The sequence below is a fragment of the Galleria mellonella genome, unplaced genomic scaffold (genome assembly GCF_026898425.1).
Source record: "Galleria mellonella isolate WM207_F2 unplaced genomic scaffold, CSIRO_AGI_GalMel_v1 utg33, whole genome shotgun sequence".
Classification (NCBI taxonomy): Eukaryota; Metazoa; Arthropoda; class Insecta; order Lepidoptera; family Pyralidae; genus Galleria; species Galleria mellonella.
In genome coordinates this window covers 9,461,694-9,949,280 of record NW_026442079.1, presented here as the reverse complement: position 1 = coordinate 9,949,280, position 487,587 = coordinate 9,461,694, and the positions used below count along the sequence as shown (strand labels likewise).

General features: G+C 31.9%; 19 protein-coding genes and 1 long non-coding RNA gene across 27 annotated transcripts; 11 read left to right on the top strand and 9 right to left on the bottom strand.

Moving 5' to 3' along the window:
• The first annotated feature begins 4,584 nt into the window (after window positions 1-4,584).
• LOC113521638 (sensory neuron membrane protein 2) lies at window positions 4,585-41,405 on the top strand. Its single transcript, XM_026907238.3, has 9 exons — window positions 4,585-4,813; window positions 9,938-10,095; window positions 11,836-11,977; window positions 19,565-19,825; window positions 20,562-20,791; window positions 23,431-23,612; window positions 40,133-40,251; window positions 40,814-40,939; window positions 41,197-41,405. The coding sequence occupies exons 1-9, from the start codon at window positions 4,694-4,696 to the stop codon at window positions 41,389-41,391; spliced, it is 1,533 nt and encodes a 510-aa protein (XP_026763039.2). The 5' UTR covers window positions 4,585-4,693; the 3' UTR covers window positions 41,392-41,405.
• LOC128201060 (uncharacterized) lies at window positions 4,636-16,824 on the bottom strand. Of its 2 annotated transcripts, none has more exons than XR_008253050.1 (2): window positions 16,567-16,824; window positions 4,636-4,784 (listed from the first exon to the last, which is right to left on the bottom strand). It is a non-coding gene; the product is annotated as an uncharacterized LOC128201060 (long non-coding RNA). The 2 variants fall into 2 exon arrangements; XR_008253051.1 differs by lacking the exon at window positions 16,567-16,824 and adding an exon at window positions 10,302-10,408.
• On the top strand, window positions 30,816-32,714 carry LOC113521648 (uncharacterized). The gene has a single exon (XM_026907251.3). The coding sequence runs from the start codon at window positions 31,155-31,157 to the stop codon at window positions 32,604-32,606; it is 1,452 nt and encodes a 483-aa protein (XP_026763052.2). The 5' UTR covers window positions 30,816-31,154; the 3' UTR covers window positions 32,607-32,714.
• Window positions 41,406-45,986: 4,581 nt separating the features above from the next.
• On the bottom strand, window positions 45,987-112,131 carry LOC113521629 (uncharacterized). 3 transcript variants are annotated; one of them, XM_031911444.2, is made up of 7 exons: window positions 111,961-112,131; window positions 95,033-95,166; window positions 93,357-93,532; window positions 89,613-89,753; window positions 57,885-59,911; window positions 49,534-57,778; window positions 45,987-49,291 (listed from the first exon to the last, which is right to left on the bottom strand). In XM_031911444.2, exons 5-7 carry the CDS (start codon window positions 59,890-59,892, stop codon window positions 47,350-47,352), a joined length of 12,195 nt encoding a protein of 4,064 aa, XP_031767304.2. In that variant the 5' UTR covers window positions 59,893-59,911; window positions 89,613-89,753; window positions 93,357-93,532; window positions 95,033-95,166; window positions 111,961-112,131; the 3' UTR covers window positions 45,987-47,349. The 3 variants fall into 3 exon arrangements, with proteins under 3 accessions (XP_031767304.2, XP_052752606.1, XP_026763026.2); XM_052896646.1 differs by having other exon boundaries at window positions 95,033-95,163; XM_026907225.3 differs by lacking the exon at window positions 95,033-95,166.
• A 3,938-nt stretch (window positions 112,132-116,069) lies between these two features.
• On the top strand, window positions 116,070-126,168 carry LOC113519457 (galactosylgalactosylxylosylprotein 3-beta-glucuronosyltransferase S-like). The gene is made up of 4 exons (XM_026904579.3): window positions 116,070-116,397; window positions 118,290-118,544; window positions 119,295-119,565; window positions 120,442-126,168. The coding sequence occupies exons 1-4, from the start codon at window positions 116,300-116,302 to the stop codon at window positions 120,847-120,849; spliced, it is 1,032 nt and encodes a 343-aa protein (XP_026760380.1). The 5' UTR covers window positions 116,070-116,299; the 3' UTR covers window positions 120,850-126,168.
• Window positions 125,864-132,707, bottom strand: LOC113518337 (uncharacterized). The gene is made up of 7 exons (XM_026903214.3): window positions 132,529-132,707; window positions 130,480-130,597; window positions 129,454-129,615; window positions 128,384-128,617; window positions 127,710-127,841; window positions 127,058-127,230; window positions 125,864-126,600 (listed from the first exon to the last, which is right to left on the bottom strand). Exons 1-7 carry the CDS (start codon window positions 132,609-132,611, stop codon window positions 126,516-126,518), a joined length of 987 nt encoding a protein of 328 aa, XP_026759015.1. The 5' UTR covers window positions 132,612-132,707; the 3' UTR covers window positions 125,864-126,515.
• A 2,769-nt stretch (window positions 132,708-135,476) lies between these two features.
• LOC113519092 (alpha-mannosidase 2) lies at window positions 135,477-215,132 on the top strand. Its single transcript, XM_026904153.3, has 8 exons — window positions 135,477-135,670; window positions 137,335-137,463; window positions 194,189-194,268; window positions 199,880-199,963; window positions 205,203-205,295; window positions 207,477-207,671; window positions 207,958-208,069; window positions 208,145-215,132. The coding sequence occupies exons 2-8, from the start codon at window positions 137,343-137,345 to the stop codon at window positions 210,859-210,861; spliced, it is 3,402 nt and encodes a 1,133-aa protein (XP_026759954.2). The 5' UTR covers window positions 135,477-135,670; window positions 137,335-137,342; the 3' UTR covers window positions 210,862-215,132.
• On the bottom strand, window positions 215,124-222,285 carry LOC113518313 (ADP-ribosylation factor-like protein 5B). The gene is made up of 5 exons (XM_026903178.3): window positions 221,943-222,285; window positions 218,704-218,912; window positions 217,646-217,771; window positions 215,718-215,827; window positions 215,124-215,377 (listed from the first exon to the last, which is right to left on the bottom strand). Exons 1-5 carry the CDS (start codon window positions 221,986-221,988, stop codon window positions 215,329-215,331), a joined length of 540 nt encoding a protein of 179 aa, XP_026758979.1. The 5' UTR covers window positions 221,989-222,285; the 3' UTR covers window positions 215,124-215,328.
• A 1,943-nt stretch (window positions 222,286-224,228) lies between these two features.
• LOC113518429 (alpha-mannosidase 2-like) lies at window positions 224,229-229,853 on the bottom strand. The gene is made up of 5 exons (XM_026903346.2): window positions 229,049-229,853; window positions 228,839-228,931; window positions 228,151-228,345; window positions 227,472-227,583; window positions 224,229-226,891 (listed from the first exon to the last, which is right to left on the bottom strand). The coding sequence occupies exons 1-5, from the start codon at window positions 229,793-229,795 to the stop codon at window positions 224,229-224,231; spliced, it is 3,810 nt and encodes a 1,269-aa protein (XP_026759147.2). The 5' UTR covers window positions 229,796-229,853.
• A 1,027-nt stretch (window positions 229,854-230,880) lies between these two features.
• Window positions 230,881-236,860, top strand: LOC113518421 (breast cancer anti-estrogen resistance protein 3 homolog). Its single transcript, XM_031911506.2, has 6 exons — window positions 230,881-231,023; window positions 231,131-231,358; window positions 231,550-232,538; window positions 232,673-232,841; window positions 236,005-236,182; window positions 236,268-236,860. The coding sequence occupies exons 1-6, from the start codon at window positions 231,021-231,023 to the stop codon at window positions 236,627-236,629; spliced, it is 1,929 nt and encodes a 642-aa protein (XP_031767366.1). The 5' UTR covers window positions 230,881-231,020; the 3' UTR covers window positions 236,630-236,860.
• Window positions 236,861-237,567: 707 nt separating this feature from the next.
• LOC113517671 (protein DDI1 homolog 2) lies at window positions 237,568-247,368 on the bottom strand. The gene is made up of 10 exons (XM_026902423.3): window positions 246,848-247,368; window positions 246,415-246,618; window positions 245,402-245,468; window positions 244,717-244,875; window positions 244,439-244,537; window positions 244,116-244,278; window positions 243,413-243,602; window positions 242,391-242,471; window positions 241,415-241,509; window positions 237,568-240,562 (listed from the first exon to the last, which is right to left on the bottom strand). The coding sequence occupies exons 1-10, from the start codon at window positions 247,107-247,109 to the stop codon at window positions 240,482-240,484; spliced, it is 1,401 nt and encodes a 466-aa protein (XP_026758224.1). The 5' UTR covers window positions 247,110-247,368; the 3' UTR covers window positions 237,568-240,481.
• A 2,432-nt stretch (window positions 247,369-249,800) lies between these two features.
• LOC113520317 (transmembrane protein 198) lies at window positions 249,801-277,120 on the top strand. The gene is made up of 10 exons (XM_026905632.3): window positions 249,801-250,093; window positions 252,500-252,742; window positions 253,463-253,573; window positions 254,450-254,601; window positions 263,521-263,593; window positions 270,949-271,040; window positions 273,300-273,444; window positions 274,317-274,453; window positions 275,548-275,741; window positions 276,070-277,120. Exons 2-9 carry the CDS (start codon window positions 252,562-252,564, stop codon window positions 275,731-275,733), a joined length of 1,077 nt encoding a protein of 358 aa, XP_026761433.2. The 5' UTR covers window positions 249,801-250,093; window positions 252,500-252,561; the 3' UTR covers window positions 275,734-275,741; window positions 276,070-277,120.
• A 9,206-nt stretch (window positions 277,121-286,326) lies between these two features.
• LOC113519515 (nostrin) lies at window positions 286,327-370,745 on the bottom strand. Of its 2 annotated transcripts, none has more exons than XM_026904632.3 (14): window positions 364,412-364,569; window positions 312,610-312,820; window positions 298,448-298,533; window positions 295,425-295,568; window positions 295,207-295,288; window positions 294,804-294,934; window positions 294,391-294,585; window positions 294,012-294,147; window positions 293,419-293,583; window positions 292,945-293,097; window positions 292,124-292,276; window positions 291,201-291,549; window positions 290,116-290,271; window positions 286,327-288,565 (listed from the first exon to the last, which is right to left on the bottom strand). In XM_026904632.3, the coding sequence occupies exons 1-14, from the start codon at window positions 364,429-364,431 to the stop codon at window positions 288,450-288,452; spliced, it is 2,097 nt and encodes a 698-aa protein (XP_026760433.2). In that variant the 5' UTR covers window positions 364,432-364,569; the 3' UTR covers window positions 286,327-288,449. The 2 variants fall into 2 exon arrangements, with proteins under 2 accessions (XP_026760433.2, XP_026760441.2); XM_026904640.3 differs by lacking the exon at window positions 364,412-364,569 and adding an exon at window positions 370,524-370,745 and having other exon boundaries at window positions 286,328-288,565.
• On the top strand, window positions 342,412-345,439 carry LOC128201083 (uncharacterized). Its single transcript, XM_052896737.1, has one exon. The coding sequence runs from the start codon at window positions 342,426-342,428 to the stop codon at window positions 343,689-343,691; it is 1,266 nt and encodes a 421-aa protein (XP_052752697.1). The 5' UTR covers window positions 342,412-342,425; the 3' UTR covers window positions 343,692-345,439.
• Window positions 370,746-371,455: 710 nt separating the features above from the next.
• Window positions 371,456-393,043, top strand: LOC113518411 (uncharacterized). The gene is made up of 20 exons (XM_026903323.3): window positions 371,456-371,851; window positions 374,485-374,636; window positions 376,291-376,477; window positions 377,831-378,076; window positions 379,404-379,532; window positions 380,184-380,313; window positions 380,818-380,957; window positions 381,464-381,618; window positions 381,962-382,146; window positions 382,539-382,702; window positions 383,445-383,670; window positions 385,696-385,807; window positions 387,872-387,988; window positions 388,461-388,572; window positions 388,909-389,039; window positions 389,394-389,501; window positions 390,233-390,363; window positions 390,514-390,574; window positions 391,071-391,298; window positions 392,954-393,043. Exons 1-20 carry the CDS (start codon window positions 371,536-371,538, stop codon window positions 393,041-393,043), a joined length of 3,120 nt encoding a protein of 1,039 aa, XP_026759124.2. The 5' UTR covers window positions 371,456-371,535.
• Window positions 393,044-393,472: 429 nt separating this feature from the next.
• LOC113518361 (autophagy-related protein 13 homolog) lies at window positions 393,473-403,904 on the bottom strand. The gene is made up of 6 exons (XM_026903249.3): window positions 403,409-403,904; window positions 402,802-403,150; window positions 402,274-402,463; window positions 401,536-401,701; window positions 400,480-400,623; window positions 393,473-398,834 (listed from the first exon to the last, which is right to left on the bottom strand). Exons 1-6 carry the CDS (start codon window positions 403,592-403,594, stop codon window positions 398,607-398,609), a joined length of 1,263 nt encoding a protein of 420 aa, XP_026759050.1. The 5' UTR covers window positions 403,595-403,904; the 3' UTR covers window positions 393,473-398,606.
• Window positions 403,905-408,848: 4,944 nt separating this feature from the next.
• Window positions 408,849-413,866, bottom strand: LOC113519997 (ubiquitin-conjugating enzyme E2 G2). Its single transcript, XM_026905259.3, has 5 exons — window positions 413,664-413,866; window positions 412,146-412,227; window positions 410,442-410,560; window positions 409,817-409,957; window positions 408,849-409,376 (listed from the first exon to the last, which is right to left on the bottom strand). The coding sequence occupies exons 1-5, from the start codon at window positions 413,704-413,706 to the stop codon at window positions 409,243-409,245; spliced, it is 519 nt and encodes a 172-aa protein (XP_026761060.2). The 5' UTR covers window positions 413,707-413,866; the 3' UTR covers window positions 408,849-409,242.
• Window positions 410,563-419,666, top strand: LOC113518401 (zinc finger protein 184-like). Of its 3 annotated transcripts, XM_031911474.2 has the most exons (6): window positions 410,838-410,944; window positions 413,967-414,103; window positions 414,471-414,558; window positions 415,173-415,340; window positions 417,402-417,634; window positions 418,715-419,666. In XM_031911474.2, the coding sequence occupies exons 3-6, from the start codon at window positions 414,478-414,480 to the stop codon at window positions 419,559-419,561; spliced, it is 1,329 nt and encodes a 442-aa protein (XP_031767334.2). In that variant the 5' UTR covers window positions 410,838-410,944; window positions 413,967-414,103; window positions 414,471-414,477; the 3' UTR covers window positions 419,562-419,666. The 3 variants fall into 3 exon arrangements, with proteins under 3 accessions (XP_031767333.2, XP_031767334.2, XP_026759112.2); XM_031911473.2 differs by lacking the exon at window positions 413,967-414,103 and having other exon boundaries at window positions 410,563-410,944; XM_026903311.3 differs by lacking the exons at window positions 410,838-410,944; window positions 413,967-414,103 and adding an exon at window positions 414,231-414,297.
• A 16,369-nt stretch (window positions 419,667-436,035) lies between these two features.
• Window positions 436,036-456,399, top strand: LOC113516542 (forkhead box protein F1-like). 2 transcript variants are annotated; one of them, XM_052896560.1, is made up of 3 exons: window positions 436,036-436,948; window positions 449,788-449,878; window positions 452,878-453,009. In XM_052896560.1, the coding sequence occupies exons 1-2, from the start codon at window positions 436,051-436,053 to the stop codon at window positions 449,844-449,846; spliced, it is 957 nt and encodes a 318-aa protein (XP_052752520.1). In that variant the 5' UTR covers window positions 436,036-436,050; the 3' UTR covers window positions 449,847-449,878; window positions 452,878-453,009. The 2 variants fall into 2 exon arrangements, with proteins under 2 accessions (XP_052752520.1, XP_026756766.2); XM_026900965.3 differs by lacking the exon at window positions 449,788-449,878 and having other exon boundaries at window positions 452,878-456,399.
• A 23,037-nt stretch (window positions 456,400-479,436) lies between these two features.
• Window positions 479,437-483,224, top strand: LOC113519858 (protein SERAC1). Its single transcript, XM_026905076.3, has one exon. The coding sequence runs from the start codon at window positions 479,645-479,647 to the stop codon at window positions 481,904-481,906; it is 2,262 nt and encodes a 753-aa protein (XP_026760877.2). The 5' UTR covers window positions 479,437-479,644; the 3' UTR covers window positions 481,907-483,224.
• The last annotated feature ends 4,363 nt before the right edge of the window (window positions 483,225-487,587 follow it).

Genomic DNA, 487,587 nt, shown 5'->3' with positions numbered 1-487,587 from the left:
TACGAATTCTGCGAATAATTCTATGTAATTTCAGAGTTTTCAACCAAATTAAAAAAGAAGAAGGTTCACAATCGGTTGTATATTATTATATTTATTATTTCATAACTCCATTATTTATAAGCCGATTTGGATACTCCTAAAATTTTAGTAGTCCAGTTTTTTAATCAAAATATCGAGTTTCGTCACAATTGATGTTGGTTTTTTGTAGAATACGATCTCAAATAATTATAAAACTTCGTACAAAATATATGATAATCCTATACATCGAATTCATCGATAAGTATGTTTTCACATGTTATGTGACGGTACTTGTTTTAATAATTATATCAATTATTTAGTGAGCAGGTACTATATATATATATACAAAAATGATACATTAGTCCACCTCCCAAATAGTATTAACACATTTCAGCTTTTTAAATGACACGTAATTATTTAGATATTGTATCCGCACTTTTTAACATAATAACGAGATAACTTGAAATTGACTTAGTTAAACAGAGGCAATTTGTTTGGTGTTTCAAAAATAACATTTTACGAATGTCATCTGCATAACATAATACATCTGCTCGACTAAAGCTGTCAAGAATCAGTACTTGAATGGCTATACTTTAACTTGAAAAGCATAATGTGATACTGAGATGTACCATATTCCTCACAATACAATCTCTGGTACTCATTTCTCCTCATTCATGTCTGTAGACGATGGTCATCACCTTCCGTGGACCGTCTGTTTATTTGTTATTCCATATTGCATGATAAATTACTGTAGAAAGCAGTACTTGATGTCATTTACTTCGTCATTTGTTTGTTTCCTTTTGTAACAAAAATCTACGCTTACTAGTCTTTATTTACGAAAAGATTAATATCACATCAGCCGTTAACTCTCCACTGCTGAACATAAGCCTTCTCTTATTGGGGGATTTAAATTATTGGATTATTTATGAAACAAGAAATAACTGAAAATATTAATAAGACAATTTTGCCTACTCATTCTTCAGAATATTGGCCCCCTTCTATAGGGTATTCAGTAGCCTGTGGGCTTTCTACATGCATAAATTTTCACAGAAATCCAGGATATAATGAGTTTCGTATGGACAAAGCAATAACAACATAGCATAAAAGAACATTTTTCAATTTAACTTAAATTTTAAAAGTAATTCAATTATGCACATGTATGATTAGTTCGCTAGCAGCGGTTTGCCCAGTAATGCTGCGTCATACATTCATTTATGAAACGTAACTCCCGCGTTTGTTATCGGCCTAAATTTTAATGCAATTTAAATACACTGAGTTACTGATTGCTATATTAATTTCTTAAACACGTATTAACTTTTCTTAGGAGTTCTTTAGTGTATTATTATAAATATATTACGAACTAAAACGTTAGGTTTAATCTACATCGGACATTCTCAAACTTACCACATTTGAGAATTAATTATTTTCTTCCATTTTCTATTTTTTTTTTTTATTTTACTAGACCCATCTTAAAAATGATAGCATTATCTACTTTAATTTTCTTCCGTGTACTGTACATAAGTCTTATCCTGTTTCTAGGTTCAAACTCAGGTATATTCCAAATAAGTTTGTTTTTATGAATGTAATAACACAAAACTTTATAAAACAATATTTAACAAATCGTAAAATTTCTTTGTGTCCTTTACTACTCCCTTGTAGATCTCAAGCTCCTATAAATTTAATGATGAATTAATTATATATGATTACATAACTGTACAATATTAATAAACAGTGTATATTTATCTAACAACAAAAACACTGAACACTCCACAATCAAGCATTCAGTAAGTACCAAAATCAAATGGGCATAAATAAATAAATAAATGGCACCACAATCTCTTTGCAGTAGTAATAAATCAATATTTCTGTTCAATTTTTCCTTATGAACTCTGGATCTTATGACGACTGTTTTTTTAGTGAAACCGTTAACTGCTGAACATAAGCCTACCCTATGTGGGTTGCCAGTAGTTGCCACGCTTGGCAGGCGGATTGGTTTGCAGTTATCCTAGTTAGGCTTTGGAGATGTTTTAAGAGGGACGCTGCTGCCCATGCCTCGCCCTCCCTTTGTCGCCTCTTACGACACCCACGGGAAAGTAAGGGGTATTATGTCTATGCTGGGACCACACGAAAATTGTCAATATTGTTATCTATTAATTTCAAAACATTTAATATGAATAATTATGGTTGTTATCACATTCAATCAGTCTTTCGGACTTTGGTAGGTATTTATGGTACATTTCTAATAACAACCTTTTTTCTATTACAACTAGTAAATAAGTTTTATCTACAAATCTACTCATTCTACTTATAGGTACATATTTTTTGTAATAGATGACAATGGAATTGTAGCCCCGTTTGCGCTATCGGCATACGTTGAAAAGGCACCAGTGGGTGATGGTAGGTGAGAACGAAGGCAAGTCAGTTAGTTCATCAAAGTTTCTAGGGAGACCGCGTGGAGATCGACTCGAGAGTGTATATTACTAGCAATAATGAATTATTTCCCAATCACTAACAATTCCTTCCCTACAATCAACAAAAAGTAGGTAAATTTAAACATTTTTAAATATTAAAAAAGTCTTTTTTTAAATATTACTAACTTAACAGATGAGGGGGGGAAAGGATCGTTAGTAATAAGTTCTAACAGCTATTGCTAACAATATACTCAATCAGGTCGACCTCCACGTGGTTCCCCCTGGAAACCGTAAATTATTGTCGAATATGGGCCTTATGCTATGACCTGCCTATGCCTGTCAGGCGGGGCTGTCATTCTTTTATCATCCAATAAGAACACTTTAGTTCTCGAGTATTTTAGTAGTAGAATTCACGCATGAGTGATATCATAAACGCTACTGCCAATAGTGCTGATAGTGTTAGTAGGCAATAGTTACTTACATTAAAAATAATTACTAAATATTAATAATAATTAGTTATATTAAAAAATAATTTTAAAATATCAGGTATAAATAGGCAGATATTTAAGCACCCTATTAATATTATAATCCTATTAATATCAGAAATGCGTAAGTTTGTAAGGATGGATGGATGAATGTTTGTTACTTTTTACGCAAAAACTATTCTACGTATTTTAATGAAATTAATAGTACACAAGTACGTTATATTTGCCGTATAGTCCAGGCATAGAATAGGCCACCGCTTCCTTTTCATTGGGTGTCGTAAGAAGCGACTAAGGGAGCTTAATGAGGGATGGGCAGCAGTGTCCTTCTTAAAACATCTCCAAGGCCTAACCGCGGTTGCCGACCTTTCTGCCAAGTGTGACAATTATTGGCTTAATTCCCCAATAGAGGGAGGCATATGTTCAGCAGTGGACAAGTAAATGCTGATATGCTATGATATGGGTAAATTATATCCAAACTTAACACATAGGACACTTTTATTGACCAATTTACGCAGGCCAAGCCACGGAGTACAGGTAGTATAGTAAATAAATGACAATGTATTAGTTACAATATTTTAATCTATTTATTTAATAAGTGATTAATATGATAAGGTACACCTAAGTATTTATATGTTATAAACCAATCGTGCATGGACTTATCTCACAGTGACAAAAATTAAAATTAAAAATATTTAATTAAGTTTGAATAATTCAAATATTTCTGACAGTTGGTCGCCATGATTATTTTGTGATTGACGAATGCGACGAACTGAATGCGAAACGACCTCTCATACCATGTAATAAAATTTCTTTTGTACATATAGTGAGGAGTAAAAATAGATATAATATCATTCCTTTTTATCTTTAAATATTATAAGAGGCGACTGAAAGATCGAAATACCTATAATACCAGTGTAATAGATGAAAACTCGAAATAAAATCTATACCAGGCCATCTGGCCAGCTTGATAATAAAAGGTTAATTATCATCATTTTAAAATAACAAATTCATAAAATTACTACTTAATTAGGCAATAAATTTTATTGTTATCTTTCTTTTTTACCCATGTCTAATAGCTGCTTGTAAATAATGGTATATTATTAATGTATTTTTCTATTAACATTATAAATGTGAAAGTTTATAAAAATGTTAAAACTGTTAAAAGTATTTGAATGAAATTTGATACACTAATAGGTTATATACTAACTTAACACATAGAATAATGTATATACTTACTAAATTAAGCGGGCAAATTCGCGGATTGTGCAATTCGATATCAAAATCCGAGAATCTTCATCGTCATCCACCCAAAGTAGTCCACTATATGTTTTTCGTCTTTCATGTGTGTTCTCCGGTACACATCACATCATACATCCAAACGTTTTCAATATTTTTTGGAAATAGCTCGCCATCTTGTTAGGAGGCGCCCTACATTGCGCTTGTTTAAATACGGTTTCCACTCCAGAACCCGTTTGTATAATAATATCATCAATTCAGCGATAAACGTCCTAGATAGTTTTTGGGAGTATTAAATACAGCTCTCAAATTGGCAATCACATGTATGGCAAATCTAATCTTGCGTTTTGCAGCACTCCTGACGAACCCTAATCGCTTTTATCTATTAATAACAAAATATTTAATATATGTTTGTGATCACATTCATTCAGTTGGTATTAGTATTTCAAATAAGAACCTTATAATAAAAAAAGACTTTTTTTATATAAAATTTTATTATTTATTTATTTTTAATATTACAATTATAGTACTTAAACAATTAAAATGTGCGGACCATATTCGTGTGGCATCGTAGTGACGGCAGTTGGCGCCGCCCTAGTATTCATAACTGCATTCGGTGGTTTTGTATTAGTACCTGGAATTGTAGAAAACACAATTATAGACGTAAGTATTAAATGAAACAAAATATTTATTGTGAATAGTTAGAAAAATCATCCTATGCACATATATAATTGACAATATTTTTTGCATCTACAACTAAAAGTTTTTATGCTACGAACTTCAGGGATCTTGGCTAAAGATCCCAAGATTGACTCCCGGTTAGACCAATTACTGGATTAGGTTACAGTTTGTACCCTCTGTTGTTGTCTAATTTTTTATAACATTTAGTAGAGTTTTTTTTTTATATTTAAGTACTCAATTTGCTTTGTAGCTGTTGCCGCGTCAAATCCATAATATTTGCTAATAAGGTACTATATTATACTTTAAAAATAAATTTTAATCTTGTGACTTAAATTTATTACTAAAATTAATACTAAGGTATAATTGTACAATCAACACTTAAAATCAATGAATATATTAATTTAAATCCTTACACGCAGTTAGAATAATTATTAAGTCATTCAATTCTAAAGCAAATATTCCTGAGCATTATAATACGAGTATCATAGTGTTGAACGTTAAGACGTGCACATGAGTGCGCAACCTTGTTCAGGGAATTGGGAAACCTATATACATATTAATCGTTTTAGTACCTACGACTCCATTTACACTAAGACTCATTCCAGTTGTCAACTTTTAAATCTATATACAATACAACAGCATTTATATCCCGAAGCTTCTTTCATATAATATTACATGTGTATGAGTGATTTCTATCGAAATATCTTTTTTTTTTCTTTGTAATATGTCTCGAAGTTCGGTGTGCCTCTTGGCAAAGGCCTCCTCTAACGATTTCCATTGCTTTCTGTCTTTTGCAACTCTTCTCCAGTTGTAACCTACAGTTTGTTTCAGTTCATCCTCCCACATTTTGCGTTGTCGACTTCTATTTCGTTTCCCGTTTCTAGGATATCTTTATACCTAAATCTGTACTGTACACCTAAATAAAAATCATTTGCTGAATGCATATAAGTGTATTACTTTAGGGCCTATTTGACTAATTGTTTTTTTGTTGTGTTTGTATTGTCAGAACTAAATATGTATAGAAGAAAAAAATTCGATAATTCGTATCCGTGCGATATCGAGATGTGGAGCTTTTTGATAATTGTTTTTTAAATATTTGTTTTCCATTCTTCAATTTCTACAAAATGTACACTAAAAATAAGCTTATATATTTTTTTTTATCTGTTTGTCAGTTGTCTATTTGTGATAACAGACTTGTTTTTCTAATATATCTAAAATAAATCACCTAATATACATATATATTAGATGTATCGATTTGATATCACATCACGAAAAATGGTCAAAACAATTGATATATACTGTACACGTTACGTACTTAGATAGCAAACCGCTTTTATCAGGTTCAAATTCCGTGGGAAAACAAAAGCTGTCTTAATTAAAGGACATATCTAAATAATAAAAAACATAGATGAGTTTTACAAGTAAACAAAATGCAAAGTCTCACAAAGTATAGGACTCGTGATAGGACAGCTTGAGTGTTTTTTTCTTTAACTCCGAAAATCGGCATATTCATACACGGGCGGGGCACTGGTGAGTGATGATAGGTGAGGTTGATAGCAGGTTGGTTGGCCCATCGTGATGAATTTGACAAGAATTAATTGTCCGATAGTAAGTGAGAAATTCACAAGAAGTACACCATGGTGGTTACCAGGAAAACCACATGGAGATCGACCTGACAGGATGTACTGCTAGTTATGACTACCTGCTAGATCCCATTATTGTTCATTCTCTAACGTCAAGTGTTAGACCAGTCGTTGCGAATACTGTGTACAGCATGTTTTTATAACAACCACAGGACGGAAGAGATTGCTGGTAATGGGGTTTGATTGCTAGTAATTTACTCTGTCAGGTCGACCTCCTCACGGTTTCTGCTGGGGACCGTTGTAATTTACTCCTAGCGAATTTGTACAACGGTCAACTGACCTGCTTTTATTCTTATCTATTATTCCTCACTCGTACCACGCCAGCATGGACCAGCAATGAATGCGAGGTTACCATCTCTTTATCATCCATGAAAAAAGTATATACCATACATAATAATATGTTTATCCAAATAGATTAATTGACTCACAGTAAGTAAGTAGTTATATAAGATGTAGCGGTCATTCATATTACGGTTGCTAAAATAAGAGACAACCATGCTCATATTAAATCATAGATAGACATGCATCGACGAATGTATTAATTAAGTTACACGCCCTCATGTGGATTATCTGACAAAATTAATCGTTAAATAATTAGATTCAGGCATCACTTTTTCTACAATCCTAGACAGAGGAGTCCTGGGGGGAGGAGATTATTAGTAATGTATGGAGTCTAGCATCCCTATTTTCTATAAATATATCTCATCAGGTCGACCTCCGTAGTGATCCCTGGAAACCGTAGTTAATTCTTGTTCCTTGAGAATTCGCTATGATTGAACAATTGACTTAACTCCATTCCCGTCGTTTTATCCTTTACGTACGCCATAAAAAATCAAACAAATGGGAAACAAAACTGTCGACAGACACGTTTTCGTTATAACTCTCATGAGAAAGAACAATACTCGGATATTGCTGTCTCGTTCTATTTAAATGTGACACGTTAGTTCCTACAGGCGTACAGTAGCGATACGTATGTAGAAACAGATTCATGTTACTTGTGTATGGAAGCAAGGCCATTAACCGATCACCTATATAATAAAAATAATCGTAAAACTGTCAAACAATTATCGCAATAAATTACTGTAATAAAATTTCTGTCATTAATTCCAATTACCTAGCATTTCGATCAATAATTCTAAAAACAAAGATAAAATGCACGTAGTAGGTATGTACTTCGTATTTACATCTGAAGCTCTCATAATATACCATATAATATACCAGACGGAGACTTTGTACAAAAGTCGTTCGATTGGGCACCTCTGTCCCATTCGCCTTTCAGCCGTGAAGCAGTTGTGTTTGCATAGTTGTGTTTCGATTTGAAAGGTGGGATATAGCAGTGAATTTACAGTCTACAGAGCAATAACACCTGAGTATTCAGAAATGTCAACGCATGAGGGGTGTTATGGGCGAAACAGTATACTCTGTTATGTCCATGATACTGTTCATGTCTATAATACTGTTCATGTCTATAGGCGACGGTTACCACTTTCCATCAGGTGGATCGTCAACTTTTTTGCCATTCTAAGTTGCATAAAAAATAGCTCTCATAAAAATATAAAAAAATTGTTGGATGGTTTCGGTTTTAAGGGTACATAGAGTGGAAGCCATCGTGGTTGATTCTTTATTGAATTTGTCAGAACGGGCTAACTGACCTATTTTTATTCTCACCTATCGTCCCCGCCTCCCTAGCGGCGGGGTTATCATATGAAATGAAATGAAATGAATTTATTTGCATTAAACAGTTTAAAATTATTACAAGCCACGTGGTATTATTTTGGCACCTGTTTAATTGCCTTAAAAGACGTAGGCACACAAATATTTTACATTTTATATAAAAAAAAACCGGTAAACAAAATTATAATTCAATTACATTATTTTAATTGACCTTACATATTAAAAGTCTAGATTATAGTACATTATGTCAATTATACATATATCTACACATAACAACTAATACAATAAATTTAAAAAATAGAAAAATGTCAATAGAAGTGGTAAAAAATAATTAAAATGTCACGCTTAACACTCAAGATATTCCTTAATACTATAAAAAAGTTTATCCAAAAGCCATTTAGTTAGCTCTTTTTTAAATTTAATCAGAGGCAATACCTGAATGTCAGAAGGTTACCCATTAAATATTCTTTGTGTCATAAATGAGACGTTTTTTTGATGTATCGTTAATGAACTTTTTGGGACAAGTAGTTTACTTTTTCTCTGTGTCCCGACTTGTGCCTTTATGTCCCCATGTGTTGTGAATATACAGGATATTGCTTTACAAATATACAGATTTCTAATATATATAAGCAAGGTAAGGGGAGTAAATCAAGTTTCTTAAATAGAGGTCTACATGAGTCACGACATCCAATATTACAAATCGCCCTAATAATTTTTTTTTGTGCTTTGAAGACTCTGTCGATTTCGGATGAGTTCCCCCATCATATCATTATCACCTATTAAAAATATGGTAATATGATCAGAACCTGGACGTCACAGTGTAAACTGTGATGTCTACAATGAGCTGCTAGTATGTTCGCCTTTCCAAAGCGTATACATAAAAATAGGCTTCTAATTTTATCCAAACAAGTCATAAATTAATTGTCCTTTACATTCCTAAGTATTGAATACCTTTGCAGACAATAGAACATTCCTATCCGTTCAGCCATTTAAACGCAATTGAGTAACATACTGATATCTTTACAAACTTAAATAAATAAAAACTTAAATCTATAATATTAGTAAGATATTCTATTTAATTGTAGAAATAAGTGTATAATGTTTTTTTTTTTTTAATTTGTCAATTATATTAGTGTACTCATAACATAAATAAATAATAAAATTACTTTGAATTTATGAAACACAGTGATTCCGTATTACTAAGTTGATCATTTTGATTTGTCCTTTATACTTACCACTATAGACCACCCCTTCCCGTGGGTGTCGTAAAAGGCGACTAAGGGAATTGAATCGTCGAAGGATGGGCAGTAGCGTTCTTCTTGAGACATCTCCATAGGCTAACTGTAGTTAACCCCCCTTATGCGGGGGGAAAGGGATTGTTAGCAATCGAGTTTAACAACCCCATTGCTAGCAATATGCCCCAATAGGTCGACCTCCACGTGGTTCCTCCTGGAAACCATCGTGGACAATTCTTGTTGAATTTGTCACGATGGGCTGACTGACCTGCTTCATCCTCACCTATCATCCTTTACTGGTGCCCCGCCGGTGTATACCGATAGCGCGGGTGGGGTTACCATTCTATTATCACTCATTAAAAAAACCCCTTATAAGGAAGGTTAAGTTACAATTTAAGCCTATGTTCAGTGGACAGTCAACGGTGGATATGATGAAGATGATGATGCTTGGATTCCTGTTGTGTACCACAGGTGACATTTAGATCGCCCCAAGATAATTGTTCAGACATACATTTAGCAGGAAGTATATAAAATAATAAAAATTTCTTTTTCAGACTGTAGCATTAAAAGATGACACGGAACAATTCGAAAGATTTGAAGTTGTTCCGGTTGCCTTGAACTTCACTGTTAGATTGTTTAACCTCACCAACCCTGATGAAGTCCTCCATGGGGCAGTACCAATAGTCAATGAAGTGGGACCATATATTTACACGTAAGTTTAATTCCTTTAAACAATAAATGACGGATAGACTGAATTCGAAATCATTACTAAATTTGGCGCCTCCCATACAAGCTTAAAGGCATTAAAGCTAAGATATAGGAGTCTGATCAGTTTTCTAATACCAATCATACTGCAATATTTCCTTAAGTAGATATTCACGTTAATTTCATCCAATAATAAAAAATACATTTGCTCACCACTATAATTCTTAACGAGATAATCAGAGGCAATTTTTTACTTCTATTATTATTGTGGTGAACGAGCCTAAGATGCTGCAGCTAACTTCTGCAGCTGTAAGAGTTTTAATGAAACTCAATTAAAATTAAACATAAGCGTAAATATATATGCATTTCGATTAATTACGTTTGTTATCGTCGATTTTTATCGCCCAGTATTTATGCAATAATAACGCACACATTTCTACATAGATATGTAACGTCATAAAAGATAATTTATTATATCAAATTTAATATATAAACATATACCTAATTCTATTTATCTGATTATACCTTTTTTTATAAATATCTATTTACTGCAAAAAGTATTAATTAAATAATTGTTTTCGCCGGTTAATATAATTTTAGTATTTTAGATTGAGGCTAAAATATTTTTTATGCAACTTAACATGGCACACAAGCTGACGGAATAATATCATGTATTTAATTAATTATTTATTTCAATTATTCATTGCTTTTGGTTAAGCCCGATCCTGAAGTTGTAAATTTTAAAATAACTAGATAAAATAAAGATAAATTGTCTTAGTGTTGTACACGTGACAATAAAAATGATACCATGCATTTTATTTACTCCTACTATTATTATTATAAGTAACAATGGGGTCCATTCCGAATCTGCCATTTCTCTATGTCTATCTCTTAAACTAATATTTTAATGTAATAGTTTCGGAAAACTACAAGTTTGTGGGCTATTATAAATTAAATTTTTAATTTAATTTTGACTCAAATCTATTAGACATTTAGTTCATATTGTTCCTTATCATATATATTTCGCTGTGTTATCGAATTGACATTTTTAATTAAAGAGATAACTTCAGAGAAATTGTGAATCGATCTCCTAATGTCACTACCTGTTAAAATTTTATATAGTAACCCCTTATTAAAATACACTCATCGAACAAACACACTAAACGATTACTTGAATAACAAATATGCATGGTGTTAGTCAATCATGCACGGGTTTTAACGACTATCTAATTTTAGATATAGTATATTTAAATAAATACACATAATGTTAAAAGAGATTTGTAGGAGTAACGGGTGAATGTTTGCACTAGATTTAAAAAAAATACGATTTATAAGCTTGTAAATAAATTTATTTGAGTAAAGATTATTTGAAATTGAACTTATTCATAAAAACTAAAACCTCCTAAAAACCTACTTTATTACATTGTTTTGTCACTCATTCAAATTAAGAATTCAGTACAAAAAAAAGAGATAAAATAGTTCAATAGCAAAAATAGGTTAATGAGAGGTTTGACATTTTTATGAATAAGGGAGTTAATAAATGGGGACATAATTTCTCTAATGTTAATGATATTTAGCGTAGATGATGCGGGTTTAGATCTCGTGTGATTCGATTTTTTTATTATCTTCGACGTTACTGTATTATTCTATATCATGCATACACTGCGAAAATGTATCAATAGATTATCGTTTATTATTCTACTTATTGCACGATTTAAAGATATTAAATCTTGAAAATATTTTGCAGGATGGCCCAAAAAAGAGTTTTAGAACGTATTGAAGAAGATAAACTGACATACCACATATGGAATGATATGCAATTTGATCCGGTGGGATCGTACCCACATACCGAAGATGACTTAATTACCATGCCAAATGTACCATACCACGTAAGTATTGCCATCATACTGTTTTAAACAATTAATTTTTTAAACTATTTCCAATTATATAAACTATTTCTGTATAATGTATCCTTTATTTGTGATATTATTTTTTTAGGAAAAATCCTTATATTGTCTTTTCTCCTAAATTATAATTCTTAGTATAGAATATCTCTTTATCACCATCATCACCATCATCATCATATCAGTAATTATCTGTTCACTACTGAATATAGGCCTCTCCCAAAGGAATTGTCTCGAGCCACTTGCTTCCACTGACTTCCTGCAATGCATTTGAGATAGTCACTTCATCTAGTGGGGTAGCTCGTACTGCACTGCGTTAGTCCGTACGGAGTTGCCATTTAAGAACCATTTTTCCCCATCGGTTGTCGGTTCTTCAAGCTACATAATCAGCCCATTGCTACTTCAGTTTGCTTATCCTTCAGGCTATGGCGTTCTTTTCTTTATACATATTAAAAATTAGAAAACTTTTTGATAAGAAAAACATTTATTCTTTTATCATGATTGCCTTACTTAACAAATAGTGGTACTAAGTGTTAAGTAAGACAAACACAGATTAGGTGGCTATTCAAGGATTAGGAGAATTAAAATTCTCTTAATCCTAAAATAAATAAAAAAATAATAGATATCTATAATATTATGCGAATTGAATTTCTTTAGTATCTACGTTTATCTCTGTTTTTTTAAAATGTTGCTCGTGTTTTTCAAATTATTTTATTGTTTCCCTCATATTTTTTTGCTAATTTACCTACTTAAAATAATACTTTTTATATGGTAAAAAGGAATTATAAAAAATTCAATTCAATTAGCAAACATCTAGTGAGGAACATTAATAAATATATATTTAATTACCGCACTTTCACGTGATCATTTTAGCGTGATTATTACTTTTTATTTTTGCCAGTTATTTGTTATTTTTTTTTATTTATGATTTTATAGATTATTTGTAATGTATAAACTCAAAAACTATTTAACCCATTTTAAAAATTCTTTCACGATATTATAGAAAGCTATAAGCGAGAAAAAAATATTAAATGGACGCTTATAATAAGACGTGACACATTTATATATAGACATAATAGTAGTTATAAATAATTGTTCTATGATTAGTAATAGGGTTTTTTTTGGTGGGTGAAAATGGTATGGTAACCCCGCCTGCGTTAACGGGATACGCTGGCGGAGCACCAGTGAAGGGTGATAGATGAGAATGAAAACAGGCCAGTTAGCCCATCATGATGAATTCATCAGGAATTAACCATAATAGTTTCCAGGGGGGACCGCGAGGAGGTCGACCTGGTTGGGTATATTGCTAACAATGGAATTCTCAGTCTACATTACTAACAATCCCTTTCCATCCTAGTAATAGGGTGCACTACAAATGTTTTTTTTTTTTTAATTATCATTTAGAAATGTATTTAGCTCTTAATCCCGGGGAGCAGAGTTACTAATGAGGAGCTTAGTCTCCATTGCTAATAATATACCCTATTAAGTACACCACGTGGTTCTCCCTGGAAACTATCGTAGCTAATTCCTGTTATATTGGTTATGATAGACTTACTTTCTTCCTCACCTACCATCTCTCACTGGTGCCCCGCCAGTATACTCCTATACCGTTAGCGCAGGAGGTCAACCATGCCATCATTAATAAAAATCCCTTTATTTTCTTCATTGCCACAATCGGAAATCTCCATTTTTAAAATGCACTATATATTTTTCTTTGCTATGCGAATTAAAAATAAAAATTATGCTAATGCACATATGTTATTATTATTGTTTGCTTACGCTATGTTTTCTTTTTAATTGTGGTAAGTATTGCGTAGATATAAGTTATATTTATAAAGTAACTATTAAGATACTAAGTACTAAATAGTTGCTATAAGATTTATTTATAAATTACTATTAAGCATCAATTAAATAATCTGTGCCTGGAGATAGGCACAACTTCAGATAGCTATATTGGGACATAAGAGAATCGTAATGATTATGATAAAAAGTATTATCCTAAATGAAAATAAAATTTTGTGAACGACTGGTTTGATTTGAATATTTTTTCTTAAATATTCATAATATTCCGAAATATATATATATATATATATATATATATATATATATATATATATATATATATATATATATATATATGCGTGTATGTGTGTGTGTGTGTGTGTGTGTGTGTGTGTGTGTGTGTGTGTGTGTGTGTGTGTGTGTGTGTGTGTGTGTATATATAGTAACTTATCAACAAATAATTCCCTTTTAATTATCTCATTTTTTTATACACTTGATTTTTAAACTATACACAATCATTATTGCTTCACCAACATCACGATACGATCACAAATTTATTGAAATTTGGTCAGAATAACATTTTCTAGTGCTTAATAAAATAGAACATTGATTTGCTCAGAACACGTGACAGCCCGTGTAGGATTGCGATTATTATAATTAATCGTTGATAAATAAGTATTTACGTCCGGTGCTACTACACTTGCTGTAACATCAACGCAACTAGTGCTTATTACTTATTAAACAGGTAGTTTAAAATCAGCAACGATTGACGTATGAATACTGTAGCGGTAATTAAAATGTCTTCATTATTACAATTAGAAAAATAACCTGTCAACTTTGTATCGTCGCGCGGCGGTTTTTTTTTTTTTTACGGATCCTTTTATTCGTATCACGCACAGGTGTTGAATTAATTTAACAATTAAATCAAGTTTACCACGTTTTTAAAAACCGGCCAAACACGTTTTGGACTCGTGTGATATAGGGCTCTTTATCCAGTATCTACGGAATTTGTTAAATTTCACAATCTGAGATACATAATATATGTGTAGTTTGCTAAATATACGTTTGTTGCATTTCGATTGGAAACAACGGTTTAATTAATATGATATATTAAACTCGATTTACGAGTGAGTCTTTGTAAAGACACTCGATTTTTAATCACTATAAATATTATTGTATACCAATAAGTTGATTTTTAGAATTTGAAACCTAATAAAATATGTATCAAATTGGTAAAAAAGTATAAAGAAATAAAAAAAATGAACTGGTCCATATATATTGCATTGTTTATAATGTCAATTGCAAAATTCAAAATTCAGATCTATTTCAAAATTTTTTCATAGATTTATTAAAAAGATAAAAGAATGTTTTATAGTATTAAGTCCGTCTTTTGTATCAACTATTTTTTTGTAATGTGATCAAAAAAGAATAAAACGTAATATAAAAGATTATAAATAAATAAAACAATATAAAATCTATTTAACGAGTTAATCACAAAATAATAGATACAAAATTTTGGTGTAATTAAAAATAAGCATCTATATATTTGAATCAGGTATTTATGCTTTCAGTTTTTGTTTATTATATATTTTGTTGCACGGCCAACAATGTGTGTGTTTGTGTTTATACGCACGATGTATAGTGATAATTTTATTTTATGTCAAAACAAGCAAGCATAGGCATAGTGTAACGTACTCTTATAACCTATGCTAAAACCTAAGACCACGAAAATTTTAAATATCTATTGTTTTCATATGAATCAGATGTTTATAAATATTTTGGTAGTTATTTAAAAAAGATAATGGTTGATATGAAAAAAAAAAATAAAAGATTAACATACTTATTTTGTTTATCACGTAAATGATTAACGATAAATATGTAATTGTCATTAAGGAAAAATTTATGATTTTATCTTATTATCTTTACGTAATAATGCGAAGGTCATTTCTTTAGAATATCAGGGTTTAATTAGAAATTCCATAAACTGGACTGCCACCACACGAAGAGATTAACAAATAAATAATACTTTATAAGGTTATAAAATTATATTATAAGATAGGTATCATATAAAGTAATTACTTAAAATAATCATTATGTTTGGCATTATCATAATGTATTTGCAATTCTTTTACTTACAGTCGCAAAAATTACACACACACTAATGATTTTTATACAGATCGGAATTGAAATCGTTAACATTTTTGAAAATAATCTTCTTTTTCTAATGAATAAAAATGTAGTAAGGTAACGCCGCCTGTGCTATTGGTATACAAGTGAAGAATGATAGGTGAAACTGAAAGCAAGTGATCGCGACAAATTCAACAAAAATAAACCACGATAATTTCCAGAGAAACCGTGTATAGGTCTCATACACGGACATTTCTTTGATAAAAATATTCATGGGAATATCTTTTATAAAATAAATATGGGCCGATAAACAACAAATGGATGTCATTACTTTCATAATAACATGGCGTGTCTAGCTGTTAAATTAGTATGGGAGATTCAAAATTTTGTGTAATATATGTTCCGTCCTAGTATGTTAGCATGTGTAGATTTTTTTTTATATATACATATATGTGTGTATGACGGGCTTAATGCTAAAATCATTCTCTCCCAGTCAACCATAGGGAAGTGTTAGAATACTCGAATGCGGTACTAGTAATTATTAATAAACATACATACTAAAATTACATATATAAACGAATAAATATATAAATAACAAATATACTTACACATATATAAAATATACTATATTATACACGAAATTGAGAATAATATAAAGTACTTACTGCTCGGATAAAGTAAAAAAGTGAGCATAAACGTTTTTTTTAAAGACGGTTTAGTCGGTAGATTATCAGTTTTACGTACTGCTAATGACATTAATTTCACCCTGTATTGTAACTATCGTCTATTACAAAGGAATTACTATAATCAATAGCCAAAACATATATACAACAGCAGGAAATACATATATTTGTTGCACAAGATTATTCAGCGAAATAACAACTCATTAGTCGATAACCATTTATATACACGTGCATTCTGTACCTAATTCCAATGTAGAGTAAATTTCCAAATTCTCATCTAGCCAAACACAAAGCAGATAATTAATATCTGACATGTGCAAAAGGCGTATGGAAATATGTATGGAAATTTGAATTTCTAAAACCGTCCATGTGCAGCTAAGATTTCAACACGAATTTTCGACGTTAGTTACATGAAGTAATAACGTTAACAATGTCAAATAGTTACGTTAACGCAATAATAATGCAATTTTGTATCAAACCAATACTATTCAGATATATTCCCAAAATTCCTTTTGAGCTGAAAGAGTTGTTTGCTGTACTTTAGACATGCCTGATAAATGAGGATTTTTAACTATATTTTATATATATATTTTTTATATTTTTGGGCAAACGAATAAATAGTCTATAATATTTTTATATAATAAAACTTTTACTAGAATAACTTACGTAGGTAATGATAAAAAAAAGTATTCGATTATAAATGTTAATTAATCAGATTAACTCTGCATTATCTAATCTTTACTAATATTATAAAGACAAAAAATTTATTGTTTGTTTGTTATGAATGAATCCAAACACTACACAATCATTTTTAAAATTTCTTCTGCCTATAGAAAGCTACATTATCAGCGATTGACACAGACTATATATTATTTTCGTAAATTCTATCGACCCGTGCGAAACCGAAGCAGATTGCTAGTGCTTCATAAAATATTTTTTTTTCGATACCACAAAGGTGGCAAACAAGCTTATACCCCTTTTGATGGTAAACGGTTAAGCCTGCAACATTAGAGGAGTAACGTGCGCATTGCCGACCCTGAACAAATCTTAATATACTATTTTTGAAAACAAAAAATAATTTATTCATGAATATTTTTTACTTAAATTCAAAGTCTTTATATCGCACAAGAAAAACCTTGAAGTAAATAATATTTCGGCATAAGCATTTTTACAAATATTAGTTGATCAGGACTCGAATTTGTATTGATATTATATCAAACAGAAATTTGAACAAATGTTTCATTTCATTCCCATACTTTGTATGTATTATAATCACTTGTTTTCATTATTCGTATTATACTTACCACACATATTTATTTATAAATTCATAAAAATCCAAAATCCAATATTCTAATATCATTATCCTACGGCTAATAAATGGAATTTGTAAAAACGTATTATAAAAATCTATTAGATAGTACAATTTAAATTTAAATAAACATTTAGTTGATACAATTCACATATAATTAGAAGGAAATTTCTTATCAGAAGTTGACACCCATCTCAACTTACAATGTGCATCTGTAAATGTTCACATAAATATGAACTTTATTGACAGTACCTATCAAATACTTTACGATTAAACTTGAATAATTCACTAATTCACCGGTTTGTTAGTTTTCACATCGCCAGCTGGTTGATTCCGCGAATCGGTCACATTGTTGAAGTAACTGTTATTGTTTCCCATATATTTTATTACAGGTATCAAGTATTATATATCTGGTAGGTACACTGTGCATCTTTCGTGACGCAATTGTTAAAGAGAATTCTAAATTAGATTCTTTACCTTTTGATCTTAATTTATAAATTATATTGTTTTTATTCCATGACAAAAAAAAATGGGGTTTATCACCGCTATTGCTAACAATATATCCTGTCAGATCGACATCTACGCGGTTATCCTTAGAAGCTATATTGTTTAATTTTTTCTTGTTGAATTCGTCTGAATGGGCTAGCTGACCTACTTTCATCCTCACCTATTACCTCTCGCTGATGCCCCGCCAACGTATACCGATAGTGCAGGCGCTGTTGCTATTCCATTGGCATTTATTTTGCGTAATATGTATCATTTATATAAAAAAAATTAAGTCTAATTTGCCTGAGAATAACACATACACTTAATATTTCCGCTTTCCTTTTAAAACGGTGCTTATAACTGAGTAACTTAAGAGTTAACTAATTATCTAACTTGTTAATACTAATATTAATGTAGTTTTAAACTCACATCACGGTTCTTCGCAAGTTTAGGGCTCTACTTCTTTATATTTTGTTGTCTTATTTATGCTTAAGCAGCAAGATAAGATAGTACTTTTGTAACTAATTAATTTGGTCGACAGGAAAGATTATTAGTAATGGGGTATAACGGCCCCATTGCTAGCAATATACCCTGCCAGGTCAACCTCCACGCTTTATTCCCTGGAAACCATCGTGGGTAATTCTTGGGGAATTCGTCACGATGGGATAACTGGCCACCATCTCACCAATCATTCTTCCAATATTCAGATAGAACAAGTGGAGTCACTATGTTATTTTCATCCTTTAAAAAAATCTTAATTCTATCAGAACACACATATACAACATCTGTCGCAAATGTACTCAACTAACATTTAATGTCGGAGTTTAGATCTTATTAAATTTCAATTTTACGTATATAGCCATAGTATATATTCATAGTGATGGAAAGAAATTGTTAGTACTGCGAACTACCAGTCCCATTGCTAGCAATGTACCCTTTCAGATCGACCTTCACCTGATTCTCCCTGGAAACCATTGTGCTGAATTCTAAGTGTATTTATCACGATGGGTTAACTGATCTGTCTTTTGATCCTCGCCTATCATCATACACTTGTGCCTCGCCAGCGTATACCGTTATGGAGTTACCATTTCATTATCATTTATTAAAAAAATATATACATATTATAAATTTCACTATACAGCAATATTACTAGACAATAGTAACATTGTGTCTAATTTGTTTTAGGCTGTACTCGGCACAACTGAAAGTACCGTTCCAAACCTGATGTGGGCCATAAATTCAGGAATCAACGGTATATTTGGTGAATACGATCAACCTGTAGCAACCTTTAGAGTAGGCGATATACTTTTCAAAGGTGTGCCGATATGTAAGGACCCTATTGCGGTTAGTGGGGTTGTATGTACTGTAATTAGAAGCATGCTTCCCGATATTAAGAACATGGTTTTGGAGAACGACGGATCTATTCTATTCTCACTATTCGCATACGTAAGTTTTTCAATTTTTAACTATTTCTATCGCCGTTTTATTGCAGTTATTTTGTGTGAATCTTTAAATTGCAAATAATCTGATGACCCACCTGATGAAAAGCGGTAACCGGTGCCCATAAATATTTACTAAACTATCAGGATGCCTGATGGAAAGAATTAGTACTTAGTCACCTGTATGTCTTATTGTAGTTCTGTCACATTTTTACTACCATTGAACGGTTTTTTTTTTTATAAAATGAACAATGAATATGTAACGGTAACCACATCTGAGTAAATGATGCATGTTAGCGGGCAGGGTGATCACTTAATCATGATAAGAATGAATGATCTCAGGTCAGTTGGCTCATTGTGATAAGTTGGAACAAACTCCTGGAATTAACTTCAAGAACTCCTTGAATGCCGTCGACAGAGTTGCTTTAAATTTTCCACGTGGTGGTCTACCTGACTAGTCACCCACCATCAAAAAGTTGTCTTTACATGGCGGTGTTTCGATTTAAAAGGAGATATATGACAGACTAAGCATGAATGCATAAATGGCAATGGTTACCACTTTCACCAGACAGACCGCCAGATTGTTAGTAGAATAAATATATCAATAATCAATAATATGCAAAATGTAATACAAAAACTGCAATTGCAATGTAGTGTGCATTAAAGTATTTAGAAATATTTAAAAGACCTAGTCCATTACATTTTATTTTAATGAGTATTCAACAAAATGTTTTTTTGTACAGAAAAATATGACCGAGAGTTACCGATACGAAGTTTATAGAGGGATAAATAACATCAGCGATGTGGGTCGCATCATCCGCTACGATAACTTGTCATACTTCAAGTATTGGGTGAACACTAACCCAGGGCAAATAAGCTCGTGCAATAAGATCAATGGAACGGATTCTGGCATATATATGCCGTTTATATCAAGAGACCAACCAATTGAGGCGATTAATCCTGATATTTGCAGGTAACTGGAAAACACTATGCGATTTTACTCGACCCTTTCTCTAACCCTATGTCAACGTTATTAAATTTTAAAGTTTCAATTTGATATCATAACAAAACCTTTATAGTAAAGGCAAATAGTAACTAATTTTTAATAGATTTAAATCAAAATTGTTATAAATCTGGTTTATGACAGTCCATGAAAGAGAAATTTTACAAAATTATTAAATTTAAATATAAGGTTAAGAAATAAGTTTTGAGAATCGGTCTCATTGTTATATGTACGAGTATATGATCATATAAATCCATTTATAATATAACCTTGTTAATATATAGTAAGATTGTGTTCAACAAACAAGTTGTTTTGATTTAAAAAAATAAACTACTGTTTTTGCTAAAATTATAATTAGACGAATCTGTAAGTCGGGTATCCTTTCAGATAAAAAAGAATTTTCCGATTGGTTTACAACTGACGAAGTTATGAGATAACAAACATAAAAAAAAACGAATAAACACAACCGAATTGTGAACCTCCTTCTTTTTGAAGTCGGTTGAAAATCTCATTTCATGATATTCATTCATAGTAATCTCCAAAACCTGTGAACCGATCTTACTAAATTGTTTGCTCCAAGTTAAGACATAGAACAATTATTGTCCTGCTAATTTGTAATTTTTAATTTTGGACTAAAATTTGGTTTAATCTGAACTACATTACTAAGTTATTCAAGGATTTTTTGATAATTCCTCAGAAACGTTGCTAGTTGGGAACATTGTTTTATTTTTTCTATAATATTCACGTATAGATTTATAAACTGCATATATGGAGCGATATTTTTTCTCACATATTCGATCATTAGCCAAAAATTACGCAGTATAAGAATAAATAAAATCAGTTTTAAAATATATAAATAAAAACTTTTCATATGATTACCCATTTGGATTATTAGCTCAATTTTGAAATTTGGAGTACCCTTTTTGAATCCTCTAGCAAAAAAGATTAAAACATTTTTTTTTTCAATTATTTCCATTGCAATATATGCGGACTAACAATATGTAAAACTATCCAACATTTCAAATCGATAGTGTTAGTAACAAAGTCACACCATAAGGGTTTCTTTGTGATTTTTTCAAATAATGTTCACCAGGTCAGCTAATAGTACTAGCTAAAAACGAAAAAATTCAGCCATTGAAACGTCTGGTGGCAAACAAACAAACTCACTTTTACTCAGTAAGGATAATCTAAAAAAATATCTATATGCAAGCTTCTCGTTTGTGTTACACAAATGAATTTTTTGAACATGGTCAATAACCTTTTGAATAACGGTTTTATAATGTAGGTACACAATACACTTACTGTAATGTGTATTAATTTAATTGTATTAACTGGAACATTATTCATTGTACCATTGTTGGGAAGATACCGTTGAATAGATCAGAAATATAAGATGATCATTATAATAATATTTATACAACGATTCAGAATTAATTGGTACCATTTTTTTTTTTTATTACAACACGCACATGTAAAGGATAATTAATCTACTATATTTTTTAAGGTAAAGGAAATAATATAGATTTATAAATATAATTAAAATCGGTTGTTAGTGTTCTAGCTATATTTTGCTTTATTTTAATATTTTAATTTTTTTTAAATAAAAGACTTGTTGACAGATAGAAAAAGAATGAGTTTTTTTTTTTATTAAATTCAAATTATTATAAATAACAAAAAGTTTTCATGTGCTAACATCAGTTGAAAGGTTTCCGATATAATATCGTGACTCTGGTTAGTTGGCTATTTAGATATCAAGACTTATTATAGTAAATTTTATATGAGAATTCGTAAAATGATTGTAGGTAATATTTATCTCAAATCGATCACAATTATAATTATTGGGATACAATATAGTAATATTTTATTACAAGCAATGGCAATATTATATTGTCATAAAAATAAATAAATCTAGAGTATTACGTTTTCTAGTCTATTAGATATGAGAAAGTTTATAAAGATGTTTGTTGGTACTCAATCACACTTTTTTTTTATTATCATAAAAATACAGAATTACAGAAATTATGTTATATTAGCATTCAGAAACCACGTAGATTTATATTAATACTAAATACATTAAAACTATTTAACTTGTATTAAAATCATGCAAGAAGTATTATTTTAATTTACACTTGATGTTACTAATAGTAATATTATCCCGTACATCGGAGGGAACTTTGTGGGTACTTAAACAGCTGAAAGGATTTGAATGAAATTTAATGCATATCCAGCCCATATTCTCGTCCTTTTGATATAAGTGACATTAATTGGTATATTATAAAGTAATAAATTACAACAAAATTTTTTATAATATACCAATTTTGGTATACAAGTAAATATATTCATGAAAATTCCCAGAGACGTTTTTTTTTTCCATTACGATTAAATATTTACATAAACAAATTTAAATGAAATTTGGTGCAAAAGTAAACCACATCCTATGTTATCGCATTCACAATCACAAATTATAATTAATATTATAATATACATTTACAAAAAAAAAAAACTTCTATCAGTTGTTTAGTACTCATTGTAAAAATTCTGCTTAGTTCCTTATTAGATGACGCTGTGTAACGTAACCTGTGGTGTTTATTTATTAATTTATTTTACAGATCGATCAGGCTAAACTATGTACGCGACATGGAGTACGAGGGTGTCCCAGGATACCGGTTCACCACCGACGAGTCGATGTATGCTGACGATTATGGGTGCTATTGTCTCAACGTCACCAAAGGTATCACCAGACAGAATGGGTGCCTACTTAAAGGCGCTTGTGAACTTTTCACATGTGTAGGTAAGAAAACATTTTTTTATACAACTTACAATAGCAAAATAGCTGGTGGAAAGTTATAAAATAAAAAAAAAATACATACAAACATGAATACTGCTATATCTCCGTACGCTGCTGTTTTTTTATGACACTTAGAATGACAAACAAGATGACAGCCCATCTGATGGAAAGTGGTAACTGCCGTAACGCATGCTCATGCGTTGCCATTCAAGGTATTATGCCTCTGTACCCTGTAATTTCATTGCTATATCCCACCCCTAGATTATATAGATAGAATGTCTCCATAGAAATGCTTCGAGAAAAACGGGTCAACTTTTTCATACAATTTAGCGTGACAATTAATTATGAGTGATTCCTTTATAACTCCTGTATTTATTTTGTCTTATAAATTCTGCATCTTTGTAATATGTAAACTTTCATTTTATTTATTAAATAATACGTCAAGTTACATTTTATGCGTAAATATATAGAATATTAATAAAAAAAAAACGAGTCAGTTAATTTGACAATTAGTTGACAAATAATGGACCTGTTTTTGAGGCTCGATGCTCTATCTATATAATCTTAGATCTCACCCTTTAAACTGAAATACAGACATACAAACACAACTGCTTCACGGCAGAAATACGAATGATACAGAGGTACTCATGCAAATGACTTGTGTACATTTCCTGGTTTCTTTCTTTACCTTGTTCCTTCTATTTCTAAAGAATGTAATTGCTCACTAATACGGCTATTGTACATTTTAATTCTTTATTTATTTTTTGCAATAAAATCTACCAGTATTATAACTGTCACAATTTTCTTTTTAAAAGCAGCATTATCAATGCAAATGGTTATGTTAAGCAAAAGATTTCACTATGTTTGAGTTGTTCAATAAAATACAAGATACGTATCGTCCGCTTCGACATATAATAGAATTTAATGATAATGCGTTAATTAAATTACCAAATTGTCTAATGTTGGACATCAACAGATTATTTTATGACCAGATTATTTACCTATCAACATGGCCACTACCAGAATTATTACAGGCATGTGCATCTACATTTACACACTATACTATCTTATCAATATAATAAAAATTGTAACTAGGCGATATCTGTATATGAGAGATATTTAAACAAATTTAGGTGGTAGAGCCACGCTGTAATACCATATGGTATTGCAGCATGAATGGGCCGGCTCGACCGGGGAAGTACCACACCCTCACAGAATACCGACGCTAAGTGGCCGCACTTTTAGTGCGACCACATTCCGTATGGTGAGTGAGGGAGTCCGGAGGCCCATCCTATACCCATCCCCTTCCTTATCCTAAAATCCTCCCCCAACTCCGTCCCCCCATCTTTCAATACCATGGCAGTGGAATTTAAAAAAAATAACGTACCCCAGGGAGGTACCAGCAGCCATGTTGCTGGAGAATCCTCCCTCGAGCAACCACGCTCGGGCTACCCTGCGTATTCTGGGGGGGGCAAAATTCCGCTCTATGGGACCAAGGGCAAACAGAGCAAGACTTCTGCGGCATCCCCTTTGCTCAATGTGAGCCTCTGTAATATTAGGGGAATTCATTCAAACCTGAACGCTGTCCACCACCACCTAGAAACGGCGCGGCCGGCATTGCTCTTCCTCACGGAGACACAGATATCCCCTCCTAACGAAACATCATACCTGACCTACCCGGGGTATAAGCTTGAACATTGTTTTGTTTCGCGTGCCGGCGTATGTGCGTATGTCAGAGAGGATATCTGCTGTCGACGCCTTGGGACTCTTGAAGGTACGGACCTGTCCATTCTATGGCTGCGCGTAGATTGCAATGACCATCCCCGCATCTATGCGTGCCTATACAGGTCCCACAGCGGTAACACTGAAACCGACCAACTAATTGAGCACGTCCAAATGGCTACAGATTCCCTGCTTGAGCAGATTCCTTCCGCTGAAGTCGTGATTGTTGGCGACTTTAATGCCCACCATGCCGAATGGCTTGGTTCGCGTACAACCGACTATGCGGGAAGATCTGTTCATGACTTTGCTTTGGCTTATGGTCTGACACAGCTTGTTTCCTCGCCTACGCGAATCCCTGATGTGTTGGACCATTCACCTTCACTGCTGGACCTTCTGCTGACCACCCACCCAGACAACTATGTGATCTCCGTCGAAGCCCCGCTTGGATCGTCGGATCACTGTTTGGTGCGGAGCGAAGTGCCTCTTACGAGTCCGACTCCACCTCGTTCTACGGGTAGACGTCGCATTTGGCACTACAGGTCGGCAGATTGGGATGAGATGCGGATTTTTTTCGCATCTTACCCATGGAGGCAGGTTTGCTTCACACTGGATGATCCCGACGCCATTGCCGATTCCATTGCTGATGTGGTGCTTCAGGGAATGGAATTATTTATTCCTAACTCTGTGGTGCCCGTCGGCGGGAAATCCCAGCCCTGGTATGGAGTCTCCTGTAGAACAGCATCTCGTCTGAAACAGGAGTGCTTCCTAACCTGGGCTAAAGGTGTGGCGTCGCGAGATCCTAACACCAGTGCTCTTAAAAAGAAGTATAACTCTGCCTCTAGGTCTTTCAAAAGAGTTATAGCCACAGCGAAGTCAGAGCATATGAGTAGAATTGGCAAGAGACTGGCTAGTTTGCCCTCTGGGACTCGAGCTTTCTGGTCTCTTGCCAAAGCTGCACAAGGGAATTTTTGTAAGTCATCTTTTCCACCTTTGCGCAGGGAGGATGACTCGTTGGCCCAGAACGCTAAAGAAAAGGCCGATCTTCTTGGATCCATCTTTGCGTCAAACTCGACATTGGATGACGGGGAGAAACCACCACCGACCATCACGTGTTGTAGGAGCTCTATGCCTGACATTAAATTCACGCATAGCTCAGTGCGTAGAGCACTTTTCTCCCTCGAAATCCATAAGTCGAGTGGGCCTGATGGTATTCCTCCAATTGTGCTTAGGACGTGCGCACCAGAGTTGGCTCCGGTTCTTACGCGTCTTTTTCGGCTTAGCTACTCATCGGGCATAGTCCCAAAGTTTTGGAAGACTGCTCTGGTGCATCCGATCCCTAAAAAGGGAGATCGCTCAGATCCAGCTAACTATAGGCCCATAGCTATCACTTCCTTATTCTCGAAGGTTATGGAATCCATCATTAACCGTCAACTGCTCCGGTACCTAGAAGAGCACCGGCTGATCTGTGATCGCCAGTATGGCTTTCGACAGGGACGTTCGGCCGGTGATCTTTTAGCTTACTTAACACACCGATGGGCAGTGGCAATCGAGAGTAAGGGAGAGGCCTTAGCAGTTAGTCTGGATATTGCGAAGGCCTTTGATCGGGTGTGGCATAGAGCGCTGCTTTCAAAGCTACCTTCATTTGGGTTGCCTGCGAGACTGTGCATTTGGGTCGCCAGTTTTCTCAAGGAACGTAGCATTAAGGTCGTAGTCGACGGTGCATGCTCTGATTTAAAACCTTTGAATGCTGGTGTCCCGCAAGGCTGTGTACTATCTCCGACTCTGTTTCTTCTGCATATCAATGATATGTTACAGATAAGTAATATTCATTGCTATGCGGACGACAGTACAGGAGATACATTATATACCGGTCATGCAAAGATCTCGCGGGCACATACCGATGAGTGCCGGAATAGACTTGTGTCTGAAATCGAAACTTCACTCCATCAAGTTTCAATCTGGGGTGAACAAAATCTTATCCAATTTAACCCCAAAAAGACACAAGTCTGCGCGTTTACCGCAAAAAAGACGCCGTTTGTCGTATCTCCTCACTTTCAGGGCACTTCCCTTGATAAAAAGTCAAGTCTAGGAATTCTGGGCGTTGATATATCTTGCGACGTCCAGTTTTGCGGTCATCTGGAGGAGAAGGCTAAGATAGCTTCCAAAAAGTTAGGAGTGCTCAATAGGGTGAGACGATATTTCATGCCAGAACACCGCCTGAAATTATATACGAGTAAAGCCCAAGTCAGGCCGCATATGGAATACTGTTCTCACCTGTGGGCAGGAGCGCCACAGTACCAACTCCTTCCGTTAGACCGCATTCAAAGTCGGGCGGCTCGAATTATCGATAGTCAACGCCTTACTGTCCGACTTGACCCATTGAAACTGCGCAGAGATGTTGCGTCTCTGTGCATCTTCTACCGAATTTATCATGGGGAGTGTTCTGAGGAATTGTTCGGATTGATACCTGCTGCTGATTTTCACCACCGTACAACCCGCCACAAACTAAAGTTTCATCCCAATCATCTGGACGAGTGGCGGTCTTCCACCGTGCGTTTTTCAAGGCACTTTCTTCCACGCACAACCATTCTTTGGAATCAACTTCCAGCAGCAGTATTTCCGAACCGATACGACAACATAACCTTCAAGAAAAGAGTATATTCCTTTTTAAAAGGCCGGCAGCACACCTGCAATGCCGCTGGTGTTGTGGGTGATCATGGGCGGCGGTAGTCACTTACCATCAGGTGAGCCGCATGCTCGTTTGCCCCCTGTGTTGTAAAAAAAAAAAAAAAAAACACTGATCCATTTTACAAAAACTGATCCACCAAATTGGATATTATTTCCACAATTGTATTCTTAATTGTAACTTAAAATTTTGTGTATGTTTTATTTTAATATCCTACATATCTACAAGTGGCCTTATTCATTGGCTTTCCTACTTCTGAAATCCACGTGTACGAAATAATGGCCAAAAGTCTAGTTAACTAATAAAATATAAATTTTGTAAATTTTAAAAATAAAATGTTTATTCAGACAGTAACATAAAAAAAAATTAATGGTTTCCATGTATTTTATTAATGGAGGGGCGGGGGGCGGAGTTTATGCGGGGCCTCCCCCTTACGAAGTTCAGTTGTAAACCGATTTGGAATATTCTATTTTTATCTAAAAGGATATACTAACAGATGGATCCCATAGAAATTTTAACAATCCATAGAACATTTGTCACGAGTTTAGTTTTTAAATCAAAATTACTGGTTTTATCGCAATGAAATTCGGATTTTTTTTGTGGATGGTAATGTAAAAGTTTATAATTATATTGATATAATTTAGAGAGTTGCTGTGATAATTTCAACAATAAGTTAAACACAAACTATACATCCTCCTAAGGTACCATCATTAATCGCTGCAGGTTTTTAATAAAACCTAATTAAATAAAATATGAGCAAAATATAGCACAATACTATGTGTATTGTATATTGCAGGTAGCCTGTTGTCAGTTAGTTACAATTTAGTACTGATAATAGTTTTGATAAATTTGCTAAACTTTTTGATAAGATTTACAGCAAACGGAAGTTTATTATTTTCAACACACGGTAGCATATGGTTACTAACAAAAAATCGCTCCAAGTTTCATTAAAATATTTTATACCAGCAGAAGTTAGCGGCGGGATATTAAGTTACATGCTTCAGCTTAGCTGTAATTGGATTGCAAAAGTTTTTGTATCGAATTAGAGTGACATTCGAATTTCACTTGCTATCATTCAGCTCAAAACATTAATTATTTATTGCCCTAACAACTTAAACTATTACGAATTAATTGGACTACAATATGAATTGATATATTCCATTTATTACTCTAACAACCAGGACTATTATGAATTAATTAGACTAAAATATGGACTCCAATTCCAATTGGACTCTTAAAACATATTTACCAATATAATACTAATATTATATATTTATTATACGAATATTAAAAGTGAATGATTTGTTATGCCATTTTAACGCCGCAATAACTTAGGGATTTGCCATACAATTTGATATCTAAGTACTATTCGGGATGGCGAAGAACACATATCTACTACACAAACTACTTATTTGCGGGTAAAAACTAGTTTAAAATAATACTATCCAAATCAATTTAACCGTTTTCAATTGATACTTTCCAATAGCATTTCTTTTTATACATTTACAAATATCACTAGAGTACTATAATAAACATTATGAAATATTTAAAATGTATGTATTATTATAGATACTAAATACTTGACCTATAAACCTTCAAATACATTGTCACCTAGATACCATAATTTGTTTTTATCTATACTTACCACACAATCAATGTACCTGCCTGGCTTAGATAACTGGACCTAGTACGCGAGGTTAAGCTAATGATAACGAATTGTGATGTTCATTAATCTATACATGCAAACGAAAATACATATATATATATATATATATATATATATATATATATATATATATTTAAAAAAATAGAGGTCAAGAATTAATGTTTATTATAAATTAAATCAGTAATTTGATCAGTTTGTCGAGGTGTGATATTAGAGTATGAAGCAATCTCAAAACGCTACTCTTACAAACTCCATAGGACGATTGTTATATAAAAGGGTCTAGCATGATTAAAGATTTTGACAAAATTCGTTATTTTGATTTAAAAACTACTGAATAAAATTCAACAAAATGTCCAATCTGAAATTAAAAACTTTCAGATAAAAAAAATAATTTACAAATCGGTTTATAACTGACAGAGTTATAAGGTAACAAATATAAAAAAGTAAAACGGTATAAAAAATATCAAGAACCTCTTCCATTTTTTTAAACTGGTTGAAAATAATATGGGAATACAAATAACATAGGAGTAATCCAATTTTTCTTTTTTTTAATGGCGCTAAAAAAATAGATAATAATATTCCTCAAGAGTGAGAATAACTTGGCAAGTATTACTGGTACAAAGGGCACTATTGTATAATGTGTGATAACTGTGATGTCATTCTGTATTTACACGTACTAAATATACGACTAAACAACTACGGTAAATATTGAGAAACTAAAAAAGTAATAGAACAAATACACTTGTATCGTTTGTTATAAGTGCTTACAAGTAACATCGTAATTAACTTATCGTTTACAAACCATCATATATTTATGAGTGACGGTCACGATTTATGTTATAAATATGATTAGTTTGTGTTTTAATTTATAAATTATGGAATACAAAAATAGGCGAGAGGCCACTGCCTCACCTATTGACCCGCAACCTGCACGCTGCGGAAGCTCAGACCATTAAGTGTTTACTTAATCGCTCGTAGCAAAGAACCGCAGAAGGCCGACAACAACGATAAACCTACAATACACTTCATAGCATAATAATTACTAAATTAATAAAACTGTCACCTATTTGACGCGCCATTTTGCCTCTTTTATATTGTACATACTTAATCAATTCCTGAGTAATTACAAATTTCTACAATTTAGCTTTTCGAAATTTATACTGAGGATTCAACGTTATTTTGAAGTATATGTATACACGTAAATAATGATGCGGCGATGACGCACCCTGCCACCTCAAGGTGAACCGCCGCAGCCGGTGGGTCGCCGACATTGCGCATCCAGCTACGTGCAACACACTAGTCCGTTACACCTCGTATTCTCACATAACAATCCTTTATCACTCACTCCGAAATGTCCACCTATTAAGGTTACCGTTAATACGGGTGCGACACAGATTGCTCGCGAGCGCGCGGCGGGAGGCTGCCAAGTAAAAAGCATCCGCGTGCATATTTTGTTCAATCGCAAGTCACCATGATCCGCGACGTGTGGTGGACGTGCGCCCTCTTGGCGCTCGCAAGTGCGCGTATTTACGAGCGTTGCGAATTGGCGCGAGAGCTGATGTCTTACGGTGTGGACCGCAACCACGTCTCCACGTGGGTGTGCATCGCGTACCACGAATCCCGCTTGGACACCAGTGCGCAGAACCACGGCAGCGGCGATCACGGCATCTTTCAAATCAGCGAACTGTACTGGTGTGGCCCCGGTAAAGCCTGCGGGGTGCCCTGCACCGCGTTCCGTGATGAAGATATCAAAGATGATGTCGAGTGCTCGCTGATGATACACGAGGAGCACACGCGACTGCAAGGCGACGGGTTTATGGCCTGGGTAGTGTACCCACAACATTGCAGACAGAACACAAAGAAATATTTGGCTGATTGTGATGGTTTTCCAAAAAATATCACAGGAAAAATGTTCAATACTTACAAACCACAGGTCCTAGATTTTATCGATAACAATGTCACTGTTTCATACACTCCTAAAATTAGTGACCGACAACCGTCGTACCTGACGGTCAATGCACTATTTAATAATCATTTTCAACAAAATTATACCAAGACCACACCTAAAAATTGGTTAAATTATAAAATAGACAATATCGATAAACTCACTCTTCCTGTTTTTGATAATAAGCCTAAACTTGTTCCTACACAAATTACAAGCCCGACTTCTTATCCCACTACATCAACCACTACAGCCCTTGCTGTTAAACCATGGAGAACAATAGAAACAAATCAATTTCGAAATAAAATCACGTACGATAACAAGGATTTTGGAAAAGCGAGCGTGACTAAGGATGCAACAAAATATGATAAATTTACAACTTATTCTACATACACAAAGTCTTCAACATCAGCACCAACGATATATACAACTCCGAGAACATATAAGATACCTACCATCAAGACTAGTAGTAGACACCAGGTGGTATCATACAGGCCAGCGACATTGTCCACATCTTCGTATAATTTCCCTGCTGCTACCACAACGTTACGACCAGTTTCGGTACCTATCTCCTACAGATTTCCTTCAACGCCGTCGCTTCGTCCTACACCGACGCCAACCACTCGAAGACCGTGGTATCAGCAACAGACATTCTCGACAACGCCACAGGTCAAATTAACATCAAGGCCCACTTTTGGAACAAAATTTCGGACGACGCCTTCTCCACTTATAACGAAACGACCGAATTCAGCAACTTACAAGCCTACACTGCAAAGGTCCACTCAGTCCATTTTCGATCTTTATTTGAACCCTACGAAACGCCCCCAGATATCTTCGTTCTTCCGTTCGACCAACGAAAGTCCATACAAGCTGAGAATATTCGCTGGCGGCACCACCACACCTTCTCCTTTTTTTAAAGGTGCTACGTTTGGTGGCGCTTCGCGTAATCAGTTTAGAAGAGATACTCAGTTCCATAAGTAAATACTTATTGATAAATGTTCCACAAAATAGGTATTATGTAAATACTAAATTTATACCAAATAACAAATTCCTATTTTACATCTACATAAAGCTATAAAATTTTTTAAATTGTCTACATCATTTATACATCCTTTCCATAAAACTTTACCATTAAATTAAATTGATATTATTATAAATTTATTAAGTCATTTGTATAAAATATTATTACGCCACCATTTTATAAACCTTAGATAAATTAATCTCTTTATAGAGTTATTTGTCTAATATATAAATAACAGTTTAATTAGCATATTAAATAACTTGTCATAATACGGAACTAAAAGGTGAGAATCTCTTTCAACATGCATTTAAATTAAACACGAATAAATCAATCAATCACAATCATACAGATAGCATTAAATCTTTGTAGTTGCCCAACCCAAACGAATATACTAGTAGATACCGTACTTGGTACATATTTGATTTTTTAATAATACTTAAAATGACAAACAAGGACAGTTCACCTGACGAAAAGTGGTAACTGTTGCCTATAAACATGAGCAGAACCACGGACATCACAGAATACACTAATTCCCCTGTACTTCTCGTGCGTTGCCATTCTTGAGGACGATGAATTTATTCCTTTGTACCCTATAATTTCACTCTCATATCCCACCAAAACTCAAACCGAAACAGCTGTGCAAAAACAGTTGCTTCGCAAATGAAACGCGTGGAACAGGGGTCCCATGCAGACGAGTTAATTACCTACATAGTTTCTTTTTGGTTATAAAAACATTAAATGAATAATTAATAAATATTGCAGGTACTTAATTATTTACATTGACTTTGCGATGTCAAGCTAAGAACAAATATACATTCACAAACATCATGTTCAATTAACGCAAGTCGATCTGTAAATGACACCTGTTAAGCCGGTTAACTCTTATAATTTTATCATGCATAATATATACATACATATCCATACATTATTTTGTAACATGTCAATAATTATATTATTATTATGTGATTCACTCTTCCTTAATACTTATAAGAGAATTTTACAATAAAAAATATATGCGAATTCAAATACATAGAGCATAATATTATAATTATTATTGTTTATATTGCCTGCATTCTTCTAATATCTACATTAGACACCGGTACGGTAAAGCGAATAGATATAAATATCATAATACAATAAATTTATACCATAAATATTTAATTATTCATTATATTATTTTATTTATTAATATTTGCATTTGTTTGTTTTAGTCAGAATGTTTTATACATATAATAATAGTATAATTAAGAACTATGTGAAAATATAAGTAAGCTTCTAGCTTCGCCCTCTGGAAACCAAAAATGCAAGAAGATTTTTATTCAAATCCGACTGATAGTTCTACAGATTAATGTGTTTAAGCTAAAAACTCTTCTGCTTTATTAAATTATATCTGTCTATCGGTTACCTAATATACATATCTAGTACCAGCTCTGCTTAGTTTGAAGCTAGACGATGCTTTATAGAATGTACAAAGATATTCATTATTATTCTCAAAAATCAAATGAAAAATATGGGTATGACATTTAAAAAAAATATAATGATTAGTTCCATATTATAATTTAACTATAAACAAAGTAAAAAATAACGCATAATTTATAAAAAAAAAATACGATATCAATAAAAATCTAACATTTTAATGTCACATACTACCTACACAAACTAATTTTAAAACTGATTTAAATTGCACAAGGAACTAGATCTTTTGCGAAGATAAATTATAAATTTCGTTTTACTATTTGATACAATTCTAAGAAAGAAAATTCATAAATGCATATTCATATAGATTTATTTATTACACGCCATCTCTGTTTATCTGTCAGCAATTAGGAAATAATTTTTAAACGAGAAAAATGGCTAAAAAACTCGGCTACTCTTCTTATCAGACAAAGATTGAAATTATAAGCTTCAGTTTTTGTGTAGCTAGAAATTATTAACATAGATATTTAAATTACCATTAATAAATTATAACCTAAAATCCCGCCGCTGACTTCTACAGGAATAAGACTTTTTAATAAAACTGTTTAATGATAGATAAGCGGAAATATAATACAATGCGCCCGAGTTGTCTGCTCTCTGTTAGCCGTAATCTAGGGTTGTCAGGTGAAATTGGAATAATTTTGCTAAAGTCATCATGCTTTTTGATAATATTTATACCAAATGAAATTTTATCCTTTTATAGTATTTGATATATATATATATATATATATATATATATATATATATATATATATATATATATATATATATATATATATATATATATATATATATACGGTATATACGGTAACATACGATTGTCTATAAAAAATGGTAAGGGTTACCAGCCTCCAAAGTTTTGTTCTAATTATAGTGAATTATTTATATATATATAGCATAAGTTTAGATAAGTTTATTTAAGATTCTCTTTAGAAAATTGTTGCAAGTAAGTGTCCATTTGACATTCTAAAGTTGTAGTTAACTGAGTGTAGGCAACCCGGGTACAATGTTTCCAAGTTTCATTAAAGTCTATATACCCCTGCAAAAGTCTGTGGCGGGATCTTAGGCTATGCTATAATGAGACTACAGGACCACGTAATAAACCATCTGATTGTAGTAGTCTTACACTGTCCAACATAATATGGAGCGAATATATTTAATGGATTAAAAAAAATGTGTATGTAATGATAATTTATTGCAACACGTTAGAATTTTGTCTAATCATATTAAAATATAGAGATGAGCAAAATACCCACTTCGTGGGCACCTTGAGGGACTATTCTCAGAAACACTTGACCGAAACCACAGTCTATAAATAATGGATGAGATCCGAACTTGTCATATAAATCTTTGACGACATCAACCGATATATCAACTTGTTCGCCATTTAAAACCTGCTTTCATAGCCTTAACAACTGTTTCCTATATTTAGCATATATAATTATAATTAATTAATTTATAATATGCATAGTGACAGAGTAAGGATAAAATGTGTCATCTCTCTTTTTCATCTCAAATATGTGGTAAGAGGCGTTTCAAGAAACAAAGTATGTACGCCAATACAGGGGAAATAACGCCCGAAATAAATATACTAAACGACCTGGCTAGTATAGTTATAGTAGGCTTATATTCTCTTATGGAGGAACCCATGCCCAGCAGTGGAACATTAATGGGTTAGAATAGAATGGTTTTTCCAAGTAAATTGTACTTTACTAAGAAAAGACGAGTGATTGAAGTACCATAGAGTTTTAACTTTGTCGACATTACTGTCAACAATATTACGCGACATGAATAATACATAAAATTTTATTTTATGTATGTACATGTATATATATGTATGTATGTATGGTATGTATATATCTATACTATGACAAGTGAACTTCGTATCATTTGCAACACGATCTATTAAAATCTATTAATGCGAATTAGCGATATCTATATAAAATTAGCCATTTTTAAAACTTCTTCTTGTTTTACATCGCTCCTGTAAATAACGAACAAAACAAAAAAAGGAATATGTAATTTATTTGAGTTTTAGGGAGACCAACGAACGGCAACTGATTTTTATATATATGGATAATATATATATATACAAAATGCCGTCTGACAATGTTCTTTCACGCAAATTCCGAAACCGGTCGACGGTTTTTAATGAAATTTTGTAAATGATCGCTCTAACTTGAAATGGATCCGGTAGGTAGCGGCAGGGGGCAAAACAACGTGTCATTGTGCGAGTCCGCTTGTATAACAATAAAATTCACCGAAAGAGCTTTATCAACATTATTGTAGTATCAATATGTTTTACTCTAATACGATTGAACGTCTGATTGAATTTTAAGCAAATTATTGTAAATTAACACACAGTATACATTTATTCAAATTAACGTGGGCACATATTATAATTGTTATTACTACCATTTTCTTCTTTTGAACGAAATCAAGAAAAAGAAATTAAAGAAATATTAAGAATGTTTGAAGAAAGTTTCTTTTATATTCTAAAGTCCTAAAATGCTCACTTTTCATATTACTATCCAGTCTAAAAATATAACTACACACACGCACGCACGCACGCACGCAAACACGGACGCACGCACGCACTCACGCACGCACGCACGCACGCACGCATGCACGGACGCACGTACGCACGCACGCACGCATGCACGCACACACACACACACACACATTTTTTTATTAGTCTATTAACACAAGTAAAAAGAAATAATAATATCTTTTTATCTGATATTTCGATATCATTGTAAGTACATTTCTTTCAGAGAACTTATTTTAGTAAAATTTTCTCTCTTAATAAAAAATAAGTAGTTTAAAAATTAATTAGCTAATTAACAAACTGAAAGTTACTATAGAAAATATGTAACAATTTTATAGAATTATAGAGAGATAATTCCTACTTCATGTTCTGTGTAGGTAAGAAACTGTGAATATAACAAGTTCTTGTTTGCTCTCTTCACATCAAAGTGGATAGTTCACAACTAAGTAGTTATTAAAAGTTAATATTACTTTATAAAGTACACCGTATGATTTATTGCGATCTTAAAAAGATATAAAATTAAATTTTTATTGTCATACGTCATTATTATTACTTATTGAAAAAGTATGTGACATATTCGTTAATTAAAATCACTGGATAAATTCGTATGTCACAATGTTAGTTGCCATACTTTTCCGAAATGGCTTAACCGATTTTGCTGAAATTTTATATTCTATACTCAGTATATCTGAAAGTATGTTGTTATCTATTTTTTATACCCCTAAGTAATAAGGGTGGCCCATCCCAAAAATTTTTTCCCTAACAATAATTTATACGGCAAAACAACGCTTTCCGAGTCAGACAGTACTTTATATAGTATACTATATAAAGTATTCTATTTATATATTTGTTATTTGTTCTTTAATTACTAGTTTATCATATACTTTTTGCAAGTAGCAACGGTAACCCGAATTTAAATATTTTCAACCGACTTCAAAAAGAAGGAGATTTTCAATTTCATAGTATTTTTTTCTGTTCCTTATCCATATCTTTTTTTTTTTATCTGTAAGGATATACTTACAGATTGATCCCATAGAAATTTTATCAAATTCAATTTAATAGCTTAGTTTTTAAATCAAAATAGCTTGTTTAACCACAATTGAAGTCGATTTTTTTTTGTGGAATGCAATCATAATTATGAACTAGTTTAATAGACAGATTCTAAAGTTTTCACTGTTTATAAAAATCTTTAAATAGCCACTCCTATCTCAATAAGATCTCTCAAAATCATAAGAATATAAAAACATTTATATAAAATTACAAATTCCTGTTATTCATTTTGCCTGTACATCAGAATGTGTGACCATGAACACAGTACGACACATGGAAGACGTGGTTTGCATTTCTATCCTTTATTCGAATTACAATATATATATATATATATATAATATATAATATATATATATATATATATTATATATATAAATAATCATATTATGTACCTGCGTTGTAGTCTAGTACTAGTTGTACCTAGTCTAAAGCAAAAAGATTAAAATGATAAATAAAAATAATATTATATTTTATGTTAAGTTATAAGATATTATAAGACTTTTTACTGATATGAAAAGTTCATTACTAATTTCTTAAATTGATACATTGTTTTTAATACACGAAATAATTATGATGCTGTATTTTTTTTTTTTACTTATAAGATGTGTATAAGATAATTTAATACTATAATCAGTACTTCGAAAGGGGGGCGAGCAGTTGTATGAAACCGAAGGTGCGGTGCGGAAGGTGGCATCCCCTTTACCGAGGTGTAAAGAGGGTGCCAAAATGTAAAAGAGATGCTATAGGATTATTAAAGGACAGTATGACACTTGACATTCCAATAAATAAAGTTCCGGAAGAACCCCCTTTTTTTGACGTGAAGATTTTTGTTTTGAAGATCCACCGGGCGCCGTCAAAAACTTGCCTAGGGATGTCAAATTTGCTAAGACCAACCTTGATTATAATTACATAGAATTTCATATATTTCTTTTTGAAAAAAAAAATACAACTTAATATGTTATATCTACATAGCTTTTTTTCTAGTTTTTTTATTGTAGTAGTGTACATAATTAAATATTTCAACGTAGTAAATATATTTAATGCAAACTAACTAGCAACCTTACACTATATTGAATATATTTCTCTACAAAAATAGCAACTTTTTCAATCCTGTTAAAATTAATACAGGTCCCACGGGAGTTCTCCAACCAAATCGATTGCAAAAATAATTAGGTACAAAAATCGATTCATAATTAACAATGATGTTATATAAAAAACCTCAGAACACTTTTTTTGTTTTGCACAATATCATATTATTATAGTTGTTATAATTTTATTTTTTAGAGAATTTAAGATTGACATTTATAAATTAGATCATGTAAAACAACATTTACACCGAGCGTAACTTAATTAATTGATTTAATATGCATATTATATGATAATTTTTTTAAAATGACATTTATTAAAAATCCAGGGAGATAAACAAAGTCATTTAGGATGCTGCCAGTTATAACTTATTACATTTTATCAATCTCGTTTTAAATATCAAAATACCAACTTAAAATTTTTATTAGTTATAACAAATAACAAATAAATTACTTTTCATAATAAACATTTCAATCACATGAGGAAATATAGTCGGTTACAATAGAACTTAATATTAAGGCAATCAAGTTTTATTGAAATTATAACAGACTCACACTAAATGTTATTAGTAACGAATCCAATCTATTAATCAATTAATCGATCTTTAATTTATACTACCATTAAATTATTAAAATTATGACAAATACATTTGAAATAAAATTAGCAAGGAATCAAAACATCCAATCAATCAATCGATTTTTAATGAGTATTACCATTGAATTATTAAAATTATAATAAACAGATTTAAAATGAAATTAGTAAGAAATCGAAACATTCAATCAATCAATCAATTATTAATGTGCACTACCATTGAATTATTAAAATTATAATAAACACATTTGAAATGAAATTAGTAAGGAATCGAAACATTCAATCAATCAATCAATTATTAATGTGCACTACCATTGAATTATTAAAATTATAATAAACACATTTGAAATGAAATTAGTAAGGAATCGAAACATTCAATCAATCAATCAGTTATTAATGTGCACTACCATTGAATTATTAAAATTATAATGAACACATTTGAAATGAAATTAGTAAGGAATTGAAACATTCAATCTTTTAATTGATTTTTAATTTCTACTACCAGTAAATTATAAAAAATTTAAATTATTAAAATTATGACTTAATCGATTTTTTATTAGTTTGACATAAGTAGACTGTCTTATTGTCTAGTTATTTATTCGTTTCTTAATATTAAAACAGACCGTCATAGCATGGACGGAGTCACGAGATCGCGAGAGCGGAGTACCGTCTTATAACTATGATCACATTATGTGATTTATTATGGCTGTACTTATTAATTTATTGTTGTTACAGGTGCTTACCTTGTGTTGAGCAATCCGCACTTTTTGTTTGCTGATGAGATATATCAAAATAGTGTAATTGGAAATACGCCAGACATTGAGAAACATGTCCCATTCGTGGAAGTGGAGCCAGTAAGTTCTATATTTTCATTCGTTAACTATCCTTTGTTGAACATAGCCTCCCCAATAAGGGGGGATTTTGCTAGTACTGCTACGCTTGCCAGGAGGGTTGGCAACCGCAGTTAAGCTTTAGTGGTGTTTTAAAAGGGATGCTGCTGTCTATTCCTTAGTCATTAAGTTCCCTTAGTGTAACAGCCACAGCAAAGTTCTATTATTTCATTTTTTTACGCAACTTAGAATGGCAAACAAACTGACGGCCTACCTGATTGACAGTGGTTACCGTCGCCTATAGACATGAGCAGTACCATGGATGTAACAGAGTATACTGTTTCGCCCATGATACTACCTCTGCATTGCCATTCCTGAGGACTCAGGTGTTATTCCTCTGTATCCTGTAAATTCACTGCCATATCCCACCCTTTAAATCGAAACACAGCCATGCAAACACAATTGCTTCACGGTAGAAACACAAGTAGGACAAGGTAACCAAGCAAACGACTTTTGTAGAAAGTGTCCCTCTGGTAAGATATGGATACGTATGTATATATAATAAAAAAAAAACTTTTATTTTCAGCATACCGGCATAGTGTTACGTGGAGGCAAAAGAGCCCAGTTTAACGTATTCCTAAGGCCTATTCGTGGCATAACAGCAACACAAAACTTCAGAACAACCTTAATACCATTATTTTGGGTTGATGAGGTAAGTTTTTCTAGCTTTTCATTTGTATACTTTGGGATATATTATACAACACCATTTCTCAAACAGAGCTTGCACTAATGGGTGTTAAATAACTGATAGAAATATTTAAATACTTTAATTTTTTTTTTTACACACATTTAAAATATATGTGGTTTACTTGAGTTTCATAAAAATATAATTAAATAATTATGATTTCATTCATAATGTTAAGTTACTTATATTTAATAGATGAGTATACATTTCATTTTTGTTTACAGGGCATGTCGTTAACAGAAGAGTTTGTGGACCAGATAAAAAATGAATTATTATTCGCATTAAAATTAATTGACATTGTTATACCTATTTTACTAAGTGTATTCAGCATTATATTGGTAGCCGGAATTGTTGTTATAGCGAAAAGAAAGCTTAGAAATAATGCGTCTGGTAGTGATATCCCGTCATCTTTCAAATAAATTAATTTCTCAGATAGGTACGTTTTATTTTTTAAAACCTAGACATTGTGTTGCTCTTGAAACACTTCTTAGAACTAAAAGCACATTGTTCCTGAATGTTATAAAGTTGCCATTTATTATGTAAAGTTATGTAAAAGAAGGCAAAGTTAGAATAACAAGTTACTACGATTTTCTTATGTATAAATACACATGCGCTTAAATTATAACCATACATTTTTGTTTTTCTCTTCTCATTTAAGAGTTTCCTCTTGTAACTAATTCATGGATTTTCATCCAGCCAGCTCTATCCCAGGCTATTTCTTTGACCTTTTTATACGACATGACACCTAGTGTTTCCTTATCAGTCCCATGTAGTTATTCCTCGGTCTTCCCCTTCCTCTTTTGCCTTCTATTTTTCTTTCTACTAAAATTTTTTTTCTCTCTTACTCTTTCTGCTCTTTAAAAAACCGCCATGTCGTATAAGGTGGCTCAGCGTTTTTCCTTTTCTATTCTCTATTCACCCTTTTAAAAAGATCTTTATTCGTTACTTTTTCTGTCCAACTTATCCTTTCCATGTCCTTATTTTAAATTCCTCAAGCATCTTTATTTTCTTTTCTTTTGCGTCATTGGTCCATATTTTATACTCATATAATGCTATGCTCCAAATGTAATTTTTTATAAATTTCTTAAGGACTATTTTTGATATTTGTTATATATATATATATATATAGTCTTCTACTCGTAACATTTTCCTGTATAATTTTAAAAAAGTATACTTACTTGATAATGATGTTGATGTAGTTTTTTAAGCTCACGTAACTATTAGACGCCCTGTAAAAAAGAGGTTTAGTAACAAAACACATATTATTGTATATGCACAGATATGTTAAGTACTTCTACCCGTGAAGATACATTCTTACCCGTCTTGGCTTATTTCCTGTCTTAGGCGTATTTAAAGAGAGCCAGGCTCTCCGTGGAAAATATTTTAAATACACCAATGTTTTTTGCAATCTCAATATTTTATTTGCCAAGCATTTGTCGACTTTTCAGTCGTCTCTTTAGTTTATCTATTAGTTTTTATCAATAAAAATATGTTATAATATATATATATATATATATATATATATATATATATATATATATATATATATATATATATATATATATATATATATATATATATATATATATATTATCATATTTTATTTATAATCATCGTCATATCAGCCATTGTCTATGCATTGTTAAACGTAGGTCTTCTTATATTAGATTCTTATATTCTACATATTATTTTATATTAGAGTTTTGATTATCCAAAAGTTGAACTAACATTTTTCTTAGTTCAGTTTCTAAACCCATGTAAGTAAAAGCTAAAAAAATCATAAAACAAACGAAATGTAACATGATGTATATGTTTATCTTTTAGTTACTAAATCTACAGGAAAGTTAAGATGTTTATTAGTACAGTTCTGGCAATGTATTTCATCGATAGATCGTCAATTAGGGTTATTTATATATTGGTTTTTGTTTTATTTATGTATTTATTTATTATAATTATTTATTTACATATTGTATAGGTATTTTTGTGGGTCCAACATAGAATAGGCCAGTCATTCCTTTTCCGTGGGTGTCGTAAGAAGCGACTAAGGGAACTTAATGGTCGAGGCAGCAGCATCTCTCTTAAAACATAACTACAGGCTAACTGCCAAGAGCGTGATAACTACTGGCAAAACCCCCCAGGGGGAGGCTTATGTTCAGCAGTGGGCAGTTAAAGGCTGATATGATGATGATGAATACAAATCAATTATAATACAAAAAAATATAAACAAAAAGTTACAATCTAAACCTATGATAAAGTAATATAAAGTGACTGAAATTGCTGAAGTGTTCATTTATTGGTTTCACAATCATATTCGTTGGGAGGAAAGGGATTATTAGTAATGAAATCTAACAGCCTCTCTGAAATCTCTGGAAACCATCATGGTTAATTCTTGGTGAATTCGTCAGTATGGCCAATTGACCTGCTTTCTTACCTATCATCTCACTGGTGCCCCGCTCGCATATATACCTTACACGATGAGCTGACCTGCTTTCATCCTCTCCTATTATCTCTCACTAAGGCCTCAATGACGTTTACCGATAGCGTTCAGCGGGAATGAGTGAGGATGAATGGAATCCCATTACACTTTCAACCATTAAAAAATAACCTATTTGCTTGTTTACCTATTCATTAAGTTTTATTGAAACAGACGTTGTTACACAGAGTTATGGTTAGCTGTAGCGGACTAATGGAAGGAGGGGGGCGGAAGCGGTATACCTTCCCAGGCCTTTGGTCATGAAGGATCTCCAAACGCCTCCATTTTCCTAATCTCACTAAATATATTTATTTAGTTAACATTTACACATACAAAGATGATCTGAATAGAATACTTGTAAAATTAAATTAATTTCTTAATCTGGCGGCCTCGTTTAGCTTTGGGATCGATAGATCGGTACGTGTCCTGTACATTCTTAGAATAAGACGCACAATATTGCTGTCTCGTTTTATCTTATGCACGCACTATGTTTTGCCTGTGGTTTCACTCGGGTTTTACTTTTACATCTGTCTTATACATTATAGCTATTGCTCATAACTTCATCCTCATGGTAGTCAGTTAATACACTCTCTTTACCTTCTTAGGAAAACGGTATTTTCAAAAAATATATACTTAACACTTTATTTAGTAGCAGAAGAATAAATTTACAAATTTTGCCTTCCTAACTTAATATTAACAAATGTACATACATATTTTCGGTCAGGTATCCATGTTCAAATTTTCGTCTAAATCAAATCATCCCCTATTTCACTCCACTAGGAGAAAAATTACCAAAAACTGCTAAAAAAGTTATGCTTCTATTCAAAAGCATAAAAACGAACTTTCTAATTTAAAAAAAAAAAAAAAAAACAGAATTACTATACAAATTTTTATCGCAAATTCAAGGTTGAATTCTTTAAAAACCAATAAACATATTAATTTTTGTTCTAATCCTTGCTTCAAAACCAAAATTAATATGTTTAACTAATATGCAAAAGTTAATATGGGCTCTTGAATCCAAATCTAAATATGTCTTCTTAATTGGAAAACCATCAAACTCCATACAAACTTTCAACCCCGTTTTGCTCCCTTAGGGATGGAAATTTCAAAATTCCTTCCTTATTGTTTATTTACATTATTGTTATCCTTATATCAGTCATTAACTATCCATTGCTGACCATAGGCCTCCTCCACAAGGGGAATTTTGCCAGTAATTGCCACGCTTGTTGGGCAGATTTGCAACCGCAATTAGGTTTTAGTGTTTTAAGACTGGGGATTTCCCTATTCTTCGAGCATTAAATTCCCTTAGTCGCCTTTTACGACATCCACGAAAAAAGAAAGGGTGGTTTATTCTAAGACTAATATTGTTTCAAACACTATATAAAAACCAATCTGTAAAATTTAAAGACTCTGTGACTGACTCTGCGTTGATATATGGGTCCGTCAGACAGTTAATTAGCATCCTTTCTTTTACATAGATAAGCGATAACATATTAATCGATAGACTAGTTTACTATTTGCCTAAGGAATTATGTTCATATAATATCTATCAAAATTGTATGGACGTACGTTGCTTATTGCTACATAACAATATACTTTACTACCGAATTTATATCATTTCAGAGTCACAAATTGTTATATCTATCTGTAAGTTTTTTATTGTTTTACGTCATTACTTTTTCATCCTTTCTTTCTTTAAAGACCTCACGTGATAATGGGTGTCGCATAAGAGAGCATTTTGTGCGCTGACAAAATATCCCTTTGTTTTTGCAATTATTCCATCTGTCCAAATTTCTAAGTTCCAAGAGAGGCGATCCTCGACCTACAGTCATAATAAACATCAAAAATTGCATAGTAGGGAAACCGAACTTCGGCGACTTCGCACTAGTAGCAATGCTCATAGGCTCTGAACTTAAAGTTCCTACTGCTAAAAAAATACACGGTAATAATCATCATAAATCGAAACTATACATATAGAGAAAAGCCTCATTTACATTCTGCAGGGGAGAAGTTCACAGTTCACAGCTATACCACTGTTACAACGTGTGTTTAACAACAAAAGGAAATTTTGTCCGCGGATAAAAAGTCCTTTATCTGAATAGACCTTAGAAACTATCTACATACTGCCTTCTGGATTTAAGCTATTATCAGCGTGTTTCCGCTAAACATACAGATGAATACATGTGTATGTTTAGTGGAATGTCTAATAAAACATGTAAATAATTTATACCCAGTTTTTTTACCTCACAACTCCGTCATTTGTAAACCGATTCAGTAGTTTAGTTATTCAATTAAAACAAGTGGATTACCACAAATAAAGTCGGCTTTTTGTGGAACTAAATCTTAAATTTTATTTTAACATAAAATTAAATTATATTAAATACAAAACATATATGCCCTGATATAATACACTATGCATCATAATGGTAATTATGTCGGGGTTGTAATTACAAGAACTTATTGACTGCATTTTAATAAACAAAACCTTGATTAAGAGTGCAAAAGGTAGATTCCTAGCAGGAAATAAATAAAACAAATGGATTTCAACATTGAGCTTTATTCAAGAATTAAACTCGATTACGCCACTTAAACACAATCAATATAAAATCAATGCACACAAGCAACAGAGTATGACTCGTGTACGCTCTGAAATAATAAGTCTTCTTTTTGATATAATTGGAAAATCATAATTATCCGAGGCTGATAATGGGGTTTTAGTCTTTAGTGGACTAGATAATGAAAACATAACTAATGCTTTGAGATTGCATATTATGATAAAATTGACTATTCAAAATTATCTAATGTATAAAAATAATAACAAATCCAATCGAAAATAAAAAAAAGTCACTCAGACCGCGTTATCAGCCTCATATAAAGTCAAACATAAATTCTCAATGATAGTCATTGGGCTCGAATCTGATACGCCATTTTATTAAAAACTATATCTTAATTTATATTTCAAATTGACAGTTTCGTCAAATGACTCTTTTATAGACCAGTATAAACTAAATTTATAATAATTTTGACTTAATGTATTAAAAAATAAGTTCATAATGGTCCTTTAGTATAAAGAAATGATATCAATTTGAAATTTTAATTTAAGAGATAGATTAAGAAAAATGGAGCCTCAAATTCGACCTCATTGATCAAAATAACATTTGCATAATTTCAGAAATAAAGTACATTTATATCTTTTTATAAGTAGATCCGCTTATATTATGCAAGGAACACATTAATATATTTTATGTATTTAACACACATTTAAACTGTCCTCACAGTTGATTGGCATCGACTAACCGAACATTGTCGACGAGGAGAGACGGGGGCATTATCGGCTAAAACTTGTACACTTATTCTAGTTTCATAGAATAATTACGATAATCAAAATGATAAACAGAAGTTCGCAGATTACATTAAACATTTATTAATATATTTTACCCATTTCTAACTAGTGCTCGAACCTGTAATTATTGTGTATAAACACGCCCGCGCGGTTGTTTTATCATTTTTATATTTTTTTCTATTACAATTTATGATATTGTGCAAGTCATAGCCTTAGTAAAAAAACCCCGTCTATTTTAACATCCATTAAAATTACAGAAAGTAGATTAGTAAGGGACAGAGGACTCTGAATTTTGACCAAATTATTTTTGAAATTCAGCTATTATACTGCAAGGGCTGTTTAACAAATAATCACTTAAATAAATCCAGTCCTTACAGTACGTAGGCTCATGCATAATTTAACTAAAATATACTATGAAAGATGTACATTATTTACATAACTGAACGGAAATTTAGTTTAAAAGGGTTTCTGGTCAAAATGTCACGAAAAATGACATTTTATAAAGAACTAGATTATTATGTACAACATATTTACAAGATTATTATAATCTAAAAGCTAACCTTAATCGACAAAATGACGCTTGTCGTCATTATTACGTTTACGTCCCTTAGCATGTGCTAACATCGTAACTAACTTCTTATGGCTATCGCCGACAATCCACCCGTGCTGTTGGAGGTGCTCCTGCTCATCGCCCTCCGACGACCAGTAGTAGGCCGTGGAGCGCGGCCTCACTTTCACTGCGGACGGGCCCGGCAGCCCGGGCGGCCCCAGTGACACTTGTACCCCAGTCGAAACACTACTACTTGCCCCGCTGCCTTTTACTCCATTTCCTCTAGGCGAATACTCCTCCGCTAGGGTGCCACTAGTCCCACTGCTACCAGCACCGCTAATCGATGTGTTGCGATTACTACTAGTTACCCTGCTTTCAATATCTTGCTTTTTAAATGTAACCTTGTTATTACTTTTACGCCCGCTAGATTGCTGCCCTTCTTTCTTTTTTCCTTTTCTTTTCCGTGCAATACCCAAAACAGACTCCGCGCTACTCGGTCGCGGAGGTCTACCATCCGGCTCCGATTCCGAACTCCAACTTTCTGCCAAAACATTCTGTTTTCCTACAGTACATTTGCGCCGTGCTCTTTGTCGGGCTACCCCAGCGTCATCCAAACTTTCCTGTTCTAATGAGTCGGTACAAAACTCGAAACCCATGCTGACGCCACTCTCTGCCCTCACTGAAGATTTGTGTCTCGAATCCAATTTTTCAAATATAGAGTCATCATGAATAGAAGTTCGTGGAGAATCACCGTGTACTGGCGATGTGGTTTCATATTTCTTTGTGGATGTAGTATTGTATTTCTTTGGCGATGAAGCTTTATAATCCTTTGGCAGCAGTGTCATATCATACTGTTTAGATGTGCTTGGGCCATAATCTATAGTTGATAAATTAATTTCATGTCGCTTCGAAGTCGAGGGACCAAATGCTTCTATGGGTTCTTTAGAAACATATTTCTTAGGAGACGTACTATATTTTTTAGAGGAATAACGAAACTCTTTAGGAGGTGTTATACCATACTTTTTTGACAATAATGACATTTTACTGTCATATTTATGAGATGAAGGAGTATTAAATTTCTTTGGTAAAACAAATTCATCTTTAGTTGCTGATTTGTCATCATCAAAAGTAGCAACAGAAAGTAACTTAGACTGATCAAAATCTTTTGATGATTCTGTATTTTGTGGAGACATACTACCACTTTTCAACATAGAAGAATTTGGTTCGTCTTCTAATAAACTATCAAACAGCTGATCCAAATTAGCTTTAGGCTTTGTAGTAGTATCCTTATTCTTTACATTCTTCTTTTCAGTCCTCACTGCATTGTGCTTGAATATTTTACCCATTACGGCGTTCTTATCTACTACATCCTTTCTCTTTAATGGTGATGAGTTTTTTTTGTCACTTGTTACTTTAATATTTCCCGTTTCACAAGACATTAAACTATTCTCGGTCTCATCATCACTACAGACGTAATCATCAGACATATATACAAAGTCATCACCATCTGAACCACTTTCACTTGAATTTTCTATTTCGTCTTCAACAGGATTAAACTTCGAAGTACTCGGGAGATCTCGTTTAAATCTTTCCATTAGAGTTGACGGTCTAAATTCGAATAATTCGGCATCTTCATTATCCATAAATTCATAAACATCGACTTTTTTCTGTGACAAAGAACTAGTTTTACATCGATGATCGCAGTTATATTTATTACTTGATTCTGAATCTTTTTTATCTCTCTTTTTTTTGGAGGTTGTTTTCTTTTTCTTTTTTGTCAGAATTTCTATAGGTGGAACTATTGTCGCAATATTAATATCTGATCTCGGGATGGAAACCTTGATGCCATCAAAACCTTTTAAAGCACCTTTGGTAAGCACTTGCGTACTCTTGGAGTTTTTCTTAGAACTCTTCTTAATTTTTTTCTTATCAGATTTTTTCCGCCCCTTGTGGCTATAACAAACAAAAAAATATATATTATATATAAACATTTAACTTGTTAGATCTATAGAATAAATATGTAATGTATGTATAACGGCAACACATGAAGACTACCATATGTACAACAAATCACAATGTATTTTGTAATGCCTATTGTAATCATGTTTATAGGCGACGATTACTGCTTTCTATCAGGTGGGCCGTCAACTTGTTTGCCATTTTAGGAAAAAAAAAGAAATTAATTAAATATTTACCTGACACTTGGTTCTGTCACAATTGGGGTTTGTTTTGCCGCCGCTGCTTGAGATCTACTTTTCCTCTTAATTTTGTCAAATTTGTCTTCAAACATATCAATATCTTCTATAATATCAGGATACATTTTTTCTTTATATTCTGGATACTTCTTCGTCTTGGTTACTTCGGCTTTATCGGTAACTTGAAATTCTATCGGGTCAAAACGGGATTCACCTAAATTAGGCGTCGAAAAACTTTCAGATTGATGTTCAGTTGAGCTCAAATGCTGATCAGTTATAACATTTCTGTAGTCCATCTTAGAATTAAGAGACGCATTAGCTGCTTCTTTTAGTCCGGAAATCAAATCGTTTTCTAAATTTCGCACCTCTTCGCTTTCAAGAATATTCTTAGCTGTTATAGAATCAACATCTCCATCACTTTTAGCGTCATATTTTTCCTCATTTAATGGTTTTTCACTAAGGTCTAATCCTGATGTTTGCGGAGGGTGAATATTTGTTAATCCGGAATTATCTGCATTGTTATGGTCATTTTTATGTGACTCTTTCAAAAGCTCGCAGCAATCTAAAAATAGTGCCTCATCTCTACTAAGTCCCCGTTCTGATAGTTGCTGTTCCCTAATAGTTTTATTCAAATCAGCTAGTATTTCTTCGACAGTAGGTAATTTGATTTTTTTAGCAGTCTTATTTTTCTTTTTTTTAGCTAATTTGTCAGTCAGTATTTTTAATCGATCTAGATATTGTTTATATGCTATTAAATAATTCGGTTCTTCATGCACAGGAGCAGTTTTGATCTTCATTTCTATTTCACATAGTTTTGAGATGTGAAGCAAAGTCATTTGATGTCGTAAGTAGTTATCAGGTCGACGAAATTCTTTCTTACAAATATTGCAATAGCGTGGTACTGTTTTAATACAACTTTTCTTCTTACGTCCACGTTTGGCAGTTTTGTTTACTTTTGTGGATGGATGTTGTGGAGTTTTTGAGTTAGTTTCACCTTCAACTGACTTTCTATTCTCATTTTGCAGAGATTTTTTTGTTGCCCGTTCTTTGAATCCAAAAAACATGTCATCAGTTTCATTAGCAATAATATGGAATGTTTCTGATATTTTCTTCGAAGCCAACAAATTTGATTTCCTTGGTTTTCTTTGAGAGAAGAAACCGAAACTTTCCATAAATTGTTCCGAACGAAGCTCATCTGCATCACTTTGAATAGCCATACTTTCTACATTGTTACAGACTGCTAGAGTTCTTCGACTCTTTTTGGTATCATTATAAGATTTATCGTTTGACATTTCATTAATATCAATATCATTATCATCATCTATATCTTTAGTCGTCGAACAAGGAATTTCATTACTTTCCAATTCAGATATCCTTCTTTCTTTTTCTTCTACATATTTTTGTAGCGGTACATCGCTTTTAGACGATTCGTCTGAATCACTTATGTTGCCCTTTTCGGCGGTAATCTCATCTATTTCATTATGTTTAGAAGTATCTCCAGATTCTTGACATAATAAATTATCAGTATCTTTTTTCACGGTCACTTCATTCATTTCTAAAGATTTTTTAAATATAGAACATTTCTGAAAAGTAACAACTGGTTGATCATCTAGTTTTTCTCTAGCGCTATATCGATCAAGTCTGTTACGGTCAGATTTTTCAATCATATCATCTAAGTCAATGTCATAAGGATCATACATAAGTGCCTTCGAAGACTTAACAACAACTGATTTGGAACGAGTTCGTCTAGAAGCTGCAGGTAAATTGTAACATGCTGTGCGAGCATCTGAGCTACCACTAGCTTGTATTTTATGTTGGAAATTTGTGTTATTTTTAACGAAATCATTCTGTTCTTTCGAATCCGAAATGACATTTTTAATACTAGGTTTAAGTTTTTTCGGTTTTGGACTTTGGTTTATCTCCTGACTTACAGTTATTTTTCTTTTTTCTGTAGAATACTTATTACTATTAATTTCAGCACGGTCAGTATTATTAGAATTTACATCAGAACCGTCATTACTCGCTGGAGGGATCTGTGGACCAACATTGACGATTAATGGTTTCTGCGACAACTGATCTTTATCTAAAGTAGTATCCAAAGTAACATTTTCTTTCTCATGCGCCTGTGCCACATCGTCACTTATATTTGATAAAACATCCGACTTAACAGAAAATTCTTGAAGATTATGTGAATTATCTTTATCAGTGTTATCGCCTGCATTAAACTGAGAAGTTTCTAAAGATTTCCTTTTTTTATTTCTACATTTTACTTCCGGTGATTGTCTTCGCTTTGATCTACTTTTTTCTATAATATTCGAGAGTGATCCGATTTCATTATTTATGCTAGCTAGATTAGAGCATAAAGCAATGTTTGTTTCATCTATACAGATGATACCAACATTCTTTTTCGGTGTAGAATGAGCTGGAGCTCTGGTATTTTCCTCATCTAATAAAAGTTTAGAAAATATTAGTTGTTTTTTAGTAAGTGGAGTCTTTTGCTCCAATGTTGTATCTAAAAATAAATTCATACTATCTACATCAGCAAATTCACTGTCAGTAAAAAGTGATTTCCCGCGTCTACTACGACGTAATGGGGTAATAATATTATCTGCTGTTTTCAAACCGTTATAGGGATCACTTATATCACTTGTATTGAGAGTATCACAAGATTCAACGGCAATGGGCTGATCACAAGTTAAACTACTTTTTTTATTTTCATTCTCGCAAGTAATTTCGTCACCTTTATCTAACACAATTGAAATATTCGTTTTTAGTTCTTTTCCTTCCTGTTTACTTTCAATTACAGAACATTCCTCATTTGTGGTTACTGATACAGATATAGATTTCTTTTTCTTCTTTTTTTCTTTTAGGGTACTACTTTCAGTATTTTTCATATTTGGTTTTTCTTCCAAGTTTATGTCGTTTACTTTTATAGAATTGCTCATTTTAAAATCATCAAATACATCCATATGCTTATCATTATTATCTTCAGGTTGCATCGACGTCTTACTCTCTTGACTACCATCAGCATCTTTGCACATCAAGATGTTCTCTTTACATTTTGTATAATCCATCTTATCAAATTCAATGTCATGGGTTTTATTAACATTAGCTGGATTCGTAATTTCTTTGTCTATTTGTTGGTCTACCATTTCTGAGCCACAAATATTTCGACGACCTTTCTTAGTTTTCCTCTTACAATGTTTGTCTTCAATGATAACAGCTTCGACTTTTGTTTCTTTAATGTCTTCATGTCCTGTACATATGTTTCCTTGTGTATTATTATCAATGACCTTCAATAATGCAGGATCACCTAAAGATTCTGCAGTTGGTGCACACTTTTCTGTAAGAATATCAATATTTGCAGCCTTTTTGTCAACTTTCTTTATTTTTCTATCTTTCTTTTTCTTTTTTCGTTCAATTAAGCCTTTTTCTGCGACAACGTTCAATGTGCTATCCTTAGACACAGAATTAGAGAATTGTTCTTGCTTTTGCTTTACTATTATGGCTAATGAAATATCGTCATCTGAATCATCTTCCTCATATGTCTTTATTTTTGAATTAGGCACCATGTTTTGTGTTTTGTCCCTCCCTGTGACCGTTACACTTTGACCCTTTGTATCTTCTAGAAAACGCTTATCATCTGTATTACTATTTATGACTATATCAATCTGTTCAGATACTTCAGATTTATTTAGTTTCTGTAGTGGCGTTTCATTTACACTTTCATTTTCTATAGCAAAATCGACTGCAATACTTTTACAGGCATCCGTGTTTGGATGATTTTTTTCAATCGACTCAATAGATATTGGATCTGAAGAACAATTTGACGTTATCGTAACTGATTCCTGTTTTGCAAATTTTTCTGGAGAACAAAGAGATTTAATTTTCAAGTTTTCATGGCTTAATTTAGACTTATCAGATAGAATTGAAACAGAAAATTTATCGCATTTATTTGTACTTAACTGAGTACTAGATACTTCTACTTGTTGGATAATCATAGTTTTATCTGAATCTAAAAATTTATTTGTTTCCTTCTCTTGATCACTTGTAGTACACTTTATTTGCAGATCCAAAAGTGGTTTATTTATTGAAGTATCTATAGTCGATTTGAGTCTTTCCGACGGAGCTTTTTTACGAACCGCCCTTAAACTGGATGTTTTCTCGTTTGGTACCTTTTGTTTACTCGAGTTTGTAACCGATATGAAAGCTTGCGATTCTTGAGATGTAACTACAATATTACGAGGAAATTCATCTGCTAATTTAACGACACTTGCTGCAGGCATTATGCTATCATCGTTAGTTAAATCAATTACATTTTCAGTCATTAACAAATTTGTACTATCCCCAGAAATGTGATCAAGTCGAATTTTATCTTTATCTTCCACGTTAATGACTTCTGTTTTAGTGTCTTCATCTATTTTTCTATTTATTTTTATCTGAGTTGTGCCAACGTCATCAAATGACGATTTAGAAGATAATGGTGATAATGACTTAGGAACTATGGCAGAACTTTTAGAAAGTTTCTTATCAGAATCAAATGATCCACTCTTCTGTGAATTAACTTGGTTCATCGATAAATTCTTTGATGATAATGGTTGAACTATATTTAGTTGTGAAATATTATAAGAATCATTAGCAGAAGATGAAGCGTCAGCAACAATTTGAGTACTTGTTACTGTAGGAGACGATGATCTCTTCGACATAGTAGTTGACGTTGTTGTAATTTGTGTTGATTCACTAGACAAAATTGAAGTAGTTACTGTGTTAGATACATATTGAGGCAATACATTTAAAAGCTGATTTCTGTGTCCTGCTGGCATTGTTCCCAATATTTCAACCAACTCTTTAGGTAACATTGCTATCTTTTTTGCTGTTTCTGGATCATGATCAATTGAAACACTCCCAATTTTATTCGATTTATGGAAGTCTTTATCTATTGTAACAGTAGTATCTGGAGAAATATTATGTACAGTTTTCTGGTTATCCATTTCCAAAATTGTATCATCACCAAGAAAACTGGGAAGAGATAAATTATTTGTAGTTGAGGGTGCGATCTGTGAACTAAGATTAGGAGTAGCACCATAGTTTATAGGGAGTCCAATTGTTGTGCCAGCTAATGTATAAACGGATGTGGTATTTGCAATTGTAGTTCCAGGTATACTTAATAGTGAACTAGTTAAAGGTATTAACGACGGTCTCTCAATTTTGGTTACAGAAATACAAGCATTTGCTAACGTGTATACAGGTGTAGTACTTTCATATTTACTAACTGGTGTGGTCGATATAGGATTTGACAAGGTATATATTGGTATTGTCGTACTTATTGTAGATACACAAACTTTTAAAGGAGTTTCTCCTAATTCATGTGAAAATCTTTCTTGCGAAATTGATACCGAAGCCAAAGTATCAGTAAACACAGCATCTTGAGATTTAGTCTCGGGCACTGACTGAGCAATTGTTATGTTTACTAATGGATCTTCAGTAAGTTTCGAGGATTGAAAAGAATTTGTAATATCTATTGGCTCTGTATAAGTAGACGTAGTCGAAGCAGTTGTTCTTATTTTATACTGAGGTATCTTCAGTGTTGGGTCATATACCGGTCTCTGCAGACTAATTTTATCCAGTGTTCGTGCCACTGATTTGTTGACATTCTTATCACAATTTTTCTTATTTTCTTTTATAGTTATTGGTGACTTTAGAAGGGTATCATTTTGTTTTTCTTTATCGTTGTTTTGTGATAAATTAGGCAAATTGGCAATGGGATTATCGTTTGCATTTTTATTTGTATTGACTTTGTAATTAATTTCTTTCTCTTTCAGAGGGATTTTATCTTTAGTTGATTTCCCTGATAAATCAGTAGGTGTTTCGACAATAATATCCTCCACAAGTGGTGAATCTTGTACAGAAATAGCTTTGTTACCAAATAAATCTTGTACATATCTTTGTTCATTTGTTCTTAATTCATGTAGATTAGTACACTTGGATTTTCCTCTTATTGATAAATCTGTGGGCACACAGTACATTTCTCGATCCCTTATAGATAAATCAGTCACATTTTCAGTAACGTTTTTTGATCCTAAATCCAATGTAGTTGGATGAGAGAATTGTGGTGTCGTTTTAATGCGCAGATCAACCACGACATCCGGTATAACAGTCATTTCTGTTCTTGACGAATCAGTATTCTTACTGGATAAATCAAGTGTTTCGTAAACATCATAGTTACTGACAAAAGAGCTATCTTGTTTAGACAAATTGTCCGAGCTTTCTATATTCGACACTTTACCAGATAAATCCAAAGGTACTGCCACAAGAGATTCTATGTTAGTACTAGAATGAGCTGGTGGAATTTCAGACGAAATTTGTCGATACTCAGCTTTAGAATAAACTTCCACTGATATTGTGTTAGTTGAAGTATTTTCGTCAATTGGTGAATGTTGACTTGAGTTGGAATTATGACAATTACTACTAGTCTTTTGCTCGATCTCTGACTGCTTTGGTGCTTGTTCTTGACATTGAGATAACTGTATGTTTTGAATCTGTCGCTGAGGGTTAGACAGAGTATCTAGTGGAGATGCACCCTGTTGTTGCACCAGAGAGCAAGAATTCAATGGAAGCAATTCAGATTGGGACTGAGGCATTGGCTGTCCTTGCCCATATATTTCAACTTGATTTTGCTGAACTGGCACATCGTTAACAGTAGTTTGCGGAGATAATAAAGACTCCTTAATTTTATTGATAACAGGAGCTGTATGAATTTCTAACATTTTTCTTGGTGATACCTTACTCTTTTGACTGTCATTTAATTGTTGTTTACACATGTCAGTATCAATATTAAGAATAACTTGGTGACTAGAACCATGACTTTGATCAACATTGTGTGAAATAGCAGTTGTAACTTCATTCCTCTTTTGGGTACAAACCATTGGCGTAACTAATTCACACTCTTTTCGTAAAGAAATTTCATTAGAAGGATGACTAACAGATCTTGTTCGTATTGTTTCGCATTTAGGCATTATTTCACTTGACTTTGACTTAGATTTATCTGTTTTTTGGTTCATTACATGATCAGATGTATTTACATCTAGCACTGAATTATTTGAACTATTATTACAAAGTGTAGTAGATGACTTTTGGCAATGATATTTTATTTGATTGTCATATTCATATGTTTTTTCTAAATTTAAATTATGTCTAGAAAATATCTCCGCCGGTTTTGTTTTCATTATTTCAATATGATGTTCTGAGTCAGCTAAGTTGGATTTGATAATACCAGTCTCGGAATCTAGAGGATCATCGCTTCCACACTGAACAGATATTTGTGAAGGAGGTACACCGGTAGTCGGTACTTCCAATTTATTTTTCAACATCGCTATACAATCGTTTAGACCTTTACGAGGTTTATTGAGTTTACAACTTTTTTGTAAACCATAAGGATCGATAACATTTCTTTGGCTAAAGTGTAAAGGTGGTTTGTCGAGTCTCGTTACAGCTGCTTCGTTTTCAAAAAATAAACGATCTCCCGTTGGTACATGTTGGTTAACATTATTGCATTCTTGTTGGACTAAAAATAAATGATGAAATTGCACTGATTTATCATGTGTTTCGGAGTCAGCAGTTAAACGAGCAATTGAATGTTTTAAAGGGGCGTTCTGAGATTGAGGACATGAATTATCAGAATTACCATTAGCATTGCTAGAACCTGAACTTTGTTGCTCGCGATTATTGGAACCACCACGACTTGAATGTTCTCTCGTATTATATGGTCCATTGTTAATATCGATTCTTTGCGATGTATTATCGATTGATAACTGGTCAATCTGCACGCTACCAGAGCATTGTGTACTTGACTCTTCCGGTTTGTTCAGAATTGCACTTTGTTCTACTAATCGAGGAATTCTTTTTGTTCTATTTATAAGAGTCCGCCGTTTCATAGTGTCATTTTGTCGTGTATTTTTAGTTGTAACACGATTCAGTCTTGATTTTAACGGCTTATCGTCGTTATCTTTACTTGTCATATTCTTATAATCTTCACTGCTTGTTGATCCAGTTTGCAAATTAGTAGCATTTTTAAGTGGCCTTAGTTTTCTGGATTTTGGATCCTCTGACGATCTTCTCTTTAATAATAATTTATTTCTTTGTTTATCGATTTTTTTACGAGGCCGTAATATCGAGTTCATTGGATTCACCATTACACGATGACGTTTTGCCGGTAAATCAGCTAACATTTTACGTATAGTTTCGGCTGAAAAAAAAATAAAATCTAAATAAAAACACGACATATTAAATTAATAAGTATAAATAATCATGATCAAATGTTTTTATAAATAATTATTATGTAACTAACTTACCATCTCCAACTTCAGTTCTATTTCTAGGTCTAGGCCTCATATGATTCTTCTGTCTAGTTTGTCTGTTTCGAATATCTTTTCGCATTTTCTTGCGTATCCTATTGTCTGGTAAGCGAGAACGACGTCTACGCACCCCAAAAGGTCGATAGCGACACTTTCTACGGATTGTTGGTGTGTCCCCTGCACAATCTAACATATGTTGATGTAAATCTTCTAAAGTAACTGATTTCTTACATTTCGTGCACTCTCTAAATCCCCTCAATGGTCTAGTTCTGTTGTATGTTTGACTTGGTGGTACATATAAATGTTTCAAAATGTCACCGTTTAAAAGTAGTTCCCCGACCACGTCATAATGTTGCACTTGTGCATTTGGATGGTGGGTAGCTATGTGTGATGAAAGCGAACGCGAATCATAAGTCGGAACACCACAAGCACAACAAACGTAGCATCTTGGTCGGACCCATTCACCACTTAAAACTGCAGGCTGCATATCATACTTCGGCATTGAGGGAGTCAATCCCAATGAAGCGGGAAATTCAAGACCATCTACATTCTCTAGAGGTTTAGCAGTATGTTTGACTACATTTAATGATGATATTGGTATCTCTCTGCTTTCCAGTATCTCTTTCAATTCTTTGCCGATAGCGTTTTGTTTGTCAGTCTTTTTTCCGAGTGGAGAATAATTATACTTATCTTCATATTTTCCTCTCATACGCAGCTGTGTCCAAATGTCTAAACTAGATACCAAGGTGATTATGCAGTTGTTAGTGTGACTATCGCGCTTAATCTGGTCAGGGTTTATAGAGTTCCTGTCCGATTCTAAGCTGTCCCATTTCCATTTGTGCTTTGGCGCTATAGCTCGTGGCATATACCCATCGAAAGCATTGCGGGAGTATTGCGCGTAAGCCAATAGTATTGGAAATCCCTCTGCGGTGTTAATAACGACACTATTTTTAGATTTCCTAGTTTTAATAGTATTGTCAGGATCAGGATTAAAATTAAAAGAACCATCCAGAAACTTGGTTAGATTTTCTTGAACATTACTAGCAACTTTCGAATAGAAAGTTGTATCAAAACATTTCTCGAATTTTTGTGTTGAATCATCAATAGCCCGGAACCATTCTTTTCTGGTAGATTCTCCGGTTCTGGGTGATCGGTGAACTACACCCAATCTAGAAAGGATCTGATCAGCATCAGTGTTGTGAAATGAAAAATTTGAGGGAATACGCTTATTCCATTGTATGTCGTCCAAGATGATAACTGCATTTTTTTCTATGACTGTATTATTACCTAGATTTTTGCTGGGCGGCAAAATTAAATTCGTTGTTATGTTGTCCTCGATATCGGCCTCATCATGTACTTGTGACGGTTTGAGTTCACAGGAAATAACGACGCCATTAAATCCATGAGCATCTGTGAATGTTTTTGCGTCATTCCGGAAATCTTTACTATCAATTTTGATAGATTTCTGACTTTTCTTAGTAGTTCCCTCCGACGCTTTCTGTCGAAGCTTGTTACGGTAGGGTATCTTTTGCTTCTCACAAATATTGAGCTTATGTTCATCAAGCTCTGTAGCTGACGGGAAACGAGTATGACACTGTAAACAGGCAAAGTACTGATTGGGATGACTCTCAACCATGTGCCGAAGAATATGGTTTGAGCCTGTCTCCGCATAACTACAGTACAGGCACTCGAGGTTTGATTCCTGTTTAGAAGTTGAGATATGCGTACGTCGTGCATGTTTAGATAAGGTTTGCTTAGAAGCGAATTTTCTATCGCAATAGGGGCAAAGTAGATGTAGGATGGGTGAAGAATCAGCCTTTATAGAGAGATCATCTGGTTTAATTGTCACTTTGGACGGGGTACAAGTACGCTTAGGTTTTTCCTGAGCGATCTTGCCTTCAGTTTTACGTATGGCCTTAGTAGTTTGTGGGCTAGGGACAGTAGACTTTCTTGGTCTCAGTCTTCCATTTAAACCAGACGATGGTTCATCATCACCCGTATTCATCGTGTTTAGTTCCTCAGGCCTGGAATAAGACAAAAATCGTACGTGCATATTAAAAGGGCATTCCGTGTTAAATAATTTGATATTAAAGAATAATTGTACAACGTTTAGTAAAAAAATAATAATAATAAATTGTATTAAACAATAATTGTAAAACTTTTAGTAAAAATAATAATAATAAACTGTATGAATAGGCGTAGTGTGTGTCATAATTATCACTAATGCATATTATTAATTCTTTTATTAATTTCAATAAAATCGTATTTCTATTTTACACCATATTATTGCTAACCACTGGCCTATATAATTTAGTTTTTGAGGTTAGCTAGATATGTTAAAATCATAATTTTATTTATTCTTGTAATATGCACGGACAACTTTATAAACTGTTATTATTTTGATATTTTGCTTAACACACGTCGAAGATAAAGAGGAAGAGTGGGGGAGATTTGCCAAGATTATTCCTTTTAATTAAAAAACTAGTTGAATTATATGTATATGAGATTATTATTTAAATATATTATACACCTGTAATTGCTTTAAAAAAAAACCCTAAAAAACCATGAGAAATAAAACCAATTGTTCAATACAAGACGAACGAGAGCGTTTTAAAAGTTTAGGTGCTTCATTTGTTCTTGGCCTTGATACGTATGGGCGTGGCTTTACCTTTTTATTTACCCCGCTACGCGCTTAGAATTGACGCGATGACGAAGTGTAATACTGCGCATTGAAGAGTTATTTCCTCGAACGAAAGTGCTCAGAAAATGATTATTGGACTGAAGGTAAACGAAAACTTTTCATAGTATAAATGCAAAAAAAGTATAAAATAATAACTAAGATTGAGTTCCACAAAAAAAATCAATTGTGGTTGAACCGGTTATTTTAATTTCAAAACTACTAAACCGATTTTGATACAACTTCTATGGAACCAAACTGCAAGTATATTCTTTCGGATAAAAAAGAATTTTTCAAATCGGTTCATTATTGATGGTGTTATGAGACAACAAACATAAAAAATACAACCGAATTGAAAGCCTCCTTCTTCTTCAAGTCGATTAAAAAACGTTACTCGCCAGTACGTAGTCGATAGATACCAGATATAATATTTTTACCTACCTAATACCGCAATATAATTATGTAAACTTATAATAAAGATAATTAGATTTTTTATATGTTTGTTTGTAATGATTATCAATTAATAACTACTTAGATGATTTTAAAAATTATCTCACCTATAGAAACTTCATAAAAAAAATTGAGATTTTTACGAAAATTGCAATAATATTATATAATATAGTCCAAGGTATCAAAAATTTGCATATACAAGTCATTATTTGACGTGCGCTGTAAAAACTATTAATGATACATACAATTCTACGAAGCTGCATGTCTAACCAATATCGTTAAGTTACAATAACCGTTTTCTGTACAACTAGTCATTCAAAATACCGGTAGAATCGAAAGATTATAGACCTATAAACTTAGCCTTTTGTTAATAAAACATACTATTACAAATAAAAACACATGTTACTAAATGGTCAAACATGATTATTTGTTGCAAAATTAAGTTGTTTTTAGATATCTTATACAGCACTAGTCATTGCCAATTATATACATGCCACTGTATATTTATTTTGACCGTCGTATTTCTGTAAGAGTTACTTAAAATTTGGTGTATGGTTTATCTTAATACACTATCTAAAATAAGATAGATCTGGCATTGGATTTACTATGGTTTAAGGCCAAATATTGATTTTTGAGATTTTGATCAGACTTGCGGTAAGACGAAAAATTATTATTTTGACTATTTTAATTATTTGAATTATTATCTGACTTATAAATTAGTCATGTAATGATTTCATAAAAAATTAATTGAATTTATATAAATTCAATTAATTTAAATAAATAAACCGGAATATTCCGGTTTATTTATTTAACTCTTTATAAAATATACAATGACAAGTGAATAATTCAAGTAAAATACAGATTCTTTACGATACAATTGCTACAGATGTAATAGAACGGATACAATGCAATAGAAGATCGGACGTCAAGCCTTAAAATTCGGCACTCTTTCTATGCTCACTAATATCATGCAGATTTTCTGACGTTTTGCAACACAAGTTCCTTGTCTAAATACCAGAGACAGATCGCATCACTCAAAGACCCTGTTCGACTCTCTGATATATAATTAATATAAATTTAGATTCACGTATCAAAATTGTAGTTAAATATAAAATATATACACGAATTAAAGAAAATTATATCAGCGATAATTTTGAATTTGAATTATGAAAATCCGTCAAACAGTTTTGGCGAAATATCGATTTTTAAAAAACGATACTTTTTCTTCATGAAAGTTACGTAACTTGTAATACCAATAAATTAATTACACAAACAGTTTAAGGATAGGTCTTTTTATATATTACCCTAATCTAAAAATAATATTTTAAAAATGAAAAGATCATTTTTAAAAGATTAAATTACGCGCCTTGAATTGTCGCAATTACTATAACATACAAAAATCAATAATTACATGAACAAAAAAATGCTAGGACATTTACTTTTCCCTATAAAAATAACATATCGCAAATCAAAATTTATAAAGAAAAAAATAATAAGGTTTTTGTGGGAATGGGCATTAAATGTTATAATAAGATACGAAAGGATACTCTGGATCTACCTTTTAATAAATTTAAAACTGTTATTAAAAAAATTCTCATTGAACAAAGCCTAACACACGATTACTGACACGATTAAACGATTACTTGAATGACAGATCTACATGGTGTTAATCGACCCCGTACGGGCTTTTTATAACTCTATTGTACTCTACATTTAAATAAATACACATAATGTTAACAGATACTTAAAAGAGTGGTTTGTTAAATTTCTTGCAGATTTTTCTCAGCATATAACAATTTACCGGACCCTACATTAATAAAAAATTGCGATTTAAAAATGATTGTAAAAACAAGTCTGTTTGTATAAAAATTATTTGGATTTGTATACCTCTTAAACATTTGTAATTAGACTTCCAATATTAAAAAAAAATGTGAGTTGCATATATTGTAACTTAAAAATATTTAAACTAATATAATTTTACAACTGAATCAGGGATTACTTTTCAGTACTGGCTTTCTGTAGTGTCGGAATACGATTTCTACAAACTACAATACTAGAAATCTGAGGACTATGTTATGACTATGTTATGACTATATATGTGTTGTCTTTTTGAAATCCAGTCTCGATAGCAAAATTAGAAATATAGACGTATCTGGAATTCGATATAAAAAAATAAATAAAAATGATTCGACGTACTTAATAAGAAAAAAGACGACCTGACTGAAAGATAACTTAAATCAAAATATCACTAATGACTTTTTTATAATAAGCGTCAATGAATGATGATGATAAATGATGAATATAAAAACTCCACGTATTGAAAAATGAATCCTGTGTAACTAAAACTTGGCATGGTTGTTTATTGAGTTAAAATAATTTTGTATAAAATTTAAAAAATCAAAAAATCAAGTTATAAAACTATTTATTATCCTTAATATTTTCTTTAGAAATTTTAATATTTTCTTATACTAGTCCGGAAGGAGAGATGCAAATTTTAGTAGTTAATTTTAAAACATTCGCCATTTATTATTTAATAAAATTTAAATATAATTTTTAATATATGCTTATGCTCTTTAAATTAATAGATTGTATTAGAATTCATTAATTACAAGAAAATAAATAAAAACGAGGGACAAGGAAAAACCAAGTGTAGTAATTTTTTTTATTTAGTGATAAAAAATGTATACATTAGATAAAGAAATTCAACAATAAGATCTATAAATAAGTATATCTATAAGTTAATATAAATTGTAATTTCAACTTCAGAGACCGTGATCAAAATGTTATGGAACAAAACAAAATTATCAACACGCTCCATTTGAAGCCACGCCCATAATAGACATTTTTAAATTTAAGATGCAGTAACTGCATATTATTAAAAATGGCACAAATACTGAAAATTAATAAAACGTATTATATATTGTAACTCCTAACTTTATACTTGAACTATATTAATATCTTATCTTTATCAAAATTAAAAGATTGAAGTTTCTACTTCCATTTAATACATATAATCAATTCATTTGTAATTACTTGACATTTTATTATCATATTTGTTGAAAAAAAGTTATGAATATTTACCATATTTCTATAAAAATAATAACGTTACTTTAAAACTACTCTAACTTTGGAGTAGAGAAAATTCATAGGGTTCATTCATTCAGTTTGGTCCTCTTGACTCGATTCAAAGACGAGCTTTGAGAATTGTCAACGATCCTAAGCTCAAAGGCAGTATCAAACTAAAATATTAAATAAATAAATATTAAATAAATTTAAAGCGAGACTTTGCCTTACTTTCTTCAACCACTTGTATAATGCTACGTAACGTATAACACATGCTAGAACTTAAATGATCGCGTCTTGTGCAGTTTCAGCGGACTTTCCCCCGCGAACGCTCAGGCTGTGAAATGAACTCCCTACCGAAGTTTTCCCTGCAGACTACAGTATGGGGTTCTTAAAAAATGGGTCTATTAAGATTATCATAAATTCGTTGAATAGTTTTTGAGTTATAAGTGAAAAAGAGTTTTTATAACATAAAAGATTTCATAAATCTTTAAATATTTTTTATAGTTAAACACGAATATTTTTTTTACCAATGTAACTCCTTTGAATATGCCGTGTTTAAACAAAATTATATAATATATTATACATACAAAACCTGATCTTTTTTATATTTTTAAACCCCAAAAAAAACAACGCCTTTAACTTCTTTTTTTAGCTTTTCGAGACAGCTTCTTTATAGTCACCTTAACCTAATAATTATACCAAGTTTTAAGTATACAGTAATTTTTCCCGCTGTGATTTATTATTCCTGTGCTAAAATATTTATATCAAAATCCAATCAAAACTTATTGGTGACGAAGTTCATTGATTTTTTTATTATTTAAAAATAAATTCATCAAAATTTTGTTACATTATACACATTTCTATGTAACATATACAAAAACGTTCTATTTCTTTCTACAATGTTTATAATCACGTGATGTGTGTACTTAATTGAGTTATTGTTATCATAATAAAATATTAAATCAATTAATTTAATAATAAATTAAAAAAACATATTTTAAGTGCATTGTCATAATATATATATATATATATATATGCCGAGCCTATGGACACCAACACCAGGTATATCACGCACGCGGTATATCATTTCCGACCCATAAGAAACCTTCGGCAGGAAAGTCATTCCACAACCTAAGCATTCATTTGAGGTAACTATTTTGAAACTACATTGTGCGTGACCATTTTGAATCTAGGATTTGAGGATAATGCTCTGTAAATGGCGAACGGTACGATGTTTAAAAGTAAACAGGTGTAAATGTCTGTCAAAGAAGAAACTAGACTATCAATAAAATCTAAAAATTTTTATGAAAGAAAAAATATAGGAACGTTCCAAGTGTGCCACAAATGAAACCTGACCATGACATTAAATTAACAGCTCTAAACATTTATATATTTCCAACATTTCTTAAATTTATTGACAATGTGTTAAAATGTAAAAGGGATATAAATAAATGCCTACGTATGCTATCGCCTAAATTACAACACAATTTTTTTCAGTTACTTTCTAAGCATATAAATTAAATTCTTCAAAAAACAATGATCCTAAACACAAACTCTAGAATCGCATACAGCTCGACATGACACATGACAGTTTACAGATGCTTTTCGTGACTGTATAGTGTATAGAGTGAGGAACCGACAGGTGCTTATATAATTTATCGTAACAAAACAGTTACAATTTTTCTCAACACGTAATGTCTGATTATCGTCACAAAAGGGCATAGATATATAGCGTAGGATCTCGTTCCTTACTATAAAACTTTATAATGTTACTAGATTTTAATTAAAGATGAGCAAATATAATACAATGTATAAGGGCTGCCAGCTCTCAGCCACAACATAGGGGTGTCAGGTGTCAATACACACTTGCGGTCATATTGTTACAACCCTTATAAAGATAATAAATTTCGTATTATTGTAGATTTTATTGAACTAAATCTCTATAGCTAAGTTAAAGATAACCGTAATTATAACCAAAATTTTATATGCTGGCAATTCTTACTTGCTATAATTTTTTATAGGCAATCACATAATAGAAAAGAATAAATTTCCGTTTAAAGAAAATCTTATTAAAAACATGATGAGTTTATTAAATTTATTAAAATTATTACGTATGTTGACCTGACAACCTCAAGTTGCGACAGAACAGGAAAGCAAGGAAGTATTATATTTCAGCTCGTTCTTTTTTAAATAAATTTTTAGTACAGCACAATATAGTGCATATTGTGTAAAGCTTTAAGTATTTATCTATTCTGTCATTTATTATAAAATTATTATACTTATACCGCTTATAACCAATTCTTATTAATTATATTTAATTACAAACATTTCTTAGTTTTAAAATCGTGCACTGTACACATTTACGAATGCACCGATGCTGACAAAATATACCCCACTTCCTCTGTTCTGTTTTACATAAATAATAAAAAACAAACCGTTATCAAAAAAAAAAAAGGCGCGAAAAAATTCAATAATGGTAACCTAATATAGACAAGCGTCACGTAAATTTAAGTATGTAGTTCATACCCAATAAAGTATATTCTCCGTAAAAGTTATACATCTGCTATTATTTTTATTATTTTTGAACTTGACGTCACTAAATTAGTCGAACACAATACCCATATCGGACAAGTGGAAAAACCAAGATTAAATAACCACCATGTAAAGACGGACTTAATGTAGGGCGACCCACTCCAGCAATAGTAATGGCGACGTGACATACAATCACACACGACATGGACAAATATCAGTAATATATAGCACATACAACATAACTAGCGGATATGGATATAAGGAGGTGGATTAGGGAGGAAGGTGGATATGATATTATGATGTTTTTTCATTAATATATTAAAAAGGTCAAAAAAATAAAAAAAATCTTAAATGATAAAAAAAGTATATTATTTTCTTTACAGTAAAATATGTTAAAGTTAGTATAGTAAATTTTTACAGTTGGTAAGTAAACATTAGTTGGTAGTAATATATATAAAGAGCCATCTTCGTAAGCCACGATTAAATATGTTCTCTGTATGGCCTACAACCGCGTTGCTTAAAGAAACTCAATTCGTGTGGACGGCTCGAGCGACAAATACTTCAAGCCAATTATCTATTATTGAATTGACGGAATTATCACTTCTACCTAGTTCTTATTCTTGTATACCTTAAACTTACCATGAAGGTAAGTTTAAAGCATGTACAAAAATTACATGATTTAAGACTTGTTTTTTTTTTGACAAGCACACACACGCGCACACACATATATATACATACAATAAGCATTATTTCATTTATTATATTATTATTGATACTACTAAGTCATAATTTTCATATTTTGGGCCTTAAAAAACCTGGATTGCATAACTAAGTTGTTAATAATTTATCAATGTCATGTTTATTTATATACAATAATTTTTAGAAACTTTGTCTGTCTCTCCTTATATATATGTTTGTTGCGGCATCACGCAAAAACTACTGCATCTTTGAGGCGGTTTTCACAATTGTGTCCCTGAAGGTGTACCTTAAAATCTTGTGTCTGTTTCATATTGATACACCTTCTAGAATTAACTTCGTAGATTTTCCACTTTTGAAGTCCACGCGTACAAAGAAGTAGACAAAAGGTTAGTCCCCAATAATTTTTGTAGAAGTAAAAAAAGAACCGCATTTAGCGGTAAAAAGGAGAAAAAGAAGGGGCTGAGAGGATAGCATGATAAACGTATTCAACAGCGTCGATATAACCTAAAAGACGCTAAAAAGTTCCACAAAATTCTGTCAGACGTAAAAAGAAAAGCAAGTTTGGGATTTTTCCACTAGTCTATTGGATGAGTACGAAGTAGCAAGCAAAAAATTGGTCATCATCATCACTACATAGTATAAAACGAAGTCTCTGTCGCTATCTGTCCGTCCCTATGTATGCTTAAATCTTTAAAACTACGCAACTGTTTTTCAAGCGGTTTTTTTTTTTTATAGACCCAGAATAACCATTTTTTATCCTTTACATTTTACGGGAAAATATGGCTTATTTACGAAGTGATTTTAAACATTACAGAAATATTTTTTATTCAATTAAGTACCTTAAATAATTCGTCTATTTAATATCGATCAATATGCATGCATTTATATTACAGCATATAATTTAAATGAATATTTCCGAAGATATTACATTAGATTTAAAATGCAGGGACAATGCGGTGCGACGGTACCTGCTCGGCCAGCGGCACGTGCCCTATAGCACTTTATAATGTTTGTATTGTCTAATGACAAAAAATCTGTAAACGTTGTTTATAAGGACATTCTGTAGTAGGTAGGTATATTCAGTATCAGCATTGCACCCGTGCAAAGTAGAAGCGGGTTGCTTGTACAAAATAAAACTATTAAAGATTCAAGATTTATTATTTGCACAAATTTAAATATTAGGTCAAGTCATAAGTAACTTCCGTTTTTCTATCACACATTTATTTTGCATCCACTGAATAACGTAATTGTATTAATTTATTATGTACCAGCGGCCCGTCCCGGCGTTGCACGGGTGGTCATTTTTACATATTTAAAAGTGGCCATTAAGGCTGCACACGCAACGGAAGCTTAAAAATGAAGTAACTTCTCCCGTTTTCCCAACATTTCCCTTCACTGCTCTGCTCCTATTGATCGTAGCGTGATGAAAAGTATACTATAACCTGCCCAGGAGTATGAAGAATAATTGTACCAAGTTTCGTCAAAATACGTCGAGTACTTTTTGTTTCTATAACGAACATACAGACCGACAGACAAAAATTTTACTGATTGCTTTTATGGCATCAGTATCGATCACTAATCACCCCCTGATAGTTATTTTGGAAATATATTTTATGTACATAATTGACCTCTCTACAGATATAAATATAGGTTTTCCACTATAATAAAATTAAAATAAAATGTATGTTCCTGATAGTTTATCAATTCCTTCCGATAAAATGTGGGTGGTATGGACTGGGAGACATTTTCAACAGCCTGACTGACTTGCTTTTCATAACTGAAGATTTTTTCATTCATAAAGTTTTGTAGGGTACAGAAAAGTCTGTGGGAGTAAGGTTTGGGGAGCATGGTGAGCATAATAATATAGACCTTCCAAAATCCAAAAATTTTTTCTTGAGTCACAATTGCTGTACATGATCACGCATTGTCGTGTAAAAGAATCATGTGTGTGCAATTAACTAGATACTAAGATATTCATACTATCAACTTGCTGACCTTTCCTAATTTCTCCAGGTAGTGATTAACAATTGATTATGAGGTATTAAAATTTTTTGCTATATCTCTTGTTAATTGATGTGAATTTTGCTTCAATATTTTCTTTAAAAGGTTGTCGTTAAAGTCGGAAAGGTGTCCCGCACTCGGTTCGTCTTTTATGGTCGTATCTCCAGAACTGAATTTTACAAATAAATGTCTAACTGCCCGATCAGTTAAGCCGTGGTCTTAGCGTCACGGCCTTGTTTAAATTCCCAAAGCATTACCTGTCTAATTGCACTTTTTAACTCTCCATTTCAGAGATTAAAAAAAAAAGTTAAATATAACGTGCACCATATAAAACAGTTGACTGAAGACAAAAACTTGTATTTTTCGGAGACCTGCAGTGGATACCTACTCTACCTAACAGCATCGGAAGTTATTTATGATTCAACATTGATAAAGTTTGAGCGTCTAATAAAGAAAATATAATTATTGATTAAATTATCTGTAAATTTCCAAATAAAAAATTTTGAAGTTTAAAAACGCCTATATTTTTTTAATTAAAGAAAAAAATCTGAAGTAATTCTTATGGAGCGTGTTATTGATTTATTAGATACAAAATATTTAAAGTTGACTGAAGAAAATTCATATAAGGGTGTTTTATCAGCACTGAAAAGGCATAAAAATACCTCATGTTATAATTATCATATGAATCCAATTTTTTATCTAGGATGTTGAAGACGAAACGCGCAATATTTTTTTTTTTTTTGCTATAATGTCTTCTTACATAAAATTCATTGAATATTTTTTCAGTTATTTGCGAGAAACACTTTTTTTATTTTCAAACGCCTGTAAATACCCCTTTGACTCCACTTCCGAGGTGGACATTTTTTACAAAGCTAATGAATAACTATGTTAAGTTTTAAGTTTGCAGCAATGTTTTTCAGATTTGTTTTATTTTTGCTGCTGACAGAATATATAAAGTTCTATAAATTTCTGAAAAGCTTATGCCATAGGAATTTTTAAGTATCTGTATGTTTACAATTATGTCATTATGTGTTTGTGTAAATAAAACTATTTAATAAAATAAAAAAAAATTTTCGAATACATCGAAACTTTAAAATGTTACTTACAGGGTTTATATTTAATATTTTTATCCCACAGATCTACAAAAAATATAAAAATTTGCTGCGGATATTGCCCGTTTATCGAATTACTGAAACCAATACGTCAGGTGCATAATGCAAGAGAACGCTAGTATTATTGTGGATTTAAATATAGTTGATATATATTTTTCTTATAAATGTTTAATATCAATTATTTATGGTTATATCTTTTATGCACAATGCGGTTAAAACGTAATGTACTAAATGTGCACAACTCTCATTTCTTAAATAATTTATAACAAGTTGATGCATTTACTTATATATAATATTATATATAATAGGTGTCGCGATTCTGAAATCTTAGGTAATAACGCAATACGAGGGCTGCACTGAAAATTTTTAGAACTGGCTACTTGAAAGCAATATAATAAAAAAAATTGTTAAAATTTTGAAAATGGAACTCTTTACGAATAATACTGAGTATATAATTTATTCGTTTGTCATTTGTTTTGCGGTTTGGCGGTAAATTGAAAATAGTCTGTATAACGTTATCATGAACTTAACACGAGAAAATTTTCGTGCGATGATTTTTTATGGCTTTCGATGTCATCTAAGTCAACAAGAAAGTTATGATAGACTACGATTGGCCTTTCACGATGAAGCCCCATCTCGTGCCACTGTTTACAACTGGTTTAATGAGTTTAAATGTGGTCGCACTAATCTCACCGATGATGCTCGTGAGGGATGGTCTTCTACGGCGACGACTGAAGATAACATCAGTGTTGTGCGGCGTATGATAGAGACTGACAAAAGAGTGACCTATCAGCAGATCCGGGTAAGCTTAGGGATTGGTATGAATCAAGTGTACAAAATCCTCCATGAACATTTTGCGGTCAGAAAGTTTTATGGCCGGTGGATACCTCAGATTTGACCAAGGCTCAAAAACTCCGTCGAGTTAATTGGTGCCGTGAAATGCATGAAAGATTTAATGGAGGTGACTCAAATTCTGTGTTTGATATAGTTACGGGAGAAGAAAGCTGGATTTACTGTTATGATCCCAAAACTAAAAGACAGTTAGCTCAGTGGATGTTTCCTTTCGAGGAGTTGCCAAGTAAAGAAAGGTCGAAGCGTGGGAAAAATGATGGTGGCCTCGTTCTTTGGAAGGACAGGTCATTATGCGACAATTGTTTTACAGGATCGAAAAACAGTTATTGCAGAGTGGTACAGTAACAATTGTTTGCCAGGTGTTTTGGAAAAAGTGCGTGAGAAACAACCTCGCAGTAGGATCCTCCTTCATCACGACAATGCTTCTCCGCACACTGCCAGGCAAGTGATCGATTATTTGGCGACCTCAGACGTAGAACTACTGAGTCGTCCGCCTTATAGCCCCGACCTCGCACCTTGCGATTTTTATTTATTCCGAAAAATAAAAGAAAAACTTCGAGGAAAACGTTTTATGGATGCCGAAGAAGCTGTGGCCACGTTTCAGAAGGCCGTCGAAGAGATCCCTAAGGACGAGTGGGCAAAGTGCTTTTCTCAGTAGTTCTATCGGATGCAGCGATGTATTGACGTGAATGGACACTATTTTGAAAAGATAAAATAAAGGTAAAAATATGCTAATTTAATCAGTTTTTATTATATTTTCTAAGGACTTTCAGTTTGACCCTCGTAGAAACTGCCAAAATACATGTGATTTAATAAATATCATATTATCTTTAATTCGTAAGTTTTAAATTCATATCATAATTTTTTTTATAATGCTTCCTATTAATAAACCTTCAGAAGATGCGCAATTTTATGAAGCACTTATATAAGGATTATACAAAATTTCGCCTAAGTCATGCTAGGAAATGCTCAAGAACAGCTACTAATGAAGATGTTTATAACATACATAACCTTTTTACTTCCCATCCATACATAACAAGCATTAAATAAACATAGTGTAAAAATATTAAGAGGCTTACGGTGACATTAAAACATATCTAAATCACATTTTAACTATCGAAAACGCTGAGATACTAGTAGGTTCTAAATGCCATTTTCCTCTAATAGTTTAAAAGCTTGTGAATACCAGACCTTTGATATTTTATAAAAGCTGAAATTTCTCAACGCTTGCTTTCAGCACAGATAGAAATGATTGGCTACTATGAAGTTTCGGTCATAGTGGCTTTGGCAGATAACAGATAGCAAAAACAAAATAATAAAGCGCAATTTTCTCCTGAATTATATTTGAAATCACCTTAGCTATTGCCATATACATTAACATCGTAGCAAAAAAGTGCCAGACATTCTTAAAATTCTATCAATAGTAATTGTATTGTTACATAGTATAAAAGCTAAATTATATACATATTTTATACCTGGGCAAGTATTAGATGATGTTTCTAAACCAGACAGTTTTGACAATTCTAATTCTCATCTCTCCCAGATAAACGTATAGTATAGCTGTAAGCGCAAGCGCGAGGCATACCGACCGAGGTAGACCGAATAATTGTGAGAGATATTTATTTGCATAGATGAAATAATTTTATTATAATTATTAAAGTCCAAAAATTACTGAAAAATCATCATAAGTTGTTATGTATTCAATAATCATTACCGATTAAATAAATAATCTATATACAACAATGTTTGTGTTTGTCCTCTATACGTTCCTAAACAGGTTCCCTACCAGAGGGAGACTTTGTTCAAAAGTCGTTTTGTTTGGGCACCTCTGTCCCATTCGTTTTTCAACCATAAAGTAGTTGTGTTTGCACGGCTGTGTTTCGGTTTGAAGGGTGGGATATGGCGTAAATTTACAGGGTACAGAGGAATAACACTTGAGTCCTCAGGAATAGCAACTTATGCGGGGTATCATGGGGGAAACAGTAGACAGATAGATAGATATATATTCTTTATTGTTTCCTCCAAAAAATACAATAGTAAACTTATTATAAAAATAAATAATTACAAGAAATAATCACAATGAGAAAACAATGGGCGACCTTATCACTAAGAGCGATATCTTCCAGGCAACCTTTGGATAAAGAGGAGTAAACAATTTGGTGGGAGGCACGATGAAAAATTTTGTTAGTTCTAAATATTGGAAATGTGATATACAGTATACTCTGTTATGTCCATGGTACTGCTATTTACTGCATTCTATTTATATTAAACCACTTTACCAAAGTTTTATGAACATTTTTTTATTATACAACTTAGAATGGCAAACAAGGTGACAGCCCACTTAATGGAAAGTGGTAACCGTCGTATATCTTTTAAAAGTTAGATGTTTTGAGACATTCATAATCTGTGATATGAACGTTTTCAGCCTCATATGTTATTTTGAGACATATATTTCGAGCGTAAATCTTTTTTTATGTTACGTAGCGTTGCAACGCATGTCAGGTACAGTTAGTATTTCAATATATTTAATATATTGAAATAGTAACTGTATAATGCATAACCGTGGTTGTGTGCCTACCTATCCTAACAAAAAATATTTAAAATTAAATAAGACAAGGTCCATCACGCTACATCTACATCTAAAGGACGCTATATGACCATACACAAATATTTGTCACGCTTGTCTGCTATTGGGATAGGTAAAAACAAAGGAACGTGAAGAAGTATTCCGATTAAGACTTCATTCGCTGCCTCTATACTCATCAATCCCTTGCGCTTGTCGGTTACTGGTAGTTTTAATTTGGCCCTTCAAAACGTCGCCTGTTTGGTCGTTTGCCCTCTAGGGCGCCTCTATCTCTACATCTCCATTCTTCGCTCTAAATGACAAATCAACAACATTCTTTCAATCTTTGTCACTATATCTGTAACCTACGTCTTCTTCCAGTCCACACTTTTCTCTAAAGGCACCATTTCTCACTCTATCTTCCATTGGCGACCTATTTTTTATACAACTTACAATAGTAAACAAACTGACGGCCCACCTGATGAAAAGTGGTAACCATCGACTTTGGGGACCTTTCTTCCACTGTCAATCTCTTTCTTTCTTTTTAATTAGTTAAAAAGATGCGCTATTAATCAATTATTATTTTGGCGAATATACTATATAGTTTTATAGACCATAATAAACATAATCATTTTGGCATAAATCCAATAGTAAATTAGTTATTATATGTCCTTACAATACAAATTTGGCTATGATATGAAATTGAAATTTTAATTTTTGAGATAGTTTTAGAAATACGGGGCCTGATAATAGACCCTATTGTCTAGTTACAATTTTATTATATTAGTAAGATAGTACATGAATAAAATAAGTCCAATAATTATTTCTCATTTGAAGTCTTATACTTGTGTAAAATTATAGTTTTCGAAGAGAAATTAACCTCGATTTTTCACTGTTCATGGCATTTATCTCACTGACACAACGAAAAGGTCGGTCCAAAGGTACAATATATTGTCAACAATTGCAAACGGTAAAGGAAAAGCTTAGCATCAAATAACTGACACTAAGTTACCCGATACATAAACATTCATGCTCGTTCATACACGTTCGCACACTACACAATGAACTATTTCTGAATTACAGGAGCACAGATTGGAAATTCTTCGTCACCGCATCACTAATGTTCGTCCTGATTTCCGTTTCAGGGTAAATTTCACTCTTTTTTAATAGTAGACAAGTGGAAAACTCAAAAAAATGCAGTTCTAACGGCATTTCAATAGCATTAATAAATTATGAAATATGCCTGCCTGAAATGTTTAATACTTTTCTGCGATAATTTTAAGTTTATTCTTACTTCTTAAAAACAGTTGATACTGTATAAATAATTAATTACTTGGACGAAATGTCCATGTAATTTATTATTTATATTTATAATAAGTTTACTATTGTAATCTTTTGGAGGAAACAATAAAGAGTATCTACTTATCTATCTAGATGCATTTATCTATAACATATTATCAATTGTAGTATAATACTATTAGTTCACGTAAAAAAACATGTAACACATACACCACACGGTAAACTCAAGCATGTACACAAGTACGGAAATATGATGTAGGCGTCATGAAAGATTTATACTTTAGTAAAACAAAAATTATTTTTCTTTAGGTTTTTTAGGTTTAAAAGCTTGAAATTTTGCTTAGTATCTTATAATGATATAAAGTAAAAAATATTTAGTCGTAATAACCGATAACCATTGGCAAAGACTCACGTGTAGCGATACTGTACAAGCAAATGCAACGTAACCTATAAGACGATTAGAGAGATCAGAGAGACGATCTCAAAGACATCGCATGCAATCAGTAAATGCAGAACATTTAAAAAAAAGAAAATGAACGATTGAAATGACGATAAGTCAAGAAATTGTAACGTATGATATTGAAAATAATCAGCCGGGTAACAGTAATAAGTTTTATTGTTTTATTATTTGAGGCTTCTAAATATTTAAAGTTAAAAATAAGGTGCTAAGATATTTTGCACATTGAGTCATATATTTAATTATAAAATCAATTAAGTAAATCTTAAAAAAAAATTCAAAGAGAACCGTAAGTGAATAAATTATAAATAAAAGTCTAACTTTACAAATCTGTATACAACTTTTTTTTTTAATTGTTGATAAATATTATTCAAAAGGGATGTCATTTATATGTCATGTCACCTTGACAAATACACTTTGAATTCAACACGATAGATTCTAGAGGAGACCGCACGAAGATCGACCTGACAGGATATATACTAACAATGGAACAGGCAATCCACATTACTCCCTATCCCTTCCCCCTCGTAGATATAAAGCTGAAAGAGTATAGGTTTGAAGATTTATTTTTAAAATTGACGTTTCCCCACTAGTGTAAGAGTTCTTTGTATCATTTTACTATTGGCCCACAAGGCGAATAAATGGAATAAAAGTGCCACTTTCACCTACCGATAGATTATTTTTTACAATAATTAAAACTTGATTAAAAATGTTTAAGGTCAGAAAAATTAAAATTTGAGAAATTACGCTAAAACAGTAAAGAATACTGCCTCTGATAATCATTTACAGGATTCAGAGTTGTTAATATTTTTGTCCTAATAATTATTAACGCGTAAGAGATACCATAAGGGCTATATTGTTTCATATTATTATGTTGTTTAAATGACGTTTACGACTTTCCTACAGGTGGACCGTGAACTCTTTGCCATTCTAAGTTGTATAAAAATTATTTAAGTTGTATACTATACGAGAAACATTATAAATAATTACACAAAAATAACAATCATTTTAATCAACCACTGAGTGTTGAATGCTATTATTATTGCTGACGGAGAAAAATCAGCGCATTGAACTAGATCATAAAAATGTACATTTAAGATACGGAATTAAAATAAATATAACAGCACGTTTAAATATTCAGAGCAAATTAATAAAACGAAAATTAGATATCAGTAACGTGACAGTATTTGATAGTAACTTCCATAAGGCTAATAGGCTTTCTTTCGATAAATATAAGTCACAGTTTTACATACATATAAAATACCTATAACATAAATATATATGTAGGTATATAATACTTTAGTAGAAAATAAAAAAAAAGATACCGCGGTTAGGGACATATTTAGCGGTAAGAGGCGAAGGCACAGGGCAGAATCGTATTCATCAGCGTCGAATTATTCTATAAGGTGGCAAAAAGTTACACAAAATACTGTTAGATGTAAAATGAAGAACGAATTTGATTTTTTCCACTAGTCGTTTCAAGAAAATTTACAGAATTTATTCAATTCCGTCTAGTGATATGCCGAGTCGGCTTTTTACTATTCGAATATTTGAGCACCTATTCTTTACAAAAACATTTAATCCTGACTCGAGTCTAAAAACTCGGATAAGTATTAAAGTACTTTACATTATCAGACTAATAACTTTTCAACTAACTTTTGATATAATAATAAATAAATTAACTAATGTGATAATCTTCAATTTTATAGTTAAAGAAAATATTAACACAATGATAAAACTGAAACAGAAAAACTTATGATGAATAAATACAAGTAATGTAAGTACTTAAAACATGTATGCAAATACTGTGTATTGGTTTTCAGTGTATAGAGTACTTGAGCACCTAGTAGATGTTCGAGTCAACTTGAATAGACACATCACTAGCTCCGACCTTAGAGAGCTTTCATACAGGCATCAATGTAATAAAATTAAATATGCTCACGACTGTACTCCCCTCCCAGGTAGATTCAGGTAAACGTAAAACTCGAGTCGCCTAGCTTCGCATATTTTGAATATAATGTATCTGGACGCGAGTAAACCTCCACCTCTGGGGTAAATATGATTTCTTACCACTATTTACAGTGACCACACAAAGATTTGAAGTCGACTAAATTCAAACCCATAGTCCTTAAAAACTGAGACAAGGTATAATAATACTAAACAACAATACTAGTTCCGATAACCTTGCAATTAATCACAAATTTTCTATTTATCTTTGATAAATACAAGCTTGTATAATAATACATTTAAAAAAAAACTATTTAAGTAATGCTATTTGTACAATATCATTTTATGAAGGTACACGACACTGGTCTACAAGATACGAAAGGGACTGAAATTGTAAGAGTATATTCATACAAGAACAGTAACGCCCGCGACTTCGTTAGTGTAGTATAAAGAGAATTGAAAAAATGTGAATGAATTGAATTGCTACTATAATAATTTAAGATTTAGTTTCACAAAAAAAAAAACACCGACTACTACCAACCGTAATTAAACCAGTTATTTCGTTTAAAAATTAAACTAAATAAATTTTAAACCTTTCACATAAAAAAAAAATTCTAAATTGGTTTAAATATGACGAAGTTATGAGGCAACAAACACAAAACATACAAGCAAATTAAGTACTTCCTTCTTTTTTTCAAATCAGTAAATAAATAATCGATTTTTATAAGTTATTTTAATTTAAAAACCAAACTACTGAAAGTTTTTACAGCTTAAGTCTTTTTTTATGCAACATACTCTCTCTCTCTTAAACTATTGAATAACGTTGAGTGGAGAAAATTCATGAGGGTGGTTTTCCCGGACTTTAAAAGGCGTGTGAATACCCTATCTTGAAATTTTTTTTGTTTGTCAATGTTTCATAAAAATATACCAAAATGTTTAAAATTACTTTAGCCCTAATGTTTTCTTTAAACCTTTTCAAATTCGCTGATTGCTTTTTTTTATTTATTCGCAAAGATATGTTTCTTTTTACACCCCTAAAAATACCCCTTCGACCCCGCTTTCCGATATGGACTTTTTTTATCAAGTCATTTTAACCAAATAAAATGCCCAGTTTCATGTTGGGAGTAATTGAGAGTCGATTATTCCTGCACTAATTTATAAATGAAACTTATTTCACATTTAAATGTAGATTTCGAAAATGATCAGCCACCTTATCCACTATGAACATCTGTCCAAAATTTCGGAAACGTTAGAAACACAAACTTACTACAATTTTGGTCGTTCTTACACTAGATGTTTTTATACTTTACTATAGCATGGTCAATAGTGTATTTCTATCATGATATACTAAGAGAGCAAAATGCATGCAATTAGAAACATTTTTAATTTTCCGTACTCGTCCACAATATAATTATATTGTGTAATTACAGCAGGAACGTGGATATCTTTCATACAGTCCTAAAAATTTATAAGCCACTTATAATAAATTACAACAACTTCATACAACTGCATACATTTCGATCTTTATAATAATACATTGTGTCGGTATAATCATAATGACACTGTCCGAGCTACGATTAATTTTAAAATGTCCATACATCCTGTGTTTTAGGCAAACGTCATTCTGTCTATAGGTCTGATAAGAAATTATCAGATTAGATATTAAGAAAGTTTAGAATCCAAAACTTGCTACAAGCCCTAAATTTATCATAGTTGTTTATTAATTTAAAATGGATTTGCAAAAAAAAAATCATAACTGAATGAGAGTCAAATGACCTGACCGACATGACAGATTCAGGTGTTCAAAAATAGAAAAAAAAAACATTTTTGACAAATTATATTACAACTATTCAAAGAATTCAAAAACATTGAAAGGAGAATTTGTAGCCGATTCTACACATATTGATATACTTTACAACATCCCAAATAAAAATTCGACCAAGATATAAATTGCGAAAACATCTACGCTTTAATACGGTTCTATATCGTCATAGTCGTAGAATACTGACGGATCTATATATGTAATATTTGTCAGATCCGTCAATATTCTACGACTATGACGATATTTTTCTTGTCATCTTTTTATCTAGCCTTGGAAACGTTTAAACTTCATACATAGAAATGATACAAATTTGCTAATAGTGTCAATCGAAAGACCGATAAATAAAGGTTCTTATACAAAACATTAATTTAGATTAAATTAGAAAAAATAAGACAATCTATTATGTCTGATTTTCATAAACTATAATAGCTCATTTTGAAAGCAATTAAAATCTTCTAGCGATTTGATACGTACTAAATATTAAAACCGAAGATCGTCAAAAAAATTTATGGGCATCTTTAAACAAAATATTTCTGCAATATTCTCTCTATGTCTCTATATAGTACGTATCAAAACATAAAAAACATATTAACAATTAACAATAACAATTTATGCATTAGATAGAGAACTTCAATACGATTATAAGAAACTCAATATGTTTAAGATAAATTGTAAACAGAAATTTAGAAAACGAGATTATAATATAAAATTTATTAGAGGCAACTCCCGTAACAGGTATTTTTACGGACTTCAAAATGAAACAGATTCTCAATTCGGTTGTATTTTTTATGTTTGTTACCTCACAACTCCATCAGTTGTAAATCAATTTAAAAAATTATTTTTTCTTACCTGAAAGGATATGCTTACAGATTGGTAGCATAGAAATTTTATCAAAACTTGTTAAGTAGTTTAGTTGTTTACTCAAAATAACAAGATTTGCAAAAATTGAAGTCGATTTTTAAATTTAACTAGAATGCATAATTAAGCTCACATCGTACTTCCCGTAAGATTCAAAACGGTGGACCGCTTCAAATCTTACGGGAAGTTAAAGAAAATCAATGAAACGTTATATATTTTGATTTGCAACCTTTCATTTAGTATATATATTATTACCAAAATTAAAAGATTAGTTTCTTTCTTTTAATACGTTTTGTTCAATTCAACAACAAGAATTTTCTATATTTCCAATAATTAAATATATCTTCACTCTGACGGTTATACTTCATTATTAGAAAGAACTGACGAAAATATAGAATAAATCTAGAAAGCACAAATTTATATACATAAATATTTTATGATAGATAAAGTTTGTTTTATTTGTGTGCACAATTAATAAATTCAAATTTTAAAATTCGGCTTTAGAATTCTGTCTTTAGAGTTTAGGATTTAGGTTTTAAGCTCCAGGATTTAGGAATTGGGATTTAGGGTTCAATATTTGGAAATTAGGATTTAAGGTTTAGAATTAGAATTTAAAATTTAGAAATTAGAATTTAGAGTGTAGAGTTTCAGTTCAGAATTTAGAATTTAAAAGTAGTTAAATTCGCAACATAAAATTATTCAGAAAATATATTCATATTAAAACAGGTACTATCTTCAAATTAAGACTCCACGTTTTGAAGTCGATTAAAAATAAATATGTTGTGCTAAAGAACACCGTTATCAAAACCATTGAAAGTTGTCTTTCACTTCATAGATTTTCTTGTATATTACAAAACTATAAAAAATTATCATCGCAGCTTTTTGGTACTTTGTGGTAGACAAAACTTTAACAAGTCTATAATGGTAATCTGCCATCTTGTATTTACGGCCATTTTTAAGCATGCCACTTTTTTTTTGACAACCTTATTTAGAAGGTTAATAAAATATAAACAATATTTCCTCTTGTAACGGCAGCCAATTTGTCAACACTACAATATCAAATATTACATACTGTAAGTAAACAAAACTAAAGGTTAATTTTAAGGCAAAATTACAGCAAAATCGGTTAAGATGAATTGGTCCTAATTTAGATTTAATTTTTAGCAAGATTTTACTTAAACAAATAAAGTAATTTATATATAAATTTTAATAATTATATAATATTAAAAAAATAGCGCCGACACTCCACGATATCGTGGACGTCCACGGTAAAAAATAAAAGCGTTCTTTTGCACGATATATTGTGGATCTGCACGTTAATATTGTTGAAGAAAGCGTGCACGGTAAAGAATAAAAGTGCCTGTAGTTTTTAAAATAACTGACAGAAGATAATTCATATAGAGTTGTTATGCCTGTACGATAATAAGCATAAAAATATCCCATCTTGAAATTATCATATCTTAGTCAACGTCTCACTCAGAATATTAAAAATTATTTGTATTTATACATACATACAAACTACTTTAGCTACAATATCTCCTTTAAACTCGGGAAACACAGATACTTTTAAACCCCTAAAAATGCCCCTTCATTCCCTCTTTCCGAAATACACTTTTTTTACAAAATTACCCTAAACCTAATAAACAATACCAAGTTAGAAACAATTTTTCTGTCTATATAGTTTTACTGCGATTGCTATAAATAAATAATTTACAAATTATTTTCGAAACAATGCAACGCAAATACAAATAAAAAGTACCTACATGCCACAATTTTGTTATTACCAATATTTCAACGTGGACTGCGCTTTGTCGTGGTCACAGCACGATGTAATCCGAAAATCTAAAATGAATTATGTACAACATTATCAAAGTACTGTTTGGCAGTGGTTTTTCGTTTCTATTTCTAGAATGACAAAATTCGTTATCTCCCTTACCTTTTAACTGAAATAAAATACATAAAGGAAACGTAGCAAAGTTATAATGATGCTCACGATACAACCTCGATAAACTGTTAATTCAATATTTTGATTAGGAATGTGCTAGCTTTTAAATTAGAAATTATGCAAAGCATATTTTCTAATTACATACAAATACAGGATTCAAATTTATTTTAGTTATTTCAGTAAATGTGCCAGGTAAATACCAATAACGCAATTGAAGCTTTTATAACTCTGCAAATAACGTAGCCATTTACAATATGAGAATACTTCCATTTCCGCTTTCTAAATTAAACATAAATAAAAATAAAATTTTGATAAAAAATATTATATAAAAATATTAGATAAAAAACAGTTTATATATAAATTTTAAAAAATCTGCTAAAAGCATAGTTATAAAAAAAATGGCTAAAAACGTAAAGGATAATTGCTCGGCCGGATAGCGGATATTCGGCGAGCTGCGAGGCCTGGATGGCCGGGTATCCTGTAGCTGAATATCTAACTCATTGTATTGTTGTATGTCATGACAAGTTTAGTATCGTATAGGTGCAGCATATACGATCAACTAGTAGTTTATTGCTTCATAAAAAAAAACGGTATAATATAATGTCACAAAATTAATATAGGACTAACATAGAAGTAATCCCTAACGATTAAAAAAATAAATGTGAAAATCAGTTAAAAATTTGTAACATAATAGAAAAACATTATCACAAATCAGACAAATTAATAACCTCCACCTTTTAAAATTCCCTTAAAATAGTTTTTTACTTGCTTCATTACACTAATCTTTACAGAAAGGTAATTTTAATTTAATTTTAAATGTCATTTTAGTAGTTACCAAAAGTAGTTTGTAAATTTTTGTCCCTTCTTTAACATTAAATAAAAGCAGTCATATCTACAAGCCATTTTATGGTTCCATTGCAAAACGGTACAAAGAAGACCACATGGTGCGACTTGTCCGTCCGTTTATCTGTCTGTCACTACGCTATACCTCAGCAATTACTAATGCTATCGATTTAAAATTTGGAATAGATTACATATTCTTCACTCACATACATTAGAATGAAAATAATTGAAAAAGTATGTTTATTTTCTTTGCTGAAATTTCAAAATGAACCTAAAAATCAGCTTTAAATTGAGATTTAAAGAAGTAACTGATAATTTCTTATGGTTTCTTCTCAGCAGATAACAATATTCTGAACCCAACAATAGAATCATAAAAGATAACTACTTTGAAGACCTTGTAAACAATTTTTTTAATAATATCGATTTTAAATTTCACACAAAAGGGCTTTTGCTAATTGACAACTAATTTTCATTTATTTTATGATGCGTAATTTTTTATTTTCAATCGAAAACGTTTTCGTTCTAAAAACTTCGGAATAAGGGGCCTCCGGCAGATCTCCGAAGTTTGTGATGGGAAAAATTTGAAATAATTGCAGTTTATAAACGTATATGTGAATAATACAGGAAAAATATACTCGTAACGATACTTCTAACTTGCACCGTTTTTGAGAAATTATTAAAAACCTACAAAAAAACAACTTTTTAACTTGGTTCAGTTTTTAATAAGCAATTACAAGTAATAACTATTAAGTGTATATTTCGTATAAGAAAAATATGTATGTAAAAATATACGTCAGTTTAAAAAGAACATTCAATAGAAGAAACGAAAACATAATATACCTGGTTACCATCTTAGAAATGTAAGTACATATTTTCATGGTGCAATGTGTACCTTTGTATAATAAAGTTCCAGATGATGTTTTAAATTTAAATTAAAGAAATTTTAAGATATACATATACGAGTAAATACATAAAAAAGACTGTGTTAAAGTATGTAAAATAAATTACTCTTTAAAAGATATGAAAAAATAATCCATGGATTTGAACTTTGTTTTAATATGAGATACATAATTATTATATTTTTAGGGTTCCGTACCACAAAAGGACAAAACGGAACCCTTATAGGATCACTTCGTTGTCCGTCGGTTCGTCTGTCAAGACCCTTTTTCTTAGGAATGCGCGGAAGTTCAAGTTGAAATTAATATCATATACTCTTAATCTCTGTCTCTCTTAATGTCTGTAATCTCTTAAGAAAAAATCTAACTTCTAAATCGACGCAATCAAAAGATACGGCCGTTTATGTTCCATTTAGTTAATTTACACAGTACAAAGAAATAACACCTGAGTCCTCAGAAATAGCAACGCATAGGGGATATCATGGGCGAAACAGTATACTCCGTTATGTCGATGTTACTGCTCATGTCTATAGGCGACAGCTACCACTTTCCATAAGGTGGGCCGTCAACTTGTTTGTGATTCTAAGTAGCATAAAAAAAATTATATCGCATATTTTGATATTTGCAAAGGGAATCAAAACCTATAGGGTACTTTCCGTTGACCTACAATCACGAAATTTGACAAGAAGCAATGTCATGTAACACGAGTAAAGGAAAAAAATCTGAAAACCGTAAATTTATACTTATCTTACAAAAAATATTAAACTTGAAGGTTTTGTACGGAACCTATGTTGCGCGATTCTGACTCACACTTGACAGACTTTTTACGGATTTAAATGACTGTTAATTAATCAATATTTTTTATGCAGACTGATCATTCCTGACAGGGTAATTATAATAATTTTAAAATAACGTATCTCATAAGAGTCTATAACAAATTTATACGAATAAAATTTCAATTGATTTTATAAATGCGATAAAGGTTTTTATCTAATTTCAAAGTACGGAATCCTCGGCGTGTGTGTTCAACTCGCACATAAGGTTTGTACGTAAAGTTGATTTTAAAAAATTATCATATATTTTTAATTTCCAGTATCCAACCGGATTTTTAGTTACTATCTGATATTTATCCGGATAGCAAATTTAAACCAAATATTCATTTCACAAATGCGAAATGAAATTAAAAATGACACTAAAACTAAATTGAGCCTTATTTCTAAAATAATACAGCAGGGTCTATTACCAAATTTTTAGTATCATATTTAGAATGAATAGTCATCTCATTCCTAACTACGGGAACCTACGGGAGTATGGGTTACAAAAATTATATGATTGGGCACTAAATTATCTGCTTAGACACCTATGTCCCGCGTGTTGCAGCTGTGAGACATACTTATAAGGATGCTTCAATTTGAAGTGTGGAAATGGCATTAAAATTTGAAGGTAGTGAGGTATAACATTTCAGTCCTCATGAATAACAACGCACGGAAGGGTCCATGAGTCCCACAATGCGATCAGTGATGTTATTCAGTTGTGTTATTCATATCCAAAGCGACAATTACCACTTTCCATCGGATGAGTCGTCAATAAATTTACAATTTTTAGTAACATAAAAATTTTAACGGCGTACTTTTTGGTGTAATAATTTTTATTATTTTATAAAACTACCCTAGTTTTATTATGTAACTATCTATCTATCTATTTATCTATCTATCTAACTACCCTAGTTATATTGTTATTAGTATCTCCTCAGTTATCAGTCGAAAAGATATCGTATCAATCTCAATCTTCAATTCAAAAAGCTAATAAATCCTACCTATATTAGACGACAAAGTTAGTCCAATTATTGAAAGTGATTACCGTCTTCCCAGTAGTCCTTTCCTTCACTCACCCTCGCACCCCTCAAACACCGTCACTTACAACACTTAACCAATTACATTATTCAGTAAGAACCTGCGTTAACTCTAGAACGACTAACGAATCAATTAAAAAGTATTTATTATAGAAAACGACACTGTGTTCTAAAATATGGATTACATCTGCAGTACTTTACAACTAAGCTTTTATTTGTTTGTATTTTTTATTATTAGTATTATTATTGTAAAATTAAAAAAAAATGAAATCAAAACTAATTCAGATGAAATAAATAAAAACCAATTTAAAAGATAATTCACATAATCTTTAAAAATATTATTTAACAGTTATTATTTTTGTCCCACTCGTGTTTCTGGCGCCAAGCAGGTGTACTTCCATGGCCGTTTCGACTAGAAGTGTGGGATATATAGCAGTAAAATAACAGAGCGCCGATGCATACATAACACTTCAGTCCCCGAATTCACATGGGAGGACTTCACAATGTATTCTGTTATGTTCATGGTGCTGAGCAGTTATTTCTTTAAACCGATCTCTAAAATTAAATTTCTATTTAATATCACAGAGAAATCTTTATCGTGAAGATCAATATGAAGTAATTTTCTAATAGATTAAATATTATGATTTAGTCAAAATTATTATAATTGGTTTATAAAACAGTAATTTCGCGAAATCATCCAATTAAAATACTGGATTTAAATATAGATTTAGAAAAATATAGGCGATGATTACGACTTTTCATTAGATGGGCCATCAGCCTGTTTGCCATTACAAGTTGCATAAAAGAAAATATTTTATACTAATTACGATAAAGGGTAAAGCATGACTTTCAAATGAAACAGGATTAATTATTATTCCTTATTACCTATTCCTATTACCTTATTAATTAGCGCCAAAATTAAATTGACTATCCTAAAATTTCTTTTTAGTCAGAGTATAATATTTTTGATTTATCACATTTCAATCACATTAAAATTAAGTAGAAAGTGAAAATTCATACAATTTATATTTCGAATAGATTTGTATTTTGCTCTCAAAGAACTTAATTTTTTTACATGAAACAAAATTTAAAATCGATAAACAAGAGTATATACTTGATACTATTCTTTATGATCCCCAAAATCTAATAATAAATATTATAATAAATAATCTAATAATAAATATTATAATTAATAATCCGTTAATAATAATTATTATAATAAATAATCTTAATAATAATTAGATGAATTGGACAAACTTTTATCGAATAAATGACATTCGTAATCAAGTTAATTAATTAATATTGGACTCGATGAGAATCAATCCAATAAAATGAATGCAGAGAAGTAATCCACATAATACATTACAACAACATAATATACAATTTAATAACAAAGTCCGAAAAAATATCATCTACCGCTGAAATTTTAACAGTTTTATAATCTTAATATTTAAAATCTAAAGGGTCTGCCATGTAATAGTCTGCATTTTAAACATTTTTTGTTTTTTTTTTGACAACTAGGGAAAAAATAAAACTTTAAATTTTTATTCATACATTTATTGTCACGTCAAAAATTTGAGAACAAAATTTCAAGTAAATAAATTTTCATAAGAACATAAGTTACACTACTCTGAAGACAACTGCTTCCAGAAAACTCATGCTCACTTCCACCGTGATTTTAGCCGATTGGCTTATCTGAAAGAAACAATAAAAACGACGTTTTAATCTGTAAGTGAAAATCCATCAAGTGAACTAGAATCATTTGAAAATATTGAATTTTGGATTTTTGTCAGACTTGTGAAAAAAAAATCTTGTATTTTATTTTTTAATTACGAAATAATAGTAATACTCGGAATTTTTTAATGATCCTAGTTCATTCCATGCGTCTACATGTGCTAATTCGATTGCATAAATATCAAGTGAATTGGACAGTCGTTATCAAGATATGATAAAAATTTTGAAAAACAGCGTTTTGAATAAAAGGAGTATATAGTAAAGATAAAAATATATAGTTATGTCAAAACAACGAAAATCTTAACTTACTTATTTGCGATACCTGGCCCATTTTTCTTGTTATTATTTTCAAAACTTCTTGAAAATCTTCCATTAATATGAATGATGACAGAAATATATACTACAATCTCAACTATTTTGCCGCCAGAGCACAGATGTTTTGAGCGAAAGGCGATATTAACGAATTTAGGGACTCATTATTATTTTGCATCTCTGCACCTAAACAAGGGTTCAACAATTCATCTCTTGGCAAATCCTCATAAACAGGTTTTATAACTCTTTGGACTTCTAATATTAAAGGTGGCTTGTCGTGATGGAATTGGTCAAGCTCATTCCGAGCTTACGCCTTGCGCCATTTACACCAGCTGTCTTCACCTTCCGGACAACATTCATATGTTGAGGATTTCATCTGATGAACTTTTATGATATAAAGTCGATTCTTATGACGAACAGGGTGAGAATTACCAATTACCGCGCTTCCTTTTCTACCACTCATAGTGAAAATAAATAACTTGTAACTGATCACTAATTTCAAATTTCTCGTAATTGTACTCTCCAAAGTTAAATCGAGACTCAAATAAACTATTTTATAAAATAGTTGACCCTAGAAATTTCTTTCTATACCTATATATACGTATTTATACTTGTATAAACTTTTTCTATACCTATATTTAACGACATGATAGTCAATTCGACGCTCCGAACATTTGTCTTCTAACTACAATATTTTTAGAAAAACTTCGAAATTTAAAATATCACTTTACCCTCATATTTTAAATATAATAAAGAATCAATTCGTGCATAAAAAAATTATCGATTTTTTTAAACCATCACACCGGAGAACCCTTTTAATAGATAAAAAAAAACTTATGCGTGGCACATCAAGCTAATCTCCCAAAACAGCTTAACCGATTTCAATAAAATTTTGTAAATACATCTTGTTTTATCGTAAATGAGAAAAAGGATTGTTTTTATCCTATTAAAAAATGTGTCCGATAAGTGGCAGTAGGAGACAAAATAACGTTTGCCAGGTCAACTAATACATATTTTGAATATTGTTTGTATTAGCATCTGTCTAAAGTAATACTATAAAGAGCAATGATTTTATTTTTGTTTGTAATAGATAAACTCAAAAAATGCCTAACAGATTATAAAAATACCTTTACCTACAGAATGCTAAATTAATAGCGAATAACATGAGCGATATTGTATAAAAAGAAAACCGTGCAAATTCGGTGTGGGTCGCTAGAAAATAAAGGAAAGAGCAAAGAAAGGTTCACGATTGCGGACAATAAAGTGTTAACCCGTGATGAACAATAAATGAGTGATTTCCGCCATCAATTGTCCACTGCAGAAAATTATCATAATCTTATGATGATTAAAACATATACAGAATGAAATCAAGATCAGTATTCCTTTACGGGAGTGCCAATAAAAATCAGTATTTTTCCAAAAAAAATCCACGAAACGATAAACGAAAATATAGTGCGTCCATAATATTTAAAAAATAATAACTAGATTGACTTACTTGTATTGTTGTTATTATTGATTCAATAAAATATGAATGAATAAGAAACTCAACAATATAAAAGTCACGTCGAGCTGTCTAGTTGATATGGGAAGCCCTACAGTTTGTTTTCATATTTCTAGTTCTTTAAGAAAAATGTAGACATATCTAACACATTTCTCACGTCTAGTACATGAAAATAATTAAAAAAAACCTATTATTAAAAATAAAAACAAATGTAACAAATATAGAAACGTAACGTACAATTACCGAGTACATAATATTGACGTGTAAAAAAAAACATAATAAAAAGAACTTATAATTAAATACTTACGGTGTCAGTAGGAACAGATGAACCGGTGAAAATTCATTTAAACAATCGTCTGATGCGAACGGGTCCGGTGCTATGATGTGCGGGTTCAAATCTACATCGTGCTTAGATTGAGCCGATGTCAATAAACCATCTGGCGGAAATCTAGACAAAATTTTTAACAAATTAGTAAATTATATATCAATAAACAACGGGACGACAATTCTTACATTATTCTCATACAACGCATTATAAATAATACATCTCCTTTATGTTTAATAAATAAATTCTTTTCGCACGGGCTAATAGATGAGGCCAAATCTTACTATTGCAAATACAAATTCGTACTGCGCTTTTACGGCACTGCAATTTCTATTCGACTTTTCTTATTTAAAAGCCAACTAAAAACTTCAACTAACCATTTTATAGATTAATATTATATATTTTTTCTTTTATTTGATTATTTCCAATTTTAATATTATAATGGTAGAAATAATTATATAATTATTATTTATAATATTAGATTAATCAAAAAATTCAATCAAACAAAATTTTAAAAGTGTTTGTATATAAGAAATATGTTGTTGTGTATCATAATCTTTATCATGATATCAGCCGTTAACTGTCCCCTGCTGAACATAGGCCTATGTCCCCTTATTTGAAGGATTTTTGTTATGTATGTTATGAAAAAATGTCACTTATGCTTCTAACTGTTGTACTAAAATAAACTTCTTTTTAATATATCTAATGAAATTAAAAAGAATTTAATTTAAAGAAAAATATTTTATTAAATAATGAAATAAAAAAAAAATATAAAAAAAAGCAAAGCAAATTTGAATTGCGCGCGTTTTTGTTTGACATGAAATTTAATTTGAGCAAGATTCGCATTTCTTACAAATAATAAAAAATAGATGTAAAATTACAGGGTACAGAGGCATAATATCATAGCCCTCTGTAATGACAAAGCATGAAGCGTACCATTGACATAAGAGTGTATGTATTCTGTAATGGCCAGTATTGTTTATCAGCTTGTTTAACATCGTTAAGTATCATAAAAATAAATTTAATTAAATTAAAAACTAAAGAATCAATGCAACTTATAATTATAAACAAAAATATTAATATAGTAAATATTGATAATTATTCTATAGGCAATATGAAATTAATCCACGACTCAGAACATATCCACATCCAGAATTTGCTCTGCATACCTGTACAGACACGGTAGGGAGTGCTTGACCACACCGCCGGGTATGAATCTAACATTATTAACCTTCAATGCTCATTTCAACTTTTAACGCCGATATATCCTAATCGATATAAACACATATATAGAAAAACTAAAGCTTAATTGTGTAAGAATATTAATTTCAGATAGAATAATAAAGAATAATTAATGAATAGGATATCTGCTAACTATATTTGCAAAAATACGGGTGGTTAAGCTTCCTAAAATTCAACTAGCACGCAACGATGGTTAAGCTCACCCCTCATATCGTAAAAGAAAATCTCTTGTAGGGACTAGTCTGCTCCAGTTTACTACTTATGCCCGACTATAAAATGTTACTTTTTAACCATATTTGAAAATACTTTTAAAGAGAGTATCTGTTGAATTTCTTACGAGTTCTTCAGAGCAAATAAAGTTCTGAACCAAGCGGCAAAATTATAAAAAAGTTATGATTTGAAAGTGGTTGCAAACAAACCTATTTAAATAAACATGATTTCATTCTAAAACGAACAATATTTTTACAAACACGTGTCAAATTTATAAAAAAAAGACTTTTCTTAAAAAGCATCAATATCCCACTTTTTGCTTTAATGACCCTTTAAGAATTAACTCTCATCTATGGGCAAAATTATGGATAAATGAGAGTTGTAGACCATCGACTTCACTATATTAATTTATTACTATTTAATGTACTTAATATACAATTTTATGGAATTAAAAATAACAAGATTAAAGCAATTTTCTTTCAGCTTTCAAAACCATTTTTAAAAGGAGGTTGTTTGTTAACTAGAGGGCTTTACAGTGAAAGTTCGTTAGGTTAATGCAGTAAAACTTTGTGAAAATCGCGGCGATGCATAAAATGTATTTCTCATAAACAAAGATGTGAATTAAGACAGTAAAGTCAAAATTATTCAAGTAATACTACCGATTAATGATAGTCTTCAAACTATCTATATATAAATATTTTTTACATACATCCTTTGTTTTACTTTAAAAAATTAAGCAATAAATGAAGACAGAAAGTTAATATAATATATAGAAACACTAGTTTAAAATATATTCGAATGAATTCGAAAAGCCGTAATATGACATTCGAAGGAGACAGACAAATGAGAATGATTGAGAGGAATCAGCTTGGATGGGCAGGTTTAGAAAGTTCACTAATGAACTCGAGCAAACAAGTACCAATCTTTCTCAAAAAATGTGTGTATGAGCGCAGTGCATTTTCCCTATGATCTATGGAGCAGAGACCTAAACTCGACTAAACTTGAGCAGAAAGTCCAAGTTGCGCAAAGAATGGGCTACATTAAATATCTCACTCATTGACCACATTCCAAACATAAATATCTGAAAGCGCACTGCACTAAAAGACATCTCTTCAGTATTATCCACGTTAAAATGAAAATGGGCAAGCCACATGACCAGACGTGATGATGGATATAAGAGCCGTAAAATCGTAGAGACCAAAAATTAGTCAAAATAAAATGTGGAGATAACCTATTCCCTGGGCCGACGCTATAACAAAAATAGTGAACAAGGTCTGGATGCGGATGGCTAAGGATCGGAAATTAATAGTTATGAAGAGGCCTATAGAAGAGAGATAAACACTTGCAAACAAAATATTTTGCGACTGGGCCATTTCTATTAAATAAAATTAAAAACAAATTATTAATTAAAGAATACCATTAAAATAAAGAAATTTAAAGATAGCAAGTAATTTCATTAAATTTATTAGCATAATTACTACAATTATAACAACAGAGTTAGTTTAAAATTCGTTCAACTGCCAATAGAAATTCGCTTTGCCAGTATCACAATAAGTAAAAACATTCGCCAATGAAAGAAATTAAAAAAGGTATAAAGTGCAAATCATTATTGATATGTTGTGTGATGGATGCACAGACGGTTCCACTCAACAAGTAAAACGATAAAGGCACCCTTGCTACCATCGCACAGCACACAGTAAAAAAAAAATTCAGTTTCACCTTTTAATCCGGGGAACACCAACGCCAGGTATATAACACATTTTGTATCGATTTTAATGTTCTCATAAAACACTAATACTTTGATTAACACAAAAAACTATCACTAATAACGTAATTAAAACATAATTAAAACAAAAAATCAATTACCGACAACGTAATTAAGCAAAATGTATCATTATAAATAATAATGAGCATGAAAGCATAATACATAGGTAGGTCAATTGACAGGTAAACGTATAAATACATTTTAATTTTTAAATGCGACCGGACGCCACGAGTGTCGATGCGCTAATGATGCATTTGTGCATCCTATAGTATAGCCTAGTCTTCTTCGATTTTACATTGTACGTATATAACTAGAGCTCTACGTTCTTGCTACAAATAAAACTGAAATGCAGACGCCAGCGTCTATACTTTTTTGCAAAACTGTCTAAATCTACAAATTATGTGTTTCTAATGCAAAATTTTAGTAGAAAACAATAATAAAGTAGAGTTCTGGGAATATCTAATTTGTAACTTGTGGGTGCTGTTGAATGAATACAATAACATACTTACATAGGTAGTTGTGGGGCGGCGCAAAGCGCCGGCCCCCGGTGTAACGCGGGCCCACACGTGGCGCCTTCTCCTCGCTGTGGCCAACACGTAAAGTACCACTACAAAGAATTTCACAGTGGGTACTCGTAGTCACAGCCAGTTTGATGGAGCCTCAGGCTCATATCAATCGATAGCACCTGAAATTCCAGGAAAATATTCAATACATTGATGATTGTTTCATATATTGACACTCACACCGATGTAAATTACTTGTTGCATGTGCACTGCGCATGCTGATGTCTACGCTCACAATTAACTTGTTACGCAAGCGAAGGGTGAGACCGGAGTTAGGTTCAGATGTACTGATTTTTTCGACCCGGACGCCGTTAGCCAGGTATACACAAAAGATGACAAAATCAGTACAAATTCAACTACTTGAACAAAATAGTGAATACTTCTTCAAATAGTACGTTTAGATCGATGATGCTATTATTAAAATGTCAAATTCAAGTCAAATGGATCTATATCCCCCGGGCTATGCTGATTAAATAGCTATTGGCTTTACGTTTAATATTAGAATTTCATAGGTTTAAATGCAGTATACTTCTATTATATCAAGATAGACTATACGAGTACAAGATTTCTAAAGTCCTAATAAAATAAGTAAAACAATCTAACTCTATTATACAGTTATGCACTTATCAACAGCCAATCTTTATTTATATCAATTATTTTGTGAAATATAGATAATAAAGATGACAATTCTGAACTCCCCAAACCGATAATTATAAAGATAGAATGGATGACATAATACGTAATATACGGTTACAATTTATTTATTCAAAGACACATCACCAGTTAGTGCATAGTATAGTTACAATTACGGATAATGTAACATTGAAAAATACCGAAACATACGAATAATAACGATAATAATTATAATATAGTATTATTACTGAGACTGCATGTAGGACAGAATATGTTTGTCTGAAGTCAAAGGATCTATACTAATGTGTATCACTGGATTAATTCAGTTATTAATTTTGAATATTTTAGGTGCTCCTGGTATTAATTATTACAAAAATATTCTTTTAATTTGTAAAAATTCCATGTCATACTAATCTCGAAACCGTTAAACCGATTTTAATAAAATTTTGTAAATGTGTATTGTATACCCAAACTTCATAGACGATAACTTTTAGTTCGATATATGGGGTAAAACAAAAGAACGTTTGCCCGGTCAGCTAATATTGTTATAAAAATTTATACAATTAGCATAATAAAACTATCACAAAATATCAATCTGTTCGTTCAATCGTTTAATCAAAAAAAAAGCTACTCAATCGTGACAAAATTAATATGTGACCAACTCGAGAGTAAAACCCTAAACCTTTAATAACACAAAAAAATATAGGAATCGATGAAGATATCACACAAAAAGTAAAATACACACAAAAAGTAGAGACAAATTAATTTCGTTTGAACTCTTGGAAGTATATTATTTTGATGGGTACAAACCTACAAAAGTGAAGTAAATGATTAGTCGTGTCTTATTTACCTAGAACGTTGGATTACCTAAAATACAAATACTGAACTTATGGGAATATATAATCATTTCAACAATGCCTATATAAAATACTTTAACATTATTACATTGAAATAATAATTCGTGGTCCGACATTGATGGCACGCATTACCTCGTTTTGTCTCTGTAGGGTGATGCTTTGAGGCTTACTTCGTGCTTATCCTCTATACGGAATCTTTTACTGAGAAGTACTACTATGATATGCTGGTATCGAGACAGCAGCACTTGCAGTCTCGTTTACACCTGCTAGAAGAAAATCGTAAATATCAATTTAAAAACAAATTTCCCGATTTATTAAACGAAAAGTTTTATTATTGCAACCAGCTAGATAACGATACTTAGAATTACAGACAGAATACACAATAATTCTAAACAAATATAATGAATATACAAGGAATCTAAAAATTATTGTGTTGGCTTTTAAGTCTCCTATTAAAAACCCTAATATAAATTTTTAGGGCTCTGTACAAAAAAGGTACAATAGAACCCTTGTGGTGCCGCTTTGTGCGTCAATCCGTCAGTCAGTCTGTCACAATGCTAACAGATATCACAGCTACTACTAAAATGCTATCGATTTAAATTTGGAATACTTTTACACATTGTTGGCCCATATATACTGCAATAGAAATAACAGAAAAATATTATTTTCTCAAACATGCTTGGAAATATGAGCATTATTTTGACAATCTTCTTCGAGATAAATCAAAATTGTCGTACTGGTCAAATACAAGCGGGCAGCGGCCGGCAAAAGTTGTATGAAAATCCATATCTGTCGTGTTTTGCGGCCAGATATATTACTATGTAAACTCATATCTATCCTGTATTTTAAAAATGGAATGACCTTTTACTTCGAAACATGGCTACCAACGATGTAACTAATAAAAGGTTTTATTTAAATTTCGAACTGGTTTGCAAATAGAAAGCTGTTTATTGAAAAAAAAAAACAAAGGAACATTATGGCGCGTGAAAAATTATTATTGTTCGTTATTCGTCATTGAACTTAAAAAATAAAATTGTATTTTTTTTATTTCCACGCATTGTTTGAGAAAAGTACTATACAAGCCTTGGCCACAACTAGTCATTGACATCATGGACTCACGTATGTGTGCCTCGGCTACGCCTCGGCCCACATTTGTACGTTCGTCCATCAATGCCTCAGTTGCTGGCCGCTGCAGTAATGTACTATATTTTCTTTGGACCCTCTGTCCAAAAGAATTACACGAAATTTCAAAACTGACCTATTAGTAGGGTAATTACCAAGTGGGGAATTATATGAAAGGATTTCATTTGTATATTTTAAAACCAATTTTTATAAATTTTATGCTGCGTACTTATGATCGCAAGAAAAGGAACATTCTTCCCCCTTCTTATCTCAGAAATTTTTGCAATGAATAATCTGAAATAATCACAGTTTACACAGATATTCGTGAATATTATAGAAAAAATAAAACATTGTTTATAACTAGCACCGTTTTATAAAAAAAAAACTGCAAAAACAAACTCAGACAGTTTAGTTTTTAACCAGAAATATGACCCAATATAAGAAATCACGAATTGAAGTTATCAATTATAATAACTATTAATTGACGATTTCGTATAATAAATGTAATAAAAGTAATTTTATCTCTAATATATGTTTTTTTTTTTATTTGCTCTTTATTGCACCACGTAAAGAATAATACAATATTTATGTTTGTAACCCTCGGCGTATGAGTTTAACTTACACCTGCTTGTATTATTTCTTAATATCTCCTGTTAGCGGAGCGCCCGGGGCGTTGATAACAAAAAATCCTCGGAATTTTGTTTGGGTGAAAGAAATTTAAAAATAAGTTTGAATGTTTAATTAAAATATTATACAAAAAAAATTATGTATTAAAAATAGGAATTTTAACTTTCAAAAATAATAATAACCTATTGCTCTTATTATTTATTTTTTCATTAAAATCAAATTATATATATATATATATATATATATATATATATATATATATATATATATATATATATATATATTAAATAATAAATATAAGAAAATAGATATTTGGGCCAATTAAACTAACGAGGACGCAAGGCAGAAATAGTAAATACTAATGCAACCCTGAAATTTTATCATAGTTGTTTATCGAGTTAAAACAACTTTGTAAACAAGTTCATCTCTGAATAAGGGGTCAAATGACCAAATTCAGGGAATTAAAAAACAATATTAAATATATAAAAAAAAAAACTTGTTTTTGACAAATCATTTTAAAATTACGCCCCGATTTAAAAAAAAATTAAAAAGAGAAGTCGTAGCTAACGTAATTCTGAGCATTTGATATATTTTTCAATATCCTAGTTAAAACTGACCATGTTATGAATATTAAAAGATTTATGCTTTTGACGCAATCCTGTCTTCTTAGGTTACTTTATGATCTAGACTTAGAAACCTTTATAACTTCATACATGGTACAATTGAAATAGAACAATTTTACTAAGGGTCACTGGAATGATCCATAAATAAAAGTTCTTATACCAAACTTTTATTTCAGATTATGCATGCTGTGGACTTAGTTGTGGGCATTCAAATGACTTCTCAAAAAATTCTAATAAGACAAATTGATAAAGCAATAACTTTAATAAGTCCATTTGATGATGTATTCTTTAATACGTACTAAATATTAAAATCAAGGATCGACAAAAAAAATTAGTCATCTTTGTGCAAAATATTACTGCAATATTCATTATGTCGCTATATAATAAGTATCAAAACATTTAAGCCATCGTATAAATGTTTTGTAATTTATGGAAATGAAATAAACTCATGTTATTATTATTAACAATTTATGTAATAGATAGAAAAATTCGACACAATTATAACAAGCTTAATACGTTTAATATAAATTTTAATTTTGGAACTTGAGATCAAAACAATGCTACGAAAAATTTTTTATCAGCACGCTCCATTTTAAGCCACGCCCATAATAGATTTTTTAAACTTTAGAATGCAGTAATTACGCTTCCATCATGTATATTAATCAAAATGGCGCACGTAGTAAAATATATTATTGTATTTGTATTAAAAAATTAAAATAAAGTTATACGCTCAAATATTTGCTATTTTTTTGTATAAAATCAGGAGCATAAAAATGTTGGTAGTATTTGCAACTTATAAAAAACAATCCCATTTAAACCAAATAATTTCATTCGCACGAATAAAAATCCCAGCTAATAACCTTCATACGCTTCACTACACTCCACTACTTATAAGATGCTATTTAATAATCTATATGCGAAACTTCGTTGCCAAATTATAAGTTTTATATATGAAATTTAAAGTTATCATATACGAGTTTGGCTACCTACTTGTTAACCCTATTACTCCATTCGGGAAGCGAACTCGTGTCCCCAACAGCTCACCGCCTTCAATTCTAATTTTGGTTGGCTACATTCAAAAGAGGGAGATTTTCAATTCACTATATTTTTTGTGGATATGTAACCAATTTAGCAAACAATTGAATTTACTCTCATGTTGGTATCACATTAATTTCGTTACAGTTTAAGCTGCAGTTTTTCTTTGTGAGAACACGATTCCGCGTTTCATCTATACTAGTATCATAAAAAGGAAAGATTTGTTTATGTGTAATGGACAAACTCAAAACTAATTAACCGATTTTTAAATTCTTTCATCTATATAAAGCGACATTACCAGCAAGTAACATAGGCTATATATTGCGTTCAAAAATTCTATCGACTCGTGCGAAGCTGGGCCAGATCACCAGCATTAAAATATTTTCAGTTAATGTCTATTAAACATCTCGTCATTCACCGGTGTTACGTCACGATTGAATTCACTGTTTTTTTTACTCGGTAACTAAATATTGTGAAAAAAGATGTGCAGATTATTTGACTCTTACAGTTTTGTTATGATATCCATATTTTAATTAATTATTCCAAACAGAAATAAAGAAAATATTGACACATATAACGCTGTGCAGTAGTCGTCAGTAATGACCACGTCGTTTCCATATTGACAAAACACTTGATGTCGCGACAAATTACGTAAAATCTGCCCGGAAAAAGTAGGTGAACATGAGTATACCCAGCCTTCGACAGCTGTAATGATGGCAAACCCTTCAGTCAATATCCAAATGATCCATTGTTAAATCGTACGCATACTATTTTTAGACGATTTCAAAAATTGGTCTGATTTGTTGTGTATTACTCAATTTCTGACAACCTTGCTGGTATAACGGTTTAATAACTCGTCTTATCTTCCAATAGGATTCAGTCCCCGGATAACACAAATATTTTCGGATATAATAGTATGCGTATATCACAATAGTATGCGGACAAATGAATTTAGATACGTGTGTTACATCTTTCCTAATCCTAAATTTTTTTTAATGTGAAAAATTATAAAGATGTTTTATTGTTTAATATTTGTATATTTACTACTAAATCACGCTTTCTCGGCTGCAAGGAAGAAATATCTTCTAATAATAGAGGGATCAATCCTGGGACAATAATATATTTGTATGTTAATTTGCATCGATCTGGGTGTTTTCTATGTACAATATGTATGCATTTACGAAAACAAAATATTTACGTTATCTAGTACAAGCTCTGCTTATTATAGGACTAGATAGATGATGCTGTGTATTATGTCCAAAATTATTATTAGGTATTATACTTATTTTTGTTTTTGGAGTTAATTCAGAAATATAATAGTCTGGGCCCAATCAATGTACGTTTCATGTAAAAAAAAAACTGAACCCAATAACTATTCGAAATTAATATACCTTTAGTTACAATTATGCTTTACTTCGTAACACAAATTGGGATTCAATATTTGCAACACAAGTCTAACATGGTGGAACATCAATGTCATCTTGATTGACATCGGTTGGGGCGATGACATAAGATCGTTATTATAAGTATCCAACACGTGGCATTTCCTTAGTATTTTCCGACTGTTTTGTTTTCATTTAAAAATTCATATTGGAACATTGTGCTATTTATTAGAAACTAGCGACCCGCCCCGAGTTTGCACGCATGCAACTAATATTTAGAAGTTTATATATTTGCTACTTCATCAAGCTGAAACGGCTGAATGGATTTTAATGGAATTTGGTGCACGGATAGGTAATATCCTAACTTAATACATAGGTTACTATAATACTTATAATAGAACACTCTATGCACTTATTTACGTGGAAATAAGCTAGTATTATAAATGTGAAAAAGAGTTTGTTTGTTACATCTTGCCGCTTTAACGGATTAACCAATTGTGATTTAATTTGGCATACACATACTATATGTATATTAATAATACAAGCTACTTTTACTCCGTTCAATAAATATATCATAGTCTTGCGAAGTTGTAGGTAAAAACTAGTCGTGATGATACTTAGAAATAAAGTACTATTAAGGATGAAGGGCATAGGCTAAAATTAATAGGGTCCATAATCATATCCCGATCACGCGCACAAAAACGCGGGTATAGGGTCGTATGTTTCTTATAAATGTTTAGAAGTTACAGCATGAAGTAAAACAAATATTGTTAGAAATAAAAAAGTAATGAAATATTTTGTCGATAATCATATTTCTCATTTTTTTTATACCTAAAACATCTCGATTGACAAATTTTTAAGTCGAGGAAAGTTCTTTTTTTTTTTAAATAAAATAGGACGATCGAGGTCTTGAGTAAAGGCTAGCAGCACATGTAACTCAGACGTTAGTCGATTGTAGCTTTCTAATGTTTTATAGTATTTTTCTTTCATTTATTTTGTTAATCTATATAATTCATCTAAGTTTAAAAAATTGGAGATAAAAAAAGGGCAATGATTTAATTGGAGCTACCTACCTATATAATGAAATCTAACCGAAGAGTACGTTTTTCGTCCCCTGATAAAAACAGTTATGACAGGTAATTAAATTAGCAGAAAGCGGTATGAGGAGAATTTACAGAAAATGCTATTTCTTTATTTTTCCTTTTTTTTATTTTATGGACCTCCTCATATATAAAATATTCTAATATTTTTTTACATTGTTGTAACTTTCCACAATTATAATATTCATTCTTTGCCATTAAAATAACTGTTTTAATAAACAGATACTGTTACTCACAATGACAATGATGCTTAGGTGTAATTGTACCCATGATAATACTGTAATAATCATGTTGACATTATGTAAAGGTAGGTAGCAAAAATAGCAAGTACATGCTTGTTGACTGAATTGCTGAGCCCGGATTTCTAATGAAATAGCATCGCCATTAACAATACATTTTTATATAATACAAATTACAAATGTATCATTTACATCTTTATCAGCATATTTCAACTCATCCCAGGTGCGCTAATACTGGGAGTGGTATTGTCGTAATATTTTAATATTATTTATAGCTAGCTTTTGATATCGAAAGTTTTAACTTTTGAGAGTTGAATTTTCAAAATTCGGCTGTGTTGATGTATGGGTCATTCAGTTTGTCACTTCACATACTCTTTATCTTATTATATATATATATATATATATATATATATATATATATATATGTACTTCACAACGTTTACAACTATTGATGCCTGCACATAAAATATATATGAGAAAAATTACTATGAAGTCTTAATAAAAACAATAGAAGACAAAACAGTATTATAAAAAAAATAAAATCAGTCTATTTGTTCTGACGTCAAACAAAAACAGACAGATATTCTAAAAACTATTGTTATAACTTTTATCGCTCGCACTTAGTACTTGAATTCTCTATAGGGCTCTATGACTTTGAAAATTAGGGTTTTTACCAATAAAAACTGCTATTTTCATTGTAATTTTGCATTAGTAAATTCATTTTTGTAATAACTTTAAATAAAAACAGAATATTTTATCGCATAACTCATAATCTGAAGAAATGGTTTTAAATGTATAATAGTAACAACCGAAACAATGATTAGTTTTATTTATTAAACTTAAAAACTAATAACAATTTATTATTTGGTATTTATGCCAGATACCGGAACTAACATATTTTATAAGTTTTACAGTACACGGATTACTTAAGAAAATTCGCTGAAATATACATTTCGGTATAGATAGATGATCAGAGAGCAGAGACAATATGCCCGAAACAGCTAATTATTCGTAATTTTCTGTTTACTCCGGTACGGTACCATATTTTAATGTTGTATGTTTATGGTATATATATAAAATTATCTTTTGCAAAAAGTTAATTCTTTTTAATTTATTAATTATTTATAACTTATTAATAATTTTCACTTTCAGATATTCCTCTTTTGTCTTTTGGCACTTTATATGCACATTAAATATTTTTTCAAAATATTAATCGCGGTATATTATACTATCTATATAGAACAAATTCTGTTTGTCAGTCTGTGTTTGAATTTCACACAAACACCAGGAGCCATATTTTGATAATCACTAATGTATTACGCAAGGATTAGGGAAGGATCTAGAATATATACCATCACGCTATTCCTTTTAGTATTTTTTAAATATATCATTACGTGAATACTACTGAACCAATTGTATTGAAATTTTAACAGTATATTTAGTTAAATATATTCAATACGAATTGATAAATGAAAGGTAAGAATACTTCGAATAAGATTTTTTGTATCATGATGAGAACAACGTCAAGTATAATCTATCTATATACATATAATAAAACTGTAAAAGCACTGTGTATATATTTTTTCGAATTTTTTATCGCGGTAAATCGTATACTGTATACTGTCGAAATAAAACTTTAAACATTTTTTAATTACTGTCTGTGTCTGTGTGTGATTGAAGTATCACACAAAAACTTGTGGATTTAGGTAGGAATTCATTAATCTATTTTTTACTTAGCTATATTCCGCAGCTTCTCCTGCATGTGTTATTAAATAAAGTATCACATGAGCTAAGTTTAGATCAAAACCTACCCGTGTACAATCATTTAAATGTGTTCATTAGTATTTGCGTCAAAATGTAACAAACATTCGTAAATTCTTACAAACTTATGCATTTATAATATAAATATGATATGACTCAAAACAAACCTTCATTTGCTGGGAACAAAAACATCTCGATTCTCAGATTTAAAAATTACCTGAGCCAGGAATCAAATTAAATTTGTAGTATCGTGTAAAATGATACGGTTAATGTTATGAATAAATTCCTGCATGCGTACTTACATCATATAAAATATTGTATTTTGTACATTTTCGCTATATTTTAATGGTAAGAATTTTTTACGGAAGTAAATAACAATAGTAATAAAGATTACTAAAATAAAATGTCAAAATCGTTGCGTAACAGACGAAGATATTACATAACTTACACTCAAAAACCTACAATTCCGATTAATACACTCCTCCTTTATAAAAACAATTGAAATGAAACATGTAGTAGGTATATCATGATTTTCTTCAAATGTAACTTACATTACGAGTTACGTAGAGAGAATTCATGCATTAGTATCGGTGTTGGAATTCTAGTGTTTATTTTTGCATTGTTAGTTGATTCAACTCCTAATTTAGGTAACCTTTTTCAAAGTCGATAAATGTATTTTTATTTATAACAACAATAGAATGTTTCCTTTGAGTAAAATTCACTATCGATATTTACGTTTAACCACACTTGGGCAGAAGTGAAGCCGTCACCACTCATATTTATGGAAATATTCAAAAATTTAACATTGACATAATTTTATGTCAGCTGTAGTTGAACTCATGATCCTGTCTTATAAATGATGATAACGAAGCATCGAACCACGAAATCGTTCTCTTTTTAACAATTTATTGATAATAATCAATTATAATAATGGCGAACTCTAGGGGAGGCCTATGCTATAGACAGCAAAACAATTTTCGAGTACCGGTGTCTAACAATTAAAAAGATTACTGTAACTATATTGTAAGATATATTGTTAAATAAAGGCTATTATTATTATTGTAAACTATATAACCGACAGCTTTGCGTATTTGATTTATATAAAATTAATATATACAAATAGTCTGTATGAACTTCTTTTAATTTTAGATATCATAAAACACGACAAAGTCAAAACCAGTTCTAAAAAACAAACTCAAAAAAACAATTCGTGTTTTCGCAAATGGGTGTGTACCTATATTTACATTGAATTGGTACCGGACATGATATTTTTCTTCTTCTAATAATCATATTCGATCCACGGGCAGGGTGAATTAAGATTATTTCAAGAGAGACAGATAAAGTACGGTGTGATACCATTCATTACCTACATCTTAACATACGCACAATTATTGAAAAGAAGTATGCCAATGTAATCATAATAAAACATAGAAGAATACATTACGAACAACAACCACCTTACCACCAAAAAAGTTCAACTTGCGATAGACAGGTGTTCGATACTTGCTTAGACGTTTTACTACAAAAACGTGTCTAATATCTGTTTATGTCTAAACAAAAGAAAGTCCGTTTTATTAAAAATAAAAGCTATAATATTTTATTATTAGCTTTTACCCGCGGCTTCGTTCACGTGTGGTATTTGACACATATATCCTAATATAAAATTAACAAATTTACTTACAAAGGATCCATCTAAACTGCTGAAAACGTATTGTTTTTAATAAAAAACAAATTTTCATACTTTTACCTATAATAATAACAAAATTTATACAAATTTTCATTCCCATTTTATCCCTTTAGGGTTGAATTCTTTAAAAACCCATAAACCAATTTTTGTTTCGAACCATGAGCCTAAAACTAAAATTTCACATATATAACTTCTAACCTGACTAAATTCCATAAAATTTTTCAAACCCCACAATATAAAGAATCTATCAGCAAAATTACAAAATTCTAGATTCAGGTGTTTCGGATGTGCGTTGATATATGGTTCAGTCAGTTACTCGGAATCTACTTTTATATACAATATAATAATGGCTTGTCTGTTATATGAAAAAAAGTTTTATAAATTTTAATACAAATAATCATTATTGCACCGACTAAACAATATTTAATTACTTATAGTTCTGTTATACTCTGCTGAGTGTTTTAAGAGCGAATTTCTGTAAACTCGTAATGTCCCATACAAATGATGTCCTGGCAAATACTTTTAGCATTTTCGTTACAATCATACTATTGCTTAGGAAAATATTACTTGAGGTACGAATGAAGACCCATTGTTTATTTGTGATTTTCTGATAAATAAAGATGGAACTCTCAGATGAGACAGAGAACTATTTTATATAGAAAGAAAAAGCAATATTATTAATATAAATCATTTATTGTTTTTATGCCATGTTTACGTAACAACATACAATGATTGTATTTCAAGTTTCCTAAGAAAAACTAAATAAATAACATAACTCCTCTTACAAAATAAAAACTTTTATATCAAAAACATACCACTTCATCATCTTGTACTTAATCTAAAGTCCACTTTGAGTTTAAATATTATTAATATCAACTATTAAATGCTGTATGCAGTCTTTTAATAATAAAAGTATTACAGAATAGTCTTTACTTTCAATAATAATAAAAGTATGATATTTTTAAATGAGATCTTCAAATAAATCCCAATTTCACAAGAACATAGTTTCTAGTATTATAACATGAATTTCGAGGGCCACTGGTTTCAGCTATTTCATTGTCAAATGTTTAAGGAGGCTTGTTAGGCGCTGGTGTCAATTCAGCTCATTTAATGTTTTTCCGATTCGGATTTTGTAAATATATCTAGTGTTCATCTAGATTTCAGATTTAAGTTGGTACTACTTATATTATAATGCTCACAAGATCTGCTATTGTAACAGTTGAGACATTTTATTGTTAGAGTTTTACACTTAGTTGGGAGACCAAGAATGAATCTAGAATAAACATATTGCGACTGCATATTCATGGTACCTTTGTAACACTTCTGCTCGAATGCTTCCTCTTTAACTTTATCCAATTATTGCCTGGATGTCAGTACCATAAATTGGCATACCCGTGATGCAACAGCATCGGTCTTGGATTAATTTGACGAACTGATCAATGTTGTTGATATTACCAGAATTGACAATAAAATCAGTAATTCCATTGCACGTTGCTTCAATACCCTCTGGTGAATCTTTACTATATCCACTTTCCACGTAGTAATGTTATTTCCGCTTTAAAATTGGGGGCAATCTACAGTCTTCCGGCAAGTAGAACAGTCCTCTACCATATTAGCAGGCAGGGAACTGTTTGTTGCCAAGGGACTGTTTTGGTTTAATTGCATAATATTTACAAAACTATTGGAAAAAAACTCGTTACGAAGCTACTAGCAAATTGGAACACTAATCATAGAAATTATATATATGTATAATTAAACTAATTAATGTAAATAATATCTCTTACCAGAGGAATGTATGCATAACGACCAAGACGCGAATTCTTACCATAAGTGATGCTCGGACACTTAACCAAATCGCGTCCCGCCGCTGTTTTCGACACTGTTACCAACTTCACAATTACATATTTCATTTAATTTCACATCAAACAACGTTTGTAAAGATGTATAATAGGTTTTTTCATTGTAGCTTAGAATTTTTGGCATAGGACTGTTTAAAAAAATTGAGAACATTAACATGAAAAAAATATTCTATACTTAAATGTTAATAGCCAAGATTCTGTAATGTTGATATTTTTTTTTTCCAAATATTATCTTAGGTAAGAACTGGGAATGAGGCAACCAGAGGACTGTATTTTAGTACTTTGAATATTTAGAAAAAAAAAGTTATCGTTCTAAATACAATTGCACTATAAAATAAGAATCCACCAGCGAGCAATTATTATAAGAATGGGTAGCTTACATATTTTAGTTCTTCGCATTTTAGATTTATTATTTATAGCTTTCACTTGCGACAACGCCCGCGAGTCGGGACACGTTCACTGGTCAGGATAAAAAGTACTAAGAAGTATTATACTGGTTAGTTAAGCCGCCAACGCGTTATAAAGTAACAAACAAACTCATCACATCTATAATATTAGCATGGATTATTATACTAGCTTTTTGCCCACTACATCGCATGTGTGGATTTCAGAAATAGAAAACCAATAAAAACGAGCACTTCTAAATGACATCTCAAGATAAAACATACACCAATTTTAAAGTAACATTTTTAGGAACACAACTGTGAAAATTACATCCATTTCTGTACAGTAGTTTTTACATAATACTGAACAAACAGACCAAAAGACAAAATTTCTAAAAAAAAAATATTTTGGCTTCTATTGTTTTTATCAATTAATCTTAAATATTTCTCATAAATAGAAATCATTTAGTTTCAATTTTATTATATTAGTAATAGTGTGTACAGATATGGAGTGTCCATATAGAGATTATCATTACTATTGAGAGTAGATAGGTAACTACTTATATTTTTTTTTTTTTATACAACTTATAGTGGCAAACAAGCTGATGGCCCACCTTATGGAAAGTGGTAACATGACAGAGTATGATGGACATAACAGAGTATACTGTTTCGCCCATGATACCCCCATGCGTTGCCATTCCTGAGGACTCAGATGTTATTCCTATGTACCCTGTAAATTCACGCCATATCCCACCCTTCAAACCGAAACACAGCCATGCAAACACAACTGCTTCACGATAGAAACACGAATGGGACAGAGGTACCCAAGCAATCGACATTTGTACAAAGTCTCCCAATGGTATTAAGTACTTATATTAAGTTTTTGTTAGTGGTCGCGGTTTGGTAACTATTACCATTTTATCGTTTAAAACAATATATAGTAATAATAAATTTAGATCAAAGACTCTTATACGAAATTCGACACCGTTATTGTTATCGAAATAAATCACGTAACTAGTTCGTTGGTATGCTATTGAAGAAAATACTTCATTGAAAATTTAAACATTTATGGGAACAAAATCAAGTAAAACTATTGTAATATGTAAAGTTAAAACAAATGCATTTTTTTTCTATTCATAATTAATGTAATTTTTTTTTTTGTTGGCAATAAATGTTTTCTTCTTTCTTTCTAATATTACCATATTATATTTTTTTTATTATTGAACATTTTTAGCAATAAATTCATTCATTCATTGAAAATCGGTTAGCGCTTTACGCAGGAAGTGAACTTAGGTAACCTTGGCATGCTTTAAAGACCTATGTATGCTTTAGTTTGTTCACATATAATATGGCAAGTCAATTGACTAATATTTTACTGTAATAAAAGTTTAAATATTTTTTGTGATAAATTTATATATTAAAACCTTTCGTATATACTCATCATAGTCCACTTAGTAACATTATATACAGATATACAATTTCATAAAACACCCAGCAAATGTTATTTTAGCCACCTACCGGGTTCATTTTTCTTATCGGTGTAAAAATATCCTATATCTAAGATTAAAGCAAACAATACACATAACAAATTCTCATTTAAATCAGTTGAACAGTTTCAAATACTATCAATATATCTCATGACATGGAATTTTTATGTATTGGGAAGATACATTGACAATAAAAAGTAGTAGGTTTAAAAGAGCTTATATTAGACAGCATATAAAAAAATTTTAAGATTTACAAAAAAAAAGCACCATAAACTTTCTGTGTTTTATATTTTGTATTTTCGAATGCTTTTAGTGCTGGAAAATCTTTATTATCAATAAATAGTGACAGTAGTGTAATAATAATAGCTATCTTTTTTTATGGAACTAGAGCCTAAAGGAAAAAAGCAGTCGTCGCCTACAAAATTATATCATAGGTATTACAGAATATACTGTGACGCCTATGACACCCCTAATGAGTCGCCATTTCTAAACACAAAGATGTGATGCCTTTGTACCCTGTTATTTCTATGCTATTTCCCGCTCTTTAAAGCTAAACATAGCAATGAAAACACAACAGTTTTATGGCAAAAATACAAGTGGATAGAAGCTCACATAAAGATACCTTTTGTGCAGTCTCTGTCAGCTACAGTACTTGATTTATTTATCTCTATACTATACCAATAACAATATTGCAAAAATATTAATGCAAGTTATATTTCTTACTGGACTGTTCAAATGGCACATGTTAGTTTACTGATAAGGTTAATTAATGACAATTGGACATCATATCATTATCACAGATTAATTATTCTGTATACATACAATGTAAGATGCAATTATCTCCATATACCACATATACTTATAAAATTAATACTATTTCATATATAACAATTGTGCATGGACTCATTTATTTATTTATTTGATACTGAGTACATTACATATAAATATTAAACAGAAAAAGTGGGCTTAATGCTATATAGCTTTTACTTTCAATTAAACTTTGGAAAAATGAAACTGAAATTATGCGAAATAAAAATGTTCAAAATTGTTAAGGTAAAATAATTCCTTCCATTTATATAAATATTATATACTTATACTACATTACATATAAATATTAAATAGAAAAAGTGGGCTTAATGCTATACAGCTTTTACTCTCAGTTAAACTTTGAAAAAATAAAATTGAAATTATGCAAAGAAAAATGTTCAAAATTGTTATGGTAAAATATTTCATTCTTTTTATATTAATATTATATATTTATTTTCTTTAAATAAATTACTTTCAATTAAAAGACTTTCTGGATCTCCCAGGTAAAGTGTTCTCTGCATAACTACAATTTCTGTTCAAACTATTAATTAAATATTTTTGATGGAACTATAAATAATATCTATCTATATATCTAACTTTTGCATAATACTACTCAAAAAGAAACTTTATAATAAGAAACTATTTTAATATGTAGTACTATAATATGAAAACATGCTATCATGCTAATTTCAGAAACTACTAAATTGATTTTAATGAAATTTGAATGTAAATTTGTATTATTTTCTGCAACTTGAGAGGTAGATCATCCATTTTTCGGATTTGATACCAAAAAGGTACAAAGGAACCCATATGATGTGACATTGTCCATCCATCGATCTGTCACAGCACTATATCTCAGCAATTATTAATGTTATAGATTTAAAATTTGGGATAGTTTTAAATATTGGTGGCCCATACATATGTAATTTAATATAAAAGTAATATAAATTGGACTCTCTTTTCCACGCATAGCCTCTCATTTGGACCATTGTGCGTATGAGTCGATCTAGTACAGCCAGCCCAGCTCCGCCCAGAAGCACAAAAGCTTCCTGGGATCTTCACAAGCCTCACGGAGCGACCTATAAGTGGCCTATATAATAGAAATAATTGAGACGATATTTTTAATTTCTTCACTAGAGGGTACTCAATATATCAAGATTGACTTAATAGCTCCAGGTATCATATGAAAAGGCTTCCTTCATACATTTTAAAAGTAATTTTTATGCTGCAAAATTTTTTATTCACGATCAAAACCATGAAAAAAACAATCCCTTTTCTCTTTATTATCAAGGTTTGTGAAAGGAAACATTTTAAATAATTACAAATATTTGGTCCAGTTTTTAACCAAAATTATGGGCTAAAATAAAAAATTATGCATTTTAATTTATTAAATGTATTATTTAATTTATTAAAAATATATTTTTATATCTTTTTTTATTCATTAATAATATAATTTTTATTAAAAACCATTTCTTTATTTCTTTCTTATTTAAAATATTTTTGGAGTTTTAATATGACTAGTCATTGCCAAACAATAATTTTTAGTAATTTTATTTGTCTGTCTGTTTGTTCTAGCATCATGCAAGAACTACTGCACCAAATTGGATGTGGTTTTCACATTGTGTATTCTCAGAGGACTAACATAAAATCTGGAATATATTTAATTTTGATACACCATCTAGAAGTGGTATATTTTATTGACTTTCCTACTGCTATATGAAGTAGCAGGTAAAAAGCTCATTGATTAAAAATGGTAAGTATGACAAATGTTATCTCCACAAAAATGACAATTATGAATTAACGCTATATATTAAAATTTAATTTATCTTATATACAAGATGGAACAGAAAATATATAATAAATCCAAATTCCGACGATAGTGATTATTATATTATTGGAAAAAAAATCCAATATAATACATAATTTATACTAATTTAAAAAAAACTGTTGTCAATTATTATTGTCAAACTAATTAGTTATTAGATAAACAACTTGAACCATATTGATAAGAGAGTATCCTTCTGTTTTATAAATAGTTACTTAGTATCAATAAATTTTAGACTATTGAAATCTTTCCATTGTATCCCGTACACTACAATAGAACACTGTTATCTGATTACCACTAAGTGCACCCACTGACCAATACATATCTGACAAAGTCCTTATCCTGTGAATTATTAGCACACAAGTATAGACAATTATAATGATAATATGTTAATATATATATTAACACATATAAAATCCAATAAATTACACTGAAATAAGTTTAATTTTACTTAAAATGTATTTTTAAAGTAGTAATGAGTATTTACACTGCAATTACAAGTCAACTTACATTGTATTGCTATTGATATAAACAACATGTACCTACTATGTCGACAATTAGAGTGGCAAAACTGTAAAGAACTTTTCAATAATTATAGTTTTTTTTTTTTATTATTTTATTTATAGTTTATACTTAAATTTATTTCTCTACATTCTATTAACACCCTAAAAGTTCCAATATCAAAGGTAAGCCAAAATGTAACTTCTTGTCCTAATTAGGATAACCGTGATATACATTTCGTATTAGATGTATCATATATTTCATGAATTTATAAAAGAAAAAGATGTTTAATGGGTAATATTCATAAATATTTGCCGAAAAGAAAATAAAAAAATATTAGGACGAGAAGCCAAAAAAGCCTCAATATCTACTTATTATTGTATAGTTGGTACCATGCACGTAGCAGTAAAATATGGAGGATGCATATCTGAAACCCTAAAAAATCTCGTCCCAGATTAAATGGTTTACAGAAGCATCAATTATTTAGTGAAATTATTGTTTATATCAACTGACTTGGATGTTTTTTAGTGATAAAATACACTGTAAAATGAGAATTACTGTCAAATACCACACGATCGCACCGCCCTATGCTTATGTTGATGTACTGAAAATTCTTACTTACCACGCTGAAGAATGACATATTCCATAAAAAAAAGAAATATAGAAGAACAGAGATTAAAACTATGATGAATTTTTACAGAAATCGTGTAGAATTTAGTTAAGTTTCACTATTTTTCCCACAAAACAATAACACTACGCGCAATCACTATCGGACCACCACACTGAAGTTGCTGACAGCTAGATCAATACAGCCAACTTAACACAGAAAATAAATCAATTATTTCGGAACGACTTCATGCGGGTTCTATGGATTTTGTTTTGTAAGTAGGTACATAGTGTGAACGCACAATACCTTAGAAAAATTATGGGATTCTTTTCGTACGTTTTTTAGACCTAGTGTAATTTTTTTTCTAGTCACAAAAATCAATATTGTACTTAACGCATATTATATATTTAAATCCATTATTATTTAATAATTTTAATGTTACAATTTAAAAAAGATGTATAGCTCTTAACGCGTGACCGTCCGAAAATCAGAACTGAAACTTCTTTCTATTTTCATAATGGGTCTTCATTCCTATTTAAATTTATCTTTAATTTCCCCTACAATTTTTTTTCGATAGTCATACCAAATTGTAATGTACCACTAATTATCTTTTTTATTTTTTATATAATAATAATTATTATTATTTTAATTTAAATTAAACTAATTTTAAAAATTTGTATTTAGATATTTTTTAATAGGTGAAAATGAAATAGTATACGCTGGTGAGGCATTAGTGAAAGATGATAACAATGAGGATAAAAGCAAATCAGTTGACTCATCTTGAAAAATTCATCAAAAAAAATCACGATGGTTTCCAAAGGAAACCATGTGGGGGTCGACCTGTTAGGGTAAATTGCTAGTAATAGGTTTTTAAATCCCATTACTAACAATCCTTTTCTTCACAGAAAATCCTAGATATTATAACTTAATGAATTAAATAAAAATTATAATAAGCCTTTTTTTGTTAAATTCGGATTTTCGACTAACTTAAATTTATGAAAAAGACTGATATAAAAATTTTGTTTTTGGTTTTAATATCCGTTATCTTTTTATCAAAATATAGAATGCCTTATTTTTTTAAATCACCAAATTTATTGAAGACGATAGGTACCTATATATAATTGTGAAAAAAAAAATCGAAATCAGCCTTTGTAAATATTATAATAAAACTTAGTATTTTTAAACAAAGACGATGCTACTGTTAATGAGAATTAAAATAAATAAACAGAAATGATCCTATCATAACATGATGAAGTTTTTCATGATATCTTAGGTAATGAAGCCATCTTAGGAGGGTAATTAGGAGTAGATACTGTGGAACAAGATAGATAATCGAAGGAGAAGAGGATAATGACAAGGTACATAATAAATAACTTTTAAATTTTTATGTATCTGAGCAAGAAGCTAGAGTGATCATAAATCCCTTGTACATATAATTAATGAATAATAAATATATTTTATATACTGAAATGTACTTTGCTCGTACACATACTTTTCGAACCAATTTCAGTGTTGCCAGATAAAATGAACCAAAATGTGCCAAAAATTGGATCTCCCCCAAAAATAGTCTAGTCACATAATTTTTTTTATTACAAATCGCTCAAATAGTGAATGAATAAATAAAATAAGCCACCCTTCTTTTGCCGTTGGAGTCGTAAGAGGAAACCAAGAGAAATTAATGGTCTAGGGATAGGCAGCAGTGTCCCTCTTAAAACTTCACCAAAGTCTTACTGTGTTTGCAAATCCGCCTGCTAAGCATGGCAACTACTAACGAACACCTTTTTTTGAGAATACCTATGTCCAACAGTGGAGAGTAGAGGGTTGTTATAATAATGATGATGATGATAATTTTTCACATATAATTTTGTAAACTGTAATTATTTTGGATTTGATGCTTGCTTGAACTTCAAAGATAGGGAAAGTTATTTTTTTTTGTTAAAAATTAAAAACTACATACTATAACAATAATTAAAAAGTAGTTTTAAAATATACAAACGAAGTCATTTCATATGGTATCCCAGATAGACTGATAGGATTATTTTGAAATTTTCAGTACCCGTTTTGGAGTACAAATAGACTACTAAAGGTGTGTGCTGATAACCAAAAACTACGCAAAATTTCAAGTTAATATCATTATTCATTGTTGAGACAAAGCGCGGCGACAAGTGAACAAGTTACACGTAACATAAAGCTTCCTTTGTATTATTTTGGGACGGAATTATAATATCCGTTTAAGTGGCAGTAAATAAAACTCTTTTATATAAAATCCCACTGGAACTAAATGATTCGTTTTGAAATTTTAAACACTTGATTTGGGTACCCTAGTAAAGAAAATAAAAATGTTCTGTAATGTCTATCGACCAATATTATCTAAAACTATTTAAGATTTTAATTGAATATTACTAATAGTATTTAAGATAACGGTGCATTGCTCTCGATTATGTCAAGTAAAAATGTATCGAGCAAAGCTCGCCTTGCTATAATTCAAGGAGTACTGACACCAACACTCATGTATGGAAGCGAATCGTGGGTATGGCAGAAGAAGCATGAAAGTAAGATAAATGCTGTACAGATGAGAGCTTTGAGAAGTATGTGTGGTATTACTTTAAAAGATAGAGTAAGAAACAGTGTGATCAGAGAGAAGTGTGGACTGAAAGTCGATGTAGTGACCAAAATCGAAAAAGGAATGTTGCGTTGGTTTGGTCATTTGGAGAGGATGGATGAAAGAAGAATTACGAAAGAGATTTATCGAGCAAGAATGAATGGAGATGTCGGTAGGGGCCGCCCTAGACGGACGTATGTCGACCAAATAGGCGACGTGCTGAAGAAGGGCCAAATTAAAAGTACCCGTAACCGACGAGCGTGTATGACAAGATTGATGAATGTGGAAGAAGCGAAAGAGGTTTGTTTGAATCGAAGCATTTGGCGTTCCATTGTTTCTGCCTACCCTAATGGGAGACAGGCGTGACAGATATGTATGTATGTATGTATTTAAGATATTTATGACAGTTGGACGGACTGATAAAATTGGATTCTATCGCTGGATTGCAATTATACTCAATGTTTTACAGTCAATCATTGATTACTAGTTTTATTTCGCAACTACGCTCGCATAAATCACCACATAAAGTATCCTATATGCTCAGTTAAGAAATAAAGTACTCATGTACCGAATTTTATTTAAATCTATTACGTAGTTTTTATATGAGAGAATAACAAACATCCATTCAATTATCGTTACAAACTTTCGCATTTATTATATTAAATAGGATAGAGGCTAGTGGCAACATTGCTAGCAGTACCGGTCTCCCTAATAACTATTGTTACTCTACAGATTTGTAACAATGGGCTAACTGACCTAATTTCATTTTCATCTATCATCTTTCAGCTTCACTGGTGTTCCGCCAGCGTATACTGATAATGCAGGCGATGTTATCATCATTGGCGTATTTATGACAATTTTCCAAGGAGGACTTAGTCCTTTAAAAAAGGTCCATATATACCTATTCTTAGACATTTAAAAAAGGATAAATTAGATACATTTCATAAATGTTATTGAAAAATTATAAACTTGTAAAATGTACCTATGACTTGTTACGTTTTAAGAAATCGTAAATAAAAAGATCAATTTATACTAAACTAAATAAATGTTTCTTTGTATTAAACTTAAATTTATTATTTGTAAGGTATTCGTATATAAGAATGAATTCGCTCTTTTAAGATAAAAACATTAATTTTAACAAATTCAAAACCATGCCACAAAAAAAGGAATTTAATAAGTTTTGATATTAAGTGAGAGGAAATAATAAAGATAATTTTTATATCACTAAATGCTAATAAATATCAGATACTATGACAAATACATTTGAAAACTTGCTATATTTGCTCCAAAGTTCTATTAAATGTTCTTTATACCTAAAGATTGTTCGTAGATTATTCTCTTAAATTGCCGAATTTTTTCGATTTAGCCTAAATGACAACTGTTCGCCAATCGTTTTAGGTCACCCCGTCACCCTACTAGATAGCCTAAAAAGCGAAAAGTCACCTAACCTAGCAACACTGCTTAATTTTTACAACAAAAAGGTTGTGTTAAAAAAATGACAATTTGTCATTGTCAATGTCAGTATTTGACAATCTTTGACGTCCAATGTCTATTTCCAAGCTCAATGGGTACATTTTGTTAATTTTCTTTGTGAATTATAGGCTTTTCATAAATATTTAAATTTATTTTCGAGTTCGCAAGTCATGCTTTATCTAAAAAATCTAAAATAATGTATGCTAAAACTGTGATTTTTATAGAATTAAATATCGTGAATTATATTGTGTTTTATGACAAATGTGGTGATAAAATATAATGAGGTCGATCGGTGTCTTTAAAAAATTTTTTATAATGGCTGTCTTTTTATGTATTATTCTCTCAATATTGGTTTGGTCAAATCTTGGTATTCTAAGGTATGTCTTATAACTAATGTATATATTTTAATGGGGTATTGCCAGTATTAAAAAGTGTCTAAGCATATTAAAATTGCACTTCTAATAACAAATTTTTGTAATTGTGAAATATATTGTAATTTCTATATAGGTATCTGTTTTTTTCCTTACATTATCCATTATTCAACTTTTCTGATCCTTATCCTAAATTCCGTCGTCCAAAACTCCCTTTACTAAAATACTCTTTCCCATACTTTGTTTTTGGAGGATGCACTTTGTGCCATGCCATATGAAGAGAGAAAAAAATTACAAGTTTTTATTGCTGTACAATTATTGTCCCTAACCCCTATTGTAAGAGATTAATGGGGGTAACAACCCTTAACATAATTATTTTCAGTAGCTATTAAAGACATATTAATGAAATTTTAATTGTACTTGAGTATTCTTAAGTTAATTATTATATTAATATTATAAAAAGATTTTGTTGTTTGTTTGTATTTGATAAACTTAAAAAGTACTCATTGTAAAATTATTATTTTACTTATAGTAAACTACATTATCGGTGTGTAACATAGGATATATATTTTTTCGAAAATCCAATTAGAGTATACTCTTAATGGTACTATGGGTACTTAGAAAAATTTTGATGAATTTTATAATGTCGCATTAACCCCACTTTTATGCACCCATCGGATATGGCTTCTCAAGTGGATCAACTTTAGCCATGTGACATTTTTTATTTCATTTCTGAGTTATACAGGACCAAACATTTTGGACTACTGTAACACGGGAACAGGGATGAGTTAAATATATGACAATTGAAGTAAACATAACTAACAATGTTTCATAATTACATTATATTTTAATACAAAAATATTGCCTTTCTATTATCAAAATTAACAAGAGTTGCTATATCCTACATAATGTTTAACATAATTAGCGATGTTATTAATTTGGCACATTAAACTCACATTATTTGCATTAACATTAATTAACATAATATCAGCACTTACTCCCAGCTAAAGTAACAAAATGAAACGAAGAAAGAATATTCATTGCCAGTTGCCATGTTGATATTTATGCATAGAAAGGTATCACAGGAAAAAACGGAGTAGAATTCTTTTGTATTAGATAATTCTTTCCTATGATATTAGTAAATAAAATATCATGTACTTATGATTATGGTAACCCTCACCAACTAGCCTCATCTTTGTTAATAATTGTAATGTTTTTTTGCTATAATAATGTGGCCAACAACCAAAATAGTACAAGACAATAGAAATTAAGAATTAAACATAAGATAGGTATACATACTAAGATTTTATGTATTTTCTTTATATGAAGTGAAGAAAGTTGGTAATTTTTTATCAAATTTAAAAAACACCATACCAGGGCTTGTGTTGTATAACAGTTGAAAAAATAGTCAAATTGATTCAGTACTTTAATAGTTTAATTATTCTTGCCGACAAACAAAAACAATTATTTTTTTATACCATGAAGGTGGCAAACAAGCTTACAGCCCATCTGATGGTAAACGGTCACGGCAGCCTATGTACACCTGTAACACTATGCGTGTCACGTGCATGTTACTGATTCTGATAAAAACCTTAATACACACACTTTTTGAAGAATCCTAGGAAAAAACAGTAGGGAGCTCATTTCACAATCTGAGTGTTTGTAGGAGAAAACTTCTTTAAAACTGTACTAAATAATATCTGAAATATCTAAAAACCTTCGATGACTTTGCCTTTGCCCGCATGTAAAAGTTAATATTGAATAAAGTAATGTATTCTTCAATAATTATTGTGAACCATACTGAATTGTATCAGCCGTTAATTGTGAAATCATAGTGTATTATAATTAAATTATGTACTAAATAGAAACCCCAATTGAATATGTGATATTTCTTTCAGTTTTGATAATATAGATATCAAAAGCATTCCAGTGAAAAATAAAATATGCTATGTCAATTACAATGATGAAAGGAATCATATGAACAACAAGACAGAATTAAAAATGATATATTATGTAACACCTACTTATCCAAGGCCAGAACAAGTTCCTGAACTAACTAGGCTTGCTCACACTTTGATGCATGTGCCTCAAATACATTGGATAATTGCTGATGATCAACCACTATGCTCAGAACAAGTCTTGAATATTCTAAAGTAAGTCATAATTTTCGTGTTCTTCTATATATATATATATATATATATATATATATATATATATATATATATATATATATATATATATATATATATATATATATATATATATATATATATATATATATATATATATATATATATATATATAGTACATACACATACATAGAATATATATTAAAGTAATAAAATATAGGATAATATTATACCACATTTTAGCAATAAATTTTACTTATTAATTCATAATATTTCTTAAATTACTAAGTTAGTGAGGCAGTTTTATTAAACAGTAATATATGTTACAATATTTTATAAAAGAATCATCTTTTATAGTCCAGTGATATCAGTTATCTCTAAAATTTTTATTTTTTATTTTTATTGTTTTATATACACACAAATAATTTCTCATAGTGTTTTTTTTTTAGTTCTCTGCTATCAAGAACAACATTATATTTTCCAATTCACAGTTACAACCTCATTGTGCTTATAAATAATTAATTCTATCATGCTAATATTATAAATTAACAATAACATATTATATGAAAAATAAATAAAGAAAGTTTGTAAAGATGTTCATTACATAATCACACTTAAATCGCTAAACGGATTAGAAATAAATTTAGTGCTTGATTAGGTTTTATTACAACTTAATTCATAAAATACACTGAATCTTATTAACCCGAGCAAACCCGCTGGTATATAGCTATTATCAAATAAACCTTAACATATGTTTTTTTTTCATAATTACAGACGATCACGTCTACCCTTCACTCATCTCTCTAGTCCTAAGCCATATCTATATAAAGGAGGAAATTTTCCCCGAGGTGTAGCCAATCGACGTGCAGCAGTCTCTTGGCTCCGCGACAATGTGCAGGATGGCGTACTATATTTTGGAGATGACGATAACACTGTAGATTTGCAATTGTTTGATGAAATTAGGAATACTAAGAAAGTATCTATGTTTCCAGTAGGATTAATTGGAGGATTTGGTGTATCAACTCCTATAGTTAATAATGGAAAGGTAATTAATAATTTTATTGTGATGAAATAGTAGCTTATTTTTGCTTTATTAGAATAGGCCACCGCTTCCTTACCCATGGACTTTGTAAGAGTCGACTAAGGAAAGGCGAGTGATGGGCAGCAGCGTTCCTTTTAAAACATCTCTATAAGCCTAACTGCGGTGACCAACCCGTCTACCAAGCGTGGCAACATCTGGAAAAACTGCCCTTATGGGGAAGGCTTATGTTCAGCAGTGGACAGTTGACAGCGATTCTCTAATTAAATCAAAAAGTGATAAAAAAGAAAATTATACATGCCTTTAAAATATTTTCTTTTGTTTGTAGATGTAACATAAGTATAAAAATACTTGTAGTACAATTGCTCTTCTCATAAACTTTATATACGAATTTTAATTCCTATTAAAAATATAATATCCAAGTCCTTTTAGAATATGATTCTTGAGGGAATAATCCTTACTAATATTGTGAAAATGGATAAACTCAAAAAATACTCAACTAATTTTAATAATTCTTTCACCTATAGAATGTTACATTATCAGCAAGTAACATGGACTATATGTTATTTTCGTAAATAATCGTACGAAGTTGGACTGAATCGGATATTAAATTTAAAATTACGTTTTTCTTTAAACGTTGTTATTATTAAAATACAGTAATATCATACTTAAAGTAAGCAATGAAAGTTATTCTTTGTAGCTGTAGAGACAAAGATCATATTGTGCTGTGGCATCTCTGTACTAAGAATTTATACTAATTACACTTAGATTTGTTTTTTTATTTCAAATGCTAAATAATTTAAAAATATGTTTTTTCAACTGCCTTAACACGTCGCATTCCATATTGATTCCTTATTAATTGTTGAATGTATGCCATTTCAGGTCATCGGTTTCTTTGACTCATGGCCGGGATCTAGAAAATTTCCTGTGGACATGGCCGGCTTCGCTGTCAACATAGAATTCTTGAAACCTTCAGCTAATATGCCATACATCGCCGGCCACGAAGAGGACCGGTTCCTGGTTAGTTTAGGTTTAAAAATGGAAGACATCGAACCTTTAGCTGAAAATTGTTCTAAAATACTTGTCTGGCACACAAGAACAGTTAAATATAAGAAGCCTACATTAAAAGTTAATATAGATAAATTAGATAATAAAAAGTACCCCAATTTTGTCCATTTGCTTAAAGAAACGTCCAGGTTAGGGATGGCAAATCTGGACCCTAGTACTGGTACGAAGGTATTTGTGACACGTGATCGTCGAACTTACGATAAACTGCCAGGCTTGCATTAAACTTTTTTAAATTGAATTCTGTTTGTAATTAACATTAAGTATTTTGAACAAAGAACAACAAAAATTTTACCCCGATTGGCGGGAAATGTTATTATTGTATTTTTATATTATAAAGTATTATTTATTGAATTGACAAAGAAAATTTTTCTTATTAACAGTTGATTACTCTGGACGTATTTTATTATTTGATAAATATTATCATGTATTTTAAGCTCTGTCGTGTTTAGCTACCAAAAAACCTATAAGACAGAATATACGACAATCGTTTACAATATTTTGCAATTGTTTGTTATAGAAATTAAAAAAATAATTACAATATAAAAGTTGCAAATTGAAAGCTATTTTTTTTATTGTATTTGCTAACGGAGAGCTCGGAAACTACTACAAAGACAAGCGATCAAAGGGTTAATAGTTCAAGCTTATGTATTTTTTTTTTTTCATTATTTTTTATACTCAGAAGAACTTAAGTTTGTAGAACAATACAATATTGTTTTCTAAGACAGGACATTGAATTGCTTTATTTTAAACAATAATAAGTAATTTTATTTTACTCAATACAATTTAAAATAACAAATATATTTGGCTCTTACTATATGAGGCGCCATTATATTCTTTATTTAACTGATTATTGATATATTTAGATATTTTTTACGTATTAATAATACGTGTAATATATACAAAAAATTATTTCCTTTTTATATTTGTATGAATGATAATTGATTTCTTTCAATCACGTCTTTTTTTTTTATACAACTTAGAATGGCAAACAAGCTGACGGCCCACCTGATGGAAAGTGGTAACCGTCGCCTATAGAGTTCAGAGTTACTACCATCCATGATTGAATAACTGACATAATCTCTTCGAATATTACCATTTACCAAAGAGTAGAACCATTAAGTATATAATAATTTTCCTATAGTATATTTAATTTTCACATTATTATGTGTTCATTTATTAATTTTGTGTTACTTTTTAAAAAATTGATTTAAAATTGTATAATTTGGACTTAAATCTATTATAAATTTAGTTAAGATAATTTTGATATTGACTATAAAATCTCTGTGGTATAAAATTAAAGTTTTAGGTGTAGGTAGAATTGACCCCGTTGTCGTTCTTTATTGGTTGTTCGAGCAAGTTCAAAAATTTTATATAAATTTGTATATATATATATAATGTACTATAGTAGTCTAAAAATTAGCTAAGTTAACATCAGCAATAATAATAAGCGATATACTTATTAAACAATTTAGATCTTAATAAATTAGCACTCAATTGAAAGTGATCTGGTTTTTGTGCCTAAACATTTGCGTGTAAATAAAAAAAAAATAATTATGTTCAATGCTCTTTAAACTTAGCATAGTTTGTAGTAGATAGTAATCTCTTAATAAAATATAAAAAGTCATTGTGATACACTAAATACGCAGATTTTAAATAAATTTTCACAATATTTAAGGGGTTGTTATGATATAAAAAAATCTCTAGGTCTAAATAAATACACATCTTGTTGAGATTCTTTAGGTAACTAAACTTTCGTGGCTCTTACGGCGACAAAAAAGTTTTATACATATAAATATGGATTGATAATCCGTAAAAATAAATGGTGAATTTTTATATTAGAGAGAGACTTTGTACAATAGTCGTCTATTTGGTTATCTCTGTCTCGCTTTTGTCCCTGCCCTTTGCTGTGCCGTACAGCTGTGCTTCGGATTGAAAAGTGGAATATGGTAGTGAAACTATAAGGTATGCGGAGACAATATCTTAATCCTCAGGAATTGCATTATATGTTCACGTTACGAGAGACGATTTTAACTTTCCATCAAGTAGCTGTCTCCTGAATTGCGACTCTATGTTATAAAAAAACTTCTTATATGAGGAATGTAATTTATTCTAGCAGATCTTAAGTATCTAAATATACATACCACTTTGGTATCAAATAAAATTGAAAAAAGAAATCTTACTGGTAACAGGGGATTTTCAATCCAACACTACGCGTAACGTCTTTCGACCACATTATAAGTTGTAAATGTAAAATTAAAATTTATGTTACTTTATTAAGACAGTGATTAGAAAAATAATTTCCGATTTAGAATAAAGTGCCAAAGGTCTCTAACCGCACAATGACTGTAGTAGTAGATATACTTAAATTGCAATAAATGGTACCAATTAATTGATAGGAAAATTGAAACAAAAACTTGGTGAAAACTTCTTAGTAGACGTATAACTTAGGAATTATGCGAAAGAAACACGAAAGACTATTGCGTCAGTGATAGCTATTTAAGTATTGCTCCATATTGACTGTATTTGTTTTCATGCAAATTGCCTTATCTCTGCAATAATCGTCTATGTATTTGATTAAAAATTTGTTCTTTGTTATAGTTTTATATTGGGAAGTATGACATATGTTACCATTGAACTTTGAAATTAGAGTTTAATACCAATGGCCTAATTATCATACGTTTACTGTATGCTGTGAATGATACTAATTAGTTATTAGGAAATCATAAATACAAAGTGTATAGCTGGCACCTGACCTATTTAATTTGAATGGAATGTAATAACGCAATTGACCATTTGTATCAACGATCGAGGCGAAACCAAAAAGACTTCACTAATAACAGACGCTTGGCTCTCACATAAATAGTGGTTGAGAATAGGTATTAAGATTTTCTGTTAGTCAAGTTTAATCTGGTTTTTGGTACTTGGCATGTTTAGTAAGTAATATCATTATAATATTTTATTAATCAGTGCATAAAATCACTGCATTATTTTATGCAGTGATTTATTTTATTATTTATAAAGTAAAAAAGATTTATAGAGTATGTATTTAATTATTTCAAAATTAAGACAACCTGAGATTATTACCAATTATGCCAAGTATAAAAAAAGAATCTAGCCACTACATCGTCATCATTTGCAAAACTAATTCACAAATGCGCGTATGATCTCCCATTAGGCGGCCTATGACCCGTGCTTATATTTACCGCTTTTCGGGGGGTCTTGACAACTGGCAAAAGATTCCAATTTTAAATATGTTTATTTACACTGCCGTTGCACCCGCGAGATAGAGCGAGACAGCGCGATTGGCGCCATTTCATCATTTACACTGTAAACTGATTCTGATTATTATCAATAAACTTTATTTATTAATAAACTTTTACTATTAAAAGAATGGTAAAGATATATAGATATGGTTTCATTTGATATTTATATTCTATAGTGTTTGAATTTAGTAATTAACTTGAAGTCTGTTTCTTCGCAATTTTCTCACGATGTGTTACTATTTAAATAATTATATAAAAAGGTATGAATTTTGCAGATTATTATTTAATATCCACACGTAGGTACTTAAATTAATAATTTAAGATTTTGTTCTACAAAAATTGCAATATATTGCTTGTACTCACTATAAATTTGACTACATAACGGAAACGTTAATGTATATGAGTGTCCTGAAGTTTGCATGATTAATCTTTTTATTTTTACACAAATTTCATATATATATATTCTCCAAATTGATACGATTTCCTTTAATCACAAATTAGTGTCTGATTTTACTATGTTTTATATGTAACCACTACGCTGACGACGGAAAAACGCCCTTCTTCAACTTTTACCTTCATTGGTATATTCTATAAATCTATATATTTCTATCTATGATATAAAAATATCAAAATACTGTTATATTTGATAAAAATTTATTCAAATACACATAAGGACATTAGAAATTTTTATGTTGTGCTCTGATTACTTCTCTTCTGAACTGGTTGTGATGATGCCATTTTTAATCGACAGAATTAATTCCCCTGTAGTGTTTCAAACTAATGTTGTTTGTGGAACATAATTTTAAATTATTCAATCATCAATTCCTTCAAGGAAAGGTGCTAGTAGATATTCCATGGTGCTTTTTAAATTTCATCAGCAAATTGCAAAAGCATTTCCGCTGTTAGTCCCGGCTGGTTCCTTAGACGCCCATGTAATACCTCACGTTGCAGGCGTCCATATATTAAGGTAACCATTTAATATAGGTACAGCATTAAATAGCAAAAAAAAATAGAAACATTCAAACCAGTAGTTGTAACTTTTTTTGTAAAACTACTGTTTTATTTTACTGAATTAGGTGTTCTTTTATGGAAAACTGTATCACTGGTTAATTATTTTGTTTAATTTCGCTGTCATTAGTATGCGTTAGGCTGCCAAGATTTGAAGATTGACTGCTATCATTTTTAGAAGAGCTTCTACTAAAAATAATGATAATCAATCCTCAAATATATGATAATGCCTCGTTTAGAGGTAAATGACGTGTCCCAACATATGCGTACACTGAATAACGGTCGGAAACTGAAGGAAAGGTCGTAGAACTTCTACTAATAATAATAGTAGTCAATTTTCCAATGTTGGTAGACGTCCGCACAAACAAAATAATTGTAGTTAACTATTGTTTTAGTCTGTCGTCTAATTTACCTTATCTATTTTATTAAAAATAGAGCGTTTTTATCACAATACATAAACACATAAATATATTACGCCAATAGGGCATATTATCTCATATTATTGATTTCTCGTCCTCTAATTAACTTCACGACATGTTATTTTACAACATGTGAAACAAAATTATATTTAAACTAGATTGACTTATATTGTTTAAGTGAACAATTGATGTAAGTAGGTAACTTACGACTAGTACTTGTGATGAAAAACTGTGAACTTTAATTAAGATTATTCTAAAATGTAAAGCGCAATCGTGTTTGTTAATATAAGACGGAATAAAATTTAATACCTATCTTGATATTTATTATTATTTTTATTTATAATTAATACAATAACATAATAAAGTATTTAATTTTATATCTTACATTTTGACCTTGGTTGCTTATATTCTATTATTCCTAGCTTGTATAAGTAAACACCTTTTTTAAGTACCTATAATTTACTTGTGATGAACAACTGTGAACTTTAATTGCTATGCGTAAAGCACATTCCTGTTTGATAATGTAAAATGGAATAAAAGGCAATATCATAATAAACATTATTTTTATTTACGATAACAATAAAGTCCATAATAACCTTGTATGCTCACATGTATGTGTATTTAATACCTTATTATATTCCATTCTTTTATTTTTTTTGATAGTTAAATGTTTTGTAATTAGTTGTATCTGCAGCTTTATCCACGTGACAGGAACAAAAATTATCCCAAGTTTTTCTTCAAGCTAAATATCTACTACGTGTATAAATATCACGATCATTGGTTGGTCACTGACACTGACTCACCAAGAGGTAACCGACAAACTTACTTTTATATTTATAATTTATTAGCTTTTACACGCGACTTCTTCCACCTGACTAGGATAAGAAGTAACCTATATTCTTCTCCATCCCATATAGTATGTTCCTGTACCAAATTTCATAGAGATTGGTTAAGCCGTTAAGACGCTAGTTTTTAGTTAGTAAAGAAGCAAACTTATCCATACTTGCACATTTATAATATTAGCAAAGGATTATTTGTGTAAATATTAATTATGGTATTTCTTTATTAGGTAAGAAATAAGAATAAAGAAAAAAGATACTAAAGTTGACTACGAAGTCCGTACAGTAGTTTTTAAACAGCTATCAAAAATAAAAGAATGGGAAGAATATTATAAGGTGGGTTTATATAATCCATTAGTTTATTTGCCAAGTATTTCCTTGAGTTTAGCTTTGTATACTGGTAGCTCCACCCCGTCCCAGTGGAACTTGACTTTGTCGAAGAACCTGAAAAATAGTAGTATATAGTTTTTTATACAAGTCATAATGAAGTCTTACACATGAAACTGAAAACGTTCATATCTCAGAATAAAGTTTCAAAATAACGATGATTGAAACTTAAATTGTTTCAAACGATATAAATCTCAAAAGGTGAAAGAAAGATTTATATCCTTAGAAAATCAAAAATATGAGACATGTTATTCGTTTCGGCGATACAAAAAATATATAATAGTATGTTATATACAATTTTTTTGTATCGCGGAAAGTAAGGAAGAAGCAATGGTCGTACGAAATCAAGTGAGGAGATCTATGATACTAAAAATCCTAATACAAAATCGTTATTTTGATACTAGTATGTTTTGAGCGTAAACCTTATATACTAAAAATATAATACAAGTTTCACTATAATTTCCTATGTCGATTTGTTGGTAACAAAATTGATAACGTTTGCGCAACTACTCACCTAACTTGTAATTCAGCCAATACTTTTTTCTCAAGATCAGTCAGACCGTTGTCCAATACCTCTATACTGTCAACCAATTGCTCCACGTTAAAGAAACCGCAGATATTAGTGTCAATATCGGGCTGATTGAGGGTGTACCAAGTTGCAATGCGTGCTAGTTCTACGTTCTGCGCCTGTAACAAAATTTCAATTATTAAAAATGTTCACCCTCCAAATCCGTATCTGGCGTAATTTTTTTTATACAGTGTTAACATGATATAATAATCTACCAGTAATACCTGGCGGGGTACCAGTGAGGAATGATAGGTAAGAATGAAGTCAGTTAGCCTATCAGTTGGCCCAGTGATGAATTTCTAGGGTGATCACGTGGAAGTCAAGCTGCCATTTCTAGTAATAGAGCTGTTAAACCCTTTAATAATCTAATTGTTATTTTATACATTAGCTTCGTTTTCCAGATGTAATATTTGTACTCCAACTGCATTCTTCCTCAAATGTGTTTTATGAAGTCGATGGATGCAGGTGATTTAGCGCAGTTCCTTGTAATAATCCATTAGGTAAACTTATCATCAGTCATTAAGGATAATAAATGTCTGAGATGATAATACAACGGTTTCATGTTTTAATAGCTTATCCTTACTTTTACGGTACTTACCTTACAATATTCGGAAGCTTTCTTACAGATAGCTTTAATGTCATCACTAGCTGGATGCCATGGCTGGGGTCCCTTATTAGAGAGCAATCCCATACCAGTCGCCGCTGCATTTATTACTCCAATGCCTTTGCTCTAAAAAGTAAGTATTTAGAAATATAAGTACCTTATATAATAAGCTTTGAGACTATTTCTCCACAAGTTTTTCGAATTTCAATTACTATTTGAATGGATACGAGTAGTATAGAAGGTATGGGTTTAACCTATCTCGCTTTTATATTACTTCTAAAATTATTTTTTATTAATACTTTATGGTCTTAAAAATTATAAATAGAATTTTATAATAAGTCTTAACAGTCTTCATACCTTTCTTAACAAAAATGATAGGTTTTTATTTAGTGGACGAATATTATACAAATTTTGTGCACAATATGTTATAAGTTCTGTCACAAGTATTTCAGGTTTCCAGAGCGGATATTCCAGTACCTACGCTAAAATTACTCACTGATGAAAGTATTTATTAGGTAGTTTACACCAACGAAAACAAACGTTAGATATTCCGACCTTCAATTGTTTAGGTCAACGTCAATGGTAAAATAATTAGACCAACAGAACGGAAGATCGGATTAATTATATACTGCATGGAGCTAGTACAAAAAATAACTTTAAACCATCACCTTAAAGTACTTGGTGTAATTCTGCAACCGATTATCTATGAGCGTTGACTTTGCATAAGACAACACCGAAGATATTTTCACGTCCGATTCCTCAACTATCTCTTTCATCAGATCGATATCATAATCGGCTATACCTATATATCTGGCTTTGCCATCTCTTACTGCCTTTTCTAAAACAGGCAACGTTTCTTTCAATATTATCGAGGTGTCTGGAGCAAACGTCGGATCGTGAACCTGTAAAAATAAAATAAATAAAACATATTCATTTCATCGCATGTTTTTCTAGTACCTAAAACGTAAAAGTGGATTTCGATCAAATGATTCAATCAACATTCTCCCCGGGAAAGGAGAGGCATTAGTCTTTCAATTTTTGTTAAGTGGAAACTTGATAGCAGTCGGTGTAAGATCTAGCTTTCGTTCTGTACTTTTTATACCTTTAGTCTAAATCCACTTTTGTAATAAATAATTTGCCGTTGTAATTTCATAGATAAGTCATGCAAGTAATAAGACAGTTGCTATGGGCTTGATTAAATATAATTATCCACCAATTCAGTAGGTTATTAGTGATAACTAATAAAACAAATAGACTCATTCTTACATAATATTCCTATATTATTAGTTTTTTGTTCACGTAGATCTCTGAAGTAGGAAAACGAACGAATTACACTACTTCTAAATGGTATATCATAAATAAAACACATGTCTGTTTTTAAAATAGACTTTCAAGAAAATAATACTGAAAACTGCATCCAATTTGATGCAGTAGTTTTTGCATGATGCCAGAACAAAAATACAGAAAGACATACAAAATTTTTAAAAATATTGTTTTGGAATTTATTAGTCTAATTAAGACACCTCTTATTATTTTTTTTTTAAATATCTTCCATGTATACACATAATTTAGTTACAGTTTTGTTACATTACTTACAATTAGATTCTCTAAAAATAGAAGAAGATTGAAACATGTATGGAGGGATTGTATTGAATATCCGCGTCAGTGTACGCTATTACGAGCTAATGGACCCAGATCACTAAATTACTTGTAGGTCAGCTAGTTCTTGACTTCTAACCTGAATTAAGTCCACATAATCCAATCCAAGGAGATTCAGCGTGTTGTCCACACTAAATTCGGTTTTTTCTGCACTGAAATCAAACATTTTTTCTGTCTCCTTTTCATACCGTCCGACTTTACTGCCGATGAAATATGTCTCTCTGGGGACACCTTGGAGCGCCTATAAATTATATGGCATTTTAGAATCTGGAAAAATATATGAGAACGGAAGCAGCTGGGGTAAGCTTTTGTTCATAGGTCATCAAAATCATCTAGAATAAGATATTTTCAGCTAAGTACCTATATATGAATGTATATGTGTAGTCATTCGTAACATTTATAATGACTAACATTTACAAGCAGACTATTTATTATTACATATGTTTTATCGTAACATTTGTGGAATAGTACCACAGACGATACCTAAATATATCTAGATATAGATAACACAAGTGTAAGATTCACACATTGATATCTAATATCTTACTGATTGATATTTTTATCTTTCCAATAGATCTTTTTTCTATGATTTTTCTATGATTGTTATTTGAGTGAGTTTGATATCAAGCTACATAACATAATAAAAGTTTAAGTTATTATAAACCATAAACAGTAAACATGTAAGGCATAAAAACATATAATCTCCGAAATATAAAGTTAAAAGGAAGTTTTAAAAATTTTGATGCTGCCTGACCTTTTATCTGTCAGCCAATTACAGCTTAACTAGCTGTAACTGCAATTGTATGGTGCTTACGTAATTATTATTCAATTGTTACGGAGAGACATGACATCTTAATCCTCGGAAATGGCGAATTATGAAAGGTACCATGCGCGTCATAGTGTACTCTGTGATGCCCGTGATGTTGTTTACTTCTATAGGTGGTAATTACCACTTTCCATCAGGTGGACCGTCAGCTTATTCATGAAGACTGAGATGTTATACCTATGTACAGTGTAATTTATTATTACATGTATAATAATGGTTATTAGATATGACAATTACCTATTATTACTATAAATACCTATTATTAGATATAAAAATAACCTTTCCAATAGTCCTCTCGGAGCTACCTTGACCGTACCATGGGCCTGTTTCTATGTAGTTTATACCACGTTTGAGAGACTCCTTTATTAATTGCAAACTCCTGTTTTCATCGAATGTTCTGAAAGAATTTTGGGTGACTAAATAAACTTTATTGCAATTACGCGAACACGCGTCGCGCAAACTTGTAATGCGCTGTATGAAAAACACGGAGTTTTAGCTACAGAACACTGTTCTATATATAATACATGGCGGTACGTCGCGTAAAACATTGACCTTATATGTATGAATTTGTTGTTAAAAAATATATTGCTTTATATTTATACCTTTAACATTTACACCCGTTTCTGTTAAGCGTTTAGAAAGTAGCTTGTTACTATTATTAAAATTATTGATGCATTATAGGAGCCTAAGCAACCGAGAAAAAAACCTCCCCAAGGGGGAGGTCTTTTTTCAGCAATGGACAGTAAGACTGATATCATCAACCGAGAACCTGTTGATCAAGATAGGCAAAATCTAATTTTGAAAACTCTCAAAGAGCATTTTTTTTAATTACATATTACAATTATGACGATAAAATCATGCCGTGTCGTGCTACGGTACATTAATAAAGTGTGTATGGGCATGTTAATAGCGGCGACATCGATAGTAGGCAAAGATGTTCTCATTGACATTACATAATAATTTTCAATTTTTTTTATACTATAAAGATGGCAAACGAGCCTATACAGTTTATCTGATGGTAAATATTCACTGTAGCCCTAAGAATAATGCTATAAACGCTTGCAACAATAGAGGACATGTGCCTTGTCAATCCTAAAGAAACCTATATATTTTTTTGACGATAAAATTGTGCCGTGACATGCTTTAACATGCACGAGCGTTCATAAAACGAGTAGTGTCTGTATGACAGCGCAGAGAATAGCCCGGTATGTTTCCATTGATGTGACGTGTTCGTATACATATGACAACATTGTCGTGACCATAACGTCATATGGTACTGTACTGTATCGAACTATTTAATATGCCCATATGTACAATAATGATATCGTCATAGTCGTAGAATACTGACGGATCTATACATTTAATATTTGTCAGATCCGTCAGTATTCTACGACTATGACAATATGGGGCCTGTAATCAGAGGGCCTACCATGAAATTAAATTCCGAAATTTCGGACTCAATTTCGTGTTTTTGTTTATACCAAAATCGGATCGATAAATGGAGTTTAACATTTCGTTCATCATACATCCTATCATAAAAGTCCAAAGGAACAATATTTTAACATATTTAATATTTCCAAATGGCATGTATTACGTAATTTTAACATCAAATTTCTGTTTCGTTTGACTAAGAAATTTCGAAAAACATTTCATGGTAGGCCCCCTGTATCGCGTGCTATAGACAACGATACAGGCGGCAAACATGTTTCAATTTCAAATCTCGCGGCTTCTCGCGAATTGCTACGATGATTCCAGGTCATTCTTATTCCGATAACATTGACAACAATAATTATTCACAGGCACGGAGTTGTGCATCTTCACTGATTTTGGCTGTTTGTAGCTTATAAATAAATATTTCCTGTGATAGATATGGTAGGTAATATTATGATTTTATCAATCTGTCTCCCGTCTGAACAATTATTTTAGTTCACAAAATGCAAAAATCATCGTAATCTATATATGTGGGAACTAGTAGAACTTTAACAACTTAATTTTCAAATTGATAGTATATATATATATATATATATATATATATATATATATATATATATATATATATATATATATATATATATATATATATATATATATATATATATATATATCAATGTCTAGTAATAAACTTAGTATAAAAAAATAAATATATCATCTACATCTAAAGATATGACATGGGGACTTATACTGTAGTAAATACTTTAAAAAATAAAAGCCATACATTTTATTAATGTAATAATGTACAGTGTACAGGTTATCTTTCAATACGCTACAGGTAAACTATCTATACTGTGACACATAGACAGTAGGTAAATAAAAATAATATTTTCCTACCCATATATGTTGGCAAATGCCGCTCCACCTAGGCTGATATGGGAGACCTTGAGTCCCGTAGCACCGAGTTCATTATATCTCATTGCGATAAATTTTGTTTACAGACACTTAAACTTTTCTATACGTATTAAATTGAACACGATGTATACTTACGCCTTTCTAGTAAAGACTGATAAATAAAGTGTACTCTGTGCTTTTGTTCATTGTGTATTGTAGATTATATATAAATTGACAATAGAGACTACTGTAGAATTTTTTATACTGGATAAATCCAATTAAGGAAACATAGCTCGAGTTTTGTTAGTATCTAAATTTCCTACTTACATATTTAAATATCTATTACGCAAATATATTATACATATATTACGCAAATTAGTCATTCTTAATTCGAGGTGCACCTGAAATGGCCAAGTGGACCATTTGAGTAGTAAAGGTGTATGATTAATGCAAATACGGACCTAAGTCGCATTACTTATCTAGAGGAAGGGACCATTAAAAATGGGCTATTATAGCTCCATTACTAATAACATTCCCAATCAGGTCGACCTCCACACGGTTACCGCTGTAAATCATCTAGTTAATTCTTGTCGAATTCGTCAGAACGGGCTAACTGGCTTAATTCGTTCTTTGAAAAAAAAAAAGCCGCATAACTTTAAAAATCCCTGATTGATAGCTAACAAACTTATCACAATAAAATTTATATCTGCAAACATCGATGTGCACAATTTTCCAGATAGGTATGTAGTACCTTTTCTTTATTTAGATAATTGAAAATAATAATTAATAACCACAAAAGAGTAAGGGCCTATTTCTTCTAAACAATGTAATAAAATAAGGAATTTTTTAAGACCTTAAACATAGCATACATAACATCAGAAAACTACCAGAGATATAATGCAGGTGCACTGTTTTTTAATGGCAACACTTTTTGCTGATTCGGTTCAAAAGATTGTCTCCTATTGGTTTAATTACAGTAACTATTTTTTCAGATACAATGTAAATAAACGTTTGTACATATTGTTTGTTAAAAAATTTGTTGTTTTGAAAAGTAATTTTACTTCTAACAGATATTAAATAATTATAATAACGTCATAGATCAAGTCTTGCGAGACACTTCATCTATCTGATTATGGGCTGAAAATGCAGAGATGATAAATTCGAAAATTTAAGTTGCTTTCGAACTACTAAATGAAATAAATTACGATACGTGGAAAAAGTAGAGGTCATACTTATCAAAGTAAAGTCTTACTTTCACATGCCAATCATTAAATGATGTTGATGAAGGAAAGGATATAATAATTTCACCTTTCAAGTAGTAAAGTTATACAAAAGTTGAGAAGCTGTAAAGAAAATTATTGAAAAAGCTATTACATAAGATAATGAAAAATAGCGAATCTGACAGAGTTTGCGTAAATGAATTCTATTTGATTTGATGGACTAAGCATGGGCAACATTAACAAATACCTATTAAGCATAATGTTACTATACAGTTTCTGCCTACCCTAATGGGAGACAGGCGTGACAGATATGTATGTATGTATGTTACTATACAGTCTGCTCGATTTATATAAGAACTTTAGAATGGCAATCGAACTCCCGAGACAAACTTCCGTGCTTCCAAAAAATTAAATCGAACATTTTGGAAAAGAAAGAAACTAGTGGAAATAAACATGAACAAATGTCATGTCAATTTCAATAAAAAATCGAATAGTAATAAAATTTGACAATTGTCATAAAAATAGATACAAAACAATGATTGTTGGTTCAATAAAAATATAAAAAATAAAACGTAAATTTATATTGCATATTCATGTCACGCTATAGAAAATAAAAACGATTATGTATTAATAATAGCTACACATCTCACACGAATAACGTTAAAACCCTATTCGTGTCCATGAATGAAGAAAAAGAAATAGAACACTTAAGTTTACCTAGAATAAAACAGAAAAAAATGAATGGTAGAGGTAGAAAGATAAGGATTAATGAAGACAAAATTTAAACACATTAAATTTCCGGCATATAGGGTAACAGTTGTCAACTAATTTGATATCTGTAGTACGAATTACTGAAAAAGGCTACAACGTATTTTTTTACAAAAGACAAAACAATTATTAAAAACCCAATAAGAAAATCAATAATTACAGCAAGGAAAGAAAATAAACTATACAATATAGATACCAATTTAAACACAAATTATAAAGTAAATCAAGTCTATAGAGAAGAATCAAAATAAATATAATACAGTATTGTCAACGGCGAAAGCCGAGTTCGTGACTTTAAAATTTAGAAAATGGATAAATAACTAAATCTATGTACGAAAAATTGATTTTAGTTATTATAGACAAAAAGAAGTTATTATTTGTAACAACAACCAATCAGGACAACAGTTGGCAATAAACCCTCTTATTAGTGTGAAATCAAAGCATAGTGATATCCGTCAATATTTTATAAGGGATAAGATGTAACTTTAATGTGCAACAAAGTGTGTGCCAGTTTTCTCCTTAGCAACAGACGGCATGATAGCCAATATCTTTAAAAATCCTTATTTCGCTTTAAATATTAATATTATCGTCAAGAGTTTGAACTCCCACAGCAGGTAGATACTATTCTTGAGAAGGAGTATAAAAACAAGAAAATCGTATATAACCATATATCTTTTGATCAATAAATTAAAAAAATAAAATTCAATTCACTTGTTAAAAAATATTCTTTGTAATATCATAATAACATTTTAAGTTTAAAACAATATTTAATAATTAGTTTCCCTGAAGACCCCATAGTATTTCTTCTTTTACTGTTATCTATTGTCAAAACTTAGAATTGTTCATAAAGAACATTAGAAGTCACGTGTACGTGGTTTTACACTTTATATTACTGGTAACACCACTAAATGTTACCAGCAAATGTCAGTTGTTTTGGCTGTCATGTTGCGTCTGTCACACTGATTCACAATTGGTATTTTTTTCATCCGCATCGCAGTCTTGCTCAGTTCAGTTCGGTATTAGTAAAGTCTATTGAAACTGTAATTTCGTGTTACAGAAGTTTATAAAAATTGATTAAAATATTAATAATAAAGATTTTATTTATGGAAATGATGTAAAATGTGAATATTGATAAAAGGAAATCTAACTTTTGTAATGTAAGTACTGACTCTACGAGAAATAAATAGTATTTAATATTGTTTACATGACTTGAGACTCGTAGTGAATATTTTTTTCTATAACGCTTTGTGCTTGTTTTTGTTTGTCTTTTGTTTAGCATTGTGTTCTTTAAGAAATTTATAAAACTATTAATAGTAATTCATGTAACATGGTATGCGGTATTCTAAATACAAAATTTGTAGAGACAAGTTCATACAAAAATATTTTCAATAATTGTTGAATAACAACTATTATGAGTAATATTGTATATAATGTGAGTAAATCCGATATTAATAATTTTAACAAAAATTTAAACAATTGGTGTATAAACATGCTACTACATAAATATATAGTGCATACAAATATAATTGAGTTAGGTGTACATAAATCATATGTAGACCATAGGGTCCTAATGAAATAGTAATTTTATTATGACTATATATTTAGTAGTATATATTTAAAATTATTTTGTTATTTATTTACATTGTTACAAGGTGGTGGCCTGGTGGCTATAACACAGGTTTCCTTAGTTCAGCCATCAGTCTCCACAATACAAAAACTGTGTATTCTTATGTGAATAGTTTGTTCATACAGTATTGTGGAGAATGAATAAATATTTTGAATTGAATTGACTTATTGTGTATTAGAAGGAAAATAATATTTTGATATTGATGTATTAAAATAAATATTTATTTAATTACACAACAGTAATAAAATAAAAAAAGAGTAATAATATGCTTAAATGGCTTTCCAAAAATCCTAATCTATTTCAGATAATCTGATTTAATTATCAAAATTATGCCTCCCACATAGAATTCCATAAGAAATTATTGTGAGCCATCTTTGAAAAAACAATGTAACATTGTGCATAACAGGGTGTTGCCATAAATCTATATATATTAAAAAAATTTTTATATGTAGCACATTTCTAAGCAACAATAACTAATAAAATGTTATTATGCAGAGGCATTTATTTATTAAATTAAAATTTGACAATTTTTTATTTTACAATTTCTCAGTGGTATCATGCATTAATTATATTAGCGTGATGATAATGCTATCACCTTTAACACTAAACTTACCAAGCGCGGTCTATTGACCATTTTTAAATTTAGTTTAAAAAATTTCATGTATAACATTATGTATCACCATGTAACTTATTGACATTTCCTATAATATACATACAATCCATTTTTCAATATTTACAACTTACTATTATTTACTTGTTTATTATTCAATTGGCTAAAATTTCTTTCTATATTAAGATACATACTATATTTTAAAGCTGTTATTTGACCATTCATGGTAGGATTAGGTATACATGAAATGTCTGTAGGTTTAGTGTTAACATTTCATAGTATGGGTCTGATGAAAATAAATATAATATAATATATATATATATATATATATATATATATATATATATATATATATATATATATATATATATATATGAATATAAATGCAGTAATAATATGAGATCTAACCTGAATCCATCAGATTGGCGAGGTCAGTCATTACTGTACTACACTATTAAGGTCTGATTTTGTTTTCTTTTTATCTTATGCTGTGTATGTAATTTTTCACAATTTATCAATCTTTTGTTTGTTATTCACAGCTAGTTGTAAATAATGTTCTAATGAATAATATTTTAATTATTCAGAATCCAGCATGAGGGCTAGAGTGCCACGTTGCCGGTCATTTTCGACTCGTATCTTGGCTATACTACTCTTGGTACTTGGTTTCGGGGCGTACTGCTATTACTTCAGTTCTCCTTCATTCAACAAAACAAGTAAGTGATAGTTAATTTACACAATTAAGTGATAACACAGCAACTTTATCATTTTATTAGATATGTTAACTATGTTTTTTAAATTATACACTCATCACTTTTCTCCTAATTAATATTTTTAACAAAAAAATAAAATAAAATGCTGTCCTAATAGACAATCCTATCAAAATTCTAAATTTTCTTCTCCAAAAATCTTATTTTGACTATCACCAACAAATAAATCAACAATTTTCTTAACCTATTCTCAGGTGATATTCTCACCAGCAAACATAACTTAATTTTTATATAGATGTAAACTATTCACATTAAAGAGAACAGTATTACCTATCTAATTAAATTAATTTTAGTAAAAACTCCTTATATATGTACTTACTGTAAAAATAACTAAACATGATATAATTGACTCTACATACAGATGTTAGAGAAAAAATGTACCTATGTGTGTGTGTGTGTGTGTGTGTGTGTAAATGAGATAATGATATAAAACTGGCCAGAGTCTTATAACAAAATATTCTAAAAATAATCAATTGCTAAAAATATCATATTAGTTATATGGGTTAAATAATGATGTAACTATTTTAATTTTTCTATTAATTCAGTTATACGAATTTTTTAATTTTTTACAAATGTATTTTGTCTAAATGCATAAACCGCAATGAAATAGAATCTGTTGAATCTATTATTAATTCACTTTCTAAGTCAATGAAGACGCGCATTTTTGCAGTTTTTTTCTCATAGATAAAATGACGTGCTTCTTTCAAGATGCATTTCTATTAGACTAATGAAATAAATGTGACAATTTGGAGATTTGTTACTCAGCCATGTATAAATGGCTGAATGAATTTTTATGAGATTTGGTATAATACGAATTTATTCAACGTGTAGGATACTTTTTACTATGGTAAAATACCCATTTCCATAAATGATACAAAAATTAAATGTGTGAACGACGTCGCGAATACTTTTGTAATATAAAATATTTTACTATAGAATTAGGAATCCTCATATGGACCGCACTTTTTATAATTAAGCATATAAGGTATAACAGTAACACATCACGTCACTAACCACCAAATATAGATCTAAGTTTCCTCATGGACTAAATTCATATACCTCGACAATTATAATTTGGACAACTCATTAATGACCTATTATTGGACATCGGTCTCCCCACTTAAGAGGACGATATAGTCTATTATTATCGCCTTGGCTAGACTGCTTGCAATACGGTTTTGTTACGGAATTTCCCTCCCTTGCAGTAGTGCATTGTGGTGCTCCCTTAGTCACCCTTAACGACATCCAGGAAATAGAAAGGAGTGGTGACACATATTCCTACTCTACCATTACATGATTCTTGTGAAGTAGTTGTGAATTAAAACTTAACCCAATTTAGAAGCAAATCACATTTTTATATAAACACACACAAAGATATAGATAAACTAATATTTAGTATAAGTCAAATAAGTTAAGTGAAAATTACAAATATGTAATATAGGATTTAATACGTGCATGTAGCGAGTATATATATATATATATATATATATATATATCGTTTATATGTGTATATATTGATTTCTTAAACTATCTTCAATAACTTTGGCATGGTTTTTTCTAAGACATTCTTTTTACATTTATGTGTAGGTTTTATATTTTTATATACAATAAAAGATAACCGTGCAGTTAAATCACTGTGTGCGAACGCGTACTATCTTGAAGTTCATAATAGGTTGAGGTCTGTGATTGATTAATATGATTTGATGGACTGTATTATACCTACTTTTAGTATATACTTATTAATAAAATCTGCTTATATACAACTAATGGTATGTGGGTGTTTAGTGACAAAAGTTTCTGTGTCATGTCTTTAATATCTGTAGATAAAATAAATAAAGAGATAAATGTTCACGATTATAATTCCTACTGGAGTAGCCAGCGACGACAGTTCTGATCCTGGTGAGCATAAAACTCTACGTACCTATATTTTGTCAACTATATTGAATATTGAATATTGGAATCAGAGATAGAGTGCTACTGTTATTCAGATTAATTAATATATTTACATATGCATGTTGAAGACAAGTTTCATTTAAAATGGAATATTTTGTATGTCCAAAATATGAAATGTCTCTAGACACGATGAAAATCATAACAACTATGCTCTATGACCTTCCGCGTGTGTAAACGGCGCCAACATCCAATCCAGTCCATCACGACCGCGACTCGCGAACTTGTTTGACCAGTTCTTCAACAAATATCGAATGCTCTGTGACTCACGTGCCGCTGTCAATTTGTAATTTTAACTTAATCGAATTTGTCTCAAATGCAATAAAAAAATAATTAAAAGTTATTTAAAATTAAATATAGATAAGTTATATAAATAGTTATTTAAAATATGTAAATAGTAAGGAAACGTATTATGTAAATCTTATATAAAAAAAATTTATAGGTTGTATTTCCAACTTTTTCCGCGTAAATCAGTAACTGTATAAAGTTAGGATATAACTTACTAGTGCACCAAATTTCATTTAAATTCGTTCATTGTTGCATGAACGAGTAACAATTATCCATTCATAGTTATAAGTTTTTACATTTATTATATTATATTAATAGGATATTGTTGGATAGGATATGTCGGGTGGACTGTATTGTATGTATTCATCTATAGTATTAAAATTCGTAAGAATAATAATAATACTGTTCATCAAATAACAGTTACGTTGATGTGTCTATACATTTTTTCTTTTATAACTTAAAATTGATAACAATCGGTGCGGTGACAGCTTGAGTTAATATAAGGACGGTGCCATTATAGGTACTTATAGCGAGGGTTATGATTGTCTGGTGCTCAAGATCTAAATTGATACGCGAGCATAACCGTGAACCACTGTCAAGGTCTAGACTCCAGTTAGATACTATAAATTAACGATTCTCAAAGTTTACTGGCTATGGAACAATTTTGATATATTAAATATTTTACACAGCCTTACAATAAGGTCCTGATTTTATATTAGAAGACATAATATGTTACTTTTTATTCTGGTTCATTAATATATCCTGGTCACACAGATGAAGTTGAAGTAAATTTATTATATATATTTATAATATAATATAAATAATGTATATTTTTAATTCCACCTTTATTTTATCTTCAGTATGTTGTGTTTTTAATAAAGTTTTTTTTTTTATTTTCTTTATGACTATTTCATGACTATTAATGCAAGCACTATAGTTGGTGCTCCACCATCTATTTTGACCCGCAATCCTACTAAATAATAAATTAGATATATTTAGATATTATAAATCATGCTTAAACGGATTTGAATGGAATTTTGTACGTAGATCAAATCCCAGATTAACATTACAAGTTATATTTTATCCAAACTCACGCGGACAAAGCGTAAATTGGCTTACTATTTTACTTAGAGCGCATATATTGAACTTTGTCATAATCTAGAATGTACGGCAGAATAATTTCCTTCGGTTTCGAATTCAACGTTCCTTGCGAATTGTTAGCATTCATAGTTGTATTACCAACATTATAGAGGCAGTACTATTACGTAGGCTTTTCACTAAGGTGGCTTTCTTCCTATTGTTGTTATTACACAATCACTTATTGTCGCTGTGTGTGCCATGTTTTTTATATTGTGAATTTCATTATTCATTATGACTTGCATGGGAATTCTTGGCAAAATATATTAACGTGTCAAACTCCAAATAAATTGTAATTTTCCCAAATAAATGATTATTGGAGCTTTTATTAGCTCGCATGGTGCACATTAGTGCACGGACTATGTTTAGAAATTAACATTTGTTGCTGAAATAGCAGGACTAGTCTTACAAACTCCTTTGTAATTTGTGGTTTAAATATTGTATTTAATTAATTATTTATTTTTTATAAATTGGCAATACAGTTTTTCAACACGAACCGGCGTTACAATCAGTTTACAATAAGTAGTATTATCTGACAGGTGTCATAAGGAGGAGTTCCTCATGACCCCTCATATAATATCCTATTTGATAGTATCGTAGGTAGATCAGATTGTCTGTTATTCCAAGTGTTTACTTAAAATAAGCCTGTAATAAATCAATTGCGTATAGTGGAAAGTTCTCTGCTTGTATATACATCTTTTGCTTTATCTACTTTATAATTCATTTGAAACATGTACGCTAGTTTCAAAAACTAGCCTGAATAGTGACTATAAACATGGATTTTAATAAATATCACATATACGAGTAGACTATATGCGTACTTATTTTCTGCTATATGTTACCACTAATAGCTTCACTTTACTTATATGAAATCGATGTTGAAGAAATTTAAACTGATTAACAAAAACAGACGGTTTACTATGAATAGATAGCTTTTATAATATAACAGATAGTAGTTTAATTGTAGGGTCCGTAGTTCTCATAGAATTTGAGGTAAATACATTGTCTCTCTCCATCTATGATTATGTTTCTGATTATGTTATTAGTATAGTGTATTTTGTTTTATCCACGCAAAATGTCGTTGCGTATATGTAGGAAAAATGTTTTGTATATTCATGAACGTAGGTGGAAATATGGAGATGTAGGTGGATAGGGAACGACTCGACCGCACTACACGGCAATGCAGTAGTATAGAAAAAAGAAACTTACCTCATTAGTAATAGAGATTCATATTCACAGACTCATTAGTCCAGATTTATTTAATATTTTAATGTAAATGAATTTACGCGGGAGGAAATATAATAGGAAGATAAAAGTCTTCCGGTGTGTAACAAGACATTCATGTTTTTTTTAACTTTGCTAAGTATTATCAACATTTATATAACAATAGAGGATTCTGATTTTAGTAACGTATATACATATAAATTTAGTATGCGAAATACTAAGTTTATATCAAGCTTGTCCAAAATTAGAAATTTATTTTTAAGTTATATTTATGGATTTTTTTTTTAATAGCAATAATCCGATATATGTGCTCATTCTATCATGGATAGGATATTAGCTCTTCTGCACCACAAGTTACTAGTCCTCGTGTAGGTGTAAATTATTCATTGATTTGTGAATCGAGAACAGAAAACATTGTCAGCAACGGTCAGCTATTAAAATAACAATCGTTTGCCATAGCGGCATTACGATAAAGGTCGATTGCGTTTCTTGGTTTTTCGTTTTGATACTAAAGATTTTTAGGTTCTGATTTGAGACAAAACATTTTTGGTTCTGATTTTAAATAAAAGGGTTTGTTAACCAGGCTTTTATTATTATTATAAAATAATTAGTTTTTCAAAAGGTTTCTATCTGCAAAAAGTTTGACAACCATTGCCTTAGGAACAATTCATTGTCATATATAATACCACCTAGAAGCTGAGTTCATATGGAAGACTTGAGTATAAACTGAGTTCTGAGCATAAACTGGATTCAACTGAATGGTTTATTTACTACACTATACAATTCAATTCAATTTATTCATAACAATATTACATTGTGTCGAATAGGTATGATAGGAATTTTACATATAAACAATGTCAGATACAATCAACGAATTAATAATAATAACAGTTTCAGTCAAAAAAAAAAAAAAAAAAAAAAAAAAAAAAAAAAAAAAAAAAAAAAAAAAAAAAAAAACAAGCAACCACAAACAACTCACAATTAATATATCCCTAAAATTCATTTATTTTATAAATACATTTTTCCAACAGAAAGGCATGGAGTTTGATTTTTAATATTCTCCAATTTTGGATAGTTTTCAGATCAATTGGTAATTTGTTATACAATTTCCTTCCCTGAAATTGCGCTCCATGTATAACTACGTTTAATCTTGGTTGTATGTCACTCATAATGTCTTTACGTCTAGAACTTGTACGCAATTCCCTTTCTTGTGTCGTTTCACATCTGGGTAGATTTTTAACAAAATTTACAATAACAATCAATACATATAGACTGGGCACTGTAAGTATGCGATACTTTTTAAAAAAGTCCCTGCAAGACTCCCACTGCGGAATACGAGCAATTATTCTTATTGCCTTTTTTTGTAGTCTAAAAGCACTTTCTATATTATAATTGTAACTGTTTCCCCATAATTGAATACTATATCTAAATTTTGATTCCACTAACGAGTAATATACTGATTTCAGTTGATCTGTAGTTAGCACGTCCCTTAAACTCCTTAAAGCATAGCATGATGAACTAACACTATTACCGATGGAGTGCAATTCACTTTTCCAGTTCAATGCTGAGTCAATCTGTACCCCTAGAAATTTTACATCATTTACTATTGCAATTCTTTCGTCGTTTAAGAGAACGTCCAAAGTGTCCTTGTTTTTTGCAGTAGACTTAAATAGTATGGCGCACGTCTTTTCCACGTTTAGTTTTAATCCATTAGCAGAAAACCAATCATCAAGAAGCACTACTAATTTGTTAATTTTTATCGTTAGTTCTTGCATGTCAACAGCGGAAACTATGGCATTTGTGTCATCTGCGAATATAACCAATTCAACATTGTTCAATGAATTATAGATATAGTCTACTAGATCGTTGATAAATAAGATAAAGAATATTGGACCCAATATTGAGCCTTGTGGTACGCCCCTCTTAATGACCGTCAATTTGGATGTATGTGAGGTTTCATAATTATTTTCTATATTTTTGATTTCAATGTATTGTCTACGATTATTAAAATAAGATTTTATTATTTCAAGTGCCTGTCCATATATACCATAATACTCAAGTTTACTTAAGAGAATGTCGTGGTCAACTGTATCAAAAGCTGAACTCAAGTCCAAAAAAAGCCCTGCAACCTTTTTCCTGTCATTCAATTTATTTAGAACGTCATTTATAAGAGTTCCCATCGCATCCGCCGTACTTATGCCATTCTGATATCCAAACTGTCTTTTATTAAGTATGTTATTTTCAGCTATATGCTTAAGAATTCTAGATTTTATTAATGTTTCAAATATTTTAGAAAGTGTTGGCAGTAATGAGATTGGTCTGTAATTTTTGGGGTCAAGCTTGGATTTCTTTTTATAAATTGGTATGACACGGGCTATTTTCAACTGTTCCGGAAAAATACCTTCCTCCAAACATATATTGTAAAGATGAGCAAGTGGTTCTGCCAAAAATTCTATGTTTTCTTTAATAATGGAAATTGGTACGTCATCATATCCACAGGATCTTTTAGTTTTCATGCTTTTTACAACGTTTTTTATTTCTATGGATGTGATTAGTTGCCAGTTTAACTTGGGATGTACTTTTTTTTCATTGTCATATAAAAATTTTTCAGCTTTTATTTTGTTTCCTGGTAAAATATGAGACTTGCATTCAAAATTCGACGATAATATTTTTATAATCTCCTGTGGATCGTCAATGATTGCAGTGTCAACTTTAAACTGTATTTTATCATGAGTGCGATGGGTTTTTTTCGTTTTATTTCTATGTTTGTTTACTACATTCCAAATGCCTTTACTATCTTTCGCTTCTGCTATTTCTTTTTGTACATAACGTCTTTTAGAGTTTCTTATGATTTTGTTATATATTCTTAGGTATTTTTCTCGATAATCCATAATACTTTGATCAATCCTAATCTTATTATTATTTTTTAAGAATCGCTTCATTATACTAGATACCTTAATTCCCTTTGATATCCATTTAGTTTTATCAGTTTTTATTATTTTGATTCTCTTCCGAGTTTTCTTAAAGCAGAGTTTAAATATGTCATTAAATTGATTGATGAAATTATTAATACTCATGTCTGTCCAATTTATTGTACTAATTTTATCTTTAAATTTTTGTTTGTTATTCGAGGAAAACCATCTTTGATTTTTTGTAATAAATAAATTTTGACTAAGAGAATGCCCATTTATTTCCAGTGACAGATCACAAAAAATGGCAGCGTGCCCATCTGCTAATTCATTATGATCAATATGACTATTTAGTATGCTGTCACTAGTTAAGTTTGTCAACATGTTGTCAATGCAAGATTGAGAATTATTTCTTTTATATGTAATATCCTCTATAAGATACCTAAAACCGTAACACTGAAGTAAATGTATAAATTCTCTTTTTGATTTATTATCTTCCAAAATATTAATGTTAAAGTCACCACAAATGATACACTTTTTATTAAAAAAATAATCCAACAACTTTTCTAAATGTGACATGAAGTTATCAAAGTTTGTGACAATTGGATTACGATAACAACATAATATACACAAATTAGTCTTCAAATCTTTTATGCCACACAATTCAAAATATTCAGATTTGCTTAACTCCTTGCATATTGAGAGTTCTTCAAATTGTCTATTCTTATTACTCAAAATTAAAGTACCACCTCTAATCTTATTTGTTCTAGTGTAATATGATGCCATCCCGTAGCCCTGCAGGCCGAATAAGGGAGCAGAATGCTTATTCAAAAAGTGCTCACTAAGACAAATGTAATGCAAAGATTTTTCCAAGGAGTCAATATAAATTTCTAAGTCATTTATTTTTTTATTAACACCGCATATGTTTTGGTGAAATATATTTATGTGAGTCGCATAGTCGCCACTAAATTCTACTTGATCTTTACATTTCACTTGATTATCACATTTATAGCTACGATTATTGACATTAGTCACGAAAAAAACAAGCATCATCCGCCCCCACATCAACAGTTTCTCCACATTTACTCGATATACACGATACAGGATTTTTACTATTACTATTGCAATTGGACGTCACATCTTCAGTTTGTGTACTGGTACTTATCGTGCTATTTCGATATATTACTGTTTGGGAATTGACATAATTAATATAATAGTTTTTGTAATTAATTTTCAATATTTGTCTTAATAAGAGTCTACAAATATATAATCTATTAAAGGAATAGTTTGTATCCTTATTTGCACATATGTGCATATAATGAGTATTATTAAAATGTGAACATAATGATTTAAACATGTTATTCAGTTTGGAAACATTCAGGTATCTATTATTTGGTACATTACACAGAAGTACATTAGTATCATTTAACTGACTTAAGTGATAATATAAATAAGCGTGCAATTTAGTTGGATTGTGGTCATTTGAACCACCCAATATCAAAACAAAGTCTGACATAGTAAAGTCCTTGCACAACACTTTACACGAGTTCAAAACATTATCCAGAGGTGCCTGAGGTTTTATGAATGATGTAACAGTGAACATATTTCCTAATAAGTTTTGTAACATACTACTAATATATTTACCCTTTTCGTCAGCCAATAGTAGTATGTTATGTTTCCTGGTTGATTTAGTAGTCACTGTAGTAAGAGTTGTGGTTCGCTTGATAGTACTAATTTCATTTTTTGATAAATGTACTTTGTTTTCTGTACATATAGCACCCTCTACATGCTTTAACGGACGCGTATTCGAATTAATATCCAATATTTGTTCATTTAGGTACTTAATATACTCATTAGCTTTTTGTAGTTCTTGTTCTAGTGTAGATATCTTATTTTCCAAATTCATACACTCTCTAAAATTTGTTTTGGGGGTACTGAAATGGTTATTTAAAGAAGGAGTCCTCATTGGCGTGTTTGAGCATTGTGGATTATGCTTTTTTGTTTTGTTTGAATTAAGGACACTCTTGTTCAAAGGTGAATGACATAAACTTTTCAAGGTATCTATTTCTATTGTTAATTTTGATATTTGTCTTTTTAGCTCATTATTTTCTATTATTGTATTTTCTAATTCATTTTGTGTACTCATGAGATCAGATGTAAGTTGGTTAATTTCTTCCTTGAATTCTCGTGTTGTTAAGTTGATACTGGTCGTACAATCTAAACTTTTTGATAACCTTTCTGATGATAAGATCGAATCGTTCGTGCCATCAATATCGGAGAGAATATGTGAATCCAGATTCTGTGACTCAGATTTTTTTTTAGGTGTCTGTATAGAAGTTGGTTTTACTTTAGAGTTTGTGTACTTGGTGCTGTCTGAAGAAATGGGTTTTTTCCTTATTGTTATATTTGACTGATCGCAGGAAGGTGTTTCTTTCCATTTTTGTATACACAAAAGACATCTCCAATTTTTCCGTTTCTCTGATTCCGTTATAGAAAATTGTTATTCTGAGATACCTGCGCAATTGAACTCATATCTGCTTTTACAAGACGAACATAATATAGTATCTTTTATATCAATTTCCGATTTACATTTGTTGCATACAACTATTGCCCTCTTGCGGCCGTATCTTGAAACTTCCTTGAATTCTGATTCCATACTGAATATTACTCTTAACAATGTATATCCAAATTATCAGTACTTTTTTTTATGGTACTATAAATAGTGACTATAACACAAATTTAATAATGTTCGTCTGGCTCAGTCTTTACCAATGTTTTCTATTTATAATATTTTATTTTATACTCTGATTTCATTACATTTTATTTAACTTCAATACATACTTTTTTATACCAATCTTATTAAATACAAAAAGTGATTAGCCAGTCGGGATTCGATCGTGGAACCTGCAGCTTTACTAAAGACATCTCATAGAGTCAATACCACTATGCCAATGGCACTGTGAGAAATATCTTTGAAATTTACATTGCATATCTTCCATAAATAATTATTGTTCGTTGCAGTTTTTGAATTAATTTACTTGCACAGCTATTTAATTAGCATTCGTCTTTGCAACCACTATATATAAGATAATTCACTTTTTTTATTATTATTTGGTATTTATTTCTTTGTATAACAATGTATCCTGATAATTAGATTATACTTCACATAATTATTTAGATTTCAACTAGATTTGTCAACTTTATGATTATTTAAAAATTAAAAATACGGACTACTAATGTTTACGTGACGGTGGCGCCCTCACGAATATACGTGGATTACTCCGAAACTGATAGTACTTAGAACTGAGTAAGCGTATAACTTGTATCAGATTTTTTTTAAATCACTATATACGTATATGTATCATCAAAATAAAAATACGTTAATAAAAAGCAATTCCTAATTTCTTATAGAAATATGAGACGTGACTCATAACTAAATTGGCTTAAATGCAAATTAAACAAAATTTAAATTACCAAAACTTCTCTGATTACCTAAATCTAGTTAATAAAAACAGAAAATTAGTAAAAGTTCAAAAGAGTGTATTTTTAGTCCTACTAATATTATAAATCTGAATGTTTTCGTAATTACAACTCGTAATTCCAAAGTCACACTAAAACGGTTGAATGGAATTGAATGAAATTTGATATAAAGGCGGACCAGATTTATTTGTTTATTTAAATAATTTTATTGACCAAAAGAAAATATGGTACTAAAGACGGACTTATGGTAATGCTAGTAGCATACTCTACCAAACAACCTTTGGGATGAATAAGTGCTTATATGTACATATAAGTGTATTTATATGTACGACTAGATAAATATATAAAATAGAAATAGTATATAATTAAATGAAATGTAAAAGATGATGATTATCTTAATTCATTTGAACGAAGACGCGGTTTACAGTTAGCGCATTTATAATTGTTTGAAAGAAAAACTCCATGAATGAATAAACAAACTATTAATCCGTCGGTATTTATTTTAGGTTTCTAGTAATAAACATACATATCTGTCATGCTTGAAGGAACAAATAATAATAAAAATATTGCAAAAGAACATTGGGTGTTTTGATTTGATGTAGCTAAAATGTGTAATAAATTATTCGTTAAATATTAATGATACACACTAGATTTTATTTTAAAATAAATTTGGTACCCGTTGTTTATCGAATAAGATTTTTCTTGGAAATGTAAATTTTAGGTAAATATCTGTGATTGGTAAACTGAATATATATTTTGTACTAATATAGTAATAAAAAATAAATTCGATAACGCCTAATTACTGCTTGATCTATTATTAACCTTAATTTGACTTTTTGGTTTAATTTATACTTTTCAAATTCACTCCAATGATTGATTGTAAATAGTGTGAAAATTTCCACTTTATTTTATTTTATTATTAATTATGTATTAAAATTTAATTGGTTACTGTAAATAATTTTATTAACTATGGTTTCCAATTCGATATTTCTCTTTTAATGGTTTTTATCAAATTGACATGTAGGTGAATAAAGGTCTCATCATATACTAAGACTTGATTAAAAGTATGATCTGTCATCTTTATTAATATTATAAACGTGACACTGAATTTGTTTGTTTGTTATCTCTTGGAGTCTTCATGGCTCAATCAATCGTAAAATTTGGTATATTCGAAATATTCGGGTTGGAGAAGGACATAGACTACATTTTATCCCGGTCCCATGGACGTAATTGCAACCGAAAACTATAGTTATTCCAATAACTTTAGAATTTAAACTTGGCATATAATAAAATGTTGATTTCTGTGTAATTATAAAGTGCCTATTTATTATAAAATAAAACCTCTTTGTAATATTAGTTCCTGTAGTAGATAAGCGAAATGTATTAAAGGCTTCCTTTTAACAATGTATTTATTTCGGGTCTTTTATAATGTGTGTATTGACAAATCTCGTCGTTTATCGGTATGTTATTAAAATTTAAGTCACTCTTATTTTGTGAAGTTTAGTTTAATAGTTTAAAATCAGGCCTATGAAATTTATATGACAATGAATATGGGATAGGGAATTAGTGCCCCTCATGAATAAGTTCCGAATTAAAAAGCTCCTACAACCCTCCCCGTATCCACATCAAACCTTCAATTAATCAAAACACAAAAAGTCAGTAGTAATAACAGTACAGGTGTAACGGAAGGACTATGACAACTCGAAACTCAGTCACCATTTGTAAAACTCCTCTATTTTTCCGAAAGATCGTGGGTTGTAGTATTTTTTACAGCACTTTACTTTTTTGAGAATGCTGGAACCTTTTAGCGTGATCTCATGGCGTTCCTACCTGTGTAAAGTGGGATCTGATCAAAGGTTACAGAGGTATATACTTATAAAGTCTTACCAGAGATAAAAACAGTTGGAATATATATACTTATCAGACTGAATTCGAAAACGTTATCATTAATTTAGGAGAGTGTAATTACCAGTAATACAACATTTTTACCAAAGTAACATTAGTCGAGTTATAATAAAAAATTTTGAGCCTCCCATACTAACACGGCGCATCTCAGTATGAGAGATACTTTTTTTTTTGTATTATTATACAATATTTCTGTTTTAATATATTTCATAGTGCGAATACATTTTTGGTTTTACGTGCGGCTAAAAACTTTGATTTTACCCTGTATAGTGTAGGGCAGCTTAGTTTAATATGCATATTCTTCTATTACAATAAACCTGCACATTTTGCAATAAAAAAAGATTATATTAAAATTGAGTTATGATATTGAATATTTATTTTACAAATATTTGGTTCGATTTTAAGATTGAGATTTGTTGATTTTGTATATACTAAGCTTGTTTATAATTAAGTGACTTTCAATGAAGGTGTATATAAGTATCCTATGTGCTAAGGTAGGGTATAATCTACCCGTGTACTATCCGAATGGATGAATGCTTGTTGCTCTTTAAATGTTATGGATGGATGATTATCCATCCATCCATCCATCTATCGTTACAAATTTTCGCATTTATTATATTAGTAGGATTTACCATATTTATGGTTGTAGTCGCTTTGGAAGATTATTGAATCGTTCTGATTTACTTTCATATCTTCCACGCGAGATGGAGCACAATATTGAATATTATATTATATTTTCCTTATTACTCTGAAATTGGCGTAGTTTTCGACATATTTTTCACTTTATCATATCATGAAAAGATTTGGCTTCTTTCCGTAGATATAACGCTTATATCTTTATAAAACTATTCATTCTAAGGCAATTCTTGTAGCTACTTGGAAAATGTTTTTAGCTTCACTAAGGTAGTATATTCATGAGTTTATTACATACTAACATTGTTTACGTGTCGACTAACAAGCTTAACGTTCTGGCCTACATACTGGCCTGGTCTCGTGTAATTTACTTTAATCTTCAGTTAATAGATATTTTTTAACTATTTTCAAAGATTTTGTTTTTAATTCGAATATATTTTGTATTATTGTTAGATAACATCTGATATTTTCCACAATCCTGAATTAATTTGGAGGGTTTATTTTTAACTTGTATATTATTTTATTATGTTTCCATATTATTCTATTAAGATTAAAGATGGTTTTTTAAATTAACTTCGAAATGAAGGATGTATTTTTGTTACGTGATATCTTTGTCCTAATTCTAAACGAAATTTAATTATTTCTTTTTGCAGGCGGTAATGTTTATTCTTGTGCATGGTGTATAATCTATGTCATGGTTAAAGTTGGCTGTTTTGGCAAGCAACATCTTATATTTAATTTCGCGGTTCGGTCGATGAAGCCTCTAGAGATACTAAATCTAGTTGGATATTTTTGTTTTTGTTATTTAGTAAATTATTAATATTTACATAGTTTATTAAATAGAAAGAACTTTATTAATTTCCTTACAGTTTAATTTAAAAAAAAAAACCAGAAATTACATGATACGTTAAATAAACAAATAAATAAAAGGCGCTTTTCTTTACCACCAATGAATTATTACATACCAACGGAGTAGACTATTCCAGCAAACTCTTTACAACCTCAATAGCACGCATTTTCTATTTATAAGAGAAGATTTTTATGAGATCTCCAATGGCCATAATAATATGAATACCTTTCCTTTTGCTTTCAATTTATTTGTATTCTGTCTTCATAGAAAAATCTAATATAGGCATTGAGTGTTGAATAAAGAAATCGGAAAATATAAACCTACAACAAATCTTATATTCTTTCATTAAGGACTATTTATCCACGCTTATTTATTATTATAGTCTATTTCAACAGATCTTAATAAAAAAGTTTTGTTGAAGTTATCACAGAAACGATCTCTAAATGAAATTAATAACAAGTAAGAACATTCAATCAATTAACCGATTTTTTATTTATGTTACTATTAGAAATTAACAAATCGTCTTTTGTGTAAATATTGGGGGGGGGGGGGTAATTATTCGTTTGTTTACATTTTCATTATGTTCTATTGAAACAAACACAGCTACCGTAGGTTATAATAAAGCAAAAGAAAAATATGTTTACATTAGAAGAGAAGTGATACCCTAATACTATTTCAGATATTTACCTTGTTTGTGATAATATAGACATTTAATAATTTTGTTTACGACAGCAGAATTAATGTCTATGAATAATATTCATTGAAAATAAAACTATTTATATTATTATATAATATAAATAGTTATTTTTTCAATGCAAGTATCTGGAAATAGATTACATTTGTATATTTTCTGATATGCTCCGTGCTCTCTATTTTGCCAAAACTATTCAAGAGTTTCATCATCATCATTATTTCAACCATCATCTGTCCACTGCTGGATATAAGCTTCTCCTATAGAATGCCATAAGGAACGGTCCTGAGTCACCTGCATCTACTGACTCCCTGCAATGCATTTGAAGTCGTCACTCCATCTAGTGGGGGGTTGTCCTATACTGTATTTGCCCGTACGGGGCTATTCAAGAGTTTATTATTAAATAATTTTAAATCGATATTAACTCTATATTTTACTGTTTTGTTATTTACAAATAAGATATTTAATAATAATAAAAAAAAAAAAAATTAAAACCATTACAAAATTTTAAATATGAAAAAAGAAATATTTATACTAATAAATTTAGAAATTGTTGAATGTGATTGAATTCAATGTAAAATCAGTTTTTTTTTTATAAAAATACGATTTAAATGTAATATAGTGTAATAATAACAATTTATTTAACCGACACCTTGAAAATTTATTTCTGTTCATCTTATCGCGAGGCATGTGAAATGCACATATAATAAGTATAACGTCATAATTAGTTTTTACACGTTACTTCGTTCCTGCGACATATTAATTGACAGTGATAAAATGAATCTATGCCCTTCATATCGAAATACTAATTTCAACATACACTAATTTTAATGAAATTTAATATATACGTAGTCATGTATAGCAAACTTCGTTATAGTAGATTGAGCTGTTTAGGCACTAGAGGTACTAGAGGCAGAACAAACAGACTCATTTATATATTTATATAATCAGGGCCGATCTTAGCCCCTGGGCAAAGGTCCCCGGTCACCACAGAACCGGGGATGCGATTCAATCAAAAACGTTCATCGACCCTTTCTTTACTGATGCGTGGATCCTGCAGCGCCCCCCTTGAACCTCCGGAGCCCTCTTTGGACCTCGGCACCCCCGGACACCACCCGACCGCGCCCCCTCTGAGGACGGTACTGTTTGTAACATTAGTAAGCATTTAACCGTTGAGGGTCATTATGTAAATTATTTGGTTTTACCCGTAAATCGTTGCTGCACACGAAATCCATTGAACATGGCAAATTTTATTTGTAACCATGTGATTGGCGGACGTGGAGAATAATCCAGTTCAATCCCAAATTGATTCAATACATTCCGCCGTGTCGATGTTCGACATTAATCAACACGTAGTTAGCTATCGCAGCTTTGATATAGGGGGAAGGGTTTTTTATTTTGGTGTCCTCCTTCCTTCGCCCCTTTGTGAAATGTGATAGAACTCTATGCCTGAGTGTATTCCAAATACATACTTATTGTATAACATATTGAGGTGCTAATAGATTAACAAGAAACAACTTCACTTTTAAATGTGTAATATTAGTAAGCATCCAGATTATATTAATTCTACTAAGTATACATTTTTTCGCTAAATTGTAATTTTTATTTTTTATTTAATTAAATAGATATATAAAAAGCTTAAGAAATTTTAGTACCACTTTAACCTCTTGGGCTTGTTTATGGCACTTTACATTTCGTTCTCAAGTAATATGTATTTTATACCTATTAATATTCTGCTGTACATCAAGGTTGAATAGAAAATACGCTTTTAGTATAAATTTTATGTTTATATTCCATTACAACAATACTTAACTAGCTCTATTGTTCTTTATTATTGATTATTACCAATACCAATAAGAGGACAATAAAAGTTTTGGGTTTCATTACCTATGAAATGCTATATGGCTATGTATCTCCTGTTTTCTCTATATATTATGAATATGTACCTATGTATCATGTGAATGTGATTACATCATAAAGGACTAGACTGTTGTTCAGAAATATTTCGTAACATGTTAACAATTATGGCTATCTTTATTTTATACTTATCTTCTTATCCTATATTACCATAACTATAATTAAGGCGAATCTAACAACATTTCGTTTATTAAAATCCATCAAGCTGTTTAGGCTGCACGTTGCGCCGAAGAGCTGGACCCGAAAATATTACCCTCCTTTTATTGGCAGTCGAGTGAAAACGGACGTGCCTTTTTTATTAAATAGGACAAGGTGCGCTAATGACGGAAATGGCGTCATTATGTGGCGCCGATTATATTTTTTTATACATCTGAAAATGATAAGCTCAATAGCACCTTTGACTTTGCAAAGTACTGCTATGACGCGTATGATACCACTCATGCGTTGCCATTCCTGAGGACTAAGGTACTTTACACTCACGTTATTCGCGGGTTTTAAGCCCGCACTATACCATTTTTTATATTTATTTATTTTGTGTACAAAGCGTACTTAATGCTATAATCATTCTCTCCCAGCCAATCTTAAGGAGTGTTAGAATTTTTTACTATAATTTTCATTTATGTTTGTTGCATTAGTCTGGATATGTTATATGTATATATTCTATTTCTATTTTTACAAAAAAAAAGTATTGTGGAGTATTTTTATCAGTAGTCAATTGTACCAATTTTACTTAATATGGGGTCTGATGGAGCTGTATAATAGATGAATATATCTGGTGGTATTTATTCTATGCCACACTTAGCGAAGCAATGATGCAAGCATAGTTGCTTAACGGCAGAAATACAGAGGCACCCATGCCTCCGTGTTTTTGCAGCTAAGCAGACTTGTATAGTCTTCGTCTGATATAATGTGAATAAGTTTGATCTAGTCCAAGGTCATTAACAACAGCAATGCAAAAAAGAATATCTGTTGAATATTAAAGAGAGTTAAGAGTACCCAAAGCGGTTTTAGGAATTTAAAAATGAATGGCCTGTGACCCTTTCAGGGTTTGTATATAAAGTAAAGAATTCGTGTTAAATAAACTATGGGTCGTTTTAACAGATTCAATATGCCGGCGATATTATCAAGCTTTAAAGCTTCCGTTACATAGTTTTTACTTGCTTTTATAATAGCCGTTAAACCAAATTCAAACGAACATACTCGTTCACGGCTGATTATTTGCATCAAAACCATACTCATGGCTTGGTAAAATGAAAACAATTATGGCCAGAAACAACTTTTGCAATTATCTCACATGACTAAGAAGAATTATCATTAAAATGAAAACATTACAATTTAGGTTATTATTTGAACATCTCGTTATGAACTCTTTGTCCTTTATAAATTTTATATTATCTTAATATACTTAATTACTTTGAGGTAACTATGAACGTTTATTTACGCTGTTGTACATAATACGAAAAAATGGCAACATTTTTTAATGACTGTTCTTTTACTGACAGTAAAGTTTCGTATGAAGCTCTAAAAACGCGTATCTTATAGGAGACGCGTGAAGTAGCAATAGTGTGTACACTGTTGTATGTTATTTGATCTAATATAGTTAAAAGAGGGGAAGGAATCGTTAGTAATGGCGAGGTTAGTCCCCATTGCTATGAATATACCATATAAGTAAGTGCAAAAACATGTTAATTTACGACATAATTTCGGTGAATAAACACTATGGTGTATTCAATCATAGATGTAGCTTTAAATTGGCACCTAACCATAACCATATTTGTGACACATCGCTCATATTAGTCCCCAAGATACAGGTCTCGCCTAGTTTGGGGACTGATGATAATGCAGATATTTTCTCGTTGAATATAAATTGTAAAAATTGTAAATTGTACCTTATATGCAACTGTATCTTTCTTAAATAAATATATTATTATTATTACTGAAACGACACGATCCATTGCTGTCAATACTACATGAAAATATGATATTATGTATATATGTATGACATTATGTATCAAAACGTTTGGTCTTAGGCTATTTTTTATATGTTTGTAATATAATCATATCATTATGGTTTTTAGAGAAAAAGTATTTATTTATGTGACGTCTGTTATGCCGTTTTTTAAGAAATTTTTGTAATAGGCCAATTGAGGTTTTCAGAGTTAGGATAAAAAAAATTGAATTTTTACAAGAATATGTTTGTCGAATAAGCAAATATAAAATAATATCTTTAGATCCTATATTTTTTCTTCCAAATAAAGTTAAAATATTTTTTTTTTATAATAATACGTCAGGTAGACAGGATGGATCATGATTGCAATTAACTGATAAAAAAGTTCCTCTTCTTTTTCTTCTTTGTTTTATAATAAATACATTAAGAAATATAATTCCTCTATTTCTTCGTAAATAGGATGCGGTACCTTATGTTTCATTAGAAGGTTTCATAATTAGAATTCCCGCAAAGAAACGCATAATACGTTTCGCTACAAATTATATTAGTAAACAATAAAGCGATTGGAACGCAGTATTTCTATTTCTGAGTTTACAGTTCAAACTTGGCGTTACAATTGTTCACCATTTAAAATAATTGGTTGATGATGTGTCATCAAGTGTTAATTATCGTATACAGTGGAATTTTTCAAGTATAATTGGATAGCTTATTTCAGTACTCTATGAAATTGAGAAATAAATAAAAAAAAAAGAGCAATTGATTTGGCTCGTAATTTGATATGAACAAAAGTGTTCTATAATAGAATAATAACTATCGTGAGTTATATTATATTATAAAGTGTTCTGAACATAAAATTTTATTCCCCATCTGAGACTGCAATTTGAACTCGACGCTTAATTTCTGCACCATTTGTGACAATTAATGAATGAAATTAGCAATTTGTTGGCAGATCATGTGTTGAGTATTAATTGTAATATACAGGTCAAATTTCTCAAGTGCACTTGGATGTACATTCACGGTCAACATGGTTATATCCATAACTATAAATATAAAAAGAACAGAGTGAACTATTTTATGTTTAAAAAGTTAAAATGGCTTTCATTTGTGCGGGCTATAAGAATTAGAGAAAATTACTAAAAAAAACTTGGACTCTGTTTTTGTAAAAATTAAGACTATAGAAAATATAGTATTAATAAATATATCATTATAAATGTTTTTTAGTTCTTCCTTTAGTTCGTCATTATAAATTATTTCATGGAATTTGATTTTTATGAATGCACACTTATGTGCTGTATGTACCGATAAGTTTGCATTTATGAAAATACTGGATACTAACTTTATTTATTAGAATATGAATGCAGGGAGATCTTTTTATGTGCTTATTATGTTTTTATACAATTTTTTCAGTTTCATTGCATTCTGATCTATTAATAAATCTGCCTATTCAAATGGAAATTGTTGCCTCTTGTTACCAGGCAGCGGAGTTCATAACTCTAAATAAAATTGCTTTTAAATCACAATACACCGATGTGGTTTGTAATTAACGAAGCAATAACAAGTTGTTAAATAAAAATGTATAGGGTTTCAGTGCTAATATTGAAGGTTTTTTTTTTATATTTAAAAGTTATTCAATGTTGAGCAAAGAAAATGGAATGCCAGTGGTCCTTAGTATTACTAATACCAAGCTAATGGTTTCTAAATAATTATATATATATCAATACTATTAATATTTTTCTAAAAAGACATTAATTCAATTTTTTTAATGCTTTGTTTAGAAGTGAAACACGTACCACAATATGTGTGAAGATTTAGTGATAGTGGGAATTTGGTGACTAATAGGAAAAGTCATAGGGCCTATACTTTGCGGAATCAAATTCTAATCAAGTAATGTATTTAGTACTATATTAACACAGTCTATTAGAAAATATGTAATAATGAATAACATTTTGAAACAAATAATGGATAATTGTATTTAATAGGAGATATTATGTCACAGGGCGATTATGGAAAAATTAACAAAAATGTATTTAAAATTACGTGTATAAAAATTGTTCGTATAATTGTCGGCGTAAATTTATCAATCAATATTACTACTATCAACATTATTATTCTGTGGAGATAACCCATGAGCCGCCCTCTTGTATTAGTTGTTTGAATGTAGTTTACGATTAACATAATATCAACCCGGCAGAGATTTTAATTTGCATTAAACTGAATATCCTATTAACACAACATTGCCTGTTAATACTGTCGAAGATTATGTTGGTATTAATATTGTTATTAATTGAAATTATTTATACACATTTCTGGGTATGGTAACAAAGCGTGATTGTAATGTATACTATTTCATCAACAGGATATTGTAGGGAAACAAAGCATAATGCAACAATGTAACACAACGAATACTCGAAATAAAACCGTTTAGCGAGCCATATGGGCAATGTGATATTATAAAGGTGCAAGCATGTTTGTACGTTTGTTACTCAAATACGATTTAGCGATTAAAGTATTTGAATGATATTTGGAACATAGGATAATATAGGAAAACAGCTAGTGGGCAATATGTAGCGAGAGACCCATGCCGTAGTGGGAGTTAAGAGTTTATCTAGGGATAGTATTTATAATATAGTATTTATATTTATCATCATCATATAACTTGTAATTAGACTTTAGCAATGTTTTAAGAAGAATGTTACTGCCCATCCCTCGACCTTTAAGCTCTTTTAGTCACCTCTTATGTCACCCACGAGAAAGGAAGGGGTGGCCTATTATATGCCGAGACCACACGGCCAATTTATATTTAGAGATGTGGGCAGGAGATAATCATAATGATTACATTTCTAGACCACATGATAATTTGAAAGTTTAAGTCTTTATTCAATTTCATACATTTTGCCTTTTAAGTAACTTTTAAACAGAGGTTCTCAATTCTTCTATATTTTTTTTGTGTCTATGTTACTCGATTACGTCGTCAATTATCAATCCATTTTTTTGTGACCGTGTTGGTAGCATTTTAATTTCTTGACATTTGAAGCTGCTTTTTTGTAGTGCAGACAGGTTATTGAGAAGTAAAATCTCCTTGTAGACACAGGATTAGGCGTTCTGAATTTAAATATTTTCAATCTAATATATCTTGTCATTTGTTCGGCATTTTGTCACAATAGAAATTAAAGTGCAATCCGTTAGTTCAATAACGATATCGCTATAGTAATTTAATCTACATATCTCTATCTATATTTTGTTATTTATTTATATTCTCGACAGGAATGTCTCAATAAAAGTTTTGCCAAACCATGCTGAGAGAATCTTCACATTCTGTCTAGAAATAACCACAGCTAGAGGAAGCATCAAAAATGTCTAGAAATTGTACGCGCTATTTTATAGAAAATTGGAATAGTTGTAGAGCTATGCTGTTGGAAAATATGTAATACGATATGAATATTATACTTTAATATGAAGCCATAAATATTAAGATAGTAATTGCGATGCTTATGGCTTCGATTAATCAACGCTCTGTGTGTATAACATATTCAAAATGTATTACTTGTGTACATACTGTTTACTACTTTAGTTGAGCCATAAATCCGCTTCTTTTCTAATGCCAGCTTGTTGGGTAAGAAGAATGAAATATATCACTTCTAGATTATGTGTAAAGTTAAAATATACACCTTTAGAAATACATCTGGGCGTGAATTTACTGGGTACAGAGGAATAACATCTGAGTTCTCAGGAATGGCAACGCATGGGGGGTATCATGGGCGAAACAGTATACTTTGTTATGTGCATGGTACTGCTTATGTCTATAGGTGACGGTTACCACTTTCCATCAAGTGGACCGTCAGCTTGTTTGCCATTCTAACTTGTATAAAAAAAAAAATCTGGGAAAACCGCATTCTATTTACATACAGACAAGTACAGACAAAAATAAAAATATATATTGCATTGGCTTCTATTATCAATGTTTTAAAATATTTACAGACATCGTTTGATTAAACTTATTTTAGGTATATGTATATAGATGTATATGTAACATGAATGGATTTTTTTTATATCAAATTAAAAAGTAGCTTTGATTAATATTATAGATCTCATGAGACTCGACAATAAAATAGTAAAATTCCACTCGCTTCGCGTGTACGGTAGAGAATCTCTCACGTAATAGTCTACGTGCGACGAAGCGACTCATTTTATTCATATATGTAGTAAATATATAGTTAGTATGTATAGTATATCATCACTAATGTTACTATAGTCTATTTCAATAGAAACTAATGAAAGGGTAATCGCGTTTTGTCGAAATTATCACAGAAACACTCTCTAAATGAAATTACTAACAAACCACAACATTCAAGCAATTAATCGATTTTGGATTTCTATGAGTACTAGTATTGGAAATCAGTAGATTGTCTTATAATCGAGTCAATTATTCGTTTATTTGCATTTTTATCAAGTTCTATTGAAACTATATTCTAGTATTATATTATCTGTGTTAATATCGTCAATGTGAAATCAAGTTTATTGCCTCTTGACTGTTTAATGGCTCAATTAATATGTACCGCCTGAGGTATTGGTTTTGCGCTGGCGGAATACCTACCTACTAGTGAGGGTTGTATCAAATAGGTGAAGATAAAGTCTGACTAGTTGGCTCGTCGTGACGAATCCACTAGGAAGTACCTAGCTGCGATGGTTTCCAGGGATTTCGTGAAGGGTGCCTAACATGGTATATTGATAGCAAAGTGAATTTATTTTTTATCTTATCGCGCTTTCATGATTGAACCAATCATTGTGAAATTTGGTATATACGCTAAATGTAGGATGGAGATGGAAAGCTACTTTATCCTGGTCAATCAATAGGGGATATATTGTTTGATCGAAACAAAAGGTAATGCGGAGAAATACTCCAATTCGAAATTACAAATCCGAAGCATCGGCTGGAAGATTGGGCGTTTATTATGAATCATTAAATTCGGTTCATTAGTACAGTTCTTCGCGACAACATATTGTACACGATATAATTTATAATAGTGGATATATATATTCATGTTATGAAAAGAGGCTGGAGAAGCCCGTGCCCAAAAGTGGGAATGCTTACATGCTTTCATGCATTATTGCGGTGTTGTTTATAAAGATATTACCAGTAATGTCTTAACCAAGCCTGCGACTTAGTTTACTTGTACTATAATAATCTTCAAATTAGTATTATAATATAATATTAATTAAAAAAGTTTCGTAGGCAGTAATTTTTAAAACTTTCTGTAACCTACATTAACCCCTATTTAGCTTAAAATACTGTAAATATTTTATTAATTTAATTTTTATTTTGAAATCTTGTTAATACTAAAACATGCAAACATAAGATAATCAGTGTTTTAAAAAAAACCGGCTTCAATTGTGGCAAAGCCAGTTAATTTGATTTAAAAATTAAATCACTAAACCTATTTCGATAAAATTTCTATGGGGTTAACTTGTAAGTATATCCTTCCAAGTAAAAAATCCAAATCGGTTTACAACTGACGGAGTTATGAGGTAACAAACATAGAAAAATATAACCGAATTGAGTATTTGATTCTTTTTGAAGTCGGTTGAAAATATTAAAACAATTGCTTTTTGTTCAGTATCGCAAAAACCTTTTACATTATATTATCTGTGCTATTACATACCCATAAAATACATTTATTAAAATATTTATGTAAAGGAATAATGTATACAATACAATACATACATGAATTCTAAGAAAACATTAATACTGTGATCCCAGTACTGACTGATCGACATACGTGAATACGCATGTACAAACATTTGCCACTCATATACTGAATACATAACCATTTCACCGTGATATGGGGTTTATATCAGTATCTCGTGAGTTCTGCCGCCATTGCATGTAGGTTACATACGAGAAAAGTATTTTAAGGCGCAGCAGTTGCTTACTTTATTTTATAATTATGCCTTAACCTTATCTTATTCCAATAACTATACCATTCTGTCACAATTCACACTCTTGCTTCTGCCACGAAACAGCTACGCTTACATAGTTGTTTTTCAGTTTGAAAAGTGGAATATGGTATGGAAATTAAAGGGTACTGAGCCATAATAGGTTGCCCTCAGAAATGGTAACATATTACGAGGGGTGTCACAGTGTATCCTATGATATCCGTGCTGCTGTTCATATCCCTCACGTTTATCATATCTTGTTTTAAAAAAAAATACGACTAAGTACTAGGAATTTTTCTCTCGCGACTAGAGATAATATTAGCTTACTATGATAATACTATCAGGCAGCCTAGTATAGAGTTTAATTTTCTTTTCTTTCAATATACTGACTACATAATCGTCTAACGGTGATACGGGTCTTATATTACTCGTAGCATTATCGTGACATTGACGATTAATGGAGTTAGAAAATATATATTTTTATATATTAAATATGAGTACGCTTGACCACAATTTCACCAATGTTAAGTGACGACATTGTTTGAAATTCGAACACAACTCACGAGTACTATTAGTGTATGGCAACCGTAGTATCATTTTAGTAAGGCACTAATTCGTGTAAATGGATCATTGGTTTTATTCTTAGTCATGCTTATTTAGGAAATAGCGTCGCTGACTTGTTTAGGCTTAGATTAGATTGAGTAGATTATGATGTTATTTTTATGAAGTATACATTATATAAAGAAGTATTTCTATGAATATGCGATTATTGGATCTACCTATATATATATATATATATATACATACATATATATATATAGTTATTATTATTGATACTACAATTCGTAATTACATAATTGTGGTTAAAATTTGGACCGAAGAACTAAGATTGTTTCTTGTGGTCTGTTATAATTTCTTAAAACGATTCTAGTTAGAAACACCGTTTAGACTAAATAATTATTAACTACTAAGCTATGTCATGGCTTTGCCTACATTAAATACACACTGACAATACATACAAACAAACACTGAAATCGATAGGTTACGTTACTTTAAGAGACGCTTTGAAATCATTACAATCTTCCTTTCGTTAGTTATAAAAGTATATAGTCTTATAAATAATTGTTGAATATATACCTATGATTATTCAGATAAATATAAAGGAACCACATTGATCGTACTAGGTACTTTTTCTCTACAAATTGAAAAAAAATTCCTAAAACAAACTATTTAAAAAAATATAGCCAGTATCTTTTGGGATTATGTGAAGATTTTAGCGATACCTCATACATTCAAAATATTATACAAATTGATATTAAACGATTATTTACAAAACAAACGTGCTGGGCTTTAAAGGGTCGTGCATGGGGGATATTTAAGTTATCTATTTTACGAATTACGTCTGACATATATTTAAATATAAACAATTAAAATTATAATTTATTTCATTGTAATATATTTTGTTTGATATACAATTCAATATAATTTTTATAATAATAGGCTTGATTTGTCTAATAATATAAATAAATCTGTACTAGTCTGTATTGACACAAATTTATAATTGTAAAATCAACTTTTGTCGAAAAAAGCAACATTTGAGTTTCTTGCCCGTGTTTCTCAGCTGAAATTGCATTTTAAAACGGGCGAGAAAATTATAAAAAAAGTGACTATTCAAGAATGCTTGTAATTACGTTGACTTGGATAAACAAAATATTATTCTTATTATGTTCTGGCATTTAGACATTATGATGGAAAAAAGGAGCTCATATATTTTATGAATCTTGAAATATTACATTCCTTTTTGGGTGCGTAAATACTGTAAAGAAGCTATCCAGGAAAATGTAGTAACAGGAAAATGTGAACAGACTTGCCCTTAAGATTTAAGGAAATTAGTTGGTGGCTGTCTCGTGTCGCGACCTACAAACGGATTCGTTTGTGTCTCGCAAAACAAAGCACGTCTTGATTCCACATTGAAAATGCATGAATGTGCAAATGTACCAGTCAATTTAATTATAACGTAGTTCTGTTTAGTTTCCCTATAGTTTTGTATAAACGTACATTTGATAATGTTTATTCTATTTGTTGCTGTAAATGTAAGATACACTACAATAGACTATTTTTATACATATTACGCTAGTATGGCCTTGGACTGGATTTCTTACAAAATAAACAAATTTTCCTGAATAGAATCATATCGCAATGTAAAATAATGCTCCGTAAAATGAGACTTCAAACGCGACTAAATTTAAAAGGGAATATCGAAGTAACATAAGCGCAAGCTTTAACTTTGCTGTCGGTGTTTTCTATTGCACAAATTACGTCTTTGAAAATTTTATATTTTTTCCTATTATATGGAAAATACTCGTGTCAAAATTATTTACTAAATGTGCCAAGTATAAAAAAATTTACGTAATTATAAACGTATCGTGTTCTAAAAAGTCACAAACAATCGCACTAAGAAGTTAAAATGATACGAAACGGTTAAAGTTACGGTTTTGCCATAGCCCTTAGCGCCATAACTATAAAAGATTTGTTTTATTTCCCCCATAAAGTTCCATAATGGTGCTTTTATGTTACTCTATGAATATGTCGTAGGTACATTTAAAGTTAGTCTGCACGTGGATTCGGATGCTTGAATTTTTTTTATAAAATTACTAGCTCTAAAATGGCCAGTTTCACTCCTTTAAAAACTTATGTTTCATGTTCATATTCTCAATTTCACGTATATACTTATGTCTAAGAACTTTAAATATATAACGTATTCTATTATAGATAAATAGATATTATAATATTGTCGTTTTAAAGATATATGCAAAGGTGCATATCTACTGTATATATTAGTTTAAAAGCAGGTTGTTAATAAATATTTTATGTGATATATATTTTATTAGAAAAGAGAAAGTGTAAGGTCAAGAAGCTCGTTTATTTTGTACTTGTTGTATCCAGGACAAGCGTGACAGATATATTTGTATGTATTGTTGTATTCCGCGGCGTTGCTTATGAATACGGATAAAAAGTCTTATGTTAATTATGACCTGTCCGTATACCAAATTTCGTTTAAATTCGCTGAGCAATTTAATAATAATTAAGTGATTTTCTCATTTATAATTTTAGTATTTTCACATCACATATATATTTCACATTAAGTATTATAGATAGATCATAAATTTATTTTCCAATTCTTTTGCCTTATATTTTACGTATAAATAATAGAACATTGATATATATTAACAAAGGATTACTAAAAGGAGGAAGCGCGATATCTTCGTAAATTCTAAATGAGTTTTGACAATGATTTTACAATAGACAAGGCTTATTCGTCTGTTGGTCCCATAATACTGTCACGTTTGAAGATGCTGCTTTCTTTGTAGAGCCAAATCCGGCTTGTTATTGAGTAAAATCTACTCTAATCCCTAATCTACTCGGGTAACAAAGACGATCCTGTGTTCCAATTTCGAATACATATACCAAGTCTAATATGTCTATGAAACGTCTTTCAGTGCATTTACATTAAAAATAAGAATAGCAACGTCAATTTTCTAGTACCGAAATTGAAGCACAGAAGTATTTATTATGAAAATAGCGAAGGTTCTCAGTGCAGTTGTATTTTTTTACGATGCAAAATCTACTTATTATAATTCAAAGTAAAAATAGATATTAATATTTTAATGCATAAAATACCGCAAGCAAAGCTACGTATCCAATGCACCTCACGTATCATTATACGTTTCAGTTCTATTACGCGTTTAATTAAACAGCCATATCTACATTACCACACTGCCAAAGCTTTGACTGGTTGAGTCAAATTAATTAAGTTCTCTTGTATAGGCAGTACCCGGAGATCTATTGAAGCTTGCGTGACGGCGTTATACTACATATTGAGAGTTTGTTGATAGGCGATTGAAGTAATTACCTCAAGTGATATGCCTATCAAATATAGTCAATCTCAGTGTTCGATAACATTATAAACTTTTTAATGGAGTTCCACTAGTGAAATTGAACATTTTTTCAAAGAAACTAGTGAAATAACACCTAAAAATTTTGTCTTTCATATTGCAAATTAAATGTGATGTATTTATTGTGTATTTATATAAAATATTCTCGGTGTAATGGTAATTTTGCCAACTCTTTCTACTTTTTAGGGTTCCGTACCAAAGTGTATAAAGGAACCTTTATTGTGCGATTTTGTCCGTCCCCCCGTCTGTCTGTCACAGTATTATATCTCAGCAACTACTAATGGTATCGATTTGAAATAGTTTTACATATTATTGGCCCCCACATATTTATATGGAAAAATTGAAAAAAATATTTTTGTTTTCATTGTCTATTAGTCCAAGTGGGATATTATATAAAGGGGCTTCAATTGTACATTTCAAAACAAATTTTTATGCTGCTTAGTTTTTTAGTTATTATCCAAAATGTGAGATTCCTTTATATCTCGGAAGTTTCTATAGTGAAAAATCTAAAATAATTACTATTTATCTTTAAAAATTGTAATTATTTCATATATGCCTTTGTATACGTGAATATTATAGGAAAAATAAAACGGTGTTTCTAACTAGAACCGTTTTAAGAAATTATCACAGACCACAAGAAACAATCTTAGTTCTTTGGTCCAAATTTTAACCACAATTATGTAATTACGAATTGTAGTATCAATAATAATAACTATATATATATATATATATATATATATATATATATATATATATATATATATATATATATATATATATATATGGTATCTGTTTCGTGTGAAATTTGCAATAGAGATAATTTTATTTCATATTTATAAATTCATGTACAAAACCCTCAGGGTGTAAATTCATATGACACCTGACCGGTTTTATTACTTCAATTATATTTGTGGATTTCAAATCGATATTATCATCAATTTTAAGTCCAAAACATAACACCAGAATCGATCTAAGGCGCCATTTTTCTAATTTGATAATTTCGCGAAATTATGTATTGTTTTATCTAAATCTATTAGAAAGCTAATTCACATTGGCCCTTAGAACTTAAAGACATTTCTATGATATCAAATTGTAATTTTACCATTTATCATATAAGTTAGGATCCCAAGGTCCCAATCATATACAATTTAAGAGAAGAGAGGATTTAAAAAAATGGCGCATCAGAATCGGCTCCATTGATATAAGATTCTGATCTTATTGTTATCATATTTTATTTGTTTTCTCGCGTTTACTTTTTTTACTTCTGTATTTAGTTGCAGTTCAAGAAGGTTGTTTTGTACTTAATTATAGCAAAAAAATAACACGCAAAGGCCATGTAGTTGTGACACGCGACACCTATTTAAATGCATGTCAGTGTAGTCTCCCTATACAGCGTTATAAATTTATAATACTTGACATGGTTTAAAGATTTTAAAGAGGGCAACCCAAGCTTTGTTCACACGACAGACATTAGAGGCGTGCTAAGGAAACGTATTTTTAACCAACGTGATTTTTTTACTTTATTTAGTTGTTAAATATACTTAGAGAAAAATTTTTTTATACCACTGAGGTGGCAAACAAGCATACGGCCCACCTGATGGTAAGTGGTGATATTTATAACAAGTGTAAACATTGGTCTAACACTCTAATGCCTGTCATGTGAACAAAACTTTGAGATGACAAATGTTATTTGTAAACACTAGTATAATTGTAGGCGCATCACTATCTTATAGGCTACTTGCATAAGTAATTTGTAATCGCAATGCGCTTATGGTATAAGATAACAATGCATTAACTGCACACGCTTATCATTTGAACAAAGCTTTCAGATGATGAAGATAATGTAATGGTGAGCTGTGGGGCAACCTCACTTTGGCCTTGGTTAGATGACAGGCGTTATTTGTGCTCTGAGGCGACGCTCGTTTACAAGTGACACAAATTTCTTTTTGTTGTTAAATTTTGTAAGATTTAAACAAAGTATTTAAAAGAATAATGTCAGTTATAAACACGCTTTGGGGAAATGCGATTTTAGAAGCCACATAGTGTATGATAGCGATGCAGTAGCTGCACGTACGCTCGCGTGGGCGGTGGGAGGTCTGACGAACCTGCGGTGACCTCCACTCGATACGCTGTTAAACGTTCTCTGAACTTACTAGTAGCTAGTAGTACTGTCTCGTCTACTTGGTGGGGTTTTTTTTTTTTTGTGACTGTATTTATAGAGTTCTAGAATTTTATTAATGCATAGTCAGTAGACAATAAAATGTTAATAATCTGTTTTATTAATTTAAAAAAATATAATATTAAAGGACAAAATTTAGAACTTGGTTACTCGCCTATATCGTTACTATACATGAACCGATTTTAATGATTTATAATTTTACAATTCATAGAATTTACTACAGTGACGGGGTTTTACTAAATATATATATATATATATATATATATATATATATATATATATATATATATATATATATATATATATATATATATATATATATAAATTGTAAATAAAATTGTTAACGATAATTCCATGTAATTATATTGTAAATCGGAACAAAGATCATCTATTTTAACAATTAAAGTTGCAAATTTACATCATTCCTGATGAGACTAATCGTTATTCAATTAATACATAGACATGTTAGCTGTTCCCTACAGGTTTACTCAATGTATAAATTATTATATGTGTTAAGATATAACCTATCCGTGTATCAAATTTAATTTAAATCCATTCAGCTCTTGAAGCATGGTTGAATGACAAATATATATACTCATAAACATTCGCATTTATAAATAGTAGTTAATACTCGTAGGATTGACTTGGAAGTAGAATACCATTTTATTTTTAATGAATGATAATGAAATGGTAACTCCGCGCTATCGGTATACGCTGTCGGGGCACCAGTGAGGTATGACAGGTGACTATGAAAGCAGGTCAGCTAGCCTATCGTAACAAATTCCACTAGAAATAACTACAATGATTTCCATGGGGAACCGCGTGGAGGTCGACCTGATAGGGGTTGCTTGCAATGGGTCAGTTAGACCCCATTACTAACATCACTTTTTCGAAAAATCCTTTCTTATTTAGGTCATAAAGAAAACTTGTCAAAATTTGGTAATTCTAACTTTAGTAGTTTCGGCTGTGCTATGTTGACAAGTTAATTAGTAAGGACTTTTCTCTTTATAATATTGTATATATATATATATATATATATATATATATATATATATATATATATATATATATCAATAAATTTAAATAAAAATGAAAAAAAAAAAGGTTTTCAATTAACTGTATTTTTTATTATTTCATATTATATTGCGGACTCGGTAATATAACAACAAAGTTTTCTCCTTAAGTATAAAGGATCTAATAACGAATAAAGTGCCTTGAAGGGGTCCATCTCGGACTTGGCCACTAATTTAATAAGACAATAAAGGGAAACAATAAAGGGAACTCAGCCCTGATTCTTTCCATTAATGCAACAGTCCTTTTGTTTATACTCAAAGGTATCTTTAAATTAACCACTCTTCACTCTATGAGGAATGAAACTTTGAAACACGAAAGTAAGGATTTCGTTTGCCATCTTTTTAATAACTTCATTAATAGTGAAATTAATGCTGTCATCTTTCCACCTTCTACAATCGAAAAGAGACGGAAAGTGCTATATTTATACGTTTCTTGAGTAGTCCACATCACTCACGCGGCTCCGTTAATATTTTACTCGCATACATGTCTGCCTTTATAAACTATAGCTTTATGCAAACTCCTTCATCTAAGTTTCACTTATATACAACGGGAAAATGTAACATATATTTGGTGATATATTTCATTTACTCAGTCAGATTTGTCATTTACTTACACAGTAAAAACAGGGCCGAAAATGATTCGTTGGCTTTTAAAATTAATAAAAAGTAGGTACGACATTTATAGGCTATATAAAAACTTTAAAAGAACCCAGAATCTAAGTAAGTCAGTTGACTGAAATAAAATACAAAAAATATATCTATTTTTATACTACGTTTTAGTGAGAAAAATATAAGCATTCTTTAAAAGGATGCTAATTTGCAATATAATTTATAATATAGTTAGTTTTGAACAGCATGATAACACCAACATATTTATTCGTGAATCTAAGTGCAGCGCTAATGCTAAGATTGGACAATGTAAGCATTATTGTCAATGTAATGTTGCCATTATGTTGAACATGAGGGTAATAAAATCTTGTACTCGTATTGTCCACATCCGTACTATGTAGAAGTGCCTGTGCATATGTGAAGAGAAAGTAACTGAAATGTAATAATAAAAAATAGACTAAAATTATGTTATAATTTTTTATTTACTCAAATTCGCCTTTATATATATGTGAGTTACGTGAATAATGTCTCAATTTGATTTGGTCACCCCATCTCCTGTTAATCTAAACTCCAATGTTATGGATAGAAAATTTAAAGTCTTCGCATATTTGTGTACATTTTATTTTTCTATTATATTGTCTCGTTAAGCCGATTACTTTTGCTCATCTATCCGCCCTAGTTACTCGTCAGGGTAAACTGATAGCTCTGGCGGGGTTACCATGCCATTATTATCCATAGAAAAAACACGGTTACTACGGACATCCGTGTGGTGTCGGATTCATATTAAATTCTTCTGAATTCTTTTATTTGAAGACAGGATTAGAGAGTCTATGGTAAGGGGCAGAGTCGAATAATATTTTGCCACTTCACACTTAAGTCGGTGGCTGTGTACACATAATATTCGTGTGTGAACTTCGTTGGTTTGTACTGGCGTGACTTATGCGAAATCATATCTTTATGCAGCGGTGAAATCAATCATTGTGAATGAACGGAAACCGCTGAGTCCTCTTCAATAATATCTTATTTGTTATAAATACTCGTATATATTTTTTTGTGATTTGCCAAGAAGCAATGGTTTTCAATTTGTCTGTATTTTTATGTATTATGTGAGTGTATGTGTATTTCGTGTGTTTGAAAATGTATTCGTCAATTTGAACCAATTTGAGTTTGATAATCTTTTCGCAATCAAGACAGTTTATTCCAGCTGTGGTTCCTTATTATTATTTTATTTTCGTTATTTCGAACTGGTTATTTGATAAAATTATTTTGTTTAATTCCGCTACCATTAGTATGTGTGTGACTGCCAACACTCGAAGATTAACCACCAAATTATATTTTAATCAAATAACCGATGATGTAAACATCCGCAAGATAATATCTTGTTCAGTAAAACATTATTTTGAAGTTACTGATAAAATATAGACAAACTATTTTTTGATTTTGACTAGTTTTGGGCTGCTAGACCTAGATAATAATTGACCGGATTCAAAACTTGCCTATATCTTTATCATTGTCTATCCCAAACATTACATGTGTGCCTAATTTCATGACAATTACTTGAGCTGTTAAGGAACCATGAAATAACAATCAAATTCAATGATTGAAAACTCACACTTTTTCGTTTAAACACATACCAAGCGTCATCTAAACTAAACATAATTTGTTCTATGGGTACTGGATACTTAAATACATTTTAATACCTATTATATAAAGTAAACACTCAGGCTAATAATATAATACATACGAATTTCTCAATACAAATGTTTGTATTGTGTGGGTATTGAACATGCAACCATCGAAAAGGGAGGTAGCGTGTTAAACCGCTACACCACAAAGGCCGTCAGTCGTAATTGATGTGGTCTCGACAGTGTCAGTTAGCGTTGGCTCTGGCAGGATTGTTCCTATTACGCTAACGGTTTCCTGACAGGGAATAAATAGCGTTGCAATATTGGTATACAAGGATTGCCTGCAACCGATATTGCTATGCTGTTTCCGTAAATAAGATGAAATCTGAAACGTCAGTGTTTTGATGGAATGTTTTACTAGTGGCATTGAACATTTTCCTTGTCTACTAATGAAACAATATATTTATTTTTTTTACAAAGAGGGATTATCATCTATCAAATATCTTGTATTGAATTTTAGATGCGCAAAACGCCTTTTCCTTGAGGAAAGTTGTTGAGTTTAATGAAATATGATCATTGAATTTTAGCCCTGTTAGAAGAGGCTTTATAAATATGTTCGGTAAATAGACACAATTTCAAATTTACTGGAATAAACGTAACCATTTGGTTGCGGAAAGCTAAATTATGTATTACTTGATGCCGTTTATGTAGAAATTATTGCCACAGTTTTACTTTACGTTACTTTACCAGTATTTACCTACGGCTTAGTCCGTGATCGGGATATATTGATTGACCGAGATAAACAGTCCAAACAAACCCACTTACGTACCAATATTACGTGTATGCCAAAATTTATTACTATTGGTCCACTTTCAAAGGCTTCAAAAAGTAGCAAATTCATTTTGACATTATTATGTTAAAACAGAGAAAAGCTAAACAACAATAATTATAAAATTTCGTAACTATACATTTAATTATAATGTAACTACCGGATTAACTTAGTGTAATTTGGTCGAGACAGTTTGACTAGTTTCGATACCATTCGGGACCCTTAATCTTGAACAGGTGTGATGCGAGCGTGAACCTGATTGCGCACCATAGAACGTCATCTTATCTGTGACGGTGCCGTAAACGCCCACAGCTCGCTAAAAAATCAATGGGAAACATTGTAAATTATTAAATTGTTTTTTAAACTTGAATATTGCGTTGTTGCCATACTTAGTTATGAACGCTTTTAATGTCGTTAAAAAGACGCCTACTCAGCATGTGTTGAAGATTTACTTACAACTCGTTGATGCTGTTCGTCTTCATCTTATTAGTAATAATTACCGCTAGATTATAAAAGCGGTATCGACCCCTTAAGTCTTAGGAAAGATTTTGCCTCACTTTGCGTGCTCTACCGCTTGTACAATGGATTGTGCTTAGAGGAATTGTTTAATATGATGCCCACAGCCACTTTCTATCATCGTACGGCTCGCCATTGACATCATCCTACAGCCTCAATGGTCACGTACTGCGTGGTTTCAGAGATGTTTTCCTCCACGAACACTCAGGTTGTGGAATGGGCTCCATGCCGAGGTTTTCCCAAGAGCCTACAGCATGGGGTTCTCCAAAAGGGGGGGTAAAGAGGTTTCTTCAGGGTCGACAACGCACGTGTAATACCTCTGGTATTGCAGATGTTCATAGACTACGGTAATCACTTACCATCAGGTGGGCTATAGGCTTGTTTGCCACTTCAGTGGTATAAAAAAAACGATTATAAAATTCATCTAGAAAATATAAGAAAAATCATCATTTTCTGTTAACAGTCAGTAATAGTAATTTTCTCTTTAGTATTAAATTAACTGTGATTGTACGTATACTTGGTCTAAAATTGATTATTAAGCACACGTCTTGTCTCAGTCAGCCAGTCTTAGTTTGTATCAAGGTTGTACTCTAGACGTCTTTCGGTCTGAGGGCAGGTCAGATAGACGATCAATGTGGTTCCTTTATATTTATCTATGAATAATCATAGGTATATAGTCAACAATTATTTATAAGACAATATACTTTTATAACTAACGAAAGGAAGATTGTAATGACTTCAAAGCGTCTCTTAAAGTAACGTAACCTATCGATTTCCCTATCGAAACCCATCCATATACTGTTGCTTTAAAAAAAAAAACATTAAATGTGAAAAGACTTTTGACTGTTTGTTATTTAACGCGGGATTCAAATGAAAATTTTATACGTTTTCGTATTTGTATTTAATGTAGGCAAAGCCATGACATAGCTTAGTCTAAAAACTATATATATATATATATATATATATATATATATATATATATATATATATATATATATATATATATATATATATATATATATATATATATATATATATATATATATATATATATATGATATAACTACCTGGTACTTATATTCTCTGAAATATAATTAAACTGAACTACGAGTAATAAGCCTCACTACAAGAAAACAATGACAATAACGCGAGTCGCAGAAAAACGGCTTCCGAATAACTTTCCCCTTTGCGGTTGAAGTGGTCAGACCTGTCTTCCCAGGCCCCCTGTATTATCATTTTCTTGATGTGGTTTTGTTTGAAAAATAATTGCTTTAGATTTCAAAGTATACTGTGTCCAGCTGATACGTATACAGGGAGTAATGAATTCTGAATTGTCATGTTATTGCTATGTCCGCGACTTGGCGTGGTCGAGACATATACAAGTAGATGAACTAGGATAAAAAAGTAGCTAAATTACAAGTATATACTAAATTGAGCAGATTAGGCGCTAAGACGTAACAAACAAACAACTCAAATGACAACAAACAAATGATTTAAGACTGCGTACCGTGAAAAAAATCGACTTAAGTTGTGGTAAACCTAGTTGTTTTTATTTAAACACTAAATTATTAAACCAATTTTAATAAAATTTATATGGAACCAGTAAGTTTATTATTTCAGATAAAAAAAATCCAAATCGGTTTATAACTGACGAATTTATGAGGTGTTATAAACATAAAATATAGATAAAATCGAATTGAAAACTCCTTTTTGAAGTCGATTGATAACACAATCTATACATATAATAAAACTGTAGAGGTCGAATGTCTGTACAAAGACAAAAAACGTTAAAAACCGTGTCAGAGGGATATTAAAAGTGAAATAGAACGCATCCAAATTTTTTTAATTTTTTTTCTCTGTCTTTTTGTATGGGCTAATCTCCGAAACTGTTGGACAGATTTAAATATAATTTTCCATTGTAGTACCTTACCTCTCCGGTCAACATTTTAGATACTTTTAATCACTGGAAATTGAAGAGTTCTCGTGAGATAGTTAAAAAACTATAATAACATCTGCAGTTTAGTACATAACCTACTTAAGTCATTTTGACTTAAGGCAAAGAGTGAGAACGACACGTAATTTGTTAATTTTGGCCCAGTCTGGAAATACCAGACATAATAAATAGGTAGGTACATACATTGATATATACTAAACAGAAATAACAAATACCACGCGCACAAAGTCATGGGCATTAGCTAGTTGTTAATAAGAACAAAAAGGTTATTAGGTTTCAGACTAATAAATTAGTCTCTTGACTACGAGTAAGTAGATTACTGATATTGAGAAAAATAATAACTGCTCAGTTATTAATTATTGCTAAGCTGATAAATATCAAAAGTCTTAATAAGGTAAAAAAAAAAACTGTAATCGTTTAATAGTGTCTTATTTTATCCACTAACAAGTCAGATTACGTTTTAAGCACTTATTCTTATTTCAGTTTTAGAAATAGCTTTGTATAAGTGGCGTTTGTAACGGCGCTGTGTGAGCTAAATCCTTATAAAGTATATATTGTTATATCAAAAAAATAGTAAACAACTTATTACTCCAATGTTAATTATTATTTTTATACAACTTTTTTTTATACAACTTAGAATGGCAAACAAGCTGACGGCCCACCTGATGGAAAGTGGTAACCGTCGCCTATAGACATGAGCAGTACCATATATATAATAGATTATACTGTTTCGCTCATGATACCCCCCCATGCGTTGCTATTCCTGAGGACTCGGGTGTTATACCTTTATACCCAGTAAATTCACGCCATATCGCACCTTTCAAACTGAAACACAGCCATGCAAACAAAACTGCTTCACTGTTGAAACACGAATAGGACAGAGGTACCCAAGCAATCGACTTTTGTACAAAGTCTCCCTCTGGTATTATGTCCTAACTGAGATTTTTATTTACGTTTAGCGGATAGTCTATTTAAATTATATCCTAAAATCCTTAATCGGTCTGTTATATTACTAATTTAAAATATATTCTAGTGAATCCACCCGTTTTTAAACAAGTACTGTGCTTACCAACACGCAGCAGCTAATTGTCGCATTGCTGGCAGTATGAATGACTATTTCTCCACTGGAAATATTGATTAATTCCTAGTAAATGTTTTTCGGCGGGCCGAGTGACCAGATTTTAACTTCACCTATTAGTACTCCTTTATTATTATTTTCTTATTAGTAGACAGGGTTAAGGTGGTTGGTCACTAAACATAATTGAACAAGAAATATTATATGGCGCTGGAATCGACGTTTGAGGTTTTGTTGATCATTTTGTAATTAGAGCTAATTTTTATTTCTAATTGGTTTTATTTATTTTTACCAATATAGAAATAATTTATCATCATTTGGCTGTGTGGGTGAAGGGTGGGATATGGCGTGAGTTTACAGGGTACTGAGGAATAACACCTGAGTCCTCAGGAATGGCCACGCATGGGGGTATCATCGGCGAAACAGTATACTCTGTTATGTCCATGGTACTGCTCATGTCTATAGGCGACGGTTACCACTTTCCATCAGGTGAGCCGTCAGCTTGTTTGCCATTCTAGGTTGTATAAAAAAAACATTTTTGTTTTTAATCTCTTGTATTGTATAATTTTATAAAAAATAATACGCACACACTATGAAGAATCATTGCCATTTTGTGGGTTATAATACATTCAGGAAAGATGGCGGATTGTCTGTCATTTCACACTCATACATAATAACAAAAACCACTTGCCAATTTAGAAATTTTACTTCGAACTCGAATTTTCCGAAGCCTCCCTTATTTGTAATGGGATTTAGATATTTATTTTGATAAATAACATCTACAATTATTTCAATTTAACAATTGTGTGTACAACGATGCAGAAGCAGCGATTTATTTTTAATTTACGTTTAATATTCGTAATGTTTTCCGTCATAATTTACCACATGTTTGTTCCCACTGTATATTATTTAAACATGAGTGTAACTATTAATTTGATGGCTATGTTCACATCCTCATTGGATTATTGGCTGATTATATTTACAATTATTTACATAAGCGACGTCTGTTTAATTTCAACTAGTTTTAATGAATGAATTTAATTTTTATTAATGAGACTATTAATTCGAAGAACTAATATATCATCATACAAAGAAAAATTAAGTAGCGGTACGATCATCATCATCCTCATATCAGTGTTTAACTGTTCATTGCTGAACATAAGCCTCCCCTTTAGGGCTTTTGCCAGTAGTTGCCACACTTGGCAGGCGGATTGGCAACCGCAGTTTTTTGAATGGGTGTAAATGGAATGGTAATCCCGCCCGCGGTATCGAAATACATCGACAGGGCACCAGTGGAAGATGATAGGTGAGAATAAATGCAGGTCAGTTGGCCTACCATAATGAATTCGACAAGAAATAACCATGATTAAGAGGGGTGCTGCTGCCCATCCCTCGCCCTACGCAGCTGTACAATGCATTGCCGTTTTTATATTTATACACATTTTATGTCTAGTAATTTGTTTTCTACGAGGATGTATTTTTAAAAAAATGTATCCTCAGTACGTATTCAGAAATAATTCGGCCCGCCTTCATACCGGTAGATAGAATTTTCGAAAATAATGTTGTGTTAAATATGCCACTTTTAGAACTGCCATTTGTTACAATCATTAGAACATTTTGCTCTGCAAATTAAAAAAGAAACAGTGAATTCATTTGGGACATAACACAGTGGTAAAACATTAAAAGTTTAGAAGATATATTTTTTAAATACTAGCAATCCGGTCCGGGTTCGCGCGAGTAAATAGGATTTTCGAACATAATATAAGCCTATTTTACCCTTTGACGATATAGCTTTTCTATAGGTGAAAGCATTTTAAAATCAGTGGAGTGGTTTTTAAGTTTATGCATCACAAATAACGAAACAATCAAATTTTTCCTCTTTATAATATAAGTATAGATAAACATTTAAACCGATCAATAGAAACATTCAATCACACTTATACATTTTTCACGAGGAAACTCATCGCAACTGACGAGCGAAAAAGATAATAATAATAATGGTTTTTAATACAACTTATTCAAAACTACATTATGACTGGCTGTATTATATTTATTTAAACCATCAAGTATAATTTAAAATAGAATTTACTGGTTACTTGATTAGATTTTTTTTTTAATTCCGCTACCATTAATGTACGTGGGACTGCTAATATTTGAGGACTAACAATTATTATTGGAGCTTCTACGACCTTCCCTATTATTATTTTTTTTACACAACTTAAAATGGCACACAAGCTAACGGCCCACCTGATGGAAAGTGGTAACCGTCGCCTATAGACATGAGCAGTACCATGGACATAACAGAGTATACTGTTTCGCCCATGATACCCCCCATGCGTTGCCATTCCTGAGGATTCAGGTGTTATTTCTCTGTACCCAGTAAATTCACGCTATATCCCACCCTTCAAACCGAAACACAGCCATGCAAACACAACTGCTTCACGGTTGAAACACGAATGGAACAGAGGTACCCAAGCAATCGACTTTTGTACAAAATCTCCCTCTGGTATTAGCCATCAATCTTAAACCGTTATTCAGTTTATGCACATGTCGCGAATCTTGTTTCACCTTTAAACTAAGCATTATCAAGCAATAAATATATCCGTGTTAGGAGCTTAGCGTTGACCTTTCGGCACCTAGAATGCGAATGAATTAATGCTTATTCAGAATTAAAATAAATATAATCAACTAACCAGTGATATGGATTTCCGCAAAAAAAAACCTAATTCCGTAAAAAATCTGTTTGTTTTTATTTTTTTATTACCAGAAATAGCAAACAAATTGACGGCCCCATCTAATTGAAAGTACTACCACCTATAAGCATAAACATACCTGTTGATATTATGGGATATATGGTTACGCCTATGGTTCGTAGCCTCATGCGTTGCCATTCCTGAAGATCACGTTGTTATGAACTTGTAATTTCATTGTCATATGGTTCAAAATCTATACATATATAAATACTGTCATACAAACACAGCTACTTGACTGTAGAAACACGACAGGATAAAGGTATCCATATCACTTTTGTACAAAATCTCCAGTCTTTATTATAACAAAAAATATGAATTGAATATTAATAACAATTTTGAGAGGAATCTTTCTTATTTAATTGACCTACTTTTCTCTATTCCTTATAATTCTTCCCCTAATTCCAAATTGTTCTTTTATATTTCCTCGTTTGTTCACGAAGTCAATACTTATATAAATGAATTATAATAGAATTATTTTGTTTAATTCCGCTACCATTAGTATGTGTGTGACTGCTAATACTTGAAGATTGACCACCATCGTTACTATCATAATTTCTACAACCTTTCATATTAGTTCTCAATTTCCGACTACCATTTCGTCCACGCATGTACCATTTTGTGACATGCGTTTCACTTCTAAACGAGCCAAGTAAATAAATAAGTAAATTTAAGTAGAACAGGACAACGAGTAAATGAAGGAATATATTCAAAATCGGTAAGCTTTAAATTCCGAGACAGATCCACCTAAATGCAGCAATAACAGTCTATACAGCAGTGGTTGCTTGTTAAAGGTAAATATAATCAAGCAAGATTGTTACAGTGAAATATTCAAATCCTTGGGTCAGTTGATCTATAACGTAGAAACTTTATATTTAGATTAGTATCGTGTAATTTTGGAAACATCTGTTCCACGGTCTAACTCTGATATTGTAGTTCTCTGTTAGTTTGGCTTTGGTAATAAAGTCAGGTTTATGCTATATATATAGTTATATAAAATTGTCATGGCCTGTGCATTTAGTCGTCATAATATAAATCCATTTTCATCCGGTAACTAGCAAAGTTCATAGACAATTTAAATAAACTTGCCCGCTACTTCGTACGCGTGGACTTCAGAAGTAGAAAAACCAAAGAAACGGACTACTTCTAGATTCGTATATAATTTTCTTTAAATTCGTAATTCGTACCCCGGTTTTTAAGTTAGACCTTTATGAAAATAACTGTGAAAACCGTATTTAAATTTATGCAATAGTTTTTGTGATGCCGCAACGAAAAAATAAGCAGACAATTTTTCTAAAAATTATATTGTTTCAGCATCTATTAATATATCTTACATAATTTTTTTTTTATATATTCTATATACAGACATCGTCTAGTTACAAAATTATTATATATTAGTAAAATACATTATAGAGATAAATATATTTCTAATGTAATGTAAAATCTAAAATAAAACTATTGAGTTGTTAACAAAAGCTTAAACCAAATCAAACAAGCATATAGTCCGTCTGATAGTAATCGGACACCGTTAACTATGGACGCCTGCAACACTAGGGGTGTCACGTGTGCTTTGCCGACCCTAATACACCTTAATGACCCTTTTTGAAGAACCCCATACTGTGGTCTGTAGTCTCAAGGGATAGCTTCAGCAGAGAGCTCATTCCACGGTTCACGGATCGTGGCAAACTATCTAAGGTGTTAATAATAGTACAAATATAGTGTTGTATTATTCGGCCATTGATAATGCTTGCCAAACAACTGCAACTTAGTATAGATATAACTAATAACATTTAGGAATTAATCTAATATGTATATATTATATATATATGTGTGTATATATATATATATGTGTGTGTGTGTATATATATATATATATATATATATATATATATATATATATATATATATATATATATATATAAATAACAGTTATCGAAGATTTAAACGCGTTTTCTGTCCTCGAATTATTAAAACTTCATAGACGTCCTTGATGATAATGCACAAAATACATTTTATAATAAGTTTATTTACTATACTGATAATAATCAATAGCAAACTTTTGTTTAAATACAATTATTGCTTCTTTGTAAAATAATTTATTATATAATTTTAGGAATAATTTTCTAAAACGTTTCTTGGTAAAACATATTAATTTTTTTTATTCTATATCAATTTGATAATAATTTTAGAAAAAAAATCCTATTTCAACAACATTATTGTGAGAATGTTTTTTTTTTCGTAAAACATAGTTAACTTGTTTATTATTTATGATTTTTTTATAACTATGTTTACTTCAGCATCAAATGTATAATGCTGATCAGTAATATGTAAAACCCATCATGCAGTTAACTCTGAACAGCTACGTTATAATCAAATATGTTTTAGATCAACGTAAAATAAAAATGGAAAATTTAAACTTACCTAAGTGTTGTAACTTTATGAACGTTGCTCTGAAATATAATTACCTACATAGACTCGACATCATCTTAGCACTGTGCAGGAATATTTTGGTAATTTTCTGTTTATCAATAGAGTTCAGTACTGCATGACATAACATATACGGGGCAAAGGAATCTCATCTTTTTGTGGATATAAAGTTCCTCGTCTGCGCTGGTACAAGCTTAGCTCTACACTAGTGACAGTTCATATCAAGATTGCCAGCAACAGGTGACAAAGTGTTACCATATACAAAAAATCCCTTTTCCAGCATTATAAACCGCGATACCATATATTGGAGAAGGGTATTAAGGGTACTACATTGTTAAACAATTATGTTAGAGATCAACGTTCATACGAGGTCTGTCCGGAAAGTTCGTATAAAAGTGTTCTGGAATGCGAGAAAGAGGAGTGGGGAGGCCAGGTAAGCGCAGGACCCCTTCCTTATGTCCCTAACAATGCTTCAGTTCTGGTCTGACCGCCGTGCGGTGCGAACTGGCTTGTCACGCCATCTGTGAAGTTACCTCTTAACGAAACCCCGTCGGCATGGAGCCCGCTTCCGTTGAAGAGCAGCGCGTCGTAATCAAGTTTCTCTCGAAACTCGGCAAGAATGGCCGTGAAATTTTTGCCGATCTAATTCGATAAGACATCCGGGGAACCACGAACAAAAAAATCAAGAAAATCCCGCTCAAATGTCAAGACAATGTTGATTGTTTTTTTCGATGTTCGGGGGATTGTCCATCAAGAATTCGTCCCTCCAGGCCAGACAGTTGATGGAAAATTCTACGTCGATGTGCTCAGACGCCTCAAAGCTCGTGTGGCACGAGTTCGTCCAGAATTGGCGCGAGAGGGGCGTTGGATTCTTCACCACGACAATGCCCCTGCCCACACCTCTCTTGTTGTCCGTGAGTTTTTGAGTAAAAATTCCATTACGGTGACCGAACACCCCCCCTATTCGCCGGATTTGGCCCCGTGTGACTTCTTCTTGTTCCCAAAAACCAAATTGGTACTTCGGGGGCGGCATTTGGGGGACATAAATGAGATAAAAAAAGCTACGACGGGGCAGCTGAGAAACCTACAACCAGAGGACTTTCAAGGAGCCTTCTCACAGTGGAAACGGCGTTGGCACAAGTGCATTATGTCACAGGGGGAGTACTTTGAAGGGGATAAAATTGATTTACCTGAATAATTGTAAAATAAAATTTTTAAAAAACTTTTATACGTACTTTCCGGACAAACCTCGTATATAATAATTACAATCGGACTTCACTTAGGTAAGTTCGTCCAATTTTCCAATTATATGAATTTTATTTCCCTAGATAGCTGTTTAATTTAGCCATATGAAAGTTTTGAAACTGTACGTGCCATCAAACTTTATAATGAGTTTGTTTCATGTTTCTACCACACGTGTACCTACACGTGTTATATTTTAATAGTGCCTTTTAACAAGTCGTCCGTTAATAATTTGTAATATTAACTGGTGCGTGGAACGTTTGTCTAATAATTATATAAATTCCCATGTTGCTGAAGATCATTGGATTAAAGATCATTTAATGAAAATTGCAATTCATGTTTGTAATTGGGAACATTTGTACTATTTCCACATGTCAGTCGACGTTCAGTAGTCATCGAGAGAAGTAGTGCTGCTGCTATTTATCTAATATTTAATAATCATTGTCATATTATATGATAAGTAATCTTGATACATTGTGCGAAAATCTATATGTGTATGTAACATAGAATAACGTGAATACAAGAATTTGTATTCTGCTAATTGTTCCCGTTTTTATTCTGCATCGCTTGTACTCTATTTTTCACCGCATTTGCTGTTATCGTAAGCTGAATCCAAATATCTACCCTTCGTGTTGACTACAGACAAACATCAGTATATCGTATCAGCAATGGCGTCACAAAATACCTCGTTAAATGGTAAATCAAATCCCGATATTCAACATACTGAAGACAGTGATGTATTTTCCAACGCTCTTAAAAGAAAGCGACCAAAAAGTGATGACATTTACGCAAGTTTAAAAGAAAAATTCGAGATGCAGTTAGTAAAGTGGAACGATAAAATACAAGAAACCATTGCCACTAGTGTGGTAGCTGCGATTAACTCAGCTCTGGGTACTGAAATGACAAAACTGAGTACTGCATTGACAGATATGCATAGTACCAAACAAAAACTAATTAAAGACAACATAATTTTCAACAACTCTTTGTCACGAGCAAATCAACAAATTACAGAGTTAGAAAAGGATCGAAATTATACTTCAGAACTTTTGAATACTATTGAGATCCAACTGAAGCTATTAAAAAATACTGTCGCGCAAACAAACGTTTTACATTCACAGTTGCAATTTATTGAAAATAAAATAGAGGAAATGGAGCAGCAGGCTAGACAAAACAATCTAGAAATAGTAAACCTTCCAGAAAGAGAGGACGAAAATCTAATAGATATTTTTAAGAACATTGGTAAAGAAATCGGGCTACCTATCAAAACATCTCATATTGTTTCGATACATCGCGTGCCGCACTTTAACCGAAACGATAATAAACCTAAAAATATAGTAGTTAAACTGACTACCCGGATCCTGCGAGACAATATTTTAACTTCCTACCGTGCCTGTGATGGATTGGATTCCAAAAAACTGTTAATAAGTGGCTCTGAACATACTATTTACATATATGAGCATTTAACAGTCAGAAATAAGCATTTACTTCGACAATGCCAAGAAGCTGCAAAAAAGAATGGTTTCAGATACATATGGGTCAAACACGGCACTATTATGGTCCGAAAAACGGGTACCTCCCAGACTTTTATTGTTCGATACCTTTCAGATATCGCAAAAATCAAATAATTATTAAATTTATGTCGAATCTAGTAATAACAATTATACCTTTAATACATACTTATTGTTATGTGGGATGTTATTTTGTCTTAACGCAGAAACAGGGGTGTTGTTATAAGTTAGACGTGTATGTGTGTCGGTGTGTCTGTAGGTCTGTCTGTGTATTGTAGCTTCTAAACAAATGGACTGACTATAATGCGTTTTTTTTTGTTTGAAAGTGACTAAGATGGTTCTTAGCTACAATTTATAAAGATCCGTTCAGATGTCCCGGGGGTTACTGTATTTATTATAGTTATTACATAAAAACAAACACAAAAGTTTTTATCTGTCTATATATAATATATATAGCATTTTTAATATAATGTTCAGTTTACTAATATCAAAGTGTTTTGTCTGTGGTTATACTGACGTTTGTGCGTGTGTTAATGTCAGATACATAATATTTTTTTATTTGATTAATCTTAATAGTGTAATTACGAGGTCTGTCCGGAAAGTTCGTATAAAAGTGTTCTGGAATGCGAGAAAGAGGAGTGGGGAGGCCAGGTAAGCGCAGGACCCCTTCCTTATGTCCCTAACAATGCTTCAGTTCTGGTCTGACCGCCGTGCGGTGCGAACTGGCTTGTCACGCCATCTGTGAAGTTACCTCTTAACGAAACCCCGTCGGCATGGAGCCCGCTTCCGTTGAAGAGCAGCGCGTCGTAATCAAGTTTCTCTCGAAACTCGGCAAGAATGGCCGTGAAAGCAAAGAGTGGAAGACATCCGGGGAACAAAAAAATCAAGAAAATCCCGCTCAAATGTCAAGACAATGTTGATTGTTTTTTTCGATGTTCGGGGGATTGTCCATCAAGAATTCGTCCCTCCAGGCCAGACAGTTGATGGAAAATTCTACGTCGATGTGCTCAGACGCCTCAAAGCTCGTGTGGCACGAGTTCGTCCAGAATTGGCGCGAGAGGGGCGTTGGATTCTTCACCACGACAATGCCCCTGCCCACACCTCTCTTGTTGTCCGTGAGTTTTTGAGTAAAAATTCCATTACGGTGACCGAACACCCCCCTATTCGCCGGATTTGGCCCCGTGTGACTTCTTCTTGTTCCCAAAAACCAAATTGGTACTTCGGGGGCGGCATTTGGGGGACATAAATGAGATAAAAAAAGCTACGACGGGGCAGCTGAGAAACCTACAACCAGAGGACTTTCAAGGAGCCTTCTCACAGTGGAAACGGCGTTGGCACAAGTGCATTATGTCACAGGGGGAGTACTTTGAAGGGGATAAAATTGATTTACCTGAATAATTGTAAAATAAAATTTTTAAAAAACTTTTATACGTACTTTCCGGACAAACCTCGTATATACGATTTGGTATCTGTACTGTTAATGTGTCTTATACTGAACTTCAAAATTTAGCTCTAGGTGTAATTTAGGATGAAATTCTGAGCTGTGGACTTTTGTCATTAATTTACATACAGGGAACTTATATAACCAATTACTACTACTATTTTACGGTAATCTTACAAATATATACTTTATAAATATATTGCTTTTTTAATAATGGGTAATATAGTTTGTATTTTTTTTAAATTGTCGGGGCATCAGAATAAAACTACTTACATTCTATATAAATAATACTCATTTTGTGTTGACTGACATTTTAGCAGTAGGCATAAGTGCTTTCAAAAATTTGCTGTGTTTGTTAAAAAATATACAGTTAATTTTATATTATAAAATTTACGAACTAACCACGGTTTTATTCATGGGAATCAATGTGTTAAAAGTCCTGTGTTTGTTAGGTTAGGATGTAAGTTTTTTCAAATTTCATTCAAATCCATTCAGCAGTTTGAAAATGATTAGTCTTCAAAATAATTTTACAGATTTTGCATTTGTCATGTTAGTAGGATAGGATAGTTTGTATTATCGATGTTTATTGGCTGTGTATGATTAATTTGTGAGTGAAAGTATGTAATAAAACTATGTAATAGTACAAAATGGTTAATAGTGTCGGTAGTACAATAGGTCGTATTAATTAATGTACCTAGTTTTAAAATATACATTGTGTTCATTATTTGTAAACCTAAATAAATGAGAGAAAACAATTTTTTTATTCAATTTTATATATAAACGTCTACTAAAAATTTAAACTTAAGGTTTTTATGGTAGATTGTATAATCTACTCGTATATACATAATAGAGTTTCGAATGACAGGACTATTTGCTATTGCCAGGTATTCAGATAATTAAGTGTCCATGTAAAATTGAATACACGAAGAAAAGTAAGTTTTGTACATATTTTTAACTCTGTATAGATAACTTATCTCGTTTGCACTTGTATGTTTGAAATAGAAAAACCAATAAAAATTAATGTTTATTAAGAGCCACCTGTGCTCACGACTCTGACTGCATAGACATTCGGTAAAGACGAAATTATTCTAAAGCACGTTTCTAGAGTAGTACGTATTATTTCAATTAACTTTAAATTAAAAAACCAAACGTTTATGAACTGATTAGAATAAAATAAAATGTTACAGGAAGCTTGTCACAATACATCAGTGTAATTGATTTTAAATTACTTGAGTAGTTTCTGCAATTAGGGTACACAAACGCACGGTCAAGCCAATATTTAATGTACAGATATAGCTCGTTTACGATTTTATTATACAATACATATACGTAGTAGGTATAATAATAAAATAATATACATATATGAAAGTCTTAATAACAGCAAATAAAGAGCCAAAAATATATTTAATTTTTTTCTGTTTATTTGTTCTGGCATCAAGCAAAAACAATGTTCTCATTTATAATATTATATAAATAACAAATTGTAAGGTAAATAAATATGAAACCGATGCCCAACGGCGGAACGATAATACGTTATTATGGATAGACCGATGATGTCCATCCAAAAATATAATCTCTTATTTTTAGTATTCCATGTCTCAAAGGAAAAAGCGGAACCCTTATAGAATCACTTTGTTGTCCGTCAGTATGTCCGCCTGTCAAGACCCTTTTTCTCAGGAACGAATATAGTTATCAAGCTGGACTTATTATCAAATACTCAAGTCTGAAATCCCTTGATGCTGTAAAAAAGTCTAACTTCTAAAGTATATCAAGATAAAAGATACAACTATTAATGGTGTATATTTTGACACCTGCAAAGGAAGGAAAACCTACCTAAAGGCTACTTCCCGTTGAGAATTCCCGTTTAAGAATCATGAAACTTGTTCAGAACTAATGTCGTTCAACAAAAGTAAAGTAGAAAATCCAGAGATAGTAAATTAGTAGTTACATCACAAAAAAAATACATATTTTTTTCCAATATTTATATAGAGCTCTCAGTGCGCGAGTTTGACTCTCACTTGACCTGTTTTTTATATTTAGCATATTTTATTAAAAATACCATATCGTTCACAAAATTAATGTAATTGTATTGTAAGCTAAAGTAACACCAACATTTGTTTTGGAAATTGATAATTTAAAAATGAGATAATATATATAAGCATCACAAAAATCTTACTTTACCTATTACTTTTTAAGCAATTTGGAATAGCAAACAATGTGGTGATGGGAAGCGGTACCCGTTGCAAATAGTCGTGAATGTTTTCATGAATATACATGAGACTGAGTAACAGGAATAATGTTTCAGTTCGTGTTATTTCAATAAAAGGACGGTTTTTAGTTTACTAAATATGGCAAATATAAAAGGAGTAATAAAAAGCAAGGCGCTCACAACTAGATAATGCTTTCTACTCGTACGTGAAAACTTTACAAAAATCGATTACGATGTTAACTAAATATGGATTTCCTAATGGTACATTAATGGAATAAGTTAAAAGTAAGAACGTTAGAGTAGGAATTAGTATTTAAAGAAATTACCATTGATAAAATATTCATCAAAAATACATTAAGCATAGAATTAGGTGCTTTGTTTAAAGGATGATAATAGTAGCAAAGAACCAGTGAGAAATGGTAGGTGAAGGTAAATTCAGGTTAGTTGGTCCATCATAACTAATTTATTTAGTATTAATCATAATGATTTCTTAGGGAATTCGCGTGGAGGTAGACCTAATAGGGTACACTGCTATCCTGAGAATTAGTACTTAGTAGTAACTACCTGTATGCTGAAGATGCCGAGTTAAAAGTCAATTTAATTATCAAAGCATCATTTACATTTATATGGAAGTAATATAAAAAAAATGCATGGAATAATTGACAAATTATCTCCTAGATACGTGGCGAAAGAATCTGTTGTTATCGTCAGTACTGAAAATTTATATTATAAAATTCCATACTGTTCTAGCATGAGTTAGTTAAATATATATACTTATATTTAATTTATACTTTATTTAACGGAAACAATGATTAAATAAGATAACGAATTATCGATGTTACAAATTAAAAAAACAAACGTAAACTTTCAAATTACTACTAAAATTACTGTAATTGGTCGGTTCCTTATTAGACATTCGTGATTATTCTGTTCAGTGGTAACCTCGACATTAAACCTTGACCTAGGGAAAATAGTCTGTAATCGTGCCTTCCGTTTATACAGAAAGCATTAGAACTTGCAAACAAGTACAATTTGCTTCGCAAAAAATTGACATTTCCCTCGTGGGAAACAAATCTAATATTGATTAGTTAATCTTAATTAATCATAATTATCTCTTGTTAATTCTTATTTTAAAACACAACCCATCGACATTCGAATGTGGATATTTTCAAAATGTTTCATAGATATAAAATATTTGAATTTAGAACATAGAATTATTGGTTAATAGACTTAATTCTGCAAAAACAGTGATGCCAATTTATATAAAATTAACTTGGAACCAACATAAGACTAAAGTAATCGATTATTACAGAAATAATTAAAATTAGTAGTGTAACATAAAATACGATATAAGCGAATTGAGAATCTCATAATCTAAAAAAATGCTTAAAAATTAGAGTGAATGCTGCGGACTGAAAACAAGTGCTGTGGTATTCTAACACCTAATACTCTTTGTCTATTCATACTACGTCACATGTACCAAGCATACTGTTGTTAAATCGAATAACAGGCAATAAATGTATTAACTGCAACTCGCCCTTAATGCCTCTAGTACTGCAGGAGTTTACTAGCTGCGGTAACAACCACTTACAATCAGGGACGTACCATATGCTTATTTGTCACCGCAGCGATATGTAAAAGTTTATTGAGTTTACTAAACCGCTGGTTATATGGATGTAAAAACCACTCAATAACAATGTATGTATATCTACAGTATATAAAACTGTGTTGACACACGAGACATAGGCGGGAGATTGATCGCTGATCACCGAAAATGAAGATTTATCACGCCACTGCGGCCGAAGTTAGTTACGAATAAACGAACAAATTATTTGATGCCTTAGTCTCATCAAACAATAAGCTGATGTCAACGATGCTAAACCCTGGCATTATTGACTACTCACGCATCGGTACTTGCTAGGGTTGGTTGGTTAATACAATGGTTCAATGCCTTGTCGTAACTTTAATGGGATTGTAATATATTTTTGACAGGCAGATAGGCATGATATGTTATAAAGTATAATCGGTGATAAATAGTTAATTATCAAGGCAATTATTTTATTTTATTAACTTTGCTAGTGTAAAGTAAAGGTTTACACATATTTTACAATATTGTTTGACCGTACAGTTATGGCGGGTTCAATATCCGCCCATTACAAACAACCAATGTTAGTATTTATATATCTGTTTGAATTGGTCTTGACACTTTCTGTATGTATAAATAAAAAAAAAAAAAGTAAATATACTCGCGAAAGGATATATAAGCAGTTATAAAGATATTTGTTATCTGTTACCATTGAACTCAATATTTGAATACAATATTGTAAAACGCGAGCCTACCGCCGTCAGATGGATTAGTTTGGTTTGTTAATGGTGTTTTAATCGCCGGAAAGTAAAAATGTATTTAACTATAACTATCAGTTAAAAACGTATTTAACTCTAGTAGCCGCCCAGCCAAGTTTTGATTAGACTAGGACTAGAGAATGGTGTGTGATAAGTGCCAGACAATTTTTTGTTATGTATGTAGCTAGTGATTATAATAAAAAAATATAATATTAAACGAACATTTGATTCTCCAACCCTAGAAAAGACTTGGCGTGACATATAGTAAATTAGTTTTTACCTGCAACTTTATCCACATGACTAGGACAAAAATAACTATATAATAAATAGTACGTATATACCTAATTTCATGATCATTGGTTGAATTGTTAAGGCGCCAAGTAGTAAGAAACTAATAAATTCAGTTTCAATTTAATATTATTAGTAAGGATGTAAAATGATGACACACAACCTTGTTCTATTTTGAATAGAAAATGTGAACTCTTTGTAGGTTACCAGCAAAATGGGTGGTAATTACCACCTAATCTGTTGGTAACAACTCTCGCTCATTTGTTACACTTTTGTTGTATGTTCGTATTGTCATTCGTTGTGTAAAGAAGTCTTTTCCAGATCCCATTACTCGCTCTTTAGTGAATAAAGACGTATTTTTGTCATGTTACCTTATGATACTCGTAATATAATATGCGTATGCTAGTATATACTTACAATGAAACATGGAGAGAAAAAAATCAATAATATTTGACTCGCATATTCTAATACAGTATATTTTTTTTCTCCCTAAACCTCTATTTTCATCGTGACCAAATGACTAACACGTGAGTGAATGCTTTCAAAACTATTATGGTAATTGGTTCAAAATTATGGAAGGCTATAAATATTGGAAAATAAAGATTTGATGAAAATTTGTAAAAATTTTTTTTTATTTAATCACGCTTTTTCAAGTGTCATTTGTAAAAAAATTGGTTTATTGATAGACCATATTCCAGATTAAAACAAGCAAATTTTTATTCGACCATTTCATGCGACCAAAGCCGCGGGATACAGCTAAATATGATGTACTCATAAAAATATATTCTATATTTTTTTATTAAAGGTTTGATGTCTAATAAATATATAAATCCCTCAGTACACTCCGGAAAATATGTCAAACAAAGATCCAAGCGGGAACCTTCGTATTGTTTAAGTACTTTATTGGCTTTCCACCAGACAGGAAAACCTGTGAAATACAATAAAACACACCGCAACGACGAAAGTAACGTAAACAGTTTTTACTTGTTTTCGGTAAAATTTTAATGTACTTGAGAGATACAATGCTATTCATATTTTCCATCCAATTTCACATACAATAACAACCATAGACGCAGTGTAAACTTAAAACAACAATGAATGTAGCCTTTACCTTCAAAAAGGGTCGTGTTACATAAATTTAATATTGTTGTGGATTGCCAGTATTCAAATTAGTCAAACCAGTGAACAGACACACAGAATAATATAAGATATACGCTTAAAAAGGTATATAGATGATGGGCATACGAGTACAAATGTAGATTTTCAGAATAATAGATAAATGACCAAACAGACAAATAGTCGGACAGATAAAATTTCTGTTTCAATTCTCTAGGTATTTAAAATGTTCTAATCTGGCTTATCAACGACTTCAAAGAAAAAAGAGATGACATGATTTACGAGATGTTTTCGTCAATTATTAATCGATTTAGATAATTACTATTTGTTGAAAAAGGCAAGATTTATTTCCGTTCTTTTTCCATTTTAAATATACAAAACAAAAACGAACGAATTCACAGTTTAATAATGGAAAAATCTTAAAATATTATAATAAAAATAATTAAATATATAGTATGTCCGACTTCGCACGGGTAGTAGAGCATATATGCTTACATTTTTTGCATCAGCTTGATGCGTCAAATAAGATTGGTATAATAAGGTATTCTTAAAAAATAGATATATGTCATTGTTGACTTCTTTGTAGACTTATAAAAAAAACAATCCCACCTATTATGTTATTTTGTTATATCTCAAACTGATTAAGCAGTGCTCTCGATGAAAGCTGTCAGTCTACTTGATTTAAATATCTTAAACAGTTATCGTCATAAATCAACAAATTAATACAAAACAATATTTAACTATACGTATGAACCTTCCATAGCATTCATTTAAGTATTCATTCATATAACTGTATAGACGGCGAGAGAGATTACTATAGGAATAAATAGTTACTCTTATGGTATTATTTAATATATTATAAGGATAAATTCTCGTACCTACCGACATGGGATATATTACCGGATGCTCTTTGAACGGTTTTCTATTTTATAACTAACGTGCAGGAAATCAAACAGTATTATGTTTATGTTAGTTATATATGACATACGTCGCGTGATCGCGTCCACCGTAAATTCAATAAAGATAAAAATTGTACCTCACAATATTTATAATACATTGTTATATCAGTCGGACACAGCTACGTCTAGCGCGGAAGTGGACATTGCATGCGAACATGTCCTATACACCCAATAGGTAAACAGTATACTTAGGTATACTGTTTACTGCCACATACTTCCTACAGATTTTTCAAAATTGTAATAATACTATTTTATTATGCTATATGCATTATCATGGATATACTTACGATACTTACTTATAAGTAAGATGTTAAAATACCAAATTAAGTTTTTTATGTGTTTACAATATATAAGAGTCCATAATCTACTCGTATGTCTATCTTGCTTATCGCTGTTATATGTTCATTATAGATACCTTAATAAATTCGACTATAAAGTGTCATTGTCTAAACCAAAATCTGTAAAAACAAAATTGTAAATTTTAGTGTAGCGATAATATTGTTATGGAATATTGTGAATTAAATGTGTAGTAAGTTATCCCAAGTCAAATCTATTATAAATTACTTCATATTGGATCATTAAATATAATCTCGCTGTAATATCAAACTGAAAATTTTGTTTTATACATAGATAATGGTGCTTCATAATCGATCTCATTGGTAGCTAATCGTATGTCTAATATGATTCAATTTAACTAACAACTCACACTCTTTATTAATGTCTTTAGAAACGTGAAATCTTACATAGAAACATACAACATGGTTGCACGCTAACGCCCTTATTTATAAAAATGTCTAACCTCCCATAAGTCTATTTCTGCTTATGAACTGTTTTGTCTCTTTCTTTTAAGTTAAATATTCAATTTGAAGAAAATTGACAAACAGTGTAATAGTTAATATAGATTTTAGTTTTTATAAATAAGGGGGTAAGAATAGATTTTTGAAAATTCATTCCCCAAAAACGATGATTCATCGGAATAAAGATTGTTTCTTTTAGAAAATTTTATATAGGATTTGCGGATTGAAAAATAAATAAGATAAAAGCTATGAATAGCGTCTCTTATGTTGAAAGCTCTACAAATGCTCTACTTTGAACATGAAATGAGATTCGTCTCTGTTGAAAAACGGATTGTCTGCTCCCAGTTTAAGAACCTGATAAACCAAGATCAAATAAATTTTGCTCGATACTTCCTGTGTTAGTAAATTTGTTCAGCGACTTTTGAAGCAGATTCTAGATTAGAGTTTTATGTCGAAAGTCCGACTGATTCATTAAGTTCTGGGTAGAATGTAGCTAATCCTATAACGTCTCACTCACTATATCTATTGCCGTAATAATATAGCGAGTGAGATTCGTTACGGGAGCCAAATAGTAAATCCTAGTATTCCGAGTGAATTGAAGCGAAATAAAAATTAAATTCGGTCGTATACCAAGTCGTTTCGTATCAATTTAATTGTTAATTGAAAAATTTTATTCTCCCGTACTAACTTGACAGTGGGATTTGTTTAAACCATTCTTTGGAAAAAATGTTTAATTTGCTAGTAGAAAAGGAGAGTAATGATTTTAATATTGTCCTATATACTTACGATCATATGGTAGATAATAGGTGCATATTAATGTAAATGATTTTAATTAACTCTGTGTATATCCTGATATACATATGAATATAATATATTCTAACTACATACTCGTTAATGCCTTTGTTCCAGGTAACAGCATAACTAGCGGGGAGGACATCGATCTCAAAGCGCCACCGCCATTTTTCCACGAACCCATCCGACAAGAGAAGGTTGGTTGAAATGGTCGTAACAAGCATTTACAAATAAACCATTCTACTTGTAAATGCCCTGCAATGCCCGGTAGTATCCAATTCTCCATTTAGCCTTCCCTGTTTTATTTGTGCGAATTCTTTGCTTCCTTTTTATCGTTCCTTTACATTTTAGGATAGCGCACTCAGTTCTACCTTAAATTAATGAGGACTTTTATTAGCTATTAAACAGTTCGTTAAGCAGATTTAACGTAGACAAATATTTGTGTCTTTGTAGGAAACCTATTTCGAGTTGAATCTACTTTTGATGAGACTATATATTGTTTATTTGCTGTCTTTTTTTCTTAGTTTGGTACATTTAATTGAATAAGGTGTCCAGTCCTTGCTAAAGGGCGGCGGAACACCTGAAATGAATGTTTATATGATTATTATACGTTTTTAATTGATAGAAAATCTTTTTTTGCTCCAAACTAATACGACAATACCATTTAAGCTATTGATTAACCCTTTAAACGTTTGTTTACGTTAATTTTATTTAGAAAATTAAAATTTACCAAAAACTATTACGTATAAACTTTTGTCACTAAGTGGTTTCAACCACAACAACAATTTAATTACAAGGGTTATTCACAAATTCCAACGTAAAGTTATAAGCTCGGTTTACACGTGTGATGCAAACCCCTAGCATTTAGCAAATACTAAACATGTGGATTGTGGATATATTGCAACGTTTGCCGTAAATTGCATTTAATTTGGGCATAGAGATCGATTCGACGACAAATAGCGTTCGTTTACGCAAGTAGACACATACCATGATAGATATCATGTCTATCGTGTTTATAGATTCAATTCGTGCATTAGCAAGCATGTAAATCCAACATTATATGTGAATCACGCGTTGACCACAAAAGCGGTTCAGCAAAGCGTGGAACCTGTGCAAGTAAGCTCGGCGAGCGGTGTTATCAATTTTATTCCGCTACGTCGCTTGGCTACAGCGCTCCTGTCCTTCATTCCTATTCCTCGCTTCGCTACCTCGCTTTCACGTTTGAAAATGTAGTGAATAGCCCTCTATCCTATAAAACCCATGTCCATCAGATATGTGCTACGCGAGGAACAGTAAATAAATCGACTTCGAACTTATTGCTGTACTTTATTCTTAATCAGCTTCAAAGAGGTTCTCAATACACCTGTATTTTTGTACCTTACTTAGTTCAAAAGGAATTTTAATATCTTTCTCTTCCTGTTATCTATAGGGTTGTTAATTTTGTCACGATTGAAGACACTGTTTTTATGGAGCAATATTTTGCTTGTCACATCCACCCATCTGCCTTTGACACACAATTCCGCCTTCCAAATACAAATATTTTATATCTAATGTTTCTATTATCCTGTTTGTCGTATCCATCCATATGCATTTGACACACAATTTCGCGTTCCAAATTCAAATATTTTATATAGGTATCCTTCTAATATTATAAATATGAATGAATCTTACTAAAATGGCTGATCGGATTTGAATAAAATTTATTAAATACTTTATATACTAATTCATGTCGGCAAAGTCACGGGAAATAGTGTATCTATAAATCAGTGCGTTTAATTATTGTAAAATATATATAAAAATAAAATATAATGAATGAAATAGCAAATTAATACTAAAAGATAAAAAAGAAAATCACAAATTATTTGACGACTTCAAAAAAAGGAGGGGTTTCTCAAATCGGTTATATTTTCTTATCTCAGAATTCCCTTATTTATAAACCGATTTAGTAAATTCTTTTCTATCTGAAAGGACCCTTTCAGATTGGCACTATAGAAACCTCATCAAAATCGGTTCAGTAGTTCGGTTTTTAAATCGGTTTTTGTAATTGGGTTTGCCAAGATTGAAGTCGATGCAATTTTTTTTTTGTATTATTTTGTGGAATAAAATCTACTGTTTATTGTTCTTTTTATATCTATGTATATTGGATACTAATGATAGTGACAGATTAATGAGAAAAGGTATTAAGTAATAGCAAAGTACTAACAGCTATTTGTTTGTACGTATTCGTCTACATACTCGTATATAGGAAAACGTGATGAAATCCTCTTGGATAACCGCCAGTGCAATGCAGAGACGCTACGACAATCTCGTTCTTCACGACTATAATACTATATTACATAAATCATTTCCCGTTCGATTCCCATACTAAATAGTTTTCTAAATTAATTCCACTGTGGATTATGTCACTTATTTGCTTAGTCTGTGCCCGAATTGTGGTACGTGTAGTAATTGCCATGTTTATGAAATTAAACCTTATATGCTATTAACACAAGGTTTCGTTTCGTTAGTACGTCAACTCTGCTGATATTCAAATACTTCATCATAATCAAATAGTTTTAATTGAATGTGTCAATCTTTGACACATTTGATATTATGTTACCTAATTGGAATCATTGATTTTATAATGGCCCCCTCCATTGTAATGTCAATGAAGAATACAATACGAGAATTTTAACATATGCCAATTTAAAAAACAACACCAGAACAAACGAAAAAATATTTCGCAAATATAGTTGAGCCATTAATGTTAATATATAGATGATAAATAAAAATGGAATAATATTGTTTACGAGGATTCCCTTAATTAGTCTAACTACTCTTTTTTTCGACTTCAGTTGAATCGAAGTATTGTTTTTTTTCGTAATGATGGTTTAGAGGTCAAATATTATTAACCTAAACACAGAATCCCGTCACACTAACAGTGCTGTTATTGGCCTCATGCTCTTTTACCATTTAACCGTCAGGATTAAGTTTAGAAGATGAGACATCGGTTGAATCGTAGTACTATTCGTCAATATTGAATAGATAGTGATTTGTCATTTTAAAAATTAATGAATTAGGACCTAGTTTACATATATACCTTGTCTTTAGATAATTATATTTCCAAATAATATATTATTCTTGTCCGTGTACGAGTATATTACTTTCACATTGGAAAGTACTCCAAAGTAAGATCCAGTGGAATTCGAACCCATATTTCTCCTTATTCCTTTCATGGTGTAAGTGGCAATATATTATATTAAAACACTCAGTCCGGACATTTACTCGTATCGTTATTTATCAGATTATATTGTGAACTAAGATCATTATAAATAAGGCACTAAATAAGGCACTGATTGCTCATTGTACTTAAAACCATGTAGAATCGAACAATTGAAGACATAAATGGGCGAAGATGGTAAGCCGCATTTTCAGATTTTTTCTATTGTATGAATGAATATTAACAACTATAAGTTATAGTAATCAAGTGTAAGTATAAGTTATGTTAGTATGCACATAGCACCTCTTAACACCTCCATCCAGGGAGGTATGAAAGGGCTAGCGGCCCCATTACTAACAATATACCTTGTCAGGTGGACTGCCACGCGTTTTCCCCTGGAAACCATGGTGGTTAATTCTTAATTAATCACAATGGGCCAACTGACTTGCTGTCATCCTTACCTATCATCCCTCACTGGTGCCCCACCAGCATATACTGTTAGCGCAGACGGGGTTACCATTCTATTATCCTTAGTTAAAAAAAACACCTCTATCCATTCATAAAATAGCCAAAATCCGAAATTGTGACGTATCACCTTCATCCATTCGTGTCTTCAATTATCTGCGTCTAAATGAAGCCAATATGCAAATATTTTTCTCTTAAATAAAATAAACACTATCTCGGTAGGTATTTGACCTGCCTTTATCAACGTTGAGGATACACGATCGATAACAGTTATTACGTTGCAAGTAAAGAATAGCGTAGTTGTTTTCTTTATTGTTAAGTCTTACTAGTAGACTCTAATTACATTAAGTGCTACTGCGAATTACCTACGCCTATTAAACAAGTACAATCACGTGTACTCTTAGATTATATAGATAGAGTGTCCACCATACAAATGCTTCGACAAAAACAGTTAACTTATTTATTTATGTGTGCATGAATAGGATTACCATAACATATATTTATTACTCGGTATAGGTATGTGAGAAATTACATTATAAAATTAAATAAAAAATTAAATATTTTTTAAAGATAAATTCTTTGAGATTTTTGAGGCTGACAAGGTATCTAGGAGATTTGCTGCATTTCCACGCTTAATAGCTATGAAGATGCTTTTATTTATGAATATTTTTCAAATATATTCACAAGGTAAAAGGTCTTTACTGATTCCTTTGATATATTTCCAATAAAAATTCCGTAAAATATGTTTTTCTTTAAAAATCATAAAAAATATTTTTATAAATCCATGTATATTAATTTCTGAGCAATATTTATATATGTATATTTATATTATATCAGAAAATATAATTTCCGATACAAATTTAATAAATCGACCTATTCAGCGAAATTTTTATACAAGTTACTTGTAACACTGAAAAAATTACATGTTTTGGTTTTAAAAAAATGTAGGCAAATTGAGTCAGCCAAATATCAATTTAGCTGACTAAACGTTAACTCGTTTTTGACACTCGATGAGTCTATATAATCTAAGGCAAGTAGTATATAAATGTATAATTATATGTTGAATATGTTTAATTTACTAAACATATTCAACATATAAGAAATTTAGTTTTATAACCCATGTCAAAAAAAGAGATTACCTATTCGACCATATTCTTTGTGTATTGCACTAAATCTTTATCAATTCTGAACTGAACTGATTCATTCCCTGAGTTTTTAATTAAAAATGAAGAGTCTCTTTTCTTGCTGATGTACAAGTTTTAATGAAATTGTGTTAATGTGTATTGTACGCTTGAACTTGTGAACATAGTTTTTATCCTGATAACAATAAATGAAGCTGCCAGGTGGCGGTCCATAAAATTACTGTTAGTATTTATTAATAGTCTCAAATAATTCCTAGAACAACTTTTTATATTAACAAAAATTTAAAAAATAAATTTTAATTATTGACTAAAAAATTACCTGCATCTGTACCTACGGTACTAAACAATAATAAGTATAAACACACGTTATGTATATATATTTAATAAAAAAAATATTTATGATTTTAAAAGTTTAATGTATTTCAACGCTTCTCTAAAGTTATAATGAAATATTCGTTGGTATTATTAATAATTTTATGTGACCATTATACTATATTATTGTACTGTTATTTTATAGTAATGTTATAAACAGAATGGTGTTTAATAAATTCCCTTTGTTGGTTTAAAATGTGGCAGGGTAGGCACTAGCCGCTTTATATTGTACATTACGAGAGTGTACATTATAGAATTGTTATATCTATTATTAAATCATGATATCCCACTACTGGCCAAAGGGTCTTCCCATCTCTTTCTAAAAGTTCCTATTCTACGCCATCTGGTTCTGAACATAAATAAAGCATGTCCTTTCTTTCATTCGAGTGTCCTCAGGAATAACAATGCATGACGGTTGCTATGGGTGGCAGTCTTTTTTATGATTACCATGGCATTATTCATATTTATATGCGACGGTTACCTCTTTCTATGTATTTGGCGGTTCATTCGAACTTTCATAAAAAGCCCTTAAAATATCAAGAGATAAGAAATAAACAAACTCACTTTTACATTTGTAATATTAGTAAGGATAATGTTTATTAATAGGAGCGTTTTGTTTCATGTCCGCAGGCTAATCTAGAACAATGTCCTGTATTGAAGGAGAGCGCAGCGGACATCGACACCGTTTCCATCTACCCTTCTTTTGAATTTCAAGTAAGTTTATTATAAATTTTCTACTGATAGCTGTTCAAAATTAACCTTTTTTCATACAATGACAATTGTAGATTTTTATAAAAAAGAAAATTTATAAACAATTGGAATAAAACAAAATATATACAATACAGCAAGTCAACAGACGGCAATTTTATTTACAATTAATATAAATAATAATATATACATACAAAAACCAGCATATTCGACAAACAATAGCGTTTTACTCTGGTCAATAATATGTAATTTTAATGAATATAGTAGTTAAAGTAGTATAAATGTGTGATTACATTCATATTTATATTTTTAATGACTGAAAATGGAACGGAAAACCTGTTTGCGCCTGTTTCCGACATTATAAACTAATTAATTTATACTACAGGCAGGGTACCAGTGAGGGATGATAAATGATGGTTTAAGAAGGACCGCGCATAGGTATATTGTGATTGTTGAGGCTACTCACAGTTACCACCCGTTACGAACAATCCCCTTCCCTATACATATATATTTACATCTATTTGAATCAGGGGACCAGATTGTCAGTATCTTATCAGGGATATGGCGCGTGATATGGTATATATTATGTTTGTTTGTTTTGTGTTTATGTCGATTCAATGAATTAAATGCAAACACCGGCGCAAGTAAAAAATTTACACTTAATGCATAAAGTACACTACTTGAGTTTGTTGATATTGCAGAAAAATTCAACTTTACCATTTTGTAAATCCAAACTTTCGTGAGAGTAGACACATTTATTTTATATACAAACAATTCGTTTTAAAATTTTCATATTCAGATTTACTTTTCGTTATTTCATATCGCAGTGGGTAATAAAATTTAATTAATATTACAATCACACCAACAATTTCTCAGTTTTAATTACAGGGGCGATTTAATAGCGAGAGAAATAATACTTTCGAGTATGGCACGAGGTGTACTACATTGCAAAAACTAATTATTTTCTTCAAATGAAAGCTTTATAATTCGTGAAAGAAATTTGTCGTAAAAACATTACAATCACGTAATGTAGACATTAAATGTAGGTGTTTTCTTTAGATAATAAGTTTTTTGGAGCGAGGTTACGAATGAAATTAAAATATATTCATGCATACTCGTACTCAAGATCTGTATGACTGTTTATTTATAATGACCTAGTTTCTCAGAAAAGAGTTAGATTTCGAAACGTATAAATTGTCTAAGAGCGTCAACTGTAATAGGACTTTTTAAATATAGGACTCACCAAATATTTATGTAAATAAAATTGCTTTATTTAGTGACTTTTTATCATGTACATAATATAAGGGCGATTCATATGAACAACTTTACTGCTAGACGCGTCATGTTATTTCACTCTCCTTTCTTTTGGGAAAAATATCTAGTTTATCTGTTAGAATACTACTTTCTATTAATTGTGATTTATAACTCTAGAAACAAATTCTAATATATCGATATTGGAATTGTAATGTTTCACACTCTCGAAATGCAATATTTGTGACATAATAGTTCCATACTATACTGATGAATGCATATTAATGCAATTTGCCAATGCAAAATATTGCAAACTGATGCCAATTTTAGCTTAATTCCTAATTGTTATTTCACGAGTGCAGTACAGAATTGTCATTGCCATTAGATTGAATTCGTATCGATATTAGATTCAAGAGTAGGCCTGCTGGTCTGATGAAAAAGAATTATTCTTATCTTAGTAATGTAATCATCTTACTGATATATTATAATAAAATTACAACTGCACGATATCTCTATATTTAAGAAGAATTAATATTTGGGGTTTTAATAAGACCAATAAATGCCAAAACAATAATTCTTAGAAAATTTGTTTTTCTGTCAGTCTATCCGCTTGTAAATTTGTCCACGCAAAAACTAGTGCATAAATTGAATGCAGTTATCCTGCAGGTATTTCTGAAGATTTAACTTAAAAATCTGGTAAATATATGTTTTATTTTGAAACATCATCAGAAGTGGTCTATTTCATTAGTTTTCCTACTTCTAAGTAATATACAAAATAGTGGACAAGAAACTAGTAATCTATTAATTAATTCCATTAACTAATTACTTAATTAAAACAATTCAATATGATTTATTTTTTCTTCAAAAGGCACTAAGAAACTAACAGTAATTGCACAAATTGGGTATCTAGGAGAAAATTTCGAGACCTGTTTTAAGAGAAAACAGTAATCATATATCTATCTAGTTTTCAGATAAAATCGGACTCATTGATCATAAATGTTCATAAAATTGAACAACATTCCTGAATGAAAATGAGATGAAATATGAAAAAGTATAAATACTATTTAATAATATACATGAAAACGACTTTTGAATCTTTCATATTGAATCAATCTCAAAACCTAACCATTGATGATACAAATAAAAAAAAAATTGTTTTCATATATCCATATCATATCGTTTGGGAAAGTAGTCTCATGCTGTCGTTGGATTTTGGACCCAGGATATTTATTAGACTATGATTATTGATGAACTATTTTCTATTTTTTTTTTGTTTAAACGACCATTGTACATTTAGGTGTATCAAGCTTGTTAGTTGGATAGCAATATCGCAGTCTAAAGAGCTTCCATTAGTTACATAAGAATTATCGATGATCCCAGGCTTACAAGCGATATCGAACCCTAAAATCTTGAGAGAGATTTTGCCTCACTCTACGTGTTCTATTGCTCGTACAAAGGAATGTGCACAAAGGATTTGTTTAATATGATGCCACGGCCATTTTCAAACATCGTACAACGTCATCGACGCCTGGATGGTCGCGTATAGCGCGGTTTCAGAGATATTTTCTCCCACAAACGTTCCGGTTATGGAATGAACTCCCTGTCGAGGTTTTTCCAAGAGACTACAACATGGAGTTCTTAAAAAAGGGCTAAAGATGTTGACGACAGAGGCATTACGCGCACCTTACCGATAACGTGCGGTAATGGCTCTGGTATTGCAGGCGTTCATAGCCTGCAGTAACCGCTTATTTCAACGCATCAGATAGGCCGCTTGTTTGCTGTGGTATAAAAAAGTATCAAGACGTCCCGGATAGTCATGTGATTGTTAAAAATATCTACAGGGTATTCCTTAAACTGCGACAATATAATTATAATGTTCTGGTTCTTGTTATTTTTATGGTAATACCAATGACATTTGAATCGCACGACTATCACCGTAATCAGTTCATCGGCGCTATTGACCGTACGACGTCGCCATGACGCAACGTTGGTCGCACAAACACCGTAGACAAACAATGATTGCAAATAAATCGTTTCCTTCTGTTTGTTCAATAGGTTAGCACTTTTCAAATTCTTGTAAAAGTGGTATAGATTCTGTAAAAATTCCATATCATTTTCCGGCTCATGAATTTATTCAGTTTTGCCGTTAACGATTGTTATTTAAAAATGGAATTCGACACTTTTTTTAATTCGTGTAGTATAGTAGCCAAAGAAAACTAACATGAATGTACATGAATCTTGACATCTTGTATAATAATTATAAAGCATGGCTATAGTATGATAAAAATAAAATAAAACAAATAAAATATAATTATACACTTGTCGAAAAATTTTTTTGAATAATATTATCTTATAGACGTGTGGTAGTATAAAATGAATATATTTTTAGATAGGTCACCTTAAAAACCTAAGCTAATAATATCTCAAAGTTAATCAGGGATAATCCTATTACAAAGATAACAATAACAAAAAGTACCCAGTTAAAGAGCATTTAGGCGCTATTTTTGAAGGCGTTGATTGTATATCTTGTCAGTACTCTAAAGTTACGGTTTTAAAGATATTCTAAACTAATAAAGAAGGAAAAATTTATTTTTTGTTTCTTATAGATAAACACAAAAAGCACTTAACCGATTTTCAAAATAATCCTAATTCTAAAAAAAAAATATTATAAAAATTTACATACATGTTTTCGCTCTTTTAAATGGTAAATTGTGCTTTATTTGCTTAGGTTCTAAAAATACCTTGAGGATTAAGAATAGTGTGGGGCCACATTGAAGTTGATTCTGTGGAGTGCCAAAGATTCTTTAAACCTTTCTCTAAATTCAAATAGATATAAGCTATAAAAAACTATAAAAGAAATTTATTTAATATTGGTTTTCATTATAAAGATTATGCTATAATATCAAATTGAGTTTTAAATATTAGTGGTACGTTTAGAGAATGCCGTTACAGACTCGCTCCCAATGTATTCTAACATCTAGGCTACAGAGATAAGACTACTATTTATGAAAATAAAATATTCTCAAAACAATGTGTCAGTGTTATAGTTTGTGTATATGTTTTATGCCCACAGCTATATTTGACATGAGTTGATTGCATATTCGTTTAAGTTTTCGCATAAACCCATTAGTAATGTATGCAAAGCCGCACCTAGTGTTAAGTACTTAGGTGACATACTAGCAAATTTTTCTACTTCTCAAGTATATAAAAGTTTGAAGGGAAAGGAAAGAAGGTGTTTTTTTTTTTTGTTTCCGTCCTACTCAAAATTTATTAGAATTAATGACATTATTTTATGGAAGAAACTAACAAATCTCAATTGAATTTAATTGGGCTAAAAACAAAAGAATGTCTGTTATATTATGGAAATATTATTACCTTTTGGAAATCATAACCCAAATTTGTACTTGAAGGACGACTTTGGTAGTATAACGGTTTAAAAGATTGCTTCACCTTCCAGTAGTTGCGTGAGCAAGGCGAACTTCTATTCGTAAACACATCTGTTTAGTTCCAGACGTTTCCGTTTAAGATTTCATATATATATACACGTTTCTTTACGCAAATGAGATCTCGGGTTCGATTCCAGGATAGGCTAATTTAGGAAAGAACTTTTCTAGATTGGCAGAGGTCTGGGTTATGCCCCCATACATATGGGGGCATAACTTTTTTGTTGCCTGAGTCCTCATAACTTAGGGTTTCGGACTTTACCATGTATGTGATGCTTATTATTAGTCTATATTTTTATCACTAGGTACCTGTTAATCTATTTATTGGCTACCGTTTAATAGGGAAAAAGGTTATATCTTATTATTATAGTGATAATTATAATGTTTTACAAAAGTTACAACATTCCATGATTTTTATAAAACATTTTAAACAACACACAAAAATATGTACATATTATAAATATTTTTTATATAATAAATATAAGTGTTATTTAAAAAAAAATTATAACATATAATTTTATATATAAATTTGAAAAATTATATATTTTCAGCCAAGCTGGCTGAGAACGAAAGAGTTTTGGGAGCAGTCATTTGAAGAGCGCTATGAGAAGATTCGGAATGACAACCGTCGCCCGAGATTAAAGGTGAGTTTGGAAACCTGTCTAGTACTATTTCACTGCACTTGTGATGTATCTAGAAGTGATGTTATGTAGCAAGAGCAAAGAGTAATAAAAGGATATGTAAAACATGCTATTATTAATAGAACACCTTTTTGTTAAAAAGAGTGAAAACAATTATCTATTAATATGAAATTTTCAAGAATATAAATCTATATATTATTATTTTTTTAAATATTTATCATATAAATTGTATATCGGTATTCAAAATTAAAATTTAAAGTAAGTATAAACAATAGGAACAATGCAAGAACAACATATTAAATTGTTCACGAATTCGATTAAATAATAAAGGAATGGTCGTAAAATGCTGTTCGCGTAAAATTACATCAAATAACAATTGTAGTAGTAAAGAAAATTTTTTATGTGTTTGGTTAAACCAGTGAATTTCAACCTTTTTTTTTTTTTTGTTGTGGCACATATTTAACGATTTCAAAATTTGGCGGCACACAAAGAAAAAGATAAAAATTATTTACTTACTACACAACACACTGCATAAATAGTTTATGACAAAAATTTTAAATATTTGCAAAATTTGGCGGCACACTTTTAAAATTTGGCGGCACACAAAAGTGCCGCGGCACAGTGGTTGAGAATCACTGGGTTAAACCTAATTCATTTCTTATTTTTTTTTTGTTGAAAAATAGCAATAATAATGAGTATAAAAAAGGCTAACGACACAAAAATTATATTGATAATAAAACATTATGCTCTAACTATATAAAACATTTATTAATTATCATTAGTTGAAATAGTATAGAATCATACTAACAGTAACAATTTCAATTGAAAAAGTATCGCTCATAATTGGCGAAAATAGTGTAACATACATGCAAATAATATGCTAAATTGAGCATCTCAATTTTAAAGTCGGTAAAAAATATTATGCTATTGCAATTCATTTTCATCAACTCAGTATAATAAAATGTCTGCTTTGTTGTCGCGATAATAAATTTAAAAACGTTTGCTTTCTCAGAAGCGTTGAGGGCAAATTCGTCGTTTGTTTACTTTGTACCGCTTGCTAATAACACTTCCATTTCGCTTTGTGGCTCCTTTGATCCCAAACGCGGTTGTACGGCTTTTTACAGGACACGGCCTGAAATTCATTGTGGACGTACTCGGGACTCTGTGACCGTCATGGTCGGATTTTCCAGTACATTTTCACGAGATTTTCCCTCTAATCTCACATTTGAAAAGAATAGAACGTTCGGCACTAATGACATTATGCAAATGTAGCAACACTCCACCCTCTGAGGATTGTAACCGAACGCTAAATAAAATTATTCAAAAAGCTATGAAAAATATCTAATGAAAATGTATGTGTGTGTCGGTTATTTTGAAACATATTCACATTCACACTCTGCTAGTCATATGAGGCAACTGATAGTCGCTCAGTGACCTATTTAAAGGGCTAAGCTCGGATTATCTGTGTATTATGGATATTTTAATCGTGGACAGTTTCCTTTTATTTCACCTCGCCAGTCCAAGCTTTTAAATCAGACGAGAGACTATCCTTGGGCTACTTTTTAGTCCAATCCTAAATAGTAAAATTCCTAAACTTGCAACAACGCACACATATTATATAAGTACACTATATACACAAAAGTCTTATTTAAATGTGATTGAATAACAAACATCAAAATGTCACAGTTGAAAACCAACAAAAATAATTGTGCCACAATTGTCACGACTTTGTCCTTAATATGTAGCATTAAACACGAATTTTCTAAATGCATGAACCATACAGTTTATGTACTCCTGTCCGATCTCTCTCGAGTATACAGAGTGTTATTATGCAATACATGGGCTCTCTTTGTCATGCTAATAACACGTATCTCGAAAAGGGCGCACCTATATAAATTTTTTACCTCACGGTGTATAGAGTTACACTCATTATTTCACAACTCTGGATAGAAAATTCTTTTTCTTTTCTACGTAAAATCACTGGTTTTACATTTCTTCAATGGCGTTATATGACGGTATATCAAGTACAAATGTTTGTTACCTGTTGTTATGAAATTACGCGTTCTCATAGTATTCAGTATAGAAAAGAATATAGGTTAATTTTGATTTTTGATTCCGGGTAGTCTGAAACCTGAGCATAGTTATTCATTATTATAATTACTTAACTTGATTAACATATTTTAGGTAATTGTCGTGCCTCACTCACACAATGATCCAGGTTGGCTCAAGACTTTTGAACAATACTTTGAATGGAAAACGAAGAATATCATCAATAACATTATACAAAAGCTCACACAGTACCCAAATATGACATTTATTTGGACTGAGATCTCGTTCCTCAACGCTTGGTGGGAGAGGTCACACCCTGTAAAGCAAAAGGTAAAGTGTTTATAAAATTTAATTATATTTAGTTGTATTTTTTAATGAATATAAGTATCGTTACTACCTAGTTATATTAAATAGCTTGCATTATTAGTAATTATGCCAAATCAATGCTATATTGTTGTAGTTACAATAATTCACGAGTACTATTGTTCATAAAATTTAATAAAATAACATATAACATTTTCAAAATTATAGCAAATCTTTTTGACCAAGGATCGAATTATAAAAATTCACAATTGGCGATTATATGTTCATGACATGACAATTATTTTATTTACAGGCTCTGAAAAAACTTATAAAGGAAGGTCGACTTGAAATTACAACAGGCGGTTGGGTGATGCCAGACGAAGCTTGTACACATATCTACGCGTTGGTCGATCAATTTATAGAAGGTAACTAAATTTAGACTTTCGCAAAACTAATATTTTTAGAGGACGTACCTGATCAATCAATTTTCTTATTTTCAGGCCACCATTGGGTAAAAACTAACTTAGGGATTATACCAAAAACGGGCTGGTCTATTGACCCTTTCGGGCATGGTCCCACAGTGCCTTACTTACTCGACCAGAGCGGCCTTGAAGGGACCATCATTCAAAGGATTCATTACGCTTGGAAACAGTGGCTAGCCGAGCGGCAGATTGAAGAATTCTATTGGATTCCAGGATGGTCTACTAAGAAACCCTCCATCGTCGTCCACAATCTGCCATTTGACATCTATTCAATTAAAAGCACATGTGGTCCGCATCCGTCCGTATGTCTTAGTTTTGACTTTAGGAAAATCCCAGGAGAGTATTCTGAATACACTTCTAAACAAGAGGAAATTACCGAGCAAAATCTTCATAGTAAATCGAAAACACTGATAGAGGAATATGATCGAATCGGCTCACTCACTCCCCATAATGTAGTGCTTGTGCCCCTTGGCGATGATTTTAGATATGAGTATGGTGTAGAATTTGATGCTCAATATACTAATTACATGAAAATGTTTAATTACATAAATAGTCACAAAGATCTATTCAACGCTGATGTCCAATTCGGTACGCCACATGATTACTTCACTGCCATGAGAGAAAGGCACCAGATTATACCAAGTTTAAAAGGTGATTTCTTTGTGTACTCTGACATATTCAGCGAGGGAAAGCCAGCTTACTGGTCAGGATACTATACCACACGACCCTATCTCAAAATTTTCGCGCGGGAATTTGAACATCAACTTCGAACGTCTGAAATTTTGTTTTCACTCGTCTCCAATTATATAAAACAGTCCAGTGATAACAAGTTTATTGCTTCAGAGAAGAAATTAGAGAAATCTTACGAACAACTTATCATCGCTCGAAGAAATCTAGGTCTGTTTCAACATCACGATGCTATAACGGGAACCTCTAAAGCTAATGTTATGTACGATTACGGAACTAAATTGTTTGCCAGCATAAATCATTGTCTTCGGTTGCAAGAGGCAGCCCTCACGGCCATAATGATTCCCGAAGAATCCCTACATTCCCAGAGTATCATTCAGAGTGAAATCGAGTGGGAAACTTATGGAAAACCCGTGAAGAAGTTACAGGTGTCCTTTGTCGATAAAAAGAAAATTGTTTTATTCAATCCCCTAGCAGAATCACGTACTGAAGTTATTACTGTCAGGTCTAATACTACAAATGTGAGAGTGTATGATACTCACAAGAAAGTATACGTGCAATATCAAATCACTCCTAATATAGATATTCGAGAAGACGGTAAACGAGCAATAAGTGATACAAATTTCGACGTGCTTTTTGTTGCCACATTGCCACCATTAAGTTCTGTCACATTCAATCTTGAAGAGCATACCAACACGTCACACCGTTGTGATGTATTTTGCAATAGTTGTAACGAGGGGCAGAAGTCTGATTCCGAAAAACCTTTATTCGTTACCAAGAAAATGATGCCTGGTGATATACAGTTAGAAAATTCGGTACTTTCCTTGTTGATTAATCGAAACACTGGTTTCTTGAGGCAGATATACAGAAAAGATATTAGAAAGAAGAACGTAGTGGAAATGCAGTTTGGTGCATATCAAAGCGCTCAAAGGCACTCTGGAGCCTATTTGTTTATGCCTGATTATGATGCGCCAGAGAAAAATGTGTTGCATCCATATTCCAACTGGAATAGTTTGCAAGATGACAACATAATAATAGTGTCAGGTCCAGTATCAACTGAAATTACAACTATGTATCTACCTTTCTTGGTGCACACTATCCGAATATACAATGTGGACGATCCAGCGCTTTCACATGGTGTTTTCATAGAAAATATAGTAGATTTTGAAAATCCTCCTAAAAATAGAGAAACGGAATTGTTTATGAGAATACAGACGGACATCCAAAATGGTGATATACCAGAATTCTATACTGATCAGAACGGGTTTCAGTATCAGAAGAGAGTAAAAGTAGAAAAATTAGGTATAGAGGCTAATTACTACCCCATAACTACAATGGCATGGTTGCAAGATGAAGAGACGCGACTGACGTTACTGACTAACCATGCGCAAGGGGCAGCAGCTTTTGAACCTGGACGGTTGGAGGTAATGTTAGATCGGAGAACCCTGTACGATGACTTCAGAGGCATCGGCGAAGGAGTGGTCGATAACAAACCCACGGTGTTCCACAACTGGCTCTTACTGGAGCCTATAGTGAGCCCGAGAACTAAGAGAGATACGAGTGAAAAGAGCATCCGTCACGTTAGCGAGAGGCACTTCAGTCCTAATGAAAAGGATACAGCGTACCAATTGCCATCACAAATGGCCAGCTATTTAAGCAAAACGCTGAACTATCCAGTGAACATTTATCTCGTTGATACCAGCGAGGTAGGGGAAATAGAGGTGAAGACACATCAAATTTTCTTGCAAAATTTCCCGTCCGGTATTCACTTGATGACCTTACGTACAATAACTGATGATATTCTCGAGCAATTCCCAAGTTCCGCGTGCTACATGGTGCTTCAGAGACCTGGAGTTAGTTGTTCCGTAGGAGACACGACCCAGAAGAGGTCTACTGTGTTCACATCTAAAACTAAATTCAGTGGTCTAAATATTTATAACTTAACATCTGTAAGTTTAACTGGCCTAAAGACACACAAATCTTTAGCTGGATTACATGATATTGAAATACATCCCATGGAGGTGAAAACATTTAAAATTCGATTCTGAAGACTGTTAGTATTAGGTTTAAATGTTTGTAATTTTATATAATGATTGATACTCGCCTAATTCTGCTCTGGCGAGACTTATGATGTGGATGTGTATAAATTTTAATGAAAAACGGTGCAACATAAAAATTTTCTGTTGCGTATCGCAACAACCTATTGGTGCACGTTAACGTCATGCACTTTAATCGAATGTTATTTATAAAAATAGTAATTTTAGTAATTTAATGATGAACTAAATGAATAATTTATTTATGAACACCGATTTCGTGAGTACATCGTCTGAAATCTAGTATAACCTAGATGAATCTACCTCAGGACCAAATGATATACCTATTTGAATCAAACGATTCCTTATATATGTTAATATTAGTTCAATATAATATTTATAGACAGATTTGAATAATTAAATACGAGGAAATTATATCGGACGCTGCATAAAACATTATTATGGCGAAGTGAATTCATAGCATTGTGGCTAAGTCTTCGTTTGTGCAAAACTACCGTGACCATAGTTTCCTACGAAATGAATATTGCTTTGTATGCTTATAGATAGTAATATTTTATACACATAAATAATATACCCCTTTAGTTGCTTACAAAAATGATATAATAATATCAAAATCTCACTAATCTCTTGTCTTTCTCTACTAAATTATGAAATTAAATATGCTTTAATTTCAAAATAAACATTATGTAAAATAATGATAACGCCAAACAAGATAATAATTGCTGACATATTTCATTGCAGGTTATTTTCTTGAAATTATATTTTGCTTTATAAAATTCGTTATTAAATTTTGCTATAAACAAATATATTGTATGAAATTATAGTCCTGTCACACATATTTTAAATTTTCATTATTTATACCTACAAATTGTGATTTTTATTATGTTATTTTATATTTAGTCTACTGTGATAATATCCCCATGACACATTACATGAAATTTAGTATTGCTGCATTTTAATGTATAATAAAAATATTAAACTAAGTATTAAACTATCTCTAAAATTTATTGATTTTAGAGTTCGTTTCGGGGTATGATGGGACTAATACTAAAATGATATCTCTAAAATTATTACATAATGAAATTTTACGATCAACCCCATTACGACGCATTTATTTTTTTGGAGATTATTAAAAATTTTGTTCAACCTAGATTTGTGATCTTTAAAATTGACTTTTTCTTATGAAATTATCTTATTTACCTTTGGTTATATAAATGTGTGTCTATGTAAAATCAGCAGTAAGTGTTATGAACGTAATTTTATTCATAGTCATTAGAATTTAATACAAGATAATATATGTAGTTGTTAGTGTGCCAATGGGCCGGCCACACGGAAGAACTGATAGAAAAGGTTCTCCAGTGGTCACCCCGTATAAGCAAACGTGTATAAGGCGACCCTTCACAAGGTGGATCGATGATCTCAAATATATATGGGGGAAACCTATATTCAGTCAGTAGCCGACAATGAATGGCTGAAATTATGATGATTATAATAACATAGTTATACCCTTTTTTTTTATCAACCAATCAATGTAATTCACTAACACAGTTCCATTACCTTATTTGTGTGTAATGTTAACATTTTTTATTTATACTCGTAATTAAAAACACCATTTATAAATGATGAAATAATTATTAATTTTCTTTTTTAAATATGCTTTTTGTTAAAATTGAAACATTGTTATTCAGTCCACTTATAAAATCAAAAGATTAATTTTTTTTAAATCTTTTTTTAAAGGTTTTTAAAAATATTTATTTTTTTTTGTACAGACACGCACTAGTATGAATTTGTTTAAAAAAATCTCTAATATTTTAAACGTGACGCTGTTTTGGTTGTGTCTATTATGGTACATGTTTGTTATTATTATTTTTTAATTTATTTTCAATTGATATATTTAAGTTACTTTTATTTAACATAAAAAGGTGAAATGTTCTAAATTGAGATTATATCTATATAAGACAATTAAAGACACGAATAAGTGAATGTAAGATGTCATATTTTTGGACTTTCACTATTCTACGAATAGATTGAATTGTTAGGAGGTGCTATGTGCATACATAATATATAACTTATACGTACACTCTATATCAAGTTTTAGTGATGTAAAATGCACATAATACGTACATCTGAAAATCCGAAATTGCGACATATCGCCTTCACCTATTCATGTATTCAATTATTAGTGTGTACACATTTTTCTAGTTACCTGATAAATCTTATATATCCTCCGCCCGTACTTTACTTTTTAAAGCTATGCTAATAATTTTAAAAATCCTTTATTTGTATATTTTTTACAATGTAATAGGAAGGCTTTTGAATATTTCTATTTGTTGTTAGTATAAGAGTAATGTATTCCAGTTTTGTATTAATACCATACAATTATATTTATTGCACTACTTATGATGTGATTTGGACTACTCTCGTTAGAGAAAAAAATAATTATTATAGGACTGTTTTTTTTTAAACCACATTCTTTTTTTTAAATAACATTCTAAATGTAAATAATAATGACTTTTAAAATTGGAAATACGGTTTCTGTTCACGATTAAAATCTAACCAACATAAAAATGTATAGATAATTATTTAAAACTACTGATATATATGTATAGATATATAGCTATGGACAATTATTAGCTTTCTTAAATATTGTTTTTACATTCGTTACAAATATGTCCATATTTCACCTTACTGACGGATGTACTGTTAGAGACATGTTATTTCTTTAGAGTTCATTTTATACTGTAAGATTAATGAGAAAAGTGTCAAATAGCAAAAATCTAAGTAATTTAACAGTTTCAAATTTTTCTCACTGACGGTTGAAAATGTTCCCTTATAATGGAACTAAAACGTTCCTTGTACAATAAGATTTATATTGTATTTGGTAACTTCAAATCAGTATATGAAATTACAGTTGATTATGTACAATTGATTCTATAATATTTTGGGATAATAGGTTTATAGATTAAGGAGAGTACACGCGGGAAAGAATCTACTTATAATTTAAATTAGAACAATTGACAGATAATACAAACGCTGTCACATTTTTATGTATAAATGCTTTTAAATTAACGACTAGACAATATTCTGTTTATTCGCTATTTGAACCCAACTGAACTAAATCTATCATATGACGACGTTACTAAATATACAAGTTACAGGCCTAACTATTAATAAAATACATTATCGGACAAATAGTGTCCCGAGGGTTGCAGCAAGGATAGGATAATATTTGTAATATTTACGGAATTGAACAACTTTCTCAAAGAATGTTAGAACACAAAATAAGAATTTTTTGTTTTTTTAAATAGAAACAGCGTTTTAAAATATTTTCATATTTCATTTAATGGTTAAATTTTAATCTGTTATTTAATTTTCCTTTAATGTATTAGAGTCTAACATACAAAATATATCATCAAAGTTTTTAATAACAGCACTGCAAGCGGTACTATGGCTGATAATAGAGTCGATTCTGAGGTGTCATTTTTCTAAGCCTATCTCTCATAACCTGTTAAATTGATAATGTCGAATTTATTATTTTATGGACGATCGTTAACTTAATTTATAATAATCTTGACTTAAACTTAGTTCATATTGGTCTTAAGATAAAGGTTTCAATGTAATATCGAAATTAAATTTTAATTTTAGTGATAGGTTAGAGAATTTGAATTTAGAATCAACTCCTGTCGCGTTCTTGATTGAATAAAGAGGTTACAACGTTTGTTCAATTCTTTTTTTTTATATATATTTTTTAACAAACATTGACACACTTGTTTTTAAGAACACTCGCTATATATAAGTACAATAAATAATAATAATTTATCTCAATTTTTGTTTTTAGAAATTAAACATTTTATAATAACCACAGTATTTATTTACGATTTTTCTCAAATGTGATGTTGTAAAACGGCTCACTACCATTTCATTATAAGTATACCAGTGTGATTTTAAAATGATGTTTTGTATGTGTACCAAATGATTATTCCATTTATTGCAATGTATTAAAATTTTTTTTTTTATAATTATTATTGTGATATATTTTGAGAGTTAAGATGTGGTGTCGCCTAATGAAAAAATCAATAACCGATATTAATTAATTGGACCGTAGTCTGAGTTCGCTCAACATGCATTGTAACTACGTCTTTTATATGTTTTTTGTACGGATGTAGGTTGTACTTGTCATAATAAAGTATATTAGTCAACAATAGATATTAATTTTTTGTTCAAAAAATTAAGTAGTTGAAATAAACAAACAAAAATTGTAAGAACATGTTTTATTAAATCCCATCCATCTAAAAACATCGTAAACTCTTATATTTTTCACATCTTATTATAAATTTATTAGTTAGAATTTAAAATACATTTACACTTTATATTTATTAATTATTAAAAATATACTTCGTCGTCGAAAGAAAGTAACGTTAACAATGTCCTCTAATTGTACTCTTAGCAATCGGCGTCATGTCATTTCTTCTTTATTCTGCTAGCTATCCACTCCAAGCCCAAGTGTAAACTAAAAAAAAAAATTGTAAATTATAAAAGATGAAATAAAAATAATTTAAAGAAGTAATAGTAATCTATCTTCCTATAATGAAGTCTCGTAAAGGTAGTACATTAGTTTTAATATTTTTATAGAGCACAGTTTAAATACTCTGTCTCTACCAACACAGCAGCTGTGCTTAAGAGGATGGGACTGGCAGTACCATACAGGGTAGGAACGCATGACCCCTCAATCTTCATACATTATAAATAGCAGTGAATTAGAGATAAAGCAGTCAACTTATTTGCATTCCAAATGGGATGAAGAAAACGTTTGAGTTTATTTGATGTAAAATAAAAATGAAATCACCTACCCTTCTCCAGTTAGGGCGCAGCAAGCCTGTATGTGCCACGGGTGTTGTTTTATAGAAGTAAGATCCAACTGTTCTGATATTTCAGCGGCGGTCATTGAACCTTTTACATCCTGAAATCAATTTATGTTTTTTATTAATAGAATAGTAAATAGTAACGGAGACGGAGTAAGAACTTTAAGTAACTTTAAGTAATAGATTAATAAACTATGGGATGATTTAGAGAAATTATCATTGTTCGTAAATTGTTAGTCGTTTCAGTTAAATTTATGATATACAAATACAATAAGGCTCATATATAATGTATTTATCAACATTACAGTAATTTTCTCTTTGCGGAATGGCAACTACTGGATGGAATGCGTAAATAGCTACACACAAGGACAGCACTTTCACTTGTATAAAATCAATTAATAGTTTACGTGCATACGCTCAGTCGAATATTACATATATTCTAAAATGTGAAAATAAGAACTCGAATAAGAAACTACACAAATTCTTAATTTTATAACAGAATAAAAAAAAATAAGGAAATAATATAAAATATTATAATAAATACTGTGTGATTGAAAACCGTTTCCGAAGCGAGCAAAATTCGAAACTACAACTACGCCAGTGGAATAGTTGCAGTTTCGAAGTTTGCTTTTCAAGCTATAACATTATTAGACTTCCGTCTCGGAATATCCAAGTTATAGGAATGCGTCTCTGTTACAGAATCCAAGTACAGTGTAGCTCGCTCACTTAAGCAAAATTCAATCATACTGTAGTAACTAAAATTATTTATGTATATTGCCGCTTTCTTTGAGTCAAAACGCCAAGAAGCTTGAGAGAAAACAAAGAGAACAGAGGTCTCCTTGATGTTTGATGATTTGTAGACATAAGAAAAATCTCGCAGTACCTAACTCTATATATGGCGCGTGTCACGGCCGCACTAATGACGTCATTGCAATCATCTATTATTCGCAGTGGCAGGTACAAACCGCTGCATTACACTTGTTCACACAATGTGGCTACCAAGTACGAGCATAATACGTTATGAGCGAAGTCCGCAGCTGTTGAGTTAGAACTCTACAGCTGCGCTACAGGTGGTTTTTATATCTTTTAGTCTCAGAAGATATAAGTCTTAAAACATGAGGCTCAAAACCTTTATTTTAGAATACTTATATCGATAAGATCGTAAGTCCCAAAGGGCGAATCTTAAAATATTCTAATACTGAAAACTTTCATGTCCCATACAAGAAATATAAAACGTTTGAATGGTAGTTTTTTTACAGTTATGTTGAGACTAAAACGTTCTAAGACTAAATCATTTATTTTATACTGAACCTCACAGTCAATATTATCTAATATCAAAATTTTAAAAAGTGTATTTTTTAATGGGGAAAAATAGAAAGCCCCGCTTGCGCTATCGATATACACAGGCGTGGCACCAATGAGGAGTAATAGGTGAGAATGAAAGCAAGTCAGTTAGTTCTTCGTGACGGATTTCACAAGGACGGTTTTTTCCAGACAATCACGTGGAGGTCGACCTGATAGGTTATATTGCTGGCAATGGAACTGTTAGACCCAATTACTAAAAATCCCTTTTCCCCCCTTGGAAGGAAGAAAGTTGGCCCATCAATTTCGACATTTAAAGATGAAAATGGAATAATAATCCCGTCTGCTCTATTGGGACAACAGTGAAGAACAATAACATGATGAAATTAAGTTAGTTGGCTCATCCTGACTAATTTACTAGAAACTAAATATAGTAGTTTCCAAGAGGAAGTACCTGGAGCCAAGAAGGGTAAGCTGCAAATAAAACTTAAAACCCTGATATTAACAAACCTCTTCGACCCTTCTCTTAAATAATTAACCATTGTTGGCAACATAGTAAGTCAATGATGAATGAAAATATATTCTATAACATATATTTACAATATTTATATTACCTGTTTGTTAGCAAAAACTAGAAGGCAGGCTTTGCTGAGTTCTTCGTGTGTTAACATCCGATGAAGTTCCTCTCTACTTATGGTTAACCTTTGACGGTCGGTTGAGTCGATCACCATTATCACGAACTAAATAAACAGAAATTGTTGGTGAATAACTTTACACCGACACAACATACAAATTCACAATTTAAACACAAGAGTAAATATGCTTTCGTGAAAAATATTAAAATAAATATGCGCTCACGACTATCATTATATTATTGAATAGTTTTTCATAAAATTCGATTTGATAAAATCCTTTGATTTGCTAAATTTACATAGAAAAATACAAAAATGCGCTACGCGGAAGCAAACGCAAGCACAACTAGTAAAATATAGAATACTAGCGAAACGCTTCAGCTTAGCAAGGTTTGCTTTTTGATAAGCAAATTTTTGACACTTTGTATGTAATAACATTATTGTAATTTTCGTAAGGATCTCTTAATAATATATAGCCCATGTTACTCGCTGATATTGTAGCTTCGTGTAAGAATTTTTAAAACCAATTGAGTAGTTTTGAGTTTACCCATTAGAAAAAGATAATAAAATATGTATAATATTACTATAGATATGGACATATTCGTTATATCATCATATCAGCTATTAACTGTCTACATGCTGCACATAAGCTTCTCCCATAAGGGGAGTTCTGCCAGTAGTTGCCACGCTTGGCGTTGGGTTGAACGCTGCTGCCCATCCCTCTACCAGCAAATTCCCTTAGTCGCTTCTTATGACATCTACAGGAAAGGGGTGGTCTATTCTATGCTAGGATCACATGGCATTAAATACATTCGCTTAGCTATAATACCGTCTAGTTCGACCTTTGCATATCCTAAAAAACTGTCAGCATAACATTAATAATAACAATAATATTAAATAAATATAAAACTGGCTTTAAAAATATAAAAAATATTTCGCTTAAGCAAGATAACACAAAAGTCGGCTTCAGCCCAAATTAGGTAAGATGATGAGTCATTTAATATCAAATATTTTTGTCCATATAATACTCGAATAATTACCTCACTATTGGTGTAGTAGGTGTTCCACGCTGATCGCAAACTCTGTTGCCCGCCAAGGTCCCACATCACAAAGCGAAGGTTCCTCCAAACGACTTCCTCGACGTTGGATCCGATTGTAGGTCTCGTATGTACTGCTTCACCAAGTAAGAGCTGATACAATATCGTTGTTTTGCCAGCATTGTCTAGGCCAACGAGGACAAGCTTATGTTCTGAAAAAAACAGATAAGTACTTAGAAAATGTTATAGCTATAAGTAGTACAAGTGTTGTCGTTTATAAAGGTACTAGCTTTTACCCGCGGCTTCGTTCGCATAACCAGCAGTTTACATATATGTTAACTAATTGAGATAAAAAATTAGCCTACATCCTTCCATTTAGTATGTGTATACCAAATTTTATAATAATTGGTTAAGTTACTAAAATGTAAACAAACTCACTTTCACATCTATAAGTGCCATTCCATCACACTAATCTCTAGCTTGTATACACCATATTATGAGGACCCATACACCGAAAATTTGGGACATAAACTAGTATATTCAAACCTGATCCAATTAAAAAAAAATTAATTGTCCAAACTGGGAATCGAAACTAGGGCCTCATTTACCCAAAGCATCATGACCAATGCTGTACCACAGAGATAGACATATACAAAAAAATAAATAAAGAAATAAAAAAATGTATTAAAAAAGATGTAGAAATTATACTGCATTCAATTTCCATCTCCTTGTAATTTTTTTACACGTCATAAAAAAAATTATTTCAAATTATAAGAGGTTTTTACTGATGTAGGCAACATGTATGTATTAATATACAAGTATGTATTTTCTTTAAAAAGATTTAAATATAATATACAACTTTAAGATATACAAGTAACATATTTATAAGGATGCTGACCCTATGGAGCAACATCTAATTATTGTTAGATAACATAATTGTTATTGATATTATTTATTTGAACTACATAGTGTTGGCTTGATAATTAGAAACTCATGGCCTATGCCCTTAACTGTATCTTTATTGTATAGTTAATATTATATTTTATGCAACTACCCAAAGAAGTACTAAAGCTATCTGTATTTTTTTGTGTATGTAGATTATGTTATAGCTTCACTAGATTTACTTTTTAGTTGGTTTCGTATTAATTGCCTTGATTCAAGTCAGTTTTGTTAAGCGACATCTACTTGATATGATATGATAATTTTGATTGACAGCTGATAGCATGCCTATGATAAAAGATTAGGGGATAAATTAAACATTTAACAAAGTAAAAAGAAATGTATGATTATGATTCATTTATTCACAAGAAAAAGTTAAACACTTGTCCATTAAATCAGGTAATATTTTATTACAAACAATGTAATGTAACATGTCATTGATGTTTATAAAAATTAAATAAAATGACAGATTATTTCGTAAAAAAAAATATAAAGTTATTTGTAAACATGTGAAATTAATTTTATAATTAGTAATTGGATATACTGTTTTTAATCATTTCATATTTATTTACAGTTTAAACAAAGAACATGTTTGCTCTCTGAGGTAAATGTAAAATCTTCAGAACACAAAAAAAGTAGTCCATAGTTGTGAAATAGTTTGAAAGTAGGGTCATTTTAAAATATGATTTCGATGATATAGCTGGAAATAGTGACCAAGTTGATAGTCCACCTGAGGTAGAATATCACTGACAATAAACGTAAATAGAATGCACTATAACACTCATACCACATCATTTCTGAAAATTAAGATACTCTTTTACGTTCGGGAAAAGGGAATGGTAAGTCTGCCTGTGCTATTGACGTATCCTGGATTTATATTAAATGGATGATAATGGAATGGAACCCCCGCTATGCTAATGGTATACGCTGGTGGAGCATTAGTTAGAGATGATATGTGAGGATGAAAAGGAAGTTCAGTTTGCCTATCATGAAGAATAGACCTGAAATCTAGCATGATGGTTCCCAAGAGTAACCACATGGAGTTTGACTTGACAGAGTATATTGCTAACAATGGGACTGGCAGTTCACATCACTAATAATTCATCTCTCCCCCGTATATGCTAGTGAGGCACAAGTGAGAGATGTTGGGTAAGAATAAAAGTAGATCTGTTCATCATGACAAATTCCACAACAATTAATAATGATGGCTTTCAGGGGAAACCATATAGAGGTTTTTTTTTTGATGGGTGAAAATGGAGTGGTAACCTCGCCTGCGCTAACGGGATACGCTGGCGGAGCACCAGTGAAGGGTGATAGATGAGAATGAAAACAGGCCAGTTAGCCCATCATGATGAATTCATCAGGTATTAACCATGATAGTTTCCAGGGAAAACCGCGAGGAGGTCGACCTGGTTGGGTATATTGCTAGCAATAGGATTCTCAGTCTCCATTACTAACAATCCCTTTTCCCCCACCATATAGAGGTTGACCTGATAGGGTATATTACCGGAGTTTTTTTATAGATGACAATATAACAGTAACTCCGCCTACACTATCAATACACACTGGTGGGACATCAGTAAAGGGTGAAAAGTGAGGATGAAAACAGGTCTAAGATATTATGCCTTTAATCCCAGTGATCTGTCATCATCATTCAAACAGAAACAGCTATATAAAGGAAGATTGTCACGAAGACTTTTACAAAAGGTTATCTTATCACTATAAGCAATCTCTTATTATCAAAAAGACAACCTGGAGATATAATAAACAGAATAAAAAAAAAAACATTTTTATTTATATTGTCTTATTAATATATGTTATTTGATTATAGATACTTTCAAATATAATGTCATATCATATAGTAGGTATCTTATTTGCAGATCATAATATAAACAGGAGTTGGTACATTGAAAAATTAAAGAAATGTACCTGTAATAGCAACTTTTGTCTGTTTTCATTGGCTTCAATATGCTTTGCATATAAAGATTGTCCCCTGCTGTTTAAGTTATGTATTAAACCACTAATATATAGTTATACAAAAGATTAACTGACAAGATGTGTACATAAAAAACAAAGAGAGACCTTTTTAAGATAACATTTTAAAGCAAACAAGGTCACATTCGAATAGGATCGTGAAAAAATTCCCAAATGAATTTTGATTATGATAGATATCCATGCCATGAACAGAACATATGTTTTAATTGATTAATATCAAAAGTAGATTTAAAAATAAGTTTCACTATTTCTAGTTATATCCATATAAGCATAACAAAAAAATGTCTAAATCGTAAAAAAATACATACCTTCATTTCCGAACAAGCTCCAAATCTTCGAAATGAGCAAGCCCATTGTTAAGAATGTTTGCAATCAAGAAAAAAAGGGGACAAAGGCTCGAAGGTGAAGAGCTTGTTTTACTTGTGTCCCATTTTATGAAGTAATATTGCACACGTATTATATATTTTACGTCATGTTATTACCTCGCAGACACGCACAAGAGGGAACAAGTATTTTTACACGTTTATTTAAATGAGACAATAATTAAATTTATTTCATTAGGAAAATGTACGTAAAATGCGTTACGCGTCAATCACCTCTTCATTTCGTAAACTAGTTAAGGTAGGTACGTACTACTTATCTAGGTAAAATAGTAAAACTTAAAATGTCAGTTTAGTGATTAATATTCACTACACCTTCAGAATCGTTCAATTCATTCAATTGTATCTTTCTCAGCAAACAGCAAAGCGTAGAAAGAGATAGCAAGTACTATTCTTAATCTAAGAAAAAGGAATTGTGTACTCTCTAAAACACGGATTATAAAATATATCATGAAAATCTCTTCCGAATGTGCTTTTGTAAACCATTTTTAATATTTAACATATATATGAGTTAATTGATAATATATTCAGATACCTATTCTCTGTCTATGTATTTTATTTCTCATTAAGCGTAAACTCAAGTTCAGAATATATATGTATATGAATTTTTTTAATGAATTTAATATTTAAATCTACGTTTTATCCTTATTAATATTATAAATTTGAAAATGAATTTATTTATTTGTTTGTCTCTTAACGGCTGATCCAATCACTACGAAATTTAGTATTCAGTTACTATATGGGATAGAGAAGCATACAAACTACTTTTAATCCCGGCCAATCGAGTCAAGTCGCGGGTAAAAGCTAATAACTTAATAAAATAGTCATAGGAACTTTTAAAACGTACAAATTTTATTTTTGTATGAAAAAGGTTTGTGTGTTTTATAGGTTTTTATAGATTAGTAGATAAGTCCGTATTAAAGATACCTGCGGAACATAGGTATTTTTGTTTTAATGGATGATACTTTTTTTTATGTGTGAACATATATGTGTGGTAACCCTACCTGCGCTAACGGGATACGCTGGCAGAGCACCAGTGAAGAGTGATAGATGAGAATGAAAACAGGCCAGTTAGCCCATCATGATGAATTCATCAGGAATTAACCATGATAAATTCCAGGGGGAACCGCGAACAGATTAACCTGATTGGGTATATTGCTAGCAATGGGATTCTCAGTCTCCATTACTAACAATTCCTTTCCCCCAATGGATGATATTGGAGTGGTTACCCCGCCTGCGCTAACGGTATATACACTGGCGAGACATCAGTGAGGAGTGATAGGTGAAAATAAAAAGGCAGGTCAGTTAACCCATCTTGATGAACACACTAAGAATCAGCATGATGATTTCCAGGGGGGCACCACACGGAGGCCGACCTTATGAGGCATATTGCTAGCAATGGGAATGATTATCAATCACATTGTTTGCATTGAATTTAGCAGGCGGGATTACGATTACATTGTGCCCCATTAAAAAAAAAATTACCACAAACATGAATACAAAGATTAGTGCGTATTCTACATTAGTTTTTTCTTAATTTAGTGTAGATATATTAATTCTAATTAGTGAGGGGATAAAAGGGGATAGTAATTTATATTAGTTATACTAACCATAGAGTTAGTATAACGTAATTATATACTTCATAATCTACGGGTCTGACAGCCCCATTGCTAATAATATACCCTAACAGGTCTACTTCTACATCCCCCCCCCCCCCCTGGAAACCATCGCAGTTAATTCCTGATGAATTTTTCGCGAAGTGCTGAGCTGATTTCGTTATCGTCTATCATCTTTTATTGGTAACTCCTTCAATAGCGCAAACAAGATAACCATACCATTCCCATCCCATTAAAAAAATACAAGTAGTTGCCATTGTAAGTTGCACAAAAACACTTAGTCCGCTGCTCTAAGGTTGTCTTGGAACGGTTGCTTTCAGAAATAAGACCACTTTACTGTACTTATACATTTGTATCGTTACATTTATTATTGTTATGCTTATTTCCTATATCGTATAATGCAAATAAAGTATATTTTTGATTCTGAGAATATGGTACCAGGTATCAAGTAGGTACTAGATAAATACGCATAATAAACTAAATGTTAAATTATATATTTTTTATTTTATGTACTTACTTAAAATAATTGATTTAGATTAAGGTATATACACATTATTTTTAAAAATAACTATGTAATAAAATAAACTTAAATAAAATTTTAAAAGAACACTCGCAATGTAATCAGTTCCATCGGAGGAAAGTTTCCTAGACTACACGTATTTTGAGGCACACCTTCGTCGGTTCCAACCAAATTTGTCCTGTACACTGATTTTATACTTCGAAGGATTTTTTCTACAGAGAAACTACTATCTCCATTGCATTGTAGATCAGCGTTTTCTATTCGGCATGAAGCCATCTGTCTATACAAAATTAACAGAGCAGAATTAGGAGCGTCATTATGTATGCCTCTATTTAATATTGTCCTGTAATTAATCACTGAAACGTCACAAGGAAATGACATTTTTATCATTGGCAAAAAAGCATAATAGGAAAAGTCGCTATTTTTCCTACTATTCATAAATATCTCAAGAAGATAATTCATGCAGTTCGCCAAATACACGGCCGGCCGACTAGGCAATTTGAGATTGTTATCAAACGAGTAGTATCCAAAGTAGTTGGTAGATTCTACGAATCCCTCCATCAATATTATGTGACGGTGAGATGTCACAATACTATCTGCTAATCCCTCGTGTGTGCCCCTACCGTCGTTAAACAGGATCCTCCTATCTAATACTACAACTAATTGACCCTCTTGTAATGCAGTCACTCCCTGCGTGTGATCAGTTATAAGCGTTAACCTATTCTTACTGTCTTGTATGTATACCATGTTTGTTATAGGATACATATTTGACTCTATGCGTCTGCTTATGTTCAGTACTCGTCTAGTATATTGAAATCCGTTATTATCAGTGTATAATTCTGGATTATTACCATTGCTTATATCAGTTTGAATGGACAGAAACAATTCTAGTTCTCTATTTTTCGGCGATATTTCGTAATCTACTTTAGTGTCAACGTAAATAGCGTTAGACAAGGGTGTATTGAGAAGATTGAATATTTTTACGGTATGTTGAAGAAAAAGACCGTAAATTGAAATAAGTTCCGTAGTAACTTGTCCAGCTATAATTATTATAAGTTTCTTGTTTTCCTCAGTTCTATACAGTGCTAATATATCTTGAAGAGGTCTTTTTACATCAGTATTGAATAAAAACATCCCAGCATTCTCATCAGAACTCTTAAATGCTCCATAGTCTAACACAAGCATTTTTTCCATGTTGCTACTTTTTTTAATTACTGTCTTCAAAAATCCTGACACCTCATCAAAAATAAGTCTATGCTTGTAATTTTCTAGTTGTATATCCCCTGGTTGTATTTGTTGAATATTGAAACTAAAGTAAGGATAATGACCATAATCGTTGTCAAATTCACATTTTTGACAATAAATTGTTGCGGTATTTTGTGTTGTATCATATGTGTCTTTAATTTTAAATAGTTCTAAAGTCATCGGTGGTATATGAATAACAAAAACAATTTTAAAAAGCTTTCTTGAGATCTTTATTACATTGTTCGAGTTATACTTCCAAACAGGATTTACTTGTATAGTAACATCTTTCTTATTATGATCTACAATTCTAATGTTAGGCTTTTTTGTTATAAGCTCCACTATTTCTGTTCTCTCGTGGCTAAGTGAATTAAATATGTATATTTGATCGCCTGCGGCAACAGTTTTGAACATAGAAACAAATTCCCCATCCCTATAAATATATTTCTGAAGATAAGGTGTGATTTGATCTGGCTTAATGCTTAGTAAACTTGCACAAACCTCCTGTATATACCAGCAGTCTTTAGCAGTCGATACAATCTGATTATGGATATAACTCAAAGTATTTGCATTGACTGTACCACTCACAACATTTTTGTCGAGAAGACGAGCAACTCTTTCTCTCGATTTTATAAGAAGTCCAAAAATTTCAGATGTATTAAATCCATGAAAGGCATTCATACTGACAGCGAAAGTAAACATGATCTCAGTAGTGCGTAAAGTAGACTGGAGACGCCTTAGTAGCACTTTAAGTAAAGGTCGAGATGTGAAAAATCCAACCCAGTACGCGGACCTTCCTGAGGTTAAATCAGCGAAATTAAGAAAGTCTCCTTTCAATGTTGGATAGTTTTTATGTTTCTCAATAATGCTATTGAAGTAATCCTTGGGTGTTCCAAACTGAATTGTAGCTTTGTAGATATTACTGTTTACATTTATAAAATCCGCTAGTTTTTGGTAATTCATATATTGGTAATCAAATTCAGATTGAGATTCGTAGCAATATGGATCTCCAATAGGAGCGATGATAACGTTATGTGGAGTAATTGTTCCAGTTTTTGAATATTGTTCTAGTAATAATTCTGCTTTTTCTTTAAGATTATATAGGTTTATATCGAAATTTTTGTTGAGTATACCAAAATTAAAATCATTAGTACAGACTGCGTTGTTTGGACCACAAGCTCTAAACCCAGCTGAATTAAATTGTAAATAATGAGTCAAAACGGATTGTTTTGGAAAACGCTCATGTCCGATCTTATTCAGTGCATCGTTAATGATCGTTGCAGAAGTTTTATCACTGTCCCAGTTTTGGATCCACACAAAATCGCTATGTTGATATTCCGCTAAATATTGTTCCCAGGAAAAGTGAAGATTTGTTATTATTAATTTGAATATTCCAGAAGCCGATAGTAGGTAAGCCATTGTAGGACTGTGAGTCACGCTGTTTGTAAGCCAACCGACCTTCGGAGAATAATTCAAATAATATTTTAACCATTGATGTCCTGAAATACGATATAACAATTTAATTATATACTTATTGAAGTATGTATTAAATTGATTTGCATATTATACTTTCTGGGTTATTTTATATTGATGTATCCAATATGTATCCAAGTTTTTTCATTTAAATTAGTTGCTTGGTCCTTAAGCTTATCTATTATCTGATATATGAAAAGGCCAAAAATATACCACCCGCAATTTAAAAAAGTTTATTTTCTAAATTGCTCAAACCTGGCATTAATTCCGCTATTATACGCAAAGCAACATATGAACCACTATGTCATGGAAGTTATAAGGATAACAAAATTATTATAACATGTACAGAATTGGAGAAAATAAAATATATCAAAAACATAAAATATTGCATTAAGAACTTATTCTATTTAAAGTCACTTAAAAAATTACCTTTTATTATTGGGAACAATTATAATATAGTATATTTTTTTGCAATTTTACCCACATGATTTATATGTTTATGTCTATGTAAGGTCCTTAATATGAAGTAGCTAGGGAGGAATAAGTATCATAAAGTCATATAAATTATTCTCGTAAAAATCACGAAACATTAGTATCTCTTGTTACCTTCGACTAGTTGATGTATCAGCCCAAAGATATGAGTGGTCGCTTCATCGGGTTCTATCCATCCTCCTGTAGTAATTTCTAAACGGCCTCCTTTTACCAGTCGTCGAAACGCCTGCTCAACGTACCAAATTATCATACTTCATTCAAATATAACGTTGTAGTTTACGATTCTGACCTGACTGACATGGTTCAAATGTTACTGTGATGGCACAATACATTGTATGGAATTTGACCAGAAAGTTAAACTTATCTATGTTGAAGCACTGCTAGTAACGTTAAGACCTTTTTAATCTTATTAGAATTAAAATTTATTTCTCGGGATATTATGATTACTCAAGGGTATAATGCATTATTATAACTTTAAATATGGCCAAAAACCACTAGCGGTTTAGTATTTTTGTGAACTGTTGCTGTTGTAGTTAATATAACAGGATAGACTATTGTACATGCTATTATATTATTGGCTAACAGTGGGCAAATCTAGTTAATAGACTAGATGTGCCTACTCTTCGTCAAGCATATTTAAACTAAACTCTGTGGAGATGGATTCACCCTTCTCTCGGATTAATTTACTTTATTAACGAAATTCACACGTATAAATTACAAAAATGAATTAGGTGATTTTTTTTTTTATTATTTAATTAATTTAATTGAATGAACTTCAGCATTATTCTCTTACCGAACGACTCTTTTTCGAAGTGGTTTTCCACCACTGACTCAAATGAGACACTTCGTGCCATGTGAATGTTAAATTACTATAAAACTGGAGTTTCTTAACAATATTTGATAAAATCTTGTTGACGCTGTTATTATGATAATATTCGAAAGATTGTTTCCAGATGGAGTCCACGTGGGTGCGAGGAATTAATATAACCTGTAAAATGAATAAAATGAAAATAACCCTATTGTATTGTACAATTAAGTAACAATCAAATCAAAGTAGTATAGATACTATGTGTTATGAGAGCTTCCTATAACTACTACTAGCTGGAGACCACAACCCAGAATACTAAATTTAGAAAGATGCGTTTCTCATAATGATAAAATCGAGAACCATATTTGGATTGTCTTTTAGGAAAAGGAACATTTCCGCCATTGCTGCACGGAGATCGCTACAAGAAACCAAACACGCCGCTTCCTCCCTTCTGCGTCCATTATATGATATAGCATGCTTCTATTTCGAAGGGAACTGAACATATATTATATTGGCCTAATCGAGGTTCTAATTTTAATTTTCGAAGTAATGGGAAAATGTACGGAGTGATAAAAAAATGAGTAACCGTAATATTGAAGGTGGTTCGTACAAATTATAAATTAAAAGGATTCAAAATTATATATATATATATATATACATAATAATAGGTTACCTTTAAAGCTGGCCATTTTTGACTTCTCATTAAAGATTCATAGCGACTATCAAATATAATGTTCCAAAAATGTTTTTTCTTCATCCAAACTGGCTGTAAGACACACATATTAATAATAATATAATAATTCAATAGTTACGTTGTATATGTGAATTGTGTACTCTTATAGTGGAATAATTGTATAAATGTTTAAACACACTCTATACTTACTTCTATGTCAAAGTTTAAAAATTTATCCTGTGCATCAATATTTGCTTTTGTTTCCTGTAAAATTGTACAAGTATGCGCATTCTCAGATATATTATAGCTGTACTTGGATTTGGTATCTAAGATCAATTCCTCTATTAGGAAATCAGTTTTATCAATGTCTTGTTGATTTGAGTTTTCATAGTGTTCAGTATTGACTTCATCATCGGTTGGGGTCTTAAAAATTCTTTTTATTATAACACTCTCATTTTCTTTACGTGTCTGTGGAAGTTCAGGTATGACAATAGTGTTTTCTTTACTGTTGCCTTTATGTTCAGTGTTTTGTAAATGGTGATCTCCAGACGTTAGAAAATATTGAGACTGTGTAGGTATCTGGTAATATATAGCTATATCTTCAGGAAGTGCATTATTATTACTTTTATTACTATTCAGAGCCGAAAGAAAGGCATTGCTTGAATAAAATGTTGATATATTCTTATTTGATGTATTCCTCGCCATTCTAAGTTCGCTGGGCAATAGATTTTCCTTCCGTCCTACTTTTATTCTGGAATAAGACGATTTGCCTCGGTTTGTTTCCACAGATGATAATATAGTGGATACCTTGGGCCGTTGCATCTTGTGTATCACAGTTTTTTCTGCGTATCCAGGGTACAATAGATCTCTGCTGAATTGCAACGATCTAGGAAACATTGAAGCATTTCTCCAAACCCTATGCTCGCTTTCTGCTTCACTAAAAGATTTTTGTACCATTTTAGATTGATTTCGAACAATTTTCCGTAACGCTGTAATAACAAAACAGATCACAACATTGGCTAATTAAAGTGGTAATGAATTTTAATGTAATCTATAAATAAAAAAATATATATAGAGAGAAAAATAAGTAATAACAGCATAATCCAAATATTTATCCAGTGGAAGCTCTGTTCATTAAACGATGGACAGAAAAAATTATAAAACAACATCAATTACTTACTTTTTTCATAACTATCGACTTTTGAGTTCAATATAAGGTTCAGTATGAAACAGATCCGGAAAATTTGGTTTTGGCTCATCATAGTTTAGACACTAACTGCTTCGGTTACCTGAAGACTGTCACTAAGTGTTTAAAAAGTGAAATGTTCAACAATTATTGTTTCTTTAGACACCGTCATGCTTTAGGTTGAAATGTACATTGTTGACTTTGAATACGAGGAACTGTTTATACTCATGAGGATGACTCTAATATAATATATACGCTAGCCATTGAATGACAAATCATTTGGAATAGTGGCTAGTTTTTGTTCTATTTTGCATCTTTGAATGTTTACTCCAGCTACGTTACTTTGTAACCGTGACATAGACAATGTCTTATATTATTATAGTGACGGAAACAAATCCGTTTTGCTAAACTAAATTTGTAAGATTTAGATCATATAAGATCTATAACATAGTTTAAATATTTAAGTAAGTAAATATTTGCTTCCGTTAGGTCAATTAATTAAAATGATATCATAAAATTTAGATATTTAAAATTAATTATGAACTATATATATTCGAAAATTAGGTACATATATATATATATATATATATATATATATATATATATATATATATATATATATATATATATATATATATATATATATATATATATATATATATATATATATATATATATATATATATGTACCTAATTTTCGAAATAAAGAAGCCCTTTAATTTATGTTTGAAATATAAATTGAAAATATACTAAGAAGCGGAAAAAATGGCTGAAAAATTTAATTTATAAATTAACTGTTCTGCAAATCGCATGCGCGAATATCCAGCGTGAAGTTCGCGGCAAACTTCGCTGCCAACATGCCGCGAGAAACGGGGCGGTATTATTTTATTGATTCCTCTCACCCCAAACTCACCCTCGATGTCCGCGACGATCCCAACATAACTATTATAACTTGTAAGCAAAAACATAGATGTGAAACAATAAGTAAATACAGAAATGGTAAGCATTTTTTTTTATAATTTTAATTAATTACAAACATTAAAAAGAGATAGAGATGTATGGTTATTAAATTAATGTTAATATATAAATTGTAAATATAATTTTAGGATACAAATGCTATGACTACGTCAGGTTTGCTCGAATGGGAGTTTTCGCTGCCATCCGATCAGATTATATCGCATGGCTGGTATCATGGAGCGCTGAGTCGTACAGCAGCGGAGAATCTACTACAACAGGACCGAGAGTTCTTAGTAAGGGACTCCTCCTCGCAACCAGATAACTATGTGCTGAGCTGCCGTTCCAATGGACAACATCTTCATTTTGTTATACAACGGGTAAGGAATCAAATATTTTTATTCTATAAACTTTTATTATCATATTACTTATTTCGAGAGTGAAATACCTACTGACCATTACTTTTTTATTTAATAAAATACAGGTTGTTTCATGTATCTATGTATATATTTATAATATTTTGTCACAGGAATGATCAATAATTTTAACACAAATTTATCATTTGATTTAGATTGTCGTGCATCCAGAGACGGTTTATGAGAGATATCAGTATCAGTTTGAGGATGAAGCATATGATACCGTTGCGGACCTTATAACTTCCTATGTAGGTTCGGGAAAACCGATATCAGCTGCTTCAGGCGCCAGAATTCAATACCCCGCCAATCGAATCGTGCCTCTTACTAATTATATCCCAAATGACGACATTAATTCTGTTATCTCACCAATCGGCGATGGTTCCGGTTCTTATAGTTTGTATAGCCATTTTGCAGCCAAACCGGGAATACAACTACGAGTACCCTTTAAAAAGCAAAGATCGCATTCCCTAACACCCATTGACATTGGTCAACATAACAATCATGGGAAAAGCGCGAGTGCTGATGGCGTAATTCAAAGTCAAGGTAACAAACACATGAAAAACTTTTCTGGCGATTCCAATTCCGGTTCTAACACATGGGATGCAAATTTACCGACAAGCCCGCCTGCAAAGCCTGCGCGCTACGAAGGTCCAAAAGCAGATGATCGACGCTTAGAATTGCAGAGACTTTACCACGTTTCGGGATCAGACTCTGGCAACGGCTCTGGTGACTCTACACAGAGTTCAGCTCACAGTGATCCTAATAAGTCAAGGATAGATTCCGATTATAATTTGGTGACTCCTACTATCAAACAACAGTTCGATTATGATTTGACAGAGGCCAGATTATTACAATCAGAAAATTTGGATTATGTTGTAGATTCACGTATAAATTTAGAAAATTTTCAGTCACAAATTATACAAATGGGTTTAACAAAGCCTTTAGAATCGGAAACCTTGCATACAATTAAACTTCTACTTCGCACTTCGGGCCCACGTATTTTGGCGAATCACATGACAAAAGTAGATTTGCATTTTTTATTAGACGATGCCATACAATTAGAAGGTATCGACAGAACAGCTTCGGGTTTGGAACTGTGTTTCCTTCCTCAAGGAAGACCGTTACGATTAGATGTTATTGAAAGGTAAATTACCACACATTTAGTAGCGTATTAACATCATAGGCGCCTTCCTCAGCCCGTCTCAAAAAATAATCTTCAAATACGCAAATATTTAATATTTAAACACAAATAATGGCTACAAATTGCGATATTTGCAGGATTGAAACCTACAGACTTCTTATAGCAGTGACTATTCTAACATGTCAAACCGATCGACAACGAGCTGATACTATCAATGATTGGATTCTCCTGGCTGTGGAAACGAAGACAGCTCTTGGAAACCTTTACGGTTTCTCTGCGATCATGTTTGGATTATGCATGCCACAGGTATAGATTTTTTTTAGTCATTTTACATCAGAACCAGTGATGTACTTAAATATTTGTTTGTCTACCAACTGATAGACGCTATTGCGAAAGTAAAAATTAACAGTTTAAAAATTAGAAGAGACATATAGCGAATTATTTCCAGTAAGGTGGATAGGGCAACACACCAGTATGTTATAACTATGCAACATACATTAGTGAAAAAATCTGAAATTCATTTTCCTTTTTACGTCTAATGGCATTTTGTGAAACTTTTTAGCATCTATACTTTTTAAGGTGAGTAGACCCCCCTTTTTCCCTCCTTTTGCCCCTAAACGTGTTCCTGTGTGTTTTTATTTTTTAATTTTCTACAAAAAAGTATTGGAGGTAGTCGAAAACTGTCAAGGAGAAAAAAAAATCTTCATTACATTCTCTATAACATTTACATAAAGATTATTTTAATAGGACTAATAAGGAATACGAATTAATCTAAATGCATTTACCTAAAAAAATAAGATTATGTATTAGCGTATAATAATTAGTTCACAAAATACAAATTTGCAGTGCAAACGCCGTCACGATCTTCGTACGCTTGTGCCCAATACATAATTTATTTTATATGTAATAACTGTTGTAAAAAATATTATGTATGTAATTATTTACTTTATTTATTACATATAAATATAGTACAATTTCATTTAGAGAAATATGCACATTGGAAAACCGATGTATATGAGTTTCGACAATATAGTAATGGCCTCTGAATTAAAATTTAAAATATAAAAATTAAGTCAGGCCAGTACTTGTTACTTGAGAAGCTGTTCCTAAAACTTTAAAAAGCAAAAGAATGACTTATGTTTACCCTAAAAACACTAGTAGTCTTATGGAAATTGTTACAAAATACTGTTGTTACTGATATCTGCGTATATTTATTAATTTGCTTCTTATATTTATGAGCTGCTATTTTATTTATTTTAATTACGTTAATTAAATATACTTTTTTACGATTCAGTTTAAGGCCTGGAACATTTTTGCCGTCACCCTCCTAGTGGTAGGGGTATATTGCCCCGTCATATGACCATTCGGCCCATGGTGGTATCGGGTTTATCGACCACAAGTCATAATGTTACTAATGTTTTAAAGATCGAGAGTGTGTCAGCTAGGGTGGTATACCTGGTACTCGGAATCACCAATAGGTATTAGCTGAACCCACATAGGTTACACAGGTACATGTATGTGCCGATCGTGACACACTTCGATGTAGAGGTGGAAGCAATGTATGCGGACATTTTAAGAGCCATACATTCCTTTAATACTTAATACACAGTATTGATCGGGGACTTCAATTTTAAACTGTGCAAGAGAAAGATAATGAGACGAGCAAAGGGAACTTTGATATCGGGCATCGAAATCTTAGGAGACAGCAATTAGCTGACTTCATAAAGGAGGTAGGACTTTTTATATTGGGGAGGAAAGGGATTGTTAGCAATGGAGTTTGACAGACCCACTGCATGCCTTATTAGGTCGACCTCCACGTGGTCCCCCCTGGAAATCATCGTGAACAATTCTTATTGAATTCGTCACGATGGGCTAATTGACCTGCTTCATCCTCACCTATCATCCTTCACTGGTGCCCCGCCAGTGTATACCGATAGCGCGGGTGGGGTTACCATTCCATTATTATCCATTAAAAAAAAAAGACTGATGAACTCGTTCCAAAAGTAGCCATACATAAAATGTATCTGGACAAGCCGTCATGATTCTATATCCATCGGCAAACTGTTAATAATTGTTTTATTGAGTTGTTTATAATTGTTGCATATATTTTATTTTACTAAAGTATAAATCTTTCTTATTACTTACATACGTCACGTTTCATAACGTTTTACCATATGTCGAGTGTTAGTGCTGGAGCTTTCAACGGCGTCCGCACTGTGAGTTTGTATATCGTGAACTAATTATTTTACGGTAATAAATATGTTCTTATTGTACAGGTAAATGCATCTACATAGATTAATTTCTCACTTGGATAATTTATCATAGCAACGACCGTTCTTAAGAAAATTAAGAACAAATACAAATTTATAAATTAAAAAAAAAAGGAATTTTCATGCATTTCGGGCAGGCACATCTCGTAACTTATTAGCCCTATTAAAATAATGTATTTTTTATTCTTTATTGTACACAACATATAAAGTTAAGCACAATTCATTTTAAACATAAATGTACAAAGGCAAGGCTCGCCTATAATCTCTAATAAGAGATTTCTTCTAGCAAACATTTATAATCTATGTGTAAATGTAGTAAAGATAGTAATGAAGATTCTATGTCTTTTATAATTTTCTGTTTTTAATGGGTGATAATGGAATAGTATCCATTGCCAGCGGGGCACCAGTGATGGATGATGATAGGTGACGATGATAGCAGATCAGTTAGTCTATCATAACGAATTCCATTACAATTAACCACGATGGTTTCCAGGGGGAACTGCGTGAGATCAACCTGATAGGGTGTATTTCTAGCAATGTCTAACTCATTGCTAGAATTATTAATACATACATACATATCTGTCACGCCTGTCTCCCATTAGGGTAGGCAGAAACAATGGAACGCCAAATGCTTCGATTCAAACAAACCTCTTTCGCTTCTTCCACATTCATCAATCGTGTCATACACGCTCGCCGGTTACGGGTACTTTTAATTTGGCCCTTCTTCAGCACGTCGCCTATTTGGTCGACATACGTCCGTCTAGGGCGGCCCCTACCGACATCTCCATTCATTCTTGCTCGATAAATTTCTTTCGTAATTCTTCTTTCATCCATCCTCTCCAAATGACCAAACCAACGCAATATTCCTTTTTCGATTAAATTATTAATACATTACTAATAATCCCTTTCTCCCCTACAATTTTCTATTATCTCAAATAGTTTTTATTGAAAATTAACAAAAAAAAAAAACTGTAGTAAAAGGAGATAGGAGGGACGGAAAGGATGGCGCCGAGCAGAATCGTAATTAGCAGGGTCTAATTACCTAATTTTAAAAAGTACGGGTGCCAAAATTTACAAAAATGCTAATTGAACCCTATTTTTCCGATTTTTCCCACTTATCTAACCCATCAACAGTTAATTCTTTCAATTTTTATTAAAGTTATATTTCAGTATATATACATTAAAAGTCTATCTTTCAGGTAGAGTGCTTAGAAAACGCATGGAACATTCTAAGACGTGTATACACCGACAACGCGTTTATGTTTGAAGCAAAACTTCGTCCATGCTTTAAAAGCATGAATGAGGGAACAAATCCTTTACCTCCTAACACAACGACCCCTTATGTCCTGCCACCGGTACTGTGCTTCCATTTATTTGGTGAGTATCATATATATATATTTGGCGAGTTCTTTAAACAAGAATCTGACAAACATTCTTTCATTGAAATATTTCCTTGTTAAAGATGGTGAAAGCGGAGGTCTTATGCCGCCAGACGATTCATTTCCCACCAGTCTTATGAACACACTCGAATTTGATTTCAACGCTACAGCGGCGCATTTAGAAGCTGCACGCCATTTTCCTGACCAGGTTGACATGTTCAAACGTAATGCTCGAACTGTGGTTCAAGAGATGTCCTCTTTAGGATCCACACTCGATCCCACATTGCTAGAATTATTCAGGACCGAATTCCATATAAATTTCCTATGGGGTGAGCGCGGGGCTTTGACGACACCGAATCAGCGATTCGCGCGACTCACAGATATTTTGACGGCTATGGCAAATAAGTTAGCCAACCAACCTCCAGATTCCGAGGAAACAGTATAAATTAGAAGGTGTATAAATTAACACTCGTGATCTTTAATCATATCATAGAAATTTGGATATTTTTTTTGCTCTGATGGAAAAACAAAAATTTATTGTGTTGAAAGCGAAAGACTGGATTATTTACTTATATAATGACGTGGTATACGTACTGTTCTTTTATGTTATTGTATTCATGTGTGTTTATATGTTATGCTTGGTTTCAATGAGAGGCTCAAATCAAAATAAAAAATTTATAAGCGAGTGCAATTGTAGTATCATCGATACTGATGATTGTGTATACTTTATGAAAAAATTATACCATTTTGTAATTGTATTAAAAGAAATAGGTACGCAAACATTCTTATTGAAGTACCTAAATGCTTATATAGGCTTTGTTAATAAATAAAAACGCGCACCGTTACAATTGTAGAAGGGATAGTCAGACATTTATCAGCTTGAGATAATTTTTTTAAAGGATATTATATTAATAGAAAAGACACAAGTACAATAGATATAGAAGATATATAATAGGTAACTCTGTAAGATAATAAAATGTAACGTACACTTGTAATGTCTATTAACATGTAATAACATGTAAAAATGTTATTAATAATGTTAATATAATAAATGCGAAGTTTATAATAATAGAAGAATAGGTCGAAGGATGAAAGGTTGGATGGATGTTTGACAATCTTTCATGCATAAACTACGGAACTGAATTGAATTGAAATTTGGTACACGGATAGGATAACTTAGCACATAGGATACTTTATGTACTGATTCAAACGAAGCTGCTGGATAAAGCTAGTATAGTTATACTTTAAATATAATTATGTAAGTAGTGAGTAAACTTTAATATTTATTTATACATTTATAAAATATATAAATAAAACAAAATGATCCCTACTGAAACAATGTCTTTTATTTATTTCTAAATTCCAAAAAATGAAACCAATCACTTTTCATTTTGAATCATTTAATGATTTAGAATGTAAACAAAAAATAATTACAATTTTAATGTATCTAAGTTTTATATTAATATATACATACATATATAAACAAAATCATAACTTGCTCTAATAAACCCAGTAATACTGCCCAATTTCATATAATCGGATAAAAAAGTAAAGATTCAATATTTCCTAGTAGCAACGTCAAAAATCAGCAAAGGCGCCCATAAATATCACTACCAACAAGGGACGCAGCTTAGTATACCTACTTACTAGTATCGTAAATATTACTTTTTGTTACTTTTTAACGCCATTACGGCTTAATCCAATTTGGTAAACATTCTTTTTACCTTGATCAATTCCAAAAAGTTGTAGGTAAATATTTTTTAAACGAACAATCACATTGCACCTTCTTTCTGCGTATTCCATAAATGTAACATATTTTAAAATCACATCAAATTATTGCTTTTCCTCTTATTTGCATAGTTGTAGTACTTGAAGTGTCAACTACAAATATGTTTTAAGCAGTTAATGGCCGCAGAAATTCGCTAGTCAATTTCAAGTCACATTACGCAACGAACATTGACTAGCTGATATTATGATGACAAGGCATTAGCATTTATTTAGCATAAACCATTACATTTTATTAAAATGAATAAAATCTATGGAACACTATTCCTGAATATTTTCTGTAAACAGATTATTTTACGATGAAATATTTTTATTACACAAAACCGATTAAAATTCTTTCTACCACGTCGCTCTCCTATATGTTCATATGGGACATATTCACAGGTTCTATACTAAACTTACCTTTTAAGAGATTTTTCAGCTAATCAAATCAAAACAATTAGTGAAATGGGATTTTTGTCCCATTTTCATTAAAGTCACTATAAGGAAATAATTTTTCTCATTCATTCCACTATGTAAACTTTTCCATTAATATGTGTTATTCTAACTATTTTATTGTCATTATGAAACTACGAGTCAATAAATGATATTATTATATGAAAATGTCAGAAAACTAAAGTTGACAACAAACTAATACCTCTATAAGATCTGCAGTACACTTCTGCTCAAATGGCAAATAAGGTTTTCCATCTCTTTTATTTGACAATAAGGTCGATTCTGAAACACTATTTCTCTAAATCAATCTCTGAAATTAAAATTTCAATTTCATCAGTCGATGTCACAGCGAGATATTTATATAAGACTATGAACACACATGAACTAAATTTCTAATAAATAATAAGTCGAAAGTATTAAAAATTTAGTTTATGATACATCATTAAACAGTAATTTATTGAAATTATCAAATTAAAATATTAGGTTCAGAGATAGGGTTGAAGAAATGCTGAATCGGAACGATATTTTCAATCATGTTCTATGTATAATCTTCAACAAAAAAAAAACTTTGCATTTGTTGGGCATGTGATAAATAGAAATGTAGATCGGTTGAATGAGAAAACTGAATTTAGTTTCAAAAATATATAGGGCAGATATAAGATTGATAAGCTGCCAAAGCAGACATAGCAATAGATATATAGAATTTTACTAATAATACAAAATGTCTAAATACGCATTAATTATAATATCAAAATGTCCTGTAATTATTAATCAACACCAATTACATAATAAAGCAGTAGTACACTTATAATCTACTATATATGAATTCACCCACATTTATATATACTTATTTATACAGTTTACAATAATACACCACAGAAAATCGGGCTTGACAATGAAACCTATATTAATCGAACTATTTGATCAAAATATGCCTATATAACGGCAATACGTGGTTAACAAAACAGTCTTCCCTTCCCATTTGGTAATCTATAAGATGTGAATTACAATACACACCGAAAAACACGTATTCGAAAACGTCAGTAATTTAACACTATCGAATTATTATTATGCATTATACTTCAATCAGTAATATAGATATTACTAACGGCAATACGTAATTAATAAAACAGTCTTCCCTTCCCATTTGGTAGTTTACAAGAAGAGAATTACAGTATACACGACATTAAAAAAGTCAGCAATTTAATACTATGAATTTAATATTATGTATTATAATTTAATCAGTAATGTCAAAATTGATAACGGCAATACATGGTAAATCAAACAGTCTTCCCTTCCTTTTTAATGTCTACAAGAAGTGAATTACAATTATACATCAGCAAAACACGACATTTAACCTATTAATCTAATTTTATGCTTCAATCAATCAGTAATGTCAAAAATGATAATGGCAATACATGGTAAATAAAAGTCTTCTCTTCCATTTTGGTTATGTCTATAAGAAGTGAATTAAAATATACATTAAAAAAAACACATTGAAACAGATAGTACTTAATCTAATATTATGCTTCAATCAGTAATGTCAAAATTGATAACGGCAATACATGGTAAATAAAAGTCTTCCCTTCCTTTTTGGTGATGTCTACAAGAAGTGAATTACAATATACACCGACAAAACACGACATTTAAGAAGAATAGTAATTTAAGACTATTATTCTAATATTATGCTTCAATCAGTAATGTCAAAATTGATAACGGCAATACATATACAATAAAACAGTCTTCCCTTCGCATTTGGTAAAGTCTACAAGAAGTGAATTATAATAAACACAGTAAAATACGACATTAAAAAACGAATGAAAGCATTTTTACACTATTAATATTAAGCACTACACTTTAATCAGTAATGTCAAAATTGACATGTCTATATAAAAAGCAATATATATAATAGCAAATAATAAATACGGTGGTCGATAAGATTTCATTTCGATAGCAGTGCAGTGCTTCTGCAAAGCAGTGCATCAAATATCTACATTATAGTAGGTACATCGAGTGTGCTTAAAAGACTTAGATCAAATAGTTCAGCAATGCGCTCACGCAGAGCTTTCAGTAAACATCAGAATTTGAGTGATTTAGCAACTAACGCGACCATTGCTTGCGCTTTGTCGCCGTTGAACCGTCGCAACTCGACGATCGCCTGTAATAAGTAAAGGGAAATTAGTTGTTATTTACTTTTGTTTCTTTTTTTGTGGTACACAATTTAATAATATTCGTTAAAATGGTAAAAAATAAAATGGTGTTCTTTATTAACTTTCATAACAATCAATTAACATTCCATTATTGAGCACAAGTCTGTCTACCTACATAAAAGGAGAATATTATCCTACTATGATCGTGCTAGCCTTGGTGCAGTGATTTACTTTGGTGTATCATGGATTAGTCACCTCTCACAACATGCTGAGGGTGGAAGAGCAGTGACATGCTGCTTTGTTATTTCACAAAAATGCAGATGAACGAAGGTTTAAATGAAAATGCAGATAGGGTATTAAATAGTGACAAAATTGATATGTGGTAGCTATACCAAGCATAGCCCTCTCCATGCCTCGCTAAGCATTAAATCTCAGCGAGCTATGGAGAGAGCTATGCTCTGAGTATCTTTGCGTGATAGAATCCGAAACGGACTATCCGCAAAAGAACTAAAGTCACCAACAAAGCCTGAAGGATAAGCAAGCTGAAGTGGCAATGGGTTGATCACCTCGAAGAACCGACAACCGATGGAGATAGTTTTTTGAGTAGCGACTACCTACGAGCATACGCAGAGTAGGATGACACCCCTCCCTCCCACCCTCCACTACACACAGACACACACTGAAGTGACGACCTCAAACGCATTGCAGGAAGTCAGTAGATGCAGGTGACTTAGGACCGTCCCTTATGCTAGATTATGGGGGAGGCCTATTTCAGTATTCAGTAGTGGACAGATAATAGCCGAGATGATGATGATAACTTCAATTACTGTAGCAAATTTTATTTCTATAAATGGACTCACCTGCTCTCGGGTGAAGCCGAAGCCAACTATTTCTTCCACTTCAGATTCTCCAAATTTATCAGTTGGCAAGATGGTCTGACCAGGATCGACAAGACCTGTTTAAAAATGTAAAGTTAGTTTTATAAAACCACTGCAGGATTTGTACAAGTTGGACTATTTACGAGTATATTACAATATTGTTATATAGGCTGTTAAACTATACCTAATAATAATTTATATAGATGTGACTTGGACTCTGTCTGACATAATAAATTTGTGTGTCAATATAAATTGCCCACATTGATAACATTAAAAGCAAATTAATGTACGTGCCAGTGGTAGGCTCTACTAATGCTACATAGATTTCTAATGGTTCTAATGGTTCTGATGGTTGGCGAATTTTTAATGAATTCATGATGGGCCAACTAATCTACTTTAATTTTCACCTATCATCACTCATTAATGCACCACCAGAGAACTTAGATAGTGCATCGCCCATTAAAAAACAAATGCTCGACAAATGGTACGTCAAGTATTACTTTCACCATAACCAGGATCATAGTGACGAGCGTATTTATTTTTATTTATTTTAAGTAATTTTAAAATTTCTTTGTTTGTAATGGATAAAGTCAAAATAGTTAACGGATTTTAAAAATTCTTTCACCTATATAAAGCTATATTGTCAGCAGGTAAGGTGGGCAGTCTTTTGTTAAAAAATAAATTAAATCTACTTATCTAGTAATAAGGCAGTATTCATACAAAATCTACAAACCTATTTTAACTATTATATAGCTTATCACTTTCTTTCAAATTGCAAATAAAAAGTGTTAAAAAAAGAGACAAAACAATTCACATGAGGTATAAGAGGTTTTACGTTTTTAGTAAGAGTGTAATACAAAGTTGTCATTGTTTTTTTGAGAATGCTAAAAAGACTAAATCTGCCTTATGTACCACACTCGGTCCAAAAACTTCAAATAAATATAGACAAGGATTTTACCAATTCTCTGCCCAGTTTGCGTTCCATTGGATGATGCTTGAGGACCAGAACTAGATTTAGGCATCTGCTTTTCTGCAATATCTGTAAAACAGATATAATATATAATAGTAACAATCATTTTAACATAGCTAGATTCAGAGCCTGCTCAGACAGACATGAAAAAGTGTACAGCAAAAAGTGTCTGCAGTGTGTATAGGTCCTAATAAACTATTGTATAATGATTAGGTACAATCTACAATAACAGCAACGTTCTATATTTTAAGCAGTACATTATATTAATTCTAGTGAGGTTATCGTGAATGTAAATTTATTATCTGTAATTTATGTTACGTGATAAGTGCACATACTATTACATACATTGATTTATTTATTGATCGATAATTACTTATCTTTAAAGTATGTTTATTCAAATTAGGACAAATATTTGACATTCGTCACCAAAATAATAAGTAAAGTGAAATTACATAAGTCAAAAACTTATGCAGTGTTAAAACTTAACAGTATTATTAGCAAAACATATTTTATAGCCTTCCTCACTGAATGATTGATATAAATAAAGAGATTTAGTTCGATTTTGAATTATACTATTTATATATTATTATAAAAATTAATTATTAAAATTTTTGTGCTTCCAAATTATAACTAATATAATAATAAAAATATTACTAATTTTCACTATTTATGATAGGAAAAATCTTGAAAAATAACGCAAAATGATGCAGTTTGGACAGATTTTTCATTAAATATGCTTAAAATGTAATAAAAAAAAAAATTCTATGATATATGATAAATGTGATGAAAGGAATATTACGTTTGTACATACATCTGGAAATTGAGAGAGAGTCGTGAGCGTAAAACTAATACGTAACACCATCTATACAAAAACAAATGTTAGTTTTACTATCTTTATTGTATTAAAATATACGTTACTATTTTTATTGTCTTATAAACGTCAACAGAACATTTTAAATTTAACATGCATATTTTAGATTTAACAAATTACTTCTTTTTGCCACGCCCACCTTGCTTTGATTTTTCCAATGCTTCTTTCACTTGGCGCTCCTCGTGATCTCTCACGGACTGGCTCACGATCTCGTCTTCTGATAAGCCGGAGAGCCTAGCACAGTCCGGCAGTTCCGATTCTGGCAAGAACGGCGTCTCGGTTCCTGTGGTGCCGATGCGCAGAACGTTCCGTTTCAAGTCTATATTGCACTGGTAATAAAAATGTTAATGTCAAGAGATATACATGAAAAATAAATGTTACACAAAGTTGTTTTAAATAATATTTCATCATTATAATCCTACCAGCCATTAATTGTCTACTATTTAACCTATGTTCATATATATATGTATGTCCACTTTGAGGGGTTTGCTAATAGTTGATATGATTGCCAGGTAGACTGGCAATTGAAGGTAGGCTTTAGTAAAAAAAAAAATTATTCACATCGAATTATCAAAAGAAAATAAAAACTGTTTTTATACTAATGCTTTGCGTTCTTATTATATCTTATAATAAAATTTCAACTCGCAACAAGCAATTTTCGCTTCATAATAATAAATAGAATATATCATCATAAAATTAAAATAGAATCAAAAGGGAGTAAATCCAATTGATTGCAAGAGAATTAGGAAGTAGAGTTCACTACTTAATCGCACATAAATTTTTAATACGCCTGTAGTCAAAATTTGAGTTTAGGGGCAAAGTCGTGTTATGTGTTGACATACCTGGTGTCTTTTGAGCATATCCAGTCCAAGCAGCATATCCATAGGCTGTTCCTCCAGCACTGAGAAAGATGTGGTAAGGAAGTCCTTTTCAATTCTCATCTGCACCATGTGGATGCGACCAATGATGCGTTGTACACCCACACCTTTTGCTATGCCAGCCCATCTATGCAAAAAAATATTTCTATAGCTACCTTAATATATAAAAATCACATGTGAATCCAGATGGTTTTTATCCTGGTAAATAGTCTTATAAGTCAGCTAGTCATTATACAAAAATATAAAATATCTAAATAATAAGTAAATTTCATGTTTTATTATTATACCTGGTATCTACAAGTCGCATGATGTTGCATCGTTCAGCGCAAGCTGCAGACATTATTGTTGTTTGCGCACCTGAATCTATGAAAGCCTTTACTGGAAAGCTGAAACACGCCAAAAGATTATAATATTACTTATATATGCCACTAGCAGATCATCGAGGTCTTTGCCTTTGTAATATATGTAAAAAAAGATGTTAAAACAATAGTCACTATCTCCAATAGAGCAGAATACCACACAGTAAGGTAAGGTATCTGATGATCAATTTGGAAATCATGCCTACCCATTAACATGACAGTTGATGTATAACATGACCACAGTTCCAAAAGTTTCAGGATTATACTCCATGGCAGCTTCCATATTTGCTTCAATATTCTTCTGGCGGATTTCCTCAGCAATCATTCTTTGTGCCTCAGTGTCAAATGGGTCAGAATTCATCATTCTAAAAAGGAATAGATAAATACATAGAAACAATAACAATAAAGATGTCAACATATGGAATAATTTAAATAACTGAAAAACAACATACCGAATATATCTGAATGTGAATGCATAATATACTAACAATACATTAATCATACAATAATGTAAGGATGTTAGTGTACAATTTATGTGGTAGAACTTTAAAAATCCAGAGATTGTGATGTATGTATATGTTTATATGTAAACTTTAAAAGCAAAATATGATGTCAAGTTTTAGATTTAAATTATTGATTATTATGTCAACTTAAATTAATATTTAAACAATCCTGTAGAATTTGTTAGTGTTTTTTAATACATACATATTATATAAAAAGTATTTACATTAATACAAACAAACACTCATGTATAGGAATGTCTGTATTATGCAAGTTTTGAACTTAAATAAAATGTGAAACAGTGTAGGCCAGTTCACAAATATAGTTGACAACATTTGAACTAAATATCATTAAATATATAAATAAATAATGATATGACCACAAACTCACCTTATTCTTTGTTGTTGACGTTCGCTTCTAGCAGATATTTGTTCACGAAGTACTGATGCAAATGTATCTATGAAAAACAGTATATTGATATTTATATTTACTTAATATGTATACCTACTTTAGATTCCATTACATAATGCATAATTCATTGTATTAAAAATTTATTATCTGTGTAGTGTTGAAGTAAACTAAGGAGGCAAGATTCACAATTTTTTTTCATTACTAGAATATCATAGAAGAGCAACTACACATTCTGTAATTTAATCGGGAATTTTATGTTTGGACTTTTATTCATCATCATTATATCAGCTGTTAACTAACACCTACAATAGGTCTCCCCCATAATGGGAGTTTTGCCAGTAGTTGCCACTTTGGTAGGCAGATTGGCGACCAGAGTTAGTCTTTTGTGAACTTTCAAAAGGGATGCTGCTGCCCATCACTCAACTGAATTCCCTTAGTTACCTCTTATGATGCCCATGGTAAAGCAAGGGATGGCCTATTCTATATTAGGACCACACAGCGGATTTTTATTGTCTGAACATAATCAATAACATAATTTTAAACAATAATATGTAAAAGAATATGGAAAATAAAATTAATAAAATTGCCCTACCCCAGAGGGAGGACATCATTATTTATATTACCACATTTATTATATTTGTGACAGCTTGTATAAATGCTCAATCATGATTTTTTCAAATTATCCATCTGCAATCAATCTCGTTTTAGCTAAAATCAGATCTGGTATTCAAACATGATGTGGCTTTGATAATTTTTAAACATTTATCAAAAATTGTGACTGTATATTCTAAATGTGACTACTAATACAGTATATTATCTGTGATTGTAAATCGTGTTTGTCTATAGACAAATATTTCAGTCATCCAGGGCATATATTTTAAAACAATAAATGCTATATTGTAAAAGGTTATGAGAATTTAGGTGCCTTTTTAGTGAAGAATTTCTTTGGATGCTGACTACGAATCTTTTAATGGAAAGTGTAAATAACATACCAAGGTTACCACTAAGCAATGCATCAGCTAATCTTGGATTATTTTGTTTGAGTAATGCCAATTGGTCAGGATTGGCAAGGAACATCTCTCTAATTATGCGAGGGTCCTCTTCTACAGGTGGATTTCTTGCAGCCATTGAAGTACTTGCCCCAGGTGGCACTTGAATATTACTGAAGTCTAAATTGGCTAAGCCAGTTGGTAAAGCTGCAAGGGGAACGATTGCTATTGTTTTATAAGAAATGAGGATTAAAAATTATAAAAATAAAATTTTTGAATAAGAACAAATGTCATTTTTTTTTTAAAAAAAAGTCTTTTATTTCATAAAGGAATCCAAATTCATAATTGACAACTTCATAACATGCATTGTCATCAACAATAACAAAACAAGATGACAAAGCATATTGACAGTGAAAGATTAAGAGAACAAAGGTACCTTGGTTTGCATCGTTCAAATTGAGATTCGAAGCGGACTGAACCATATGAAGTAACACGATTACGTCTCCATCGTGCACGCCGTGCTCTTTCAGCGATTTTTTATCGTCCAGAAGAGGTTTGCCGTTGAAATTTAGAGTGATCTCTTTAGCAGGGAAACCAGACTCTATCTCGCAGAACGCTTTGAAATTTTCCAATTCCAGGTCTTCCGAAACGTCCAAGACGAAGATCTCGTCGTTCAGAGTGGTAACAGTCACTTTCATTGTGGAATTTTGATGATTTGCTTACTTAGGATGAAATGTGGACGACAATGCTGATTTGTACAATGCGCCTTATATTCTGGGAATGACTGTCCGATTCATTTTATATACAGTACTCCCCGCTATTGGTATGTAAGTCCTTATAATAATAAAGCACAACTTTTGGAACCGTTCCCTAAAATTTTATTTGTGAAGGTATAAATGGCTAAGTCAGAAACTATTGGGACTTGGTAATACTAGGTATACAGCTAGAGATGCAAGTTCAATGAACATATTCTCTATAGAACCGGTAATTACCGATAATAACCACAGATAAACAAATATTTTAAATATATCGATAGTCGATTCTAAAGCGTCAATTCTATAAACCTATCTTTATAATTAAAATTAAACTTTGATATCACAGTGAAATCTTTATTGTAAGGATCAATTTGAACTAATTTTCTAACAGATTTAAGTCAATATATTATAATTTTTGTTTATAATAATGTATTATAAAACAGTAACCATATAACATAAAACAGTAATTTCGCGAAATTATCAAATAAAAAAATTAATAAATAAAACGATAAATTTAAGGAAATGGCTCTTCAGAATCGACCCGAATAATGGGGTCGATTCTAAAGAGCCATTTTAAGGCGCGGCTTGCGTCTTTTTCAATTATTAAAATTAAATTAACTAAAATTAACATTAGATCTTAGATTAAAATCACGAACCAATATAAACTAAAAGCGTTCATTCTTTAGTTAATAGAAGTGTAGTAATATTTTAGCAAAAGGACTAAAACAGAATAAACGTATAAAAAAATTTAATAATATATTTACTTTTTCTTACGTTAATGTAATAAGCAGAAAAAGGATGAGAAATGTGCTATCAATTACTTTTATCTCAATTCGTAGTAAACTACAGCAAAGATCAAAAAGGTATGGATTGACAATGTTATGAAATGAATATATCGATATAAGCATATCCTTATCATAGGGTAAGAATAAAAATGTTGTGTTTATATTGTTTCAATCGATTCATAAATAAAAACAGCATATCAATTTAAAGAATCACTTATAAAAACTTATAAAATAATCAATCAGTTGAATTCACTAAATTTTTTTTTATTATAATTATTGTTTTTTGAAAATTCTGTCTACTCGTGCAAAGCCGAGTCCGGCTAGTCTAGCACTATATAACATAAATTTCTGGTATGACGTACGTTTAAATTTAAATATTAAGAAAATATCATTTGCGAATAGAACTATATTCGCTATTTTTCTACCATATAAGGGAGGTCATTTATATAAATCTACACTAATATTATAAAGAGGAAAGATTTGTATTTTGGTGTGTATGTTTGTAATGAATAATCTCAAAAACTACTTTGCAGATTTCAAAAATTCATTCACCATTAGAAAGCTGCATTAACCCTGAGTAACGTAGGCTATATTTATAGCTAGAAAAGATTAGGGGTCTTTACTAAAACTTTAGTAACGTAACTCAAGGTGTAAAAAATTCTTTGTTTTTTTTAAACTTTCTGTAAAAAAATTTCTGTTTAAACACTGTTACAATTAAAAAACCTATTTAGTTAACCACTAACTATTGTAACGTCGATGAACTGGACCTTAATAGTTGAAAGATAGAGATGGAGCCGCGCACCTTCTTTGTTTGACAATGGGAATGTCAGCCCAAAAATAATTCTAGGTAATAAAATACTCATTACTTAGAACTAGTTTATGAGCTTGACCTAAGCTGATTGATGGAGTTAAATTAATTTAATAAATAATAATTAATTTAATAATAATTAAGTATCATCGTCTGCATAATTATAATCACCACGAAATGCTTGTTATTAGGATTCTTCATTATATTTTAAAAATCTATACTTCTTTAATAATACTATAAAGTTCAGACATGCTCTGAACTTAAGTTTAAAGTGATTCCAATTTTAATATTAATAAGTGTACCGGTACCGGTGTATTATGTCAATTACTGAACTTGGCACTAGAACAAGTTTGACATTTAAATATGAAATACTGTTAAGATGGATTTAAAAATAGAATTTAGATTATGATTTTAAATTTGGTATGGGATTCTTTTACCTTTATAGGTTTTATATAGAAACACATTAAAGCACACTTTCACAGGAATGACAGGCAATTTGAAAATGTTACATAGCTTCTCTGATAGTGTTTACGAAATGTTGCTGGCATATTTATGCGAAAATTGATCAGTTCGCTTCTATAAAAGCGCCACTAACAATACGTAATTAGCTGTCTATATTCATAATTATATTTAAACTTATATTGGGGTCGATTTTTAAACCGCTATATCTTTAAACCTATATTTAAAATTAAAAACTCAATTTAATTTCGTAGCGAAATCATTATTCTAAGAATCAGTATAAACTAATTTTTTAATAGATTTAAGTAAACAGTCAATATATTATAAAATTACTTTATGATATTCCATAAAATAGTAATTTCATAAAATTATAAAATTAAAAAAATATTAACAAATACGTTTAAAGAAATAGTGCTTCAGAATCGACTCTGTATATATGTATGTATGTATCGTATAATAGACAATTATTTTGGTGTACAGAATAACTAAACCGATAAATGTAAACTATATTTATCGGTTTGTTAATCTGTGTAGTGAAATTACGATTCGCGTAATATACACAGCTCTAGGTAGCTAAAAAAAATTACAGTACTGTAAAAAAAACTGTCTCAGTGAACTTCTTATGTTCATAGCTTTCAGAAAATTAGAAAACTCGAGGAAAATTGTGCTACCTTTGTTATTTTATTTTTTTTCTATAATAATAGCAAACTGTAATGCAAAACCAGTCCATTGTATTAAATGTAAGGTCTTGTAATGTGTTTTTACCGAATTAAATGTGAATTCGCGTTGTTGTCAACTGTTCATTAGACGTTGTTCTTGGTAATATAAATTAACAATGAATTAACAATGTGAAATTGACGTTCTTACGCTGAACGGTAAGTTTCTTCCCTATTTACTTTAATAACATTGCAAGGAATTAGTTGAATTTGAAGGCGATAATATACTCAATCATTTTTTATTTTGTGTTATTGAACCGAATTTTTCATTGACATTTGGTGAAAGTGGATGAACTGGTTACCATGCTGAGTGAGGTCCAAACGTACAGGTAGTTTTTAATCATTTGCATCCTTTTGTTACGCTTTCTTGGATGATTTGGTGGTGAAAAAACGCACGCGAGATGAAGTTTCGCGGACAAATTACGAAATAGGTATTAAATATCAACAAATATTAAAGAATAAATTATAAAGGTAACAAAACATACTATTTTATAATTTTTAAATATAGTAATTAATTTTTTTTTATATATAATTTGTATATTGCTAAATCCATCCAGATAAAATTTCCTTATATAAAATGAATGAGTCAATAATATTTTATGCATTTCTTAGTAATTGACTTATGAATCAATCTTTGTGTAATATCAAATACATACTTTTTCAATATAGGAGCTTTTGGTGGATTCTAAATTATAATATGAAGCAGGTAAATAGATTCCTGAATTACAATAGGACAGTCATTGTCAATAAGTATTCTATGAAATAGTGTATTATGTTTATTTATAGTAAGACAAAAATATTGTTCTTGCCATAAATTAGAATTATTAGAAGGGCTTTTGTCTTGTAATTTATCATATGCATACATAATATGTGTTTAGTTAGTGTAACTACTTGTAAGAAGAGTATCCACTGACAAGAATTTTTGTGATGAAGTCAATATTTTTACAAAGTGACTCAAAAACAATTGTTTCATTGTATTGTATATTACTACGAACATCACATTCAATTTAGTGTAGTAGGTTTTATGTGATGCCAGAACAAACATACAGACAGTCTAAATTTATCAAAATAATTGTAAGTAAGTAAGAGACCAACTCTTATATTTTAATTTTTTTTTAAATACCCCATGTACTGACATTATCCAGTTACAATTTTATTGTTTATATATATTGTTTAATTATAGTAGTACATATTCTTAGTTGATAATTACCTTTAAGGTATAGAAGATGTATAGATTTAATTTATAATTATCAATAAAAATAAATTTTATCTCTATATTAATATCTAAAACTGCTTAATTTATTTCGTGTTTAAAAATGTCCCTAATGATTATATTAAATTAAAAATATTTTTATGAAACAAGGTATGGATTGAAGACATAAGATTACTGAAAAAATGAAACATGGTCATTATCTTTTTATAAAATTTATTACATATTACACAATGTTACTAGCTGGTAAGAAATTCTTCAACTCTTCCAAACCTCCAATGTCTTTTATATATTAAGTATATGAGTTCCCTGTTGATGTTTTTCCAAGAGACTACAGTATGGGGTTCTTCCAAAAAAAAGGGTAAAGAGATTTCTTCAGGGTCAGTAATGTGCGCATACTGCCTCTGGTATTGCAGATGTTCATAGGTTACAGTAACTGTTTACCATCAGGTGGGCCGTTGGTTTGTTTGCCACCTCAGTAGTATAAAAAAATGCCTTAATATAGTAAGACTATTACAAATTAACAGACCTGGTTAGTCTGTGTTATGATGGTCTCACAACCAAATGGATGTGTGTAGTTTTTTTTTTAAACTGTCAGGATGTATTTTACATATGTTCCTTTATAACCACATGTTATTCCAAGATTAATAAAACTTTGCTGTAAAAATAAAAATTTGTAAATTGATTATAATTGCAAAATAATTAAAACTCCTGTGGATACCTGGGGATGTAACAATCATATAATCAAATTAAATAATAAATAATTATAATATTTTTTATTGGAAAATATAATTTTGGCAAGAAAATATGTGATGTGTTTACAAATTCTATTTCGAATTGATTAGAGTTACTCTTGTGTTAATATTTAGCCAAACTAGGTATTATTTTGCTGAAGTACATATCACTGGTTAATTGATTAAAATTATTTTGATTAGTTCCACTATCATTAGTGTGATACTAAGAGTAGCAGAATTAAACAAAGTTGGTAGTGGAATTAAACAAAATAATTCTAATCAACTAACTGGTTACTCTTGTGTTAGCCACATAATAATTTTTCACAAGAGAAATCACTGTTATTGCCTGCATAATGCAGATATTATTATTACTTTGTTAGTATTGGTGATATATCAATGAGCGAGAATTAATTAAGACCAGTGGACTTCTTGGGGTAAATAAATATATTAGGAATTAAACACAGGGGTTACCAGGGAGGGAAGGGGAGGAGACTGTAGAGTTAGACATAACAGGATATATTGCTAATAATGAGGCTACAAAAATTAATTTTACTCACAATCATCTCCCTCTTTATAGAGGGACGTTAGGTAATTATTATACAAGAAAACAAACTCTTTCAGAAATTTCCACAAAACTGGAATCAAACAAGACAATTGATGTGGAATATCTGAAAGGGAAGAAAATGTCGTCAGTTGGACAGCTAGTTCCGCAGGTGACCCGAGGCCCGCCCAATATGACAATCAAATTCAACGGGCCCCACATTGAGGGGTCTTTTTGCACCTCAATTGACTATAATTACGACCCTGTTATAAGTGTCATATGTGCAATGTATATTGCTTTCGGAATTGTTTATACACTGTTTGGTGAGTTTATGAATCACTTCCTATGAAATATTAGTTTAAGCCGATTATTTCATATGTACAGATTTCAGAAGTAGAAAAATAAATGTTCTAGACCATTTCTAGATGGTATATCTAAAGAAAACATACACCAGTCTTTAAGATAGACCTTCAGGAACACAACAATCAAAATCACATTCAATTTGATGTAGTAGTTTTGTGTGATTCCATAACAAACTTACAGAATTTCTAAAAATTGTTTTGACTTCATTCTTCCGACTATAACACTTTACATTAATTTTTTTTTTATATTTTCCATGTATAGATATCATCCAGTTACAATTTTATTATCCATTCTTATAGATTATTCATTAACATTTCATTCACAACACAGTTTCTAAACTTTTTGTTAAGGTTTTTATACACAAATTTACAAGAAATTCTCAAATTATTCTTAGTAATTCTTTGTATAACATCTATAACTATTATTAACAAACTACTTGTTACTAACACTAAAAGTTTATTCTTTTTTATGATAAATATGCTGTTACTGTTATTAAATAATAAGAAGCACGCAGCAGTACCATGTTTAGAGTTGACATTCTCCCGTTGTTTCTGATTTTTTATTTATTCACCTTAGGTCATTGAAAGCTAGAATAATTTTAAATTTTATTTAAATCTGTTATTATTAATCTTATTTAATACTCTTTACAGAATATTTTCTTTATTTATTGTCTTTTACAGGTTACCGATGCTTCAAAGCTAGTATGTTCCTGACTGGTTTTACTTTTGGTTCTGCTATCGTTTATTTAATATGCCTACAGGAGTATCTGATGCCACCCTATGGGAATGTTGGTAAGTAATTAACAACCCATTATCATCTCATTACTTGCCACATGTTTCTTTCCATTAGATAAAGTTTTTAGCCTACTATTATCACATTAATAAGTCAAGTGACTTGTTATTGGGTTTTATTTAGAAATATTTTTTCTTTTGAGTTATTGCATTTTTAGTCACATATTGAATATTTAGTCCAACTCCACACAAATATTTGATGTTGCTGAGAGAAATGAATATCCTGTTCTCCCAATTAAGGATCAGGAAGATAATTGTGTCTAGTGATGGGATTTGAAAGGGTCGTTAGGAGGATGAAATACAGTATAAAAATAATTTTGACTAATGCAGATAATAATGTGTCGATATTAGCCAGTTAAAAATAATCGATTTAGATAGACGCAGCAAGTACAAAATTTATAATGTGCTACTACTAAATTATTTTTTGTGATTTAAAAAAAACCTATCGCATTATACTATTTAAGAATGCCATCAGTGATGGTGTAGTTTAGCAATTGCTTAAACTTTTTACGACATATATTTCATGTTATCATGGCAGTCTATAGATCCCCAACATTTTATAGACCACCGCTCTCTTTTTAAAGTATAAACGTCAACGTTTCGTCATTATCAATTATTAAAATACATAGGTAACGCCTCCATTTAGTTCTGGGTTCACTACGGGACGTCATATGGAACAAAGATATAATTTATCAGAGATATGAAAGGGACCAGTACACGTGGGGGCGGCATCGCCTCGTTTAAACCTATGATGTTGTTAAACAGGTTCGATTTAAAATTTACATGCAAACTACACGCCGTTACGACATCTATTTGAATCTATATCAATATTTGAAATAGTTAATGCACTTTATTGACTGTTATTTGTTTCCGCAGGTGTCGCATTGTGCGCGGGTCTATTATTTGGCCTCATTACAATGTTGATACAGTATGTTGGACTCTTCATGACTGGTTTCCACACTGGTCTCCTCCTGGCTATCGCGGGCTTGGCCATTTACGACCATTTCCTCGAAAACCGACCTACTACCGTAAGTATTAAAGTAACGAATTTATTGCTTTGTTTGTTAGAGAGTTATTGTTTAAGTGCATGTCGAATTTATTGTTCGTCTACAAATTTGCTTATGCTATTTATTATGTTTGAAAACGTGGTTACGTCTCCATCTTTATTTCTTTAGTATTTTTTTGTAAATAAAGATAGAATGAATCTCAAATATTATAATGGACTTTTTCAGTACTGTAGCCGGTAATAATTGTTAGTTCACATAGCTTTCGTGTGAAATTTAATTGTTGCTTACTATATTCTCTGCTTTCTATAATTAACTGCTAGAAAACGTGTTAATTTGACCAAATGTTTTTGTTATATAATTTGAAATGGCAAATAAAGTGACACTTACTTGATGGAAAGTGCTTGTAGATATGAAAAGTACCATGGACATCATGGCATTATACTAATTACACGAGTATCTTACATTGCTTCATTGCCATAGTCGATTACTCTTTTTAATGTTATGGTTCGGTAAGCAGTAATGTAATTACATTGTTCTAGCCTTGAAATTGAAATTTAAAAAATCAGAAAATATAAATAAACAGAAAAATACTTTTTAAATATGTAATGTAAAAGGTATCTTTAAAAGATTTGTACAAATTCTTCCTTGATAATAACATGCCTTTTCTATTTTTGTTATGTTTGTTAAGTCATAACTCCATCAGTTGTAAACTGATTTGGATTTTTTTATCTGATGGGATATATTTACAGATTGGCCCCATGAAAATTTTATCAAAATCAATTTAGTAGTTTTTAAATCAAAATAATTAATTTTTCCTCAATTGGAGTAAGCTTTTTTGTGGAATACGGTCTTAATTATGTGTCGTATACGTTACAATTATATAATTATGTGAATAGTTAAATCATTTCATATTTTATTAGACTTGTGTAGGTATTTGGCCACCACAATGTAACTATTAATTTAAAACAAGAATGTAGGTGATAGTAATTGAACGTGCGTATGGGATGCACTGGAGCAGTGCATTTGGTTTAACAATGTAATGGCGGCCTCGATTGTTCGTATTTATATGCCGTGTGACGTGTACAATGCCGAGAGAACTGTGTATTATGGTTCCGTACAAATATTATATAATATCAGCATACCATGATTTCACACAAAAACATTATTTGTAAACTTTTATTAATTTTACATTCTTGCACACGTACTGACTGTACTTACCTAATTACCTGTAAAACGCGATTTTGCCTACTTTAACAAGATAAAAATATATTTTTTTATAATAAAGGATATGATCTAACCTTTACCTCCCCTCCAAGGTCATGCTGACGATATAATGATGACGATAGTGATCATTAAAATAATTATTTATTAAATTATAAAACAAATATGTAGTTGAAAACAGTTATTATGCATTTCGAGTCGTATATTTTTAAAGTTCTTTGATAAAATTAAAACCACAAAAAATACAATTTAATCGAAGCAAACGCACCGTTTCGAATCTCGATTGGTTTGAACATTATAGGTCATGGCACACATTATTTAACTACTATGTCATGGCCCCAGATGTTCTGTGTCTGTCTGGTAACTCTCTACGGTATATATTTTAGTTTGAAATTCAGGAAATGGGTGTATCAAGTATTACAATAGGTATATATAATACTTTTAATCATATATAGACAACGGTTACTTTTATTTAGCACTAATTGTTTTTCATTACTTTGTCTACTTACTTCAATATATATCTCATGTGTTAGAATATAACTTACCAGTACAACAATTTGATCCATATCCGTTCAGCCATTTATGTGTGATCGAGTAACAAACATCTTCAAACTTTCACATTACTAGGATTTCTGTTAAAGTTGCATGTCGGCATTTAGTGAAGTTTGAATTTCGACTTTATAATTGGGAACACTTGCACTATTATCACACTCTTGACATGGCGTACGTTTCCATAGATTACGTAGTAATTTTTAAACGTTTCATCACCTGTGTTTCTAGCAATACATTAATAGACAAATGGACTTAAAATTATCCGTTGAAATATTCTATTCGAATTTTGTTTATTTTACAAAGTTTATATACAATGAAGTACTCGTTGAAGTGTTCATTTTATACTAGTTTTTATTCGTGTTTTCGTCTGCGTGACCGGGATACGTCTATATGCCGGTACAAAAAGTAGCTTATGTCCTTCTTCATCCTCCTCAAATTCCTCATGGTTGATTAGGGCGTTAAAATGTCAAGAGGTAACAAATAAATACATTTTATTTTCGCATTTATAATATTGTTTCACAGAATAGTAGAGATATCTTGTGCCAAATAGGTAGATAGGTATTCTTAAGTGTCGTATTATTAAATATAATACGATTACTACCCATCACTTGAACATCACTTATCTAATGTTTACGGACACTGTAATAGGTGTATTACATGCTAACAAAGATGTCATATAAGCATAGAAATATATATGATTGGCTGCAACATGCAATTTCACTTGAACAAGGTCCATCTGTCAAAAATATCCATTCAAAAATGTTAAACTTTTTAAACGTGATTGTCTAACAAAGATTATTATAAACTTTCACATTTATAATATTGGTAGGTATTTTTTTTATATTATGTTTATTGTTTTTGTGTTTATCCATTACAAACAAAGAAATAATCAAATCTTTCTTCTTTATAATTTTAGTATATAGATCTCTCCCTATTGTGAATTGATTTTAATTTCTATATTATCCATTAGGGTCACTTTCAAATTAGTTTTATATCAATTTTATTATATTTTTTTTTTTGTTAAAAATAGTTTTTAGAGAAATGACTCTACCTATACTTATAATAAATCTGTATAGAGATCAATTCTGTACATGAAATATATTTCCAAAAAGACTATCAGAGGGTGATTAGTGATCGATACTGATGCCAAAAATGCAATCAGTAAAATTTTTATCTCTCTGTCTGTATGCTCGTTATAGAAACAAAAACTACTCAACAGATTTTAACGAAACTTGATACAATTATTCTTCATATTCCTGGGCAGTATATTTCTCAAATATATTTTTTTATACAATTTTATTCAATGTACTACGTATTAGGGTAAAAATTCCTTTGAAATGTAGAGTAGTGCTAATGTTACAACGATGTTAGTGGACGGTAAACGGTGCATGCATGGTTGATCGCCGATCGACGTGGTAGACTATTTGAGCGTTATGGACACGTCGATTCGATTCCTTGTTACATCGAGTTACCTTCCCGTACTGCCAGTTCGTATCAGGTTTTCACTTTTTGTGTTGTCTGGCACGGCGAAATGAACAGTTTTTTTTAGTGGATGGAATTTTAAGGAGGAAGATGAAGCCAGATCTTGGCTTATTGTGGCTAATTAACTAGGTGTTAAAGTTAACAGCGCGGAGTTTGAACTGACAGGGCACATTTCTAGCAATAAGAGATTAATCTCTGCATTAAATTAGATCCTTACCAAACGTGCAGCTAAGAAATTGTAGTCTATTGTAGGAGACATATACGTGTTTTTTTTAAGGGTGGGTATGGCAGCGAATTTACGTGGTACGTAGACATAACATGTCAGTCCAAGAATAGCAACTATGGGCATCATACTGTATTCTGTGATGGCGATGGTGGTGCTGATATCTATAGGTAACGGTTATCGCTTTCCATCAAGTGGACCGTAAGCTTGTTTGCTGTACCATGTTGCTTAAAATATAGGCTTTCTTTAATATTCTTCTTATAAATGCGAATAATTACAATAATGATTGGATGTCACGCACACACGCTTGAACAATTGAACGGATTCGAATGAAATTTGGTATAGAGATGAGTCTTATACACGATTCTAATTACCTAATTCGAATAAAGCCGCAGGGGGATAGGAAGAGATTGTTAGAAATAGGATCCAACATCCCCATTGCTAGCTATGCACCCTATCAGGTAGACTACCACGTGGTTAACACCGGAAACCATCGTGGTAAATTTTTGTGGAATTCCACACTATCACTTGTCAATTGACCTGCTTTCATCCTATCATCTCTCACTGGTACCCCGCCAGCCCATAGCGCAGACGAGGTAACCATTCCATTTTCCCTATTAAAAAAAGCGGGTGTAACAGCCTTTGTGAAGTGAGTAATCTGTTTACTATTCAGTTAGTGTTTCGTGTGATTTACAAAATCGTAGGTATCAAAATATCCAAAAGACTAAATTTTCAGAACGGACAATTTCCTTGTAAATCGGAACGCTATCTGAGTCATTTGTAAACCCAGACGTAGACCCACTGTAGACGCGGGGGTGCGGCAGTCTAGTCATATAGTAGTTCAATTACTTAAACGTTTCCTTTAATAAAATTTCCAGAGAGCTCATTAGACATATGCATAATTTGTACCTAAGGAATCGGTAGAAGGCGATACATAGGATTTAGTTCATAAGGATTTTAATGGGGTCATTACTTCCTATTATTAATATTTTTATCCTTCCATCCCACTCGTTAACCGCGCATTAGGTGATCCAATTAGGAAAGATAGATGTCGATATACTATCATAACGGTTCCGAATGCTCGGCTCAATATAAACCAAATCTATTTCACTTTCATCAATCTTTAAATATGAGCACATTTATTTTATTTATTGTTACTTAAAAGAGTTCTTAATGAATTCGAATTTCCAAATGTTAAATGTAAGTGAATTCAATATTCGATTTTATGTTATCTATAGACGTGAATATATTTAAAACTACTGTTAAAAACAATATTCAATAATCAATCAACTACGATGCTGGCAGGTATAGACTCGTGTAGATAGCATTTATAAATCATGCACAATGACTAACAACGCACAGCTAAGCCGGTAGATGATTTAGCAGCGTGAAATTGTATTTTATATTTTTTTTTATAAAACTTAGAATGGCAAACAAGCTGACGGCCCACCTGATGGAAAGTGGTAACCGTCGCCTATAGACATGAGCAGTACCATGGACATAACAGAGTATGCTGTTTCGCCCATGATACCCCCATGCGTTGCCATTCCTGAGGACTCAGGTGTTATTCCTCTGTACCCAGTAAATTCACGCCATATCCCACCCTTCAAACCGAAACACAGTTATGCAAACACAACTGCTTCACGGTTGAAACACGAATGGGACAGAGGTACCCAAGCAATCGACTTTTGTACAAAGTCTCCCTCTGGTATATATTGAAATGGATTTTGAAAATTATACAAATACAAATGTCTTTATTGTGGATCATAGGTCAAATTAAGGTATTACATCAGTTAAATAGTATCTCCATGTCCTGCTATATAAGCATACAATATATGGAACAATTATAAATAAAGTACATGCATTATTTAACAGTATATAAAACATATATTGCCTCAATCGGGATATATTTGGAAATATGATTCTGAATAGTTTTTATTCATAGTATACTAATTGTAGGTAACTAAATTTCGCAGTAGCTTCTAGTAGCATAGATAGAATAGATACACATATTATTTTTAAAATTGTATGGCTCTGGCACATAGTGTTGCTTGCTACCTAGTGCTGTAGGTAGTATAAACTGTAATGCTTTAAATTAATTGCCGCAGTGCAGGATGAAAGTTTATATAGAGGTCCCTGAAGAGAATTCTACTATTCATCTAATATCCATTAGTGGTAGTAGGTGAGGATGAAAAGGCAGGTCAGACCATCGTGGTGAATACACCTGGAATTCAGCACGATAGTTTTCAGGGGAGATCAGGTGAAGGTGGACCTGATTGTTAGCAATGAGACTGGTAGTCGAATTACTAACAGCCCCCCCCCCCCCTTCACAGGGTTATCACTATCCATCAGGTTGTTTGTATAAAAAACAATATTAAAACTTCAGGTTATAATTTTGTAGTACAGTTCACGATAAGGGTCATGAATGTCATCCACTTTTGTAACTGTCCGTACTCTGTGAAGGTCGCGGTGAAAGCAATAAGTTATTAGTGAAAGTGCACTCGAGCGTAATTTTTTAATACTATCCATATTTCATTAGCAAAGCGAATAAACATTTGACATTGGCAAGCGAAAGTGACGTTTTTATACCAATTGGAATAATTAATTGAGGTACGATTATATTCGATGTAAGATTTTTATAGCATCGTAGCCTAATGTTACTATCCCGAATTAATGCCAAAGATCGCTAGCTCGAATACGTGAATATAACTCTTGATGTAGTCTTTCCAACTAACTCTCCGTTAGAGGTAGATACCGATAATAATCTGATTTAATCCGAGTGACAGCGGAAGGCAGTCCCCTGCTCGTTGGAGTCTAAAACGCTCAATGTGAGAATATTTAGAATCGCAACTGAAATATAGGCATATCACGCGTTACGTTCACTACAACTGTAAAAGTTAACTCTGACTATCCCTTAAGGGATTATAGTCGTGAGCGACTAGTATTTTTTCTATTTTTAAATTTGTCAATATGTATTATAATATGTGTGGCCCTGATATAGAATGGGCCACCCCTTTCTTTCCCTTGGGTATTGTAATAGGCGACTAAAGGAACTTAATAGTCAAGAATACTCTCATAACCCCCCTTTATAGGGCAGGCCTATTTTCAGCTGTAGATAGTTAACGGCTGATACGATGATGACTCTGATTATGATACTACTTATATGTTATATTAGTCTATACCTTCCTCTTGCACATAATTTTACTACACAACATTACCACTGGTAATTTAATGTGACATTGGTTGGCAACTGACTATTATGAATGTAGGTACTTACACAGAACAAATGACCATTAATAAATGGCGTATTCTGAGTCGGATGTCAGATATATGGTTATGTTTTGTCAATTTTTTAATTGAATTATATATTTAGAGTGAAATTATAGAGTATAGAGATTTAGTCCTCAGGATTGGTAGCACATGTGAAGTATCATAGCCATTAATGTGTATTCTATGAAATTTGTGGTTTTGTTTATGTCTAAAAGCGACGGTTACCAATTTCAATCAAATCAAGGTGAAATGTGGTAGTGATATTTTAGGGTACGGAGGCATTACAGTCCTCAGAAATGGCAACATGTAAGGGGTATAAGGAATAGCCGTTTAAAGCAAATTCTATTTTTGAAATCTTATGGCAGAATAAGAATTCATATGAATAAAAAGTTTTGAATTTCCCCTTTGGTCGCTATAAGTTAGGACATAATAAAAGCACAATACCATGAGATATTTTTTTACAATCTGAGATACAAACCAAAGGTTCTCTATTTAATTCTCATCAGATTCATGAGATTTTTACTTAAACAGTATATAGATATGTGTCATGTACATTTTGCAATGCGAACTTTATTACGTTTTGCATTACGGGTATGAATTAATGGTATGTGGCTTATATTATTGTAGTTGGCAAAGTTATTTAAATTTGGAAGTTATGCTGTCTGCAAATGTACAATAATGTTTGTTGTGCTTTTGTTTTAATAAAACAATTTCCAACTCTTTAATCCACGAAACTATGGAGCTAGCAAAATTGCATAGTTTGATGAATTAAGAACTCATACATAAATCCCAAGTTTTCAATTCCTTCATTGTAAATTCCAAAAGTTGTGGAGGCAGACTTTCGCCTAGAACTGTTCCAACTCTTGCTAATATAAATTGCAGAGATGTATGGAATTGGATTTGTTTGATGATTATTTTTTTGTAATCGTCGTTCTAATATAGAAAGTAATCTAATTGGTTCTATTGCGTTCAAATATATAAAATGTTTGTTGCTCCGTATAACATATCGAAATAGCAGTGTGACATGCGGAAGTATTTAATTACTACTTTAATTAATAATATCAATTTAGAAACTAAAACAACTTGTTTTTGTATCTTTTATCGTTGGAAAGTTGTTTGTCTATTTTTATTAAAACACTGTACTTAATCTGTATTTGTATATTATGAAGTAGAAAAAAAAATTCGTTGGATTTAAAACATAGGTATTTTCTAGAACAGTCGTAGGAATAAATATACAAAGCTTTGAGTTTGTACTATATTATTTAGAAACAGTGGATTCCATGCATTCGGTCTTATATAAAAGTAAGTCGTAGTTATATTTTAAAATGTTTGCTTGCGTGCATTTGCGTGCTAATTACGTAACATGTATACGTACTGGACATAATAGGATTTCATGGATTATGTATTTAAAAATTGTTAATGTTAATTATAAATATATTTGCTACAAGTTCTGCTCTGCAAAATAAATTGATGCTCAGTCCGGCTTAGCGATTTAATAATGGTGTTTTATTCATTTGTGCGACCAATGTATATAGATGACGTTTACCACTATCAATTAGGCAGTGTATTAGCTTGTTTGCTCGGATATTTGTTAGTCTAACATTCTAATATAATTTTAATCAACTAAAATAGACCTGATAGCTTTATCATGAGGAATAGAAATGAAAGATCACAAATGTATAGTTTTATATGTATATGATAAATGCTAAAGTGAGTATTAAACAATGTCGCTTTTGATAATAACAGAATACAGTGTTATTGTAGAAGGAGTACGTAGACTTTAGACCGATATATTATAATTAAGTAGATCGTGTACTGTCTAAAGAATTAGTCATGTCTTCCCAGAGCCGGTGGCAAATTTATGACACTTGTTATGAAAGTGTATGAAGCAAGAAATATGTCAATAGATGTCTTTGGCATCCGATACTGTCTGTTATATATACTCCACAGTATATTATATGATGTTCATATTATAGGTGAAGGTTGTAGCTTTCCATCAGGTGGGCCATCAGCTTGTATCTTCAAGTTTACTATAAAAAAATCTGGCGTATATATAAATTGATGTGAAAAAGTCTGCATTCTATCTAATTGAATCAGGAATTCAATAACAACAGTAGTTTTATGGATGAAATTTATTACCTATATTGATGGTAAATTGTATATGGAATAAAACCCAAATATTATTGTTTCAGTATTGGTTGTGCGTGGTGGTGTTGCTCGGCTCAGGGATATTTTTCGCCGTCATCAATTTATATTGGAAGAAAGGTGAGTTATTCAGTATTATCATACATATATCGTTCAACACTTGAGATAAAATCACGTATCGTATTTTACAATTGATTTAGTCTACATTTATAGTATTAACCTTGGATGAAATGTGTTCTTGTCTTCTTAAACACGTACTGTTTTTAAATTTATTTGATTATATTTATATAAAGGTGTACGTGATATTTTACTTAGAGAATATATATATATATATACACACACACACATATATACATACATATATATATATATATATATATATATATATATATATATATATATATATATATCGACATTTGTGATAACATCGATATGCTGATACGAATTGTGAAATTGTTCACAGTTGAGGGTTCGACTCGTAAGAGTCCCGCGCGACAAGACAATTGCCAAATAAAATTATCAACCATCTAATAATATCAACACAATCTAAATAACATGTATTAATTATATTAGCACGTAATCGAATGAATATACAGTTGTGGTAAATGGCATTTATGGAAGTAAGTAGTTCTTAAATCTGTAGCGAAGAATCTCTACATAATGCGGCGGACAGGTTATGAAAATCTGAGCGATTTCGCGAGAGAGTTTCTTTTTATCTTAAGGATCTAAGGGTGGTTATGAGCCTGACTGCCCTTATCTTAGTATTTATATCAAATTTCTAGATCGTTATCTCGGGACCTTGAGATAAATGCGATAATGCTAAGTTTACATCGCCCAATGTTATTTTAGTTTTCAGGTCAAATGAATAGACGAACCTATGTAAATAAACATTTTCGCTAAAATTAAGTAGTTAGAATTATTTTGTAGCGAGCGAGAACGTCGGATCACAAAACACTAACATTAACAAAGTCAACTTTACTGATTACTGTTACTTAGCTATTAATTTGATTATATTTCGGAGATATCTTTCATAGAGATAGATAGATACTCTTTATTATTTCCTTCATAACATTACAACAGTAAACTTATTATAAATACAAACAATTACAAGACAATATTACATTAAGAAAACAATGGCCGGCCTTATCGCTAAGAACGATCTCTTCCAGGCAACCTTTGATATTATTATTTTAGTATTATCTCCTATAGTAGTTCGAATAGTGTGAGGTTCTAATTTTAGCAAATTGCAACCTCCATGTTTGTTTTCAACCGACTTCAAAAAGAAAGTTCTCAAGTCGGTTATACTTATTGTTTGTTACCCCATAACTTCATCAGTTGCAAACCGATTTGAAAGGTTCTTTTTTTATCTGAAAAGGGTATACTTATAGATTGGTCTCATAGACGTTCTTTTAAAATCAGTTCGGTAGAATTATTGATATTAGTATAAACACTTGGTTGTTTATAATAAATTTAAAATATCTATTTGCCTAAGAACTACCTATATACAGTTGTTTAGATGACTTAAAGGAATAGGAAAAAATTAAATATACATAAATTAAGTTTAAAGTTAATGTTACTAAATACAGTTTCGCTGTAGGAGTGGGACCCTTTTTTATCTTATGGTCATGAGCCTGATTTCACCAAGAGTGTGCAACCTTACAAGGGCGACTTAGCGTGACTTTAGCAGGCAGTGTAGCGTACAATCTAATACAGTTTTTTATATTCTATTGAGAATGATATACAAGCTGGTAGCCCATCCAAGGAATAGTGGTAACCATGACATTAATAATTTTCCATTCGTAATTTATGGGTTTATAAAAAATAAAATTAAAAAGTAATTCATGTCAGGATTAGCATTTAATATAATGTTGGAAAATGTTAAGTGCCGTTTAACGTACCTGTAGTGAAACACAACTTGCTAGCTCAATACTGTTTATTGTATATCGAAGGTACTAATATAAAAACCTCATCTTTCCTACCCACATAATTATACTACATCTTTCCCCTTATGACATATAACATTATATATATGTATTTATAAATAGTAAGTAAGTATAAAGGTAAAAATATAACAAATATCTGTTCGAATTTAGTATATAAGTGTAAACTAATATAATAAGTATAATTTACAACATTAACAAAAACCTATATATATATATGTACTCACTACATTAATGTTAATACAATAATACTATTTATCTACCTATTCATCATGAAACTAATTACAAATTAAAAGAATAACAGTATCAACACAAAATTAATTTAAAACACTGTTTGTTTAATTTGATAGTTTTTAGTCGGTTTAATAATAAATATACATAATATTATGTATATTTACTTTAACAATTTATTTACTATATGGAGAACATAGCTACCATATTGGAATACATAATTTGTGATTACATTTTATTTGCATTAAAACCTGTTTTTTTTTCCTAATAGTTACAAATTGCGCATCGTTAGTGCTGGGTAATTCGTATGTACGTATATGATTAGATATGCCTGTCTGTATGGCGTTTTCTTTTGCACAAGTACTCGCCTCTGCGTCACAGCCTGTGGTGCTGGATGCAGGAGTCCCTGGCCTTTCTACTGTTTTATTTGTACCTGTGACTGTAGCTTGTGCTCCCTCATTACCTTTGCGCCGCCTGCAAACTATATGACGACGATTACGTCTAAATATACGTCCAGTCTCGTCTTCTAAAATGTACGACCTTGGCTCCTTTGCTTGTTGCACCACCTTCATTAAACGACGTTGACCGCCATCATTAATGACCACCTTATCATTTTGATCCAAGCTGGGGTAGACTTTGTGTTTTGCTTGTCTATCATAGATGGATTTTTGTCTTGTCTGTTTGTTTAATAACTTATCATAATTAAGCTTGTTGTCCACTTTGTCAGCTAATAACGGCTCGTAAATCGGTAGACGGGTATTTAAACGTCTTCCCATCAAAATTTGTGCAGGCGAATCCACACCATCCCTAGGTGTAGATCTTAAATTTAATAAACTTAAATGGAAATCATGTCCCGAATCTTCACATTTTTTTAGCATATTTTTTACGGTACGTATCGTGCGCTCGCTTTTCCCGTTAGATTGTGCATATAACGGAGATGAAGTAACATGCTCAATCTCCCAATTGAAAAGAAATTGTTTAAATTGTTTTGAAGTGTACGCCGGTCCGTTGTCTGTTATTAACATTTTTGGTATACCATATCTACAAAATTGCTCTTTCATTGCTCCAATAACACATGAGCTTCCAATTGAATTTATTCTATTAACTTCTACATAATTTGAAAAATAATCCACTAATATAAGGTAATATTTTTTTTTATATTCAAAGATATCCGACCCTAACTTATTCCACGGTAAATTTGGAATTGAATGCGGTATCATCGGTTCTCGGATCGGCCGCGGTGCATGCAGCGCACACGCGGCACAACTGCGTACGACACTCTCTACATCACGCGACATGCCCGGCCAAAACATCACCTCCCGTGCGCGCCGTTTGCACCGGTCTATGCCTAAATGTCCTTCATGGACACGACGCAACATATCCTCCCGCAAAGTACTCGGAATGTATAACCGATTATCTTTAAGGATCAGGTTTTCTACATATTGTAAAGTATCCCTATAAGACCACAATAGACGTACTTCTGGATTCACGTTGTGTCTACTTCGAGGCCATCCATTACTAATATAATTTATTAATATTTGCGCTACTCTGTCATTTTTTAATTGCTCTTTTATTAAATCCAGTTTTTTATCACTGTATTGTAAATGCTCTAACATAAAACAGGTTTGTGCTTCTAATTCTTCATTGATCCGTTCATGCATCAGTATAGGTAATGGGGCGCGCGACAAAGTGTCCGCTATGTACATGAATTTGCCGGGCGTATAAACCACTTTGAAGTCATAACTTTGGATGCGTAGCATCATACGTTGCAGTCGCGCCGGCACAGCTGAGAGCGATTTTTTAAATATAGATTCTAGTGGTTTATGATCCGTCTGTATTGTTACATCGTTTCTACCGAATATGTACTGATGAAAACGTTCGCAAGTAAAGACAATCGCCAGCATTTCTTTTTCTATTTGCGCATAACGACGTTGTGTATCGGTAAGTGTAAGGGAAGCGAACTCGACCGGCCGCCCTGCCTGTAACACCACGCCGCCTAGTGCCTCCGCGCTCGCGTCCACTGATACCACTATAGGTAGTCGGTTCGAATACAGTGCGAGGACGGGAGCTGATGAAATAAGACATTTTAATTTATTTACAGCATTAGTATGCTCGGGTCCCCATACCCATTCCACATCTTTTTTTAGAAGCGCTCGTAACACTACTACATTTTCGGAATAGTTTGGAATAAATTTAGAAAGATAGTTTACCATACCTAGAAACCTTTCTAGGCCCTTTCTGTCTTTAGGTATTGGCATATCGACTACGGCTTTGACCTTAGCACTGTCGGGCCGCATGCCTCGTTCATCAAAAACATGTCCCAAATATGTAACCTCTTTTACATTAAATTTACATTTTTCTTTATTAAAACGAATGCCTATCTCTTTGGCTCTCTGGAGTAGCTTTTCTAATCTAGCATCATGTTCCTGTTTACTTGATCCCCAAACTACAATGTCATCGATAAATGATTCAGTACCTTCTATATCCTCAAGGTACTGTCTCATTAAACCATGAAACATTTCCGGCGTACAATTAATTCCATAGGGAAGTCTTAAAAATTGATACCTACCATAAGGGGTGCTGAAGGTACAGAGGTCAGCACTAGCCTCGTCCAGTTCCAGCATCCAAAAACCACAGCGTGCGTCCAACACGCTGAAGTGCGTGGCGCCGCGCAGGCGCGCGGCCACCTCCGTCACTGTCGGTAGCGAGTAGTGTGCGCGCTGCACCGCCCTGTTCAGGTCACGCGGATCTAAGCATATACGGATATCACCATTTTTTTTAGCAGCTATAACGATGGCATTCACCCATTCAGTAGGGTAACTCACCTTCCTGACAACTCCTAACTTTTCCATTCTTTTTAATTCTGTGTACAATTTATCTCTCATACCTAGAGGGATCCTACGTGTTGGACAGATAACGGGGGCAACACTTTTATTCACAACAATTTTGTGTTTGCCCGGTAGTTTGCCGAGACCGTGAAATAAATCCGAGTAGTTGTCAATATTTAAGGTATTTACTCTTTGGATCGCTCCTATTTGTAAACATGCATTCAATCCAAGAATGTTTTGACACTTCATATCTGCTATAACAAATTTTAAATTATGTACTTTATTTCTAAAACTAATTTTTAAATTGCAACTTCCAATGACAGGAACCGAGTTTCCCGTGTAGGACAACACTTTTTTATTGTATGGCATAAGACTATTCGGATTTATTCCTAATCGGTCAAAATCTATCTTTGTTAACACATTTAACATTGCCCCTGTGTCTAATTTAAAATTGATACGTTTACCACTAAAGTCTATTATTTCTATCCATTCCTTGGGTAAATATTTTTTACTTTTACCCATATTTACCATATTTATGTATAACACATCCTCACTAGAATCCGACAACGAAGTACTCACGGTATGCACTCTTTTGCTAAGCACTCTATTTGAACACACTCGAGCAAAATGACCTTGACCGTTGCACACGAAACACGTAGACCTAAACGCTGAGCACCGTTGCGCCCCCTCACAGTAGGTATTTCCACAACGCCTACAAGGAGTGTCGCGTTGCTCACGCGGTAGGCGCTGCTCGCTGCGCCCCCCGCGGCGGCCGCGCTGGCGTCGCCGGCCACCGCTCGGGCCCGCGCCGCCGCCTCGGGGCGCGCCGTCACCGTACACTGCATCCACATGAGTACCCGACGACGTCGCCTCCTCTATCTGTCTACGCTCCTCTCTAGACATCTCAGCCGCTTCACAAATTTGCACCGCTTTCGCGAGGGTCAAGTCCTCCGCCCGTAGTAATCTATCACGCACGACGTTATCCAATATTCCACAAACTATTCTATCTCTCAGTAAACCGTCCACTAGGTGTTCGAATTCACACCCTTGACTCAGTAATTTTAATGCCGTCACATACTGATTAATTGTTTCCCCAGCGACTTGATTTCTTGTAAAAAATTTAAACCTTAGAGATGTAACATTCACTTTCGTTCCGAAGTGGGTATCAAATTTTTTTTTCAAACACTCAATGTCATCGGGATTTTCCTCTTTTGAATACGAAAACGTAGAATAGACTTCATAGCCCTCTGCTCCAATGAGATTCACTAGCAAGCTCGCCTGTACCTCTTTAGATTCTTTATTGACGCCTGACGCTTTTAAAAACATGGCAAACTGTTGCCACCATTTCCGCCACGTTTCTGCTCGGACGGCAGGATTACCATCCACACGTAATTCTGAAGGAGGACGCGCGTGTTCCATTTTCCAGATATAACAATATGTCTACGGACACTGAACTTGACTTTCTTCACACCGGTTTTTAATTATAATACTGTAAACGCATTTATTTGATCGGACCGCTGCCACCATGTAGTGAAACACAACTTGCTAGCTCAATACTGTTTATTGTATATCGAAGGTACTAATATAAAAACCTCATCTTTCCTATCCACATAATTATACTACAGTACCTATATGCAGGCTGTGGCTTGCAAAAACCGTATAAAACTGTACAATGTTATGGTGACACATTCACGTGGTTATCCTACTAAATGTTGTAATCTAACCACTTCATTACATATTACTAGTTGTTAAATGTTTATTAAGGGGAAAGCAATTGTTTGTAATGGAGGTCTAAAAGCACTATTGCTATCAATAGGTTTTATAGAAATAATTAGTTAAATTAAATACACAATTTCACATGTTGACAGAATCTGTTTATATCATATAGCTTTCACCAAGACGTTCCTATATACACAACACACGTGGTCTCCCCTGGAAACCAGCGTGGTTAGTTCTTGTTGAGTTCGTCACAATAGGTCAACTGACCTGCTTTAATCCTCACCTATGATCCTTCCCCAGTGCTCCACAAGGCTATACCGATAGCGCAGGCGAAGTAACCACATCATTTTCACCCATTAAAAAATGTCCAATAAATATATTTAAGACCTTATTTTCTTTAGAAAGGTAATGACATGGTAAAAACAGTTAAAATATGTAAGAGCTTTTATTTTGATCTGGGCATAGAATGGGCCATCCTTACCTTTCTTGTGGGCGTCGTGAGAAATGACTAAGGGAGCTTAATGGTCGAGGGATGGGTAGCAGCGTCCCTTTTAAACATCACCAAAGTCTAATTGCGCTTGTTATTTCGCCTGCCAAGCATGCCAACTACTGGCAAGCCACATGCGGGGGAGGCCTATGTTCAGCAATGTACAGTCAATGGCTGATATGGTATAGTATGGTAGACTGTATGTAGGTATAGCGATAATCGATTGTAACTGTATTGTAAGTGCTACATAAACCTTTATTATTGTTTCAGTGCTCACGATATTCGGTACGAGTGTGTACGGGGGTGCTGTGATAGCGACATCTCTCGACTACTTCTTCGAAAGAATGGTGATGCTCAAATGGGTATGTATTGACTATTCTCTATTAAGATATCTGTAAAGATTTAGTTGAACTGAGAGTGACCGGATAATCTTACTAATATTATTAATGGAAAAGCTTATAAAACTGTGTATGTTTGTTACTCTATTGCGCTTAAATGGTTGAACTAAGTTTAATGAAATTTGGTACACTGGTAGGTTATATACTAAATTAACATATAGGATACTATGTATACTGATTCACGTAGGAAAGGCAGTGGGTAACAGCTAGTCTAGAATATGTATCGCGAGGGGCAATAAATGTGACATCTCTTGCGGGAAATCAATGATATTTTCGTCGATGTTTGAAGGTTATTCAATCACGCTTAAATGGCATTTTAATTATGTATTCTGATACGTTAACCTAAATTTGATGCGAGTCAACTGCGGGTTACAGCGAAACCTATACAATAATAATTACGGGAAGAGTATTTCTTTGAAGAAGTGTTCTGTCTTATGTAGGATTACTGAGCATTTTAAAGAACTATTTCCGTGATTCTAAGATACATCGCCGAGTAACATGCGTTATATTTTCCATGGAAATTCTTAGGGGAACAGGAATGGCGGGTGTAGTGTGGGCGAAGCCGCGATGGTTCCTTCTAGCAAATAATAAATGGCTTTCCAAAAAATTTCGGAGAACGCTAACTACAGATGTTATACTATACCTACTGAATACATAAATCGCGCGTGGTTTTATATAGGATTGAATGAATGTAACCCAGTTATATTATCTATACTAATTGTAAACAATATGTTGTTCACACTGTACCCAATAGGCGTTTTTATATCGTATCATTATATGGCACAACATGCTCGTCATGATACAACAAAATACATTATTAATATAAATGTTAAAGTAAGTTTGGCTAAACCAATCATTATGAAATTCGCTTAAATTATATAGATGGAGTGTCAATAGAAATGATTCCGGAAAAACAGGCCAAATTTTGATACAATTTTGCGTGATAAATTGTTATGAGTGATTCCTTTATAAATACAATATTTATACAATTTCTGCATCTTTGTAACGCGTAAACACTCGTTTTATTTATTAAATAATATACCAAATTACATTTTAAACGTAATTATATAAAATACCGATAAAAAACGAGTCCGCTAATTTGACAATTAGATGACAAAAAGTTGACCCGTTTTTGGAGCTCTATGCTCTATCTATATAGACTAAGGAAATTTATTATACACTTACTAAATGGAATTGTGATGGATATAGACTGTTTTTTATCCCTGTAAGTAAACATATCCCGGTTACGACAACGAAGTCATGGGTACAAGCTACTAGCTTGTACCCATGACTTCGTAGCAGTATGTGTGCTTTTTAATTTTTCGTCGACGTGCGCTATACGCTGAATTTAAAAGCGTCGTATGAATCTTCTTCAAAAAGATGTTTATACAATCACTATTTAGATTTTTTAAAATTGGAATATTGTTTTAATATAAATGGCCAGTTAGAAAATCTGTCAGTATGCCCCACTTATTCTCAGGGAAACAATTTCAGAAATATTTATCTTTGAATAAAATATGGTTTATAAATATAAATAGTCGATACTTAATGTAAATATAGTAAGCAGTAAATCAATTTATTTGTCAGTATAGGTACCAATAAAAATAATGGTTACCTTTAACTTTTATTCCCATTTATATAAATACATGTTGATATCAAACTGCAATTTTTTTTCTTGTTTATTTTAATTATTATGTATATAGTAAGGTTATTATATCGTCCCTCTTAAAACATCACCAAATGCCTAACTGCGGTTATGAACCTGCCTGCCAAGTGTGGCAACTACTAACAAATCCCTCCTTTATGGGGAAGGCTTCTGTTCAGCAGTGGACAGTTAACGGTGGATGAAAGGTTATCATATGTCTGTAGTAGATATTCTAACTTGTCTACAAATCTACGTAAATTGAGTGATCTTGGAACTATTTACGTGTCCACAAATAACCTCGTATACAATTAGATAAATAGATTTATAAATAGAATAATAGTTAATTAGTTTTTCATTGGGGAATGTAATTATATACAAATACTAGATAACATGAATTATATTCCTCTATTATGAGGTATGGTTATATTATATATAGGTATGTAATATTATGAGGTTCATTTTCTATGGAGTGTGTTACGTTATTTTTTTATTAATTTAGTGTTTTTAAAATTTTTAAATTTGGAATATTAATGAGATTCACGTGAGTGAAATATAGCTAGTAAATATTGTTGTTGCAGTTGTGGGAACGAGCAAAACTTGAGCCAGTGGTGGTGCCGCCGTGTCGACTATCCTGGTTGACGCTCGCCACGTGGCCTGCCGCCGCTATCGTGGGCCTCACCGCCCAGTGTGCGCTCACGGCTACCGGCATATATCATGAACAGAGTGAGTCATGTGCACTGCTCAATATATAATATAGGAGGCCTCTCTGTGATGAGCGTAGAGTGAAGAACAACCAGTGGTTCAATGGTTATGGCTCAACGATGCTTAACCGCCAATATCTAACTAATACGAACAAAATATTACAAGAAGACAAAACCAATTTATTACTGAATTTCGTCTACATACGATGAACGAAATTCAAGATAGAAACTTAGTATATTAAAGTTTTTTCTCTATGTAATATAAAAGAAGGAGATATAGAGACATAGAGACTACAGCATAGGTTTCTTAAATAAAAGGCTAGAGGTTTCTTCAGGGTCGACGCGTAATGCTTCTAATATTCCAGGAGCTATGAACTCCGATAACCGCTTACCATCAGGTGGGTCGTATGCTTGTTTGCCAACTCAGTGCCATAAAAAAGATATGTAAGTTAGAAGAAATGTCAGTAGGAGGTATTGGTGGTTAGGCGTACATTACATAATACATTTTGGGGCGATGAAAACAGGAATTTTTGAATTGCTTTCAATTATTTCATCAGCTAAGACAAGAGTCATGATATAGAGTAAGAACATAATGTATTTATTTTTGTGTCAATTATTAATAGATCTTTTTTTTTTTCCAAAAATATATGTATTACGTAACACAAGCTCCTTCCAAATATGAACTTGTGTATGTTGTATAAGTAATAAAATGTATTTAATTGTTTTTGTGAATACATTATACAGAAAACGCCCAGAACAAATCAAGTACACTTACAAGTGTTTGTATTGTACGTGGATCGAACCCGCGACCATTGGAAGGTGAGACACCGCTACACCACCAATGTTACCTTGTATCAGATAATCATTTCAATATTCTAATATTTGGCATCTCAGGTATAAGCGCACAGAAGCGTCGCCTGAAAGCGCAGCAGTCGCGGCCTGTCAGCCGAGAGCAACGCGCCGAAATGAAACAGCGCAAGTACAGATACCTGTACCAAGTGCGCACAGCGCACGGGGATGTTATCTCACAGGTGAGCCTTTTGTATGGTGCGAAAATGAAATGGTAAAGAGGTCTGTACTCTTGGTACCAGTGAATGATGATAAATATGAAATCAGGTCAGTTGACCTATCGTGATGAACTTGTCAGGAATTTATAACGACGGTTTACAGATTGTTTCGCGTGGCAGTCGACTTGACAATGCATATTGCTAACAATGGGAGTCGCTAATTAAATACAAAACATCTTTATTCAAATAGACTTGTTTACAAATACTTTTAAATTGTCATTTCTTCATAAATCTACTGCAGGTTACAGAAAGTTGTTATCTGCTGAGAAGAACCTGCAAGAAACTCAATAGTAAAAATCTCTGTTAACATTATGTGTATTTATTTAAATGTACTATATCTAAGAATATATAACCATTAAAAAGCCACAGCAAGATCGACTAACACCCATTAATTTTTGCCATTTAAGTAATCGTTCAGTGTGTAAATAAGCTTTGTCCAATAAGTGCTATTTAATAACAATTTTAAAATTTTTAAAAGGTCTGAAAGAAATGTTTGTATTGTCGTTATTTTTATAACATGTGACGAGTGTTTCAGTGGAGTTGGAAGTCTATATTATCCTTAAATAGATAGATAGAGCATCGAGTCTCAAAAACAGGTCAACTTTTTCTAAAACTAGTTGACTCGTATTTTTTATTAGTGTTCTATATAGTTACGCACATAATGTATCTTGACTTATCTATATTTAATTACTTAATAAACAAAATAAGTTTTTACACATTAAAAAAAAAAACTAAAATTATAAAACAAAATAAATATAGCTCTATCATTAAACTATAAAATTGTGTAACACCGAAATGTATACATATTATGTATGTATAGTAAGTACCTACGCCATGAGACCCATCTAAACGTACAGCGCAGGCGACCGACCAATCGCGCCTCTCGCGCTTCCAGAAAAGTTCGCGACTAACGGACGATATAGTAGTAAGGCGATGAGTGTTCCAGTGACATCATTATAATACTGTTTCTTGTTAAGTTTTATTGTAATACACACAATTTCGTAATAAATAACGTGTTCCCCCGTTACAATTGTTTTATATGTGCGTCGTTGTTGTAGTCGTACGTGCAAGCGCTGCAAAAGAAGGCGCAGTGCGGCAACTGGAGCGGAAGCGGTGGATGCGGAGGAGGAGAATGCAGCACGCTGCAGAGCGATTCCACCCACCTGACCGTGCTGGCTGGCTCCGAACACGCGCCGCCCACTGACTCGGACGACGATCTCAACCAGATACGGGCCGTGCACTAGTTTAGCAGGTAAAGGGTTTAACAGCGTTCATACTTATCTGTCCATTTACAAAAAAAAAAATAACGTTTTTCAATATTATTTAAAAAGTGTTCTACTAGCGAAATAAAAAAGGTTATCTTACAATAATATTATTCTTAATCTTAACTTTATATTTCATACATGAAAACTTGAAAATTATGGTCCAACAGGGTCCATAATTGAAGTTGAAATGTTATGTACCAACTATTGAATGCTATAAGAAATAAATAAATAAATAATATATAATTAATACTGTAATAACTTTATTATCTGAAAACATCGAAAGCGTTACTAAACAAATAATGTTTTCATTTTCAGGCGGCGGTATGATTATCAAATGAAGGGGTGAGAGAAATTGATTTTCATTCTATATGTATCCAGTATTTTAAGAGAAACCACTCATATTATTATTATTATTATTACATATTATTGGTAGTTATTATTAGTAATCATATATTTGTATTCAATGTGAAATTATATTACAATTATACTTGGAATTACGTAAGTAACGGAGTTCAAGGCCTATGATATATTTCGTTTATATTTAAGTATTTATATTTGAGGTATTGTATAATTTACTTGAATGAATGATATAGTACTACAGTGTATCTGTTTATGAGTATTTCGATTTACAGACATCTCTTGTACTTTTGTGAAAAATATAAGAGTTTGTCTGTGATAGTTCTGTCGAACATTCCAATGTTGTGATGGTAATGTGAATGATAAATTGTAACTAGAACTGACACCGCCCCTCAAAATAAATATAAGCCATAATCACTGCCACTAAATAACTTACTCTTATAAAATTACGGTCTTGGACTCCCTGTCATTGAGATGGTTGTGTTGTTTATTTGAACGATGGTTAATTTATAACTTTATAAGTATATACATTTATACTACGAATTAATTGTATTGTAATTGATTATTTGATAATCTGTATGTTGTTACATTGTAATAATTGCAATTGGAAATGAAATGTAATGTTGTAATTTTGCAAATTCTGTACCGATAGTCAGTCATATGTCGAATTCTTTTGACAATACGGGTCTTAGACAAAAGTATAATTGGGGATGTTATAGTTGAAAAAAAAAATAGTATTTTTAATATGCATCGGATTCGAATAGTGTTGTTCTTTATTGAATCATTTTGATAGTTATTTTTTAAATAGGTGTCACAAAAAATAGATTGATGTTCGCTATCGAAAGCTAGTTGCTTCTGCCGATGTAGACGGATTGTTGGTACAAAAATATGTAAGTACAGTTTAGGTGTAAGTGCACTCAGAGGCCGCACACACCTTCTCATATGTAACCCTCGTAGTTGATTTATCCATGTAGCTTTACGAATACATATTTCATATTAGCTGGTAAGATAATTTCTTTCTTGCCAAAACCACTCGCGTGCGTTATGAATTTTTCTGTCCTTTTTCGAGTATTTTTTTTTTTGTTAGTAACTGTTTGAAGTAGTGTGCGATTTGGATAAGATGAACGGGTAACTCTTAAAAAGAGTATAGTTAGATATTGAGAAAATTATAGAGACGGTTCTATGTAAAGAAATTCCTAGGTCCGTATGTATGATTTAATTTTCATTTTATAAGAATGCAAAGCATGAACGTTTGTTTGAAGCTATATTGTTTATGATTCGATATGAGGCTGTGCACTAGAGCATATGTGTTCAGATTTTGCTCAATAAGTTATTACTGATGTAATAGAAATCTCAATACTTAGATCATATATCTCGAGATAGGGCGTTTCAATACGAATGCTTTGTTAAGAATGGGTCAATGTAATTAGTAAGCGGAAGAAATGTAAGGTTAAGTTAAAAAATACAAATAATAAAGAAAAAATTAAAAAGAACATTATGAATCATTGAAAGTCGCCATTTTGATTAATACATATATATTTATTTTAATATAAAATTATATATAAAATTATAATCGAATTAATTGTTTATTTTAAGAAAAATATGTGTCAGTCAAAAATGGCGGATTGTATTTGGCCCGTTTTTAAGCACTCTATGTATGATTACCTTGATATATATATATATATATATATATAAAATAAAATCATTTTAGTGTTCATAACAGAGTACGGCGATGTTGCCTTTATTTGTCAGTTTTCAAAAACAATTGAATATTTTTTAATGTTTCTGTTTGATTAAAGTTAGCGAACTAAGTAGGTGCAAACTATTTAGAATTTTTCAAATACATTTTTGCAATCAAAATTCAAATTTTCAGTGACAGCATAAGAACATTAATGTAAGATTAACGTAGTTCTCTAGCAGAAATATTTTAAATAATCAGCCAGTAACATTGAAAATCGTTATATTACTTTAGAAAATTGATAAATAATTGCTGTGTTGCCACACTGGTAAGCAAAATTAGAAACGCTCTTAAGCGAACTGTGCTCTAGTATACAGCCTTATATATTAACATTCTATTCAGCATGTGATAAGTTTGTTATTTGGCCAAAGTTTATTTTAGTTATAGCACCGCTAAAAGCACAATACATTTTGTATTGTTTAGTTTAGATTTTTCAATTGACAGACACTGTTTATGAAATTGTTAATGATTTATAAATCGTGATACATTGATGTATGAAAATTTTGTTCAGTGAACTGACGGGTTATTTCGTTCGTAGAATGATTGAGTTTTTTTTTTAATTTGGCTTTGAAAATACCTACAGTCTAATTCACTTTATGAATATAATAAAATAGTCATGGTATTAACGATATCTTGTTGATGGTATTAATATTGAGAAATTAGTGTCATATTTTTTTATATGTAATCTCTAATTTTGTAAAGTATGTATTTGTTCTTCATTACTTTTCACAAATTTCTTTATGTAAACGTGAGGAGAATCCATTTGTATAGTCACAAACGAACTTTGGAGTCATCAATTGTTATTATGAAACTGTTATAATTATTTAAATTTTAAATAAAAATTGTTTGTTTATTAAAAACTGGTTCTGTCATGCAAATTAAAACGACTGGGTCATCTACAACACCTTATGGGGATTCAGGTGTGGGCTTCGAGCGATTGCTCTCTGCTCGATGCAACAGCGAGGTCCTGCCACCCTCGCGTCATATGCAAATTAGACTTGTAGGTGTTTTCAATAAGTAGGAGGTAATACATTAGTGACGTCAGTTCCCATGAACAGTCGACGGTTAAGTAATGTGAGATGTAAGATGTATATATCGTAATTGTAAAGTAGATATATTAGCGCATAGGGGATGTGGTGGCGTTTCGTAGACTTTACTATATTCCTCTCTATCTATAAGCATTGTCCACTTGATCGCTCAATTTCTAGTCTTATTTTATGTAACATTTCTCGCAATAGCAATATATTTATATATCACGTTCGCGTACAAAGACTTTAATGTTGACGTACAAAAAAAAACTGCATAGTTTCAAAAATATTTTACTAATAATTATTATATAACACGCTAGTTATTAGTTAGTTATATAAAATGTTTTAAAACAGTTTTTTTTCGGACGTAACTGTGTTTCTTTAAAAAAGAAAATGGATTATTCTAATTAATATTAACTATGTGCAATGCCTGCTGTTTTATTTCAGTTTTTTTTTTTTATTAAAAATTGTTAATTTATTTTACGTAGTTAAAATTTTATGCAATTTTATGTACGGATATACAGTACGTTTTACTTATTGTATCTACATATGAACGAAGTGTCATTTGTAGGCATTTATTATACCACTGTTTTTATAAAGCAGTATTTAAATTATTATATAATTTATTTACAATTATATCACTATTTTATTATTGTTATATAACATGATATGATTTAATTTAATTTTGTAATTGTATTCTGTATCTTTTTATATTTTGTTTTATTTATATCCCAATTTTAATAACCTGGATTATTTTATTTTTCTAATAGAAAACCAGTAGTTGCATGGTTAATTAACAAGGCATAGGGGTTTAGTATACAAATGGAGAATATAATATTTTAGTATTTGTTGGAATTTAAATGTGTAAACAGCGAGACTTCCGATTTTCATTATAGTACCCACTATGTACATATATTGCGATTAATAAGAAAATTATCTCATAGAGTCGCGAATTACATAACCCCGTTTATTATAATTTTTTTTTATAGTTTTTTAATTGACACCAAGAAATTTCACAAAGTCATCCAAAACTGTTATTTTCAACTGAATAAGTGAGGAAAAAAGAATTTAAAAATTTTACAAGTGGGAAACGAGGACGTAACTCTATATTTTAGGGTGTCGATAAATTTGATCTAGTTAGTTAGTACTTTTATTAATTATTTTTATGGCGAGACTTGTAGAGATAACGCTACTGTGACCCGGGAGTTTGGAATTAATATTTTATTCGCTTCTTTTAGTCGAGATCATGACGTGCAATAGGGTCAATATAGCAGCATGCTGTACGCTATGGCGGTTGCTTAATTTTTTTTTTTATTTACTATTGAGGGATCCTGCGATTGACTATGGTATCACCTGATTGGAAGTGATGATGTGGTCTAAGGTGAAGCTTGCAGGCCCGTAAAACCCATTCATATTTGCCTTAACAGGGAAATCTGATCTTTATTAATTACACAAATGGTTTATTACCCCTAAAAACGGTATGTATTCGCTAATATATGCTCGGACATTGATATGTCGTTCTGTAGCAATAAGTAACTATGATTACATTCTTTGTGTTGATCGTACATCCGTAGGTAAACAAGCGATAGGTTTGCCCCACTGCCACGTTGGATTCTAGTATATTCGGTGAGAAGTGGGCATGTCGTAGTTACGCTCTCTACAATAGAGTTTGTTTTGACTACCCTATTAGTGTCTATAGTCGTAAGCTATATATTATTTTATGACAAGATTGATTTTGTTCAGGTCCATTAGCGATTCACTTGCTACACACCTACTGTTTATTTTAAACTGCTTGTGTATATAAATATTTAATAACATCAATTACATGCATATTTTTATAAAATTATTATCATGTATAAATTACAAAGAACATTAATACACAAGTGCAACTGAAAATGTAATAATACTAAATTCTCTAATTATGAAACTGAATAAACTAAAACTTTCTCGATTAATAACTTTTTTTTTTATAAATATCGTTGTGATTAAGCTTGGTATTGCAGTTAAAATTAATTTCTGTCGTCCAATTAAAATTGGTTTTAAAAGCTAATTAGGTATTAATAAAATGTTACGTCTCAAACAGTAACGTGCGTTTAATTCAGATACATTTCATTTATTTTATTAAATCAATTATAAAAACTATATTTGATGATGATTAATAATAAAGAAACTATTAATACTTTAATTACTAAATAATATTATTTTAAATTTAAATTATTCCACGAAATTGTTCTACTAAATCTTGCATGATTTATATTTTGACATTTATTTGCGTATTTTTGTTATAAATATTTTTTATATAAGTATTAGTACTCAGCGAAATTATTTAGTAATTTAGCACTTATGAAATGCAAAAAACTCAGCTACATCATTCTGAAAATGTTAATCTGCAGTATTTTTTTTTCTACTGCACTGCACTGGCAGTACGCTAGTTTGCTATATTGATACAAATTGCGTACATGGATTTGGTGCCGTTGTACTATTGAAAATAAAGATTACCAAAACGTAAATAAAGTTAATTACACGAAAATGCATAACAATAACAAAAAAAAAACAAGTGACAAAGTCACAAACAGCCTAACTGTAAAGTAAGTTTTTGATATTCTATATCCTATATATATATATATATATATATATATATATATATATATATATATATATATATATATATATATATATATATATATATATATATATATATATATATATATATATATATATATATATATATATATATGAATGCACAATAAATTTTAATTTAATATAAAATTATTTTGGTCAAGATAGATACTTGACTGAGTTAAAACCATTTACTGTGAAATTTGGTATATATGTATACCAAATTTCAACTTAATGGGTCCAGTAGATTCGGAGCAAATTGGCTGTGACAGACAGACGGACGGACAGACACGCATTCACTTTTTTCCTGTTAAGGTGTAGAACCTTAAAAATATAGTAGTCATGTAACCATAAATTATGGATGAGTCTTCGAAATAGGCACCAAAATCATGATAGGTATGAGGAAAATTGTGTAACATGTGTACACATTGACCCCTTTATTCATAAAAAAATAAAACCTGTAATGATTAGAGATATATGCCAACACCCTAATCAATTTAGTATTATAAGGTTTTGTCAAATTGTTCCTTACTTTTCCGTGGAGAATTTAATGCAAAAGGAAAAAAATACTTCTATAGCTGTCGTAAGATTATCGGTTGTTTGACGTTTTTATGAATAAAGGAGTTAGTATATAATTAAATTATATATACTTTTGTATTATTCACATTTGTATATAAGGATTCGTAACGAATATAAAATAGTGTTAAGTCATAATATTTCCAGTTTGGGATAGCAACGTCATGGTATTATACATTTTTTGCTGAATATATAAATCGTAATAGGTACATAATTATGTAACACGTATTTTTGTATGTAGATGTAGATGGATGAATGATTAAGTATATTTTCGAGATAAAGAGGCAATAAGTATTAAGGAGCCTTATACAAAAGTGTTAATTTTATTTCGCGAACTGTCTACTTTTAATGAATTCAGAAATCTTATGCAATATTTTAGGTAATGTAGTGTATAACCGACTTCGGTGATCTTTTTTTACAATCGACAGCATTCACTTCTGTGTCTATTATCTATAGCTGCAATTTGCCGTATTAATACAGATCTAGTTACGAATGTGAAGAGAATAGTTCGCGTAATTAAATTATGCTACTTACTGTGTGTCTTTGGGTGTTTCACATCATTCTGTGAATTTCGGAACAGGCGTGAACTTGCTGTCACTATCTTTAACAAGATCTTTAGCGGAAACACGCTGTCATTGAGGTACAGATTGTCTACGATAATATGGCAGTCTCTCCCAATGTCCAAAGATTTAAGAATGTGTGAATAAAAATATTTACAAGGTCGACTAAAGAATTGAATACTCCTCTTTTTTCACAAACAGAGTAGCACGTCTGTATATGGCCACACACGTTGAAGTAAAAAGTTAGAAGGGCGTGTCATGATAACGTATACAATCTATACGTGCTTCATTGGGTTGGACCCGCTCATGGTGTTAAATGCCCAAAGACCTCCTTCTACGGGTTAAACGGTTCGTTATAATCAATTATCACTGTATAGTTTAACTTTTTAACCGCTTCTAGTTGGATGTTTTTCACAAATATTTTCTTGATTAAAGTGTTCTATGGACTTTATCTGATACAGAATCAGTGTTTGTTTTTTTATTATTTAACCATCTACTGCATTAATGCATAAATACAATAATAAAATAATATCATACGTCTTTATTTATTTATAGAACAGATATTAACATTATTTTGAAATACTGCTAAGTTGCTGATTGTGTTAAATGCTAATGGTGCGGTAGCTGCTGCAAAGCCAAGCGGTTACAAGGTTAAATGCTCAAAGACAACGGGATTAAACGGTTCGTTTTAACCAATTTATCATAGCTTAAGCTAGTTAACCCATTAACGGATAAGCGTCCGGTCCAATTTGTGCACTTTTATGTGATTATACATTTCTAAAAGAAATTATTCCTAAATGTTTAACATAAATTGATGTCGTAGGGGGTAAGGAGTTGAAATGTGATCTGGTATTTTTTTTATTAATTCGCTACTGGTGCTTAGATGTAGGTTACGCTTTATTTGCCGAATTTGTTATATATTTTTTTTAAGAAAGGATATAATTACAAGTTTCCCCAAACATGAGCTTATTGATAATATTATGTCAAATTGTAGAGTTATTTTAGCAATTTTAGAAATACATGCATAATTTCTTTTAGTAGTCGCTTCGTAATACAAGTGGTGTAGAAATTCTTTTATAGAAAAGAAGTAGAATGTTGTTAATTGTATGATTAGCAAATATGAATCCCATTATTTGGTGGCCACTATAGACTCCAAGGATAACAGAGGGCGAAGCAAGAAATCTTTGAAAAAAATAGAAGTCACTGGAAGTCGCTTTTCGTGACTATTCGGTCTTGGCGTTTTTGCGTTGTTCTTTCACCATCTGGTTTTATATTATTATTCTGTTATTTGTTCCAAGTGAAACTAAAAAAAAAAAAATATTTATCTTTAATCTATGTCATTTCTTTGTTATCTTTTATTCTTATTTCAAAGAGTATTTTAAAGTAACATCTTGATTCGTAAAAATTTGTATAGACGATTGTTATAAATGTTGATGATTCTACATTAATTAGGGATAACTGGTCGCCTGATAAGTTTTTGAAATTAAAAAAAGCCAGTAGTGTAATTTAGACTTTTAGATACGGAACTGCAATAGTCCTTCATAACTTGTTCAAAGATTGTTGATACAGCGGATTTTTTTTAATCCTGTCTAGTTGAGAGACATTACAAAATCTTCCTTTATTTTTGCTTTGTCTTCCCAAGTTTTGAGGTCTGATAAAATATAATCCTCGGCGTTAAATTTTGGTATAGTCATTATAATACCCTAAAATTTCATGCTTTAATGCATATACATATTTTGTGCAAGTACAAGACTTTTATATTACGTATTTAAGACTAGGGCGTCTACCATGAAGTGAAATTCCGAATTTACGACTTTGATATTTTGTTAAATTCTACCATAAAAGTTCAAAGGATATTTTTAATATTTTTAAACGGCATGTACAATAATATGTAATTTTAGAATGAAATTTGTGTTTAATTAGATCTAAAAATTTCGGAAAACATTTCATGGTATGCTCTCAATTTCGGGAGGGCAGATCTATTAAAAGAGCCTATAAGGACTCTCAGACATGTCGTCGTGCATAATTGAAAGTTAGGATGAGCACAATATAATTAAAAACAACTAATAAGGTAATTTTGTCCGTGGATAAGATGCCCATTGTCTAAGCAAACCTTAAAGGCTCTTTTAGTTATAAGTCGATAGGTTCGTATTACAACATATTTGAGGGTGAGATAGAAAAAGATTTCCGTTTTATTTCCTGTATGAAAAGATAACGTACTGTTGTATATTATATTTTATAGTTTTCTAAAGTAAATGAACTAACATTAATTATATATTTTACTTCTAAAAAAATATTTCAGAGTATAATCAAAATCTTTAACGGCATTTTAACGCAGTATTCTATTGGTGAATCTGATTATATTTCAATTTCGAAACGTCAAAAAAAAAATATTGTACCTCTCAGAGTCTCTCGATGATAACTTGGTCGATGAGGTCCAGCTGTTAGTATGGGAATTTTTATATCATTTCTCGGCTCATACTCGTATCTCTTTGAGCATAATGTTTAGTTTTCCTAATAAGACATTCCTTAATACTAACTAATTTCAATTCCGTACTATTTATTTAAATAGGTAGATTCTTTGCATGTTTTTTCTTTAATTTATTATATTTAATGAATGTTTATAAATTTCTCTGTAATGCCTAAAAGATCAGTTATTGTAAAGTGGCAATTGTCTATGTTACTAATAATCCTCTCTAGACAAAATATCTACGTTTCGATTAATTATATCAACTGTATGGATTTGCTTATATCAATCATATTTTTATATCATAGACTACTGCTTTGTTTAGGAAGGCTAATATCTCTACCGTTGTGTATGCACAATCATCATTAATTATCTATTATTATTATTATTATTATTAAAAACTAAGGGGCGGCGAATACCCTATAATGTCAATTGCTATGCTATTTTTATGGTTTCATTAACATGGAGAAAAATAGCGACGAACAAGCTAAGCGGTTTACCGTTAATTCGATGTAACCATAGATTTACAAACTTATGATCCATCCCGTGAAATTGTTACATTTAAAAAAGTAGAAATATCATATAAGTTTTAATGTATTACTTAAATATAAAACTTGTGAGTTTTTCGAGTTATTATATTATATTTTTAGTTTCGCTTTTAATTTCCATAGATAAATGTTTTGTAAATCTATGGATGCTATAGTGGTAATTCTCGGTGTGTCAGATGACCGCTGGTTATCGTATTTTGCTATATGATTGTAATTTGTTATTTTTTTAAGGATCGCAAGGTAACAAGTATTGTATATAGCGTTTGTTACAACACATTGACAGAAACAGTTCACAAAAGGATGTCATAATGGGAACATTTAGGAACTTTTGGCTCTGGATATAGTAAGCTATAGGTACAGCTTGCTATATCCAGATAGTAAATAAAATCTACATTTACCAGCACTCAACTCACACAACGAGCACTGTCAGTTGATTTTGAACCGGTATAAATTTATCTAATATCCTAAATTCGAGATTGGTAATGATATTGAAATAATTGTAATATTGATTTAGTATTAGATACTTTTGGACTTACAGTCCTCTCTTGCCAACACTCTAATCTAAGAAGGTTATTTTAATAAAGAATTTGTTGTCATCTCATCTGTAGTTTCATTTTATACATCACTTGATAATGGGTTTTTGAACAAAATTATAATAACATGGATAATTCTTAAATATTTATTTGTTATTAAACAACACTTTGGTTTAACGTTATATTTTTAATAATTTACATGTTTTTGTTATTAATTACATCTTTGCAATCAACATTTCTATTAAATACCTATTATATTATAAATCTTATGTAGGTAATTTAAATTATAATTACGTTGATTTCTTTAACATAAATAGTGCAGAATATTATACACATTAATTCATAGATCCGACTCTCTTATAACAAGTATTTTTGGGGTATTAAAAATATTTATAACTCCTCGAGAATGGAATTTAATTAGTATTATATTGTGATATATAATTGGGATCTCATGTGTATACTTTGTTATAAATTATAGATAATAACGTTATTATAAATATTCGAGAACTCATGCTGTCCAAAATTTTATATGAATAGTTAACATTTTTCGATTAAATATATTAATGACATATACTAATATTTAATTTAAAAGGCATTTGTGCATACCTATTATTATTTCTTTTTTATTTAATCTAATAAATAAAAAGATATAAATATTAAGTAAATAAAAAAATGAGTTCAAGTAAACGATTGTGTTGACCAAAAAATGTAGAAAATATAATATACTTATATAGTTTTTACAATAAATTTACAGAATCAATTATATATAGTTTCTAGCTACCGGTTGCCTTTTCAGTTATCTAAATTTAGGATTTTTTTTCGAGCAACCCTAAATATTATAATGGGATATTTATATAGCAATCACCAGCGGCTACAACCCAAACTAAAATCGATCTTAAACGTATTCAAATAAATACTACAATTTATTAATTGGAAACGTACCTATTAATTAGATAGGTATGCACAGAATATACCTAATTAGTATAAGAAAAAATATACTAAATCCGTATACCTGTGTTTTTAAAGAAGCACCATTTTATGTTTTGTATAGTCTTAAAATTTTTCTTCTAAAATACAAAATACATTTATTAATTACAAATTTATTTAGGAGCCACTTTTTTATAGATCTAGGTACATATTATTTCTTGCGACTTATTTGAAATGCAAAATCAAAACAAGAAATTAAATCTTTTCAAACATACGTATGATATAAAAGTATCTAAAGTTGTCTAGTTTTGCTTTCTTTACAACTAAATAAAGTTATCAAAACAGTAAAAGGTGGCAGTTGTTTTTTCATTCAACTATATTTAAGAACCTGCTATCAAACCTCACTTGCAGTCTTTGATTTTTGTTTCATGCTTCAAATATTCTCCCCGAGTGCTAACCCTAAGGCTAATTCAATTCAGCTTCCATTTAAGATCCATAATCTTACAAAGAACAGTATTAGAATTATTAATATCAATTCATTCTGTTGCTATATAATTATTATTATTATTACGAAAAACATGAATTTTCATTATACCTACTCATTATACATTTTTAAATGGCTTTCGTATAGAAATACATTTCTTGATCCTATAATTGTTTAACGATTATCCAAATTAAATACATCTCAAAGTGAATAGTATGAATATAATATTAATTTTATTTACAATTATTTGATTAATGAATCGTTTTATATGTTATCGAAATTCCCGAGGTTAGTGGTCACTTTTATAATTTGTTGTAATATGCCACAATATCGTACGATTTTACAGTTACGATATAAGGAGAGAGAGAGAGAGAGACAGTATAATTGTATGGAGACCCTTTCATTGTTCCGTACATAACCGCGATCGGGGTGAATAGAATATAAATATATATATATATTTTTTAATAGGCTTGTTTAGAAGCACAAATAATCACTTTTATTCTACTGCATTTTATCGCTAGGCTCGAATTGTTGTTACTTGTTGAGAAGAAATAAAAGAAACTCAACAATACTTGATGAGAAAAAATTCAAAGTGATTCCATACAATTGCATATAGTGAGATTTTATTATCACGATATAATATAATATTATCATACTGCAGCAAATTATAAAAGTGAAAATAGGTATTCAATAACGTCAACATACTCTCAGATTGGCAACTCATTCGCTTTTTTTTATAAATTTTAAGGATATATAGAAAATAATGCCAATTAAATATCTATTTAACACTTAATTATAAATGACTGATTCCTTCTGAACGTATTTATAAAGTATAAAATAACCTAGTGTAGACTATGTTCATATGCATGTCGTGATCTCTTCCACGTAAGAGGAAGGGAATATTCCGTAGCAACCGTTGAGGTCTCCGCTCCACCAGCCGTCGTCTTGCTTATCGTGGATATTTATTATATCTCCTGTGAACAAAGTAGGGCATACAACATTTAATTATTTTTTTTTTAACTGGTAATAGTAAACAAGCAGACGGCTCACCTGAAGAAAGTGGTAACCGTCATTAACAGATATGAACACTACCGTGAATTTATTGTGACGCTAGTTCCACTATATGTATTAAAATTTTGGGGGCTAAGATGTTTTGCCTCTGTACCCTATAATTTCACTGTCTTTTGTTTTCTGAATGACCTACAATAGGAGAACTTCAATATTAGTATGCATTATTTCTGTATGTATGTATTTTGTTTTTATGGCGGTCCCCATGGTTTTTATCGTGGCTATCTTGGTAAATTTGTTACAACCAAAGAATATATAACCGGGGTATGAGTCTACCCTGGTCACAATGGTCTAAATTCTGATGCTTTCTATACCTGTCAATGAAAATCAGTAGCGCAGGCATGGTTACGATTTTAACCAACAAAAACTATAGATGTGCAAACACCAGAGTAATTGCCTGCGTTGCGAAACCTAAAGAAACCTTAATGCAACATTTTTGAAGAAATCCATACTGTAAAGAAAACCTTTGTAAGAAAGTACATTTCACAATTTTAATTAAAAATTATTGCAATAAAAGCTACGTTTATTACAATTATCTAAAACAGGTACAATAGTCATGAGATTGCTGTGAGGCGTTCGGACGGCAAGTAAATGTAAAGTAAAATTATATTTGTTTTTCACAACAAAAACCGTAGCTAAAAATTCGCAATGCAAATGATTCGTTCACAGACAGTTGACTCGGTAATAATGTAAGAATGTTCGAAACTTATCAAACTACTTCCTAGGACATTGCTTGTTTGATTACTATATGGAGAGAAACCGCGTAATAATGACGTATTTAACTACAAATTTAAAAATGCAAACAGGTATCTAGATATTAATAAATACAATAAACTGGTGATAGACATAATTGTGTTCAATAGATCTGGAAATTACTAGTTCGAAATTTATGAAAGATGAAATAAATACGTTTACTATTAATTAAAATCGCCTCACTAAGCTTATACACAGTCACATAGAGTTCAGTACTTATATATTGGGGAAAATAAAAGTTCTTTTATTATTTTTTATACAACTTAGAATGGCAAACAAGCTGACGGTCCACCTCATGGAAAGTGGTAACCGTCGCCTATAGACATGAACAGTACCATGGACATAACAGAATATACTGTTTCGCCCATGATACCCCCCATGCGCTGCCATTCCTGAGGACTCAGGTGTTATTCCTCACAGGACATAGGTACCCAAGCAATCGACTTTTGTACAAAGTCTCCCTGACTTTGTACAAATGTTACTTGTTTGAATTTACGTTATTGGTATCTATAAAATAAGTAATATTATAGATACCAATGTTAATTAAATTTAATATTTTAATGGTCAATAGGTATACTTAAATTCATTTTTTAAAGATATGATCGATCGACCTGTAGGTTCTTGAGAGTGTGCGTAAATACTTTGACAGTCAATTTATGAATCTCATAATATTAAATGGTTGTAATTTGTGAAATAATCTCACCAGGAGTCAAAGTAAGCTCGTCGTTCAGCCTCGCCTCGTACGTGTAGAGGGCGCGACATTTGCCTATGGACGGGTTAGGCGCCGGCGCATCATTCGTTTCATTCTTAATTATGTCAGTCAGATCCGCCGAGCTGTCACTCTGTGATGAGAATTCATCTGGGAAACAAAGTAGTTTTTTCTTAGAATGAAACATGAGTAGTTTATTTGTGTATTAATTTGTATGGTATCTAATATTTTTTAACTACAATTATGGTTGCAACGCATGCGTAGTAGAGTAAATTATATGACGATTATTGTTATTACTTATATGTAGGTATATGTCGTCATGTGGTCCCGGCATAGAATAGGCTACCCCTTCCTTTCCCATGGGTGTTACAAGAGGCAACTAAGGTAACTTAATAGTAGAGGGATAAGTAGGAGCGTCCCGTTTAAAACATCATTAACAGCCCCACTGCGATGGGGGGAAAGGGATTGTTAGTAATGGAGACTGAGAATCCCATTGCTAGCAATATACCCAACTAGGTCGACCTCCTCGCGGTTCTCCCTAGAAACTATCATGGTTAATTCCTGATGAAATCATCATGATGGGCTAACTGGCCTGTTTTCATTCTCATCGATCATCCTTCACTGGTGCTCCGCCAGCGTATCCCGTTAGTGTAGGCGGGGTTACCATACTATTTTCACCCATAAAAAAATAAGCCCAACTGCGGTTGTCAACCCGAATGCCAAACGTGGCAATTACTGGCAGAACTCTCCTTCTACTTCTTAACTTTTATCTTTAACTATACATTTTTATCCTCGAACTTTCCATAGTTTTCTTTACTTAACTTACTCAAGCTTTTCAAAAGCTGACTGTAAGAGATCCCTGTAATGGGCAAGTCCACCATTGCGTGTTAAATCTTCTTAATGTGTTCAACGTAAAGTAAGTACACTACAAATTTTACAATACAATACCCATGGTATTGTTTCTATTTTATTTAAAGAAAAGTATTAGCATTACATATTGATGCCTTAATTACAATTAAAGAGATTTTTTTCGAATCCAAATTTAATTTGAAAATAAAAGTCTAAAAGAAAATCTTTACCGAAGTCACTATCCTGCTGGTTAGACAGCCCATCACCAGCGCCCCGTTCACTCCAGTCCAAGGGACTCTCCGGAGGCTGTGGTGCTTCAATTGATTGAGATTTCACTAGAGGCGCAGGTATTGTGGGTAGATCTGGGATAACAGGTGTCACCGGTGCACTCTTGTTGTCAGTATTTCTTCTGAACGACAGATGTTCTATTCTCAGTTTGCTCGAGGCCCTACTCATGATAGAGTCACGCCTCTCCCTCTCCTCGCCACCGCCGTTTATGCTCTTCGTTAATGCGGTATAGTTCGGCTGTAGGTTTTTATTCACTTCACTTTGGTAGTCAGCTTGTAACCACGGTGGAACCTGAAATATAGGTAGCTTTTTTATAGCATAAGTTGATTTATAAATACCTTGTAAAATAATAAGCCCTGTAACTTTGTTATAATTTTATTATTACTTAGCTTAAGTAGTATGTAAGTAATAAGTTTAACTTTTTATTTATCTGTGTAATTAATTACTAGTTATTAGAGCATTTGCTTATGTGATCCTTCGAGTCAGATGGTGGAACAAAATTAAAATGACTGATTTACCACTATTGATAGCGCTCTTTCTTACTTTTAGGATATCATAAGAGATAAGCCTGTACACTAAGACGTCTTGCTAGGGTAGATGGAAATTGTAAGCTAGAATCCATCTCATATAGGGCGATAACAAATCGTATTTTGTAATCGAATGTTTAATGGGTTGTTAAAGTACTTATAGGCAGCACACAGCCATAATCAGGGTAATGAAACCTTTTAGTTTCATTTGGTTACATATCAACGGGAAATATTTTCTATAGAATACGGTTTTAAATTAAACATTAATCATTATCGAATATTCATATTACAATATTACATACCTAAATATTATAAAAAGGAATTATATGCGCACTTACCTTAAGTATGCTCTGTTGCAGACCTTGCTTGTCTCTGACAATCTGTATGTGCGTCGCAAGAGGATGTTTCACGGGCGGCCTGTTATCCAGTTCGCTTAGACTGGTTGAAATCTTGAATCTTACGGCTTCCAAATAAGTTAGCATGGATCTTACCTGGAAGAAATTCCTTATATATATATCAGATCTTATTATTTTATAACCATATAAAAGTTTGCAATAAACTTGGCTACCAACCCCATTTCGTTTTGTCATGAATATGTAGAAATCTCAGTATATTATTTGGCGAGAATTATAAATATTCATGTCCGATAAAACATATTTTATTATTATTAGAGCTTACAGTATCATTTACATACTAAGATGATAAGTATATTGTTGTGTTGTCCAGGCGTAGACTGTGCCACTCCTTCCTTTCCCGTGAGTATCGCAAAAAGGTATTGGGCAGCAGCGCCCCTCTTAAAATATCAAGTCGCTTGTACTGGCAAAACTAAAACTCCTCTTTTGGAGGAAGTCTATGTTCAGTACTAGATAGTATAACAGCTAATATGGCGAATGATGATAAGTATATGATTTTTTTTTTATCATTTAAGTTCTTCATTAGATTTTGCTAATAAAGGCTTTATCATGTATGTTTACAGAGAGTAGGTACTTACATTCATTGTTTTATTTTTAATATGGGCACTAAAAAGCAAATCTTTTTTAGGCATCGGTTGTATAGTATCTTAAGTACCATACCACATTCTTTTAAAGCAGAATGAATAAACTATCTATATGTAAGTAGGTATTTATATATATAAATAAAACTTATATAAATTCCTTACGTGGTAAAGTTTGTCGGCTACATTCTGTTGTGAGTCATCACTTCCAAAAGTAGGCGTTTGCTTCATGGCCATGGATAACTTCTCGAGGCCCTGCTTGGATTTCCTTTCGCGGTCTATATCTTGTTTTACTAACTGCAGAATCTTTATTAGGGCCTAAAAATAAGATCCAATATTATTTAGGTTAGCTGTCCACGATATTGCCCATGAGACGGGGTAATATTAATGGATTGAAGTAATAGTGCAAAAAAAAATTATATTTGTGAACAGTTTTTAAACATTATTTGCGTAGAAATCATGAAATCTCCAAATGTCTTCGATAAATTGTGATGAAGTCATTCACTAAGGATTTTCTTACAAAAATTCTTATGGAACCTTGATAGCGTAAAAGGCGGATTTATCACATATAGCGATATCTACCAGACAACCGTAGACAGAAATATAACCATACGTAAGCGGTAGGATACTCAACATTACCTGTTTACGTCTTTCTCTGTTCATCGCGAGGGTTGTGTGCTCGCAGTAGAAGTCTGGCAGGAGCTGTTCACTCGCGCCTGCGGGAACAGATCGCACCCCTCGAACTACACGCATGTCCACGTTGGCGTTCGCATTTTTAATTGGCGCCACTAGAGTGTTTGTTGCCTGTTGTTGAAATAAAAATGATAACTTATGTATTGTAAGTGTATATTCTTGTCTTCATTAAGTTGAACTTGTTTTTTTTTTTTGGATAAAGATCGAAATGAAATTTTCTAACAAGTATAGTCATTTTAATTAGAAACATTAGTAAAGAAGCTCGAAGTCTAGTAAATAGTTCATTAGTTTAATACAGTTACGACCATAAAGATAGTTTGATTCTGGCCTGTTGACCAGCTGTCTACTTAAATTTTCGACTAACTTTCCGGTGATAGAAAATACTGTCATAATCCCTAATCCGAGAACAAAGCAGAATCGTTTCCTGCAACAGGATTCAAATTAGTGAGCAAGTTTATTAGACTTCCATCACAACGGCAGTAGTGGGCAAATGCTTCTTTGGGAAATAAACAGTAATAAAGACTTAAAATAATACTTACATCAGCTAACTGTGGAGGCACTGCCGCTGATAATCGTAAATAACAATCGGCAGATGCTTTCAGCTGGGCCAATCTCTCTTCCTCAAGAGACTCCAACATGCCGGCACCCTTTACAACGCTCGACTCCCATTCTAACCTGCGTTAGTTCGTTAATTATTCTTTGAAGCGTGATAGAACAAAGAGAATATCTATATATCCACTGGGTATTGGGAGATAATATCTTGTAATGTGAGATTATGCTAATGAGGATTGCTATGGATGCCACCATATTTTCTATGATATGCTATATGTGATATGTAAAAATGATTTCCAGACAGAAAGTGTACATTAAAACATTGTTTGTTATTTCAAATTGTATGTATAAAATATACCAAATTACCTAGCGCGTTCTGCATGAACACAAACGTTGTAATATTCCACTTCAGTCTTCTTGACAGCGTCTTCTGTCTTCCTCTTTTTCACTTGTAGTTTAGCAGCGTCCTTTTCACTCGTTGAGTTGGTGAGTCGTTCCGCTCTCGCCGCGCTGAGGATGGAATGTGGAATGTGTCCCACGCTTGAACTTCGTGATATTCGGCTGTGAATAAAGTAATATAGGAGCTGGTAATTAATCCTCAGAGCCCCTAAGTAGGTATTTATCAATCGCATTAGCTGTAAAATTCGCTAGGTGCAGTCGCTTAGCATTGAAGGATCCTTCGTTAAAACCTTGACTCAATTAATATCCAACAGGATTATAATTTATAAAAGTATTAATTTGGATATTAATTTCGTCAAGTTTATTACAATTTAGCAGACCTCATATCCAATGTGGCATCTTGTAATTTTTCATTTTCTCTTGCAGCAGCATGAGATTGTTTCTTGGATTTAGCTTCAACTGTCCTCCATTCAGTGAGAGCTCGCGTAGTTTTGTCGACGTTACCTTCGATCTGTAAGAGGAAATATTATTAAATTGTTCCATATCAGGTAGGTAAGTATTTACCTACTTAATTATTTGTAATTTTTCCCCAATTTTTTTATAAAAGAGTTTCAATTCAACTATCTTTTTAATTTTTTTTTATCGATTGTGAACCGTTGTGACGATATTTTTTTCGTTTTGAAGGCGTTCGTTACAGTGTTGATCTTATACTCCTATTTTAATTTTGTCAACACAGAAGTCATATCTCTTTTTGTTAAAAAGCAATTAAATTGTTTGGGTTACCTTTTTCCTAAGTTTTAATTGGCAATCTGTAACATGTTTCATTGGTTTTACTAGTTCTTCGGCCAGAGAATTTGAGTAATTCCTGAAATAAATATTTTTTAGTTAGTTATTGATTTTTTATTTCCTCCTTATTATATGGTAGATAATGTTTGGATAATATTTTAATTTTTAGTGAAACTTTTAACTAGTTGCACAACTATGTATTAGGTAATAGTTACCTGTGAATTTCTGATTGTTTCTCCATTTCTAAAGCGACATGCTTCCACGCTTCGGCGCATGAGCCGACGCTCTCTTTGCACGCCTTGCTCAGTTTTGTTCCAAGTTTTGCTAAACATTTCGAATAGTAATTTTCTGCTTCAACCCTACGAAGAAATTGAACATTTTTAAGTGCGATAATGTAATCGTCGGTCGGAAGGAAACGATAAGTGGTATCTATGGCGCAATGGTTTGTTTTTTATGTCTACGTTTATTATCTATGATGTTAAGCAATATAATGCCGTCTCGACCAATGGGAAGGTGATAAATTTGTATCGCAGTATATACGTGTCTGTTGGCCCACTTGGCGGCGGCTCGAGAGATACTATTTTTGAATTTGTGGTCATTGCCTTGCCCTTACTTAAAAGTATTGTACATATAGGTATCGAAAAATGTATGTATCAATATTAATTAAAACTACATGACAGCTAACTAAATAACTAAACCTAATATATGTAGATATCTATATCAAGTCATATATTATAATAAGAATAGGCATTGTATATATCTTTGTTATAATAAAATAAAAAATAAAATTTAAGATTACATGTAAATTGGTATGGATGAGCTATATCCATCATAGGCAATATTTATTTATTTATTTATTTATTCATAGGAAAACCAGGACTATACTAGAGCAAATAGATACAGTACCTGTGTATAATATACCTATGTATATGCTGTATTTTTTTCTCTTCGATCACAATTTATAAAAAATTCTATGTTATTACTCCAATTCCTGAGAATAAGGTGACCCCTTGTGATGCACTAGCTATTGAATTGAAACAACACCACTACAGAAACCGGTATTCGAGTCTATCTAAAAATACGATATCGCTACCCGTGCATGAAATAGAACGAGATAGCAACGTCGTTTTGTCTTCGTGTCTAAGCTAATGAATACTTATATATGGATAGATTTGTGTGTCATTTGTCCCCACAGCTGAAATCGCGGCAGTGATCTACCATGCTCATATAAATACATAACGCTATTACCTATCATCATCACATCAGCCGATGTGTACTGATCACCGCTAAAGATTGACCTCCTCCAAAAGGGGGGTTTTGCCAGTAGTTGCCATACTTGGCAGGCGGTTTAGTAATCGCCGTTAGGCTTTGGTGATTTTTAAGATAAACGCTGCTGCCCATCCCTCGACTATTAAGTTCCCTTAGTCGTCTCTTACGATACCCATGGGAAATGAGGGGTGGCCTATTCTATGCCGAGACCACACGGCAAATTACATAGCATGACTAGATTTTTTATTGACCACAGACTTTAATAAAAAAAAAATAGAGTGAATTTAGCGGAATGAAGGATCGGTCGAGCGATTTGCTCATATACAATAAGTCTATTGTTTTATCGTTCAGTATAGAAAGTATATGGAGAAATGTCGATAGCTTATCTTATAACGCGCACGACTGAGCCTGACCCGATGATCGCTCATAACCGCTCATTTGAGCATAAAATACAGCGAAGCGGAACTACTTTGCTATTTGTTCTTATAAAAATACTATAGAGTAATAGAAAATTATTAGTCCAGAGTTATGGTTACGGATGTATTATGAAGGTTACCTATATAGAAATTAGAGATGTGGAAAAAAATAAGATATAACCAAGTCATTTTATGCGATAAATAAATAATAACAGAGATAAATGATTTCTACTATTTTATACTATTTCTATCTAAAAATTAACAATTTTGATTTAAATTACATTTCTAAATTTGAAATTTATTTTAATATTGATCGTTGCACGCGGCATTGCACGTGTAGTGAAAATTTTAAAAAATCTTAAATAAATCGTAAATGCTTACGTTAAAAAATAAGCATATGTAACAAAATTTCAGCTTTCTAGACTTAATAGTTTTGGTATGTTGATAGTCAGCTAGAATAAACGGCTTTAAACTATGGAGATATTAGAAGTAAATTATCTAAACGCTGACAATATCGGATGTACAACAAGTGAAATAACGTCATAATTAAGATTTTTGTCGTCAATAAGTGATTAGTCAACAAACTACGTCGTGATATCTATGTTACCATTATTACAATACACTTAGGTAAACATTCTTATAAGTAGCTAAAATAGAATAATTTAGAAACTATGCCGAAACAGATGTGTACCTATTCCAATTTAAAATAATTATAGATATGTACAGTTTAAAATAGTCTTAAACAAATAACTCATAGACATTGTGATGGAAAATTTATATGCTCAGTAGCTGTATCAAATAAGAAACTGATCGACTAATATAACAATGTGTAGCAATTATTGAGTCCCGATAGTACATATAAAAAGTGGGACGCGGCTCTTATGTATTTCTTATCGATATTTTTGTAGCAATACCTACTTATAATTTGTTTTCATACTTTGTGTATTTAGTAAACAACTTTGTATAGATAGACATACATTATCACAAACATATTTTTAGTCTATCTTCTCTAACCAAACCATAGACGTACTATGTACTTTATATTATAATCTAAGGTCCAAACAACTAAGTACTATTATAAGAATAAATTATCGGGGATACTACAATAGTATCAACTACATTCTACTAGTTGCATTTCCCTTGTAAATAATATCAAACTGAACTTATCATTGTTTTACATTATGTAATATAGTTGATCGTATAATCTCCTTATATCTCTGGATTTCAAACTTTTTTGAAGTCGGTATGATTGCCATGTAGTCCCGGCATAGAATAGGCCACCCCTTCCTTTCCCGTGGGTGTCATAAGAGGCGACTAAGGAAGGGCGAGTGATAGGCAGCAGTGTACCTCTTACAACATATTTAAAGTGTAACTGCAGTTGCCAATTCCCCTGCCAAGCGTGGCAACTATTGGCAAACCCCTCAAGAGGTGGTTTATATTCAACAGTAGACATTTAAAGGCTGATATGATGATGATGGTGTTATTTATCGTTAAGTTCACTGAATGTTATATCAGAAATGTATTTAAATTGAAATTTTCATTTTAGTACTAACCTTTCTTGTAAAATTGATGCTAATTCTTTGCTGAAGTCGCTGCCTTGTTTTACATAGCGCCTCAACTCATCAAAGCCGTTTTGCGCCTGGAAATAAAAATAAAACGTAAAATATTGAAACATTAAAGTATAACATAGGTTAAAAAATTTAACATATCACAGTTTAATGTGCCGAAATAAGAACCCGTATTTCTAAGCTACCACGGCTAATTCAATACTATCAAAAGGTAAATTTTCAATTTCTTTTAAAACGTACCTAATTAATTATTATAATAGAATATATAAAATTTTATATGTTTACACGTATTAAATATATAATACAAACATTGTGGGCATGTAATTGACATTATTACAATAATAACAATATTTATTTATTGATCTCACAACTTTTTTGAGTACAATGAAACTTAAAATAATACCATAGATACATCAAAGTTGTAGAGAACTGGTGCCTAAACTGGGTATCCGATGAACTGTATATCTTCCTAGTACATCGATATATTATTCGGTGTTTCTAGATCACTTTCGTTATGCTGCCTCTGTTGTGGTTTATGTGACCGACGGTGGCTTTTCGAAGTACGAAACAATTAAAATTATTTGGTACATCCAAATTTTTTTTTATACGACTTAAAATGGCAAACTAGCTGACGGCGCACCTGGATATGAATATTCAAAGTTTACAGATTAATAAATTCGATTTTGCGGTTTCTAGATCGCAGTCAAACGTTGTTTAACTGAGCTTCTATGCAGCTTCTATGACGTTCATATTTACTAATATTATAAATGTGAAAGTGTATTTGTTGTAACGAAATTTGGTATATACATGCTATACGGGATGGAGAAGGATTTAGGCTACATTTTATCCCGATAAATGAGCATATTCTGGTGACGCAAAAGTCGTGGATAAAAGCTACCAGCTTTATATATTATATCTCTCCTCACTGAACTCAGTAAAAAAAAAAGAACTAAGCATCGGTAATGTGGACACCGACCGGGGGCGACTATAGTCGTCGACCCGTCTTACTAACTTTCCACGCGAGAAACGTACAATTTTATATACTAATAAAACACTAACATTTAATTACGTCTTCAGTGCTCAATAAATATGTTTTTTATTCAAAGCCACGCATTGACTGATTAAAAGTTATTTTACGTAGGTAATTTCGATAATTTAATTTGTTAATCCGAATGTCATGGTCGTAATAAATGTAAAACAGTAATAAATGCAACTGGTTGTAAATTGCGAATGTTATTTCCAGGTTTTATTCATATCTCTTTTTTTTATAACTTGAAATGGCGAAACAGCTGACGGCCCACTTGATGGATGTGATCATGTCCATACATGGATAACAATATGGATATCCTGAAGATACTATGAAAGTTTCATATATTTACTTCTATACCGAGTAATTTCACTACCATATCTCTTCATCCCAAGACAGCCATGTAAGTATAGTTTATCCATGACAATATAAAAAAATCTAAAATTAGACAGTTTCTAACGATATAAATTTATACTGTATGTACCAGATTGTACCGGGAATTCTGTGAATGTCTCACGTGTGACAGTATTGTTTATATATAGGTATAACATAAAACATTCTGAGTTGTGAAACGAAACGGAGAACTAGTTATTTTTATAAGAATTGCATGTATTTATAATTCTACATGAATCATTATTATATTTTATGAAAATAATATACAGTTTTGGCCGCCAGTTTGGTAATATTTAAATCGATGATGCAATTATAAAATTGGTTAATTTCAAGATTTCGATATACAAGTAGTATATAATAATAGTAATAAGTCACATTTTAAAATATCTTTGCGTAGATTAAAAATGGTCCCACAGTATATAAATAATAATACTACAGTAATAGTACTTTATTAATGATAACACTCTGTTAAATCTTTTTGTTCGTTGTTCAAGCTTTAATCCAGCCAGGTATAGCATCTCTATTATTATTCAACTTTGCTCGATCATGTGCATTTTCCTCAAACAAAGCATTGGCTTGCATGTCTTCGATTATAAAATCTACCCAGCGTTTTCTGGAATGATCATGAAATCTAATATCATCTTTTTGTAACATAGATTTAAGCACTTGTGAACCAAGTAATCTAGTACTTTGTTAAATATCAGTGGCAAATTTAAGAACAATTTTTTTCTTTATCTTTTAATTATCATTTTCAACCTTAAATAAATATTTCCTTATTACCATTTATTTAGAAATAGAAATGTAACAGTCCTACACCTGTAATAATAGACAGCTGTACTTATTTCATACCTTTATTTGATAAGCTATCTAAACACTGTCTTATAACTTTGCCCCAATAAACTGCACAATACTGTGTAGGCTACGCAGATCTGATTTACACAATATGACAGTGATAACAAGTAAGGCGGCTTTCGAGTCATAAACTGTCCACTAACTTTTCGCTTTCATTGACCTTAAATTAGATTTTATCAATACCTATACATAAATACGCCGCTCGATAAGTTTGCAATTATAGTATTTGTTACTATAAAATATACAGTTTGATTTTATTTCAACAAATTTAAGTGATTAATGTTGTATTTCTAGAACCAATCAAGAGAAATCTATTGTTTGCTGACGTCGTATTTACCAGCGCTTGAGTGACACAATTACTTTATTTAATGTAGCATTGTTTTTTTTTTCAATCATTCTCACTATGATCTTGTACAACAATCAGTTATCGAATGAAAGTTATATGAAATATTTATACCCTTAATAAGTGGCTGAGGAACACATCTATTATTAAATCGATCTAATTTAAATAGCAATACTAAAAACCTGTTTAAAATGCTGTTTAGATTAATAAAGGTAACTTGAAATGAACACAGTAGTTCACTAAAATAATTAAGTGAGTGATATAACATTAGAGTAGAGACCTTTGCTCAAATGTGGTAACTTATTTACATTAAAGAACCCGGTTTCCGCTATAATAAATACTTACAGCCAGTCATATAATAACGTGGTCTCAATCAGGCACCCTTGATTTTAAATAGAAAAAAAATGTTTTAAATCTATGCAAACTATTTAATTTCAAAATGTTATATTTACACTTTATGATACAGATTTTTTGGACAGAGACATATTATAAGTTGTACTTACAGTACAATATTATGAATTTTATTTTATTATATTGATGTTTCCAGATGGTTGCATAAATTCATTTTCTAGTATTGTCGATTTCTCTCCACTTCTTGTTTCCTCAAACCAGATCATAGCCTAGATCATATTATAGTATTTTCTTCCATAAAAAAAAACATATCTACTAGGGTAGTCAGGGGTATTGTTTATTGATTATTAATATTATGGTAAAATATTTAGTCTAAAAATACTTTTGATACATTTAAATCTTGGGTATTTTTCGCACGCTAGCTTTACCTATCCTTTTTATACGCTTTAATAGCTCAATAAAACTAATTAGATAGAAGTGTAAACATAAAACGAAGCTACCACTATCACCTTCACATATATAGTATCGACAGTATTTTAATTATAAACTAGTAAATAATCATTTGAACACTTCGATCACGCAGAAGGAAATCGCAAACGTTTCATTATATCAATTAAGCTCGGATCTTACAGGAAACGGTCTTGGTTTGATTAACGTTTGATTAGATATGAACCTATTAATTTGACGCTAATGATTTCCAAGTTCATGGTACAAATACAAAATTGTGATTTGATTATGAAGGGCACGATCGAAACAGTCAGATGCTAAATTATGGTAGGATATTTTATGATCAATACACCTATTTATTAAATACAGATTACAAAATTCAGGTAAGAGTCTGAGGAATATCTAATTTTAAATTTGGAAGAAAATCAGCAATTAAAGGCTAATAATCCATGAAGTTAACTAATTAGTTAAGAAGAAGCGATATGATTCATTTGGTGACATAAGTTGTTACGGAGTAATAAATTGGAAAATAAGCTATTATTATTGCATTGCTTTAACTTTATTTGTACTATTACTGTTCATTTGTTCGCTACGCACAAAATGTTAAATTATAATCATTATATTTCCAATTGTTAATGTTAATGATAATAATAATTAATATGTCTATGTCTAAAGGCGACGGTTACCACTTTCCATCAGGTGGGCCGTCAGCTTGTTTGCCGTTCTAAGTTGCATAAAAATATGTGGATATTTTGTTCTTACACATATAATATAATTATCAGGTAATTATTGAAGAAAATAAATACACATTAATTGTATATTTAATTTATTAAACCAAATAATGTTCTTATTAAATTTCTATGTTAAATAGTTTAAAAGGTATAGTATCTATAAATATATGTACCTGATCTATTTAAAAGTACATCGACATCCAAAAGGTACGATAAAAGATTTGATTTAAAATTGATTGAATGTCTATAAATACTGTTATGGTTTCCTAATTAACATGAAATTAACGCCCGTTGTAAAACGGAGTACGTGTCTACATCCAGCGGCACAGCGGCCAGCCAACGGTGTAACATCACGTATCATTTCCATTGCAAAAGGCTGCCACGCTTGACTGCTTCATTGAAATACTTGATCATCCGTTAGTCTTTTGTTTAGTTATTCTATTGCCCACTTAAGAATTGCCTCAATATTCTAAATATGAATTTTATCGTAAGTCCGCTAACAGATGGCAAGATTGGCGAACTGCAATGCCAATTTATAAACATTATATGTCATTGGTCGGTTAACAGTTCAATCAATCAATCAATCTAATAGGTCTAATATATTATTGGAATAAATTTAACATTCATCTTAGTTTTTCTTGAATGTAGATTGCTAGATTATTACGAATCTGAGTTATAAGAGGACACATAAAGCAATAATAAATCGGATATGACAAACCAAAAATTAGAGTTGCTAATTGTGCTGTTCTCTTGGTATATTGTCGCAGTAACCGTATTTCGAAATGTCATTTGAACTTGTTTGGACGATTCGTTTATTTCGAATACGTCAGATCACCTTTATATAGACTGAAATTAGGGTAAGTTTGGCTGGAACTACGGGTGGTTTTTATTCTTTTAACATTATTAGATATATAAATAATTGATCGTATCGTATCAAGTAAATTAATCAGTCTGAGTAGTTTTCTACAAAAAAAAAAATCTAAATAAAGTGCGGTTTTCCCCTACAGATGAACGGCGTACGCCTGTTATAAACATTTCGTGATCTATTGTTGAAGTAACATTACTATCAGGAAACTAACAGTTTGAAATGTAAACTTGTACATTCCATGATAATTTACATGAGTTATTGAAATCACTGGCGAAATCATTACAAATCCGATTGTTTTAATTTTTTTGTTAAATATAAATGATTACCGTTAAATAATCTATATTTCTGATCGATGTTAGATACAGAAAAATTTAATTTCCGTGGATTCGATGCGAGTGGCATTCACTTGTACTACTTTTTTGAGTCATCCTTTGGGTGGTTTAAATATATACGTACAATCTATAACTTGAGTAAGAGATTAAGTTTTAAGTGCCTTTGTCTTAAGTGGTCTTCCATATTGAAAATATTTCTGGTGTGAACTGCGGAAACAATCACTCGTTGGGATCACGCTTGGGAGGTCCCAAGCGTGCTCCCAACAAAAACAATACCAATAGGTATTTGTATATTCTTTTTTTTTTATTTAAAGCGTGTAAAGAATGTGTCCTTGTATGAAGAAAAACACAGCACACTCCCATAAGTAGCATGTTATTTTTATTGTTTTGAATTTTTGGTCATTTGTTTAACTATTGGGTAGTGTTTATCTTTTGGTACTACTATGCTATTTGTAGATAATTCATTTAGTTTTTTAACTGACAAAAAAACGGGAGTACTCGATCTGGCGTGGATATTTATTTCATACGATTTTTTTAAATGTACGACTTGAATTCAGAACAAAATATAATATATGTACGAAAGATGGAAGACGTGTCGTCAAATTCTCGGATTTTCGGGACTAGAAATATTATACACATAGTAACGTTCACATGTAGTTCAATCTAAGAGAAATGTTGACTGCTTGAACTCTATGAGAGGTAAGTTCATCGCCCTCGCTCTAAATATATCTAGGTGGATTGTAAATTTCAATAGAAATACTCATTTTTATAAAGCCGGTGGCTGAGAATTGTTCCTTGTAATCTTCATATTGATTACCTTTTGTACACAACTTCATAAGTGTTAACATACGGACGAACACAGACAGGCAGACAAAAATTATAAAAAGTAATATTACGACTTGTATTGCTTTTATTAGTTTTAGTTATTCATATTATTTTTTCTTAGACATTATCACTCACATATCATTTATTTACGATTTTATTATATTACTAAGATACTGAATAAATGGAATGATGGTATCGTAGTCATAGTACAAGTATGTAGGTGTAGCATATAACTGATGAACCATTAGTTTTTTGTACGAGGTCTGTCCGGAAAGTTCGTATAAAAGTGTTCTGGAATGCGAGAAAGAGGAGTGGGGAGGCCAGGTAAGCGCAGGACCCCTTCCTTATGTCCCTAACAATGCTTCAGTTCTGGTCTGACCGCCGTGCGGTGCGAACTGGCTTGTCACGCCATCTGTGAAGTTACCTCTTAACGAAACCCCGTCGGCATGGAGCCCGCTTCCGTTGAAGAGCAGCGCGTCGTAATCAAGTTTCTCTCGAAACTCGGCAAGAATGGCCGTGAAATTTTTGCCGATCTCAGAACAGTTTATGGGGATGATGCTGTGAAGGAACCAACCGTCCACAAGTGGCTAAAAAGATTCAGAGAGGGCCGAGAAAGCGTTCAAGATGACCCACGTTCAGGACGTCCTTCCACTTCACATTCCGACGAAAACGTGGAAAGAATTCGAACTTGTGTTAATGGGGACCGTCGTTTAACGGTCAGACAGGTGGCTGAAGAGCTTAATTTGGGCAAAACCGTGGTCCACGAAATTCTAAGAAACGAACTTCAAATGAAAAAAATTTGCGCCAAGATCGATCTCTTGTTGTCCGTGAGTTTTTGAGTAAAAATTCCATTACGGTGACCGAACACCCCCCCTATTCGCCGGATTTGGCCCCGTGTGACTTCTTCTTGTTCCCAAAAACCAAATTGGTACTTCGGGGGCGGCATTTGGGGGACATAAATGAGATAAAAAAAGCTACGACGGGGCAGCTGAGAAACCTACAACCAGAGGACTTTCAAGGAGCCTTCTCACAGTGGAAACGGCGTTGGCACAAGTGCATTATGTCACAGGGGGAGTACTTTGAAGGGGATAAAATTGATTTACCTGAATAATTGTAAAATAAAATTTTTAAAAAACTTTTATACGTACTTTCCGGACAAACCTCGTATCTATTGCTAATGTCAAATATGTTGACAACCGCCGATGAGAGGTGAACAGTTATAAGGACTTTTTATTTATTAAGAATTACAGTTCATAGAGGTTAATCACTAATCATGTTTATGTCCCCTTTAGTAATTTTTTTATTCGCATCATTTATCTAACCTTTTTCAAGTTGTACGACATGCTTTAAAAAATAACAGGTTAGTGCTAATAATTTACGTTTCATTTACTATCTTTTCATAACAATAAGTACTAGGAGTGCTGTCGACATCTGTGGTTGAATCATTTTGCTTGGCTGAGCAGCTATTACAACTATCGGTATATTATGGTAATATTTAACCATTTGTATTCTTTTATTTAATGCTCCAACAAGGAAGTAATCATCACTATATTATTTAAGAGTCGGCACAGCCCTTATATTGACGATACTTGAAAAGTACCTATATATTTATAAGTATCACAATAAAATAAATATAATTTATAATAGTGTACAAATATTTTAATTTTGTCTCTATCTATATAGATAGGCATCGTAAAAAACATGTTAGCTATTTTCAGTATAAAATTTTAGATTTAATGAACTGGTTGCATAGATTTCATACGAACGTTTCTTTTTTAATCAAAGTGACATGCGCCTGTTTTATGCGTTTTTTTTTTAAAAATATTACGTGCAAACTAAAGATATACATTCAACTCGACACTTTCAAGCCATATATTTTTGCGTAATTCGTTGATAGCATTAGAAACTATATAACCGATAGAAAGTTTATAGTCTTATCGTCATGTTATGGTGTAACATAAGTAGCGATATCATTTGCATATTACAAAGTGAATACATATTGTAATATATTTCTACTTAATAAAAGTAACCGATAGACGACGCGACGCCAACCCATATCGGTGGATCTGACAAAAGAACACTGCAATTGATTGTTATTAAAAATTAAAATGTAGGTTTTGTTAATGTGAAGTTTGTATATTTGCCTGTTTTTTTCGGCAAAAATTTAATATCAGATTAGACGATAAATTCATAAAAATGATTATACGAAAATGCTTATAATTTTTACCCAAGTAGAGTAAAAATTATGTTTATTTTTAAAAATTTATTTATGAAGTTAGAATACATTTTTGAAAAATAGTTACCATCTTAAGAATATTAAAATAGCAAATAAAAGTTTGTATAAGGAAGTCGCTTATAGTGACCTAGCAATGTGGAAATTTCGAGCAAAAATAATCATCATAAAAAAAAAATTATGGATTGCCTTTAATTTTGCAGTTCCTTATTTTGCCTCCCTGTTATATGGTGTAGTTTTGTTTTTTTTTCCTAGAATTCTTACAATCCGAGCAGGATAATCGAGTAAACATTAATAAATATTAGGTTTATTTATTTATTAATATTAATACACTCTATTTATTTATTAATAAATATTATTTAATAAATAGAGTGCGAGTCTTTTACTTACAGTAATATAATTACAAACTGTACTCAATTGACATTTCAGATGACGTTCATTTTAATAAAAATAAAACCGAAAAATCGAAAGTGAGAGTAAGTTTGTGCAATTGAATAAATTGATATTAAATATCTACTGATACGTGTCTCGAATCGTCACTACATCGTTTATAAAATACTTGTTATGACAAACCGAGACAACTTTTTGTCACATGCGTATAATCTCTAATCACACCAGAGAAGCGGCTCGGTTTCTATTGCGTAAAATTGCGTAAAATTACGACAAAGTAGCGTGCAGTGATGCCAGATTTGGCATTTTTTTTGCATTTTTAGGAAACTACTACATTTTCCCATATTCATAAAGGATATGGAATAATATTGTTACAGAAATTTTTGCAAACAATATTTCATGGAGAATTTTGAATAGTAAATTTTTAGTTTTGGTGTGTAAAGTTTGATAGTTAGAAAGCGTTACGAGTTATAATTAGTGGTTACGTTCAAAATTTTAGTTTTTGATTAAAAGTAAAAAAAGATCTTCTCATTTTGGAGAAAATAAATATTTGGGGAAGTTCCAAAAATCACCTTAGTGACTATAACGTTGCGCGCTGTATATTTTATTACGTATATTTATATAATTTATTTGCTAGATAGTGCTGTATTAAGGCAAATACTATTTATTTCTTTTATTATCGTCTCGTGATTCCTATTTATACTAACAGAGGAGTCGTCTGCCGGGTATTTCTTTTAATTAATAAATAATTTTATTTATACCAAAGTTAATCGTTTAATAAATCCATTTTAACTTCTTCTAATTTTATTTTATTTCACGACTAAATGGCTGAAAAAATGTTTAAATACAATTTAAATTGGGAATTTTCAAAATATAACAAAATACTAATTGTATGTAAAAAGGCGAGTAAAAGCTAATAAATTTGTTCCACTACTCATAATGTCAGTAAATATTGATATTAAATGTCGTGATTTTGTCTATTTACATAAATATATCGTCAATAAACTCAATGACAGACAATCATTATTGATCTACTAGTCACGCGTCCGCGCAACGGTATGACAACAATTGATTAAATTATACCTCCAATAGATATATATACAAAACACACAATAAACTTTCTTCAGTCTACAACTTTCTCCGCGTTCGATAAGGGATCTAAACACTATAATGGTATAGTTTAAAATGGACTGTACCGTGTTGATAACTGTGTTGATTTGTAAACGCAACGAACGCGGGTTGAATGGTGACGAGCGCACGCACTTCCGTTCGGGAAGTGTGTGCAGGACATACATACAAGTTCATGCAACGTCATAGTCATCGTGAAAATTGTATTCTATTATTATTAATTTAGATAAGTATATATAAAAATAAGGAAAATTTACAATCTACAAGAATAAAAGTGAAATTATTGGCGTCTTATTAGTATGTTGAAAATAATTTCATATCCATTCTGGGTGAGAGAAATTCTCTTCTCTCTCTTCTTCCCCTTTCTTATTAAATTAACAGATGAACGTGTCGTGTTAGTATAAAAGTCTAAATGTTTAGTTAGAGACAGCCTTTAGACAAGAGACAAACGAATCTACAGATAGAATCGTTTTAGTGAGAAAAAGCAAGACACCGAACATAGCTGGCTCATTATATTTCACAGATTCGCTAGTAGTACAGATTCTATTAATATTGTAGATTCGTTTGACTCTTCTTTAGGGAGGCACGTGTGATGTAGAATATGTATCTATACGAGATGTAGACTGGGCAGCGTATAGAATAAAAAAAAAACAACGCGACAGGAAATATTAACTGTCTGTTATAAATCCGTATGTCCTGTTTTGTATAACGAAATTTTAATTAAAGTTATTATGGTTGTTTTTAATTGTGTTTTATTTATTCTAATTTTATTTTATATTGATCTACATATCTACTATACTACTGGTAGAAAAAAATCGAAAAATAATAGTTTTAGTAGACTTAAAAAATGGATTTAACACTTTTTACATATGTTTCTGTATTGAATTCAGTTAGAAAGATGTCATATTTACTCGTATCATTGTAGCTGTACTTTTTTTTATTAAATTTTAGCCAAAATAGACTGGTCATTGATTTGTACAAATTATCTGTCTACATCTTCACGTCATCTAATTTTGATAAATTAATCGGTTTACATTTACAGTATTATAATTAACGTAACCCATTCCTTAAAATTTGCGTAGACATTTAGAAATATTTCTTACACCTATAAAAAATACTTCCATGACCAAATACTAAAAATATTTATTCAATTCTTGAAAAAAAAACAACCTGTATCTGTTTGTAATGGACTACATACTTCATTTTTTAAATTTCGATTTAATAATGTACGTTTTTAAAAGGATTAAAAAATAACGTAGATTTTGCGACGCATAGCACATAATGCTCCAAACGTAATGGATCTGAGAGTTTCTTTCCTTTTTAAATCCTTTAAAAATAACGCCATCTCTTTAGATTTTCCACTGTTAAAGTAAAAACTTTAATTATCTCAATTACAAATCCATTCGCTTTCACTCGGTTAGCTGCTCTGTTGTGTCACACAGTGAGAACAATATTCTTTCTATTACGTCAAGCGATCGTCATAACTATGAGTGTAACCGTCGTTGACGGTGAACATTCTGTTGACTTTATGTGATTCAGAGAGATAATAAGACCATAAAAGAAAGTTATAGACAATTTTAACAAGAACAGGCGAACTAATTGTGTACATTTAATTTTAATTTTGTGTAACCGAGCAAAACCCCAAAATTATGTTTCAGCGTTTCCATAAATTATATTGTAAACTAGTTGTTGCCTGCGACTTCGTCTGCGTTTCTGTCGTTTTTCGTAAAATAAGTAGCCTATGTCCTTTCTCACGGTTCAGTGGTTTTGATGTAACAGTGTATCTGTTTCCCTTCACTGCTCTGCTCCTATTGATCGTAGCGTGATGAAAAGTATACTATAACCTGCCCAAGAGTATGAAGAATAATTGTATCAAATTTCATTAAAACCGTCGAGTAGTTTTTATTTCTATAACGAACATACAGACAGATAGACAAAAATTTTATAATACGAATTGTGAAAAATGGGCTCTAATAGGCCCTAGCTAGCAATATACTTTGTCAGGTCGATTTCCACGCGGTTCCTCCTGGAAAATTTTGTGGTTAATTCTTGTCGAATTTTTCACGATGGGCTAGTTAACCTCATTTCATCCTCACTTATCGTCTCTTGCTGGTGAATCGCGAGCGTATATCGATGGCGAGGGTGGGATGACCATTTCATTTACACCCGTTAAAAAAAATACCCTTTGCAGGAACGATTGTGCGTTATTGTGATATCCTATAATCATACTGAATACCGAAACACCAAAAATTTGCTATAGATATTATACAAATTTAGTCATTTGGGCATATTGTAATAAACGAAACATTATCTCAGCGGTCGGCTACCAGTGGCTCTTGTTCTGTTTTGTAAATGAAACTTTTTTATTTTGTTGTTTACAACAGTGAATATTTTTTTAATAAGTCTTCTTTGAAAATCTACTGTAAGTTTATAATTATTTTTCCTTATTTTTCAAACAAAAAATGTTTTTGCATTTTTATTACCCTCTTTATTACATAACTTCAGTTTGTCACTAAGTGGCCCTTGCCTGACAAAAGGTTGCTGACTCCTGCTCTACATCAACGGGTCTAATTTTGGTATACTCATGTGGCCCATCGTTACTATTATAATAAACGTGAAAGTGTTTGTTTGTTACCTCTTAACGTCTTAACGACTTAGTCAATTACTATGAAATTTAGCATACATATACAACATAAGATGGAAGACATAAGCTACTTTTTACCCCGGTCAGTGAACTTATCCCGAATCAGATAAAGTCTAGTAAATAATAATATTTGGTTTTTATGTAGTAGAAAAAATAAAAGATTACCTCTCGTTAGTAGGTACCTACATCCAATAAACGGATCGTGTTAAAAATATTACTATGAGGAGGTAATTTATTTTCGTCTCTAACGACGTGTGATCTTAATACCTACTAATATGGAGAGACGAGCGAACTCGTGCCATCTTAGATGTGCGAATTAGTCCGCACGGAATCACGGAACCCTTTGTGTCATTCCCGTATAAATAGTTTCTTTCGTTTCATAGGTAAGTACATAAAGAATTGTAAGAAATAAGGTAAACACGTAGTAATTTAGAGAAGGTGGATAAAGACATATGTCACTTCATTCCTGTCGATCAATGTAAGTTCATGCTACCATGGTAATAAACAAAAAATAACCAAAATAAAAAAAAATATATAAATAAAGTGATAAATAATAATCGTCTAAACAATTCGGATGGTTGCGGGTTCAATACAAAACATTTATATATATGAGTATGTCTGTTTGTATTGATCTGGGTGTTGGGTACGCGTAATTATGTATGTTTCTAAAAACATATTTAAATACGTGTATCGGTGGTCTACAGGCAATACAAATTTTGCTTAGTTTTATATGTAGATGTGTATTACGTTTAACAGTATTTATTATAATTTATGCTAGTCACATGCGGATGAAGTCGCGAGTAAAAACTAGTACAATAGTATTATAAAATGTGAAAGTTTCATTATTACTCAATCACACTTATACGGCTGAACAGATTTGAATAAAATATGGTACACGGGTAAGTTTTATAGGGTACTAGCTTTTAACCGCCACTTCCTCCACATGAAAAGTAGCTTATATCCTTCTCTATCCCATATAGTATATGTATACTAAATTTTATAAAGATTGGCAAAATCGGCTAAAATCTGCCTCCACCTCTCCACGGGGAAATGTTCCAGCTCTGTTTTAAATATAGACTAAAACGAGTACTATTGGAGAAACAAAATAAAGGAGAACATAAATCAAATACAATATCGGTAGTATCTGATCTTCAATATGATATTGTATTTGTGTGTGTGTATATATATATATATATATATATATATATATATATATATATATATATATATATATATATATATATATATATATATATATATATATATATATATATATATATATATATATATAGGATGCTTTATATACTGATGCACAGGGGCAACGCCGTAGGAAATAGCAAGATAAGTTTTTTTTTAATGGGTGAAGGATAAATGGTAACCCCACCTGCGCTATCGATATAGGCAGACGGGGACCAGTGAGGGATGATAGGTGAAGATGAAACAGGTCAGTTGGCCGATTGTCACGAATTCCCTAAGAATTAACCACGATAGTCTCCAAAGGGAAACCGCGTGGTGGGAAATTAGATCCCATTACTAACAATTCCATTCCCACAGCATGTCAGGTTATGAATGTAATAACTCACCCAGTAATTGTCTTTGAACACTTGATTATTGGAGGATCGGAGGTTGATCATATCCTCGAGCGTGTTCTGCCAGCGGTCCATTCCGGCCGCTATCTTATTAGACACGTTTTCCCTGTTCATGTCGGCGGGATCATTCTTCTCGCGACGGTCCTGAGGAGGTGCAGCATCACCGCTGCTACGGCTCTCCTTGTTGCCGATGGCGCTTAGTGTTCTGAAACAAAAGGCGAAGGAAATTACACATCGAGGGACTTTTTTAATAATTCGAACAACGGCGGCAAGGCAACAGTTGAAAAATGTCTCTGACTGGCTAATAAGAATTATAGAGTCGTGAACATATTTATTTTATTTAAAAAAGGAGGAGGTCGTTTGTGTAACGATAATTTATTTAAATGTTATTTAGAATTGATTGTTTTTAGAGTTGACTTTCGTAAAAATAGTACTTATAATTATAGAATAAAATATTTAATTTATTTATTGAGGTATTGTTACATAATTATGTTTCGCATGAAATAACTTTAATCTTAATAGAAGGTAATAAATACATACATTAACAACAGGCAAATTTCATAACACACAATTCTAATAAATTAGGCAAATGGCACAAAGCATAATTTAAGAGATTACAGCTTTTTTTAATTAGAGACTAGGTGACGTCTCGTTGATTAAGTATTTTGAACACTGGTTTGAGAAATCGAGGTCTTAGTTTCGATGCGTTTTGCTCAAGTAATCTATATAGGTATGTATGTATTCATATTAAATGACAAACTTAACTACCTGATGACTGATAGGCGAATACATTAAAACCAAGGGCAAATATGTAACTGTAATAAAATAGCAATAATCTACATACCTATATTTAAATAGATATATTTTTAACTATATGTTAAGCGACATATTTGAGATCGCAGGCGTTTATAGGCTACGATAAATGCTTGCCATCAAGTGGGCCGTATGCTTGTATGAAAAGACATCAAACTAACAATAGATATCATATCAGCCTTAACTGCTGAACATAAGCCTCCCTTTTAGCTCCTCTCAAGCACTAGCAAAACCCGGTTAGGCTTTGGACATGTTTTAAGAAGGACGCTGCTGTCCATTCATCGCCTTCCTTAGTCGCCTCTTACGACATCCACGGAAAAGGAAAGGATGGCTCATTCTATGCCGGGACCACACGGAAAAATAGATAGCGTTGTCATAATTTAGATGGCGCTGCGGTTTAATTTACTGCGTAGGCTAAATAAAATCAGTTCTGAAATGAAACTGTCTTACGATCCAACATAACCGGTTGTTTTATTTCGACACCAGAGGGTGTTAGTCTGTACTGGTGTATTGGTTTGTACAAAAGTGACTAGTATTTGCAAATGTTATAGAGTCGTTGATTTAGCATCATCTTCGGGCTTCATTTTCGCCGCGTTTATGTTTCCACATTTTTTCTTTTATTGTAATACCGTTGGTGTTAAGTTACAAAAACACCTGCAATATACAACGCACTACAGGTGTTCATGTATAAGTCTTTAGTGTCATCAGACAATAAGAACATATGTTTAACTTACTTGAATCAGCTTAAGTTATGCTATTTGCATGTGGTATGCAAGTATAAATACGTATTAAATTCATAACGAAATGCGGCAATATAATTTGCATTATTTATTAGCTAGCTTTTCTACTTACGATTTCGTCCACGTGATTATATATATATATATATATATATATATATATATATATTTGTAATTATCAAGATAGAGTTTGTATGAAATAAAATCATACAAAAACGTGAAATAATCGAGTTAAAAAACCTCTATTTTTAAAGTGAGTGTGTGAGATGGAAGATTTTGATCTCATTCATTTTCTTCATTAGTATATCAGTACAATAACTTACCGGGTGGCTCATTTTAAATATTTCTAAACTATTTCCGTAAAAACACGATAAAAGTAACAAATTGGAATAGAATGATAACGTATTTTTTTTCTATGTAATTTTAAGTCGTATCTTTAAGTTGAAGTACAAAAACCGCTAATCATTTTCATAGGTGTTGTGAATCAGCAGTTGTTAGCAATGATTTACCTGTTTATTATGAATAAGTAAAAGTATGAAATCATGTGTGGAGAACGGCAGTAGCTATATATATATATACGAGGTTTGTCCGGAAAGTACGTATAAAAGTTTTTTAAAAATTTTATTTTACAATTATTCAGGTAAATCAATTTTATCCCCTTCAAAGTACTCCCCCTGTGACATAATGCACTTGTGCCAACGCCGTTTCCACTGTGAGAAGGCTCCTTGAAAGTCCTCTGGTTGTAGGTTTCTCAGCTGCCCCGTCGTAGCTTTTTTTATCTCATTTATGTCCCCCAAATGCCGCCCCCGAAGTACCAATTTGGTTTTTGGGAACAAGAAGAAGTCACACGGGGCCAAATCCGGCGAATAGGGGGGTGTTCGGTCACCGTAATGGAATTTTTACTCAAAAACTCACGGACAACAAGAGAGGTGTGGGCAGGGGCATTGTCGTGGTGAAGAATCCAACGCCCCTCTCGCGCCAATTCTGGACGAACTCGTGCCACACGAGCTTTGAGGCGTCTGAGCACATCGACGTAGAATTTTCCATCAACTGTCTGGCCTGGAGGGACGAATTCTTGATGGACAATCCCCCGAACATCGAAAAAAACAATCAACATTGTCTTGACATTTGAGCGGGATTTTCTTGATTTTTTTGTTCGTGGTTCCCCGGATGTCTTCCACTCTTTGCTTTCACGGCCATTCTTGCCGAGTTTCGAGAGAAACTTGATTACGACGCGCTGCTCTTCAACGGAAGCGGGCTCCATGCCGACGGGGTTTCGTTAAGAGGTAACTTCACAGATGGCGTGACAAGCCAGTTCGCACCGCACGGCGGTCAGACCAGAACTGAAGCATTGTTAGGGACATAAGGAAGGGGTCCTGCGCTTACCTGGCCTCCCCACTCCTCTTTCTCGCATTCCAGAACACTTTTATACGAACTTTCCGGACAGACCTCGTATATATATATATATATATATATATATATATATATATATATATATATATATATATGCAACTCAGAATTGCAAACAAGCAGACGGCCCACCTGAGTACAGTACAATGAATATATATGTTTTTATACTTAACAATTAAATAACAAAAAAAAAAGTTAATTTAGAATAATGAAACTTTTTATAAGTATCATCTATGTCATTCTCTAGTTGCGTAACGTAAATTAATAGAATTAATTTCTTGAAATTACGTGTGCTTTAGATACTTTAGAATGCGTGCTACTAGAATCATGCTAATTTCTTGATAGCTATAACACGCCTACTCAACTCTGTTAGTTTCAGGTCGCATTTAGATGATGAAATTAGTTGTATGCCACTATATTAGTCACATGTTAGATAAGTATTGGTTATATTAAAAAAATCAGATGCCGCGTATTAAGTTTAAATAATATGTAGCATAATTAAAACTAATTTATAAATTAAAACTAATAAATTAAAACAATTTATTAGTTTTGTTATAAACTGGTCCCGACATAAAATAGGTCACCCTTTCTTTTCCCGTGAGTGTTGTAAGAGGCGACTAAGAGAGGGCAGTAGCGTTCCTCTTAAAACATCTCCAAAGCCTAAATGCGGTTGCCTGTCAAGCTTGGAAAATTAAAGGCAGTTATAGTGATGATTAGTTTTAAGTGTGTATGTTTATAACAATATCTAAAACATTTATTATTATTATTATTATTTAATACGTAAGCACATTGAATAAATCCTGAACAATTTTTTGACTTAAACTATTACTGAAATGCTAATTATTACGTCTACGGCCACGTAACCTGATTCATTTCCGATATGGATGCGTAATTTGTTACTCATTTGAACCGACACTGTATTTATGAGACATTATTCGCGAATACACTAACTAGCCTCGAGCGGTCCGGAAAGTAATTTAGGCAATCAACTGAAAGTTTATAATTGGCGTAGAAATGTTAATACTTCATAATAAATGATTGGGAACTTTCATAATGGATGATATGACATAATCTGATAAATTCACAAAAGAAATAAGAAAAGTAGATTTATTTGATGAATAAATACCCAGTGAGTTAGTAATTTTGTTTCTCAGAAAAACGCCTTCTTCGGTCTTTACGATATTAGTAAAGTATCAATAAGATAGGAAATATATAATATATAATAGGCAATATGTATTGTCTTTGAAAATATTCCTCTAAAAATAGTATGGTATATTGGGGGGAAGGGATTGTTAGTAATGGAGACTGAGAATCCCATTGCTAGCAATATATCCAACCAGGTCGACCTCCTCGCGGTTCCCCCTGGAAACTATGATGGTTAATTTCTGATGAATTTATCATGATAAGCTAACTGGCCTGTTTTCATTCTCATCTATCACCCTTCACTGGTGCCCCGCCAGCGTATCCCGTTAGCGCAGGCGGGTTTACCATACCATTTTCACCCTTAAAAAAAAACAAGTATGGTATATTTTAAACCTAGCTGTATCCTGCGGCTAGCGCGCGTGAATCAATATATAAAGTATTCTATGTGCTAAGTTATGATATAACCTGCCCGTGTCCCAAATACTATTCAAATCCGTTTAGTAGTGTTTGCATGAAAGAGTAACGTCTATATCCATCCATCGTTACAAACTTTCGCATTTATTAATGGAAATAGTTTTGAAATATCATTCTAGAGATAGGAGAGCTAATTTTTTTAATGATAACTTTTCATCTACAATTGATTTTATGATAAAACATTTTCCGACCGATCAGAAACTATCCCGTAATACATTGTTTCACTAGTAACCAATCGCGTTGAATATCTGATGACAAATGGACCGTAATAAGTTCAGTATATATGTATGTATGTCTATGAATTCTAATAGTCTAGTAACATCGTTCGATTTCGCTTCGATAAATACTACTAGAGACTAGTTTTCTTAGAGACTGAATTTACTGTATCATCTTATAGGTCAGATAAGTAGTTCAGACAGAACAAGCTATAATCTTAATAGTTTTAAATTATTATGGAATAAACCAGTGTTTTTAAACGTGTGGGTCGCAAACCCTAAGGGGGTCAACTGTTGGCAAAATTCCCCGAATGGTATACTGCAATAAGAAACGCTTTCGTTCCTTATGGCAACGATCGTCTATGGGGGAGGCCAATATCCAGCAGTGGACAGATAACGGCTGGTAAGATGTATAATATTCCATTTATATAAAAGATGTGAATCTAAAAAAAATATAGAAAATTTTATTATCTTTTTATACGTAAAACTAATAATAAAATTGAATTGGAATGATATATTTTTTATTTCATAATTTAAAAATAGTTTCGGCTGTCACCACACGTTGTACAGAAGCCAAACATTTTGCATTCTTTTCTTGTTTGTAAATAGACTAGGTATGCTAGAGATTAATAAAACACATACACGTAATTTAAATGTTTAATAGATTCATCACATGAAGCATTTGTTAGGAGATTATTATAGAGCGATATCGATGAAACTTTAATCATTTACACAAGTTATTATGTCATCTACACTACTACGAGCTATGGAGAGGGCCATGCACGGAGTTTCTTTGCGTGACAAGATCCGAAATGAGGATATCCGTAAAAAAACCAAAGTGGCTGATATAATCCGTAATATAAGCAAATTGAAGTGATAATGGGCTGGTCACATAGCTCGAAGAACCGACAACCGATGTGGAAGAAAGGTTTTTGAAATGCGACCCCGTACGGGCAAACGCAGTGTAAATGCATTGCAGGTGGCAGACCGTTCCTTATGGCAGTTTATGGGGGAGGCCTATGTTAAGCAGTGGCCAGGTAACGGCTGATGCGATTATCAGGTCATCGTTAGGATAAATAGAAATTATAATAAAACCAATATATATCTACTTTGAAAACAAAATTCTGTTTTATATATTACTTAGTTGCACAATTCGTTATCATACCAAAGTATACGGCTACGGGTATTTTCGCGTTAAAAAATTCCTACCGAATAAACCAAATAAATCAATTTGCCGACAAATTCGATGTAATTATGTATTAACTTAAGTGGCCATACTAAAATGTTCTTTTAATGTCTTTATTCCAGCGTAATTACCAGCGTGCCCATTATACTTTGATTTCGGTCATAAATAATTGATCTAATCGCAACATCCCCAACATTATGTACAATTTATCGATCTCAGTACTACATCCGATCTACTTTCTTTATGCTACGATGTGCAACGGTACAAATTGAAATAATTGAACTAAACGGCCATGTGCGTGCCAAGCATATTTCACTATAATAAATACTGAATGTTTGTCTAGTTTGTACTAAGTAATAATATAAGAATACTAACTATTTATAGATAGTAAACTGCCGTGTGGCCCCGGCATAGAATGGGCTACCTCTTCCTTTCTAATGGGTGTTGTAAGAGGATACTAATGGAACTTATTGGTCGATAGATGAGCAGCTGTGTCCCTCTTAAAACATCATCAAAAGCCTAATTGCGGTTGACAACCTGCTTGCCAAGCGTGACAACTATTAGCAAAATCTCCTTATGGAGGAAGCTTATATTCAGCAGTGAATAGTTAACTTCTGATATGGATGGATAGATAGTAAATAAAACAAATATATTTTTGTGGTATTTACAAGCGAGTATATTTTAATAATTTAAGATTATCTTTAAAGCAAGACTTGTGACATGTTTATTTAACTTAACAAAATAAAAGACTTGGGCTACTTATATTTCGAACACAAAGCAGCCTGTTCTGATATACTTAAGTTTTAGTTTTAGGAGTAGAGTGTAGCAGTGAAATTATTATAAAATATAGACTACTTTACGGAATGATAAATGTTCGAAAGCTACTATGGATTATAATTGTTTTTATTACAATAATTGTAACGGTTAAAAAAAAATATGAATCTTCATTACATAAATTAGAATGTGAGCAAGTATTAACCCTTTTTATCTATGATAATTTTTAAATATTCATTTTAATGTAGACAGTTTTCTGTTACGTGAACATTCCGCACTTTCGCTAATATCTTAATTGTTAATATTAAAGAAAAATATATTCGTTAATCTATTTTTCTGTTTAATGTACCTTACCATATGTTCGTTTTATGTAAGACTAGCGATACGGCCCGGCTGCGCATGGATAGATAGAATTTTCTAAAATAATATAGAATCTTTGTTACACAATGAAAATGTAGCTTTTTACAGGTGAAAGAATTTTGAAAATTGTTTATCTATTACAAACAATCAAATCATTCCTCTTTATATTATTAATATACATAGATAACTAAATACGTAGACAATGCATCTAAATGTAAAATCGGTTACAATTAACACATATTTTTCAATAAAATAATATTTATACTTCGCGTTAGTATTTTTTTTTAAATTAGTTTATTAATTAATTAGAGGTCATTGGTTTCAAAAAGATTTTATACCGCACTACATATAACGTTAATTAATTTGAGTTTTAATTACAGGTAACTAAAATGATTTTATGTACTTGAAACATTAAATTGATAGTAGAACAATACTGGTAATAATGTCATAACTGCAAGTAATCTGGTTATTGGAACAACACATCTTGGTACAAAGAAATTTTGAAGCTGCGACTGTCTATGTCGAAGAATATTAAAATAATTAAGATTGTATTAATATATTTTCTTAAGGCTTACTGCATACTTTATATATGAAAGGTGCTACAGTATCGTTTATGACTATCAGTCAAGGTTACTGGTTTTCATCAAGTGAGTTATCAACTTGTAAACAAGATTAAAAATTTCATAAAAAAAATTGCATTGAGTGGATAGCGTAGCAGTTACTAAAGAAATAATAACCTTATCGAAAATATTAATAGCAACAGGTGGATAGCAGGTGGATGGTGGAGGTTTAACTTCTTAGTAACAAGTATAGAGTATTTCAGAGGCAACAGTAGCGAAACAGATAATTATATACGCATATTAAGAGCTGTAGATAAGCACAATAACTGCGACTCCAACCATCCAGCAAGGCTGTACTGACCGCATCTGTTTTGTAAACAACAGTGCCACAAAACCCTATTGTGTGGCTGGTTCAACCATTGTATCAGCGCCAGGATGTGTATCCGCTGTTCTCTCTGTTCCAAGTTAGTTTAATGATATCAATTCTTACCTAGATTCATAATAAACGTGACACTTTTCCTTCCTAAACCACATTTACAGTTCCACTTCTAAATTTCATCTGTTTAAACAATTGTTGCGCAAGGCTTGCGCTCTAAATATCTACTTTAAACTATAGGGCTATTAACTTTATAAAAGGAGTATTACGTACGACTTTATTTCCAATTACGATAACCCAGATTTACGTTTGTGCCCTAATAGCATGTCAGGCGCAAGCGATACTTTTATTTGTTCAAGATCAAATGAGTGTTGGCTCTTCGTGCACTTCGCAGGTTCTACTGACCTCGTTTGAGGCATTAGCGTCCCCACGACATCGTCTATCCGTCAACTGGCGAGCTGTACAGTTACATTATAACCGCTCAGGAATTGCAGACCAGACGTAAACGATCCACAACACAATGATACGCCCGGACCACTTTCCACGGAGATCGTAATTGCAATCGAAATCTCAGTTTAGAAGCTTTTACAGCAGATGTCTGCGGGTTTATACCGTAAATCACTCCAAGTTAACCATACCACCAGAGTAGTCCACCGGTCTTTTTACTTTTTCAATAAAATTTCTCTGAACTAGTGTTATCGCCTTTCTCTCGTCTTAATTGTACCGTGAGTGTACACTTTGGCATGGCTCAATGTTTCACATTAGGGGAGCGCTACTAATTAAATTATGGTGACCTTTCTATTGGAGTCAATTGAGAGCGATCGTTTAGAACTCCGAAGTCCTTTCCTTGTAAAGTGTCCAATTGCGAAATACTTACACCATTGTGAACGGATGTGGTGAGAGATGGCGCGATGTGCGTGATCCGATGTTGACTAGTCGGGGGTCATTATAGCAATCGGTCGGCGATTAGGAATATAAAAGGCACCTGTGCCATTGTGCGATTGTTCGTTTCGTGATTTACTTAGCTGTATAAAAAGTGACATAAATCTTGGTAGACAAATTATGCAACTCTGTAACTAGTACGCTAAGGTTTAAATCTCTTAAATAATTCAATTTCACGTGGCAATAGAGAAGATTTGCATAAATAAGCGACTGCGGAAGCAGTTTGTAATAATATAATTGGCGAGTTACGGTGAGCACCCAATTAAGATACTTTCCCCAAAAGAGTTTATTTGAGGTTTTATATTTATAATGAGACAATAAGACCGCAGCCGACGAGCGAGGTACGAATAGTGAAAGCATACTTACTGTGTGGTAGAGTTCTAATTTTTCTATTTGTTTATTACGACAACAATATTTGATATAAGTAGAATTTAGGTATTGCGAATTTATATACTATTAGCGATCAAAACATTTCGAATAAGGACTTTAGATCAATAAGTTCATATCTTAATTTCATGGATCGAATAATATTCGATAGTCTGTTTGAATACTGAGAGTTGGTACATTTCTATTTCAACTTTTTTTTTTGTTGAATAATAACTATCTTGAGTTATACTGTATTGTAATTATTTTTTAAATGAAAACGTGAGTAAAGCCGACATAAATAATTAAATCATTATTTTATACCGCAAAAAGGGCCAGCATACAATCTGTCTGATAGTAACGAATACTTTAATGACAATATAGTCAGTAAACTCAATCGATTAACATATAAGAAGTTGTCCCAAGTAAAAACACTAAGTACGTCCTAATTTAACTTTCTGGCATCTATTTTTTATTTAAAAAAATATTAGTACAAGTTTATATAACATTGTATACAGAAATTATTGGATTTCTTATATCATTATCGGTAGTGGCCTTTTTTTTCAATAAAAAAAAAAAAAAAATTTGCCAACTGGCCATTAATATCGTAAACTACAATAATACAAAATATATAGTTGTATATATAGTTGAAGTAACATTTTATTATAATTGTCCTATTGTAATATTATAAGTGCGGCATAATCTTAAAACTTTAATAGCAATTATATCGTTATTCGTGATTCATGGTGAATAGTTTTTCTTATCCGCTACATCGCATATTCAAATATTCAAGTCCGCAGGCCTATTACATCAGATATGGATATATTATATACACGAGGCCAGCGCACTGCCAATGTATCTAAGGTCTGTTACGCGTTATTATATAATAAAGAAATAATTTAACAGTAATTTGTTATGTCTTCTACTAATTGAGATATTTTACGGTCGTGTTGAAATTGTTTGTAAGAACTAGTGTTTGGTGATGTTATTGGTTTTTGTGAAAATTTTATATATAAACTAAATCTTAGGCTTCATTCAATGCATCAATTAAGATAAAAAGGATCTTGTGTTTAGGATATGAAATATCTTTTTACTAATTTTAATTCGTTTACGATTAACTGTTTTAGTATGATTGAGTAAAAATACTCAAAGACGATTAAAAATATATTTGAGTTTTTATTTAATTATAGATATTCACAGTAAAAATCATTATTAGAATATAGAAATAATATCAAAACTGCGTTATTGTACATTTCTGAGCCGCGACGGAGTAAGAACATAATATGTCATCACTCCTTTTTAATTTTAGAATAATGCCAATATTATACAACTAGTCAATAGTATAATATCCATATACTTAGCCACCATGAATTAGTACATAAAGAATCCTATGTGCTAAGTTAGGATATAACTTACTTGTGTAACAAATTTCATTTAAATTCCTTTAGTGGTTTTTGAATGAAAGAGTAACAATCATTCACATTTACAAGTATTTAAAAAAAAAAAAAAAATATATATATATATATATATATATATATATATATATATATATATATATATATAAAATGCGTTTATATTATAAAATGATTAATTATTGTACTTCATAAGATATATTTAAGTAGCTATTATGCAAATAAATAAAGGCAGACGCTTAGACTGTTAACTTAGGTTTTTTATTCGCAAATCATTATGACTGATACGGCGAAATGATTGTTATGGAATCATTAAGAAAGTTTTAATTGTAAGACGGATTATCAAAAACGAGAAGGAATTAGTAAAAATATCCCATAACATAACTTTCAGTAATACAAAAGAATTATAAGTGAATTGAAAACCTCTTTACGGCAAACTTAAAATCACAGTTGAAATTATGATACGGAAATACAGATATTGATTTGATATTTTTTCTTATCATCATAATTTGTCTTCAGTAATTCAATGCATTGTTGCTAAATATTGAATAAATATAAGACAGCGTAATCACTGGTTAATGAAAGTGTTTAGATCAATAAATTTTAAATATACGGATCTCACGTCTAATGGTTGTAAAACACTTATGTGTTAAATTTCAAAAGTAATTTCTTGCAAGCGCTAGTAATGATAATGGGCCTGTGTAGTCCAATAAGTCTTCGGCGTACTTTTAGAGCAGACTTTTTTATTCAAAAAATATAAAGGCACACTTTCAGCCTCTCATATTAACCTGACGCGAGTTACTCTCAATAATAATAGTAATATTTATTAGGGAAAAAAATCGGTTTCTGGATAGAGTGATCTATCTTCGATGGGTGTTGGGAGCGGATTATAAATATTATTTTAAATTATAACATATTAGTAGTCTGCAGACCATTGCTGGCAATAGATCTTCACGCGAAGTTCTTATGAAAACAACGTAGGTATTTTTTGGTAATTTCGTTACAATATGCGAATTGATCCGATTTCATTTTACAGATACCTACTCGTATACAATAATGCAGACGGTACGCCGTCGAATTTAAGAAATTAAAATGGCGTCATTGCTGTTCTATCTTCTTTTAAAAAAATACTCCCTTAAAATTATTTTCAGTTAACCCTGTAGATAGAAATTGTTGATCGCAGTAGTCTCTTTTCTGTTAAACGTATAGTTCTGATTCATTTGCACAAAACTTTTCTTTTATTTTATTATAAAGTTATTGTATTGCTTATGTAAGTGTTACGCCAATAACGGGACAATGGATGAGGTCAAAATACCGACTACTGTGACGGCCTCTACAAATTAGCACAACTAATATAACAATCAAATCAAAAAGGAAGTATTTATTAGAAATTGCTCAATGTGAAATCTCAGTGTATCGAAAACTATGTTACCTTTTTAAATAACTTTAAAAAGAGTAAAGCTGCCCAACATTTCTAATCATGTATTTATGATTTTTATTAAGTTTTCTAAGATGCATAAAATGCTTTCTTACAGTGCAGTACAAATTTGCGAACTAAGTGGACTGCTACGCTGTTTACAAATATTTTATCTTTGTATACATGTAGTGCTGTTTATCAAACATTCAAATTCATTCATTCATATTCTTTACGATGATATTAAACAAACACAAGCGAATTTAAAAAATAAAGAATAAAATTCAATCTTTTATTCAATTTACGTATACAATGTATCTAATTCTATAAGTAAAACGTGACATTGATAAAATGTCCTATTGTTATAATTTTAGGGCTGTCAAGCTTTTACCATAATTGCTTTACCATAACTATATTAAAAATACAAAATATTCCATATATTATTCTGATACGAGGAAAAGTATTTTGAATGATCACAATATGTATTTCTATTTAGCATAATTGTTGTAAATAACTATTCAAAATATTATCCTGATACAAGAAAAAGAATTTACACGATACAGAAACAAAAAATATTTGTTTGTTAACATGTTACCTTACCCACGTATAGAGATACGAGCCCACGCTGGCTGGCTAATGGCCGTGAAAAATGATGATCAGAAAGTAGATGAAACACTGACACAATACCAAACCGGTTTATAGTTAATCATTACGTCTAAATGATGCAACTAAATTGTTGCCCTTACGTAAAGAAGCCATGCGTAGGCCTATCTGTATGTAGGGTATTAAAAAGAAACCTTTATAGAAATCAATAAGTATAGTTTTAAAAAAAAATATTGTAATGAGTCAATATTAGAAAAATATAATATTATATATTACGTCAACGGACAACTCTTTCCATCTAAATTAATTAAATTAATAAAAAAATACATCGAAAAAAACCAGCATATTTATAAACATAATATAGGGTAATAATTCTATACAGGTATCTACAGAAAAGTTAATTAAAAAAAATATATATTCGATGTTAAATTTTTTTTACGTAGTGTGTTATACTACGTCTATGGTTTCACGTAACTGTCAAGTAAACTGCAATGTTGGCATTGTTATTTCTAAATGGAATTCAAAGTTGACTATAAGATATTGTTCAAAATACTTAAACCTTGATTCACAGTAGGTACTTATTGTTAAATGTTTCGAAATGTCGTCTTCAGAATTTAAAAAAATAATATTATAACAATCGTATGTGAATACTTTATCAAATTATGAACATTTTATAATAAATACAGCTGAATAAAATATTCGTAATAGTTATTAAAATAATAAACCAATAAGGATATGTGAACGACTATTATTACATTAACGGTATGACTATTATTGAACGGATGTTCAGAAAATAACACGGTTCTGCAGTATCGCAAACCTCACTTGACAGCGGAAAAGAGTGTGTTTATATTTTTTAAAATAACTTAGTATTATAAATGTTTAAACTTTTTTAAATATAAAATGCGCCGACCCAATTCATTCAGTACGAGTATTATATTCAGCTGTATATTTATTAAAGACTAGCTGACTCGGCAATTTTTTTTTTTTTTGGATAGGGACACCCTAATCACGTAGTGGTATGAAATATACTTTACAACCTATTTTCATATCTACCAAATATAGAGAAAAAATTATAAAAATCATAAACATAATAACAACTCGGTTGAGTTTTAGAGGAGTTCGACCATAAACACTGCGACACGAGATCTTCAAATACATATAAGACTCGGCGGTCGTCGTGCCGGCTAACAGTCTAAAAGATTTTCACTGTATTTTGTTTTTACGTGAATTTTTGTGATATTTTAATAGTTGTTCTACAGTTTGATGCGGGGATGAATCCGACAAATCGTAGATTATCCAAATCTGTCCAGCCGTTTTGGAATTATAAATGGTGTAACTAACCCGACTTTGTTTTATTTAAGTATATAGATTATTGAGATGTTAAAGATTTTATTTAATTGAAACTAAAGAAAGTCTTTTATATTATTAAATCGAATGTAAATGTCGACATTGACCAGGTAGTAAATAAATTTAAATTGACAAAATAAACATTGTTACATTGACAACAACGGCTTATAAAATAGCACATTTTGAAATGAAATGATATTGTTCGCAGTTTTTTTATTTATTTGAGCCCTACAATCGAAATAATAAAGCGCAATATTAAACGCAATTGACCTTAAATTCGATGAATGTTGTTTCTTAACACCCCAATAGGGACAGGTTGTAACAATGCTCGTTTTTTTCTCAGCCGACCAATGTTTTTGTCACCGACACTTCGATCGGCGTTGCGGGAAGTGTCTACAACACTTAAAATAGTAGTTCAAAGTAATTAAGAATATGTGGGCCCAAACAGATGCTTGGCTATTTAGTCTATTTGTTATTAATGTTATTTACAATTAATTCATCATTAATATAACAGTTGGACAAAATATGAAATTCAACAAAGTTTTAATACGATGTGTATTGGGGGAAAGGGTTTGTTAGTAATGGAGACTGAGAATCCTATTGCTAGCAATATACCCAACCAGGTCGACCTCCTCGCGGTTCTCCCTGTAAACTATCATGGTTAATTCCTGATGAATTCATCATGATGGGCTAACTGACCTGTATTCATTCTCATCTATTACCCTTCACTGGTGTTCCGCCAGCGTATCCCGTTAGCGCAGACGGGGTTACCAAACCATTGTCACCCATCAAAAAAAAATAGGATGTGTATTAATAATAATTAATAATGATTTTGTGCAAATATTAACAATAGTAAAAATTCAGTTAACCAGCATATAACACTTTATCTAAATGCGGTGGTTTAAGGCATTATATTTATTAACGTTGACATGATGAAAGTGATTACATTAGACTATATCTAAATTAAGAGAGTAAGGGTAAACTAAAAATTATATTTCCCTTATATAATTATATTATTATATAAGAGATTACATTGAAAACTTTTACATCCTATGCATAAATTACAGCTTTTCAGCAAATGATGGAGTAACTACCTAGAAGAGTAAACTATACCATACAATGACGAAATCTAAAATTGCCTTTCAGTTTCTACACAAAGGAAATGAATACAGTTATTTATGAATATTAGGCCCCTAATCGAATACAAACTGAACCAGTTGGACGCAGGACGAGAACGTTGCAGTAACTAGTTGTGCAATTATAAGTGTCGCCAAATAATCACCAAATATTGCGATCATTGAATTAAGCAATGCTAAAAGTTAATTACACAATTTCATTTTACGTAAAATCCTTTATCAGCTGTTTTTGTATAGTACTGTCCCTGTAATGCCAATTAGTGTTGCTATACTAAATATCTACATATAAGTTACAAGAAAAAAAAAATATATCGTTAGACAGAAAAGAGTAAAAGAAAGATTTTTAGGTACTTTGAATATTTATTTATTTTTGTTCGTACCTAAAAATTAGTAATATTATAAAAAGAAAATATTATGTTTATAATACCAATAATAAAAGATATATTATGACAATCCATATTGTAGAATGTTACACTTACATTAGAGATTAATCAATACGTGAACGTGTTTATAGTTATTGTTTAAGTAAGACACATAAGTAATATCCTAAGGCAACTATTTCGTATTGACTAGTTAATTAAAATCTGAAGACATGTTTTATTTATAATAGGGCATTGTTTTATAAGTATTGTTATATTTATAACCCAGTTTTTATGCTTACGTTGACCTCATTCAATCCAAAAGTTCATACTTTGGGAATGATGTGTATATATGTTACATTGTTGGAAAAAAATATTTTACTTACTTTAATAAAATAGTTATTAATATAAGGGGTCTTAATAAAATCAATAGAAGTCAAAACATTAAATACTGAAGTTTTAGTCTTTCTTTGTATCTGTACTTTTGTTCTGATACCACGACAAAGCTACTGTACGAAATGGAAGGCGGTTTTCACAGTTATTTTTCCAAAGATTTATCCTAAAAACTGGTATATGTATTGTTCTTTTCGTTTACATCTATCCAGTTCTAAATTTTAGTTTTATATTCTGTAGTTTAACTTCAACTCCACAAACAATATAAAACAAAAAAAAAAAATACAATGATTGAAAATAAAATTTAAAAAATTGTATTGCGATTAAAAGTATGTTCAATATTTATTTTCATGTTTTTTCTTCTCATGGTTTTCTTTATTGGTTTACGTTCTCAAGCTTGCAATTTTACCAAGAATTTGTATAAAGTCATTCACGGTGCACTTGCATGCGACATGTGTTGGCCGAATGTCTCATATGAGAAATATCTATATAATGTATTTAACACCATTTCAACGCAATCGTACGGCATGAATGTACGGTGACGAACCGCCCTTGAGCCGGGACAGAAATAAAAATGGACCACTTCGGACTTTCACGTCCCACGCACCAGTGAATCTCGATGTTTTAACTTGATTTGAAAATACTAGTAGTATTTATCGGTACTGGTGGCAAATGGTTACAGTTTTTATATTAGTTATTAATAAATAAGGTACAATTATATTGATTAATAATATTACAATTAAAGATATTGCTATTGTTAATTTCTTTCACGCTAAATTACTAGGCGTACTTAATTCGAAAAGCGTTCTCTCTCCGTCAACCTTAGAGTTAGTGTAAGGATGCTCGAATGTGGTACTTAATATTAAAATGTGGTAATTAATTGATATACATAGATACTATACATATATATAAATAATAAATAAATATACATAAATAATAAATATACACACGTATATTTATTATTTAATATATATAAAATATAGTTTATTATAAACGAAGATGAGAGTAGTAGATATTATATATTTCTCCGATAAAGTAAAGTATAAATGAATATTCTAATAGTTCAATTTCAATTAAGTTACGAAGTGTGGATATTTAAGTATCTTTATAGATATTAGATATCAATCTACTAAGATACTAACATTGATAATGTATACAAAACATTTTCTTATATATTTTTTTTTATAACGTTAAATAAAATTTAGTTTCGAACAGCTTGATTTGAACCCAAATATCGTAATACCGTCTGAAGAAACATCTGATGAACCCAGTCAGATCAAGTTGTCGTAATCGGAATGTAAATTTAAGTATTTTATTTGCTTTTGTTCGCCTAAATACCTTATCATGAATTCTCACTGCGATCGAATAGAGTTGTCAACGTAATACAGAATTTGAGATAACTAGTATTTCTCGATATCGCGTTCCAATATCGATATCTGATCGAGGCACGACCTTCGCAGAAGTCGATCGCTTTTAATTTTTTCGTTGTGAAATCTTATATGGAAGGTTGCTTGACAATACATACCTACATACAGGTACTTTGTGAGTTGTAGAAAGTTGTTATTAAATTTCTGTTTTTTATTTAGAAACGCACCATAACATAGATATAAAAACATTGACCTAAAATTGTTCTTATATCCACTTTTTCTATGCTTTTGCCCATGATTAAATCATCCCTTGAATATTACCATCATAATAAACTTCGGGTCCCATTGATTTTTTCTATAATAAAAGTATACACTACGATTACGTTGGTCAATGTTTTTATTCAGAATTTTTCTTTTCTTGTTTTAGTATATATTTTTTTTAATATATTTTTTATGCAATAATGGATGCTTACGTTTCTGGTAATGAAAGGGAGTGATATATGTATTCTTAATATGATGCAACTATCGCTATAAAAAAAAATAGACACATTTCCATTGCTTTTGTTTTCAGTGATTCTATATTGCACATAAATTTTTTTTGATGGGTGAAAATGGTATGGTAACCCCGCCTGCGCTAACGGGAAACGCTGGCGGAGCACCAGTGAAGGGTGATAGATGAGAATGAAAACAGGCCAGTTAGCCCATCATGATGAATTCATCAGGAATTAACCATGATAGTTTCCAGGGAGAACCGCGAGGAGGTCGACCTGGTTGGGTATATTGCTAGCAATGGGATTCTCAGTCTCCATTACTAACAATCCCTTTCCCCCTATTGCACATCAATTAGGTATCTTCAGTATATTATAATGAAAATGAGATAAATAAAATAGTTATATTCCTATCATCATCATTTCAGTCATTAATTGTCCACTATTGAACATAGACTTTTCCCATAAAGAAAGTTTTGCCAGAAGTTGCCACGTTTGGCAGGTGAGTTGGCAATCGTAGTAAGGCTTTTAGAGATATTTAAAGAGGAACGCTGCTGCCCAATTAAGTTCCCTTAGTCGCCTCTTACGATATCCACAGAAAAGGATGGGGCGGCCTATTCTGTGCTGGGACCATACGGTTTCCTATAACATAATAATTAACTGAATGTAATGTTTTTGTCCATTTATTGTTTTTTTTTTTACCAAATGGTCGCTGGTTTGATTCCTACATAATACAAACGGATATAGTGTGGTTATTTCTGTATTTAATATGTAATAAAAAAAAAATTAAATGTTTCTATCAGTAGTAAAATATGTATATTTAGAATATGCCTTTGTTTAGTTTGGATTTAGATGGCGTTGAGTATTGTGTCCAGTGATATATTTATTTATTTATTTATTAAAACAATTATTATTCTTTATAATACAACAATATATTCAAGCAACCTGTTTGTAGTTTACAAATGGAAAATCGGCATAAAAACAACTAGAGCTATTAGTTTTAACTATCCACTTCAGTACCTGTCAGCTGTATGACTGTGAGTGACGCATCTGTCTTGGTGGTGAGTCAACTTCCTTTATTTAAATGTCTTTTGAACTTTAATCATTGGACTTTACGTATTTAAAATTGTAATATATATCAGTCTGTGTTTTATTATATATTTTTCTTTTAAAATAAATATATTTTTTTTATAACACAGGGTGCAAACGAGCATGCGGCTCACCTGATGCTAAGTGACTACCGCCGCCCATGGTCACCCACAATACCTACGGCATTGCAGGTGTGCTGCCGGCTTTTTAAAAAGGAATATATATATATATATATATATATATATATATATATATATATATATATATATATATATATATATATATATATATATATATATATATATATATATATATATATATATATATATATATATATATATATATTGTCTTATTGTCTTTATTGTAAACACTAAACAAATTGTATAAGTCGTATGATCCTGGCATAGATTAGGCCACCCCTTCCTTTCCCATGGGTGTTGTAAGAGGCGATTAAGGGAAAGCGAGGGATGGGCAGTAGCGTTTTTCTTAAAACATCTTCAAAGCCTAACCTGTGGTTACTAATCCACCTGTCAAGCGTGGCAATTATTGACATAACATCCCAAGAGGCAGGCTTATATTTAGCAGTGGACAGTTAAAGGCTGATATAAAACATATAGTATGCATTAACTTATATTAAATATTTTTGTTTTTGTACATTGAAATATAAACAGTGTTTAGTAACTCACATACATTTGATTTGATGATACAAGTGACCGATGATTATCAATTAATCACGTTATAATTTAAACCTTTCACTGTTTAGTGGAGTAGCAGTTTAATGTATTGCTTCATCTTCAAATGGTTGCGAGTTCGACTGCCGCACAATGCAATAATGTATCCATTTTCTATATTTAAATTACATATTTATATTATTTTTTACAATAATTAGTGATCAAATATTGAGCTAAAAACACGTCACGTCTAATAGAATGTACACTTTTTGCCAACTATAAACCGATTTTGATGATTCTTTATGTTTCGATTACGTAATTGTGACATTATTGGTATAAACCGCCTTAAACAATTATTTACGAGTATTCTATTGGTTGAGAGGTAAACGGTACCGTGTGATAGGAAGTGTCTATCGTCGCCCATTATTACTTGCAATACAAGTGTGGTTGCTAGTAGTTACTAGGCTTTTATAATTTTTTTACAACAATTTTCAATTAATTATTTACAAATGTTACATAATACCATTCAATATTGTGCAAAATGAATATATAACGACTGAAATGATGATGATGATGATGATAGGGTAATTTTTTTTCTTTTTTCTTAGTTAACACCTAAAAACGTGTTAACAAACTCCCTTCAGTTGTTGTGTCGTGACTGGTAAGTATCACCGTTTGTAATGGGCATGCAATGTAGCCATGTCACGTACTTAAAACATTATGTTGTATGAATGTATAACATAAATACCAGAGTACAGTTATAAAATGACCGACCAACAATTAATGCTCACTATGAAAGTTGTAGTATGAAACACTATGACTATTATTATATTAAAAACATGATTTCTAAATTGTACACTTGCTTTATATGTGGACTTGTTTGATGCATAGGAAAATCTATCTATAGAATACAAAGTTAAATGGTACTGATTGGTTTGACTTGACCTACGACAAGTCATTACATATGATAGAAAAAAAAAACAATTCCGCTGTTGTAGTGCTAAAAATGTTAGCATGTACAGATGTCTATTATTCATTTCGAACGGAATTTTGGCACGTAAATTAGTATATTATATCTCGTTTACTCTCTACTTGCTCCAACATAACTGACTACCCCAGACAGTGCCATGAAGGACGCATATTGCCCGAAAAAGGCCAGGGTTTGTTTCTAGCAATAATAAAACGTTTAATGATATGACTTTTGCGATATGGAGTTTTTGGTTCTTATGATTTAGTATAGTTGTAACTTTACAGGAATAACAAGTAGGCTTACATTATTTAAATAAAATACGTCCATACAAATGCTTCGTCAAAAACAATTCAACTTTTTATTGATGTATGCATGAATAGTGTTTTCATGGAGTATACCTTATTTACAACAACAAAGTTTTATTTCAGTAATCATATTATGTATATTTGTTTAAACTAAAATAAAAATACATTTAATTATATTTAATATACATATATTGCGTGCCTATTAAAACAACGTGTTACCGTGTGGTCCCGGCATACAATAGGCCAACGTTTGTTTTCCGTGTGTGTCATAAGAGTCAACTAAGGGAATTTAATAGTCGAGGGATGGCCAATGGCTTCCCTCTTAAAATATCACCAAAGCTAAACTGCGGTTGCCAACGCGCTCGCCTAACGTGGCAACTAAAACCCCCCTTATGAGGAGGCCTATGTTCCACAATAGACATTTTATAGCTGATATGATGAAAAAAGAAGATGAGCATTGAACAAAAAGAAAAATAATAAAAAATCATATTCAAGTTTCAGATGTTAAAATCAGCAAAGAACGTTTTGAAATGTCAAGGTCGTAAGAAGCGCAACGACCTAGCGACGGCAGGACCACAACTGCTATATTGTTTTCAATACATAGGTTTAGTTTTGAAAATAATAAATGTAAATATTTGTATGTATCCATTTTATAATATACATAATAATACTATGTTATTGAATGATGTTTGTTATTAACACGCGTGCTTAAATTATAAATATTTTAATACAACGCGTGATCGTGACAATTGAATGTTATTCAAGACATTGCTACAACGACATAAAATGTTGTAGTTTATATTGTGCACAAATTATAAATAAAATTTGCAATAGTAATAGTACATAATATCATGATAGATATCGAAAAATAACGCGCTTAAAGAAGCGATAAAATAAATAATTAATAATTAAAAAATTGATAAAATAAATATTAACTCACGACTGGATTCTTTGATATGGTGGTAGTCTTATTATTTTTTAAATAATAGTTGGACTTGAAATGATATATGTAATTGCCTGTATGGATTGTCAATGTAAGGAACTAATAGCTCTATCTCTAGTAACATCAGCCTGTCAGTCTCTGTTTTTCTTGTCAGTCTCACCTCCGCGTGACCCCGCTAGAAACTATCATAGTTAATTCCCGGTGAATATGTCATTGCATGTCAATGGAATGGTTGCCAACATACAAGAGTAGGCGGGGTTACCATTCGATTATCATCCATTAAAAAGAAAAAAAAAACTAATAGTGCAGGCGGGATTAGCATTTCTATTCTAATTCCATTGCTTAAAATAGCTAAATTTGTTTTTTGCACCTATTTACGTGAAAATCCAGATACGTAGGAAGTGTTTCGCGGCCGTTCGCATATTCGTGTATGATGAAGTAAAAACCTTGTAATATGAAAGTTTACATTTGTACATAAAATGCAAGATTAAAGGAATGATTTTTGATATACCTCCACATCGCCATTTTTAAGAATGGTTCATGTATGTATATAAGTCAAGCATAAATTTAATTATTAATTAGACATTCTTTAAAATATCCTGGGAAATGGCCAATATACTTCAGTGTTTTATTTTATATATTTTCATGGGGAAGAGAGGCAAACGAGCATGCGGCTCGCCTGATGGTGAGTGGTTATCGTAACCTATGAATACTAGAAACGACAGAGGAATTGTCGATACATTGGTCTCGTGTGTAAACACTGATGAACTTAACATTCGCTTCGAAGATTATGTATAAATCGTATAAATTTATATGTTCATAAATATAAAAAAATGTTCATAAAGATAAAGTTCATATAGCCATCTATCATATACAGTAACTTTTTTATCCGCTACATTATACACGTAGATTTCAAAACCAATGAAATAGATCTCTTCTGGATAGCGTAGGTATAAAAATAAACATATACCAGATTTTAACTTAAGACTTTCAGGCACACGCCTGTGAAAACTACATTCAATTTAATGCAGTAGTTTTTACGTGATGTCGGAACAGATATATAGACAAAATATTTATAAATGACTAGTTGGCTGCTGTTCTCAATTTTTCTTAAAAATCTTTTATGTACCAAAATCGTATACTTACATACTTACACACAGTAGTATAAAAAATAAACAAATATTACATTTTATAATAAGTACTTATATTTAGTTTAAATTCAGTTTCAGTTTCACCTGTGCAATATTGAACTATAATATTCTGTTTACGGAAGTTATTTTAAATATTGTACGACTGTTATTGTAATATCAAACGTACCTTTTGTTAATAAGGAAGTATATAGATTTAAAAGTTCGAAGACTTTTTATAAGGTTGTTTTATTTTTAATTTTATGAAGGTATAGAGACCTAATATTATAGAACAAAAGATACATTTATTGCGTAAAAAAAAAAAAACAATTAGAAATCGTCTATATCGCTGGCGATTTTAGGATCAACAGAGAAGTACCATAATTGTATTTAAAAGAAAAATAAATTTTTAAAATAGATATAAAATGAAAATATCTGTACTGCTTCGATTTAGTTGTTTTTGTGTTACAATTTTGATATCTAATAAGAATACAGTAATAAGAAATTGTCTGTCTGCTTATATGGCATGCTTATGAGATAAATAGGTGTTTATACCTAAAATTGATAATATTGCTCTGGACTGTGTGTAAGTATGTATAGTGGAGTTTTGGTGTAAAGTAAAAATTTACATGTAATATTTCATTCACATCCTGTGTAAACAGCTGTCATCTATTCAAAGTCCATCTTGAAATCTCATTGTTTTAATTACGTACGTCACACATCGCGCTTTCGCAGAAAAGGAATAAATATACGTAGACTTGTATAATTTACATCGTTATTGTATCAGTTGACATTTAACAAGAGTATCCATAGTCTTGAATTAGACTATCGAATACTAATTTGTCAGTTACTTAAAAAAATAAAATAAATAAAAAAAAACTATATTTCTAAATGATTATTTAAAAATTACGAGTGATAGTGAATTAAGACGTTAACCACAGAACAAGTTGCACATAAATCTACTACTACGTATATGCATCAATAACTTTTACCAGAGCGAAACCATATTTTTATTAGTAAAAAATGTGCCGAATAATCGTTATCGAGTGATCGTTAGTCGATTGTAGCCGTTTTGGTGAACATAGCATTCATTGTGACTACCCACTAGTGGACAGTTTGTTAGAAATATTATATAAATTGACATATGAATGAACACACGAACGGATGAATTTAATATTACATTATTATCTACGAGTATTGTTACCCATTATAAATGCGAATGTTTGTTACTCTTTCAGACAAGAATTAACAAACGGATTTAAATGAAACGTAACTTTAATATATAAGCCGCGAAATATAGCTAGTAAATAATAAAGCCTCTACACATTAATTGTAAATTATTGTATTGTATTATAAAACCTTAATTGTACATAATAATTAAGTACTAAGGCATTTATAATTTTATTTATGTAAAGGGATAAAGATATTATCGCTAGAGCAACCAATAAATGGTCTCATGGCTAACGTAATCTTTTTTATAAACAGCCTTTGAGTTGTTTTTATCCACCTAACTAGCATTTATTTGCGACTTCATGTACATAGATTTTGGAAGCAGGTAAACGTTTTTTTGTCGCGTAAGAGGAAAAACACAATAAAATGGGCCACTTCTAGATAGAGTATCAGATAAAACATATACCACATTTTAAAGTTTGGCTTTTAGGAACAAAATCGCTCCCAATTTGTGTATTTGTGTTTGCGTTTGCCAGAATAAACAGACAAGCATAAATTCAAAAAATTACTCTTTTGGCTTTGTTCGTTCATATCAATGTTTCTTAAATATTCCTTATGTGCAGACATCGTTTATTTAAAATTTTATTATATGCGTATAGAGTATAGAGATGTTGCAAAAAAATTCGATATAAGTTTATTTCTTTATTCTTTATTGTAAGTAATCGTGGTGATAAGAACATTTAATATTATAACGAATTTAAAAAGGCGATACTTCTAAGTTCTAATATTTCTGCATAAATAATAATAAAAAGTAAACTATCCATCCGCTAGAACAAGTGAACAATTCCAAAGAACTCCGCCAGAGCGCTCCACTTTAAATTGAAAGTGTAAAAGCAAAGATATAATGATGGGAAATAGCCGAACAATCTCCGTCCGTATTCATCAGATAAAATTACGTTTGTATGTGAAGCTGTCCTGTGTCCAGCGTATGTTGACACACTAAAATCAAGTTAATGCAACCAGCGGATGGGTCTAATTTCAGTGGCTGCTGTATTAGCATCTTTAATTGTACCGCTAATGTCCCATTGTCGTTACAAAATCCCGAACAATGACAACTCTAAACGAGAGAACGACACATTTGGTCGGCCATTGTTTTCAATGTATAATTATGAATATTTCGAAGATTGGACATAAGCAAACATACTATTGTTTAGACAATTTTCTAAACTACATGCAATGCAAACACGCAAAAAGACGTGTTTGCAATTAAAGCAAATATGCTACAAATAATGAAACTAATGTTCACTGTTACCACTAATACTTTACTTATTGTAGGTATTGTATAACATAAGAAGCGATTAAACGTTGTTTATAATTGTTTATTATGGTGGGTGAAACTGTTTCCTGGAGTGCGCAGCTGTAGCCCCCTAACGTTCAGAACTCCTCCGAATTCCGTGAGGTTGCTTTTTGAGGCCTATGACGATTCGAGGAAGTGTTTGCCTGGCTGGCTATATTAGCTGCGATTTACATCTAAAATGGTCCAAAGAGACTTAGTGTGGAAATGGGAGTCGATTTTACATTACATTATATTTATATGAATTTACAGGGTACAAAAGCATAACACATTAGTTCACAGGAATGGCCACGCAACAATGGGAGGTATTATGGGCGAAGCAGTATACTCTGTTATACCCATGCCCCTGTTCATGTACGAGTATAGGCGATGGTTATCACTTTCCATCAGGTGGGCCGTCAACTTGCTTGCCATTTTAAGTTGAATAAAAAATATTACTAGGAAAAACTGATTATTATATGTATATATATATACTCCAAGACATACAGGTTGAAAAACGACTTAAAAAAAATTATAACTCTCCATACCTATTTACACGACCAGATTGAAAATGAGTTACATTGAAAATGTTTCCATATTGGTAATGAAATTTACATATATTTATATGTATAAATTAATCATATAATTATAAAGTGTGTGATTTTACTAATTACATCAATGGTAAATTTTTAAAGATATTTTGTATTTGTTAATCAATAATTCTCAAACATCTGTAATTGTGAGCAGATTTGTATTTCATTTGGTCCTAGACTAACATATAATATTTTTCTCATCCTAATACATGGAAGCAAATGCACGGGTTTTATTGAACGCTGAATATAAACCATAGGGGAGGTCTAGGATAGGAGAAGGACCATAGAGGAAAAGGATTTTGCCAATAGTTACCACACTTGGCAAATGGGTTGACAACCGAGTTAGGCTATGGTGACGTTTAAGAGGAACGCTGTTGTCCATCCTTCGACCATTAAGTTCTATTAGAGGTCATTCAGGGGGTAAATATCGTAAAAGGTTTCTTGCGACACCCATGGGAAAGTTAGGAATGACCCATGCGCACGGCGATATTCTTGTGTAGTCTCATATTAACTAGGTAAATTGTTAGAAATTTTACAGTCGTTTTTTGACAAAGTTAATAATTATGGTGAACGAATTACACACAGACATGCAAGCATTTTTATCGATAAATTGTCTATATCCGATTGATTTAATTAAGGTCTACAGATATCAATAATTGACAACTGGTCTTTATCGGAATATGAACTATAAGGCCTTAAGATGTTATAATTCGAAAATTAGGAAGTATAGGCGGAAATAAACTATTGTAAGAGCTCTACCTATTTTTTAATGACATTTAGAATGGCAAACATCTTGACAGCCGTCCTGATTGAAAGTGATAATTGTCGCTTGTAGACTTGAACAACATCTAGGACATACATTGCAATGGTATAAATACTTTTTTTAACGTAGGTACATTTTATGAAAATATCAAGTTAATTTTGTAGATATACGTCATAATATACTTTAAAGAAACAAAGTTGAAACTAAGCTCTGTCAGTAGTATAAAGCTAAGAGGGTACTAATATTGTTTAAATAGACAAATTATTAAAATATGAAATCATAATACAATATAATTATTCAGTGATTGCAAAATTTCGAAGCGATTCATTTAATGCTATTGAACTGTATATGCAATATTAAATAAAAAAGAAATTTTACTCAAGAGAAATAAAATAATAATCATTCCAAAGATTTGTTATTTTTAAAATATAAGGATTTCTATAAAGAATAAAAAAAAAAACATTAAATTCAAGAAAACCGAGTGATTCATTTGTTAGTTACTAACATATAATAATAGTGATTCACTTAATAGTTGAATCACAATTATCTATCACATCACTTATGATAAAAGATTCTACTAGGACCAGAGCTGTTTCATTCGAAGTCATTAGATGAAATTTTGCAAATATTTAAATTACTAATAAGTTATTAATATACCATATTATACGGTTCTCGTTTTAATTCGCTATTTGAGTACGTATTAAAAAAATCATTAATGAACAATAAAAACTGTTATTAAAAAATAACAGATAATTCAGACATTGTCACACTTTGGTACAGACCCTCTTAATATATGTATATAGATTAAAACAAACGAGATCAAATACTGATTTTAAATTGAACGTACAAACCAGTTTAACGGTAACTAGGTACACACATTATCATATTATATTACGACAAACAATCAAATATTCAATCGGAAACGGTAATCATGATTGTCAAATACAATTTATAAATTCAAGGCTCTTATTTTAATTTCGCTGACTGTTACAATTCATTCTCTTCATGTATCAACGTGACCATCAAACGTTTTTAAATCGATTTTGAAATGGCCGATTGCGCGATAATCGATAAGCCACAAGAGAGCCGATTTACAATGTATCTAGTGATAATCATAAAATTCTTGACTATATAAATAATTCTAATAATTAGTCAGTGTCCAATTTTATTATATCAATTAAGAACCCGATTAATTCGTTAATTAATAATCGGGCACATTTAAAATCTAATTGACATGTGAGCGTCAATTCATACCGGTTTGTATTACAAATAAAATTGTGGTGTCAATTTGGATTATTTATATAACTAGTATTTAACAGAGACTTCGTCTGCGGGACCGGGATATATTAAATGAACGAAATATAAAGTAGCCTGTATCCTTTTTCATACCAAATACTACATGTACGTTTTTCATGACCATTGGTGGAGCCGTTAAAGCAGATGTAACGAACAAGCACACTTCCACATTTATAATATTATTAACGATACATCGTTGACATTTTTACGTGACATATTTTTCATAGTGAAATACATTTTCTACGCAAACAAACACAGATCTAGATAATGCTGCGTTAATATATTTGTTAGTAATTTTTATGTTTATAAATAGTAAATAATGATATCCATTAAACCACTTGTGTAACCTTTCTGTGCTAATGGCATAATTATTCATTCATACAAATAATAATATGCTTATATTGTACAATTACGAAGACGAATGGCACAGTGTGACAACATGCTGACGATTGTCATATTATAGGACGACCTTGGTGGTGTAGACGTGCCACACTACCTCGCCTTCTGATGGTCGCAAATTTGTTTCCCGCGCATAACATATATTTTTCATGAGTAGGTATATTTGTTTGCATTGGTCTGGATGTTATTTATGCATGTACTACATATGGATTTATAAAAAAGTATATACATATAAATAAGTCTGTCAGCCAGTACTTATCTCATAGTTCAAGTACTGGGTGAGAGGTTTTTAGCAATGGGGTTAAATTACCTTATTGCTAGCATAATATCCCTTATCAGGTCGACCTTTTCGAGATCTCCGTGGAAAATATCATGGTGATCCGACTGACCTGATTTTATTCTCATCTATCATTCCCCACTGATACCCCGTCTGTGTAAATCGATAGTGTAGGTGGGGTACGGGTTGCATTTTTATTTAGTTAAAAATATAAAAATCATAAGTTCTAAGTCTGAGACTAGGTGGCGCTGCATATGTTTAATGATAAAAAAATGTATCAACTGGATCTGATTCGATCAATCATTTGGCGAGGTGACGTCGTGTGACGTCACAGCGGTCACTGGCACCTAGTGAAAGTGGCCGAATCACGAGGCATCAATCTGCAACACTTTCGTCGTGGTAAAATCGATTGTCATTCGACGCTCGATCCTCGCGGTCGATTTCCCTGTAACAGCACGACCAACAGTGCCTGATACATTTAGTGGTACCCCGCCAATATGAGTCCAGGCCGCGTTAACATGGATGATTACACACTTCGTTTGTTACGAACGTGCGTTTTCTATAGAAAATAAACTGGCTTATGTAAATTGCAATGTTTACTGCGAAAAACATTACGTTCATTGTCAAAATGTGAAGAAACGTGCAAAATGTTATATTTAAATTGCTACTATAATATTAAATGTTCATGTCTGACTTTACCGGAGAAACTAGACCGAATAGTTGTTCGATTTTAGTTGTTCTGTCCTAATTATACCTAAATTATCTATCTGACGAGGGACGGTCGATAGGGCAAAAAGTGTGGGAGTGAATGATTGGTACAAAAAATCATTTCGTAGATTGACCTATCTCTAAATGAATCAATGATGATGATTACTAAGAAATACGATCCTACCAAGTGGATGCGAAAAAAATAAGATAAAAGTAGAGACATATTCCTTCTTCGCAGTGAATGCAAAATCTTATGATAATCAGTCGTTGCGTACGTTTCATTGAGTACGGATGTGCAAAAGCGCTGTCTATAAATCGCTTAGCATAATGGCAACAAATATATTGAAATGCAATAATTGTAATATTGTAATTAGTGAACTATTATCTTTTGTCCAAAATAAATGTGATGTTATGGACGAGGAAAGTCTCATTCGTATTGTTACGACTTCATTTTCGAGTGAAGAAATCAGTGAAGCGAAGACTTTGTTATTTGACTCAGTCAATACGAAGATACGAAAGATTATGCGGAAAAAGGACGGTAAAGAGAAGCGGGATATAGAAGATATTTTATCACTATTGAAAGGAATAGATCCCGAAAAAATTCCGATTTTTGTCGCAAGAAACTTACAGAAACTACCCCCCATAAGTTTTGATCACGTAGATGTAACCAAATTATTAAAAGATATACTCGTGTTGCAACAGGAGGTTCGAACTGTAAAGGAAACCTGCGCTACAACGAAAGAATTACAGTTGATAAAGAATGAGTTGGCAAATTTAAAATCAGCCTCAATTGTGAATAACTTTGAACCCTCACAATATATAAACACGAAGAGAGGGTGTGCAAATGTTATTGATAATTTTCATTACGACAGTGGGCCCATTGGATTGCTTCATATTTCTCAGGAAGAGAAAAATGGAAATATAAATAGCGAGTGCAACATAAATATTCCATCGAAAACGCAATCTAATTGTTTGATAAATAGTACATTAGAAAACGTAAGTGCGAGGGTAGAAGATACAGTACATCAATGCAAACAAAACATAGCAGCGGACACGCAAGTGAGTGCGACCGGTGGGAACATAGCCAATAGTCACAACACAGTCTCCCATCCATTAGTAGTGGAAAAATCATTTGCTGATATTGCTTCTGGCGGAAAATGGAAAAATGGAAAAAAGTCAGAAGATTGGATAGTTGTACAAAGAAAGAAACTCAGAAATAAATTTATGGGGAAAAGAGGACAAGCAAGCACAGAACCGGAGGAAAAATTTCGAGCAGCAGATGTAAAGATACCGCTTTTTATAAATAAAGTTGATAAAAATACTTCCATAGAGGACATATCTTCATATATTTTGCAAAAAACTAAGGTGTCTGTAGCGCTAGAAAAAATTTGCATGAAATTTCAGAAGGAATATGATGCGTATAAAATATTTGTACCGCAAAGTAAATTATCTATATTTATGGATGCGGGTCTATGGCCTGATGGAATTTCGTTTCGTCGGTTTGTTACTTTTAAAAAGACATCTGGTAATGATGACAAGTTTTTAAATACAAAATAATAATGCATAATAGAACACTAACTTTGATATCCTTCAATTGTAAATCAATGAAAAGATCGGTAGAATGCATAAAATCTTTATGTGAACGGGCGGATATAGTCGCATTGCAGGAAACTTGGCTTCTACCTCATGATATACATATTTTAGGTAGCATTCATGATGATTTTGGATATTCTGGAAAGTCTGCTGTGGACACATCAGTAGGCATTCTTCACGGTAGACCGTTTGGTGGTGTCGCAATATTGTGGCGGAAAAGTGTTTTCAGGTCAGTGTCGGTGATTAAATGTGAAAGTTCGCGAATAATAGCAATTATTGCAGAGACTAGTGATAAACAAATGGTTATTATGAGTGTTTACATGCCCACAGACGATAGTGAAAATTTAACAGAATTCACTCACTGCTTAGGCGAGATCTGTGCAATTGTTGAGAATAATGACTCGCAGACTGTATTTATTCTTGGTGATTACAATGCGCACCCACATGGACAATTCGGTAAGGAGCTTTTACATTTCTGTACCGAACAACAGCTGATTTGTGCGGATATAGAGAAATTAGGTTTGAATTCGGATAGTTATACTTTTATTAGCGATGCACATGGGACAAAAAGTTGGTTAGATCATATTTTAGTAACACAAGCTTCTTGGAAGTCTATTACAGATATAAATATACTTTATGATATATATTGGTCTGATCATTTCCCTATTCAAATAAAATGTAACATAAATATATTGCAATCAAAAATAGCAATAAATGGAAGACATTGTAATAAAATATTGTGGGGAATTAGAGACTATGAACAGATACAATTATATAATAATTATTGTAATAAAAAGTTAAGTGAAATTGAGTTCCCATCTGAGCTTGCTAATTGTTGTGATAGAGAGTGCAGTGATCCTATTCATAAGACCATAATAAACCAATTATACAGTAATATAGTAAATACATTAGCAGAAGCTGCAGCTCGAAGTCACGACAGGCCTGTTGGGCGGCGAAGATGTGTAACTGGTTGGAATAAATATGTAAGGGAGGCACATAATGAGGCTAGAATTAAGTTTTCGATATGGGAATTATATGGTAAACCAACTGAGGGTATTATGTATAAAGAAATGTATGAGAGTCGTAAGAGATTTAAAAGTAAACTAAAATGGTGTCAAAATAACCAAGACCAAATAAAAATGGATATAATTGCTCTTTGCCGCTCCAGAAGTGACTTTAGTAGGTTTTGGAGAGCGACAAATAGTCTAAACGGTAAAACTAGTTTTCCTGTAAATATTAATGGTATTAATTGTCCTAAACAAATAGCTAATATGTTTAAAAATAATTTTAGAGTAACATCTCCTTTAGGTCAACAAAACTTACAGTCGACTACAAATGCTTGTAGTAAAAAGATAGTAGGTCAAATGCATAATTTTACATGTAAAGATATTGAATTTATTATAAAGAACATGAAAAGAGGAAAGTCCCCTGGGCATGATGGCCTTAGTATAGAGCATTTTCAGGCAGCTGGGGACCATTTGCCCAGGGTGCTCTCAATGTTATACACGTATTGTATTGGGCATACATACCTACCAGAGGATATGTTGAAAACGATTGTTGTACCAATACTTAAGAACAGGACGGGAGATGTATCGGACAGCGGTAATTACAGGCCTATATCACTGGCTACAATAACAGCCAAGGTGTTTGACGGTTTACTTGATACGCAACTTAGACGACATCTAAACTTGCATGACCTTCAATTTGGCTTCAGGCAGGGGGTGTTGACTGAATCGGCCATTCTGTGTCTCAAGCATACGGTCAGATACTACACAGACAGATCCACTCCAGTCTATGCATGTTTCTTGGATTTAAGTAAAGCCTTTGATATGGTATCTTATGATCTTTTATGGAGTAAACTTGATAAGACTACGCTTCCTACAGAGTTAGTTAGAGTTCTTGAGTATTGGTACAATAATCAAAGTAATCAGGTGAGGTGGAATGATACTCTATCAGACTCATACCGATTAAAATGCGGAGTAAGGCAGGGTGGGCTGACTTCACCCAACTTGTTTAATATGTATGTAAATGGCCTAATTGAGGAGCTCAGCGGAATGCATGCTGGGTGTTATATTGATGGAGTAAGCGTCAATAACATAAGCTATGCCGACGACATGGTACTGCTGAGCCCCTCAATTGGAGCTTTAAGAAGAATGCTAGCTGTGTGTGAAGCATACGCGAAAAACCATGGTCTGGTATATAATTCTAGCAAAAGTGTAATCATGACATTTGTATCTGGACATAAAAAACCGAAGTATGTGCCTCCTATATCACTTAATGGAAATGTACTTGACGTGGTAACTGATTTTAAATATCTCGGTCACATTATTGCAAATACTTTAAAAGATGACCTGGATATAAAACGAGAAAGAAGAGCATTGGCAGTTAGAAGTAACATGTTGGCCCGCAGGTTTACTAGATGTACAAAACAAGTAAAAATAACCCTGTTTAAAGCTTTTTGTCAGGTGTTCTACACAAGTAGCTTGTGGGTCAACTATAGTCAAAAAACTTACAATGCTCTTCGAGTCCAATACAATAATGCCTTCAGGGCACTGTTGGGGCTACCTAGTCACTGTAGTGCGTCACACATGTTTGCACGGGAGCGTACAGATGATTTTTACGCAATACGACGCAAACGAATTGTTTCGCTGTTGGGTAGGGTGCGTGTTAGCTCAAACAGTGTCCTGAAGACAATTGCTGATAAAATGGACTGTCCCATCCTAAAATATTGGATGGGACAGGTTATCAATGTAAGAGCGTTATGACCGCTCATTTACTAACATAGGTTAAGTCAATTTGTAACTAACAAAATGGGCCTTATGTAGTCTAATTAAATAAATATTATTATTATTATTATTATAATGATCATTTTTATGAAATTTGAAATAGCACAAAATCTGATGGTTCACCTGATGGGATGTGATAACCACCATCTATAAATATGAGCAGTACCATAGAAATTACGCTACAGATTACAACATGATGTCCATGCTACCCCTTATGAGTTGCCTTTCCAGAGAATTAAGATGTAATCTTGTAATTTCGGAGACATATCCTATAACTCAGCCGTAACATAGCCATGTAAACATGCCTATATGATGGCAGAAGTATGAATGGAACAAAGGTACAGTGGTACCTCGATATATAAGTGCCCTAATGTACGAGTGTTTCGAGATATGAGCCGCCGACCTACCGATAATTTGCTTTGAGATGAGAGCAAGATACGAGCAATCGCATACTTATCACTGCACACGACTCCAACATGCGGGGTGGAAGTTGGTATCTAACAGTTTCTCCTACCTCAGACAAACACTTAACAAAAACAATTAAGGTGGTTTTATGGGAGTACGAAATAATAGCATTTCAAATAAATTCAATAGGGAAAATTGCTTTGAGATACGAGCTATTTGACATACGAACAAGGTTATGGAACGAATCAAACTTGTATGCCGAGGTACCACTGTATTTATAATATAAACAACTTTTATACAGTCTCCTATCGCAACACAAAATCATATGAAATAATTTCACTTTTAAATCCATTAAATATTAATCAACGTCTCAAAAAATTGCCGCAGGAACGACATAGAATGGGCCACTCCCTTCTTTCTCGTAGGTGACAAAAGAGGCGATTAAGGAAACTTAATGATGTAGCGTCCCTCTTACAACATAACCAAAATCTAACTGCGGTTGCCAACCCGCCTGCCAAGCGTGGTAACTACTGGCTAAAGTCCCCTTTGTTAGGAGGCCTATGTTCGGCAATTAACGGTTGATGTATTTCAAAGAATAATAATGCACGTATGAAAAAAGTTGACATGCACACCTACACTATGGCCGGTACTACTACTAAAGTTTAACAAAGACTATTAACTTAATAATTTAATTAACGTTATATTCAATTAACTTAATTCAACAATTATTAAAGGCAAGTCGAATGTCTGTCTGTCACTACATTGCGTAAAATGTGGACAGCTCACATTTCTAATATAGCCGCCATTATGAAATTAATCTATACCGAGTATTGGTTACGTGGTGTATGATGTTAGAACGATAGCAATAGGATAAGTACTATATTATTTTATTTATCTTGCAAACTTTTGTTTTATAAAAATCACCCACTGTATAGGTTCATCATCATCATCATTATCATCACCATCACCACCATCATATCAGCTATTACCTGCCCACTGTTGGACATAGGCTTCTCCCTTTTGGAGGGTTTTGTTTGTCACGCTTGGCACGCGGTTTGGCAACTGCAGTCAGACTTTTAATGAAGTTTTAAGAGAAACGCTGGTGCCCATCCCTTAACCATAAGTTCCTTTAGTCGCCTCTTACGACACCTACGAGAAAGGAATGAGTTGAATGAATGTCCATTCTAGGCATAAATGCATAGGTTAATGCATTATATCATACATATGAATGTACAAAAGAAGCTGGACCATTGATTGACACGCTAAAGCCCCGTCACAACTGGTGTTAAGGTTCACCGCAAACAAATAATACTATGGAGATGGAAGCCTGCGTAAACGCTTTACAAATACGAAGATAGTGCATAAAACGTTTAATGCAATATATACAATCCTTACTAATGTTATAAACGTGAAAGTTTGTTTATTTGTTTGTTACCATATAGCGCTTTAACAGCTTACAATACCAATCACTATGAAATTTGGAATACATGTATTATATGGATATAGATTATATTTATTATATAAGGATATAGATTGTTTTTTATCTTAATAGGTAAATATATCCCGGTCACATGCAACGAACTCGCGGGTAAAAGCTAGTTATAAAAAAAAATTTACTAGACATATCACTTAACAACAATTTGTTCCAAACAAAGCGGAGGTTGTAATATATTTATTAAAAATTCATTGTAGATACATACATATAATTATTAGTACATATCCGAAGCACACAGACACAAATTAATATAATATTTAAATTGTACGGTAATCAAACCTGTATATTTTTTCATTGCTCACAGAAAACAGGCACAGAAATTAACGTCTAGAATAGAGGCGAACTCATTATTGCTTTTATTAGAGATCGATCAAATTTGGTACACTGCCAAAACGTTTGGCCGATATTGATACGGTACTTCGGATTTTTATAATCAAGGTATCATAGCACCGAGACTGCGTGTACGCATCGACGATGTTTATATATAGGCAAATAAAATTTTAAAATAATACCTATGCATTTTATATCACGCTTTACTATTATATTAAAATTGTAATTAGATTGTGTCTGTACACTTAAAAAATATTTAAGAAAAAATTTTATTAGTATTCTCGATAAGAGGCTAAAACAATATTTTTTTTAAATTTTGTGTGTGTCTGTATGATTGTTCGGATATCACACAGAAACTGTCAAACAAAATTGGATGCGCTTTTCACAGATCTGTTTTTGAAGGTTCAGCTTAAAATCTGGTATATGTTTTATATTGATACACCATTTAGAAGTGATCTGTTCCTTTGGTTTTCCTAATTCTGAAATCCACGGCTACTTGGTCATAAAAAATATGACTTAACGTTATTGTTATTAAACTTTACTGAATTAGGTGTTATGTTGCAGAAGTCCATAGTACTGGTACTAGGACTTTGTACAAAAGTCGATTGCTTGGGTACCTCTGTCCCATTCGTGTTTCTACCGTGAAGCAGTTGTGTTTGCATGGCTGTGTTTCGGTTTGAAAGGTGGGATATGGCGTGAATTTACAGGGTACAGAGGAATAACACCTGAGTCCTCAGGAATGGCAACGCATGGGGGGTATCATGGACGACAGTTGGTAGCTAATATGGACTGATAGCTAATATGGAAGGTTGTGGAATTTCTGGTACACACATATAGCGGAATAAACAAAATAATTCTATTCAAATAACCAGTTATTATTACTGTAGTTACATTCATTTACCGAGAATACTTATGTAGGTACATATACGAGTATATAACACTATATATTACATAAACCACTTAATTAATGACCACGTAACTTCTTAACAGTTAACCGAATTCTATTTAACATAATACTTTTATGTACTTACTAGCAAAAAGCAATTAAATATATTTAATAATTAATTAATTTTACTTCATGCAACTAAACAAATACCAAGTTATCAACAACGATATTCCGTAAGTTCAAAATTTCGTGTTCATTAAATAATTTTTGAATTCCTATACCTTTTCTAGATTCCGTTTGGAAATGGAGCCCCGGGATAGAATCTTACGGAATTCTAAAAATTATAGCAATAGGTCTTACTAAATATAGATTGAGTTAAGATCTTACTTAAAATGGACAGATATAGCATTCACAATGTTTTACTTCGTAAACAAGAAACAAAAAGCTAACTAGCTAGTTTCGCTTACGAAATTCAGTGTAACATCTTAAAGTTGTAGTAGATTATTTGTAAGCAGAATCTGCTTATATAGTTATCTAACGATATGTTCATAAAGCAATAGATTAAGAGTTATTTATTAATAAAAGGTATTAAAAAATATAGTTAAGTTTTGTTCCTATTTATTTGCATCGTATCTACTTTCACAAACTTTTTGTTCAAAAATACCTTATTTATGTTTGAACACTAAAGAATAACCACAATGTGAATATAACATTTAAGAAAATTTATTTAAAAAAAATTAATTATGTAAATAATTAAAAAATATATTTTATTTGGAAGTATGACAATGTCATTAAAATATATTACGATTGAACTTTTCACACAATCAGACAGTTATTAAAGTAAAACTTTTCCAACATTGATCACTAATTAATTAATGTTATACGTAACTGAAACTAGGATTTAAACTAAAATTTAGGTCTGACGTACATTTGTAGAACACAACAAGCTATATAATTGTAAAAATATAATAAATACGATACTTTTTATACGACACAGATACCAGTTTACGTAAATAATAAGATATATTAATGTTACTCAACAAGATCATATCAATTAAAGAAAGTAGGTAATTCGTTCTTTCACAATTGTGTAAGATTTTATAATAAATTACCAATTTCTCATGGATTTGAATTTGGAAATAAATTACTTATATCACTTTATAGTGTAACTAATAAAATAAATATACAAAAAAAGATCTGAGATTACAATGTAAAAGTAACATGTTCTAAATGACAATTGCAAGTGTGCGATGCAATGTTACTTTATGAAATAATCAGTTATTAAATAGGCTTTGGTAAAAAATACCTTGTTTCTAAAATTACTGGCGTAAACTGCGCTCATTCGTTTATATTGTCAAATGGATGGTATATATATATATATAAAATAATTATTTGTATAATTAATATGTTTTACATTTTTTTACAGCTTCATCGGCAGGTTGATTTTACAACGTCTAGCATTAGTGTTGTCAAGGTGAATAATATTAGCCCCTTTTTAAGGGAATGTCCATCAATAAAACTGTACAATTTACTCATTAAAACATGAGTTGAAAAATGACAAAACATTTGATATACCCGCCGTTGAGTTATCAAATTATTTTTGAAACTGTTTGTGGCTTTTTGATACATTTTACTGTGTAATATTATATATGGAATACTCCCTTATTAGAATGTTCTTAATTTAGCTCTCACCTGCATATTGTATGATGTAGTAATACCTAATAAATTTGTGTAAATTTTATTTTATAATTAGTAAACCATGTACATCCTATTAATACTATAAAAGTGGAAGTTTGTAAACATGTTTGTATGTTTAAATATTTGTATGTTTGTTGCTCAACCACACTTAAATGTATGAATTTATTTGAATGATATTTTGTACACGAGTAGGTTATATCCAAACTTAATACATAATTTTATATATTAATTTAATCGGGCAAAGCCACGAAAAACAACAAATAAAAAATATTTAAATAAATCCATTTTCTCATTTGTAATTTTCAAAAATATAAACATGATTGTGAATTGTGGCTCACTTATAGACGGACAACATTACCCGAATATGATAATAATTTCCAGTAAACCGGCATTGGATAGAAACTAATAATAGGCACAATAATATACTAATATACACAAACAAATTCTACTCAATGCCATAACTCTTTTAACGGCCATCAGTCTATCGGTCGACGTGTCAATCGGTCAGCCATCGTCTCATGTAGTACGTGTGAACCAAGTTTTCTTAGTGATTAGTTAAAGAGCTATTAGGTAACAGGTAAGGTTCAGACTGAAATAATAGTAATAAAAAATAATAATAAGGCACCAAACTCACTTTTATAATATTAGTAAGGATGCCGAAGAAAAAAACCATTTTTTTTCAGTAGTCAGATAACGTTAATTTTAACCGTTACAGGAAAAAGCTTCTTTGAATTTGAAATAGATTGAATGCATCCGTAAATTCGAGAATAGTTACAATTTACTGTCGAATGGGGCTCAGCAACAAATTGATAGATTATGGTATAAATAGACGGAGTCTATTGCTTCAACGGTCGGCGGCAGTTATGTAACGGCTGTAGCGAGAGACAGCTCTGCAAAGGCAACACGGGGAACGGGTTTGATTCTGATAAAATTACCTATTAGTTGAGGGTCATCTGTGAATTATGTGATTGTATGAATCATCGATCATGATTATTTTTTTTAGATTTATTTTAGAAGATGATTCTAAATTTGACTGTACTGTTTTATAACATATAATATGGCATAGATTTTAATATTTCTTTTTGAAAGCAATAGTTTACTTTCATCTTGATCTCATTCTAGTTTGGTCATTATTTAAGTAGATTTTTTTTGTAAAAAAAGTTTTTAAATTTCTGTCATTTAAAAGACATATCTACTAAATAAATGAATTAAAAAAAAAACTGTATCACTAGTAAATACGGGTCTGTTTATATAGATCTAGTATTTACGTCCACATGTGGATCCCGGTATAGGCTTTTTTTTTCTCCTTTAAAAATATAAAAATACATAATTTATATTTATAATAACTATGACTAAGATAATTCTATATATAAAAACATGCTTGTCTAAGTAAAATGAACAAAAACAATAAAAAGATAATCGTTAAAACGAAAATTTCCGTTTCGACTAATCCCATTTCGGTTACCGACTAGTTGATAACCCTGATTGATACATCTCTATTAAAGTAACAAAAGATTATGAAATGTTATACAAAGATAATAATTAATATGGTGATGAACTTTAAATGCTTAATGATAATGCATGACCTCGAGACAAATCACAGTGCTTGTGAACAGGTAAAATTATAACAACATATCTATACCGTCAAATAAGCAGCGCCAAGCGTGTATTTATCATTACGAGAGCCAGTGTGAATTGCGAAATAACTAAGTTGTCTGCGTTATTGCTTACTTAGGTTGGAGCATCACTAATGATAAATTATGTGGCCTAATATAAAAAATAAAGTTGACCGCACATTTATTTTTTATACAACTTAGAATGTAAGATGGACGGATGATTCATTCGATAAAAAGTATCAACCGTTACTACTTTTCGTTTACATGCTGCTGATTTAGTGTTGGGAGAAACATCCAGGCGGTTAAAAGTTAAACTAGCTCCACAACATACTGGCTTACTTTGTAGAAATGGATCACCCTAATACCAGATTATGGAGACATATTGTAGACATGCACAACACTATGGTCTTGAATATATTGTGACGCCAATGATATCTCTCTAAGTTATAACACGAACTAAAAATAAGTTGAAACCCAACCATAAGACAATTTAAATAACAAAAACGCACACAACCGTGTACGATGTATCCCGTTAGCCTCTGGACTCCTCTAGCTAAAGATGCCGATAGTCCTCAGACCCAAAAAAAAAATGGTAATTCTCACGCGTGAGGACTAAGGTGTTAGGTTTTAGTATTTCATTGCAACAATTTGCAAAAATGTTTGGATGGTTATTATTGAATGTTGCTTAAACATTTAAAAGTAAATGTTAGTTACCTACAGAGAAGGGCCGTAATAAATAATAATTGACTTGAGAGGTTCAAATGTAGAAAGCAAGACAGAGCAGAGTAGGTACTATCTTGAATCTGTGAGTTCACAAATAGATATTTGTCACTTAATGAGTAGTAATGCAATTAGTATTAACTGATAATCTCACTATTGTAATTTTAAATTAATTAAAGATTTTTTTCCCACAAAAAGAACTGACTTTAAATATGACAAAATTAGTTAATTTGGCGAAAATGAAGGTACTGAATCGAATTTGATAAACTTTCTATAAAACCAACCTGTAAGTATGTATATTTAGATGTAAAAATAATTTTCTAAATCGGTATAGATTATATATGACATAACTCCGCCATATGAGTTAACAAATATAAAAAAATATTACCGAATCGAGAACCTCCTTTTTGAAGTCGGTGGACAAATATAACCTATCAGTGAATTCGCAAATTTGCTCTTTTAAAAAATCCACGATTAGGGAAACCTGGTAACAGACAGAGGAAAAGGTACACGATAAAATAAAATCAACAAAATAATAATTCTAAACATTCAGTGTAGTGTAAATTCTACTTATATAAGATGAACGCCACGCTAATCGTCAGTTTGCAATCTTGAACAAAATAATACAAGTGTATAAAGTGCAAATAATTTTCGTAATACGTTATTGAAATATTTTATATTATAGACTATGCTACTTACTCGATTTAATTCTAAAAATAGCCATTGATTTAAATCGTGTTTGTTTCATTAAGTGTTGGTAACTACAGCTCGAAATCAGTAGTTTCCTTGTTGTTTTTGATATAGGTAGATATACCTACAGTCATACTGCAGTTATGATTGGGACAAAGGATATTTTAATAAGTTTCAAGAAATCATTATAATAAATTGTACTAAGTATTAAATTATTTTATAAACGTGGATACAATTGTAATCTTAGAATTGCTTTCAATTAGCAGTAAGTATTAGCAGTAAATAATTAGGTAGATAATATTAAATACTTGTATGAGAAGTATAAGAAGCCCTAATTACTATAAGCTAATAAAAAAACAATCCATTATATTTCCAATTTTTTTTTAAATAATGTCACTACTAAGACATGAAATTCCTTTTTTATCGTATTGTATATATATATATATATATGTAATACTACGCCCTGAAGCAGAAAATGCACATAATTTGATAGTACCTTATATAAAATAATATTCTAATAAAAGTTGAATTTTTTATTTACAAAGTTTTACATTGTTTAAGTACATCAACTCTATTCGTCCTTGAACTAATTTTATAAATTAATTGATATATCTATCTTCGCTATCTAAACATAAAAAGAAATAAGTATCGAAATAAATCTATTCCTGATCACGCCTTCTTTAGAACTGTTACTTTTATAAAGTGTGTACATAAGCTTCCAGCATGTACCAATAAGACTATCTAATTGTGAACTCAAATAGATGGGGTCATTGGAATTTGTACAAGTGTACAATAAGGGCCGGTCATTGTGTTCGGCGGTATCCAGTTTGTGACACGGTTACCTGTTGTAATTGTTTGTCTTTACAATTCTTCTCTTATTGTTTGTGATGTATTCTTTCTTATAGATAATGAGCAAATCTTGAAACACCTATTGGAATTTTACGTTATTTAACTGAGCAATAAGGCCGCCTCTTGTACTATATGCCTATATAATTTATTATCCATCAATCATTTATGTAATATCAGTGCAATAAAGTGTTAAATAAATAATACCTTATATGGCGCCTTAAGGCACTTTTGAATGACATCTAAATTATATGTAATGCAACTAAACTAATCAAAGAGTGCCCTCTAGTCCTAAACTAAGTAGAACTTGTATAATGATAACCGAAAGACATGTTTTAATGCTTTTTTTATACATGTAAATCCAATCTCTTAGATCAATGTAATGAAAAATCTAATGTAAAGATTGTAAATATTTGTATAGCGCGGGAAGCGAACCGGCTACGTAAGTAATATACCCTGTCAGATCATGAACGTCTATGTGGTTCCCTCTGGAAATCTTTGTAGCTACAATGGGCTGATGGATCTGACTACCGATACCGCAGTTAGGGTTACCATTCCATTTTCACCATTGAAAAATACCCTAGGTTACTGGATAGATAGACTTAAATGCTAGCGACTTCTATACATAGACACCTATCTCATGCTTCGTTCACCTTCAAAATTCCAATGACAGTATGTTATTTGCTCAATTTATTATTTTAACAGCTTTATTAGCATAGTGCAGGTATACGTAATGGTCGTTCTTATTTATTACACGAGTATTATATCCTATAAATGGTGAAGATAAAAAATTACAAATTTATTTTTACTTTTTTATTTAAAATATTTTTAATTTTTCCTGAATTGTGACCTACAATTCCTGTTATTAAAGCTCGTATTACATTTAAACATATGAACACGTTACGTAAATGTATGTATATACTTACGGTATGTTTAAATTTGTGAATAAAATATTAAAAATATGTTGATATTTATTACATTTATTGGCATACGTCTTATCTTACTAATATAATAAAGTAGTAAATAGACAATATCTCTACATGGGAGATATTTAGAAACAAAAATATAAGAGACGTCTTAATAAGAGCAACAAAAACTAAAATAACATTTTTTTTTACAATTTTGTCTATCTCTCTGTCTGTCTTTATGTTTATTATGTAAACAAAATTACGCAGAAACTATTATAGCAATCTGTTATTATTTATTTCGTTACGTTCTAGAATATTAATTAAATAGAAAACAATATTGCACTTACTTACAAACGGGTCGGATTTAGAAATTCCTTTTTTTCGAAGTTATCTTAACAGAATACCTATATGAATATAGAATTTGATTTTAACAACATATTAATTTGTTACTGTACCTAGTGCATACCTTAGATATTAGTACATACCAATTTTATAATCTGTGCTCGATCTTAATGACTATATCGTCTTATTTCTCATATTGTTAGACATAAGAACTTATTACACAATACAGAAATATAATATAAATTGTATACCTAAATAATATGCAATGATAATGAGGGAAACGTAGATCACATTAGTTTGATAGTGTGTATAAGCAACAGATACACACAATAAGTACTTCTCTTGTTAGAGAAAATACATAAGTATGTATCTATATCATATTTTAAATGTGCAGGAAAATTGTGCAAAACAATGTACGCTCTCTTATTTTTAATTTCTGGAAATTATTTAGAAAATTTCAACACTTTAGATTTATCAGCTTCCTTCGGAGATATCACACAATAAATTTAAAAAAATAAAGCAGGTATACTGCTAATAAATTTATAAAAATGGAGTAAACGTGTTTATTTCACAATATATTAGTGACCCGCCTCGGTTTTCCTCGGGTGCAAAAATAATTTATTGTATACTTACATACAAAAGTTCACTAAAAATATTCAAGTATGTGTAGCGCAATTATAAAAAAGTAATTTTTATTATGCAAAATATAATTCTTAGCATTGCGAATTTAGTTAATAATAGTATTTTTATATAAAATATAATTTATACATTTGCAATTTTACAACTATATATAACTATTGAAATGTTTTCCTAAATTCTTCATTGCAACAAAAAACAACAAACTGACCTATTTGATTATAGACCATGTAGAAGCTGAAATTTCGAAAATTATATACAAAATATAAGTAGACCTGTGCATTGAAAATTTATTTCAATAAGTATTTTAATTAATTTCCTCATTTATTACGGTACATTAAGGTTAGAGAGAATATACGTAACGGAAATTAATTTATTTAAGTAGTATAGTTATTATGTGGTTGCTTGCGCGTTAGGACCTTCGCATTGACGATTCAGTGACGTAAAGAAGGACATATGGTACACCCATTAAATATAATCATGATTAGACACCTATTAAGAAGATTTTTTAGCAAAATTTTGCTGGATTATAAAGTTCACATAACTACATTATCAAAAATAAAATTGTATAAGTCTGAAAAGAGCTTCGAGTCCGGATTTATTTAACAATAATTGTTTTCTACAAAAATAAAACCAACTTCAGTTGAAATAAAATCAGTTATTTTGATCTAAAAACTAAACTACTAAACTGATTTTTAAAATTTCTATGCGACCAATTTGTATTTGTAAGTATATTTTTCAAATAAAAAAAAAATTCCAAAGCATCAGTTCTAAAACTATCGGAGTTATGACATAACAAAAATAAAAAAAAATATTAAACTGAATAGAGAAAATCCTTCCTTTTAACTCGACTGAAATTGTGTGATGGTGGTCACATTGTAAGCTAGTACACTATAGACTGGATGATCTTTACTAAAGAGACTTTGTATAAAAGTCAGCATATGGGTCCTTTGCTCTATTTATATTTCTGTCTCCAAGCAGTTGAGTTTGTTTCTATATTGTTGTTCTTTTTGAAGAATAGGATATGGTTTTGAAATTATAGGGTACAGAGGAAATGACAACGCATAAGAGATACCATAAGTATCACGTGTATTATATTACATATACACACGGTGCTGTTCATATCTATAGATGACGGTTATCACTTTATATTAGATGACCCGTTAGCTTATTTGCTATTTTCATTGCATATTTAATAAGAAATCTAGAACGCATTACGTGTTTTTATTCAGCTTTTGTTCGATCTTCTTTATTCTTTTTGTCTAAATCCACATTTATGAAGTAGACATTATTATCTATTGTATAGTAGTGTCATAATTAGTGATGAAGTGGGCGAGAAATCTAAGAATGGTTTTCACCAAATACCACTCAATCACCTTGGAGCATCGCCATTTTCGTTGCGCACCATGTACAAACGAATAAACAAGTTTCTAGATTAGTTTACCAAAAGGTCGAATTGTAATGTATATTCTATTAAAATGACAGTGATTGAAATTATTATTATTATTGAAAATTACACTTATCTTTTAAGACTTAGTCAATAGTATCTCGTCTATTTCCTGGGTACTGTCATGAGGTGGATAATATTTGTGGACGACAAGATCCATACTAAATGATCTCTATTTAATCCTCTTTAAGGATGAATTTAAAGTAACTTCAAAAAAGAGGTGTAATTCTTAATTTGCTGGATATTTTAGGTATGTTACACCATATCTTTGCCAATTTTGAACTGATTTCTGTAGTTCTTCTCAAAATGGATCAGATGGATCTTTGTTAGGCCTATATAAATTTATTCCCAATTGTAGCAGTTTTGTTTTTTGGGTAGTCAAATAGTATTTCGTATTTCATTAGCATTTTCAAAAATGAATAGCAGAGTTTTAAATTAAACACATTAAACTAATTTCAAGAAATATAATTTAGAGAAACTAGATCATTGGTAGATTTAAAGTTTATATTACTAAAATTAACTTAGAATAACTAAATGTAAAGGCCATTACTATTATGATAATTAGACAGTATAAATGATAATTATAACCTAAATAATTACTTCACCTATGACGATTACCACACACACTGAATTAATAAACAAGAAAGTTCTTATACGGTTCTCTTAGTAGACAAAATCTGTTTACATAAGCATTCCGCCCTGGCTCGTGCGATAAATCATATAATACATAAAATGAATATGTAAATAATCATATAATATCATAAACAAATAATTAGATAAATATTCTAAGGAGATTACTGAAATGTAATAGGGAAGTTTAAATTTTCTTTATTTTCCATTATACTTAGTTTAAAGCCAAACATAAAAATGTAAAAACCGGTTTTGAAATGTACAAATGCACCCATCTCTTATGAAATCGCTACACTTAAATTGATATTATACTTTGTAATTTTAAATTCGAAAGAAAATAAAACTAATTATTAAAATTTACATATATTTTCTTTTAATATTTGGTCAATAATATCAAAAACTACTCTAAATTTCAAATCAATAACATAACAAGCTAAAATATAGTGGTGGTGTAACAGTGTGCATCCCATAACGGTTTCTTTTTTTTTTAACCAAATTGATGTGCAGTCTTCGACCGACTTTGAAAAAGGAAGCTTACAATTCGGTTGTAGTTTTTTAAGACTGTGTATACATAATGTGAATGTGTGAATACATAATGTGCCCCATTTTAAGAGGCCAGGCTCCACAGCGAAAACAATCTTAATTACGTCAATGTTAAATTATTACCTTTTTGGTACAGAACAATAAAAATCCACTATCAACAATAGTATTGTAAACTTTTTACAGTGATTGTAATAAATACGAGGACGGCTTATAACATCGCGTGCGCGTGCTCGTCGCTTCAAAGAAAAATCCGTGACATTGTGTTTTAGTAGTACCTATCTATCTAGCCTTCATTATGCAGTCACCCACAGTAAACCCTCATGTTTAGAACGCAAGCGAACTTCAACTCTATTACGTTCACGTTTGGATTATTTCTGGTAGAGTAGTAAGTGTGGTAACGCTAATTACAGTAGCTATAGGTATAATATTTATGTATTGTTGCATCTAAATACGTTTATCACTCCCACGCATTGCCGCCCATGTGTAGGTACTTGGCCATCTTAAAAATAAAAATACAAAGATCGTTCGTATCTTTACCGTCCCACTTGTCTCACACATAAATTAAATGTAGATCTCGTTCCTTTTCTTACTAATTTCAATATAACTATGTTTTATTTTTTAAGCATTTTCTAAGAGAAGAATTTTTTATATAATTGAAGCTACTGTTTTTTCTTCGCGGTACAAAAAACTGTTTGTTGCAAAGTAAAATCTATATTTAAGCCAACTAGCGATTCCACGTTCTAAAATAAAATATTCAGAGTATAGGATATCTACAAAACATGTTGTTGAGTATTTACAAAACGGCTCGACTTTTGTCGATGCGTTCTTAATTAAAGTTGATTTTTAGGGAAGGGATTGTTAGTAATGGGGATATGATTCTCCATTGCTAGTAGTTTTTTTTTTTATTGTGAAAATGGATTGGCAACCTCGTCTATATTAACCTTATACGAGTACATTGGCAGGGCACCGGTAAAGGGTGATAGATAAGAACGAAAACAGGCCAGTTAGCTCATCATGATGAATTTATCAGAAATTAACCATGACAGTTTCTAGAGAGACTGCGTGGAGGTCGATCTGGTTGGATATATTCCTAGCAATGGGATTCTTAGTCTCCATTACTAACAATGCCTTTTCACTCATTGCTAGTAGTATACCCTGTTAGGTCTATCTCTGATCCCCTCTGGAAACCATTGTAGTAATTTTTTTTGTGAATTTTCAACTGACCTGCTTTCATCCTCATCGTTTCATCCTTCACTGGTTGCCATTCCAACTTCATATATAAAAAAAAAGAAATATGTACCTATCAACGTATCATACAACTAAATTTAGTTTCTCAAAATATACTGATTAATCTAAAAAATATTTTGCAATCATAATAAACACATTAAAATATTTATTTCAATTTTATCTCAATCTATAGTTATATTGCATTTTAGTTTGGCAGATGAATTTTATCGTGGCAGATTTTCACAGAAGCGATTACATTTTTCTCCTACCTACCGATTGTCACGTCCGTGTAACATTGTGATTGTGTCAGCGGTTACTTGTCAGTTTATCATGAACATTATATAGCCATTCATAGTAGATAATAAATTACCTTTTTGTAGTAACACATAATTCGAACATTATGACGTTAAGTATATTCTTCAAATATAGATACGTCACATTTGTAGTATGATATTGTAGATAAATCACATACCTATTTACTAGGTATTAGGGGTCAACTAAGCTAATTTTGCTGCTGCGGGCAAAAATATATTTTTGCTATTCTTACAAGTTCGCCGTGTAGTCCCGGCCCATTCTATGACCTCTTCCTTTCCGGTGGGTATTGTATGAGGCGACTAAGGAAACTTAATGATTGAGGGGATGGGCAGCAGCGTATCTCATAAAACATCACCAAAGCCTAACTGCATTTAACAACCCGCCTGTCAAGCGTAACAAATAACATACTGGTATACCCCTCTAATAGAGGAAGTCCTATGCTTAACAGTGGACTGGTGATAGCTGATATGACTCTTCAAAGTGAATTAGCAGTGAACTAATTTTATCGTTCTGGATATCTGCCCTGTATATGTTGGCTGGTATTTTCAAATATTTTGTAATTTAATATAATTATTTTATTCATTTATTTATAGTAAATTTTAATTCACAATTAAACTATATAGATACACATGGCAGACTTAACACCGGACGGTGTTCTCTACAAGCCAACAATATTTATTTATAAGTATGTAGGATACTACGTATTTCATTATCATATTATATCATCATTAAGTCGAACAAAGTCGTAGATTATATGCAGTTGAAAGTTACATAGGTTTATGTTTAATATAAAACATGTATAAATTCAACATATTTTATTTTTATACAGTTACTCACTTGGCATTAGTAAACAATCTTGTTATTATGTATTTTTAAATAAAAAAACGTAGATACAAAAAATATTCGTAAACAGTTATTTAAAATGTAAAAACTTGTTTTATTGATTGGCATAGTATTATTACTAAATTTAAATTACTTTATTACTAAATTTGATAAAAAGACATCCTTACTAATATTATAAATGTGAAAATGCGTTTGTTTGTTTGTTACCTTATAGCGCCTTAACGGCTTAACCAATCATTACGAAATTTGGTATTCACATACAATATGGAATGGAGAAAGATATAGACTATTTTTTATTCCGGTCAGTGAACATAACCCGAGCACGCGAATGAAGTCGCTGGTAAGATAATAGGCAACCAGAATGTTTAGGTAAAAAAACAGATTATACGGTTATGTACCTATCTTACGTGTATAGTCCTTGTGTACTATACATATTTAAACACAAAAGGCGATCTTATAGAGTGATAGTGTAACAATCTCTTCCAACAACCTTGGGGATGAAGATACAAAAAAAATTGCGAGGCTAAGTAAAGCTATCAAAACAATATAACTCCCATTTGTCCTTAATTTAACATAACTTTATGTACAGGTATTTAATTGTTTAAGTATAGTATATGTAATATATTAATATTTATTAATTATTTTCTTAAATAAAAGAACATACCCATATTTATAGTCAGTATCAATAAATAATTAAATTTCGATAAATAGAAATACATATATAGATCTTATTATTATTATTTCAGCCGTTAACTGTCCATTGCTTAACATAAGCCATCCCCATAAGGAAAGTTTTACCAGTAGTTGCCACGCTTGGCAGGCGGGTTGGCAAGCGCAGTTAGGCTTTTAGAGATGTTTTAAAAAGTACACTGTTGCCCATCCCTTGCCCTTCTTTAGTCGCCTCTTACGACATCCATGGAAAAGGAGGGGCGGCCCATTCTATGCCGGCGCACACACGGCGAAATAGATCTTAGTAAGGATATATTAAAGTCTACTGTTTTCTAAATGTAGGCAAAATATTTACGATATACCATAATTATCCATATTTGGACATTAATAATACAAATACGCTTAATTGGTTAAAATTATCTGTTAGTTTACTACACACATCAGCTATGTCCTACACGTGGAAATCATTCGTAATATTCTTTAAGTAGCGTAATATTATTGACGTGTTTAATATAGGTATTTGTATCATTTGTTAATATTATTTTTATGTTTTACAACTAGGTACAATACAATGAAGTATAATTGAAAACTTTTTATTATCTTAAACAACTTTACGTACCTGCATAAAAAAGTATGCATAATAGAAAAAAAATTAAATAGGTAATGCTAGGTAGGTAAAAGGCACTCTCAATATTTCTTTGGATATATCAGTACTCGGTAGTAACATTATGCACCCGATATTTTATCGAATTGACAATAAGAATATCGATGTCGGCTTATAGCAACTGGTTTTGAGTTTTAGTTATATTGTTTTCACTTTCCATCTCATTGTGATATTTATCTCTTTGATGTATTAATCTGATGACATTTTGCAAATAAACTTTCGATAATTAGTGCTACGATTGGTGGCGAATTAAAAACTTATCTAATATAAAAATTCAAAATCAGACTTCAGAAATTTAAATAGCAAAAGTATTTGTTCCATTCTAGGTATCTATTATTCCAGTATTTTTTTTTTCATATTGATATATACTTATGTGAAAAAAGGTAGTCAGTGGATGCAGGTTACTCAGGACCGTTCCTTATGGCGGTTTGTGTGAGAGGCCTATGCTAGCAGTGGACAGATAATGGCTGAAATGATGATGATGTATGTGAAAAAAAAAACTGATATAAAAGCAAAATCCACTATAATCTTCTTAAATAAAGAAACGAGATTATTTCATACATATATTTTATCTTTTTATCATTTCCTAGTTATCATATCAAGATTTTTTTTGTACAGTAGAACTGAGATACAACGACTGTTCAAATATAATTTTTAATATAGCTTAAATGCAATATGACGATCTTACAATTGCAATAATTATCATTTCAAAAAATTGGTTGATTTTTTATATTTATCTCCAAAAGGAGCACAACACGACTTTGTACTAAATGGTAACCCATCCAAGATCCAAGATGTCACATGCATTGTGTTCTCTTAACGACAACTAACACAGCTTACTACTTCATTACCTATAGCGGTTACGCTCAATGTATATATAAAAAAAGTAACCTTGGTAACACAGGAGAAAACAAGAGATAATATAAGCAAATATTGAATCAATTAATCATCCGGTGTAAAAGTGTCAGATACTAAAATAATAACTTACCTTTTCAGTAAGCTTGACATTGTATGCACCGTTATTAATTATCGCAACATATTATTTAGTAACTGAATTGCAATTTAAAAAAAAATACGAACAAAATAGGTCCAATATTGGAAACGGTTCACTGTCGTCTGCGTAAAATGTATTTATCTTGACAGATCGGGGTTTTCTTACCGTTATATCGTATAATCTATGAACAACACGTCAATCATCAACGTGACATGTCACTTATCTGCGGTGTTTTGATAACAGATTAAGTCGGTAGTTGCTGATGCGTCACATGGAAAGGTACAAATAGGGCGTTCATATAATTTACTGTACCATGATTTACCATGATGCACCATGACCGTATGATTTTAGCGTCATTATAACAGGGTGCAATCGGAATCGTTAATTTTTTATGGAGTGTTTTATAAGTGTAACTAAACGTCTTTCCCAAAGGAACATGGGTCCCAATACGATAAACAATTAAGAACTTTCTATACTAGCTGTTTAGCTGTGAATATAGTACAGAAGTCTCATAATTGTTTGTAGCTTTTAACACTTTTTAACCGACTTTAAAAAGAAGGAGATTTTTAATTCGACAGTATATTTTTTTATGTTTGTTACCTCATAACTCCATCAGTTATAAACCGATTTGGAAAATTCCTTTTTTATCAGAAAGGATAATTATACTCACAGATTAGATTCATAGAAATTTTAAATATACAGGTTCATTGGCAGAATAATAAGATACTAATAATTTCGATATGATTACTTAATTGTAATTTGTTTTCCTATAATATTGTGACGAAATATATCGTGATGAATATATCGTGACGAATATATAGTGGCGTCCCGTGGTAAATTATTAAAATGCCCACAATCTTCTTTTTATATTACAACTATGTAACAGTATTAAAGATTTAGAAAACCCGGCACAATGGAATTATCTTCATCAAATAGCTAAGAATCATCCCCACATCATAATTTGTCAGAGAAAAAATTGCAATTTGCCAATTGGATTATTCGGGAGCTGTGACGTCACAAATACCAGACACGCACTGAGACTCGAATTTATAGGTTTTGGTGCTGACCATTTGAAATAAAATCTTTCATAGTCATTAATTAATATAAGATTTAAATACATTTTGCCGAGCTTGAAAAATCTAATTTGCAGCATAAGTATCTATATATTCTAAGAGTAAGTAGGTACAATAAAATATTATACCAATTATAATATTAATATTTCACAAAGAGAAATCTTAAATATTTATATAACTTAATAAGATATTTATATATTAATATTTTAAATAGTATACTTACGATTGGCAATTCACTAATATAATCATATTTATTGTCTTTTAATGTAAATACTTTATGAATGAACTTTGTATTACTCACGAAAACACAATTAAGTATCGCTATTAAGTATCCCATATCCAGTATAATCATAAATCTAATATATATATATATATATATATATATATATATATATATATATATATATATATATATATATATATAACAAATATGGGAGGAAGAAAAAGTTATACGCCCTTCTTATCAAAGATTTGATAAGATAATACATTTGTGGTATAACTTATATAAATAGTATGTCTATAAGAATATTGTACGTTCCTATTTACTTGTAACTCTTCACACTTCACTGATGTCTCTATAAAAGTATAAATATAAGCTAGTTAAATACATATGCAGTGATTTCATGTCATTTCATAATTATTAATATTTTTTAATAAATAACGTTAGAATAAATAAATAAAGAGAGAACGTGTTATTTCTTATTATTTTAGCATTAATAAAGGACTCGTTAGCAACATGTACTTTGTGGAAATAGTTTCACTCATTGTGTAATTCAATGTGTATTCCCTTTCTATTTTATATGCAGGGCAATTTGTCATAAGAGTATTACTGTGTGTAGTAATATCGAATATAAGTTTTTAGTTTATAAAAAAAAATAGTTGTAAACACATTCTAAAAAGCGGCTAACAATTCATAAGAATGGAGAATGCAATGATTGTAACGAATCGATCTATTACGGTTTCATCTTTGAGAAATGTGTTTTCGTTCGATTTTTCTATCAAAACTTATCAACTTTAATACCTTATTGACCTAGCTATGCTCGAATATAACTGCCTATGACTTGTAGTAAACAATTTATTTTATCAAAATGACAATACATAAAATAAGAAGGTTTTACTGCATTAATTGATTACATTTTATTGCGTATGATTAATTTTTGACTTTTTGATTTTTTTTGTATTATTATAAAATAACTAAATTCAATATTAAGACGTGATACTATTATTTACTAAATATATGTCGAATATGAAAACTAAATTATATTTCAATGTTCTTAAAATATACGTTATGTATGTACATACATCGTAAATATATATCTAACGTACTTCAGAAGCGATAAAACAAAACAATTCGTTATCTTTGTTATTTAAGAACAATGGCATCGCTTATTTTTGTAGCACTATGACGCTACCTAATTAGAATATGTAATGTTCAGAATCCATCTTTTCACATACAATTTGTATGTATGTATATAGTAATATCTGCTAACGTTGTCTTCATTAACGTTGTAATAAATTTGCAGTAAATGTAAACAATCTGAATAGGTTCGTCATCGATACTGTTTAATCATTTGTTTCGAAATGTTCAAACAAAATACTAAACCGTAATATTCGGAATTCCTAGTGATTCGGAGCCTAGGATTAATTTTAAACTATTTTTTTTGACACGATATACTTGGCTCCTTACCATTGTTTATTTTTGTTTACTTTTGTGAAGTGTACCTTAAAATAAATAATGTTGTTGCAAATAAATAAATATAGTATAATATGTACTATATGTATAGTTGACAGTCAGTGCAAAAGGTAAAGTCAATTGCTTGCGTACCTCTGTCCCATTCGTGTTTTACCCGTGAAGCAGTTGTGTTTGCATGGCTGTGTTTCGGTTTGAAGAGTGACGAATGGCGTGAATTTACTGGGTACAGAGGAATAACACCTGAGTCCTCAGGAATGGCAACGCATGGGGGTAACATGGGCGAAACAGTACACTCTGTTATGTCTATGGTACTGCTCATGTCTATAGGCGATGGTTACCACTTTCCATCAGGTGGGCCGTCAGTTTGTTTACCATTCTAAGTTGTATAAAAAAAAATTTTTATATATATTATGATCCATTTCAAATGGGTACTAACTGATATATCAAAATTATTATTAGAATCAATTTCGCTGAATATTCAGATTTAATCTTACATTAATATTTGTTGCATGCATCAAGTTACGTAAAAATAGATAAAAAACAATATTATATACACTTTTACTTGATATAAGTGTATGACAAAAATTTTGTTTATCGTGTTTTCTTAACGTTAGAAGATCACTGTTCGAAAGTCTTACGGCATGTTGGCAATACAAATCAAGTAAAGTCGTTCGTGACCAAATTTTTTGTGGTGATTGTAATAGTAAAAGCGGTGCCTATGATATGTGAAACATTTTCAAATTTCTTTAGTTCTTTATTTATTACTCACTATTAATTTAGTTTTATTAATGCAATGAATTTTCGTGTGACCACATACAACATTCGTATTTTATTCAATTCTATTAAGTTATAATAAACAAGAGTAACCACTTTTTTACCAAAATCTCCATGATTACACGGCAGTTCTAACTCCTGTTTTTTTTTTTTTTAAATTGATGGTCACTTGCTTTGTGCTTCGAAGTAAGTTGCTTATCAGTAAACCCACGTCAGCAGTCTTATTTGTGTAAAACAAAGACGGTCCAATACCAGAAAATTATAAGCATTATATTCAAAATCTAATTTGCATATCTTTTATTGTGTTTTAACATTCCATCAGGGATATTACTTGAAGCATGAAAAATTGCACATACAGCCTATTTTTAACCAGGTGAGAAGATCCAGTGTTAAAATTACCATCTTGTTAGCATCTTGATAATATACACTTATTAAGAAAATAATTCGTGAATCTAATTTATAAATATAACAGTGTAATCGTGCTAAATTCTTATATCTCAACCGTGCACGATTTTGCTTAACACTCCAAAATGGCTCGTTTAGGAAAGGAGAATACTCTTTTGAAAATGGATCGATTCGGTTACATTTTTTATAGCATTCGGGAAAGAAAATAATAATATTGATTGCCCAAATTTAAGATCGACAGTGGCCAATTTAGGTGGATAAAATTTTTTTTTAAATACAATTTATTCTTCACAATCTATCGCCTATCCCAAAAAGGTGCGTATTTAAGAGGGTTCATTCCAAAACTTACCGTAATATGGCAATGACGGAGTTATCTCTTCATAATAAATAATACTATTTCTGAATAAAATATTGACAACTGTTAAATTATTATTGAAAATCTGATATGCTTGAATTATTTTCAAATACTTGTACTATGTAAATCCCAATTGTCAATGACAGCTTTATTTTTCTTAACATAGCACTTTTTGAGTCATGAATAAAATATACAGAATTATTTAAAAAAAAATGGAGATATAACGTCGACGTTGCTGTAGATGGACTAGCTTCGATGTAACAATTTTAAAAATTAAGTAGGTATCTAACTTGATTTTTTTTTTATCTCTAACAGCAAAGTCCCGAAAGTTTGTTTAACATAATTTATTTATTATCAACTAAACAATCAAATATCATTTTAAATTATTTTCGTAATATTACCGGAATTTTCAACGAGTCAATCAAATATTCCTTATTTTATTATTAATTCAGTATTTAATATCTATGAAAATAGGTATTCATACATTTTAAAACTGTAAAATAAATTTTAAAGTACAATTTAAGTAAAATAAGTTATATTAATTTTAGCGAATGTTGTAAAATGATTTTAAGATTTTTTTTAAATAGCTTATTAGCCAAGGATAGTAAAAATATAGTTGTAAATATTTGTTAATTATTTTAAATAATAGGCTAGTTACTATCATCTTTAAAAGGTATACTTGTATTTTTGAAGTATCTATAGTTTATTAAAAATATTGCAGAAATATTAGTTGAAATAAAAAACAATGTTCTTATTTAAAAAGATGAAATTTATATAGTATAGAAAGGTGTTGTACCTAGACAAAAAGTTAATTAAAATAAAAAATAATAAAAGTAAATAATATTGCAATAGCTTGCTCAATGCAAACGTTCCTACTTAGCAAATTGAAATTGATTAAGAGTATGTTGGTATCCGAAGCATTACAGCATGTACAGAGAATGGCGTAAGTGTAACCTGGTGATAATCAAGTAGGTACACCTGCGTGTATTGAAAGCAATTCTTTGCGAGGTGCAGGATCTTTTAATACTTATTACAGTCACAAGAATAGGTATCACTAATATAAAGACAATAACTGATACTACCAGTTTTACTAAGAAACTTTATAAGCCCATATAATACTTCCGAAATTATGTAATTAACATTTTGTAAACATATTAAACGCAGACAGGTGAGCTAGTGTTTGCATCCGTTTCCATTACTGCACGGTGAACCATGCAATCAAACCATGGTACCCAGGTAAATTACTGCCAAATGAATTCCGTCCGTATACCAACTAGATAAGATCTGTTTCCGTTAATATAAACATTGTGTATTAAATGGAAAAGCGCCCTGGGCCTCCTCATTTCAACAGGGTAACATGTAATGAGCTAAATGGTCCTTGCGTCACCAGACAAATCATGTTGGTTGGTTGGCTATTCATTCACCTATAATTTGTCTAATAGACTATTGAATATAGATAAACCGTTTTCCTCAGCGTAACTATTTGCAAGAGTTTTGTTTAATATTATCACGTACTATGCTCTTATTGAGATTAAAGTCAGTAGTAGTATTTATAAAATTTTGCGACCGATTCAAAATAGCGGAATTTCATTTAGCTGTATGTTTGTGTAATGTAATGTAAAACATTTAGCTACAGTAAAACTACAGATGACAGTGAAACAATTGAGACTCTTGTAATTATGTATTCCATCATTTAGTACAAATACTTAAGCGAATTGTCTGCTAAATTTCCATTATCACATGTAACAATGTCAACAAACAAAACGGTTTGTAAGTTCGATGTAAAGAAAATGAATAATTACTCACCGATATCCAAAGACAATCTCCGTTCTAAACACTTGTGCCAAATCCCATTAAATAACTCGTCCACACGAACTTTTATTTCACTTGGTTTTCTTACTGGGAAAACTAATGAATCGTCGTATGTGTAACGATAAGTTCTCGCAACGAGTGCGACATTCAACACCGAGCGATGTCGGAGAGCTACTGGACCGGAGTACCGACTAGCGGAGTGGATCGAGGAACGCCGGCCAAGCGCAGGCGCAGACCGAATGGTGGAACGCCGCCGCCATATGGGCCGGGCCATGCGACGTTCTCGCCGTTGGTCCCTCGAGCCGGATAAATTCAGCGACATTGCGCCAGCGCGGGGGACCTGACCGATTTGCTGCGCTTACTACATAATAATCTGATTCCACTTATAGTGCAAACAACATCTGGTCCCTCTATTTACCACAAAACATTGAAAAATTATTTAATATTCTATGATGTTCTATATCTGTGTTTATTACAATATATACACTTTATATTATTTAATGTAAAGTTAACTTGTTTGTAATCATTAATTATTTATTTCCTTAACAGAAATATAAATACATAATTGTTGATTGATAACAGTAATATGGATTAACGCTAAGAATAATAACTAAAATAACTTGTATCTGAATTCTTCTTATCGTTTCTTCTGATATTATAATAGTAGAAACTTACGACAACATTTGTATCAAATTCAACACCTGGATTACTTTATCCTAATTTTGTTGGTGGAAAAATCGCGGAAAAAGTAAAACAGTGAAACACATTCATTAAAATAAGAAAAGGTTTCATTATCTTTATACTAGCTTTATCTAACAATACCACTATAAAATAACCATAGATTAAGTAACACCTATGAGATGACTAATAAAACTTTTTAATGACTGCTTTGGCATATAATTAACAAATAAACGTCGGAAGTGGTCTAGATTGTAGTCAATAATAATATTGTAGTACAATAATTTCATTTAATTATAGGTACAAATAAATGTAGTCATTCTACATAATGGAAAAGAAGCATTCTACTTTCACATCATCTAAATCTCGTAAAAAAAAAGGAAAAAAGGCTGATATGCCCACGAAAAAAGCGAAGGGTAATTGCAATGTTTCTCAAAGTGCATCGCACACAAAATACTATCGCATCGAAAAACACCGAGATGCGTATGAAAAAATTACGAAAGAAGAATATTTGGGATTTTCGGAATCAATATCTGGCTCATCTGAAACTTATCACTGTGTCCACGGGCCAGAAGGAAAACAGTATAGTGAAAAAGGGAAATTAAAGAGGAATCTCTTAAAAGAATTAGATCCTGTGCCTGTAGGTAAGTATAGACGAAGGATAATAATTTTTTTAATACATTTAGAATTAAGAAATAAATAGGAATAAAAATAAATTTTAGGATTATTATAAATTAAAAATTATATATACAATATGGAGTTCTTCAAAAAGGACATGTTATTGAACCCTAAGAATGCGCTAAATTGGCTATGTCACGAGGATTGAATTATTTATCAGTCTTTTTTTATAAATTAAAAACCCCCATTGTTAATACTTTGATAGATAGATGGACAGACGAACAGGCAAAATTCCTAGAAATTTGTTTTTAATTTTCTATTGCTTTTATTAAGACCGCTCATATAATTTTTTCTTAAATATCTTCTGTCTTCTTCTGTCACATCGCCTAATTACAATTTTTTATATTCGTAACACATGAATTTGTATACAACTTTAAATTTTCACGCATGTCTGCGATGTCTTTGCCTAGATTTAAAAATTGTATGGAGATACAACTAAATACATTTTTCTTTCCTATAAAATTATATAATACTGTACAGTAAATTATAAAAACACTCTTCGGCATTCGAATATAAAGGTACTGCTTTTGGCAGAAGGCCTTTAGCAGGTAGATAAAGATCTACCTGCTTAAGGTCTTCTGCTAAAAGAGCCAGTGTGCCCTTACGTAAAAACTACAAACATTTACAGCAGAAGGGCGCCCTCTTAATTTCAATGTGCATTCAAAATTCATAAAGAAAGTTTGTCATAAAACTACTGTTCTTCTAATGGTGCTAGAAACGAGGACTTTCCCTTGCCTACATATCCTTTGGTGGTTGGATGGTTTAAATACACACGTAGTGTTATGGTCTTATATTTAATTTCTCGCGACACCATACTGGCCTCTAAACCTATATTTTTTGAATAATTAAGTTGCTTGTAGTACCAGACTGTGATTTACAAATATTAATTATTTTGGAATTTACGGTTTTTTTTAATTAATGACAACAAAATAGTAACCCCGTCCTCGCTGATGAAAGCAGATAAGTTGGACGAGCCGATTGTTTTTTTTTTTTATTTTTACGTAACGATTTTAAGTTAGACTTTTAAGATCACAACTGTGAGAACCGAATCCAATTTGGTGCAGTAGTTTTTACGTCATGCAAAACAAAAAGCCTCATATATTTTTTTCTTAAATGTCTTTCATGTATGGACATGGTTTAGTTACAATTTTATTATATTTACTCTTTATTAAAAATGTAATGCATTTTAGATGTCGGTTGAATATTTTTTGAAATAATTATTATAAATCTTTTGTGTTTTTTTAAACATGTGCTCTTATGAGCGATAAAAAGTAAAAATAAATTGAAATTGATTTATATTTTTGAGTATATTGTGGCGGATTAAAAGAATTTATTATATCACAACACGATTCCAATTCGAAAATACCTTAAGGCGCCTGAGGAAATAAAATGATTTAGGCACACAAAAAAGAAACTCGAAATAAAACCCTACAAACCATCTAACGTAGTAACTATAGGTTAATATCCTCCTATTATAGCGAGAGATCCATGCCCAGAAATAGAATGTTAATAGGTTTTTATAGTACGGGTTATTTTTAAAATACCGTGATTAATCGTCAGTCAATGAGAGAATGATAAGTCATAATTCGTAAATAAAGTTTTCTTTATGGCTCTTGACCAGGATAACCTTCAAAAACATTTTTTTTCAAACCTAGCCGAATTTATGTTTTTATGGTACAAGATATATATGTCTGATACTCACGACTTAGCCTGCTTAGATTAGCATATAAATTATTTATATAATACTTTAGCATCCCGTATCATTACCCGCGTGAATCAATATATAAAGTATCCTTTATACTAAGTTAATTAAAATTCATTCAAATCCGTTCACTAGTTTTTGTATGAAAGTATAACGAACATTCATCCATCTATGTATCTGTCGTTACAAGCTGTCGCCTTTATTATATTAATAAAATAATATTTTATAGGTATAAATATTTTTAATGTATTATACATGTACTGTTAGTATGTCTTGATAAATAAATAAATAGAAAATACGAATATTTCATATTTTGTTTGTCTATTACAAATAATATAAATTTATTTTATTTTTATTTATTTATTTATTAAATACAAAAAAATATAATAAATATATAATAAAAAAATATATGATCATAATTAATAATAGAATTACAAATAAAAAATCAAAAGATTTTTAACCGATTTTAAACATTCTTTCACCTATAGAAAGCTATATTATAAACGTGTAATGTGGGCTGTACCTACCTATTTTATATAAAAAAAAACTTGTAAACGCATGGCGAGTCGCTATTTGTAAATTTAACCGATTTGATTTGTCTTTTTGTCGGAAATCCTCTATTACATTCGGTATTATCCGAGACCCTTAATTATGTTTATCCATGATGCGATCCTGGTCGCTTTATGGAACTTGTCCTGGTTCTGTCTGTCTTTATATACAATATGAGCGTTGGATACTTACGGAACTGTTAATAGTATATTATGCATTAAATTGTGTACATGTAATTCCTTAGTGTATTAAATATTTAAAATCATTCGACTATCTAAGTATACTTAATAAAATTTCAAAATTATTTACAAACTTTTACGTTTATAATAATATTATTTTATTATTTAGACCGTAAATGGAACGACGAATGTCCACTAACTTACAATTGGGAGATAGTAAAGAAGTTAGAGTTTCTAATCACAGACCCAACTGTGACGCAGCAAATCGATCGGCTGAAGGCTCACCTTCGGGATTTGTCCAGAATATCTTGCTACGGTTTTGTATCCTTTTAAATACAACGTCTATGGTTGTCATCGGAGACGTTCTTATATTTTAAGCGTAATCAGTAACTAACTCATTCATACGAGTATGTACAGTGCTCAGTGGCGAGCTAAGCCTGTCGGAGGCCTGAGGCGGCAAAGCTGAATGAAGCCCCCAGTTTAAGAATTTGATGTGATTTTACAAGCTTTTTATTCAGTTCACATTTGCATTAAAAATAAAGATATGAATGAAGAAAATAAAATACGAATCGATCAGCAAAAATCAATAAGTATAAATCATAAGTAGTTTTTAGAGAATCCCTAGAAACATAGGCCGCCCCTTCCACCCATAGTCTTCTTATGGAGTGCTATCTTCTACTCAATATCTGGTTAAATATGAAATATAATCTACGTATATCTAAGGGTTTTATTATATCGTAAAATTTAAATTACAAAAAGGAAATATTTGTTTGTTTATAAAGGATAAATTTAAATACTACTCAACCGATTTTAAAAATTCTTTCACCTACTGAAAGGTTCATTATCAGTCAGTAACAAAAGCTATATATTATTTTTGAAAATTCTGTCTACTTGTGTGAAGCCGGGCCAATCTCTAGTATACTATATTATATTTATATATACTTGACGATGATAAAACAACTGAAAAAATATTCTAAAATAAAATAATGTTTTTAAAAAGTGCATTAGTAGTTTTACAAATTAATCCTATAATTATATTTTATAATGTAATATATCCTAAATAGTGAATGTAATCGTAAGTACAAGTTTTTAATTCGAATTCGATTAATTGACCATGAAATATGTGGCGTAAGACAAACACCTAAAATCATAAACTTACGAGAAAGGGAAAGCGGGTGTCCCAATTGTGAAACGATCACGTTCAATAAGTAGGCACCATTGATATATTATGTTTCTATGAACCCGTGTTATGAACACAAGAAATATTATATGTTTGAGAATACACTTTGCGCGTCTGCTGTGAGTTTATCGAGACTCGAGATAGAGTAGGTACGTTTCGTAATATTTAAATCTATAAAGCGCTGTTAGCTGTTAATCATAAATCGTACTTAGGTACCTTCTATAGGATTAATCTTAAAAAAATATGATAAACCATACCTTTACAGTATATAACCATATTATAGTATGTACGTGTGATCCCGGCGTAGAGTAGGCCATCCCTTGCATTCCCGTGGCTGCGTAAGAGCCGTCTAAGAAAACTTAATAGTCGAGAGATGTGCAACAACGTCCCTAGCATCACCAAAAGCCTAACTGCAATTGCCAACTCGTCTGCTAAGCGTGGCAACCTCTGACAAAATCCCTCTTATGGAGGAGGCCTATGTTTAGTAGTGAACAGTTAATGGCTCATATGATGATGATAGTATGTACCCAGATGGTCATAAGTATTTTTTACAAATTGCATATAATTATAATTACAATAATTATAATGTACGAATATGAACGTGGATGTATATAATTTGTTGCTATCTTTTGGGTATAATTAATATATATTTGGTTAATATATAATATGTCGTAATTCAATAGAAGTACGAATAAATGAATTTTTTTCCCTGATAAAAATTTTAATACTTTGTTATATAATTTATATAATTATTTTATTATATATAATTCTGTAATATTCCGATGAAGTAATCAGAAAATCGACATTCTGGATAGTCTATGCATAGTACTAGATAATTTGATAGAAGCACAATACAACCAGCCTGCGTTAAAGGAAGAGCTGATGCTTCTAGTTCAGAATATGGATAAACCGATTCTACTGAATTCCGCTTCGGATGTTATAACTTATTTCGACCATCTCAGACGGTATTTAGGATTTTTGGGTACGTATATTTCTTTCTTTATTTATAGTTCAGCTGTGCAATGTTATTGATTTTGTTAAAAATATATACCTATTACTAATTTGTTTATATCTACTTAGTAATCACACTTGTAGGTGATAAGTATTATTGTCTCTATGTGCATATAAAAATATAGCTGCAACGCAAGTTGTCTGCATTTTTTCCTTTAAATATGCTAATGAAATTATATGTGGTTAACGTTAAGATGGCACGCCTCTCTAACTTTTTATATCAATATGTATGACAACATACAGACGTGGGGGGGAGGGATTGTTAGTACCGATATTATCCATGCCTAATTCCTACATTGAAACCTTTTAAACATTTTTACTCACATAAGAGTAGTTTTAATTCTTTAAATTTTGGAGGGGTATGCTATGTCATAGATAATCTATATCTACTGGATACTGCAACTCAATATTTTATGTTACAAGTTCCGATATGCGCAATTTCCTCTCTCTTACAAACTCTAGTTTTACAAGCGATTTCAGACTGTGATAGTAGCTTACCATCTGGCAAACTATATTCAAACAGTGTGTATAGAACATTTTAATTTAATTCGACTTCTCCCTTTTGCGATAAGGTTACAACTTTCTAGACTCAAACAGTGATTAGTCCATGTTAAAAGCAATGATGAATTCCGTAAAAGAATGACAAATAACACGAGGAATACCAATTAGATTAACGTCTGCAACAGTAATGAGGGCATTGCCAGTAATACTCAAAGGATTTTACTCCTATTAAGGAATCATACTCGCATTGTCGAACGGACCCCACGTGCCACACGTGATTGAGAACAGCGTTCTACTTTTACCCGATAATTTATTATCTGTTATTCATAATAATTATCAAGTATTTTAAAAAATTTTATTACAATAAAAAATTATTAATACGTGCTAATCTTATGAGGGTTGTACCGATTAGAAGAGTTATTTTAACTTTTCTCACGTATCACAAAATTTAAGTCACATTAATTGAATCGAAGATTGTCTGGAAAAAGTTGCTGGAGCATCTACACTGCCTTTTTCTTTGCTATTATTTTATTTATGTTCTTTTAGGTATTTTTTTAATGATATAATAAGAAATTAATAAATAATTTTGCAAGAAGTAAAATTCTGAGATTATGATATTTCGATCTTGGAATCTTCAGACCATAAGACAATGTTTTACAGACCCATCGACCTCTAGGATCACATTATCTTTCTATATCAAATTTACATGCTTCAATTATAGCATAATACGTTCTCAAATATAAGTATATTTGAGTACATATGATTATGATAGGAACCGTAATTATTTCCTAAAGTTTTATTGAAAATTATTTTAAAATTTAAGGCTACCTTTTAATGCAAGTCCCCAACGATGACGTATTCGACCTGGTCTCGAAGGGTTTAATATGGCAGTTATCAGCACCTGACCAGATTCGTGGACATGGAGCTGCTCAACTCCGGCACACCCTCGCTGCAGCCGCTCCAGTACTATATCAGACAGTAGTCAGAATGTTAGGAGTTAGCACCTTGCATAGATATCCCACTTACCTGGAGGTTGCTCTCTTATTGGCTTGTGATAACGTTGATAATTGTAAGTGATAACTATTGTAATATATATCTTACCAATAAAATAAAATTGTAACTAAACGATATCTGTACACGGGAGATATTTAAGTAAAATTGATATGAGGGGTCTTAACAACAATAGGACCACAACAATAACTTTTAGAAATTTTGTCTGTTTGTCTATTTGTATGTTTGTTCCGGCATCACGCAAATACTATTGCACCAAATTGAATGAAATATTCACTATTGTATTCTGGAAGATTTAACTTAAAAACTGGTGTATGTTTTATCTTGATATATCATTTAGAAATTGGTTATTAGTTTTACTACTTTTGAAATCCACGCATACAAAGTAGCGGAAAAAAAGCTAGTTTAGAATATAATGGAAACGATTTTAAAGGAAATGGTTTGAAATATGACGTTAACACTTTTTTTATGATACTTTGAACGGCAAAGAAGCTGACGGCTCACCAGTAAGAATATAATAACTATTACAAAAGACATGAATAGCACCACAGCATATCAGCTGTTATCTGAATATAGGCCGCCTATTACTGGGGGGTTTTGTCGGTAGTTGCCACGCTTGGCAGGTGAATTAGCATCCGCAGTTAGGCTTTGTTGATATTTTAAGATGGACGCTGCTGCCCGTTCCCCATCCATTACATTTCCTCCCCCCCCCCCCTTTTACGCCATTCTACGCCGGGACCACGCGGCAATACTGTTATTGATACTGAATAATAAATAACGTGATTTTTATACTCTTTCTTGGTTCACTTTTAAAAATAAACTAATACTGAATTTAAAATTAGGCACATGGCCTATTGAAATATATATAGATATAAAAAGGCAAATATAGATACATAAAAATCGGACACATATCTACGAGTATATTTATAATACATCTGTAAAGAGGTCAATTCTATACATGAAATATATTTCCAAAATAACTATCAAGGGGTGATTAGTAATCGATACTGATGCCAAAAATGCAAACAGTAAAATTTTTGTCTGTCTGTCTGCATGTTCGTTATAGAAACAAAAACTACTCGCTGGATTTTAACGAAACTTGGTACAATTATTCTTCATACTCCTGGGCAGGTTTTAGTATACTTTTCATCACGCTACTATCAATAGGAGCAGAGCAGTGAAGGAAAATGTTGGGAAAACGGGAGAAGTTACGCCATTTTTAAGCTGCCGTCGCATGTGCAGCCTTAATGGCCACTTTTTAAAATGTAAAAATGTCCACCCGTGCGACGCTGGGACGGACCGCTAGTACTATACATAAGTAGCTTAAAGGATTGAATAATATGATTCTTCAAAAGATTGTAAAATAAAATAAATTAAAATTGTAGGTATAGAGATGATGAGAGAAAATATTATAGAAAATATATTTTACCGCTTCAATCCATACTTCCCGGAGAGAAATTTGCCAGTTTACGATATCAATCCAGCAGATCCACAAGACTACAATATTAAATTAGGTTAGCGACCTTTACCTGTGTTGTATACACCACACTTTCTAATTTCAAACAAGCAAAATTTATATTTCTGTCATAAAGGTATTATATTTTAATTAAAAAATAATGAGTCCTAATTTGATGCATTAACCATTTAAGCATGATATTAATTCGACTGTATTCTAGTCACTTATCGCTTAATTATAAAGCCTTTTCTAATTCACTTTATCATAATCATAATATGAATAATAAATGATCGTATTTACCTACTAGTATTATCTAGATATTTTGCTAAGTATTATTATTTTTCTTATAATGTATAGGCATATCTACTATTACTTATAAAAACTACTAACATCCCCAACAGTAGGACGTTACATATTTGAGTGCTAATAGACAAGGGTCTCTCCTCGTATAACAGGAATATATATTTTACAATTTTATTATAATAACATAAAATTCAATTTGTATGTTATTACACTAATTAATAGAAGAATAACAATCAGATATGAAGTACATCTGACTCTTACCTTGTGTCCAAGAGGGGAGCCTATAGCACCCAGTCTTTAGATCTTTTAGTATATCCAATACATTACCTTATTTTTCTTTACAATATAGTTATTTGCATTAAATAAAAATATTATCTAAAGGCATTAATTTATAGTTATTTTATAGGTGATAGCAGTGTTAATATATCAACTACTCTATCTTTATTACTTGTGCTGGGAAAAACAACGAAACAATATCTGGATGAAAATCCCAAGTTAAAGTTACTTCTTCCTTGTCCAGATAATTATGCACAAAGGTATTATGATTATAAAATTAGTATTAGTAATTTTTACCCTATAATAATATTTACCTTACATTTTCCAGATAGATAGCTTTAGCCATCAATTGATTTTTACGACATTAAAAATTATCCACAATACTATTGGGAATTTAAGTAAAATTACGTAAGCGTTTAAGAGTAGTGTAGCTTCCTATTAGTATATAAAATAATTGTTAAACTGGTCTACAAGCTCCAAAGATTATGCTTCGTATAACAATACTAAAATTTTATTTCTCGTAAAGTAAAAATTTGCATGATAAATGATAGGCCAGAAACAATTTATATACTGATTTCTCTGTCTAAAGATATTTTCGATACTGAAGGTATGGGACAATTTTTTAGATATTACTGTACCAGTAAAATAATATAAAAAAATTACAATATTTTAAAAAGAAATACGTGGATTAAGCAAATAATAAGAGTGATTAACTTCAAATAGTATTAATTATTAAAAAAAATATATATGTATTATGATTACAGATGTTTTATATGGGCATTCAGATATGAATGCCGAGCGAGGGGACACGGGCATCAGCGAAATACGATGACTGTAATCGCCATGGTTCTATTGCACTGTTTTGGTGATCGATTGATGTGTTTCTCTAACCAACTAATGCCTGGTATGTGTTTCACAAAAAAGCAAGAGTGTCTTTAAATATAAAACTACTCTATTCCGTTACAGAAATTGTATAATAATTTAGTTTATAATTAAATTAAGTAAGTTTTCATGATATTATTTTGACGTTTACTCGATTAAATTAATTGCATAATTTAATTTCACAGCATATAATAAGCCACCCCTTCCTTTCCCACGGGTGTCGTCAACGGAGGAAACTTGATGTACGAGGGATGGGCAGCACTGTCCCTTTTAAAACATCTCCAAGGCCTAACTGCGGTTGCCATCTCTCCTATTAAGTGTTAGCCTATGTTCAGCGGTGTACAGTTAACGGCTGATATGGAGTCTGAAAATAGCGCGGATTTTTACATGTTCAAAACGGTTTTAGGTTTGTAAAAGTAATGAATACGTGAGCACTATATGACGCGTAAAATTATTGAAATAAGTTTCTTGGTATTCTGAGGTTTCATAATATTTTGATGTATACGGTTAATTATGTCACTTTTATAGATGTGATGTCGTTGTCAGTTCTGACAGAGCTGCCTCGAAGATCGGATTGGATTTCCACTGTAAATTTCAACACTGGACAATTGGATGTTCAGTTCAAGAAAATACTTATTTCTCTATCTGTAGACATGATCAAGCTTTTCCCATATAATAAATTTGTAAGTGTTTAATTAGTTATAAAACTTTTTTTTTTTACTACAGACTTAAATAAACTATTCGGTTTAGAAAGTGATGTTAAAAACTAACTGTACTCTGGGAGTTTGTCCGTTTATATTAGTAAAAATTTGGATACGATCTCTCTACAAAATTTTAATCAAATCTGTTCGACCTTTTCAGTATACGTAACAAAGATCTAAATTTTTACATCCATAATATTAAAAAGATAACAAGAAAGCCTGATTCACAAACACCTAGAAAATAGGAATATAATATAATTTAACACGATTCATTCATGATTAGATTTTGTCAGGAAATGTTTTTAAATAAAGTTAAAATTTTTAGATGGTGGAATCTCAACACTGGCTTCTCGGTCTCATGTATCTTTTAGACCCAGGTCTTTGCTCCCTCAGGGCCAAGTGGTCACCATCTCTTTTCGCTGAAATTCGTAAGATAGCCCTGCAAGCTTTGGTGTGCACATTGCCGTTGGCTGCACACCACCTGGCCAAAGATTATGGACTGATAAGAAGGTGAATTATCTGGTTTATTTGAAATAAATATAGTTACATGATAGATACACTATGTATCTAAGAAATTGCAACACATGAAGGATCGCAGTGAATTCTGTGATATAAATAGTGCTATTTCGTGTTTATAGTTCGCCACTTTCCATCAGGTGGGCGATCAGCTTGTTTGCTATTCATAAAAAAAAAATCGTTAAAGATATAAATACAACTTATACACATAGCTAATCTGAAGTATTTTTTATATCAAAATGGCAAAGTTATAATACAGAATAGAAAGGTACCTTGCATGTCATAGAATATTTAAAATGTGATTTTCAGTGGTGTTCAAGTTTATAGGTGATCCGTCAGCGTCTTTGTCGTTCTAAGTAAGATGAAACATTTTGTCTTTGTTCTAGAATATTGTGGTACATCGAATGGTACACCGAGAGTCCTTACGAGTTACCTGTACTGTATTGGTGTGTTAGACTGCTGCAGGTAGCTATTTACAACAGAGATACACCAGAGCGTACTGCCTCCATTCAAGATTTGTTTGACACTCATGGCATCATTATCCTAATACGTAAGTACGATTATTATATTATAAAACGAATATAATTAATTTGAATATGAAAATTCGCTAAATTTAAGGTTAAATCATACCTATTTCTAATTAATAATTATGTCAAATTGTAGAGAAACTCGTTATATTTATTATCTCTTGTTTAATTCTTTTGTATCCATTTATAATTTATTTAATAGATGATTTTATTTTGGAAAAAGCTGTGATAGAAAACTATTATTTACTCGATCAATTTTAGTATATTATTTTACATCATATTTAAACGTATTTTCAGAAGTTAACGTGACTTGATTTGAAATAGATAGAATATATGTACGAACTTGATTATATTGCTGATGCTTGCTTGAATTCACCATTCGTTTCATACCAGTAATAACATAACCACAACATATACCTAATACCCATATTGCCATGTGTGAATGGTAATCCCGCCCGTGCTATCGACGGTATACGCTGGCGGGACGTCAGTCAGAAATGATAGGCGAAGGTGAAAGCAGGACAGTTGAATCATCATGGTGAATTCAACAAGAATCAATTATGATGATTTTCAGGGGAAACTGCGTCGAGGTTGACCTGTAAGGGTATATTGCTAGCAATGGGGCTTTTAGACCCCTTACTAACAATCTTTTTTCTTCATATGAAAGGTTTTATGTTCTGCGACTTCCCTGGTTCTGTTCATGTCTATAAGCAACGATTACCATTTTCCATCAAGTGATCTGTCATCATATTTTCTGGTTTTCAGATCTTTGCGACACGCTTCTTGAACAAAAGTCGCCTCCAGTGGAAAAGAGTCAAGCAATCATAGCTCTGTGCCTCCGGTTACTCACCAGCGCCGTGGATAATAACACGCGTCTAAAATGCTGCGTGTATCCAAACATCAAATGGCCATCATCCGTCAATAGCTTTGCGAGAAAAATGCTCGATGTGATACTGTTTGCTCTTGAAAAAAACTTTATTATCAGTGACAGGTTAGCTTATTCTTTAGCTTTTATGCAGTGGTGGACTAAGGGAGGGGGGAAGGGGCTGCATGTCCCAGGCTCTTTGTCCTGGAGGGCTTCCCCATAGGGAACATGAGTAAAATAGAATCCTCCAAAGGCCGCCATTTTCCTCGTCCAGGTCCACAATCTATGTATATTTATTTAAGTTTTATTTTAAATTTTAGTTGCATGATTTTAACTAATTAAATAATAATAACACTTATATATACAAATGTAAACTGAATAATAAGCTTGTAAAATTACAAGAACTTTTAAAACTGAAGGCCTCATTCAACTTTGCCGCCCCGGGCTTCTGACGGGCTTAGTCCGCCACTGCTTCTATACCTATCATTGTGAATGTTCTCGAGTCGAAATCTGTTCCTGTATGGTGCGATAAAAATAAGTAGGGTTACCATCTATTACTCATATAACAATCCAGCATTATAAAAATAAAATTGTTTAAAGAACCTATTATATATCAATATTATCAGTTTAGTAATTTAAGCAATGAAGTCAAATCAAGTTGTCGGAATACATTACGATGTATGAAATGGGTTATGAAAGTGGATGAATGAAGGGATCCATGTAGGAACATAGTCCTTTGGCATTCGGTCCTCTCTTCCTACTGCGTAAAGGTCATGTGAAGATAAATTATTTAACAGCCATACTAATTACCTGATTGTAAGAAACTGGACAATGAACTGAAATACAATTCAGATCTTAATACGAACCAAGTTCGTTTTCTGATTTCACTTGACTTAGGTAAAGTAAGGTTTACTACTGTAAAGTAGGTGTTCTGTAATATTTGATCAATGATTGCGCCATACTCTGAACGCTTAAATGATGATAGTAAATGGGTAAATGTGTTACTTCCATCAATATATTGAAAGGATGCGAGCAATTAAATAGGTACATGAAACTGTGGACAATTAGGGGCCTTGGTCCGATTACGCCCATTTAGTGTGCGTACTCGATATTATTAATGGTTAGTTCTGAAATGACACCATTTTATTAAATATTATTATTACAATTTTTAATGCCTGCGATATTTTCTTCTAGTGAATTATCTGATTCTAGTGTAAGGGCACACGAGTATGCGACCACTGATCCACTGCATTTTCTGACCAATTTGTCCTTGCAACTGCACTGTCTGTGTTTACTAATTTCCTTTACTCACTCCCAACGTCCCTTTTTTTCTCGATTCTATTCTTCATATCGTAGGTGGCGGTTTCCACCAACAAATGTATTCCCAAGAAGAACTGAAATTAGATAGGCGGCCGGTGTTAATACCGAAAGCCAAAATGTATTACACCGACCCCAAATAATTTTGATAAGAGCAGGAAGATGATGATGATGATTACTAGCATTTGTAAATAAATTACGTAAACTGAGATATAATGTAGTGTAAATGGAAATACAGTTTCAAAATGTAATTGCTCACAAATTGTAAACAATTATATTTTTAAATACTATTTCTATTGTATTGTGTGTGACAATTTCTAATTGTATAATTATGTTCATGTCGAAAATGGTTTGCATTTGTGAAATTTTAAATTAATCTTCATAAAAAAAAACATATTAATATAAGTAGATATGTTATATAAGAATTTATCTTTGATAATTTTTGGGTACAATGAAATCGGTTAAAAACCTATAGAAATAGTGCAGGTGTTCTCACTTATAAGGATAGTTTCATTCTGTTGCACTGAAAGGTTTATTATTGGAGTATTACCTATACTCTTGTCGTTATGGTAATCACTATCCTCGACCTAGACTTGCCCGCATTTCCTAAAGCATATTTCAGTCTAACGTAGCCTAGCATTTCCTCTTGGATAATTAATAAAATCTAGATAAATATTTATAAATTTTACTATTAATAGCGCACTGCTTAAATCAGTGGATATTTCTTCACACAATATAGATCTTTTATACCTAAAATAAGGCATAGGAGTTTCTTACATCAAGTAAGTAGTAGTATGAAAGTAAAAAAACAAGTTATGAATTGCTTATTTACAGATGGTTAATTGCATTACTAAATTTCGTTTGGGAGTCAATAATTTGGAAGAAAGAATACAGAGACATTTTTATTATTAACAATGGTATATTCAAATTATTGGATATAGTAACCGTAAGTTTATTTATGCATTTAGTTTTGGACGTAAATATAGTCATCACAAAATGCATATTATCCTATATTTTAAATATACTATCGAAACTTATTGCGTTTCGTTAAGTTCCGATAATCTATTTAAAATATGTGTCAACATAGCCAATATTAAAAATTAACTATTACGTACAGTAATCCTTTTATTGTGATTTTAAATTTTAATAAATTTTACGTAATAAAGTAACGTGAAATATTTTAGTGGCATAGTATTGATATTTATTCAGTAATATCTATGGATCGCCTCCCTTATAAAGGTTTCAAGTATCTACTAATTGGTTCAATCCAGATCAAATCTACAAAAAAGTATACATCAATTACGACCTTTGTTTATTAGTTTTTACTCATAGAACATAAATATCTAATGTTATACAATCCATGTTTACCACTTTCTATGAAGTGGGCCGACCATGTACCTAGTCGTAATTTTATCATATACTAGCTTTTTACCCACTATTTCGCATGTGAGGATTTTAGAAGTAGGAAAGTCAATATCAGATCATTTTTAAACGTTGTGTCAAAATAATACATATATCAGTTTTAAGTTAGATCTTCAGGAACATTGAAAACCACATTCAATTTGGTGCAGTAGTTTTTACGTGATACCAGAACAATCATACAGAACAGAACAGACAGACAAATATTTTATAAATAATTGTTTTGGCTTTTATTGCTCCTTTTAAAACCACTTACATCGATTTTTTTAAATATCTTTCATATACAGACATTGTTTAGTTACAATTATTATACTAAGATCTCATTACGGAATACGAATAATTTTTATACAGGTTTGTACATTTTCAAAATAGTTTGTAATCAATAAAAGGAATTCGAACAAGGACCGCTCTTACTCGGGCGGGTAGACTAGATCGTGAGATTGTGAAAAATATTCACTAACAAACGGGAATCGTGACTTCCTTACGTTGGATAACTAAGTGTTCAATTGAATTAGATGTTGGCTCCTGATTGGTCCGCTATTCGCTTCTGGGTACTTCTTTTTGTTGGATACAACTTCCTAAAAGTAGATATGAGGATAGATAAAAATAAATTGTTGCGGTCTCCTTGAATGGTTTTCTCTCTGGTTGCTAAGAGATTCGAAAGACAAAACCTAACTGCCTTCGACAAGATAAATGAATACGACCAAGACAGAAGAAGAAGGCGAACAAATTGACGACAATAAATTTGTCTTCTTATTTTTATTCTCACGCCTTTCAAACTTTTTCGACTTTTCAAGTGGTCCTTCGACCCTTCGACCTTTACATAAGTTATAAAAATATATATAAACAAATAAATAATTGATACTGTGCAAATTATACCGCGCCATTAATTTCAACTTAAACAGTGCTCAAAAAAAGTTCCTCAATTATCTAATAAGTGTATTACAAATACACTTATTAGATAATTGAGGAACTTTTTTTGAACATTTTAACATTTTTTAATAGAAAATAATCATATCATTATAAACAGATATTAATAAAAGTGTTTATACTGTGCGGGGATCGAACCTATAACCCTTTTTGTTGAGTCGTTAGAATGATAAGAAGTGACAACTAGACTCACTTCCACATGTGTATAATATACATATAATAGTAAAAATTTTTCTTTTGTACATACACATGTACGAGTACCCGTATTTTGGCGTGCGGTCCCAGCATAGAATAGGCCACCTTTTCCTTTTTTATGGGTATCGAAAGATGTGACTAAGGGAATTTGACAGTCGAGAAATGTGCAGCATAGCTTGTCTTCAAACATCACCGAATCCTAATTGCGGTTGCAAACAAGCCTGCCAAGCGTGCAAAACCCCTTTTATGGGAGAGATCTATGTTCAGCAATGGACAGATAACGACTGATATGATATGATGATGGTGTACTCGTAGGTGCTCGTATTATCATTGTGTTCCCTAATTTTTCAAATGTCTCTCGCAACATCCTACCTGAAAAAAAGGAATAGTGACATTTATTGGTAGCACTTTAGTATTTCTATATAATGACGAACTAAGAATTACTTAACAAATTAAAAATTAACAGATGACGAGTCCCCCGGTTCAGTGCATCGCCCTAGCACTGATATGCGATGCGGCGCGCGCCGGAGATGCTATTGGTCAGCTGGTCACATGGAGAGCTACTAATGGCGCTTCCAGTGCTGTAAATCATTTCATTATATTTCCTATCCTGTCCATCATATATTTGACCTCATCAACAACAGTTATACGAATTTTTATTTCCTATTTAGGAATTTGTATCATTTTTACTGTATGAGATCGAAGATCTTTTGTATAATGGTAGAATTCCTGTTTGAAATTTGGAAGCTGTACGGGGATATAGCTGACTAACTGGTAACCGATTGGAGAAAAGTTGTTGAGTGGTGACAAGCAAACTTAATAGATGACTTTTGCCATGGAATAATAAAAAAAAACCCTAAAAACATTGCAAAAAATGGAGTAGACGAGGTGTTGTATAGTTAAGACTCCTCCACATAGTTGCATGTGGGAGAGCCTTTGTTTAATAGTAGATGAAGGATGGGTTGTAGCGAATCATCGCTGAGATAAAATAATTAAGATTTCTGTTATGTAAATACACATCAGCATCTTCAACTAATAAATTAACCACATTTCAGAATTCAAATTTAGTTAAACGTGGGGCAACAGTTGCAAGTTTGTTAGCAGCGATATTTCGTGACGAATGTCGAGCTACAGGAGTTAAGCTGAATGAATATGGTATATTGCAGGGTAAGGAACTATTCATGTTCTCCACTGCAAGTTTTTTTAAGGAACTATTCATGTTCTCCACTACAAGTTTTTTTATAATAAGTATATAGAAGTAGTAAGCAAACTGAGAAAAAGTGGTAATCACCGGAGATTGTACATTACATTGTGGACATTATGGAATTGAGAATTCCAAATATACATTATTGTGCTGTTCATTATATACTTCATAACTGGCTGCCTCTGGACCAGAAAACCAAGTTATATACCACTTATGATAGTTAATTTATTTTAGGTTTCAGAAAATCATATTGTATTTTTCCAATTCGCATTTCTAGTTTTGAGTTTATTATTCCTCAGATTTAAATTGTCCTCTATTGTCATCGATCGTGCGATGTGAACTGAATGATGCAGAGTTTTGCAGTGACAAAAATACGCGTACGCCTTATTGCTTGGCGGCTGCAAATTTGGCTGGTTCTAGAATGTCCAAGGTAATTATTTTATACTAGAGTCAGGCAAAATGTCTTTTAATGTCTCATATCATCTTTATTGTTTTATTGACCGCGTGCTATCAATATCGCTTTTGCCGCTAATACCAGTGAACTGCAAACTGTGTCTATACTTGTGAAGATCATGCAATCAGTAAATTTTCGGTTCTTTTTTTTATTTTCAATCTTAATCACTGAAGCTTAGAGTTTACGATAATTCTTCGGATGGAAATCAACTTTTTGACATTGCCCCATGGATTTCATTTTTACTATCGCTGAAGATACGTGTAAGTCCATCATCCATAAATAATATTGTTTAACTATATTTTATCAAGTAAAAATGTGATCTTATTGCAGGCTTACGCTATTTTGCATATGCTGTCAGTTGATTTTGAATACAAAGTAAATTTAGCTGATGAAGCCTACAACCTTTATAAGAATGTACAATTGGCACCAGAAGACGAGGTAAGATTTATTATATAATATATCAAGTACCTAACGAAATGCTGTTTACAGCATTTTTAAATGTAGGTAAAAAATCCATCTGGCAAAAGGTAAGCTAGGCTGTTATTCTTATTAAAAAAATATAACACATGTATAACTCAACATTTTTATATCCACTGGTTGGTTCATTTGACACCATATCTATTGTGTAGGCGATGGTACCGCCAGTTGAACGGGCGCCGTTGTTTTGCTTTCATGGAATGATACAAAAAATTGCTTATTCAAGGTTCAAAATACTTCACTCATTGTGAGTTTTTGTGCCTTACAAGATTACCATAAAATTATTTACAAATATATTTTGTTTAATATATTATAGTGAGGAATAGTGTCTCTTAATAGATTGAATTATTGTAAATAAAAAAGAATATAGACCTATTTATTATTCTATTATTTATTATTCTCATGTTTATTCTATAAGTAATACTATCGAAATTTTATTTCACATTAGTGATTGTTATTTAAACTTTTTAAAATCTAGCATTTTACGCATCACAATCCTTTTTTAAACTTATAAATTGTAATAGGGCCATGCATGAAACAAATTATGAAAATAGATGAAGTACGTAGATAATATTTGTGATGACTTGAAAATAAATATAATAACTATTAGTCTTTAGCAATGAAGTACAAAATAAGAGCAGAACGGTGATAATTTGTATATATTATTTTGAAATGTGATATTTTTAAAACAGGCGATTCTGGTGCTTTGTTCTTATTATCTGACAATAAAACTTAACGAAGTTTGGATGGAGACGCAAGCCCAAAATCCAGAGTTACTACCCCAAGATAATTATATACTTAGAGAGTTTCTACATATTGGCAAGTAAGTTTAATATTTCTTTGTTTAGATTCTGTTAAAAATAATTATATTAAATTTTAAAGGATAAAAAACTGTTATTTTATGTCATTAGAATATAAATCTAAAACGGAGTATCAGGTACCTAGTCATATACTTTTTTAAATTGTATTACAGGGGCTGGGCCAAAGAAATAAAACGCCAACAAGAACAAATTATCGAAAATGAAAGAAAAAAGGTATATACATATAAAAACGATTAAATTTCGGCACCTAAGTATATCTTTATCAAAGTGAAAAGAGAACTGCAAAACAAAGTCCAACCAAAGGTTCCTACCAGACTGAACTTGTTTTAATCTAAATGTTTTTAATTATGACGTCATTTTACGATTTTTCTACTTTTTTTACCACTCAATCTCCCAGCATGTATGGTTTGAAGTCTAAAATGAAACTTCAGTATCAGAATTGTAACCCTATTTGCGCTAAAGGTTGACGCTGATGACTCATATATAAAGAATGAACTAAGATGATTTTCAAAGAAGACTATGTTGATGCCCACCTAATATTTTAAGTTGGGGGAAAGGGATAGTTATTAATGCCCCGCCAGCATATACCGTTAGCGCGGGCGGGGTTACCATTCCATTATCACCATTGAAAAAAAAAATACTGTCAGCTAAATTGCTAGTAACTGTTCACCGGGTCGATGGGAACCTACTGAGATGTTTAACATTACAGGATCAAGAAGAAGAAAGCTCTCTATACGCATTCTTGGGACGGGTACGATTAAACATTGCCCTGGATGCACTCCGCGAGGTGCGTTGTATCGCGCGTTCAGCCGACCGAGCTTGCATCACTCACGCCTTACTGCATGATGCGGTGCGAGCTCACCACAGACGTTCAATTTACACGAAGACACTTGAAACACCCGTACTGAAGACTTACGGCCCTACGCTGGATGATCAGGTCAGAAGGTTAACGGATTCAAAATAATAAACAGGATATTATTTTTTATACAATTCAGAAAGGCAAATAAGCTAACGGCCCACGTAATGGAAAATGGCATCATTTTTTGCAAAATGGAACATTTATTCATTATTTAAGCCGTTCACGTATGCTGGACATAGGCCTCCCCCATAGACTGCCATGAGGAACGGTGCTAAACCACCTGCATCCACTTAGTCCCTGCAATGCACTTGAGGATGTCATTCTATCTAGAGAAAAGTAGTTTTACACTGCATTTACCCCTACGAGGTCGCCACTCCAGAACCTTTCTTCCCCATGATGACACAAACTAATACAATGTAACTCCTATAATACCCCTAAGGGTTGCTATTCCTGAGGACCTTAGTAATACCTTCTTAAACTACGCTGTAATTTTACTGTCATATTCTTCTTTTCAAACCGAAGCACAGCCAACCGAAGCTGCTTCACGATAGAATGATATACATATGACAGTACATAAGAGCCACATTGTGTTTTTCCCTTTACATAAAAAGAATTTTATAGAATGCACTATTTTATTAAATATTAATAAAACATGTCATCCCAATAGAAATAATTTTAGAAAAATAAAAGTCACTAATTTTGCAACTATTCGTTTAATTAATTTTTGTTAATTTTTTTTTAAAAGGGTGAGTATCGCCCTTTGTTCAGAATCTGATCCATGACTTACTGGGCACCTGTATAATGTTTGGATCTTTAAAATGATTTTAGGTGCAAACTATAGCCAGAACGACTATATAACAAACAGGTTGTAGTCTAAAGAGCGTGCATTTTCTTCATTATTGATGAACGCTTAATTTTAATAAAACTATCTATCATTTTGAATTTAAAATTAAAAAAAAATATGGATTACTTTTGTACTTAATTTTCACTCAACTATACAACAAATATTGCTAAATATAATATTTTTATTACAACTTTCTGTGCAAGTGCAATAAACCTACTTGGAAAGTGTATAACTACTTTAATAAGCAGTTAGTTATAGCGTTCTTAGAATAAAAAAAAATGTAAGTCATTGTCATTTTTTTTACAAAAAACTATACTGGATTTAGAAGAAAATGCAATCTTTTGTTAGTATTTGTTAAAAAGAACTTTTATACTTAGAAGACATTTGCGTAACGTACTTGTGTAATCTGCCGAGTGGTCCCGGCATAGAATAGGCCACCCCTTCCTTTTCCGTGGGTGTCATGAGGGCGAGGATGGGTAGCAGCGTCCTTTTTAAAACATCTCCAAAGCCATAACTGCGGCTGCCAATCCGCCTGCCAAGCATGGCAACTACTGACAAAACCCCTCAAGTTGGAGGCATGTTCAGCAGTGGACAGTTAAAGACATAATAATGATGACTTGTATAATCTATGTCAATAAAACTTTATGAAAAAGTAAGTAAATTTTGTTGATAATATTATATCAACACTCTCTAAATCACATTAATCGATATTTTTATTTGTGCTCCTATTGAACTTATTTATGACCTGATTAATTATTCGCTTGTCCATTTTTTCATTATATTCTATAGACAGACACAGCTTATGACGTGCAAATCTAATGCAGTATGCAACTAGGCCGTTGGTATTTTGTCCTTGTCACCATGGTGAACAATGTAACCATTGTTTCAGAATATCACCGGACAAAATGTAAAGGTGTACAGTATAGCAGCAAAGGAAAAACCAAGGCCGAGGAAAAACAGCTCGACGTCTTCATCTTGAGTATACAGATTTCTCCATAAAATATTACTCACTGATATATTTACTTATACTTTTAATACTGTTATAAAATTGTTTTCATTTCAGTTTGTTTCCAATAGTTATTAATATCTTCTCAACAGATACAACTCGGGGAAGGGATGTTAGTAATGGGGAAGTTAATCCCCATTGCTATCAATATACCGTATCAGGTCGACCTCCTCGCGGTTCCCTCTGGAAACTATCGTGACTAATTTATCGTTGAATTCGTCACGATGGGCTAACTGACCTGCTTTTTCATCCTAATCTATAACCTCTCATTGGTACCCCGCCAGTGTATAGCGCAGGCGGGGTTACTATGCCATTTTCACCCGTTAAAAAATAAAAAAATAAAACATACAATCCAAAACCAACGGTAGATTATAGAAAATTTAAGAAAAGAATACTACACTATTTTTAACGTTTTTTTTTATTTGTATTAATATCTGATAGGAGAGAGATGTCTCCAAAACAAACGCCCATGCTAACTAAACATCATATTATAACTATAAATTACTTGTAAAAAATTTGATTGGACAGATTTTAATGAAATTTGGGACACCATATGAATAGAATTATTGAACTGAAATGAATCCCAATCAATAAATATATTCCCGTAGGATAAAAACGCTATGTTACAAGCAAGTACAGATTATACCTCAATGTAAACTTAAATTGCGTATGTAACTGTGTAAATAATTATAAATAAATTATTATGATAGGCCATTCCTACATTTAAAACAGTTAAAAAGTATGAGTATTCAGAAAATTCCAAACGGTAATTAATATTGATATATACTAAAAAAAACTTTAAGACAGTACTTCAAGGCAAACAAACATAATTCTTCTTAAACATTTATCAGAATGAACACAATACAGTAAGAACGAATTACAGAAACAAGCCAATATTAAATACTAGTACATATATAATTGCAACTTACACTAATGTCCTGATTTTAAAATTTCTAATGTACTGAAATTTTAAAATCTCTTAAAAAAAGAATAAAAAATGAATCTTGGTGTATAAATATTAACATAGTATAGTTACATATTTAAATAGGTTTTAAAAAAGGTGCATTTCATTATTATTGTGCTAAGTTTTGAGTATTCACTAAAAGCATTTGGAAGAAAATATTTAACGTAGCGTGTACGTATTACTTACATATTTACGAAGGTTTTTATAAACATGAAATATTTTATGCTTTTAAAATCCTTTTTAAATATATAAGTACGTAAATTACGTTATAATAACTAAATTAGGGAGTATTGTATAAATAATTAAACGCCAGGTTAGCGTGAATATAAAGCAGTTAATATTGTTAAAATACCTTTTACGTTGTTGTTTAAGCATTCATATTATTATGGATGAACTAAACAGTATGATTAGGTTCCGCTAAAGTGATTCAAAAGTCAAACCATAATACTACCGGGGTATTAACTGTTTACCGTGGTTTTGTATGAGCAAACTCATTTTTGCGTTATATTTTTAACTGCATAAATCATAAAAATAACATATGGTTTGTTGATTAGGACTGAAAAATTCAAAACTCTATTTCAGTAATTAGACCAATCGCTTAATTAGGACAAGTGTTTTTATAAGTATAGAAAATTACCAGATTAATAATATATATATATATATATATATATATACATATATATATATATATATATATATATATATATAATAATAATAATAATAATAATATTATAACACTGTATCATAAAACGAATCTTAGAATTTAACAAATCACCAGTCATACCAAACCGAGTTTTGTGCAACACAATATATATATATATATATATAGCAATAGCAAAAACTACTAAATAATTTTTTTTTTCAAATATATTACGAATTATATGAAAAAAAAGATGCGAGTACACGCGCGCGTTTTTGTAAAAGCAGGAATCAATTAATGAAAAATGTATATTTTCATGGCATAGTTTATATGTTAATATTTATACTTCACCGAATAATCATACTGTATTAATAACTATGTAGCCGCGTAAGTTGCAATTGAATTACCATTCTTCCTTACAAATTAAACGTTAAAATATTCACTTAAATATAGTATTAGTCAATGACATGTACCTTTAAAAAATAATTTCATTTCATAATAAACTGATTTTATAATAAACTATCATACTGATTTACACTGCATTCTCTTTATATAATTCTGATTAAGTAGAGTATTATATTTAACATAATTATAATGCACATAGCAATATTTATTTCAAAACAAACCTTGGCACTTTTTGTAGACTATTAAAAACGAAACAATCATTGTATCCGTATAGTTCTACGATTTAAATCTACAAGTGGAATAGAACGGACTAAAAAATTCCTATACCTAATTCTATTATTAAAAAAAAAAAACAGAGAATTTATATGATTTAGTTACGCTAATAGGGCAAAGCACATAAAACAAAAATATTATTCCGTTTCGTGAAAAAAGAAAGCAGACTATTATTTTTTTCTTACATCTGAGTATTTTAAAAATCGCGTTTATAAATATGGAGATTTTGCGTTGTAGTAGCAAAAATGATAATGTATTAACTGAAATCTGAAGAGGAAAAACTTCAATAGCAGAAATACGTTAAAGACAGGTTTGACTTTTTTTTAAATTGGTTAAGTATTTGACTTTAATAGAAAATCAGATTGTTTAATTTATTACTTTTTATATTTGTTTTGCTTCTTAACATTTTGACTTTTCTAGTTCTATTAAATTCATAGAACAAAGTGTATTTATTATACCTGTAAAATAGAACTAAATGCACTTCTTTATCAGTTTAGTTCTATTAAAATCGTACTGCAAATAGTACTATTAGTAGTGTGATAGACCTGAATGGTAAAACTATACGGATACAATCGAAACAACGATGGGTAAGGCACTCAATGTTAAAAAGGTACGTAGCAAAATTATTCGCATAATTTAATAAAAAAAAAAAGAAAATAACATCTATAAAATACCAAAAAGCAGAACACATTATCATTCACAATTCAGTTACAGACCTTTAAATTCAGTTGTAGACAAATTAATATTATGTATAACCTATCTATTTATATTCAGTAAAAAATTAAATGTAAATAGAAGTTACAAAGGACATTATATTTTATTCAGTTGGCGTTTACTACACAATATTATTTACACGTAAAACTAACACGTAAAATATCAGTCGTAATAACATGAGCTTAATATATCAATGGAGAAGTTTCCAAAAATATTTTTATTTGCAATTATGAAAAATTAAACAGAACTAAATAAAAATCTAAAGTAATCATTAAAATATCTCCATAAATGTAAAAGGACACAAGTTTTCAGTCTTTTTGAAAATCTGTCCACTAATAGGGTGAAACAGGCGTTAAAAGTTACATCAGTTACACAGTTAAAAAATACATCAAAGATGTACTTTCGTCGTTTTTAAAAATTCAACCCCTAACAGGAAAAATGCGGGAAAAAATTAGTATAAAAATTAGAAAAAAAAAAATATTTGTTTCTTGATTGGACTGATAAACATATGTACATTGTTAGCACGTTCGTGCATAAAAAGCAAACGTGCAAATAATGAAATGCTAAACACAAAATGGTTCAGGAACCTGCCTGCGGTTGCACCTGCTAGAAATACATTTTCTTTACAAACTTCACTACCACAGTGATTTGTATAAATAAAAAGCATTTCTTTAGCGAATTAACTAAAACTTACAAGAGGAATAAATAGGTTGTAAAATACTTTTTTTTGTAACCAGAATAAAATTCCCTGTTTCTTATTATGACCTATTTCTCAGCTACTTATTAAGGGATTTTAACATTTTTTTTTACGGGCTTATTAATTCGGACCTACATTTTAATTTTATTAAGCTCAATATAGCATTTTTAACAATAAGAAACTTCTCCATTATGAAATATTTAACTAACTTACTCGTAACTACAATATTATTAATTTTTAATATGGCGCTCAAGGTGTGATGCGGTAAAATTACATATAATTAAAAATTAAATCCTAATTCTTAATAAAATGATAGATAAAATATAAATAGATGTCAATACTATGTCTACGTACTTTTAGATATTAGTAAATTAAATGTCGAATTAGTTTCTAGATTTTTTTTACATGAATGCGATTTGGTTGTTTTTTAGTAAAAACATGATTACAGACAGTAAATCTATATAGGTGTACGCGACAATATTTTAGATAATTGCGACATCTATTTATTAAAAATATTTATGATATAAGTAAAATTAAAAGCAGTAAATTATTAAAATAGCCTACAATTATTAACAATTCAATTCAACAGAGAGCTGGCGTATGCGATGTTACGGTATATGGCCGCTGATGATACATATGCATGCAATGTTGTATCATTTTTCTTTTATTGTTTTTCTTACACAAACCGCTGGCTCTCTGTGTTTTATAAAACAATAAATTTGTCAATGTGAATATTTCTCTAAATGCGTGTAATTTGTAACATTGTATAACCACTATTGGAAGAGGACAGACGTGTGTAAAGATTTAATACTCGTGTTACGACCTTCGTATTTATGATATATACGTTACGACCTCAATGAAACATTCTGGAAAAAGTCAATGAAATTGTTCCTAATTATCTTAATAGAATAAGGTAATGTTCTAGTAAAAACAGAATACTTATGGCATTTGTATTTGTAACATACATGTGTAATAAATAAATAGTATTTTAATAGCAATCTATTGTAAAACCATAAACATGTAATTCGCTTGAGCATAGATCCGAATACGCAGGTCAAGCTACAGATTAATAGTAGGCATATGGTATATTTTTCGCATATTTCTATAGAAGCGTACGAGATCTTCTTATAGTGTTATACATACAGTCACACCAATAACATCAATAACACCAATCACACCGATCGCCTGGTCCTCCAGCTTGAGTATCTGTGTTACGAGGGACCAGGCAACAAACATCTGGGGCCACGACCCAGGACACCCAAACCCGAGCCAATTTAGAAAACTCCGTTTGCAAAATTGGCCCAACTGAGAATAGAACCCGGGACCTTATTACGTGAAGCAATGTGACCACAGCTGCGCCATTAAGGTCGTCATTTGGCCCGAGTGATTAACATACATAATTTGAACATATAAAATTGATAACTAGAGCTACATTGCTAGTTAGCCTCAAGGCAGATCGGTTCCTAATTAAAACTGAAACACTGGGTAAGTTCCACGTTAGGTAATTAAAACTGAAACACTGGGTAAGGTACGCGTTTAGTAATTAAAACTGAAACACTGGGTAAGGACATTGTGATAGTTATCTACAGTTTATAAATATCTAACTCATTATCGCATACAATATTTGGATCGTCTGTCTGCCAGATCTAGTTAGGAGCACGCAGAAATTTAGCAACAGAAAAGGGTAGGACGAACAAATAATAAAATTTCTTTGTGGTAAAACAAACTAGTTTAAGCAAAAGCTTCTTTTAGTAGGAAACCTTATAGATTCATTATTACGTATTTCATTTTTGTATTGGCAGACAGACATAAACGGCGGCAGTCTAGTGTTAAGCTACTACAATTATTCGGATCCATTTTCGGAATTGCTAAACATCGAAGCAACCATATTGTCGAATTCAGGGACAGCATCCTCGAACATTTTTAACTGCTGAGACAAAGATTCCGAGTCGGTAGAGGCGGACACTTCGCCGATTTCAATCCATTCATCGCTCGCGGATCTAGCCTGTAGACATTCCTGGTAAAAGTTTGCCAGGTCTGCCATAGGACTACCGTTAGCGAAGGGGAAATCCTGGAAAAAGAACAGAATCTCAACATTATCTTTATATAGAACTTTTAATTGGATGATAATGGAATTGTAATTGCGCTCGCGTTATCAGTACGAGGGTGGTATATAATGAAATACTTTTTTCGAATGAGTGTCATTTAATTTTCAATGATACACTTGGTTAGATGATGACAGAGTTTTTTGATCTCCTTTTTATAGTAATCTTCAAGGCCTTCAAAATACGCCTTAGTTTCAGTGATAGAGTTTAGACTCATGTTTCGAAAAGGAAGAAGTCACTCGGAGCTAAGTCAGAAGAATAAAGAAAATAGACAACTATTTCGTAGCGTAACTCCATCAGCTAGCTCGTTGCAATGGCGGGAAAATGGACAAGAATATTATCGTAGTGAAACAGGACTTTTTTCTTGGCAAAATGAGGCCGTTTCGTCTTGAATTCTTGATTCAAATATAGCCTAATACTTTCCATTTATTGTATTCCCTTTTTGGACACTTAATAACACAAATTTTTGGAGAAAATCAATTAAGATTGTATTTTGTGCGACTCAGAAAACCGTAGCCATATCTTTGCCTGCTGATGGAATCACCTTGGCTTTCTTCTTCTACTACTATCTGGTACTTAGAACGTTGTCTTCGGCGTGTAAAAATGAATCCATGTTTTATGTACAGTCACAAAACGACATTCTGTTTCATTCAAAAGGCGGCAAATTAGTCTGGAAAAGTGTGACACTTTTCTTTCATGTTTCTAGTCAATTGTCAACAAACGCGGTACCCATCTTGCCGAAAGATTTTTATATGCAATATGTTGGAAACTCTTCATACGAAAAGTTTAGTGTTAGTTATCTCTCTCAATTTCTCTCGTCGGTCTCCTAATACGATGGCGTGGATTTTCGAGATCAACGCTAGAGTGGTTACAGCAATTGGACGTCTTGAGCGAAGAACATCTTCCGTGCTTATGAATAATCTTAATTGACGGAGAAGATCATTCATATTTATCATTTTTTTTTTTCATTTCGGTGATGGTCTTTTAACGTAAAAAGCAATGTTTTATCCACACTTGAAATTCACTATTTTTCGTTTGAACAGCAAAAAAACGACTGTCCAGTCTAAATGACTGACAAAGAAATACTAATTAAAATATCAGTATGAAATTTCGTGTATGTATGCACAAAACAATGACCTGTCCAAACATATTATAACTCGTATTACTGCTTAATTCATTTTTACCGGACTTATCAATCTGCCCATGTATATGTGGTACCAATGAGTGGTGGCAATTGACGATGAATCAGATCACTTGGCCAATCACGACAAATTTATCATGAATTAATTAGAACAGTATCCAGGGGGGATTGCATGGAGATCAACCTTATTAGGGCTCTAAAGGCTTTTTAGGTATAAAAATTATTGTTATCACAAAAATATAATATTATAAATAGTGTTACTAAAACCAGTAAAAGAATCAAATAATATTAGATAAAACAATTGTCACAGCCATACTTATATACTTACTAGTTGTTTTTTTCTTTACACCACCTACAAGATTTATCTTTACTCTTAGTTGATGTTTTAGTTGGAACAAATATTAAACATTTACGAAATTTTATTTAAATCAGAGATTAGCATACTCTAACAAATAACAAATAAATCTTACCATAAGACTGGCATATTTGTCCCCATTCTTTGCTTTCGGCACTTCGATAGCCTTACTTGTAGCGTGTAGGGTAGAAGTGCCAGTGTTGTCAGTACTGCAACCTGGTTTAGCATCATCTTCTGATATGGATAAATTTTTGAATTTCTGCAATAATGATTTTTTTTCATAATTTATGCAATAAAGTAAACGAGATATAGTAAGATATTATATTAGAAATATCTGGAGTCGAGTTAAATACCTTTATTATAATTTTGTATGTAAGCACACTAGGTTTAGAACATTAATTTCGTTTTTACTGTCATAATGTTATAATTATATTAATGAACAAATAAATAAATATATTATAATAGCAATGATTGCCTCAGGATTTAATAAGAAAATCTAAACAGATTATATAGTGTTAAGTGTCATAGTTAAATTATAATATATAGTAAATTAAATATATATTACTGTGTATGATCATTATGTCTAATTAATTTATTTGTAATATTTATTTAATTAAATATATAAATTAAATAAATAAACCATGTTAGATTTATAGTGGTTTATTTGTGGGAGCAGTGTCAAAGTGAATCAAAAAGTGAATGAGACATAATTGGACATGCACTCTGTCCAGATAGTTAAGGATTCAGAGTACCTTACCAGAGATTATGAGATTGAAAATTTATTTATTTATTCATTAAAATAATTATTATGGAGATGTCCCTATAAAAACATTGAGTATGATTGTTTCTCATCATCATCAATATCTGTTAGCTCTTATACCATTTATTTGGGGTTGAATTAATATGATTTTAATAATATTACACAAGGTTTTGGGTTTTGTTGTTATTCTCACTAATATATTCATTTTTTTAAATAAAAACAAAGATCTTAACAAAACTTTTATGTGATAAAATAGTGAAACAAGTCGGTGTCAATGTTTTATAAATATTTTTTCATGTCTATAGGTGACGATTATTGCTTCCAATTACATAAGTCACCTTATTAAAAGTAGTGTCAGCTTGTTTGCCTTTCAAAGTTATATAAAATAATTAGAGATATCAGGAGACATACAATATCATTTTTATCCTTTTCAGAACAGAGCCAGGTCATCTGAGGCTCGGGTGGTAGCTGTTGGCTAAGAGCATCATGTAATTCACGAATTTGGTCCGCGTCAACAAAAGCACCCACTGTCAATGGCTTCGACAAATCAATCCCTTTTTTATCATTGTTCACTTTCCTATAAAAAAAAATATCAATAAAAAATAAAGGTATACACTGTTTAATAGTAACTCATCTGTATTTCTTCTGTTTGTCATAAAAGATCTGATATGAGGTAAGTAGGTTGTATTAACTCAGAGAATATTATTCTATACTTTGACATTTCATTAATTTACAATCTTACCATAATCTTTTATCAAATATAGTAACTTAAAAATAAAATGGATAACAATGTAATAATATGCAACAATATACATATAGATGAATAGAAAAGCTTGAAAAGCAAAGTTGGCCAGGTATTTATTATAATAAATTATAGAAGAGTAGAAGTGTTTTTAAAAAGTTAATATGTTTTCAAACTTCCACCAAGTGTCAATAGACATCATTATCAAGATAGAAAATGATAAAATTAACATAAAAGCCTTTATAATTTAACTATTTGTTTCTTACACTGTTATCTATGATAAAAAGATATGCCAAGATTTGTAGTTGTTGTTGTTGATGTGTAGTAACTATTCATTCTATAGAAAATGAGATTATAAGTATCAATATTAAAGCATGAAAACACAAAAAATAACTTGTGTTACTCACTTTGGACTTTCATAAAAATGATCACTTTTCACCATTATATCGTTCACTGTTGTAGTCACAGATGTTGACTCTATTACCTTTGGTTTGTCCTCTGGTAGAATTGTCATTTTAGTCCTGTACACTACATCTATATATATAGTGCCAATAGGTGTTTGTAAATCACTTATTTTAATGCGTTTAAATTTTTCGCCTGAAAAATGTTGAACATAATTTTCAATTTGGCAATCTTAAGAAAATTTGTATTTATTTATTGAGAATTTGAACTGATCATAAGAAAACAGCACAGAACAGTAGTCAAATAGTACTCTAGAGACAGAGTGAAAAGCAGTTTTTAGGAAAGATAAAAGCGACATCTGGTAATAAATTGGATAAAGATTACTTAAAATAATAAGTTGTGAATATTCTCAAAGAAGGCCAATAAACATTGAAAGTAGAAAAATGTTATAAACATAGTAACAAAATTTAAACTGGATCTCCATTTAAATATAATGGTAATATTATTTTTACATTTTACATTAAAAATCTCACCTAACAATGTTAAGTTGGGTTCACCGCCATATATTTTATGAAAAATTTTATAAGATTCTTTGTGCTGTGACCTGGACATTTTGTATGCAGGTGTTATTCTTGATATTGTAAGTGTAGACTTTAGCATAATACTCATACGATAATAAATTGTAGGAATGGATATGCCATTATTAGATGAACTTGGTACTAATCGCACTGTCCATAATTCTAACACCATTCTTTCATCATCACTAGTCCGTAGAGATATTTCTATGCATAAAACATTAGCCAGCGAAGCAACAATTTCCTCTTTCAGAACTCCATTTGTATCTTGCTTAACCTCAGGCTCATCAGGAATAGACAAGTTGAACTATAAAATAAAGTGCAAGCAGACTGAATACTCATGTACATACAAATTTATATATAAAAAAAAGATAATAATTATTTAGTGCTAATCAGTTATATACACAATAGTGAATGATTACAATAAATACACATGTTATCCTAAATTATAGATAGAATTATTAAAATTCGCACAGCTCAAAACTCGCCAATGCACATTCTGTAAAAATTTTTATATCAAGTAGTCATTAATGAAATCCAAAGCTATTTATAAATAGAAATTTACCCATTGTTGATTAGTAGGAGACAATGGTGGCCCATTATCTACAGCATTTCTAGCGTTGCATTCTTGAGTGATCTTCCTCCCTTGTCTGCTCTGAACTACTATCTGAGCGACCTTATGAGTCAAAATCTTTGCGAACTTGGATAATTTCACCTTATCCGCCTCTGAGTATGTCTCTAAAGTGGCCATTGCATAAAGGTGATTAAGCGATCTAATCAAGAAAACATCGTTTATACTATCTACGCAGCGAAACAATAAACAAAATCAAATAGTTTTGCACATGGATGTATCCCATTAATGAATAATAAAGGGTCAATATATAAAAATATATCACTAATTCTTATTTATCAAATAGTACAAATACAATAATTCGATATAATCACGAGTAATAGAATTTTTAACGTAGATTAATAAAAACTTTTTAGATCGTTAAAAAATAATCACTAAATATAAGTAGACAGATAAGCCTCATGAAACATTACATTGGATGCCATTTGTGCATCAAAGAGGTACATTCTGAGACGGCATATATGTAAACCTATCTAAAAAATTAAAATTTCAATTTGTTATAACAGTGAAACATTTATTTTAAGGACCGATATAAACTATATTTCTAATATATTTAAAAGAAGTTAAGCTATTAGAATAAAGATATATCAAATTGAAATTTTAATTTTAGAGAGGTTTAGACAATGAAGCCTCAGAATCGACCCCAGCGAATATTGTCTATGCCAATGACGCGATGTGCCGACGCCTAACGCATGTGCAGGCGCGCGTCGTTTGAATAATAAAAATTCTATAATATGTATGTATGCAACTAGGTCACTGAATTTGAAAACTTTACGCTATAGATGTCTGTATTTAGGTATTTTGCGCCACCGGTCAATGTCGATATTTTGGACAGGTATTAATAATGTGTTGATATATGTATCTAACTTGTTATATAATTTTCCACTTCATTTATACAAGGGCATTGCCGATACTTAAATAACGTAATGATTATTTAGATATTTTTCTTTGAACCCAGAGATATCTAAGTAAGTATGTTTTTAAGAATCTAAAAATTATGGAGCAAAAGTATGCAGCAAGCAGAGTGTAAATCTTAAATTATGAAATATATAGATTGGTAATGTAAAAAATCTAATAACTCATAAACTTAATATAACGTACTTACATACTAATTTAAATAGGAAAAGGCAGAACTATAATACAACTCTAATTCATTAATTGCTTATAAGCAATATAAATAAATATTAAATATCATTTTCAATTTTCGCCTAACGCAACAAATTACTGTTATAAGGAATAGGGATATTACTTACTCCAGCGTGTAGTAAGACTATATTTTTATATAAGGTATATATATTACATTTAGTTGTTAATTATTTTATTAAGTACCTAACTGCCCGCAATTATGAATAATAATGGAGATTAGTAGGCCCATTGCTAGCAATACACCGTGTCGAGTCGACAAATTCCCCCTGGAAATCATGGTGTTCTATTCAAAGTAAATTCATCACGATGAGCTAATTAACCTGCCTTATCTTTCTTACTTATCATTCCTCACTGGTAACCAGTGTACCTATACCCTTAGCGCAGGCAGGGTTATCATACCATTATTAAACATTTAAAAAATTGCCCATAATTTGGCTGGCATAAGAGTGGCAAATAATTATATAATGAAATAGAGTAATTAGGTATTTTTATACCAACACCACCTAGTTTTTTTGTAAATGCACTAGTAATACCTTTACTGAACTATTTCTAAGTTTGTAAATTAATTTATAATAATAAATAGTCGAGTGACTATCTATTGTTATAAATTGGGTTTGAATCAGATAAGTAAGATTTAAAACTAAGTTCTTGTTCGATCGGTAACAATTGTATCACAAACTATTGTTTATTGTTATTGTCTCAGACATAATATTATACTTTTTTTTTTCATTTTAAGTCTCCATTTATTGCTGATAATTAAGAGTAGATTCAATCAGTCAGGTCAACTTCCACTTGGCCTCTCATAGTACTAATATAGTATTATACTATCTGTTGATAATTTCTAATGACCAACTGAATTGACATTATATTGACATAATATCATTATTATAACATCAATCGTTTATTCCTGTTATAAACCACAGAGTATTTTGTTTGCTCCGTTGTATATATTCAAAAAACGTAATTAAAATTCAATCCATAAAGTAATAATTTATATAATTAATTACGTAATAGGTTGCTCAACACTATAGTAAATTCAGTTTAAAGTTTTTTTGTTGCAATTAAAAGATATAATCAAAAAATTTTCAATATAATTATTAACGATAGTTTATTGTATCACCGTCGACGTCGCTAACATCGGTGAGTCATCCTATTGCCATCTGTTTTCAACAGTCCTAGCGCGCCCCGCAACTGTTGTGTCTGTCATTACAGCCAGCGCGGCGACTGCGGCCCGCATCATTTAGATATGTGACACATAATATCTGCATTGCTCTGCGATTGCAATTTTTAACATATTCTATTTGTCATAGTACTGAGACTCAACAAGTAGTTTTACCTGCTTTATAATTGCGACAGAAAGATGTACAACAAGTACATGTTTTAAATAATAATAATTTTCTGCAATGCAAAGGGTGTCATTTATATTACGATTTGTTTTTTATATCTATTACAAGTTTTTCTCAAATGAATAATGAACACCGTAATGATTGGTGCTGTCAGGCATGTCGCAACAAACGCCCTAATAATAAAAATACACCAGTACGAGCATCGTGATTCTCCTTAGTGACTTCTAAAATTGATGCCGCTGACAATCCCAACGTCACAAAACTTTATGTGACTATTGACCTAAATATTTTGGATGCATTTTTCAGCCCTAACCAGAAAGCAGCACAAATCATTAATAACCATAACGAATTACCTAAAATATTAAAGAAATCCTTACCTATATAATTAGAACTCCTAAAAGAGGGGGGAAAGGGATTGTTAGTAATGGAGTTTGACAGCCCTATTGCTAGCAATATGCCTTATTAGGTCGACCTCCACGTGGTTCCCCCTGGAAACCATCGTGAACAATTCGTCACGATGGGCTAACTGACCTACTTCATCTCCTCACCTATCATCCTTCACTGGTGCCCCGCCGGTGTATACCGATAGCACGGGTGGAGTTACCATTCCATTATCATCCATTAAAAAAAAACTCCTAAAAGATTAAATATCAGATCTCAAAAATTGTATTCCTTACATCAACGGAAAATATGATTAAATGAGTAATTTATAAAAAGCACGACAAAATGATATTAAAAGTTTAAAAAGTCGTAATAATGAGTTACGTAATACCAATAAGGATCTGTCTAGACACCTATCTGCTGTCTAGCAACAAAGCCGTGAATCTAATATAGAAATACAGGGTTTACCAGAGCATAGAATAGATTTAAGAATATAGTCCAAACAGTAACACGGATTAGTAGTGTTGTTACTCAGGCAATGAGGACATAACAGAGTGTACTGTTTCGCCCATGATACCTCCCATGCGTTGTCATTCCTAAAGACTCAGGTGTTATTCCTCTGTACCCTGTAAATTCACGCCATATCCCACCCTTCAAACCGAAACACAGCCATGCAGTCACAACTGCTTCACAGTAGAAACACGAATGGGACAGAGGTACCCAAGCAATCGACTTTTGTACACTCTCCCTCTGGTAAATTATTATGTGCAGTATACACAATGTGCTCTTCATCTCCCATGATATAATAAGGAACTAACAACGTTCTTAAACAATACCTCGAAAGTAATGGACGATTTAAATGATGTTATAGTGATTGCTAATATTGCTAGCAATGAAGCTCGCTCGATCACGTGTTGAACGACGGCTTAGTGTACAAATTCCTAGCATACGCCACAAGCCTACAGGTAATTTATGATTTCCGCCAAGACCGGAGCTATTACGTTTTGTTCGATCCATCCAATCGCTACCGGTGATCCGATCTGCGGATCGGATCACCGGTAGCGATTGGGCAGCTGCATATCTCTAGTGCTCTACGCGACGTATATGGACGACATCCTCATCTAGAGGGATGACCCTCTCAAGGGAGAGAGAGATGTCGTCCTCACTGTTTTTGCTGACGACGGTATCTTATTCTCGAAATTGAGTCGTGCCGATGCCGCTGCACGTCAGATGCAGCGGCTGTTGAACCGCCCCCCTAAGTGATCAACGTAGGTAAGAAGGTAGTACCCCTGACCCGCCGCCAGAGATTATTTCCGTCTCCTCTTCGCCACCGTGGGCGGTCTACCACCAATGGAAGTCACGGCCAATCTCGACGTTGAAATTGACCGGTCGCTGCTGCTGAAGCCTTAGGTAGATCGCGAAGTCGTACAGGCCAGGACCACGCGGGCCATACTGTGATCGATCCTACAGTCCAAACTACCGCAACGTATGAAAGTCCAACTTTCAAATGCCAATTCCTCCTAGATTCTCCTCCACCCTGGCTGCGTGCATTTGCCTCTCAGATATATCAGCCCTGTCGTAACTTGAACTGATTTCTTGAACAAGATTTTATGTACTTATTGTCGGTTGGCCCATCGCAACTATTCCACTAAGAATTAAACATGATTATTTCCAGGGACTACCGCATGGAGATCGAGCTGATAAGGTGTATTGCTAGCAATATCACTAGTTACTGTTTATCATATCAGTCGTTATCTATCCACTGCTAAGCATAGGATAGCCACTTGCATCCATTGACTCCTTGCAATGCATTTGAGACCGTTACTGTGTCTACTGAGGGGTCGTTTTATACTCCATTTGCCTGTATGAGGTCGCCACTCAAGAACCTTCGAAGATGAGCCCATTGCCATTGCAGCTTGTTTATCTTTCAGGCTATCTCGGTCACTTTGATTCTTCCGCAGATATCCTAATTTCGGATTCTATTACGCCAAGAAACTCTGAGAATAATCTAATAACTTGAAGCTTTTGCATGTGGGCAAGTTCCAGTTACTATTATGTAATTATGAATATATTGTATGTTTATTAAGAGCGTTTACAACTTTAGCTTGACGAAATGTGACAACGTTGCAATTGTCTGTTAATTATGAAAAATAATTTAATAATTTTCAATGTTTGTAATAATTTAAAAAGTGCATTGTGCTAGTTAACGTTAATTCATAGAATATGTTGCATATAGATCTACCACTAAAAACTTAGAACCTATTTCATGTTTTGATTTGGAATCTTTCAAATAGTTTTTGTTAACAAACTCCTAAATTTCAGTGACAGCTAAATAATTATATTATTGCATGATTAATGCTTTAGTTCGCACAAAAAACGCTTCGCACTGTTTAAATAATCAATCGAAAACATTGAAAATTATTAAGTTGTTGTTGAAAATTGACTATTATAATTAGATAATTACGACTTATAATTAAATTTTGGGAAAAAGAAAAAATACATTTGAATGTGATGATCATTTTTACTAATATCTATAAAAACTGATAACAATCTAAAATATTCCATAACATATTCAAGGTACAAATGGATAATTAATTATATTCGTAACATCACAAAAATACTACAATTTATATATAATATCAATTATATAAGAATTGTTAAAATGATAATTAAAGCAAGTATAATTATTTTTATAATTATGTCCTTATTTATAAAATTTAACGACAGAGCTGTACAAAATCTATGTATCACATTATATTGCGTAATTATTATTTGAATTCTAAGCACGAAAGCTAGGCAGCTTAAAAAGGCATCATTGTTATGTATTGCTTAGTTTTCCACCCATACAAAATAAATTAAGTGTGATGGATGCACAGAATTGCCGTATTATAAATATTAATCAAAATATTTGGAGGGTGGTAGACCAAGAGTTTTACGGACCAATGTCTCGGCAATTTTGTTAAATTGTGCTCTATCTTCTCTCCACATTTTCGCTGCATCTACGTTGGCACCACTCTCGTCGTTGGGTTCTGAAAATGTTTAATTTATCAACTATTGTGTAATGGGGGAAAAGGGATTGTTAGTGATGGAGACTAAGAATCCCGTTGCTAGCAATATACCCAACCAAGTTGACCTCCTCGCGGTTCCCCCTGGAAACTATTTATTATTTTATTTATTTATACAAAAAGACCATAAGTAGAAATAGTCTAAGATTACAAATTAAGCCACTAATAGGTTCCCACAAATATTAACAAAATAGGTTAGTGGTACTGGACATGAAGTAATAGAAGCAGGAATGAACAAAAAAATTTATGCATGAAAAAAAGAACAAATTAAAAATTAAATGGACTCTATGCTTATTTACCATTCTATCCTGTAATTTCACTGCAATTTTAAAATGAAATTTAATAATTTAAGTATAGATAAAATGTCAAACATCAAAGCAAGCATAAAAACTATATTTACCCACCAGCCAACATACTAACGACAGAGAGAAGAATTTTTTCTACGCTTTGTACAGGTGACCATCTTTCTGCACTACTTTCGTATCCCATTGGGTCATCACCTGGTGCATGAAGGATTGATATACAAACTCTACCATCTGCGTATACTGAAAAAAAAATTTTATATGTAGTTTAAATTTTAAAAACTACAATAAACACATGATTGCAATAAAAATGTAATATATAAAATACACGGAATTTTTATGAACACATTAATAATGTATAAGATAATTAATGATGATTGTATCGTTATTAAATTTGGTAAACAGACAGACTGTTATCATAAGTTAAGTATATGTTTTTATCTTGTTTTATTTGGAACAAGGCTGTGGAATATGGCTAATATAATAATAATAATGATAAAATTTTCAATAACATATGGATGTGACATAATTATGTAAATACATAAATACTTTAATAATAGTATGTATATTTTTTAGGATATGACTGGATAGGATATTATCTGTAATTTTGTAAGTGTAATTTAATCTTTTAATGTCTACAATAATTTACAGCCACAACTAGATCATTGTAGAAATTAAATGTACAGTTTTAATAAAAATAATTTACAATTAGCTGATTAATACTCACTATTTGGATGAAACATTTCACATGTAAACTGCATCTTTGGTGGACTTAGTGGATAGTCAGTGGGAAATACCAATTTTGCTGGAAATATTCCACCTTCGAAACATGTTCCTTCTGGTCCTCTGTAAAAATAAGAATTCTTTTTATAACATTTTGTCAATAAATTTAAGGCACTATCGTGACTAAATGCGACGCGATTACAGGCAGGAATTGATTGAACTGCAAGATAATAATGTGATAATATATGAAGCAATTGAAATTAAGAAACATAAAAAATTCAATAAAGAAGATGGATTGAGGCTTTCAACAGCATAGAACCCATTTAAGACACGTGATAATTTGTTTATACGCAGTGTTGGTACCGTGAGTGTGGTAGGTAGAGTAGATCTAGACAATAATAGAGATGATGTAAGAATGGTCGAAGAAACTTCGTGGGCTGACAGAAGACACCGTTTCATGACCATATCGTGGTGCAATCCACGTCAAGACATCGGCACTAAAAACAGGTTAGTAGGTAATATTTACTATTACTATTTAGGTAATCGCATCACGTTTTGTCCCGATAGTGTAAATAAAATATGTGTCAACAATGCGAAAGTTTAAAATTAACAATTTGTAAATAATTATCTCAAACAGTGTATGTAAGTGCACCACTTTAGAATGGCTGCACCTGATTGTATAGAAAGGTGAAAAATTTGGGTAAAAAAAAAGGGAGATTTCAAGTTATTTTTTTGTTTATACACCTGTGCAAAACTGGGGTGAGTAGCTAGTCATCAATAAGTCTAAGAATTATTCATTACAATTACCAAATTATAAAACATACAAAAAAACACTTTGCAATATGCAAATTCTATTTGTAGCAATCGTTACTTCTGAGTATATCTTCAGAGTAGTTTTTTAGAATAATTTTTAAATATTGTCCATAAAATCAGCCATCATAATTATGGCATTATAGTGACAAAAAAACCTACTCCAATAATAAAATTACTTTTAAATTTGATATGATTGCGATTTCATTTTAGGTTCATTGCTCAAATACAAGTTAGGAATTTTACACAGTATATTTCTTTTAAATTATTATTTAAATAAAAAAAATAGATGAATATATGAGCAAAATAATTTGTTTTATGTGAAATAGAAATAAAGATATACAGCACATCTGTTGGAAAACAACTACAGCTTAATTGTTTAATTGAGAAGCTAAGTTCAGAAATGCTCGGATAAACTAATTTAATATTTAAACAACAAGCTGACAGCTTATCTGATAACTATCGCCTATAAACATGAACAGCCCACAGATATCACAGAATACATTGTGCTGTTTATGGTATTTTCCATATTCTATAATTTCACTGCTATATTCCTACAACATGATATATGATAAAGATATGTATGTATATATGATTTGTAGTATTATCACAAATCATATATACCATTCTACTGTCTACCATTAATTGTCCATTTTATAACACACTAGCTGTAACCTGTGACTTTGCCCATGGTAATATTGTGATATTAAACAATCTATACCTTCTTCAAGATATGAATTATCAAATGCAAAAAGATTTTTTAAATCGAATCAGTACTTCCAGAGATTAGAATGTATAATCAAACAAAGAATCTTTCGCATTATCAAATTAGTATAGATAAAATATATAAATTGATTTTTGTTTGTGTAATGGCTATAAATATGTTAAATATTCTTACGTTATTAAAGCTTCCCATTCAAAAAAATTTTCCTCATTTATAGGTCCAGCTATAATACCTTCTGGTGGGTTGATTGTTAGTTCTGAAATTCATAATAATAATTTTATATCATGCTTGCTTTAATTCAATTGTACCTCAATATCAATTTTTATTTTAGATTTTATTGGGGATTCTAAATCTTAAGTAATATGTTGATGTATGTTAGTTTAATAAATAGTTAAAACATTAGTTTAATAAGGTTCTCTTTATTTATGGAGTCAATTGAATTACAAATGTAAGATAAAATTTTAATTATAATTTTGTTTAGTATTGAATACATGTCAAAATAAAACTAATCAGGTACAAGTTGAACTCACACATTCACATATACCTTTATGAAATTAATTTCAAAATTTTTATTTCAGTAACTTTGGTGATATGGAAGAAATTGTTTTCTTTTTCTCATACTTTTGATAATAAGTAAAAAAATTATGCATCATAAAAACAAATAAAAATCAATTACAAAATGCACAAATGAAACCATTTGTGCATTTTGAACTTATAAGTCAATTTTGAGTTCTGGACTCTCCAGCAAAGAAAATAATAATATTTTTTTTAATTATTTATATGCAAGCCAATATGTAAATTTACTTCGAATTTATAATATTAGCAGTTGCTGAGATATAATGCTGTATCATGACAGACGGACAGAGAAAGTCACACCATAAGAGTTCTCTTGTATGTTTTTAGAATGGAACCTTTATAACATCATACTTTTATTAGAATAGAAATATTTTTTATTTAAATAGACTCGCATAGAATTTTTTAATTGTCGTTTTTTAGACTATTGCTGGGTTCAGTTCAACCAGATATAGGTGGTTCAAGAGCGTTCCTTATAGCAGTCTATGGAAGAGGTCTATGTTCAGCAGCGGACACATAACGGCTGACATGATGATGACTGTGCATTTGGAATTTTGTTATCTGCTGAGATTATGCAAGAAACTCAACAATTAGTCTTTTCAATTAGTTTATGCATAAGATAATTTTATATTTGTCTGAGTATTGTGACTGTAGTTATTATTAAGTTCCATTAAAATTTATTAGTCAATATGAAATATACAAGCAAATATGAGCAGACCAACCTCACATGCAATACTCATTCAAAAGTATGAGAAATTTATTAATATTATTAACAATAGTTTATCCTGGTCAAAGTTTTTTACTAATTTATTATAATATTACACTAGGTATATATTTTAGAAGAGAAAGTATCTACAAGGGCAATAAACTTTGTACTACATACATAAGTACATACCAAAATAATATAGTGAAAGTGAATATGTAATAGGTAGACATTTGTATATTCAATAAATAAAATATTTACTAAACTAACATAATTATTATAATAATTATATTCCAAAAAGAGCCTTTAGTTAATAGCTAGATATTAGTTCGCAAAGAATAATTTTATACAGAAGCATGACAGTTAATTATTTACATTTTAAATTAACATGGTAGGTACTAACTACCACAGCTTACGTTTATATTCAGCCATGAGTCTCCTTAGTGCTGACCCAGCCATACCTAAATATAATCACTCTACATAGAAATATTTTTAATAAAAAATTATGGTTATAAATAGATATTCTGTCAAATAAAATAAAATTACTTTCTTGTAGTAGATCTTGATAAAATAAAAGTTGTGATGTGTCACTTACCATTTTCAGTAATACAACTGTCAGTTAATATGTCAAAAATTACGAATCAGAACTTCGATAAGTGTCAGTTTATGCAATAGTTGTTATATATACATAATGTCGATTTCCTGGTTTCTGTTTTCAGAAAAATATTCGTTGCAGTAAAAATATATCTGACATTCATGAATTATTACATATATATCTAACATAAATCATGGATGTTAATTACGGGAAAAGTATCTAACAGAAAGTAAATTTATAGGCAAAAAGAATTACGTGCGGGTAATTTTCTTAATATATAGTATTTATATGGATATTTACATTGTTTTGCAATGAGGACTTAAATATTTTTAAACTTTAAAGAACTATTTAGTATTACTCTGTGTTGTCTCTATAGACTCTTTGAATGAAAATGGCGGATAATTTAAAAATGAACATTTTAGTATAGTTATCAAAATTAGTAATTACTAAACTAAGTAAGTATAAATTAAAAGTAGGTATAAAATTTATCTAAAGGTTGAAAATTTACCTAATTTTTGTAACTAAAAAATAATCAAATTATGAATTCAATCGTTTTGATTTTGTGAGTTTTGTCAAAATTTAGGTAATGAAGTGACCTTTGAAACATTTTAATATTATTAAATTATAGGTTGGCTATGGAATCACTTGGGCAACATGCCGATCAACAATTTTCACAATCTGCAATACTTTCTCAACCGATTACTAATCCCATACAGGTATAACAATATAATATATAAGTTTTTTACAAGCTTTTTCCTAACTTGCTTTGATATAAGTTTTCCGTTCCGAATCTATTTGCAATCTATTTTTTAATCACTTGCTGGCATCTGAATGTGATGAAATTTAGTATCTCTACCTATGTTGCTTGGGCTCGTTTAATTTATCTTGATAAAATCTATAGTCCTGAGTGGTACCTAGAGTTTGATAATGAAGTCTAAAGGCTGTAAAAGCTTATTTTTAAAAATGTTTATAAACAGACTTATGATTACATAGCTGTCATAGCTTTGTAGTAAAACATTTAGAGTATAGGTGCTTTTTTTCATGCCATTTAATGTAGGTATAATAGCTATTTGTGATTTATCATTATTATCTTATTATTTTTCGTGAAGTCTTTTAGCTTTTCATTATGGCTTTCGACTTGGTTACACCCCTCAAAACAATTATAAAAATGTACTTACAATTGTATGAAAATATTAGAGGTACAGGTAAAATATTAGAGAACATATTAAGAGAAACCTTTATCTGTCAATTATGGTTTGCTACGATCATTATTCTTATTCACGGTTATATTATAGATACCTTTAAAGCAAGTTTGATTTCATAATTCTAGAGTTCGCTACTATGGGAAGAAGAACCCTTTGCAAAATATGTTTGTCGCATTTGTAAAAAGTCTTTTTACAATGCAAATGCTCTGCAAAACCATACAAACATGCAACATGATAACCACACGTCCAGTAGCGAGAATGAACAGAACACCATTCCGCGGCAAAGCGATCAGGTATATTGATAGAATGTTTTTTTTATCTCAGTACAATAACGCATTGCCAAAATAAATCTACTTTTTTAGTTTTATAGGGATGTCACAATGTATAGTGCCTAATTACGAAGTAGGTCAGTGGTATTGTAGGGTTAAGTTGAAAAATAAAAACAATATTTCAAATAAAAATAATATTCCTTTATTTTTTTTCCAACAGGGTACTTTCTTTTAAAAATTATTATATTTGAAAGAAAGAACAGTGCTTTATTCCATTACTAATTCCAGCGAGTAAACGGGCGACGGGAAAGCTGTGATTGTGTGTATGTAGAGTGCCTATTCTCTGTGTTAAAACATAAATTACTAATATACCAAGTTTCATTTAAATAAGGGCGTTTAAGGGTGATTTAGTAACAAATATCCAAACATCTTGAAAACCTATACATATTCATCATCATCTTCCTACCCTTATCCCAATTATTATTTGGGGTCGGCGTAATATGGTTTTATCCATATTACAAAAGGATTTAGCTTATAGTTTTACGACCGGCTGCCTGCCTGACGTCAACCCTCTTTGGAAATATTAATTAATTTCTAATGACATTTTTGTCTCTACTATTTTGTGGTTATTTTTTTATATTCTACGTTCTATTTTGAATCAAGAAGAGTTCTTAAAATCGGTTTCTTAATTCAGTTTTAACTAATTTAGTGAGTATGCGAGGGTAACATAGGTGCAGTCCCTTTAATAGTGAAAGTTGGTTTACATTATCAGAGGGAGACTTTGTACAAAAGTCGTTTGCTTGGGTACCTCTGTCACATTCGTATTTCTGCCTTGAAACAGAAACATGAATTTGATATTGTTTGCTTGGCTATGTTTCGGTTTGAAAGATGGGATACCTATTCATCTATTTTAATTTATTGGACTTTTGCCGTGTGCCATAGGCTACCCCTGCCTTTCCCGTGGGTGTCGTAAGAGGCGATTAAGGGAACTTAATGGTCGAGCGGTGGGCAGCAGCATCCCTCTTAAAATATCACCAAAGCCTAACTGCAGTTGCTTACCTGCTCGCCAAGCGCGGCAACTACTAGTAAACCTTTGTTTATGGGAGAGGCCTGTGTTGAACAATGGTCAGTTAACAACAGATATGATGATAATGATGATGACTTATTGTAGTAAAATGGACTCATTTTGTCGCAGCAATGATTCATGGATGGCAATGAATTACAGGGTACAGTACTTTAGTTCTCAGTAATAACAACGCATAAAGAATATCATGAGCGACACAGTACAGGGTATACTGTGTTGCCGATGATAGGTCCTTATTATTATTCTACCCATGCTACAGTTAATTTCTATAAGCGATTGTTACTACTTTCCATTAGGTGAGCCATCAGCTTGTTTGCCATTCTAAGTTGTATAAAAAAGAAAACAAATATCCTTATTTTATACTAATATCGGAATTAAAGGAATCTTCATACAGTGGTTTATCGCCCATAGATATCTTTTGTCATGCTACATTCGTCGCGAGGGTTGTCATATTTATTTTCAACCGACATCAAAAGTAGGTGATTCTAATTTGAGTTTTTACATTTAACATATGAATTTCGTTTCTGAATAAAGCCAAACAAATTTAATAAGGCCAGACTGAATGGGGCTAAGTTTAATCACTTAAATCGAGGTTGGTATATAGTCTATTTCAATTTGGCCAAATTTGGTCAAGTCGTGCTAAGTTTAGCCCAGTTCGATCACTTAAATCGAGTTTTGTATAGTTTGACCACTTTGGACCATTACAGTTTGGCCAAGCATGGCCAAGGTTGATTATTTTTTTTAAAATAGAAGAAGTTAAAAACCAAACTAGCTAAGTTTAATTTTCTCCTGTTGAAATTGGTTAAAAATAAATGTAATACGAGTAGCAAGTTTATAAAGCTTAGTCGCCGTTAGCTACCGCTTCCATAGACATCCATCTCGAAATTTCCAATCACTATAAAATATATGTATAGGCAGATCTTCTTCATGTAATAATACCTGTTATAGTATAATTACATTTAATATATAAACATAAACAATTAATAAATAAATATTTGTAGGTGTATAATGATCTCTGTGGATTCAAGTTTATACCATTGAAAAATGATGAAGAGTCTGATAATATAACAGTTCAAGATGGCCTCCAGACACGTCTTTTTACTGAGGATATAACTTATTTACTAGTAAAAATCGAAGGGGATGACACGAATGTTAACTGTATGAAAAGGTCCCGGTTTGGCGGCGTAACAAAACGACCTCAAATTAAGCCAGGGAAACCTCCAGTAGACTTGAGGTTTACTTAAAAATTATTAATATATTTTCATATAAACTAGCTATTTTATACATTCATACACACACACGTGCGTGTGCGTAAACACACACATCATCATCACACACATTTTGCTATACTTATACATAGGTACCTATTTTTATTTAAAAACGTTACGTACCTGTTTCAATAGAATTTAATGAAAAGGTAACCAAGTATTGAAATTATCACAGAAAACTCTCTAATTAAATTAGTAACAAATGTAAAATTTTTAATAGGTTTAGCATTTTTTTGTTTATACCACTATTGGATATAACGAAGTGTCATTTGTCTAACATTAACTTTTAACCCAATATTTTAATTTAATAATTTAGTGAAATTAATCTTTTATGAAAAATTATAAAGATTTTGACTATATAAGTCAAAATCTTTACAAAATTTGTTCATATTAGTCCTTACAATGAAGATGTGATATTAAACTAAAATTTACTTTTAGAGATAGGTTTAGACAAATTGTGTATCAGAATTGACCCCATTATTTTATGGTCAAATTGATTAATCGTTTGAAGTTGTATTGAAGCAGACTGTATAAGTAATAATGAATTCCATATAGTACTTATCATGATATTACAGAATATTTTTTAATGGATGATAATGGAAAGGTAACCACGTTTGCACTAACGGTATATGCTGTCGGGCTACCAGTGGGTGATGATAGGTAAGAATGAAAACATCAGTTAGCTCATCATGATGAATATACCTGGAATCCAGCACGATGGAATCCAGGAGAGTGCGGAGAGGTCGACCTGACAGGGTATAGCAATGGAATTGGTAGACCGCATTACTAATAATCCCTTCCCCCCGATATTACAGAATATACTTTGATTGCCATGAAGGGTATTTATACGCAGCCTTTCCTGCGAATTAAGATGTTATGCTTCCATACTCTATATTTCATTATTTTATAAATAAAAAAATAACTATAATAATTAGAGTATATTATGGCAGTACGTATTATATAAATATTTGTGAAATGTTAAATTTCACATGTAATTGACCCCACTTACCTACCATTTCATTTCATAATTTTTCCTTTTTCTTTAGGGGCCCTTTCACGTGCACATTTCCATCGACGCTACGCCCAGATCTACAATGCCGTCAAATCTTTTTCAACTGTTGCGATTATTCTCTACACTACCGGGAGGAGCATACGAAGCGCCGGAAAGCCGCTCTCCGCTGTCAAGTTTGCGAGAAGCCACTGGACAAGGAAATTAATTCAGATACTTCCATAGCAGCTCAAATTCAAGCGGCTATAACGTTTTTTTGTCAAACATGTGGACAGACTTTCTTGAATGGTACGGATTATGACGCACATAATCGCATTGTACACCCGAAGATGAAACCTCATCAGTGTACTATATGTGCTAAGCGTTTCACTCAACAGGGTGGTCTCCAGCAACATATGCGGATGCATACAGGCATTCGCCCGTTCGGTTGCACGTTTTGTCCGAAGGCGTTTACCCAAAAGGCAGGTCTGGATCAGCATCTACGGACTCATACGAAAATAAAGCCGTTCAAATGTGTGATTTGTAGCAAATGCTTCTCTCAGTCGGTTCATCTAAGGCAGCATATGCGTACGCACACAAACATCCAACCATTCGAGTGTTCAATGTGTGGAAGGAGATTTAAGCAGAGCAGTCACCTCAATTTTCATATGAGATCTCACGTATGCGATACGGACCAATTTCTGGTGGAACAATACGCGCAAGCTATTCAGTATCAAAATCATATGGAGTTTCTGAATTTAGCAAATCTACAGCCGGTTCAGGATGGCGAAACATTGTACTACGCAGCGGAATTAGCGGCTGGGCCAGCGCCGCATCCAGCACAGCATAGTCCTTTCTCTTACCAACCGCACACTGTACTCTCTGATAACGTTCTTTCGTCGTGAGTTCAGTTCGTTTTACGCATATATTAGTTTATTATTAGGTGTAGTATAAGAAAACAATTGGTAGATCAATTAGTAAAATTTTAAATATACATTTTTTGCACAACAGTATCTAATGGTTATTTATCTATAGGTATTTGAATTTTTTTATTCTGTAATAGTATAAACCAACTGCTTCATGTGCTTTAGCTCGTAAGAATCAGAAAACGGATCAACTTTTTCATACAATTTTGCGTGATAAGAATAGAATAGAATAGAATAGAAATATTTATTGCTATACAATTACAATATCAAATATAAATAACATATACAAAAAGTGTCCCATACTCGGCAAAAGGAACCGGCTCAGCTTATGCTGTGAGTGTCCCAGCGCAATGTGAACAGCTGCACAGCGCTGGTTTTCAGCCAGTCCCTCTCTTAACAAAGCAACCAAAGTGCAGGGTACCACTGTACATTAAATATAAATGGTTACGGGTGTTTCCTTTATAACTTCGATATCTTGTTCATATCTTATCATAATTTCGGCAATATTTTTAATACGTAAATACTAATTTTATTTATTAAATAATACGTCAGGATACATTTTATGGGTAAGTATATATTATTAGTAAGTATACATATATATAGTACATTGATAAAAAAAACGAACTGAAAAAAAAAATAAAAAAACGAAATTGAATTGAATTGTTAAATTACCTGATAATAAAATTGACCCGTTTTTGAGGCTCGATGCTCTATCTATATAATCTTAGGTTATAACCTATCTGTGTAACAAATTTTCTTCAAATACATTCAGCCATATTTCATCAAGATAGGCTAACTGATTTGCCTTTCATCCTCACCTGTCATCTCTCACTGGTGTTCTGCCGACGTGTATCGTTAGTGCTGACAGGATTACCATTCCATTGTCATCTATTGTGAAAAAAATCTATTCAGCTGTTTAAGCGTGATTAATTAATAAATATGATTGTTAGCAAACAAATAATAATTCTTTATAAACTCTCATGTTTATAATATTAATAGAATCTGAAGGTGAGTTTGTATGTTCGTTACTTCAGGTCACGTTAATGGTTCAATCAGTCGTTAACAAATGTGGTAACACTTACTACTTGGAATTGAAAGGAGGTAAGCTACTATTTATCGCGGTAACACGAACGTAGTTGAGAATAAATAGTAGTAATATGGTATATATTTAAATAAAAAAAGTTAAATCAGACCAGACATTTTAGTTTATATAGGCCGTTGTTAACAATATTGATAAATACGAACATTATTATACAAGTTTTATATCTGTGGTTAAAATAGGACAAATTACCAAAATAATAATCTTTTAATTTAGCAAATCTTTTCCGTGTGGTGTCACCCATATTTGTAAATAGTCGGTAGATATGAACAATTACGTGTATTGTATTTACATTTATATAAAGAAAATCTTTAATGTAAACAGCACCAACTACACTACTAGATAAGTAGTAGATAGGTACCTATACTATAAACATATTATCAATGCGACAATCGACGCATATGCGCTGCAGTGATTCTTGTGCTAACTACTAGGAGTTCATAACAACCGTGGAGTGGATCAATAATAAGTGCATCCCGTTTCTGACAGTTGCATTTCCTAATGTCATCCTACTCACACAGTGTTGTACTTGGACTTATGATAAACATTAGACATAGGTCACATACGTGCCCGCTAACGTACACTGTGTTGATATATGTTCGTATCTAGTTGTTGTCATTCCAATAATTTCTTTAGGAAAATCAAACAAGTAGAACAATGTTAATATAACGCATTTACTAAAGGGAGACTTTGTATAAAAGACGTCTGCTTAGGTATTTCTATCCCATCTGCATTTTTGTCGTGAAGCAGTTGTGCTTGCATGGGTGGGATATGACTATATGGCAAATTAAGAAGGCATAACATCTCACTTTACAGGAACGGCAATGTATTAGGGAACTATGGGCGCCACAGTGTATTCAGTGATGTTCATAATACTCTTCTATAAGAGGCAGTTACTACATTCCACATTTTCATAATTAACCATATTATCATTTGGATGGTCGCGTAACTTTTTTTATACCACAATTGCAGCTAATAAGTATACAGCTTGGTCCGTGGTAAACGGTCACTGTAGCCTATGAACGCCTGCAACACAAGGGGTGTCACGTGCGCGTTGACGACTGCTTTACTTCAGTGTGATTTCAGAACCGCTTCCTCATACGAACACTCAGATTATAGACTGAGATCCCTGTCGTGGTTTTGCTAAGAGACTATAGCATGGAGTTCTTCAAAAAAGAGATAAACAGGTTTCTTCATGGTCGATAACGCGCCAGTAATGCCCCTGGCATTACAGGCGTTCATAGGCTTTTTTTTATGGGTGAAAATGGTATGGTAACCCCGCCTGCGCTAACGGTATACGCTTGCGGAGCATCAGTAAAGGGTGATAAATGAGAATGAAAACAGGCCAGTTAGCCCATCATGATGAATTCATCAGGAATTAACCATGATAGTTTCCAGGGAGAACCGCGAGGAGGTCGACTTGGTTGGGTATATTGCTAGCAAGGGACCTTCTTGCTAGCAAGGCATCTATAGTCGACCTCCACGCCGTTTCTCCTGGAAACCATCATGATTAATTCTTGTCGAATTCATCATGGTTGGCCAATTGACCTGTATTCATTCTCACCTTTCATCTTCTACTAGTGCCCCGCCGGTGTATACTGATAGTGTGGGCGGAGTTACCATTTCATTTACGCCCATTAAAAAAAAGCAATTTACATGCGTGAGAGTTAATAATCTCGCGTATGGCTTAATGTTTGTTTCTGATAAAATGATATCTGAATATAGTATTTACTGTTTGCGTTTATATATATTAAAATCTTATTTTACAAAAAAACCCGGACTTCTATTATTGAAAAATCTGTTTTTTTTTTTTATTATTATTTTGTTTTTTATACAACTTAGAATGGCAAACAATCTGACGGTCCACCTGATGGAAAGTGATAACCGTCGCCTATAGACATGAGCAGTACCATGGACATAACAGACTGTATTGTTTCGCCCATGATACACCCCATGCGTTGCCATTCCTGAGGACTCAGGTGTTATTCCTCTGTACCCAGTAAATTCACGCCATATCCCATCTTTCAAACTGAAACACAGCCATGCAAACACAGCTGCTTCACGGTTGAAACACGAATGGGACAGAGGTACCCAAACAATCGACTTTTGTACAAAGTCTCTCTCTGGAAAAACTTCGAACTGACAACGACATTGTAGATATATTTTTGTGCTATAATACAAGTGACCGCGTGACACAACCCGGAAAGCACTATTCTGATGTACCAAATACCAGAGGGATGTACAATCTCCCTCTGGTATTTTGATTTAAAAATTAAATTACTGAACCGACTTTGTTAAATTTTCCATGGAACCAATCTGAAAGTAGGTATATCTTTTCACATAAAAAAAAATCTAAATTGGTTTAAAAATGATAGAGTTTTGCAGTAACAAACATAAACAAATATAACCTGAATTGAGAACCTTCTTCTTTTTTGAAGTTAGTAGAAAATTATTTATGCAATCAGATACAAGTGTTTACATAATTGTTACACGTGGCTGGTCGTAGCTGAGTGCGATAAGTTCATCTAGCGTTGCCTCGGTTTACAGACAATTCGATGATGCAGCACCTACGAAATTAATTGCGGAAACTATTATAACTACGCTGAATTTAGACTAAGCAGTATTTGGGCTATGTTATTTGAACAATGACGCGTCGTCAAAACATAGCCACCCGCGTGCGGGCGCGCTGTGGTTACATTTTGGTCTCTTGTATATTTTGTTAGAGCTGTAAGATAACAAAGGGCTGGGTAATACCGCATCCTGGACTCGATCCTTTTGTCTCGTCTGACCTTTGAGATATCTGCACCTCATAAAGTGCTTCAATGTTTATTAATTGTCCATAAGCATATGACTTGTATCATACTGGTAAAGACTGACAGCTGTGAATACTGTTTTGAAGGGAACGAAACTATTAGTTATACATAAAATGAATCTTAACAATAATTTAGTTTTCAGTAATTTCGTAGATATATATTTTAGAATAGGCATACGCATATTCCTAAGTTAATATATTTAGTTAAATTATTTTTTTTAAATATATAATTATACACAAATTGATAGTTTTTTTTTTTTTATCACAAAGGTGGAAAACTAGCATATATCCCCTCTGAAATGTAAGATAGTCAATGTAACACAGATATGAAGGTCGCATTAAAACATAGCGATAGAAGTAATAGCTGAAAAATTAAAAAAAGAATAAAAGGGCTATCACCCTGAAGAAACTTTAATATACTATTTCTAAAGAACTCCATGCTGTAGTCTCTAGGGAAAACATAGGCAGGGAGCTCATTTCACAGCATGAGCTTTTGCGGAGAATTTTACTAAGTGACCATGAGGGGTTATCAAATGGTCACAGCATTAGTAAATTGATGAACTGTAGATATGGTCCTATATGTATAATAAGCTCTTAACTCATGTCTAGTTCTTATTAATGTTTACATAACGTAGTGATTTATGTTAAGTGAAAAATAATATTGAATTCAGTGACGAGTACGTGTGAAGACAATATAGTACCTACGTTTTTATCACATGCAAGCATGCATGTTGTAAAACTTCCATATTTTTTTCTGAGCCATGATTTGATACAAGAAGTTAGGTTTTTTAACCTCGCCAGCGCACATGTGTTGTAAAGCCACGCGTGATTTACATTTGTTTACATCCGTCGTGCGAGGTTTAAACATTACCTACCTATGTGCAAGGGTTGGGCCCGTAATTGACAAAAAGCTCAGTTCTCCAACAGTCCTTTTTAAAAATTTTAACCTTTATATTATGGTTTGACTATGTTTGTGTAGAGAAATGTATATTTTTATATATATTTTTTTCTTTTAAAGTAAGTTCCCTAAGTAACAAGTACGTATAATTATATTTCAGCAAGCACATGTACTTTTAGAAAGCACTTCAAAACGCATATATGTAGGAAACCATAAATTTTCTGTAATTCAAAATGTATTTTTATATGGAAAAAAAAATAATTGAGAGAAAGAGGTGGCGAATAAAACTATGCAGTTAAAAATATTTTAGGTTAAATAATATATTTTAAGTTTTGGCTGAGAGAGATACATCATTATGTATTTCACTCTTGTCGAATCAAGGTGTCAAAAAGTTAAATTGTTTCTTATTATTTTATTAAATATTTTGTTTGTAGTTTATTATATATAAGTATTATAAAATATTGTAGGCAATTATCCATGTAATGGCGGAATAAGAATACAATATATCCCCCTTTTCATACTTGATATGTAGCAAGAGACGACTAAGGGAATAAAGGACGATACAATAGCTAGAAAAATCGAAATATAACCCTGTATCAAGTTGTCTGGTTAACATGACAACAATACGCTAATATCGTCTTATATGGGTAGTGACCCGTATTTAGTAGAGGCAGATTATTGGGTCAAGCAAAGATATATATATATATATATATATATATATATATATATATATATATATATATATATATATATATATATATATATATATATATATATATATATATATATATATATATATATATATATATATATATGCACAGAAATATATTAAAAGTAGAGTTATTTGTAAGTAAGGTTGTTTCTTTAGCAGAGAGAGCTTTTCTTGTTAGGTTGCAATAAATATATATATTATTTTAAATATTGTATCTATGATGTCTATACATTGGGAAAATATTAAGAAATTATGAGAGGTCTTCTAAGAACAATAAGAGATAAAACAACTTCGGAATTACCGCAGTATTACACAAAATTTACTGTACTTTGTAAATAAGGTTTTGGCAGTTATTTTTCTGTTTCTTTTATTTTTAAGATTTAACTTTATGTCTATTTTATGTTTAATCTTTATCATATGCGCTATCTAGAACTGGCTACCTACTTCCAAAATCCACATACATATACAAATTTGGAGGCCAAAGCTTTGTATAAAAGTGTTTCGAATTCAAACCATCTTCATTCAAATAGACTTATTGCAAGCACTTTTAAGTTGTTATTTTTTTATGAATGTTTGGTTTATTCATTTTAAATTGTTCAGTAGAAGACGACTCAGTGACTTATAACTCAGCCGTCACCTATTACTAAGTGACTCATTGAGCATGTTTTACTTAGTATATAGTTATTTGATGCGTAAAAATTTTAAACAGTGTGATAACTAGTAATTTGAAGACAGTGTAATAACGAGTGTGCTAGCAGAAAACATTTTAAAGACTTATACCTACCTACCTACCGACTAATTCCTTTTAAGTCGCCGTCGAAATGGTATTGTTTACATTTGACGCTCGTTAATGGACGCTGCGCCAAATGTAGATATAGCCAGTACAGGAGTACAGTATATCTACGTTCAATATTTTTTATTCGATAAAATTACGTAGGTAGTCCGATTTCGGTTTTTATTGACGTGAACATTCTTTCACGTCGTTCGCTGTAATGTATGTACTGAGAATAGCAACGTGGATAGGTGAAAGAAATTGTAAATAAAGAATTGGTATCTCATCTTAGTAGAAGCAGGTAGGTTGGGATTGGGAACTAGCCAAGTTAAAGAGTTTATAATGTAACACCGGCAATGTCTGTAGTACCTACCTGTGAGAATTTTAATATAAACAATTTCAATTATTTTTATTTTATTGACGAACGAGCATTTTCAGTTGAAACTAACATAGCTTAAAATGTAGTAACTAATACATTTCATAATATGGTTGGTGGAGGAATTTTTTTTTTACGTGTGATAATGGTATGGTAACCCCGCCTGCGCTAAAGGGATACGCTGGCGGAGCACCAGTGAAGGGTGATAGATGAGAATGAAAACAGGCCAGTTAGCCCATCATGATGAATTCATAAGGAATTAACCATGATAGTTTCCAGGGGGAACCGCGAGGAGGTCGACCTGGTTAGGTATATTGTTAGCAATGGGATTCTCAGTCTCCATTACTAACAATCCCTTTCCCCCCGGGGAGGAATTGTTACTAATGAAGACTAAGGGGGCCATTCATAAGGGCGTTTATGCAGCACGAAGGGCTAACTGATCTGTTTGGGGGGGGGGGGGGAAGGGACTGTTAATAATGGAAACTAAAAATCCCATTGCTAGCAATGGTAAAACATTTGCCGGGTCAGCTAATGTAATATAATATTATATAATATATTTACAATTATTATATTACATGTAATTTTCGTACATTCGAACGAAAAACAATTTTAAGTGTTTTCATCCCAGTTCCTTACAGAATTTTTTTAATAAGATGTAATGAAACATACTAGCTGACTCGGAAAATATTTTTGCCCTCTACTGCCACCTACCGGTAGGTGTCACAATATTTTTTTTTATTTACTCTATATATCAAGTTGAAACAAACAATACACAGGTTGAGCAGTTTCGGAGATGAGCATGAACGAACATCGTGACACGGGATTTTATATATCAAGATTTATATTAGTTATTTAAAATTATTTTATAATAACGTTTTTATTCGTTACTATTATTGAACGACTACTGTCAAGCGTGCCAGCTACTTGTAAAACCCCTTTATGGCTGAGAGCTATGCCCAGTAGTGGGCAGTTAACGGCTAATATGATGATTTTGGTTAAGATTAGTGGACTATTAGAGCGAAAACTGTAACTTAAAAAAAATACATTTCAGTGTGGATTCCTATTTAGTATGTTTGTTAAAAAACAAAAAAAAATATTCAAATTAGATTTCGAACACAATTGTATCTTTATTGTAATGTGTACGAAACATATAAAGAAAAACACACGTACGGTTGTAAATAGAGCTGACTATTGATTGTGTTGTCGATACAATTCATCGATATTAAATGTTTTTATTGGAATTATGCCGAGATGTGCCGCATTTTGCTGTCGTAGAAAACGTGTGTCAGAAATTAATTTATTAACGTTCACTTTTTAGTACTGTGTATTTGTAATATTTATCGGTACCTACGTGTTTATTGTTTTTAATATCGAGTATTTCCACAATATATCTTCAAAGGTCACAGTGTAAAAATATCTAATGTATCAACAATAAATAGTGTGTGTTGATTGTTCGTACTTGAGATGTGCCTTATGTGATTCATTTTACTGTGATACCTATGGGAATGTAAGTTTATATCTATAAATAATGATTACCCTTTTTAATCAGCGAATAATAAAAAACAGATTTTCAGTTACCTAATTTTTCCCCCCGATTAACTTGATTAACATGATCAACTGGACACCAGAGGGTTCTATCCTTACACAAATATTTAACTACATTTTCATGGGTGAAAATGAAATAGTAGCTCCGTCTGTGCTATTAATATACACTGGCGGGACACCAGTTTGTGATGATAGGTGAGGATCAAAGCAGGTTAGTTAGCCCACCGTAAGGAATTCAAGAATTAACTACAATAGTATTCAGTAGGCGAGAAGGGACAAACAAGGATTGGCCGCCCCATTTGGGGTCATTTAGGGTCTTGGGATTAATTCCTCAACTCTAACTGACTTTACTTCCTTCTCATTTGTCATCATTCACTGATATTCCGCTCTGTTTAATCAATTTAACCTGTCTAAGTGAATTATACATAAAACTATGTAATCCATTACTTAAAGATAAGCTCCACGGTTTTATTTGTAAGAAATTATTCGCTGCATGACATAGATACTGACGAACAATTTCAGTTGATTTAGAGAGTAAGAATATTTTTTTTTTATCTATAATTTCTTTATTTACGTTTCAAGAGATATAACTCGTACAGTTTTTTTTATCTTAGACTAGCTTTTTGCCCGCTATTTCGTACGCGTGAATTTCAGAAGTAGGACAACCAATGAAATTGATCATTTAAAGATCGTATCAAGGTTAAGATAAAACATACTCCAGATTTTATGTTAGAGAAACATAACTGTGAAAACCGCATCCAATTTGGTGCAGTAATTTTTCAGACAGACAACATTTCTAAAAAACATCGTTTTCACATCGACTGCTTTTATTGATATGCTTTTAAAATTCGATACGGGGATCCATATCGATTTTCCTCAAATATCTTGCATGCACAGACTTTGTCTAGTTTTACAATTTTATCATATTAGTAACAATAATGTTGGTGCATCAATCATTACCAAGTTGTAAGATTTTACCAAAAAAATGTATATTGGCAAGCTTAAATGACAAAGACTTTGTTCAAGCTGTTGCACTAAACCCAAATCGAACCTTCCTTTACTTCTTCCCCGGCTATTCTTCTCGCAACGAAAGTTGTTTTTTAGTACCGGCCACTGGCACTGGTTTCCTGGAGTCTGTTTCATATTAGAGCCAACAGAGTACGCTGCGTCATGCGTCGCGAATCTTTCGAACTACCGCCGCCGGCCGGAGCTCTGTCGACGGACGGGCAGCACATGGCCGGGCTGCTTGCCGTCATAAAACGTAATTTACTACCGCCTTCATCGTATCTTTCTGCTCCCTCATATTATTTCAACTTTGGACGTGAAGCTGGCTGGCAACCATGAACGGGTAAATGCAGATACATGGCCCTACTATAGTATTGTGTGGTTGTAATTAAAAGAAAAATGAAAAATTTATTTGCAAAATATAACTCAGTATTTAATAAATCATACCTTTGCCAGTTTTTAGTAAATGCAGATCCCTTTTTTAAAATTCGGTCGTTCATAATGTACGAGTATACCTTTATGTATTTATATACTTACATACTTACCATACATGCACTTATGCATTCATTTATATTCATCATTTAAATACCGTCTGTAAAATATGTATTTATGCATTTATATGACAAAATAATTACCTATGTACATACTTTATCTCTCTCTATGATAGCCTGTACAAACGAGGGACTTTTGTCCGCAGATCATAAATAGTATTCCAACATTCCCAAGCTTCTAAGTTCTATGAGAGACAGTCGTTTACCTACACTAATAATTTATGGATTAATAATACTCCGTCCTTACAAGTTTTATGTTATGATACACTAGTATTGTTGTCGTACATTTTAAGGAAATAATTTTGTCCATGGACAAAATTTCCGTCATCCGCGCAGACCTATACATACTAATGCGAGTCATTTAATCTAATTCAAATATTTTATAAGCTTTATTTTATTTCAGTCAATATCGATAACGGTTTTAACTGCAAGTAAAAGTTCTTGTTTGATGGTTAAAATACAGGGCAAGATCAACTTTAAAAAGTTTTTCATGTTTGGTGGCTGTAATTTACAAGCAAGTTCAACTTTAAAAGCTTAACATTTCTTCAATGTTACTAGGACTTCATAACAGTATCTAGGTAACAAAGTATCTACATCACTGAGGCGCATGCGCGTGACATCAGACCTAGTACGTAATTCGCTAAGTAAATTATGAACTAATTTAGACACATTTTAATTACAATGTAGATAATAAATGGTTTTAGAATATAGTGATAAATATTTATATATAAAAATAAATATGATAACTAAGCTTGATCACGACTACAATTCCTTAAGGGGTAGTCGCAGGCATTTGTTCATTGTCGATTGTCAGTAATGAGGATGTTAGCTCTAATTGCTAGCAATGTACTTATCATTTTTGTTTAACCTCCACGCAACCCCCTCCCCTCTCCGCGGAAGTCATCATACTTAATTTCATGTGAATTCGCCACGATGGGTCAATCGACCTAACTTTATTTCCAACATGTAGAATATGCGGGTGCAACATTTCATAATCATATATCGAAAAAAGGAGCTTATTTAATACCGTCTTATATCATACGAGTAGAGATAGACCATTAAACCTCAATTTTTTGAGCAAATAAGTCATTTTGTCAATTTTTTGAAAAATCGAGTCGTTTTGTCAGCTTATTCGACAATTAGCTGACAAAATGACTCGTTTTTTATCAGTCCATCTATATTTAATTATTTAATAAATAAAACGATTAATTACGCATTAAAAAGATGCGAAAATTATAAGACAAAATAAATATAGAAGTTATAAAGGAACCACTCATAACTATTTATTACGCAAAATTGTATGAAAAAGTTGATCCGCTTTTTAAGGTTTCTGTTATTTTATTCGTTGTTAGTACAGATCAGAAGTTCTTAAACTTATTTTAACTTATTTCGTTTCTGTTTATCAATAATATTTGCGCTCTTGAAAATTTTATACGTTACTATATTTAGGAAAAAAATCATTCTATTCCCAGGAATTGTTGTGTTTGTAACTTGCTGCTGATTTTTACCATCCTACAACCCGCCATAAACTAAAGTTTTATCCCAACCATCTGGATGAGTGATGGTCCTCCGTATGTGGAGTGGCGTGCGTTTTTCAAGGCACTTTCTTCCAAATACAATCACTATTTGGAATCAACTTACAGCAGCAGTATTTCCGAACCAATACGACATCATAACTTTCATGAGCATATTCCTTTTTATAAGGCCGGCAGCATACACGGAACGCCTCTGGTGTTTTGGGTGATCATGGGCGGTAGTCACTTATCATCAGGTGAGCCGCATGTTCGTTTGCCCCTTGTATTATAAAATAAATATTTCACTTATAATTTTAATTGTATTACGACGTTTCATTCATAAGTCTAATTTTATTTATAACTTACATCTTAAATGAGCCTTAAAATGCATAAACCGCCTGCTGCAGTCCTCTAACGTCCACAATGGAATGTTATTATTTACTTTGAGAACCAATGGTGTAAATGTAAGTAGTATCGTCTAATGATATATGATACGACTAATGTCCAAGCGATACGGAGTCAAAAGCCCCGACGGTTCCACTAGGCGGTTTCTGTATACGCTGTTTTATGACTGTATCCTCTTTCAATAGAACCTGAACTGTAAGTGTATGCTGATTTGTCAAACATAAAGACATTGTTAATGCGCTTGTTATTTGTTCCCAGTGAAGCTTTGTATATAATTTTATTGATTGATCTGAATAAAAAGTAGCCAATGTCCAATCTTAAATAGTATATATATATATATATATATATATATATATATATATATATATATATATATATATATCCAATTTCATAACGACTGGTTGATTTGTTAGGCCAAGAGGTAAGAAACAAACAAACATATTCACTTACAACTTTAGCGACTATTAAAGCGATTTTGATAACATTTCTTTGGCATTCCAATTCCATCTAATTCCATTTACAACTGACGAAGTTATGAAGTAACAAACATTTTATTTTTTATTTTAATAGCTAATTATGAATTTTCATTATTAGCAGTATCATCTAATTTAAATTTAAATTGCTTAAGCCCTAGGTAGTGTTGATGGTAACGTAGACAAAGAAGAAAGTGGGAATTAATTTGCCAATTTTACTACTTAATAATTCGAAATTTAACATGTGTAATATATTAATATTAAGTATTAATGTAATATACAAATACTCTTGAGTATATATACCTAGATACCTACCGGGCCGTGTGGTCCCGGCATAGAATGGGTTACCCCGTCATTTTCCGTGGATGTCGTAAGAGGCGACTAAGGAAGGGCGATAGATGAGCAGCAGGGTCCCCCTTAAAACATTTCCAAAGCCCAACTGCGGTTGTTAGTCCGCAGTGCCAAGCGTGGCACCTACGGGCAAGACTCCCTAGGGGGAGGCTTATGTTCAGCAGTGGACGGTCAAAGGCTGATGATATGTATCTTCAGCGCCGTCTAGTTCCAAATTAAGCAGTGATTGTACTATGAGTATTTGACTACTGATAGATAGATAAATATTTTTTAACCGATTTACGTTCATTCTCTTATATTTCTATCGGTTGTAAATCGATTTGTCAATTTTTTTTTATTATCTTTTTGAAAAGGTACACTTACAGGTTAGTCCCATAAACATTTTATTAATATCGATTCTGTAATTTAGTTTTTAAGTCACTGGTTTTGCCACAAATAAAGTTTTTTTCTCTGGAGCACAATCTTAGTTATTTACACATATGTTATACATAGAAATACTCAGACTGGTACGAACAGATTTGAAGAAAATGTACCTATTGTGCAGTAATCAATCCAATAAAGGTCGAAAGGTAAGACACTGTGCAAAATCGCTATGCTACAAAGGTTGTTATTAAACAAAAAGTATATCAGAACGACATTCTTTTGTTTAGTAGTTCTAAGAACTAAAACATTGTACTAATATTGAAGCATGTATATCTTATTTCTAACTATTAGCTTATCTGTTGCCAAACTAATTGTTTGTATGTCCGGTGACACAAAGTAACGAAACAATGGACAGTTTTGTTTAGAAATAAACACCTGGTAGTGTGAATGTTTTCTTATAAGCACAGATGACATTGGTAGGTTATTTTTTATTATTAAATCAGTCGTTAATTATTCACTGTTGAATATACGTCTTCCCCATAATGGGGAGTGTTGCCAGTAGTTGTCACGCTTGGCAGGCGAGTTGGCAATCGCAATTGGTTTTGGTAATGCTTTAAGAGGGATGCTGCTGCCCATCTCTCGATTATTAATTTCCCTTAGTCGTCTTTTGCCACATTTACGGGAAAGAAAGGAGGCCGATCATGGATAGGTATTTAGTTATTATTTTTTAGGACCTTAAAAAAAGAGTGTGGTTTTAAATTAAAGCGATTATTTACTTCAACTATGATTAAAGTTTAATGAGTCAGTACGAAATCAATATCAAAGAAACAAAGAAACTCACTTTCATATTTATAATATTAGCAAAAAATCCCACGGGCAAAATCGCGGGAAACGACTAGTAATAGAATATGTATGCAAAAATTTCTTGTCCACATATATCAGCTGAAATTCCATGACGAATTGAGTGGTAAACTCATAAAAAATACTATCAAAACATGTTTATAATTAAGTTTACATGAATAAACATATTATAAAAATTTAAACTAATTAAAGAAAAGTAAAAGGAAGTTCTCTATGTACGAGTGCGTTTTTTTTTTAATGAATTATAATGGAATGGTATCCCCGTCCGCGCTATACACGCTATACACGGTATACGCTGGCGGGGCACCAGTGAGGGATGTTAGATGAGAATGAAAAGGCAGATCAGTTAGCTCATCGTGATGAATGCACCTGGAATTCAGCACGACGATATCCAGGGGGAACCGCAAGGAGGGTGACCTGACAAGTGACCTGACGTGGATAGGTGGGGTTACCATTTCATTGTCATCCATTAAAAAAACACAATAAGGTTTTTTTTTATGTAGCAAGTAGAAAGAACTGAGTACCAAAGACCAACGTAGTGATGAATGAAACAGGTACTATATGTAGGTATAGGGGTATACTGAATATTGAAGGGATAATAGCAAGTATTGTTTTCTAATTGGATATATCATCAGAAGTGTTATACTTTATATGAGTAATATCCTTTTGTGAAGTAGGTATAATTAATCTTAGAAGCTTTCGTTGTATTTACTTAAATTCGATACAAGGCGATTGTGTGTGGTTCGTCTTCATTATAAATTCCACCGATAAATGTTTAATTGCAAATTAGAGTTAAGGCGAAACCGTAAAACCTCAAAGCAAACACCGTCGAGCTCGTAAAAGGTGATGAATGGAAGGTTCAAGATCAGGCAATGATCTGCGCTCGCGCATCCTGTCGGGTGCGGTACGCCATTTTGTGGGCGGAGCTAATGTCCCGAATACAGATCTCTTTTTCGAAGTAGTCTGTTTCCCTCAATCTTATTAGTTGGAAAGGGAAAGACGTATCTTTCCCTTTTAAATTCCTCTTTGTAAATTTCTAATAGGTTACCTGTTCTGTTATTATTTAAGTGTAGCTACCTATTTTTAACTTGCCTTTTTTTTGTCAGATACATATCAAAGGAACTATCTTTGTTGGTTGACACATAATTATTTTAAGTGCTAAAGTTTATAATAACCAGTACATTAAAGTTAATTTGAAGTAAAAGCAAGCTTAAAATTAAATATAATAGTGATAGTATTATAATGTTTACTACAGAAGCGAATTGTTTATAACTGAGATCAGCAACCCGAGCGCGTTGCGCGGGCGCTTCCCGTCGCGTCGGCTTCGTATTTATAGCATCATTCGATAATAATGAATGACTTATTTATTTATAATCACAGGCAAAAAAATGTCTTTTAACTAATAAATTACTAATAACATATAATGTTTATGATAAAATGGTAAAGATAATCTCTAACTTTTAAACAACTTGCAATGGCAACAAAGTTGACCGCCCACTCATGGAAAATGGAAACTGTCGCCTACGTATTTGAGCATAATACATTGTTGTGACGCCCACGGTGTTCTCGTGCGTTATCATTACTGAGAATTGAGCTTTTGAAGGGGTAGCTTGCCATGTTTGAAGAATAGTTTTCGTTTTTTTTTTGGTCTTAAAAATTAAATAACAAAAAAAACCGAATTATATTTCTGCTGATCACAGAACTGTACACAGATTTGGACATCTCATATACTTTTTTATTTATAGGTACTTAATCGATAGTTAGTGTTATTCGAAATATCTACACTGTCAGTCAGGTTAACCTCCACGCAATAGCTATCTCATGAAAATCATTGTGGATAATTTCTAGTGAACGATCAAATTGGACCAACCGACATGATGTTAATTTATCCTAACCTTTTGTCCCTTATTGATAGCCAGTCAGCGTATACTAATACACAGATGGGTATGACATAGATACTATTTATTTACATTATAAAAAAAAATTCTTTTGTACACATTTTTTTAATAATTAGGTAATTATTTGTGTGTAATTTCCGGGAAATTCTTGGATACTTATGTATCCTTACGTGATTCTCCTTATTACGTTTGCTTTTGTAATAGTAGGAACCACACTAACAACATCATTGATTTCAGTTTTACGACTTTATAACATCAACCTTAACTTTATAGCATCAGAGTTCTTAATCGTATGCTTCCTTTCGTTTATACGAGAGCGAGTAAATAAATCCGGCAAGTTTAATGCAAAACTTTTGGTTTACGCTTTATGGTAAATATTTGGTGTACGTCGTATAACTGTTTTATAGATCTAGTAAAATGTTTGGTTTAATTGTGCTAGGTCAAGAGCGGGCGTTCGACAGCCGTCCTTGCGACGGGTAAATATTATTGTCTAAGCGGGTTTTCCTCTTGGAATGTGGCGGGCTGGGGGTACGTGAGTGCAACGACCTTTACCATGTTATTCCGCAACGTTGACATTATCTGTACACCGCAAAAGTTGTCCTAACCAATAGAAAACTAATGCATAATCGCTACCATACCACTATTATAATGGACTTTAATATAGCATAGCAGGCAGAAAGTATTTGTTTCAGATTCAGGTCAAATATTTACTGAATTACAACTTCGTAATCTTGAAATACACCTATCGAAGCCCACATCTAGTGTTCATCCCGAATTGCGATGAGAGGCATGGTGTACACATAATAAGTCCAGAACGCATTTGTATCTAATAAATGTATAGATACGGTACGGAGTGTCGGTTTGCCAATAAGCAAGAGAGTGGAGGCGGGCGTGGGTGTGAGTCGGCGGTGGCGGGGCGCTGGGCGGCGCGGGCATGGTGTCTTGGTGGGCGGCGCGCGCGCACTGTTGCCCGACACGCGAATCGACTCGCACGCGCACGTGCACGCATGAAGACCGAGGACCAAACCACTGAAGAGGCGGCGCGGCGCGCGCCTGCCACCAGGCGACAGGAAAAGCCACCTTACTCGTATATAGCATTAATCGTGATGGCTATCCGACACTCGCCAAATAAACGACTCACCCTCAGCGAAATATATACCTTTCTCCAACAACAGTTTCCATTTTTCCGAAGTTCCTATCAGGGCTGGAAAAACTCGGTGCGTCACAATTTGAGCCTGAACGAATGTTTCGTGAAGTTGCCGAAGGGCCTCGGGCGTCCGGGGAAGGGCCATTATTGGACAATCGACCCGTCATCGGAATTTATGTTCGAGGAAGGGTCTTCGAGACGACGACCTCGCGGGTTCCGTCGTAAGTGCCAGGCGCTGAAGCCCCAGTTCGGGGGTGGAGGATATTTGTATGGTGGTGGAGTGCCAGCGCTTCCGCCTTCTCAGCCGACGGGTTACGAGCTGGCTAGCGGTAGCAGCGCCGGCGGGAGCGGTAGCACGGCGATCGACTACGGAGCATGTGCTTACACGCACACCAGTTCGACGGGCCAGCAGCTGGCATATGGAAGCGAGTACTGCACATACGGATCTATGAGCGAACGCGAGTGGCCGCTCCCCTATAGTGGTGTGGAAGCTGGGTACCGGCCACCGCCTTCTTCGCCGCCCTCACATCATGACTTGCCTGATCTCATACCCAACTACCAGTATGCTGTTACTAATGACCATGGTAAGTTTTTTTTTATTATTATTATTATATAATGACTTATTTAATTTTTTTTTTAATAAGATATACGGTTTAGGTAGAATTATTTTGGTACGTACCTATTTTGTAGTAGTACTTCATTATTTTTATTAATTCTCGGTATCTTGTAAACATTGATAAGTAGTTTATAAGAATTTCTAATTTAGAAAATTGGCTAGGGTAATTATTGTGTTCCGAATAAGTTTATTTAATTTTAGCAACTACAATTAATAATGAACTTGCATATAGGTATGCAACTAAGCATATTGGACGATCGGATATGAGCGTATCCGATCGTTCTATATGCATAGTGGCACGTACCAGTTCATCAACGAAAGAATAAAAATAATCGGCTCTCAGCACTTTCAAAATCTAGAACAGTACACTCTTGTCGAAATAGTTAATAATTTTGCAGAAAATAAAAAAGTAATTTCCATGATGGATAAATAATGACATATTTCGTGAATTAAACTCTAGGTTATAGATCTTAAATTGCAAATATTCGAATTTACAACGCCAATTTAAGTCTCTACAGTTAGGTTTGGATTCGAAACAATCAGTTTTTGCTTTGTAAAAAAGTAGAAGCTAAGTATCTATCGATTTTAAGAATAATAATAATAATCGGTTTAAAATTCACGACATATTTGTGTAACATATATGATCACAAAAAAAAGACAGACAAATTTGGTACTACGTTTTGGAAACTTCAATTTGAAGCCTCAGCAGGAATGAAATCGATAATTCTTAGTGGTATCTGAAACAATTACCTATAAAGATTAGTAATGGGAACCAAATCCTGTGTTAGCCACTCGAGACCTGACAGTATTGCCGTTGACACCTTGAGTTTCTGGCTTGCGTCACGTCACTCAAGTGGTTTACTAAAAGTTAATAAAAACTACGTGATGAAAGGCCTATAAGTACTGTATGGTGTAGTACAATTACTTGTATTGTGACATTACTCTAAATAAAATATTGAATAAGCACTTATTAAGCACTTTTTCTACTAGCATTTATATTTATATATTTAACTTAGCTTTAAATATGAAAGATTTGATTGTAATGGATATGTTTAAAAACTACTCGATCTATTTTAAAAATTCTTTCACCAATAAAAAGCTAATTCAGCGAGTAGCATAGGCTGTATATTATATTATTTACAAAACATCTATTTACCTATTTTTTATTATCTATTTTTTAGTTATATAGCAATGTTCGAATTTTTGTTATACGGAAGAGTTTGCATAAACAAAAAGTTTTTTCAACTAGCTAATCTTTGGAACAATTACATTTATCGATTTAATAGTTCGTTTCGAGCGAAACCGCCGGGCAGAGTTAGTTATTTGCAAAGTGGATACGTACTTTTGCTTTGTCACATCGGGTGAATGAGAGAAAAAAATTACTTTCAGTTGGCGACATAAATACATACATATTTACCTACAAATAATTTGATGAAAAATTGAGAAATTCCCCCTTTTTAAAGTAATAATAATCTTTATTCATTTATCTTAAACATAGTTTAAAAATATGGGCTGGAGTCTCTTAGTGAGTAAAATACCTGTTAGGAAACTCCGCTCTTCCAGGGTTTCCTATAAACACCTATGTAAGTACATAAATAATTTTTATTTTATTATTAGTAATTTTTACATTTATAATCTTAATAGAAATTTTAAAGTCACTGTTTATACCAATCATAATACGATTTATTTCATATAATCCGCATAGTTTAATACCCATTTCTCTGATCGAGTAGATATAATTTTATCAGTGACTTATTGTGGAATATCTTCAAAATGAACCACATACACTAAATCGAATTATAATTCGTCTAAAAAAGTAAATAAAATATTCACTTTCGACTTCTTTTACGCTCTCTAACATAAAATTTCATATACATATAACCCAGATATAAAATTAGTTGTATTTACATATGTTATCTATATGTTACATACAACGCATAGTACGTTATAGGTAATGTAAAACATAGTTAAAATGTGCATCACATTTCTACTTCTGATGTTTTATGCAACCCTGGTGCAAAACATTCGCGGGATTGCATTGATGCAGTTAGGTTATTTGCTTTATTCAGTTGCGTTTATTTTATTACGATTTAGCAAAGCAAGTTCTTTATACTGTGATAATAGTACCTCCGATTGATGTTATCTATATCAAAAAGTATAAATTCTTATTTAAGTAGACCTATTGTTTTAACGGCCTTTTTTATCACCTTATCTAACTTGTCGTTGTGAGTTGCTCTAAGGCTTCTGGGGCAGCCTCTGTTGTTATCCATCAACCTATCTTTGCCAAGTAATTTAACTTTCATCCAACGTATAGGTACCAATCTCGAATAATATGCCACAAAACAGTACAGTAACCGTAAAGCAGTTATGTTTGTGTTGTCCATGGTACTGCTCATGTCTGAAGGCGACGGTGATCTTCTTTCCATTAGGAGGGCCGTCGACATGTTTGCCATTCTATGTTACTTAAAAAGTTATAATTACTATACTTTTAGCAGGTATAATTTAAATTTTGTTCAGTTTTTTACATTTGAAATTTAAAATTTGCAAAGTGATTTTATAAAATAAAGAAACTTATATGTAGAGTTACTTTTAATGATTACTCGTGTAATTTACAAAGCATATAAGATATATATATATATATATATATATATATATATATATATATATATATAAATCGATCGATAATATTATTTTTAAAGTGCTAATATAGCAAGGGTACAAGGCTTAGTAGGTACATTGTCAAAAAAATTTTGTAAAAGAGGACAATTTAAAACTAGTCTGTAGTGTAATTGATGGTAATTTGGTGGATTGTAAATCTGCAACGAAGTAGCAGGCGTTTATCATATATCATTTCTTCTTATGCCTTCTTCAGTCTATGGGGGAGGCTTATGTTCAGCAGTGGACATATAATAGCTGAGATGATGGTGATGATGATGATTTCTTCTTACTGGAAACAAAAGTACGAGTAATTTTTTACTTTTAGACTTTCGCATTGGTCGGCGTCGTATGGATTAAGGAAGGTCGCGATAATCTTGCTTAATTATTATAGTTTACCTAAATTACATTAATTCTTGTCTCTTATGTCAAGATATACTCGTATTTACTATAAAATACTGTGATATACGTTTTGGTCGTAGTATTTGCTACCACTATGCGCTACGAACGAACGCTACGAACATTCTACGAAAACGACTATAGTAGCAGGCTATTATCTACAACCTTCTGGAATCATTTATTCAATGTTTAATGCTGAGATTTTATTATAATTATATGACATGACCACAAAAATAAATATAACTAACTATGAATAATTAAAATAAACGTTAATCTTTAATCTATAAAAATGAACCGCTGAATGTGTTGCTAAGCGCATATCTCGAGAACAGTTGAACCGATTTCGCTAATTCTTTTTTTAGAATATTTCTTGAAGTACGAGAATAGTTCTTAAAAAATCTTTGAAAAGTCTAAAAGCAACAAGTTTCTATACTCCCATACAAACTATTCGTAATAATACTTAAAAGTCAATTTGCACTTTAATGCCATACCATAAAGTTCAAGTATTAGTGGAGAGGTTCTGTGAAGGCAAAACAATTGAGTGACGTGGCACGGCGTGTTTTATAATTTTTATATTTTGACATAATATAATTGTTGACTTATTAACTTTCTTTTTTCTTTTTTTATTTTCGATCGACCAAAATTCACGGGGTCAATTAGTAGTATCACTACGTAGTATAAAACAAAGTCGCTGTCGCTGTCTTGACGAAGTGATTTTAAGCAGTATTATTACAGCATTTTTACAGCATTATTTTTTTATCAAATTAATTACCTCAATTTAATAGAGATCAATATGGCCCTTTACAGCAAATAATTTAATTGAATATTTCTGAAGATATTACAGATTTAAAATGCAGGCAGATAGTAGCATTCTGTAGTAGGTAGGTATATTTAGTATCAGCATTGCACCCGTGCAAAGCCGGGGTGGGCCGCTAGTTATAAACGTAAAAGTGAGTTTGTTTGTTACCTCTCAGTGGCTTAAGTTGGTAACCAATTACTGTAAAATTTGGTATACATGTACCATACGGGATGAAGAAGGACATAGGCAATTTTTTACTTTTTATTCAGGTTAGTAAAGATATTCTAGTTAAGCGAACGAAATACGGGTAAAAGCTAGTACAAAATCTTACTAATATAATAAAATTGCAACAAGATGGTGTCTGTACGTGAAAGATATTTATAAAAATGGATATTAGGGTTTTGAATAAGAGCACATAATCAAAATAATAATTTTTAAAAAATTTTTTGTCTATCAGTATGTTTGTTAACAAGTGGTCAATTTTATTAATTTTCTATCCACGCTTATAAAAGCCAGTACTAAAAAAACCGTCCAGCAATATTAATTTTGAGTTATTTTATATAAAATTTACGTTAAATAATAATCGACTAGAGTGGGTCTATAAGCTTGAATTTTCACGATATACTGATATGATTTCATGGATTTCTCTAAATTATTTAATGGGAACAAAAGATATTAATAGATAGTAGGTATATAATTATTTAAATAAAATAAAAAAAAAGCGTGAACAAAAATAATAGTAGCTTGTATTTTCATTTTATGTATCATCGTCGTCAGCCGATAACTGTCCATGGCTGAACATAAATAAGTCTTCCCCATAAGGAGTTTTACTAGTAGTTGTCACGCTTGGCAGGCGGTTTGGCAATCGCAGTTTGCAGCAGGATTTGACGATGTGTTAAGAAGGACGTTGCTACCCATCCCTCGCTCAATAAGTTTCTTTAGTCGCCTTTTACGACACCCACGATAAAGTAAGGGACGGCCCACTCTATGCCGGGACCATATGGCGAATTTTATTAATATTAATTATAAAATTTAAAATGTGTCGAAAGTATCAAAAATATAAAAAAAAATATATACATGATCTCCTCTTTTTGAAAAGGCTTAATAAAACGGTACTAAAATCGCAATAAACTTGCAAGTATACGTTGCTGAGATCGGTATTGCATGTATTGGTGATACCAGGGGCGCATAAATTTCAGGCAACTGGAAATACCTAGTAAATACGTAATAGATTTGACGTCATAACTTTTATGACGTCAAATCTACTAGGTATTTAATTTCAACCGTAAAAGAGAATGCCAGGACTGCAGGTACATGAATTTATGATTTTAACGTATCACCGCGCAGCATGTCTCTTGTTATCTATTTTATTTTTCTTCAATAACGTCACTTGCATAAATTAGAAGTAGGTTAAAAAAAACATTTATTACTAACAACAAAATATACAACATGAATATTAAAGGAGACAATAATGCACTACTAAATTCAATTCTGAAACACCGTCATGCGATGCCACTTTAATACTCGTATTATATGTAAGTCCGCGTAGCCGGTGTCTACACGAACGTAGAGGCCTATCGTGCTTATTTCTGTTTATAAGATTTCTTAATACATTACCTCTTTTCACTCAAAATAATATTTTGTATTAACATTATTATTTTAAATAAAAAAAATATTTCATACTATGTCAGTAATGTCGTTTATATGAACTTTCGGTTATACCATGAGATGATTATTAGAATTAGAAATAATTTGTTTGCTAGAATAAGATACTTTTTTATAGGTCAAAAGAAAATTCTGCCACAATGTAGGCGTGCAAATATTAAAACATATTATACAAAAAAATAAAAATAATAAACTCATCGCAACTACACATACATATTGCAATAATATTTAGATTATACGATGTTCCTAACTAGCATAGATTAGAAATTACCAAAAAATCTCACATAACCACAATGGTAGCCCAAAATAAGAAATTTTGAATTGCTTAATTACATTTACTCGTAGACAACGTTATATAAGAGAGTGTATTATATGAGAGACGTATTGTATACTTATACATTTATAAACAAGGTAATTTTATTTCGTATTTATGATTAAGTACGAAGCAATCCTCGGCTTGTGAGTTCTACTCTCTCCTAATTTTTTATATTTAAAATAATTATTATTCACACTGTGTTAGTGATTTCTTTCATGAGCACTTTATTTTATTACTCCATAGATGAAAATATTCTATAGAACGTATAGGTTTTTTTTTTATATTAGCCTTTAACTGACCGCTGCTTAGCAGGCGGATTGGCAACCGCAGTTAGGCATTTAGTAATGTTCTTTGATGATGTTTTAAGAAGGACGCTATTGCCCATCGTTCTCTTAGTCGTTTCTTACAACTCCCACTGGAAAGGAATGAGCGGTTCATTCTATATCGGAACCATACGGCAAGATAGGATAACACTGGAATGTATTCACATGGTATATTTAAAGTTCACATAGAGAAAATTTAATAAAATCAATTTTTTTCCTTTATATTTGGCGTAAATACAGTGACATCACTATTTGTGGAAAATTTAATTAAAACGTAACATTTACATAGTTTCACTAGTGATGTTATTTTAGTCTGTAGTTTCTATAGATTATTACACTTTCCTGCGACGGAATGTCTGTAAATGAACAAAACATTAATATTTACATATTACGTAAATACTAGTAAATTAAATATGTAGGTTATTTTTTATGCCTTGCTAGTAGTATTAAGATACGGAAATCGCAGTTGAATTTACGTTCTATTAGGGATTATTTAAAGTCTGGCTTGGACCCTATTGTTTATTTCTGGTCTACATAATTTTCAAAATATTGCCAAAAGAAGCGAAATCAATAAGCTTAATATTTTCTGTCTCTAATTCTGAATCGATTTTAACTTTTATGCTTCACTAGTGATTCATCCTGGCTTCTCACTGGTGGTTAGAAAGATAAAATAGTTGGTATTTTACATATAAGTATAATACATATAAGTAACCCAGCAGAGTGAGATCCTGGTGACCTGGTGGTAATACAGATATTCTTATACCTAACTCAGGCTCTTACAATTATGTTTATAATTTAATTACTTTAATATAAGCATGTCTCATTGTATTTCACTGGGATGAATTGTGAACAGAAATAAATCTATTAGCTTCAATAGGTATTTTTTTTTTATATTCTGTGTAACTTTTTTGTAATTTTCGTAAATAATTTTAAGATTTTTTTTTAATAAGATATAGCTTGTGTTACTCATTGATAATGTATTTTTTCACAGGTGAATTTTTTTTAATATCAGTTTAATAGTATTTGATTTAATTCAACAATGTTTATAAAACAAAGGATTAAACCTTTCTTGTTTATGATATTAGTATAGATAATAGTTGAGAATTGACGCGATCATTTAGAATAACACAATTCTTGTTGCAATCAATAGAGGTCTCAATACGAGTAATGATTGAATATGCTGTTTTTCTTTGAGGAGCAGAAGCTGCTTGTTGCGGAGCAAAATATACTTGTTAAACACATTCCAGGTATTAAAATATTTTTAATATTTGTAAAAAAAGTAGAAACTTCAAACTTCAAATTACTTTTTTGTTACTCCAATACGATCATTTTGTCAAAGATGCAACCATTTGAAAAATTACCGAAAATTTAGATTATTTTTTGGATCCTTTAATTTTTTCCACTAGTGTATATATACATATATGTATCGGGATTTTATAAATTTAGTATGTTTATCCTTTCCGATAATAGTTTCGACTTCATCTAGAAGTCTTCTTTAGGGTGAGTAAGGTGCTTTACGTTGCAGCGTTTCGCTTTGTCTTAAATAGTTTTACTGGTCAAAAATGGTACCGCAGACAATAAAATATATCTTATACTTACTGAAAATTTATTTTTCAAATCGAACAATTCGACGAATCTACATATATGTATATTAATTGTTGATCAGGAAGAAAATATTGAGCTGGTCATTTCACTTATCCCCATTTTGTAAGTTTAAATAACTCGCAAATGCCTGAAAAGCCGTGGCAATAGTCTAGAGAGATAATAAATAGTGATCGGCGAGCAGGGCCGGATAATCCGATTTTATGGCCGCCCATGTGCGTGTGCGCAACGCGTTTCTGAGAAGCTCGAACACTCCCTCACGACGTCGTAAAACCTGCGGTAACATGTGCAATGGCAGCGCCTGCAACGGCCCAGTGTTCATTTGTGATGCCTCACACTATTCAAAAGGTGGGCCGCGAAACAAGCTGACTTCCGACATTTGAATGCGTTTTTCACAAGCCTTCTCTTTTTTATAAGACAAATCAGTCCTTCTAGCATTATGGACGTAAATATAATCATTGCTAAATAACTATAATGATCTTAGTATCTTATGCATTACCATTCTTCAGGACTATAGAGTTACGTTTGTGTACATGTTTTTTTCGTTGTTATACACTACCCATAAACATAAATGGACATATTTGACGCCCAGTACCTCAGTTTATTAAAATAAATAAAGCTATAAGAAGAGCTAGAATATGCAATTCTATTGACACTTCAAACCTAAATACAGTCATAAGACACATTTGTTTCGCTGCAGAAACACTAGTAGGACACAAGTATCTGTTTAGTGACAATAGTGAATATAGTCAAACAAGCAAATAACTGATTCTCATCTGTATAAGAAATGTTTCGCCTGCTACTTCGTACGCGTGGTTTACAGAAGTAGAAAAGCGACGAAATAGATCTAAACAGCTCCATGCATATGTGATCCAATTTGATGTAGTAGATTTTACGCGATGTCAGAACAAATACATACATAGATAGTTAGACTGACAAAATTTCTAAAACTTATTGTTTTGGTTTCTATCGCCTTCATTAAGACCCCTCATATTAGTTTTGTTAAAAAAAAATAGATAAGTAACAAATATTTTTTACATATTGATAAATATAAATAAATAAATATAAATATATACGGACAAATCACACAGATTGATTTTTAATACGAAGGATATTTAGAAACATTAAAACTAAGTACTTGTATATGCTTATTTTCCGCTAATCGCTACTCTCCTATTACCTCTTTGATGGCTCCGTGTTACAATTGTACTGAACTGTTGGTGCGGGATAAGCATTTGTTTTGCAGTCATTTGAATACGATAGTTTACACGAAATTATTTCGCGGTACATAAATATCATTGACGGGATCACATAACATTATTATGCATTCACTTATAGTAACTAAAATATCTGTAGATAAATAGATGTACCTCGATATCTATTGTGACAATGTGAGGAAGTAAATAATAACATATTCATAGTAACCACTCGATCCACTGCTGAGCAAAGACTTGTTTCAACTGCTTCCCAGTATTGGCTGTTATTCATTTATACAAGAAATCAATCGATGTTTCTGTGAATGCAATCAAGCTGGTCCTTCTTTTGCAGACGTAGTTCGTAGCTATCTTTTTTTAGATTTCGAGGTGCAAGATACGTGTTGATTCATCATCATCACCATTAAATCAGCCGTTAACTATTCCCTGAGAACATAAGTTTCTCCTATAAGGGGAATTTTACCAGTAGTTGCCACGTTTACCTACCAGGTGGATTGGCAAATACAGTTAGGCTATTGGTGATGAGAGAGACGCTGCTGCCAATCACACGACTTAAGGTTCTCTTAGTCGCCTCTTACTACACCTACAGGAACGGAAGGGATGGCCCAATCTACGCTAGGACCACGCGACCAACAAATTTCTGTCTTTCTTAAGATTCTTCGTTTGGTTTACTTTAATGATACTGCTTTTTGTGCTACATTTATAATTTTTTAAAGGTAGTTCAAGTTTTTAATGCAAGTTAACGATATTTCGCGAATTTATTCAATTGTTACATGTTTTAAGATTAAGAGTTTAAAATTCGTATATTTTTGTTGTTGATCATCATGTTTTATTCTATCTGATATAGGCTGTTGACTTGTTGCGATATACATAGGTAACAAATATGTATATTTTGGTATAATGGTTGAAGATGACACCAGATGTAAATGCAGTGATACCACTCAAAACTGATATACTGAGGTTGGTAGCGTTGCTAAAATTTCAAGTGCGAGGACAAATCTGTTAGTCGGTTTATGAATTTCAATCGGACTGATACCCCTTTCTTACCGCGGAGCCTTCGTCTCACACACTCAAGTAACGTATACCGTCTCCGCCGGCGGGGACGAAAATACCCACCACACCGTTCGCGTATAATCGGGTACCTACTTAAGCGCATCTCATCCACACCTCCCCCCTCAAACTTGACCGACCCTTCGTCTCTCGACAAGGGTCGAAGTTTGGCGGTCTAACCTGAAGTCCGAGCCGCTCTGGCGCCTTTGGGCGTACGCCGCATCGGGAATAGACTGTTGCTTCCTTCTTGCGCGACATTTGCTCCTTTGAAGTGACATCGACACTCACCCCTGCACGCGTTTACTGAAGCAGTAAAAGTGATTCTATGACCAACAGCATTATCAGCTCGAAAAAAAAAACCGATGTCGGTAGCAAGGTACTGCGTTTGAATGAAATTGAAATTTTGCAATTTACGCCTACAGTCAGTGGCATTTCTTTTGTTATCTATACCTGGTACTGCAATTAGGAAGCTATTAGTATTAAGTTAGTATGTAAAATGGTGGGTACGGTTCTTAAAACGGGCAATGCATAGAGGATGACTTGGATTCCTTATTACATTCTGTGATGCCCACGGCAGCATGTACCGAGGTCTAAGCGAAGGTTACATTTTTATAGGGTTCTGTTAATTTCATAATCCTAGCAGATAGTAGGTACGAAAAAGGTAGCCAAAGTTAAAGGAGAGGAGTTCTTGAGAAATACCATAAAAATGATTAATTATACATGAGGTTGTTCAAGTCTATATACGATAATAACTGAGTTTTATCAGACGAACGAGTATTAGCAGGCAAGCTATTCCCTGGAGTTAATAAAAAAAAGATTATTTTAACACGTCCAGAAAGTTTACTATGCGTCACATTAAAAATGTATTCAGCGAAATGTCTGTTCTTAGTCCTTGAGCATGACGGTTGATAGTCATTTCTAAAACATTTCTGCTACTTTCTTCCATTTGAATGTCGAAAATATATTATAGTCTATATTTAAATACTTGTATCGCAGTGTAAATTTTTCGATACCTATGTATATTTCCATCGTTATGTTGTCGTGAAATATCCAGAATCTGTACAACGTATCTCCAAAAAGCTCTTAAACAAAAATATAAGCGAGTAACGGCACGAAAGCATGATGTATTTCAGTTTACGTACAGATAATGGTGTGTTAGTGCGTACGCTATAACGGCGTGCGCGTGCGCACCCGCGGCCCGCGCTCCATGCTCCCCGGGAACTCTACGCTCTAGGTATGATATGTTTACATGAACGCCCGTTTGTTCATAGCGTTTGATCTTTATAAATGCAATAGGTATTTTCAGGAATATCGCCGACGGAACTTCACGTTCGCTTTAATAAAAAAATGGAGAATGATTTTTAAGAACGACAACCTTGATGCTGTGTTTATTCTTGGCTATAGGTGCTCCGTTTATGAACATTTTCCAAGTTAACTGACGTCTGTTTGATTTTTTTTTCAATCCAGTCAAGAATGCACCGGTTATTTTTGGTAGATGCTGATCCGTTGTGCTTTCAAAAATCTTTGCATACGCCGTATACTTAGTAACGTCATAAATCATAAACCCCTGTTTTATTCGGACCACATAAATTGAACAATAAAACACCATATCCGCTTAAAAATATGCGTAATATATTTTATTTAATAAAATACTAGCTTTTACCCACGACTTCGTTCGAGCAACCAAGGTATGTTCATTGACTGGGAAAAAAGGAATCTATAACCGTATCTTATCAATATCTATACCAAACTCCATCAGAATCGATTCAGCGGTTTAGACGTGAAAACGTAACAAACAAACAATATCACTTTTACATTTATAATATTAGTTAAGGACATACACAGCTATATTAAAAATGCATTCGTAGTTTTGTACACTAATATGCATAAAATATTTATAGTTATTATACATACAGATATTTCATATACAATTAATATACAAAACATTATACTCATTTTCACCTAACCATCTCCACATAGATAACCTACATTATATTTAACTAATTCTGTTCGTACAGTTCCCAAAAATATTCTTGTGATAAAGTTCAATTTTTTCAATAATGCATTAACTTTTAGTGTAATGCATTTACTATTAGATCGGTAACTGAAACATCGACACCGATATAGAAACTGAACTGTTTTAAACTAGTTATAGATAGCCGTAGTAATTGACACTGGGTTCGGTGCAATCGATGTGTGCGGTCCGCATGCGGTAAATTTGTAGGATTTAATAAGAAAAAAAAAAAACTTCGTTATACCGTTTTAAGAAAAAAAAAATACTGGTAAAAAACCTAACGCAATTTACATATCAGTGTCTTGGCCGGAACAGGCCAGAAAAAACTTCACCCTTTCAGATACCAACTTGACCCTTGTTTGCTTAACTTTTTTCAAGATATCCCAGTTTGCATGATAAAAAATGTGTGACCTTTTAGTAGGCATATATATATATATATATATATATCGTTTTTGTTGTGTAGACTTTTTATAAAAAGTTAATAAAAATAAAACTTTTGTAAACTTTAAATTTTTTATTTTCAAAACTACCATCCATATAGTGGTTTTTATCATTTGCTGATAACGTGTATTGGATAGATATTTATTTTCAAATTTAAAAGGGATTCATGAATTCCAACATTATATTTAGAAAAAGATACACCCTTTTCGCGAAGTAGATATATATTTTCGTCTTTTTAATAATTTAAGAATACCTATCATTGACAGTTGGCAAATATTTTGGATTTTGGTTTTATGAGATTAAATATTTATCTAATTTGCTTCGTTTAGGGAGGACCGAAGGCGCAATACCAGACTATCATCGTTCATTTATGCCTTTTGTGAGTTGAGAACAGGGCGTTCATCACTACCTGAAGACCAGGTATTAAATTTCAATAGTTGGAAGCCTACCGCGAATTGAAATGTTCTCATTTCCTTTCAAAGCATATCTATTTTGTTAAAGAGGCTATTATGCGACTTGTTACAATTTTTAAACGTTTCATTGCATTTTAAATATATAATAATTGTCAATAAAAATACAGTATTATTGTATTTTTTATTGATAATTATTATACATACTGTATTCAAGGCATTGATACCTTAAAATGGTTAAGTTTATGTTCTCTTTTTTTTATTATATTGAACGTCGTATTGCGTCCTCGTGAATCCTTAATGCCACATTTACCATCCCACCCACCGTTTCATTTAAATAACTTAATTAAGCAGTAAAAAGTTCCAAATCACCATTTTATTTTATTAAATACACATAGACATCGTAAATTAATATTATTAGGTAAACAGTACCGCACAGTTAACAAATATAAAAACCAGTGATACATATTTACTGCCGCAGTCACATAAAAATGTGTTCATAACGAAACGCACCGCAAATTTCCGGCATTCAGGATTCACAGTCGCTGGTTCGTGTATAATAATTATTGTGTGTTTAATACCTAATAAATTTGCTGTGCGATTTGTGCGAATTCCAATTATATTTGTATCCCCAATGTGTGACAGGCAGCTGGGTGAGTAGCGTCATAGACCTGAACCACTTAAATACCAATCAATATGTAGTTGAATGGTTAAAGTAAATGTAATTTGGTAACGGCACCGCTGCGCCGGCGCATGTCTCTCGTCGCCACCCAACTTGAGAGCAATTTATTCCATCGACGGCGAGCCGTACGCGTGATCTACGATCTCTGGGAAGTGATGACAAGCGCAAGAGTACGGCTTATGAAACGCGTACGGAGAGTTCACAGACACCAGGGTATTTTTATTTTGTACTCTATTAGACAGACATCAAGATTTCTCTGTGAACGCCTAAATGCTTACCGGCTTACCTATGTATATAAGTATTTTAATAGGTATTCTCAAGTGCATGTATCCAACTGATAAAATATCTCGATTTCAATCTCGGTTTTGCACGTAGTCAATAGAATATCACCGACTCCTATACAGAGGATTATAATATAATAATAATACATTATTCATATATATTAAATATGGATAGGTACTAAATTATTTAACGTTGGATAGCAGAGATTAAACTAAAAACAACCATATGTTCACTGTTATCTTCACCATCGTATGCACTAAGTATGTACATCAGAAGAAGCGCGAAAATACAAACATCGAGTGTATCTAGCACGGTAACATGTGTTAAATTCTTAGAAAATAGAAACTGGCAACAGGATTTTATTCCTAAAACCGCCCGAATGGGAGCATTTGTGAGATTTGTTTAAATTAAAGCGATTAGGTACCAGAGCGTGCATGTGGCCGACAACAGACAGTCAGCAGGCGAGTAGATCGATGGGAACTAGCGTGCAATTATAGCCTAACAAATTCCAATTTTATCTGGAACGAGTAGCCAGATACTCAGTGTACTCGGATACCTATATTATTTTATATGCTAGTTAAATACGAATGTACAGCGAATTATCGATTCCCTTAACAGCATGTACTATTGATATTTCTTCTACCTTATACATGTAGGTAGGTATTTTATTTTTATTGTATACAAGCGACCCGCCCCTGATTCGCACGGGTGCAATATTTGTTTGTGTAACTTTTAAACTGTTCACACACATTTTAATATAAGGCTGGTATTTTGGCGTGTGTGATAGTACTGCTTTAATATTCTCTAAGATTTTAAAAAGAACGGCCTGTTTAGCAAATTGATGTGCGCATTTTTTTTTATTTTATATTTTTTTTTACTTTACTTTAAAAGAGAAACATACAATACCTGAGACATAAAAAATAGTATAGACAACCATAACATAAATCAGTAAAATGCATGTTTATATAGTTCCTTCTGCGCCCTTCATCTCCGTGCATCGCCTAGTATTCTTACACGGCTAACGCCAGCAACAATACAATAAATTTACTGGCTTATTTTTTTTATTTCGCTTTAACTTCTGATCAACTGCATCAATTAACTTGTTGTAAAAAGTAATTTTACTCTCCATGAAATTCCATTTTGATTTGTTTTTATAAGAATTTGTAAAGTATATGTCAAATCTGTTAGCAAACTTAATGTTGTAAAATTTATTTCACTTTTAACATAAAAGTTATTTTTAGGCTGAGATGTTAAACATAGATATATGGTGTCGCGGGCTTTTTTTTTATAAAGCTAAAAATAACCAATATTTTTGCTTATAGATTTTATTTCTTTATATCAAATCATTCAGATAGCACGCGCTATATTATACAATTTTTACCGACTTCAATTATATTTATTGTGATTAATTATTGAAAACATATATTTACTAAAATAAAAAGTAGTTCATAGTACTCAGAAATAATATACCTTAACAACGAAACATTGAAAGAATTTTCAAAATCACGTTTGTAGTACCGGAGATTACTCCGAACTTCAAAACTCACAAATTTACCTCTTTATAACATTGGTATAGAAGTATAGATAAGCGTAGCATGACATGCACCCCGTTCTATAAACGACGAGGGTACTATAGTGCGACAATTAGGTCTATCTCAGAGATAGTTAGGGTATTTAGGGGTAAAGAAAAAGTTTATGAAAATGAACAACCTTTGTTTTATAACTTTCATACAAGCTTACTCGTCAGTTGACTCGTACAATATGTAAGGAATTTGTTTAAAATTTAGGACAAAAATTGTTTCTTTTCATGAATGGAATGACTGTCTAAAAAGTTTTAATTTATATTATTTCTACGCGGTGCGATAAATTATCATTTCATAATCCTTTATTACTTACGATGTGTCTAGGCTTTTGTTTCGTTGCTTTTAGTTATCTTTGATTATCATGTTTAAATACTTAGGTGTGGTACATAAAAGCAATACGAATTCAAATGTACCTAACTAATATATACAAAATTAAACCTATTTTCCTATTATTTTTTCCAGGTACAACGCCTATGTTTGCGGGTATGCGTGGCGTCCACGGCCAGATGCTCTCTGGAAGTACCTTGGGGGGATCCTCTATCAGTGGCCTAGGAAGCTTTGGACTATCCTCATCACTCTCCACCCTGCCTCCAGAACGTAAGGTGTACACCACGCCGCCACCGACGCCTTTGCCGACGTTGCCTTCACCGGCGTCCCTTACAACCACGCCTGCACCACCAGCTACCACGTCTGCGTCAGTTCACAGTTATTATGAACATATGAAATATTAGGAACCTAAGGTATCTCACACAATGCGTATAGCTCCGTTGACGGACCGCAACGGACCGCTCGCCCTCGGCGCCTGTTCCGTCCTCTTCGCCTCCGTCAACTTTTTTTTGTGTACGTTTATATCACCGTATTTGGTTGAAAATGTTTTAAAAAGCATAAATCTGCATTCAAATATTTTTAACACAAAAAATTTACTTGTCGACATTTCGATCGAAGATTTGCAGAGACAGACGTAAAGTCGGATTAAGCGGACCGATTATTGATTATTAGAATTTAGTTCTAATGAACTATTCGGTCTTTGCATCGCTTGTAGTAGAAAGTATAATGTTGAAAAAAATCTTTTTACGGTGATAATATTTTACTCCAACTAAATTAGTTTAGTATTAAGTGAAATATAGCTACGTCAGATCTTCATCAGGTTCCTAAATTGACCTATACTTTGGTACATTTTATTAACAGTTACAAAGACCGCTTTAAGTTGGTTTTATTTTTTACGGTTATAAAAAAAAAACTCTTAAAAATAGGAAAGTCCTGTATAAGGGTTGAAATGTATTAGATAAAATGTTAGATTAATTCACAAATGATGGTAGAATTAATCGTGTCTTTTGCAGTCAAGTAATCAAGAATAGCTTGGTGGTTAATAATAGGATTCTAAAACAATTCCTACTTATTTAAATGATATAATTTCCCATTCAAGTTCTTGAAATAGATAACTTGGTAATTTCATAAATTTATTACTTATTATTACTGAACATACGTCTCCTGCAAAGTTATCTAAGCTGATCAATGATATGCTTAAAAAAAGTTAATTACATACTTCTTCAAAAAAATATTGGCTCTGTTCACATATTTATCTTCGGGTTTGCGCAATTAGTTTAGGACTCGATAAGACCTCCTATAAACCGCGTTTGAAAGCAGTCAAGTAGTATCTAAGACAAATATGTGAATAAATCAATTATAAATAAAAGTTAGTGTGAAAATAGGTATTGGTTATTCGATAGTAACATGTTTGTTTATTCTAATAATCCTGTAATAGAATATAAACAAATCATATGAAGAGACCCATATTATAAAGTCTTATAGAAAACTGTCAATTAGATTTAAGTATTCTTTTCTTTTTAAGATATTCATTTTTATTCTCCTGATATTTTGAATTTCGACGATGCTGCATGCTAACCTTATTTGGGATTCAGGACATTTTTCTTAATAAATTCATAAATTACATACAGGTAATAAGTGCCAGTTTCAAATTTGTTGTACTTTATATTTAATTAGAAATGCAATGTGTGTTTCTGTACATCGTTATGTCTGCTGGATTCCAAACAGAACTTTAGATTACCTGCTTCTGCATTATATTTTAGATACATTGACAATTTTGTATAGAAATCTTAATTGCAACTCTAGCGAATCCATAGACAAAATATAACATACTTAGAGGAGCATTTCGACAATGAAGATTTCCATTTAATTAAAAATATATATCAAAGAACTATTAATGTGGAATGACGCATTTTGCACATTGTGATAATTAACGAGTGTTATCGCGTTTTTATGTTACTTCATTTATTATAAGTGTTTTTTATTATTACCTTTATAATGTAAGGCTTTATGGAACTTAAATATTTGTGTTTTAGTTCAACAACAATTTTACAATTTTAAATAACATTAAAAAAATATTCTGTAAGTTCACTATCAACTATAAATTCTGTTAAATTAATTCTAATCGTATTTCGTAAACGAGGGGCTAAAATCTCGTTTACCTACGGCGGGATTTTAAGATTTATTTTTTCGATGAAGTAATTTGAATTTTTAAAGTATTTAACCCTTAAAATAGCAACAAGACAGTATTTAGTAGAAAACCATCTATATTTTTTAATTACTTTGATTTAAAATTAATTGAAAAGGTAGCTGTTGCTTATATGAAAAACTTAATTAATTGCTAGTGAAAGGACAACTATTTCATATAGGTAGGTTCTTATAAATTAAAATATAAGATTATAGTACTATAAAATATAATGGTATATGCAAATACATGCCAACATATGTTAGTATGTGAAGCTTTATATTTTTAATTGCTTTCGACCCTCTATAACTTAGAAAAAATTGTTCTGTTACATTGATAGATAACATTTTTAAAAAGATACAAATTACGATTTGAACATACAGTAAGCTTTTTGATAGTTTGATATAAATTATCAAATTTTTTTGCTGGTAACTGAAAATTTGTTAAAATAGTGCGAAAATCCGCATGCATAGGTATATCAATTTTAATATGTATATTGTTAATAAATATCATGAAGTAGGTAAAAATTTCTGTATTTTATTGGATTAAGTACCTAACTACATAATTAGGTGCAAGCGAAAGAATGTACCCTGGATATCAGTCCAGCAAAAGTATTATAATTATATAAGTTTTTTTCTTTCATTCTATTTGAAATAAGAAATAAGCTGAAAGCTCATCTGATCGACAACCGTCGCTTATAGATTTGAGACCACTACGAACATCGACACTGACGATGACCATGGTCCATACCCCTCATGCATTGCCAATTAGAATATAGTTACATACTAAAAACTACAACTATAGATATCTATCTGGTGAATATTATTCTATCTATGTACAAAATTATGTTCACGTCAGTGATGTTTTAGGGACGTATAGGCCGAGAGAGAGAATTATTTTGTGATTCAGTATCTATAATATTTACCTTCTATTTTATAAGAAAAAATTATTAGCAAATATGAAAATAATACTTACCCATTTTATTGTAACTCCGAACAATACAGGAATGAAACGAAATCATGAATATCTTTTCAATGGAAAGTTCAGTCGGAGAAATTGAAGATTTTTGTGTAAAGAAACATATACATAGGTCGAAAAATATCAAAAAATGTTGAGTTTCCTACAGCTATCCGTCTAATTTGACAGCATGACATACTGTATTAGTGTGGATTTTAATCTTTTTGGATGTTTTACGACCTATATTTTTTTAGGAAAAACGGTTAATTTTATTGGTAGAGACGATTCAACTTAATGATTTCAGTTTTACCCTGTAAATTATACTTATTATTGATTAGGTTAAACATTACTAGATACTTAGTAGACACAAATAATTTCTTATTGAAATGATATTATAAAAAGGTATCTCAAAATTTTATTAAGATATAGTCGATACTTCAATTACGATTTATTTTTGTTTAGATTTTAAACATTACTTACTTTGTAAGCTGTTTTAAATAAATTATCTTTTATTTACTGCCATCTTTTATTATAATTTATCAACTTATTTTAATAATAATAAAATTACACTGAAAAATTAACTATTACATATGTATATTTTTATATTGTACCTGAGGAAAAATAGTAAGTATCACATATTGATAATAGTACTACTGAAATTACATACTATACTACGTATAATATATAATTTCTACGTCCACGGTACCTCTCATGCGTTGCCATTCCAGAAGATTAGAATATTTTTTAATGGATGTGAATGAAATGGTAACTCCACTTGCGCGTAACGGCATCAGTCCCGGATCTAGAGGAGACAAGCCGGGGGCATGTCTCGGCAGCAAATTCGGAGAGCGGCAAATTCAAACTTGGCAAACGAATAAGCAACTTTTGACTACTAAGAGGTTTAGTAATTTTTTTTTTTTTGCGGGGCGCATAGTCATAGGTCAACAACGGTGCTCGCCTATAGGAATCGGAGATGCACACGTCTTCAACAGCGGTGCCAAAGATGTAAGTATGTATTAAAGATAATTAGTATGCAGCGGGCAAGTGAAGTCGTTCATATTTGAGGGCGTATAGCATGCGTGCATTAGGGATGAAGGTGATCAATTTAGAAACTCCTTCGTGAATCTTCCTTCGTATTTTATTTAAAATATTTAATTTGTGTTTCGTAATTACTATATAGTTCTTCGCTATTAATCAAAAGTAGAGTAATTGTGTTAATACTGTACTTCTTAAATTTTTTAGGTTGTAGATGGCTATTCAGCCTCATTTTGCCAGGAAGCTATAAACCTAATTGGACTAATTCAAAAAGTACATATATTGCTTTTTTGTCAGCTCCATTAAACAGTCAGTTATTATGAAAATGTATATTAAGACCAATTTAAAAACGAAGCAATCAGACGAGCTCATCGAAATATGTCACTGTGGGTGCTCTCTTAAATGCTTGCCAGAAGTAGTAGAAGTTTCGGAAGAACCCTCAACCCACCAGCCAAGCGTGGTATTTACTGGTATTTAAGTATTTTCTTTATTTTATGTGTTTGCTTTTCATGAATTACTCATGCTGTGCACATGATGTGATTGGATTATAACCTAGCCGATTCACAAATGTAACTATTATTTGAGTTTTTTATGGTTGTGATCTGTTTTATGTGCCAATAAAATAAAATAAAAATACCTTCCCTTATAGTGGAGGTTTATGTTACTGTTCAATGTGGAAATACTTTGGTTATCAAGGTCACATTCTATCTGTCAAAAGATATATATGATGTAGCATGTGTATTCAGTATTAGTGAGTTTGTGTCGTATTAATTTTTCCCAGTTGTGTCTGTAATAAATAAATGTTTAATTCCACACTATCATACGCACATTTTCATTATAAAACATGGCGCAGTCAAAATTGTAAATTACAAGAAGTGTACACCGCTTGCGAATTGTTTTTTTACAAAATGTTTCGTTCGTGCCAAGGGGGCACGAGTGTAACACAACATAGCCGCTTCAAACAATGTAAAACATCCACCAAATTTAGATTTACAAAGAACAAATGCATATGGAGACTGGAAGTTATGGAAAGTTTTGATGTATGATATATTGATAAATTTTTACTTTAAAATATTAGCCACTAAAAACTAACTAACATGTGCTAAGACAAAATTTGCATGCCTTTAGATAAGGTGAAATGTGTACCACTTAAGACCATTTGTACCACATTTCGAGTAAATAAATTATTATTATTATTTGTTGCAAGATTATTTAATTACCAGGTATGACAACTCAACCGATAAAATAAAAATTTCAATACTTCGCAATTTGTTGGGACCCGAGGCTACTAAAACAAGAGAGAGACTTTGTACAAAAGTCGATTGCATGGGTACCTCTGTCCCATTCGTGTTTCAACCGTAAAGCAATTGTGTCTGCATGGCTGTGTTTCGGTTTGAAGGGTGGGATATGGCGTGAATTTATAGGATACAGAGGAATAACACCTGAGTCCTCAGGTATGGCAACGCTAGGGGGGTATCATGGGCAAGACAGTTTACTCTGTTATGTCTATGGTACTGCTCATGTCTATAGGCGACGGTTACCACTTTCCATCAGGTGGTCTGTTAGTTTGTTTGCCATTCTAAGTAGTTTAAAAAAAAATTAAATTTAGTTAAAGAAATAAACAGTATAAAAGAAAACAGTAGAATTGATAAAGACAAAGTGCAATTCATTAAAAATAATATTTAAATTTTCATTCTTCAAGTAAGTAACTTCATACCTTATTAGAATCATTAAGAAAATAATTGAAAAGGCTCGAAAACAGACAAGCAATAATAGAAGTAAAAGATTTAAATAAGAGTATTTGTATAGTTAAATTAACTAGTTCTAGTTGACAAGGATTATGGTAAATTGAGACTTTTTCGAGATCCTCATGACCTTAATAAACATATTATTAGGAAACCTAAGCAAATGCCTACATTAGAAGATGTTGTTGACAAATAGTACACACCATGGTGCACCATTTGTTGTCTCATAGGTATAAAGTTTTACCAATGGTCTCACTAATGCTACATAATTATTTCAGAAACAGTTAGAAAAATTATTAGGAGACCTAAAAAATGTCCTAATCTGGTTTACTGATATGTTAATAATGGGTTCAAATGAATCTGAACATCATAAAGCTTTAACAGCAGTGATAGAGAGAGCCAAAAGTGTGAATGCTATTTTTAATAAGGAAAAATTAGAGTACAGACACAGTAAAGTTAAATATGTAGAACAAATTTTCGGTAAGGACGGTATGAAAGTGGATAATGAGCGTATTGAAAATTGCAACTTTTTAGGTTTATTTTAATAGCCCTATATTCTTTTTATTTTATCAGTTACTGTTCTTCTTTTGTATCTTCATTGCATAATTTTTTTTATCAAATATATGAAAGCAATTTATTATTGAAAGACAATTATTTATTATTCACCATAAAACTGGAAAATCTCTGATACTCCCCAACAGAGCGTGTTGAGTCATTGTTGCCACTGAAAAGTCCGGAAAACAGAAAAGAACTTGAAATAATATTAGGATCTTTTAATTATGTTAGACGCTATATGCCTATTATATCAGAATTAACGTCTTCGCTGTTTTAGTTTTCTAAAGAAAGATATAATTTTTCAGTGGCATGATGTACATTATAAGGCTTTTCGACGTCTGAAAGATGTATGTAGCATCACTAGATTGTTTTGAAGAGAATAAAAAATTCTGTTATACATTATGATACTTCCAAAAATGGACTTGGCTGTTGTCTCTTCCAGTATAATAAGTTAGTGGTTTGTGGTTCAAGATCAATGAACGCAGCTGAATTGAATTACAGTCAGACAGAACAGCAGTTGCTAACTGTATATTACCAGTACAGTTTAGTACCCAGAAATCTCATAAATATATATATATATATATATATATATATATATATATATATATATATATATATATATATATATATATGTTGAAATATAATATATACGTACCACAAACCATTAATTCCAATAATAAATACATACGTAAATAAAAATAAAAAAATTGGTTCTCTACAAAGATTAAAATTAAAATTACTCAAAAATGATTTAAAACTAGTATATGTACCAGGTAGGAAACTTATATTTGCAGATATGCTATCTAGGAACTATCTTAATGTGTGACCCAGAAATGTTTGCAATGGTACATGCAGTTTCCAAATATTTATCTATGAGCATAGAATGGAAAGAAATCTTCAGATGAGAAACTGCTAAAGATAAAGTTTTGCGTGAAATATGTAAATTCTATTTCAAAGGTTGGCTTAATAAGCTTAGTGACTTACCAAATCATTTCCTACCTATAATACTGGCAATAGGCCTATTCCTTCTGATATTGTTTAAAGAGCTCATTATGACGATAATTGCAATGGTAGTGGCCAATCTATAGGACAGGATGTATCTATGAGTTCTGGTGACTCCTAATGCCACCTACAGAACAAAGCTAAGTAGGACAGTAAGAAAGCCTTCAAGGCTGTGTTTCTGAGGGGAGGTTTTCAGTGTGGAAACTCTTTAGTTGTCAAAGTCTTATTCCATCTATATCTATCTGTCAAATTAGATATACGTGATGTAGCACGTGTGTTGAATTTCAGTGAGTTGTCTTGTTAATTATTCCCAGTTGTGTTTATTTATATATTTTATTTATGTTATTTATTATAAATGTTTAATAAATTAACCACACTATCTTACGCTTATTTTCATTGCAAAACATCAGCAATGAACAGTTGAGAGCTGACATGATGAATGTAGACAAAACCATAAGATATATTTTGAAGAAATTTGGTTACTTGTTATCTGTAGTATCTGAGCTTTATCTGTACATTAAATGTTAAACAAAAAAAAAACTATTTATAGATTTATGTTACTGAGACAAAAAATAGTTTAATTTTTAGAATTTTTATCAGTTTGTTAGCTCGTGCGTTTGCACGATAATCTCAGATACGGCTTAAACGGTTTAAATGTAATTTAGTTGATGTATTGTAATAATATAAGATTACAATTATACCTATAGTTATGCCTGTCTATATGTGAAGTATTGATTAAATACAGTATACTTATTCAATTGCCCGATATAGAATAGAATAGGCCACCCCTTCTTTTACCGCGGGTGTCGTAAGAGCCAACTAAGAGAATTTAATAGACGAGGAATGAGCTGCAGCGTCCTTCTTAAAACATTGACTACCTACCTACTCATGTTCATAGGGGAGAGAAGGGATTGTTAGTAATGAGGATTAGTAGCTCATAGCTAACAATATACCCTATCAGGTCGATTTCCTCGTAGTTTCCCTCCGAAAACCTACGTGATTGATTCATTGTTAATATCATCATGTTGAGTTGATTTACCTGCTTCAACCTCACCTACCATTCCTCATTGGTGTCTCGCCAGTATATACCGGTAGCTCAGGTAGGGTTACCATTACATTCATTAAAATTCATTTCATAAAAAAACGTGAGTTTGTTTAATGGATGATAATGAGTTTATAAACCATATAGCAATCAAGAATAGAAAATTTAATTTGCCGTAAAACTACTTGTTTATATATTTCTCATTTTTCTATAAACGAGAGACAGCGTTATCTCTGCGTTAGCGAAACATGCTTGTTGTCACAACTTTACATAAAAAAACTTACAACCGAAGACTGGCTACCGTGCAGTCGTATTTTTTAAATTTCAACACTTGCGCACTTTGAACTATTAGCTTATCTCTTAGGAGTGTGTAGTGCAGTAGCGCAACAAGAGCGCCATCTGGCAACAGAAAAGTGATAACAATTGAACTGATAATCATTATGACTGAAAGACAAATTTCGTATAGTTCTCTTTTCTCATAATGCCGTCTCTATTTTCACGAGTTTTAAACTTACTTCTAAATAGGTACGTAGATAATAAAAGTCATATGAATAGACATCCATATTCTTTATTGTTACCGTAATTTCATAACAAATTTTCTAATCACTTAAATACGAAGAGACAGTTTTAAAATATAAATTGAACAATTTATTACAGAAACAATATCAGTTTTATACAAGATAATATAAATGAATGAAACTGTACTTTCTATCTGAAAAAGGCTGTCTTCCAATAATAATAAAAGAGCTGTCTCCACAGAGATTTAGACATTAAATATAATGAATTAGTTTTATATATTTGCAGGACCAACGGCACTGTTTACAAAAAAAAAATAGCGATTAATAAGCTATCGTTCCAGGTAGTATTATTTTTTCTTAACAATAATAATACAAATATTCAGGGACAAATCTAGATAGATTGAGTATAGAAAAACGAAAAAAAAAATGCCAACTCATCATAAAATATAATTGGAATAAAGGTAAGAAGATCTCAGAACAAGGAAGTACATAGAACGAATGATAAAATAAAATCTGTAAATCATATGGTTGCCTCCTTTTTTCTTATGTAAATATAATTAGCAAAAAGAGGATGAAAGATATATCATAAGCTGCTATTTTTATCAATTCACAGCAGACTAGTGAATAGAAAATAATATACCGAAGTATAACCCTACCAAATTCAGGTAATCTGCTTGTATACTTTCTACATAAACCGTGTAGAATATATAATCTAGTAATGTAAATGAACAAATTTTTACGTACACATTTTCTATTGCATTACTTAGAGTAAAAAATTTTTGTATAAAACTATGTAACCAGTTCGTTAATAATGAAAATTTTATACTGCAAATTAGTTAGGTATTTTATAATACTTATTGGTAAGGATTGATATTTTAAGATTCATAACATGAATAGTTGAAAAATACTATGAAAATTGTTTATTTCATTGTATTGATACTTTAAAGAGTGGAATAGAGATGGTTACATAGTATCTTTCGCTAGTTTCAAACCCGTAATGTTAATTCTGAAATAACATTGTGGTTACTTACTCTGTGATCATGCTAATGGTAAGTTTGGTGTATGCAAAGATTTTGTTATTCCTTGTTCTTAGGATGTACGGTTTCCAGATACACTTTAAATACTATTCTAAATCTATCTTTGTTTTACAATAGTGATGGGACTCGAGTGATTTTTTTTCACTCGAGTCACTCGGTACTGATAATTTACTCACTCGAATGCCACTCGAGTGAAGATAAAACTCAAGTGATTTTTATTGACTCGAGTCACTCGGAATATAAAACACGAGTGACCAAAATTTTAAAACGAATAAAACAGTATTAATTTTACATAGAAAATGTGTATTCATTTTCTCAAAAAAAAATCTAAACAAAATGTAAAAAATAGAATTTTCCTTCAAACTAAACCTGTCATACATAATCAAGAAACCTCTTATATCAACTATCAGTCAAATTAAAATATTATACCATAATCTACTACTAATAAGTTCTAATCCAATTTAATTTATTTTAACAAGGAACTTTCATGAGATCCAAATATAAACAGTTTTATTATGTTCTTACACAATTTATGTAATAATATACGTGTTTTAAAATTAACTTAAATAAAACTTAAATAAACTCAACAAAAAAACAAAAATAATGTATCTTTAATGAGATAACAAATTTAACTGAAATTGGTGTAATAACTACTTTAAAAAAATAAATTGATCAATTTTTTCCCTACCAAACGGCTTCGATAATATCGACTTCAGCACACTTGCTAAAATAATAGAAGAATGTTTCTCCGTAACCTCTTTAGTAGTAACAGTTTGCGAAAAAAGTTTTGAATTATAAGTATTGTAATAGTTAGGTATGCTTTATTATTGTCAGAAGTCCATAAATCTGTTGTAGCAGCCGTATATTCAACTAAATGTAGAATATCTACAATTATAGTGCGTGCGGCATGATAAGCATCAGGAAGAATTTTCTCTCTTAAAAGTTTCCTGCTACCGCGGGTAAACTTGTCACAATTTGAATTTCTCACTCAGTTCGGTATAAACCACTCGAGTGGTACGAGTCAACTCAAGTCACTCGTAATTCGAGTCGACGCGAGTCACTCGAAACTCGAGTCGTCAAAAATTTAACTCGAGTGCATGTAATATAAAAACTACTCGAGTCACTCGAGTGAAAAGCAACTCGAATCCCATCACTATTTTACAAGCACATAATAATATTCGCATACCTACGATGTAATTAAGCAATTAATTCGCAGCTATAGAATGTTCTTAAATACTCTGTGGTCTATCTTGTCATTTGACTTCAGTATTGCCAGATTGGGTAAATATTGCCTCTTACGCTATCTTGAAAGATGTCTGGACGACTGAATCAGTCGTCATTTAAGCTATTTTGAAAAAAAAAAATTGTTTTTACAAAACAATCAAGACAAAGAATTGTTAATTATTTCCAGAATTAAGATGTATCAGAATAAAAGAGCAAATTTTGAAATGTTCCTGCATATTTAAACCATGTAAGATATGTTTATTCTTTCCTCATTTTTTTTGTGGTATTGAATGAAATAGGTGCCTAGTATGGTTAAAAAAATAGAAATTTTTAATTATGTTTATTTTCGTTATGTACCTTAAATTTTTAGCCTTTTTAGGCCAGATTCACGTTATAATATTATGATCAGTTCGCTCACAGTTCGCTCTTGGTATGATCAATAGACACAGTTTGAGATAAACCATAGTTAGAACTAAACAAATATGGACTGTATTATAACATACATTGTTTTTTTGTAATATTTTCAATTTTGGGGAGAAGGGATTATTAGCAATACGGAATGCCATCCCCATTGCTAGCTATATACCCTGTCAAGTCGACCTCCCCGTGGTCTCCCCTTGGGACCATCGTACTGAATTCCAGGTTAATTTATTGCGATGGACTCATTGACTTGCCTTTTTATACTCACCAATCATTCCTCACTGGTGCTCTGCCAACATATATCGTTAGCGCAGACAGGGTTATCATTTTATTATCATCCATTAAAAAAAGTCTCTTTAATCTGTAAATAGAACGATGTTTCTAATTGTCGCAGTCTTTTAAGAAATTATTAAACAACCTCAAAAAACAGTTTTGAACATTTATTCAAACAATTATGGTTACACCATAGTTATGACCTAAAATATTTAATTTTGGATTTTATTGAAATAGTAATTATTGTAAGGTATATATGTAAATTGTGGATAAGATTTTTATTCATTAATTCATTTTATTTCGAATATTTTATAAAAAAAAAATGTAGGAAAATATTATTTCATATATGTTGGAAATTCTTGATGTTTGAATTGAATTTGCACTTGATCTATTTTTTCCCTTTTTCTTAGGAAGTTGAAATTAATATCATATACTCAAGTCTGCAATCTCTTAAAGCAAGAAAAAAATCAAGTATCTAAATCGATGTAATCAAAAGACATGCGCAAAAAGAATCAAAATCTATAGGATACTTGTTGTTTACTAAGAATTTGGCAAGAAGAAATGTCATGTAGCACAAATATAGAAAAAAATCCGAATACCGTATCCTCGTTAAATGAGTCCGACTCGCACTTGATCGGATTTTTTTATTAATATTTTACTAGATATCTAGTTAAATTTATTTGGGTATAATTGTATATTTGTTAATCATTTCTTTTGTTGTTAAATACAAAATAATTATTAAAATAATTAATATTTGTATTTTAAAGCCCTTTTAGTTATTCAAGAAGCCGCGTTTTATTAATTAAAGAGAAAAGTTTGAACTACTTGGAGCGCAATTTTTGGCAATTTTGATTCGCATTATAGCAACACACCTTGCTTGCATCTGGATCTGTAAAACAAAGAAAAAAAAACTGTCATAATTATTTTGACTTATTCGGAGGTTGTTTTGACATTCCAAACAATTTAGTATATTGAAGACTAGGCAGCATGGTCTCCGACCTAAGCCTTTTCCACAACGGAACAAACGTACTAAAAAAAAAGTTATTTTGACTTCTGCATTTAAAAATTTATATTCCAGACAAATTATCTTTTTGAAGACTAGGCAGCATGGTCTCCGACCTTAGCCTGTTCCAAACGGAACAAACGTACTAAAAAAAAAAAAAAATTAAAAATTTAGAATAAGAAAAAAGGCGGGAAACTCGAATAAGAACAAGCGGGTTTTTTAAATTTTTTTTATTAATTTATTAAAACTATCTCTATCAATTCTTATTATTTAATAAAATATTATATTTTCACTAAATTCAGCGACAGTAATATAATTAGCATTCATGGGGAAGCGCAGTTGTAGAAAAAGGAAAAAAAAAGATGACGATTCAGGTGATGTAGACCATGAACCTTGTAATGACAAGGATATATATTCGGAAGATACTTCTACTGACTCAGAATCTGAAATTGATAAGGCCGATAAGTATAAACCTTACTACGTCACAGATTATATTAGAAGATATCCCGAGGAATCCCCTGGGACAGAATTTGTTGTCTTTGTAGAATCCTCAGATAGTCAGAAAACCATTGGATCCAGAGACTTGCTCTCACTCTCCTCCTGTTTAAAACGATTTAATAAAGGGGTAACTTATCTTAGATCTATAAATAAATTCAAAATCGGAGTATACTTTCAAAAGCCAGACTTAGCCAATGCTTTTTTAAATAATAAAACTTTTTTAAATGACTACCATTTTAAGGCCAGTATTCCTGCTTCTTCAACAGAAGTTACAGGCGTTATTAGAAATGTACCTACAAATATATCTAATAAAAAATATATATACTATGATATCGAGTTCTAAGAAAATTATTGCTATTAAAAGAATTTTAAGAAAAAATACCTTGACTCATGGATATGTGTTACAGCCAACTCTAACCGTGACAATTACTTTTGCTGCATCTGTATTACCTGAATATCTGGATATTGGAGGTTGGCGCCACAATGTCACTCCATATATACCACCAGTTAAACAATGCTACCGGTGCTTGAGGTATGGACATTTAGCTAAATTCTGTAAGAATTCTGAGCGTTGCAGCATCTGCAAAGGTGAGCATAATTATAAAACTTGTACAACTGGAATGGAAAACGCTATTTGTGTACACTGCAATGGAAATCACACAAGTGTATCACCGCAATGCCCTGTTAAACAAAAGAAAATTGCTGAAAATAGATCTAAATTCAGACCTGCTTCTTTTGGAGATATACTTAGCACTGAAATATTTCCTAAACTGGGTAACAAACCTAAAAAAAATGTAGACCTAATTTCAATTCTAAATTCTGATAACAAGAGTTTATCACTTTTAATAGAAAGCATAATCAAACTTATTTCACTACATAACACAAAGAACACATCTATTAACACTAAAAGTGTTTTGAATGTGTTATATGATACTTTTGGTAATAGACCTATTTCACAAAATTCAATCGAGACCAATTAACTATCATACAGTGGAACGCTCAGAGCCTACTGAGCAATCGACATATTTTTACACAATTTTTAAATGAACATCATATTCACGTTGCTCTCATCTCAGAAACTTGGCTAAAACCACATTACAAATTAAAAATTAAAGATTATTGTATAGAACGAAATGATTGTGGTAATAACCACAATGGAGTAGCGATTATTATACATAATAGTATTAGATATAAAAAACTTCACTCTTTTTTCGACAATTCCTTGCAAACTATAGCTATTAGTATTGAAGTTAATAATTCTTGGTATTCAGTTGCCAGTATTTACTGTCCTACCAATAGTACACCTAGTTTTACTAAAGCCAAATTTAAGTTCTTTTTGGAGTCTCTTCCTAAACCCACTATCATATCTGGAGATTTAAATGCACATCATACTATGTGGGGTTGTACCTCCACTAATACAAGAGGTAAAGACATTCTTGATTGTTTAGATGAATGTAATTTGGTACTATTAAATGATAAGCAAGTTACTACTGTTGGCTCTCATATTTGGAGACCCAATGGCCTTGATTTAACTATGGTATCCCCATCCATATCATTAAAATGCGAGTGGTCGGTTCATGATGATCCGTTAGGAAGTTATCACCTGCCGACTTTTACTAAAATAAACACAAAGAACTCTTCATCAACTCCGTCAGGTGAACAACATGCTTCTATAGATGAAGTTAATAAACTTTTGTTAAATCGTATAAACCTACGTCTCGTTAATTGGGATCTTTATTCTGAAACTGTTAATCGATTACTTTTGGATTTCGAGTATGATGTCAATGAACCCTTAAACAATTACAATAGGTTCTGTAAAATTATTTTGACAGCTGTGGAACGTTCCGTTCCACGTAGGAACTTATCAAATAGCGGTGCAAATACTTCAAAGAGGCACAAACATATTGCAGTACCTTGGTGGAATAACAGGTGTGCGACAGCTGTCAATGATAGTAAAGCGGCTTACCTTAGGTTTAAACAAAATCCAACTCTCGATAATTACATAAATTTTAAAAGAGTTCAAGCTGTTAAAAAGTTAGTAATTAAGCAAGTAAGACAACAGGGGTGGCAGGAATTTTGTTCCAAATTTAATAGATTAACACCAATTTCCACTGTTTGGCAAAATATGAGAAAACTAAATTCAAAACATCGTCAAAATCATTTTAAAGATATATCATGGGTCAATGATTTTTTACGCAAATATACTCCTGATTTTGTACACTCATCTTTTGATGACAAACAGTTTAATTCTGTTAATTCATGCCCAAAATTTCTCACTGACCCATTCTCAATTGATGAAATATCCAGTGCAGTAAAATCTAGAAAAGATACAGCTAGTGGCCTTGATCGCTTAACATACAATATGTTTCGATTGCTGAATAAAATAAACCTTACTAAACTCTTACAAATTTTTAACGATTTATGGAAGGACTGTATTATCCCACCAGAATGGAAAATGGATTGTTTGATTCCAGTAATTAAACCCGGTAAAGATCCTACAAATTTCGACTCCTATAGACCTATAACATTGACGTCCTGTGCAGGCAAATTATTCGAACAATTAATTAAACAGCGTTTAGAGTTCTTTATTGAAAGTAATAGTATATTACCATCGAATCAATTTGGTTTTCGCCGTGGATATTCAGCGCGCGAAAGTTTAGCGAACTTCTATGTCGACCTTAGTACTGCTTTGAATAACGATGAATATGTTCTATCTGTTTTTTTAGATGTCGTAGGAGCTTTTAACAATGTAAATTTAACAGTTCTATCTTCGATTTTATCCTCATTTCTTCCAATGAAACTTATCGAATGGATTTATAATTTTCTTAGTAATAGAGAAGTGTATGTTAAAGTAAATAGTAAATTAATAGGACCTAGGTTAAGCTCTAAAGGAGTATGTCAAGGTGGTATTCTAAGCCCGCTACTATATATTTTATATATCTATAAACTTAATTCAATTTTAGGAAACAGTGTGAACAACTTGCAATTTGCCGATGATTTATTAATTTATATAAAAGGAAAGAATATTATTGATATGCAATTAGTGTTAAATGAGTCATTAAAAAGACTTGAGAAATATTTTTCTCTTCTTTCCCTCGATATTAGTTTAACCAAAAGTAAAGTAGTTGTTTTTCATCAAGTTCATAAATATGTTCCATTAATGAATATTATATATAATAATCAAACTCTTCCAACAGACTGTAGCGTTAAATTTCTGGGGTAATTTTTCATCAAAATTTAAAATGGGATCTATACGTTGATTGTTTAGTAGATCGTGCTTTAAGAGCCACTAATATAATAAGATCTGTAATTGGTCGTAACTGGGGAGCTGATCCTAAAATTATCCTTTTACTTTACAAATCTCTTGTTAGAAGTAATTTTGATTACGCTTTCTTTTGTTATGCCTCAGAACATAAATTAGTAGAAAAACTCGAAAAAATTCAAAATATGAATTTAAGACTTATTTTAGGTGCTATGTATACTTCTCCAATTATCTCAATGCAAGTAGAATGTAATTTGCCTCCTATCCTTCTTCGTTTCGAATACCTAAAACTCAAATTTCTCTTCAAAGTTTTTTCAGTTTCCAATAACCCACTCATACTCAAATTATTAAATTGCCCCATTTCTATGTTTTTGAATAAAACTATTGTCAATGATTTGAATTTACGAGATGAATATAACATCTATAGTAGTAAGATACTTCCTTGTTATAATGGCCTTTATGAGAGTAAGTTCTGTAAGATCAAAATTGTTATACGTAAAGACATAAAAGAAAAGCACGATATGTATGAGACTTTATCAGAATTTATTGACTACAGGCAGATATATACAGATGGTTCCAAAAATGCACTTAGCACTTCAGTGGCTTTTTACGATTTGTCAAATAGATTTGGTCACGGTTATAAAATTTCAACTTTGGCTAGTATTTACACAGCAGAAGCAAAAGCTATATTTTTAGCATTAGAATACATAGAAAAACAGGTACTATATTCGAAATGGATTATAATTACAGATAGTATGAGTGTTCTTATGGCATTAAAAAATAACACATTCATTTCATCATCAAACTACTTAATTCAAGAAATTCGTAATAAATATTATCATCTCTGTAATATATATGGAAAAGATATTATCTTCATCTGGACCACTTCACATATTGGAGTGTTTGGGAATGAACAAGTAGACACTTTGGCTAAAATTATTAATTCAAGTGCTGCTCGTGTTCAAGATTTACCCCTTTGTTACTCAGATTGTAGTATTGGAAAACATAAAATCGTTACAACTAAATGGGAGGAGCATTGGACTCAAATATTACAGACTAAAGGCAAATGGTACCGCAAAATTAATTGGCGTATTGGAAAACCGTGGTTCTGCAAAGGAAAGGATACAAACAGAAAATTTTACACCAATATTTGTAGATTACGAATCGGCCACGGACATTTCAACGAACACCTGCACCGAATGGGCATGATCGCTTCCCCATCATGCACATGGTGTAACTCAAATACAGCCCAATCTCTACATCACCTTTTTTTTGATTGCTCTGAATTTGTCATTCAAAGACACATTATGTTTGACGAACTTAGGATTATCTTCAAAAAACCCGAAAATATCCCGCACTCAATCCCGCTTCTCTTAAGATTTCCTTCTTGTTTCAAAGCTATTTTCACTTATATTACTACAACATTCAAGGAGCTATAAGAATACTTTTATTGAATTGCAAGACAATGATTTTTTATAATTATTTATTTTTAATTTGATAAATCCACTGGTTTAAGAAAACTCAAGAAAAGATATTTATGAAAATGTACTTACCGGATTTGACAAATGAAATATTGAAGATTATGACAATAATTGAAGCGACATTAGAAAAATAAAATTCCAGACAATTTATCTTTTTGAAGACTAGGCAGCATGGTCTCCGACCTTAGCCTGTTCCAAACGGAACAAACGTACTAAAAAAAAAAAAATTAAAAATTTAGCAAATTATTAAAATAATGTTGCAGCGAAACTCGAATAAGAACAAGCGGGTTTTTTAAATTTTTTTTATTAATTTATTAAAACTATCTCTATCAATTCTTATTATTGAATAAAATATTATATTTTCACTAAATTCAGCGACAGTAATATAATTAGCATTCATGGGGAAGCGCAGTTGTAGAAAAAGGAAAAGAAAAGATGACGATTCAGGTGATGTAGACCATGAACCTTGTAATGACAAGGATATATATTCGGAAGATACTTCTACTGACTCAGAATCTGAAATTGATAAGGCCGATAAGTATAAACCTTACTACGTCACAGATTATATTAGAAGATATCCCGAGGAATCCCCTGGGACAGAATTTGTTGTCTTTGTAGAATCCTCAGATAGTCAGAAAACCATTGGATCCAGAGACTTGCTCTCACTCTCCTCCTGTTTAAAACGATTTAATAAAGGGGTAACTTATCTTAGATCTATAAATAAATTCAAAATCGGAGTATACTTTCAAAAGCCAGACTTAGCCAATGCTTTTTTAAATAATAAAACTTTTTTAAATGACTACCATTTTAAGGCCAGTATTCCTGCTTCTTCAACAGAAGTTACAGGCGTTATTAGAAATGTACCTACAAATATATCTAATAAAAAATATATATACTATGATATCGAGTTCTAAGAAAATTATTGCTATTAAAAGAATTTTAAGAAAAAATACCTTGACTCATGGATATGTGTTACAGCCAACTCTAACCGTGACAATTACTTTTGCTGCATCTGTATTACCTGAATATCTGGATATTGGAGGTTGGCGCCACAATGTCACTCCATATATACCACCAGTTAAACAATGCTACCGGTGCTTGAGGTATGGACATTTAGCTAAATTCTGTAAGAATTCTGAGCGTTGCAGCATCTGCAAAGGTGAGCATAATTATAAAACTTGTACAACTGGAATGGAAAACGCTATTTGTGTACACTGCAATGGAAATCACACAAGTGTATCACCGCAATGCCCTGTTAAACAAAAGAAAATTGCTGAAAATAGATCTAAATTCAGACCTGCTTCTTTTGGAGATATACTTAGCACTGAAATATTTCCTAAACTGGGTAACAAACCTAAAAAAAATGTAGACCTAATTTCAATTCTAAATTCTGATAACAAGAGTTTATCACTTTTAATAGAAAGCATAATCAAACTTATTTCACTACATAACACAAAGAACACATCTATTAACACTAAAAGTGTTTTGAATGTGTTATATGATACTTTTGGTAATAGACCTATTTCACAAAATTCAATCGAGACCAATTAACTATCATACAGTGGAACGCTCAGAGCCTACTGAGCAATCGACATATTTTTACACAATTTTTAAATGAACATCATATTCACGTTGCTCTCATCTCAGAAACTTGGCTAAAACCACATTACAAATTAAAAATTAAAGATTATTGTATAGAACGAAATGATTGTGGTAATAACCACAATGGAGTAGTGAACGGTGTGGACTGCCGTTCGGTGAGCGTGGACTGTAGGGGCGTTGGTTCAGGCTGGAGTGAAACACAGCGATTACTATTCTGAAGCCTCCGGTACCGTCTGAAGAGAGTATTTTTCTTCTTGTCCTATTTCTTCTCGAGTGTAGTGCGTCGCTGCCCGGAAGCGAATGCCGCTCGACGAGAGGCGGCCTATCTTTATACCCGCCCGCTCGCATGATAACGTTTCCAACTCGCGTTAGCGAATCTGCGCGAGCGGGACGGGGCGAGAAAGAACGAGACGCGTGTCTCTTCAGATCGGTACTCTATAGCGTTTATTTATTGCAATTTACAATTTCTTAATTCTATTTATTGTTACAATTTCTATTTCTATTCGTAGGTAATAATGACAACACACAAAGAAATACTTTATTTAACTTACACTATCTTAAATCTATGTAAAATCTATATAAAATAACAGAATACAGAAACGATTAACTAGGGACTTAACAACTATAAATTACGATTACATATATACAAATAATGTCGCGAACATAATCTCCCGCCGCAGCTCTCGTAGCTGGAGTTAACTCGTGTTCGCGTCGCTCGATGTCGATGTGGGCAGTATGATCAGCTTCTTAGTGGGTCGCCGTAGGATGCCCTTGTTCGTCCGCACGTCGACTGCTCGGATCTCGCCGTCTGGTCCAGGGTAGGTCGTCACCACCACGCCTCGCGGCCACGTGTTGCGAGGCAAGGTCCCATCAGCTATCAGGACCAGGTCGTCCATTTTGATGGCTCCGTGTGTAGCTCGGGGCTCCCGCCGGTGTTGCAACTCGGGTAGGTACTCTTTCACCCACCGGTTCCAGAAGCAGTCAGCTAGCCTCTGGCTGGCACGCCACTCCTTGTGTCCCGCCGCGTCGCTCTCTGTGAAGCTGCCTGGCAGTGGGACGCGCGATGGACCGCCCAATATGAAGTGATTGGGGGTTAGGGCGCTGTCGTCGTCTGCCGATGTTGACACGTGGGTTAGCGGTCGACTATTGAGGGTGTGCTCGACCTCGACCAGCAGAGTGTGGAGGACTTCTTCCTTGGGCGCCCGCTCGTTCAACGTAGCGGCTAGTGCGGTCTTCACGCTACGCACCAGCCGTTCCCACGCACCTCCCATGAAGGGTGCGCTCGGGGGAATGTAGCGCCACCGGATGAAATGAACTGATGACTCTTCTTGGATGGCTTCCTCGGCTGCTTTCTTCAGTTCGACGTCAGCACCTTTGAGGTTGGTGCCTTGGTCGGACCATAATTCCGTGGGACACCCTCTGCGGCTTATGAAGCGCCGCAGGGCCATTATGGCGGAGTCCGTGCTGAGGCTGCCGGCGATTTCTAGGTGGACTGCGCGCGTCGTTAGGCAGGTGAAGAGCACTCCGTATCGTTTCTGGTGAGTGCGGCCCACTGTCACGGTCATAGGCCCGAAGTAGTCTAGGCCGGTGAACGTGAACGGTCGTTGATGATGCGCCAACCTGCTATGTGGATGGTTGCCCGTTGATGGCTGCGCCGGTCTTGCTCTTCGTAGGCGGCACAGCTGACACCTCTTCAGTTCACTGCGGACGGCGTGTCGTAGGCGCAACACCCACAAGTGTTGTCGCACCTCGTTCGTGGTGATCTCGAAGCCGCCGTGGTGAAGTTTCCGATGCACCCATGCGATGTATAGGCGCACCCAGGCGTGGTTTCCGTCGACGATGGGGGTTCTCGTTGCTCGGCTGACAGATCGGCGGCGGCTGCTATTCTCGATCGAAGTCGCAGAATGTCGTCGTTGTCTATGACGACTGACAGCTGTATGAGTCGACTGGATGACGGCAGCTGTTTCCCTTGTTTCAATACTGCGATTTCGTCGCCGAACGCCTCTTGTTGTATCGCGCGAATCCATAGCCGTCGCGCGCGATCTAGGTAGTGTGTGTCTATGGGGATGAAACACACAGATGGACTATTGCTGTTCTTGATTTTCATCTTCGTCTTCTCTCTATCGACTTTCTTCGTGCGGGTCCAAGTGGGGTCGGCGCTCTCTTTCTTCTTGTTTCTCTTTCGGATGGCGGTGCAGCGTTGATTGGTCGGTCGCAGGAGGTCGATGAACTGCAACACCCGTGCTGAACTGCGAACAAGTTTCAACCAATTAGAAAAACGTGACGGATCGGGTAATGCTATAGACAACTGCGTCGCGTTCTGTAGCTTGTGTACGCGTTCTTCTCCCGTTTTCGCTTGACTATCGTCGCTTGAACTATCTTCACGCGGCCACTGTTCTTCGTTTTTGTCGAATTTCCTTTCGACCAGTTGGAGACGTCGCATTGCCGATTCATAGTTGTCCGGCGGCACAGGGTCGTCCTTCTTCCACAGTAACCCCGTCTCGTATCCTCCCGCCGGTAACGGACGAGTTTTTTCTTCTAAAATGCGTAGGGCGCGACGTTCCTCTTCATTGTAAGACCTCTTCGGTGCGATCCCCAGCGATTCGAGCGCGAAATGTTGCTTCATCATTTCTTCCATCGATTGTTCCTCTTCATGTGTCGTCACTATGTGGCTGATTCTGTGCACCTGCTGTCTTGTCCTGCCGCGACTCGTACCGTGCAGTACCCATCCCAGGTCGGTGAGTGATGCGACCGGCTGCGTGTCGGATCCTCTTCTGACTTCGTGGGCCAGCAGTAGGTGCCAGTTGTCTTGCCCCAGCAGTACCGTCGGTTTGCCCTCTTCGTAGACCAATTCCCTCTCTATGTCCCGCAGATGTGGACAGCCCTTGATGACGCTGCGTGGTACCGACTGCGGTGATAACTGCAGTCTGTCCATCGTCCGTGCCCCCACTGTGTATTCTTGTGAATTCCGCCCGCGGATCTTGAAGTGAACACGCGTCGATTGAGCTGCGTTGATCCGTGCCCCGGCCACACCTTCCATGTAGAATGGTGCGGGGGGACCCGTAGCACCGATTCGCTCCGCCACCGTCGTCTCGATGATGGTGCAAGTCGACCCGTCGTCCAGTAGCGCGTAGGTGTCGCACGTTCCCGTGGGACCGGTGACTCGTATCGGCAGGATCTTCAGGAACGCGATCTTGTCGTTTTCCCTTGCCGATGCGGTGACTGCGGCGGACTTGTCCTCGACGACGTGTGTTGTTACTTCATTCTCCGGCTGTTGTCGCGTGGTGTGCAGCAGAGGGTGATGAGTCTGCGTGCACTCATCTACTCCACATCTCTTGCTCTTGCAGGCGTGGCGAAATCTTCTCACTTTGAGGCAACGGAAACACAGCCTATGAGTCTTCGCTAGCTCCCATCTCGCCGATGTGTCCGCTTCCTTCATCGTCTTGCAGTCCGATGGAGCGTGTCCCTCTCGTCGACACATCGGGCACGGTGGTGTAGCGGGTTTCTCCTGCGTCGTGTATGTCTTCGCCGTCTTCCTAGGAGCGGACTCCCGCCGGTCTTCGGACGGTATCTCCTCGGCGGGGGCGAAGTTTCCACATCGTGCGGCGGTCCTTTGCAGGAACTGAGAGAGTGTTATGAGGTCCGGTTGTCCCTCCGGTTGGTCGTTGGCGAAATCGTAGTACTTGAAGCGTAGTACCGACGGCATCTTCTCTGTGACGTTTCTCACTATTTCTTCGTTGTAGAGGTAGTGACTCTTGTTCAGCGCTCGTATCGTGGCGACGACGTTCTGCACCTTGCTTGCGAAGAGGCAGACGTCTCTTGCGTTGTCCGAGAGTCGTGGTAGCGCGCGGAGTTTGTTCAGTTCGGCTGTGACGAGTGCTCCAGGGCGGCCGAACCTCGCGGCTAACATCTTCATTACTTCTTCTGCGGTCGTAGACCCGACGAATAGGGAGCGTGCCGCGTCCTTTGCGGCCCCCTTCAAGCTTCTGCGCAGTCTTGCTAGGTTCTCTTGTTCTGTGAGTTGACTTGCGCTCTCTTCATAGGCCATCTTCCATGGTAACCACTCGCTCGACGATCCATTGAAGACTGGCAACTCGGTGACTCTTGACGCTGTGGAGGGCAGTATGTTGCGAGCGGCCATCTGCATGGCGATCGCAAACTCATTACAATCGATGCCCACCTTCAGCACCGGTTCTTCTTTCTTCATCGACTGCATCGCTGCTGCTATCGTAGGAATGGCGGCATGTGGGTCAACGTGGCGTGCGTGGTCCCGGTGAAGTGCGTCGCTGCTCGGCTGTGGCGGCGGCGCTCTCGAATCCTCTTCAACGGGTCTCGATGGGACGAACCCCTGACGCTTGCCGGTGACTTCTTCTATCTCTGGTACATGCGGCTCCATTGTGAGTGCCAGCGTGCTTCGACGAACCCAATCCGACGTTCGTTCTCTTCTGACGGTAGCGTCGTCGTCTTCTACTTCCTCGTCGTCCTCTGATTCGGCTTCCAGGGCGGCGACACGTGCAGCAGCCAATTCCACCTCCTTTCGAAGTAGCTCCTCCCGTGCCTTGGCCAGAGCCTTCTTCTTCTGCGAGGCCGTGGTGCGAACCGTGCGTGCCGTGCCGTGCTTCGGTTCCTTCTTCCTTGCTGTCTCCTCTGTCGTTCCTGTGGCTTCGGTAGTCTCCGTGGCTCCTGTGGTCGTCGTATCGCCGGACGTGTTCGTAGTCGATGTGGTGGCGGCGGTAGACGACGTGGCAGCGACAGATGACATTCTGACAGCCGCAGACGACGTGGTGGCAGCAACGGACGGCGTGGCAGCGACGGACAGCGTTCCGGCGGCCGTAGTCGACGTGGTGGCGGCGGACGTTGTGGCTTCGGTGACGGCGATTTTTTGCTGCGACGACTTCATGTTTCTCGTAGTCGGCATTTCAGCGATCCGGCTTCAGAATGGTCTTCCTCCAGCGATCCGGCTTCTTGATGTACCAACGGTGTTCCTCCAGCAATCCGGCTCGAAGGACCACGATGTACGGTGTGGACTGCCGTTCGGTGAGCGTGGACTGTAGGGGCGTTGGTTCAGGCTGGAGTGAAACACAGCGATTACTATTCTGAAGCCTCCGGTACCGTCTGAAGAGAGTATTTTTCTTCTTGTCCTATTTCTTCTCGAGTGTAGTGCGTCGCTGCCCGGAAGCGAATGCCGCTCGACTTTTTTTTTTTTTTTTTTTTTTTTTTTTTCTAACTGTAAGTGTTGTTGGCCGCAGATGGCCTTTACAACTTCACCGAACGCGTGTGTGCAGGGGCGAGTGCGGATGGCACTCCAAGCCCGCGAGAGGGGAGCGACAGAGGTGTCGACTCTTTCTAATGGACTGCGGCGTGCGCCCGAGGGCGCCTAAGTGGCTCGAACCTCGGCTCGGGCCGCCGCACTTCGACCCCCGTCGAGGGACGGTGGGTCGGTGGAGCGATCGGGGGAACGAGGAGACGCCGCGGACGGCGCACTTTCGGGCGTATATCGAATATTCCGCGAGCGCGAACCGGGTGTTATGAGTCTTCGCCCCCGCCGGCGGGGGCGAAGACTCATAACATATCCTTCTTCGTTTCGAATACCTAAAACTCAAATTTCTCTTCAAAGTTTTTTCAGTTTCCAATAACCCACTCATACTCAAATTATTAAATTGCCCCATTTCTATGTTTTTGAATAAAACTATTGTCAATGATTTGAATTTACGAGATGAATATAACATCTATAGTAGTAAGATACTTCCTTGTTATAATGGCCTTTATGAGAGTAAGTTCTGTAAAATCAAAATTGTTATACGTAAAGACATAAAAGAAAAGCACGATATGTATGAGACTTTATCAGAATTTATTGACTACAGGCAGATATATACAGATGGTTCCAAAAATGCACTTAGCACTTCAGTGGCTTTTTACGATTTGTCAAATAGATTTGGTCACGGTTATAAAATTTCAACTTTGGCTAGTATTTACACAGCAGAAGCAAAAGCTATATTTTTAGCATTAGAATACATAGAAAAACAGGTACTATATTCGAAATGGATTATAATTACAGATAGTATGAGTGTTCTTATGGCATTAAAAAATAACACATTCATTTCATCATCAAACTACTTAATTCAAGAAATTCGTAATAAATATTATCATCTCTGTAATATATATGGAAAAGATATTATCTTCATCTGGACCCCTTCACATATTGGAGTGTTTGGGAATGAACAAGTAGACACTTTGGCTAAAATTATTAATTCAAGTGCTGCTCGTGTTCAAGATTTACCCCTTTGTTACTCAGATTGTAGTATTGGAATACATAAAATCGTTACAACTAAATGGGAGGAGCATTGGACTCAAATATTACAGACTAAAGGCAAATGGTACCGCAAAATTAATTGGCGTATTGGAAAACCGTGGTTCTGCAAAGGAAAGGACACAAACAGAAAATTTTACACCAATATTTGTAGATTACGAATCGGCCACGGACATTTCAACGAACACCTGCACCGAATGGGCATGATCGCTTCCCCATCATGCACATGGTGTAACTCAAATACAGCCCAAACTCTACATCACCTTTTTTTTGATTGCTCTGAATTTGTCATTCAAAGACACATTATGTTTGACGAACTTAGGATTATCTTCAAAAAACCCGAAAATATCCCGCACTCAATCCCGCTTCTCTTAAGATTTCCTTCTTGTTTCAAAGCTATTTTCACTTATATTACTACAACATTCAAGGAGCTATAAGAATACTTTTATTGAATTGCAAGACAATGATTTTTTATAATTATTTATTTTTAATTTGATAAATCCACTGGTTTAAGAAAACTCAAGAAAAGATATTTATGAAAATGTACTTACCGGATTTGACAAATGAAATATTGAAGATTATGACAATAATTGAAGCGACATTAGAAAAATAAAATTCCAGACAAATTATCTTTTTGAAGACTAGGCAGCATGGTCTCCGACCTTAGCCTGTTCCAAACGGAACAAACGTACTAAAAAAAAAAAAATTAAAAATTTAGCAAATTATTAAAATAATGTTGCAGCTATATAAACAATGAGCCTCCGCGATAGATTAAAACCCATTTTAAAAGTATTAAAAACTGCATCATTATGGGGCAGCGGTGGATTTTTCGTTGCTTATCATATTCGTCAAACCTGCAAGTCAATAGATAGTATTGTAAATACAAGGGTGCTTGAAAGCGAAAAGAAACAAACCGCCGAATATATTTACATTGACGATCCAACCTATACACTTACTTTAAAAATGGAACAGGATCGACAATCCAGACAGTCGGTGGGCTTAGCGCGTATATGGAAAAGTTTGAAGCATTCTTTAGCATGGAAATTACTGTGGTTGTGTAGACATGGTAACAAGGAGCAGAGAAACATAGCTCTAGAGCAACTTGCCGCATTTAAGAACAACAAAAGTTGGGATTGTTTAAAACTAGCTCAGGCCTTAGACAAAAATACTGCTGTATTGCTTGCACGAACGCGTGGTGCTGATCTTCGTTATTTTTTACCGCCGCCGATTCATGTACGACGAGCCGCTTTAACCACAGAATTACTGTCATTCAAATTAAAGGATATTATTGTAGCCGCGCAAAGTGTCAATCCACACAGCTGCATACAACATTTTCTTTCTAAATATTTTACTAATGTGCAAGAACAAGCTATGGAGGCTGACAGTATACCTATAAAGCCGGATAGAATAACTGAAAGAGATTTGTGTTTATTGTGCCTTGATGCACTCCACCATCACATTAGTTTGTTTCATACAAAAGAATATAATGATGATATTTCTGCAAAAACTGTAATAAATTTAGGTCTATTGCCAAAATTAGCCGAGCTTATGTTGAGATATCGTAATGATGTGGAACTAGATATGGCTATATTGAGAATATTTACTGTTTTAAGTGTCCACTCAGGTTTACTTACAGATTTTTTTCAAAATGGATTGATTGGAGAATTATCTCGATTATTGAGATCAAAAGACGTCCGTCTATCGAGTTCCGCTGCAGTTTGTTTAGCTAATTTATCAGGTGAATACTGTTACCGGCCAGGATTGTATCTTTTACATCCAATATATAGAACAACTACTCCACCTTCCTGTGATACTCTATTGGTGCATGGCCTTAGAGGTGGAGTATTTGTGACATGGCGGCAAAGGGACAGAAAGTGTGCTGAGCCTATTGGAATAATAGATGTAACTATATCTGACATAGATTGTGATCCATGTGAAGAAAAAGGTACTGATAAAAATAAGTACTTAGATCCAGATTTGCAACAAGTGATGGAAGATCTTATAGAATTAGAAGATGAAGCTTTATTGTCTGAAGTGGAGGTTGTACTTCATGATCTCCCTATAGAGGCTAAAAGAGAAAAAGCTGGCTCTTATGATTATGCAGCTAATAAAAAGAGGTTAGCATTAATACAAGAGGAACAAGACCGTTGCAATTATACATTTTGTTGGCCAAAAGATTGGCTCCCGAAGGATTGTGACAATTTGAGGATAATGGGTGTAAATTATTGGAGTACTTTATCTGAGTGGCTTGAGAGATGCCCACTTCAAACAGCAGATATAGCGGTGCGAGCTGCTGATTTAGCTCCTGCCTTAATTGATGCTGGTGTGGGGAGTAAGAATACTCCAGTGGTTTGGTTAACTCATTCTATGGGTGGTTTAATTGCAAAACAAGTCCTTATAGAATCAGCACAAAGTAAAGATCCTGAATCTCAAAATTTGTCCATCAATACTAAAGCTATATTCTTTTATAGCACACCACACAAAGGCAGTTCTTTAGCCACAATGCCACGAGCTGCTGCTGCTGTTCTATGGCCTTCTAGTGATGTGAGACAGTTGCAAGTTAACTCACCAGTTTTACTTGACTTGCATAATACATTCATTAAATTTGCTGACATGTTTGGCTGGGAAACCATAAGTTTTGCTGAGACTATGCCTACTTTAGTGACTGCATTCAAAGTTCCTATACGTTTTGTAGAGTCTGTTTCAGCAGATTTGGGTCGGGGTGCGTTTTATCAACTGCCATTGGATCATTTATCAATATGTAAACCGGCTACTCGGCAGTCAGTTTTGTACACCACATTATTAGAAGTGATACAGAAAGTGACTGCTAATGATGTTGAAATGGTATCATATTCAAATCCATTTGTGCAATATTTAGTTGAACTCCTATGGAGGTTGCTAAGAAGCAAAGCAAAGCGAATGCTGGATACCTTTGATGATACACAGAGCAATGAGGGTCTGCGTTGGTTTGAACAAATTCTCTTAGAATCGTTCACTGACGACTTTACTGATTGATTTATCAAAATTATATAATAAACATATTTATTTTTTCTCAATAAGGTTAAAATATGGCCACATTAGGTAATTTATTAAAATACACTCAGTATTATTTTCATTGAAATGATTTATTTTTATTTTAGTAGGATGAGAAGAATTTTTTTGGTTTTGTTGTTTTATCTACCTACCTACCACCATACTTGGGGTAAATACTAAGTATGGTACAGAGTGGACTGTGAATTATGCAGTTACATAGTAATTAATTTATTAGAGATTAGGTATATGATATTTTAATAGGTCAGAGTGAATCTTCTTTCTGTAATATGATGAATCTTTATAAACTTTTTATATTTAACAAAATGGTGCTAATACTTATCTTTCTTTATACTATTTTTTATTTTATTTTTCAATCTATATTTCTGTTTAATAATATATTAATGTTGAAAACAATTATCTAAAGTATGTAGTAATGTTGCTGCTAATTCTAAATGAATAATTTTGACATTTTTTTTTTGTAATTATGTATAACTTGTGTTTATTTTTTTGTTTCTATTTTGTTTGTATAGTTTATCATTTAAATGTAAGTTAATATAGCAAGAACTGTATTGATTTTGCTATAATTTTGCTGTATATGTCTTGAGTAGACATTACTAGATATATTGACTTGATAATTATGTATATATGTTAAAGACATTACAAATATTTATATACTTAATAATTATAATGGAGATTAATAATAGGAGGAAATATAATAATAATGATAATTATTATTATAAAAATTGTTCTTTTTCTATATTAGTTATCGTAAAAGCGACATCTGTGTAATAAATATCTCATTATTGAGCTGTGTTAGATCTATATCTGTTGGCTACAACACTGACTATTAGTTTAGTAGGTAATGAATAGATGACGCTAATTTCTGAAACATATTTACCTTACATATTTAGAAAGAGGGAATTATATATTTTTCTAGATACCTAGGTGGGCAGCTGTCTAGTATCTAGACATCTGCCAAAAGTAGCCTAGACTCTAGACTATTTTTGTAAAATATCGTACTCAGAAATGAACACCAAACGATCTATTGTTTTTCGTTAATAAAACTAGATGGCGCTACCTATATTAATTTGTGAAAAAAATATAATAATGTACATCAATAGCTTTTTTCATACCTATACCATATAGAATGGATTATGTATTAATACAAACTAAACAGACATATACAACGTTGTATTGAAAAATGCAAATTACTGCTATATTATATAATGTGAAACTTACAAAAATCATTTGATACTTGTTATAATTTTATGACCATTAACAATAAAGTATGTTGAATATTTTTGTCATTGTATTATTTAATTAAATAAGTTTAAAGCTTATTTTAAGCGGAAAATGCATGAATTTTCTGATTCCCGAAATTTTCTCGTGACTAACTTGTCATTTTATTAATTGATGAAAATGGAATGGTAATCCTTGCTGTAATGATTTACGCCGGAGGTATATCAATGATGAGGGAGAGGATAAGTTGAATCAATTGGTCTATTTTGAGCATTGTGGCATTTGAGTATTGTGGCAAATTTGTCTAGCAATAAACCACGACGATTTCCAGAAGAAGCATATGGAGATTGACCTGACAGAGCATTTATATTGTAACAAAGCATTACTATCTCTTCTTGATTTAGATACCTACTACCTCTGTAGCGTCAAATAATTGAAATTTTTAGTAATATAATTATCTAATTAGGTACTGAATAGGTATGTTTATTCAGAACTTACCTACAATTTACCTAACAATAACAATGAAAGGGAATATAATGACTGTAAGTACTTTCAGTAGGGCATAATTATGATTGTTTTATTCTTACCTCATTATTCATAAAAACGTCAAATCTTTCATTAATCTATTACAACTAGGATTTTGTAATTTTTCAATTTGAAAAATATGTTTGTAGGGCGTTTAAATTTTTGTGAATAAGGAGGTTAGACTACAGCTTCAGCATTATTTTTTCATTATTTCTTTCTTCATCACCATCATCATCATCATCATATCAGCCATTAGCCTGTCCGCTGCTAACATAGGTCTCTAATTGGACGATTTTGCGAGTAGTTGGCAGGCGGGCTGGCAACTACAGTTAGGCTTTTAGTGATTTTTAAGGGACACTGCTGCCCATCCCCCAACCGTGAAGTTCTCTTATGTCACTAACAGAAAAGGAAGAGGTGGCCCATTTTATGCCGTGGCCACACGGTAATGTAAAGGCAAGACACATCATTTGTTTCTTTATACAGGTGTAATTGAAATTATTTGCATTCTACAAGTGAAACGACATTTCTTCCAAAAATACTTGTATATGGTCGCGAAAGCAATAAAAAATCTTACTTAAAAATGTGTCTCACATAAATTGAGCATGTAAACGCGTGGTGTTAGCATTACTATTACAATGGCCACAGTAGACAAAAGCAATATTAGAGATTATAGTTATCAACATATTTTTATAAAAAACAAATGTCCTGATCCGTGTGTAGAATGAAACATTCCCTTTAAAATCATTCTGTTTACTGAGTTTTCTACCAGTGAAAGTATATTAATGTTCCCTAACGGTTTCATTTTCAGTCTGTAGGTATAAACTTTGAAAAAGCAATGTCGCGTGCAATGTGAGTTAACTAGTACGTAGGTAATAGCTACAGAATTAAATTCTCAACATATGCGACATGCTACGAATTGGGTCAATGGTCCGCGTCGTACCCACACCTTATCCGCGACTTAAGCCTGAGTTCCTTTACTACCTTATTAATATAACTGTAAGTAGACTATGTCTGTCTATGAGAAATATAGAAAAAAAAACATGTCTTAATAAGAGCAACGGAAACTAAAACAATAACTTTTGGAGATTTTATCTGTCGGTCTGTATGTTTGTTCCGATATCACGCAAAAATTGTTACACCAAAATGGTTGCGGTTTTCACAGTTGCGTTCTAACACATATTACTTATAATCTGTATAAAGTTATTGTTTCATAAATTTTAATGTTTAATTACATACGAACTTGACTTTATACTCACATACTTATAAATACTAGGAAATCTTAAAAATATAAATAAATTTATATCAATGACATTGCATTAATTATCTATCGGAAGATTTATTTTTTTGCATAATAATTTTGATAATTATGTACTATAATTAATGCTACATTTTCAAGATAAATTCATCTTAAATGATTATAAATAAAACTTTCTTATACTACCATGATATTTGGCCCATGTGATGCTAGATGGTGCTTGTGCTACAAATATCATTGTTATGTGCGCATTGCCAAGTCTTAAGAAACCTTTTTTCGGCCATTTTGAAGAACTCTATGCTGTAGTCTTTAGGGAAAACCTCGGTAGGAAGATTATTCCGCAATCTGGACGTTCGTAGGAGCAAGCTCTTTTGAAACCGCACTGTGCATGTATATTTTAGTACCAGGGTGTGAAGATGAAATCCTTACTGATGGCGAAAGGCGCGATGAATAAAATTAAATTGATGTTTTCTAAAGAATAAACAATTTTTTTTTAATATGAGATATTGTTTTATATATATAAAACAATATCGCATAGTAGAAACGCCCCTTAACTTATCTAGGTCATCATTAAAAATCCTCCAACCCAATCCATTTAAGGGATTTGTTTCTCTGTTCGACGGGTCCCTTATTTTAAGGTATATTATGTAGATCCCTTATTTTATGTAGATCGCTACCTGCAGAAAATACTAAACAATTATAATTGCTTCCAGATGGATGACTCCGCTTGTTCCTTGATCTGATGTAAAATGGAATGAGGTGTTATTGAAAATGATGATAATTTGATTCTGTTTAGAGCACTCCCAGGTTAGGTGTATCTATGCATAAAAGAGATTGATTAATATGATTGATGCGATGAGTCAGTGTCTGCACCTATTACAGGTAGGGCATACATTTTATAAGTTATTTTTATTGTATGATTTTAATTAAAATACCTATTCGTCCAGATATCCATAACAATAATATAGCTTAGAATCAATAAAGTCTACATTATAGATAGTCTAGTAATTTTTTAATTAATTACATAATTAGTATAAAAAATAACCAATAAATTCGATTCAAAATTGCCAAAAATGCCACGTATATAAGATACCTGTATATAAAAGTTTAGTTAAATTAAGAATTGTCTATTAAAAATCTGTTAAAAGTTAATAATTACAAAAAAAGGTTTTTTTCGCATTACATCATTAGACCTTGACTCGTATTCCTCATTGCTGTGGTTTGACTTTGACCGAATATTGGGTTCAAATGAATTCAAACGAGAATGGTTGATCATGAAGAACTTCCCATTATTATCAAACGTGACTTTGACCTTATTCTGATTCAATTTTGTGGCAATACAGGTGCTTAGGGAAAACATATTACAGCAACCCCCCGTAATTGGGTCAAGGGTAAGAAGATGACGATCGATAGGCAGTTACGAGAATAACGAGTCAGAATCCACGAACTCTGCAAGTGTTATAGAATTCGTACATACCAGAAATATATTTACATTCTAGTTTTTATATTAATAAGAGTATTGAAATAAGATTTATTAGTTATTTAGTTTTTCATTATTCACTTTTGAAAAAACGTTTCTTTCAAAATAAATAGAATTAAAACATCTATATTAACAAGATAAGTCTCTGTTTCTACATGATACCTAAATTTTCTTATTTCTGTCAATTTCTCTGGATTTCACATTATTTTTAATAGATAAAATTGATTGTAATCTTGCTTGCGATATTGATTTATGCTGAAGGGGTATCAATGGAAGATGAAAAGTCTGTTACTCTCAGTTTCTAACAATCCTTTCCCTAAATTGATATTTAGATACCTAAGTAGTGTGGTAAATATTCCAGATACTATCTACTAGGTAGGTAGGTGTCTGTTAAAACTTTTTGGGAACAGTTGAAATTTAGCAGTGTTGCGGTGTGTTTATATAGACATCGATCCATCCTCTCCAGATTGCAGATGGCGTTTCAAACATAAATCTTTCCATTATTATTTGACACCCTAAGGGAGCCCCACGACCATCATTACACCGTCGTTTCAATTAGACGAACGCAATAATGCACACCGGCGCACGTTTCACAATAGCGTCGAAGATTCACGTAGCCAGCATAACTTGATCCGCGAATCCCAAAATTATGACTTTGTTTCCAAGGAAAATATGGGGATTGAGAGAGCTCAGGCCGAGGCGGACGGACGTGTAAAGTAAAGTCGGCTTTTCTTTACCGGATAATATATAACTATATGATCTCGAAACATATACTATATCCCCGCGATTGATCTTTTACACTACTTTTAAATCTTTTTATTCAGTTGCGGCATTATATTATTGTGATAAAAGAGTGCCCGGGATCCGGCTGAGTATATCATGTAGGAATATCATGTAGGAATAGGTATCATGTCTTTGTGAACTGAGTCAAACTAAAGTACCATGATTAACCATGAGCCTCAATTTAAAATTTCACGTGTCTAACTTCAAACCTCAAGAAATTTCATATTTTAATTCCCATTCAACCCCCTTAGGGGTTGAATTTTCGAAATTTATTTCTTACATGCTCATTTAGTGTATATATAAAAAACCTATATACTAACTTTTAAGATTCTAGATTCAGCGGTTTCAGCTATGCGTTGATATATGGGTCAGTCAGTTAAT

Excerpts from the sequence above, each read along its gene's own strand:
- LOC113521638 (XM_026907238.3), top strand. The coding sequence starts at position 4,694 with ATGTGCGGACCATATTCGTGTGGCATCGTAGTGACGGCAGTTGGCGCC. Across the intron at positions 4,814-9,937 it reads TAGAAAACACAATTATAGAC|ACTGTAGCATTAAAAGATGA; the intron begins GTAAGTATTAAA and ends TTTCTTTTTCAG. Across the intron at positions 40,252-40,813 it reads CATTCGTGGAAGTGGAGCCA|CATACCGGCATAGTGTTACG; the intron begins GTAAGTTCTATA and ends TTTTATTTTCAG.
- LOC113521648 (XM_026907251.3), top strand. The coding sequence starts at position 31,155 with ATGATCCGCGACGTGTGGTGGACGTGCGCCCTCTTGGCGCTCGCAAGT.
- LOC113521629 (XM_031911444.2), bottom strand. The coding sequence starts at position 59,892 with ATGAATACGGGTGATGATGAACCATCGTCTGGTTTAAATGGAAGACTG. Across the intron at positions 57,779-57,884 it reads TAGAACTGAAGTTGGAGATG|CCGAAACTATACGTAAAATG; the intron begins GTAAGTTAGTTA and ends TTTTTTTTTCAG. Across the intron at positions 49,292-49,533 it reads GTGACAGAACCAAGTGTCAG|CCACAAGGGGCGGAAAAAAT; the intron begins GTAAATATTTAA and ends TGTTTGTTATAG.
- LOC113519457 (XM_026904579.3), top strand. The coding sequence starts at position 116,300 with ATGAGGTCGATCGGTGTCTTTAAAAAATTTTTTATAATGGCTGTCTTT. Across the intron at positions 118,545-119,294 it reads CAAGTCTTGAATATTCTAAA|ACGATCACGTCTACCCTTCA; the intron begins GTAAGTCATAAT and ends TCATAATTACAG. Across the intron at positions 119,566-120,441 it reads CTATAGTTAATAATGGAAAG|GTCATCGGTTTCTTTGACTC; the intron begins GTAATTAATAAT and ends ATGCCATTTCAG.
- LOC113518337 (XM_026903214.3), bottom strand. The coding sequence starts at position 132,611 with ATGAGATATAATGAACTCGGTGCTACGGGACTCAAGGTCTCCCATATC. Across the intron at positions 128,618-129,453 it reads ATTATGTGGACTTAATTCAG|GTTCACGATCCGACGTTTGC; the intron begins GTTAGAAGTCAA and ends TTATTTTTACAG. Across the intron at positions 127,842-128,383 it reads ATTACACCAAGTACTTTAAG|AGCAAAGGCATTGGAGTAAT; the intron begins GTGATGGTTTAA and ends CTTACTTTTTAG.
- LOC113519092 (XM_026904153.3), top strand. The coding sequence starts at position 137,343 with ATGAGGGCTAGAGTGCCACGTTGCCGGTCATTTTCGACTCGTATCTTG. Across the intron at positions 137,464-194,188 it reads TCCTTCATTCAACAAAACAA|GTAACAGCATAACTAGCGGG; the intron begins GTAAGTGATAGT and ends CCTTTGTTCCAG. Across the intron at positions 194,269-199,879 it reads AACCCATCCGACAAGAGAAG|GCTAATCTAGAACAATGTCC; the intron begins GTTGGTTGAAAT and ends TCATGTCCGCAG.
- LOC113518313 (XM_026903178.3), bottom strand. The coding sequence starts at position 221,988 with ATGGGCTTGCTCATTTCGAAGATTTGGAGCTTGTTCGGAAATGAAG. Across the intron at positions 215,828-217,645 it reads TAGTTTTTGCTAACAAACAG|GATGTAAAAGGTTCAATGAC; the intron begins GTAATATAAATA and ends AATTGATTTCAG. Across the intron at positions 215,378-215,717 it reads TGCGCCCTAACTGGAGAAGG|TTTACACTTGGGCTTGGAGT; the intron begins GTAGGTGATTTC and ends TTTTTTTTTTAG.
- LOC113518429 (XM_026903346.2), bottom strand. The coding sequence starts at position 229,795 with ATGGTACAAAAATCTTTTAGTGAAGCAGAAAGCGAGCATAGGGTTTGG. Across the intron at positions 228,932-229,048 it reads TTTTAAACTTTGACATAGAA|CCAGTTTGGATGAAGAAAAA; the intron begins GTAAGTATAGAG and ends TGTGTCTTACAG. Across the intron at positions 226,892-227,471 it reads GATACATCAACTAGTCGAAG|GACATCAATGGTTAAAATAT; the intron begins GTAACAAGAGAT and ends ATCGTATTTCAG.
- LOC113518421 (XM_031911506.2), top strand. Across the intron at positions 232,539-232,672 it reads CGATTAGATGTTATTGAAAG|GATTGAAACCTACAGACTTC; the intron begins GTAAATTACCAC and ends CGATATTTGCAG. Across the intron at positions 236,183-236,267 it reads ACTGTGCTTCCATTTATTTG|ATGGTGAAAGCGGAGGTCTT; the intron begins GTGAGTATCATA and ends TCCTTGTTAAAG.
- LOC113517671 (XM_026902423.3), bottom strand. The coding sequence starts at position 247,109 with ATGAAAGTGACTGTTACCACTCTGAACGACGAGATCTTCGTCTTGGAC. Across the intron at positions 246,619-246,847 it reads TTTGAACGATGCAAACCAAG|CTTTACCAACTGGCTTAGCC; the intron begins GTACCTTTGTTC and ends TTCCCCTTGCAG. Across the intron at positions 242,472-243,412 it reads ATTGGAAAAATCAAAGCAAG|ATATTGCAGAAAAGCAGATG; the intron begins GTGGGCGTGGCA and ends TCTGTTTTACAG.
- LOC113520317 (XM_026905632.3), top strand. The coding sequence starts at position 252,562 with ATGTCGTCAGTTGGACAGCTAGTTCCGCAGGTGACCCGAGGCCCGCCC. Across the intron at positions 263,594-270,948 it reads CAATTTATATTGGAAGAAAG|TGCTCACGATATTCGGTACG; the intron begins GTGAGTTATTCA and ends TTATTGTTTCAG. Across the intron at positions 274,454-275,547 it reads ACGGGGATGTTATCTCACAG|TCGTACGTGCAAGCGCTGCA; the intron begins GTGAGCCTTTTG and ends TCGTTGTTGTAG.
- LOC128201083 (XM_052896737.1), top strand. The coding sequence starts at position 342,426 with ATGTGCAAAAGCGCTGTCTATAAATCGCTTAGCATAATGGCAACAAAT.
- LOC113519515 (XM_026904632.3), bottom strand. The coding sequence starts at position 364,431 with ATGTCAAGCTTACTGAAAAG. Across the intron at positions 294,148-294,390 it reads GTTCATGCAGAACGCGCTAG|GTTAGAATGGGAGTCGAGCG; the intron begins GTAATTTGGTAT and ends GAACTAACGCAG. Across the intron at positions 293,098-293,418 it reads ACAGAGAAAGACGTAAACAG|GCCCTAATAAAGATTCTGCA; the intron begins GTAATGTTGAGT and ends TCTTATTTTTAG.
- LOC113518411 (XM_026903323.3), top strand. The coding sequence starts at position 371,536 with ATGGAAAAGAAGCATTCTACTTTCACATCATCTAAATCTCGTAAAAAA. Across the intron at positions 383,671-385,695 it reads AACTTTATTATCAGTGACAG|ATGGTTAATTGCATTACTAA; the intron begins GTTAGCTTATTC and ends GCTTATTTACAG. Across the intron at positions 387,989-388,460 it reads CTAATGGCGCTTCCAGTGCT|AATTCAAATTTAGTTAAACG; the intron begins GTAAATCATTTC and ends ACCACATTTCAG.
- LOC113518361 (XM_026903249.3), bottom strand. The coding sequence starts at position 403,594 with ATGGCCACTTTAGAGACATACTCAGAGGCGGATAAGGTGAAATTATCC. Across the intron at positions 402,464-402,801 it reads ACCCAACTTAACATTGTTAG|GCGAAAAATTTAAACGCATT; the intron begins GTGAGATTTTTA and ends AACATTTTTCAG. Across the intron at positions 400,624-401,535 it reads AAAAGGATAAAAATGATATT|AAATTCAAAAATTTATCCAT; the intron begins GTATGTCTCCTG and ends TCATTATTGCAG.
- LOC113518401 (XM_031911473.2), top strand. The coding sequence starts at position 410,853 with ATGGTCGAAGAAACTTCGTGGGCTGACAGAAGACACCGTTTCATGACC. Across the intron at positions 414,559-415,172 it reads CGATTACTAATCCCATACAG|AGTTCGCTACTATGGGAAGA; the intron begins GTATAACAATAT and ends TCATAATTCTAG. Across the intron at positions 415,341-417,401 it reads TTCCGCGGCAAAGCGATCAG|GTGTATAATGATCTCTGTGG; the intron begins GTATATTGATAG and ends AAATATTTGTAG.
- LOC113519997 (XM_026905259.3), bottom strand. The coding sequence starts at position 413,706 with ATGGCTGGGTCAGCACTAAGGAGACTCATGGCTGAATATAAAC. Across the intron at positions 409,958-410,441 it reads TGAAATGTTTCATCCAAATA|TATACGCAGATGGTAGAGTT; the intron begins GTGAGTATTAAT and ends TTTTTTTTTCAG. Across the intron at positions 409,377-409,816 it reads TGTCGTTAGTATGTTGGCTG|AACCCAACGACGAGAGTGGT; the intron begins GTGGGTAAATAT and ends AAACATTTTCAG.
- LOC113516542 (XM_026900965.3), top strand. The coding sequence starts at position 436,051 with ATGTATAGATACGGTACGGAGTGTCGGTTTGCCAATAAGCAAGAGAGT. Across the intron at positions 436,949-452,877 it reads TGCTGTTACTAATGACCATG|GTACAACGCCTATGTTTGCG; the intron begins GTAAGTTTTTTT and ends TATTTTTTCCAG.
- LOC113519858 (XM_026905076.3), top strand. The coding sequence starts at position 479,645 with ATGAGCCTCCGCGATAGATTAAAACCCATTTTAAAAGTATTAAAAACT.